We start from the raw sequence: 526,532 nt of genomic DNA, 5'->3' as shown, positions 1-526,532 counted from the left end.
TTTGAAAGGTGCTTACAGCGAAAGCGGGGTTGGTCTCTTCTCAGTGGTGACAGGATGAGCGGAAATGGCCTCAAGTTGCGCCAGGGTAAGTTTAGGTTGGATATCAGGAAAATCTCTACAGAAAGGGTTGTTAAGCACTGAAATAGGCTCCCTGGGGAGGTGGTTTAGTCACCATCCCTGGATGTGTTTAAAAGCCATTTGGATGTGGTACTCAAGGACATGATTTAGCAGTGGGTTGTTAGGGTGGTATGGTTAGGTTGTGGTTGGACTTAGTGATCTTTAAGGTCTTTTCCAACCTGAGCAATTCTATGATTCTTTGATTCTATGAAATTTCTTTTCTCTACCAGAAAATAGATTTGATACAATAGCAGCTGACACGTGTATGAAGAGGGGATGAAGACAAAGACTTCCTTCTAGGTTGATGAAGAAAGAAGAAACTTCTGTTTCTTCAGAATGAACTCTTTCACCTTCATACAGACTGACAGACTGGTCAGGCCCCAAATATCAAATATAAAGTTTTTGGAGTTCATTAGTCTGCAGGGTGGGGGAGTGGAGAGAAATTTTTTGCCAGCCTTTCTGCTTCAGTAAGTTTCTATTGCATATTTAAGTCAAATCTTGCACTTGACTGTGGTAGAGAACATGAAGAAAGGGATTTAAGATTTCTATAAAATTAAAGTATTATTCCATGGAAAATATTTTGAAGCATTTTTTTCTGGAATGTGCTGAGGTTTTTTTTTTTTTTTTTTTTTTTTTTTTTTTAATAAGGAAGGAAAAAGTGATAAAGCAAAGGAAGAAAACAGTGACCATCATAGAAATAACATAAATTACAGTTATTTTTATAACTATATCCTGATATCGAGGAAGTATGACTGGACAAGTTATTTTATCTTACAGACGTCATGCATGTTAACAGCAGTCTAACTTTGTATTTTGATTACTTACATCAATTACTGAGGATCAGTTAATTAGGAGCAAATAAAGCGTAGTACAAAATGTGGATGAGTGTAGCTTAAAATCAGCAGTTGCGGAGCATACATTGGCCTGTTGTACCTCAGCCAAAATATTGAGGTTCAAATGCTCTTGGATCATCTTGCCTAGGGAATGTCTGCAGCTGTGATATGACTTTCAGGTGCAAGCTTCCCAGATGGGCCCTTCATCTCCTGGAAACGTGGTGTCTGTGGCTCCACTGCTGGAAAACCTTGTGTTGTAGTTTAACCTGGCTGCAGCTCAGCACCACTCAGCTATACAATCATTTTCCCTCCACACACACACCCCTCCAAGAGTTCAAAACAAAACACTACCTAGAGACTGAGATTAAAAAAAAAAAAAGAAAGAAAGAAAGAAAAGAGAACTTACTGAGACAGAAGAGGAAAAATTTAAATAAACTTGCAATTATCATCACCTACCAACCAATTCACAGCAACAATACTATGCCACTTCCCTGGGCTTAATTCAGGCACTTGTCCTGTCCCCATCCCACCCTTGATTCCACACCGTAGAGGCAGTGGCTCTTCTCCCACAGATCGGTCTGCTTCTGGATGTGTTCCCATCACTCAGCAACGGTCTTAACAGCAGTGTGCTATTAATGGTGTTTTGGCTCTTATCAGAATATCCTGGAGATTAATTTTGCTGAAAGAGAGACAACTGAGTTTAGCTGACTTCTGATAACTGCTTATCTCTTTTGTTTTTATAAAGTGTTTCACTAAATAATCTGTCCAAGTACTTAATTCTCAATTATTTTTTCCCTGATGCTGAACTCTCCCTTGTTAAACAGTTTCCATTGTTTCTTTTTCCTGTACTTCCTGTCATTTCCTGAGTAGGAGAGTTTATGACCTTTCCCCATATAGTGATGATTTATATCTTTGAAGTTTGTTATTTGGTGCTCTTGTCTTCCCTCCTCTGGGCAAAGTTCTTTCTGCATCTCCTCAGAGGCTATGTAATTATTCTGTATTTCTGGGCTTATAGTTTTCCTTTCAAGAAGAAAAATTAATAGCTTTAATGTTATTTCTACTTGAAAATTCTTCTCCCTCTATTATAGTTCTCTTATTATAAAAAGAAAGCAGATAGGTTTGTAAAAGGCTTTGTAGAAGATGATAGAGTAATTTTAGTTTATATAACAGAAGTAAGGGAGGACTTTTGAAAACAGAAGACCATGTCTGATTTCATGGATAGGATAATAAAGTGGACATGCAGAGTGTTGAGCTGTTTAGAGTTTGCAGAGGCAAGTTGTAAAGATGGTTTAGCTTCAGAGGGTTTTTTTTTTAAGTAGGCTAGGCTGGTAGTAAACATTTCAAGAAGTAAAGCTCTGATAATGGTCTGGTCACAACTTCTGTTGAACTTGCAAACATCAGCCACATGGGTCAGTAAAATAAGTTACTCAAAGCGTGCTTTGGGCTGTGTCTCCTTAAAGAGTTCAAAAAAGTAAGTAGATTAGATATTCCTATCAGATTAAGAGAACTTCTTAATTCTTGGAAACATTTCCTGCACAAGACAAGGTCACTGGCATTTGTTGCTTGTGCTTGACAAATCTAAGAAGAAGAACAAGGGGATTCTCAGGATTTGTATGTTAGTGAAATGCTAAGTGTAATTTTAAAATCTTGCTTCTTTGAAGCATACAGCATACATAAGTCTAATAACAATGTAGTAACAATGTTACTACAATGTAACAATGTAGTAAGAATGACTAGTAACAATGTCTTGTTACTCATAATAACAAAGGCTAGAGGAGTAGATATTTAAGGAATATCTCCTTGTATCAGACAAAATCCTATGCTATTTCTCATTATCCTTCTACTGAAATTATTGTAATACAAAGTTTCTCCCTCTTTTAACAATTTAAACTTACTGTTAAATCTGATTTAGGCACTCTTCTCCAGAATTCACTGACCTTATGTGTCATATCTTGGATATTACTGTTAGTGATTTAATGTTACTACGTGAAATATTCCACTTTAGTCTTAATACAAGCGTAGAAGGTAAGGCTTATTTAATTTAATTTCAGTATGCATCTTTTTCTTTGTTCATCATTTTTCTTTCTTTCTTTCTTTTTTTCTTTTTTTTTGTGTGTGTGTGTGTGTGTGTGTGTTCTCAATATAGTTAACACCACTGACTGTTCTGTCACAAATCACTTTGCTTGTGAAGGTTCAAATAGTGAGAACTTGTATTTTTGGCTTCTCCATGTCACTGCAGTACTTCATGGACCTCTATTTTGTCTGCATTTTTCACATCATATTCATGGAGCAAAGGACTTTTCCTTAATTTGTAATAAATTTTAGATTTGAAAAGACCGAGGTTTTCTTATTATTAACTGCATTGTATTGCTGCTAGCATGATACAGGCCAGGTCATATGGACTAAGTAATTAATCTAACAACTGACTTTCACAGCATTTTTTTGTAGAAAATGTAAGGCAATTTCATGACAATAAGGTAGCTGATTTCTCATTACTCCAGAAAAATTTGCTGTCTTTTCAGTGCTTTGTCTACTGAATTTAGTATTTCCTACTCTGGCTAAAAATGAACCAAAAACCTTTAATGATTTCACTTTCTAATTGGTGAAGATTTAACTTCACAATTCCATTTTAAATTTCATTTTTTATTTAATGCATTGCTAAATGTATTTTTAAAATGTCTGTTGTCTGTGTAGTACCCACACATGCAGTCTCCGGCTGTGCATAATGTACTTAAGATGAGAGGATGTTTCAGTTATTCTCTTCTGAGGCATTTTGGTAACTATCTATATATATGATGACTCTTATTCAGAAAAAGCGGATGCAGATTCTACTTCTTTAGAAAAAGTCAATAGTATTCTTTCTCAAACAATGTTTAAACTCATTTTTCCCCAAGAAACTTCTGATTCTCTCATTCATGTTGATATTACCTTTTTGCTTTTTCTCTTCTTGCTTTGTTCTTGCTTTCACCAAATATGTACAAAAATAAAGAAAATGAATGCAATAGCAACAGTATTTTCAGTCCAATGACTTTTTTCCCTTTGTTAGTTCTTATTTTGACCCATACAGATTTTATTGTTTGAATTACTGATAAAAAGCAGCTTTAAACTGATGCCTTTATAAGACTGAATGAAATGCCAGATAGCCACCTATCTTTCCTGCTATCTTCTACCCAGAAAAATAACAAGAAACAAAGGCTAATTTCATCTCATATGAAGACGGGGAGACTTACCTTGGGGTTAAGTGATCCTAAGGATGTTTGCTGTTGAAAGATCTCAGACCATTTTATGGGATCAATATACAGGTCATTTTATAACACTTTAGCTTTCAGTGAACACCTGGCATCAGTGTTCAGCAGATCGTTGTCTGCAAAATAACCACTACATTGCTTCAGCTATTTGTTTAGGTATAACAGATATGTTGAGATATAAAGTGCTGTTTATGCTGCACTGTTATTTTTCTCAACTTTTGAATGATGAAAAATTTAATGAACTTATTTGAGATTTCGAGATGAACATTTAGCAACTTGGCTTTTACACTGTTAGTCTACAATCTGTTAAGGGATTGATGTTTAGGATGTAGGTCTAACAACTAACGTTGCAGCCTCCCTGAATTTGAGGGAAAAGAGAATTGACTAAATTCATGACAAGGGCTACAGCTTTGTTTTATAAGCTGGCTTCTGAACTTCTAGGTGAGGACTGGACAATCTGTGCCCTATGGACAGAAGCAGCTTGTTTGGAGACCAAGCACTGCTTTCGTGGTGAGGCTGCCCCATGAGATGAAGGCAACTGACTTTGGCAGATTGCAGAGGTGCCATGGGACAAGAACACAGTGCCACCTTCTGTACGTCACTCCCCAAGGTGGGTTTCTGATGTCTGCAGTAAGCAGGAGCTGTCAGGTAAAGGTGACAAGACTCCTTTGGCTTTGTTCTTCCTCATAGTCTAGTCTCATGGATTTTGATGGCTCTGAGCAGCAATCTCACTCAAGAACCAGCACAGCACCCTGTAATGCTCAATCCTGGATACAGTGGAAAAGACTCAAGAGTGCTCATTCCTCTCATGAACCAATGTTTGCTGTACTGCTGGGTGTCTGGCTGTGCTGATTAGAGGATCAGCAGAGCTAAGTGAAGGGACAGTTCCCTTTTTGGTGTTATGTTTTTGCACAGTGTCCAACTGAGAAGAAGGAGGAATGCCTCTCGGTTTTGTGCCATACAAGTGCCTGAATAAAAAGAGGCTCCTGATAGAATAAATGATAGAATAAATGATAACATCTTTTTATATAAATGGGCCATGAGGAAATACTGTCTGTCTGAGACATGACAGTTCAGGCTAAAGAAAGCTTAGTACTTTCTAGGCAAGATGTTTGGCAGCTGATTAAAAGACTTGGGAAAAAAGAGTAGTGTCAAATACCTTTTCCAAAAAAAGGTGTTGGCTTTGTCATTTGTAGTATATTTTGTCACCATCTGAAAAAGAAAATTCTGGTAACTTTGCCCTTAACTTCCTAATAACCAAACCATTTCCTTGTAATTTCTAATTTTGTAATTCAATTTCTCCTTTTTATTTTAATCTCGCAAACCTGCTCAGAGAATTAATTCTCTTGCCTTGTCTTTCTGCTGAGAAGCCAAGTAGAAACAACTCTGTGTTCAGGAAATCTTGGCAGCAAAGAGAAGATGATGCCAAATTTCTTTGCTATCGCACTACTAACAGTTACAGAATAAGTATGCTACTACACTTCAAATAATATCTTCATACAACAAATTCATTTTTTTTTATTTAACAGTTTTTCTAAACAAAATAAAATATTTACCTGACAAAAAACTACTGTGATAAAGTCAGGCCTTGATGTAACTAGAAAGATGTCTTCTGTGGTTTGGAGAGGAGCACTGCTTCTTCCAGATTTATGTACAATCAGAAACCAGACTGCTGGGTGCTTGTTCTGTAATCTGAGCAAGATCAGGTATGTGGCATTTCTTGAAACTGATCAACACCTGACAAGATTTGCCTACTCCACAGGAAAAACAGGGACTGAATAGAAAGGGAGACATTCTTCAGGAAGATTTCAGTGTTGGCATCCAAGCTGCATTGCTGCAAGAAGTCAGTAGGTTAATGAGAAGGAGAGTCAGAAGGAAAGAAATTCTAGTAACTTTATACACAGTGAATTTCACTGAAATCCTGGTCCTTTAAAGTTCAGTCCTGTCACACATGAAAATGCAAGACTGGTGTATTTTCCTGATGGAATTTCTTTACTGTGTAATGAAAGCTGAGACTGCATTTCTCTGTGGTGTTTCAGTGTTGTTTAATCCTGTGAGCTCTGTGGATGTTTCTCAAGGAGAGAGAACAGTGAAGTACTGATATAATAACCTTGTCTATCACCTGCTTTCTCAAGGCAGCACAGTGTGCCATCAAAGGCAAAATTAGTGCTGTGTGGTCTTTTTTTTTTTTTTTTAAATATAACATGTGACAGAATATTTCCTCATTTAGCACTCAGGGCTTTCTCTCCAGCCTAAGAAACCGAGAAGCACTACTCACTGTCCTCGCTTCAGCAAGGCTTCGTTATCAGCAACACTCATTGTATGGCTTTTGGTGGAAGGAAGAAAAGAAAGCAACACTTGCAATGAGGTTCTCCAGGTTCTTGTTTGTTCTTACTCTCTTTCACAGTGCTTTGCAGCTGGAAGGTAAGCGCCTTCCTCTTGTCTTCTGCAACGCTGTGTGTGAAAGGCTTTTGGGGAATTAATTAGTATGAGTAACACAAATGAAGTAATATCTACATGAAATAGTTGGATTACATTTTGGAAGTTATGGAAGACAATATAGCTTCCATCACTTTTATTGCACTTCTTTCACAGATGTTAAGCAATGAACTTTTGCAGGACCAGATGTCTCCTGAGTAAAATTGTTTGTTATAGATTGCCTCACAGTTCCTGTTCTTAACTGTATGTGGTATTACTGTAGCGGCTGATGCATTGCATATTATAAATTAAACTGATTTAATTTTTGCAAGCTTTTTAAATTGATTCACTTTTTTCTTAATACCTTTTTTAGTATGTATGATACTCAGTGATCAAAAGACGTATCATGGGTCCCAACTGGTTATGAATCCCATAACTCTGGAGTGCTGCTTTCTCATGTTATGTTTGGTTTCCCAATGCCATTCCTAGTTGCCATGGCTCCCAGTAGATGCTGCAGGTCAGCAAGGCTCAGGAACCTTTAGTGAGACCTAGAGTGATTCACCCATATCTATAGTGAAAAGGAGAAAAAAAATCTGGATTCTGTGGGGAAAATAAGCGGCTCAGCAAAGACGGCTGTGACAATTGTAAGATCTGGTAGCATGAGAAAAGTTTGTGGAGGTCAAAGATCAGCAGACTGTGCATCTGAGGGCACGTGGCAATGGGGTGATAGTGACAGCAGTTTGTGTGAGGGAATTCTCATGGTTAATATAAATAAATCCAACAAGATATACTTAGCTCTTCTGATGCTGCTGGCTGCCCTAATCTGCAATATAGTGATATACAGTAAAGGAATGCAAATTCAGTTCTCTATTTTATTGTTAAAAAACAATAAAATTGGTGTTGAATTGGGCTTCATTGAAAAATGTTTTATTTGATAGGAAAGCAATGACTTCTATTTTGTGTGGATAGGAAGCAGAATATGCCACTTACATTAATTATACTATGCTTTCCATTGTTTTGTTTTACAGACACTGAAATATTTTTAATATATAATAAAGTCAGCAAACTCTGTCTTCAGGCTTCTATTGCACAATCAGTTAGAACTGCCACTTGCCATCAAGAGAATGAATCACAAAAATTCACTTGGATTACTGATCATCAGCTCATGAGTGTGAGACTGAACCTGTGCCTGGGTGTTCCACTGAAGGAAGATGAGGTTGCGATCACCCTGTTCCCATGTAACCAAACAAGTGAGCTGCAGTGGTGGGAATGTAGAAATGAAAGCCTTCTTGCAATCCAGGGAGAAGACTTGTTTTTCAATCCTGGCAAGGAAGAACATGATAATGTTGTATTAAAAGAGCAGTTGAGTCCAAAGAGTTATTGGAAGATCTATGGGGCCATTGATGTTTTATGTTCTCAGAAATACGAAGGTACCAGAAAATTGGGTCTTTACTCCATTACACTAATTTCTTTCTGAGTGTTAGACTGTTTTAGATCTTTAGCTCTGAATATTCTGATTCCTTCAGAAACAATCAGTATTTTAGAAAATAGCTGTACTGGAAGAGTTACACTTGAATTTAATTTCATATCTTTTGCAATGTATTATATGTGTTTTATATAATACATATATCTTGTACTATATACACTGTGATATTATAGTAGTGTTATAGTATTATAATATTGTAGCATATTATAGTCCATAATTAGCTTCACAGAATAATAAAACAGCTTAGATTGGAAGGGATCTTAAAGCCTACTCAGTTCCGATCCTCTGCCATGGGCAGGGCTGCTCCCCACTACATCAGGTTGCCCTGGACCTCATCCATCCCTGCCTTGAACACCCCAGGGCTGGGGTATTACAGCTTCTTTGGGCAGTCTGTGCCAGTGCCTCATCACCCTCTCAGTAAAGAATTTCTTCCTAACAGCTGACCTGTACTTCCCCTCTATTAGTTTAAAGCCATTCTCACTGTCACTGTCAGACTGTGTAAAAAGCTGGTCTCTTGCTTATAAACTCTCTTTTAAGTACTGAAAGGCCACATTAAGGTCCTCCCAGAGCCTTCTCTACTCCATTCTGAACAAGCCCGTCTCCCTCAACCTTTCTTCATAGGAAAGTTGCTCACGCCCTCTGAGTATCTTCCTGCCTCTCCTCTGGGCCCATTCCAACAGCTCTGATTACTCTAAATTGCTTTTCCACAAAGCAATACATGGGAAAGCTAATATGGAAATAACTTAGAGATGCAATTCAGCAATTAATATAGCATTTTTGACAGTTTACATTATCTTCTATACTGCTGTTATGCTTTTGTCTTCTCAGAGACCTTTACGCTTCTAGGAAATGCTTTTGGGGCACCTTGTGTGTTCCCCTTCATGTACAAGAAGCAGTGGTATGCAGAGTGCACGAGTGCTGGCCGCTCAGACGGCTGGCTCTGGTGTGCAACGACTGCAGACTATGACACAGACCAGCGATACGGATTTTGCCCAATGAAAGGTAAGTTAACTGTTTCCCTGCAGTTCTCTTTAGCTAATCAGAGCTAGCAGAGTGTCAGTATCTTTATAATGATGCATACTTTACATCAACAAATTGCACTGCATTGCTCCATCCTACAGCACAACACAAGGAAGTAACACAATGTTGCATAAAGATTTGTAGAAAAGGGACTGAAGAGTAAAATAGCATGCAGTTCCCATTAACTGTGGTGGTGCTGCTGAGCAGCAGGATAACTTTGAGTTCCTTCTTTCCCTGTCGAGATACATTCTGTGATCATTGTACAACTCTTTTCTGACGACCCCCATTGTGATGGATATGGGCATAAATATAAGTGCTGTAGGAAGCATAATGATTAAGCTAACATGTTTTTAATCTGCATATATATATATATATGTATATGTATATGTATATGTATATATATGTATATATATATTTGCTTAAGTGGAAAGTGCTCTTTCGTTGATCCTGAAGAGTCCTCTTCATATAGTCTGGATATTTCTTTAAAAATGAATTTTTTCTGAAAATTGACTTCCATTTCTGTGGTCACTTCTCTTTCCATCTCCCTTTCTGGCTGTATGATTGACAGGTAAGGCTTTGCAATTCTCCTGATCTTCTTAACAATCCCCTGCCTTTTTCCCCATTGCTCTGCAGTCAAATGTGCTGCTGAGGTCACTACACAGATATCTATAACAGTAAGCCTAAATGGCATGTGACACAGGGATCAGTTAATACTTTTCAAAGCCTTTGAAAGCCAGTTCTCAATTCTTTTTTTTTTTATTTATTCAGCTTTATACTGGCTTTGGGGAATAATCAAACGTCTAATCCAATTTTGTATTGCATTTTAATAGGCATGAATGGATCCTCACCAGATCAAAGAGGCAAAGATAATCAGAAGAGGGAGCAGCATGTGGCTCAGTACCATGGCAGTGCCCCAGCTCTCAGACTGTGGCAAGAGCCACAAGAGGCTTTTAGCAGAGGAAGGTTTCTCTAAAAACTGTCTGATGCTAAATTCAGACCTATAGCTGTATCTCAGAGCTCTCAGTGGAAACTGCTGCCAAGAAAGAGAAGAAGCTGGATATCTTTAAATAGATTCCAGCTAAGATTTCTGCCACCGCGCTTTATGTAATATACATTTCAATGCAATCACTTCCTTAAGAGTAATTCCTGGATTATGTATCTTTATGCAAGAGTGAGGAATATCTTTCTGCCTGTTGGGCCTTTACCTTCATCTTTCCTTATCCCGCTCCTAAAATTTTCAGTGCTCTTGGAAGAACAGAACCAACAGACATGAGAATGTCATGCGTAAGGAGAACCTTTAGAATCTAATTTTTCTGTGAGTGAACTACTGTCCCCCCATTATAGTTATTTTCTCCACAGACAGAGATACCACTTGGACTACAGATGTGTTAAGAAATGCCTACTACCAAGTAAACTCTGAATCTGCTCTCACATGGCACCAAGCAAGGAAGAGCTGTCAGCAACAAAATGCAGAATTACTGAGTATCACAGATATTCATGAACAAATGTACCTTAAAGGTAAGGAAATAAAGAAAACCCTAATCTACTTACATTCAGGATCTTTTCAGTCTATCACTATAGCTATGGTCTACCTTCTATGGTCTCGTGAGCCTAAATATATTTAAAAAATAAATAAATAAAATATTTTATAATTTGCAAGTTCATATTAAACTCACTGAAGTTTAAATGAAATTCAGAGTATTTCAGCATGCTGCAAGAGTAGCAGTTTGACTTTCTGTTTAGAAATGTTATGTTGTTTAAAAAATTGGTAAAAAAATTGGTTGTTTTTTCTGTTTTAAGAAAAAGCATCCTTCTGAAAACTAAATGAAAATTTCATTTTTAGTAAAAAGTGATATTTAAAAAAAAATTGACAGTGAGAGAAGACATTCACTTATGCCAAAGGAAAGACATGTTTTGTGTCAAAAGCTGTTTGGCATGTGTTTTGTTTTGTTTTTTTCCATTCATCTAGCATTTAGAAGAATATTAATTATTCACACATCCGAAATCATGGCTCTGCCTACTGTAGTATATCTCAGGACTGAGATGGAAGAAAGTATCTCTTGCTTTAATGATGAAATTAACATACAAGACTTTTAGCTTTAGAGTTTACTCTTGCACTATACTGATACTTCCACTTGAATATTGCCAGTCTTGTATAGATTTAGACTGTTCCACAAAAAACACTGATTCTGAATTTAGTCTATGAGATGTCATTTTGCAATAAGAGATACAAAAAGTAAGAGAGTGTTTTGTTGCTGCTGACTGCATTTTTTGTTGATCGAAACTTCAATATTTAGATTTATCACAATATCTAAAGATATTCACAGTTACATATTTAAGAATGTCATGTCTTCCTACAGTAATTATTAATGACTTTTGCTAAATAAAAAGTGATTTATGAATCTTTTGGTTATCTAGAATTAACAGAAAGTACAGATTCTGCACTGTGGATTGGCCTCAATAGACTGGACTTGAAGAGCGGCTGGGAGTGGATTGGAGGCACTCCTTTCCAGTATTTAAACTGGGCTCCAGGTAGCTGTGGCTTTGCTTGAATTCTGTACTTCTGAAGACAAAGAATACGTACTTCAAATTCATCTTTAAAATATATTCTCAGATTATTTGGGCATGAGAAAAAGTAGTATGTTAGTGTTAAGCCTCCAAAACGACATGTATTTAGCCTTCTCTGTTAGCTTTAGAAAAGTTTGTTTGTTTGCTTATTGTTCCATTGTTTTCTTTTTCTATAGCAATGTAAATCAGAAACTTCTATGTATTGCAAAAATATTTTACTTCTGAAAACCACACTACTTCTCCCACAGATATTTAGTTTTCCATTTCTGGTCTCTAGCAACAAAAATAATATTAAAAATCAGAGGATTGAGCAAGTTGCATGTTTACTTACACTTCAAGTTATATTGCAAATATGCTAGATTACATGGAGGCATTCCCACAAATGGAGATCTTCCTCAGTTCAAAAAATGTTTAGATGTTGTACTAAGGGGCATGGTTTAGTTGGGAAATGTTGTGGACTGGGTGATCTTGGGGGTCTTTTCCAACCTTTATGATTTTATGATTTAGTTCTTGCTGAATCTGAAAAAGGTGCAATCTTTGAGGCTGCCACCTCAGCCAGGAGTGATTTCTCCTGCTTGTTTTTGAGCTTAGAATTCTATTTGTCTTCAGAAATATTCACTTTTTTTTTTTTTTTTTTTTTTTTATCTTTCCTGAAGGAAGTCCCTCTCCAGAATCTGGAAAACTCTGTGTGGTATTGAATCCTGAAACAAAAGCTAAATGGCAAAATTGGGAATGTGATCAGAAACTTGGCTATATCTGTAAAAAAAGAAACTTTACCTTGATACCCTCAGGTATGTGATCTGTGCTGATGATTAAAAATAGGAGCTGTTGTCTGAATTGCTTGTTGTTCCCTTTGGCAAAAATGAGCAGGAGAATTTTATTAAAGAACTATTTTTAACCATTACTGTCACTTTCATTTTTTTCTCATTCATGATTTTTCAGCCGTTGCTCCCTTTCTAGGATGGTCTCTAAGTCCCACCACACAGGATGGAACAGCCAGGTCTCTTTTTGAAACCACAGAGTACTGGGTGTGGAAAAGGAGAACAAATCAAAAGTTATTTTTCAGAAAAGAGAAGTTAGTAAATACAGTTATAGAAAGAAAAACTGACACATAGCAAAGACAAAAGATATTTTAAGTAAATATTTCCCTGCATGTGTTTTCCTGTGCATATGTCTAGTTTGAAATTTGTCTAGTTGATTTTTTATCTACAGATGCACTTAATCTTTCAAAAAATCGTAAGTATTCCATTAAGTACAGATGATTTCTGATTTTTCTTAACTGATAAACAGCCTCTAAGTTACAGAGGGTGTTACCATTTATACATTAATGTGATTTTTTACAGATATTTGATCATCATAAAAACTGTAGATTTTGTGCTAAATAATATACATATTAAAAAGCTTGCATTTTCCTAGTTAAAACAGCAAGTTTTGAATCATATTCATACCTAATGTTTGCTAGCCATCATTTCATTATAGTGAGAATCCCCAAAGAAAATTCTTAGGTTAGAGCCTTTGCAGAGGATGAGTGAAGTTATTTTCAGCCTCCTGTCATTTGCATAGCATTTAAACTCTCCTAAAGTACTGATATTTATTTCTAGGTGATATTGGGCCTATTGCTTGCCCAGATGGATGGGTATCATATGTAGATCACTGTTACAAGATCTTCAGGGAAACCAAAGGATGGCAAGAAGCTTTGACCTCCTGTCAGAATGAAGGGAGTCACCTGGCCAGCATCGAACACCTTGAGGAGCACAGCTTTATAGTGTCTGGGCTTGGGTACAGTGAGTATTTCCAGTTCTTTTTTTTTTTTCTTTTTTTTTTTTCCCTTGTCTGTATGCAAGGACTTACCAGCCAGCTGACCTGAGAAGTAGAAATTGCATATTAGAATTAAATATCTCAGCCAAAGACATGCAAGGAACCAAAGGTCGAGCAGTGATAGATTGGTGAAGTACATTCTGTGTCAAAACTGTCCAACCATCATCACAAGAACCACTTACAGGAATGTATTTTGCTTTCTTTCGATTTTTGATTCTATTATCATCCCCTAATCTAGTGACTACTGATGAAATTGTGAGTATCCTTCCAGATCTTTCTCATTTTTCTAAATGCTGCCTAAATTTACCTTTCATTTTCAATAGCTTTTCTTCCATTATGAATGCCTAAAACCATAGGATTGTGCACTGATTTATGCCAGAGTATACCTCAGAAGTCATCTAGCTCAGCCCCAGCTTGCACAGCTAGCCTCAGATCAGGTTAGACAACAATTTTAAGATGGTCCTATGTGGAGAAAGCAGTTACACTTGATCCCTGTAAGTTACTTCCAACCTGGGGCGTTCTATGATTCTATGATTTCATTATAATCTAATTTTGAACATGTACTGTAAATATTGTAATATGTGTGAAACGTTTCACATATAAGATAATCATGCAACAAACTAAATAATGTTCTGCTTTATAAACAAAGGGATTTTGTGTTCTGGAGCTTAAGGTAGCTGGAAAAAGGGTAAAGCACTATAAGATGTCTTTTCTAGTTCTGTGTTTCTCTGTTCTAGAGCCAACAGACAAGCTCTGGATTGGCCTGAACGATCACAAGTTTCAAATGTTTTTTGAATGGAGTGATGGTACGCCAGTGACATACATCAGATGGCATCTGGGAGAGCCATCCAGCACCAACACCAGGCCAGAAGACTGCGTTATGATCAAGGGCCAGGTAACATTATTCAACATGCATCTGATTTTAATATAAAAACTAAATTGTTAACAGAAGAATAATCTGGCCTCTTATTTCAACAATGGCGTAGGGCCAGAAAAGGGGTTGTGAGGACAAAAGCTGAGACTCAAATATTACCTTTCATTAAAACAAACAAACAAACAAACAATCAAAAAAAGCCATTGTGCTACTTAGGACATTTTCTCCTCAAGTTCATCACAAAGCAATCGCTGAAATAAAGCAGGTCTTTCAATGTCATTTGGACATGTTCCCCATTCCCTCACTGCTTTTTTTCTGGTGGCAGCAATATTATATGAGGATCTCTGCTGCCGCACTTGTGCCTGCTCCTTTGCCTATTGTTGAGTGGCACAACTGCCTGTTCTGGGCCCTGCAGAACAGTTGGGGACCAGCTGTAGTTGAAAAGTGGCCAGAAAATCTGGCACCTTCATCGCCACTCATCACTACTGTAGCAGTACTACCATAGACCACTCTACCATTTCACTGAGTGTGAGTGGATTTAGTTTTGTTATCAACTTAGAGAATTGCCTATAAAAGTCTACATCTCTTTCAAAATGGAAGGAGAAATGAAGATCTATTCAATTTCTTTCGATTATTCATGTTAATCTCATTGTTACTTATTTCTTTTTCCTGCCTCATAGGATGGCTATTTTGCAGACTCCGACTGTGAGAAGAAAGCTGGTTATATTTGTAAAAGAAAACCTATACCACAACTAGCTGGAGAAAAGAAAAATACCGATGTAGGTTGCAAAAAAGTAAGTGTATAAGACTGGAAAATTAATTTCTCAGATCAAAAAAAGGTCCTTGTCTGAGAATAATCTAAAATTACTTGAATTAGTATTCATTTACAGAATTCTATTATTTATTATGGAGTTTCTCTCTCTTACGTTACATTAAGCTACTTACAGAAACCATTTAGAAGAAATCTGAAATTTCAGAGCAAAAGTTTGCTAAGTCATAGTATTTACAACTATTGTCCTTCATTCGTTTTGAAATTATACAGCTCATTTAATACATGAAACCACAATTATTTGAAACTCATACAGAGGTTTTATAATTGTGCTACAGGGATGGAGAAGATATGGGACCTACTGCTATTTTACTGGACATGTAGCAGCAACATTTTCCGAAGCAAATGGCACTTGTGAAGGAGAAAAAGGTTACTTAGCCACAGTTGAAAGTAGGTATGATAATGAATTTTCTTTGTCTTTTGAAAAGGTAAAAGTTGTATGTTTCAAATTACTTAGGGAACTATTTCTCAGTTGTTACACAAGATCTATTAGTAAATTATCCAAGCTACAGATGAGGTTTGTAGCACAAAAAAAGTCGCTTTTTTGTTGATTTATATGGCACGTGAAGCAAGAAAAAGGAGAAAAGAATTCATCATCAGATGTCTAATCTAATTAGATAAATTAGATACATTGAAATTAGATAAATTTGGATAAATGCTTATTTTTTTCACTTGTGTTACTGTGATCTTCCTTGCAGATATGAACAAGCCTATTTGACTAGTCTTGTAGGGCTGAGGCCTGAGAAGTATTTCTGGCTGGGTCTTTCTGACGTGGAGGATCAAGGAACTTTCAGGTGGAGCAGTGGTGAGGATGTCTCCTTCACGCACTGGGGTGCAGCAATGCCTGGTAGGTGCTGTGGCTGTGGATGGTTGAGCCCACAGTCCCTATTCAGATTTTTACTGACATCAGTAAGAATCAGTAAAAATTTCTTGTAATGTAATGTTATCATTTAGCCTTCCAATATATTTTACAGGAACAGGCAGTTCCTAAAATCTATTTTTTAATTTCAAAGGGACAATTTGAATTACAGTTTTATACCAGGGTGTCTGATATACTTGGTCATAATTTTGACTTTATGTCTCTTCTTCACAAAGATATATATGTCTATTATGATAGATAATTAAAATCATGAAAATTGCCTTCTTTTTGATAAACAGGTTACAGGCAGTTTCTGAGACTATTCTGCACTCATCTCTGGAGAAAAGAGTGTGAAACAGAGCAACTGTAATAAAGACTTAAAGTTAGAATTGCAAAATGACAGAATCAAAACTGATTCTGCCATATTTTTTTCACTTATGATGTTAAGAAGCCTACATTCACATGATAATACTGAAACTGCACGAAAGAACAGAAAGCACTGTTTTGAAACGCTATGAGGGAATCTGCTCTCCTCAAGATGGAATACATCCTTCCTAGTGATAATTTGTCTAAAATTTTTCTCAAATCTTTCAGTGAGGTTATGAAATCTTAAATAGAATGTAAACAGCACAGAGCTATGAAACTTCTAGAAATGCAACAGGAGAAAACATCTTGCCAGGTACTCTACAGTGCTAGCAGATGAACAGATGAAACTTCATCATATCTCTTTTACTTTAGGCTTAAGTAAGAATGAGATCCTCATTATAAGCACAGATTTTCCCTGTGAAAAATAAAAATTGTCTATCCATATAATTCATTATGAAGAACATCCAAAATAGAAAGAAAAACAAGGAAAATCTTCAAACTGATTATGACCTGCTCAGACAGAAATCTCCTCTTCAGTTCTGTGGAAAACACGTATAATATTTCTCTTCTGTTCAAGTTCTTCTATTCAAGTGCTATTGTATGACAAAAAGGGAATGGACACTTCTCAGAGTTTTTAAGCAAGATTCAAGTAATTTAGAGTGTATGATGAAATAGTCAACAAGTTTTTTATGTCTCATAAAGGAAGTAAATCAGGGTGTGTTGCCATGAGAACCGGAATTGCAGCTGGATTATGGGATGTTCTTGACTGTGAATCTAAGCAAAAATATATCTGCAAACAATGGGTAGTTGGTGCAACAGCCCCACCTATTTCAACTACTGCTCCAAAACCCACATGTCCTGAAGGCTGGATATCAAATGACGATGCAAGTTCCTGTTATAAAGTAAGTGCTTAAATAGTTAAAAGAAATGCTTTGAAATGCTTTGTTTTTCACCTCTGTGTTAAATAATCAGACCACTCTATTGGAAAAATGTTATAAGCAGTATAATCCATTTCTCCTATATATTATTTTGCTTCTATGAAAACTTAATTTATATTTGATAAAGAGCATATTTCTTCATTTTATATTTTATGTGTATTGTGTATACATGTATTATATTGTGTTATAGATATACATATATATCCTTATTTTATGTTACACACAGTGGTATGTTTTAAAGTAATTTCTTCACAGTACTTTTGCAGGTCAGATATTAAAGAGAAATCATGGATTGAAGCTCGAGATTTTTGTAGACAAATTGGAGGGGATCTGGCCACCATCAACAGTGAGGAGGAGAAAAAAATGATATTAAGAGGAAACAGGTGAGTATCTGTGCATTTTTATCTTACTAGACTTTAAAGGTGCTTAAAATGAACTATTATAAGAACTCAGATAATTTCTGAAACAGAGATTCCTAAAAATCCAAAAACACTGAAAACGTTGAAATTTTATCTACTTATGAGCGTTAACTGTTTAATTTAAAAAAAAAAAGACTTTTTTTTATAGCTAATGGATATCATTTAGGAATACATGAAATTATAGGACGTGGTATTCTCAGCAGGGTTGAAAATATTACCAATATATTTACTTTTGACACACTTCAGCATAGCCAAAGCTGAGACCATCTTCAAGAGCAACAGCCTCTTTAAATCAGCAAAGGCCTTTCCTAAGAAAACAGCGTAGAGAGGAAATACAAGATCACTACTATCAATAATTTTGATAAATCAACCACTGATGCCAATCAAATGTAGAGTGACTGTTTGTATAGCAGTTAGCAGTGCTACTGTGTCAGCTATTCTTCCAGCTCCATTGCTATGGTATTGATGATTAGTTAGGGACTTGATATTCTTGAAGTTCTTTACCAACCTAAATGATTTTATAATTCTGTTATCTTGCTTTGTTCAAGAAGCATCCCTTGTCTAAAGTATGTAATGATTACTAATGTTTTTAAAAGCTTCAGTTACATTTCTAAGTTAATACAACAGTGTTTGTATAAGTTGTGAATGCAGGGCTAGTGCACTGCCAATTATATCTGTTGCATCAGCACATTCAAACTGTGAATCCCAGTGAGTATAATAAGCATTTGTAAACTGCAGGGAGATTGTGTCAGAGATGCTGGTAAGGCAGGTAATAGGGAGAAAAATATTAGATATTTCTATGGAGAACATATACATAAGTATAGCCTTCACCAAAGCTGATAGGATAATTAATACTACTTCACTGCACTTTGGAAAATGCTTTAGAAATTTTAATGTGTTCCTGGATGTTGTTTGCATTAGTGTTTACAAACTGTTCTGTTTTATAATTTGTGTTTGAGTCAGATACTGTAGTTTTGAAACAGTTTGGCTTGGTATATTTTCCTTGAATCCAGATGAAGGATTTGCCTGGAGTGATGGCTCTCCTGTAAGTACTTCAATTTTTCATCAGATTTATTTGGTTAAGATGTACTGGGGTTTGTACATGTGCTTTTTGACTTTTTACTGTTCTCCTCTTCAAAGAGAATGCTAATCCTGCAAATGTTTATATGGCTGTTAACCTTTATTACCATCAGTAAAATCACTGCAACACATTTGAACACATGGAAGTAATCTGCATCTCACTATGGCCTGCAGCTTTCTGCACAGTCTTCCAATATATTTTCTTTTCCAAAAATGTAGTATGAACACATAGCATCACAACATAAAACTTGGTCATACCGGATCTTGTATCCATTCTTTGGCCAGAAATATATAAAGAGCTAAGCATGCAACAGATGTATTTCTCGGTATCCTCCTGCATTTTTCAGTAAGCAGAGGATCAGGGTCTTTCAGAAACAGAGCCGAGATCTGTATTCCTACATGATGTTCCTACAGAATTCCACTTTTTATTATCTCCAAATGCTCTTACGCTCTATTTCCTATTTTTTGATCCATGCAAGGACTTTTCCTCTTGTAATGCCTCAGTTTAAAAGTTTTTGGAAAGAGAACTTTGTTCAAAATCCCAAGTAACTTTTATCGAACAGTTCTTCCTTCCTGTTTGGATGACACTTCCTTCAGAGCAAACTTCACCAGATTTGTAAGACATGGCTTCCCTCCCAGAAGCCATGTTCCTGTCCTCATTAACTGAGAGAGAGGAAACAGTGAGAGCTGAATTGAAGAATGTTATGGTCACTGCTACCAGATGGCTGTTGCACAATATCATTTTGAACCAGGTCACAATCAACGCAGTGAAAACTACAGTGCCTATGTAGGAACAGTGAAAGTGGGTTGGGGTGAAGTCTTCAGCTAGATGAAGTTTATTAGCAGCAGTGCTTTTGCCCATTTTTATTCTGACTGTGTCTAATGCTTGAGATATGAGCAAGAAGAAAAGTCCTCCACGGCAAGACAACCTGATCTCCAAATTACTGACATTGCCCCATTGTAAAAATATTTACACCTATTTCTTTTTCTATATTTGTACTCTTAATAAGACACAGAATCTTTGTTTCTTTTTGCCAGTGGATAGTATAACTGCTGAAACAGAGCAAAAGATTATTTCTTTCATAGGTTAGGTACACAGACTGGAGTGATCATCCAAGAAGTTCAGGAGGACACATGTTCTGTGGTGTAATCAACGGTAGAACATTTTCTGGGCAATGGCTTCTTTCAGTCTGTGAAGAGGAGCATGGCTGGGTTTGTCAAATTAAAAAAGGTAGATTTATTATTCTCTTTAATCAGGAAGCTTAAATAACTTTTTAAAGTATTTGCTTTCTGATCTAATTTGCTGGAGAAAGATACAAAATTTTGAAAACGATACTTTTTCCAAATGCATGTCGAGAAAATTAGATAACATAATACAGGCCAGGATTTTTCAATGACAGATGATAAGAATAAATGAATTAGTTTCTTCATGTCAATAATGGTATATAAATAATGGTGCTTCATAGATTGCAAATATTTTGTAAAATAATTTTTTGTTTGTGTGCTTTTGATGTTGGAAGTGAGGAGTTCCACCTTTGTTACAGCAATGATCACGGATAAAGCCAGAAACAAATCTAAAAAATGTCTGGTACAAAGGTATTTTTTCTTGAGATCTGACTGGATTTACTGCTAGTTATAGGCCTCTAGAAGAGGTAACAGGAGATGGCTTTCCTAAGGGAAAGCTCCATTAGAAAAGTTTGTGCTAGAGCCACTTAGTAAAAGAAGAGTGTTCAGGATCACAGTTGGTGTGTTTGGCACTTGTTGCTGAAGCTAATCATAGCTATAGCAATACAGTGAAGGAAAATTGACAAAACAGGTCCAGAAACAGTACTCCATGTTCTCCTCTGCAATTATGAAGGAAACAAACATCAGCTTTTGGAAAAGAAATTGTTCAAAGCAGTGGCATTTATTTTTCCATCTGAGGCAGAACAAACTTGCTCTTAGTATATACAGTTGTATTTCCTTTTGCCTATGAATATTCATGATTAAGAGAGTATTAGATAGAGATGAAGTAAATCTGGAGTTAATTTTCATCCTATTTATGAAAAGACCCCTCTGGAAAATTTTACCATCAAGAAAATGATACATTTACTGGGGCATCAGTAAAGAAAATATAAAACTAAAACTTAAAATGTTTCAGATAAATCTACTGTGGTTCATAGCTCAGGAGACTGTTTTAATTAATGCTGATCTCAACAGGTAAGCAATCCATCTATGACTTTGCTGAAATGAAGTGCAGCTTATGATATATAATTATAGGACCATGTATTTTTCATAATGCATAGTTGAAATTTGTGGCTAAGCCTGCTTCTTTCCTAGTCAATGGCAAAGGAGTGCAGAAGTCTGCTTTATTCTTGCTTGGTTCTTTGCAGTCACTCACAGAAACCATGCCACATTATAGCTTCTGTTCTATTGTTTTGCAGGAGTGATGCCAAAACCTGAACCAATTGATACATATGGTAGGTTTTTGCATGCATTTATTCATTTTTTTCATCATTTTTTTAAATCAAAATTGTTACTCTCAAATGAATTTTTATGTCCTACAAATGAAGAACTTAAGGCTACCTTACTTGTCTTCCAGAATATAAAACCACTGCGGATGGATGGGTCATGTACGAAGATAAGCTGTACTACATCAGCAAAGAACAAGTTTCCATGGAAGAAGCCCGAGAGTTTTGCAGGATGAATTCTGCAGATCTTGCTGTAATTAGTAGCAATAGTGAAAGGAGGTTCATACAGAGAGCTCTGATAAAAAATGTAAGAACCAATACAGTGTAGAAATAATTTTGACAACCTTGAATTATCTTAGAAATAGAGCTAACGGTATTTTCAGCAATTAAATGTAACTGAGACCAATGAAATCCCCAACAATATGCTATTTTTTGTTCTGTGTGACTTGTTTTCTCCCACTTGGCACGTGCTTTTCTACTTTTTTTACATCAAATAATTTTTTTGAAATTTGGTTCAAGTTGGAAATCATCTTAAAGATCATTTTGCCCAACCCTCTGCCATGGGCAAGGCTGCCACCCACCATAGATCAGGCCCAGGGCCCCATCCACCCTGGCCTCAAACATTCCAGGAATGGAGTATTCATAGCTTCTCTGGACAGCTGTGCCAGTGTCTTATTGTTCTCTGAGTAATTAATTTCTTCCTAATATCTAATCTAAATATCTCCCTTCTATTCTTTTAAAGCTATCCCCTCTTGTTCTAACACTACTAGACCATGTAAAATATCAATCTCTCTCCTGCTTATAAGCTCAGTTAAATTACTGTGGAAGGCTGCAATGAGGTCTCCCTGGGGACTTCTCCAAGCTAAACAAGCCCAGCTCACTTAAACCTTTTTCATAGGAATGGTGTTCCAGCCCTCAGAGCATCTTTGTGGCCTCCTCTGTATCTGTTCCAACATCCTTCTTGTACTCCAGATGAGGCCTCACAAGAGCAGAGTAGAGGGGGTGATCACCTCCCTTGCTCTGCTGCCCATCTCTCTGTTGATGCAGCTGAGGATACTATCGGCATTTTGGGCTGCGCATGCACACTGCTAGCTCATGTCCAGCTTTTTGTTTACTAGACACCCAAGTCCTTAAAATAGTTTCTTTCTGTTTTAGGATAAATACAGGACAGAGTCAGAACAATACTTCATTGGTTTAAAAATTAGTCTGGATAAAACATTTAGGTAAGTTAAGATAATCACATCGTCTGTTAATAAAAAAAAGAATCAATATGTAGTCAGAGGTACTAAATGTGATTATCAAGGACAAGGACTGAAGGTGGTTGTATGTTTAACAAGTACAAAGCAGAAGCAAATAATCCTAGAACAGACTAAATTCCAGTAGTTTTCCTCAAAAAGAAAAATGGAAAGAGCATTTTTTCTTGAGTCAATATATGCCGAAAGGAAAACTTGGCAGCTGTGCTCTTATGCTTTCTGTTTCAAAGATTGGCCCCGTGAACTGGAGGTATTTTTTGCATCTACAGAAACATCAAGAATACTCAGATTGAAGAATGTAATTCTAAGTAGATGATTCAGTGTGAAGAAATTAAGATAAATTAAACTTCTAATATCCTCTGCATTGCTTATTATGGCTAACTGAGTATTAGTTTCTGATATTAGATGATGGTTGACCACTCCTGCCTGCCAATGGAAAATATTCCCGTATTTTCTTTTTCTGTACTGCAACCAGCAATATCTTACTCAAATTTCTTCAAATTTGAATAATTAAATTTGATTTGAAAATCAAAGAGAAAAAATCTGTAACAGTTTTTGCCAGTTCCTATATATGCTTATGGACTTTGTCTTCTTTGTGAAATTTTCATTAGGATTCTTATTTAATAACTGAAAAAGTATTAATTAATAATTATTTGTGTATCTTTTCTTTAAGCTGGATAGATGGGACTCCAGTAACATATGTGGCCTGGGCTCCTAATGAGCCTAACTTTGCAAATAATGAGGAACATTGTGTGGTAATGTTTTCAAAGCAAGGTAGATAATAAAATTAAACTGTTAGACTTTACTTCTCTCCTTTTGGATTATATTTGATTCTGACAAACTTCTGCTGTTAGTGGCCATACAATCTTACTGCTATTTTCTGCAGTTCTTTAAGAGGGACAAGCCAACAAGATACAATGACTGACATAAACTCCAGCTATAGAAGAGTATTCAGTATGGGGAGACTTTAGTCCCATGTGTAATTTAATGCAGGTACCTCTCTGGGTTCAAGAGATTGGCATTGCATATTACAGTGCTCTGCACTACTTCTCCGAGTAAAAAACTGATGGATGAGTGGAGCCTATCTTCACTCCTGTGAACTTAAGAAAGTATTTATGACTTAGCTGCAAAATAATGGGAGTTTAAGGTACAAGCCAGTAAGAAGATAGATGACAAACATTTTATAATATTTGAACACTATGTTATGCTCTCAGATTGATCTGGAATGTTCTACCTCATGCATTTTGCATGTTTTCTTTATGTTGTATTACCTCTGCTCCCTGCAATGTAATGATGCCATGGCCTGAACAAATCATAAACAGGTATGGGCACTGTGGAGAGCCCTGGAAGAGGAGGAACAGCAGGATCAAGCAGTTCAAATTAAACACAAGGAGCTACAGCTGTGCTACTGTGAGAGCTTCAACTGGCTCATTCAAAGCTGCCATCGTTTGCTCTCAGATAAAACTGCAGACTGAAATATAAAGAGAGTACACTGTGTTCTGATTTAAAATAAATAAATAAATCATAAGATGATATGATTTTTTCTTATCCTCTCACTCCAGTAATTCTACTACTTTGACAACTTAATGTGAAATCAGAATGAAGTTAATCAGTAGCCAGGACATTTGCTCTTTTTTTTCCTGTCTTTTGTTCTTTTTGCAATTGCAAAGCAAGGAGCCCACAAACTAATGGTGCTGAGTAGCTAAAGCACATAAACATCTTTCTTTTGTAAGCAATATTTAAGTTCATAAATGCAGTATGAGTCTCTTTTACTCATTCTGATGGTCTGAAAAGTAGAGATTACACTCTTATGCAAAATAGGAAGAGATTTTTACAAATGCTAAAACAACTTGTTTATTCAATCTGTTTTTAGGCTTGTGGAATGATGTAAACTGTGGTGTCACAAATAGATTTGTATGTGAAAGACATAATAGTTCTATTAATTCAACACTTGCTTCTCCACTTCCTCCTGGAGGATGTCCAGAAAGTTGGCTTCTCTTTAACAACAAGGTATGTCAATAAGTATCTTAAGTGAATTCCATATGGCAACAGGACTGAAAAAAAGAACTGTAATCATAAAAGTATGCTCTTGTTATTATGAAATAAAGAAGTAATTACCCAGTCAATGTATGCTGACTGTATACCAAGACTTCTCTGAAGGTAGCTATAGACATCTAACTTCATAGACAAACACAGTATATTGTTACTGCATAATACTTCTGTTTCTCTCCTGTGTTATGTATTTATGTTGCAAACTGAAATTTTTAATGATTGGGCTTGGAAAAAAAGCCCTTCAAGTGGAATGATTTAGAAAGAATTCATTTGAGCAAATCTGCTTGCTTGTATAAGAGTTCCCAACACTTTCAGTTCAGACATATGATTCCAAACTGAAATTGTTTTGAGCATGATTTTACATACAGTCTTGGTCTGGAAGTCCTCATTGCTGTGACAAAAGTATTTGTACCAATTGGAGTTGAAAGCTGTTTTGCTTGATGTACATACTCTGCACTGCAATTGCATCCCAAGAATGTTAGGTGAAGATGGCAAATAGTATTTCACAGAGTTTTGCACAATGGGCAGTCATTGTCACAGTCACTGGAAGCCCGACAAGGAACAGTGGCAATCACTTTCTGCAACTATATTACCCGAAGCCACTGAACTTAAATGATCTTTCTCTTACAGCAGGGGGCAGGTGGAAGGAAATGTATAGCAGGATTATATACCTCACACTGTTATGAGTAACTCAGATGATACTCAGTTCCTGTATTACACCTTCTGCGAAGAAAGGACATGCATGCTTAAAGATCTTGCACATCACTGACTTATTACTCTTGAAATGTGTCAATTATTCTAGCACCCTTATTTTTCTAGAGAACTGTGCATCCTATAGCTAATTGATAGTATTTACAATCAACAGTTCCCATCCCCATTACTTTGAACGAATGGTTGCTTTTTTCCCACTCCCCCCAGTGTTTCAAAATATTTGCCTCCAATACAACAAGAAAGCTGGCATGGCATGATGCACGAGAAGTTTGTATTCATCTGGGAGGAAATCTGGCTTCTGTACCGAATCAGCAAGTGCAAGGTACATATACAGGCTCTCCTGAAACATGGAACCTCTCAAAAATATCAATATCCTACTAAGGAAAGTGCTAAACTCTTGAATACATATTACAAAATTATCTGCTGAGAATGGCTTATCTGCCAGGTCAGCTTATGTTTGGTTTTAATTCTGAAGTGTGAAACATTTGCTAAATCATGTTACATGTAAGAAATAACGTGTGTTTCTAATTCTTTCCATTACCTGGTTTTTGAGAAACTTCCAGTCTGTTTTGAGTGAGGTTGTCCAAATTCCTGAGACTTACAAAAAACTATTTTTCTGATTTGCTACAAATGCATACAGTGTAAGGAAAGGGACATTTTCTAACTTGCTCCAGAATTTTTTCTTTGGCTGCTTCTCCCAGTCTTATTGCTTGTTTAAAATATGTTTCAGAGATTATTTTCTAAGTACTTAGTTAAAAGATGATGTACTCTGTACAGGGAAATGTTATCCTTCTAATTTGGCTGCTGTTCTGGGCTTGTCCACATTTCTTCCTGGTTTGGATGAGTCATTATGAACTTTCCTTAATAAGAAGTTTTTGCTTCCCTCTAGCTTTTGTCTACTATCATTTAAAGGATGCTACAACCAATGTTTGGATTGGGATGAATGATATCAACAGAGAGTCTACGTTTCTTTGGGCAGATGGGAGCACAGTTTCCTATACCAATTGGATTGAAGGTGCACCAGAAACCAAACAAAGCTTCTTCGACTTTTATGAGTTTGAATTGCTGGAAGATAACACTGTGGAGGTGTGGAAAATATAATCAGCTTCTGTATCTTAGGCAACCAGATGATTTTCCTAAAAGGAAAGTTACAGAAAATAACAAAATGTTGAAACAGATCCTTTAGCCAGCACCTTTAGTAAAGTACCTGAAAGTACTTTAGTAAAGCACCTGAATAGATATTCCAAATTTGCCAAAAATATTTGGCAGAGATTCCGAAGAAAGACAAAAAGTCTGAGCTATTGCAAAATAACAATAAAAAAAAAAGTAGAAACAAAAAAATTATATCAGTTCCCTTCAAAACTGCACTACCACTAGCACTAAAGTTGCAACACAAAATATAGAAAAGTTATGAAAAAAAAAACCAAAATTAAGGTCCAAAACTAATTTGTCCATGTGTATTTCCCATTTCCTGGTTAATGTGATTTCAACTTGTTTTACTAGTTTCTGATGGTATAGAAGGATATTTTCAACTAAAGGGCATTTGTTCTGTTGAAGTTAAATCTCTTTTCTGAAGGAGTTTCTGCAGAAATATTAGGCAGCTGGTGGTCACTGGAGACTCTTAACATGTGCCATCAGTCAGCTTGTTTATAATTAAAACTCATTCAAGTCAGCATAGCAAATAAATTCAGATAAAATACAAAAAGTTGGGCAAGAACAATCCTGAAGGGGAACCATCTAGAGGAAATGTTGAAGTAATTAAAAATAAGGAAGTAAAGGGAAATTTTTGTTGCTCCTGAAGACATCTGATAATGATATCTTTAGGCTACAAAAACTGATAGAGAGTGCATGCTTTCTGCAAGATAATCAACATATGATAAATCCAGAGCAGTACTTTTAATAATAGTTCATATATGTTTCTTCATACATGTAAATTCTCAGAAGTAAATCTAAATAATAATAATAATAATCAGAATTGAGAAGAATGTAATGACGGTCTTATTTTTATAGACTTTTCTTCTAGATTTTGGCATCACTGAGAGTCTGGTTCAAATGGGTCACTAATAAATATCAGGACAGATCATTTGTCAGGAATCTTTTCAAACTGATCCAGTGACATAGGTGCTCAGTAAGCTCTTCTCCTCTCCATCACAAGGCTTGCACTAGGAGCATAGGATTTTCATCTCACTGTATACTGTTTGCCTTTTCTGATGACTGTTTACATTGCCCTCTTTTTCAGACAGACTGTGTTTTCATGACAAAATTAGATGGCAAATGGAGAGATGATAGCTGTGACAATGAGAGAGGCTACATCTGCCAAATGAATTCACGTGAGTTCTGCTTTACCCAGTCTCCTAAATAGGTTAAGTATCTTGGTTATATAAGAACAATATAAAATGCACTGCAAACTGTTATCACTTTTTCTAGCTCTGAATGTCATTTTGAATCTCTCAGATTTTAAGAGCTCCTTAAGACAAAACCTTTTTCTAAAGTATAATTTGTTCCACAGAAATTATTGGAGAGGAAGCACTGTCTTAATTGGGATTTTGTACCTAAATCATGAATAATGCTAGAGAATAATACATGAAAAGATTTCTTCTTAGTGAAATAGAAGATGCTTAGACATACTCTTAAAGCGCAGAGTAAAATGAGGGACTTGCAGTGAGACTTGCAGTGATATCCCCGTTACTCCTGGCTGTATCTGAGAAGATATAGTCCTCTTCTACCGAAACTATTCTGCCCAATGTTGTAGGAACTCTAATAAAATGTACTGTCTCTTGGTGGTGTCTTCATCTTCAAAGAATATTTTTATGTCAAAACAAGAAATGTATGTTTGTTTTCCTGCTATAGAATTGTAGTTACACAAATCATTGTAGCCCAGATATGCAATGAGAATGGAGCAAAAGCACAGATAACAAAACAGTTTTGCCTCACCTTTATCACACCACTGCAAAAAAAAAAACAAAAAAAAAAACCTGTCCTCTCTTCAGTCAACTGCTACAGCCTGCTTGCTCTCAACACAGCTAACTTGTTTGTATGAACCCCATCTCCCTACACAGCAAACAGAGTTTCAGGAAGGCATTTTTGTCTCATTTTATTTCACAGGGCAGAAATAAACAGTGTTTCACTCAGCCGTGCAGACAACATTCACACAGCCCTAATAGACAGGCTAATGACTTAGTCAACAGTGATCTGTTACATAAACTATCTCAAGTTGTGCTAACAGAGAACAACAGTAAATGTCTTAAAAGCCATCCCCAAACCCTCTCCTACCAGTGACCTGAAATAAGTGTGTATTCAGATATCCAGATGTAGTCAAAATATTTTGAATTACGGGAACACAAATACTCAATTTATAAGGGAAATTTCTACACTAGTCTGGCAGCCAGCAAGTATACTGTCTAGTTCATGGCACCCAGGATTTTAGTCTGTTTTTTACATTAGCAAATTTGGCTTTTGTTTTACAAGGTTTTTTCTGTTTGTTTGTTTATTTGGTTTTATTTTACGTATTGTTCAGGAACTTAAATGAATAATTTAATTTATGGTTATTTTGAACCTTTTTTGTTTTTTTTAATTTCTTCTATGCTGGCTACCAGTGGTCTGTTTTAAATTCATGCATCCTATTTTTGTTCAGTAGTTACTGCACTATTTAACTTACCGGCAACAAATCCATCTTCTGACTTTGTCCGCTATGGTGATAGCAGTTATCTAATTGTCTCATCTAAAATGCACTGGGAAGAGGCCAGAAGAAACTGCCAAGAGCAACATGCAGAACTTGCAAGCATTTTAGATGCCTACATCCATTCATTCCTTTGGATCCAGATACAGAAATATGGAAAACCTGTATGGATTGGCCTTAACAGCAATATTGTAAGTGTTGGACAGATGTGGGGTTAGGTGCTCAGTGAACTCTTCTGCTTCTTTTGTTTCTGTTGGATGCTCAGCTTACAGCAATTCTGAAATAACCATCCTGTTTGTGGTTACACCGTGTGTGTACATGAATTTCTAATGGCCCTATGAAAACTAATTATAGGCTTTCATGCACCAAGTCCAGCGGAACGAAATCACAACAGAGGTTGAGCAGGTTGGAACTAATACAAAGAGAAAGCTCCAGAAATGATAAAAGAAATGGTAACAGAAATAATGTTACAGTCTGAGTGTCACAAACCAAGTTTAGCTACTATGCAGAAGCCATTAGCTGTTCTGAAAGCCATTGTAGCTCTCTGCCTTATATAGGGCTACTTGTAACTTTTGTTTATATCATAATGGTTGCTAATGAGTATTAGAGAGAGATTTTATAGATGATCTTGGCTGTTAAATGTCAAGTAATCTTTACTCACCAAATTGCTCAGTCTAAATTTAAAGCAGAATACCAGGGGTGAGTTAATTGTAATTGCTTCTCTTATATAGGTAAATAATTTAAGATTGATTTATAGGAGTTTCTTACCATGTTTTATAAACTTGTTTTAATTTCAAAAAATCCTATTGACAGTAACGCATCATTGAATAAGATTCATTCTTAGTTCTTATGTAACTACAGCTTCCAGTGACATTGGTACTGTGAATAGTGTTTAAAACAACAGAGCAGCACCTGTTTGTTTTTTTCTTGAAAATCTCAAATAAAAATGGAATGTTGTGTGCTTGAGCTTTGTCTGCTATAAACACCACACAACTTTATTATCAAAGCTTAACTGTTTTCAGACTAGGAGCTATTACAAATGGACTGATAACTGGAAAACCAGATTCACTAAGTGGGCAGCAGAGGAGCCAAAGAAGAAAAATGCTTGTGTCTATCTAGACCTTGATGGTACCTGGAAAACAGCGCCTTGCAAAGAAACATTCTTCTCAGTTTGTAAGAAATCAAATGGTGAGTAAGTGAATGTAATCATTCAAAAGACACATTCTTAATTCCACTACTTTGCCGAAACCTAGAGGCTTTGTTATGGCTTAGGTTAAAATCCTCATAATGGTAAATTTCAAAATACTGTCTACCTCCATGCAGAATCTGCAAGTTTTCTACTAGATGATATATGAGCTAAAGCCTATGGTACATGAAAGCCTTTTGTATAAATGGATATGGCTGCTCTGCTTTTATAGTAGTCATAACTGTTTGCATAAGATGAAACTCTGTTCTTAAGGTATTTTTCCTTTTTCTGAGACGTGGGCATAAATCATACTTGAGATTGTGTAACGTAAGTAAGTGCTGGAGCTTGCACCACCTGCGCAGACAGCAACACCTGGACAAGTTCATGCTCTGATGTCACATTGACAGCCAAAATGCTAGCAAGAATTTTACTTCCATTTGCTATTGTTAGAGCTAAAGCAGTTCTGATCTAGGCATAAGAGCCTTGGGAATGGGAATGACAGTTTAACTACTGGTAGAGGTATTCCAAAGTTATGTTTATTTGTAGATTTTGCAGAAGCATGTTGTTTCCCTCCTTGATTAAGGAGGCTTGACTTTGAAGTTACACAATATAGTCTCTTCCATATACGAGACTCAAGACAGGCTTAAACGCCTGAAAGGTTCTACTGAGTTAAACTTTCTAGACATACATTTGGTCTTCACATGCAGTGCAAGAACCAACAGAAGTGAGTTATACACATGATAAATAAACTGATTTGGCAGTGACGTGCTAAACTGATGGCTCATTTGTATAAAGTGACCACATATGGACTGCAGCAACCATAAAATATGGGACTGTGATATTGACAATTTGTTAGCTTACAACAACTTGCTGTAATGTGAGAATGCAAATTTAAGATATGAATCCTCATCGCTCAGGGTTTCTTTTCCTCACAGTGCTGCCAAGCCAAATAGGTATTACAGGATGTGATTTGCTTCCATATCTTAAGGAATGTGGCTGGAGAGTAGATGTTTCACAATTCTGAATGCCTAGATCTCCTTGTTGTCTGAGCTGGGGCATAGAGGAATAGTCAAGAGTAGAGTTTGAGGTAGTTAACGCTTGCTGATAGAAATTGTGCTCCATTTATATGCATACCCCACTTCACGTGTTGCTCACAGTGCAGTAACAATTTCAGACCTTCTGACCAATTTCAGTTTTCTTTAGTTGTAGCTCCAACTGAGCCTGTTCAGCTGTCTGGTGAATGCCCTGAAGCAGCTGACCTGCAAGCCTGGATCCCTTACCATGGGCACTGCTACTATATCGAGGCATCAGCAGCAACAGGGTGGGCCCAGGCCTCTCTCAAGTGCACTCATTTAGGTAAGAGACTTCTTTGTCAACTGACGTGATCTTTACAAAGGACTTCCACAAATTCTACACAGAAATGTAAAAACATTGATTTTAGAATAACATAAAAAATATTTATTTAAATTGAGGCAGTGATGGGAACCATGGGTACTACCAACAGGGGTGCTGTCCTCATAAAAATCCCAAGTTGCAAGGGACACATAAGGAGTAAGTACAACTTCTGGAGAAGAAATGGGTGAAGCCAGCATGCATAAAACTTTCAAAAGTTATCATTTTTGCAGCCTTAGAAGAGGAGATCATTCCAGTGGTTGTTTGCCTAGATTGTGGTCATTTGCTTGTTAATGCTTTTCAGGTGCTACACTGGTTTCAGTAGAAAATGCGGATGAATCTGACTTTCTGATCCATACAGTACAGCTACTTGGAAACAAAGTAGGAGGCTTCTGGATAGGTCTTTACAGAAATATGGATGGTAATACCTTACTTTCAATAGTTAATTTATTTGCAAGGCATTTTTATCTATGCTGCCTTTTCATGAAGTCTGTTTCAGAAACGTGAACTCATAATGGATGGTGCTTGAATTCTATCAGTCTCTCTATTTTGATATTTAATTCTGTGGTGCTACTTTTGAAATATAGACAACTTTAACAATTTCCAGCACTCAAATGCTTTTTTCTTTTTTTTTTTCCAGTTGTAATTTTAAGGATTTGTCTTCTACTCTGGCATTTCTCATTGTCTATAGCCATTCTGGATGCCAATTAATGAAATACAATTATCTCTGTAGTAATTTTCTGCAGTTTTATTGTAGCACTCCTACCTTTCTTCAATGATCTTCCAGTAAGAAAAAATGACCATGTCTCCTCCTGAAAAATGTGACATTTTTGAAGTAATTTTCTGTGGTATTAAAACATTTGTGTGGTACATTTTAAAATTTATTAGTATATATATTTCTCTTTAGAGAGGTGGTTGTGGTTGGATAATGCTGCAATGGACTTTGTCAACTGGGAGGAGAAAGAGTCTGATGAGGAGCACCACTGCGTGGAAATGACTGCACCATCTGGTTACTGGGACAATGCTGATTGCTTTTCTGAAAAAGGATTTATCTGCAAGAAACCCAAAGGTAAGTCCTAGAAATAGAGCCCGTCACTTTACTACTAGCTTTCATACTTCTATATCACAAGTCTGGAAGTTATTTCTGGTGGTTTGATTTGACATATCCCACTTTTCCAGATATTTGTGATTATTTTAGCAGCAATGTCTGCTCTCATATGAGAGCAAACTTAGTTCCTGGAAAAGGTTTAAGTATTGTCATAGTTGTTATACTCTTGGAAGGAGGAATTCATCTGAGTATTCAAGTTTTCTTTTCAAGTGTGCTGTACTCAAATACTACCTCAAAAACTGATGTAATATTGGGCCTGATTTAACAACTTCAAAAAACAAAAATGCCTGAGGAATACGAAAAGATCCATTGGTTGTGTTGCACTAGTAGTATCATGAGCACTATTATATGAAAATGCATAGAAAGTCACTACAGAGCCTGTCTCATCAGAATTTCTGAAAAACTTTTGGGCAATAGTGGACAGTCAAATGTTTTGGGGGAAGAGGAATATGTAGTAACATATTTTTTTCTTGTATTCCCAAGTGGAGATGTAAAACATATAGCTGCCTTAAAGAGAGCACTATGATTCCATTCTTTTAATGTAGATGTTAAAATCCAATTACCTAAAAAAAAAAAAAAAAAAATTAGGATGCGATCTCTAAACCCGTGTAATTTCTTTTGTATCAGCTGTGAGACAAGGTTTAATTTTGTAGCTTTTGCTTTGTTCTTTTTTGTATTCTGCCCTGGGCATAGAATGTGGAGCAGTGGAGACTGTTGTTCCATACCCACTGAGTCATGGGCAATGTTTAATTAAATATTCCCCTTGCACTCTTAATTTTTAAATAAGCTTGTCCTTGGTAGTAAATCAGTTAAGTACCATTAGTGATTTACTAAGGAATTCTGAATTATATTCTCGAAACTCAGACATTTCTTCCTGAGGTTTGAAATATATTACTTTTTATAGTTAATCTGGAACTGTATATAAATAATTGGAAGAATAATGATATTAATAGTTAAGCTCCTAGTATTTAAGAAGAAATGTAGGATAAACGTTATCAGCAAACAAATACTAATTATATATTTTTATCCAACTTACTAAAACGTCAAGAAAGCACTCAAGTCCATAAGATGCTCTAGTATACAGCTATTGGAGTTACTATCTCTTTGTATCTGTTCATTTTAAATTTATCTCTGTTTCAATTTCATTTTATATTTTGCTTTTACAAATTCTGCTCTGAGTAGTTTGTCTGAACTGTAATGCAAAGGAAACTTGAGGAGAAATACTTCGGAAGTCTTTATTCACAGTAAATTTCTTGTTGACTAAAAATGTCTGGTATGTTTTATTTTTCTCCTTTTCCTAAGTTTGAAGCATTTTTTGTATCTCTTTCTTTACCAATACCAATAACAAAAGATTTTATGGAGATCTTTTCTCTGTTGGTCCCTGTGTTATGCATAGGAAGCTTGGATGATGAAATCCCTAATTCATTGGACAATTTCTAGAGAAGACATTTAAGAAATCCAGGCTGGTAACAGCAGCCTCCTGCTAAATATGGGGACATTAGAATACAGTGTGAAATTAATCTCTAGTGTTGTATATCATATTCTTAGTAAATTAATACTTGAAGTAAAATGTGAAAATATTTTTGAATGAACACCTTTAAGTCACAGTTTGGATTTCAGTAGAGATGAAAAAATAAATATTTTAATGAATATTATAGTTTGATAAGACTAGGTAGGAAGATGAAACTTTAGCAAATTATTTTTTGCCTCACTTATGGCACCCTTTATTTCATTAATCTCACTAATGTAATAGTAATACTTCAGGTTTTTTTGATCTTGTATAATTTTAGAGAAATAATCAAACATGAATTTTAATGAAGTGTTATATTATTTCTCTCTGATATTTGTTGAAGTTGAACCAAGTGGGAGTCCTCTACTGCAGAAAGGTAAGAGCTTTCGTAAGAAAACTAATGAGAACCTAAATGAGAAAAAAACAAAACAAAACAAAACAAAAAAAAAACTTTAACATGAGTTTTCCTTATTATCCCCTTTTAGAGAACACCCTGCTGGCAGTTACTAAGATGAATAATTGCAAATCACTCATGAGAGTCCCATGCTGACTTTTACAGCCACATGAGTGCTTGGATGGGCTTGGGTGGCTGAATTGCTGCAGGGCTAATGCAGATCTGACAAGCTCATCAGTGACCCAGCTAGAGACTTAGAGAAGAGAGACACACAGAACTGCAACTTGGCTGCAGAAACCTGTATAGATGTCTATGCAACTTGCTTCCATAGGAATTATTGCAAACAAATTGATAGGAAAATTAATTTCCAAATAATTATAATCCCAAAGCTATATATAAAGCATGACTTGAGTCAATAAATCAAAATTGTGTCTTTCAAGATCTGCTCTCTGTTGCTCTAAGGTCTTCAGAGAGACTTGTTTCCCATTTCCTCAGTAAGGCACTGGGAGATTGTACAAAGTTTCTTCCATGTTTTCCCTGCAGAACAGTAGCACCATACTGGGGGAACAAGGAAATTTCCTTTCTCAGGCCCTGAACATGCTGAAAGTTAACAAGATTGTGCAAGACTGTTGTTCCCATATTGATTCACTGACTTAAAAAGGACTATGCATGACTGCATGTCAGTGCAGAACTGAATGAGGACTGAGGAGGTTCTCTAGCCAGTGTTGATCAGTGAGTAAGAAACCTCAGTGTGGCTTAAACACCTGAAAGGGACTACTGAGTTAAACTTTCTAGACATACATTTGATCTGTGGAAACAGAGTATTGTCTTTAATTTCCGAGTCAGCTCTATTCATTACATTATTAAAAGCAGAAGAAAGACATGAAACAAAGGTGACTAGTCATAAAGCTCAGAAATCACATAATGAACAAATAATAGATAAATTAGTCACTGAATTCTTATGCATGCTTTGACAGATAGCTTTGTATATCACAAACTCAGATCCACTGAAACTACATTAGCTTTAGTGAAAGGGATCTGGCTTCCAATCAGCAATCATTCAGAGAGATTTGCTCTCTCCTGAGTCTGATCAGCAGAGAACAGTTTGGTTTTCGTGTAGTATGTGTAATAAAGGAAATACTAAGATTTCTCACAGTAATACGCATTCATTTCAGACAAGCAAAGGAATGAAGAGACTCATCCACCTGTTCATCCCTCTGTTTGGCCTCTCTTTTTCTTGTCCATTCTCAGTCTTCTTGGAGCTGGTGTGTTAATCTACTTCTACAAGAGAAAAAGGCAAAACCAACTATCAAGAGATTTAAACACTTCTAAATGATGTGTTCGTACATTAAGGAATCGGTGAGAATTGGTTCTCTGGCACAAGCTAATTCAGGGGAGGAAGTTACTTGCTGAAATTGAATCTTGCTGAATTGAATCTTGCTGAAATTGTATCTGTTAAATGTCTCTAGCAATCTTAAATCAAATACTTTTTCTCATTTTGCAATATTTTTCTTTTGTATTTTTGTATCTTTTGTACCACACATACTTCACAAAATCAAAGTTACTGAGTTATGTTATAGTTTTGTAATAGTCAAGGTGTTCCCCTTAAGAGCCTTAGCAAAAATGGTAGTGTAAATAGCTTATCAAGAAAAAAACATAATGAAAAAAATGATGTCAACTTGTGAGAATAAATGTTCAATAAAATGTGATTATTATTAAGAACTGGATTGTTGTGAATTGAAAAAACAATAAAAATTTACAACTGCTCGGATTTTTTGCAATTGTAAAATCTTTTTGCCTCAAATTTTGCTCCAACTGTCCACCTGTACTGTTGTTCCTTGTAGCTGCATCTTCCATTTATCTGAAAAAATGGAGCTGCATATACTTGTTTCATATAACTTTGGGATATCAAACCGTAGTGGAAATGCTGTCATGATTTCAACCAGTGATTGAGCATCTGGGGGGAAGGCAAGGCCAACCCACAGTTGTCAGGTGTAAGCAATGCACCTGAATGACCAGAAGGAATGGAGCCAGAATCTACCCCTACCCAGACCTAATTTAAGAGTTGACAGTGGAGGTGAGGGTATCTCATCTGGAAATCTCTGCTTACGTGATGACCTTACAGGCCTTCTGAAGGTAAGCAGTTTCTTTCTTTTATTTCTGTGCCTACTGCTATACAATCTAAGCAGGTTTGCACTCACTGCAATTTAAGACTTTGCTGCTTTGTCATCTTGTTACGTTTTTCTGTCATGTTACAGAAACTTTGCTCATTTTCATTTTCTGCCATGGAAAGTACTGTTCATACCTATACCTATATATACCTATATATATATATATAAATATACACTAAATATATGTATATATATACATAGCTATATACCTATACATATATAAGACTCAGCTGTATTTATTTTTTTTCAGTCTACTAATGTGGTTGTCAACCGCAATATATTTTGTTCTGAAGACCAGTTTATTTTACAGTATAGAGGCAATCTTGTCCCCACTCATCATGGCAGGCACTGATTGCTAAAGGCTGTATCTTGGAAGTATCTTGGAAGTGTCTTGGAAGTATCACAATATTAAACAAACAGCACTATTTTAAAAAGAGGTAATACTTAAAATAATGCTTCAGCAGCATGCTGCTGAAGGTTACCAGTAGGCAAAGAACACCAGCACAGTCATTATTACTACTTGCTAGTAGACGTGCATGCAGCAGAAAGCTTCAGCTAGGCTGCTGCCAGGAGCTATCTGTCAAAGGCACCGGAAAGACTATATGAGGAAAGCAGAAGGGAAGTGCTCACATCTGAGCAATGACTTCTCTTAATAAGAGTGCTTCTCTCCTCACTTCTTTGTATTCAGCTTAAACAAGCACCAACTTGCCATATTTAAATACAAGTAAAAGGAACTGAAAATTGAGGAATGCAGCAGTATTGCCTGTATGAGGAATCAGCAAGAAAAAAATAATCATGCCGTTAGAAAAACAGCAGAATCAGAATAAAGTAGAAATTTAGGTGAGCCACAAATGCCATATAGATACTGACCACTTTGTGTGCTTAACAGATGGCGCTAGCATTTTGCTTGCCTTTTGCTTCTCTAGGCTGCGTAGGGCCTATTCTGCATGGTGGAAAAGTAAAAGAAACAATAAAGTTCATTTCTCTTTCTTATTTTCTAGGCAGTGGGACCCAGGTTTTTTAGCATAAATAAAACCAACAATTTAGCACAGTGGTGAGTCTAGCCTCTGGCACAAGCAAAATGTAGTATGGAGAACATTGATCCCAAAATGATGGCAACCAGCATAAATTCCTCAGTTAACTTTTAGCCTGCCTCAGTGTCTGCACTGATCTCCCTCCATCACCCTTCAGCCCTGAGGAGCTGAAATCTCACAAGCATCCATTTACTTGAGGCAACCTAAGGCCCACTTGGTCAAGAGTATGACTGGCACTTCAGGGAGAAGAGGGAACCAAGCGGAAATTGTGTCCTCCAGGTACTTTCCCTCTCTCAGTGCTATTTTATTTTGTGGTTTCAGATGTACACAGAATCACGGAATGTGGTTTTACCCAGTGAAGTCAATTTCTATGTCTTTTTTTTTTTTTTAAACACTGTTTGTGACTCTAGTCAGCTTCGCTTTTCTGGGTTGCTCTTGTATGCATTGCTGACCCTAAGCTCTCGCTGAATCTCAATTGCAAACTTATTAAACAATTTACTGAGCTCCTACTTTAACTAAAGTCTGGCAACTTTTTTTTCTGAACAAGCTTTTGTTAGTACTTTTTAACTATGAAGTCAACCATTTTATGCATTAATTTTTCCTAACAATTTATAAATAAAAGCAAAGATAGTTGTTCCTCCTATGGCATTCTACTTTGGTTTATAGACCCTACTACATGTTGATTATTTCACTTGTCACTTTTTTCACGATTTTTGTTACAACTTTGAATTTAACTGATGCTGATTTTGGAAGGAACTTAATCTTCAAAGAGAGTGATATTTTCAGTGTGCATTAGAGTTATTTTGGAATGTCACATGACAGGATATGTCATGTGTACATCAGCACTTTGACAGAGAGAAGGATCTGTTACTATCCTCACTCAGAAGGCTTTTATACAATATTTTGATTGAGGGATGAAAGGAAAATTTGCAATGATTCTTGCCAGGTTCTTGGTTTTCCTTTGCCTTGTGTGTGGTACATTGCAATTACAGTCTCTGGGTAAGTTTCCTGCTGGTTTTGTGTTAAATTAGGTATGAAAATATTTTTCCTTGAGCATATTTACAGTTTTAATGGACAAAGTGATTGTTTTATATTTGTAATCAGACTTGATATATGATGTAAAGAATGTGTTATCCTGGTAGCTCCCAATTCACAGAATGAAAGAGGAGAGATGTGCAGATGTTAAGGGAAAGGAAGGTAATAAGAGCAGGATACTTAAACTGGTGTTTCTTTCTGTGAAAATGCTAATTTAGATGGTACTGTAAATGAAGGCAATAGGAGGTGGGGTAGCATAGGGATCTCTCAATTTACTTTCCCCATCATCTCCATAGTGCAATGATGAAATTTTAGAGCCATATATTCATGTTAGCTGTAGTGAGGACTGACCTGTATTCCTTTTGGTCAGCCTTTTTTGTTTTGTTTTATTTCATTTTGTATTGTTTTTATGTTTGTTTAATAAAAAAAGATGCAATAATGAAGTGAACCTACTGAGCTGCACAGAACATGTGCAGTAAGATGCACAGAACAATGCAGTAAGATTCTTAATGTGCGAGATCTACTCAGGGTTTTTGTGTCTTCAGGAACCACAACTTATCAGTACAGCGCAGAATCAGATTTTCCTACAAGGTTAACATACCAGACTCTGAACAAAACATTTAAAGCTCAAACCATGCTATTGCAATTTTTTTATTTAAAAATTCTAGATGCAAAAAAATATAATAGTAATAAAATTAAAATGATAGTATGATCTCTCAGTTTAGGTAGGAAAATGGATTGATAAATAGTTCTATTAAGTCCTCATTAAATGTTGCTGAGAAAACAATTTATCGATCCATCAGTGAGGTTTGTTATCAGTTACAATGTGCACATCCTTGTCAGAGTACAAGTGAATAAGTGAAAATAATCTGTCTGAACATTAGTCCTAGCAGCTGAGGGCTGCCCCTCTGCTGAGAGAAAGGAAGAATAATCTCTGGAGCCTGGCTCAGCCCAGCCAGGTCCTGACTCACCTGCTGCAGGTGGCTGCTTTTCCTCATGGACCAGAGAACTGAAAAAGGCTCCTTCCTATATGTCTTAGGTGTGCAACTTAAGTGCATGTCATGACCAGACTGATTCTGGACTGCTATCTTTCTTTCCAAAATTATAATTACTCTTTATTCCTTAGATACGTCCTGTAGGTCAATTCTCATTTATACTGCTATACACTATTGCTTCTTGTTTCCTTTTAACATCAACTTTTCTATCTTGCTCTTGTGTCTTCCTACCAGCCTCCATAACACACTGCTGCTAAAATTACCTTCCTCTCCCATCTTTGTAACAAACCTATGCTTGGCATTCCTCCACCGCTGGACACAGTCTGCAGTCTGTTCTGTGTTCCTTGCCAACTGCTTTCCCAACAGCGCAACAGTTTGACAAGGCGTTATGAGTTGTTCTGCAAAGACTGCAGCTGATCTGCACACTGGTGTTACACAGACAATTTTATAGCTCCTTGGGGTTGCCAGAGGCCAGGTTCAGCAACTTTGAACAAGCTACTTCTCTGGCTGATGAACTAAGAGGGAATTCTTTTCCCGGAGTTTCCAGGGCCATAGTCCAACTGCATGTTTGCTTTCTTCCTCTGAGTTCATCCAGGAATTATTTTTTTTTAATATACAGATTTGCCTGGTTTATGTAGTATTACTATCCCTTTTGTGGATTAAAAACAAGTACTGAGTAATATTGGCTATCATCTCACTTCATTTTATAAACAAATTTAAAAGAATGTTTTACATTTTTTAAAAAGTACATTTTTAAATGGATGATTGATCCAATTTCAAACTTTCTAGTGCTTTAGATTTGATCATAGAATCATTAAGGTTGGAAAAGGCCACTAAGATAATTTAGTCCAACCATCAGCCTGTCCCCACCATGCCTAATAACCACATCCCTCAATGCCACGTCTACATGTCTCTTGAACTCTTCCAGCAGTGGTTACTCCACCACCTCTCTGGGCAGCCTGTGCCATTGCCTCACTGCTCTTTTAGAAAAAAAAATAATTCCTGATATCCAACTGAATCTTCCCTGATGCAATGTAAGGCCATGACCTCTTGTATGTATGGCTGATGCTGTGCATTCTTACGGGTTTTGCATCATTACGTACTCCATTTTCTTTTAGCTGATGCAATGCTAATACCCTAACAGTAGCACTCCATTTCACTTCTTTCAGATGACACAGAGAGATTTTGGACAGAAGATGCTTCTACTGGTGTTTGCTATCAAATAAACTCAGAATCAGCTCTGACATGGCATCAAGCAAGAAAAAGCTGTCAGGAGCAAAATGCAGAACTATTAAGCATCACGGAGATACATGAACAAGAATATGTAGGAGGTAAAAGAATAGAAAACAAGATCATCAAATATGCTGGGGAATTGCGCTGCTCCAGAGCTTTAGAGGATGCAGTTGGCTACCCTGTCTCTTGGCTCAATGAAGAAGATGTGTTCACTAGGAGCCACAAGGAAGGTGCTCTGAGCAGCTCTTCCATTAGCTGGTATTTCTTTGTGATTGCTCCTGAACCAGTGCAGGGAGAAAAGTCACCCCATCCCACTGTTGTATTCCAGGTAAGGGCTGCCATGTCTGCAGCCTGCTTCAGTTGGAGGATTCCCTCCACTTGCCTTACCTACTGGTATGCTCATTTCCAACCAGAACTGAAGCCTGGTCCTCAAATTTACCTCTTTCCTCTGTGCTTCAAGGACTACTATTAACAATATGGGGGTTATAAATGGGAACAGATGATGAATAAACTGTTATTGAAATAGTAAAATCAGATGATTTGCCATTTTTGCTAGCAATAGGAGATCTCTGTTATCTTTACAATTATTCATTTACACATCTTACTATTTAAATCTGTTTACTTTATTAATGTGAAAAGCAGTATTTGTGGGCAGGTTTAAACCAAAAAAGGTAAATTACTTTTGACTTTATTTCTTTTACGTGAGCTTGCTAATAATTAGAATAGGAAGGCACCACTGACTTTCTTTTCTAATTTAGAGCTAATTAAAAAAATCAGTCTTGCATTGTGGATTGGATTGAACAGTTTGAATTTCAACAGTGGATGGCAATGGGCTGGGGGCAGTCCTTTCAGATATTTAAACTGGGCTCCAGGTAAGAACTGCATTTACTTTATAATCTTGGAATGGATTCTGATAAGACACCAACTAATTAAGCTACTTCAGTTGCTTCTATTTCAGAGAAGCCTGTGTTAATTTACAATAGCCAATGACTTTTTATTTTCTCGCATAAGCAAAGAGTTTATTTATAAATGGAGAGTCTCTTTTGAAGTGATGTTTAACCTTGCAGATCAGAGGTCAGAATGTTTCCATAACGTTATCTAAGAGTATAAATTTAAATCAAACCTTCAAAAAGTAGCAAAATATTTAGAAAATAATGGCACTATGTTGTCTGGAGAAATTCTAAATATTATGGAGAGACTCACAGAGCAAGCTCATAATTCCTCAATACTATATGCAAAACCGTATGGAACGATGTGTAGGAAGAGAGACTCGGGAGCTGGTGGTGCACTTCACACATGGGCAGAGGGACAGCCCAGAGAGGAGGGAAAGCAGCCCAGAGTGATGGGAGAGGGGTGGGAGTGGGGTTTGCTGGTGCCAGGACAGTAAGGGCCGCAGGCTGGCTGTAGGAAGTGGCCACCACCCAGCAAGCAGTCATGTCCCCTTGCTTACCTTCTTGTTCCTCAGCACTGGCAGGTCTGGTAGTAGGCCACCACTCTTCTGTTCTTTTCAGAGGAAAAGAATACAACAAAACAGAACAAAACAGATAAAAGAAAACCTCTTTCATAGGAAAGAAGAACTGCAAAATTCTTGAGACATGCAAGTATGATTATTCTGCCTATGAGTACCAGTGTATCAGGAAAAGAACAAGAACTTTCCCCATACTATCCTGAGACAAAATCTAAGGAGAATCATTTGTCTCACTCAGTGTATAAAGATAAAAAGCACCACTCTGAAAACTGCAACAGCAATTATCCTGTGGGGAGGGCTTCTTCACGTTAAGCACTGAAAAAATCACTATAAGACAATCGTTCTACTGATAATACAATCCATTTGTTGATCTTTTTGTAAGAGAATCTGTTTTCTCTCTTATTCAAAGGAAGTCCTTCCCCAGATCCTGGGAAAATCTGTGGCACAATGAATCCCAGACAGAATGCTAAATGGGAAAACCAAGCATGCAACCAGAGATTTGGCTACATCTGTAAAAAGAGAAAAATAAATTCAAAATTTGACAATATAACCAGAGGTATGTATAGAAAGAAAGATTTTTCTCTGGTTTCCAGAGAATGCAATCCCTAATTTACAAAAGAGAAGGGAATGCAACATTATTTTTTAACCAACATTTCCAAAAGCAAAGCTATATATGCACACACAGGCTTTCATACAAGATGAGAGGACAAAGATGTAATATATTTATCATCCATAGGAGAATATTGTTATTTTGTTCCATCATTACTATTCATTTTATCAAAACAGATAGAAGCTGTTCTGCCACTGTAACAGTGATAGCAATCGCATTTTGCATGCAAACAGTAAAAGTTTATGGTTCTCCTTTGCTCCAAATGAGTAATTACAAGGATTGATTTTTATATTGATTTATATTATCAATATAAAAAATCATTTCCAACAACTATATGCAACTGACTGAGTTCATATGTACAGAGCAGGAGGAACAGCAGCATTCACACAGGCTGTGTTTCATCTGTTGCCTGCTGAGACCTAAGACTTCAGTGACACATCAGTGTAGCTGTGTACGTGGACATGCCCCAAACAGGAGGGATCTGCCAGAGGCTGCTGTCTGGGAATGTTATAAAAGCTGCTTTTATAGTAGAAGACAGGAGAGACAGACCTCTGCCTTGGTCTCTCTCTCTTCTGCAGAGTAAAATTTTAAATTGTACCTCTGACACAATGTGGGCATTTTTATTGGTGCTTTACTTGACATTGAAAGACTAATCATTCTATTTGCATATTGAGCAAACTGTGCCTTAATGACATTTGCTTCTTATTTGATGATATTTGCATTTCTACCTGCAATTTTGTGTTTATTCATATAGTACTACTTCTTGTAAAGAATGCTTATTTTACTCTTTATAAAATTGCTCTGAAAATTTTTGCTTCTATTTTAGAGGAAATGAGACCTACTAAATGCACAGAAGGTTGGTGGCCATATGCAGGCCACTGCTACAGCATTCAAAGAGAATCCAAAGCGTGGAAGGATGCCCTGACTTCATGTAAGAGGCAGGATGGAGACTTGGCCAGTGTCCACACCATTGCTGAATACAGCTTTCTGGTGTCACAGCTTGGTTACAGTGAGTATATAAGTGGGCCTCTATTTTATTTGGCACATCTGCAATGCAAAAGCTGAGCTTCATTAAATATTAATGCTTTCTCTGAAATATCACAAGCTGAAGGCTGTATCTAACTTATGGTGTTGTCTGTTACTGATGCGCAAACATAAGCATATATTTATTAAGAAAATCTACACTTTAAAATATTTTGAAATAAGAAAACATCTTATTATCAACAAATTTAGGTAACAGAATTCCCACGTAAAGATCTTTTAATATTTGCAGGTTTTGTGGTTTTTTTTTTTTCTACATTTTATAGTTCCAGAACTGAGCTTCAAATCTGAAAGAAATTTAAATTCCTGCTGAGAGTAAACCCTCTTGTTGAGGTTAACCTCTCAAAAATATTTCCTTCTAAGAAAATAATGCTTTTTCATTTATGACTCTCCTCGAATCTGTCATCACCAGTCCTGACACTTGCCTCACATGCTGGACTTGGTGACCACTCTTGACAGACCCTCTAAGGATCCCCAGTTAAGGAAATGTATTGGCAAATGTCTTTGTACCTCAGACTTCATCTCATCTCCTGATCAGTGGGGCACACTGAGAAACTCACTGCTTTATATCCATGCTGGGGGTGTTTTGTTCTTCTAAGCCACAGGTGCTCAGTTTGCAAAACATTTCTGTCAGCCATAAGGAGCTATATATCCATTAATTTATGGGTGACATCTGAAGTCTCTTCTCTACCAACTAAATCATCCCTTACTGGAGATCTGAACAGAAACCAGCACTTTGATTAGAGCATGAAGGCTGCCTCTTGTGCACTACATCCCAACTTTTATCTGTCCCTCTTTGTGCTGGATTTGGAAGTGTTTGATGTATTACATAGCAGACAATAAGCAAGTCTTTTTCTTTCCATGCTTTAGAGCCAACAGAAGAGCTGTGGCTGGGCCTAAATGACCTGAAGGCTCATTTCTACTTTGAGTGGAGTGATGGGACCCCTGTGACGTTCACCACATGGCAGCGCAGACATCCCACCTATAGGAACGGTTTAGAGGACTGTGTTGTTATGAAGGGACAGGTAAAACTTGGCAGCTATTTTATAGAAATGCAAACTAATAACTGCCTCAAACTGAAATCATGTACCAACCATCTACTTATTCAGCAGTCTTCTATATCTTATCTAAGAAACAAATTTGGCATCAGTCAAATGAAACTTGAGAGAACAGAGAAGATCAGAATTGGAGAGGCACCATAGTTGTAATGCTACATTTTGAAATTTCTTTCTTGGTGCAAAGCCAGGTCCACGAGTTTTACATTAGAATTTACTTGTATTCTGCTGGTTACAACAATGGAAAAAAAGTTGTAGCTCTGGAGTGAAAGAAAGATGAGCTAGTAATATGGTTGGTTACCAAAGATGCTGTTAGCATACCTTATTTTCCTGTCTGGTAGACCATTAAGTTCATCCATATCACTTCATTGGGGCATGAAGACATGGCACTAGTGCATAGTTCTCCTCTGTAGCACACATCTGCCAAATAACCTAATCTAAAGCCCTGTAGACTTTATTTTCGTTGCCATCATGATTGTTTGGGTTTTTGTACTCATTTACACATATATGCATACACATATAGAAGGTATCATGGAAAAAAAACAAACACAAAAGAATTTGAAAATGCACAAGTGTTATGATGTTGAAAAATATTTATGTCTGTCAGTATTAGACATTAATAGGATTGATCCTTAACCACATTTCATGAATAAAAAGGTCTTATTTCAATTTTATTTTTTAACATAATTCCTTCTTTAATAGAAACCAGTTATTTTCAGTCTTCTCCTTGATGGATGAAATAATTGGGTGTATTATGACACATTAGGTGTACATTATTTCGGTTTCATTGATCTCTTTGCCATAAGCATAATGAAATATTACCACTATAAATGTGCATCCTTTAGCTGTGGATGAGAGGTCTTTTATTAACTCTCTCATGAAATAGGTAGTTGAAATAGCCAATAAAGTCAAAACTTCAAAATCTAATTTATTTCATTCCTTCATCTCAAAATAGCATCAAATGAACCTCAAACCAATCCTCAAAGGTCTTTTTTTTTTCTGTTGATGGAGATTTCTTAAAAAATCCTATAGTTTTCTTATTTAAAATACATCAGTGGATCTTGTAGTGAAGAAGAAAAATAATTATTTTCTTATGCTTACAAATGCCCCTATTTTTACACTTGTTTATTCTCTCTGCTCTTCTAGGATGGGTACTGGGCAACTGATGTTTGTGATAGGCAACTTGGTTACATCTGTAAAAAGAAGCCCTCATCAAAGTCTCTTGAAGAAAAGATCAAGGACCCAGGCTGCCAGGAAGTAAATGGTGTCTCATAAATGATTTATGTTGGGGAAAATCAACATTAATTATTTTATTTGCTCTTCATACTTTTAGAGACTTGGTGTTTGTTTCTTTGAGGAAACCTAGTCTTTTTCCCACAAACAAACTATTAATATATGCAAATACTTCATTTTTGCTCTGAAAATATTCAAGAATGTATACAGTTACATAAGTGTAAATGATAACGTAAATGTAACAAGATACATCTTTTACATCAGTTCATTATCATTCTACTTATACTCACAGCCAAACATGCAAAATTGCCCGAAGTCACTTTGTTCTGTCTCTCAGATCTGTTATTTAAAGTTTTCACAGCAAAATCTTTACTATTGAAAGAACTCTGAAAGGAACAAAGTAATTTCCAAACACAAGAAGATCGGGTTTTCTGTACCGTATGACTACTGGTGGATTACTTATTTGGTCTTTTAATGATATCAGTGGGTTATTTCTTCCAAAATTCACCTTTTTAGAGAATCATTAAATCTATTCTAGTCAGCAGTAATCTCTCTAATAACAGAAAGAAGCAGGGGTGTTTTAGTGAGGTTCCTCCTTTCCACTCACACCCCAAACAAGCACTGGCTGAGTTCCTCTTGGCACAGAAAGTCTCCTTGCTATTCCTTCAAGGGTGGCAGACACAGCTTTGAAGCACTGTGCTTATTCAGTTATATAATTGTATTCTTACAATTATAAGAATTAATTTCAGAACTGGAATACTTTTGTATTTCATCATGTCAGATCCTGCAACTAGTGAATGTGTGGCTATAGCTCCCCCTGAGTGAATCACTGCCTTATTATGGTGATGTTTGCACAAATCCAGCCTTACAGAGAACTGAAATGTGATAACAGTCATTTTCTTTGAAAATTCATGTACACATAAAAGAAATGAAGAGTTTAATATCATCATTTAAGTAAAAAGGCCTTTTGTAGGAGAAGAGACAACAAAAATCTCACAGTTTTTGTTTATTAACAAATTTGCCTAATCTCATCTTGTTTTTAATCCCAGCTGCAACAAATTAAATATAAAATATTTACATATAAAAGAGCACAGCTAATTTCTATACTGAAGTATCTTTACAATTCGCATTGTCATCCTTTTCTTCTTCACAGGGTTGGAAAAGATTTAGTTTTCACTGTTATTTGGTGGGTTCTGCACTTGCAACCTTCTCAGACGCAAATAAGACATGTGAGAAGAGCAAAGCTTATCTAGCTACAGTGGAAACCAGGTAGGAAATTATCATTCTTCTACTTTAAAATTAGTGCTTTTACTTCAGAAACCTTCAAAATTTGTCCCATTTTTTGAAAGCTTTGGAAAGCACTTCAGTAACACTTTTAAATTGTTCAGTAATAGGAAAGAAAAAAGACTTCATGTTTTACGGATTTCTATTTAATTAAAATTGCTTTCAAATTTTGAGGGTTCTTGAGTTCCATTTTCTCCTAGTATTAAATTTCTAATCAAGGCAGCCCCTATTTTATTTTTTATTTTCTTTTGGAAATTGGTTACTACTGTTTTCCTTTATTTACTGAAGAGCTTTATCTTATCAAATGTAGGAATTTTTTTAATAAATAAATAAATAAATTCCTAAGCATCTTCTACACCAAGTTCTGAACAAATGTAGGAATTCTCCCAGCATATTTCTACCATAACCAGAATGTATTATGGCACCTATCTCCATCTCAAATGGGCTTTGCACTTTATGGCTTCTGAGGAACACCACTGCTTTCAGAGGTCATGTGTAGCAAATCTGGCTGCAGCTTAGTTCTCACACACCTGACATTTGTAATGGTGATTTGGTGATTTTTGACATTTCACAGAACTGGGTAGAAAGGAGAGGATGCTTTCAGCTGAAAGGAGAAAGCTGTCCCTCACCAAGCTCTTTCAACCACACTAAAGCTTGCTAAAGTTTTGCTTGAACTTCTCTGAGGACTCATTCTCTTGGGGTCATACTAGCATGATAGCCTTATTTGTACCAATTGGATCAGCAGTGGGAGGCAATATGTTGTGTTTCAATGCTGTTTTCCACCTCAGGAATGAGCAAGCTTTCCTGATTAGTCTGACTGGGCTGAGGTCTGAAAAGTATTTCTGGCTCGGTCTCTCTGACACAGAAGAGCAAGGGATGTTCAGGTGGACCAGTGGTGAAACTCCTTCCTTCACACACTGGAATTCAGCAATGCCAGGTAAGTTGTGCGTAAGCTCAGCCCTTGTAATCAGAGTCCGGCTGAAATTCAAGCAGACTTCTGCTTTCTATCCCCTAGTACTGGAAATAAGAGAAGGTACTTTTGTGTTTACAGCTGTAGGTGACCAATATCAACAGACCTTGTTTTTGGCCCCAGTGTAAAACACATCCACAGCAGAGTGTCAGGTGCTGTGTAACTCAGTTACCTGTAAATCTGTATAGAAACATATTTAATGGGCTACACTGAATGCAATAGGAGCTGACAAGATCCATAGTCTTGTTTTTTTTTTTTTTTTTTACATTTTTAACAGCTGTTAACAACAACTCATCACTTTGAGGAAATTGATTATGGGCAGAGCATGGGGCCCACAGGTGAGAAATGGAGAGCAGGTGTCCAGCTGTTCTGCATTTCAACAAAAGGTGATGGGAGGCTCTTGTCCTCCTAGTAGCAAGTTGTGTGTTGAAACAAACTTCTTGTACTTGATATCATCCTTTCTGAAATTGAATTACCTGGATTCTGAGAACTGCAAAGCAGTTGACAGGCCATCTGTTACAAACGAAAATAAAATCAAGTGTTATGTGCTCTGTGATTTCCCTGGGGTGGCAAGATAAGGAACATTTGTATCCTAAATCTGCAATCTCCAGTTTTAGGACAGGTGTGTCTCTGAGGTTCATTGACCTATCTCTATGCTGTGGCAAGAGATATTCAGAATAATTTCATAGCTATGGTGGCTTAAAATCTGCATAATATGCAGCTTTATATCATAATTTTGTATGAATACAAAGATCTAATTTCCTAGAAAGCAATTAGACTTTGATTTTGTTCATTTCTTTTATGTATCACAAAGGGAAAGAGCAAGGCTGCGTTGCCATGGGAACTGGAGCCAATGCTGGATTATGGGATGTCATTAGCTGCCAGGAGACAGCAAATTTCCTTTGCAAGCAGCGGGCAGTGGAAGTGCTACCGCCAGCTCCTCCTGCCCAGGTCCCAGCAGCATCCTGTGCCCAGGGTTGGGATGGAGCCCCACAGGCAGACTCCTGCTTCAAGGTCAGTGCATCGCTGCCCTGCCAGCCTGAGGGCCTGGCCTGACATGAAGGGACCGAAGTGCTGAGCATTTCTGGAGAATTATCTCCTTTAGGGAATTCAAGTGCATAAAAATAAAAAAGAAACCCATGAGACAAGTCCATCAAATATAACAAAACACAACAATGAAAGAGCTTACAGCAATGAAAGTGAGAAGCTAAAAATAAGCTTCATTTTACAGAAATGAGAGGTGGGATCCTCACCACATTTATCTCCTTCCAAGAATTTGGAACTTCAGACAAGTGTAGTATTAAATCTCAAGAGCTGACTGCGTCACTTGAATAAAACAATGTCTCCTAAGAGAAAGATGATGGAAGTCTGGCCTTCTGACAGCTTTCTTTCATAGAAGTAATGTTTTTAGTGATACTTTTAGATCCAGATTTAGTTTGCCATTGGTGACACTTCAGCAAGTAAAAGCTTTGTATGTTCTCATGATTGAGCTAAAAATGTCTCCTTTCTGAAAAGGAAAAAGTAAAGAGAAAGTAAAATAGATGAAGTAAAATGTCAATAATATGTAACATTGCTCTTCCAAGTCTTTATGTAAGCATCCTTCCCCTTTCTCTCCTGAGATTCTGCCTGCTAGAAGGACACATGATTTTAGCCATTTATTTACAAGGGTATCAACTTTTATGTCACAGTTAATTGTTGTTACTCATTATTGATTTTTCTGTGTATCTGCTTGCTGCTTATCCTTGCCCCAAAATGTCAAGCATCATTCTTCAAGACCATGTGTACTTTGTACTAGGATGCAGAGCTTGCAGTGCTGTATAAAAGCTCTTCCTCAGCCCCTTTCAAAATGTCTGTCTCCATCCATATTATCTTTCCTATTTCAACATATTGATTTACCTGCCTCCCATTTCTCAATAATCTCCTGCTTTCTACTGCAAAATACTAAGACTAGTCAATTCTGTTTTTCTTTGAGCCCTTTGGTGTTCAAAGCTCTAATTAAGTTATAAACTATTGTGACACTTTTTGTTCTTCCCTGAAACCTAGGCTAATCTTCCCTTGCTATTTTAAAATAGAAGAGAAAAATATAGTTACAATCTACATGACTAATGTTTAATTCTATAGGTCTTGAAAGACGTTGTCTTAGTTTTAATGGGATTCTAAAATAATATTTATCTCAATTACACAGCAAATCACATTTTTACATCAAACTTTATATTTATATTTTATAACTTATCACAATTTTTTTCTCAATAGTTCTTTGTGAGGGACAAAAACCTAAAGAAGAATTGGTTTGAAGCTGAAGAATTCTGTAGAGAAATAGGAGGAAATCTGGTCACAATCAATTCAAAAGAAGATCAAGTTTTTATATGGCAGTTAGCATTGTGAGTACTTGCACAGTCATTCTTTTTTATGTTCATGTTATGCTAAATAATAATATACATTAGGAGCTGAGTATTAAGTGAATAAAAATGATAAACTTTAAAAGAAAATAGCTTTCATTTGGAAATACAATTCAGTGTGATATTTTAAATATACATACTTCAACTTGAGTATTTTCATGTAGCTTTGAAATTCTGAAGTTTTCATCACAGTTTCTTGTTAAGGCTGTTCTCCAGATCTGATCAACGTTGTACATGTGAAACACTTCTTCCAAAAAGGAAGCACTAAAATGTTCAGCTCTAATTGTGTGGGTTTTTTCATGGTTACGATTTATATTTTAATACATACATTCAAAAAAACTTTAACACAAAAAAATCCTTGTGGAAATTACTAGCCTATAAATTGAAGACTCCTCAAATCAAATGAATTAATTCTTATTCATTTATATTAACATTATAGATGCCATATTGCCATCAAATGCCATCACAAGAAGTGCCATGGAGGAAATCAGAGAAGTTGATAAAGAAATTACTTTTTCATTTATTTGACTAGAGAGCTATGATGCAATCTCAGTTTACTTTTATTAAAAGCTGTTTCTATGAATTCCTGCTAGGAACTAGGAAGTGTACTTCAGCCACAAGTATGGGACCTGAGCTAGCACCGTGCTACTCCGCTTCTCTTCCAAATTAACTTCAACATGTCCCATGCCAGCACAGAACTTTGGGAACTCCATGTCAAAGAGTGCAGTTAATGAGCTTGGCTGTGGGCCAGCAGGGAAGGAGTAGCTCCTGATTCAGATGTGACTCAAAGCTGCATGTTTTTATGCTTTCCAGCATTTAACGGCTCCTCTTCTGCATTCATCTACTGATATTGTATGATTTCTTTCAGGGAAAAAGGACTGCAAACTCAGGGTTTCTGGATGGGTTTGTTTCTCTTAAATCCTGACGAAGGATTTGCCTGGATTGATGGTTCTCCTGTGAGTACTTATTTGCTGGATACTATTTTTTTTTTTTTTTGTAGTTTTTATAACATATAGATTTTCATGGTTTTAGTGCTTTTTTTCCAACCTTTTTAAGCTGTTGTAGGGCAGCAGTTCACCGTCAGCTGAAAGCTGCAGCAGTTGTCTCAGCAATGGCACTGTCTCAGCACTCTGGAAGCACATCACTCATAACTATCCTCATCACTCGCACCATGCTATATCCCATATTCCACTGCATGTGCTCTTAGGTCTTCACCACACCCATACCCCTGCTGCGCGACAGAATTGGGGAAGTCAGCTCGCCATCTCTTACAGAATCAGATTAATGTCACTCCCTCCATGCGTCTATTTTTCCTCCATGCTTTCTAGAAAGTGTAATCTTTTCACCTCTGGGAAGTGATGGAAAGTGAACATATTAGTAAGACCTCCCCAGCCTGATCAGAGCTTTCTGAACTCCTTTCGATTGCATAAATGAGCTGCTTGGGCTGATGAGACCCTGACACTGAGAGACAAAAATCTCAATTACTTCCATTCCGTTCAAAGCACGTAGTGAATGAGCTGTGTTTCCCACACAGGTAATTTATGAGAACTGGGATGAAGATGAACCTAATAATGATAAAGGAATTGAGCACTGTGTTATGTTTAATAGATCACCACAAATGCGCTGGAATGACTTGTACTGTGAACATTTGCTTAATTGGATTTGTGAAACTAAAAAAGGTACGACTACTTCACCATTTAATTGGAGTGATAAGTACAATTCAAAAAGAAATTATATGGATTTCAGCAAATTTAAAGAAGAAATATATTGGGAATTTTTCATTGTAAAAGTAGAGCAGTGAAGGTAACACTTAAAGCAAGAGGAACAAATTGAGATATTTCAGTTGTACTCAGATGTAGGAAGTTCAAGAAATTGCTTTATATGCAGCTTTATCTCTTTTAGATGTGGGTTGAATAAATTTGCAAGGCAAAGATGCTTAATCTTCTTAGAAAGACAAGGAGAAGATAAAAGTAGATAAAATCTCCTTATCTTGCTATCTTCTATGGGTTCACAGAGGAGACCTGAAGATGCAGGAGACTGAGTTCCCTACGCAAAAGATTAAAAAAAAAAAAAAAAAAAAAAAAAAAGGTTTGGTTCCCATTGTAAGACAGATAATGGGAACTAGAGAGAGGGTTAAGTTGCTATAGGAACTAGAATATTGAAAAGCTGATCAAAAATAGAATTACTGTAGTCCTGAAGGACTCCTAGATCTACTTTAAAAGCTCCCAGAAGTTAAAAGGAAGGTGGATGCACCTGGGGAAATTGTGAGAGGAAGGATAGGGAGGGGAAAGGAGAAGCAGCTGCGCACACATCACTGAGTATATCTAATGGACCTCTGCCAACAAATAGCCAGAAATGCACCATATTACCATCGAAAAATTACTTACCTGAACTGGAAGAATCTCTGTTCCATTGTGGGTAGATTAGTTCTCACACACACTGGCAGAACACTGCTGCTCACCAGCACATCCTGCACAGCCCTGCAGACATGCTGAGCCTGCTGCACTGCACAGAAGGCTTTGTGAGATGCTCAGGAGGAATTCACAAACTGTGGCAGAGATACTCCAGTCAGCTCATCTTGACTCTAGGGTACTTGACTACTACTCTCAGTAGTAAAAATAAATAAATAAAATTAAATAAAGGAAATAATTAGACCTTGTTATTGTGTGTATCAATTAGATGAGATCCCAATGAAAGGGGAGATGGTCTGAAGTTAATTATCTCATTTTTTTTTAGCATGCAACGTTATTATTTAGCCTGGTGCACCTGGAGATCCATGTATAACATTACAAATCAAATCTATCCGGCTTGTGATTTCCCCATTGTTTATTTTGTGTTTGGAACATTGCTCATAATTACGTTTTATTTTACAGGTACACTGCTCAAACCTGAACCAAACAACAAACATGGTAGGATTTTTTTCCTCTTTCAGTGGAAGTTTTACTGTATAGTTTTTGGACTTTGTACAGATATGATATGATGTCAAACATGTTTTTCTTTATCTTCCAGAATATCAAGCTGTACAAACTGCTGATGGGTGGATTATATACAAAGATAAGCAGTACTATTTCAGCAGAGAACGTGTCCCTATGGAAAAAGCACGGAGAATTTGCCAGAGGAACTTTGCAGATCTCGTTGTCATTGAGGATGAAAATGAAAGACAGCTTATTTGGAAATATGTAAGCACTGAACCTACTGATTATCTATTATTATTTACATAGTAATTACAATTTTTATTTATATATATATGTACTAATTATTAACTGAGCACATTGGTTGTGGGCACTTTTGAACCCATTAAGAATTTCACTGTTTTTTATTTTAACTGCTTGGTAAAATTATTGCATTGGTCTTGAAGCATCCAGCACAAAACAGGAACCTGAGCTTCATCCTCACTGGCAGGCAGTGGGACTTTCCAGCCGTCCTGAAGGTTTGAGATCAGCAGCCAAGAATGCTGATGAGGGACGTTTCAATTCTGATGCAGAGCAGATGAAAAAATAAAAAGATTTTAGCTGTTTATCCAGGCTAAAATCCTGAGTTTCTGTCCTATATTACGTATTTGTATTATGGTATATTTTTCCAGTAATTTCCACTGTCTTTAGACATTACTACTGTCTTTAGTAGGAAGAGAAAAAAGGCATGTGAATGTTAAAGGTGTAGCAAAGAACAGTTCAGAGATCCTGCATCTGTTGCCTTCTTGCAGCCCAGGTTTGAGACTGTGAAACAACCGAAAATACAGCTGAGGAACTGTCCAGTTGTTAACTGTGCCAATCACTTTTGTTTTAGATTAACAGAAAACTGGGTGGTGTATTTCTCCAAGAGGAATCATATTTCATTGGCTTATTTGTCAGTTCTGATCGGAAGCTCAGGTGGGTAAAAGAAGAGTACTAAAGCTGTTAATGGACAGCAAACAGTAATTTCATCTCGCTCTATGGGTGCGGGTACTTATGTGTTCTTTAGTTAATAACACTTGTGTGACAGAACTCTGGTAGGTTTCAGAAGTCTGAGATGAGGGATATTATTTTTTTTCTATACTTTAGCAAAAAAGTGTGTGTTCCTTCCAAATCAAGGCGAGCAAACGTAAAATTTCATGGGTAACGCTCATTTCACTTGTTGTCTGACACTGAGAGATGTGAATTTGAGACCCAGGCATCCCTTCACAGGCAATGAACATAAACAGCAAGATTTGTGGTGTTAGACATCCACCTTATGATGGGTTTAACTCAGACTTAGATCTCTAATAGTTATGTAGAAACCCTGGAGGTTCACACAGAAACATTTAACCAGAGAAACCGCACTGGCTCAAGTTATGTGAGTCTGAAGCTTGTGCATCTCACAGCTCTCTGAAATTCCTGTAAGGTAACCTTTTTAGAAATCTGTTTGTAGAAGACTTTCATGAGGATACCTTTCTAAAATGAAAGGCAAATCCATGCTCTGGTGTTACAGCCTCATCCAGACTGTTAGAAGCTGCTGAGTCCAACACTATATATCCAGCCTTTGGCCAAACGGGACACTGATGGGACTTTAGTGCTACAGCACTGAACAGGTGAGAGGCAGCACTAATGCTATGGATCTGTCCTCTCAGTATATGTAGAGCCTTTGTTCTTTGGTCACTAATCATACCTTGCTCAGCCCTTCTGCTAAACACTCATAACTCAAATTGGCTGCTGGAGATGTCTGTATGGCAACCATCTGTCTTTTTTTTCTTTCAGCTGGCTGGGTAAAACCCCTGTGAACTATGTTGCCTGGGCTCCGGGCGAACCCAATTATTCACATAACGATGAAAACTGTGTGGTAATGAGAAAAGATTTTGGTGAGTAAAACAGCAGCAAGAAACATTTGGTCAAATATCTTAATGGGCTTATTCATCAAAAGCTAAAAGTTTTGCCACCTGTTTAAACCTAAGGCTCCCCATTGGCTGCTGAACAATGGGAACTATTTTTCATAACAAGTACATTAAGGTTTAAGTGTATGTCAGTGCTCATAGAAGACAAATGTACTGCAGTGGGAAGAGGGCTCTGTTTGGGCTGCTAGTGTAAATGTCGACTGTCTCGACTGTTATATGTCTCTGAAAGGTTATGTTTGTGAGTTATGAATGTTGGCTGGGTTACTCTCTGCAATGGCAGTAGGAGTGTTTGACAGACTGATTGCATTTCTTTTATTTACAGGCTTTTGGAACGATGTAAACTGTGGTTTGAAAAATGCCTTCATCTGTGAAAGGCAGAATTCAACTTACTCAGGATTTGTTCCCACTGTACTTCCGCCTCTGGGAGGATGTCCTGAAATGTGGATTTTGTTTCAAAATAAGGTACGTATACACAATAAGTAACAAATATCAGCAGCTTTTAGAAGACTAGCTACAAATAACTGCATAAGTGCTCCCATTTTATACACTACTCTCTTAAGTGACATTTTAACTACTAGCAGTGGAGTCAACTTTTGTGGGTTTTTTTTGTTTCCTGTTTCTGAACTTACATTTATTAAATTATAATTTCTAAGTGCTCAAATGCAGTTAGCCATTGTTACTTCTTTGGTTTCTGTAACTTTCTTTTTATTTTAGGCATCATTATTGCACGGATATACAGAAATACCATGGGTCTGAGCCCTGCACACACAAAGTTGTGATTAGCTGTGTCTACTCCTCACTGGCTGAATGTATGGCATTTCAGCAGCTCCCTCAACTGCTGCTCTTTGTATACAGGGACTGATGAATCAAATCAAATATAATTCTCTTTGACACCTGAAATTTTGCTTAATTATTTACTCTCCCTACAGTGTTATAAAATAGTTGGGTCCAGGCAAGAAGAGAGACTGACTTGGTACTCAGCAAGAAGTGCTTGTATAGAACTAGGGGGAAATTTAGCCTCTATACACAATGCTCAAGTACAAGGTATGGTATCTCAACTTTTGGTGCTAGCTGCAAAGCCAGTAAATCTCACCAAAGAGGTTATAATTGTTAGTTAAAACTGTAGCTGTGGATATTGTGGCCAAGTGAATTCTTTCTTGTGATTACTAAATATGTGAGCACTTTGAAATGACGCAACTATTTTGAACTGGATCAAAACACTCAGGTTCTGTGTGTATTGATGACAGTACACAGAACCTGCTGGCATTGCTAGTCATGGGGAAATTGTAGAATAATCATGTAATGACTGTAAAGATGAATACTCCTGTGATCCCTCTGTATGATAAACCCATCACCACCGTTCTCATAGTTCCCCTTTTACAAGGTCAGAAGTATCTTCAGAAAACTATGCATTGGTCACCAGTAGTTCTCCAGGGTGAGGGCAGAAAATGTTATTCCAAAAAATTCCTGACTGTTGTAATATTCAATATCTCTTTTTAACCATTTCAACAAGCAATAGATATGTCACCTTTTCAGGTGATGTAGTGGCATGGTGGAGGTCAGGGTTAGAATTTGAAACATTCTTGACAAGATTTTTGTTTTTTGGATGGGGAAGGGTGGAGAAGGGAAGGAAGTAATTGAATGAGTTTAGGTGCAAACAACTATATCAACATACCAGTAATCTTTTGCATGAAAACAAAATGTCAGTAGCCCTAATAAGATCTGAAGCTGAACTGCAAACTAAACATGAATCAGCATTGTTAGAGGATAGAAGGAGAAGAAGGAGGCAACACTGGAAGAAACCTATTGTCCATAGACATCCAAATCTTCTGCTTCCTTCTCATCCATCACCCCCCGAATCCCTCTGGCCTTTCCCAGCACCTCTTGTTTTCTCCAAAACTCATTCTTTGCTTCCACTAACTGTAATTTTGGCTGTTTTATAACAGCCAAAATAGCCTCCAATTCTAAATAGTAGCTATCTAAGCAGTCTCCATCTATGTAGCCCCTGTGAAGGAAAATCCAAAGCTGCTTGATCCAGAGCACAGATTGGAGTGAGTTGTTGATGCTTCTCATCTCTTGGCAACAGTATAGGGTGGAAAGACAAAAATAATCTGTTCCCTCTGGCCTTGGAAAATGTGATAAATAGCAATGTTTGAACTGCCCTCAGAAATTCAAAGTGTACAAATTTCCACTGTAAATGACATATGTAAAGTTAGTTGATGCTAACTTTAGGAAGACTAATTAATTCTTTCAAACTTCCTTCTAGCCCTAATTTCGATAATATTTACAAGAGTTCTCTGAGTAACATTTTTATATTAAAAACTGCTTATTTTATATTTTTAATATAATGAAACTACTTCAGTTAAAATATTCATTTTAGAATTTATTTTCTTTTAGCATTCCTCACTTTCCATCTAAAGGATGTCACGGATGAGACTTGGATAGGATTAAATGATAAGCATTCATATGTTTGGACAGATGGAAGCCCTTATGATTATGCATGTTGGGCAAGAGGATTCCCCTTGGGTAAATACAGTAGAGTTGGCTGGAAGGTATGAGACAATACAGGTAAACAGGAAATAAAATCAGTACATGCATAACTTAGACAGCATCCTCAAACTGAGTAGAAGTTTTAAAAGTTGACCCAGAGATTAATAGTTCTGTTAAGTGCATGTAGTTATCTTCATTCCTTTGCAGAAGACTATAACTGTAGAAAAGGTCTGCTGTAGTTTATTACAGTTAGATTTTACTGAAAATAATCAGCATTGTTGTTTCTTAGTTCATTTTATTATTCTCTTTGTACAGCGTGAATGCAAATTAAAGGTTCAGCAAATTAAGTATAGATTAACATAAACTATATTAAAAATATCTTTTCTGCACTCAAAAAATTTAAGAAACTGACAACATTCTTATGGTAATATGCCAAGGAAAGTACTCAAGATATAAACCAAGGCGCATTTCTTTTCCAAGAAGTGATAAGTAAAACAAAAAGAAAAAAAAAAACAAAAAACAAAAACAAACAAACAAAAAAAAACCATGGCCTCCTTAGACCTTTCTATTTGCTGGGTATCTTTCATTCTTTCATTTTATCACCTATAAGTTTCTTTTCTATTTTTTCCCCTAGACTGACTGTATTGCAATGACGGTAAGATCTGTAAATGAAGTAGGGAAGTGGGAAAACACAGACTGCCATCACAACAAAAGCTATATTTGCCAGATGGACAGCAGTAAGTTCTATTTTTCATGCTCTTTGTTGGAAGACTGGTACTGGATAATATGAGCACACGTCTTCCACTACAGTTGCCTTCTTATGTCTACAGAAATTGAGGTGAAGCAAGCAAGGCTCCTTTCCTAGCTCAAGAATTCCAGATATGAAGCCTGCTCTGGGATAAGAATTACAGAAGAATTTTACAGCCCCTCCCCTCACAGCTTTCAGGGGAGCTGAATGCACCCACTCTGCAGACCAGAGATGCACATACAGGCTGGTTGCCCACACATAATGGACTCTTTGGAGGCAGGATACATCTGATCCTGACAGAAGTGCCCAACACAAGTTAGGTGATCTGTGCCTTCAAAATCCTGTTTCTCTCATTTCACAAAAGTAATTTAGCTGTCTATGACCTAATTAACAGGCACAGATAAGGATATCTGAATAAGGTTAGCTGGCAAAGGCAAACCCTCTCACCAAAACCCCTCACATGCCTCTCTTGGAGGGGTTAATTAAGGTCAGTAAAACTGATTATGCTGCCCATCAGTCTCTTGCAATGCTTTTATATCTTAAGTCTAAGGATCAGAAGGACAAAAGTTCTTATCTTCTTCATATATCCTCAGGGTGGGAGACATAACCAAAGAACAGCTATGCTGCAGAGTCTGCAGGAAGAGAAACAGGAACTGCTGAGTAGTGAGCCAAGTTCTGTGGCTAAAAATACAAGGGGAAGCCACAGCTGGGCCAGGTGCTATACCCCATGCAGTGGCAGAAAGATGCACAAGTGCATCCCTAATTGACACCACTTTAGGGTGTTTTCAGCATTGTATGAACATGAATGCCCTTTTACTGTACTCAGCACCACCTTTTCTACTTCCATATATACCATTTAAGGTGCAAATACAATTTCTTTTTTCGATTTATCCTGCACAGAAAAGAAGGAGAGTCACAAACTGATATTAGAATGAAATTCACCCTTTTTGAAACTCAGAGGGCATGGAGATCCTGCTCCATACTTTTCTGAGAGGAATTTCACTTGCACTGCAGTAGGGGAAGAATCCAGGAGAGAACTGGATAGTGAATAGCTTTGTGACCCATATTCATAAGTTTTCAAAAAAATCATTAACGTTGGGAAAGACCACTAAGATCTCCTAGTCCAGTCATTATCTGGTGGGAGTGTATGTCTGCAGAATCTGCTTCTCCCTAATCCCTGAGTACTCCATGTAAATTATAGTTACAAACAATTCTAAATTACTTTTATTAAATATTTCCTGCATGTTAAATGATAAATGGTTTTATTCAATGCCTGTAACAAAATATCAAAATATCTGTGTATTACGCTATGTTAATCATTACTGAGAAGTTATACTGCTTTTTAGGCAGCTAGAAACCATCAATGTTTTCTCTTCCTCCTCTCAAATCTTTCTGCAGAGCCTGAACTATTCCATTCCACAACTGCTCCGGATTCTGACTTCTTCCATTATGGTAACAGTAGCTATTTAATCATTCCTTCTAAAATGAGTTGGGAAGAAGCAAGAAAAGCCTGCAGGGTGAAATCTTCAGAGCTTGCCAGCATTTCAGATTATTACAGTAATATATTTCTCCTGCTCCAGGCAGCACAATATGGCGAGCCCTTATGGATTGGACTCAATAGCAATATGGTAAGATTAATCAGTTGATGATTGCTGTGGTTAAATGCTGTTATTTGATTATATTGTTATTAAAAGAGGGAGATCTGTAGCGTGAATAGGTTTTGGGAGCCTAGAAATGGTGGACAAACTCACTTCATTTAGCTTTATCATCTTAAAAATGTTGAACTTCATCCCAGGCAATGGAGAGGGATGGAAGCCTCTGACAGCATTGATCTCTTTACTAACAGTATGGGAATCTTGGGTACACACATGTCAAACTACACACACAAAGTCCATAAGGTTAAGAGCAGTAAGAGTGAAATACATACAAACAAACAAAAAACTGCATCCAAAAAAGTGAATCATAAAGAAGTAAAGAATGATGCAGGTCCATTGCTGTCCTCAGAAACACTGGAGTAAGCATTAGCTCTGTAAATGTGTGCCAAAGTAAGTGTCAGCTTCTCAGATAAATATGTCATTACTCAATTCATTTACATTATCAACATGCTTTTCTTGCATCTTTATTTGAGCTAAGTAAACTACACCGATATTAAAGATTAGTTCTCTCATGAGTAATAATTTTCTTCACTTGTCATTGTTTTCACTGATTGTGACTCCACACTGACATATAACTAAGTAAAATGTTTGAACCTACAGTATCCCTAGGGAGATCTTGCAATTAATGTTGTGTAATGATGACATTTCTGATTATATGATGCAGTCGCACTAATAAAAGGCCACAGTGCATGAGACAATGCAGCTGTTGCTGAAAAAAATATATCTTATGGCCTCTGACAGTGCCTTTCCATACTAGACAGAATCTCAGAATGTCTTTGTGTTTGGTATGTGACTGCGTCACTGAGCTTGACACAGATCTCCACATTTGCAGAACACCACAGGAGACCTCTTTCCAAAACAAATGCTGGTGTTTAAGTCCACTTAATATCAAAGCTGGGTGATAATCATAGAAATGTGTTAGAAAGCTGTTAATAATTATGAACAAGTCTGGCAGGAAGATATGTGATGATCCAAACATCTGTAAAGAATCTGACCTTGCTCTTGTAGGGTGAAATTCTGAGGTTCTTTCTGTTCCTCAGTCAGTGACCTTGCCCAAGTTGTGCTGAGCTCAAGAGGAGCTTGTGTATTTGATTTAAACGCTTCTGCTCCCTTGTGTTTATCTTTCACTCCTAAGAAACTTCTAATTTTCTGAGGTTTTCATGGTAGTAGCTGCATTTACTCCTGAATGTTTCTTCTCAGAGCTGCACTTGAGCTCAAGAGTCCTTGTCTGACAGCTGCCTTCATTGCCCTGATTCCTCCTGATGGTTCTGCAGGCTTTGAGTGTCTCATGGTCACCTTGGTCTTTGTGCTTACCTGCCTCCTCAGATCATCCAACAAGGGACTGTTACCAAGAGAACCTTGGAAGCACTATCTAGCCTTCAAAACACCTTCATGGGCTGTGAATTGGAGGCATTCTGCTGTGTCTTAAATTTGTGCTGCTGTGCTTTGATTTAGTTAACATTCTAATAGTGCAAGCACAGATATACTGAGTTCTACACCTTACTGCAAAATTGTGCGTTTGTGTGGAAATCTGCTTATCTGCAATGGAAGATGAGGACGTGGAAAAACTATATTAAAAAGTGTGTTTCAATTCTAGAGTTATGGGTACTACAGATGGAGTGATAAAAGGAAAATTGATTTTTCTAATTGGTAGTATGAAGAACCAAAAGAGAAAATAGCATGTGTCTTCCTAGATCTCAGTGGGGAATGGAAAACAGCACCTTGTAATGAAAAACACTTTTCTGCCTGCAAAAAATCTGAGGGTAAGTTTGATGCTATTTGGTTTTAAGGCAGAAACCTTCCTGAATCTGCCTTGACTAACCTACATATTTCTAAGTATATATTAAGGAATAATACCTTTGTTCTGCAAGAAAAATATTTTATTTTGATGAACTCATCATTCAGCAGGAGAATGCTACAAATTAAAATGCTTCTGTCATACTGTGGGGTGGGATCAAACTTTGTTTTCTCACTTGTCCCACTTGTCCTAGATCAAGTGATGTTAGCCCTGGTGATGTTAGCTCTAAAGCAGCGTTAATGGAAATTCTGAGTTTCTTCTGAGCTGTTTTTCTGTAGTGTGGCTATGATTTCTTTTCTATGCCAAACATTTTCAATTTTCTTTTTAATTAAAAATGTACGTATTAACTGACAATGTCACTGTTTCACTCTATAATGTCATTGCCTGTGGGAAAATGGGGGCAACTACACAAAAATTCAGTGAGTTTCTGATCATTCCATGCATTGTCTGCAGTAAAACTATGTAAGAATTATCATATCAAGGAAAACATTAGATTAAAAACTTCAGTTGTAACTTACAGTTTAGTAGGAGTCTCATTTAAAATCAAATGGTTAGGTTTTCTACCTTATGGTTTTTTTAATCCGCTTTTTACTGTATCTCTTATCTGTATGAAGCTGACACTCATAACAAGTAACTGGAATTTTAAAAAGCCCTGAACACACAGATATCCTTTGAGCAGTCCTTGTTTAATTCAGCTGGTAACACTGAAGGTTGCAGGTGCACTGTTCAGCTGTGACTGTTCAGTTCTGCTCCTCACTGTCACTTTCAGCGTAGTCACTGGGAATTCTAGCAGTGTGTACTGAAGTAGATTGTCACTACTTTTAAGAATTTTTTTTAATTTTTTTTTTTTTAATCTTAAATATTTTTTTTCATATCCAAAGAACTGCAATATCTAATCAGTTAAAGCATCCATAATGTTTCATTTCTTTCAGATATACTTTCTTCTGATCCTCCACAGGATATTGGAAGATGTCCTCAGTCAGGTCACACAGCTTGGATTCCTTTCCGTAGCTACTGCTATTACTTTAATGCCAATGAAATGAGCTGGGTTCAGTCTGTGACTCGATGCATTCAGTCAGGTAGTAATCGCTTTCTGAAGTTGGGATCTCAATATTGACATAAAAAAAAAAATAATAGTTGCTTTTGAAAAATCTTGACAATGTTGAAAATCTGTGTATATTAAAAAAAAAAAAAAAAAAGACATTAATGTCATGATTCATCATTGATGCCATTCACTTATCACTTATGCTGAAATTAAGGTGATTAGTTGCCTTTGGTTTATTGGTTATTTATTTTTCTTACCAGCTGTGTTTATTCCTGACTCTGGTTTTTTAGTCCATTCACAGAACTTCTATTTTTAGTGAGGTGTAGAAATTGATTAACTTATCTCTATCCCTATCTATACTTTTTCTGTATCTCTCCCTATGCGAGAGTAGAAGCAAATACTATAACAGCAATTACTTATTTCTAAGATGTGTGATCTGAAGGAGATTGCAAGAACTGCTTGAGAGCCCTCACTTCACAGATGGGTTTCCTGGCAGTTTGTAGAGCCAGGTTAGGGCAAATGTCTCCCTCCATCCTTTTGGGGGGGAGTTTGGCCCTGGCCAAGACCATGAACTGCTGCTTGGCCATGTGCCACCTGCAGTGCTGAACTGCTTTATACCCAGGTACCTCATCCTTACTTCAGGCAGCTGTGAAGAAGAAAGGGAAGCACTGTTCTGCCCAAAATAACAGGTCCTTTGGTTTCACATCCTATTAGATCCTCTTAGTTTTCTCCTCCTCCACTTATAGTTTGCCTCCTCTGCCAGAAAAATTAATCTTGCAGTTTGAATTGCAAATTTGTTTGCTGAGTTCTTTTATCTGCTATGTATCAGCCTGTCAAATCCATTAAGAATAAATAATCACTTATAATATCTATGAAAAATATTATCCAAACACCTGAAAAATATTATGTTGTTTTTTTTGCCTGATGTTTCAAACTCATCATCCTTTTGTCCTCACCCGTCATGCTTTTCATATCTTTCATTTCAAACAATATTTCTGCTAGCCTGTGCTGTTTGCCTGTGCTACTTTCTAGTCTCTACGTTAACCCTTCCTTACTCCCTGCCATCAGGGAGGGGATTTATTATTAAAGTTGCCCTATATCTGAGCCTCTAATTTTCGCTGACTTCTATCTTAGGGAATACCTCCAACTGTCTTCTCTTTTCTTTCTTATATGTGATAGGTGGAATGCTGACTTCTGTAGAAGACTTGGCTGAATCCAACTTCCTGGCAGAACATGCAGACTTATACACAAGCAAGACAAGTGGTTTTTGGATAGGATTATACAGAAATATAAGTGGTAACTATTCTAATTTCTACATATGGTCATAAATAATATTCATTAAGTACAGTAAATGGAAATATGATTTAGATATATTTTTGCTTTCAGTGAACTAATTCTAGGTAAAAACAAAAAATATATTTAAAAATTACTGGTAGTTTGTTATTTTAAACAATATCTGTGACAGTCTGTAGGAAAAAAAGTTTGCTTGGCTCCAGTGAAGGATCTTGGCTATTGCCTGGACAAAGGGTATATGCCTTCCTGCCAGCACAGCCCTGCCAGGTCTATTGGAAGGAATATTCCCACCGGCTTTCTTTGTGTCTGTTTGGAATGTTCTCCACACTCCAGCCTGCTCTTGACTGGGCAGTGCCTGCACTGCTGGTGTCTGGCTGGAGTTCTGTCAGGCTTCTCAAATAGAGAAAATTAAATAATTACACTGAAAAGCAATTATGCTGTTTTTAAGGAGAGTAAGAAAAAATACATTATAAAATAGTCACAAAATGGTGGAAGTGGTATCACTTTATTAGGCTGAGTAAATTAATTAATAGAGGAAAAATAAACATAAGTGAAGATCTTTGATACGTAATGCTTGGTACTGCTAAAATATCTGCAACACCAGGGCAGCTGCTCTGGCAAGACAACAGTGCATTGGACTTTGTCAACTGGGCTGAAGCAGAGCCCTTGGAAGAGCAGCGTGAGAACGAGTACTGTGTGCAGCTCTCTGCCTCCTCTGGGTCCTGGAATAGCATCCCTTGCTCCTCCAGAAAGGGTTTTATCTGTAAGACACCAAAGAGTAAGTAACTGATTCAATATATGCTTTTGATGTTATGGTATTCTGTTAGCAGTAGTAACGCACAATATCTTTATTATAAAAAGCACATGAAAAATCCCATAAAATGGTTTATGGACTTTTCTCTATTGCTTATTTCAACATTCAGAAAAAAAGTGTTATAAACTAATAGACACCTCATCATGTTTTACTGCATTGTAACTTCAGATTTTCTCACATTCTGTAATGAGTTTTCAGTTCCCAACTAAAGAGGTTCAATGTTTTCTGTAAAATTGTTAAACTCTTTGTGGCTTTGCTCCCCTCTGATAAACACACATTTCTTCCTTCTAACATCAAACTTTTGCTACAGAACAAGACTTGTATCAATAATTTGCTTTTCTTCATCTTTCTGTACTGTTACATGCTGTTCCAGCAACAGATAGATGAAGCAATTCCATTTCAATAATAACAGAACGGAAGCAAAATCCAGAAGATGTATAGTGACCTTTAAAAATAGTAGAAGTGTTTTGGTTAGCATTTATTTTTTAATGTTGTGTTTCTATGTAATTGAGCACCATCTGTTTTGGTCAGGAAGCAGAAATATCAGAATACAGCGAGCCAAGAGCCATGTGGTATTTTTGACTTTAACTGCTAATTCCACAGGATAAAAAAAAAAAAAAAAAAAAAAGAAAAAGAAGAAGAAAAAACAACAGTACTGTTTCCTGCTCTGTTTCGCAAACCGAGGGTTTGGGGTGTTTCCGAGTTTATGCCCTTTCTCCTAGCAGAGCAGAGCTGCATCTGGTGAGGAAGGCAGCTGTACACACTGGTAGTGATGGCAGAGCATTTTCAGAAATGGAAAATTCCTCTTTTGAGGCAACTCCTTGTATTCTTTGAGCAACTAGAGGAAAAGTCACTTCAGAAAGTTAATTCCTAGTTACCGGCCGTGGCAGAAAGCACACACTCAGCACCTACACTTATTCTGTTGTCTGGGTTTGTTAGTGAATGGCCCTTAAGTGCAATGCCAAAACAATGCCAGCACTTATCCCTGCTGCCAGGCTCTCCAGCAGAGTGGTTTATCAGAACAAGGCAAATATTTCACTACGGAGAGCTCAGCATCCTTCCAAGAGATGATTTAACAGTTGCTTTTCTCCTGCCTGCCAACAGCCTGGAGCTCAACATGCACAGTGCTCAGCTCCTCATGCCTTTTGCACTGACACCACCCCGCTACCACTGGCATCTCTTTCCCATGGTGCCCTCTTAGCACAGCTGGGAACAACTGCACAGGAAAGCCTGAGCCGATAAATGTGGCTGCAGATGCAAATGGGTTGTGGTACATCAGAATGTGCAGGGTCTCATAGGAACTGCTTGCTGTCTGGGAGAGTTTTCGAATATCAAGCTGTTTTTTGGCCTGCTGGCATGCAGACCTAGTAAAGAGGACAAGATGGATCGACCAAAGGAGAGCCTGCTTGACAGTCAGAAGGTACCTGTGGATATTGAAAAAGAGGCAAGAAGGCTTAAAATGCAAAACATTGTAGTTTCATTACAGTGTATATCAGGTTAAAATCATTCACACGCTTTCATCTTCATTTAGCAAACGTGGAGAAGTAGTGAACTGCTGAGCATGGAATTGTCTGGATAGAAATGTGCTTTTGACTAAACATCTGTCTTTCTCTTTGACAGCTGCTCCTGAAGCAGTTGCAAATGTGAAAGGTAGGCCGTATTTTTCCTTCTCAATAGTTTCAAGGAGATGTGAAAATAAATACTTGCTTTTTAATGAATGGGCACGTATAATTTACTTCTGTATCTTTATTTATGTGGGCTTAATTTACTGTTGCCATTGAATTCACTACTAGCAACACTTAGCAGTACCTGGGAGACATACAGTATCTCAGGAAAAATAAATGCTTATGTAAAATGATCTTCCTCTGTTTTCTCCTTCTTTTGCATGCTAAAGTAACTGACACAATAATACTACACTGGATTTTCTAATGTAATTGTTATCATGAAAAAGCATACAATAGTATTTACATCGTAATGACCACAGCTTTTTTACCTAAGAGAGCAGTGGAAGTAGGCCACGGATGTTGAGATTATCTTCTACTTTCTTCGTAAGCTTGGGTTCCTAATTAACACCACAGTTAACACCACGGGAAAAATTAGACCCGTTTTTTTTTTTTTAGAAGTTTACATATTTATTTATGCATATAAGTAGACCTACTTCTACTTGCTTTACATTTATTTACAGGTGGCCAAAAGGACAAGGATCAGAGTACTGTTTGGATACTCCTTATTCTGGTTCTCGTCATTTTAGTAGGCATGGGCATCATGGTTTATTTCTTCTTCAAGATCAAAATCCAGAGTGAGGCTGAACGAGCAGTGGGGCAGTACAGCATGCTGGTGGAGTACAGCAGTGCCCTGGCGAGAGAGAACAATGAAAATGATCCTGCCAGCAGCGAAGGAGGAAGTGAACGCAGTGCTGTGTAATTTGATAACAGCTACTCTATAAATCCAAGCTTTAAAAGTAATCTAGCTAGAACAAATAAATCTTAGTAAAAGTTACATGTACCAACATGCAACTTGAACTAAAGCGGCAATTATTCCTTTGGTATGGGTTAGGCACTATAGAGCATCTGTCAGTGAGATATCTGTCCTTCATTCATGGCTTCAACTTAGATTAGACATACCCTGCCACTTTGAATATTTTGCATTAACTATGAGACTGTAAAGGATCTGTCTATCTGTAAATAAAAGATCTATATCTTATGTAATGGTACTTAAGTGTTGTCGAATTAGCACATGGAGATGTTATCTGATTGGTGATTCAGTGTGTCATTAACCTTGAGAGGCTAACAGGAAGAAACATGAAAACAAGTCATATAACTAAGAAGAAATATAAGTAAGCCATAAAATAACATAAATGACAAATAAAGCTGGTAGAATCTATTCCTGTTTTTACTTCACTTGGCAGCTCATTTTTGGATGTCTTCTCTTATTATCCTCCAGCTCTCTGAGTGAGCTGAAGACAGGACACTGTGTCCATGCCTCTCCTGAGAAAACAGTCCAGCAAGGAGCAGAGCATAGAGCATAAACATGCTGCCTTACAGCATTACTGTGCTGTTTGTTGTCTCTAAATTCTATGTGTGTGGCTAACTGCAAAATGAAACAAAAAAGATTTCAAGGATTTCAGGGGAAAAAAGACCCTTGAAAAGTTCATAAGAACTGTACAAGAGAGGTCAGTGGGAAGGAATGTCCATGCATACCCATGACATTAGACTCATGGCTGGCAGATATTGCTGTCAAACAAAAAATATTGCAGAGGTCAGGGAATGAAGGGTGTTCTGTGTTTGAGATATTTTTACTGAGTCCCCTTCATCTTGCACATTTTTTTTCTTTGTATAAATTATGACGTACCCATGTTTATCTTTTTTTAAGTACTGACACTGATTTCAGTCAAGTGCTGCTTGATGGCCACTGATATACCATAAGCAAACAAAAAGAGTAAGCAATTGAATAAAACCCCCATAGATATAACAAATAATGACATTATAATTGTCATATTTTGATAGCTGATATTGGTAGACTATATCTCTGTGGACTGTAACTAGTTTTCTTCTCATACATTAAGTGACACTTTAGCTTTGCAGAATATATAGTGAATTTGTATTAATAACAAAGCTGCAAAAAGTATGAGAAATTCTGAAGGCAATTTCTGCTGAATATTTTTCCTTCAAAACAAAGGATTTTATTTTTCCCTACACCATGGCTAAATTTGATTTCCTCTTAATAAAGGGTTACAGCTCATTTCTTCGAGATTATTTCTCTTTGTCTCACACTTGGTGCAAGAAACAAATTATTTAGTGTTAAAATGCATTCATACTTTATATATTAAATACTTTTGAAAGATTGCTTCCTGTATGGGAAATGTTGAGTCGTGGCCTGAGCCACTGCTTGATCCCCTGAGGCAAGCACTGAGTAAGTCATGGGAGCACAGGTGAAGGCAATTCAGCTGCATGACCGGAAGGGGTGGAGCCTGGCTGCACCTCTCTTAGATCCCATTTAAAGGCTGACTGCCACTGGGGAAGGATCTCTTTCTGGAGAGACTCCTTTTGGAGTTTTCTACTGCTGGCCTGAGATGTGGGTGAGAGTTTTATTTTTGATATGTCTTTCCAGCATGATAAACCTATGATATACTATTCTTACCATGCTACTCTTCTAACTGTACGTTTGTGTTCTGTACATTTTCAAACTATTTTGTAGTTAAAATTTCTAGTTAACAGAAAGATTTGTGAAGATTTGTCTAATTTGTATTGGTTCTCCTGAGTCAAATTTGCGTGAAATTATGGCTCTGTATTTTTACCTGTTTGTCACTGAAAATGAAGTTTCAGATGCAAATCTGAATTCTGTGATTATTTATATATTTCAAAACTATCACATGTGACAGGATGTTTCCTTATTTAGCATCAAGTTTTCTCTGTGTCAAACAAAATTCTCCAAAGCTGAGGAGGACCCAGCACCAATTACTCCTTTAAGATTTCTACTGCAGCAATTAAGCTTATCTCTTTGTGATTAAGAAGAAAGGAATGAAATACTTGACTTCTGCAATCTTAATTTTCTTCTCTTTCATTACTACTGCTTTTCTGGCACTTGGTGAGTACTTGTCTTCTATCTCCTGCAAAAATAGATGTGAAAGTGAGAGTTTTTGTTCTCTTGCTCTTTTCTCAAGTTCTTAAAGATTTTCTTATACAGCTATTCTGCATGTCATGTTCATCCTAACTGGAGTGGTTCTCAAAAGATTAAGAAATATGCAGTTAAAGACATTGGTTCATTTTTAAGATGTAAAGAAGATCAGAATAGGGCAAAGTTGGAAGTTAGAAGTCAGGACAATGCGGGCAATAGCTGAAATTAAGTACACTATGCTATGCTCTGTAGTAGTTAGATGTAATAATTAAAAGATTTAATCCAACTTACAGGTTTCTGCTTAAATGGATAAGGTAAGAACTACGTCTTAGTTCTTAATTTAGATTTGAATAAGTGAAACTTCAATAAACTACTAAACTGTTATAAGTTACACTGGACCTTAGGAGAGCTAGAGCATTAAATGCAAATATAATAATAATTAAAAAATCATCAAAAGTTCATGAATCAGAAGTTCTTAAGACACTTTCTGTTCTATTCTCTACTCAATACCAACAGTATTCTAATATCCTTTCCCATCTTAGGAATTTGCTTTTGTTCCCTATGCAGTTACTGTCTTGGACAAATAGCAGAGGGATGTTACATCTCTCTTCAGGAATTAAAGATGTGAAGTACTGAAGGGCAAACCTTTGCCCTTCTGTCTCATAAGTCCTAGGGCAGTCCTTGTAGATGAAACTTATCTCCCTTGTGAACCAAAACTAGTGAGAGTTATATGAAATCATGAAAAGCAGGCAGTTCTGTTTACAGGCAACTGAATAACTGCTGTATACGTTGACAGGCGTACAACTGCGACGCAGATAACCCTTACCAGCAAGACCCACGAGTTGTGGTGCCCATAATCCTTTGGGAGCATTAACTATCTTGTTTAGTGTTAGTGCATTATCTTAACCTAGTAGAGCATAGAAACACAGAGTCATGTATAGCATTTTTACTGCCATACACTGCTCAGTGTTTGTTCTTGTGAGAATTTGCTTGGGATTTATTATGTTTAATTGTATTGATTTCTAATGTTAAATGTATAAATAAGAGAATACTAGAGCAGGGCAAGATTACAAATCGCTGTCCTTCATACTGAAAAAGTAGCAGATCTTGCCAATTGCTGAAGAAGGGAGGTGTGACAAGAGGCTCACTCTTTAACTGAATTAACACAGATGCAATTATTTGGGCATGTATGTTAGAAGGTTTAAGTCCGTTGTGCACAGAATGACGGCAAACTTCTGAATCTTCCATGAGGTTTCTTTTGGAAATCACAACAGGCATATATATTTCATATATATTTCAGGATGCATATGGAAAAATAAAATCCATTATACTTATGAAAATTCCATTATAATGATGACATTTTGGAAACAATGTCATGATATTATTTACTTTCTCTTGTTCCCATGTACTGTATTTACATGAGTTGCGTGCATTTTTCTATCTTGGAAGAAAACGTCTTGAGAACGCTGTGCGACTTTTGCAAAAGTGACTCAGAACTCCAAGTCATATGACATGAGTCAGGAGACCAGTGTAGAAACAGCAGCAGAACATACCCCTTTCCTCATAAGTTCCCTTGCTATTTCTTTACACATTAATTCTTATTGTTTTCTTTTACAGACAATGAAATATTTTTAATGTATAATGAGGATAGTAAACTGTGCCTAATTGCTCAGAGTTCTCATGCAGTCACAATAGCTGCTTGCAAAAAAAACAGCGAATTACAGAAATTCAGGTGGGTGTCTGACCACCAGGTGATGAGTGTGGCATTTGCACAATGTTTGGGAGTGCGCTACAAGCAAGATCAGGCTAAAATTTCTTTGTATCCCTGCAACAAAGAAAGTGAATTCCAAAAATGGGGCTGCAGAAACTCAACCTTGGTAATCCATGGAGAGAACTTATTTCTCAGTGTTGGTAAAAGAAAGAAAGATAATATTGTATTGGACTCAGGATCAGATACAATGAACAAATGGAAGATCTATGGAACCATGGATGACTTGTGTTCTCAAGGCTATAAAGGTAAAGTTTGAAGATTAATCCTAACAGTGACTTGTGTTCATTTGCCATCACAGGTAGGGACCTTTTATTTCTGCTCCTGGTAATCTAACAGCAGCTGCTCCCCTTGAAGCAGTGGTGGACTGGAAGACAATCAGTTCACATAAGTCACATTCATCCATCCTGAGATATAACGATACTTGGCTTCAGACAGGAGACAGTATATGTGCAAAAAATTGCAGTTTTTTATTTACTTTCAAAACAAATGAGTATCTAGCTTATGTTTTGTTATTAGCTCTAAACTAAGCATTTCAGTTTATTTATTTGACTGGTACTAAAATACTAGTTTATGTGTTGGTTTTCTTTTTCAATACTAGTAAAATATTATTAACAATGTTGGATAAAAGACAAAAAACTTTTTAAGATTAATTCTCCAATAGTAAGTGCAAATAAATAATCCCATACACACTACCATTCTGTTCTTCCACAAGGTTTCAGATGATTAATTGTATGTTGTTGTTTTTTGTTTTTTTTTTTTAATACATGACTAATTTATATGGAATGGCAGGAAATTAACATATTTGAAGAATGAAATAATTTTCTAAAAATAGCATTTTATGTGACAAAATTTTATAGTACAAAATTTTTATAGTACAAAATTGTCTCATTTCCAGTTGTTACAGATGGTGATTTCATGAGATGATGGAAAATTGCAAGATCTATGCAGAGATTTTGTGAAAGACTGCTGATAGCAGTAGGTGTCCAGTTACACTAAAATAACTAACATAACATGTGGAATACTTTCTCTGCAAAATTTTTAGGGAGTAGTGATGGGTAGAGATTCTCTCACTCATACTATCATTTCTGTTTTATCCCTGTAGATCTATTTACACTGCTAGGAAACTCCCATGGAGCTCCGTGCACCTTTCCTTTTCAGCTGAATGGGAAGTGGTATGCAGGGTGCACAGATGCTGGCCGGTTGGACGGCTTGCTGTGGTGCGCAACGACCCCCAACTTTGACATCGATCACTTGTATGGGTTCTGTCCCATTGGCAGTAAGTCCTAAATGCTGATGTAGGTGCTGTAATGCAACACTATTAGGTAAATATAGCAATATGGGGGTAATGTTACTAACATGGAAGGGAAAACTATGGTAGTTGCATTATTTTACTAAGAAATATCTATGCCATATCATAATCTTCCTTACAGGGGAAAAAAAAAAGTCACGCTGGAATTGCTGGGGTATGTCACTAAGTAGCTAACAGCTGGGAGAAGACCAGTAGGCTTTAGATGTGGCTGTATTTAGCTAAAGCGTTTGAAAATTGAGAAGCTGTTCAGAGCGTAATTATCCCAGTCTCATTGCTACTTGCGATATCATCATTCCTGTTCTGTGTCACAAAATTGATAAACAGTTCATGGGAAGAGGCAGGTTTTTTTCTGAAAAGCAAAAAGGAAGAACTGTCTCACAGATCTTCCTAGAATGGCCATTGACAGCTTTCTCCTGTCATGCTTCCTAACTGATGACTTCTCCGGGTTCTGCCTCATGATCTACTGAAAGCCGTAAGTAAATGTATTGGCATCTGAAAGCAGAATGAAGGGCATTAAAATATGTAGTTACTGAAAGTGCTGCCTCATTCTGCGGTGCTCTACCATAGACCCACATTTGCCATTTGGTAGATGGGAAAAATCCAATTCTATTCATTATCAACTGCCAACCACCACCGTGTTTTTCCCTGACAGTACTGAAAATAATTTCCTGTTGTAATTTTGCATGCAGCGCCTTCAAAAAAAAACAAAAAAACAAACAAAAAAAACAACAAAAAAAAAAACAAAAAACAAACAAACAAAAAAAAAAACCCAAAACATTCTTACTACATAAATGGAAATGCATGAAGAAGTTGGCATTATATAACTGTTGGACAGTATAATCAATACACTTGGGTCTAGAATTAAAAAAGAATGCTCAGAATAGAAGAAAACCAGCAAGAAGCACAACTGAAAATAAATAAAATGTTTCTTCTGAAGAATGGTTGAAGAAATCCATTTTTCTTGACAGAAGAAAATGCTAATGTACAACCTATTAGTGCATATTCAGGGAGAAGTTTTGCTAACAGGCAGCTCTCAAAAAAAAACAATTTCTAAATTGAAATGACACATGTAGTGTAGAAATAGAGCATGCCTTTTTTTTTTTTTTTAATGGAATTAATGATGGCATAAATTAAGGAGAAAAGTTTCCATAGATGGAAATACTTTCATTCCAGTCACATTTTAACCAATAATTCATTCAGATATAGCTTATGAGCTGCTGAGAAGTTTTTCAGAGCAGATAATGACCAAGCCAGTTTTGTTGTTTTTTTTTTTTAATTGGTTTCTTTAGCTTTTTTTTTTTAACCTGAAGAGTATTGGATTTGATTTGACAGAAAAATTAAAGAATCAAAGCTCACTTCTGTTAATGTCAGTGGCAAACCCCCTTTTACTTAACGAAGAGTATATGAAGTATGTACATGAAGGGTATGTGGTTTTTTTTTTTTTTTTTAATTGAGGCTTATTTACCCAAAATGTTCAAATTTCATGAGAAATCTTGTAGTTAAATGTTATTATAACATTTTGTAAGATGTTTTTAACAAGCTGCAGTATTAAGTCGTCTTTTTCTCACATAGGCAGTGACAATGACAAATTTTGGAGTACGGATCCCTTGACAGGAACCTTCTACCAGATAAACTTCCAGTCAGCTCTCACGTGGCACCAAGCAAGGCAGAGCTGCAAGCAGCAGAACGCAGAGTTATTAAGCGTCACAGAGATGCATGAACAGACGTATCTGAGAGGTGAATAAAAAAAACAGTAAAAAGAGCATCAAATAGTAAAAAGAGTTTTAAGACTTCTTGATTGATTGCAAATATTTTGGTGCTTTGGTCACATTACAATGAGTAGATAATGTAAAATTAGTATCTGTACTGGACTGGCAGAGAAGTATCAAAATTACTGTAAATTATGTTTTTTAAAAGTGAGACTTACAAAAGGTGTGGAATTCTTGTTTTAAATTATTTCCTTTTTTTTTTTTTTTATAACAAGAATTTTCATTTAGTTAAGTAAGACTTGGATCAAGCTCAGAAAACTTTTTAATGTAGCAGTTTGAGAGAAGGGCCTTACAAAAGGATAGTTATTATAGTGAGCAATAAGTATATGGTTTTTGTGTTAAGAAATCAGTATTCTTCATGAAGACCTAATGGAATAGATTTTTTAAAATTACACACAAATTTTATACAAAACACTAATGAAAAACTAAAGACACTTTCTTCATGCCCAGACTGTGGAGGAAGAAGGCTCTGTATTAATTGCACTGAACTTAAATGAACTTATGAAGTAAATATGAACAACTGCAATTAAATCTTCTAGTTTTTAAAGATTACTGTTTATGCATAACAGTGGAATAGCATTAAATTCAGATGAAGTAATATGCAACCTAGCCTTTTGCGTGTCAACTGCAGAATGGAGTCTCTGAATGTATTACTTTTAAGCACAAATTCTGCACTGAACTTTGAAACTTCTAAGCATGTATTTATTGTCCTCCTGCAAAATTTGACACTGCAGAACATTTAATAGTGAATGTCATTAGAATTCCAGTTCTTTTTGTTCCCTAGATCTGATTGACAGCAACAGATCACCTCTCTGGATTGGATTGAACAGTCTGAATCTCCACAGTGGGTGGCAATGGAGTGGTGGTACTCCTTTCAGATACATTAACTGGGCACCAGGTAGTAATCACTTGTTTTGTTGGTTTTTTTCCCAATCAGTTTTTAGAATTAATCTTTCCTGAAAGAATGTTGAATGTATATTAATTACAGTCCTTTCACATGCAGTGAAAGTCTAGGAAAGCACTAGCTGTGTGGAAGCTGTAGGGGAACCATTAGGTCACTGCCTGAACCAGTGATAGAGCACCTGGTGAAGGGATGTTGCCAGCCCTGGGAACATAGGTGGAAGCAATTCACCCTAGGTCCTCCCCTCCCTGACCTCATTTAAGGGCTGGCAGCCACAAGAGATGCATCTTTATTCTGAGATTGCTTTTTCTGCAGTGTTTGGTGAGTCCTGATCCTTGGAAAAGGATAGGCAATTCCTTTTTTATTGCTGGATTGTGACCATTGTCTGTCTTGTGCAATCCAAGATAACTTTAAAGCAGTTATATCTTCTATTTCCTGTCCTTACAGTAGCATACTAGGACTGCCTTCAAGTCAGTCTGCATTTCCAGCTCTTGTAGGTTTATCAGGCACTTAGCCTGCAAGGACTCAGCTGTCAGTGAGCTCAGTCCTCAACTTCTACTCTTGTTCTGCTTTCTTCTCTCCACTTTAAAATTTGAGACTGTAAATAGAGTTCACAGCATTGGCAGTTCATCTTTGAAGATCTCCTAATGATTGTCATGGTAACATTTGAAGCAAATGCTGAATAAATGTGCATATATTCTAATTCTGGCCTTTCAAAGGTTCCTTGTGTCTTCTAGTTTTGTCTGGCACGGCAGATGTGAGGAAAGCCCAGCAGTAAGTCTAGTAGAGGGCCTTCTGCTCAGCTAGTGCAACGCTTCAAGCCTTGCAGAGAAGAGGAACAGTTGGCTCTCGAGCCAAGCATCCCACGCTTCTCTCTATACATCTACAAAATTCATTACCGGATATCTTTTCTTAAAAGACACTGGCATACTGTGTTTCTGCTCCAAAAAATTAGCTCAGAATTTGCTCTCTGATTTCATGAATGTATCTGAGGTCTTTAAGCTTGTTACCATGTAGTCCTGTTAATGTAACTGTGTCTTTACTTCAAACTGGGTACAAAACAGAGTATCAGAGCTCCCAGTGTTTCATAGGTTGTGAAACTATGATCTGTGTACAGCATCACTACTGCAGCAGGTCAGATATCACTTCAGTCACAGACTTGCAGAATGGCTTGCATTGGGGGGGGGGGAACGGGACTTCGGAGCTTTCCCAGTCCCAACCTCCTGCTATGGGCAGGGCTGACACTATCAGATCAGGCTGCCTGGGGCCTGACCATCCCAGCATTGAGCACCTCTGGGGATGGGATGGGGTGCTCACAGCTTTCTGGATGAGCCAGTCTCATCACGCTCTAAGTAAAAAATACCTTCCTAATATCTAACCTAAATCTCACATCTTTCAGTTTAAAGCCACTCTCCCTTGTGCTGTTGCTATCAAACCATGTGAAGTCTCTCTCTCCTGCTTGCAAGCTCCTTTCAAATACTGGAAGGTTGCAATGAGGTTTCCCTAGACCTTTTCCAAGGCCAGCTCACTCAACCTTTTTTCATAGGCTCCAGCCCTCTGATCATCTTCTTCATAACCCCCTCTGGATCTGTGCCAAAAGCTCCACATCTTTCTTATACCGGGGGTCCCAGGCCTGGATGTAATGCTCCAGATGGGGGCCTTATAGGGACAGAATAGGGGGAAATTATCACCTTTCTCACGCTGCTGGCCACCGCTCAGTGTCAAGAATCTTCTGCCCACTGTTTACTGACTGCACAAGAACATCAGTTGTGCTGCAGCTGGTTGTAAGCAGTGTATTTCTTAACGGGTGTATGACTGACACCTTTGAACAGGCTGATAAAACAGTTGGGGTGAAAGGAGAGGGAGGACTAGCTGCAAATTTTCCATCAGCTGGGATGTTAAAAGTAATTTGCTTTCAATTTTATGAAGGAAGCCCTTCTCCTGAACCTGAGAAACTCTGTGCAGTACTAAATCCCAGAATATATGCTAAATGGGAAAACCGGCCGTGTGAGCAGAAAGTTGGCTATATCTGTAAAAAGGAAAACTCCACACTGGGTCCTTCCAGTCTTCAATTAGGTATGTCGAGCAACCTAAAACAAATTTGATAAAGGTATAATTTTGTTGAGTAGATGGGTTAAACATGTTTTATATCTTAAATCAAATATATTTAAATATTGGAGAAGTTCCTGGAACCTAACAACCACATAAACATTTTTAAATTAATGTTAATATTCATTATTCCAGAGGCAATGATCTAAACCATTACTATTGAAGTCTGTGATACTACAGCAGTAGGCTCATGCCATCTTCTTGGTGGGATTGCGCATGACCTATAAAAATGACTAACATCAACTTCTTACAGACCACTTTTCTACCATGCTCTTCCCCCTACATTTTTCTCCTCTGGTGATTTATTTAATGAGGCCTATTACAGAAAATTACGTGCAGATAAAATTATTGTGCTGCAGTAGTAATACCTTTGAGAAATGTGTAAAACATCTTAGGATGTGTATGAAAACGTGTGCTTTTTCAAAATGTTTCCCTGCCTACAAGTGAACATTTCACACAAATGAAGTCCAGTTGTCACTGTCTCACTTACTGTCTTCTTTTATTTAAATAGAGGATATTTTCTTTAAAAGCACAGTGTCCTATCTAAAACACCTTATACATTGAAAGAATGAATAGAAAGAGTGCTTATTTATAATTGACAAGTTTTCATCCTAATTAATTAGTTGATTTAAAATGTCGCTGTGGCTATTTTACATCATTTAAAAATGTGAAATATGTTTTTCTTTGGAGAGGATGCAGAACCTGTTAAATGCCCAGAAGGATGGTTGCCCTATGCAGGTCATTGTTACGTGATTCATAGAGAGCTCAAGGCATGGAAAGATGCCTTAATGTCCTGCAATGAGAGCAATGGCAATCTGGCCAGTATCCACAACCCTGAAGAGCATGCCTTCATACTGTCTCAGCTTGGTTATAGTGAGTATTTCTATGGGATGATGTTTGGGAGAAATGGAAAACTATATCATAAATTTTAAAAAGTTTCTTATCTGTTTTATATGAATATTTACACAGAAACTCACAGATACAGAGCTAAGAAAAAAACCCAAACCACAACAACAAACCCACAGAAACAAGAGGAATCTTCAACACTTTTATTTTTCATAGTTTTCAGTTTGATTTGCATTTGTTTTTCACAGCATGAAGACACTTGAAGGAAATAACATCTCTAGCTCCTGCAGTATTTGCACTGATTGTCTGCCTCAGACACAGTGTAGCTACAGATAGCTTTATCATTAAAAGCCCATTATACTCCAAGGGATCTCATTTCCTGCTGGTATCTCACATTTTGGCTTCTTGGGCGAAGAATGAGCATTAGGTCTTAAAATAAATTCCATTGTTTTTTAATCTAGATGAACTCATATTTCAGCTCATCTCCATAAAACCTCTCCTATAAGACTGTCATGCTCACGCAGGTGGATTTCTGTTTTTAGAAGCCATAGATGAGCTCTGGCTTGGAATGAATGACTTCAGCACTCAGATGTATTTTGAGTGGAGTGACGAGACTCCTGTGACATATACCAAATGGTTGCCTGGAGAACCAACCCATGCAGTCAATGGGCAAGAAGATTGTGTTGCCATGGCAGGGGAGGTAAAATCATCACACCTGTACTGCCTAATTTTTATTTCTAATCACTTTATGAATGCATTAGATCAGGGAATGGTCAGGGATGTTTGTTCTAAATTGAATTTAAAGTCAAATTTGCGATAATGGGGTGAAGAATGGGATAAATGTTGGTATCTGGTTGAGGTTGGGCGTTAGATGCTACGTGAACCTTAACAGCCTGACAGTGACATTTAACATAACCTCACATTTAAGCAAGAACTTGAAATTCATTCAGAGAACACAGATTCTTATTTTCCCTTTGAAGCAATACTGTTTAAAAAAAAAAAAAAAAAAAAAAAATTCAAAGAAAACTGATTCTGCCTGACCATGTTTCACTTCTTCTCAAACTGCATATAGGATGGATATTGGGCGGACAGTACCTGTGATAGGAAGTTAGGCTACATCTGCAGGAGAGGGCCACTACAGGGAGTTTCAGGAACAATGAAGACTGATCCTGCTTGTACAAAGGTAAGACGAAAACAGAAGCAACATCTGCTTAACAAAAATCCATTCTCTTCACATGCTCCATTTGATGCTAAGGTTCCTGCTAAAGTGTGATTGTAAATCAAGATTGTATATTTTTCACTATGTTGCCTTATTTTTAACAAAGTTATTTTGACATGTGTGTTAATGAGTCAACCCTGTTATCTGTAAAAACTTCCCATGAAGAAGTCATTTTGTGGTTCTGTACATACTTCTTATTTTGTTCTACCATCTGTGGTTATCAAATACATAATAGAGACTGGAAAATGTTTCTCCATGTGATGTAGACCATATTAATGAAGCCAAATCAGCTCAGTGAACTTGTATGAACTGATTTTAATTTTAGGATATGTTTTTCATCATACTGCTTTCCTCTGTTTCTTTTATTTCTCCAGTTTACTACTGCTCAATATTTGGTAGCATTTCCCATCACCCTACACAGGGAAGAGCTGATGTTCATTGCTGGAACAAGGCAGATGCCAAACACTGAGCACAGATATTATTATTATTATTTTTAACTTTTCTTGGGTGAAGCAAGCACACCTTGAGCTAGTAAGGAAAAGGGAATCAGAATTCAGCTGTAATTTTGAATATTTTATCTTCCAGTAATTTTTCTGCTGCCTCTTCAGTCAGACTTTCTTAGGTGAACTGTTGGGTGAAATTAGTAAATTAGTTTAGTTACAGTTCTTTTAGCCTAGAAACATTTTGAGTGTTTCATTACAAAAGGCTATTCTCTTTGATTCTCAGTAAGGAATATTTTGTTCAACCGTTTCTGTATACTTATTCTCTGCCTCTGACTTTCCCATGAGTTAGAAATAATGATTTACTAGTTGACAAAGAGAGGGATTTATATGCATTAAATCTTTCTACATGCTCACTAAGCTCAATTATTAAGAGCCTGCTGGGTTTCAAATGATATATTTTTGCATTATTTTATATTAAAAGACATAGATTTAGAGCATACAGTGGAATTCAAGCACTAAAACACATATTTTTTGCAAGTGTACTATCACACATTCTTCTTTACAGGGCTGGACAAGACATGGTTCTTATTGCTATCTAGTTGGACATGCACCCGTAACATTTTCAGAAGCAGTGAAAACCTGTGAAAGGATTGGTAGCTATTTAACAACTGTAGAAGACAGGTATGAAAGATTCTAAAAACTATAGTTGTGATGGAATAATCTTGGCATTTTATAAAATAGTTGAGAACCCTTTTGAGGAAAAAAAAACGAAAGTGAAACCAGAAGAAAAGAATGCCCATCTTGGAGAGAAGTACTCAATAAATACAGTATGTCTTTTCTGTTGAAATATGTTGTAATTTCATGCTTTCCAGTACTCTGGAAGAAAAGACCATAGTTGCTTCTGTCCCACAAAGAGCAGCTTTTCAATGTAGCTCAGTCTCCAATGTTTTCAGAGCTAACACCTCTGATATTCAATCCAGTATTTCCTTGAAAGATTAAATCTAAAGGAGTCTTTATTCTTTCCAGTCTTGTGTAGTTTAGGATTCTGAGAAAGTGCTAAGGGAGGTTTAATCTTCATCTAACTCATTTCAGGTATGAGCAAGCCTACCTGACCAGCTTTGTTGGTCTGAGCTCTGAGAAGTGCTTCTGGATTGGTCTCTCCAACACAGAAGAGCAAGAAATCTTCAAGTGGGAGACTGGTGAAGGCGTTTTCTACACAAATTGGAACTCAGCAATGCCTGGTACTCCTTCATATGTGCAGCCTCTGTAGTTTGTGTTTAAAAGTTGGATCTTAAAAGCCCCAGGCTAAGGAAGAGATATGTACAGCAATTCTTATGCTTTCAAATGCCATCGTGGTTAGGCGTTCAGTTATACCTTTGCATTCCTGTTCCCAAGATGTCATGCTGTACGCTTTTGCAAGTTTGGAATGGATCTTCCCAGTTTTTCCGCTGCCTTGCCATGTATGCTGGCACCTGGCTGTGCTTCCTTCTCTCAGCATCTACAGTCACTCAGGCATGTTTCATCTCACAGAGTGAGAGATATAAAGGAAAAGAGACTTAAAGAATGTGTATGCCTTTTCCCTTCACATTGGCTTTTCAGCGAAGAGGTGTAGGTGCTTCAGACATTCACTGAGACCCCAGATCTTATTCAGGTTTTGACAGTATCTATTCCCCACTGACAACCCTTTCTATCACCCTGCAGCGTTTCCTTTCTGTGATGCTGCTTTTAGCTCTCTCTGGCCTTTAGGGTTGTGAAACTAACTGCAAGTGGCCAGGTTTTGGGCTTTCCTCCTGATACTCCAGATATCTGTCTGACTTAGTCTAGCAAATGAAAATATTTCAGTAGTTGATTCAACAGAGTCATAAATTACAGTAGGATCATTAGAAATATGCTCCAGCTGGTGTCATTTCCAGCTCTGGGATTACTTCTGGGCTCCCCAGGGCTGCTTCCTGGTGACGGGAGTTTAGTCTGCTATGGCAGGGCCTGGAGGCAGCTGGAGCTTGGTGGTGTTCTGCCAGCACCTCTGCGTAAGAACTTGTAGCACCACAGGGTTAGTTTCCTTGTTTCCTTTTAATCATTGCAGCTAGTTCTACTTAATGTGCACTATAAGAACCAATTTTAAAAACAAAATGCAGAATAAGCAGGACAGCTTGGCAGCCAGACATCCTCCTTCTCCTCATGCACAAGCAAGCAGCTTGCTTCTCTCTGACTCTGAATTCAGCACTGTAAGGACTTTCTCAATTGCAACTAATTCTGTGCTACCAGCTCCCTAAAAAGCTCTCTGTTTTTATAACACCTAAACAAACGGCTAATACGTCTGTTTCACCGTTGACGTGGCAGACTTGAGCAGCTGCTATCTCTGAGGTCTACCTGCCCCTTTCTCTACCTCCCAGCCCATTGAACTCCCTGCTGCAAGTTGCCAGTCTATATATGATGGAAAAATCTCCTCTGCATTTCAGCAGCCTTACACAAATTTCTGCACAGAAGCCAGCATGTAGTAATCAGGCAGCTTTCTTCCCTTCCACCTGGGCATCACAGAGGTGATGCCATCTTTTCTACCTACTGTTCCAACGTTGAGACCATCAGAACTCAATATCTCAAATGCTCTCCCAGTGTTATTGAGCAAGTAATGCAAATCACTAGGACTTCCTGCCAATTATATTTTCCACAATTTACTCTGATGGCAAGTGAATATTAAATACTCAGTTTCTGATGTGGCAGAATTTCACACCTGTTTCTCATAAATAGAAAGAAAAATGCTCTTTTGAATCACTTGCTGTGGTTGTCAGAGTGACTCTTCGCAAGTCTTTATAGGGCTATTTTCTGAAATGATTTTTGCTACTGAGGAAATTTGTGTTGTAATACTAAACTCTTTCCCAATTAGCCATTATTTTTAAAACACATCTAGGATGACGTATATGAACATTCTGCCTTTGAAATATTAACTAGAAGCGTCTATGGAATATGACACTGTAGAAATAGTTATTTCCTGGCTCCTCATTGCTTACGAGAGCAAAATCAAACTGAGTGTAAGAGATTAAAATGATAGAATTGAGGAAAAAAAAACACATAAGAAACAATAAGTAAGAGACTCTAAGGTTTTAGACTCTAAGGTTTTCAGCCTCAGGTTGCAAAGAGCTTTTTGCCACTCCAATGTAATCTCTGTTTTTTTCCTTCTATTTTTTAAAACTTGTCTTCATTGTTAACTGAGGAGGAGTTGATACTGTGCAGTGCAGCACTATGCTGGAAGTACCTGAGTTAGCTTCCTGGGAGCCATTGGGGTTGCAGTGTAGCATCACACTTAGATAAAGTGCCTGGGGCTTGACAGTGAAGGACTGTGTAATTGAACTGCAAAGCTTAGACTCATTTGGTCCTTTCAGCTTTGTACTGGCACAGCTGTACTACTTATGCTACAGAAGGCAATTCACTTAGTTCTTGCTCAGAAATCTCTGCAGTTTTTCAGTTCACAGTTTAGGCATATCCTTAAAGACTTAGGATGGGATTTGTCTTATTAAAGTTAAGCTAAAAAGAAGTTTAATATCTTCTTTATAACAGTGGTCAAGACTACACAAAGAAAAAAAAAAAAAAAAAAGACAACCAAAACAAAACTACAACAAAAGAGTGGGATGAGTTCTCAGAATGTGAACACTTGGGGACCTCACAGGCAGGGAATCTAGAATTTTGGCTAGGCTAAAAGCGTAGAAGCTAAGATTGCCTCTAAGTAATAGACACAAGTTGCTTTTGATAGAGTCGTAGACCATTTTCCCACTGGTTTCAGAAGCAGAGAATGAGGTGTTGAAGATAGCATTTCAAAAGGATGCATGTTCCTTGGTGCTCCTCATCTCTCCTGGGTGACAGGCTGCCAAATGCTTGCTGTGAATGGTGTAGGAAAGAGCTAGCTAGGTGTGGGGAGGTTAATGCACTTAAGCTATAATGCTTTTCAAAGGGGAAAAGCAGTGCTCTTTGTTTTCCTCTTTTTAGAAAGCTTCTCCACTGAGCAGACGCTACAGATAATATTTCAGTCTTTTGTAAATGAATTGCATGAGCTGTAGGGAAAAAAAAAAAAAAAAAAAAGGAAAAAGCAGGGGAACTACTTGAAAACGTATTTTAATTTTCTTTTATATTTCACAAAGGGAAAGAAGTAGGTTGTGTTGCCCTGAGGACTGGAAGTGCAGCTGGACTATGGGATGTTCAGAACTGTGAACTAAAGGCAAAATTTCTCTGCAAAAAAGCAGCTGAAAAAATAACTCGTCCGCTTGCTCCTGGAAAAAATTCCAATTTCAAATGTCCTTTGGGTTGGAATACAAGTAATAGCACTAATTCTTGCTTCAGAGTAAGTGTTATTTTTTTCTATAATCCTTCTCATGAGACGAAAGAGTTCCTAACTGATAAAAAGTCTAAGCTTCAGAGAATGACACCTCATTGTATGAATGTAGTGAGCTTTTATTCAGACTGCCCAAGGGAATCACTGCAATGATCTCTGTGTTAGTGATACTTAGGGTATTCTTTAATCTGTGTTATACATGATAATCTTAATGTAATATTTTCCTATTTTGATTGTACAAGACAATCAGTGGACTTATTTTTATACTTAAAACACAGTTTTCTGCTTTAAAATTTATTTACAGACCTTTGTGAGAGAAAAAAATCACAAGAAAACATGGTTTGAAGCCAGAGATTTCTGCAGAGAAATAGGAGGAGATCTCGCTGCTATTAATAGTGAAGAAGAGCAAAGAGTGATAGAAAACTTAATAACGTAAGTAAAATAAATATTTAATAACCATTTAGTCTTTGAATCCTCTGAAACACTTATACCTACCTCACTATTACAGACCAAGTACCTCATAGCCCGTCCTTGCAGCTGTTACATACACTTACATCATTGGTTTCAAAGCACTGGGTAGTCCTCAAATCCTTCAGTAAGTGTGAGAGCGACAGTTCCATGTGAACTACGTAACTAAACACAGCTAACGTGTCCTTTTCTTCACAACATATCTTTTCATGTTCTAGGAAGAAACTGCCATCATCTCAGCTTTTCTGGATAGGTTTGCAGCGTTTGGATCCTGATGGTGGGCTGTCCTGGAGTGACAGATCCCCGGTGAGAACTCAACATTCCCAGTTTCTTTCAGTTCTGACTCTTTCACTGTTAAAGCTATTTTCATGACTGGCGTGGATGAAAGTTGTATTGAGAATTACCAGGAATCATTGCCTTACCATTGGGTAACCCTAAATCAGTGTTCTTCGTACTCATTTGAAAAGAAAAAGCTTATAAACCATGAGATTAAACCATCAAAGCAGTGATAACATGAAGTTCCAGAAAGGAGATAAATAGGTGGTAAGTATATGAGAATCATCTCTCCTAATATTATGTGGTTGTGGTGATATATTGCCGCATTCCTTTCCCTGCTATTGATTTATAACTTCATTTGATTCCAAACCAGAGCAAAAAGGTTTAATGTGACTGCTGCAGTCCACTGAATGCTGTGTAAGATGAGAGCTTTTTTTTTTCCTTACAAAATGCTATATTGCTTTAATAGCCCACACGGACTGTGCAACCACACAAAGAAAATGAGAGGTTCGTAACTTTGGAGCTACCTCTCTTTTCTTCCAGAGTTCAGCTATTTTCCCTGTTATTGCTATGATTTTTATTCATATCTGTTTCTACTGTAGGTGAGTTACATGAAAACAATTTCTTTTTACGACACTCCATTAGAAAATTGCGGAGCAATCAGCAAAGAGCATTCCATCTCCTGGATTAACATGCACTGTGAATACAGTCAGGACTGGATTTGTGAAATAAAGGAAGGTAGGATAAATTTTACTCCAAGATCCCCCTAGAAAACCATTTCTGTTGCAGAATTTCATATTTTAGGATAGTGTTATGCAAGTTACGTGCTCAAAGAAAATCTGGTTGATTTATAGGATGTCTGTATGTGGAACAATAGGTCAAAACATATTCATTCAGAATACAATGCTTCAACTGAAAATTATCAATCTTGTTTTGCCTTATTTTAAAACTTTATGTTATATGATAATTTTTGTTTGTTTGTTTTCCAAAATGTAACTACTGCAACTACAGAGAAATAAGAGAAGAATCTGTTATGGCTTTCTACTGAGTTGCACATTTCAGAACATTTACTTTGGCTGTCTTTAGGCTCCTTCACGCAGTGTGTGAGAAGCAGTCTTCAAAGTGATACCTCTCCATTGCAGACTATTTTTGTGCTTGTTAAGTTTTCAAAATAATCTGTTTCCCATTTATTCACGTTGTCTCATCTTCTCATGCTTAAAAAGTAGCAGCCATGGATATCTATCTGAAAGAGATGCTGTGCAGATGTCTTTGCTAGTTACTTTGCAATTCTTCAACTGAATTATCAGTACAACTATCTCCAGAAGCGTCAATGGCAGTTGTCTATTTTATTAGTTACTATCAGTGTATGAATGGCACCAGTTAAAGTCCGAAGAAATTACCATCATTAGTCAGTAGTACATAATGTCATAATGAAGCAGTCCTAATGTTTTGTGCTTGCAGAACTTACGTAATCTTTTATCTTTTATATCTTTCAACCAAACATGGAAGTAATTATTTTTTTAAAAGGTGGCAAACCTTTTTTAACAAAACTTATATGTTGCACAATTCATTTAATGCAATTATAGATACAGAAATACAAATATTATGTTGAACTCCTGTTGGGAAAAAAAAAAAATAAAGATGGCACTTGTCTTATTTTTATAACTTGGTCTTGCAAGTTTAGATACATTATTTCGATATTCCACTTAGTGTTATATCTTTTTTCTTCATTGAAATTTTCTTGATAGTTGGTGGCTTTTCAGTCAAATGTGATTCTTCGCAAGGTAATGTCACAGAAAAAGTTTTCCCAACAATGAATAGTAAATATATATGCTGTTTTAAGAAGAAATTTGTTTATAATCTGAATTTCTCGCTCAGATTTGACGACATCTGTATAATCTCTTATTACTGTGCAAAGTATATCAACATCCAAGTATAGTATTTTCATTCTTTCATTTTATTGCAGAAAAATTATGGAACTTTGATTGTCACTAAGATCATTTCTTCTAACTGAATACCTACATTGGTTCAACAATTGGAGAATATTTTACATCTTTTTTTCTTCATTTCATTACAGGAACACTCTTGAAGCCAGAACCTGTCAGCCCTTCTGCCAGTAAGCTCCTGTTTATCTCCTCACACTCAAAGGATGCTGTCATGTAACAACAGCAGTTTTCACAGGGTCTGTGCAGAATGCAGACTCTTCTCCTGTGTTGCAGTGTATGAAGTCACAGAAGATGGCTGGATTATAAAAGAGGACAAACAGTATTTTTTCAGCACAGAAAGTACATCTATGGAAAAAGCCAGAATGTTCTGCAGAAACCACCATGGAGATCTTGCTATTATTGGAGATAATAATAAAAGAATTTTTTTGTGGAAATATGTAAGAGGAAATTTGATTACAATTTACTATATACAGCATATATATTCTGCTGCATATGCTTGTGAAGTACAGGAAGGCATGCTTGTTGCATAATATTAATATATTTTATCAGCAGTAATTTCAATATTCAATGAAAAAAATATATAACTAAACGTACAAGGAGCAATGAACAGAAATCTACTTTTTAGCCATGTTCTATATGGTGGTGTTATACAAAGATTTGAGGCTACTGCAAGGGTAGCTCTGACACACCACATCATGGTGCTGCCCTAAACAACTTTTCAAAGAGAGGTTTAGCCTGTTCCAGGTCAGGGATTGAAGAACAATCAAGACCTTCGTGAATTAATTTTGCTGCAAAACATCTCAAAACTAGCCATGTATTTCAAAAGTACTGCTCAGACATCTCCTGGTGGGTAAGTGCCCATGCTAGGGGCACGCCTACTGTTAAATAGCATGGATGTTGGCTCAGACCTCTGCCATAACACTGTTTTATTAATGTCAAAGCTGCCACGCAGCCTACTGTCTGTGTTACACTATTTTAGATGTTTGCTTTTGTGTGGAAAAGGATATGAAAGGAATAGTGAACAGACAGCTTGAGATACAGAAATTATACTGCAGCTTAAGAAGAAAATAAAGATTTATTTACTGAGTAGAACTAAAATATTTTGTTATTTTCATTTCACAATTCTTGTATCTTTCAAAATCAACTTTGACAGCTTTCATTATACCAGTAAGGCAGTCAAACCTAGTGAAGCAGCAATAAAGTTACAACACAGAATTGTGTGATTTCTGCTATTTAGTTCAACAGGAGTTCTGTCTGGTGCCTATGCACGATCATTCAAACAAGATGTATTCGTCTCGTTGCATCAATAGCACAAAAATACACTTTTTTTTTTTTCTTTTAGAAAACTACTAAGTAACAGAAAGTATTAACTGAAAGTACTTTTTTTTTTTTTTTTTTTTTTTTTTTTTTTTTTAATGTATTTAGATCTTAAAAAATGGCAAACTGCATTCATATCTCATAGGATTAATCCTGAATGCTGACCAACAGTTTAGGTAGGTAAATGTGCTATAAGATCCGTTTAAAAAAACAGAGCAGAAGTTTTGCACAGCCAGAGTTCCTTCTGGATGTATCCTGCAAGGACCTCATAAGCAATATTGGAATTATGTTGAAATGTATGCTCCTGCTGGTTTAACTACAGTGCAAAATCACTGGTTTAAATTATGTTTTAATGCTTCCAATACATAGGTAGCATCTATTTAAAATGAAGGTTTTTTTTTCTTTTTGATTTGTTATGCATCTCATTATCTAAAATCTTTTAATCTTTTTTAAGTCTAATTACAGACAGACTCAGCTGTAAATACACAAAAATATATATTTTTAGCATAGTTGGTTTTTTTTTCTGAACTGTTCAATGAACACAGTCTGTTTAACAGCTGCTGTATTACTTTCATGTTTTTCAGATGGATAGATGGAAGTACTTTACGCTATGCACCTTGGGCAGAGGGGGAACCCAACTTTGCTTCTGCTCAAGAACATTGTGTGGTCTTAGATAAAAAATATGGTGAGTTGTGCTTTTTAAGAAAAATATTTTTTTAGTTATTACTCTTCCCCCGTTTATTAAATCTTGCTAACTGTAAATCTTTTTTTCTTTTTTTGCCAGTAATTTGGGGAAAAATATATGTAAAACATATGGTCGTTATATCTGATGTTAGTTAAGGGACAATGTTAGCTATAAGAGTGGAGTATATGAAAATGACTTTGTTAGAGAATGCAGGGACAAATCGGTCATTAATTTTTCATCTGTGTGGGCAGTATGTACCGTTCAAGCAAAGGGAGAATTGTTCTTTCAAAAAATAATCGGGAAATAGTGAGTAAAGGAATAATATAAATAACCAAGGGCCTAATGAGCATATGAAGTATCACATTCAATTGTTCTTTCACTGAGAAAGTGTTACTTCACATTTGCAGGCTTGAGTATAACAATGCTGTTAGTGGGCTTTACTCAGAGGCAAGGGAGTTGTCATGTCTGCCACATCATGTGGGCAGTACTCCCACAGTCACAGCAGGACTAAAGCCCCCCTGCAAGTGGTGATAGGATGTAGTGTCCAGCTGAAATACACTCTGACATTCCTCAGCAGAGTGTTTTCAAAACTACAGTTATATAGAAATACAAAGGTACTTTTCCACAAATTTCAGTCTTTTATGTAATGTCTTATCTGTGTTTAAACTTCAGGTTTGTGGAATGATGTTAGCTGTGGTCATTCACATGGCTTTATCTGTGAGAGGCATGGGAGTTTTGTGAATGCCACACTTTCTCCAGCAGCAACTTCACCTCCAGGAGGATGTCCTGAAGACTGGCTTTTATTTAAAAATCAGGTTTGGTAGTGTGCATCTATACACTGTGATACCAGACCTTGGGGAATGTATCTATAGCTATACAGTGGGACCTTTTATCTCTTGACAGTGATTTTTCTGAAGTCATGTTTAAAATTTAACCAGTTAGCTAACTCTTAAAAAATGATGATATTTGTAGTCATATATATTTTTACTATTTTTCAGAAAAGTGGTCATCTAAACTACCATGGAACAAATCTTAATAGTATGTACTTAAAAAAGATGGAACTTAATTCACCTGACAGTCAACATTAGTGTACAGTCAGTCATTTGAGTAGGAGTGAATCAGAAATAATGCTCAATTAGAATATCTTACATGTCAAAAATACTTCTCAAAAAGTGCACTTGATTTCAAATGGAATCCTGGGCTTGGCTTTTTATGTATTTATCGGTAGCACTTCTTTGTCTAATGATGGAGTGTGGCTTTTCCAGCACAGCTAGTTGACACATTAGGTTTTGTGAATTATAAATGTGAGTTATAAATGAAAAGATTTTCTTCTGCCATTCACAGTTCCTTCCAGAACGTTAGGGAATACATTTTAAAGACATAAAAAGTTCTGCCTTGGTTCTAGTGCTAAGTCCCTGCCAGCTCTTTTCTGGTCTGATGGGGTTATTTTCTGCTTTATCAGGTGTCATACATGCCTAAATTCCTTTTGCTGTCAATCTCTGATAACCTAGCTTATTTTTCCCCAGTGTTACAAATTTTTTGGTTCTCAATTTCAATATTGGTATACTGCAAATACAGACTGTATCAGCCTTGGAGGACATCTGGCTACCATACAAAATGAACAAGTACAAGGTATAGTACAATGGCCCTTTAGATAATAGCACTTATTCTGTAAACATTGTTCATTTCCAGAAAAGAAGCATGGCAAGAAGAGAGACAGTACGTCGATATATTTATTTCATAATACATATACTCAATATGGGTTATATGGTCATAGTATCAAACGTTTCTGGAAAAACTGGAGCTGTTTTATGCTGGTCATACTAAGGCTTGCTTGCTCTTTCATTCCATGCAAGCTACTTTACATTATTCATAGAATTTGAATTGGCATAGAATAGCAAATTCCAACCTGGTGCTTGTAGAATTTGACAGAGGGAATGAAGAACCACCCATGGTCTACTTTTGCCATAAATATAAATGACTATATTATTAGACCTCTCAAATGACTGTCTAAATTCTGCAAAGTAATTTAGGAATACATTGTTAAATACATATTTCCATCTTATTATATTATATTTTTAGGCTTCCATTTGTAGATCCATCAATCAGCTCATCCTGAAGTTTGAAATAAATGAACTCCTATGACAAATGGTCAAGTGGCTTTTTTCTGTACTACCTTATTTCTAATCTATCCTTATAGTTCTAAGTGCTTTCGTTCATTGAGATGTTTCATAATCAAAGGCTTGGTAAAATTCTGACATAATAAACTTAACAGAATCAAACTGGGTACATTCCTGATGAAAAGCTAATTAAAATATATTTTCAAGATTTTAATAGCATGCAAAAAATGCAAAATAATTACAGAACTTGTTTATTACTTGATGTCTTGATTGGTGTTTTGACTGATTACGCGACGTGTTCAGTTTCTTTTCTATTGTGTTTTTTTTTTTCCCCCTAGCTTTTCTCACTTACCATTTGAAGAATGTTTTATACGATCCCTGGATTGGCTTGAATGATATAATTAGTGAACTCAACTTTGTTTGGGCTGATGGAAGTGCTGTTTCCTATACAAACTGGGCTCCAGATTCCCCAAAAATTTATGAACCTATTTTATTTGACAGCCTCCGTCCAGAAGATGATGGCAATCGGATGCAGGTAAATATTGCTCAGAGTTTACTGTAAGATAAAATGTGGAGAGCAGCACTTCAATTAAACATCTCAGTTTTCCTCAGCTTTTCTCCAGCTTACTCATCTATAAACTGGGATGACCATTACAATGCCTTCTTTAAATATACTGATACCTAGCGCAAGAGAATGTTATTACTGCAAATTTGCCTAAGAATTTGGGAATATTCTGGGACAAATTGACTAAATGAAGTTTTCTTTTTCAAACTAGTTTGCTCTCTATTTTGGAGAAAATGCAGATATAGCATTCAAATTTTAGAAGCTAGCACACGGGAAACACTTTCACATGTTTGGTAAATTAAATCACGTTGGAAAATGAAGGAAGAGACCATGCAGCAGTTGAATTTATTTCTATTTCTTCCATATTTAAAATTACAGCTAAACTACTAAGGGCTGACAGATGCCAACTGCTTTCCAAACCAACAAAACACTCTTACTAGGTCTGAAATAAAATGCCATAATGTTGTAAATACAATAGCCTTCCACGTACGCAAACCACCTTCTCCCATTTATTTCCCTATCTTCTTTTCAGAACTTACCCTTCATTTTCAGTGTGACTACTTTACTTGTGTCCAACCTCCCCTCATTTTATATCTCACTCCCCCAAAGAATCCAGAGAGCTTAATCTTCACCTCAGCTAATTCATTGTGCTTTTGCCCATTTTGCTCTGGTCCCTGTCTGAGGTGTGTAGGAAGACAAACAGGATGCAGCACAACACGTGTCTCAATTTCACTACAGTTCTGATAGTGCTTCAGGGAAACATCCTGAAACAAACAAAACAAAAACCAGAAGGCAGAAAGGTACATTTTAATTCTCTCCTTCACCTTGAACATACTGTTACTCTCTGAGTATCCTTTCCTGCAACTCCCCAGGACAGTGGTCACAGCCCCAAACCTGTCTTGAAGAAACATTTGGACAACACACTCGTAGCTACGGTTAGAATTTGCAGTGCTCCTGTGTGGAACCAGAATTTGTATGATCCTTCTGGTTCAATTCCAGGGTCTCTTCTCAGGATATTCTATTATTCCATGATTTTCAAAGGAGTGAAAAATTGCTGTACTATTGGAAGCAATTGCCCATCTGCTCTACTCCTATTTCATTATCATCTTCTGCTTCTTCAGAGTAAGCTCTGTGGAGCTACCACCACAGAGGAGGCCTGAGATGAGAGAAAAAGAAAAGAGGAAGGTGTTTCTTCAGTTGTAATGCGATCCCCAGAACTAAAACAAAAAAAGAAAAAGAAGGCATGAAACTTCGCATAGCTGTTTTACTTAGTTTTATAACTTCTAATACTAAACTAATATTAATGTGCTGACTGTCATATTCCTTCCCGTTCTCCAACAGTATGACTGTGTTTCTCTGAAGAGAGATTATACTGATATAGGAAAATGGAGTGATGAGCCATGTTATAAATCCAGTGGGTATATATGCCAGAAGAACAGCGGTGAGTTCTGTATCACTAATCCTGGAATTCATAATGACAAAATTAAAATCACTTTTCTTTTTAACAGAATTTAGATCACACTTATTTTCTCATAGTTGGTTAGTTATAGACAAAATATCAATAAAGCTTAAGAGACCATCTTGCATTACGTTGTTACTTGGAAATGTTTTGAAGCAAAGAATTTATAAAAGCAAAATGTTTTTATTTAAAATCATTTAATAGCTAAAAATCTTAAGCATTTTTTTACAGAAGTTCATAATAATCTAGAAATTACTGTAATTGGTAAGTAGATTTTACATGTATCTAAATAAACTTGACAGAGTTGTGAAGATACTAAGCCACAAAGAGAATATTGAAAATGTACAGAGTGTGTGTGCTATTTTTGACTTCCTGCTATGTAAAATTCAGTGAATTTACTGATTTGAAGTCCCTAGTGGCTGCAAGTGTATTTATTTAATCTGAAAATTGCACTGTTATTTTGAAGTTATCTGTTACTTATTAAAAAATGAATGAGAACATATTCCATTCAAATTATCACAGAATTACAGAATGGCCAGGGTTGGAAAGGACCTCAAGGATCATGAATCTCCAACCTCCTTGCTACATGCAGGGCCATCAACCTCCACGTTTAATATTAGACCAGGCTGCCCAGAGCCCCATACAATCTGATCTTGAACACCTCAAGGGATGGGGCATCCACAACCTCTCTGGGCAGCCTGTTCCAGCACCTCACCACTCTCTCTGTAAAGAACCTCCCCCTGACATCCAGCCTAAATCTCCCCTCCCTCAACTTAAAACCATTTCCCCTTGTCCTGCAGTTATCAACCCTTTCAAAGAGTTGATTCCCTTCCTGTTTTTAGGCTCCCTTTAGGTAACTGAAAGGCTGCAATGACGTCACCCGGCAGCCTTCTTTTCTCCAGGCTGAACAAGCCCAGCTCCCTCAGCCTGTCTTATTAGCAATTAAAAAAGAATTAAAAAAAAAAAAAAAACCTAGCAATTTTCTAGTACGTCTGTAAATAATAGTGATGTCATTCAGTTGCTTAAGCCAAATGTGTGTCCTCCAGATTTGTGTTCTTCTGTTTGGCATTGTTATTTTTATTCCTGCAGACCCTAAACTCTATAAGTCATCGGTAACAGTGTTGGAATTTGCTTTTGACCATTCTGATGGCATTAGCTACTCTGTCACCCATTCCAAAATGAATTGGGAAGAAGCACAACAATCCTGCAAGAGCAATTCCTCAGAACTTGCTAGCATTTTAGATCCATATAGCCAGTCACTACTGTTCTTAATTGCACAGGAATATGGGCAGCCTATGTGGATTGGTCTTAACAGCTACATGGTAAGAGCACATGCATTACAGACAGTTAAGCTTGCATGTACAGGTCTTACTGAATGCTCTCAGCTTGAAATCTATAGCAATTTCTGACAGCATATTTCTTAAAGCAGCATGTTATGTCAGTGCATTACCTGTCTGTTATGTTGTTCATCAAAAAGGACTCAGAGGAGATTCTAATGAACTATGAACTCTCAAAGGTGCTTTAGCACAAGGAAATACTCCTGCAAGCCAGTACCTAACAAAGTTGTGTATGGAGTCATTAAAGTGTCTAAGTGATAAACTGTGAAATCTCCCCCATCATAAACTTATTTTAATCTAATAGGTATACCAGAAATGATATGCAGGGGTACACCCTGCCCTCCTCTCATGTTTTTATCTACCTCAGACATTTGTGACGTGGTATCTCTGGTTGTATATCAGAAATCTATGAATGATTTTTTTTTTAATGTATGTGTTTATGTTCACAAATAATTATCTTAGACAATAACTATTTGTGGTTAGCAGTAAAAAAAATACAATCCTGAAAAGAATGAAGGGCAAAAATTGTATAAAGGAATCTGTAGCCTGTGTAATATGGTAATTGCACATACTGGGCAATGAAAGTATTCTTCCTGGTGTAATTTTTCTCATTAAAAATTTAGAATATTATAGGGAAAAAAACTAATCTCTGTCTTTGAGATGTATGTGCCAACTATATGATGTAGGAGGGTGAACATTTGGATGTTAGGTGCATTTTGACATTGTGATTCATGTAGAAGAGTGCACCGTCACGATACCACAACCAAATTGATAGCAATCAGCATTGCTTATTAAGAACACATTCACCCACAACATGCAGACATTTTGGGTGGAGATACCAACTTTGTCTTCACTCATGTTTCCCTTCCTTTTTTTTTCATTCCATATCTCCATACTCAAAAAATATTCTGAATTAATGTTAGATACTTTTTGGATGACTGAAAGAAAATTACCCTGCAATCATGTATGTGTGTAACAGACACTGCACATCTTGTTGCAGTTAGCAAGAACAAAAAAGTGGTGATTGTAAGCATTTGAATCCATACTGGTTACATGAGAGTCCTCTATGGACCCTGTGTGGTAGGTTTATGAGTCTCAGTATCCTTGAAATTACTGCATGCATTTTGCTTCCAGACAGAGGGCAAGTATCATTGGATTGACAGATGGAGATTAGTTTACAGCAAGTGGTCCAGCGGGGAACCAAAACAGACATTAGCATGTGTCTACTTAGATACTGATGGAACCTGGAAGACAACTTCATGCGAGGAGAAACACTTTTCCATCTGTAAGAAGTCAGATGGTGAGCGATTTAACATGTTTTAGCTAGAGGGTGTGAGGATCTACCAACTGTGCTAATATAACAAACCACCTTGTTTTATGCACTTGTGTATCAGAATACATAAGCAGCTAACTAACACACTGGTGGAAATACTGAGTCATGTCCCGAAACAGTGATTCAGCACCTGGTGGGAAGGCAGGGCCAGCCCAGAGGATCTCAGGTGTATGCAATGCACCTGAGTGATTGGAAGGGGTGCAGCCAGGATCCACCCCCTCCCCAGACCTCATTTAAGGGTTGGCAGTAGAGGTGAGGGTATCTCTTGCCAGAAATCCCTACCTGAGGCCTTCCAATGGTAAGCAGCTCTTTTTTCCTTCATTTCTGTATCTCTGGGTGGTGCGTTTGGGCTCATTACCATTTATTGTAGCCAAGGAATTTGCCACCCTGCTATTATCATCCCATTATAGTATTCCACACATTAAGTGTTGTTGGGAATTCTTTCCAGAAATAAATAAATTCATGATAGTCATTACCAGAACCCTAAGAAATCAAGACTTTGAGTACTCATTGATTTCTTAGCCACTCAGAAGCTTCATTCATGAAGTTCTGTACACAGTTTGGGGCATCAGAGATTGAAAACACTGCTGTTCAAATAAAGAAGGATTATAATTGAGGTTCTGCAAATGACTAAAACAAAGTACTAAGAGAAATGCATTAATTAATTAAAAAATGGTGGGAATAATTTATCTAAACAGGTGATCAAATTTAAATATTGAAAACCAACCCTAAAGAAATTGAATTTAATTATTCTTATATATGATATGAGTTGGAAAAGGAGTAACAGAAATACAGGAAGAAAAACTTGATTTTGACAAATACAAAGCCTTTACCAAACACAGGATAAAATACAGAAAACACAAATTAAAAACGGGTCAGAGAATTGCTATCACTGGAAATAGCTAGGAATAGCAATGACAAACATCTGTTCTAAGTAAGATGTAATTATATATCAACTTCTCAGCTGTGAGCATACGGACAAAGTACATAACTCACTGAAGAAACTTCTAATTTTATGGTTCAGGTAAATATTCTTGTTTTCTTCAAGATTATGGAAGATATTGAACTATTAGAAAACAAAAAAATTGCATGCCAAATCACATCTCCTGATGCTGTAATTTGACAAAAAAAAAAAATCATTGGAATTTATACATAATATCCCTTTCCACTTCAATATTATGGAAATCTAATTTGAGAGTTGAATGTTCCTTAACAAGGGGAGAAGTAGGCTGTGGAAGACTCACAGGAAGAAAATGCGATTTGGCAGAGCATTTAATTTTCTTTCCATGTGAATTTATCTTCTCATCCAAAATCTTCCTAATGTATTGATCACTATGGAATTTATTTAGTATGCAGTTTAATAAAAACTCTGCAAGCTGTGTTAAGTTATAACCCTTTCATTCACAACTACAGTTTCTAGTAGAAGGTTTTGATCCTGTCAAGAACTGAGGAAGTCAGAAACTATTTTTAAAATAACAGTTTTAACTAATCAGGCAGACATTTATGCCAGAAAACCAGTTGGATATTTATTGACTTATTCACGACAAAAATGTTAATTACAGATAATTCATGCTGCTTATACTGTATCTTCTTCATCACCTTGACAAATAAAAGAAGTTAAGTAAGCTCTCAAACAAAGCCATACTCAAGCTCTTATTAGAACATGCTTCAGTTCTCTGATGACAAACCTAATATAGGATTTTTTAAAAATATTTTCTTACTTGTGTAATGGGGAAAAAAAATAACAACTTCCAATACCCATCTCTTACTAGTAACAGCCCCTACTGAGCCCCCTCAGCTTCCTGGAAAATGCCCTGAATCAAAAGGACACAAATCTTGGATACCTTTCCATGGTCACTGCTACTACTTTGAGGCTGTCAGGAAAAAAAGCTGGTCTCAAGCTCGTCGGGAGTGTGCCCAACTAGGTGAGTGTTGTGTTTTAGAAAGAATGAAGATGCAGTGAAATTCATAGAATAATGGGTGATAATTATATGAATGCCTTATATTACTTCAAAACTTCAAATGATGCTTTCAGATTGCTTTTCGAAGAAAACAAGATTCATGACATTTCATAATATAATTGATATCTCAATTACCAGGAGAAACATCCTTATCTCAAAAAAAAAAAAAAAAAAAAAAAAAAAAAATTCCTACTAGTTTTATGGAAATCGGTAATTGAAAATAGAAAAACACTTTTAGTTCACAACATGAACTAGGACACTTGTAGGGAAGGTTTTTTCATTTGTTTGTGTTTTTGATGTTATTGTTAGTGTCATGGCACTGTTTAATAGTTTAATTTGAATGTCTGCACAATAAATGAGATTGAGGAGTCATCTGGATTCGTGAGTCAGTAAAACATACTCACTGTGCCCTGCTCTGTAAGTACTCCCTGCTGTCAGCTGTAGTGTGGGGAAAAGAGCTCTATGTGGATTAGAGTCAATGTTTTATTCCACGTCTCAGATTTCTTTTCACTTTTAACTGGGCATTGTTGTGAAACAGCTTACATTTCAGTGTAAGAAAGAATAGGAGACATCATGCATTGACATCGTATTTCTGAGTGGTATTCTTTTTAATTGCAAGTAGCCTAGTAGCCAGAAGGAAAAATTGCATTGAACATTTGTGCATACTGTAGGTTCCTACACTTCTGCAGCACATACTACCCATGGCAAGGTCAGGTAGGTGATTTCCTGGTGAGCATAACACATGTCTGAATTAGTGCTGCTAGGGGCTTTGTAACAACTTCTGGATGCAAAATCGTACAATCATCAAGATTTGAAAAGACCTCCAAGATCATCTAGTCCAACTGAACACCTTCACAATTCAAATACTGCTAAAATCACTGCCCAGCCACTGGCAAGTGACGGAGCTGTAGTGACAGGATGAGTGGTGCTGAAAACATCCCACATATCGCTTTCAGCCTACCTGCAGTCTGGAGCGTGGTTGGATCTATCCAAAAGTGTTGAAAGAGAGCAACTTGTCTTCTCTAAATTGAAGAAGGCTAAACAAAAAATCTCTGTCTTACTGACTTGCAGCCACAGATAACTCATGCTCAATATACAGTATAGTATTACAATAACCATAACAAGACTTGTGAATGTTACTTGAATCAGTAATATTTTCTAATATCATCTTTTTTTTTTATTTAAGCTGTAAAATAAGGAGATGTGATGTATGCATTAATACTTTTCAGCTGCTGACTTGGTATCTGTAGGAGACTATACTGAAGCAAACTTTCTGGCAGAAACCATTAAGATACTTCATGGAAAATCTCCAAACTTTTGGATAGGTCTAAAGAGGGATGACAGAGGTAACATCTTCATTTTTCAATGATGTATTAAAATGTAATACAAAATTATTATACATTGTTAAGAAGAAAGCAAAAATCCATATTAGAAAACTACATAAAAATCAAATATGTTTATTTCGTGCTTACATCACGTGTTTACATACACTTAGAACTGTAGCAGAAACAATTATCCATGTTTAAAATTTGCTGTTTTCCCTGTCACAACCTGTTCTATGTCATTGTTTTATACATATACACTTATTTTAAACATCAGAACAATGGGTATGGACAGACAAGTCAGAATTGGATTTTGTCAACTGGCAAATTGGGGAGCCTACAAACAGAATGCATAAAGACTGTGGAGAAGTATGTGCATTGACTGGGTTCTGGAACACCAACGTCTGTTCTTTCAGAAAAGGATATATCTGTAAAAAAGCAAAAAGTAAGTAACAGTTCTAACGTATTGAGGCTAATAATGTCTCAAAATGTATTTAAATTACACCTTGTAAAACATGTAAAAATATAAAATATTACAAGCTCAAGTGTAAAACCAGCAAACAACAATAGCAGCACTCCGCTGCCAAAATATTGAGGCCTCAGGGACAGCAGGATATTCCATGTGGATTCTGACTGCCTCATCATAAGGCTGCAGCTCTAAGTCCTGTAAAACTGCCATCAGCAGCTCCATGCAGCTCTCAAGAATACTTCAGATACCTATGTTTAACCAAAAGAACAAAGACTTCTCATTTTTTAATAAAAAGGTAGTTTTCCTTAGATCTTTCCATCAAATATCGCACCATCTAAGTTCAAAGGCAGCAATTCTTGTTTCATTTCAATGGACTACTTTCTCAAAAAATCTTGTTCTGATGAATGCAATGCAGACTCTGTCTGATGCTGGATTTGGTGATTACTTTCATTGCTGTCCTTTGAACTGATGATTTGAGGACTGAGTGACGTGGGAATCTATGTCGTCAATCTTTAGCAGTGTGAAGTCACATTTAATAAAATGCTGATTGTGTCTTGATGCAAGAATGATCACCTGCTAGAAAATTCAAAGGTCTGATAGCTGAATGACACTAAACGAAAGTGGTAAATAACAAGACCACTTGGTGTTGCAGACTTCATACTTTTGTTCACCTTTCACTTACCTGATAAATTTAGGAAGTGCAATTACAGTAGGGTCTACATCCACAAGGAATAGCTGTCTCCAGCAGAAAAAGGCTAAGCTGGCAGATCACATTCAGCTCAATATCCTCATTATATGCTTCTAACTTACAAGATCTCCATTTATGAAATGTTTCTGCTTCTGAAAATGCCTAAAAAAGAATACAGATCGTGTGGGCAGTTTCTCAGAAATAAACACATTTGAAAATCCTTGTGGAAGTAGAAGAAATTCAGCTATAATCTCATTTCTTGTTGGCTAGTATCAGATGCTCTTAGTAGAATGCTTGATATTTCTTCTAGTGGTTGCATGTGCTTAGTTCTAGCTCTCTGAGAGGGCAGGTGGGTTTGAGGCAAATTCTCAGGAACATCTGGTCTTAGAAAGTTTAAATATCTTCCCTTTTTTTGAGCATTCAGAATAATTGTTTTCTTTTCCTTCTGAAAGCTGCGGAAAAGATAGAGATGTCACCTGAAAATAGGGGTAAGTTGACTTACTTTTCAGTGAAAGATATTCAAATAGAACATGAAAATAATAAAATAGTTTCCAAATACTAATTTTGAGAGTGCCTAAAAATAAAAGTTCCGTAAATTTAATTCATATCTAGAAGCAGGAAATAAGGTAATTCTGAATTAAACTCTTTTTTGGTCAAACTTGTCTAATTGTAATTTATTCAGTTGTGTGAATGGAGAAACCCAATGTGTTGAACAGAAAATATACATCTGTATCCATTTTTCTGACTTTTTGTTAAAGAAATTTTGTTTATGATTGGATTCTGAAATCTCTTAAGATTGAAAGTTCTGATTCTATTTCACTAATTTATAGGACAGAAAATGGAGACAGTGCTTTCTACTGGCATCATATGGCTGTTTGTTTTATTAGCCCTTTTTATAGTTGGAGCTGTAAGTGCAGTTTACTTCTATTTGAGGAACAAGGGACAAAACCAAGTAAGTATTTCAGCCAGAATGAGTGGATCAGAAGCAGCAGTGGATATCCAAGGAAATGATATATACACCAACAAGTAGTCTGACAAAATACCCATAAGTTCCAAAAAAAACCAAAAACCAATCTATGCAACTATTAGTCAAATCTCATGGCAGCTTCGTGTTTTTCCACACAAATAACAGTCTTATCCCTTCATAAATATAAAGCTAATGGATTTATGTAAACATGCACACACATATAGATATGTTCGCCCAAATGTTTCAGTTTGTTGTTTAGTATGAAGAGTACACCTGTTTTTCACATAAATGAGTGTGGCTGAGAAGAGTCAGGGCAAACCTATGATGTTTACTATATGAAATTGTTTATTTAACTCATTTCTCTTTTTGTTTTTGCATATGAAGGAAATAATTACTCCTATCTTTTTATAACTTTTCTTGTTGTACTGCTTCGGTGTTATTTAGACTATGAAGGAAAATGCTGCTTATTATCTTTTCATTAATGTAAAACCTACTACCATACTTGTCTCTGTGAGTTACATATTGTCTCCGTACGAATAAGAAAATACATAGATGAAATGTAATTGAAAAGATTCCTGTAGAAAGATTCCTGGTCTAACTGAAAAGATTCCTGATCAGAACTTTGGGAACAATTGTGTCATTTTCTACAACCTTGCACTTGTGGATAATTCTGTAAATATTACAATTTTTCCACAAGGTTCAAATCAATACAACAAGAGGTGATCTTTCTGTTGGGTTTTACTTCAGTAACTATGGTTTCAGAATGCAATATTGATGCCTCTTTAAAAAAAAAAAAAATTCTACACAGGTGTGATAAATAGCTACATTATATTGCAATAAAGTTATCTTATAATTCATTAACTAACTTTCCGGTTTAGAGGAATAAAATCACTTCTATGCTTTTGAAACAAAATTCTTCTATCCCTATTGTAATTCCATTTGTTAACATCCTCCATTAGATTTCTTTTCAGAGATTTTTTTCAGCTGTATGCAGTAGCAGTGTTTTCTTCCAGGCAGTCAATCATTCTGCATGTTTCTCATCCCCACTGAGTTATGGAAACATCTTGCTCCGAGCTTCTGTAGGGCACCTGGCAAACAGAAGGACTCAAGAAAAGAAGTGTATGAAGAAGCTAGAGCAAAAGAGCTTCTACCAAGTATCTGTAAGGAGAAACAGATGCTCTCTCAGAACTGTCTGTAAGAACTGTAGTCAGGATTTCCTGTGTTTAAGATGACTGACAAAAATGTTAAAATTCTTATTTAAATGGAGTAAGTTGTACATGTGGAATAGGTTTATGCATCAGAATATATGTTTTTTTGTCTGACTGGCTTGAGAACACATTTGTATTATCCTTATAATTGGCCTTGTATTATCCTTATAATTGGCCTCTTCTCTAGGTAGCTAGTAAACAATAAAGTAAAAATTCTATTGTTAGCGACTTAGAATGGAAGTAGCTCCTTGCTTCAGCTGTTTTATCAAGGCATCGCATATTTGGTATCAGATGTTTTTGCCTGAGCTTTCATTTCTTCTCTTACACTCCTTTGTTGGATGGATGCCTTATTCTACAGCTTTGGCTGAGTTTGTAGGGAAGGCTCTCCAATCACAGATATTGAAGGACATATCTAGATTGTAAGACTTTTCCCTTTCTAGTATGTCTGTGTGACTGTATTTAATGAAGAGAAGTGGTAAAAACACCCACCACCAAAAATTACAGATTATTTAGAGAGATTAAAAATGCAGTAAATCAAAAGTAAATTCTATAATTAATGCTCTTTAAATACAGAGGAAAGCCCTGAAATAAAAACACATAAGAAAAAATTTCTGAATTGATATAGTGAATCCTATAATCCCATCACTCCTGTGATGAAAAAGGAGTCACAGTTATTCTCAAGAGGAAATAGGAAATAACTGAGGACTTTGGATAAAAATGGAAGGAGAAAAACACCACCTGTTTCCCACTGAGACAACTAAAGATTAAATTGTTTCCGGATATGTGCTACAGGAATCTGGGAATAAACAGTTACACTTGTCTTTTTGGATGAGCAAAGAATGAAAGTGCTTTTCCTGTTTTATTCTTAAAAGCAATTCAGGCTGCAGAGTCTTACAGTATATATGTCCATGTCAGACAGCCCTATAAATTGAAATTATTTTCCCAAAAGGAATAATGCTTTCTTAGGAAATGCATGATAGAAAAGACTTATTTTTTTCTGTTAAAGTTATTTGCAAGTTTTATGGTCTGTACCCATAAAAACTGAGCTCATAGCACAAGCGTTCTAGTCAAACTCAGCACCACCTGTGAGCTCCTAGGAAGAACCATGGCTGGTACTGCATCTGTGCTAGAAGTAAGAAGAGCTCAATGATCAGGCTGCTTTGCATGCCAAGCACCAGGATTATCTTTAGAAAATTATTTGGTATAGATCTTTACAACTATTTTGTAGTTGAATTGAACATAACATCTCAACAAGACATGGGTATAATCATGGGCTAGGTATAAATTATGTTGTTGATCCCCTGCAAGAAACAGAGAAGCTGCAAAGTCTTGCTCCTGACTCAGAAAAGGGAAAGAGAAAAGCATCCTGGTGAGAAAAGCAGTGAAAATGGGTGTGGGCAGAATGAGCTAGTGCAGCAGGTCTGTGTCCACCCAAGGGATTGTGAAAAAGGCCAAAGCTCTGCCCAGAGCTGCTCATGTTAAATAGGTAGTCATCATTTACTGGCAGCATGGAATGGCATTGCCGTAGTAAGGACGGCCTATTCATTCAATCAAGAACAGACACTGGGACAGGGATCTGTGTGTCAGGAATACTCCAATTCCCCTACACCTCTTTTTTGATCTATTTATTGTTTGAACTGACACCTTACTGAACACCTCATCCATAGTTCAGACACAAAAGATTATTGCATAAGATTATTGCACACTTGGTTAAACTACATAGGACAGAGTCACTCCTTCCTGTGCATTATCTCACTGTCCAAAACAGATGGTCTGCCTGTTTCTCTTCAAAATGGCCTGTATATGCAGTTCTGTGCCTGGGACATGAAAAAGTACTGCTTACTATGAATATCTCAGTTAAAATTAGCTTTGTCATGGGGGAGAGAAGACATACTGCCCCTGCTGTTAAACATAAGCATTTATACTGGAGCATGTGTGTGTGTGCATGCATAACTGCTCCCCTTGCTTTTATAGATATTTCTTGGTTTTCCTTACCATTTTTTGAAGGATACCTTCTCTGGAAGTACACTGTGATCAATTTGTGGCAGGAAAATATCACTCAGCAATGGAAATAGAGTAGCATTGCAGGACGCAGTTGGTTTTATCTGTATATAATGTGAAGGGAGGAGCTGTGCCAAACAGTGAACACTGAAGAAGAAAGGATGACGTGGTATTGTAAATATGGGAGAAGGAATGGTGACTCAAAAACAGCAGCATGTAGTCTGCTTGGGACTTATTAATTACACTGCTTGTAAGTTTTGAAGTTAGAACCAAGTGAACATACAACTGCTGTAATGACGTCAGTGAAACGAATCATAGGCAACTCTGATCCCAGTAGCTTATGCTCACAGAATAAACAGGAATTGCAGAAACATTTTTTTTTTTTTCTCACTGTACAACAGCTGAAAATATTTAGGATTTTTAAGAACTGATATTCCTCCACAAACAGTTGTTACTATGCATTTTAAATAAGCTTCTCCTTGTTCCCTACTTCTCCACCCAGAATAAATTTTTATAGAGAGGAAAAAATTTAGCGATTGAAGACTTTTATATGGTATTAAAGATGATCATAATGTTCCTTTCTGGAAAACAGGAAGTTGAGACATGCTGCAGCTGCTGCATTCTTGACTGCTTTAACATAAGACAAAAACATGCCCACAAAAGAAGAATACAGAAGATGGAGTATACAAATATTACTGCATGTAATTACTGCAGCTATTGCAGTTGTACCATCCAGCAATTTAAATCTGCTTCTGCTTTCCTTACAGCAGCGCTGTAGAGATGTTGTATATGCAGTATATATGTATATGCATATGTTGTATATTCATTCAAGCAGATTCCTTTTTGAACAAGTTGATTGTTTCAATATTAGGAAAGAGAAGAAACATGACAAGGAAGAAAAAAAGGCACAAGAGGAAGAAGATGGTATTAAGAGCAGGAATTTCACTTTCCCAGTTTCTTTGAGCTCAGAGCAGTAGAGACAGATGCACTCATACCTTCCAAGAGGTAGACACACAATAGCATCACAGGGAATCACAAGTCTTTGGAGATTGTAAATACAGCACCAAGGATGCCAGGATGATGAAATTTAGCTCTCTCCTACTTGGTATCTTTCAAACAGAACACCATAAAATGAGTGATCAAACAATTCATCTTGTTATTTTTTTCCTTGTTATCAATTATGCATGCTGTAATTTTAATTAATTCTTTTTTTATTCTGCTACCTGTTTGTTTACAGTTATTGTCAGTTATTGTCAGGAAGCATCAGTGGAACAATAATTTTTGCTGATCTGTATAAACTTCTGTACATAACAGGCTGAATCAATGAAATCAATTTGTAAAATGCAAGTTCATTTATTACAATTCTTAAAAAAAAAAAAAAAAAATCATCCTTTTGCACATTTTAAACAGTCTTCATTATCTTAATGCCAGATTAGAAGATCACTATTTTTGGTGAACAAGTACATAAACTCTTCTAAGAAATTTTCAATTTTTACTTCTGCTAAATCTGGACAGAAATTATTTTTAATCTATGTAGCATTGTCTGTACAGTATCATAGCTCTAGCTATAGATAAATCATAAAAAATGACCATCAGGGAGTGTATTTTCAGCACACAGAAAGCAGCCTGATTTGTTTGTGCCTTGAAGACTTCCTCTGGCTGTCCATAGAGGTTGTGAAGTCTCCAGGCTGGGAGATACTCAAAGCTCATGTGGATGCAAGTCCAGGCCACGATTCTGTAGATGTCAGGAGGAAGAGGTCGGTGAGGCACTGGTACTGCTGCCCGGAGCTGCGGATGCCCAATCTCTGGAGGCACTCATGGCAAGTTTCGATGGGGCCCTGGGCAGCCTGAGCTGGTGGGGGGCAGCCCTGCTCGCGGCACGGGATGGGAGCTGGGTGGGCGTTAAGGTCCTTACAACCCACGCCATTTGGTGATACAGTTCCACGATATCAGAAGCCTGCTTGGCACCAGGGGTGGGCAGATGGCGGCCATGCCAGCAGAGCAAGAGGCAGAATGCCCGACCAGGCGCAGGTCCCGGACAGCGGCCCGACTCGTGATGTTCCGCGGCAGCCGGCGGCGACACCTAGCGAGCGAGCGACAGGCTGCGGCCTCGGAGGGAGCCCAAGTTGGGCTCTCAACTTCGTGTTCGCTGCAGTAAACGCTGACAGAAGCGTCGAGGACACCTGTGACTTGACAGCCGACTTCCTTCTCTGCCAGGGACCGGTCTGAGCTGTACCAGGACTCGCTGCCCAATCGGGCTGCGCTGCGAAGGGCTGCGGCGGGGCGGGCGCGCGGTGCGCTCAGCACGGGCTGCGTGGGGCTTGAGCATCGCTGCAGAGCCTTGAGGCACATAAATGAGCTGCAGGGAGACCAGATGAAAGGAGAACTGATTCCGATTTCATAATTAACTTTTTAGCTGGTGAATGATATAACATTATTTCTGCAGATGGAGTGCTCTTTTACTGGTCTAATAAGGGTCATAGGGTTTTGTGGTTTTTTTTTGTTTGTTTGTTTGTTGTTGTTTTTTCTCATAGCTGTTACGTTTGACTTTCAAATAAAGCAAATGTAGTAAAATGTTAATTGTTTTCTTCTGCTTTTCTTTTTTCTTCCCTTGCAGGCCCTGTGGGATCACCACTTCGGTATCCCAGGTAGGCATCTGTGCACTATGTGACGAATCAAAAACCATTTGCTCTGCTTCTCCCTCAGTGATAAAGGGATAATAATGTGTGCTTATCTCACAGAAGCATGTTAGAGTTCAGTTAATTGCTTTTCAATCTTAAAACTGGAAAGGCCCCAAAAATGCCAAGTATATTAACTTATTAGTGGCATAGAACTGACAGGAATTCTCATGGCTCAATTTCAGAAACTTGTTTACACTCCAAATTTCTTCCTCTTGAGAATATTTAATAGCCACTTTTATTTCCAACTTTACTTTCTTGTTACTGTCAGGATGAAATTATCTCTCTTTATCACCATTCTTCCAGTAATTGTCCATTTACTCTCTTTCAGTAAGTGCTCATTTTGTTGCTTTCACATTTTTCCAGACTTTCATAAGGTGCATTTGTTTGCTAATTTTCCAAAAAGATGAAATGGAATTGCACTTAGAGACCATACAACACTGACACATCAGATGTCATCAGTATGGTTGCTTACAGTATTTCTCTCAATTTTTTCCTGTTTTTCCTTTAAACACAGAAGGAAGAAATGGAAGACTTCGGATACCTGTGAACAGATTTGTCCTATGAACTATTACAAGACATGTATAAGATTTCAGAAAAAATCTGCTTTTCGAAATGAAAACTCAGATTAATCCCAAGAACACGAGACCTTGTCAGAAAATGGAGAAACATCACTGTCATAGTGACAGTGTCAGAAAAAAGGAACCTTGAAGTTCCTGTTTGCTCTAGTGCATAATCCATTCCTGAATAGACCTTCAGTGCCAAAGGAATATAAAGTGACAAATACCATTTCAGTCTGTGAAACAATCTCTGTGTTTCCTGAGCTCTAAAAACAGATCTAACTTTCTCAGAGGTAAACTGAAATTCTCTGAGGTAAATACAGCAAAAGGAATTAGGAAATACATATGATAGTTTGTAGAAGACTAAATGTGGGATTTTTTGTATTACAAACCATGCCTCACACTCGGCTAGAATTGTAAGGGTCTAGTATACATGTGGCTAGCATAGTTCATATGCTATTGCAGATCACCTAGAATAAAGCTAATTATGATGTTTAGCAATAACCCAAAGTTATGCATGTTTGTCAAAATTAGAACTTGACAGTAAAGACTTAAAGATTTGTATACTGCTAAGATGACAAAATGGGAACTACAAACACTGCTATTTATGTGGGAAAAATAAAAATATAAAAAAGCATGTGCTGCAACAGTTTTTAACTGAGAAAACATTTCTGACAGCCTACTGAAAAGCATTTGGTCAGTCCCCTGTAACATTCAAAAAACATGTAAGAATATTAGGAAAAATGTGGCTATGATGTGTAGAGCTGTGACTGAAAAAGATACATAGAGTCTAGAAGAGTACAGGAAAAGGTTATCAAAGTAATCAGTTCTGTGATTGATTGGGTCACAGTGCACAATGAGGTTAAATACACTAGGAATTTTCAGTAATAAGACACAGTGATTAAGGGACAAATATTATGGAAGTATAGAAAATCATAAGCATTTTAATTGCCATGGGATAGCACAGTGATAAAAATGGATTTACCATATCTCTGGAGTATAAGTCTGCAATGATCTGTTGAATATAATTATCCAAGTGTGACCTCTGGCTCTGGAGGGCTATCAGATATGCTTTTCCCTCTTCCATGTCTGCTGATTTGATTCCTTCAAAGGCTTTTTTTTTACTGCCTAAAATAATCAACTTTCATTTGTCTGCCACTGAGGTATTATGAAAGCTTGTAGCAACATTTAATTTTGCCTTGGAAATGAAAATATATCTTTTTACAAGAACTTGCATGTTTGCTTATTTAATGGTTTTCCTGTATTTGAAGCACAAACATAAAATGCAATCTCTTTATTTGTATGAAACATTCATGGAGCTCAGAACACAAGTAGAAAGTCAACAGACAGGTGTTCTGAAAGATGCTGGGCTTTTGATTTTATTATACTCCAAAGATGTTGCTTTGTTATTGATTCAGGAGATTAGCAAGTATGTAGGGCCATGACACACTATTGTATTCGAAGAAGTGTTTGTATAGCACTAGCAATGCATGCATTGCAAGGCCAGAAAACATTGTGGTAACTGCCTGCTTTAATCAGAGCCCAGATGTAGTAAAGTTTAACTTTTGTCAAGCTATTCTTGTACCATATCTCTTACTTATTTTATGAAGAGTTTACATATTTTCCAACAACCACCAAGCAATAGAAACAAATATTTAATACTCTCCTAACATTGCCTTTGTAGCGTCAGCTTTGTTTCAGAAATATGCTGTCTTGTTTCCTGCAGAATTTCCTTTCTGTGCCCTTTATTGCTTCTCAGTTGCTTTAATAACATCCTTTAATCTTTGCCTTTGGGACTAAATAATGAATGTTCAACACCATCTTTACTTTTAAATGATGCTTGAAATGCAGAGCAGCATAGTTTATTTCTCCTTCAAATCTAATGATACTTAGAATTCTCAATGCTTAAGCTGTAAAGACTAAGTATAGAGCAACAAATAATGTGTTTCTGCGTAGCAGCCTTTACGGCAGCCATTTAGATATCTCACCAGTTATTCAGATATGTGTTTTTTGATTAGTTGATCTGCTGATTTTTTTTTTCTTTCCAGTTTTCTGCTGTTCTGCCAGCTCTGCTGTTTGTCAGGCTTTGCAGGAGAAAGCCAGCTGTCCTGTTAAATTACCAGTCTTCAAGAGGAAGTCAACCTCAGCTTTCTTTTAACTGATAGATAAACCTACACTGCCTGAAACAAAATAAAATAAAAAAAAACCCCACAACTGTACTCAGTATCTGCCTTCATGACTACAGATGCTCTTGTAGTGATGTGGGGATGAGAAATATGTAAAATTTGTCTGTATCATCATAAATATTGTCAGCTGATTGCTACTGTTTGTTTCCTTTTTTCCCAATATCTGCAGTTACAGAGCAGTGAGGACCTGAAGAAATGGTTTCTTACTCTTGCTGAATTGTATGGAATCACAGAATGGCTTAGGTTGGAGAGGATCTTAAAGATCATCTTTTTTCCAACCCTCCTGCCGTGGGCAGGGTTACCTAACACTACACCAGGCTGTGCAGGATCCCACCCAACATGGCCTTGAATGCTTCCAGAGATGGGGCATCCATAACTTCTCAGAATACTTTGTTCCAGTACCTCACCACCCTCTGAGTAAAAAATTTCTTCCTAAAGTCTAACCTCAATCTCCCCTCTTTTAGTTTAAAGACATTGCCCCTTATCACTACTAGACTGTGTAAAAAAATCCTCAAGTATAAGAAGCTCCCCTCAGACATTGTGGAAGGCCATCACGAGGTCTCCCCAGAGCCTTCTCTTCTCCAAGCTAAACAAGCCTAGCTCCTTCAACCTTTTCTCACAGGAGAGGTTCTCCAGCCCTTTGATTGTCTTCACAGCCCTCCTCTGGATCCTCTTCAACAGCTCCACATCCCTCCAGTACTGAGAAGTACTGTACCCTCAGGCCTGAATGCAGTACTCCAGATGGAGCCTTATAAGGGCAGAGTAGAAGCCACTCATCCCATGCCCCTGCTTGTACTCTTCCTCTTTTCCATCAGCCTGGTCAGCAGGTCCATGTTCAACCATGCTGCTTTACTGCCTCATCTGCCCGATTTCTTATTCTGGGGAATGGAGTGCTCTTGTTCTTCATGCTTTCAAATAAATAAATAAATAAATAAATAAAAATCTTTGTGATACCTTTCCTTGCTCTTTGGTTGCTATAGTTGTGCTGCTTGAGAGCTAAAAAAGTAAAGGAATGTTGACTGTAGCTGACATAATTACTTTCAGGTTTTACCTTTGTTTGTACACAAGATTGAATTAACCATTACATTGGTTTCTTCTACTGTGTAAACATGCCCTTGTATCTTGTAATATAGCTTGGCTTTAAGTCCGTTTAAAACAAGAAATGAAAAATTTCTTTATATCACTTTTTATTTTTCCAGTTTAGCAAAAACAGTTTAAAAATCGTGTTCAAAAGTGAAATGAGACACAGCAATATAAACAAGCCTGTGACCACATACAGCTGCTCCCTAAGAAGTTTAGATGAAATTCACTTCTGCTAAAAATAGAGACTTGCCTAGAGTAAGCTGTGTTTCTTTGCGCTCTCATTTAGGCTCTGCTTTAGTTAAATGCTCCGTGCTGCACTTTATGCAGTGACTGGCAGGAATGGGGTCTTATGTAAATATGATGGATGAGGTGTACTGAATGAATTCAAGTTCAATAATTTGTGAGTATCTAGCCCATGTACTTTATCTGTCTTTCCTGGAGAAAATGTCTCAGGGAATTGAGACATCTGTTGTGATGGATTTTGTATGGCAAATGTCAATCTCAACCAGTGAGTTATTTTCTATATTTAAATTGGTTTTAGAAAGGCATAAATTGTACTTAAACAAGCCCTTTTGTCAGTGAAATTCATTGCAGTCTTATAAATTCAGCAGAGATTTCAGTAATTCTATCATCTGGGCATGTCCCACAACATTTTATTAAACAAAACAAACTTGTGGTTAAATAGCTATGGCAACAAATACCTATAATGTTATATTTGACAGATGAGTAACTTGCAGACTAAGAAATATTTTCAAATTACACTGTTTGAAGCATCACACATTTTTATTTTCCTTAGTTGTTTTGATAGTAAATATTAGTCCAATGCTTTGCATTGAACCCATTAAGAAAGTAATTTAGAATTACTGCCAGCCTTAAGCAATCACTACACAAAATTATCATTGCAGTATTTTCCGTGTTCAGTAACTTTGCTCTTTTGTCTTCTCTTTATGTTTAGAGTAGAAAAACAGTGAGCAACTGAAAGTGTCAAGTGTCACTTTTTCAAGCAAAAAAAAAAAACACCCAGCAAAGTCAGTTCTCTCAGCTGTGGTGAATTTGTGGAAGATATAGTTAATATAGATCTCTAAAGAATAAATTTCTGTCATGATCAGTATTTTTTTGCTGTTGAAAAAGACACATTCAAGTCTGAGCAGGGTCATCAGAGCAGTGTTTTGTTATTGCACAGGGAATACAAGGAAAATTGCAAAGAAGGGAAATTTTAACAGTCTGCTAGTTTTCATTTTCTGCTAGTCTGGATTTTTATGACAGTAGTGAAATGTTGCAGAGAAATGAACTGCAGAACAGCAACGAATTTTCAATTGTGAATAATCATTGGCTCAATTAGCAAATTAAAAATGAAATCTTGGTGTGTTTTAGTAATATTGTTGCAGCTGTCTTCCGTATTTGTACAGTCAAACTCTAAATGAATTCTTTGTCTGGGTGATAACTTTTTATTATGCTGTTCTCATCCTTAATATTTCACTTCTCATCTTTTCTGAAACATCTTTTAAGAGCTCCATTCTCCATTGACTGTATTCTTAATTAAACTGACTGCTTGTGAAGATGTTTTACATTTAGTTTAAGATTCTTAGTCCTGGGTTATACAATCATGGATGAGTTCCCAGTTTGAGTTACAGCCAAGGCCAGAAATACATAACTCAAGAATGCATATTTCATGCAAATATTTCAAATAAATGTGATGAGAGCGTGTTACTGTCCTCTCCAACCTCCTGCCTGTGGATGAGGCCAGGATTCCACATTGAGCTTCTGCAGACCTTTGAAGGTTATAGCCACCCTAAGAGGACCGTCAGAATTAAAAGCATAATTGACATTTTTTTTTATGAACCTTTAAAAATTATATCAGTGATTACTCCAGTGCTCCCCTGTCAAACAACAGATTATTTTTATATGATGGACACAAATACCATTAAGGAAACTGATCTCTTTACATGGGCAAAGGTTATGATTTTAGGGAGGTGGACAGAGATTGGCTACATCATTGTAGATCAGATTCGTTGCTCAGATTCACCATGCTAAAGCAGATAGGTTTTACCTAATACTGCCAGCATTTCCACCTGTTCTAGCATGTAGCATTTACTCTAACTCTTCTGCAAATACCCATATTAAGGCACGTGCCATCTTATGCATGGCCCTGCTCATCCTGCATCCTTGAACTGAATGTACAGTGCCTGTCAGATCTGCTAGTAAACAGCGTCTGGAATTCATGCTGCTAAATATGAAAATGTAACTCAATCCCATGAGCGGGGTACTTGAACACAGCTGGTCTGTTTTTATGTTGGCTCACCCCAGAATGGCTCTTTCCTGAGTTATGTTAATAATGTAAGTAATATATTGGGTATATTATCCTAGCACCATTAGCCAATGGAGTCAGCTAGGATGATTAAGGTAGATGGTAGGATGATGTCTATGCCTGTTCAGTATTTCCTAACTTGGCTCTTCCTGTTCAGGTATAAACTCAAGGGTTGTGGAAAGTATAAGACTAGTCATATACCTAAAGCAGCTTTGTAATCTCTTGAGGCAGTGAGTAACATCTTTTAACTTCACCAGGCAATGACTTCCTTATCTGTGGAGCATTTCTCAACCCTTTTTCAGAATGATGTGCTGTGTCATTGTCTTATATATAAAAAATCTAACTAAATTATTCTTATGTTATTATTGGTCCACTAACAACTGGAAGAAATCACTGCAATTTAAGACAATATATTCATGTTTAGCATGAGTTTCCACAAACACTTTTAATTCCTTTTACTTTTAGAATAATGGTGTTTCCAAATGACTTGTATGTTAAAAATGCAATACATTGCTTAAAAAGCCAGAAGAAAACAAAACAGACTGTGTTGATCTGAAGCTAGCTGAAACCTGAAATACAACAGCTTAGGAAGAAAATTTCTTCTCTGTAAACAGCTTGAAAATAAACAATTTAATTTGACAGTTCCAGTCTGGGGACATGGCATTTACAAAGTGCACCGAGGATTGTATTTAGCAAGTGAGGTATATATTAACAGTGAGCATTTGGAAAATATCGAGTTCAGGATTGGGGGAGGATTAAGTGCTTTAGTTCTGTCAAGAGAGACGCAGAGAAATAGTTCAAACCAGCATCAGTTCCTGAGGAAAACTGGTGAGAGAGAGAATACTGTCAAGTCAAACTTATCAGTTATCAACTCTAAATGTTATCCCATCGAAAGGAACATTTGCACTTAGACTAGGGTGATACGTTGTTTACATTATATGAAGTCCTGTAGAAAATATCTGGATTATAAATAATATTTTTACAAAGTGCTCCGGTAATTTTCCAGAGGTACTTGCAGTAGGAGGTAGTAGAAGCTTTGATTTTTCTCAGATAACTGAGTGTTGTGTGGGATGAATAATAGTTTGCAGATAGTGTGCCCTAAGACTTCAACATAATAGTGTGAATCAAGATTATCTGCAGGAATGCAGGTTCATCTCATTTGTGGTGAATCCAAACGACGTTCATTTGTAGTTGAAATTTGGGTAAGAATTCATCATTTAATTCCTTTAAAATGCTGAACTAGTCACTATTTGAATCTGTATTTGAAGCTTACTCTCACGTCACCAACAAGAGGCAACTCCCTGTAGCTTTCTATTGCCGTGAGCAAGCTGTAGGACTGGATTCTTGGAAATAAATGTATGTTTTTTCCAGGCATTGATTTCACTAATCATAAACTCTAGTATATATCATACTATATGTATCAACCCACCTATCTCAAAAATATTTTCCTCGTGTTGATTTTTAGAACCAAGTACCTTATGGAATGTGTGAGAGATTGGAAAAAGTATTGCAGATTACTGCTTTTATGTATCAGTACTAAAGTTATGATTACTTTAAAAACAACATATTGATTCCAGGAGCTGGAAGCAAATGCGTACGACCAGTACTCGCTAAAAAAAACATGTGCAAATGAAAGCGTTCTGCTACTTCTTCTAGAAACTAATCAAGAATATTCACTTTCTGCTGCTCATGACTCTGAGTACCCCCAGCTTGGTATTTTTGAAGCTGTGGTCTCCATGTTTTTGAAAGACATGCAAAGAGAAGCAGAATGATTTTGGAACAGAGAAACAATCTGAATGTAAGGATAACAATTCTCCTGAGATAAACGGATGCATGTATGCATTAAAAAATGGAAATTAAAAAAAAAACAAAAAACAAAAAACAGAGAAGGATAGTTACTGGAGATAAACTGTACTCAGAGAATTAGAAAAGTAAGGAATTAATCTACTATTCATGTTTGATTTTGTCTGTTTTTACTGGTTATTATTATAACTTACAATACTTATTCAGAGATAATACTTACCAAGACATTACTGTTAATGGGTATTGCAGCATATTTAACTGAATCAGAATTATCTGCTGAAATAGATCAAATTCATTACAAAACAAGTTTGAGAATAAGTTTCTTCTAAATATTAAAACTAATATTTACTTTGATAATAGCTTTCATTCACGCTGAAAGTCTGTTTTTCAACTGTAGCTGATGGTTGTATGGGAACTGTTAAGTCATGGCCTGAACCACTGACTGATCACCTGAGAAAAGCACTGAGTCAGCCATGGGAGCACAGGTGAAGGCAATTCAGCTGAGTGACCAGAAGGGATGGAGCCAGGCTGCACCTCTCCTAGACCCCATTTAAGGGCTGACTGCCACAGAGGAAGAATTCCTTTCTGGAAAGTGTTCCTTTTGGAATTTTCTATTGCAGGCCTAGGACATAAGTGAGCATTTCATTTTTTATTGTCTCTTTCCACTTTGGTAATCTTTCTAACTAAAAACCTCTAAAATGCTATCCTAACTGCTACTCTTGTAACTGTGCATTTGTTAATTGTACAATAGTGCAGGCATCTGCATCAGGGATGATCGCTGCAGGCTCTCAACTGTTATACAAGTTATACATACGATCACTAAGTCTAGACCACAATTCCTCTCCTCCAAAAGCACTCTTCTAGAATAGGACAGATAAACTGCCTGTTAGACAGTCTCTTTTTTCTAGTGATACTAACAGGGAGTTGTGAGTGACTATATACAGAAGTGTGACAGCTTTACTGTAAAGTCTGAAGTTTTGTATTAAAAATGTGGATAATAGATGCAGACCTGTGTATTTGCATTCTGGTAGATTTAATTCCAATTTGTGGGTTTCTTAAAGAAGAGGTAGTATTAAGGAGCATGCCAAGAGGAAATGCTGTGGTTTGTTTCTCTCTCATATGCACATACTTTCCTCTTTCAAAATGACAGTGAAGATGGTGTTTGGCAAGTTTATTTGTCATATTTTTGTTTCAGAAGTAGGAGAGCAAACTGAAGTTAATACATAGCCAGTTATCCTAAGATACAGACAGGTGGTCTCAGAGTTTATGCTTATTCTCTTTAATAGACAGAATTTTCTAGTCAGATAGTTCTGAGTCCCTCAAAATATTGCAGCAAAACAATACGAGGGACTCGTCATTCAGAATGGGGAGGAAATCCAGTACGTTGGACGCATCCATTCTCCAGACTTTTATCTGAAGGTATACACAAAGAATGAGTTCTTAAAGCCAGCACTCCCACCTCCCTTTTATTATCCTTGGCACTGATTTATGAATAACCTTAGTTTTCTTCTTAAATAAATTTTTGCCCCGGCTCCATCTTCAGTTCTTATCAGAGTTTCTGGAAAATAAAATAAAATGAAATTCTAGATAAGACCAAAACCAAACTTCTTAAGAGAGAGTTAATTAAAAATTCCTCTCAACACACCATGCTCTGCATACTAATCCACTTAATGCTTTCTTTTCCTAGCTAACAACTGCCAGGCATTGACTTGTTCTACTTGGCTACTTCTGAACTTTACAGTGAGCTGCAGATTGTATGTTGTTAGATCTAGTCATTAATAAATACACACTTTAAGCTCAATGAAGTTGTGTAAAGTGAGATTAAACTTCACATTTATGGTTTTCCAGACTTGTTTATGTGTGAATTCGTGCATGCGATACTTTAAAAAGACTCTTTCTGTGAAGCTGGAAACAACACTGAGCAAAACTGGGAGCGGGAGTTCTTAAAAATTTAAGTGAGAGTGATTATTGATAAGAATGATAGTTGTGTTAAATAGAGATAGGGCAAATTCAGGAATTATTACATTTGTGTTAGAAAGTAACATTGAAGGGAGGGGACAATAGAAATTGTAATAAAAATTTTTGACAAAACAATCCTTTATTTCCCTTTATCATCTGTCCAAGCATCATAAGGTATTTAATTCTGTATTCTCTTTTTGCAATTGTACTTCTATATATAGTAATATAAATATAATGCCATCAAATAACATATAAGAAAACAAGGAAAACAGAAAAAACATTGGCAATGAAAACAAATGAATAAACACAGAGATTATGTAAAAAAGATACAAAAGAAAAGCACAAGAAAGAAAGAAAAAAGTTATTAAATATTAGAGTTAGGGATATTTTTCACAAAGGAAATATGAAAGTTACATGATATGCAGCATCTGCAAGGTTTGTGGGCCCAGGTTTTTAAAAATTGAAAGGGTTATTTCTTCTAAATTTCCCACTGCTGCCTTGATGAAAGGACAAGTTTAATACATTCTGTTACTGTTTTTTCCACAATAGGTTATAATTAGAACTTAATAGAAAATTCAGACAAGCAATTCTTGGAACAGTATGTGGGAGACTGCAGGTACTGATTAAGAGTAGATTGTCTGGGTGGTGAAATCTCTAAATCAGTAATTAGAGCTTAAAATAACAACCGAAATCACATTAAGTGATAGTGTTGCAAATTGTACTTGATTATTTTCAGCTGAGTATTAGGTTTTCCAAACCCAGGATCCAGGACCACAAGTGTGATAGCTTTCCTACCACCAGTTTCTTTATAACAGGTTGTCTTCTGGTACTTGACAGAGACTGGCTTTAGTCTCCTTGAAAACTAGCATCCTGTATTGTTTCCTTAATGTATTTTTATTTTTATTATTTATTTGCTTATTCCTATTTGTTGTTATCATTCTAGGAATGATATATGAATTCATTAATGTGTATTCATTAATAAGTAATGTGAGTTCTATGTTATTATTTGTGGTTTAAGAATAACCTTAATTTAAAAAAAAAATTAGTCTCTTATTTTTTTTTAATTTATCTTTGTTTATTTCCTGGATGCAGCAGACTGTTTTCAAGCAATGAGCTGATGTTTTTGAGATGGTTAAAAAAGGAGGAGTTTAAATGCTCCAAAGTTTCTTTGCTGTGAGGGTGATGCACTAGAACAAGTCGTACAGAGATGTTGAGATGCCCTGGAGTTGTTCAAGGCCAGGTTGAATGAAGCTTTGCCCAGCTTGGTCTAGTGGCAGTTGTCCCTGCCTGTGGTATTGGTGTTGGAACCACATGATCTTCAAAGTCCTTTCCAACCCCAAACAATCTATGATTCTTTCAAAACCCGCACTTTATTCATTGCAGTTAGTATTTGCATTGATATGGAATAATAATATGCATGTATAAAACTACAAATAACTTGGATAAAACAAGTGAAAACTAGAAAAAAAAGTGTCTAAGAATGGGATGTGCTGTTGTCAGTGCTGTTGCCTTCAAAAGCTGGATGACATTAAATTCAGTTTTTTATTTTATAATTAACAGCAATTTGAGGAAAATGAATCTAACTGGCCTATCATACTATGCTTTTGTTTTTGTATTGGAGCAAACTTCAATTTCAGACCTGGATGAGCATATATGTATTTTTAGTAACTTCCAGATGAATTTGCTAGAATGAGTACATATGTTTACTCACCTAGTAACTGAGTACAATAAAAGAGATTGAAAGATCTGGCAGTAGAAGCACAGTCTCAGGTTTTTCAATCTAGTAACACTGCATGTTAAATTTAAATCATCTTATACTATATACTTCTAATGGTTTTAAGTATTTTTATGTTTTCAGTAATGTAACTTATTTGATGCAACTAGAAAGGACTAATTCTGTATTTTTTTTTTTAGTTTCTGTTTTCATAAAATATAAAAAATTATAGCTAAGTATTTCTTTTAGTTTCCATTTAGCTGTGAAAATGAACTAATTAATAAGCCATAGGAAAGTACTTTTTGTTTTTTTAACATGTTTTTACATGTTATTAATTTGTTGTTCTTCTGAATAAAGGAGATGCAGTAGATGATATCCGCCAGAACTTCACTGTAACAATTACATATAACTATTCGGTATGGTACCAACAGGAAACTACTTACTAAATTGAAGGAGATTAAAAAATTGAGGATAAGTAAATAATCTAGAAGGTTATGAGTTGCTTTGAAAATTGATTGATTGACTTAGAGGTTACCACTGAGATCTTCCGTGATTCAACTATTTAGACTATAGTTATCTAATAAGTAGATAGCAATGACATCATTTGCTGAGGACATTGAGTTAGAAAGCAACAGAGCATAATTGGGCTTTCATGCAAAAAGAACTAGAGGCTTGGAATTTTGGACATGGAGTGAAATACAGTACTACAAAAACACTCTGAGAACACACTTATCTCAATCACTGTAAGAATAAAAATGTTTTAGAAATACTGTATCAAGTATGATACCTCGCACTAAGGGACTTTTGAGTGTTTGTCAAACCTAAAAGGATGGCTATTCAACGGGAAAGGGCCATTCCAGTATGATATGTATAGTGGAAATGTTAAGTCATGGCTTGAACCAGTGATTGAGCAATTGGTGGGAAGGCTGGGCCAAACCAGGGGAGATCAGGTGTATGCATCTGAGTGGCCGCAAGGGGTGCAGCCAGGATCCACCCCTTTCCTGATTTCATTTAAGGGTTTGTAGTGGAGGTAAGGGTATCTTGCTGGAGAGCCTGGCTTACCTTAGGTCTTCCTGGAGTAAGCAGCATTTTTTCCTTTGTTCCTGTGTCCTCAGCTGTTGCATTTAAGCAAATCCTCACTTGCTGCAGCCTAGGACTTTGCTACTCTGCTATCATTGTTGCATTTTCCATTGAGTTACAGCATTACACATGATCAGAACAATGTTGGAAATGATGTGATACCTAAGTCTCTTTCCTATGTGGTAAATAGCATAACTGTTAAAACAATTTCTTCATTTTATTACTGATTGGTGCTCTGTGCTGCAGTGTTCTGTAGTTATTCATGTGTAATCATATGTTTAATGAAATTGTAAGTGCTCTGGGTTAGATGATATGTTCTTAGTACGGCCAACTCATGTTTTTATCTTTAGAAACATAAAAAAACAGAAATGAAGAATGCACGTGATAGATTCTGGTAGCATTCCAGGACATAACTGAACAGGTGGAAAGCTTAATAACTCACTTTCTGCATCTTTATAGCATAAAAGGAGGTAAAATAGCTGAAAGTGATGTTGAATCATAGAATGGCCTGAGTTAGCAAGGACCTTGGAGGAAGTTTTTCACACAGGGTGGTGACACACTGGAACAAGTTACCCAAGGAGGTTGTGGATGCCCCATCCCTGGAGGCATTGAAGGCCAGTCTGGATGTGGCTCTGGACAGCCTGATCTAGTGGTTGGCAACCCTGCACATGGCAGGGCGTTGAAACTAGATGATTGTTGTGGTCCTTTTCAACCTAGGCCGTTCTATGATTCTATGACCTCAAGGATCAGTAAGTTCCAACTCTCCTAACACAAGCATGGCTGCCAGCTGCTAGACAGAGTACTAGATCAGATTGCCCAGGGCCCCATCCAACCTGGCCTTAAACACCTCCACATGCACATATCTGCTGCTGTATCTAAGTTCTTGATTAGATTTAATGATACTCTTGAATAGTCTTCACAGTTATGTTTGTACCCATTTTTTGCACTGTTTAGTCCAAAAACACTGACCAGAAAATCAGCAATGGAGAAGTTGTATAAGGTTAAAGTTTGTAGTAAGATAAGGGCAATTAATGAGACCTAAGTAGGTCACACATTTCATATAAAATAATGTTTTGTTAACCCATCTAAGTTTTTATGCCAGTCATCTGAAGACAATAGATGTCAAGAATTATTTGTGCAGTATGAGGAAAAAATACTTCTGAAGGTACACTTCTCAAAACTTAAGAGGCTTTGCTGGTCTAGAGTGGAAATAATCCATGAATTCCTTTCTTCTGTTATAAATAGATTTCCAAGTCTCCTTAAGGAAACTTGCTGTTAACACGTGAGTCAATCAGTCCGGAACTAATATAAGGCTTGTTCCAGAGATACAAATTAATATGTGAAACTATATTAATGTATATCTCAGATCATTTCAATAGAATTCAGTCGTTTTAATTAATTGACACTCTAAATATATGATATTATTGGGATTGACATGTGAGGCCAATGAGGCTGAATAGACTGTAGTAATTTTAAAGCACTGATTTTGCTTTTTATAGTTCTCTGGCATTAATTCATTTGCAAGAATGCTCTATATATAGAAGTTAGACTTAAATTTCTTGCAAAATATAATCCTTTCATATGTCAGTATGGTGCCTATGGCTGTAATTATAGTAATGTGCATGCATCGCATTAATAACACGAGGGAAATCTGCAGTAGTTCAGAATTCTCTGTTTGCCAAAATTACTGTGATTAATAAAAGGGCAAAAACCACATTTGCTTTGTCCATCAAAACAAGATTTACAGTATTTAAGGAATAAGAGTTATATAGCTGCATTTCTGTTAAGATGTGAAGTTCAGCAGGGGTCTTGCTAAGATGATGCCTACATCCTCTCCCTATTCTGCTGTACAAATAAAATTACGTGGCTTGCCAGGTTGATAGAGCTCATGGGCATGTCCTTGTCATCTCTCAGTGAGTCCTCTAGAGAGTTTTCCTATTCACATATAATTTATTCACTGATCCTTTGAAAAACAGTAAATTGCAGAGTGCAGTTATTCATGGCATTTGTGAATGGGCAACTTGCTTTTGTTCTTGCAGCAGGTGTGTAGGTGGGAGAAACAAGACAAGCTGCAGTGAGTCTCACTGGCTCACTTAAAATTTAAACAGCTGAAAATCCTGTAACCAAAGAGGGCTTGCTGCACATGCTTCTCATATTCTGTGCCTGATTATGCTATTTGGAAATTGCCTTCACTCCTAGTCATGGAAGTTTGGGGACATAATAATATGAGCTTGCTTAGTCATAAAAGAGAACACTTGTGCATGAAGATGTGCTTTGTTTGAGATCATGAACATGAAATAAAATATGAATTTTGGGAAGTTCCTATCTTGATCACATTCTTTTCTGGTAACATTTTACTAGGATGCTTAGCAGTGCTGGTCAGCAATCTGTTACTCTTCAAGTATTCCTCCATGATGTAAGTTCAAACTGATTAAAAATGGTGATTTATCTCTGCAAATTCTTGATGTCAGATCCTTGCTTGAGCATGAGACAGTCCTGAACTAAGCATAGAATCAAGTTTAAAAAGTGTCGTTCACTTATTTAAGTTTGCCATGCCTCTGGTTTTGGTCTTTTTTTTCATGTTAGAAGGACAAGTTGCTTTGCTTTGAGATACCTGGTTCTGCAATACCTCTGAGGGCTCTTTCTCCATAAACATTGTCATTCTACCTTTTTTTTTTTCCCGTCTGTTGAAAAATCACTTCAATTTAAGCCAAACTGGGAGAGACCGATATAAGAAATGAGAGAATTATATTAGTGATGCTTGTTTCTTGAGGTTCTAAGTCATTTCTCTGTATCTGTCAGCAAACTTGTATTAGGCATCTAACTACATGGCTCAGTTGTTATCATTGTCCCATTTTGTTGGTTGACATAATATCAGCATGGGTAGGTAGCAGGGGGATAATGCTATTACAGAAGAGTTTGAAAAAAGGAGTTAGCAATTGGTTTCAGAAATCATGTAAAAAGTAGCCATCCAATTGTTGTGCAGACAGAAATATTCCTAGCTCATGACAGAAAGCAGAGGCAATGCTGTGATGCTAAGGGTTAAAGCGGAAGTGGAAGCTTGAGTTCTCATCAGTAACTTTGCCGCCAATGGGAAACATATTTGCAAGCCAGAGAAGGAAGTTTGCAACACTTAACCTGAAGAAAAAAAAAGGGAAATTTCTTTGAAATCATAGTGCCCAGTACTAACTGTCATCTGTGGCTTTCTAATACACTAAATGTTTCATTTTGTTACCATCAATTTCTAATATGAACACTAATATGAGATATTGCCAGTATTATTATGCAAATCTTCTCTCAGAAGCTTTTGATAGTAGTAAAACATAAAATGTGTATTTTTAAACATTAGCTTCTCTCAGCAAATTGAAACAATTCATCTCTGTTTATACACATTAACTGGATGGAATAAATTTTTCATTTCAATTACTAGTTATACACAAAATGCCAAATTATATACAGATAAACGTACTCTGTGTTTGTTTGGTGATTAAGCAATCTATGGGACTAAGTGTTGGAAGCTATTCCCACATCGTCTGAGGGACTGTTTTTATTAGTGGAACAAATGTGGACATAGCATTGTTTCATAGAACAAATTACATAAAAGCCAGAACAGGGGAAAAAAAAAAAAAAAATAGATTGAGAAAGTAAAATAAAACACATTTCAGTACAAATGTTGAGGGTCTTTGGTATCATTGAGTAAATAATAGTAGGACTAATTTTTTAAATGTTCAGCTTTGATCACACAAGAGTTTACACTGTTCCATATACCTGTAATTGTGTTTTTGGGAACATCATTTCTTTACATTTTGCACTTCACTTGAGCTCTTGTTGTTCTCTTTTCTTTTTTTCTTTTTTTTTTTCTTTTTTTTTTTTTCCCACCAGTCTCAGTTGCCAACTCTCAGCTTTACTAACACCAGATTATTCCCTTTGAGCTGGCAGCTTTGGAGGAAGCACTGCTGGCATTTTAGAACCCAGGACTGTGTCCCTAGAGCTCTGAAGAGAAACACGATGTTTCTGTTACCAGTAAGGTAAGCAGTCTTACTGCTTCTCAGGGTTTGAAGAACAAAGTGAGATGCTAATTATTCATTATCGCACTGAAGGTTTGCAAGGTGGAAGAATGATATGACTGGTGTATTTATCACTATGGAAATCTGTCAGTCATCAGTTTTCACTATATTCTAGTGCAATAATACAGTAGCAACATGGCGACATAAATGTCAACTTTGCAAAAGAACCCCTCAGGAAAGTTAGAGTGGGAGGAAGAATTTTTTTCATTGTGGTTTGGGCTGTCCCTGGTTTTATAAATGGTGTGAGTGTAGTACAGAATGAGAAGGAAAGAAAGAAAGAAAGAGCCTGTTCTCTGAGGACAGTGCTTCCTAAAGAAAAACAACTTTTTTTTTTTTTTTTTTTTTTTTTTTTTTTTTTTTTTAATGGAAGTGCTTTAAAAATGTATTTTTCTGTTCTAGTGTTTGCAAAAGGAAATTAAGTTTTGATTTAGGAAGAAATTCAATATATCATAAAATCGCTCCATTATTGTAACATAGCAGAGAACAGTTAGGGTGCTAATTTGTATTACCCATTGTAATGAAATACATTCTTCAGTAGATTTTACATATCTTGTGTTTTGATAGAGTAGAGCAGGCACCATTTGCATAAAATGATAACTACCAGAATATGTAAAATACGTACAATAATGTGATGCTTAGAACTTGCCAAGAAGAACATGTACTAATTCCTGTCCACCTCCATTGTTACCTTAAGAGCCAGCTCTCTCCATAGCAACTGAAAACTTTTCAAGGCAGCTATAAACTAATCCTCTCCAGCTTCCAGAGCACCATCAAGAATTTTAAAAACATTGGACTTCCAGCAGCTAAATACTTCTGTGGATTCAAAAGGCCACGAAGCTAGATACACAGGCTTTCTTTCTCCCTTCAGAAGGTAAGAAAATAACATTTAGATGTCAGTGTTTCCCAACAAGAGTGCTAACAGTAACATTTATTTATATAGCAAAAGATTTCCTAGTGTCTAAAACTTAGTAACTTTAGTTAGGGAGTGAATGTCAGCTAGAATTCAGCAGTGTTTTGCTGGTTTTTTTTGTTTTTTTTGTTTCTCCTTTTTAAATACTCCATTTGCTGGGTTTGTTTTGAAATCGAACACACACACACACACAAATCGTATTGCACTTCAAAAAAATGCTGATCTTGTGTGTGGCTGTTTAATGTATGTATGTTGTCATCTGAAAATATCTGTTGCTGCCAGCATATGCCTACCAATAAAATGAAAAAGTCTTTGTGGAAAACAGAAGAGAAACTCTTTTGTTTCTTCTGTACTGGAATGGATGTTGTTAAAGCAAAGGTGATGGTATAGCCTGACACTGGGAAGGATAGTGTCAAGACAGATTTACAATACGTGCTTTGCATCTAGAGTTAAGAAGTCAAACTTGTTCTTTCTGATGTTTGTCTTGTTTGTTCCCTGAGTTCTACGAATGAAATTATGACCTCAGTCTTGTAACTCTTTCCCCTGATCATAAAATGTCATTAATTTTTAAGGATATCCTGTTCGTTCTGTTTCATGTTTTATAGCTGGAGCTTGGTAATGTTGATAAAGTGTTTTGGAAATGAAACTTGCTCTATATCATTCCTTTCTAACATAATTACTGTACTCTGTATCAGAATTAGAACAGTAATCTTTATTTACAGATATTTTTTGCTGCTAAAAACCTGTTTCATAATGGAATAAAAGTGAAAGCTACAGCATTTTCCTGTTCTTACTGAAGAGGATTATTAGTGAGTGCAATGCCATAAGAGTGAAACGAAAATCATACACTTTATTTTTATGAGGAGGGAAAAGCAGTTTCAATCAATCACTTATTGGTAATTCTACAGAAATTTTAAGGCTGTGGTTGTCTTAGTTTCCTGCTGTTCTGGGCTGTAAAGCCCTTACAGGCTCCCTGTTGTTCAAAAACAGCTTGTCACTGCAAAGCGGCTTAGCCAACCAATTAATAAATCCTTTCAAACATATTGCATTCACACTAATTAAGGGGTTGGGGTTTTTTTCCCCTTTACTATTCAGATTCCTCAGGTTTCGAGTTTAAGCTGTGAAGTGCAAACAACACTCCAACACTCAGTGCAGCTCAGGCGCTGCAGGAAGAGGAGATGTGCTTTCTGAGCAAGCACCCAGCTATTGGGGTGGTATGTTCCGCTTTCCTGCTCAGCGTGCTCATTGCTGAAGGACAGCTTGGGGAAGAGCACGGGCAGGATGGCAGCTCTGCTCCCAGCCGAAGCTATCTGATGGAAGTTTTACGCCTTCTTTCAGCTGACAACCCTGAGCTCCACACAAACCACCCACGAGAACTGGTCAGAATTGTGCTGGAGAGAGTTGAATGCCCACAGCGGATTTATGGCATGCAAGAGGATTGTAATCTGGTCAGTGCTTCAATTAATGAGCAATATTTTTACGGAATCTTCAGTGAGTTCTAAAGTTGTTTGTTATAGTAAAGTCATCCTAAAAACATAGCCTAAACACAAATAAGACTCATCACAGGCAAAAATTGATAGTCCCTGCTTGAATCGTTGCTTCGCAAATTACTAATGCTAATTGTTTGATCTTGTAAAGAAGAGGTGTTCCAGATGTGACAAGTATGCCTTAAAAGCCCCATATTTCAGTCTCATGACAGTAATAGTTTTCCTTTGAAGTTTAAGTGTTTATTTTCCAACAAGGATTTTCCGGTTTCACTCTGATCTAACTAAAAAAGCATAAGCTTGAATTTGGCTCCCAGAAGGTTTTCACTGTGGAAGACAGGTAAAATCTGGGGTAAGACCAGTCACTTTTGTTGTTGGTTTTGGTTCATAAAAAATAAATCTGAGAGAATTAGCACAGATTCATCTGCAGCTTTGCTGAAGTATTAAAGATTCGGGAAAGTTTTTGGTAAGCAGTTTGAGTCAAAGAAAATTAAAGGCAGAGCAATGAATCTGCATATCCAGACTAAAACTGGAAACAGTCCAGGGTATGGCTCCACAGAAGTCTCAGCTGCCGAGTTGAGATTATTTTTCAGAGCTGATTCCTGGTTTGACAAGGAAAGGAACAAGAATAATAAGATCATAAACTGTGGGAGGAGAGAGATGGTGGCAAGTGAGCGACTCACCTGAAAGGAGCTAGTAAGAGCTTGGTCAGTCTTGGCCTTGGTTAATGCTCCTCCAGCTTTGGCTTGGTTCTGTGAAAACATACATCCGACTATCTCTTTGGATTAGAATTATGAGGACATTCATAATGGTGACTGTTTTGAGAATATACCATTCCTGGCAATCAGCCAAGCCAATGAGGTGGAGAAATTTTCCTCCTGCGCAGAGGATGCTTAATTGTTTCTTCCTTCAAATGCTCCCATTTTTCTCGTGAGCCCCAATGTGAAATTTCATACGTAGATAATGTAGTTGTCTGTTTTTCCCTAAATCATTTTGTGTTTGTTTAATAAAAGGAGATAGTACAGGAGATTTTTCTCAGTGTTTTTAAGTATGGACCCAGATCAAAGCAAGAAAATATTAAATAGTAATGGTTATAGATGCCTCCTAATCATCTCAAAATGGGCCTACTCTTTGTTTTCCTTCTGTGTTTAGCTTCTCTGAATTGCCATCATTTATCTTCTGTTTGTGATCTTTACTTGGAGAGCATAACCACTGTGTCCCTCAACGGAAGAAATCTAAATGAAACCCTGCTGGGCCTTACTTTATCTCTTTAAGCTTCATCTTTGAAATTTTCTGTGGGAAAAATGTAAGGGCATTCACCATTTGCAGTACATTTCAGTGCTGGCTGTAATACTGCATGCATCCTACACTGGGACACAGCTCTCTACAGAAAATCCAGAGGCTGAGAGTGACATCTTCAGTGATGTGCAGCCCTCATAGTGTGCTGTGCTGAGGTCTGTCGAGATGATTTAACGGGATTTGGTAACACAAGATAGTGCTGCTCACAGTCTTTGCTGCCTTTCAAGATCTCCAAAATTTGAAACAGAACGCCCCATCTTTGCTTGGCATTTTCTCTCTCATGCTTGTTGGGAATAACTAATTGATTTCAGACTGAACTTTCCCTTATAAATCCAGGATTCCAGTCATACCAGAAGACTCTGGTTTCATTTTTTTTTCTTCTTTTTAATGATGTCTCCAATGAATATTTAAAAGCAACAAAGTTTAACGGTTTTTTTAGTTTCCTTTTTGGTTCGCTGTTGCATATTGGCTTCCAGACTCCTTGGGCAGGGTCTGGTAGCTCTTGAACAGCATCTGTCACTCCTTTATTTCTCAAACACACAAAGGTATATATTTCTTGCAAAGTAAGAGATGCTTTATTTTAAACTTCTGATTTCTTGAACAAAGAAAATCAGGGTGCTGTTCCTAGTTTCAAATCTGGGCTCTGTGTTTTAAAAGCAAATAAGTTTCCTAAACCAAGATCATGCATGTTGTTATGCCTATGAAATATTCCTAATGGCAAAAATTACAAGTGGTGAGCCCACTCATGTTCTCTTGATATCTCCTTAAAAGTCACTTTTAATGAGCTGACCTTATACAGTAGAAGCATCTTTTTACAATGTACCTTATTCCTTAAAAAACAAAAACAAAAAAACAAACCCAAACTGCTTACTTTTCCGTCATCTTACTTGTAAAAACAAACAAAAAACTGGGTGATTATAGTTTATCCCTACTGAGTTTTGAAATGTTACAGAAGCCTTTGAAATTATTTCAGTACATACAGAATGTTTTTGTTGTTGTTTGTTCTGTTTTTTGTTTTGTTTTTATATTACTACACAAATTGAATGTGTATTCAAAAATACTAGCTGGCTAACTTGAGGCCTTTGGGACAGAGAATAGAGTACCTATGTGATCTTAGCCCAAACATTAATGTTTGGAGTCATACACTGAAAGTCTAATGTTTTCCAGACCTTGTAGGCAATTGGGCAGGGCACAGTGGATCATACTTCTTTTCATATTGAAATGGAGCTTGCTTATGAGTATAAATATTTAATTGGTCATTACCATCCACAGTTCTCTTTGATTATATTGAGTATTTGTGTTAGTTTTTGCGGGAATTACTTATATTAAAATATGGCAGCTCTCTCAATTCCTCTAGGGAACATTGGTTTCTGAACGCAGCAATGTGTGTTTGATTCTACTCTGCCTCTGCGTAGGAAAATGAACTAATGTACAGGGAGAGCTACACCAACAAACACCTCATGCTTGTAGCCATAAGCAGTTCAGTTTGACAGCATGGGTTCAATTTAGTCATGAACTGGAGTGTAATTATGGTCCTCTCATGCTGTAGTTTTCTTCTCACACATGTACATTCTGGCTAGTCTATCATAATGGTTGAGATTAGCTGACATGGCTTCTTAGTGCTTGGAGAGAGCCAACCTGAGAAAAGAAATGACTGCACAATGAATAGTTACAGAGTCGCTTCAAGAAACACTCTATACTCAGGAATTCACTGTCTCATTTCCCATAGCCTGATACAGAGCTCTATCGATTTTTATGGCTTAGTTTTAAAGGCTCACTTTAGTCTGAGCTGGCAAAAGTTTCTGGAAATTTTTTTTTCATCAGTAATAATTGTAGTTTTACATATATAAACCTTTGCCTGCTCAAATATAAACCACATATAGGGTATTTATTTTCAGTCCCTCTTGAAATTCATTTAGAGGACCAGATAATGTTGAGAACTTGTACTGCCTTTCTGCGCTGAAGGGAGCTGTTCTGTTTAACAGGATGGATTGAGGAAAAAAAAAAGATAGCCTCATGATTGCTGGGTCAATTAAGACTCTTAACACTGTATTAAAAATGATGTAACTTTTGTTCACATACCGTGGATTAACTGTGGTCAGTTATGGTCTTTGTCGTATAACAGAAACCCATACAGAATGATTAAGCAGTAGGTCTTACTCCTAGTTGTAGATATATTAGATAAAATCTGTTGAAACCAGTGGAAGACTCATTTCTCTGCAGTGAAGTTTTGGCAACAGTTCTTCCTGTTTTATAGTAAATTTTAAATCCCTTGGAGGCTTGACATTTCTGTAAAAAAGAAGAGGCTCTGGAAAAAAAAAAGATGCAAGGTGTGATCTAGCTGCTGTAGAACTGAAATAAATGATAAGCACCTTCCTCTTCTATTTCCATCAGCTCCCGTCTGTGTAGTCTTAGGTTTGATGCCTTATATTTAAGAGTGGAATTCTCCTATTACACTATCATATTGAATTATAAGTGACTAGCAATGTGTTTCTTGATTTGGATTTCCATTTATTTCAATTTCTTTGCAGTGTCTTGAACCAGATGCTATGTTACTAATAGCTGGTGGAGGTTTAGAAGATCATCTCAGTGAAGAAGTATTTGAGAGAATTTCTCTTGTTCTCCTTTACTACATTCTTCATCATAGAGATGTGTGTTCTTCAAAACTCAACTTGAGTAATAAGGATTATAAATTTTACCTAAAGAGTATGCTCAATTTGAGACATGACGAAGACTGTTATTATTTTTCACGGAATGAAACAGAAGACATTTTGGCTGCAGTAAAGAAACATTTTAAAACTCCTGAAACCCAGGTAAAGAAAGGATAAGTAAAAATACTTTTATAGTTGCTGCTGATATGCCTTTAAGCAAATGATACAGTGCCTTTAAGCTAGTTCAAGCATTATGTCGATATTGCAGACAACTGGCCAGTAACAGAGCATGGGCTGATTTTTTAGTGTACCTCCTGTCCAATGCTAGCTTTCTCCTTGACTGGCATTTTGGCATGCACTGCCTAACCTTTTCATAGACTCTGTTGAGACATAGTTGGGGAAATAGCTAGCATAGATACAGTTGCTCTGCTTAAGGTATGTGGAAAACTGTAGCTGCATAGGTACAAGATCTTGCACTTAGCCTCAAGGACAGAAAATACTTTCTCATCTACTGTATTTACTAATTAATATAGATATGCTACTGGTGATTGTATCTAAATGGTATAAAGCAAAGCAGTTCTAAAACTGGTCTGGCTATAGAATGAAAAGAGTAAATGTGCTGTCATGAGAACCTATGAGATTCTATCTCCATGCGAAGTATGGTGGGAGTAAGATTATGTCCTAAGATCTGAAGGGCTCATTCATTTTTGTCACGTATCTAATTATCCTTGAGCATGGATATGCCTTGCAGAAAGACTGACATGGATAAGCTTAAATTTCAGACTTAATAATAAAGAGTGTATTGAGTATATTCATCTCTTAAAGTCATGCAACAAGTTTTTCTCACCACTGTTTACAATTCCTGATCTCAAGTATGATAAAATTATAGAATAATATGTTTGAGTTAACAATCTAAAAAAATCCTACTCTTTTCCTTATTTAACAACAAACAAACAACGAAAAAAAACCCCAAACAAACAATAAAATAAGGTTTTATTAGATTAGATAACTACTGAAGTACAAGTTGAACTGCTGTAAGAAGCCCTTTACGTCTGTTCATAATATTAAAGTTAAATTTGGTCTATTGCAAACTTTGAATTTCCCCCTTTCTTTTTTATTTCACTGAATTTTAATTTGCACCATGCTGTAGTAGGTTTTCTGTGCAAACAGGCAAGGAGTCCCAGCTAAGCAGAGAGCACTGAGGACCTCCAGTTCTTTCTGTGTTCTTTGTGTGATCATTTCCCTATCATAAATTATTCATTGACCAGTATATTTGCTTCTAAGCCTTGGTGAATGTGCTGATTTCCAAAAAAATCCAATGGTATCTGGGCAAATATAAAGGGACACCAGTGGATATTTGGCATGTCCAGATAGAATAGCAATCCATGAAGTGCTTTGCTGTGCAGTCTGTTTGCACTGGCAGTATATTCAATTGTCAAATCACTTCTGTAACTGAGAGTTTACCACTGACATGAGGGAGAAGAAGGTTGGTTTGTTTGTTTAAGTGAAAAATACTCAAAATATTATAGACTTTCTAATGCTTAGTTTCACAACACTTAAATTATGGAAAAGGGCCAATTCTGCACAATGATAGAAGAAAGGCAGTTTGTGTCTTCTTCTATGTTTATGACTTACAGAAAGTATCTTCTGATTATATGATTATAGCACTAGTAAGTTATTTGAAATGAGGGAGGAAATTTTGGGTTCTGAGAATGAAACTGTATTGCATGGACAGGAAAAGAAGATGTTAGCTTCTGCCCCACAGTGTTTAAGGCACACATAGAAAGAGATGATTGTGTAGAACAAGCAATTACTGTACTGGCTCATCTGACTTTTCAGTTTCATTATTATCAGAAATAATAAATGAGCTTTTATAAATTTAATCTTTTTTTTTTTCCCCAAACTCCAAATTTTTGCAGTGAAAATGAACAAGAAAGCCAGAATTGGTGGAAATAAAGGGATATATTTTTGTGCAACAAACAGCTGTAGACTGCCCCTCATTTCAGACCTGCCTGCATACACATTTCTGGATGTACGTTACTGTCTACAGCATCTCTTTGGCCACCTGGAAGGGAAGTCACCCTTTATCTGCATAATGGTGGCTTTCCATCTTGTTCCATGTAATTGTCCTATAACAATGTATCGATTTCATAAATAAGGGAAAATATTAAGAGAACTCTTCCTGAAGTCTGAGATTAATAAGAGTTTAAAATCCATATTATTTGGGCCAACATCTTGTGCCTTAACAAAAATTCCTCACTTTTCTGCCACTTCCTGGAATGTGAAGGTAACTGAGCATGGCATAGGGGAAGCAGAAATAGCACTGAACAGGAATAATGTGAATGAAGTTCTGTACTTCTTCCCCTTAGAATCTGGGTAAAATTTCAGCTTATTTTATTCTATCCCTGTTCTCCTGGAACTGTCCTCTGTTTCTTATTTGCTGTCCTGCTGTCAATTACAGCTTTAACCTCTGTTTTTTTTTTTTCTGGCTGGCTGTGAATGCATTCTCTCCACTTTCTCCTCCTGTCACTCTTATTATTTAAATCGAGGTGATCGGGGCTGTCTTCATGCTGTTTTCTCCTGATTTCAGTGTGTTGATGTGAGTACTCTGGAGAAAACTGCTGATATAATGGACAGAGATGGTGCTGATGAAAACACTCTTCCACGCTTGGCTGCTTTGATTATTACTTTGGCTCTACAAGGAGTCTGCATGGGAAAAGCAAGCTTGCCCTCCCCAGAATTCTTTATAAAATATATTTTCAATTCTTTGAATAGTACCACAGAGCTTCAAGTGGCAGGTAAGGTATTTCTTCACCTGTAGGTGCTGGAAAATAAACTTTTTTTTTCTAATTCTCTAGGAAATATAAAACGTTGTTACTATAGTTATTACATACATAGTGTTGTCATAATTTATGACAGCTTCTCAGTGTAGTCTGGAGGCTGAGAGTGGAAGTCTTGCTGTGAGGGCACTGAGTTTGCCAGGGCCTTCTCTGCTGCTGTGCTGCTGCAACCACATCACAAGACTAACTTAGGGGTAGAGGGGATCATTCACATGCACTGGGCACATTAGGTACTCTGGTGCCTCAGGCTGCAGTGCAGACATACCCCTGTAGGAGAGGAATTAGATGCAGAGTTCTAAACCATCTACTCAGGGCCTACTGTGGATTTAGAAAGTTTGGATAAGACATCTACTCCTTTGTGGGTACTGCTGAAATCAACACTTCTACAGTATATTCAAAGCACTTCTAAAAAGTTACACTAAGTCCGGGTTAAAACAACTTAAAATGTAAAACTAAGCATAGGTAAACACATTATTATGACTGTTAGGATGCAGAGAGATATATTAAATCACAGAAGCAAATTATAAAATGTCTTATATTGCACTTGCATAAACTGTCTTTGCAGCAAAACCGTTCCTTTAGAAGTGCCAGTGGAGATCTTGTCAGTTGACTCACAAGAAAGGATGGAGATGGGCACAATGCTACTCCATAGCTTTGTATGTTAAAATCCAGACCCTAGTGAAGACAGTAGAAGGTCTTCCTTTATGGTTAGTGGAGATAGGATATCATTTAGAGAAAATGAAAAATATTCTTAACTATTTTGTTACAGTGTAAATGTATTTGAAACTTAAGTTAATTAAATTGTCTCTTTAAATAAATTTAAATTCCTAAAAGGAACAGGAAGAAAAAAAGCAAGAATGTGAATTGTGGAAAAAATGAGAAATTAGAGTTGCCTACAGTTAGCAAATAAAGCTGTCTTCAGCTGTGTTCAGAGCTGTTTAAGAAAAAAAAAACACCTTAGCATAAGCCTTTCTCAAAGATTTATTGTTAAGACTATACTATTAGCTTTTTCTAAATAACAGTACTAAAAAACAATGGATCATCAGATGGAAACATTGTTAATCTCATCAGTCTAAATTTCACTGAAATCAGTATGTATGTTCTTAATGTACAAACTCAGGTTTACCTAAACAATCAGTATGACTTTATCTTGAAAAGCACAGGAGTGAAGGGAGATGACCAGGCTGGAAAAAAATGGAAGGGAAATGAAAGTGTGATAGAACATGACCCCTTGTAAAATTCAGCATTTCTTTAGCAAGTACAACCATTGCACTCAGTTATGCCATGGGGTATGCATGCCCTGCCTTGTCTAGGACTTGGGCTGGGGCTCCTGGCTCCCTGCTGTCTACTTCAGTGCTGTGATCGGGCATGCTTCCAGATTAGCAACTTGACCAAACGAGGCAGAAAATCTGCTGCCCTGTTTTCCATTTCAGAAGTACAAGGGGCAGTATGGCGTCCTCAGGGGTGTTTTCAGGGCACCCAATAAAGCACCTTTCTCTCTGGAGTATCTTAATGCCTGCCCCCGGCAGGACAGTTCAAGAAATTATGAAAATATTTGGCAGTAATTCGTAGATAATTTTGATAGAGACCCACGTTTCAATGGAACATGAAATGCTTTTCAGTCACATCTCTTTTTCCCTGAAATTGTCATTGCCAGTGTGGTGCTGTAAAGGAGGAAATGCTGAGTATGTTGATGACTTAAAATACCAGAGCTGCTATGCTGAAACGACCTGCAGTACTGAACAGTGGAGAGAAAAATATTAAAAAGAGGAATTAATATTAAAATTGACAAAATTATTAAAAAATACTTTGAGTTTTGTCTAAAGTGTATTTTCCCATGGTAAAATTTCTGTTTTTTGATAAATAACCAGAATTGGAACAACTCCTCAACGTGCTTACAGCCAGAAAGTCCTGCACTGTAAATGGACAATTCCAAAGTTACAAAAGAAGATATTATGGTATGACAAGCACGGGTACTGGAGCCAGGAGCAGTCCAGTCAAAGCAAGCTATACAGAAGACTATCTGAAAGATTATTATAAAGATCGTGGGAGTAACACAGATTGGGATCAGGTAAATCTATTTTTGTTTTTATACTATTATATAGTATTAGTCACAGTATTAAGTGTTATTAAATAAAGCTCATTGGACAGGGTTTCATTATGGGTGGTGTTATCTTAGTCCTAAGTATTAAACACTAAGGAATTGTTGTTTATCACAGTGATTAAAATGGTAATTGAGCTTCTTCCTTTAGACTGAAGGACATTCCTCAGACTAAAGGGTGAATTTTTTTAATTTTTAATGTATCCATTTAAAATATATGCTTCAATTACTGTTTCTATTGTTTTTAGTACTTTATACTTCAACTTAGCACAAAGACAGTGGTTCTTTTTCCTGTAGATGTGCAACTGACTTTTGCTGAGTGATGCGAAACTGAGATGAACGGCATCTGTTTAAATGCCATTCTGATAGATTTGCATAATTTTATTTGTATCTGGTATGCAAATCCTTTCAATATGGTTATCTCATTCCAAGTGTCCACAAAACAGAATCATGCTGATGAGCTGATGCGAGGCATTTAATGGAATCTCAAAATAACTTTAAATGAAAGTCACTTTAAGTGTATTCCATATTAACTTTAAATTATGAATATCCGAAATCGGCAGTGATATTAGGCATACAAGATGCAAAAGCATTCTCCAGCAATACAAACAATAGATAACACTCAAGTTCAGATTCCTTGAACTTGTGAGACTGACTGTAAATCAAAAGAAGAGTGCACAGGAGTGTTTTCTGAAGTGTTTTAGTGGGTCAAACTGAGGGCCAAATATTTTGTATGGATGCTGAAAAATCACGAAGAAAAATCTGGAGAGAATTTATCTTCTTTGATTCTTAACCTCTCTTTTTTGTTCCATTCCTCTTCTACTTGCATCTATTTTCTTTGTCATATTTTTCCACTGGAAGGCTTTGTGTTTCAGTGTTGTTGCTAATTTTGTCTCCCGCTTTCTGCACAAATCTGTGCTTCATGAGTAACAGATACTGCCACAGATGAAGCATTGACTGGTTTACAGCTTGTTTGCTAACTAGATTTAAACCTGTAATTTGATTTTTTTTTAAAACATCATTGCAGAAAAAAAGGTCACTGCTTTCTAAGTCATTGTATCTATGATCTTAAAAATGCATATAAAACAAGCAGTGGAAGATCTAATAAGAAGAATAATATTAACTTCAATTTAATTTTATTACTATATTTGCAGATTCTTTTATGATTCCTTATTAAAGAAATACGTATTTGCGTACTAACATGATCAATTCATCCAACCATCCAGTTTTTCATATGATAATATGCAAATTTTATTTTTATCATCCTATAGGAGTACATACGTAATTACCTCATTAGTGTGGAAGTTTAGTAGTCTGGCTCCCTAATTAAACAACTTAAAAGGCAAGGTCTTGTCACTGGACAAGGTGCAGGTCCTCATGCCCTCAAGAACATTTTAGTAAGTGAGTGTTACAAATTATTTGTGTGTGGAGTATTTATTTTCCAGGTAAGATATTGCTTTTTCTTTTAAAATTCCTTGTTAAATCTCAGGAAAAGGTAGGTTCATGGGGGCCCTCTAAATTCCTTCTCAAAACATCCCAGTTAGATCAGGTTCCACAGGGCCATGTCAATCTGAATTCTAAATTTCTCCAAGGATGGAGATGATGCTGTCTTTCTGGGAAACTTGTACCACTACTCTATTGCCTTATTTCGTGACTGTTTTATTATAAATAATTGGATTATCACCTGCTGCAACTACTTCCTATCTTCACTTACCCTTTTGCTGTACATCTCTGAAAAGGCTCAGTCTCCACCTACCTAATGGAGTGAGGGGAAGATGATGTGGTACCTTACATGCCTTGTCTTCTCCAAACAAAGCAATGCAGGTTCCTCAGCCACTCCTTGCTTCTGCTCCTAGCTATCTTGGTCACCTTCAAACTTCTCGTACATGCCGTGTATTTCTCATATTGCTGGTTTTTAATCTGGATACAGTATGCTGAGCAGATGGCAGTAATCATTCTCCATTACGGCCACTGGTTCTGCTCTTGCTGATAGAGCCCAGTGTGCAGTGAGCCTTCACTGCCAGCAGGGCCCACTGGTGGCTCGTTCACATTGCCTGTCAGGACCCCGAGGGCTTTTCTGTTAAGATACCTCCCAGTTGCCTTCCCTCGACCTTAATTGTCGTATGGGGTTATTCTGTTTGAGGTGCAATAAGATATCTTCACTAATCTTCAAGAATGATTTGTCAGCCTATTCCATTGGCTTGTGAGGATCCCTCTGAACGGCACCCATTACTGTCAGCATATCTATCATTTTTGTCTCAGCTGGATTTCGCAACTGATTGATGCACTCTGTTCCAGCACCGAGGCCACTGATGAGGCATTAAATAATACCATTGAGTACTGACCACTGAGGAGTGCTGCTTAGAACCAGCTATGACCTGGACTTCCAGCTGTTGATACAACTCATTGGTTTTGCACAATTTTTGCTAAATAACTCCAGAGCACAAACATAAGGTCTTCTCTACTTTGAATTTTCTTGCTGCTGTCCTTCCACTTGAAGGTGGAACTGATGAGATTCAGACAGTAAGATCACCCATTACTCTGAGCGTGATATTCAGATTCAGTGTATTGGTGCTCAATTCATCCCATTTCTCAGACAGATACAAAGCATATTTCACTTTACTAATGAATGAATGGATGCAGGAGGACTTCTCTATTTAATTAGGTTATTTAAAAGTGAGGTCAATAACAACTTTAAAAAATTATTTAAATACTGCTTTCCCAACCAATTTACAATTTCAGTGAATAGAAAAGCAATATTCAGGAGTTCCTCAATTTTCAGTTACAGACTATTTTAAATGAAAGAAACAAAATATTTAACTTTAAATTGAAATCTAGAAAATTAGATGGGATTAAGAAATTAAGGTTATTGCTGAAAGGGAAGTTTTTGGTACAATTTTTGTCTTTTTAAAAGGTTTTGCAGAAATTCCCACTGGAGCAGTCTTGGTGCTGAATGATTGTATCTTAACCAGAAGTTCCACCTTGGAGATGAAAGAAAGTTCTTCATGAAATTTTTCAAAACATATTTTGCTCTTTTGAAAAGGAGACTTTATAACAGAAAGTATTTGAAACTCTCATGTACCTCTAGAAATACAAGTACTAAGTAGTCTTTAAACCAAATCTAGACTATGTAACAGCTGGCATGCTGACCTTGAAGTGATGGCATTGTTAAAAGAATTTGAACACAAACTCTGAAGATATAACCATGAAGCACAAGGACAACCTTCAGTACTGCCTTGATACAAAGCTGTATTAGATTAACAGCAAGCACATACATACATAACAAGCAAGACTTGTTAGCACATAAGATAATAAAGCATCAAGAGGTACTGTCATGTCAGAACCTCAGATGGTATTAACAGAGATCTAATATTTCTGAAATATTTACTAATATTAAGTTTCAGTGAAAAAAAAAAATAGGATTAATTGAAGTAATTGAAATAATATAACCAAAACAGTGTATATGGGAAACAAGTTTCTCTACTTTGCATAACCACCTGTTCTCCTAAGATTACAGATTACATCCTAGCATAAAATGTGGATGCATGCAACATACTCAGTAATTTTGTATATATTTCTACATAGGTTTGTTTCTCTGCTGATGAACTCGTGAATATATTTTTAAAAAATAGTTCTTCATCCATTTCCAAGGAGCACTTCAAGCAAATGAGTCCAGCAATTGTTCAGCAACTATTAAGTTGTTCATGTCAGCTTCCTGAATCCAAGCAGACGAAACTTCCACCAACAACTTTGGAAAGTGAGTTATGTTGTTGTTATCAGTGTAGCATTGCTTCAAATCAGGTGAGGAGATGCGGGGCTTCTGGAGAAATTTCATTCGCAAGTAACCTTAAACCAATCAGGATGAGACTCTGTAATTTTCTGTGCTGCGTGACTTTGTAGCATGCATGTCAGATAAAAGCATTGTATTGGGCGGTGGAGGGAATTCAATGGTTTTGATGTTACATTAGAAAGAATTCTTGTTCAATATATGTTTTTTTCCCCATTTCTTAGAAAAGTGCCTACTGTAGCCAGCAGGTGAGCTGCAGTGGGCCCTCAATAGGGGATTGCTGGGCAAAAATTTTACAAAATTTCTGCAAGGTTTATACTGAAGTCATTACACAGGTTTTATACATAGCCTCAACACTATGTTAGCTGTCAATTTTTTTCATACTGTGATGTGGCAAATGTTTAATACAGATAAATTCTATGTGAACGTTGCTGACTTTTCGTGCTGTGTTATTTTACAGCAGAGGAACTTTGGGCATATTATTGTGAAAAGAAAAACTAACAAAACCAATTGTATGGGAAGCAGAAGTTGTGTGATGGAGCGGGAACAAGGGCTGAGTCAGAGTATAATTAGACAGCTTATTTCCATTTGCAGTTATAGCCTTCACATGCTACTACTTCCAGGCATATCTGCGCAACCACTGTTGCTGATGCAGCTTCTTCTCTCACCACTCCCTAGTCCACCATCAGGAAAAAAAAAAAAAAAAAAAAAATTGAGCTAAGGGCTTCTTAATATGTTTCTGGTGTTTGTTTTTTTTCTATAAATAATCAACTTTCTGGGAAATGTTTAGAACCATAGATGTGCTGGTATATGACAGGAAGTGTTAATTTCTGGCAGGGGGTTTGGGAGCAAGGAATGGGCAACACAGAATAAGCATCTGACAGTAATCACTTGCACCTAGAGCATCTCTTTTGGTGCTCTTGGAAAAACTTGGCAGGCTGAAAATCAGCACCTTCAAAGCCTTTATCCTAACATCTCCATTGCTAGCTCTAGTTGTTTAGATCCATTAGGAACTCATAAGTTTTTCTTACATCCTAGCTGGCCGACATTCTTTCTGGAATAGATCTTTCAGTCTCTAAACTACGTCTGTTCTTTGAGCTAGATACATTAGTCAGTTTGTGGGAATAAGCAGAAATATGATTCCACAGTGTGCAGATTAATTGAACTATGAGCATGAATTAAAATACACGAGAAAAGAAATTCAAAGAATTGAAACACATTAGAGGACCTTCACGGTTATCACAGTAGTAGTTACAGGATGAAGAAATGTACAGAGTATGGGGAATTATTAAAGCTCCCAAAGAGGTAACAGTCCTTTCTTATGTCTCTTTTCGTTATCTGAATATTTAATTCTTTTATCTTTAATTCTTTTATCTTTTCTATGTTATGGTGATATGCTCATTCTTTCAGGTAGGAAATTGAGGGACCAAGAAAAAGGAACTTACCCAGGTCATGTACAAGGTTCATGGTAGTTTCTATGTTCTAGAATTTTCTGACTCCAATACTGTCAGACTGATCGCTGACATTTTAATGATCGCAGAAATGTTTACATCTGTGTAAATGAGAAAAAACTGATCTATTCAAACACAAAGGGGAAGGAGCCAGAGCCCTCTGTGCAGCTTTTTCCCCATACTTGTTTGGGAAAGGTTTCCATGAGCAGAGGGATACTTTTGCTGGCTTGACACAGACAAGCAATGGACTTCATGTTTGACCTACATCTGACCTGAGCACAGGCTCATTAATTTTATTCTTAGTTCTATTTTACTGACAGACTGTGCTGTTTTGGGTAAGCCATCAGGGTCTGACCTTCCTTGAGTATCTACTATAACCTATTGGATGTGCAGTCTGTGGGATTTACTGTCTAATTTTATGAGGTGCTGAGCTATTAAAGTGTGAAACATTAAGTGATACTTTTGAATATTTTGGCATTAGTTCCTTTACGTCTGTTTTTCATCAGTGTTTTACCTCCATCATAAGACTTTCATACAGGTTAATCAGGATTCATACTGTGCAAGAGGCTTGAAACAAAAGTAGTGTATTAGAGAAGAATTATAAGAGTAACCTTCCAAAAATCCCAATAACTTGGGAAAAATAAGTGACTGGACCCGGTGCGATGACTGAAGGAACGTATGTCCACACTACACTTGTAAACAGCATTTGAACTAATAGACTTATGTCTAGATCCTAAACTAAATGCCTGCATTCATTTGAAGCTTTAAGCCTTGCTCTCTTTACTGGTTTGGTTAATTATGTGGTGTTGACTGTAAAAATACACAGGTGATGACATAAAGAAACAAGCACAAACCTGTTAAGACAGGGAACAAATGCAGGCCAGCATTCACTGTGCTGCTCTGAGCATCTTTAATCGGCACAGTTATGTTCTACTCAGCACTTTAAGGCCTGAAACTTGAAGGTATTAGACTGTATTAACTGTAGAGCCTGAAAAAAAATGATTATTTAGGCTTTCAACTCTGTCATCTGTATCACATGTGACTAGAAAAAAGTGAACGTAGCACAATGAATCACTTCATAGCCTCAAAAACAAATACGATACAAAGACTCAAATGCAAACAAATGGAGATACTTGAATGGTTAAAAGTACTGTTGTTTTACTTTGTTTCTTTTTCCCTACAGAATATGGTTACAGCACTGTTGCAGTTTTACTTATTACTGTTGGATCTATGTTTGGTACATCCCTAATTTTATTTAACTCCTGTCAAGAAATCTATACGCTCATTTTACAGCTGTTTGTTGGTTTGGCAGTCGGGACCCTTTCTGGCGACGCATTGCTACACCTTATTCCTCAGGTGGGTAATACACATTTCAGTACTGTGAAGATCTTAGCACTTGCACATGCACTGACACACAGGAGAAAGTTTCATTCAAACCTGGCTAATATTAATATTTTAACAAATAAAGCTTCCCATGAATATGTGTATCAACTACTTACCATTCCAAATACATCTACGCTTTGAAGTCCAGAGAAAGATTCCAAGGACTAGGAAGCAGAATTGAATGAATGATTAATTCAGAAAAAAATGTGTACCCATGTCAATAAAAACTTTTCAGATAATCCACTAGTCCAACCCACAGGAACCTGCAAGGCAGATTCTTCAGATGCTTTCATGAGGCAGATTCTATAACAGATTGTAGGAAAATTTGTTCAAACGATCTATAAGACATCAATAATTCCCTTCATAAGTATATCTTGTAGATCCTGAAGCTCTCAACCAAATTAGTACTACTGCCCTGAACAGCGTGAGTGGTACTATTTCTTCCAAAATTCGCAAAATCAATTTTAAGAACATGCAGCATGTAAAACAGAAACAAATTTTCCATTATGTTATCATTTATTTTTGACTGAGTTTCCTCTCGTATGGAACAAGTGTTACAAGGAGATTTCTACTACTCGTTAAAAGTGTTTCATACCTTTATGAATGTTTCTATTTGGAATGTTTTTTGTACTGAATGCATTTGCTGGAATTGGAACTGGAAAAGTAGTTAAAGACCGTTCTCAGTGAGTATCAGACAAATACCTTCCTTTAATGAACGTATTTAAGTTTGAAAGTGTTCTTCACTATTTTTAAGTGATGCATCCAGAAAGTTCTTCAGTTCCTTTTTTCTGAAGGGAAGCAAAGTAAGGCTGCTGTTCTCCTCTCCTGGGGAAAACCGGAAGCATTTGACAGCAGAAAGCCTTCCATGTTATTTTCAGTTTGAAGTTTAAATCAGAAGATGACAGAAGCAACTTCTTAGACTGTAAAAATCTATATATTTCAAAAATATATCCTCTGAAAATGCATAAAGGACAATTTCATGTAACTCTTGAAACAGTGCAGCTTTGAACAGTGAGAGATGTCATCCATATACTCTGTTGACTAGCTCAAAATACAATTTAAATTGAAAGAGGTGGCAAAAGAAAATCTTGAAAACAAATCAAATGAAAATATGATAAATTGCTCCAGCCACGATTAAAATATTGGCACTTAAATTTTTTACTTCATCTCTTTTTAGACTCTTGGTTTACATAAACATGAAGCACAAGAGGTAGAACATTTCTATGAAGGAAAAGAATACATTTGGAAACTTTTGGGAATAATTGGAGGGATTCATGGATTTTTTCTGATTGAAAAATGTTTCTTTCTTTTGGTAACACCACGCGAACAGGTAAAGTTTTGTATGTTTTATCCTTTCAAAGAATCTCTTCCATTTAGAGGTGTTGCAGTGCACAAGTTTTTAAAATAACTATGGAAGTAGTTATCGCTTGTGTGACTGAAACTTGGACAGTTGCTTTCTAAACTGCTCCTATCAGACTGACTTTTGATTTCTATTTCTCTTTGCTTCATAGATTTATATGCGCCATGACTGTGCTCCCTATATTTGTAGCTCAGAAAAGGAAAAAAACAGTTAATTGAATTTATTTTCTAAGTATATTAGGAGTGGTGCAGGTGAAAGGCTTTTGTCCATATGAGATAATAATTATAGTAATTTACTCTAGGCACAGTTTGAAGAGATGGAAGACTCAGAGGAAAGCACAATATATTTTGAAAGATGGTATCTTAAAATTCCCAAATGACTCCTGTCCCAAAGTTTTTGAGAATCTAATATAAATTTTGTGGTCAGTAGTACCCAAAATTAATAATATCTCCCTTCTCAGTTCCATGCTTATGGTAATTCTGCTGTCTTATCTCAGTGCACTTGATGCCTGAAAATATGACTACGCACGAGGATATAATGTAACAGTGTGAAAGCTCGTTAAGTTTCTCAGCATGAGAGGCTATTTAAATGTCCCTTAAGACACAGTAAGCTTAGCTTTTTGCGTTTTGCAGAGAGTATTTAATGACTGGCCTGATTTAGATAGTTAGTACTAGGTCCCTGTTTCCTATCTTTGAGTCAGCCATAAGAATATTATGTGAAATTAATGGAATGAGACTATTTTGATTATAATGATATTTAGTTTGGTTAAAAAAAAAAAAAAAAAAAAAAAAAGTTGTCACTAATGTTGCATCCTCAGAGAGAAGAGCATTACCATCATCTCACAATTAAAAAAAAAAAAAGTTTTAAAATGTTTAAACAATTTTTCATCTTCAGCTTCAAAACAATGTATATTTCCACAAGCAAATATGATCACTCATAATGTATTTGATTCAATTTTCGAGGTTTTTTTTAACCAGATAAACATTAAGAGATGTTGATGTTAACCAATAAATACAATTTTTGTAAATGCTGAACTTTCTCAAAAGTTTGAGAAAGACTGCATCTGTGTTCCTTGGGTTTAAGAACTAATTGCAAAGCATCTTCATTCAGCAGGGCCTTTCTTTAGTTAATGGGCACTGGGAACATTCCCATGATCTTCCAATGGAATCTGAATTAAGTGAACATTCAGGCAGAGACAAATCTACTTCAACCATACAGTTGGTAGGTTACCAATACGAATTACTTCCCTGATTTTTTTTTTTATATTCTTCTTTCTTTGTTCCTCAAAAATGAACCAAATTAATATAATAAATCAGTACTATTTTTCAGACTTCATTGATTTTTTTCCTTTATTATATGACATGATTGTCAGGAATCCATAGATTTTGAAGCTTACAGTAAGGTTTTACAGAGATAATTCAAACACAATTTTTTCTAATGACTTCTCTTAAGTATGTACCAGACTGATATAACTACACATACTTACCTACTGATGAGAAAACTTTTGAAGATTTCCTTCCTCTCTTCTTTTTAAAATTGTATTAAATGTGAGGACAGATTCTACCATAGGAAGACTTCAGGATGTTCTACAGTGAGAGTTAAGGACTAAACAGAGGAAATCTTGGTCCTTTCTTGGGCATTTTTTCACAAATTTGGAAAGTAATACAAACAAGTTGGGTATCAGAGAGCAGTGCTTACCTGTAAGGAATTATGTAATTTCCTGCCCATCTGTAAGTAAATTCACTCATTACTTCTAACCCATTTTCTCCTTTTCCAAGCAATTTCTTCACCTTATACAGAATACTTAGATATCTGTGTTCCTGGTAATTTAAATCAGAGACCTTCCGTAATGCGAATTCCATTTTAACAAGCAGCTGTGATAGATAAGAGTCTCATGAGCCACTGCTTTTCTCTGAAGCACAGTTGAGAAACTGTCACTTGAATGCAGAGCAAGCAGCCTGCTGAAGAATGTTTACTAATTTGTGAGTCATATCATAGCTTCCTGTTTATGGTTATGAACAATCTAGTCCTTCCTTTCAGCTGCAAGATCACAATAAAGTTATGTATATCACACAAACTACCCTGACTTAGCTAGTTTGTACAAGAGCAGCCAATTTTTCAGAGTCATGTGAGTAATAGTAAGAAAAACACTGGTTGACTAAGAAAAGCTTATAAATCCTTCAGGTCAATGATTAGTCCTGCAGTTTTGACTCAGAGTTCAAAGAAGTGGCATGTGAATAAATATTATAAGAGAAGTGAAACAATTACTGGAATTCATATGGCTGGCTTCAATCATGGGAATTAAGGAGTTTTATTTTTCCTTTAAAATGTAGAATTTAAAAACCAAATCCTTTCCTTTTGCTCCTCTTGCCTCCACAGCACAAATCCCACACCACAACCAAGCTAATACCAGCCAAGAAACATATCCTGTTTTGCAGCCAATACATATCTCTGCTATAGTTTTTCAGAGGTGGTTGCTGCCTCTAACAAAGCACTCTTCTGGGCTGCTGTTGACTCTTCACTGGCTGCCATAATAGCTTTAATATGCGTTTTATGCTTTGTTTGGGCTACAAAACAAAACAAAAATAGTGATTAGTAAATCAACTTTTCTAGTTTCAAACAAATATGGTTTTTGGCATATTTTTCATAAATCTCTGATTTCTCTAGTCAGAAAGAAGAGTCCCAGGAAGCATGAGGGTCAGACAGAGACATTCCTCACCTTCTCCCTTCTCTTCCCACAATTGCAGTTTCTGTAATTAAACACTGGGACTGATGCACCAGATTAACTGTCTGGGGAAAGGACAAAGCTGCTGTATCTTTCTTTACTTCTTCACTAAGGGTAAAGTTCACAGTAGAGCATGCTCATGAGCTATTATGCCTGGCCAGAGATGCCTCATGATGATCAAGATTCAGTGAAAGGCCAAGAGGCAGGGCACTGGGGTCTGTTCATCCTGAAGAACAAAAAAACTTTTTTCCTATTTCCTAAAGACTGTTTCAGTAGCTCTGATGGAACGGTTTTTGTTCTGAGTGTAAGTGAAATACATCCAATGGGCTACATTTTAATAATTGCACATACTGCATTTTTTCTTTTAAGCAAGCAGCTTTACAAACAACAGGGAGAGTAAGGGAGAACTCAGCTACAGTGCTTGTGAGACCTGTGATCCTATTTTTCAGTCTTTTATTGGAACACCGAGGAGCCTGGTATATGAGCATTTTCCTTGGAAATTCTCTATCCAGCAGGAAACTACAATTGTATTTTTATTACAAACTTGAAAGATAAAATTTGAATTATGTTGTCCTTTGTAGTAGTTCCACATTTGGCTCAGATGTTTGTGCATTCAAGCAGAAGCATGATTTTTTGGGGGGATTACAAAAGTACAAAAATTTCTGAGCAGTTTATACTTAATTTCTTCTACAGTATCCATCACACTGCCAGCACTCAATATATAATCTGAATGATATCTATGGAAATAGCAGCAATCTTTATTTCAAACTATATTTATTCCTATATATTATATATATAATTCCTATATATATTCCTATATTTATAGCAACAGCGGGAAAAGCTGTTTAACATTGCTCTATTATCTTTCCTTTAACATTGCTCTCTTATCTCTCCTTTCAATTAGAGAAGCCCAGAAGATTCTGAGTCGTCTGAAGTTCCTCCAGGCAACAAAGTGATCAGCACAAAAAGTTAGTATCAATAAAAAGTCCAGACAAGCAATAGGAAAAGTTTTAAGACCTAAGATGGAATAGAAAGTGTGAAGCTGGCTTAGCTCTGTGTTTGCTGTGTGCTACAGCACCACATCTGATGGTGCTTGGATACATAATTAAATCACTGCTTAAAGACCTTTACAACTGCCAACCCTATAATTGTGAAGTTCATTAATCTTATGGTGTCTACGCTTTAGTGTTTGTTTATTCACTGTTGCAAGCTATTTTTTCTGAATCCCTTGCTTCAAAAGAAGCCTTCAAAATTTAATATGAAACAGATTTTTATAATTGTAAACTTTGCTGGGGCCTTTATTCTGAAGGTAGTGAAATAACTGTATTTTGTTCTTTTTTTGGCTCATTACGTTAGTGTAATTCTGCTTCCTTCTTCTCTTACATGGTAAAGCAATAGCCCCTTTGAACTAGAAATGATTTATTACATGTATGGAATTCTGCACTCAGGATGGCTCTCAGTTTTAGGATAAACTGTTTTCTTCAGAAAGCACTGAAGTAATTCTTGTCTTCTCTGTTTCAATGCTGTTTACTCCATAAAGCTCTGACTGTACTTGTGTAACCTTTTTGAATTTAGTGGTGTTGAAGTCATTCGACTGAGAGAAAAAATTTAATTTAAATCAATTTATTTACTATACTCAACCTTCTTTTTTATTATCTCAAATCTCATGTCATGAGTTGCTTTGTTAAACAATTGCATTATCTTCTAGGTTTTTAGTATTCTTCTCTGTTCTTGTGGACTTCATTTCCATTTGAAAACCGGATTTCCATTTTTTTCAGTGTCGCCTATCCAACAGTACACAATCCAGTGCCAGTTTTAGTGAAACTGTCTAGTCTATCTCTAGATGTTTCCATTCTGTTCAGGCATAACTCCCTGCTAGGCAGAAACAGATTCCTGGTGATCTCAGTGTTATTAGTTGCCAACGGCTTAAAACAAAATTTGGTGTACTTTCTGATTAATATTCTTTGCTTCCATTTCTTCCTCGCAGTTCAGTTTTACTTTTATATTAGGAACCAGTATGTGAAACTACTGTAGGGAAGGGAAGTTGCTTTGTGGGCTTCTTGGTGGTGGTGGCAGTTTGGTTTGGCTTTTTTTCATGAGAATACCTATTTTCAAAGCTTCTCTCATAATAGCTTTTGTTTTTTTTTCAAGGAGCTCAAAGCATAACCATGCTGAGCTCAATATTAATTCCATCCTCAAACGGAATGGAATCTGGCACCATAAGACAGAAGCTTAACACCTCCAGAAAAGCATTTCAGGTAATACTGTGAGAGGAGGCAGCCCCTTAGACAGCCAGTGAGTAACTCAGAAGCAAGGTGCGACTGGAAGAAAAAAGACCTCTCCACTGGCCATCTCCTTCTCATATATCCACTCTCATTCTACCAACACCTTAAAAGATAAAACAGTAGCATTTTTTCTTTTGTAGATAATTTTTTCCTTTAAACTTGTATTCAAAGCTCAAAAAACTTGATCTCTGGTGAGAGTCTTGCACCTGTTAGCTTTATAAGGAAATTTATGGAATAGAATTTGCTATGAGTATCAATCTCCTTATTTCAGCAGATAATCCCCCCTTTATTTTGATGATTCTGTTGAAGAACAGGAGGCTCTTTAGAAATTGTTGTGTCAATTTGATAGTTAAGTTACAGTTGCAGCAGTGTACTGCAGCGAGACAATTGCTTGTAACTAAGGTGCTCTAAAACTGGCTAAAAGCAAAGAAATCATTCTGATTTGTTTATATATGCATCTTCTTAGCTTTCAGTCGAGTAAGTTCATGATGTTTACATTTGCAATTTCTCCATTATGTTAACCTGACTCCTATGTTATATTATTAACAACACACTGAAATGAGTTCCAGCAATTATACTAAGTCTTTTTCAACAGTCAGCTCCTTGCATAAAACAGACTAATAATGTCTCAGGGCAGTCCCTCATTTCATCCTCACTACTCCTTTTTACCAGTCACAACCTTAACGTAGTGCAGCAATCTATTATTTCTATGTAACTCATGCTCTGCACTATTGATTATAAACTGCACAGTGTTTAGAAAGGACTGTGCAAACTGGGGGCATCCATGTCTGGCTCTGAAAGCTGGCACAGAAATCTAACGGGTCTGCCAATTGTTCTGAACCTGCAAAGCTTCCAGGCAACTGGAGAGGATTTTCTGAATACAGTTGTTAGGCTTTTATGTGTAATGTGTTGGCTTTTTTTAATAATAGCCTGAAAGCTTCAGTTCTAGACAGCTTTTATAAGGAAAACATCTCCCCCATTACTATAAAATGGTCACCTCCGGAACAGCATTACGAAGGTAAAACCTTGTGATAACAATATTCAGGAAGTTCTGCACAGCCCCAGACTGTCACGTTATGTTTGTGTGGGGTCAGAAACACTTGGGGAAAACATATATTGCTCAGGGCCCAAATCATGACCTCACTTCTCCAGGCATAAATACAACTCCTTGCAAAGCGAACTGTCCATTTGGCATAGAGGGAAGGTGGATGATATCCTGGGAGGACTTGGAAGGTTCTGCTGGCAAGATTTTGGATAAAATGGATTGTGGATTAACTTCAGAGAGCCTACAAAATTTGTTTCAAAGCCTAGACATTGAGCCTAAATACTGGGCTCACTGCTACTCAAAGAGAGTAAATCCCTCCCATGAGTCTACTCATCTGGGCTACAGGCTAGATTATGTCCAATTTTCTGCCTTGATATCAACACTTGTATTGCATCCAGTGCTTCTCTTCTCATGTCAAAAAGCCTTGCTAAATGTCCCAAGCATCAAATGTGCTGTTCACACTAAGTTCACTGAGTGGAATGGGATGAAAAAAGAGCTGCCTGCATCCATGAGTAGACAGGAGTACTATGAGCATAACTGCTATTAATTGATTGGAACAAAAGCTGGAAATGATGCTATAGCACTGCACTAATTGTGGTACTCTGGGGCTTATTGGCTTTTAGCTCTTTCTCTCTGCTTAATGCAATCTCATAAAGAGCATACCCTGAAAATGTAACTCATTATTATTATGATGCTTTACAGCATTAAAATGATCAGCTCCATTACACTACATATTTGACTTCATTGTAGCTGTACAATTCTGAGCATAATGATGTAAAAATTCCTTCCTTTTAAGGAAAAGAATATAGGGTGCAGGAAAATGAAAACTGCGAAAATTTCACCAATCAAAGCCAGGAAGGTACTTTCTGATATTTTAATCTCTGAGTGATTCTACAACCTGCTTTTTCATTTCAAGTATTTTGAAAAAAGTGCAATAATGCGGACAGAAGAGTTTAACACAATTGTCCTCTGATTTCTTTGACTTTCTGTTATATGTCAATTCTACAAAAACAAACATTTGTAAAGTAGCAAAAATGATAATATCTGTTTGTGTTTAAACTTCTGGGCATTTTTGTAACTTTTTTCTTTTTCTTTTTTTTTTTTTTTCTTTTTTTCCTAGATAACAGAATTAGCTTGTTAGCAATCATGGTTTTGGTGGGTGACAGTCTTCATAATTTTGCTGATGGCTTGGTAATTGGAGCAGCATTCTCATCCTCAACAGAAACAGGTGTGACAACGACTATTGCTATTTTATGCCATGAAATTCCTCATGAAATGGGTAAGAAATATATGTATATTCCTGACTGGCTTTGTAGTTACAGATTTTCCAAAGAATGCTTTCCTGTACTATATTAGTGGGAACTGCTTATAACACCATCATTGATAGGGCAAGGAGAAATGGTTTCAAACTGAAGAAGGGGAGATTTAGATCGGGTATAAGGAAAAAGGTACCTGGTGAGGAAATAGAACAGGTTTCCCAGTGATGTGATGAATGTCCCATCCCTGGAGATGCTCAAGGTCAGCTCTGAGGGGAGGGGGCTCTGAGCACCTGATCAAGTGTAGGTGACCCTGTTCATGCAGGAGGGTTGGGCCTGATGATCTTTAGATTCCCTTCGAACTCAAGTGATTCCTTGATTCTATGATTAAAACCTGTTAAATGGATACATGCGGGATGAATATATGAAAAGGGTGTGTACTTCTCTGTTCCCTTTAAAAAGAGAAGTGGAGATGTCTTCCCTGTATGATTGGCTGCCATCTCATCTCACTTCTTGGGTTGTAAATTCTATCAGGTCAGAGTAGCTCTTTATTCTCATGTTTATAAACGGAAGAAAACTGTAAACTGTGAGCAAGAGCCTTGTGTGTCAAATGGCGTATCTGACACAATGGGCTATGAAAGAGTTTTAATATGCAGCAGAGCCATTTAACAATGTATTCTTCAGGGTACTCTAATTCCTGCTACTAATCAAGACTAACAAGATAATAAAGAAAGATATATGACCCATTTTACTAGCAGACAGGGCTGCAAGACAGCTCTATTGAAAAATTTTCCCGATTATCTCCTTCTTGTAAATCTTTCAGTATGGCTGAAGCTGTTCCTGGCATTGAGTTGATCAGCATATACATGCTGGCAAGTTCAAAATGAGAACTTTTGGATTCTGGTTTCTTTTTATTTTTATATGACTGGAGGTTTCAAGTGCTGTATCTGTAGAAAACTTCCCCTCAAAAAGTGGACAGGGAATTCTTGTAGAACTGTTAACTCATGTTTGTATAGCACAGAAACTATGAAAGTAGTGAACATCTAACTCCAAAGAGATTTTCTTAATTCTGATGCAGTGGTGTGGTGTCAAAGTGGTATTTCCAAATCACAGAATCACAGAATTGTAGGGGTTGGAAGGGACCTCCAGAGATCATCGAGTCCAATGTGTAGAGAGGAATTTTTAAAAACATTTGCTGTGGGCCTGTTAGGAAATCATTTATATTTTAGAAGAAAAAAATCCATGATCGTTTGTTTCCTCATGTACAATTTACTAAAGTCAATTAGGTTTGAAATCAGTTGAATTAAACTAAAATGGAATTGGATGTGCATAGGTTTTTCTGTACAATACTGAAAGACCTGGTTGTAGATACACCCGTGATTTTTAACTGACAAATTCCCAATCAAGGAAGATCTATAAACTTGGGGAAAACATGTGACTTCCTTTTTGCATTTATCCAAGCTGTAAATGTCACAGAAAATTGAGAATTAACAGCAGTTACTCCTGTATACTCTGTGCTATCTTTAGGAACAGCTAAACAAATACAAGCTGTTTGGGGTGGTTGTTTTTCCGCACAAGATGAATACACAACCAGTTTTATAGAAATCTAAGGGCAATCTTCCATCCTTCACTGTTTCCTTTGTACATTTATTATGAAGAATCTTACAAACACGTTTAGCCACTAACCATTTTTTGTTGTATTTTCTCTATGCAGGAGATTTTGCAGTGCTACTGAGTACGGGCCTCCCCATGAAGATTGCAATTTTGATGAATTTTATAAGTGCACTAACGGCGTTCTTAGGGCTCTATATTGGCCTTTCTGTGTCAACAGATCCATGCATTCAAAACTGGATTTTTACTGTTACAGCTGGAATGTTCTTGTATTTATCTTTAGCAGAAATGGTGAGAAAATTCTGCCTATTATTATACGTTCCTTCTAACAGCAACATCATAGATGAGTGTCAAATGAATGCAGGAGGATGATCTTGAAGGGAAAGGAATTTTGTAGGCATCTTAGGAAGAGCATGTCTTCTGCCCTGTATGTGAATGGAGCTTAGGAGAATGGTCTGGTTTTGTTTGGTGTCACTGTCACTATAGGCGTAATAGTAATGAAAGGGTGAAATAAAGCTGTAAAGAGTTCTATGTAAACATACAAATAAGACACAGAGGACTTTTAGACAGGTTAACATTATCAATAGAAGAATTAGAGATAACTGAAAATAACATAAAGAAACATTTGAAAATGAATGACTTTTAAAAAATCTTGAGTAACTTGATAACATTTTTCTTTTTGCTCCTTTTTCTCTGTATATTCTTAATCCATTATTTCAGCATGAATTTGCAGTTTCTGAGCTAAAATGTGAGATGTTTATCCTCTGCCCTCTCTGGCCTGCCTTTCTATCTCAGAGAGGTTTGCATGAGTTCCTAAGCAATTCAAAACCCATTAGATTGTCTCATAATTCCCATCAGTTTTCATGCTCCTATTTCAATAGCAATGACCTAACTATAGGAAAAAAATGTGAAAACGCATTAGAGAGGGAGAGAGAGGTCTAAGGACTGCGGAAGAATGTTATGGAGTCATAACTCATGAAGGTGCCTCAAGACGCATCATTTATTGAAGAGGTGGCTAAATGTACACTCATAACAACACAGAACTTAATTACCTTTCCAGCTTACTATAATTCACAGTGTCATGCTTTTTAGATAATGTATATTAATATAAAGTTTTTTGCAAGCTTCTGAGCAAAGACTGACCTTACTATGTCATTAGGTCCAGAGGGGAAAAAAAGGAGTTTTCTCTCTATTATTATGAATTTTTACTGTGCTTTTCTTAAGCTTGACTGTCTCTGTTCTGTTAACTACCACTCCCCACCTGGTGCCTATGATATAATTTGCCAGGTTCAAGAGTAATATCTGAAACCTGATATGCCATGTCATTATTATAACCTATTTAAAAATCTGCTTGTAGTCCTTGGCCTTAGACCTTGGGTGTATTTCAGTCCATTTTTTTCCTACTATAATAGAAGTAATATGAATGTAAAATGCTCCCAAGAGCTTATGAGGGAGCTAACGAAGGACTGTGGATGTATCAGCTGTCTGGATCGAGGTGGTGAATAGCAGACAAGAACACTGTGTACCAAGCTGCATAGTTGCGTCTTGTTCTGACAGAGAAATTTGGAAGTTATGCTGCCTTCCTATTCAGTAGGCATGGTTTCAATAACGTGGCTAAGGGCTTAGTCATATTTTTCCTATAGCGCAGGATCAGAATCGATCAGTGATCAAACTCCTCTAACAACACCATGTTTTTTACTTGTTCTTGACTCCATAACCACGATGTGAGTTGAAGAAGAGAGAAAGACAAGAATCTTATATTTTTCTCATCTCCCTCTTATGAACGAGGTATTCCAACCAGCTTTTCTCTGCTTTTGCCAAAAGAACTGCCATTGGGTTTTCTGGAAGTGCAAGCACTGAATATCACAGGGAATCTATAGATCTGAAAAGTTTCAGTTGTTTGCATAGGCCATCTCAAAAGAAAATCTGCAGTGCTTTATATTTTTTCAATTTTCAATTTCAAGTTTTTCAGTTTTCTTCACAGGAGTAACTTCTATTCACTGTTGTGTTTCTCATTAAAAAAACAGCAATTATCAGTGTTCCTGACAAAGGTGTACAAGTACCTAATGGTGTGCAAAGCTATAATTTTAAGAATCTGTTTTCTGAGCTTTCACATACACATCGTATTGCTTAAATATGGGACATGATGGAACAGTCACTGATTTTTGCTTTGGGGGAACACTGAGGGATAGGAGATGGAGGCTCACTGACAGGACAGCACTGTGAGACTGCTGCACCAGTAGAATGTGCAAAATTATTTCTGTTCTTCTGTATCTAAAAATGGCATTCTGGCCCATTTACAAGCATGGTAAACGAATTAATTAAAAACCTGGGGTGTAGGGCAAGGGATAAAATGATTTATAGCTTTCATCATTTTACCCAAGGAATTTTGAAAAATTTTATCTTCATAGACATCAGGGAGGGCAGAAGGGAGGAGCATTTTGTCTTGTGACTGTATGCTCCAGTGAAATATTACATTGTAAATTGATGGCTTCAAGATATACATGTAAGTCAAAACCTGTAACACCATGGCTTTAGATGTTGTTTAACCAAAATTAAATCCCCTGAAAAGCAGCTTTTTATGAGCAATATAGAGAGGTTTTTTTTTGTGCCTGACCTCTGCCTGGTTTTTATTTATATACAAAACAAAAAGCATATTCTGAACACTGATGTGCTGTCAGTTCAGATTTCGATTTACATCAGAAGTGTTTGCATTTCCTCCAGCTTAAATATCTATGATGACTGTTAGATATATATTAAATATAATAATACGAGTTTTTAAGATGTGAATTTGTATTGTAATCTAAACCATCTTCCTGGCTGTTGCAACGATTTAGGACTTCTGAGTTTGCCTGTTACTTTAATGCAAACCTTTAAAGCAGGGGCAGACTTTTCACTATAAAGGCTTCATTTGGGCCCATATCAGCTTCCAGAGGAGATGCTGCCCATGGGAGGAGTCTGAGAGGGTGCAAGGGAAACGAATGAATTCATTCCAACACAGGCTATGAGTGGGGAAGGAAAGCAATACGATGGGAAGATGTCTAGACAGATCACTACTTTTTTTTTTTTTTTCTTCAGATTTTATTTTGTTTTGAAGTTCACATGAAATAGACAAAATATTAAAAATTGTTGTACCAGGCCATGCCTCTATTTCCAGAGGTAGACATGAAAATATTGGCAGTCATTAGTATCACTCCTGGTGTCAGTAAAACAAAACTGAGATCCTGAGCCTGAGGCATTATTTCCACAGAATCTATCAAGATGTATATTTTGTTTAAAACTTTTGTAAAAGAGACCATGTAGGGTGGAAGGTCAGTGTGTAAGTAACTTTTAATATGATTATAAACAGCTGCTGCTGCTTTACTTGATTTAAAACTTTCAGAGATAATTATTAAAGGTTCCCCCCTCCCCCCGAATATTAAATAGATTGTTTTCCACTTATGTGCTTACTAGACCCCAAGTAAGTAGGAGAGTTGCCAGATAATTCAGTAGGAGCAGGATTGACCCTATATATAGTACAGAAACAAAATAACTCAAACTAGTTTATTCCCACAAAAGGGAATAACTAATTTTACTAAATAAGAATTTCCTTACAAACAGCTGCACAAAATTGCTATTGACAAATTTCGGAATCTCATCCATTCTTGCTGGTGCTAGTGGAAGAACAAAAACGGACAGAATTTTGTTAATCTTTTCACTGTCAAGATCCGTGTAGTTACAACGTACAGAACTTGCTACAGATTAGTAGTTGCATCCAGAAACCCAGTGTTATGAAAGCCTTTTTAAATGAAGTTTGTCTTGTTTTCCCATAAGACTTTTTCCCAGAGATGAATATATCTGGCTCTCATTCTGGTGTCTTATTCTTTTTTTAGCTTCCTGAAATGACTCATATTCAGACACGGCGACCCTGGTTGATGTTTCTTCTACAGAACCTTGGATTACTATTAGGCTGGCTTTGCCTCTTACTCTTGGCTATATATGAACAGAAAATTAAAATATAAGTTTTCTTTTGGAAATCTTGAAGTACCACTTATGACAGTGGATAGTTGTTCAGTTTTGTAATGTCTGCCATAGCAATATATAAATTTTCAGGATTTTTATATCTGAACAGTAGATAACTATGCCAATTTATTAACTTATTGTTCAGACCTTGGATTTTTTCTTGTAAACGTAAATGTTTAGAAATATGTTTTATTTGTTACTGAGTTTCCCAGATTCCCATGCTCAAACTCACAGGAGCTTCTGATTAGTTTTTATTGAGACTGTTCTGGTTGAATGCTCTCAGCGATCACTGCCAGTCTGATAGAAGAAAAGAATAAAGCACATTTAAATGCAATAAAGTGGACTAACCATAGTTGAATAATTCGAAGCAGGAAACTTTATTGTCTCTTAGTGTAAGAAATAAATGTATTCATACAAAACTAAAAAGTATAACAAAACTAAACTGTTAAATTGCATGCAGCAATCTGTTTATAGTATCTGTCTTGTTCACTTTGCCAGCATAATGAACCTTGGTTGTGTTGCTGGTCCAGTGTAGCAGGTAAAAATGAAGTTCTTGATCTAGAAATATGGCTTCTTTCCCTCAACATCCCTTCCAGCTTTCTCAAATCAGGAGAATCTTCAAGCCAGATGTTGCTTTTAAGCCATCATTAATAAAAACCAGTAGTGCCTTCCAGCTGTGCCCTCTTAGAGACTGACTTCAACTCCTTCTAACCTGAGGGGGTTTTTTTTGGTGTAATTAGACCTCTTGGTTTCAAGGGAATTCTGCCTAAATTACAGATGACTCATTTAATTTTGCATTGCAGAATCAACCCTGAAACTAATATAAAAATTCTGTTCTAATTCTGAGGTGCTGAGCAGCTTCCAGGAAGTACTGAGCAACATTCATCATTGTGATGTCTGTTACTTACACACTATGAATTACTGGCATAAGAAGCCCTCCCCTATCTAATTTATGTTTTTATGTGAGAATTGAAATGAATTCCTTCTTCCTGCTCTGATGAACTGTGAAAATAGGGACAGCAAGTTACAGAACAAACATATTTTCTTTATGCGAGTAAATGCATCTTTTTCTTCCTTGTCTTAATCTGCCTTGAAAAAAGGCTCCATTGTGATACTGTATGTCTGTCTTACAATATGTTTACTTGACAGCTCCTACTGGAGGTACAATTATTTCTATATTACAAAGATCATGTGTTATTCTGGAGCACGGTCAGTTCTCAGAGAGATATGCTACTTTATCATCAAAATCTAAAATGAAAAATATTGTAAATATTATGCAATAGCCTTGATTCATACAGCTGTGGATCCCTACTCATCAACAGGCTACCTTTGGGAAAAATACTGAAGATAATTATGAAGGTTGTTATGCACCCATTTTCTGTGCCTGTTAGTTAAGAGAATCTGTAGCAAATACTCCAACGCACATCTAAGTGTATATTTACATACCTTAAAAACCTTGTCCTAAACAATTTATCCAAAGTCACACAGGAAGTTTCTAACTGACTGAGGAAATGAACCAATTTGTTTAAAGTCTCAAAGTAAAATACTAACCTGTTTTATGTAGGTGTGCAAATGTTATGACTGCTTTTTCTGTTGGTTTAACTTTGAAGGCTGCCTAGTCAGCTGACAAGTCTTAGCTTCTCTTTTCAAAGTTTACATTTTTCAGGAGTTTGTGCTTGTTTTTATGAAGGTAAGATTTTTTTAAAAGCAGTTTTCCAGTATTTCATCTGATTGTATTGGCACTGATTCAATGACCTTCAGCTGTGACAGTCAATTCAAACAATAGCAGGACACCACTGGACGTAAGCAAAATCTATTCCTGTATCAGTTGGTGTAAATGATCATTGGAAACTTGTTATTTCAAAATGCAGAGCTACTGTAATTTGAATGCTTACACATGGTTAATGTTCACTACAACAGGAAAAAAAGTTACAAACATAAACATGTTTTGGCAATATTATGATATTCTGGAATTGTTTTCTATCATTAACGTGTCTGAAAAAGGGCACTTAATTTCTGGCAGTGTGTTCTTTGAAGCTGCATACAAGCAGAGGTTCACACTGAAAAAATCTGTGGACACAGTGTTAACGTCTCTTTGGAACATACCATCTTTTGACTATGGATAGATGTCAGATTTCTTGATCACATTTAACAAGTATATTCGTACAACTTCCACTGTGTGTGCAAACACACTGAACAGAATGCCTGTACCTTGTTTCTGCCACAGAGACAGTGTGCATCTGTATGAGAACCATTCAGTTACAATTTGTGGTGCTATTAACTCTGAATACCTGACAGCTCACTAGAATACAGAAGTTTGAATTCTTGTGGCACCTACAAGAGAACTTTTATCACTACCAAAACTGATGCCTCTGCTCTAATTCAGCAGCTCTACAATTGGATACTGAGGATGGAGAAATATCAGATGTAAAGCAAGTCTGGGCTATATTTCTTACAGGGTACTGGAAACTATTTCTATATATCACTGAACTGGAAAACTAAATCAGTTCAAATCAAAGAGATCCACCTGCAGGATTCATCTTTTTGCCAAAGCCCAAGAAAAGCAATTGAAGAACATGGGTTTATGTCCTCACAAGAGAGAAGGTGGTGCAAAAGTATTCCTACGATGCATTCTCTTTTGTTTGTTTTAAATTCTGTAGAGTTTATTCATAGAGATTTCAAACAAGGCTCTATTTAAAGCCAGATATTTCTTTCTGTTCCTCCAAACCTAACAGCCAGAACATATTATGCCAATGTTTTCATTGAGTCAAATCCTGAGTAAGGGCTGCAGAACTTCATCGCTTGCAGCCGCTAAATCATGGCTGGGTATCTTTCTAAGATGTATGTGATTGCCCAAACAGTTGCTACATGTTTGATGGAGAGATTACTTGGTGAAGTTTTACAGCCTGTTGGGCAGTTCTGACTAGATAATCATAGTGTTCCTATAAAACCCTAAAATATATCAATCTGTAGAAACAGGATTTTTTTCTGAAAGAAGAGGGTTAGCATTTCTGTCATTCATCTACTCTTAGTTTTCTTGCACTCTTATGATTAAAACAATCAAACAAGAAAATATCTTGCTTTTCTACATAACTTGCTTTTTTACATAGACAGAAAATGGGAGATAAAAGAGAAGGTTTAAAGAATTTGTTTGTTACAGCGTCTTTTCCAGGAAGTTAAGTAGTAGAAAACCTCATAAAAAATAATTCTAATTCCAAACTACAAGGGTAAAAGCGTTGACTTTGTACCTTTTGTTTTGTATATGTTACACATTACCCAGTGACTTTTAAGATAAATAGTACCTTCTTTGCAGCCAGCTATCCTAATGCCCTTAGAAAGTTTCTGGAGCTCATCTGCATGTTTTAAATACTGCCATCTATTCCATCCCTGTATTTTATGCTTTAAACATGAAGGTGGCAACTCGCCAGTGAAGAAAAAAAGGTCTTTTTTAATAAAAGAAAACATGGTTAGTTTGGTATAACAACATATCCTTAGAAAACATACTTGTTTTTCTTTCACCTTGCACTGAAGAAAGCGTATTATTATTGTAACACTTTATTAGCCTGCATTTAAAAACCAAAAACAGGTTTATGTCAAGCCAAGATTAACACTGATAATTTGTAACAGAAGAGTTATTTGTCAGTGTTTTTAATTTCTCTTGCTTTACTGTAACCTGTTGTCAGGTCTTCCTTTCATCTTAAAAATTATTTGCCTTCTATTTTGTTTGCAGCCTTAGGAATGTGACTACAGAAAGTACAAGCAGTTACACAATGGCTTTAACCAAAGCAGAAAGTCATGGAATGTGTTTTACTAGAGCCACCTTCATTTCCTTCCCTCAAAGGAGCAAAAAACCCATGTGCAGAGCCACTGCTGAGAGTCATGCAGTACGAGCCTTCATCCTTTTATGTCTTTGATAAGAGGGCCTGCAAAGTCATGGCATAGCAGCCCAAAGTCAGTGATAAGCTCCCTAGTGTGGGGGTAGGAGCACAGAGGGCTGTACAAAACACCCTTGTCTGGGGATAGGACACAGAGGGCTGGCTGCTTCATGTGGGAAATAGATTACAGGACGCAGTGAGGGCCAGGTTGCTAAGGAGCTCTCCCTGAGAGGCCTGCGTCCTGCTCCCACGTACTTCAGACCAGCAGACTTTAATGGCTGCAGTGCAAGGATGAAAGGTTTTATAGTTGCAACGTCCTGTATAAACTTCTTTCAGGGCAAATTCCCAGATATTTCGTGTTGTCTTGGTTTTGGAGATCAGGGATATCATAAAAGTAATCTGGCTGATAACTCCATGAGTGCAAGCTCCTGCTGCGCATCCCGCAGCATCCCAGCAGATAGGATGACCCACAGGAACATCACTTCTCTGCAGAGGAATCTCCAATGATGCTCTCATTAACAAAAGAGAAGGCCTCAAGTCAGGGCTGGTGTGCACATCTTGCCCCACCTTTATAGCACACCCATGTGCACACAAATGAGGAATGGTGTGGCAGTCCCTCCTTGCCAGAGTCTCAGGGCTGATGCATAGAGTGCTAAACGTGGGACTACCTAGCAAAACAAATCTGCCTAGCAATCATCTACATGTTGGGCCAATATAGCACTGACCAGCAGTCATTCTGTACGACACGTGTCAAAAATTTTTGTCCTATTGAAGCTGACTTGGTAAATCTCCCTCATCCTTCTCCTAAAGTTGAGCAGAATCTTGCCTGGACTATCACATGACAGAGAAAGGTAGGTATAAGGAGTTGGACTAATCACTTACTGTAGTATATTCCAGTCTTAATTTAAGGCCACAACAATTTCTGCACTCCTTCCGTGTCTGCTAATGTTGTGATGAAGGCACCAGGGCAAAGTCTGTGCTGCTCTGCCGGGTACGTGATGTGTGAGCAATGCCCATATCCCAGGCCTAGCAATGGTTTCAGTGTCTCTGCCCTTGCGTGTCAGACATGGCGTCCACTGTCACAAAAACTTGTTGGTTTGTCAGGAAAGGACTTTCTAGTATTTGCCCTATCACCTGCTTGTTTGCGCTGTGCAAATATCATAACCCATAAATCAGTCCTATAAAAGGACTTATTCTTCATCATCCACACTGATGAATGTTTGTTCAATACTGGAGCAATATATTGCAACTATTGTGACTTCTGAAGTTCAGAAAAGGCAACACAGCATTGGAAATTTCACTAAGAACTATGGAAGTAGAGATTATTACCTACACCATAGTATCAGCAATTTGATTCTCCTCATTTGAGAGACACTGCTATGAGTACCAGGCACAAACACAAGTCATTTCGTATCCACATTGAATTGTTTTGGTATAGCTCTGGTGGTCTTGGGTGGTTTTATTCCTACCATCTGGTACTCTGTTCTGCTTTCAGTACTTCAAAAGTCATCTACATATTTCTGTGTAAATGTTTAGTCTTAGCTCTGGAGCAAGAGCAAACCTACTTTCCAGCTGCTGTTTCGATCCAAAAAGTGATGAGAATTTCATTTGTTAAATATGCACTCAGAAATAATCTATATATATGGTACAGCAGTTCAGCAGTAAATAGCTGTAATGACCAGAACATTTAGAAAAGCAGAACTGGACAGTATGCATCTGGTCATCTAATGTGCCCAGGTCAGTATAGCGTCACTTAGAAAACTTGACATCCACAGATGAGCTAAAGCCATGCATGCAATTTATTCCCCAGGTCCTGTACACACGAGTCCAGTGAGTATTAGAACAACTTTGTCATTTTCTTGGAGCTCATTTGTGACCATTTCTAATGGAACTTAGACAAGGCTTTAGAAGGAAAGATGCAGTGGAAAATAAGGCTTCTTTTATTTAGTTAAGAAATGAATACAAGTGGTGATACACTTTAAACTGCATAATGATTCATCATCCTGCACAAATGCAAAGCATCTCCTTTTCCACTTGGAGACAAACATGGCAAAATAGATACATACCAGGAAAGTCAGAACAAGGAAATGTCCAAGGAAGAAGTTCTTATAGGTGACAGGGCAAATGCCAGTAGAAACAATAAATGTGCAAAGCCAATCAGCTCGTCCTCATTGTAGTTCATTCTCTTTGGCAACCATAAGACCCACGCAATTCATTTTGCATGTTAGTGGAAAATGTCATGTCTAAGAAGTAAAGTTTCAACACTGGAAATATTTTAAATATTACAAAACAGATGACTTTTAATAACTCTTAAATTTGAGATATGCATTAAAAATATGATCCATATGTTCATAGCCATATATTTTGGAAAATACATATTCATAGTTGATGAAACCAGTATAATTTTATCTGCAGAATTTCAATTCCATCTCAAGTAATAAGAAAGAAACAAAGCTTATGAGACCATATTCTAACATTTCCCACTACCAGAAAACCTACTTTTTAATTTGGCTTGAAGCACTTGCAATTAGCAAGAATATGCCATTTTTCTAGACAACAGAACAGCTGACTGTCTGGCATATTGTATTGTGGCATTACTGGGGAGTACTAAGAAAACAAGACTGTTGCAGTCTTTTCTAGCACATAATATTTTAATATGCCATAAAAGTTCTTAGGTTGGATGACAATTAACCCTCCATCTTCAACATTGATTCTCCTTTATGGAGACACTTTTTTTTAAGAAATAATTCCAACGTACTTCACTGAAGAGAGGTGTTTTTTTGTTTTTTTCCTTTTCTCTCCTTGCCTCCCATTCCAAAACTTAAGCTCTACTATGTGCTGAATCTCAGTATTTGTGGACAAAACCTAATTTGTTAGAAGATCTTTTTCGAGATATTTCATAATTATAGTGTATGTAAGACCATGAGCTTCATTATGGAGAAGAAAAACTAGAGCAAGAGCAGTTCATAACCATTTTTTTTTGTATCAGAAAACATACTCAAGCTTTCTGTGCATAGAAAGCATATGAAAACACAGAAGAAAAATGAAAAAGATGTAAATGACTTTGCAAATAACAGCACTGATATTCAGCACTCAGTCTACAACAGAATGCAAGTGATCAGATCTCCTGCACTTCTTTAATCACACTTTTTTAAAGCCATTGCTTCCCAGCTAGCACATTTTAGCTAACACTGGGCATGTGCCTAATCTTTGGTTATTCTTCAGCATAACAATTGCTAACCACTTTCACTTTTTCACTATACTAGTATTACATATGAAGACAGAGAAAAACAGTTACTAATAATGGATAGTCATCTGATTTGGGGAATATAAACTGCAAGTTGTTGATGATCTCAACTAAATACTAATGAACCAAAAATACACTCTTGAAGCTTACAGTTCAAGTATGAATGTAAACCGTAGCTTTAACATGAGTGGTTTGAGTCTCTCATATTCAAAATATTTCATCTCTCCCTCTTTCTCCAGAATTCACAACATGAAACATATGCCGGATACAAGAGAGTAAGAACAAACCTACAGGTCTCTATCTTACTTAAGATTTATTTTTATGTGCATTTAAGATGGCTATTTGGATAGGAAAAAGTCCCTTCTCCATCTTCTGCACTTATCTATGCCCTGATTATGTCACGAAAGACCAGATTTGTCAGAGAATTTTTAAGCCTGTTCCCCAGCAGTCTGAATTAGTGGCTCACATGCTAAGAAGAAGGAAGTATTGGCAGAAGAGATATTCGTGTTCACTGTGTATGTGTTTATAAATTAGCCTCAGATTCAGTCTTTGCTCTCTAATTCTTTTAATCAGTTAAAATTACTAAGAATTATGGTACGTAAACCACTTCTGAATTCTTGGGAGAGTTTTTTCTGATGAAATGTTATTCAAAGGGATAATTTCTGATTCGTACTGTATTAAAAATAAAACAAAGACAAGCTTTTTCATGCCTTTATAACAACATAAAAATCCCATAAGTCTGCACAGGGCCTCTATTGCTGTGATCTACATGATAAGGAGATCATCTGAAATATAGCTGACAACCAGCATGGTTTCTCAAGTACTGATGTTTCTATGCAGTATGCTTGATGAAAAACACATTGCATGTTCATTTATCTCTTACGTCTGCTTAAAATGTAAGATATAAACATCTCTCCTATGAACACACTCAACAAACCTATATCTGGTTTACATCCTTCAGTCAATACAATGACATTTCTTTTGCTAATCTATTCTGGAGCTGATTTTTACAAAATAGAAGCAAACTCAATTTGTTGAATTTAATGTGATCTTATAATATCCTTACAATAAGTTTAACAGTGTGGTTCTGACTGCCTTCTGTTATGGCTTTCTGGTAATGGATATGCTGGTGCAGATACTTCTTCCATAATTAATCTGCTCCAAGATAAAAAGGGAAGGGAAGGGAAGGGAAGGGAAGGGAAGGGAAGGGAAGGGAAGGGAAGGGAAGGGAAGGGAAGGGAAGGGAAGGGAAGGGAAGGGAAGGGAAGGGAAGGGAAGGGAAGGGAAGGGAAGGGAAGGGAAGGGAAGGGAAGGGAAGGGAAGGGTTGAAAGTAAACTTCTAAATGACACAGGGCCTTACTGTTTAATAGCTCTATTTTAGCTCTATGAAAATCAAATTAAAAAAAAACAAACCCCCATGTAATGAATGAGAAAAATGATGCTTGATATCACTATGACTACTAAGTAATTATCGTAAACTATAGCATAGTGGTTTTGGCAGTAAATGACCTTTGCCTGTTGTCTATACCCTCACATACTGTTACCAGCCTTGCTCTATACTGCCACAGGCTCTAGAAAGGGGAGGAGAAGGAGAGGTGAAATGGACTGCAGTTAATTCATCCATTCTAACACTCCCAGCCAGTTCACACCCCTGCAAATTATCACAGCTTATGTTGTACAAATGGTGTTAGAGCCACAAATCTTTATGTTTAAAAGTTTTAACAAGTTAGCATTTTTTGATAAATGAAACAAAAATCAGCAAATTCTGTGCGCTACCTACTATTTCCAGCCATCTCAATTTCTACCAAAGCTACACGAAGAAGAGAACGAACCAAAAATCTCTTCATTAATAACCTTATTTGACACTCTGAAATTCAAAGAAAAACATCCTATTTTTGAAAGTTAACAGTTTAATTGCTGTCAATAAGCTTCTTCAGCTTCCTGCACTGTGCAGTTTTGACTGTGCTGTGAGCTTTCCATGCTTTTGTTAATCGCCAAATGTGCCCATCAGATAAAGTTTTCTATTTGGATAGCACTTCTTTTCTTTCCAAAGTTGTTCATAACTCTGGAACATAAGCTTAAAAATGCTAAGAGTTGCTAAGAAGTCTCTTTATCTGAGCGAATAAATACTCAGTTAAAGCGATAGACCCCAACAATTCAGAGATTGCCTTGAGGAAGACTAGGAAGAAATTTGAGTTGAACATTGTATGAGCTACAATAGTGAACCTAGTGTAGCTCAAAGTTGAACTCAATGCATTTTAATCGTTTAATTTAATTTAATACACACTGTATAAATCACACACCGTTAGATTAGAATAGTTTTCAGAACGCCTGGTTTATTTCTGTAACAGTTTCAGGCCTGACTCCTACGTGGAGTCTTCGAAATTCATCTGCATAAAGAAATTCTGGACTCCTGCAAGGACTCCAGGGAGTCATTTCAGCAGCAGTACCAGCTGACAGACATCAGGGCTCCCCTGGTGTCCCCCAGGGACCAGATATAAGATGAGAAATCTCTACTCACTTGAGAGAATTGGTATAGCATGATAACATGAAGAGCTGTGATTTCTTGAGAAGACCTGTAAACATTTTTGGGTGTAATGAAAACAGGATCTTTGCCTTTTTTAATGTTTGAGCAGAGCAGAAGACAACCAGCAGTCAGGTAAAATATGAGACATAAGAAGACTATAAGGTGTTTAACAGGGCAGACTACATGTAAGGAAATGGTTCTCGAACAAGTAATAGCTTTTCTATCTCTGGAATCTGCTGTTTGTGACTTGGTTACCTCCACAAGCTGCAGGAGAAAATGTAATCAGTTTGCAGTTATTAGCTATGACAGACCGTGTCTGTCACAGATGACTTTGACCAGCTTTTCTCTGTGAGGGGAGTAATTGGGATATTGCTCCTCTATCTAACTGAGTCTTTTCATAAGGCATGTTAAAATTTAGTTATCTGTAATTAAGTATTTGGCAAATTTATTTGAAAGAGAAATCAAGGAGGAGACTGATTTATAGGTCATTTGTTCATACAGCATTTGTATTGTTTGAAAAGGAAACTACAAAAAATCACTGTAGTTCACCCTGGTCTTCAAAGCTTTAATAGCAAACTGAGTTTCGACAGGCAAGTCTCAAACAGCATCTTCCTACTCAGGAAATTTCTTTTAAAGGCAACTTAAGCTTCTTCAACTCCATTTCAACATGGTAACATTCAAACCAAAGCTTCATTTTTCAAACTTTACTTTAAAAATTAGAAAGAAAAAAAAATAATTGAAATTGGGGACAGCTGCTGTGGGTAAAGCCTAAGAGAGCATGCTGCTGAAAGCACCATAGCAAGATCAAGATGCTGTTGGAGCTCTGGTGAGGATTTGTGCTGTTATAATGCTGATATTAAATAAGCACTCTTATTTTAGACACTAAAAAGAAAACATTAAGTGGATTTAGAAGGCTCTTGCTTTATGAAACACTCTTCTTAGCTGAGTGGTATATCTCAACCTCATAATTATAGAAACAGAAAAAGAAAAATATGTTGCTTTGCTTAGTAAAAAATTATGAGATTAATGAAACATAAAAGAGGAATTTTTGCCTTCTTCTAAATATATGTCAGTTTGTAAATTTATCTTCTAGCAATAAAAACGGAATTATTTATTTCTTGCTATCAAAATGTTCTCAGCATTTATAATTGTAAATGTAGTTATCTACTCAACATTTCTTCTGTAAAAGCCAAAATTAAGTAATTAGTTTAACAGATAAATGAAGTTCACAAATGTCCTTTTTTATGCTGTTTCCAGTAATTCTAGTGCTTTGGTCATATGATTTCTCAAAGGTCTATCAGGTGACTCAACTCTTTAAAAGGGTAGATTACAGCAGGACAAGGAGAAATGGTTTTAAGTTGAGAGAAGGGACATTTAGGTTGGACATTAGGGTGAAACTCTCAACTATGAGAGTGATGAGATGCTGGAACAGGCTGCCCAGAGAAGTTGTGGATGTCATATCCCTAGAGGTGTTCAAGGCCAGGTTGGATGGGGCCCTGTGCAACCTGGTCGAGTATTAAATGGGGAGGTTGGTGGCCCTGCCTGTGGCAAGGGATTTGGAGATTCATGATCCTTGAGGTCCCTCTCAACTCAGGCCATTCTGTGATTCTGTGACTACAGCCAGTTAGCCAGTTAGCTCTTCACAGAAGTGCTATGAGTTGAACTGGGGAATATTCAATGGGTTTATTGCAGAAATTTTATTGTCCTTTTTCCAAAATGAGATAAAAATCTCCTCCGTGTGCTATAAGCAGCTGCAGAACTGCAAGTAATTCTTAGTAACCCCCAAAATGCTATGATTCAGTAATATTTAAATTCATAACAAGTGTATCAAATGATTTTTTAAGAACAAAATCTTTATAGTGCCCTTTCCATAAGATGTGTAACTCTGACCTTTTTCATGACAAGTTATCGGGTTTAGCATAAAAAATGCTATAATCTCATTGGCTTGTAGTTTACTCTGATTTCATCATGGAATTTTTCAGGTATTTTTCCTTGACTCTTTATTAAATATAGAGAATATAAACCAGAAGATAATGCTATTTCTTCTACAGATAAACTGTTTTTTATTTCTTAAATGGTGTAATTTCTTCTGGGTCAGGTGCATATTACTCATAAATTCACAGCAAACAATATTTGAAAACACAAACGTGTGTTGTGAAATGACCCCTACAAGCACATTGCATGCTTGGTCTCAGAACGCATTTATGGTTTGAAGAAAATCTAGAGCTAATGAAAGTGGTAGTAAATGGATTCTTAGGAATACTGTATCCTTCATGCTAGCCATTTATTTATGGTATGGGCCAGATCCAAGATGAAAAAAAAAATTAATAGCTGTTTTCTGGCAGGGGATCTTACTCCATTATTATGCACTGGATATCACAACAAAGAAGGACTGTTTCTATTTGGGATCTCCCAATGAATCGACAAGACATTTGGCTGTTGTCCCTAGAAATTTTGGATATACAAGGCCAGGCTGCGCAATAAATATTTACATTTGTGGGTTTTTTTTTTTAATACATAAAGAGCTATGCCAAGACCAAATGTGAAGAAGGCTTTAAACCTTCAAAAACATTGAAGTAATATTTTGTTTTTCTCATTTTAAAACATTCATTTCTTTTAACTGTAATTGTGCTTCTCATTTGGGAATTCCTAAGAAGATCAAATTGTCTGAGGCTTTTAAGATAATGGAAGAGAAAATTTGGAAGCTGCTGTGGCAAATGGGTTATTATCCTTGAATTTGTTTTCTACCTAAGATTTTTATAGAGGTTCATAATCTTAGGTGGATATTTCAAATGTCTTTAGTAAGACTATTTTGTAAGGGAACAGTAATATGTTTCTGATTAGATCTTATTTGTGGAATTGCGTATTTAAAATAACGGCTGGTCCGAAATCCTGAAATTAGTTTTCTTTCTTTTTTTCTTTTACTTTTCCTTTTTTTTTTTTTTTAAGAGGATCACAACTGAAGTAAGCTAAGCTGCATTCACGTGAAGTTAATACTGCAAAACGGAAAAAATGACAGTAAATGTAGGTATAGAATTTCCTGCTTTTTCAGCCTTTAACAGAATGTTAGGGTGAGGACAGTGGATTTGCCTGAAGCACACAGGTTAGCTAGGTACAGTTCTGCTACATTACCACCCCAGATTTCAGGTTTGCACCAGTTGTGATCATGCAGGGGAATTTTGTTAGGGTGGCAATAAGTTAAATATATCATTCAGGCTTGATGATTTTAAGCCAAATGTTGACTCTTACTATTAGTGTTTGAAATTATTACACCCATGCAGAAAAACAATGTAGACTCAATACCCTAACCTGTTCTCCAACTGCAATGCAAAAAGAGTTATCTAATAGCTAACAGTGTCAATTAGCTGATGAACAATAGCTCTAGCAATATTACAGAAATAAAAAACAAACAAACAAACCAAAAAAAAACAAACAAAAAACCCACTTTAACTTTATGGCAATTTAAATACAGATTTTTCTGCCTAATCAACAGCTTAGAGCATGCTCTAACAATCTGATCTCCTCTACAGAGTGACTTATCTGGAAATGCTCAGAGAACCTGACCTAATTTCAGCAACTCTTCTTGCACTCATGCTAATATGAAATGTGACAAGAGCACTTAAAAACTATTCTTGAACTTTTCTTAAAATCTCAGGGGCAAAAGGTATTTTGTGTCTGTATCCTATCTTGTTACCCCAAAGGCAGTTAGACAAACAGAGCTGTCTTAGCTGGAATCCAAGTGACCCATCACTTTAAAGCCAATTACAACGCTAGCATATATATTTGAAGTGTGCACTCTATAGTAGTTTGAAGCATTTCTTATAGCCTGCAAAGGAGATGACTGTTTATAAGTATGATTGAATATTTATATCACTAATGTTTTTCTTCTCTCTTAAAGATTCATGATTAACATTCAAAAAATAGTTCATCCATATAAGATATACAAAAGATTTGATAAGAGTAATCACTTTTTCTAAACATCTATTGAAATAGCTAGAACTTGCATGATTTCTGTCTCAATTCAGAGCTCACCTTTAAAGAGTTTATTAATTCAAATAACTGGTTATCTCAACTGGATATTATTCAATTAGTCACTTGTAAATATTTCAGGACAGCTGAAGTCATAGATATCTTTTTTCTTTTATTTTATACTGGATTTCTCAATACAATGTCCTTTATTAAGCTTGATTTGAGTTTATGCACAAGAAAGAAGTACTGCCGTATGTCTACAAGTCTAAGGTTATGTCTATACCTTATAAAGCATGGTGTGACTCTCCATCAGTAGCAGCTGCGAAAATGCTACTAGTGGTAATACGAGTATGATGGTTACAAGTCTTTCAGGACTTTAGTTGCTCACAAGTAACACTACTGAAATGCTATTTTTGAAACAGTTAAGGTATGCAGTGATTTTTTATAGTGGTATTTGCACACGTGAGCATTGTGTTCTTAGAAGTCTGTTCACAGAATCGTTGTTAGAGTCTGAGAAACTACCATGATTGCTACAATCATTTGATTTGAAATGACCATGATGTAAATTCTATAAGGCTCTGATAATAAAACCTCCAGCAGGAAGCGAAGCAATAATACAAATTAAAAAAAAAAAATTCCAGAACACATAGTCATGGAACAGGGTGGAAAAACACAGAGCAGTAGAGATACCGCTGCTTTGATGAAAAGCTAGGAACCATAACTGACCTACCTACAGGATTTTAACTCCAAGATAGTGAGCAGAGTCATTAGGCAACAGGTTATACTTTCATCCTGCAAGGCCTCTTTCAGTGTATGATGGCTTCAGTGGCTACTGGATCAAACAGTACTTCGAGCACAAGGTACTTGATTGAGTTGCACTCAGTACATCAAAGTTGTGGGTATGTATAAGTAGCTGTCAATTATGTTTCATACTCTGGAACAGATAATCATAATTAATGTGTCAATGAACCTAAATCTTTGACTCTGCTCCCCTTGTATCTGAACTCCTTCCATGGTACCTGTCAGTGAAGTCTGTTTCTTTTTATCATTTTGACTTTTTTTCTAAGTGGGATATGTAGCTCTGTGTTTTCCTTCCAGAGTTCTTGCCATACAAGCAAAAGTCTCTTGGCATATGCATGATATTTCACTAGAGTGAAAGGGAATTAGTCATATAAGCCAGCATTTTAAAATCCTTCCAAACTAAGATTAGTTGCCAGATGTTCCAGGAACTTTATCATCAGTCCGGTCGGTCCTGATGTCCTTGCTTTGTGGTATACGCAGTAGTTGCATTTTAGGCACAGTATATCATTTCCTAGACAGTTTCAAGGGCTGTAGTTAGATGAACTGATTTTGTTATTTTAGGATTTGTGCAATTTTAGGCTGTGGGAAATGTGAGAAGTCTGTACGATTTCCCTTGATTATAGAGAAATCTGAGAGCACCGCCACAAGAGTCCGATCTGTTTTTGCTCTAAATGTATGCAGACAAGTGCTAACGGAATTTGCATGTGAGATTTGCTCACAATATCCAGAGAATAGACTCTACAACAAGAATCCCTTCCCATTCATGAAATCCTGTATTTGTCTTAGGGTATTCTGGCCTCATAGTTTCCATGTATGTAGTCATAGCCAGAGGGAGAAATCTTTAGTAAAAACAACTCCTCTTGAAAATAAGAAGGACAGTAAGCAGCAGAAATGTTAGAGGTAGCATATACACACCAGCCAGGGATTACACAGGCTGCAGCCATAAATCAGAGCTGGTTTTAAAATAACTGATCAGAATCAGACAGAAGAAGCGTGTATGCAGCCCCTGGCAGCCACCTGAACATTACTGGCTTGGGGAGGATTTACAGCCTGTTGCTTTTTGTAGCCCAGGCTCTCTCCTTTTGCCTGCTTACGGTTCAGGCTTCTAGTGCCCAAGGAGACTCTGGGAGATACCTTCGCTCACCCAGCCAAACCATCTCACCACAGGAGAGCTACAGCAGGCTTTCATTTACCCTTGGCGTCATAAATCTTTATGGATCAGCAATGGTGTTTCAAAATCATTTTGAAGTGGGGAAGAAGGTGATGAAATAATTTGGATTTCTAATTTGTAGCATTTTGTTCTGAGCAAAGCCACAGAATGACAAATATTTAACAATTTATGGTGGTTTTTTTTCTGCTAGAAATATGAAGATGATATCCATCTGCAGACGTCATTTGCTCACACACAACATCTTGGGGTATTTTTACAGATAGAAAAAAATAATTGATGAAGAGATTATGAAAATGCTTCTTGGCAAGGCTGATACTTAGTCATAGGTGTCATGGAGAACTGCAGTTTCAGATTGACAAATGTACAAAGAAATTTCGAAGATCATATGGCCCTTGTCCCAATAACAAAAAAATAAGAGGATGGTATTTGTACAGCAGCACCATCTCATGGATTCAGTGTTTAGGAAGAGTTACAGTGCTGCTAAGGTACAGGTGAAATGGGACGACTTAGTGGAGTGCACAGATTGTCAGTCTGGAGTTGGTTCACATATTAACTGTGATTTTTCTACTACTGCTACCTTGGACAGTTAAGTAAAAACTAAAACTGTTTGGAAAACATTTTGTGTTCTACAGAAAATAGTAGTTTCCCATCTAACTTCAATTCTGCTTTTTTGTTTGTTTGTTTTGTTTTGTTTTTCAAATATATCTAGCAAACATGACATTAGCTTTACAATATTTTTTCTTCTTTATTTTTTTTTTTTCCCAAACTATAGTTTGGATCACAGACAGCTCAATCTGAGCTAAGAGCTACAGGTGGCTCTTACTGTGTGCTTTTTCAGTAAAGTAGGCCAATCATATATAGACCTCTTTTTTTCTTTTTTTGTATAAATGATAAACACAGTGATCAAGTAATTGCATTTAATTATTCTGAAGAGGTTTGCTTCCAGATTTGGGTAACGATGATAGTTAAGTAGCAAAAAATTTTAAGATACTAAACACGAAAGACTGTTTTTGTAATAAACTGATCGATCCTTTGCACTTGTTGCATATGGCTCCCAGTTTGATATTTAATTTTGAATGTAATGCAGTGTTACTTCTAACATTCTGTGCTCTGAAAAATCTAATCAATAGTCCATTTGATACCGTTGTATCCATTGCCTTTCTTTATTCTTGTGTACTTTATTTACTGAAGCATATGTCAGTAGGGAAGATGTGGAAAAGTTAGTGAACGCTCTATGTTCCTTTCCACTGGTGGTTTGCAACACATCATTTTACCTCTTGGGCAAATATTTTTTTAAGAGTGTTTTTTGGAAAACAAGTTATTTTCAAATATTTTACATTTAGAAAGATGGTGCTTGCATGCTACATTTAAAAGTAATCTGTGTTTTTAGCATTTTTGTCACTCTTCGGTGAAAATATATATGTGCACAGACTAGTCATGTAATTACTGTGCTGATAGAGCATTGATTTCTGTTTCTAAGGATATTTTGGTTTCTATTCAGAGATCTATTTTATCACCCCCCAAAATCCACATTTTTAGGCATCTAATATCAGCTTTGTTTACCCCTTGCATTCTCAATACCTTTTATCTCATTTTTCTGCTTGGATGTGGATTTTTTTAACTTCATTTGACAATAGGGTAGATTTTCTCTAAAAATGCCATGTAATAATTCTACAAATTAAGATAATTCTAAAATATAAAGTCTGATCTAAAATTGGATCATGCATATAAAGTGTAATTCAAAGTGAACTGAGATTCTGCAATGCTAAAAAGCAAACCTGAAAAGCCCTTCTGGGGTGCTAGGTGGTCTCAGAGGCACTAAAATCAATGAACACTGTATTTCTATTTAGAGTTGCACTTATGAGCAGACTAGCTAACTTTTCTCCCTAGTAAACACTCCTAAGAGTACATCTATGGTCTTTGACTCTCAGAAAGCTTCTGTATCTATCACAATAGTTTCTTCTGTAAACAAGCTCCTTGGGAATAGTAATGAGGGGAAGACCAAATACTAGTTTTTAATTTAATGGCTGAATACTCCAAGAATATGTGAAAATCCTGAGATTTAGTTCCTGTTGTAAAAGACATTTAATTCATTCACTGGCTGTTTTGGTTAAAATGCCGGAATGGGGTCACCTTAGAAAAATTTAACTGTTCTATGCTTCTGTTGCCTGATGTCTACGTTGCAATTTAACTGACTTTTTATGATATTATTTCTAATCATTGTTTACAAAGATTTGCAGATGGTTTCTTGAAAAAAGGCTGCATTTAAATAAGTGCAAGATAACTGGAAACAACAGACATTCTGTGCAATGAAAACATTAAATGTACTGGAAGACTTACTCTACACGTAAGGTACTTGAATCTCGAAGATGATTTTCTCTGTCTAATTTAAGCATGGTAGTAAAATAGAAGACTGCTGAATTTTCTTGCAACACAGAATGTAGCTAATGAAGAAATTAGCAAAAGAAGAGATTATACATAAACAGTACACTGGCCTATGGTAAACAAACTTTTATTGCAGTTGCAAACCACACCATGAGCTCTAATTAAATAGTTTATAGACTGTTATTGCACTATAGCAAATGTGCTATCAAAGAAAAACAGACTCAGACACACAGTGAACTGAGGAGCACTGTGGAGTAGCACACATTTTGACAGCAGCATTTTATGATGAGCACTTATAAGCAGCACATAGTCTTCTGGTTTTGAAGTCTCTGAGCAACAGGGACATAAGATCTTCTGTGTGATCTTCTCCCTCTTGCTGATACTTTGATGCACACTCTTTACATTGCTGTAGTGGAAGAAAGGTAAGTAAGAACCCTTACCACAACTTCAAACTTGTTTATTTGGGAAAAGAAAAAAGAAAAAAAGTTTATCTTGTATACATACTGTCCTAAAAGTTCCCATTATGTCCTTTTAGTTTACACTAATGACTGAATGGAGGCTGCAGACACAAAAAAAACTCCTTCCCCCAGGAGGAGCCATGAAGCAAACGATGTTGCAGTGGCTATATGGGTGACCATCCTCAGTTTCAGAACATTCCTGACTCAGTCAAACAGGTGGCCAAATGGCCTCTTTACTGGTTTGAGAACTATTGCACTCAACATATGAGTAAGAATGAAAAATTAATCTTGATTAAAATTAGCATATTGAATTTGAAACAGCAGGAGTCCAGGAGTTGATTAATGAACAATAGTTTGGCTGCAAACAGCTAGAATTTCTATCCGGACTATCTCACTGTGTTTACTGTCATTGTTTCCTTTATGCTGGGTGACATATATAGCAAAACTGTATTAAACAGTATTGTTTCTGGTAAAAACATTTGGGAGAGAATTTTCTCAAAGCAAACAACCTCACAGTGGACTAAACTGCAAATCCCTCAGCAATTAATCATACAGTTCACACTGGTAAGTTGTTAAGACATTGGCAATACAATTCACCAATGCATTATTCTGTTATTCGCAGACTTTAATATGCGGTGTTGTTTTTTTCTTGTGTGTTTGATCTATTGGAAATGTTTTGTGTCAGCCCATAGAAAGGAAAACATGTTTTGCTGTGTGTTGAATAGTAGATGAGCATTTGGAAGATTTCAAAATATTTGCTTCAGTAAATTTTTAATTAGTTTGTATAAAGTGCTTTGGAATACTCTTGTGAAGGAAGAATTGAGTTACTGTTTACGAGACATAGTGAAGTATACTCAACAGAAGAGAGAAAACATACTGTCTGGGATTCTGGTATCCAGTTAAAAACTAGTGTATAGCACCTTGTAACTCATTAACAGTTCTGTGAGGGTAATGAAGCTAACAATATAAACAATATACAGGGCTCCTTTCAGTGCTAATATATATATAGTTTGTTCACAAATATCCAGTGTCCAAGTAATAGGTAAACATGAACTCCTCTTTTTTGATGCTTCCGTCTTAAGGTGGACATGAAAATTTTCACTGCAGTCAGTGGGACTGTTAGCAAATAGTGGGATTCAGGACTGCATCCAAGCATGTTTCTCATAGCCAGCACAATATTTTGGGTACTCCCCAAGTTTGTCTAGCCAAATCTCTTTGCCAGAAAATGCAAAATCAGGTGAGCCTACTGAGAGAGGACTCAGCTAGGAAACCAACAAGATTAAAGATTTATTTGGGAAATATCGTATGACTTTATCAACCTTCAGATAAGCACTTCATGTAACTCTAAAACTAGGTGAATCTAATATAATACTAACATCAAGCATTACTTAAGGAAGCTATTTTATAAAGAAGACTCTGACTAGTCTGGGGGGTCTTTAATATATCCATCTCACTGAAACTATATTAGAAGAAAATAGAGACATCAATAATAGAGTTTCTCTCCATTTGTGGGCCCAACAGTAATTCAATCACTCAATAGATAAATGTGTGTTGCTATCAAACCTGCAAGAATTGATTTAACACCATTAATTTCTGTAGTAGAGTAGTAGGAGTTTCAAATTTTAAGTTCATTTAGAGATTGTGTTTTAATGTTGGTTCTGCTTATATGATACTCAAAACTAATTTTTCATTGGCTCCTTATATAGAACCAATCTACACCTGCTAGTCTAGCAATAAATTACTGACGTTCTTATAGCAATTCCTATTTCAGGACTTTTTTCTTGGGAAGACAGTTTTAAGGCTGTTCTCATTACCACTGTCCAAATTGTGTTTCTTGACCTGCTGCACTGCAGTGGGAGCAGCAGTACTCCCTGTGCCCCCTGTGCAGAGTGAGAGTCATGGAGTGTGCTGCCATGGAGCTAGTGCAAGCCATGTTGGGCCTTGGTCTTGCCTAAGTTGATTCCTTTGTTATTTTTAGGGACCTTTAAGATCGTCTAGTTCCAACCACCCTCTATAGTCAGGGACACCTCCTTCTAGACCAGGCTTCTCACAGCCCCATCCAGCCTAGCCTTAAATGCCTCCTTCCTGGAGGCGTTCACCTCTCTAAGCAATCTGTTCCAGTGTCTCTCCACCCTCACACTAAATAATTTCTTCCTAATATCTAGTCTAAATCTACCCTCTTCCAGTTTAAAGCTATTTCCCTTTATCTTTTCATATGCCCTTAACAAAAAGTCATCCTCTGCCACTGGGCCATGGGCACAGCAGAATTTTGCAAAGGATGCAAGTATAACTAAAGCATGTACAGGTTTCCTAATAAGGAATTATTTTGAGCAAAATGAAAGGTTTGTTTTGGTATTGTATGCTTTGTCAGAACACTCCCTCTTTCAACGAACTTCATGGACACTATTCTTTTCTTTTTGAGAATTGTTCATTCAGGAACCTGACAAAGAAGATGTAGCTGTGTTAATGGCTTCCACCATCAGCAGTGGTTCCTGTGGCATACATCAGGGGCAGCGCTGTCTGGTTTTCCTGAGCATCCCAGGCTTGGATAACAACATATTTACCTGCTGGTTTTTAATAGAGACAGGACTGTAAAAGATAATTCTTTCTTATTATAGTGGTTCAAATAAATTATAAAAAAAAAAAAAAAGTGTTTTTTTTTTTTTTTTTTTTTTTAAAGTTAGTTCATTTCAATCTGTTTCTCCCACAAAACGAACAAGAAAAAAATGGAGGGGAAAATTTTTGTTAGCATCTAATGATATCCATTCCAATTTGAAAAAAGCATTGGAGAAAGTACTAGGAAGAGTATTATAAAATACACAGTACCAAAATAACTGTAAAATATATTTGTAGCTACAAAATGAATAATAAATCTGCTTGGTGCTTGCCACAGTTTTCTTCTTTGCATGCAAAGAAAAAAGTATTGCTATTCTTTTTTTTTTTTTCCACTGAAATCATAAGTTCCCACAGTGATGTTACAGTAAAAGTTGTCATCTCAGCCCAAGCTTCTGCTCTCAAGTTTTTGAAGGGCACCTTGGTTTGCCTCATTTAAATCACCCATAGGGTGTTGAAGCAGGGCAAAATTGTACAACTTTTCATATTTCAGGGGGGCAGAATTTTCTCTCAAAAGTTTTTGCTCTGGAAATACATAAGTAAAGATGGGTTTAATGGCAACTGACTGTGGACAGTACAGTATATACACCATTGTATTAACATGACTGATGATATCATCTTTTTTGCAGTCATTTTTCTTCTGAAACTTGAAAGCTAATGAAGATTTATTGAAAATTGCACTCTTACAAAATGAACATTTCTATCTTGCTAAGGATTGTGGGTCATCTGAGTAAAATAGGTTTAGCAGTAAAGGAGAAAAAGAAGGAACAAACAAAAGCTTGAAGACTTGTCTTCCTCCCCCTCATTTTACTGCGTAAACTCAAAGCGCTTACCAAAAATTACTTTTCAGAAGCCAAACCGACATTATTCTGCAGTAATGTTTTCACAACTGACCCCGGTTGCAGCTTGATGTTTATAGCTGAGCTGCTCTCAGGGCTGGTGTTCTGCCAGGAAGGAATTCCTGCAGCCCTGCTCCAAGCACTGGGCTCCTGCTCCCTGCTCCGCCCAGCACTTGCACTTATCTGGCAGTAAGATGGCTGGTGGAGATAACACAGCAGAGAATTAACCCTATAGAAAGATAATTAATTTTCTGCTACATTTTAATTTCAGTCCTGAATGGATTGTCTCACACTGGGAGAAGCAAGCAAGATGATTGTGCAGAGTGGGTTAGTGCAGCCAAGGTGAGGAAGAAGGGAAGTGGCTCCTGGCAAATGCCAAGCATTGAAGACTGCTTGATGGTACTGTGGAGCAGTGCCACCAGCCATCTGCCTTCAGATCCACACATGCATAAATCTGTGCAGAGTTTGTAAACTCCTAGGCAAGTTAACTCTGCCAACAGCCCTGGTAATGATGAGTTAACTGTCAACCATGTTGATTGTTTTGCAATCCTTCTACAGATTAGATGCTGTCATTGTCTTTTCTTACACCATTTATTGTGAATGGAGTTCTTTGGTGCCACAAATAAGAGCTTTTGGGTAGAAAGAAAAAATATGTCTTCCCTAAGTCATAAAAGCAGAAGATGAGCTTGGGGCTCACTAAAGGGTGGAAGACGGGCCAAGCCCACGAAGCTGTTTGGATGCTGTCCTTGGACACAGTCTGGATGGTCTATTAAAAGTTGTCTCTTATGTCAGTAACTCACATGGGCTGAGCATACTTGTGGGTGAGAGTGCTACAAAGCCTTTTTGTGCTCATGTGTTTCATGTATTTAATAATAAGAGAGCAATAACGCTATAAATAGGAGCACCATAGTTGGTAAGGACTGGGGATACAAAGAAGATACGTGGTCTCAGCTATGATAGGAGGGCAAAGAAAAAGGAAAGAAAATATCATCTGAATCAAGCAACTTCTACAGAAGTGCTTCATTAAAATGAGATTTGTACACAACCCACAGGCAGCACAATTGCCTTTTGCAAAGTGAGCAGCTAGCAAGCAGGAGTGTGCCTTTTTTGGTCACGTTTTTAAGAGGGTTGAAAAATATGTGCTTAGGTGTTGTGGCTTTTGCAAGTACTGTGAGCCTTTGTACCTTGCTCTTCTATCATGGAGAAAACTTCCTCCTCCTAATCCTGTCCCCTCCCCCCCTAAGAATATATCAAAACAGTATCAATCAAGGTTTTGTTGCACCTCGCCTACACCCCACAGAGTAAAGCATAATGAGCACACTCTGGAAGGACAGATCTGCTCATTTAATGCAGCCAGCCAGTGTGGTGTTCTGATACAGACTGATAATAGATTCACAAGTGAGCTTGTTCAGATATTAGCTCAGTGCTTTTGTTCAGACTTGTTGTGCAAAAGGTAAAGTACAAAAATAAGGGAAGTCTCTTAAGTTTGCACACCAGCAGCCAGCTTGCAATTCATTGCTGAAAAAGATGGACTACATTTGTTCTGAGATATTAAATGCAGGTAACTGAGTGTATTCGTGTTTTTACAATACTGAATTTACCAGCTACAGCAGAAAGTGACACAGAGGAATAGATGGGCAGCGCTTCTTTTAACTGATATACCCAAAGAGCTCTCTGTATTAGGGCTTTAAACTTATCTTCAGTTGCAAGAACTTAAGCAGTTTCATAGCAGACATCGTAAGCTCACAGGTCTTTATTTATGCAAGTTTTTGTCACCTCCCCTGGGCCTAAGTATTTAGCTTATAGCTGCATGTATTCAAATAAAAGCAACCTTTTTATTTTTGCATGTTCCTGTGACAATTATGGACTAAATCAACGCTATACAAGAGTGCAAAGGTTAAAACACAGTGCTGGAGACTAACATTCTTGTATTGATGGCAAGGACAATTAAATGCGTGAAGTAACACGGTGTTCCTTGCTCTAGAAGAACATCTAATCTCTCAAAGAACAAAAAAAGCCCTGTATTTTTATTATCTTCTCAAACAGACTAAGGTTTTGTTCTTTTTTTTTTTTTTTTTTTTTTTTTTTTTTTCCTTAACAAATAGCTTCTCTTTTCTTCAAATTTCCTAAAATTTGCATGTTTAGAAAAGTCCAAATAAGCATGCACAACACCTCTCCATTGCAGATAAGAGCGAAAAAGAAATATGTAGCAGAGTGGTTTTCTTCTGAGAAGTGGTCAGGAATAGCAGGTTGTTTTTCCCCTGAGAAACAGCTAGCAAATTGGAATCTCTGTATATTGTTTTTACACGTTGACCCTTCTCCTGGAGATGTGGCCAAAAACAGCACGCAGAGGGATGGATGACAGCAAGGGTATGTGTTCAGCTGAAGGATTTTCACAGAACATTTCAAGGTTAGAAAATGCTGTTGAACTACAAACAAAAGGGTGAAAAAGTTATTTTTCCCAGTTAATCTTCTGACCATTTATTACATCGATGCAATGAATGATAATTGCTAGTAAAGAATAGTTAGGCAGATTATCAGGAGGAGAAACAAAATAAATGTACTATTTAGAAATTTATAGGGGGTCAGTGATTTGTTTTACATATGTTCTTAGAGAAACATATACAACCCCAATTCTCAATATTTAGCTATTTTCTCTTTTGGTTATTTGTAACTTAAACTTATTTCTTGAATCCTTGCTCTCTACAGCGCTTGTACTAGGGCTGCTCCAAAAGTAATGCCTCCTATTTTATTATGTTGGCTCACAAAGTCAGAGGCAGATGTTGGTGGTATGGCAGTAGAGATTGAACCTTCTCACCAATATTTCATTACATTTTATTGCCGTGAGACAGATAGCAGCAGAGGAGCAGTCTGACAATATGGCTTCTGATATGGAAATGCGCAGGAAACAAAAGTGTGGAACTGAATTCCTCCATGCAGAAAAATGGCACCCACTGACATCCATCGACATTTGTTAAACATTTATGGAGACCAGACAGTGGATGTGACCACAGTGAAGTGGTGGGTGGTGACAGTGAAGTGGGTCAACTTCACTGTTGTAGAATTTTATGAGCACAGCATACAGACTTTTGTTCGTCACTGGTGAAAATACATAGCTAATGGTGGTGGCTGTTTTGAAAAACAATGTTTAATAGCTGAGAATTTTCTCTACCGAATGGTGTTATTGGTTGTATTTTTCACATAAATAAATAGGAGCTGTTGATTTCGGAGTGACTTGTGTCTGTGTATGTAAACAAAAAAATTACATTCATATTTTCATAAAAAAGAAGAAAAAATAACTATTAAAGATGCAGAACTTAGCAAAGTGACCTTGATTTGATATATTTGAGCTCTAATTTATGAGGAAGTAGAAATCCCCTTTCAACACAGATGGACAATTCATGGTTTCAGAAACTGTAATGCATTCAAAATGATCAATATTAAGGAATGGTATATTTAAAAAAAAAAAAATCCTGTGAGTAGTAATATACCCTACACAAAATGAAAAATTCAGTATGAGGGACCACTGCTACATAACTAAATAGCTACCACTCCCTGCTCCATGTGAGAGAGAATAGGTAGACATTGATGGATGCCTGAAAACTTACCAAGTCCAGGCTGTACTGAATCACTGTTTATCAAGAGCTGTTTGTATAGAGTGTTTGAGACAGAAGGATAAATGGTTCCAAAGCCATAAAGATGCTGGAAATGAAAGCCAGCATCATCAGATAAAACCACCCCACTTAGCAATCATGAACAGAAATATTATGCTAGGATCTTGTACAAATCTTTACTTATGAGATGTCCTCTTGTAATTGTTATGGTGGTCACAAAAAGTAACTCAATTAAAACAATCTAAATTGAAGGCAACAAATAATTGCTCCAAGGCCTATGTCAGACTGTGAAACATACATTTTTTCACATCAAATGTGTAAAGAGAAAATGCCTCTTGCTTATGATCACCAAGAGGACATCTGAAAGCAGGCCAGGCTTTAGCACCTTTACAGGTAGAATAATTTAACCATTTGAATAATATGTAAACACACGAACAGCATTCTTTTCATTACAGTTCTGTTTTGCCAAGGGTGATATCTTGGACAAAATTATTTTTGAAAAATACTATGACAACTTTAAAAAAAACCCAACAATATAAACACAAAAACTGTGAAACTTCTTGGACAAGTGCAATTTCTGAATCTTCTTCAAACCTCAGGGCATTTCTACTAGCAGATAAAGACAATTTCCTCGCAAAAAGTGGATAGGATGTTTTTTGCCATTCACATGAGAAAATCTGCAGGGGTAAGTTAACTCAGAGAGGAAATTTATTACTGTAATGAAAAATGAGACAAATCAAGCACACGGTTGGGAGAAAGCTTGAAAGTGCTTCTTGATCCAGCTTTTGTGCTGGGTTGGATTTGCTAGCTCCTTTTGCTGTGTGACTATTATATTACATTTAGATACTGATGCAATTATAAATATAGGACACGTGGCCATTCTGAGTTTATTTAATGATTTGTCATTGTTTGTCAATAAGAGGTCTCATAAACACAAAGTGATTTCAGAAGCAGAACCTTCTCTCTGTGCTGCCTGGCACGCAGACAGGCCTGGCCCAAGAAAGGCATGGAGAGGCAACAAGTCGTTCTGTAGAGTACATGTTCTACTCCACTCTGTCCATCGTGTGCCTATGTGCTCAGATGCCTCATCCATTAGGCCAGCCATCACCTCAGGGGAGCAGTGTGTTCCTCCTGAGCCAAGTTATAAACAGATTCTTCAGAAACCAGCGAACGTCTCCCTGTCATCGTTATACACAACCAGGCAGTGAGCTCCATCCCACCTGACAGCTGGGAATCCCTCAGCCCTTGCTGCTGTGCTCGCAGCCAGAGCCAAGACGTGCAGTGAAACGCTACAAACACAGAACTTTGCGGTGGAGAAGCTCAGAGACGTTCACCACCTCATCCAGCCGGCGATGCACGCGGGACCCGCAGGGCAGGGCAGGGCGTGGCGGGCAGCGCCTTTCTCACACAGAGCCCGGCTCCACCCGCGCCCCCTCTGTTCTCAGCGGGGCTCGGGCACGGGCCTACCGCGCCTCCCTCCCGCCCCAACTTTCTCTCTTGCTCCCCGGCGGGGAGGCCGCGGGGGAGGGACGCGAGGAGGGCGGCGCTGCCCCGCTCCCGCCGCCCGGTAGCTGCCGGGAGGGAGATGCTCGCTGTCACTTTCCTTCATCCCCACGCGCCGCCCCCTGCCCTCCCCCCGCGCCCGCCGCCGGCAGTGCCCCGTCCCCCGGCGCCGCGCCGCGCGCTCCTCGCCGGCAGCAGGCAGGGCCGCGCCGCCGCCAGCCCGCCTCGGCCCTTCCGCCCGCTCCCCGGCATGGCCGGGCGCTGAGGGGCGCCGCGCCGCCCCGCCTCGGCTCTGCCCGCTTCTGCCCCGCCGCGGGGCTCGGCTCTGCCCGGCTTCACGCCAATGGTCCAGAGCGACATGGCCAAATCGCCTCCCAGCCCGGCGCAGGAGGTGCCGATGGAGCTCCTGGACAACCCCCTGCCCGCGGCGGCAGCGCAGGTAGGGCGGGGGCGGCGGGGCCCGGCGGCACCGCCGGGGCTCGGGAGCCGGGAGGGGCGGCGGGGAGCGGCCGGGGCGCGGCCCTCGGCGCAGGCTCCGCGCTCGGAAAAGTTTGGCACCCGGAGCGCCGCCGGCCCCCGGGATGCGCGAGCCGGGAGAAGCCGGCGGCTCTCCGGTGGGTGGGCGGGCGGCACGCGTTGCGCCCGCGCTCGGCGCGCTGTCAGTGACAGGTCCCGGCCGGGCTCCCCGCCGCGGTAACCTGTTGGTGCCGGCCGGGTGGGAGCGGAGGGGCCGAGCGGGTTCCGAGGCGCCGATGGGAGCTCGGGCAGCGGCGGCGCGGCCGCCTCGGGGCTGTCCGAGTGCTCAGGTGGTCGGGCGCCGCGGGGAGAGGGCTGCGCTCCGAAAGGTGGTTCCTGTTTAATTGAGGAACGTTGCATAACGCCTTCGAGTTTGCAATAGTTGGCTACAAAGACTTTCGGTGCTATTTTTAAACCCACTCAAAGGGTGGTAAAATCCGATTGCGTGCGTTTTAAATTGCAAACATGCTTGCTCGAGCTCGGAGTTCTTTTCCTTTTGGGGTGGCGGTTTCATTTGCTACCGCCGAAGCTTTTCCTGACGCTTTAAGTCCTCTGAGGTGGTTTGGTGCCATCGCAGGAGCGCCGGATTGCCACGGGAAGACGCTGCCCGTCTGGCACAGGAGTCGCTAATTGCTCCGTGGGTGCTGGGAGCGGTGACAGCAGAGCAAAGCCCGGCACTGAAACGCAGCTGAGATGGGGCTGAACAAGTGTCTCTTTGGCTGTGCATTTGTCTGCGGTCTCTGAGCACATTTTGGTAGGGCCGTATGCTTTGCCAGCCTCTCCAGAAGCAGTGGCAAAGGAGCTCGTTTTTGTATTTTTCAGCCCTAAGTGCAGAATCGGTGACAGTCAAATCGGGTCAAACACTGATCGTAAAGCTGATTTTCACTCTCCATTCCCTTTTCACTAGTTATAAAGAACCTCTGTTTAGGGAGGAGGATAGCTTGCCAACACATACATTATGTGTGATTCAGGTAAAGTACTTCTATTTTACAGAATTGGTTTCTGAACACCTGAAGCCAAAAAGCCAATTTTTAAGATAGTGGTGACACAGCTTTTTGGTTGAGTGAATAATTTTCAGTTTTCAGAACCAGACTCTGTCAGTCAAGACAAGAATCGTGTCTTCTTCATAGATATACATATATATATATACACAAACATATATATATATGTATATATACCCTAGACCTACATAAACCCTTTGGCTGAATAATAATGTTCACCTCATTCCTTAGCATGCTCTGTATTGAGAGGCAATTATTCTGATCTGGGTTTTTGCTCCATTAACGCGATTTCCAGAAAATCAATATGGTAAGATCTTCCTGCTTTAGAAAACACAGTGAGAAGGAGAAGCTTAATGAGAGTGAGTGAATGATCAAGTAGGTTGCTGACAGTTCCTCCAGCTGTGCCCACCACTATCTTTTTCGCTGAGGCGCTTATGTATCAATCCTAGAAAAATTTCATGCCAAGTAATGTGTCAGGAAGGAAAGAGCCATGCGAGCTTATGGAGTGATATCACTTCTCAAAGTATTCTCTCTGAAGTGCTACTTCTAGTAATTATAGTTAAGCAAAATATAATTGAAGAGCCTCTGTATATTTGTATCAAGCCTCAGGATTTCTCTTACCCAAGAATTTTACTTTTGCAAAGCTGAGTGTTTCTTTTAATCTGGCTGTACATCGCGGTCGATGCCTTGGATTGTGCCTGGCCATCAATTTTGGCCAAACTCATCACTGCTTGGCAGAGGTGTGAATGCAGTTAACACTCTGCAAGCAGTTTCTCTTAAAAGATGATTAAATACATGACCTGTTCCTAGATAGTCCCTGCATATAATCTATTTCTTATTTCTATAGTGTGTTTTTCTAACAAGATCTGTAAAGGGAATAAAATCCCTGCAGGTGTTGATCCTGGTAATTGTACCATGATCTCCCTGGGAAGTTCTTTGCAGTGGGGGAAAGTGTTCATGTTTCTGTATTACCTAGAACATTGTGCCTTTTAGGTCTCTTTTACTTAAGTACGTAGTTCTGGGTGCTCACTGTGATCCTAGTTGAGGCAGGGTTTGTGTTGTGCTTTTTGCTAGCTGGTTTGGCCAGGTGTGTGCATGTGCTGGTAGTGACACTGTTCACTGTGCTTGTGTCTGTGTCACTGCAAAGTAGCAGTTTTAGGTGTCACCCTGTTGTAATAAATTCAGTATCTGATTTTCAGAAATCATAAAACAAGCAAACTGTTGAACGGGATCAGTGGTTGATAACCAGTATCTGATTTTTGAAAAATCAACTTCATTACCATCTTAAAATTTTTCTTTCAAAAACCTCTCAGATCTAGAAATCTGAACCCAAATATGTAAATGAATCATTTTAATTAATGCAGGTGCTGGCAATTTGTATGTAGCCTATTGCAACAGGGCATATTAATGCCTTTCGTGGTAGTTCTCAGTCCTTCTCTTTTTTTTCCCCCTCATTTAATTTTTTTTTTTTTTACTGATCCCGATTCAAAGTCCATCAATTCCCAGGAATCACCAGATGTAATTTCTGTTTTCTCATTCCACAACTTCCCAGTTATGCTATAAGTACAGCCTTTGCACTCAGGTCAGTGAATTATGTGGGATATTTCTAAGACAATATAATGAAGCCTCTTAGCAGGCAACAACACACTGCCTCGTGGAGGGAGGAGGCATCGTGCCCTGGATGAATTCTTCCCTATTCCCCATTATCATTTTCCTCCTGTTCTCTTCCTTGCCTTCTTATCTATCATCTTGCAGTGCAGGCTCTAACAGCCTGACACATTTGAAATGAAAACAGTTCCCTTCTTAATTGTTTTCTCCAGCTCCTTCACTCGCATTTAGATTTCCTCTGTGGCCCGGTACTATTCAGTACCTCTCCCGGCCCAAAGGCTGCTGAGGTGGCACTTGGCATGGACAGGGGCTGCCCAGTGCTCGGGGTGCAGCGTGGGGTTGGGATGGGTGGCCTCAGGTCTCATTCTATATTGACCTTGAATGATGCTCACGGGAATTTTGGAGCAGTGTGTGTTACGACGATTTGAGAATATCAGTACAGTTGTGGGCCCTGCCCTGCAGATTTCTAGCTGTCTTTTCAGCTGCATGGCACCGTTCCATCCTGCCTGTCCCGTGGTGATGAGGGACTGGCGATATATTCCCTGCGGATTAATCACACTGCCCTCTGCTGCTCCGTTTCAGCTAAGCTGATTTATCAGGATGTGCAGCGCTTACCTATTCTTCAACTGAACGTTTGCAGCAGTGTATCTCTCCTGTCTAACTAAGGAGAATGCCTTATATGTGACAAACAGACACGATTTGTATCCCTTTTTTCACTTGCACAATCACAACAGCCTTTCTCAATAGAGGCATAGAAGGCTTTACTCTCTTCTGGTAGCATCCCTGCAAGCCAGATGTGAGAGCAGGACCATATATGAATAAAGAAGAGAAGAAATCAAACTAATGCATTGAGCTTTTCATGGTCGTGGGCAAGAGGCAGTATTTTCTCTCTTGATGAGGTAACCTCCTTCCAGCATAGCACTAAAAAATATATTTTGATAGTCTTTGACTAAAGAAAGCCCTTCAACTTTCAGTTGTTATTTTTCTGATAATCCTTCTCTGCTTTTAGGGTTTGTTTTGCTTTGCCCAAAATTCACCAGTAACAGGTAAAGATGCGTGATTGTCTCATCCAGACACATTTCTCTGCCGCTCAGGTGTTGCACATCATCAGCATGTGTGGGCTATAGTTACTGTTTGCTTTTTTTTCTTAACATTTTCCTAGACTGCAAAATCTCTGTGAAGCAATTTAGCACATTCATTCCTAACTTCTTTGAGAGTTAGCCATTTTCTAGAGGCTATCTCTGTTTTTGTCTTGTTTTGTCTCTAGGTTTATAATTTTGAACCGTTGTGGATGAAAAGTTCCCGTACGCTTCCAAGCTTGACTTCTCTGGAGTCTCAGTTACTTTTCTTCTGCTTCTTTTTCTCAGTTCTTTTCTGTGCCAGGACAGAAGAGTTTCAAAATAACACAAAGCAACTCAAATCAGCCTTCCTGTCCTGCAGGGCAGAGGGAAGCTTTTCATAGGCAGCTGCTGTTCCTGCAAGTCTTTTGCAAAGACAGGTCCCTTTTGTGTGTAACAGGAAGAAATAAACTCATAGGGAGGAGAAGGCGCATGGCCTGCAAATGTAGTGTCTGATTCTAAAGGCTGTGGGAGGCATGCTTGAGTTTGGGCACAGGCCTCAGTGTTTGCTGATATTGTGAGCTCAGTTAGGAGCAGACGCTGTCAGTTGTGCAGTGGAGAGATGGGCAGCAGAGTTTGACCAACGTGATGTCCTGAGTCTCTGGGAAGAGGAGAGCAGGTCAGGTCCCCCACCTGCTGTCTGCTGAAGTGGAAACTACTGGGTGCCCTGACCTGGGGCCCCAGGGGGAGTGTGGGAGCACAGGGAGCTGGCTCAGATTCATGATCAACTGGTGAGAACTGGGCTATTTCTGGTGGCAGCACTCAAAAGGCTTTATTGCAGGCCAGCAGAAAGGAGCACCAAAGATTTCTCGGCAGAAGTGGTTTCTTTGTAGTGAGAGAAAAAGTGACATTTGTCAAATATTTGTATTGGGATGATGTATGCAAGTTTGGATAAGTAATTTTATTTGTGTTTTGTTGTTTCGTTGGTTAGGTATTAGGTTTTAAAGAAGGGCTGTTGAATGGACTTGACAGCCTCAGCATTTTTACTTGGTGACCGTGGAGAGCCTCACTTTGATAAGATTTCTCAAGGGACTCCTGGTCTTTTCTGTATTGTCATCTTTGCAAATGGTGGTTTTTTTTTTTTTTTTTTTTTTTTTTTTTTTTTTTAAGAAATCCAGGTTTTGACACCTAACTTTGGGATTCTTCTCTGCTATGGGAACGTGAGTCTGTGCTCTGTTGGCAGCTTCCTCACTGAAGACATGTCACAGGGCAAATGTAGGGTGACCTGAAACCCCAGCTCTGGGAGGAAAGCCAGCCAGGACACACTGTTATATCCAACATTGCTCTTTTGCCTCTGTTCCAGTGGTGAGATGGAGTTCAGGAGTCCTGGGAAGCTCAATACTAAGGCCTCTTTCTTTACCTTTTGGTATTCCTTTGATCCTTGACTGGTCATTTGTTCATTTGAAGTCATGTAAGCTTTGTTCCAGCTCTGAATTTTTGTTTTCTGTTTTTGTTTTGTTTGTTTTTTTCTCCCTGTTTCCTTTCTGACATTATTTTCTATTTCAAGACTTAACCATTTCAGTGACTTTGATGCCTAATTCTTCTGCTCCTTCTTTTACTCTTTGAGTAGGTCCAGCAGAGGGAAGCTTTCCATACGTGGCTTCTGCCTCCTGAATTTATCTTTGTGTTTAACCATGGCATCAGTCTTGATGGCTGGTGCTATTTTATCTGTTATAATTAGTAAAGGCTCAGGCTTACACTATATCTGTTTCTCTTTGGTATAATATACCAGTGGAGCGGTTGCTGGTTAAGGCTTTTTTCGGACTTTCACTGAACATCAGTTCCTTGGCTGTGGATAGCTGACAATCTGAAATGTTTTATCACCTCTTCCAGGTGATAGGATTTTGATACAATGATCAAGCATGCCTCCTGCTTGTTTTGTGTGTTAGAGGATTAATTTTACAGATAGATGCCTTTCACGTCTTGAGGCTGAACCTCATTAAAATGGGAGGGTTTCACTGAGCCGTGTTAATCTCATCTGTTTGCAATAACTTGAGGTAGCTGTATATGAAACTGTTAATTACTAGGAAACTGCTGTTTATGCCTGTAATGCTTCATATGATTCCCGTATTTTGTTTGATTACATGATCTGAACAAAGGTTGCATGATGTACTTGCACGTCAGGGCTGGAAAACAGAGTTGTCCTTTGCTTTGTTAAGTCTCTGTTGATGAACTGCTCTTTACAAGATGACTTTGGTAGTTTTTTTTAGGGCTTCACATAGTCTGCCAGGTATTTTAAGAAGCTGTAGAACATAAATGTGTGTGGTTGTGTTTCTTGTCTCTGGCAGCTTCACTGATTTTAAAAGAACTTCACACATCTGACTAATAAACCAAGCTACAGTTTTCATCCTGTAAACACTTTCATGTATACAGATCTTTGTCTAAGGAGTGATGCTGAAATCCAGTGAGAATGTTTCCTTCAGCAAACTTCTTACATAAACAGACTTATGGTCAAGACTGGAGCCTGCTGTATTAAAATGAGCTGGGTTGAGTTACAGTACAGGATGGGTTTAGGGTGGTTCTGGTGGGCAGGACTACTGTTTTTAAGGAAGGTGCCCCAGGTTACTGCTTTTGCTGGCCAATGCTCACACATCGTGATTCAGCCCTTTATTTTTAGCTACATAATTACAGCCAACTGCTGAATAGAACATAGATTAGACAGCTGATTTTCATAGGGAAATCACAATAACATATTGGGTTCGCTGTGATTTCCCCCTCCCTACCCCCCAGAATTGCATGTATCTCGTAGATTATGTGTTTTTTTTTTCTTTTGGTACAAAGTTCTTGTTTTTGCATGAAGCTCTTAAAGAAAAAAAATACATTAAAAAACCAAAGCATAATGAATAGGACAGGATGAATATTCATGGGTCTTCACATGACAGAGACACTTAATCATTTTTTGAAATCTGTTTGTTTGTGGAAGACTTATCGCATGTTTAGAACAAAGTTTCCAACATTTCTGGCTGTGGGAATAGACTTGGAAGACATAGAAGACAAATGTGATCCCAGATTGGTGTCCTTTAAAATAACAAGAACAGCCGTCAAATCAGCCTTTTCTCACATGCTGAAGCTGTCCTCCCTTTCCTCTAACTCAGAATCAGTCCACACAGGAAAGCAGCTGCACTGTGGGCCCTCCCTGCAGCCTGCCATCCTGTCCGACATGTCCTGTGTGCAAAGTTGGCATGCAGCTGGTGCCCTCCAACAGTTTTCACTTATATGAGACTGAAACAAAAATGTGCAGGCTGCTGTGCATGGGGAAAAAAAAAAAAAAAAAAGCAATAAAAAAACCCAGTGACTGAAAAATCAAGATAAGAGCACATTTGAAGTGGATTTGGGCTGTGATGTTGCCTGAAATGAAGGCTTTTAGTTGTTGCTATGCAGGTAGAGAAGCAGTTTGTCTTCCTGCTTGCAATGCTTTTTTATTCTGGTCTTGTTCAGTTCATCCTTGCAAATCTGGGTCTATTTTGCTTTTGTAGTAATTTTTTTTGCCTTATAAAGCTGAATAAATGATTTTATAAGTAAAGTAAATATTGAAGAAACTGGTTATAATACAGAAATGTGATTGTGGAAGAGAATATATATTCACTGTTCTAGTATCTTTTAAGGGATTACATAGCATTATAGTATATATACATTACGTATGAAATTGCCTAGTTCTTTATGTAGATTCTTTATACACTTGAGCTACTATGTGAATACTTTGAATCTTTATTTTTTGTAAGCATATTTTTGTATTCTTCCACAAAAATGGAGAAAAGATGCTCAGAATGTTGACAGGTAACGGTGCCGCTGTAGTTGCTTCAATGATAGCAATTTTTAACTACTGGCAAATTTTGATAAAAAAAAAAAAAGTTTTTATTTAAAGATCATGCGTGTTAAAGACAATCTGTATATATTGTGTGTCACCTTAATATTCTATCTTATCATGTGGAAAAAAGGTGATTTAAAGGAACTGTCTAATATAACAATAACTGGAAAATTTCTTCAATAGTTTACTGGCAATAGTGCTTCCAGTCTACACTTTATTCTTACAGACCTGTAAAATCCTTTGTAGGATCAAATTTTTCTTCTTTTGCTAGAGATTCCTTTTAGAAATACAACCATGCGAAATCGTTCCTGGTTCACTTTTCAATTTATATATCATGACTTACTTGAATAATCAGAAAGTCATATTTTCATCCCCATGATGTGCACTATGCTTTCTTTCTTTCTCTTTTTTTTTTTTAATAGTTCTGCCTTAAGCAACATGTTATTAGCACCAATTCCTGTTCAGTTCAGTTTTCACAAAATCCCAGAAGAGCTGAGGTTGGCGAGGTGCTCAGGATCCACGTGGCCCAACCCCTGCTCCAGCAGGGACACCCAGAGCAGGTGTCCAGGGCCTCGTCTGGGCAATTTCTGAAGATCTCTGAGGAGGAGACTCCACAGACTCTCTCTTTTTGTAAAAATCATATTAATTTGGCAAAAATGTCTTTGCCGTAAATTCACAGTTTGGGAGAATATTGTTGCTCTTAAGTCATTGTTAGTTCAATCTTGTAGCACATTAAATTATTTTGCTGAGAGTCAGTGTCAGGCTGGCAGATCTATTGTTTCTTTTTAAAATACTGGTGTAATGCTGGAGTCTAAGCAGAGCTCTGAAGTCCCCCAGAGTCAACATTAGTGGACTGTGTACAGCCTGAGGTTGTTCTGCTGCATCTCTTGGAGGCAAGCTATCTGCATTTGTTGATTTGAAAAATGATCTTACTTAGTAGTGGCTATTTGTCATCCTCCATGATTACTTTTGGGCTCTGATGTATTCTGTCATATTTAATATTTGTTAGCTAAGAGTCAAAGCTCGGACTTTGAAGTCATGATCAGTAGATGTTTCCAGCATGAAATTTTAACTGTGCCTCTGAGCCTGTCCTTTCCTACTATGAAAGCTGATGGGACTTGTGCCCAGAGCTCTTTCTGGTGTTCTGCACATTGCCCAAACCCAGGGAGGGACACACTTGGTGCACCCAGGCAGGGTTTCATCCTGAGGCTTGCTGTCTGCATTGTAACATGTTTGCAAGCTCATTCTCCAATACACTGATCATAGTTTTCTCTTTGTTCCTAAACTCAGGGCCAATAGCAGCTTATGGCCAAAGATGGTGGAATGATGTGAATGCAAGGACTGAGAGTTTCAGAAAATAATAATGAAATAAATGACGTAATTAGTGTAATGTAGTGGGGGGTATGAGTACACTAGCACACTATTAGCAAGGCTTTTTAAAGATTATTTTTAAAGTGGCATGCTGTAAATAAATCAGTGGAATTTCTGTAATGGAGTTTTTACTCTTGGGAAAAGAATAGTGAGATAGTCTGGGGGAAGACATGATACAAATCACTGAAAATTCAGCATAGAGGTGAGAGTGGCTGCTGTAGTTTTGCCTTGCTTTTTTTTCCCCCCTAACTTATTGTGGACCTTTAAAGTTCAGTGATGAATGCAAGATGGGAGCTGAAATTGGGCATATGCCAAAGCAGACCTTGGAAGTGCAGAGAAAGACCCTGCTTATTGCTGGGGCCTGTGGGAGGCATTTAAAGACAGGAGATGTGAGCCAGAGAGACAGATTAGTAAAGTGACCTTTAAAGCAGAGTGATGAGTGACAAAAAAGTACATTTATCAGTCTCAAGGAAAATAATATTTGAAGTTGTCAAGACATGGTTTCGTTGCAAGTTTAGATGAACTTTAGAAATATGACTAGATATAAAGGGCTGTATTCTAATGTGGTTGTGCAGAACAAATCTGCAAGACTCTGTTTTATCTGGAAATGTTTGAGGTGGTCACAACATAGTTTACTGTCATTCTCCAAAAAGTGGTTGCAAATAGCACGGTTTGGAACTTGCATGTGTTTTTTTTTTATTTTTTTTTACTTTATTTTTTATTTATAGTATTTATTGATGGTTTGTATTCATCTCACAGAAAAAAAAACGTGTTTTTTTTTTTTTTTTTTTTGAAGGTGGTCATTTGCTGTATTTCTAAAACTTAGTTTAATCACTTTTACTTCTTTCTCCTTTTGTCTTTTTGATAGATTGAAACAATGCTTTCTCAGTTATACATATCCTTCCAGTTTCATATCCAGTTCTTCTTCATCTATTATCCTACTTTTCCTTAATTTAACTTTCTGTTTTTTTAAGTTGTCATTGTTTTTATGTTTATCTTCAGTTCATATCTTCTAAATTGAGAAGCTATTGGTCACTGCTGTTCCCTCAGCTGACTTGACTCACAGCTGTGATGTTCTGGAGGCTGACCCATTATTGCCCATCTTAGCTTGGGCGTTTAGGCGAGCTGCAAAACAAACTGTACTTCTTAGTGAATTTGACTTGTGTGAATAGTACAACTATACAAGTTTATAAATGCTTCTCTAAACCTGAACGTGAAAAAATAAACATCCAAAGCTCAATTGGCCAAATCTAGCTTTGTTAGTGAGCACATATGTATGTAGCCCCATCAGTTACTTACTGAGCACTGTTTATCAGCTGGCACAAAGCTGACTATTTGAAGCTCTGCTGGCCTACTAGTCAATGGTAAAGCTTGCGCTGAGAGTTGTCTGTGCAACATAAACTAACATTGTATCCCTAATCTGTTTTTCTTTTTTCTTTTAACAGTCTTATGGTAAAGGGGCAAGAAGAAAAAATCGGTTTAAAGGATCAGATGGGAGTACATCTTCTGACACTACCTCTAATAGTTTTGTACGCCAGGTACGTGGTATCGTGGTATTCAGCTTTTATGTCTGGAGGACTTGGTGTTAATGTTCAAATAATTGTCTTTTATACATTGTCAAATCAAAGAGTGATATTGTAGCCTGAGGATTAGTACAATTTGTCTGTCAAGACAGGGAAAAATATTTGGTTGCGATTGTTTTGATCTTGGCAGAAAAGTACTTTTTCATTTCTTATTCGTTTCCATGTATAGTAGTTTTCATTATTTTTTTCTGTAGTGCTATCAGGTGATTGAAGCTGTAAGAGGAGGTGGAGTCTCATGGCAGTGCCTAAAGTGGCAACATTTGAGAGAAAGCATCAAAACCTACTAGTCCTGGGGATTTCCTGCTTAAAATAGTGCTGTGCAAACAGCACTCACTGCTATGCTTTCCTCCCATTGTTATTTAAAGGCATGGTTTGGAGGGGAAACTCCTGGCAGCACTGTGCCCATCAAACAGGTGCTGAAAGGCCAGGAAAAGCTGAAGGGGTACTGCAGGGTTCCATAGCCTGTTCCTGTGCACGTGTATTTGAGACCCCTTGTTATATGGAGCCTCATGGGTGTTCTAGACATGGGTGGGTGTTTGATGAACAACTTGATTAACTTGATCAGCAGTTTGCCTTTAATGAACAACAGGGGTAATGAAGAACATGTTGAAGGATCTTTGGCTACAGACCCAAGAGAGCAAACTTCTATATGCTTATGGTAGTGGACAACCCAGAGAGCACGAAGGGTGCTTAGAGCTGTACCACAACTGCACCTATCCAAAGAGCCAGAAATACACTTGTTTGTGTTCTACAGATTTAAGTTGTGACATTACAAATGTAGACTTGTCAACTTTTTTTTTTTTAAGGGTTTCTGGAACTCAGGAGTTTTAATTGCAGAGTTTTTGGCTTTACTATAAGGAAATGCCCGACCTCTCATCCATCTTGTCTTGCAAGTGTCTCAGTTTCAAACCATCCAGTGACTCCATTGCTATTGCATTAGTTGTTTCAGTATGCATCCTCTGTTTGCAAAAAGTGTTCTGCTTTGTCCTGTTGTGATCTTGCTAGCAGGTTTTGTGATAGGCCATGGATTTGAAAGAGAGAGGCCTGTCAGATATAGGTGTGAAATACTACTTGATCATAAGAGTTTGTCAGTGGCAGTGGACAAGATGAAAATGAAACCCTGGATCAATAAATCACTGATTTATGGCATTTTGTCCTGTTAAAAAAAATACTCTGAAAAAGACAAAGTAGTGTTTGGGAGTTGCAACAGATCTCCCTGTCCCAAGAATTCTCTGTAAAGTATCTGTTTTGCTGTTTTTCTTAGCTCCTCGTGGATACTGAGCTCAGCTTGGAACATTTTTAGCAGAGTAAGAGTGTTTATTTTACACCAGCTATGCACAGCTCTTTGACTTTCTTGTCTACTTAAATGAGGCCTGAAATTACTCCTAAGTATCTCTTCTTGGTATCATTCGTAGGAGCAGGGCAAGGAAGATAGATCTTCAAACTCCACATAGATGTTGAGTTGGATTACCATAGTCAGTGGAGATCTGTCTGATTATAGCATGTGGAGAATGATCCATTAAAATCTTGAAAAATGGACTTATAAATCAGGGTTGGTGAGCTATAGTCTAAAGGAGTCTGTATAATTTCCGGGGCTGTGAAGGGAACATAGACTACAAATACCTCAAGTGCAGATTTTTACAAAGAGTTTTATATCATTCTCTAAATCCAATTTTAGTAGTTACACAAGTAATACAATAAAAATGAGTGAAGGGGGAGGGGTGGGGAATTGAGCTGCAGGGAAAAATCAGAGATTTAAGAGATTGCTGAAGCAAACTCAGTTTTGATACGATATTATCAGTGAATATAGTGAAGGGATGATAATGGATAAATACGTATTGTAGTGTTGTCCCAAACTAAAAGATAAAAATCATGCAACATTCCTAGCAAATCATGCACAGGTGGAATTTGAGTTGTACCAGATGCATAAAAGTGCATCTTCACAGTTGGTGCAAGGAGGTTTATTTCAGACCTTAGACTGCATCTTCAGCAGGCTTACCTGTCCTGGTCCTCCTGGGACTGCTTACTCTCTCTTATGCTAATGAAGATATGCCCCATACATTAAGCAGAGTAAGTGCAGTTGCTTTCTGCTGGCTCAGCTGCTCTACCCTTCCCTCATTGCTGCATATTGCCTTCTCTTCATTTCTCTCTTGGAGAGTATTTTACAGTATATAAATGAACTTAATTGTTCTGCCATAACCTTTTATTTACAGCAGAAAAAATGAGTCCAAGACTTTGATGAAGTGTATGAGTGCAGCAGATAAGTAGAATGGACAAATTAATCCAAAACCAGTACAACCAATAATAGGATTTATTTTGTTTTATTATTACCTCAAAACTGGAAAGTCAGTTTTAGCTTGGTGAGCTGTTTTTAGGTTTGTTGACAGTAAATGTGATCTGCACATGAGATGCATGCAACCTGACTTCTTTCCTTTCATCTCACTTCCTTTCGTATTTACTTTTGAATTTATCCTGCAGCTTTCATATGCACATCTACAAATACTCCCATCTATGCGCAAGAGTGATTCCTAGAGTTGTCCTGATCATTTATTGCTGAAATCTAACTATAAACAAGAAAGAATGTCTGTAAAGTCCTTTTGAGTCATCTGCAGCTGACCTGGCCTTTCACTGGGTGAGCTGGGAAAGGCGAGCAGGTTCTTGCTGTAAGCACTGCTGGGAAGTGGTGCTTTGTAAGAGAAAATATGTCTAGTCCTGAAAAAATGCATAAGAGCAATGCACTGGAAATACTGTGCAAGAGCAAGTTGGAAACAGGATTCAGTCATTTCAATCCATGTGGGTGCTGGCCATTTGAACTAAAGTTACAGTAGGAGTAGGCAGTCAGTGGCTATTACTTGCACTGCCAAAACTTTATTGTGTTTGTGTTTTACCGTCTCCTTAAGGACACATGGACCTCTGGCTCTGGTATGTTCCTGACATGTTTCCTGCACTGCATACCAAGTGCTACAGTAGTAAGAACAGTGCCAACTTAGTTTTATTTGAATGAGAGAGAACAAAGCAATATTTTATTCAAATTGCTTGAAAATTGCTGCTGTTGTATAAGGAGGATGAAATGCACTCTGCACGACCCTGTGCACAATGATCTTTTCCATTGAAATTTGTTTTTCAGAGTAATGAAAAAGAGCAGAGCCATTTATCCAGTGTTGTTACCGGTACATATAAAAGAAGCATTAAGCTGAAGCAAGAACAATTTTACACATATATATAAAATCAAAATTTTAAAGCAGTTCTTTTCAGTGCAGTTAAATCTCATCTGTACTGTGAACTTTATCTGTTGATATGGATTTTTATTTCTGTTTTTCGCTTATGATTCTGAAAACCTATAATGTTTTAGGAGGATGCTTAGGATCATATTAATATATGTGTTTTGTTTTTCTTTGTTTTAGAATTGTTTGTTTCAATTTTGTCTCGAGTATTACTTACGATGTTAGAGCATTAAGAAATAACAACTTGGACATCCTTCCATTTGTGAGCAGCTCCTTCTCAGCTTTTCAACAAAGCTGGAGAAGGAAGAATTTTTTTTTCCTATGTTATGAATTCATATTAGCAATTAAGTAGTGTATTCAGGAAGGAGAAACACTATGTTATAATTGACTTCTAGCTAACTTTAATCAGTTGTCTTTAGGGAGCTAAAGAACATTGTGTTTTCACCATCTTTTCTGAGGTTTGGAGTGATAAGCAGCTTGTTCTTGGGGTTAGCTAGGAAAGACTGAATTGGATCTGATCTGTACTTGCTGCCATTATGACTGATGCATGGTAATGATTTTGTTCCCAAGGGTTTTTTCAAAATACCCATCAAACAAAATATTTTGCAGACAACACTGTGGCACTTCCCAGCAACATTATTTTAAGCAATTGCATGTTCTGATAGCATTACATATTTTGTACTTGCACTTCTGGACCTGCCTTTGTCAGGGTTTTATTTTAAATCCTAATGATTAATCACAGGGGCAAGTCTAAGTTGTTGGGATTTCTGTGTATCGCAAAGACAGATTAGGTTGTGAAATAGACTGTGTGCTACAGACATGCTTACTGAAATATTTAAGGTTTTATAAATCTGTGGGTTTTTTTTCTGCCTCTAAATGTTGGCTCGATGCCTGTTACACTGTGTTCACTCAAAAACACAGCTATAAATAATTATGTAGGGAATTCATTATTCTTCTACTTTTTTCTCTAAGGACATTTGCCTAGCTGTAATTACCTATTGAATTTTATGAATGGTAAAACTAAGATTTGCACTAAAATCTATTTGAAAATATTGACTTAGTTTTGTTCATAAACAAAACAAGCCTCTTAGCCTTGAGTTTACCAGAGAACTGGGCCGTGTCAGAAAGGTATTCTTATACTTTTGATTTGCTTCAAGATACAGAGCTTAGCTGTGATTTACCTTTTTGTGAGGGAACAAGCTGCTGTGTGCTGATCCTACGCGCAGGCTGCCAGTCTGTGCACTTGCAGGCAGAGCCACAGAGGTCGTTTGCACAGCATGAGAACTAACACTGGCTTTGGTTTAAGTACGCAGCATTAACTTCTTTTGCTAAAAGCTGCCTATGCTTTCTCTGATGGGCCTGTTCTGGCTTCTTGAAGACTCTGCGTAAACGAGATTGTAGCCAGCCAAATTATCTAAATTAAAAAAAGAAGGCTCTTTTATGACTAAATATATTCTTACAGTGTTTGTGTTCCTCTGATTATGAGATGTGTTTGGCTTGCAGAGAAAAAAAAGGAGCTTTTCAGGTTTGCATTTAGCTTATAAACATAATAAAACAATCTGTGTCTATTCTCTAGAGGTATTTTTCAAACACTGATTGTAATACAGAAAATATATATCTAACATTGTGCTTAATTTTACCATCTTTTATTTATGAAACTAATGCCTGGACATATTTTCTTAGATTCTTCTTGTCTTTCTTCTAATTCGTACTGATTTCTCACTGAAAGCAATGCCAGTGATGTCTGTGGATATGCACTACAACATCTGTTTATTTGAAACAGATTAAAATCTTTGTTTTGTAGGTTTCTAATTGGATGGAATTCTAGCATCATATGGTTTTTACTGTGAAATACAAGTTTTGAAGGGAATATAGTTTACTTGGATAAAGCTACCTAGATTTGAGGTTTGTATACAGAGTGTGATTTGGTATGGCTTTGTTCTATTGACAGTAGTTAGAGTTGCCAAACTTTGCTGTTAGGGCCAGTGTGTGATCATAAATCACAGTCAGGCAGTGGAGTTTCAGGGTGATGTGCTTCTTGCATCAAGCAATATTAATCAGTCTTTAGTCGAATCCTGTGAGTTTCTGTTTATTTTGGATAAAAAGTGATATAATGTCTCTAGGAGTAGCACTACAGTAAGAAAGAGAGGGTATTTTTAAATTTATTTTTTGTCATATGAAGTATACCAAGTTGTTAAAAGAAGAGTGGGTGAAACATTTAGAGCAATATAGGGATCCGTAAGAACATTTTGGATTGGTTGTTGATTTAGAGTTTCATTCATGGCTGACACCTCAGTTCCCTAATCATATGCTAAAAATTAGTTAGATGGAGAGCAGTAGGAGGAAAAGATATAGGAAAGGAGTGAGTTGGGAGTGTGTGACTGGAGGAAGGAAATTGGGAGGGCAGAGGGGGAGACTTTCCCTTCTGGTGGCAGTTGTAAAACTGCTCTTCAGGCTCTGTGTACATGGGAAAATCACATTAGGCTCATTGAGCTATACATTTCCTCAAGTGTAGTAAGGGTTTGAAAAGTCTCCTTTTTTGGCCTGGAGAGAATAGAACAGATGCCCCTATAAAGCATGGGATTTTGGCATGAGCGGCTGGAGGGGAGATGGCTGAGAAAAATCCCGGCGGAAAGGAAGTTCATCTGCGGACTTCAATTCTTTCATGGGCCCTTTTTGCCTCAGATGGTTACTAAGAATAGAAAACAAACTGCTGCCATGTGTTTAAGAAAAAACAAACAAAAACAACAACAACAAAAAACCAACACCCTCTAACTAAAACAAACAGACAAAGCATCATTAAAAATCTTATACATCTGTTTACTCTTTCCATGCTTCTTGTAGCAGGGTATGAGAAAATTACGGGGGAGAACAACTAAATATAATACTTTATTAAAAACCGAAGGCCACCTCCTTCTAGCCTTGAGCTGACGTGTGATGTTACTTTCAGTACAGTGAAGTCTACACAGTCTTTCCAAGCAGCAGAGGGAATGATAACGTTTTGAAGATGGGGTCCATATTTGATTCTTCTGAAATGACTGCCAGAATTTCTTGTGAGATGGGTTGGGTGGGCAGTGGGTGTTCTATTTGACAGGACTCACATAGCCTCCTCTGAGAGGATTTGGAGGTGCAGCACCTCAGGTGGTGGTGGCAGCTGTGTAGGTGATAGATGTTGGAATTTATCTGGCATCTGTGCCTTTGCTGCCTTCTCACATGTATAACCCAGTTCTGTTCTCCTTTGGGCATACCAAAGAGAGCAGAAATGTATTTTTTTTTTTTCTGGCTGCTCAGACAGCACCCAAGTTTACTGGCACCACATGCATCTCTTTGTAGCAAGACATTTGAAGGCTGTGACAGGACTTCTGTGTCCGAGAGCCCTGAGGGATTTCCGAAGGTTGCAGGTGACTCTGGGCCATGGATATGGAGCATGGGTTCAGCTCATGTTGCAGATGTAAGGTGTTTCAGGCAGATGAGCAAACTGGTGGAGAACTGCACCACCTTGGCAATTTTGCTGAATGTACCATTGGAGACTTCCATTGTGGTGCATATTACAAGGAATGAGTGGAAAGGCTGGAGCATAACAGTGTGTTTCTAAGGTTTTCTCTTTGGCCAAATATCCTCATGACTGGTGATTGCTCTCTGGCAGTCTGTCTCTCGAAGCTTTATATTAAGCAGTGTGCTTTCATGACCTGAATATAGTAAAGCCTTCCAGCTGCTTTGCGAGCCTCCATGCCTCTCTTTCTTGATGTGTTGGATGCAGCATAGTGGGAGCTCTGAGGGAGAAAGGCTTCATAGTTGTAAAGAGTTAAATCAGAATTAGAAATAGGATTGAATGAGAATCAAGTGGTTTGTTTTATTTTGGTCCCCTGCTTATCCCAGGAAATTCAATGTGGTTTCTGGTTCTCGTGTGCAGCATTGTCTAACTTGAAATACTAATTTTGAACATTGTGGTGAGATTTAAGGTTCTTTTATACTATCATAGATGTTTTCTAACTATCTTAAGCCTTACAGAATATCTGCAGTGGGACAAGTTTTCCATTGCATATGTTTAATTGTACTTAATGCAAAGCCTGTCCAAAAATAATTTATGAAGCTTAATGCAGTATTTTGACAACATTTTCTTACAGGCCTAGCTAGTTGAAGTAGATTTGATCTGGGATTGTTTACAGACTTTTCTTTTTTAAATGGAGCAGTCCACTGTAAAAAGTACTTTTTCAACAATATGTTGGTTTTTCTTTTGAGAAGATATTTTAAGTAATTTTTAAAATTCAAGTTCCTACTTATATGTAAATGTGCTGTAAACATATCTGCAGACTTAATTCTTTTTACAGAAAAGTAACTTTGAAATTATTTTTGTCACTTTAAATACTGTATTGATTCTGAGGGCCTGTGCTTGTGCTGCATGATTTTGATGGGGAACAAATGTCTGACCCAAAGAAACAGATTGGTCCTCTCTAGAGGAAATGTCATCTCACACTCCAAAATGCTAATGGTTGGAGGAAGAGATGGAGCCTGGTTGGCCACTGTGCAAACTGCTTCCCATTCTCTTGGTGTCGAGTAGAGTCCTTCCCATCTCTGTTGGGGTTCAGGCAGTGAGGATAGGCACTCTGCAAATAGTCCAAGAGATCCACTGAGTTTTTGTCTTTCACAATACCGGTACATTCCTGCTCAAACTCAGGAACCTTTGGAACCTTTCTTTCATACATCACTGATCAGATACGCTGCAATGTATACAAGTGCAATTTCTGTGTAATTTCTCATGGAGTTGCCAGTTTTATGGACAGTTGCAGGAGAGAACTGTCTTCTCTTGGGCTGTTTAGTTAGACAGTACTTTCAACACTGATTATATGTTCCTACAGATTTGAATGTTGCTTTTTTAGTCTGATCTCACTCAGCTTTTTTTTTAGCTGGAATAGTAGGTGCACTGAAAAGCTTTGTGCTCCACTACTGCTAAAAAGAAATGTAAATGAGTCTTCAACTGAGTTCACAGTAAAGGCTTTTCCTGGGCATTGAATTGTGGAGTGCACATCTTTTTTTGATAGTCATATAATGTTTTAGCTCCCAGATATAATTGGCTTGAAAAATAGTAAGACCTGAAGCAATCCTAGTTATTATGTAAATCTGGAAAGCTTCCCTTCTTTAGTAGGCCGTATCTGATGGAATATCTGAGTAGTTTTGTCTCTGTTCACATGCATAGTGTTAATTCTAGGTTTCACACAAATTGCTAACCTGTATGATAAATGATGGTCATCAGAAGCTTTACCCATAGGACAACAAGGTCTTAGGTAGGAAAGAGAAGCAGTTTTTGCAAATGAGTGGGGAGCTGAAAGAAAGGGAGAAAGGGAGATGGGTGAAGTGAAAGGAGAAATATACCTCTATCTGCCTTTTATATCTTTCTTCCTATTGCCTCCAGTAGTATTTCCGCATTTTAAGTTGTTTTGCAGAATAGAAGCGTTGGCAAGTGAGAATCATTTTTTTTCCTGCAAGCTAATAATGTTACAGTATATGTTCAGTAATCTCCCATTACTTCATTTCCAAAACCATGTCGTTAGATGCATATGTCTCCAGAAAAACAAATTGTTCTTTCTCTTCCTTCTTTGACCTTATTTACTTTTCAGGAATTCTTTTGAAAACAGTAATGTGTCAAGGAAATGTTTTGGTTATAGTAAAAAAAGATTAAAGCTTATTTCAGCCTTGTCCTTGAAATAACTGCAGAGGAAATTGCCTGACTTATTAACAGTATAATCGGAAGTCAATTGGTTTTACGCATCTCTTCTCAACATCAATTTCAATTTATCCATCATCTGACATTTATATTGAAATGAAAGTAAGATGTATTCCTAAGGAGACTTGTCTTGTTACAGTAACAGGTCAAAATAAAATGTTACTGTTTCCCATGCTTATGAAAAAAAATGTTTGCTCAGACTCTATCAGCAGTTTGAAGCTATAAAAGGGTAAAATTTGTAAAATCTTTATGTTCCTGTTATTATCCAAGGAAAGGTGAACAGCATTTAAAATGCTTTTACCAAAAGGACAGCATGAAGGCACAGTGATAGATTTGACCAACTCCAATGTTGCAATACTTTGCAACCTGAATGTAGAAAATGAGTTATCACCTTACACAATAAATAAGCGTGGTGATGAGATAAAGCCTTCAAATCAGATGACACAGCCAAGAGGAAGAGAGATAGTTTTGGTCTGAGATCTAGGAAGCTGTGATTCATTGGAGATATCTGGAAGAGCTGGCAGTGTACTCTGTGCTTTTCTGGGGAAATGACTTAACTCTTGAAGGCTTATGATTTTTCTAATCTTGTTTGATTAATTGTTCATAAGCAAGAGCTACTTAAAACAATCCTTATATTTTTTTACACAATGGTCAGCCTACATGTAGTATTTATTTCTTTCAGAAAGACTGCATGCAATATAAAATAACTTGAATTTGCATTGCTAGGTAAAATACTGCTGTGGGTTTGAAAGAGAGAAACTGCTTGAATTTTAAACTGCTGTGTCAGGAGATCAGCAGAATGTTTTGGGAAAGCCTTTTGTAGGTATTGCTTGAACTTTATGAGCTCCTGCACATTCATCACTAGCACACAGTTCTTATTCGAACCACCACTTCATCTGCATTTCGTTTTTAAATTTCTTGCTTTGCTGGTCTGTAAACTGTTCAGCTCTGGCTGGATACTAAGTTGAATCCAGTTGCTCTGCCAGAACGTCCTGATGACAGGCAGTGGAGGTGACCAGTGACCAGTCTTCTGCCTTCCTCCCGTTCTGAAGCAAATCTGGTAGTGTCCATTTTATGATGTTGTGATTATTCTCTTCCTTTACATTTGTTTCCTAAAGTCTCTAGGTAAATTAGCTAAATGATTTATTAATGCTTGGTTAAAACTTACCTGTTGAAAGCTCTCAATTTACTACAAAATGTCTTTTTTCACAAACCAAGATGATTAATTGTCTGAGATCAAATCCCTTGGCTAATGTGTTTTTGTCCTAGCGTAGCAGTGGCATTCACTGGGTGCAATGAGGTTTAAAGAGACAATTGTAAGAACGGGCTTTCTTACCAGAGTAAACTTTTACAGTAAGATACTTGGGTTGTTTCTATCCTTCCTTCAAGGCAACTTCTCTTCAGTAGAAACAAACGGCAGGTTCTCTTACAATTTGCAGAGAAATATTTGAACCTTGCTAATATGTCACATCTATTGAATTTCAAAGACTTTTCAATATTTCCTCAAGAAAATTCAAAACAATGTATAGATCCTTTTTGATTTATTCCATAGCTTGTGTAAAATGCAATGGATTTTTTTCCCCCCAGTTTAATGTATTTGCCTGAACAGCCTCTCAAATAGGCAGTTATTGTAAATCCTGCAGAAAACCTATGAACAGATTATGTGAGTTTCTCTGTCTTGAAAAAGAGCCAAGAAATGTCATGTTTCTTCCAGGGGGCTGGATTCTTTTATTCCCACTCACAGCTAGGCTCTCTGGTGGCACGCTTGAGAATGAATAATCTAAGTTAGAACTTAAACATTTAACAAAAGATTGAGAAGCAAAGTATATTCTGTACACTGTCTGTATTGTGTCTTCTAAATGTTGTTCCCTTATATGCAAACAATATTCATTAACTATTTACAGCCACATTTCCTATAAACCTCTGATGACAGAGGTTAACCTAGAATAACCTTAACTTAGAATAACTTGTTAAAGTTTTGTAAACTGACTGCTCTTGAATGACAAAAGAAATACTTTTAAAAATTTACATCTAAATTTTTGCAAGTCTATTTGATGTACACATCTCATGTTAACCCGTGAACTCTTGGCTATAATGCATGGTAAGTGTTGTGGGCTTTGTGGTTGTGGCACTGACCAAGAGGTTCAAGACACTGTGACAGGCTTTTCTGGGCAGATGAATGAACGTAAAGTTCTCTCAAGCCCTTCATGTCAGTTTGAAGATTAATGAACTATGCTTTTTCCATCAAAATCAATTCCTACAAAAAAATGTATTATGTAATGGTTATCTCAGATATCCTCCTCTATCTTGTATCCTTAGCAGGCCACTTTTGGTATTTTATTTCTTGGAACTTGGCAGAGTTTTCTAGAAGGAAGTAGTAATTTTAGAAAAGACGGTAATAATTCCTTTGTTGTCTACAACTTAGCCTTTAGGTCACCATTGCAGAGAATTCCCATCCCTTATTTCTGGCAATCACTTAGCTAAGTGTCTAGACTGTCATCATCTCAGTTAAATGGATATGAGATATAATTACAATAGGCAGCTGATGCACATCCTGCCTGTTTTGACCCATCTTCTGGCATACTTTTTGAAGGAACCATATTTCAGATGTTGATACCATAAATGATTACATGGATTAAATGATACAAAGGAAGATTTTTAATTTAAACACTTGCTTATTCCAAAAGAATTTAAAATGCATAGCATTCAACTCAGACCAAAGATTTGAAACTTTTGGAGACAAAATAAAACTATAATTTCATTTGTATTCTGTAGAACATGGAAACTTCTGAATGTCAGTTCTGCTTTCAAGCAATGGAACTTCAAGAAATTTTACATGCTTTGATTTTTGATTGTGGACATTTTAATTAAAAAGATTTTTTGGTTCAATAACCGAACACTTTTTATTCTTCAGCAGAGTAAATGCAACTCTGAAATTTACTTAATTTGGCTTCCCTTACATGCTCTAAAATCAATATGCTGAAAAGCAATTTAACACCTCTTCAAAATTTGGCATTTAATCTGATATTCTTCTTTCTGTCAAAAGTTGGCTTTATGCCTTGGCAAAATTTTTCACATTAGTCTGGAGCTAAATCTTTACACCGTTCTCAGAAAATCCTTTGGTTTCCTTTGGCACGTAATGTGATGCAATTTTGTTGTTGTACAGCCTGTGCTTTCTTTCAAATCATGGTCAGCTAAGTCATGTGTGTCTGACCTTTTGGCTTGCCTGGGCTGCACTGTGTGAAGAGGAATTGTGTTGGGCCGCATGCATGTTGGTTGCTCCAAAAGTAATGCTTCCTATTTATTTTTATGGAAACTGCAACAGCTACAGTGAGCACAGTAACTGTTTTTGATGGACAAAATTCTCAGGTACAAAACTCTATTTTTCGACATAGTCACCACAATTAGCTACACATTTTTGCCAGTGATGAACATGAGCTTGCATGCAGTGTTTGTCAAAACCTGCATCAGCGGTGACCCACATCTGCTATCACCACTGCTGAAACGCACCACCCTATACCTCACTGTGCTCACATCCACTGTTTGGTGTTCATAAACATTCAATGAACATCAATGGATGTCAATGAGTGCAACTTTTTCTGCATGGAAGACTTCAATTCCGCAACTTTCTTTCATACGTGCTTCCATGTCAGACACCATTCTGTCAGACTGCCTCTCTGTTGCCATCTGTCACACAGCAACAAGATGGAATGAAATATTGGCAGGAAGGTTCAGCCCCTACTGCCATACCACTGATATCCACCTTTGATGTTGTGGGCCAACAAAATAAAATATGAAGCATTACTTGTGGAGTGACCCTCATAAAATATTTAATATAGTTAATATATATAAGAAACAAAACTTATTTTTACTGTTAATATTTTTATTAACATGTTTAAAATAGAGAGCAATAAAGACATAAAATTAATAGGACATTTAGCCTTATTTTTATGAAACTAATGCATCAGGCTGGTTCAACGGCAGTGGTTGACATTCCTAGTGAGTTCTCAGGGTGCATTCCATTTGAAAATTTGGAGATTCCTATTTATGTTGACTCAAAATGAAGTAACAGTTATAAATTGATCAGATCTCACTTTCAGCAATGGAATCTTTTGTACTTTACCTCTTTATCATCAGTATTGTTGTTTCATTGCTAATGTGGGGAAGCACTTGCATGTGATGCACATTTAGCTCAGAGTCACTAGTCACCAGGAAAAACAGAGAAATATGTTAATACTATTGACAAAAAATATTCTCTTGATTAAATAAGAAAGAAACTTCAGTCACATGAACAAGTAGGGTCTGAAATATTATTGCTTTGGCAGATCTTTACTTCATACCACCTCTGCAGAACAACTGGAAGGAAAATAGTACACAGCTTCTCACACTGACCCCTAGTCAGGAATGGAGTTGATCCTCTGTGGTGTTTCCCCAGGGCTGATTTCAGCTGTAGCTACTGGTACTGCACTCCTGGCTTAATGCATGTTGTTCAGCATGTTGTTCTTGTTGCTCTTGTTTTTCTAATTTTTGGGCTCTGAAACTCTAGCCTATTTAGGCTTACCAGTTCTGTTGATTCTGCAAGCCATCTAAAAATACAGGTAGAATTTGACAGATGAAATTATTAATTTTGCTGTTTCCAAAGTTGCTTTAGTTTTGCATCAGTGAGAAATTTATGATTGGTCAGCATATAATTCTGGGTCAATTTACACATTGGAAGAGACGTTTAATTAGCCACTGAATCATCGTGTAGATACTGAATCCCTTTCTTTTATTGTCTGTTTGGTAAGTAGCTTTGGACTTGGAGAAATCTTACTCCTAGCTTATTTAAAACTGAAAGAATTTTCTAGGCAGTTCTGCGACAGCACAAACAGGATTTTGTATTTCATGTTAAAGAAGTTCACTGTTTAGACTGGTGTTATTCATGGTTATTCAGAACATCTATTTGAAGTCAAGCAGCTTCATTTTACAGTTAATCTGGCAAACATTTACCTCTCTGCTTAGAGTGTCATTCCATGATTTTTCTCTACTAGCTCTTTATAAGGCCTTTTGTAAGATCTCACTAAGGAGTTTCTGCCAGCTACAGAGCAAGTCTTATCTTGGCCTTCCTTGTGCTAATGGACCTTACTCTCAAATCTATTTAATTCTGTGAAAGTGCTATTTTAGCAGACACTCAGGAGTGAGAAATACAATAGCCTTTAGATTTCTAGTAAAACTGGATCATTCTTAAAACATATTATCAGTCATCCCCAAAGCAGAACACTACCAAAATGTGACATGTATAAACCTTTTTCTGTCAGCTTAGAAAAGTGTTTTTCATTGGTATGCTCTCTGCTTCTGAGAGCACTTGCCAGCCAGTAGGATGAGGACACACAGCTCGAATTGGTAAGGTGCTGAAGACTCATCTGCAAATGCCTGTAGCTACCTGCCTTCATGTTCTTGACTGCTTGCTGGAGCCTTAGGGTTGCACAGGATGCTCAGCCTGCGGTATGGGAAAGGGTCTTCTCTGTGGCTTCGGGACACATTTGGTGGCCAGTCCAACAGGAAGGAGGCCAGTGTAATGCTGGTTATTTCTGGTTAAGTGCTGCATGCCACTTCTCAGCCTTAAAGGACCTTAGGAATAGTTATTTGGATGTTTATTAGATACAGCTTAAGCCAGGGCTGAAGATTTTGCTTTAAGAGCCTAATCAGACCAATCTGTACAACTCCTTGTGGACCTACAGAACTTGTAAATTGCAGTGGTAAGGATGTTGGGCTCTTTTCTCTGGTGATGAATGATAGGATGCAAAGAAGTGGTCTCAAGTTGCACCAGGAGACGTTTACATTGGATTTTAGGAAGAATTTCTTCACAGAAAGGATGGTCAAGCACCGGAACTGGATGTCCAGACAAGTGATTCCAGAGAAGTCACTTCAGTGACTGCAGAGACTCCTCTGGAGGAATTTAAGAGATGTGTGGATGTGGCACTAAAGAACATAGTTTAGTGTTGGGACTCTGTAGGTCAGGCTAATGGATGTAGGTATTTTCCAGTCTAGATAATTATGTGGACGTGGGGCTCCTCTGTCCTTCTGGTTTTGCCCTGGAGTTTTCAAGGCTGACCCAAACTGCTGTGTGTTTTCAGAAGGCTCTCAGTTTGGGCAGTGGATGGACCACCCTCTGGGTCTGCCAGACATTCCTCCCATGTGTCTGCCTTTTTGGCACGTGTCCCCATCTTCTAGAAGGAGAAGTCAGACCGTGATTTGAATGAGTGCTTCTGACCAAAAAAAAAAAAAAAAAAAAAAAAGTATTTTTGTGAGGTAAACAAGTGTTCAGTATGAGATAGCTTAGGAAAGAGAAGGAAATGAAAATACTGTGTCAATACAGAAAGTGGTTCCAGCCTTTGTAAGTAGAACACATAGAATATCAGGTTGAATGAAAAGAAGTTTTCCCACTGTGACTACAAACATTTTACCTTGCCTATTTACTGTATAGAATGTGATGGGGTTTTCTGGATAGATCTGATTTGTTTGATTGCTAGTGGCCTGTTACTTGTTAGATCTCTAGGCACTGTAAATGAGGGTGACTGAAACATTTGGATAAACATTCCCTCTTCTTTTCATGATACGTCTTTAACATCTATGACTGTACCTATTAATTACTACCAACATTGCATTGCTTACTTGTTTTTCTTGCTTTTCTAGGAGAAAAGGGAGAACTTGGTACAAATTCAATCTGTACTGCTGCTTAACACAATTTGTACGATTTCAGTGATGCTTTTTTGGCAATAGCCAAGACAGAAAGTGTACTTCAGCTCCCTCTCCAACTAGCAGCATTCCTGTGTGTGATTGATACTCATGGAGAAAGACCAGTTCTTCCAGAAGTTGATTTGTATTACCTAAATTAGTCTTCTGCTCTGAATTACGCTCCAGAAGATGGTAATTTTAGTCCCACTGGTACTGGAGAAATATCAGGGAAACGTGTCTCATTTTGCTGCCTGTGGTTAGTGGCTGTGAAGTATTTTTTGCTCATACCTCTACCTGATGGCCGTACCCTCAACTCAGTTATTTTTGCAGCTGTTTATCATTAGTTTTATCTCTGTGAGTACAGATTCAGCACACATTGCTACAGTGTTTTCTGTGTCTACTCAGCTTTCTTATTTCTGTGGGACTTTTCTGCATCTGTTCTCCTCTATTGAAATCAGATGGTCTATACCTATAGGGTGTAGATTACAGCATCGCATAAACTGTTTTTAATGTTACTGCTATTGTGCATTTAGGAATGACTCATTGCTCTGGAGATTGAGTTGTTAAAACATTTGCACATCTCATTAATCTAAGACAATAATTCCCAAGAAACATTATAGTGAAAAAGCCTATTGTTTGGAGATTGCATGGTGAGCTTTTCTTTGTTAATAATACCATTATCTATGTGTATCAATCCTAAGTGTTTTTTTTTAATTTCTAACAAATAAAAATACAATACAAGGGCTCCTTTGCAGAATCCAAGAAGTGATGTCTTAGAATTCAGAACTCAGGGAGCATTGGATCAAGTGTTTTAAAAGCTACATTTTAATTCTGTTACTCATACCAATCATTGTCATTATATCAATCTTGATGCTTTTCTGAGCAGTGACATTTTTCTTTCTTTTTCAATATAAATCATGGAAATTGGTGACAGCCACCTGATTCAACAAGAGATTGGTTTGAAAACTATTTTAAAGCTCTTATTTTATGTAACAGTATTCTATAAAGTGATACAGAACAATAAAGCAAATGGAAAACCTCATACAGCCTTGCTCCCCAGTGCTTTATGATTTTTATTTAGACGAGAATTTTAGTGTATAGCCTAGCTAGTGGGCTACTTTTCAAATCTTAGGAGTAAATTTGGTTATATTCTTGTTTCACTGTCTGTCTTTCTACTTTATCTTCAAATATAATGTCTCTTGTCTACACTGATTTCCCTTCTGCTAAAAGAACCAAAGTGAATCCATACAATCTGGTGGCCTTTTTTTTTTTTTTCCCCTCTCCTTTTTTGAAGTATAAGAGACTCTGAAGGTGTGGAAAAGTTAATGTGCATATTGGCAGACAGTCATTCTCTATATTATTTCTAGAGGAATGTGCTTGCTGCAGAAAAAAGTAAAAAGTAAGAAGCAAAATGAGTGAAGAGAGTGTACCAGAAATGACTTCAGTTGGGCTTCAAAGCTCTCCCTTCAGGGACAGCAGTGTTAGGCCAGGCTAAGAAGCATCCTGTTTTCCTAGGCCTGGCAACCTGTCTCTGCAAGTACCTGAAGTCTCTCTATCTGTAGTAAAAATTTGGTGGTTGCTGTAATGTTTTTCACGTTGATTATTAGTTTGAGGTTTTTGTGTATTTTTGCAAGAGCTAACTTTTGAGATAATTAAGTTGTTATGAAAATATGCCAAGGATCAAGATTTGGTATGTGGTAAGATGTGTAAAATACCAGCAGTTTTCAAAATAAGGGAATCTCCTTCACTGCAAACTTTCCTCTCCATGGTCCTTTTCAGAATATTTTTGTTCTTAACTATGTTAATTTTTATTCCATATTTTCCTCCATTGTTTTCTGCTGTAAGAGGGTTAGGGTGATGGGGTGTATGTATGTGGAAGCTGAAATGAAGAGCTTTACTTTTTTATGATATTCGTAGCATGTATATACATATATGTGTCCTTAAATATCTGATCTGAGTTTTTTCTCTGCCGGACATAAGAATACATCTCTTGTCCTGAAAGTTCTAGGCAGGCTAGTGGGCACCTGACTTTACTCCACAGTTGCTGGAGGTCAATGTTCCCCAACTAGCAGTGATTTTCTTTGGCTTATGCAAACGACACGTGCTCTGTTCAACATTGTATGCATTCCAGGGACTCTGTTTACTGCAAGTGCAACACTGGGCACAGAAACTCCAATTTAAGACATACTTCTTAAACTTCCTATTCCTTTGGATTCTGACCTCCAGCTTAGGTTGCAGATCATACCTGCAGGCAGTAAATCTAGTAGATGTTATTTCATCATGTCTTTTTAATAAAAAATATATACAGAAATACAAATGAGCACATGAAGAACAGGTAAATTGTATGGACATATTTGCATGCAATTAAATGTAATCTAAAAGCCCATGGAAATCCTTGGATGTTTTCCCTGCTGCTTGTCTTTATTATCTGCCTCGGGTTCTTAATAAAAATGCTGAAATAATCACTTTTTTTCTGACTGTTTTGTCCAAACCTTTATTACTTTTTGCAACTTAAGACATGGTATTGGTATGTGGATAAACTCCAGTAAACTCTAGTATAAACACTGGTAAATTCTAGTATTCTTCTCAATAAAACAGGAGAATTTAATCAGAATGTTCTGTTCCAAATACAAACAGCTTTACAATAAAAGGTATAACAAAAATATATCTGTCTATACCTTGCTGAAATTAATTGCTGAATAAGCTTTGTAAGAATAAATAACTAAATATTTGTAAAATGTTGTTCAAACAAGCAGTTTTATCCTAACTTCATTGTGTTTAAATTTCTGTAGAAGTTTTTTTTTTAAAAAAACTTTTATTAGCAACATCCACTATTTGCTGCAGGCAGTAACATAAATAATCTTTCTAGAATGTATGTGTTGGACATGCACTTTCACTGTTCTCTAAAATATTTATATGAATTAGAATAGCCTGCTTTCAAATATATATGTTTTTGAAAGCACATCTTCTTGGACCTTTTATTTCCTGTTTTTTTTTTTTTTAATTTAATTTTTTTTTAAACTTGCATTCTGTATGATTATACTGTAATATCTTTGGTATTGTGATTTTGACTTTGCATTTCTCGAAATATGAGGAGTCTTTCAGGTTGGGTTTATATAATAGCTTTTGTTCCAAATATCTTGCATACCTCTGGAAGAAAAAAAAAAAGATACAAGAATAATGCACTGCATATTGCAAAGGTGATTAAATTGTGAATTGAATATCCTGAATATCCTTTAATATTCAAGTAGCTTTGGCTGAGGCACCTAACGCACGTCTGGGGCAAGAGAAGTTGGGAGAGTGATCAGAGGGAGCCAGGGAGCCATGATGAAAACTTCACGCGCTTCAGGGCCAAGACTGGTCTTATATTGTGCTGGATTTGAGGTGAATCTCAGCAGCTACAAGAGCAGCTTGAGTTTGGGAGGTGAGGGCAGCCATGGGAGGGCCAGGAGTGAGCCCCTGGGCAGCACCTGGCACTCCAACTGGGTCCTGGTGAGGGCCTTGGAAAGGTGCCTTGTCCTCGAGTAGTGGGAGAATAGAAATAAATAGTGGAAGAAAATCCAGAAAATAGTGGGAGAAAGAACCACAAACACAAGGGGAAAAACTCGTGTGATTTCTTTGGTGTCCTACAAGTGTGGGGCTGGCTCGTTGAAGACTGAGCTGTGGGTGTACATCAAAAAAAAAAAAAAAAAAAAAAAAAAAGGAAACATATGCTGTGTTTTGTTTTTCAGCTTGAAAAGCAAACAGCAGTGTATTTTTGTTCATAGCCTCTGTCAACACGCGTGTGCAAAGCATATGTGTCAGGCTGTGGTGTGAGTGGGGAGCAAGGGCATCCCTTTAAACTTGACCCTTTCTGTTGTGGTGAATGAGGAGGGAGGAAGGGAAAAATGTGAAGTGCTTGAACAGCTGACAGGAGCATTCAGTATTTAATGTCCTTGTTCGCTCAGAAATTTAGGCACTAGAGAGGCACGATTTGTAACAGCCATTTCCACCTCTTGGAGCTGTCATCTGGGCTGTTACTAATGGCTTATTTTGAGGGGGAAGAATAGTCTTGAAGATGCAACTTGCTGCCCTCACAAATAACTCTGTACCTACAATTTTTCTACACATTTGAATTATTATCAGATATTCTAAAATGCTGCTCTATTGCAGAAGTTTTAGGAGGGTACCAAAATGTCTGCTTGGTTTTGTATTCGGGAACGTGACTTTCCCTGGTCTCAGTGAAGTGCAGCCATGGTGGCCACCAATGAGCACTATTGTATGTCGTGCAACCCTTGTGCAATCTATGGCCATGGTCACTATCAGGTGTGGGCTGTGAGCAAGCACCCAGTCAACTGTAGAAGCAGCTGCTGGTAAACTAGCATTTTCTACTATTCATCTTTCTGACACCTATTTCATAATGCTTTAGCCATTGACATTTGATTTTTATCCTTATCCTATCAAATTAGAATACAGTTACTGTGTTAACAACATCAGAGCAAGATGTGTTCATCATTTGAAATCTCTACATCTAAAATGTTATGCATGACTGTAGTAGGCGACTGCGACACATGACAAATGATTTTTTGATTAATAAATACATCTTTATTCAAAATTATCAGAAGAGCATTGGTTTTATGTAGCATTACTGCCCAGTGATTCTACAGAAAGCTTTGAATGTCCCACAGTGAGCTGTGCTCCCTAGCTGGTGCTGTACCAAGTTGTGCTGCCCACCTCTTTCTTTAATAGACAGTTTTATTATTTGTATGTGAACATTCATCTGTTCACTGAATCTTGAGTGTATTGAAATAAACTTTGTGTATATTCAATTTCTGGAAGCATGCTTTTTTTTTTTTCTGCTCCTCATTCCATATTCATGCTAGTTCTTTTATTGATCTTTCATTGATTTAACCAGTGAGACAATGTGCGCTTTCTGCTACTGTCAAAAGGTACTGACATGATAATCTATCAAAGACAACTTTGTAAAGATGATTGTTAAAATTTAAAATATTTCATTTTTGTTGTGCCTTTGGTAGATTTTTGTGACATGCAGACTTGCTCTAGTCATGATGCTTCTAAATTAATGCATTTTAAAAAATATCTTGGAATAAAGAAAATTAAACCCACTAAAGTGCTCTCTTTTCTGAGATCAAGACATAAAATATCCATGCAGAAATGTATAGTTTGTTTTCCAAATTGTGCACAGTTGTTTCCAAAAATAAGTAAAACTGGATATAAATTTCAATGAGAAGTTTAAAATTTTCTTGACAATGTTAAAAATTAACATAATAAGTATATTTTGATGCCATTATGAGGCCAGGTGGCACTCTATCTTGGTCCCTGCATGTAAAATTAAGAGCCTACTTTTTTTTTTTTTTTTTTTTTTTGTATTTTTATACACATACTGAGATTTTTAACAATTCATGAAAGGTAAAGGGATGTGCATGATGCTCAGAATATGTGATCGTACTCTCTAAAATTTAACCCATTTTAGCTTGCTGTTTTACATAAATTTGAATAAGAAAATTGATTATACATTTAAGCAATAAGATAAATTTAAAATATATTATTTTATTAATTCATCCATGCGCATCATTTAATTCAATACTAAATATTTTTCTTATGATCAGTCCAACAGGAAAAATAATTAAGGGATTTAAAAATATTATTACTGACTCACTGAAGCCTCCATCAATACATCTATAAAGACAGCTCATTTGTGTAATTTGTTTTAAAGTATTTTAATACATGCTTTCAGCTTGAGAAATGTGATACAGATGGGAATGGTTCTCTTTTCTTTTTTTTTTTTTTTTTTTTTTTTTCCTAGAGTCAAATGAGAAATTCAGGTAGCTCAGTTAAAATGCAAATTAAAGCACATCCAATTGATTGAAAGCATAGCCACATATTCCCCTTTGCTCTTTCTATTTGCCCTTTCCATTCTTCTTTCACAATATTACATACTTGGTCTGACACTTTAAATTGGTAATTCCCTTAGCAGAATCTTCCATTATCTTCTACTTAAGCTGGATAAATCTAAATAGAAAATTCCTGCTCTAGCATCTTGTGTTTGATGTAGCACTAAATTGACTGCAAGCTGGATAACTCTCACTAACGTTACTTATATCCAAGCAAGAAGAGCTATGGTGCTATCCCTGGTTTCATCACACACAGCAGTGTAGGGTACAAATTATTTCCTCTTCTCTGTTTTTTGTGCTTCTCCTGGTATTTGCAGATCGGAAGAAGTTTGTCCCCAGATTTGTTCGTAGTCCTCTTTTGGAGTTACTTTGAACTTTGACTGGTTTACTGACAGCTTAAAAAACACCCCCTCAGAGCACACAGGTGCTGAAGCTTATTAAGGCTGACTGGCACCAGTTTGAGCTCTATTTGCCACTGCAGTGCCTACAGTTTTTGTGTCATAAGGTTTTCCTATTTCTTTTAGCTGCTTTTAAGTTAAATCCTTCAAGTAAAATTAAATTGAATCTTTAATAGGTACCTCTCATAAATGTAGTAAGATTTCTTACAACTGTTTTGAAACAGAAGTGTTCCTTGTTTTATTTACCTGCTAGGAGCAGGGCTCAGGTGTCTGTAGTCTGTTCCTGCAAGAGCTGATGCTATCACTCTCAAGTCTCTTCCACAAGGAGCACGTCTCCTTTCTTCCTGCCAGCGTAGGCAATGGAAGTGGCTCTTGGGGAGGAGACCCGGGGCCCAACACCTGACGGCCTGCAGGAATTTGACAGTGCAGGCTTTGCAGAGGAAACTCTAAGTCTTACTCCTGAAGATGAGCTGGAAACAATTCCTGTGGAAGAAACTCAAGGCCTCAAGGAACCTGAGAACTTAGAGGAATCTGCTCCTGCTGAAGCTACGCAGGACACTAAACCTGAGAATGGGCAGGTACAGTGGGGGGATACTTTATGTTAAAAGGCTTTGGGGTGTTTTCATGGTTACTAAAATGCATTTGTTAACAGCTGTAGTCTGTAGTCTTACTGTATTCCGAATTACATTTGAGAAGGCTGACTTGATTTAGCCTGTTGTTTCTGCAGGAGTAGGAGCTGTGAAGCTCTGGGAAGGCTGGTGGTGCAGGGTTGGTCAGTTGGTCTTACCTACGCAGAAATGTATGCTGCAATTGTGTTAAGGTGGGTGGAATGCAATGGAGGTGTCTCTATAAGTAAGCTGGCCTGCATAGCTAACCTATGGATGTAGCATATTTTGTGTTGAGGCTTTTGTCTTTTTTAAATTGAAACTTTCTTCAGCTATCCCATCCTGAACTTGAAAGCCTGACCCAAATAAACTTTTCTTAAAAATAATACATTGCAAAAAGTCAGCACTGACAGCTTGACTGCTTGTATCTAAAGCGTTCTTTTGAGAAACTCCTAATCAAGAAATATTAGGAAGAATTTCTTGTCAGTCTGAAAAGATGGCTGTTGTCTGTGGATGAAGGAATGCATAGTAATGCAACAAGAAAGTTATCAAGTGTCTAAAATTCTAACGTTTTTTGTTGTTGTTTTTTAGAGAATGCTGTGACACTGTCAAAAAAAAATCTTAACTTCTGATGTTGAAAGGATTTTTTTCTGACCTTTTCTCATTGGGCATTTATGTTTGTGTTAGAGAAAAAAGATTAGAGCGGGAGAGCAATCCTCTTAGTTAGGGGTCTGCTTGGACCACCTCAGTGTGACGTTCAGAAAATTGTTTAGGTATTATAACTTTGAAGAATTAAATGCTGCTAAAGTAGGACTTTTTACTTCTAAAATTATTTCATAGTGTGAGCAAACTTCACTATGCATCTTAGCCTTTAATCTTTGATTTTCCTGTATTATGTCAGTATTTTCATTGTTTTCCAAATCACAATATTATCTATGAAATTCAAGTGTGAAGAAATTCACTACAATCCATTTCAACAGTGCATCTTTTTTTTTTTCTTGACACAAATAATAGTTCTATAAATCTTTAATGATGAAATCTAAAACATTTGGTCACTGTTTTAACAGCCATCTAGTTATGTTGTTTACTGCATCAGTTTGCTCTATTGCTATGACAAAATAGATTTACTCATTTTTGTGCAATTTTGCATTCTCCACTAAAATTTTCTTTGCAGTAATTTACAGAAGGTTGTGCTATAATTGGTGCTCTGTTTTGGCATGACATATACCACGTACTGCCACGTTTGCACTTAGAGTTGCAGAGTGTAACAGTGCTTGATTGATGAGCAGTTGTGATCCTATTACATGTGTCCTACATTCTCTAGGCTGGTTTGCAAAGCAGCAATTGACAGGAAATCAGTCCTGATGAGCGTCCTCCAGTATGTGAGTCAGAAAAGGACAATAGCAATTTTCAAAATCTGACTACTAAGCATTGGCATAATTTATTATTTTGGTCTGAAATGGTTGAACATACAGCTTTTGGAAGATTTGAAATCCATAGCACTGAAATAAAGCTACATGGAAGTGCTCATATTGATATAGCCCACAATTTGCCTAACAGCTGGTAACAGTTCTTGCTATTGAAGAACTCAACATGTACAGGACTAAGACCTTAGTTCTGCGATGTTTTCCAAGTCCTTTTTACTGTTACTGATGTGTGTGTGGGACCTCCTATGTTATTGGGATGTATATGTACACAGTCCTTTTCAAAACAAAGCCATCAATTATTTTGATAAAGTTGCAAAAATCTTGGCTCATTTACAGGACTTCTTGGCTATATTCAGAAGCTCTTTTTACTGCTTTTAAAATTCACCCAAAGTGCATCCCAGTCCTTTGCTTTCTCCAGAGAGCATCTTAATTAGCTCAAGAAAAAAAGGAATTCACTAAAAATAAATTCTCTCTTAGGATATTTCTTAGTCTCAATCCTTCGAACAAGATGTAAATAAGATGAGAAGTGATTTCCATTATCATTTTGATACGATGTAAATAAAAGAGCCATCTATAAAGAACTAAAGAATGCTATTGTTAGTAATGATAAAGAATGCTCAATCTATGCTTTTAAAAATATTTCTGCCTTTTTAGGAATGTTAAGAGGAAAACTTTCAGTGTATTCTGGAAACTAAGTACTTGCATTATATAATGATGTGTGTGTAGTTCTTGAGCTCTTAAAATAATGTTTAGTTTATGAACTTTTCAACTTGAGATACACCAGATTCTGCCTTGTGACAGAAAGTAAACAAATGTTACAACCTGCAGCTTCATCAAATGTCTGTACTAAATACAGTTTATTTTCTAACAAGTCAGTATGAATGCCATTAATTCCCCAGCCTTTATATTCAAGAACTTGTGGTAGATTTATGGATCTTGAATGTATTTTTCTTTCCGTGTCATTATCTTCCTCCCTCCTTCTCCCCCCTTTCTCTTTTGGCATAATTTCTTAATGATTCAGATACTCCACTATTACTCTCTTTAAAGTGAAAGTAGTGCTTGTAAGCAATGCCAGCCTAACAGACTAAGGAATTCTGGTTTCTTATATCCAGAACCAATACAATTTAGGCAGTGGCCAGCCCTGCCTCCTACAGTTGAAGAAGGCTGGGATGGTAGGAAATTCTGTCTGAGAGTGGGGAGTCTTTAGCAGCAAATGGTAGAAGGCTGTCTGCTGTAGAGGCTGTGTTTGTCCTTGTCAAGTATGCATGTGCAAAAACAAGTGAAATACACACCCTATGGAAGTGTTTGGTTATCTGGTTTGGGACTGGAGGCTTCTCTGGCTGAATCAGCTGCTACACCGAGCTCTGTGGACGTGCTCCTGGGACAGTATAACTCTCAAGCCAACATTCTGCACCCCACCCAATTGGGATCATCTGCTCTGCTCCTTATCTCTATGAGAACAACTTCATTTGTTGCCCCAGGTTTGTTCAGTAGATCTCACATGAGAAATGATTCGTTTGTCTCAGACTGATGCCTTGTTTTAACATATATGTTCATGCCAGCAAACTTCTGTCTGTTTTCTTCAGATGCAGACAAAAAACAACCCTAAAAGGACCTGGAATCTTCAACATTGGCTCATTCCCAACATTTGTTGCATCATGCTGCCTCTGGGGAGTTGAAATCATGTCATCTTCACATATGTTCAGAGTACATTAGAATGAGTGGAGGTTGTTTTTCCCCAAAGAATATAAAGCTCTTGTTTCTTTCTGTGATCAAGACCACGTTAAGATTGATAATACCCTTGGGGGAAAGCAAAATGTATTTGTAGTCATGGATTTGAAGCAGCCTGATCTCTGTTCTCTATTTTCAATAGCATCTTATTTGTCAGAGTGTGCAGTGTCTGCGATGGTGGCTGCTTCCCCTAAGGGGATTTAAGTCCAAATTTCATCAGAATGCCTAATGCCTTATGAATTTTCTGTGAAGTCTTTTAATTGTATTTGAGGTAGCCCCTCTGATTTTCAGCTTTTCTTCTGGCCTACGATAGTTACTGTACTGTACCAGGGTTTGTTCAGTCCTGGTGTGTTCCCCTACATCATTGGCACGTATTTGAACTTATGGAAGCCGGTAACTTCAGAGCAGAAAGTTGCATCAGAAGACTACTGTTTCAAGCTGAGTTTTTCTGTCTATGGCCCTAATCATCAGTAAGCTCGTGCTAAAAGAAGTGAAGCAGGTGCCCTACATCGCTTATTGTACTGCACAGAAGCCCTTTATGATTGCAGCCTGCCCAAGGTCCTGTGTGAAACCTGGGCGAGCAGCTGGAGGATTATGAATCTCAGTTCATAATGAGAAGCCATCACTTAGGCAAATAAAAGTGGTGACTCCAGGGGCCTTGTGAACTGTGAGAAAAAGGAGCAGCAGATTGGTTTCAGAGGGACAGGTAGCCCGATGCCCAGCAGCCTTGCTTCAGCAAAGCAAGGAGTGGAAAATGAGATGTAGCATTACATGCTAAATGATTCAAAACAAAAACATGACTTCTGTGCATCATTGCAGATTCTGAATGAAAACCGGAAGGTTTTTGTAAATCAGTAACAAGTTTTTAGAAGAAGAAAGCTTGAAGTTCAGCTTGGTTTATAAAAGGCTTCTTTTGAGAGGGTAGCACTGAGAATCAGTGTGTGCTCAAAAACAGTAATTTAGGGCCTCACGTTATCTAAATTACTCAAGCAGGTCAGTGGGTGGTGTGTGTCTCTACATTTTAGTATTTTTGGGGGTCTCTTTTATTCATTTTAGCTCTTAAAAAAAAAACCAACACAACAACAACAAAAAACCCCAACCACTCCTTTATTCTTCTTCCCTCCACCCCTCAAATAGCTTTATCTACTGAAAAAGAAAAATAATAAAAAACTGTGCCATCTACCTTTACTCTCAGAAGACTCTTCAAAATGCAGTTACCCTCATGTAATTTGTCTACATTCAGTTTCCAATCCTTTATATTTTTGTGACTTTGTGTAGGAGACGAAAGGAACATTTACTGTTGGGAGCCTTTCCTGCTCCAGTGACAGTCAGCCCTTCTTTAAGTCACCTGTTAACTTTCTCGCTGAAAGTGAGGCTAAAATTGACTGTACTATCCTATTTCTTCACAGAAGCAAAGTCCAAATAGGAGGTAGCTTTAGCTAGAAGCACTAAGTGAGCATTTTTAAAACAGCAGAGGAAACCTGGTGTTCCATTACTTGAGGTAATGCACTGTTGTGTGACAAAACTGATCTTAGTGCTGCTTGAGACCTAGCCTGTGTTTTAGAAGGTAAGTCCTACATAGCTAGGCAGCCAATGCATTATTCATACGATTCTAAGGGGAGGTATAGATTTCTGCAGATAGCTATGTATGGCCAGAAAAGTGGTAACTAGTCTTGCTTGCTGTTGCTTGCTTTGGATAAGACAAGCAGACAGGCACCCTGCTGTTACTGGGCATTTTAGACCCCATCCTTTGCTGTACAGAAAATCACTGTGCTGGAAAATGCAAAAGATGCAGTGAGAAGGCATTTTAAATGAATTTTTCAGTCATGTTGATGCAAATTCAGTGACAGTGTTTCTGTATTTGATATTTTTTCAGTTATGTTTTCTTCCTTAAAAATGCTCCAGCAGAAATGTGTGCATACATATAAAAAGAAGAAACGTCAAATAGCATTCAATTGCACTTTCCAGGATATTTATAAGGTTTCCAGGCCAGATTACTTGTCTTTGTGTTACTTTATGTTGCTTTTTTTATTAGTAGCATCTAAATAATAATGAATTCTGATATGAACATAGAAGGTTACTCATGTTTCCTGTCCTCTTTATCTGGTTTGCCCATTGAATTTGCTCTACCAAATCTATCTCTTGTAAATATTTTTCTGGTGTCCAAGCACTGTTCAAATAAAGTTTCTAATAATGACTCTGAAGTCCAACATAACAGGAGATTTGTTTTGGTTATATAAAGGTGGGACTTGACAAGATTAAGACACCAGACTATGGAATGCTTGAGTGTGAAGTTCAAATGTTCAGTTTGAGTTGAATGCATAAAACTCCTTAGTATGACTGAAAATAGTTGGTGTAGTGGAAGGTTCCTCTTACTGTTGAAATAAAGAAAGTTGTGATGAAAGCAGGTCACAGTGAAGCATTTTATTTATTATTCTGAAGACTATGCTTCTCTTAATGATGAAGAGAAATGTGGAAATTGTGTCAGATATATTCTCCCCAGCACCCTCTGTAAAACGCTAATATCCAAATGCTTGAAATTTCTGTTCAGTTTCACTTGATAGATGTGAACTCCCATGCATGTTTAATGTTGATCTCAGTAGAAATACCAGGAATAGTTCTGATTATCAGACCATTAAGACCAGTATTATATATATATCCATGGTAGTGTCCAACAGATCAGCCTGTGATGTTTGTTAAAGTCTTTGTGTGGCTGGTGAAGCTGAGCCACAAGTTGCAATTGGAGTCTTGTGGAAATAGTGTTGAACGTGATAAAAAGCGCGTAAAACTGTTATTGAATATTGACTGTCAGGAGGCAGAAAGGCCTTTATTCCAGCTGTGTGACTATGGTGTATGCATCACTTGAACATACAGTTAGCTAAGAATTTTTGTTGCTATTTCATTTTTTTCTCCAGTCATTAAAAAGACTGTGTACATGATAAATTGCTGTCCATCCTGATCCAAAACGTGAAGATAGTATCAATATAGCTTATAAAATAGCTTTTAAAAACAGTTTTGTTCACTTAAGTTGAATTGTTTTCATTCTTGTGATTGGAAATATAGTCAACAAGGTTAATTACATAGATCATAGATAGTGACCCAAGAATTAAAAAAGAAGGATAAGAAATCAACATCACTACACTAATAACTGCATGAAGCATTCTGTAAATGCAAAGTAATCTAGACAGGGGTTCATGGGGACAAATTTTAGTGAGGCTCTTTGAAATGGATGCTGTAATTCCATCTTCATAATCATTGCTGAAACATGGCTATGTGTCCACATGTTTATTACAGAAGGGATAACACTTCATGCTTCTTTCTGCCCATGCTTTAGAAGCTATTTATAAAGTGGCATTAAAATTTTCCACTGTTATATAAGCAAAAAAAAAGTTTAGAAGCTCAGGATCTAGTAATAAGTTAGTAAGTCTTAATGTTCATCTGTCAACAGCAGTAGTGCCCTCTGGATATTCGGGGAAAGAAAAAAGCTTGTTCATTAGTAGTTTCTAATACATAAGTCACTCTTAGAAAGGCATACTGTACGTGTATCTGTAAGTTTTGAGGGTACCAGTACATTTCCTTTAAGCAGTGCAGAGGGATGTTATTTATTCATTTAAATTAAACTAAAACGTTTTCAAATAGTAAATTGCAGAGTTTGTTTATGAAACAAGTTTGTAGCTTTTTATGCTCAACGCAGAAGTGATTGTGGTAGAACCACAGTTATGCGTACTGCCAGGATGATTGTATTTTTTTCTGATATGTATTCTGTACTGAATGTAGTGACCAGGAGCATGTGTGTGTGTTATGGATTCCTCTTTTTACATTGTCATATAGCCTTCGAGTATAAATCTTTTGTTGCGTGTAATTGTAATCTTCAGAACATTCTGTCAGTGACTGCAAATTACGTTTTGTCATGCTTGCTGCATTGCTACCAGCTTAAGGGATATCTAAGCTTAAGGACACAAATGCATAAAAGCACGTTTCCAGAACTCTGATTTTGTCCTTATTTGTTTAATATTTCCAACAGCTGACAAAGCTGTCAAATTAACTGACAAAGCATGTCAGTTAATCAGTTTTATTTGATTTAGGATGCAAGTACGTGCAAGTGATTTAGTGCACAAAATCGCTGTTTCAAGGGTGGATCTAGAAAGTCATGTCAGTTGTACTGTGATCGATTGATTCTCAGATGAAACATAAACTGATGTTGACTACAACGTGAATGTATTATGCGTAAAGTTTTGCAGTTTTTCAGTATTAATGAATATTGGAAGCAGTGCTTCAAGCTATTTAAGCCAATTCACATTAATTAAAATAAAGGCTTAATGTACAGAAGCTAGTATTAAAAGGTTATATAGTGTTCAAGAGGAGATGAATAGTAATAACTAATCTTTAGCGTATGTACGTAGATGGCTTTGGAATTTAAAGAGTTACAGTAGAAAAGCAACTTTACTGTAGTTACAAATGCTATCCCAATGAGGAGCTTATTCATGCTTTCACTCAACTTCCATGTCATTGTACACAACTTCCAGATGAGCAATAAATACAGTCAGATGATGGATAATGAACTAGTTAATATCCGCAGAATTATATTCTTGGATAAAGAAATGTTGCTCTTTTGTTGGTGTGGAAAATTAAATTCCATTTTTTATTTCTAAATATATGGTTGTTCTTTCTGCTCTCTAAACTTTATATTTAGTCCACTACACATGACATGGATACTAAGTTTACCTAAAACAAGTATCAGCCTTGCCAGTGGCCTTGACAAAGTTAGGGCAATTGTTCTGACCTTTTGTAGTGTCGTTTAAAATGGAATATATCTCATGCTGGAGGTTTACAGATGTTGGAGATTAGGACAAACTTTCTAATATGAACAGTTTTTATTCCATCTCATGTTTAACAATCCTGTACTAGAAGACTGTCTCTGTTCCAAAGGATTTTCTTGTGCTTAAAAGTAATGCTTTTTAAAAACTATGTTTTTGTAAGTTTTAATTTCTCTGGTAGTGCACGTATATTTATGAAAGATACAGTCCCAATCTATGATGTTATAAAGGACAAAGTGATACAGATTTCTCAGACATCATCAGTTGAATGTTATTTATACATTTGCAGGGAAGAAGCTTTGTTGTACCGAGGATCTGAGAATATAGTATCTAATGTTCATTAACTTAGTAAGAAAAACTTCTTGAAAACATAAAGCAAATTGCAGTAATCTGTGTTGTTGCTATATGGAACATTTTCATATAATTTTTGAAGGTTGATTTAAATGTGTTTTTTCAAATTGTCATTATCCCTGGTCTGCTTGCTTTCACTCTCCCACTTTTGCTGGGAGATTTGAATACATCAGAAGATGAAAACTGAATGAAAAAGCATGATTTTCCTTAAACTGTTCGAAGCTCTTTGCATGATTTTATCAGAGAAATAAATGAGATTCATTAAATGAGTTCCCTATGAGATTTGAGGGTCTTTCAGGATTTTAAACATTTTGAAGTTATTTAAAATATTAGAAATATTTTAAAAATTAATGTGTAAATAAATCTTTTGATCACCAAATGGTTTTGGTAGGCATAAGCCAGATTCCTCGATTAGGAAACTTAAGGGGTTGCTGCACTCCAGGTGTGTTCTGAATGTTCTTCAGCCTTTTATGGAGCCAGAATTGTCCCAGACAATGATTGAAAGTGTTTTTTTTCCTGTGGATCAGACTACACCCAGTCTAAGACACATACAGACATCTTTACTAAAGGGATTTTGAAGATCTTAACGTGAAGGACGCTCTTTAGCACTGGTCTGAACCTCTTACAAGACTCGTTCTGAATTCCTTCATAACTAAATTTGTCCGAGTGCCAGTGCAGCCTATGTTTACTGTAAAGAAAGGGTTTCAATCATTATAATCTAATCTTTTAGTTTTTATTTTCCATTGCACTTTCCTGTCAGGATTGGTCCATGTTCCTTTTAAAATGTTTTTTTTTGTGGAGTTTTTGTACCACCTGAGGAAAGAGCTGCCTAAACCCCCTAGTTTTTTTCATGGGTTCTTCCCTGTCACATCTGAAGCATGGAAAGGGCACGTGCAGCCATTGTCTCAGCAGTTTGTCCAGCCTGTGTCCTTTTACAGTGCTCTTTGGATGAAGGCAAGGAGTAGGTTTTCAGGAGCAGTGAATATTTGACCGTAATTCTTTACTCTCAGCTGCCACCGTGTCTGGAGGTTTTAGTTTTTTTTTCTCTTGTTGGTTTGTCAGGCACCACGGAGGATGGTAGCAGTCATCATCCCTGCTGTACAGCTGCCCCAGGGAGTGAGCTCACAGTCACAGGGGCAGCTGGTTGAGCACCTATGTTTTAAGTGCTCTGATGGTGATGAGCTGAGTTAAAGCACCTGTCATGTAAGCTCATTTGAAGAACAAACTTCTGACACTGTGGGATCACTGTGGTGTGGTTTCTGCTGCGCTTCTTCCTCATAATGAAGAGAGAAGTGATTTTGTGATTATTCCAGATTGTCTCCTTTCCGCTTTGCATGAATCCATAGGGTTGTAAATGTCTGCCTTCAGCCCAAAGAATGCTCTACAAGTTAACATCTTCTTAAGCAAAATAAAAGGACTGATGATGACAATCATTTTTCTTCACTGATTTATCGTTCTGTAATTTATCAAAGCCTATCTATAGGCCATTATTTTTCACCCAAAATTACATTTAGTATCGAGTATTTTCCTACCCAGATATATTGATCTCTTCTATTTTTTAGGATTTAAAGGGGTAAAGAAAAGCATGCCTTGCCTGGCTAATATTTGAGCGTGCTTGCTTCTGTTTGAGTGTGATGAGCCTTAATATAATAATGTTCTCTTCAGTGCACAAACTGTGCCATGCAGGTGCCTCTGTGGTTATAGAAGAAAATGTGTTCGTTAGTGGGGTAGGATTTTCTTTTCCGTTGTTGTTTTCTCATATCCTAATCTCTTTAGAAGCAATTTCCAAAAGCCAGATGACCCTTTATATTTTAGAAACAGGATGGCTGAATATTATTGTCAGAAATAATAAAATATTCTAAAAGCAGTTCTGCAAAGTAAATGGTAAGACATGCTGTACTAGTGGCTCTCTTAGAATGTGTAAGTGTCAGGATAAAATAGTAAGCAAATACTGAATTAATATTGTGAAATATATGTTTGGTGAGTGAAAAACATTGGCTTTTTTAATAGGGGTGTCATTTGTATTAGGGAAATAGAGGTGGTGAATTTTAATTAGCGTCGTATTAAGTAAGAAAAGCTAGTTTTGAGCAGCTTATGTGGCTTTCTTGCATTTCAGTATTACAATAATGCATTAAGGTGTGATGTATTTCAAAGACGTGAACAGTCTTCTACTATGCAGACTCCCCCATTTTGTTTCCCGTGCTACGATTCCTTTTGATTACAGATGGTCTGTGTGATAGTTGCTATAGGAACCAGACCGTTTTGCTTCAATCTCTTCCTGTTGCCATGGTGTGCAGGAGCTGCTAAGTGTAAAGTGTCATTTAGATGTTTCGTGATAGGCCCGCTAATAGCCAACTTGCAATCAATATTCCCTAATTCCTAACAGCAGATAGAGTAACGTGACACACCAACTGGTACTTTCAACCAACTGTTGGATGCGGCAGAAATCTAGTTGCAAAGTTAGTTTAACTAATTTTGCAGATACAACTTTTTTTAAATGCTTAGCATTGGGAAAACAAAACAAAATGAAAACAACCCTCCCTTAACCTCCTCCCCCCCCCAGTCTCTGTTAGCTCAGTGTTAGAATTATTTTTCATGCTGTAGAGTGTTCTAACTGAGGCACCTGGAGCCCTGAGGGAAAGTCCCTGCACAGCTCCTTAAGGCAGCACCGCTTTGGGCTGGGCTGGTGCGTGAGGGACTCCTATGTGTCTCTGTGGCAGGTTCCCTTGAAGGGTTTGTCACCTAAACAACAAAAATCAGTATTTATTGGGCTTCAGAAATTAGATTTTCAGGAAATACTTTAAGGGTGGCATGAAAGAGACCTTGATGAAGCCAAAGAAGATATGTCGTACTGAAAGAATAATAAATCACTCGGTACTGTGAAATGAAGATCAGGTTATTTTTCATGCAGAACAGCTGTATCCAGAACAGGAGCAGGTCAGTGAAGATGCCTACATCCCATTGCAGATTTTCAGGGATTAGTTTCCTGCTGTGATCCTCGTTCCTCTTTTCCTGCATCACTGCAGTATCGAATAGCAAGGAGATTTAACTGGTGTTAGTTGTGTCCTGTCCAGCCAGCCACCTGCTCTGTGGTTCAGTGTCTGGCAGTGGATCATGGTGCTGCCGGAGTGCATCTGTGTGCAGCCTTGGTAGAGTTGTGAAGCAGAGCTCATTCTGAGGAAGAAAAACTTGACAGTAATCACTTCTGAGATGTAAAATATTCTTTATTATTTAACTGGCAGTAAAGAGGAGCGAAGAGGAATTCTTTGTTCTGCTAGAGGAGTTCTGTGGCAATTGTTCTTTGGAAGTGCAAGGAGCTAGACCTCAGCAAACATCTGGATTCCACTGTTAGTTAATAAGTAGTTCATTATGAATTTTTTTGGTATATCTCCACAGTTTCAAGTTAAATGTTCAGAATTAAGCTGGGTATAAGTTCCATTAACATTCTTCTCCTGCATATGTAACTGCCTCACAGCTCACACTTCATCTTGTTTCACATTTCTCAAGGTATTTCCATAAGAAAACATGTGAAGTTAAATGCAGTGAATTTAATTTTTCTTAATCGTACTTGCAGTTGAGTATCATATGCACATAGCACCTACCATCTGAGCGGCTGAATCAGTCAAGGCACCCACGCTTTCCACTGTTTTTTATCACTTCTCTTCCTGTTTGTTCTTATGACTGTGCTTAGAATTAAATAACTGAAATTTTTAAATTAGGTCCTATACCTTTATTTAATATATACGTATATTTTTTGGTACCTTGAAAAAACATTGGATCACTAAGCTATGACCATAAAGCTGTTCTTAGTTCTCTGACAGAGATATGCATTCATTGTCTTGTTTTAACTGGCTTTGGATATTACCTTTCCCAACACACAAACCTAAACAAACCTTGCACTTTGAAGGGTTTGTGTTTCATACGCATGCTTTGCTGTGAGATTGGGAACCTTCTGTCAGAATCTGTATGGATTTTGTGTTCAGGCCCATTAAAAGAATTGCCAGTCATGCTTACAGTGTCATATTGTAAAAACAGTTTTTTTTCACAGGCTTAATACTTTTTAATAGTTACAAAGGGTAACATAAATATCTGTAAAACAAAAACAACAAACCCAATGTTGACAACACTCTAAAGTAGATGCACTTTTCAAACATGATTCTTAAAATACTTAGAAGTTAAATACTTGCTTAAATAATCTGCTTAATTGAAATTCAGCAGGGCAGTAAACACTGAGGAAAGCTTTCTGAAGATGTTGCTGTAGTCATCAAAATAGGAGAAGAAAATACTCCACGCCATTTTTTACCTGCCTTTTCAATCTAATTCATTCTTTTTGCTGTTGTTACTGTTGCATATGAGCTAATAAAAATGGAAGACCTCTAATCTTGATAATTGAACCTGGGCATTCAAGAGGCAGTATCTGACATCTGGAATAATCAAGATATATTAATTATTTCAAGTGTTTGTGTTTTTAAGGATCCTATTAAGACTGCTGTGCTGTGTTTATGTTTTGGGCTGCTTCCAAAATCAATCTTTATCTTCAAACATTTGCCTGTACGATTGGTAACTGATGTCAGATAGGCAAATGGACACTTGTAGATGGAATCTTTTTTAATACAAAGCATACAAAGTAATACAAAGCATATTCTAAAAATGTCAGTTTTTATTTTGTGAGTTCAGATTGACTTGCTTCTTAATAGCTCTGTTATCTAAGAGAAACAAAAGCATCATAGTAAACATTAGAAGTCATTCTTTATTAACAAGGCACATATAATGTGAAATACCTTTTTCCTGTGGAGGAAGTGTTACTTGCACTGTGATACCATAAATAAATCTTGGATATTGACTGGAATGCATTTGAATACATTATCTTGATTATATCTTAATAATTTTGGGTGTAGTTTAGGGTTTTGTAGTTATTTAGGAACTGGATAATGTTTGAAGAAGATTTATTTATTATGGTTTGAGCCTATTTGTATTATTTTAATTAAAGGAAAAGCAAAAAATGCCTAAGCAACAACAAAAATAGATGGCTCTTTTTTTTTTTTTTTTTTTTGTAAAGCATGGTCATTATAGTTTATGTGCAAGTCTATTTTCCAAAAGTAGACTTTTCTTACACCCTATTATAGGTCACTCCATTTCTATCTAAATCTATCTTCATCAAAAGAAACTATGACATCTCTTGCTTCTTTAGTTATGATAAGCTGTACTTCTTTGTAAAGTTTCTAACGATTTTGCCACCCCCAATTTTGGGGTTGGAGAAGGAGCAAGAATGGAAAGGAGACAGAGAAAGAGAATTCTTGTGAGACAAGGATGAAGAGAAGTTTATTGCGCCATTTGAGGGAGAGACATCTACTGTCCAGTTGTTAGCTTAGAAATAGGCGGTACAGATAAATATATATATATGTATTTATTTATTTTCCTTTTAAAAATTGTTACACTCGAAATAGCACATTGAGAGCATAACCACACAATTGTGACTCTGTGATCTGTTGGTTTTTGGCCAGTTTTTACTGTAGGCAAAGTACCACTGATGGTTCACAAGTCTATCTTTTTTTCTCTTCAAGAGACATTCTGGTGTTTAATCCAACATGCTTTATGGATTGCCATGGAGGGAGGATTTTTGACATTTGTCTCAGTAGAAAATCAAATGTAAGAACACCTAACAATCATACCACATTTCCAGAACTGAAGATCTATATCAATTTAGGGATTGTGTTAAAGTGGAACGAAGTTTCTTTTGCAAGCCTGCTGTTTATTCTTCCTTTGCTGGAAATGGTTGCAGATTTAAATCTATAACCTTTTGCTCTGTGTGGAATTGACTTTAATGACTCAACACCTTGTGAATATTAAATGTTCTTTGTATCGATTTGTCAACTAAAGTGTTTTCTGTATTATTAGCAATAGAATTCCTGTTGAGTAGACTAAATGTCTTTCCTCTGTTCATGCCCTTATTTATGATACTTCTGAAAACCATTTTGCAATCTCTTTGGAACACATGCTTTGCTCTGAGTTCTGTGAAGCATTTATGGTTAGACTTGAGGATGTGGAGGACCTATAATTCACGCAACGAGGAATAATGAAAATTAGTAAGTTGTTCAGGTATTACATGTCTATTCATATTCCAGGTGCTGAAAAGTAGTCGATTAAACTGAGATATTGTCTAAGGAAAGAATATGGAAAGATATATACATTAACTAAAAACAAATAAGAAAAGACAAAGGGAAAAGTATCTTCATCTGTTCAGGAGACATCTTAGGCTAAATAATCATCCCCACCATTATTCAGGTTTTATAACTTCTTTTGATATATAGCAGATAGAATGACTTACGAAGCAGATTGCAGGAAGCAGAACTTCAATCAATTTTAACAAAAATAATAAATATGTTATTGAGGTTCTGAGTGATGACCAAATCTACAGGATCTGATAAGGAAAAATATAAATTATGATAGTAAGTCCATAAGCATGTTTGACAATTTCTTCATTCAAGAGAAAACTGCCTCCTCCTTTGTTTGCTGTCAAAATAATTCTGTGCCTGTTGAAAGCTTGGTGGCGGCTGTGTAAAAATTTCCCATGCTGTGAATGCAGTCAGTTGCTACAGCTATCATTTCCCTATGTAAGGAAAAAAAAAAACCACAACAACAACAAAACAACAAATCAAACCATCTGAAAGAGAAAGGAGGAAAGGAAAAAATGCTTCAAGATTTGAATTGTAATTTGTTTTCTCTTTTCTTTGTCAGAGTAGTTGGGTACTGAAAAGATGAGCCTGTATGTGAGTTTGAAAGTTGCTGTAGTGCCAGAAGGTTGCTATCCTTATGATTAATGCAATGCCAATGATGTGACATCTGTGAATGTGTACCAGCTACCCATCTTGATGAGTCACTTACTGCTAGGTCTGTTAGGTCTGTGCTTGGTTATTCTAAGACACAGAACTGTGTTGTGAGATGTCTTTCCTTTCATGAGCAGTGTGGACCTATTTGACAGTCAGTCTATAATTTTGTCTAGAGAAGAGACAACCTGGTGGATAGAGCACATCATCTTTCTCATGCCCTACAAAGCAGACGTGCTTCTCAGAGATGATTGTCCCTCCCTGCTTTGCCTGATCTAGTATTTGATCTAGCAGTTGGTGGCCCTGCCTGCAGCACGGGGCTGGAACTAGATGATCTTGGAGGTCCCTTCCAACCCAAGCCATTCTATGACTCTCAAAGAGTGCTGGGCTCTTTCTTCTCTTCTGTTTACTTCATCTTTTTTGTCTGAAGATCAGGCAATGTACTAATGTAGAGGTTCCAGCCTGTAATGTTGCTTTTTAGTTTCTTCTGAATTTGCTCCCTGTAATATAACTATATGAACAAGTAGTTGTGTAAAACATGAATTTTATTTTGATAATTAGTATTGACTACAATACTAATAACAGACACAGAATAGTGTCTGTTATAACTACAAGCTTGTTTAGAAGGAGAAACGTTTGTAAATGCAGAACTAGCTGGTATAATAAGATAAAGTTACAAGATATTTTAACCATTTCTTTTCTGAATATTATTTTAATACCTGATTACTCAAAAATAAAAGCTTACTAGCTTGTTGGGTGGCATGTTATGGACAAACTGGAGAGTCTGGTTGAATATAAGATGTGCAAATTTTCCCGTGTCCTGGCACCATCAACTACAGAAGTCATCATCTCTTGAGGGGAAAAAAAAAAAAAAAAAGAATGGGAGATGAATGAGAGAAAGGATTTATGTAACTACTTGTAGTGACCTGTTAAAACTGTAGTGAAGGATTGTAAATGCTGTATTGCTTTTAAAAAGAGTTATAGCCTACTCTTATGGAAGAGATTGTCTTTAAATAAGATAAGACACTCCTGAATTAGCAGCAGCTAGGAATTTTATGCATTGAGAAGAGTAGGTGAGAGACTGTGAGGGACAGAGGAACATCTTTTTGCATAAAGATGTGTTTTCTTTTGACTTTCATGAAGCTGCGAATTGAAATACGAGCTCTGTGTTCCCAGGACTCACATATTCTTTAGCAGTGTGAAAGGATATGCTGTCCTCACTTGGCAATTTTTTAGCCATTTAAGAACGCACTCAGCAATGCTACTGAATAGGAATGACGTTAGCTATTCTTGGGCTGCCTTGAGCCTTCTCCAGATTATGCAGTTGATTTAAATTCGGGCAAGCTGGGTCATTGGAGCAGCTCCCGAGAACACATCTCAGCTCTGAGGTGCTCTTGTTGGATGTGCAGAGCGCCTAGGCCAGGCTGCAAGTGGTTATGAGGACATAGCTGCCATCCCTAACTCATACAGCAGTTAGGGCTGCACCTCAGGGCTGGTGGCTGCTTCCCAGCCAAGCTGGACCACTGGAGGGTGTGGGAAGGGATGTATGTTTGCTAATCTGCAAGCAATGCCAATGACATACCTTTCCTTCCCAAGAGAAGAGGTGAAGGATAGTGGGGAATGTGAGGCTGGTTCAGTTACAGTACAGCTTGCTAAAGGAGGCGAAGTGGAATTAAAAATGTGTATATTAAATAACTTAAAACAAATGCTTCATTACAGGTTGAATGAAAGATTTGGGGCTCTTAGTAATACATTTCCTAAACTGTTTGTGTCTGCATGAACGAGCTGATTTTTCTTTTATTGGAACCCAATAAAAGAAAATACCTTGTTCATCTGTGACTATGCAGAGATGATCTTCTTGCAAGATGTCTTTGGCTTGTGTCTTTTTAGCTATTTGTTCTCATTCCTACTCAAAAAGGAGCTGCTGTTTTTCTGTTATTTTAGTTGTTGTATCATATCTAGTGTTATTCTAGTTTCAAGGCTCAAAGTGGCATCTACAAAGCAATGCAAAGGAATTAACAGCTCACAGTCATGAGTTTGTTTCATATATTATGCGTTTATTTGCAGCAGCTAATGATTTTTTTTTATCTAATTAACCATTTAGAAGAATAAATATTAGAGCTGCAGTATGCTCTTTCACAGTAACACAGTGAACTGTATTAGTTTCATATCTTCCTTACATAAATACCAGATCTTCAGTCTCTGTTCTACTGCTTATCCCTCATTCTTGTCTCTTTGAATGGCTGATCTCTCTGCTACCAAAATAATGCAACATCCAAATGTGGGAGCCAAGATTACTCAGTCCAAAGTAATCCTGTTTCAGAAGGAAAGGACTCCTGACACCATGTCAGGTTTATGGCAAAGCAGGGCTGCAAGATGTAAAATGTTTTTGAGTGCAATGCTTCAGTGCCATCTGAATTCTTCCAGGCAACAAGTAGCTACAGGAAATAGAATTTCATTACTCAGTAGTTCAGGGATGGCTTTGCAAGTTCACAAGATGTACCATCTGGAAATTCTTGCTCATTAACATACTGCAGCCTTCTTTGGACACAGAGGAGTTCCAAGGTGCTTGGTTTGAGTTCCTTTGGAAGTGTTCGAAATAAAATATTTGAAAGCCTAAAAATAATTACATAAATCTGTTCCTGAGTTGTCCAGATTACTCTCTTCTACTGTGAATCTAACCAAAACTGCTGCCCGCATGCTGCTATTGCCTCTTCTCCTGCTTTTCAACTAGTTATCACTTAAAATTCATCAGAGATCACCAGCAGCAGGGTATCATGCTCTCTGCCTCTTTCTTTTTCCTTCCTTAAAACCTCAGCAGCCACCTGAGGCTGCGGTGGGGTCCCTGTGAGCTGTGGGATCACTGCCAACTCTAGAAGAGCCTGCTCAGCACAGCATTGTTGTTGTTATTAATGCTTGAGAGTGCTCAAGTAATGCAGGCATCCTTTTTGGGTCTTGGGCCAGGTTGGACAAAAATGTTTTCTACGGCTTTAGTGTTCTGAAGTGTGTAGAAATATTATTAATAAAGGAGGATTTGTTTTTCTAATTAAAAACTACTGAAATCTGTTTAGCATTAGTTTCTAAGAATCCTTGTCTCATATTCCTCTCTCTGTGATTTGTGCTTAAGGACAGGTGTATTCATCCTTACTGCTTTTTAAGAATTTAAAGTTTCTTTTTACTTGATTAAGTTTTTTAAAGGAATCTGAAATAAACTAATTTTACTGAGATTCTCTCCTAGTCAAATGCTACCGAAACTGGCAAATGAGCCAGCATGTACTGACATGGAGGATGAAATGTGTTATTTCTTTAGAAAACTGAGCTACAAGTCTATTATTTCCTTCTGTTTGATGGAAACTAGACTTTTGTCAGGAAACAGTGAATTACTGCTCATTGTATGCAAGAAATCCACTGACAACTTTTCTAGTCAAACCTTTCTAGACTAGGTTTGTTTTAAGAAAAGGTCTGTTTTGTACAAACTGTGATGTATTACAAAATGTTGCCTTCTACTTTTGAAGAATGTGAATCTCTTAAGAAATATATGTTGTGCTACATTTGAAATCCTCACTTCCTTGTATTGTGGTTTGTCTACCAGTAAAAGAGCAATTCTGTAGAATACATTAGACAGCTATTTTTAAAGAGTTCAGCAAGTTCAGCTTCAAACAAGCAAGTTTGCAGTCATGCAGGGAGTACTTGAAGTAGGCTTTGGAAGATAATGGAAGTACCGTAAAGGGAAAGTTTTGTTGGAGTTTTTTTGGGTATCTCCAAGGCTGGAGCCTTGCACACTCTCTCTGGGCAACCAGCTGCAGTGCTTGATCACTGTCACAATAAAAATAATTTTCTTATATTTAGTTGGCATTGTTTATATTTCAATTTGTGCATGATGCCTCTTATCCTATGCCTGGACAGCACTGAGAAGAATCTGGCTCCATATTTCTCAGTTCTTTTCTTCAAGTATACATATAGCTAGATGAGGACCTGTGAACCTTCTCCATTCTGAACAGGTCCAGCTCTCCCAGCCTCTCTTTGCATGCTGGATGTTCTGAGGCTCTCACTGCTGTTGTGGCTGCTGGCTAGCCTCATACCAGTGTGGCTACACCTAACTCGATGTGACCGTGATTCTGTGGGAAAGAAGCCTTGCAAGATTATGCTGTGTTGGAAATGTGTGGTGGGCTTTCTCCATCCTGGAGATGTCACAGGCAAGTGGTTTGCATCCCTTCTGAGACCCCCGTGCTCAGGCTGAACCCTCATTGCAGACATCATCACAAGCTCCTTCCAAATGACCTGTTAAAAGACTCCTGCTTTGATTTTCAGAGAAAAAAAAAAAAAAAAAGGGGGAAAAAAAAAATAAAGATATCCAGCATAGAAAGTATCTGTCTCTCATGCGCTGCAGAAGCTAGACTTTCTAAACATGATTAGCAGGTGGATTGTATTTTCCCCCTCTGGGTCACCCTCCTGCAGTGCACTCTGAAGCTACAATATATGGTCAGAGAATTGCAGCAGCTCTGTTTAAAAACTGCACAGCTTGAGCTAGGGTCAAGGTAGGACTCAAAGCTGTTGTGACTCTGGTTGTTTATTTCAATCTCTCCTGTGGCACAGAAGCTCATAGATTTTATAGATACGTCACTGCAATCACCAGTTTACTGACATGCTGAGTGACACAGATCTAGGAATGGGAGTGGATGCTACTGGGCAAAAATACATTCCAAATCTACTGCGTGTATAGCTGGTAACTTTCCAATTGGGCAGAGCAAATTGCTTTGGAATGACTCGTTCTCAGTCTGGTTTATTCTGTTTTCTTTTCTCCTTGGTCTGAGTGGGATGGTTTTTATTGACTTTCACTTAGAGAGGAGAGGGGAAAAAAAAAAGAAGCAACTAAATTGTATCAATACTCAGCATTAGCATTAGCTTTTTCTTCCTTACTGTAAAGAGTATGACCAAAGCTGTCAAGCACTTAATATCTGCAGTGGTTGGCTCCAGTTTGATGCTTACATTCCCTCTTCTGTCTAGTCTCCTGGCCCCTTGACACCGTCATGCCATGGCCCCAGTGGCTATTAAGGACTTTGAGCTGGGTAAAGGAAGAGTTTTTAGTTTGGATGTTATATATCATTGATACACCCAATAAGCCCAGAAAGATTTACCACTTTCTGAGTGCCTAAATTGCTTAGTCAAATCAAAAGCCCACTTTGTCTTGACTGTAGATCACCATACTTCTGCCTTGGAGCCAGTCAGATTTGTCCTATGAATCACGAGGGAGCGTGCTGGGATCCTCTTTTCTTTGTGTGCTCTTTGAGTACTTCATGCTCCCGATCCACTAATGTCCTGAAAGAGAGAAAATACGGAATAAGAGCAAGGGTATGCAATAACTCAGGAATGGGTGTTTAGCTCCTTAGTTCTATGGGGATTCTTTCACATGTGCTCCTATGAGACAGACTGGATTTTCACTGCAGTATATTTGCAGTGAGTTTATGAACCAGTGAGTTTATCATCAGTATATTTCATGTCACTGTTACTTTGATTATTGTTGGTACCTCTAATTCCAACACACTGATGTGTAAATATAGATAATAGCTAGCTATCAATTTAAATTGAAGCATGATTCAACAAACAGATATCCAGAAAGAAAGATAAAAAAAATAAGAACTATCAAGAAAAGGTTAAGGAAAATGAAGGACTGCAAGAAAAGCTTAAGAAACTGGCTGTCTTTCTAAAATATTGGTTAGAATTCAAACATATGGAGTGATTGATTGTGTTGATTTGAAAGAAAGCAAGCAGATTCTATGTCGATAAAAATACGGAGTACTGTGTCCTCTATAGTCAAAAGGTTAAAAGAGCACTGCAGTGCCTGATGTCAGGAACGTAGCATAGGTATACTTTCCTGAAATTGAAATTTGTATTCAGTGTTCTTATTGTTACCTATCGTTGCCTAGTAATTTCTCCTTGTGATTTCATCAACTTTAGCTAAAAACACTTTACCTTCAGTAGTTTAATAATTTCTTTATAGGTAGATGCGGTAGATTAGTAATACTTACAAATAATTTGATAAAAATAGGTTTGTTTTTAACTTCAAAGTATTTTTTGATAAGCCCTTTCGTGTTCAACTTTAAAGGTAAGAAGACATTTCAAATTGCTTCATTGCTGATAATTTTTCTTTGGCCAATTTTGCCACCTAGTGGCTGTAATTAAACAGAACAGTTCATTTTCTGGCTTCGATGTAGCACAGCACCGCTGTGTTTTTCCTTTGCATTGAATTTTTTATCATTTGTGCATTGAAATGAATTTCTAATGCATCCAAAACAGCTCAAAATATTTTTATGAGGTAGATGCTTTTTCTTCTTATGTTTTTTAGAGCTTGGTAAGTTAGTGACTATATATATATAGGGGAGTTGAATGATACAGAATTTATGCTCATTTTAAGGAAGTAGACTTCTCATAATTGAATCAAAAGAAAAACGTTGGGTCCTGTTAAAATTCAATAGTAAAAAAGATGATGCAATTTTAGGCCTGTGTTTATATCTTCCACAACTGTTCTTCTCTCTGGTATCCCTGAGGGGGATATAAAATCATCCTGGTTCGCATATAGTCCCTACAAGGTGGAGAAAGGAGAAACCTGTGTCAGCAATGCTTTTACTTCAGTATGCTTTACAGATACCATTGAAAGCTGCTGAATCTATAAGTGGAATCATGGAGACTGTATATTGTTTTTTTCCCCCCCTTCCATGTACTTCTAATTCTGATGCAGGACCAGGTCAAAAAGAAATTAATATGGTCCTAAATTACATCTCTGTATGTTGCAGTGCCTTTAGTTCTGTTAAATGCAATTAAGATAGAAAATTTGCAACAGCCGTTTCCTCAGCATCCCAGTATCCTGTGATGGTGTATGTGTTGTGAGCAACTGCAGAGGACAAGAAATGTATGGTTTGCTGGTGGACCTTAAAACCTCTGGACACTGATCCAGCTGCTATCTCATCTCTGGGCCACACCAAGCTGCTGCTATATATATATATATATATATATATATATATATATATGTATGTATATTTAAAGTAGAAACACTATTATTTGTTTTTTCTTCCTCAAATGTTTAGTGTTGTCCTGGCTTAATACATTTTCTCTAAACTAAAGGAGATGTGTTGGGAGGAAAACAATTCTTTCAACAAGAAAAAAAGTGTCTTTATCCGTAATATAGGCATTTGAAAGGAGAGGTGACTTAGATTAGATACTGGGGGAAGTTTTTCACAGAGAGGGTAGTGAGTTGCTGGAACAGGCTGCCTGACAGGTTGTGGATGCCCTGTCCCCGTGGTTGTTCAAGGCCAGGTTGGATGGGATCCTGGGCAGCCTGATTTAGTGCTTGATCTAGCCATTGGTAATTCTGCCTGCAGCAGGGCGGGCTGGAGCTAGATGATCTTTGAGGACCATTCCAACCCAAGCCATTCTATGATTCTAGGAGCAGAAGAGCTAGAAAAATCTATTATTTTTTTCCTTTTGATTCCTTTTACTATCTGCCCTATTTTTCTTTATTGCAATGACAGGTTTTTTTCTAAGCAAATTGGAGCAAGCTCTGTGATTGATTTACATTTAATATTTAATGATTGACCACAATCATGATACAGTATAATTGGCCTGGCAGACCATGTCATGTTTATTTATAATTGAAGCTTTTCTCAATAATTTGGTAGATATCGGAAGTTTGAATGTCTCTTATCCGTCTTTTAGTTCTCACCAAGCTTGTAGCTTCCAGAAGTAAACTGAGCTAAAAAGTTATGGAAAAAGCTATCACATCTCTTGTTGAAAGTATAGCCTACAGAGTTAACTTTACAAGAAACTAAAATAACACAGTCATCTTGTATACACTGTTGTAATATTATTCATGTGATCAGATTCAATACAGCAAATTATGTAATTGCTGAGATGTACTCAATAAATAGCTGAAGCAGAGGAATGAATAAACACAGCAGCAGAAGAGAAGAGGGAGGCCATGCAGTGCAGAATTTGTTTTCAATGAGAAAGAAGCAAGTTCTTGGCTTTTGATTTGAAGTCTAGGGAGAGATTATGATAGTCTTTGAGATTGCAGTAGAGATGACCTTGACGTTGAAGGAGGAAGCCTAGATAGCTAGATGTAGGAACTGCCAAATATGCAGTGTTAATCAGATTTCTGATGGAATCTGTGTGTGTGTGGTATAACTTCAACTCCTGGCAGAATGTGCCTGAGAATTAGTTTTCAAGTAGAAACAGTAGGATTGTATGCAAACTGGAGGAAAGAGGAGAGGATGAGGTGTGGAAAATATTTTGTGTTCAAATACTGGTTGGGAAGGAAAACCTGAAGAGCAAGCTGCCAATAGAGAGATGATGAATACAAGTAGAGGATCATAAGAAAAAGCAAAGACTGGTTAGTTGGGGCAAAATAGGATGGTGAAGGGATTTTAGCATTTAAGGAAAGAAAAGAAAGATACAGCAGATGATATAAAATAAGAAAATGAAGCCAAAGCCAGAAGAGAAGAGGAAAAATGGCAGCAATATATGTGTCTTAAGGTCTGCAGAGAAAAAAAAATTGAAATACAGTTGACGTTCCTGGTTACAGGAAACAGAATAGGCTTCAGGCAAAGAGAATGATGGGGCATAACCTGAGCAGGCGTCAAGAAGACAATTCTTGACTAGGTGTGGGAATCTCTTCAAGGGAGACTAGATAGCTTGGATTGCAGATCACAGAAAATCCCCTCCCGTGTCAGACCATCTAATCCACTGGTCAGTTTCATACTATATTTAAAAAGCAAATAGGTAGGCTGATAGCTTGACAGCTTCATACAAGCCAGCGTTTAATCATGACTTTAAGCAAATGGCTTATAATCTATCTTGGGAAGATTTTAACTTGTTGAAAAATAAGCTTGCAAAAATTGTGGTTTGTCTTCACAGAACCAAGGAGTCATAGGGGTTTGAAGGGACCTCTGGAGATCATCTAGTCCAATCCCCTAGATCAACAAGCACAACAAAGACTGTAGATGTTGCCACTTTCAGGATCAGCTGTGATAACAAGAAGGGACTACAATATTGAAAGCCAATGTGAAATATTTTTTTTACTTATATTTTCTCAGAAATGACATATGCATCATGATGTAAGCAAGAAGGTTTTAAATACTGATAATAAATGAATAGATGCTAACTACCAAAAGCAGCATAGTGATCATTAAGTTAAAAGATGTGGGGCTAAAAGAGCTTTGTACTTTTTCAGTCTACATTGATAAATAGTTTTCTGCAACTTCAGCAGAACTATATGATTAAAAAAAATAATAAGTCGAGCAACAAAACTCTGAAATAAAGCCAGTCAGCATGAAACCTTCTTAATGAATATGAAGACTCGTTGGGACTAATGTTCTTCTCCAAAGAACAGCTGGCAGAGAAGAGGATGTTTATAGTATTAATAGAAATTCAACAACATTCATTTCTGGTGAAAGACAGGAAGGTGGGAGCCATAGCTGGAAAATGCTCATTGTCAGTGATTAAATCAGCAAGCTGTTATTTAAGAATGTTAACTGAATACAGAAGTCTTGAGCTAGTATTGCATTTTTTAAATTAAATTCAGTTACTTAGATTTTTCCTGGATGATATGTATCATACATGCACGTTGCAATAAAGGTTATCCATTTGGAACCCCATTGCAGAAGCTGCTGCTGAAGAGTCATTGCATTCTTCCAAGCAATGTTCTCACATTCCTGAACCTCAACAGAACTAGGCTCTTGGAAAGCCTTGAGAAGGGATGAGTACAGCATGTGATAACAAAGTATCACGTACAGGAGTATGGCACCAATGCAGAAATGTCATATTATTAAGGTTATTTTCAGTAGTTTTGAAGAATCATATTTTTAATACTAATCATTTTGCATGCAATGTATTGCATAATGTGTAGCAAACAGTAGTAAGATTGACTTGGCCTATTTTTGAGAATCTCATACAAGGTTTATGTCTCTAACTTTCTAAGTGGGTTCCGATTTGTCTCTGATTTTTTGGAGGGAAAGGGACTAAATCTCTTTTTTTGCACAGTTCTTAAAATGTAGACAAAACCAAGAGGTTCAGAAACAGCTTATTCTGCCAGTAAGCTGGAGATGTTTTGTCACAATTCCACTGTCACCATGGACCCATCATACAATTTTGTATGGATGCTTAAAACGCTTTATTTATATACAGCTGTCTGAATTAAATGTCTCCAACTGAGTCCTTCTGAAGTGCTACATGGAAAGAATTTTAAATGGTACTGAATAAATTCTTCCATTTGACAACTGGCTGATATGCAGAAATCTTTTAGCTAAAAATAATTCATTATTTCATATGTGCTTACTCCATTAAACTAGCTAATAAGTGGATATGAAAACCGTTAGAAGAAGGATTACAGTTAAAAGCAAATTAAATGTTTTGATGTAAACTTAGGAATACGTTCAAGCACTTAAAGTTGTTATGATGCAAATGTGAAAATCAAACCTAAATATTTGTGTTTCTTAGTAGGATTGAAGTCCTAGAAAAACAGCTCTCAAGAATCTTTGGGGAATCATTGTGATTGGACAAAGTTTGTGAGGACTGGAGGGAAGCAAACGTAACCATGATGATCAGGAAGGGTACAAGAAGGACTATGTGTGGAGCTCCAGCTAGTCAGCCTCACCTCAGTCCCTGTAAAAGATGATGGAGCAAATCCTTTTGGTAACCATTACTAAGGACAAGTAGGTGACTAGGTATAGTCAGCATGTATTTAAGAAAGGCAAATCGGTCTCAACCAACTTTACACTAATTACAGTGAGGTGTTTGGCTCAGAGGATGAGAGAACTGTGGTTATTGCTTATCTTGCTTTTGGCTAGATTTTCAAAACTGTTTTTCTCTTCATCCTCATAGACAAAATGATGGACTAAATGGGAGTGGTGAACTGTCAGGCTCAAGGGGCTGTGCTCAGCAGTGTGAGCACCAGCTCAGCCAGAGGGCATCGTAGTGCTGCCCTTCACAGGAATTGTTCCTGGGGTAGTACAAATTAACTTTTTCATTAGTGGTTTGGATGATGGGACAGAATGTACCTCCTGCAATTTTGCAGGTAGTACAAGTTTAGGAGAAGTGGCTGATACTCCAGAGGATTCCCAGCTGAAGAAACAGTTTGACAGAAACCTCATGAAGTTCAGCAAAGAGATGTTAAAAGTCCTGCACCTGAGGAAGAATAACTCAGTGGGGCTGGCCAGATGGCCAAGAGCTTTGTGAAGAAGGCCCTGAGTAGACTTCAAGTTAATGTGAGCCAGCAGTTTGTCCTTGCAGCAAATGCAGACAGTCTCCTGGGCTGTGTGTCAGGAAGAGAAGTGCCAGCAGCTCAGGAGGTGATCACCTCCTCTCTGGTAAACTCAGGTGAGACACGCCTGGAGTGCTGAGTCCAGCACAGGGCTCCCCAGCATGAGATAGAGACATATGCAGCAATATAGCCAAGAACCAAAATACTGCCTCTGGGCTTGAAGCAGGTTGGATAGTATGAGAGTTGTGCTGGTTTAGATGGAGAAGGAAAAGGCTTGTATGGATCTAGGTACTTACAGGAAAGAAGTAGAGAAGTCAGAGCCAGCCTTTTCTCAGTAGTGTCCAGGGACAGGACAAGAGGCACCATGCACAAATTGAAATATAAGCAATGCCAATTCAATGTAAGAAAAAATATTTTTATTGTGATGATGGTCAAGCATTGTGATAGTTTGCCTCGAGAGAGTGTGCAAGGCTCTGGCTTTGGAGATACTCAAAACACAACTTGACATGGCCTTACTCTAGCAGAGCCTGTTCTGAGCAGGGGTTTGGACTTGATGCTCTCCAGTGGTGCCTTATCACCCTCACTGTTCTGTAATTCTGTGGATAAATTGAAATAACAAAGTAAAGTAACTTTTTAATAAAGGATTCTGAGGTTAGTATAGGATGGATGGTCATTGTTTTTTGACTTCTTTTTTTAATTCAGGAAAAAATGTGTATCTCTGCTCTCATTGGAATTGATGTGATGCCATTTGAGGTAGTTGGGGCAGCTGTGCCTTGAGCTTGCTGGCACTGAACTCTTCAGATTCATCTCATTAGCCCTAGGCAGTCACTTGATCAGATTATAGAAGATCTGGCAAGGAGCTCTGAATGACCGTGAGCTGGCAGAGGCTTTATTCAGATAGTGCTGTTTAGCTGAGGAAGCCAATCAAGGTAAATGGTAACAATTTACTGACAGCCTCTTTTTCTTTTCCCACCTTTCAGCTTATGTAACATGTGACATGAAGCACTTGAGCAGAATACAAATAGCTGTGTCGCTCATTTGCCCTCTAAGAGTTCATTCCTACTCAACCTTTCATGCCAACCTGTTCATTTAATTTCAGATAAGTACATATGTCCTTTCTTTTACACCACTCCAGTATGTTGGAGGAACTGCCTGTAGACATTTGAAAATCAGCCATATTGTCTTAATGATAATGGCCGACTAAAATTTAAAAATATATTTTAAAATATTACACTTATATAAGTGTACTATATACTTTAAATATTAAATTTAAATATTAAATTTAAAATACATTTCACAAGAAATACAAAGTTAGGAAGGTTGATTTGTTTGCAGCGCTACTGTTTTCAGTATTGAAAAAATATCTTTCACTAGCTTGGTAGAACTCTATTGTTTAGTAGTGTTTCTTGATTTTAGTTACTCCAGGATTAGATCTCTTGTTACACCCTGAAGTTAAGGTAGCATGGAAGTGGATTTATTTTACTTTTTTAAGGCAATGTTAAGATATTTTTTATTTTATATTTTATATTTTATTGGCCTGTACTCATTGAATTAGATTGTTGCAGTGCCTAAGGCTAAGCTCAACCAGAAAGTGTAAGGATAGTGATAAAATTTGCTGCCTGACTTGTCATCATTGTTTCTTTATATGTAGTAAGTAATGCGTATAAAAATCACAAATTTGGTAATGGGAAAGACAATCATTTGCAAAATAAAGTAAAATCAAGTACATGTGTTGAAGTAAATTTAACATAGAACGTATATAGTTTATTTCTGTGTTCACTGCATTGTATAATGGAAACTGTAAACAAAGTCGTATTTTGCAGAACACAAAATTTCATTAAGTTTCAATTACACATAAATTTTACCATGTTTCCCTTTTATTCCTATAGTCCCAAATAATTATTTACTATTTAATTAAAAAATATTATTACTTACTAAACCTTCTACCACCCCTCTATGAAAGGCCTAGTCATGCTGAAAAAAAATATTGTCTGAGGTATGGCCATGATAAAGCATTCGAATCATTTGGGAGAAGTAAGTAACAGAGAGATGATGAAGTGGTATTCCTGCGTTGAGAGTAGGGGTTTCAGGGTCAGATTATGAAATCTTTGATTTTGAGAATAGATACACATCAATTGGACTATGAGTTGATAACTGGTTTCTAAAAGATGCTTGTGTTTACTTTGGGTGGTTTTGATGAGTTTTAGCGTTAGAAACGTAGACGCGTTTAGCTACTTCAGAAGCAGTTGAATCTTCTAAAATAACTCCTGCTTTTTCAAATCATTTGCCTTAATACAGTAGGAAACAAAGACATGAAACCAGTATTATCTATAATTTCCAAATAAATGCCACAAATCTTGTTAAAAAATAAAATACAACAGTGATGTATCATTTTTGTACTGTTCATATGGATCTCCCAGAAGAGAGGGAAGCAGTTGTTAGAACATAGAGGACTGACTGTTATGTCTATATGTATACAAGTTCTGCAGTGTTCTGTCTAGCTTTATTTCATTAGTTATTTTGAACAAATTCTTCTTCTTTTTTTTCTTTTTTTTTTTAATGGCAGTATTCAATTTGTCCTTTTTTCCCACTGTTTGTCATTATTGCTATGTTACTAATGAATTTGTCAAAGTTGTTTTAAGCATGCCTGATCTGAAGAGATGCATGGTCCGTGCTGCTTGTTGGACTGATACTCTGCTTTTGGACTGTTGGTTAGGAGGGCACTTCTCTGTTACTTTATGAACTACCAACTTCTGTCTTCCTGCTAAAAATAACTAATTACCTATCTGTCTGCTTGGTAGCATGAAAAATAAAGATAACTTAGATTTAGCTACATAGATTAGGTCCCTACATCCACTATTTCCTGTTTTTAATTATATTACTCTGATTTTATTTTTTTTAAGATGCTGAGAGCATCTGCAGATCTAACTGAGATGATTTATCAGCCATACATCTTCACTTAGAGTTGTGGCTTTACACCAAAGCTCATTGGGCTTGGAGAAACCAGTCAGCACACTGGTGTACATTGTTAGATGAAATTGAGGGACATGGTTTAGTGGGAGCTATTGGTAATAAGTGGATGGTTGGACTTGGATGATCTTTTAGGTCTTTTCCAACCTTGGTGATTCTATGATTCTATGAAATGGGGGATGGGAGGAAAAAAGTGAGATTTGAAATCTCTCTATGCATTTGTGTCCCCAAAAACACACAGACGCTTTGAACTGATAATTATTTATTTTTGAAGAGGAAAATCATACTTTAAAAAAAAAAAAAAAAAAAAAAAAAAAAAAAAAAAAAAAAAAGAAGAAGACTTGGCAGGAATTTAGTACCTAAATAGAGTTTTTGCTGCCAGACTTGTAAACGTCGACTTTTTAGTTACTCATTTCAGTACAGAGCCCGAGGACTTTCTTCTCACTGGGACAGATCTTCATTATCTTCTGCTAAAAGAAAGCTCCTGGCTGTTTATCAGGTTTATGTTTCTGGTGCCAATTTTCTTCCTTGGTATTATATTTAACTTTTTTTTTCTTGTGGAATTTAATAATAAATTCAAGCAGGAAAATAAAAGGAAAAGTGTGTACCTATAAAAAGCAGTATATAGGTCCCCTTTTTAAGTCTCCTTTTAAGTTATTTTAAGTATATTGTGCATCCTGTGTTCCAGCAAAGTGTCAGTGATGAAAGAGTTAAGTTTTTGTCAGGGTTTAAAAAAAAAAAAAAAAAAAGTAGGTGAATCATGTATTTGTTTGACCGGAGATGTACAGTTCTGGAGACATTTGAGTCTCTCAGAGCACTGCCATAAAGTACTGAAGTATTTAATTTTAAGATATAATATAGCTATTAAGCCTATTATGTCAATACTGGAATATTCAGTCTCTCCAAGAAGAAGAATGATGCCTGCCTAAATGATGACCTGTGATCATAAACAGGTTAATTTAATATGACCTGATTTCAGATGCGTTCCCTGATTGCTTTAAGGGTAACAATTTTTTATGATTTTTACCTTTTCAAAAACATTATCCATAAATCTTAATTATCCAAGTATTTAATTATCTCCGTCAGTGTATCAGGAAAAACAGAAGAAGGAGGTGTGTGTTAATCCCACAGTCTAAGCATACTAAGTATATATTCTGAGTTTTGTGCTCTCTTAAGTTCTTCCTGCCACAGCATCAGCCTGAGATGTGAGCCAGGTAGTAAGGCCACTCGGCAGCCGTGCCGACGATTCATGTGAGACACGTACTGCCAGACAGAGCATCTGACTGTTTGGAGGCTGGTTCTGTAGTCCTGAGCATCCAGGGTGAATTGAAGTCTAGACTCCGTCATTTTTTCAGGCTGTTGGGAAGGGATAAATAACAAATCAGATATACCCAGGACAGAACAGAGGTAACCGTGAAGCAAGGATGCTCCTGCTAGTTTGTGCTCTGGGAAGGAAGCTGTAAGAGCAGCAGCAACAAGAAAAGCAGCAGCAGCAGCAGCAGAAGCCCTTCGGAGAGCCGGGTGTTGCAGCACTCTGAGATCCAAGGACTCTGCTACGTCTGTCTTACCTAAGTTCAGAATGGTTGGTACAAACCTTATGCCATGTGTTCTGAGAGGTGCATACGAATATGGAATTTCCACTGTAATAACTACATGCTGAGGAAATAAAGACGCGCCTCTGGGTTTTTGTTGTTGTGGCTTTTTCTGCTTTTATTTTTATTTTTAATCATCTGAAAAAGAAGAGATCGATTTACTCAGAGTAACTTTCATCCACCTTCAAGATAAACTAGAAGGGCAGCTCAAGAGCTGGAGGGTGACTGTCTGGAGGCTTTCCTACCTGTTTTCTTTCACCTGGGGCTGAAAAGTGAGGAGAGATGGACAGTGTCTCAGAGGAGACAGGATTGCCCGGAGCTTGGTGAAGCCACACACTGACTGCTGCCTGCTGTCCTCTTCATGCAGTGCTGTGGGCTGGTGCACCGACGGCGAGTACAGGTTTCCTATGTAAGTTTCTATTTGTATTGGTATAATGATAACTTGTATGTTCAACTCTTAATATATTAGATGGTATGGTGTATGGCTCAGTCAGACATTTTAGTCTATATCTGAGATGCCAACCAGAGTACTAAGCATCTGTGAAATAAGTTTTTATAGCACAGAGGCACAAAGATCCTTTTTACAAGTAGGAGTATCATCTAATTTTCAAAACTTATTCATACCATGTATCTATTTAATTTCATAGTAACTTTCAGTGTTAAAAGATTGCAATTCCGTTCCTTCTGACTTTTTCTTGTTCAGTTATGTGTTTTTTTTCTTGGTAGTAGCTAGGTAAGTGGAGTCGTTAGAATAGATCATCTATGTTTACCCATATACGATAACTGAAAATCAATATAAGATAGGGTGGCACAATAATTATACAAAAGACTGTGCATAAAATAAAAATCCTCTTGTGAGGCACTTCTGAAAAAGAGCCATAGCAGAGTGGCAAAGGTATGCAGACCATGAGGCCATGGCTTGTTTGCTTTCCAGAACAGGGTATTTCAATACTCTGATATGATAAGGCTGCTCTGTATTGCAAAATGGCTGTCTCTAATAAATTCCACAAGGAGGGACAGAGCCAAAGCTTCAGTATTAGTAATGAAAAAGATTGGCTGTTAGCTGAAATATGCCTGAACTATACTCATCTGGAGTGATAATTTCCTAAGTAATTCATTTATATTTAAACATTCCTTTTCTATTCTGTGATTTGGTTGTCAGACAGGAGTGATAAAAAACAGGAGGTTAAAGTGATGTGGCTAAGCTGCAAATTGAGATTGCTGAGTGTTTGCAACATGCAGCTTGTAGCTTGTTGCACAAGAAAAGAGCATATATATGAGGAGGAATAGTTCTGCTGTCAGGAATACTCAGTTCATTTCTCTATGTTATGGAAAGCTCTTATATAGAATGCAAGGTCATTAATAAGTGGGATCTAAATAAAAGCATTGGGGATTGGTAGAGAGAGCAAAATTATTGGAAATGCACCTCTTGTGCTAGAGCACGTTACAGAGATGTAAGCAATGAGAAAAGTGAATGAGGCCATAGTGATTTTGCAGGGCTGATTTGACTTTGGATGTGCTTGGTTCTTACTGGTGCAACAGTTGATAGTATTGTATAAAAAGCGGACAGAAGGTTGGAGATTCAGATGGGATATTTGGTCATGGGTAACATGTAGACAGTACAATATTGTGCATAAGTTCACTGTCTACTCCGTTTTAACAATTCAATGTAATATCAAAAGTCGGATCGCTATAGTGAAAATTTTTAATATATTGTATTTGTAGTTACTCTCACCATTATGAAAAAATTGAAATGTGAATGCACTGAAAGCACCTACTTATGAGTTCTCTCAGGGCTGCATGAAAATAATGATGTCTTGAGAGGCATCACCCACCGTTCTGTTCCTATGTATTACTGTTATTTAGAGGTAGCACCAACCATTGTGAGTAACGTTATTGGGACAGATAATGTTTGTAGGCTGAATGCTGATTTGTGAATCACAATGGTATCTACTCAGGTTTAGTCTCGGACTAAATACATTAAAATCCATGGACTCTAAGCATCACTTTTTGGATGTTTGTGGGAAGTGGAGTGAAAGATGCTTAGCAAGTGTCTTACATAATACTAGTGTTCATACTTTACTCTGTGATACTTGTTCTACCAAGGGTATGATGCAAATGCTGCTAGACCTCAGGGTGTTCCAAGTGTCTTTAGCATCAGTTCCTACTGTGTACTGAAGGAATGCTTCATCTTGCTTAGGAGAAGTGGAATGGAGTTTGCCCTTGATCTTTTTGGTCTTTATGTGGAAGATGACCGTGTTCTCAAATCACTTAATTATAAATAAAAATTGTCTCTGTTGTTTGAATCCTTGATTATCCAAATCCATTATTATTGAATTTTTTGGTGCTCCCCATGGCATTGGGCTAATTGAGGTTATTCTGGATAATTCTTTTGGGATGAAAGTACTGAAATTAATGTGAGACAAGATATGACCCTTTTCATTAATGTCTGACTCAGTGAGGAAAAAATCAGACTTTTATTCTGGGTTATTAGTTTACAGTTCTTAAGTTGACTATGAATGGGGGTGGAAAATGATCCAACTTAGAAGTTTTTTGTTTGTTTTTGAAAAATGGTGTCAATATTGTACTTTGTGCTTTCAAAAATGTGTGACCAAGTCTACCCATATTTTCAACTAATCCAGCTTTTGCTGATCCAGACCTTAAAAAAAATATTCTGATTTTAGACATTATCAATCTCTTTGATGGACTTTTGGGTCGGGAATAGAAACAGATCACTGCAATTAGTTATGTGGACTCCCATTTGGAGGAATGGCATTCTGGAAGGAGAAGCTGGAAGAGGAGATGGCTATGTTCTTACCTTGTTCCTTTCTGTGTGTCTGATCTCAGTGGCATATTAGTGCATATAGATTAGTCCTGTACCTGTGTACAAGGCTAAACTTGGAGGCCTGGGTGGGATGCATCCATCCTCAACTTCTCTCCAAGATTTGCTGCCATTCTATGATGTGCAAGGCAGTACAACATGAACAAGATTAAATTAGTCTCGGGTGTTCTCCCTGGGCTTTCCTGCTTTTTCTTTAGCATAGTTCCATACACAGCCTGCACCCAAGAGTTTCCAGTCTTTCTCTGCCTGTACTGACAGTTTCTCTGTGGTTGGGTGATCAAGGTTATAGAGGCTGTGATCCATTTAATTGTCTGTGGCATAATCTGCAGCTCTGAAAATTAGGGTGTGTAATATGAATGTTATGACTGTGTGTTAGTACTCACAGGAATACTCACAACTCACAGGATTTTCATGATGAAATCTGGAGATAATTTTGAACATCTAAATGTCATTCCTTTTAGACCTGTCTGTGAAATGGAGTCATGCCATTTATCAAATGGAATCCATTTTAGGTAGGAAAGAGGAGCAGCTCTGTGGAGCTCTACAAGCGGACAATCTTGTCTTCTTTAGGAAAGTGGAGTCAAAAACATTAGTGCTAAATGCACATAGCCCAAAAATGTTCTCACAGCTCTGACTGTTGGCATGTTACAGAACATCCAAGTGCACTGGCGCCTGAAGACTGACAAGTGTGTTTTAGTTTTCTGACATTAGTTCGATCTGCCCATGTGCTGCTGCAACCATCAGAAACTGCAGTCTGCTGGAAGTCACTTAGAAGTCCTGAGCTGTCTTCAGCTCCCAACTTGTTTTCTCTGCATGTGCATAGGAAACCACCATGAAAGCTGTTCAAATGAGTCCAAGATGCTTCCTGAATGCGCACATTTCTGAATAGAGATACTAGCTGGCTACAAGATTTCTTTGCCTGCCTCTGCATACTGTCTCCTTTTACTGCTGTGGACTTATTTGCAACTACTGCAATCAGTGATGCAACGTACCCACCCAACTGGAAAAATTGATGATATGGAAACTTTGCAGTGGTTGACTGTGAACTTTTTATCCATGACAAGTTAAAACAATGACAGGTACTGCTGGAACGCCCATGACTGGCAAATCCAAGTACATTGAACACATTAGTATACTACAGAATATACCTAGGCTTCCTGGCATCTCAGCAGACATCACGTGTTGCCACTCCTACAGTTGTGCAGTAGTGGTGGGATCGAGTGAGGGAAGGCCACCATCTGAGAATGCTCTGGATAATCAAGCCATAGGCTGAACTCCAGTTGGGTTATTGGCAGCTGTTAAAAATACTCAGTTTCCTGTATTTCCTAGCTTTATTCTTAATTCTTATTTTGTAGTAGTTTGATAACTGTGGTCATTTGAAATTTCATCTGGTTCACTTTTTGAAATAACACTTTTTTTTTTTTTGATTTATCAAATAACATTTCTGTTTAGCTGAAAGGACCATTCAGAATAGGTGTGGGTCGATGTTTAAAAGATTTTTCTCTCGGATATGTAACTAATTTGATAAAGGATGCAGATGATGTCTGGAAGCAAGTACTCATTACTACGACTATAATCCTTTCCAAGGAATTATTACAATTTAATATGAAACCAACCAAACAAAACCAAACAAGCCGAAAAACTGCATTCCAAAACAATATGAACTTTATTTAAAGATTGGAAGTGAAATTTATGATATGGCCTGTACTGTGTGTTTTAGTTTAATGCAATTAAATAACTCAGCATAGTTATGTTTTGAGATGCTTTTCTAATGATGGGGACTGTAATTGGAGAGCTTTCTGCCTGCAGCAGTGAGCAGGATGCATACAGCAGACTCTTTGTACTTTAGACCTCCTGAGGGAATGTTCTCTTGTTTTTTTTTGTTTTTTTTTTAAAGTTTGGATGAGGTTTTCTTCTTTCTGTTTCTCTTGGTACTGTAATCTCCTCCATCTATCACATAATCATGTTTCTCAGCAGATTATTCTTTCTCATAGCAGATGATGTTCTTCTCTTCCTTCCTTTTGCTCGCTGCCTCCATATCTCTTCTTCACTGCTGATTTATAGGGCTTTTTTCCCCAGATATAAATACTTTTTTTTTTTTCCTCTGAATTGTCAGCACTTTGTGTTTTTGTCCTGTAGAAATATTCCTTCACATTTGCAAACTCCTTTCCCTTATGTTGCTATTAATCCCATGTGTTTTTGTTTCTTGGGCTTGCACATGCCAGCTCCATTTCTGCAGTCCTTTGTGCTCCCATCCCATCAGCCCTAGCCTTCTGTCCATCCCTCTTCTCTATTGCTCTCGTTGTCACTTATGGTAAAAAGCATAGTTGTTCTCCAGAAGAACTTAGAGCAGCTGTTGAAGAGCTGCTATTATTATGAGGATTTTCCTTCATATTACTTTTCTATGTGGAGACTTCGCACTGCCCAAATTAAAGGGAAATAAGTCCCCTTTAAAATTCCCTGCCCTCCATATGCATTCAGTTGTCTAACAGGCAGCTATAGTTACATTGTGGAGTAAGCCAGAATGTTTCCATTGTAGCTCCAGTTCATTGACAGGAAACTTTACACCTTCCAATTAATTTGGGTTTTACCTTTTATGTATTAGATGGTCATAGTTTCTTATTTTTGACTCTTGTGGCTGCATTTGTATGATTGTTCCATTTTTTTCCAGCTTGAAGCTGGGCTGTAGAACCTTTGTTTAAAGAAACAAAGTAAGAATACATTTTCTTGTCCTTTTTAAAATTCTTTCTTCTTGCTGCATTCCCTAGGTACGACCTCTGAATTTAATTTACTGGTGAAAGGAGCTTCTTTTGAAAAACTTCTTACACGTGGGAGAATTAAATGGAACATTTATAGCTCATTATGCATTCTGAAGTGAAATTATATAACAATATAGCTGGTAGATGAAATATTGTGACAAAAAGGGCCTGCTCTCTTTCCTTCTGCATGCAATATAACTGTACTTGAATAATAGATGAAAAATGTTTAAAATGTCAAGTCAGCAGCAATATCACAGTTTAAAGTATGCTGAAATAGAGTATATTTTACCTTTTACTTACGTTTTCCTGTCCTCATCTGTTAAAGATGAATTCGTACTTCCTCTATTAATTTTATCACCAACTGCTAAACTTGAACATTATTTTGTTACCCTCCACTAATTTGGATATATAAAAGTAGTGACATTGTTTGCATTGCTTCTGGCAAGGAAAGCTCAGACTTCTGAAACCAAGCTGCTTCCCTTATCACTTTTTTCTCCTCTACCAGTAGGCTCCTTGACTTTGTCTTTGCACATGATACTTCAGTGTTAGAGTTTTCTGAAGCTGTATTTCCAGTGTTTTTTTTGTTTTTTTTTTTTTTTTTTTTTTTTTTTTTTTTTTTTTAAGGCTGTGGCTTTATTTTCTGAAACGTGTTGTATTGTTGACAATAAGTTGCCAATGTACAGTCAGTCCTACTTTTATAGCTATCTGTACTCTGTAGTCTCTTAGAGGTAGCAAGTGTGACTCAGGAAATGTAAGCTCCGTGTGCAGACCTGCCTGTGATTCATAGTGTGACAGGGGATAAATCAGGTAAAAAGGGGCTTAAGGTGCTTACTTCCACAAGGCTGTGAGTTTTTTGAGAAGGAGATTCCTGCTACTCAAAAGTGTGTAGAAGTATAGTGTTGTACATGAAATTTGAATAAATGGGTGTTTGTTAAAAAAAAACAAAATTAATTTCAGAGAATGTTGCATCTAAGCTCTAACCCATTTTCATCTTTCCTAGCCACACAAAATTTATTTTCAACTCTCAGTCTTTCTATCTTCCACCATTTTCCCTGACTCATATAGTGAGTTTTGCTATTTTTACTCAGGAGAAATGGTTTTCTCCTTTCTTCTTAGAGGTTTTTTTTTTTGTTTGTTTGTTGTTTTTTTTTCTTTCAAATGTATATCTATATATATTCTCTCCAGTATTTTTCCCCATTCTTACTGGGTATGATGTCTTTTCTTTTACCTTCTGTTTCTGCATTTTCTTGTTCCTTCTTCATGACCAGTGATAGAGTGAAAAAAAAAAAAAAAGTATTCTTGCCAATTTTAATAGATTTTGTTTTTGATGAGTTGGCATTCTGTAACAATTTTATGAGACTATGAAGTCATGATAAATTAACTGGCTGTCTTATAATGCTAATTGACTCTCTTGACTTCTCTGAGGACAGATAGCATGAAAGGCATTAAAGACAGATACCTTTGTATCAAATCAGAATAGCAAGGTGAATAAATTATAAAAGGGAAATGAGAGGAAAAGTAGAAGAAAAAGCTTTTAAATTTCATAGAATCATAGAAATCTAAATCACATCCCTTTGTTTTGATATGAAAAAAGCTCTGTGCTAGGTAAAGTTGATGAAGCACTGAACACATCAAGGCTGCTTCAACAAGAAGAAACTTATGAAAAAGGTCTTGAAATGGTTCTGATGTGAACAGATGTCCCCTTCCAGCAGGGATGCTGAGAGAAAGTTACTTTTTGGTTAGTGAATGGAGGAAGTGGGGAGAATCAAGATACATGTGAAATAGGCCATTTAAGATCTATGGGAGCTTTTGTTTCCTCCTAGAAACTGAAGGAACTTTACATTTTGTATATGTGATGAAGAAACACCTGACCTTGATGTGCAGTAAAAAAAAACTTTCTACATTTGTGGACTCTTAAAAACTTTTTGCTAGGCAAGACAAGATGAAATGAAATTGGACCTCAGAGTCTTTGGGTTGATTTAAACACGTAATTTATACCACGGAGAACAGGTTCCTTTTTCCAAGAACTTCTATGTACCATTCCTAATCATGCCTACTTTAACATTATTTGTGGATGTAGATATTGCCAGGACAGTCTAGGATGTATTTTTTAACAGTTCTGATCGTTGTGAACAGTATATTTCGTGTAGTCCAGCTAAGGAAGCACTGCTATGAAGAAAAAAATCAACCAAAGAGGTTTGTAAAACTGAGACCTCAAGTAGCAAGCCTTGTCTCCACTGTGTTGCATCACTAGTCATCAGAGATCAGTGGCGTTTACACAGGTTTCCTCTAGATGGAACCATACTGCTGCTTCACTTGGCTGAAATATGGTTTGTTTAACAGCTGTAGAAAATGCTGCAGCAGGCACTTGCAATCCTGCATCTGTGTTGAAGTGCTCCTGGGATTTGTGATGCTTCTGGTAAGAAATATTTTGAAGGTGATATTAGCAAACTTTGATGTATTATAGAGTTGTGAATATCGTTATCTTTATGGGAATTTTGCCCTGGTTATTCTGCATCTGGCAAAATGCAGTCAGATTCTTCATGCTGTCCCTGGGCTCTGTAAACTCTGTTTCAGAGTTTATAACCAGATTACTGGCAATTCACCATCCTGACATTTTATAATTCTTTCTTTCTATGGGCTCGTGGGCTACCATGACAGGCATTTGCTACTCCTATTTTTCATTAGAAATCTCTTGCTTCAATTATTGTTTCTTTATTTCCTTTTTGGTTTACCAGAAAGTATTCCAGTTGAAGTGCCTTTCTTTTTCTTTGCTAATCCTTTTCCTGTATTTTGTGATTGAGTATTTTTTCAGTAAGTTGCATACACATCTCTTAAGGTTTCTCTGTTTTAATCAAACTTTGACATACATGGGTCTGTTCAAGTCTTATCTTTCCAGTTTCAAGTGTGAGATAAATCTATTATATAATATGCTCTCCATGTGTTTTTAATTGGGTTAATTTGGAAGCCAAGATTTTTCTGTAACAGGTATTTTACTATTTCTAAGAGGAGCATTTATGGACAAGTCTTGACCCACTGTAGGCTGCTATAAAGATAATAAACTAGTTTGATTAACTATCTTCTTAATCAGAATCAAACAGTATAGTATTTATTTTAATAAGGAGAATGACCATGTAGTTCTGTAAATCAGGAGGCAATAGATTAAGTCTTAGTGACAAAGACAGAAAGCAATCAAAGTGGTTACAGAAAGCTTCAGCAAAAAGAGGAGCTCTGTGAGGATTATAGCCTGATGTTAAGAGACACAGAAAGGTAGAGTGCAGTAGAGACAGGAAAATCTGTGGAAAGTTTGCTGGAGAAGGATTTTTTTTTTTTCATTTTCTCTTTCTTCATGCACATTTAAATTGTTGTCTGCTTCAGAAATTTTAAGATTTGTTTTTATCTGGACCTGGCTTATGTTAGATGTCAAAAAGTGCCTGGGCAACAAAGCACGGCTTAGCCAAGCCTGTCATGAATCAAATGTCCCAATGTATTCACCACGTACTTACAGCTATATCCTATTTGTCCAAAGCATCCAGCGTGTGAAAATGTCCTAAGGTGTACCATAGGAAATCTGGGGTGTCCCAGATATGGGTTGGAAGCAAGACAACAATGAATGAATAGGTCCCCCATGAGCTTGCCACAAAACATTTGAGAAATGTTATGTCTTATCTTATGCATGTTAAAGAATAATGCAAAAGTCCTGTAGATAGAAATAAAGCTGAAACATGAAAGGAAATAACTTTTTTTTTTTGCAAGGGAGAAATTAAAAGGAGACAGAATAGAGAAGACAGGAAACATTTCCAGAGTCATTGACCTCTGGTATAGGTGGAGGTCCTTAAAGTATGTTCTGTTCTTTCAGCTCTGTCACTCATGGCCACACATTTACCACATTCAAAGGAAATGTGTCCACCTTCTTATGCAAAGTTTTATCTTGTGTGAGACTCTGTCCCTTTGAGATATGGCATGATTATAGGGAAAAAAAATATTCATTTCCTGGGATACCACAAAAATAACAAAGGGATGGTGGAGTTGTTTTGCATTAGGGAGGTCATAATTATTGTGGAAAAGAAAACATTTAGACAAGAGTCCATGGATGATTAGCAATAGAGAAGTATTTTGTACTATTTATAATAATACATATAATACATATAAAATAAGAATAGTTTGTTACAATGGAAAAAAAAAAGTCTGAGAACCATTCAACCAGCAGTAAATAAGAATTTTGCAAAACTGCCAAGAGCAGAAAAACCCAAAGCGATTCGCTGATAAAATGATGGTCATATGTTCATGTGCCTGTGGGTTGCAATTAACTTTTGTACTCCCGTGCTTCAGAGTTGAAAGCATGCTAAAGAGGACAAATTAGACTACAAAATAAAACTTGCATGTATAGTCATTTCCTTCTTTGTGTACCTGGCAAGTTTCTAAGGCACTCTTCAAGTCAAATGTTGTGTGAATCACAAATGGAGTGACAGTAACTTCAGTGCTATTTTGTCATCACTCGAAATGGGAATTTCTGATCTAGAAGGTGGAAAAGTGATTTATTTTATCTTGTAAACAACGAATTACTTTCTATATCCATGGTTCAACTTAGAAAATTAGATAGAAAGTTTTTAATGTAAGAATTAGTATAAGCAACTAATTTATGCATGTAAATATGAACTCTTATCATGATTTCAGTAGATTAACTTTTTCAATTTGAACGTGAGAAATTCTCTAGAGTATTTCTCAAACTGCGTATGTAGGTGTCCTGTTGTTACCATAGCACGACACTGTTATAGCTTGTCATAACTTGTCCAATTGGTGGGGTTGGCCTAAGACAGGGAACTTTAGGTCCTAGTAAGAAATCCCAACTTTCTTCAGGGGAGTATTGGTCATATTTCACAACAAGAATCAGAGGAGAAAGTAAAACATACCAGCTACTCACAACTCAGGAGAAAGTTCTTCCCCAAAACAAAGAAAATGAGATGAATTTAAGACAAATTTGAGGGAATATAATGGAGTACTGCTTGCCTAAGTTATGTCAGCAGCGAGCTGGAGAAGCTGTGCTCAGTACTTTAGTTTTTAGTGTGTTTTTAGTTCCCAGGCCCAGTACTCCTACTTCAGTTAGAGCTTGTTCAGACCTGACATCTGTGCCCGTCCAGCAGCAGGGACGCTGGTGTCCACCAAAAGTAGCACATAGGAAACTGTGGTCTGTGCTCTGCAGAGCAGACCTGTCTTCAAACACGCAGCACTCTTAAGTCCTGGAGATTGAAAAAAGTGTGGTGGTTGATGCAGTTTGTTAAAATGAATTTTCTGGCATTGCTAATGCTGCCTTTATGGCTGTGTTTTGCTGTGAAGAAGAACAGGGAGATAACTCAGAAAAGTGGCCTAGGGCTGCACCCTCATGCCTGCTGTTAGCCCCAACCTGGCATCCCAACCTTACTCAGGAGCACAGACTGCCTGTGCCATGCTGGAGGAGAAGCTGTCTCTTCTCATAGAACAGATGACCTGAAAAAATGAGTTTTCTTGTGTTTGCATTGTCTATATAGGCTGCAAATGGAGGGGTCTCCCCTGAGCTAAGCGATAGCTTAGATTTAAGATGTATTTCAGACAAAGTGTTATGCACTATGAATGTTGTTGGGATAGATATGTTTATGTTAAATTATGGGGCTTACAAGAATTTCTCCTGTTTTTTATTTCACACATTTATATTTCCACTTTCCAGAGGTTGTTGGTCCCACTCAGTGCCTTCTCAGCTCAGCAGGTCTCACTCACACCACGCACCACCCAGCAGTCTTGTTAGCAGGACAGTCAAATTGCTGAGCATTGCTCTGCCACGTGCTAGTCCTGATTACTTCCATCAGTCACACTGAGATGTGCTCCTGAGCCAGCTCTGCTAACAGAACATTCATTTCCATCTATGAAAGATGATAAAATTTGTGGCCTTTTTCCAGTACAATATTTTGATTATACTGGATTGTGTTTGGCAGCCCAGGAGTATAATATATGTATAAATATTACCTGGAAAAACAACTTTGTTTAATTAACTTTATTTCTTCTCCTTTTTTTAAAAAAAAGAAACAAAAAAACCCACCACAATTCTGTTTTTCCTCTCTGAGCCTTTCATTGTCATTAATTACAAACATGCTTTTAACCAGGATTGATTATTCTCCTTTGGTGTGTTCTGGACAGGCTGCTCATACTGCACTTGCTGTCTTCCCTGCTGGTAGATGCTAAATCTTGTGAAACAGAGATACAGATCCATCACATCATTTTGTTTATAGCAAATATAAATAGGGATGAGAAAGTTGAGGTTAAAAAATGCTGTAAAAGCCAGTATCTTCCTTAACACATGGTCCCCAATGGATAATACCAAATACTGTCATCTTTAAGAGAATGTTTTAGAGCGTCTTTGTTTTTAAATCCTTGCCTCATAGTATGGTGCTTGTCCCTGAGGAAAAATAGTAAATGTTGAATAGTTTCTGATTTATGCAGGCTTTTCACTGATTATTTCATTGATTTAAACACTCTACTCTGTGAGTTTAAAATGACTCTGCCTCAAACATTTGCACACTTTCAGTCATTTTTCTAAATATCTCTAATTTTCATTGCCCAATTTTAACTGTTTAAGATAACTTACCATACTGTGCAGTGACAATGCAGAAGAAAATCCTTTCAGTGATAGGAAGGTTTGAATTCATCTATGCATCTGATACAAAAAAATCCACTCCAAAATAAGCAATCTAACATTAAATAAATTAAGTATCCTGTCATTTTAAAACTTAGGATGTGTAATTGAAGGCTTTATGATCTTAATTATTGCTGTAATCTACATTATTTGGATTTTCAGTCAGTGACATTTTAGTCAATACAAGAGATGGATAAAGACAACAGTATCAGCTGATGGAGTATTTCATAGAGTCAAAAATGAAGCCTAAGTTAAAATATATTTTTGTTTCCTCAACCACATTCATACTCACTCTTTCTTGAATTTACTCATGCTTACACTATGTTACTGTATTATGAAAAATATTTTAAATGTATCAGATTAGCTCACTTCTTCTTTTGTGTGTGCTCTGAAGTAGTCACATTTAAGAAAAATACTAAAGTAAAAAGGAAAATATTCAAATAATTATGATAGTAAGGCATAGAAAGGAGTATTGCTCAACTATTCAGGTAAGTAATTGCAGTTAAGGCATTTGTTTAATGTAAATGTACTCAAACCAAAAGGTTTGGGGTAGTCGCTTTCGTAGTGTACTTACTGCAGTTTTGATTTCCATATATAAGTTTTCTGCAACTTGCAGAAAAAAAATAATCGTTTTTGAAAAAATCATGTATATAATTCCTATAGCTCACCAAGAACTGAGGAATTTTTTTGCATCAAAATGTTAGAATTATTTTACTGCCTCAGTAATTGAAACTTTTCTTAATGCATAGTGCATTTCCTTCCTTCACAGGAAGTCTTGCTTTGGTTTCCCATTGTTTATTGGTCTATGCTTCCTGTAGTTTTAATTTGTGTTTTCAAATATAATTTAGTAAGTGACATCATCAGATATTAAATCTGACTTCTTCAAGCATTATTCAGTGCTTCCATTGTTAATTATATGCAATAACTCAAAATACTGCTGAAATATCACATTTACATACTGTGAATTTTCTTTTGCCGTGAGCGTGTCATTACTTTTCCACTTATAAATATCCAATGTGAACTTTTCAGTGACCTCTTCTGAACCTCTTAATTATATTTATCAACAGTGTTATGAAGTCTCTATAGCTGTTTGTACTGGTAGTGATATAGACATATAAAGAATTTTGTTGAGGTCTGACATAACTTATAAACCAACCTCTGGAGCAGATGCTTCCACAGAATTTCTTCCTCCTCTGAGAAGTACAATTCCCTGAGTCAACTGCAATATCTCAGATAATATATTTTAAGCATGCAAATGATGGTTCTATCTTTATGATAACTTCAGAATAGTTATTTTTAAATCAAATTTTGAGCTGTCAGCATTTTGTTTGGTTTCATAGCTCGTAATTAGGGAAATTCTGGCTATTTGTAAACTCACCTCACCTTCTTCTCTGCCTTGTGGGCTGTAGCACCACGCTGTCAGCCTTATTAGCTCACTATCCAACTCCTCCTGTCTTGCCATACATGTTGGCTCTGCATTGCACAGTATGGAAACTTTCTAGGGAGCTGAGCCATGCATCCCTTGTATGCTGAAGCAGAAGCACAGTGAGTGTCACACAGGCAGAGGGAGGAAAGATTGATAGTGAACTCATGGAACATGTCTGTCATTCTGGGTTTAATATTCAGCAGAGTTTATCAGATGAGAACCTTCTGTTTTCTGCAGTGAGATTCATGTCCTCAGGCAAAAAAAGCTGTAATTAAAGATTCCACCACAGGTCCTACAACAGGGCTAATTTCTGGACTCTCCAGTTATGTCAACATCTAAATTTTCAACCTCTGTGCTGGTAAATTTGTTATTTTTCAAGTAGGAGTTTGTAATGCACTCAGATGGCATTAAATTAGCTGCTTTACATAAAGTTCAGTATTTCTAAAACCTGATTCAGAATAAATTTAGTTCATCTTACTTGAGCACTTGTCTGACAAGCCATCAGCAGCTGCGGCTCTAAAATTTTGTGCACTGAGTTCATATTAAGGAGGAGAAAACTCAGATGCCAGATGTTTTCCAGTTTGTTTGTATGAGATGAAGTTTGTCTAATAGGAGAGTAAATAGGGTCAGGCCTAATTAGTTGTTTATTCTGTTATACTGGTGACAGGACAGCTTTGAGTAAAAGCTGTATTTATGTCATCTGACATCAATTTCTCTATGAAACATACATTTTTTTCTTTAACATATCTAGACATGATGCATTTGAAACAGAACTGCTTCTAATGATTGCTTAATTTCTCACTGAGAATCCTTCTTGCACTTTTAAGTGTTTCACTGTGGAAAGTCACCACAGTGCTATAGGGATGTATATCCGCTCTTTTATTTTCTCAGTCCAACTATAAGAATTTGACCCTCTGGATGCTTAGTGGAGGCCATCGTCCAGTTTCATTTCAGTGCAAATCATTCAAAATTTAAGCAGGGCTTTACAGAGAGTTCTTCCTAAGAATGATGTTGCCCTGGTGCTGTGTGACCAGGACAGGAGCCTGGTCCATGACTTGTGCCAGCCTCATTGATGTTATATGACATTATTTACGTTAACCTTACTTTTGGCTTTTGTATACTGGCTTGTGCTATTTCCTTCCCTTCCTCAGGCTAAAATGGGTTTGTGCAGTTCAGGGTCTGCTCTTCCCAGGCAGGATCCAGCTGCAGACAGACCTTTCTCAGCCTGGTCTTCTATCTTTGGCTGTAGTGAGGATTCAGCAAAGGCCACAAAACAACAGAATCAATTCTGCTTAAGGATCCTTCAGGTTCCTTCTGCATACATCAACCTATAAATTTCACTCCATTGAGAATGCTGGGATTATGGAGAATAACTGGAAATAGTAATGATGAACAAATATTGACTATTTTAATGCATTGGCTTGATTTCCAACCAGTGGAAAGCAGATTAGCTTCTGAAGTTATTTATCACATGTTAAAGGTGTTAAAGATGAACTTGCTGTAGATTGGTACTGAAAGTAACAATTCTTATTTTCTGTCATTTTCATTTGGTTTATTTCTTCCAGCAAATAACTTTTTTTTTTTTTTCTTTCAGTTTATGGTTAAAATCACATAAAAGGAAATAATTAATAGATATCTGAGCTTATGAAAATTGTAATTTATTGTATTAAAAATGTATGGAGACATATGCATGCATACAGTAAATACTGTATTTAAGAGCTGTCACTATTAAAAGGAATGTCAGGGATGTTTTCCTACTGCTCATAAAACTGTGTATGAGATGTATTCATCTAACACAAGGAATTTATGTTTTACTAGAAATCTATTCCAGTGATGTTGAGAGAAAATGCAGACGCCCAGAGCACATGGTTGTTCATAAAGTCTGTACTCTTTTGCCTTTGGTGAGGAGCATATAATAGATTATAAGTGCTTCAACAGAAATGGATGGGTAAAAATACAATGGACTTCACTGATGTTGAAATAAAATCATTCTGTCCTTCAGCACGTGTCTCTACCAGACACAGAAGCATGGCCTGAGAAGCAACCCATGATGAGGTGTCACTGGTGGGTGGGAGGCAACCCTAAGCAGGGAGCAGTGCCAATGTGTTCAACATCAGTTTCTTCTTTATTGTTTCAAGGAAATTTTACCTCGCAGGCTTTGGCTGATGCCATTTTGTGCTTAGAAAAACTATTGTCTGTGCATTGTAGTCTGTGGCTAATGATGTTTTTATCTTTTTTCTTTGTTTCAAGGGCAGGCCTTTATTTGGCTAAAAGTCCGGAGGATTTTTTTCTGCCTTTCAGTGTTAGTTTTTAAAATGAATGATTTCTTTCTCAAGATATATATTGTTTCTGGATGGAGAGAAAGAATATCAGCATGGACCACTTCTGTGGGTAAGAGTGGATGCAAAGTATTTCCTCTGACTGGTTTCAGCCAGCTCTAACATGTCAGATATTTGAGTGATCCTTCTGGTGATGCAACAGCTTGTCCAGACAGGGGAAAGTCATTGCAGGGAAGTGCATAAATCCTGAGGGTCTGTTTGTCGCTGTGCATCTGTTAACATTGTATATCATGATGGATTGGTTCATGGTCTGCTTGCAAGCGGTTCTGTGGTCAGCATTAAAAGCAAAGGGGATTATAGAAGCTTTGATATGTAGTTCATTTAAAGATGAATCCAACAAGTAAGTGTCTCACTGGTGGAAATCAATGCCAGAGATGTTCTAAGACCACATAAAGTTATTTGATATGCCACATGAGAGAACAGTTATAAGATTTTGGATAATCGGTATCCCAGAACTATTGCATAGTTCAGTAAAATATATACAGGTATGCATATACCTGCACAACTGTCTTCTAATTATTTTATCTAGTTTGGATTTTGCAATTAATAGTAAGAAGTTATGCAATTAGTATCAAGAAGGATGCATATGAACTTGTTGTCAGATATATCGGTATCGTTTTCACTGAAATGTACACATTTTGAACATTTCACAAGCGGTCTACTTATTAATTAAGGATAACTGAGAAATGTTAGGGCATCATTCTATGATTCTATGAATTTAGAGCTATAAATCCAACTTCACAGTTTCCTGAAGGAAAGAAGTTCAATCTACTGTTTTCTATCATAGTCTTTCCTGGAATGTGTGTTTTCCCATGATTTATACAATCTGTCATGACGTAACATATAGCATAGTGTTTCAAAAAACTTTCCTGTAAGATCCAAGGTTTTAAGGTTTTCTGTATCTCGTTATCTTTGAAAGACTAGAAGCTTTTTTTCCCAAATATAGTCAACATTCAATAGCTGCATTCTTTGCTGTGGTTTTGGGGGGGGAGGGTGAGGGGGGAGGGAGAAGAGAGTGCAGGGGGAGGTGGAGGGAAATGTGCTCAGAGGTGCTCAATGTGCAAATGTGCTCAACTGAAACTTGAATTTCAGTTTCCTTAGCTATAGTAGAATTTCTGCCTGTTGGATTATACTTGGACATCTACAGTAGAAAAATTCAGTCCCTCTTAAAAAACACCTGCTAAACTGCCCAATAATTCATAGTGTTTTGGATAGGTGGTTCTATCTCCTGAGCTTTTGCTGTCTACCAGCTACTGATTTCCTTGATAGAAATCAAGGACTCCAGATTCCTCTGGTTAAAGCTGTAGAATAGCCAAGTGGTGGATAGTGTTTTAGCTCCAGGTGTCTGGATGGATTTTTTTTAAAAAGGAGGGACCTATTAAAAAAAATGTGCATATGAATATTCATTTTAGCAAATCAGGATGTACCATACTTGTTCTGGTTACCTTCAGTGTGAGCAATAAATCTGTAGAAGACCATAATTATTTTGAAATCCGATGATTAACTGGAAAACATGTTTGCTTTTCTGTCTGTCCCAGTCAGTGTAAGCAGTTTTTAGGCTTCTTTTAACGAAAGGAAAGAAATGGTTTATGCCGTATGCTGTCACCTTTGGAAGACCTTAATAATACTTGTATGGCCCCAATTAGTAGACCACTCACAAATTAAATTTGTGGAATCATTTGCATTTATATGGGTGTGTTGATGAGTACAAACTGACAGATGATGCTTGGAGCATAATCTAGGTCTGTGTCGTGAGTAAAGAATATTAAGTTATTAATTAGGAAGTCCTATAAAAATGGTATGTTAGAATGCAAACTGCATCTGTGTGTGACATTCATGTTGACAGATACTTTTTTTTCTTTCGTCATTTCACCCCGTTACTCATTCTGTTCCACAAATTTCCTTTCATAGTTTACGTTTTAATTCTTTTCATGATTTTCTACCACAGTGAGACCATAATTTTATAGTACATACCTCCTTTTGTAGCCTGTGCTCATATTTAAATAATTGGATTACATATATTTAAATCTGGCCCAGGCAAGTCATGTTCTCGTGTAGTTAGGATAAAAATGGGAAGAGCACATTTGAATTGTAATGTCTGTAAGTTGTGTAGACACCAGTAGCGAGGTTTGGCAGACTGTCCCATGAAGAGATGGTGCCTCTCATGGCTTGGTGCTCAGACACCACAAAGCTGCTCTTACGTGAGTTCCCCCATTTGTGCAGCAGTGCCCATGTGCACACCACTTCAGGTACCTAACACTGCTCTCCTACTCCGCCTGCTGAATCCATGAGACCCCAGTGAACTGAGATCTGGAAATGGTTTGCAACATATCCCTGTAAATTCTTGCAGTTATTAAAGCAGAATCGCTTTTCCTCTCTTTCTCTTCGCCCCCCCTCTGTAAATACGATGCAGTCTGTCTTGTTTTTGCTGCACCATTTCTCTTACATTGGACTGCTCCAAATACTCTGATCCTGTGCAGCGAACCATAAGCATTTTGCAAATGGTGCTGGCCCGCACCGAGTGAGAAGGCAGTGGTCCTCCTGTATAATCCGATTTCAATCAACTCACTCTAATCACTACTGATAGCTGCAAAATTTAGCCTCGATCCGCTCTGGTAATCTAGATTGACAGGAGGTAAAAGTAAAGGGACAGAAGGGCAGAGGAACAAAGAGAAGAAGCAGGGAGGGTGATTTTTTGCTGTGTGCGGGCTCCCGGGACACCAGGCTGGCTGTGGCACTGGGTTGAGGTGTGGGGACAACAGGTGCCTGCGTTGGGCAGCTCCCATCCTGCACCACAGGCTGCGCTGCCCGCGGAGTGCAGTGTGACACAGATCCCGGCTTGGGTTGCTGCTCAGATGATCGTGGCATCCTGGTGGTGCGAGGCATCCAGGCAAACAGCAGTCTGGTGGCTCCAGTGGACTCTTTAGTGTCCTCTGAACACACGTGGCTCCCGGCGGTGGGCCCAGTTCTCCTCCAGGCATCTGCCCTGGGCTTTTTAAAGAGTGTTGAGCAGCCGGCACTGTGAGGAGGAGGTGGCTGGGAGACTGTGTCCTTTTGCATTTTGCTTTTAACTTTTTCCACAAGGAGAGCCAACTTTGGGTTTCATGGATATACAGAAATATAGCCAGCTTCTGCTGAAGACAGATATTCTGCGAAGGTTTGCTTCTGTTTGACTGGATTGCACATCAGGAAGAAAAGATGACTTTTATTCTCATTACCTGACCACATGCTCTGTGTGCCTGTGCCAGCCAGGCACAGGGACTGCTCACACAGCGGGACAGAGGCGCTGGGACTCGCCCTCCATCCTGCTGTCCATGCTGGTGGGGCTGCTCCTGGTCATCTCAGCCTTGCATGTTGCCATGCTAAAAACACCCAAGGCAAAAAATGTGTCCTGGGTAAGTACAGAGGGATGAGCAAAGGTTGTCCAAATGTATGTAAGTTTATATATACTTCCAGAAAAATATGCTTCTCTCCCACCTCCTCTGTCTCTGTGTGTGGACTTGTATAGCACAGAGCGTTCGTGCTACTTTTAAATCAATTGCAAGACTGGTGTGTCTTTCAGGATACAATATAAAGGCTTAAGAGTAAGTTTTAAAGGTTTTTGGAGTGAGAATCACTGGTTTTAGTTATGTTTCATTTTCTGGATTTGTGTATTTCAGTGGTCTGCAGCTGTAGATGTTCTCATATGCAATATTGATGCAGATCTTGAAATGCTATTGAGAAAGTATTGGGAGTTGTTTCCAAATTATCATTGTGTTGTAGTAAGTTTTAATACACAGTGGCATGAAGGAGGCTGCATTTAGTGCATTCTTCATTGATTTTCTTCATTTTTACTAAGAAAATACATTGCTATTTTGTCCTTATGCGTTATTTCTGTGTCAGATGCCAGGGTTCCCTGCTGGGGAATAAAGTAACCCATGAAATATAATTCCAGAGTAAGTAACAGCGACCTTCCCTAACCCCCATAGTGTGTGATTATGTAAGCTGCCAGGGCACTGGACCCAACCAGCAGAATGTCAGACTGCAGCCCCATGCAGAAACCCGGCACATTGACAGCTGCTCACCAGTTGGCTTTAGGGCTTCTCCAGTGGGCTCCCAAGTCTCCCATCTTTCCTCAGCAGTGTTGAGTACATAATTGTGTCTGGAGCATAGGGATTATTCAAGAATAAAAGGACATAACTGCCAGGTACAGTGTTACAGATAGCCTTCATTTCTCTGAGAATGCTCAGTGATTAAAATCTATGATAATGTGTTAAGCCGCAGAAAACCTGGAAATTTGGGAGCCCCCATGTAGCAAGCCACAGTTGTAATTATACACAGCTGATAGACATTTCATTTCCACAACTTAGCTACTGGGATGTAGATCTCTAATAGATTCAGTACTTCCTGCAGAGGGAGAGTGCTCTTGCCTTTGCAGCTGGTATGGCCAGGTTTAGCTGTTTGAATTACCTGTGTCTGTTGGCTGTGTTTGAGTTTTGTACTTGTTCTTACCAGTTTTGTGCTGTGGAGTAATCACAAAGAATATAATAAATAAAAACTCATCCCCCTCAGTGCTTTCATTACTGATTTTCGTACAAAAGGGCATAAAGATATGGTATCATGAAAGTAGTACATTTTGGTATTAAGTTCAGTTGAACGATTGGTAGAGACTATGATGAGATTTACTGTATTCCCTTTACTGTAAACATTAATGACCTTAGGTTGTTTCACTGAAAATGTAGGCATGCATTGTAAAATTGAACAACAAACTGATAAACTGATTTGAAAATTCTAGTGTAAAAATGGCTGGAACGAGTTGCATGACTGGAACTGAATGCTATATAAAGAAATATATCCAGCATCCAAGCCACTGTAGGTTTGGGGATTACTTCTACTTTGTGTAATGTTTTTTCCTTTCAGAAATAATGAATATTTGAGTTCTGTGTCTTTACAATACAAGTTTTTAAGGACAGGGACCATGTTGTCCTTGTATATCATTGTACAGTTGTACAAATGTCTTCTACCTGCACAAATTGTGTTTTCCCCTTTAGAGCTTCAGGTTGCCTACCTGTGCGTCATCCACTTAAAAAAAAAAAAAAAAAAAAAGTACAGATTGTTTCTGACGCCTTTGGCAAAATCCAGCCCCTGCATGTCCGACCCCTGACTGACGTATGACCATTGCCTGAGAAGTCACAAAACTAAGAAATAAATGTCCTGTGGCTTTCAAGAGCTGAAGAACATATATCTCAGTGGTTTGTGTCTGCCTTAGAATTCTTCCAAATATTATGTGATAGATCTGCATGATTTGGGTAAGGCTGTGGGATTTCTAGATGTGTGAATTACAGCCTTGCTTTCATGCACATGGTCTTGAGCTTTGGTCACTGCTGCATATGCTGTGGGACTTTCTTTAAAGTTTTTTAAATGAGGCCATGGAGGGTCTGTGGTGACTTCAACTTTGAATTACATGTATAACATTTTCACATTTCTCTCTAAAAGCTATTGGTTCTGCCACATATGAATAATTTTGAAAGTTACCAGGAAGAACTGAGGCTGCCTGAACAAAATGACCAAAATATGTTTTTCATCTAATGCCTTGTGTTTTGTTTTTTATATATTTCATTCGTAAAAGGATTCCATTTAATTATCTTGGACGTGATCATTTTGTTACACTAACTCTTATTGACATGAATTTAGTCTTTATTGGCTAATGTAAGCATTTTTCTATTTGTTATTTTGCCTCTGTATAAGCGGTCTTGTCCGTAAGCTTTGCAACAGCTATAGGTAGGACCTATGTTAGTGAAAAAGGCAGTAATTACAGTCTTGGGTAAAATGCAGTTATGGGACCTGGTGGATTTTTTTAAATCATGTTTTTGACCTGAGTAGCAGATGATGGTAAGAATTGAGCTTACAGGAACATTTGGTTTTGAAGTCCAGTAGGCTCTTCAAAATAGTATTCTGTATCTGTTGTTGAAAGATTTCATCTCTTACATTTCCTCTAAAATAGTTGGCTAGTCTTTTATAGTGTATAGTAAATATATTATAGAAGTATATCTATAGTGTAGTATAATATTTTTCTAAGAGTAAAAACATTTCAGTATTCTGTGAAAGGCAGTTAATTTTTTCCAAGGGTAGTGTGATTTTGCAGGGCTCTGGATCCAGCCTTGTCTTCTCCAACCAAGGTTCCTTTGGCCTTTGGAGCTGTCCGAGTCCTGCTGGAGTGCTGCAGGCCTTGACTTAGCGCCAGGCCAGCCTACTGAGCAGAAAGGTCAGTGAGCCACACAGACCCAAAAATACATTCCAGCTCTTTAGCTGAAAGCCATGGAGCCTCCTGTAATGCTTTGCTGTCAGTTGTTGCAGATTGTGGTGCCAACTGCAAAAATAAGACATCTGTGTGCCACTTCAGTAGGGTAACTCGTCTTACTTGAAAGGCAGATTTGAATAGGTAGGAAATTGCTACATTACATTTTGGGTGCTGCAGAGTGCACACACTGTGTTTCTGCTTTTCTTAATATTTCAACTGAGTTGTCATTATTGGTATTTAGTAGGCAAATCTTGACTGCAAGATATCCCTTATTTCTGTCCTCCTAGTTATTAACACTAGTGTTCACATACCTAGTGTCACTGAAATTCAAAGGAATGGAATGTACATAGAGGGAAGACTAAATTTCATGTAATTAAATTAGAGTTCCAGATGAATTCCCTCAGCTAGTAAAAGGGAGTGATCCTTCTACCTCACTTTATTACTTAAGAAGTTATATGATGATGCATGTAGTTTTACAGTGTTAGAAAAAGTGAGGAATGCAATAAGAGGGATAAGCTATAAATAATGAAATGTTTGCTCTAACTCTGAATGCTTCAAGAGTTGGTGGAACATCTGTGGAAAATGTAAAGAATATGAATCCAGTTATATGTATTGATTTGGAACCTCTTGAAATATGGAGTAACTTGAAAAAGATCAGGATAAAGTTGTCAAAAAAAAAAAAAGATAAAATTGTAATGGAGAAAATAGAGATATAGAGAAAGATAAATTAGAGCTCTGAACATTAAGAGATGTGACAGTATTAGAAAGAAGGGATTAAACAAATATGGAAATACAAAGAAGGGGGTGTGGCTAACATAAGATATCTATTTTTATGTCTGCATTTTAGGTCAAACAGAAAATGGAAATTAAATAAGGCACTTGAAGAATAGACAGTGGAGAAAATGTGAAAATAATTGAAAAATTATTTGAATATGGGTTAAGTCTGAAATACAGAGTGTTTTTTCTACTCCTAACAGAGAGGGTTAATGGTTCCCATGGCTGAGTTCTTTCTGCTTGAGGGTGTCCAGGTACATGGAAGAGAGAAGCATGGAGGGAAGTATACACTATGAAAGGGCATGCTGTTATTCTGGCTGGATTAATAATGATCTGTAGGAGAGTGCTTGTGGCTACAAAAGTGAGTGATGTCAGGAAATATAACCTGCCCATTTCAAGGGGTTGTTTTAAGATGTTATTGCAAGAGGCTAGGCAAGGATCTGATGGAAGGCCTAAGTAGGGAAGTGCTGACTGCAGTACTATTCTGTGAACTTGAGGTCTATCTGTGCAGTAATTGGGGTATTCCACAGCAATTGACTGCTCAACTCTGGCCTGCATGGAGACTTCACTGCTTGATAAATCATGATACTTGTCATCTGAATACTGACATAACTGAAATAACTGTGTATATTTTTGGCTGAAATTCACAATTACCAGCAAAACAAATAACAACGACAAAAACAACAAACCAGCAACAAAACCAACCAGCCAAACAGAAACCATATTTATTACATTGCTTAATGTAATAAAGAGGAATTTCTTTCCAGTAAATCAAAAGGCTGCTGTTTTGAGTCTGTTGTGGCCTGGCCTAATGTGTACTAATGTCAAATAACTGTAGACTAAAACAGCATTGTCATTTGCTTTCTTTTCAATTGTATCAGGTTCTTTGTATTTGTTGTAGTCAGCTCCTGGTGTTTTTTGCGAGATAGAGCAAGCTTTCTCAGTGAAGTTGTAATTAGGACTTTGGCTCTGGCTGTTGGCAGTCTGGGTTTTCTATTATTAAGAAAAGGACTGGGTTGTCTCTACCTTTCAAACACAAACCTGTGCGAAAGCTGCTGTGGCCACCAGGTCATCTCCTTTTACTTGGATGGGACTCGATGCTGAACAGCAAGTTCAGGGGATTTTAAGTGTGAGGAAACAAAAGACAAAAAGCCTCCTCCTAAGTTTTTTCTTATTCTTATTTGTAAGTGTAATTCCCACTGATCTTTGTGGGAACTACATGCATAATCTGGTTAACAGGCAAATTGTCAGGACGTGCAGAACTTCAAATGATCTGCTGCAAGCTGGTGGGCTTCCTTCCCTGGAAATTTGATGGTTTTGCCTTGATTCAGGGGAGCCACATCTCCACAGCTGCCTAGATTTGAAACTAAAATTAACCTTAACACTTATTATTTATGTAGCTTGTGCTGAGTTTGTAACTATTGGGTACCAATTCTAAACAGTCTGGAGCAAAATTTAGGTTAAAGATAAGAAGTTGTTGACTGACAGCAATGACAAGTAACTTTTCTTTTTCATATAGCATATATCACAAATATCTGATCACTACGTCTAATCTCTACAGACTTTTGTAATCACACAGATTTAGAGGCAAAAGGCAGAGGAATGTGTTTTTCCATTTATAAAATGTGAGAGTTGATTTGTTTTTCAGTAGCAGAGGCTAATAAAAAGGCAGAAGTTACCAGTTGGTGCAGTCAGAATCAATCAGAGTTGCTCTAAAGTAACTTGACTAAGAGACATTTTAAGAGATCTTCACTGTATTCTGGGATGGAGGAGAGCACAGGAAAAAATATTTGCCTGTCTTTTAAGATCATGTTGTGTGAGATGAAAGTGAAGTCAAAGAAGCACCTGTGGATGAAAGGAAATTATACTTGTTTTCCTCAGTAGTATTTGTATTGGCCTTTGACATTAAAATCTACCTAGAGGAATGCCAGCTGTGTTTTCTAGTGGGTTAGTTATTTCTGTTGTCACTTTTCTTTTTCATTCTTTGCCACTGTTTAAGCCAACAAGTTTGCAATATTAATTTGCAATGTGATTTCCCTGTATTTGAATTGCAAAGAATTAGTCTGATTGAGGTCCTCCTCTTACTTAAATTTATGACAAATTGCCAGATCCATCTTGCATTTCTGGAGGCATAAGTGGGCTGAGAGCGCTTAAAGTTTAAACGGTTTATTTTTCCATTGATGCATGACAAATTTAAACATCTTACTGCATAAGTGTTTGAGTTTCTGTCTCAAATCATTGGTGCATTAAAAGGAGAATTATTCCTAAAAATATGGTAGCCAAGGGAAATAGGGAGAGAAGAAAGCAGCTACTGGGTAGTCAGGGTTTTCAAAGGCTGAAAATATAATGCCGCATTAGGAATATTGTCATAGACTTTATGGCTGTAAAGTTTCCTGTTTGGATTCATCTTTGTGCCTTTTAAAAATCTTTGTTCTGGTTACGGTTGCTAAACTTCAACTGGAATCGTGCTTGAACATGATTTTTGTAATGTCTTGGTTTTATATCATCAAGTTATGTTGCCTTTCAAATAATATGTGATGCTGTACAAAAATCATGCATACAATGAGAAAGCTCATGAGAAATATTCAAGATACACGTCCATGTTTTAGTGATAAAGTTTTGGATAGAGTTGATCAGAATTTCATGGAAATTTACTAAATATTTTCTCAGGCTTTGCTGTGTCTTACTGATCATATTCATTTGTAAGAGATTTTTATATCTAATGGTTAACTACTTTATGCTGAATTCATAAGGGCTACCAGTTTGAAAGCCTTTCTGAATTCCCTTTTAAATTCATAGTTTGTTCTTGAAGAAAACTAAGGACAAGATTTTCCAATGGAATTGTTTTTGAGTGTTTAGACCCAATCTGAATGAAGTATTATGCAGACAACTAAGTCCAGGACTGTATGCATTTTTACTACTTATTATGTTAGGAAGAAATATGATTAAAATGCCATTATAAATATATATATATATATATATAGCAGTTACCATAGCTTCTCTGAATGATCATGAGTAATACACTTGCACAGATTTTAGGAAATGTTTAGTTGTTGGCTCTCAAGGACCAGTCAGTAAGAGACCTTTTGAAGTACAGTGAAGACTGTATTGCTGCTTGTGTAGCCCAGAGTACATCAGCTGGTTCATACAGCAGGTAGATCTGGGCAATGATGCTCAGAGTTATGTCACACAGAGAAAACAGATGTACAAATAAAATGCAGAAAGTTACCTGTGTGGAAACATGTGCTCCACTCACTCAGTGCCCTCTGGCATGGCAGATCTCTTTCTTTTCCATTATATCACTCCTAAGTGCTTTCAGTCACAAGTGAAAACATCTTAGAAATGAGAGGAGAGATTCAAAGCACATTAGCAATTCAAAGTAATTTGTTCTGAAAACAACAAAAAAAAAAGGAAAAAAAAATATTGCTATAAAAGCTTTAGGGCTAAACAGTTCAAAAATGCAGAACTTACTTGAAGTCTGTCAGTCTGCTTTCTATGTAGAAGCCAAAGGAGCTACCATTGTTCCTGACCTCCTGCTTTCTTTGCTTCCTAATTTCCTTACCTTCATATTGTTTGTATCTGGCTACTGTAATAGATTCAGTTCTACAAGAACTGTTCCAGAAGTAATGCTTCCTGTTTTATTATGCTGGCCCTCAACCTCAGAGGCGGATGTTGGTGGTACTGCAGTAGAGGTTGAAACTTCCCACCAATATTTCATTACATTTTGTTGCCATATGACAGCTAGCAGCAGATGGGCAGTCTGACAGAATGGCATCTAACATGGGAGTGCTTAGGAAGCAACAGTGTGCCAATGAATTCCTCTGTGTGGAAATGGCACCCATTGACATTTCCTGATGCTGGCATTTACGGAGACCAAACAGTGGATGTGAGCACAGTGAGGTGGTGGGTGGTGCATTTTAGCAGTGGTGAAAGTGACAGTGGTTTGCCTCTGCTGGTGCAGATTTTTACAGGTAAGGCATGCGGGCTTTTGTTCATCAGTGATGAAAATGCATAGCTGATGGTGGTGACTGTGTTGAAAAATAATGTTTTGTAGCTGAGAATTTGCTCTATCAGTGCTATTGTGGTCTTTGCATCTGTTATAGTTGCCATGGGAATATATAGGAGGCATTACTTTTGGAGAAACCTTCACTGTAATATGTTGTTTTTGCCCTCTTTCTATGCCTGTTGCTATTTCCTCATTTCAGCATGTCCTTGGCCACTCTTCAGGGCAGAAGTGCTCTTCTTTAGACCTTTTGCTGTGTTACATGGTTCTTGAATATGAATTATTCATATCTAAGTGTGTAAGAGTTCGTTAAGGAAATTTAATTTCGTAAACTTCAACAGGCATTTCAAAGTGACTGAATAGTTACTGTAATGCATGTTTTTTAAACGTTTAGAAAATAGTAGTCAAAAGGTGCTTTGAAAAAGAAACAACTCTGTTTAATCATTTGGTATGCAAACCAATACTGTACTCTTCAGGTCTGAACTGTGCTCATCCATGTTCAGTAAGAACAGATTTTACTCTCTTGATTTATGCACTAAGAATAGTTCTCTAAGGACTATAAAAGTGAATATGAATAATATTTTAAAATATTAAATGGTAGATCTTGAATAGGAGTAGTAAGCGTTTTAAGAAAATGCAGGTAAAGAATGTAGAATGAACAACTAAGAGAGGATGCTGGTACTAGAAAAAAAAAAAAGAAAAAAAAGGATTATAGCTATACTGGTTCCTTTGACTGCACTAATGTGCAAGAAATTAATATTATTTTTTTCATTGGTGGATTCCTCAGTGTGATTTCCTATCGTTGAGGTACAAGCAACAGAAATCCTGACTTACTCTTTCTTTGGCTAATAAGAGCTGTTACTGAACAAGGGACATTCAGTTGTCCTTGAAGCTAAACTACTTCCCCAGAGGTGTGTGCATTTCTAAAGAAATCAGGAAGAAACAGTTTGAAATCCCAGAAGCATAAAGAGAACATAGAAATAGGCGCTAATGTCATCTGTTGATGCCTACCTCTCTGTTTCTCACTAGGAAGTATGGGTCAGATATGACACCACTTCCTCTTCGTAAAGCATGTTCTCAGTGCAACCCTAGAGATTTTCCTGCTTGTTTGTGAAAATGAGATGTTACTGGAATGCCTCAGCATAATTGTGATCTTTTTCATTCATAAGAAAACTATATCTAAATACACTCCACTTTTATTCAGACAGATGAACATGCAGGAGAATCCTCAGGGAATGATTCACAGTATTAAGGACAGTGACTGACTATGTAGCTGGTCGTGTACCTTGACTTGCTTCTCTCAGATTCAACAACTAATTTTTTCAGTATTTTGCTGAACACTTGCAGAGTGGAGATGTGTAATTACTCAGAGTGCTTAAGTGGATGTGATACCAGAGCTGGAATACATAGTGATATTCTTTGGAGTCATTAACAGCTGATAAAGAATAAGAGCTAATGAGGTACAAAGCATAACAATGGACATTAATTTCCTTTCAAAATAATTTTTGGAGCAGATTTTTCCAGAGGGTGAAAGAAAAAAACTAAGAAAAAACAAACCTAAAGCAGCTTTGCAAATCAATAATTTATATAAAAACCAGATAAACTGTATTCTACTATGCAAAAGAGAAAATTCTAAATTCCAATATATTTTCAACTACTAAAAATTATTATTGTGTTATGTTTATAATTAGTTTTACTTACTTTACATTTTAAGATTTCTGTCCAATTTTTATTCTGTTTTAGTTATTGTTACTGTCTTTTTTTTTTTTTTTTTTTGTAAAATATTTCTCAATATCCCAGAGACTCGGGTGAAGAGTTTTTTTCTCATTGTAAATAGATAGAAAACAAGCTGTTTGCCAGCTATTCTAGTGCTGACAATTGGGCTTTTGCAAAGTCACTTTCAAAAGCTTGTAAACTTAATTAGGTTATCTTGTGAGCTTTAAAATGAAGAGTTAGTTGAAAAGTTTTGGACTGCCAGAAATTTTGATCTGTTCCCAGTGCCATAGCACACAAAATCACAGGCAAGGAGGGAAGGCAGAACAGGGCTGTGCTCCTTGGTTCCAGGCAAAATGACACAGAGATGGAGCAAAATCTCTGTGGTTACTTTCCAACTTTCTTCTGAAGAACACTCAGTTGGTGTTTTGAATTCCATCAGCTCTGTCATGTGTTTAGTGTTGTCATCGAATAAGAAATATGCCTGAATGATTATACAGTGTCAGTAAATTTATTCTGATTTAACCTCTGTGCGCTTTGTAACCATGAAGAAAGTACTGTGGATGGTACTGTGTTTGTAATGAATAAAATAACATTGTTCATACAACTTCCTTCTACGCTGTCATCAGAGCAGGCATGTGGGAATGCATCTTTTCACCTGCACAGGACACATGCACTACTGGGAGGGCTTTTCTCCTTCAGGTTTACAGGCAGTCACCTCTTTATGCTGGTGCACTGACGTTCTATGTAGGCAAGACCCCCATGTGCACCCACAAAACCTAATGGGAATTTTATTTCTGATCAGCAGACTCAATGATGCAATGCCAGACCTTGGAGTTGTAGCCCCGTGACTGGTGAGGTGCAGTAACTGGGTGGGATCCTCAGGTTCTGTATGGGACATGATATTTAGCGGCTGTGCATCCGTAGACTGAAGTCGGTGTGATGAGGGAAGAGACTTACACAAGCTAGTCCCTCATAGCCTAGGAATATAGTTGTTTAATCCAATCATTTCCATGGTAGCCCTCCCCTAATTACCTTTATTCCCCCTATGTCCAGGTTTTGATACATCTGACAGTGCCACCCTAGTCTTTGTGACCTTGTATCTCACTGACACATCTCTTTGGGTGAGATTATTTTCTTCTTAGAATCTGAGCTTCAGTTATGCAGCTCCTGTGTGCAGGCATGACTGCATCAGAGCTGGGAAGAGAGGGAGAGATGGCTTTTAAGTTTCAGACTTTCCTATTAATTTTCCTTAATGCACTGGTAAATTAAAAAAAAAATATGTTGAGAGACTTTTTATTGGTGACCACTTCCAAGGAATAAATAGTGTGTTCTTAAAGCACGTCCTCTGAGACTGTACTTGTAACCAAAACAGATCATTCAAATGTGTACATTGCTTCCTTTAAAAAAAAATCATTTAAATTGAAATCTAAAAATCAATAGGTCTAAACAACTGGAGTAATTTCTTCATTTTTTAGGAACTGAGCAGTGTTAGACTAGTTCATAATAGTGAATTCTCACTTGCAGCCAGTGCTCTTAACTACTTTCTTGTATCTTTTTATGTAGATTTATTGTTGCTAAGGGAAATTCTTTTGAATCCCCTGAGGAAATGTGGTACGTTCCCACACTAATGGAAACTCCTTATTCTGGTAGCATACAGTTTTCAAGGGACTCCTCCTGCTGCATGTTACATCATGAGTTATGAACGCGTTGGCGCTGGGAACTGGTGTTCTCTTAGTGACGGTGTAAACTCTCTGGTGTAAATACTGCGTTTTTAAGGAAAAGGAATGAAAAAGCTCTCCAATAACAACCCAGGCATCCCAGGCCAATTAATTGTAATACTAGATGGTGGTCTAGAGAGAATTCATTCTCTTCCTGAAGTGCTAGTAGCTGATATATTCACTGAAAATTTTAGGTGGAAATGAAAACAAGAATAGAAAACAATTTGAATAATCTGCTATGACAGTATGAACTTGGTCTTATCTCGCATTCTCTGTTACAGTGATTGATTCCATTTATGGGTTTGTTTAAGGGTGAATAGAAAGGTGCACCAAAGCCTGGATTCATTCATCCTCATCCCTGCCTGCTAAGCAGTCACTCTTTGGATTAGAGTACTAAAGCATGTGGAAATCGAAATCAACTTCTACTGCCAGAAACATCATCTCTTCTTTCCTGGCAGAAAACCACCTAGAAATGATACAAGGCTGTAGAGTGAAACCAGAAAAAAATACAGTTGAATTACAAAAAAAATCATCCACAGCAGTAATTATTAGTAGGAATTTTATCTAGTAATTGAATATAATTTTAATAAGTTTTTGATGAGCTGTTTTAAAGCCGTTACCAGTCTATACTGGTATATTCATTATCAGGGACACTTTACAGCCAATAGAATATCAAGTTTTGGCCAAAGTGTTGTTGAAGAATGCATTCAGTAAAGATTTAACATAGAATGAACAGGTGCTGTAAAATTTTGAGATCAAGGTTTGTAAGTTATGTACAGTAATTTGTGCCGCCTTCAGAATTCTATGCCCAGGGCTATTTATTTTGTTCTTCCATCAATACATTCCTAATCTTTTCAAGCGTGACTGAGAGGATCTGTTCCGTGAAGTGTAAAACTGAGACATCCTCCAGAGCCTCCTGTAAGGACTGGATTCCCCATTTCAGGGTTCTCATGGCACTTTCATCCCCTACAAGCAGTGTTCTGGTGTGCTTTGTTACTGGTCCAGAGTCATTTGGGAAGTGATGATATCTCTAACTGAATGGGTGCATGTTCCTTGAACTGCTTCACATTTCTGAGGTTTCTAATGTTTACCTCTCATGAATAAGCAAGCCAGGTAGAAAAGCTGAATTCTGTTTAAACAGAACTGAGCGAATGCTAGTTATTGCTGGCTGGGTATCAGCACACAGGGCAGGGTGTGGGACTGCAGCCTGCACGCTACTGTCCCTAGGAGCCCCAGGCAGCTGTTCTGGGCTTTGCATGTCAGGGCGGAATGCCTCCTGCCACGGTGGTCAGTCCAGACCTCAGAAAGAGGTCAGAACTTAAAAAAAAACCAAACCAAACCAATAATTTATTAGGGTTTTTAGTTGTTTCCTCAGTTCCCTTGGTGCAAGCACTCCTGACAAGATGTTAGTAAAGATCCGTCATCTTTTCAGCATGCCTCATCCTGGCTAGAGATAACATCCAGGTCCAGAAGCATGTGAGCTTCGTATATTTGTGGATGTGAGCTTGGAGACTGTTGAACCTGAGGAAGCATGTGAGAAACAACTTGAGCGAGACCTGCTTCTGGCATTTTTTAGACATCGAGTCAGCGTATTAATAGGAGTATTTTTAGCCAGTGGTGCTTCCTAGCAACAGACCATTTACTGTACTATGGGCTTAAAATGTATTAAATAATTTTAACTTTCCTACTTTAACCTCTGTGGATTACAGTAATGCCTCAAGGCTCTTTCCTGCACTGCTCTCTGTGCCTTCTGGTGCAAGGCAGCAAGCTGTACTAAGAACCATACTCTGCTTAACTCCAAATGCTGTTAGACTTATTTGGCATAGGGTTGGTGATGTTATTTCTAATACCTTCCAACTAAGCAACTGGCTAGGTACATAGTTTAGGAACTCAAAGTCACTACTATCCAAAAGCTGTCCTGATTTTGACTTTCCCAAGTTCAAAATACTATTAAAAAAAAAGTAGCCAAGTCATTCTGGAAATGTTGTAAATAAGGTGGAAGATAAAATCAGAATCAGGATTAACTTTGACATTTGATAAGTTTGCAAATTTTATGGTTATTTCCATGAGATAACAACAGGATAAATTTTGTTGGTTAATTTCTTCTAACGTTGTTTTAATTTCTTTTTTTTACTTATTTCCTTCAAAGTGTAAATATTTAGGACTTAACACTAAGTGGTTTCACCTTACTGCTTTAATTATAACTCTTATGTTCAAATTATCAAATTATATATCAAAGTATAACACTACATTGCAGAACTAACTCCTTAACTAGTTTGATTTTCATTTGTAACCGATGTGTACATCATACTGCAGGCAGGTTGGAAACCTGTCTGGCTTGAGCAGCTTACTGGCTAAATAAAAGCTGCACTGCTTAAAGAGGTTACTTTAAATGAAGTATTTAAATAGGCTAGACTTGATAGTGCAAGAAGTCAAAGGTCATATAAGTCATTTTCTTCCTTACCATCCCGTCTTCTAATTGTTGATTAAATCCAAAGAAAATCATCCCCTCTGACAGGAACCTACCTTTCCATTGCTACAGCAGAGTCTTAGACTACTTAGACTACAGCAAAAATTACTTTTACATACAATTTAAATAAACAGGAATGGCTGTACAAAATTGAAAATGGTAAAATTTCGCTAAGTTCAGGGCAATGATTACCACTCACTGTGGGCTTTAAAAGTAACTGAAAGTCTAATTTTAAATCAGATTAGCCAAAGTGTTTTAAATTACTTCAATTTTTTGTAAAGTTGTTAAAGTGCTCTGTAATGTTGTGAACTGGATTTTTAATTGAGTTTTTTTTTTTTAATTGAGTCTTGAAAAAATGAGTATTATCCAAAAATACAAACTCTTTTTTATTTGAAGCAATCTAAAATTCTAAAAACATTTTCAAATGGTTTCATTTGCAAGGAAAATCTATTGATTTGTCCCTTGTAACGGTAGTTCTGTTCCATTCAGAACTGAGATCAAAAGGTACAAATCTCCTGAGGTTTAAGAATTTCATGTTGTCAGTTTATTATCATCTTTTGTCATATCTTCTTTTGTACTGTAAACTTTATTTGATAGACACAACAATTTCATATAAGCTTTTTTGACAAATTATTTAACTTGATTTTTTAAATTTTATTTTATTTAAATATGCCTAGGCAGTGTGCTTTTCCAGAATTTCTGGAAGTGATAACCTAATCCTTTACCCTGTAAAGAGTTATTGGTTAAAATGTGAAGCACAAGTCTCTGGGCTAATTTTTCTGTTTTTTATGCATGGGTAAAGAAATTCGCAGCTGTTGGGCTTTGTGCATACAGTGGAAGATGTTTATGCAAATCACTGAATATGTTATTTTGCATGCTTGATAATATTTTGCATATAATTAAACAGCTCCATTTGAAAAACAGAGGTGCTGATGAAAAATGGCTATTGTGGTTGGTAAAGTCTCTTGTTATGTATAGGGTAAGCCGAAAGGTAACAGCCCTATAACCATGTCTCAATTCTTATCTGGTGGGAATAAAAAGGATACTTCTGTCTTTCTGTGCTTCAGGTACTTTTTTATTTGATTATCAACTAATATCAACTGTGTTAATGACTATATTATGTGGACTGAAATTAAAATCTCAGCAGTTGAGTAGATGAGAGAGATGTTTAACTGTTACTGGGGAAAGAAAAATAGTCAGTGCGTTCGTGGCTCAGTAAATCACCCAAGTCCAAATAAGTTTAAATTTATGATGAGAGGTTGCACTTAATAACATACAATCTTAACTCAGAAGTTCCTTAAAATTCAGTCTTGCATCAGATACCGAATTTTACAATTCTAATTTTGTGAAGTCCAGTTTTCATTTTGTACTTGCATTTCCATAAATGTAAACAACATAAAAAAATCATTTTGGTGTACTCTTGGTATTGTTCATTGCATGTTACTACAAGGCATTGATTTGGCCCCTGCTTCTGGAAATGAACTATTCAGGCAGCCATATTAGAAAGATAGAATTATAGAATCATCAAGGTCAGAAAAGATCACTAAGATCGTTTAGTTCAACCATCAACTCATCACATCTGCTAAGCCACATCCCCTAGTGCCACATTTCCGCAGTTCTTGAACACTTCCAGGGATGGTGACTCTCGCCCCCCTGACCATCCTGTTACAGTGCCTCATCACTCTTTCTGAGAAGAAATTTCTCCTGATATCCAACGTGATCCTGCCCTGGCACATCCTGAGGCCATTGCTTTCCTGCCTTGTTGCATACACAACAGAGACCTTCTCCCATGTTCTGATAGGACCTTTGTGCACATCAGATGAGCTGTCTCCTGAGAAGGTCTGTTTTTCTCTGTTGGTAGAGGGAGCTCCATTGGCCAGCTACACAATTCCTGAAGTTAGGGGAAATGAATGCTGCCAGGGTGCCCTTCTCTGTGACTCATAACAGCTCCTAAAACAATGACATTAAATCAGGCCATAACAATCTTCATAGAATAGCATAGTCGTGCACTAGTTATAATAAGCTGCACAGTGAAAACAGCAATGTACGCCATAAAAATCTGTGTAACTCAGACAGTATATATGCTATTAATAGTGGAGATTAACTGAAGATTAAAACTCTGTAATGTGATGCCTTCTTTGAACCTTTTGTGAAATAGTCTTGAGGAAACAGTAAAAGCAGAGGAGTGGTGGAACACCATCTTCAGCATTGCATTCTTGGTTTACAGATCAACAAAAGCAGGTGCTTGAAATCTGCTGCTTTTTCATACTACTTGTACAGTTACTCGTTCATTAGTTTTATTTTATTCAACTTCATCTCCATTTGGGTCTCAATCTATCATGATTATCTGGCGAGTCCAGACTGTTTTCAGTGGTGAGTGGAGACAGGACAAGGGGAAACGGCTGGAAACTGCAGCATAGGAAGTTCTGCACAAACATGCGCAAGAACTTCTTTACAGTGAGGGTGACGGAGCACTGGAACAGGCTGCCCAGGGAGGTGGTGGAGTCTCCTTCTCTGGAGATGTTCAAGACCTGCCTGGATGCCTACCTGTGCGACCTACTGTAGGGAACCTGCTTTGGCAGGGGGGTTGGACTCGATGATCTCTGGAGGTCCCTTCCAACCCCTACAATTCTGTGATTCTGTGATTCTGTGATTCTGTGATGAGTTTTAAGGCTTACTTTGGTGGCTTTCTGCTGTCTGTGCCTGCTCTGTAGCTGTCAGGTGAAGTGTGGCAGAGGAACGAGGAAGAGATATTCTGGAATCTCACTCTTAGAAGTTGAGCTCTTCTTGTTAGTGTCAAGAGCAAGATACTTCTTTCCCCTTAGAAATTTAGGAGCCTGGAAGCTTTCAGGTGTGAAATGTAGAAATTGGCCCCTGTGTTCTTTCCAGATCCTTGTGTCTGGATCTGGTGCTTCTGTCTGTTGTGAGTAGATGGTGCCTTATCATAGGCCTTACCAGCCCCACGGCACCAAATATCAGTAACTTCAGGAGGCAGCCAAAGAGATCTGCCCAAAATTCAGCCTGGAGCAGTGCTGTGATACTGCCCTGGTATATTATTCTGAATAATACAGCTTAGCGTAGATGTGACTAAATGTAAACAGCTCCATTTTATCCTGATGAAAGATTGTGAAGGTCAGTGCTCTAGTGCTGTCCCTGAATTTTGCTTTTATAAAGCTCAGGATAAGTCAATCAAAAAATGTTGTATAATAAATGTTAGGATTATGCTAAACTTGAAATATTCCATATTGTGTTCTATACTGTGCCAGAAAGATGTCAGCTCTCATGATAGCTATGGATATTTAATGTAAATTTTGTGTTTAACTTCTAATTTTCTCTTTTATGTGACAAAAGATGAAATAAGCAAATTTATTTCAAAGCAAAAGGGCATGGAGAGATCAAGTGTCAGCATTAATATGACAATGGGCCCTAGAGTCCTGAACTGAAAAAAATCCTTTTGGAAAGTCTAAGGTAATATTTTCAGGTGCTAAATGTTGAGAAAGAGATGTTTTAGCTGCGTTTTTTTGTAGGCTTGAGAAATCTGAGCAGTGCCCTTGGCTGCCAGGACACAGCTGGCTGGGGCTAGGGAGGCAGAGCTCCTCCGTGCTCCTGCATCACAATCTGCCTCTGTCTCTGTCACAGTCCTGCTGTGCAGTGACTTTATGCTGCTGGCAGCACTTGCTCTTTTCATTTTTCTGTATTGTCCCAGTTACAAGATGAACTCTATCAAGATTATAGTAAAAACACATCTTCTAAGTTTTCGTCAGTGAATCTAAATAGATGAGTCTGAATCATACGTACAAGAAAAATATACTAAAGTAGTAATAATAAGATCCCAAGGATAGAGCATCATCTTGAGTTCTTCTGAAAATTAACCTTGCGTGCTCCACCAAAACAACCTTAATCCTTGCTTCTTTTCCTGTTTTGAAGAACTTTATTATTCTGTTGCACACAACCTTCACTCAACTCCATTCTGAGGATTTTGGTCCACAGAAATGTTTGTAGTGGGCAGTATTTGATGATATAACATAATTTGTTGCCTGTTTGTGGTATGGGAAGCCACCCATGTCCCCATCTTTTATGACTTTCTAGTATGATATGTCACATTATGAGGGACTAAAACCTCTCAACATTTTTATGTCCATAATGCTCTTCAAATTTAGTATTGTTCTCTAGTTCTTGCTTTCTAATGCTGTATTACTGTTATAATTGAAACAGAATTTTCTCAGCTCTGCTATCAAATATAATTCACTTACACATGCTTAGATAATTTTTTTGAAATCTGACTTGAAGAAAACTACGTGCCTAAATCATGAGTTGACTTGGCAGTTAACTTTGTCTTCAAGGGTCTTCTGGGAAGCAGTTACAGATTTCCTTATGCTGCTATAACATATTTTTCAAGGCTTACTATATTACAGCTTTGCTAACAAAAACATGAAAAACATCAGGGTAATTTCATAAGTGGAAGAGTTAAAAATGAGTTTTTTATCATGCACTGTGATTTAACCCTGCAGCTGCTCAACTCTGCAGCTGTTTGCTCAGTCTCCCCAAAGGGAGATGGAGGAGAGAATCAGAAAAAGGTAAAACTCATGGGTTGAGATAAAGACAGTCTCACAGGACAGAAAAATAAGAAAAAATAATAATGAGTAAAAATGAATTTACAAAACAAGGGATTCACAATGTTCATTAATCAGCACACCACCCAGTGACCAATGGCCCAGATGGTTCCCAAAAAGCAGCAGCTCCCCCTCAACTTTTATCACTTAGCATGAAACTGTATGCTATAGGACACAGTCTTGGCCATTTTGTGTTACTGTGCTTGTTCTGTCCCATCCCAGCTCCTGGCTGGGGACTGGGGGCTTTCTCCTGGAGGCTTCCCCACTTCCTTGCTGGCAGTGTAGAATGAGGAACTAAAACATTCTTGGATCTGTGCAGCGCTGCTCAGTAATGACTAAAACATCTGGGTGTTATCAACATTATTCTATCCTAATTCCAAAATATGGCACCATGTCAGCTGCTAGGAAGAAAATTATCTAAATCCTAGCTAAAACCAGGACACTCAGGATATTAAATTTATTTTACACAAGGCAAGGTAAAAAATTAAAAAAAAAATATTGTGAAATTAGAAACCACAATATAACAAAATAACAAAAAAGATATAACAAAATCAATGCTTCTTTAATGGTACCAAGTTGTTCTGAGGAGGATAAATAGTAATGCAATGTTGCACAAGGACAGGAATATCCTGAAAAATACAGGTGTAGGTATTTGCTTAATGCTGTTATCCTGGCACTGGTACCAGCTAAGCAGTCTCCTTTCAGCTCTGCTGGGAGCTGCCTGTTCTGCTGGGATGTGGATTTGAAGAAGGAGTAACTGTGGCTGGGGCTACCCTCCTCTTTTGCCTGCATGACTGAACAGAGTGTGGGCCTCATGCAGAAGTTAACGCTGTGTAAATCCTGCATGGCATGAGTGGGGAATCATAGGTTGAATTTAGAGTATGGGAATGATAATAGTACTTTCCCCTGAGGCTGCAGCAGTGCAGATGGCCTTTTATTCCATGCAGGTTACAGAGCCAGCACAACAAGAGATGAACTTGGAAATATTTGTCTTAATTTAGCAGAGAAGACCTATTTTGCATGCAGAATCTCATTTTATTTATATCGTAAAGCTTAGTTTCCTGTACTAAACCCACAGCTTTATTTATATCCAGGGTTAGAGATAATGAGCCCTAAGTGCAGCTCAGGCAGGAGGTACAGGATGGCCTTAAGCTCATGGGACAATGTTGTGACCTAATCCCAACTTTTCCTGCTGTGCCCCAGCAGCCTGGGAGATGCTCAGAACTTCACTTCTCCTGTGTCACTCTGCTCTTGCAAGTTCTTCCTGTGGGCTAGGAGGCAAATATTGCCCAAACAGCTGCTCTTTTATTGCTGCCCCAGGGCCTCATTTTTATGCAGTCTGAAGATGCTAAATAAATGGGCTTGAAATTTTTGAGTTAGTAACACATCAGTTTGGATACTGTCTGATACTCTCCAGCTCACGTTTTGTAATTTGTAGTCTACCCTGTAGACATACAACATGAGTGAAGATGCTGTGCTTGTAAAGACTGGATTATTTGGAGAATAATGTTCTAACGTAAGGACCAAAGTATTCATCTATTTTTTATGTTTCTTTCTCAGTAAAGGTGTAGTCACCATTTCTATGTTGTAATATAAACACGGTTGAAGGGAGAAAGCTTGGAAATAAAATCGCAGTTCTAGACAAACTGATTCAGTGGCATTGAAATGTCATTTCTAGTATTATCCGGCTTACTGGGAGTGTTTCAAGGAATAACCTTCTGGCATGGCAGAATACAGGGCAGGGATTAGACGGAGCTTGCACAGGGGGCCAGATTTTGTCCTGTGGTAATTAGGGTTGTGGGAGCATGAGTGATGGCAAGAACTATGCCAGCAGTTGCTGTTTTATTTTTAAATCTCTGTGGTGTGTTTAAGATATTATTTTTCCATAGTAGGAGCGGTCTTTGAACTCTTATATAGAAAAAAAAAAAGGTGTGTGTGTGGGGGAGAAGATAATCAGATAATATTTTGACAAAACTGTGCAACTAAGTGAATTGGAGGTTTGTTTACAGAAGTGTAGTGTATGTTTAGAACCCTGCTTTCAAGAGAGATGTCTGACTCTGATTTCGTCTAAGAAACCCAGCAACATTATCCTGTGAGCAGGACCTGGAGTTTCTAAGGGTTTTGAAAACATTCTTTGATATCCTTTGGATGCTTTCATAGGGCTTTTTCAGAAAAGCAAGAAAGGAAGCCTCAGAGAGATAAATGGGCATTCAGTCTGTGGCTTTGGCTGACTGGTCTAATAGCCATTCTTGCTTGGGAGATAGAAAGAAAGGAGCTCAGAGAAAGTCTTCTGGATTTGACATCCAAGACTCAAGAGCAGAAGAACGTAGGAAGAAGTTATGATGGACAAGCCCGACCCCTGAATATTCCCAGATTGCTATTAAACAGTGTCAGAATAAAATATTCAGAGACACACCTTTGACTTTTGTATCTGTCCAAATGCAGAATGCAATAGGCAACTGCCTTCCACTTCAAGCGGCTGGAAGAAGTTGGAGCTGATTAAATAATGGTATGACTGTTATTTTCAATAATGTTCTTTTGATATGGGTGTCTTTTGCTATCTTTAAGAAATTAGATCAAAAGTTCAAGTATTAAGAGGAACTATAGTTGTAATAAGCTTCTAACATCATGAGTCCAACTTTTGGAAGTATTGCTAAAAGGATTAGTGTGACAGAGTTAATGGTGCTCAGTGGGAGAAGCCAAAACAGCTTATTTAAAATAGAACTTGGGACATAGTAGAAATACTCAGATTTAAATTATTTTATTATTAAATAAGAAACATGGGAGCAGTATTTTTGCTCATTTCTTCCCTTAGAAATTACCTGTGCGTGCTGTTGTTGATGAGTGTGGATGGGAGGGAAGAGGAGAAATTAGCTCTGACCTAATGAGAGGCGGATCGATTGGAGAGCAAACTGCTAATCTTGTGCTGATTTCCTGAAGTTCATTATGGAAATGAATTGACCAGTCTTTAAAGAATTCATAATTACATAATTGTCCAGCCTGCAAATACGTGTTGAACATAACCAGGTTTAAAAAGCAGAAGTGTGGGGTTTTTTTTTTGGCTTGCAAAATTAGGCTTATTTTGTGTTGATATTTCATTCTGAAGCAATTGATTTCAAGTTATTTTTATCATTATTATTCATTCATTTACTGACAAACGATGATATGACAAAGCTTCAAGCCAGATACGAGTGCTAATTGCACTTCTGAAAGTGCATGAGATATACCCCATGGAATTATAGGGTAATTTTTGATTTAGAGTATATTCATTTCCTTGTTTAAACTGTTGGAGGGAGTTAATGACTAGTTTACTCAGCATGTTTTTTTTTGTTTGTTTTTTTTTTAATTATTCTATATTCAATTCAATGTTTATTGTTAGCATTTAACAGTGATATTCCTAAGAATTCCCATTTTTTGTATAAGAGTTTATAATAATTCTAAATACTTATTCTATTGGGAGAAAAAAAAAAGAAAAAAAAAGATGAGGTCCTTTAAAATCAGCCCTATGATTTAAATACAGGATTAAGTTGTATTTTTCAAAGTGACAAATACACCAGAAATGACTAACTTTGATAATTTTTGCCAGCCGCCCATGCACCCTGAGATCATCAAGGAAGGTGCTGGCAGCTGTTTGTGCTAAGAGCGGATGGCATTTCTGTCTCTCGTTAAATCCTTGATTGACGCAAACTGCCTAAATCTCCTTAGGAAGAAACAATCACTGCAAGGCACGCTGGGATGGGTGGGCAGGAGACTGCTCTCATGTACAGAGCAGCGCCAGGACAGATGCGCGCCGCTGTGTTTGTCCAAGGTGCTTTGCTGAAGGAGATGGCTTAAGAGTTGGAGCCAAGCCCCCATACGCAGCCTTGGCCAAGCAGGTTGGATAGCTTTTGCAAGGGAGAAAGCTCTGGGTCTAAGGGGCTCCTCACACTGGGATTGTAGCTGAATTTGCTGGGACAATAAGATAAAGTTGGAAAAATAATGACTCCAGTGGAAAGTTAATTTTCTGCTCTCTATGGGAATTCTCCTCAGTGGATCAATAATCTCATTGTTTGTTTCTGAATGATACTGCAGCATTCTGCATTCTTTAGCTAAATCAACTATGTGTTAGGAAGGGGAAAAACTGAAATTACATTGCTTAGCAGCAAGCTTACCTTTCTGTCTGTTTCAAACAATAATGGGCCTGACCCAAATCAATACCTGTTTCTTGTCATTCTCATATGTGTCCTTCCTCACCAAACCGAGTTACCAAGGGGAGAGGCTGGCTCTGAACCCCTCACCTGAAGGAACATGCTGTAAAGTGTCCAGTAAAGCAGCTTTAAAACAGAAATAGAGGTATTAAAATATAGCAAATAAAATAATAAAAAAACCTCAGGAGAGGTTTCAGGCATTTATTCAGGTCAGTTGGCTGATGTTTCTTCTTCCTCTCTGGTCAATTTCTGCTTTCCTGGGTTTTTGCAGAAAGTAGGATTGAGAGCATGGGTCCTTGCAGGTTTTGTTTGTCTGGCCAGCTTTTGTGGAGAATGACTATAGGAAAACAACAATACCAAATGAAATCGATTAAAGGACTATGAAGGGAAAATCATATTAATTAGGAAGAGAAAATCAATGTACTGAGAGAACAGACAGTGATACAGAGGAGAACAGGATGATGATGTGGTGAGTGATAGAAGTTGGAAGCAGAGAGAAGACAGAAAAGATATTAATCCAGATGAAAGTGAGCTTTTAAACTAGCTTGAGTGACAGCCTCTGTTGAAAAAGAAGGTGGCTTAGAAATAAGCAGTTGTCATTTAAAACTGAAGTAATCTGAATGATCCAATGAAAAAAAAGAAAGAAAGAAAGAAAATAAATTTTTCTTTTGAGGTGTTATGGTTGAGATTTTAATGTTCTGAAATGCACCAAACCAAAATTAGGTATTCTAATCGTCAGATGCAGCTGACTGCTGGCTTTGTGTTTGTAACTCAGGACTTGCTGTTGTCAGACACCATAAAACTCCTAAATAATAAAATGCATTTCCTGTAGCATGTGCACAACACTGACTGAACAACACAACCGAGTGCTTCATGTCTGACTTCTGTGTTACAAATAAAAGAAAATATGATTCAAAATTCAAACCCAATACTGAAGTATCTACGTATTGATTTAGTTAAATTCTCAATAGACATTTCCACCTATCTACAAGAAGTCTTCAGTGTCTACAGCATGTAGAAGATGAATTCTGTGTTTCTCTGCCTTCCAGGAGCTTAGAGATGAGGGGACCCTCCTACTCCCCTCCCTCCCCCCTGCTCCAGCCTCAGCTTGGGACAGGCAGGGAGATTTGCCTGGGCAGAGGGGACATGGAGCACTGTGCAGCTTTGTATAGGAACAAGGAGTGGGGAGTGCTGCGCTTTTCAGACCCCACTGGTGTCATTTTTCCCCCATTCTTTTCTTCTCAGTATTGCTTCAGAGTCAAAATAGTTTCTGTAGGAAAACATACTTTTTAAAATATCCTTGTTATTTACTTCATTCTCTTAATCTCTTTCCCTTCTTTTATTTCTGTTACACAGGTATCCTAATTGCTTTAATAAATCACACTGTTTCTTTTCTATTGTATATTCACCTCTCTACATCAGGAACAAAACATGAAATACCTGTTTTGTACCAGAAAATAGGAAGTGGGAGTTATTCATTGTTTGTTTGTTTGTTTGTTTCTAGAATCTTCTTTCCAGCAGCCTCTTGTCTAAATAGGACTGCCCAGCAATCCTGTCGTAGTCACCAGATCTGGGACACAAAATCATTCTTTTAATTCCCGTCTCTGATTACTTTCTGCTTCTGACCGCTCTCTGGAGCTGATGCATGCAGATTTAGTAGGTTTGATTTGCTGTGCCACTGAAACCTTTTATCGGCCAAGAATAAACAAAAATTGACTAGCAAAGAGAAAGAAAAACAAAACAAAACAAGAGAAAAAACACCCTGTTTTCTCTATGGCTTACTTACTCTGAGCAGCCCTGCATGCTGAGAGGTACATCTTTCTGTTCTGCAGGTCTGGTGGTGCCCAGCTGCTTCTCCTCTGGGAGGAAGCACAATTGTCTGGAGCCACTGTACTTGAAGTTTTATCCTGGTGACAGAAATGGAATACAGATCTTTACTTGTATTCTGTTATAGTGATCTGAATATTGGCTGTGTCTTAAATGGTTTGTGAAGTTGGTTGTGAAAAGGTGAGGAGAGGGAAATAGTGATCATCAAGGGGAAGTGTAAGTGAAAATTTGTCTTAAAGATGTTCATGGTAATTACCCTAGTTGCAATAAGATAGATGGTTTATTTGTTTGCTAGTTAGTTGATTTATTTTTAATGGATGCCATCAGCAATCAGAAAGTGCAAACACCTACAAATATAGCAGATGTGTATTAACCCAGTCCTTAAACCAACATCATCTGCATTAAACTAACAAGGCAGTTAAATGCCTGTGTTCAATGGTTTGGTTTCCTAAATCTCTACTTACATACTTTACCAAGGCTTTATGGAGTTAATTAACTCAATGGGCTTTTGACAGAAAAAGATTCATAAGCAAAGCATAAGAGATACCAGCAGTGCTCAGACCGAGGGCAAGATCCCCAGGCAATATCAATGGTGCAAGATGCTCAGCACAGCCACAGGCCTCCCTTTACTGCCGAAGGCCTGGCTGGTGCCCTGGGTGTGGGAGAGCTGTTGAGAGGGTCCATGCGGTTCAAAGGGATGGTGAACACCTGGGCTCATGCCAAGGATGGTAAGAAAGCTCTAGATGAGCATGTGAGGCTATAAAATGAAAGTGCTCAAGTTGGCTTAAGACTGGTGGTGAAATGACCGCTAATGTCATGTGCCTTAGAGTAACTTTAAGGCCATAAATGAGGCCTTGCTCTGCCTGTAGGAATTTCTGAAGCTCTCTGGCATCGAGGCTGTTCATGTTCTCAGGAGCTGAGGAGTGTTGGGGCGTACCTGGCACAGTTCAGCCACTGTTGAGTTGTCAGAGTGGTCCCCAGTGTGTGTTTGGCCTGGGCTACCCCGTGGTCTTCCAAACGGTTCTTTGCCATCATTCATGAGACAGCACAGGCCATGTAGTATTTCTGTGGGGCAGCTTGGCCTCAGCCATCTTCTTCTAAAGGCGAAGAACATTAGCTTAATACCATAGGCTTGGCAACTCCAAGCCAGCTGGCTTCAGTGTGGGAGAATGGTCCAGGTGTGTTGGATTTATTAGTCTCCAGTATGAAAAGCCAGGAGTAATGGCCCGTGCTACAGCCGCTGATTAATCTTCTGGGGCCTTGCAGTAATTCTGCTGCTGACTGTTAGGAGCAGGAGTTGAAGGAGGAAACGTCCTGGTCTTCCTCCAGCCCTTGGACATCCTTCCAGGTTCCTTTAGAAACTGCTGCTGGCTTTGCCCTTGTGTAAGACAGGCATTTGCATGACCAAGATAACATTTTGCAATCATTTATAACTCCTGTTGTGCTGGATAATTTACAAAACAGCAGCTTTTTCTGCAGAGTACTTTTATTGGTTTACTGTACAGCTACTCAGAAATGCAATAATTGGTATTCGTCAGTTTAAAAAAAAAATCAGGTTCTTTTGGTTAAATGTTCTCCATATTATTCTGCTTTTGAAAAATAGTACTTTCTACAATGAGTCTGTATTCTGAAAGTGAAACTTTTCAAGCAAAATACTGAAATTCTCTATGCAACCACGTTTAATAGGAAGTGCGCTGTGTGCTATTACTTCTGGTTATGGGCAAAATCAGGTTTAAAAGCAGTGTATGTCACGTACTTGGCTCTTGGAGAATATTAAGGAAGTAATCATGGGAAATAAATGAATTAGAGAGGAAAATGAAATAATGCTATCAGCTGAAGTCTCTGCTTGCAGAGATAATGTGACCTTCTGGGCAGCTCCCGCCATCATGGGCTGTCCCTCTGCTGCCTGGTTTGTGGTGGAAAGCACTGCTTAAGGCTCTGAGAAAACTCCTTCCCATAACGTGGTATTTGACAGTACAAACATTCATAGTGACCTATGTAGTTTAATAGGAATGTACACCAATTCTTTGCATGTCTTTTGTTTTTTCTTTTTTCTTTTTTTCCCCGAATACACTCCTTTAAAGGGACTACTGAACAAAACAAGAGCTTTTCATTTTACCAGAGAAACAAGTAAGTCAGCCCTTGATCACAAAACCAGAACCAGAGTTAAAAAAGAACCACATAAAAGCAATGAAAAGGAAACTTTAAGTATATTTAATACCAGCCCCCTTTCCTGGAAGTCTTTCAAGACTTTGCAGGCATCTCTTAGCCCTGAAGCCTTAGGGGCAGCATAGCCCCCACCATGTATCCTCAGAGTCTAGTTTCAATTCACTCTTTAAGCTAATTTGGAAGCAGAAAAACTCAGTGTGCGTATCCTTTTTCTTCTCTGTTTCTCCCCTTCATGGGTTAATTTGGCACTTGACATAAAACATACTGTATCAGCTTAGATGAAAGACTTACCTCAGTTACCAGTAGTAGCCAAGAGCAGAAATAAGAGAAATATATGCAGAAAGCAAGTGTGTAATGATGCCTTTCCACAGTACGGTTTATTCCCTGTCGAGTTTGAAAGAACTGCAATGGTAGTGCTATATTTAAGGTTTATTTAATACGCATTTGCTGGCTCTGTATGTATTTGTGTTGCATCTGTGTAGATTTGGTCATGTTGAAAGCTCATGACATATTTTGCATGCCTTAAAAAGATTTGAAGAGACTTGCAAGGGGATCTCACTGCTGTCAAGTACCCTGATGTACATGTAAATGGGATCGTAAATGGGAAACATGAAAAAAAAAAAAAAGAAAAAAAAGAAAAGGAGAGGGGTGTCCCTAAATCTTTTTGTTCTTGGGTATTGTGAAGATAAATTATTGCATTGTGAAGCTATGTAGAATGCTAGTGGTGAGCATCTCAGAAAATTCGAAGAACAAGTTAATAACACCATCTTCAGGGCAATAAAAGAGGCCTGGGGCCCAAGCATTGAGGAGAACAAAGAGAGCAAGTATGTAAAGTAGCCCCTCAGTAAACAGTCTCCTTGCTGAAAAGTGTAGGAGCTGTGTGGAAATCAAAGCATGAATAGGTAGGCGAGGAGAAGAGAATTCAATTAAAGATGACCAAATGCTTGATTGCTTCGTTTTACAGTCTTGATAATCTTATTTTAAAGTAAGCACTATGTATAATATATTTTAATTTAACCTTGCTGTGAATGTGTTTTTTGGTCATACTTCTGATTTATAAGAAAAAATTTAGAGGGTTTTTTTTTTCCTTTTATTTTGTTTTTACTGAGTTTACTGAGTTTTACTGAGTCTATTTTCTTGAGCCTATATATAAATCTTAATTGACAAGTAATTGCTTTCCTAATCCAGTGTTGAGCTGTGAGTTGCAAAGTCCAGTTCCTTTCAGATAGGTGTGTGTAGATTGCTTTTTATCAGTGTCTGAGAAGGATCACTGAAAATTCTGAATTCTGGTCAACTTGGCTGTAACTCCTATCAGTATAAAAAGATAATCTCGCATATTTGTGTAGTGTTCTGTGATAAACGTTTTTGCAACAGTGAAATTGAAGTAATAGATAGTGTGAAGTTAGAGTGAATGCACTTTCGTTTCATTGATAAATGTTTTAAAAATAACTTTGAAATATATTTTTTTTGTAGTGACTTTAAGATATTGTTGTACTGGCCTATTCTTGATAAACTCCTATAGGATGGAACCTGAAGAGTGCTCCCCGATTCACAGTAGCCTGTGCACCTTTCTGAGTAGTACTTCTGGCTCATCTAGTATTCAGGAAGACAAAGGCACTTTTTTTTTTTAATTATTATTATTTTTTTCTGTAATAGTAACAGGGAGCTCTTAAGAAGGTTTTAGTGATAATCCTCTTAATATTTTATTGTTTCTGCAGTTACAAGGATGTATATAGGTATCCTTTCCTGATATTTTTATTGCTGATAGATAAAAAATGTATCAACAAGAAGCAGTAATCGCTCTTCACTAGGGGAAAAGCTGAAAAGAAACTGCATAGCAGTTCACCATACTTCTCAATCATCACATGAAATAACAGACTGTTGTATGAGGAGTTTCTGTTGATTTGCAGTCTCTTCCAACTTTAACCTGGAGCTGCACATTCACTGATGCTTGTTCACTCACTTATTGACAATTGCTTGATTTGGGGTACAGCGTGGTAGTTTGGCTTTCACACCTTAGATTTAGGTTACTTTGCCATCTCCAGTGCAAGACCACAGTTGAGTCTAGAATTTGTACGTATAGTGAGTAATATAAGGGAAGGGTACTGACCTTGGGCCTCTCCCTTCCAGTAGTTCTAGCTATAGCAACAATGGTCTGCTGTGCAGAATTGGATGTGAATTTACAGAGCACAGGAATGAAAACTACATTACAATGCATTAAAGAGACACATTTCAGAAGATTGCAGTATGCTTCATTATTTTCTGGGACAGTATGTACTGTATAATCAGTTGAACAGAATCGCACATCAGTCCTACTCTTGTGAAACACATGGTTCTTTTAAACAGAAATGAGTATGTGCATGCAGCAATTGTGTCTGTTTGAACTTGCATAGTAGAAATGGGCCCCAGATGTTGCAGTTATGTAATGGCCTAATCTAAAGCCAAGCAAAAAGAGCCTTGTGGGCTTCATATCATGCCAATAAGAACATTTTCAGGGAATTAACATTGAAGGAGATTGCAGTGAGCTAACATTGTAGCTATTGTATAAAAACAAAATGTATGTATGGAGGGCGTGCCTTTATTCACTGTGGTTGGAGTTAAATTTATACTTTGGGGGAGGGGGAAAATGTGACATGAATTATCTCTAATAAGAGAAATACTTCCTTTTAGCTGTTAAAACAACCTGTGTATCTTATGGCCATCTTTTTTTTTTTTTTTTTTTTTTTCTTTCTGTCTATTTCATTAGATGTTACTTAAGTCTTACTTGAGCAGGGGAGAATGTTTATTAATGTTGTAAGTGTGAGATAGTCATTTAAAAGTAGATCTCTTTTGATTTTCTGAACTCAAAGAGCATTAAATTGCCTAGCTTTTGCTATGCATTACAAAATAGAAATTAAACTCACAAGGTCCTCTTTGTGGGATCTTCATGTCAGGGTATTTAAAAGATAACTGAGGAATCTCAGTAACATGAGTTTGTCTTTTGAGACGCTGTGCAAGACTGGTGAGATGCCTGATGGCTAAATAAAAGCTAATGTGGTCTCTCAGATAACCAAAGCAATGTCAGTGCAATTTCCACCTTTAAAATGCAAAGAAAAGGAGAAACAGAAGAGTCCTTGTGATTATACTAGGTGTAGACATGTGGGTTGACAAGTTATCGTGCTTTACCTCGTCATGCATTTACCCATCAGCAAATGCCGCATAACATAATCCACAATGCGGCAGAATTACAATAAATGGGCTTAATTCGTTTGCCATATGCTAAGAGTGCCCACATGTTCACATATGGATCAGTTGATGCACATTAATTAGATGGTGAGAAAAATTATTCATGTCTAAGCTTTTGTTACTTCTGAGATGTTGCCTGTTGCGATCAGTAGCAAGTCATTATCTGATTTGTCAACAGCAACTTTCTTAGACAGGCACCTTCTTTTCTATTTGGGATGGAAAGAGAACCCAGATACATTGCTTCGGTTAAAAAAAAAGAAACAAACACAAGTACAATGTAGTATAAGCAGACACAGTAAGTTTCTATTAACAGATAACTGAGTGTCATGCTTCTTAGCATTTATAGTCCAAATATGTTGTTAAATTTCATAAGTTGTATTTAAAATTGATTGAGACTACTGACAAAAACACTGTGTAAGTATGGAGTGTTGATATCTTTTGTTCAAGCTACTTTTCCACAAGTGCCATAAACAATAAAGTAGCAGTCACTGAATGAATGAATGGTGTTCCTACTGCTATCTTAATAAAGATGGGGTATCATGTTTTTCTGTACTTGACTGAAGGTACCATTTCCTTTTGTTGTTTTGCACAGCTCTTAAATAGCCCTCATGCCTCTCAGGTGACAGCTCACCCTCTTGAGCAAGAAAGGACAGAAGTCACCTGGCACTGTCTTCCCTCTGGTTTTGTGATAGTCAGAGCTGTGACGGGCAGCTCAGAAGTTCTGCTGTTTTTCTGCTGTTCTTGTTGCTGGTTTTAGAAAGAAGTGGTTTCTATTCTATGTCTAGAGGATTTAGAAACTTCATGATTGTTACCAGGGATTTTCCCTGTTACCGTGTCTGCCGTTTGAGTCATCTTTTTACAGTGTTTTCTAGTGCAAAGTTATTTTGTTTCCATGTTGCAATGCCAAAATTTGCCATGATGGGAGCCCGATCTTGAAAGCTTGGTTTCAGTATTCTGGAGAACTTGCTGAAAGACAGAATTTGTGGCTCTGGAACTGGGGCTGCCCTGTGCTAGCTCTAATATTCCAGGTGGGACTGTGATTGTGTATTATTTAGTTCTGATTAGCCCGAGGTATTTGTGTCCCACAGAGTGTGATGTTAAGTTCTCAAGGATATTAATGTTGCCAAGAAGTTAGCATAGTGATCGTACTGGAAAAAAAGTTGTTAATACGGTGTTGCATCAGAAGTTGCTATACTTCTCACAGCCTTCTGGTACTTCAGTAATTGCTGAAGTTTATTGTTTGCTTCTTTTTGCCAACACTAGTGGCTTCAGCATTTCTGGTTTCATAAAGCATCTTACATGGAAATCAGATTATACTACACAGCTACTTGTCAACGTTCAATTTTTCATTTTCCCGCTTAATCTTTTGCATGTATGCAGAAATATCCATTTCATGAGAAAGAAGTATTTCGCTTTCATCATAAATACATGCAAAGTTTCTACTGATGTAATTTAATTTGCCATCTTAGCATGTAGTATGAATATTGGCATCTGAAACTGTGGGAAAGTTTTAATGATATGAATGATCATGGACAAACCAAACCCACCTCTTAGAATTGCTAAGGACGTGGTAAGCAGTTGTTCTAAATAAATCAATAAAACACATTTTGCTGGGGGCAGGAAAAGAAGGTAACTTTGTATTGACATTGCTACACCTTATAAACATATGTGTAGGAACCTATTAATATAACTGGAAGTCAGTCTGAAATTTTTGTTAATATATATATGTGTGTGTGTATCTCAGATCTCGATGGATGAGCAAGTGTCCCTCTCCAGCTACCTTCAACTTCACAGTCTGCTTACAAAGTCAGTGTTAAGGGATTGGCAATAGGAAATGTTTTCAGCTCTCACAGCCCAATTTTGACTTGATGGGACTTTGCTTCTCTAGCATACATATAAAAATCTCTATGCATAACCTGAGTTTTCCCAGCTCGCTGAGCAGCTGTAGCCCCCCTTATGTTTGCTCTTGGTGTTGCTCTCTGCAGTTGCTGCATTACCAGTTACCCTACCAGTGATAGTAGGGCAGGAAGCTGCTCCTCTGCAGTTCTTCCTCCATAGCACTCCCTTCTCATTGCACCCTGTGCCTTATTCCTTTTCTCCATACCTTCAGAAGCATTTACCCTTTTAATTTTACCCTTTACTTTTAATTTAAGCCAGTTGGCCATAATCTTGCAAAGTCTTAGACTCACTAAGGCCAATAATGGTAAACATGAGAGTTTCACTGATGATTTGAGTGGACCAGTGTACCATTATGGCGAATGACTATTTTATTTTTGAAGCTTCTGGGATTAAGGTTTATTTGAATATATCTTCTGGGATTAAGATTTATTTGAATATATCTTCCACCTTTATTGTGGTCAAGCTTAATTTTTCTTTCACAGGGAGATTCCCATACTGAGTTAAGATTTCCAACTTGCCTGATAATTCTGTTCAGAAAAGGGACAAAAAGTAAAATCAAACCCATACCCGTAAACAGAAGGAAATGTGCTTTTTGCATTTGGACACTTCTCTGTGATTTGCTCCCGGCTGCAAAGCCAGCTGCGTGTTAACAGGAGGCCGTGCGTGCTGCAAGGCATGCATCTGAGTTTGATAAAATGTTGTGTTACTCCAGCAAGTGTGCAGGCTTCTTTCCCAAAGTGGCTGACGTCGCTTGGAACACAGAACCCTCCCACTCTTCCTTGCTAATTGATGGTGACGGGCTCTCCGCTGAGCTGTAACCTAACATAGGAACTGAATCAGATCAACAGCTGAGAGAAGTCTCCAGCAAACGGGATCGCCTCATGTAGGCAAAAGGTTCGTGCTTTAAGTCAGGCCTGAAAAGGAGAAGGAGCCAGTGATGGTTCACGTAGGCTGACGTGCTGAAGTTTTGGTGGCGTGCTGCTCAGTTGGGGAGGTTTTGCTGCTGGAGGACGCGTCGCTGCAGGGGGGCTGGCCTCCACAGAGCACGGCTGGCATGCTCGACAGACGCCCGATGGCTCCGCAGGCTGAGCTCAGTGCACCGGGGGTAAGCATATGCTGCAGGAGCCAGGCCAGATGCTGGGGAGCAACTGAATTTAGAAATGAAACATACAGACCGGCTAGCAAATTAACTTAATTACAGTTAAAATGTTTCACTTTGCTCTCATCTAGCCAGCTTAAGTGGTGTTGAAAAATGTGTCTGCCTTACAGCGGAAGTCCAAATGATACTTTCGAGCTTCCTAGGTTTTGGTTGTTGGTTTTTGTTGTTTGTTGTTGTTTGGCTGTTTTGTGGATGGGTTTTTTTTGTTTTTTTTTTGTTTGTTTGTTTGTTTTTAATTAAACAGACACTGAATTGCTGACACACTGAAAAACAGCAAATGCTGGGGGCGAGGAGAAGTGAAAGCCTGTGCAGGTGGCTGCTGCCACCAGTGCTCCTGTCTGTAGTCTTGTTAACCACAGCTGAAACAAAGTATCTCGCTGTTCTGTGTTCTTCAGATAGTGCTAAGTGATTGTTTTCTCCTCAATACGAGAGCAATGGGACTCTCTACTGGCAACACTTTGAAGTACATTCTCTCACATGGTGTGCTCTATTTTCTGCTTTGGGCAGAGCTGTACTGCTCTCAGGAGTTTTGGCGTGCCAGCATCTTATCAGGCGTGTGTGCCCTGGTGCCAGGGGATGATAGGAGCAGGTGTGCTTTCTTTTCCTACTTTTGCTGTAGGAAGTAGAGAATGGAGGTTAAAACAGTACAAATAACATATTTCCATAATAATAAAAATAAACTTCATCCAAATGCTTGACTTAAGCTTGATCTATGCAAGATTTGAATTTGGTTGAGGAGAAGCAGCACATCAGAGGCATGAGAGTCACTTTGCTGTTACTCTGAGACTGCTCAGGTGCAGAACATCTTGTAGAATAGTTGCTGTGTATCTCTCTCCTACAAGGAAACCGTGTTTGGATCAGTCCTTTCAGGGGACTGATCTTGTTTAGTATATTCACTGACGGCCTTGATGAGGGAATAGTGTCCACCCTCAGTAAGTACGCCAATGATACAAAGCTGGGAGGAGTGGCTGACACCGGAAGGCAGTGCTGCCATTCAGCAAGACCTGGACAGTCTGGAGAGCTGGGCAGTGATAAACCAGATGAGCTTTAAGAAAGCAAGTGCAGCTTCTTGTATTTGGGAAGGAATAACTGAAGGTATCAGTACAGGCTGGGACATGACCTGCTGGAGAGGAGCTCTGTGGAGAAGGGCTTGGGTGTCCTGATGGACAGCAGGTTGGCAAGCAGTGTGTCCTGGTGGCCAAGAAGAACAGTGGGATCCTGGAGTGCATTAAAAGAAGCGTGGCCAGATTGTCAAGGGAAGTGATCCTTACCCTCTACTCTGCCCTGGTCAGGCCTCACCTGAAGTACTGTATCCATTTCTGGGTCCTCTGGTATAAAAAAGACAGGGGTCTCCTGGAGAGAGTCCAGCGAAGGGTCACAAAGATTATAAAGGTCCTGGAGCATCTCTCCTATGAGAAAAGGCTGAATGAACTGAATCAGTTCAGCCTTAAAAACAAAACAAAACAAAACAAACAAACAAACAAAAACAACAAAAGAAGAGACTCAGAGGTGATCTTATTAACGTTTATAAATATCTCAAGTGTGGGAGTCAAGGAGATATAGCCAACCTCTTTTTAGCAGTCTGTGGGGACAGGTCAAGGGGAAATGACCATAAACTTGAGCATAGGAAGTTCTGCAATATGCAAAGGAAATTCTTCATAGTAAGGGTGACGGAGCACTGGAACAGGCTGCCCAGAGAGGTTGTGGAGTCTCCTTCTCTGGAGATATTAAAGACCCACCTGGATGCCTACCTGTGCAGCCTGCTGTAGGGAGCCTCCTTTGGAAGGGGGTTGGACTCGATGATTTCTGGAGGTACCTTTCAGCCCCTACAATTCTGTGATTCTTTCTCTGGATGATTTGTGCATCTTCATTTGAGCAGCTGAATAGCTATTGCTAACTTTCCTTCTGTCTACCTGTTGGCAACTGTTCTTTACTCCAAATTAAAACTGCTCCTATGTTTGGGAGGTGTGAGGGATTGAGTTATCTCCACATGTCATCATGGTCCATCAACACATTCAGTGTGTTTTAGAAGAAGTATGAAGGTATACAACTACCAGCTACAGCTGAAGTGGACTTGTTTTCAGTGTGGATGTTCAAAATAGTGGAATTATGTTCACACCTCCAGCTGCCTGCAGCATTTTCTGCTGTTATTAGCCTAGTTAAATGCTTAGCTCTTCAGGCTTTCATATATATATTTTCCAATCATATCCAGTCTGTGAGTTCTGATAAATTAGAGTGTTTTGGCCTTTGCTGACAATCCCATTCCAACTACCAATGGGAAAAAAATGAAAATATATATATATATATTTTATATATATATATATATATATTATTTTTATGAGGGAAAAGGGCTTAAAGTAAAAAAGAAATATAATTACAATTGTAAATTATTCCTTCTCTGAAAATAGCCTATCTGTTTTCAGAATTTAGCAGTAGCAATGTCCATGTTTCCATGCAAAATTTTTCTTTTTCCTGTCTACTGACTATCAAATAATGCCGTCAAATGGAGGTGAGTTTGGTACAACTGGGCTATAGAGTAAAATGAACCTTTCTCCTCATACCTCAAGGTAAAGAATCCCAGGTTCTGTCTGGGGTAGTCATAAAGGTCCTGTGGAAGGAGGGCATGGTGATGTCATGAAGCTGTGCTGTGGATATGCAGGTTTTGGGTGGCAAACAAAGGCTGGTTAGGGAAAATGGAAAGGAATAACATTTAGCTGAAAGGATTCTGTGCATTTCTGCTTTGTGGCAGGCCCTCAGAAAGGGAAAGGGTCAGGGGAAAGAAAAAGAAAATGAAAAAGAAAAAAAGGAAAAAGGGAAGAAAAAAGTTTCATGTGTGCAGCTTCATGTGCACAGCTGAACAAATGGCCAATTCTTCTGTCAACATCATGGCTGAGGAGCCTTCTTTTCATGTCTGAATGAGGTGCTATGAGGTCCTGCTTAGTAGCTCAGTGGGTAGTAATGGTGATAGGAGGATGGTTGGACAAGATGATCTTGTAGGTCCTTTCCAACCTTGCGATTCTATGATTTTGTGTTCTCTCAGTTTCTCTCCTAGTTTTCAGATGTGCTGTGAGGGGAAGAAAATGGAGCTGATGTGCATTTTGGCTATAGTCGCTCACTGGTCAGAAGGATTTTACAGGAAGCTGTGCTTGAAAATTAGTTTGTTGTTAGCAGTAACAGTTCTCAAACATTATGTCATTGAAAAAAACCCAGTTTAGATGGCTAAGTGGAAAGTAATAGGAAGATTGGGAAGATTGAAAGAGAGATACAGGCTGAGAGCTTTCTCTTTCATATTTTTTGACATCTATAATTAAGTAAAGTGCTTACTGGTGATAACCCCTTAATGACAGATAACCTTTCTAATAAGTTGACTGCTAAGATGTTCCAGTCAATTAAAACGTTACAGTAAAAAGAAAGAAAATAATACTTCCTGTCTGGCTGCTGATATATTTTCACCAACACCGCAGACTTGACATAAAACCCTACAATATGTAAACTTCTGCCAGAAAACTGTGAGCACATCAGGTGCACAAATTCCTTATGGTCTTACAGTCTACTGAAGCTGTCACTGCATAGCAGGTGAGGTGAGGACACTAAGAAGTGACAGCTGTCTTTTTACCATGGCCAATTTACCCTGATATCCATGAATTTAGCTTTTCAGCATTGGTGGAATATAGATATATTTTCTGTTTGTTTGTTTGTTTTTGTTTGTTTGTTTTATTCAAATTGCAATAAACAAGTCTGGAATTTTGTAAAATGGAGGTTAGTTTTGTTATTTTCTTACAAGGATGAACATTGCAGAAATGCAACATTAAAAAGGGTGTGAAAGAAGGGGAAGTAAAGAACCCTTAAAATTGCCTGCATTGGGGTATATTTTTGGTAGGCTTTTAAATCACTGGGCTGCTCCATTTTACAGTGACTTTTTGGTATGGGCCAAAATACAGATGTATTTGTGAAAATATTTTTCCTAATCATATATGCATATAGGATTTTTTTTTTTTTTTGCCATGTTTTATTACTGATCTTTAGAGCTAGTTGCTATAAGTAGAAATCTTTGTGCCCTACTGGTGCCGCATGTATGCTGCATTAAAATCTGGGGTTTATATAATGCTTGCAATAGCTTAACAGCAACCAATGTTTGTGAAAGAGATGGTTTGAAAAATACACATTTTTACCTTGCCGATCATGCAGCATCTTATATTTAAACAAGCTGCTGAGTATTAAAGCGCATGGACAGTCTTTGTATAACAGCTCTGATGTTTAGGTTGGTTTCCTAGACAAGCTTTATGCAATCCCACTTTCCATCTGTTAGCTGTGCTTCTCAGTAACTTCAGTCCAATGGCCAATTTACATCAGCCTTGCAGAGGTCTCGGAGCTACAAAGACCTTGGGGGCTGGCAGGAGCTGCTACTTGCTCTGCATGCCAGTGTTTGTTTTGAGGCACTCTCTGGGGCTTCCCAGTCATCTAGGAGGTAGCACCCAGCCGACTGATTAGGATGGATTTAACTCCAGAGTAACTGAACCTGTGCCTCCTGTTCAACCAGCAACTGGTGGGAAGTTTGGTGAGGGGAGGGGAGCCAAGTGTGCAGAGCATGTGGTGTGTAGGGAAAAAGGGAATGAGCTGAAGGTATTGTGGAGGTGTGTGTGGGAAACCAGGCTTTGTTACTTCTGCTGTTCACAAAACAACTTGTTTTTTTGCAGTTTGTCATTAATGATACATTGCATTTTGCAGTTGTTTGGTGGATATAAATTTCTATTTTTTTCTTCTTGAATATTTTGAGGCTGCTGAAAGGATGCTGACAGATTGACAAGTTAGGATATTCATCACTTAAAAATTATTAGCTTGTTAGTAAACAGTATTTTTAGACTGTTAATGTCAGAAAATATATCATTTTCAAGTCTGCTGGCAATTCTGGGTAAAAGCTGAATTTCATTTTGAATGGACTCCTGCTGATCCAGGGGATCACTTGCATTACAGTAGTCGTAACTTGATATCTTCTCAGTCTGGCGGAGTCCTCAGTGAGGCACATGGCATTGTTTCTGTGCATTTCACTTGTATTTGGTCAAAGCCTTTCTTCACAAATTTGTGTGATTCAGCCATATATAGACTTTGTTTTCCACCTCATGATGAGCCTGTGATTTTGCTTATTTATTTAAGGTCTATGCTGACTAATTTTAATTTGAAAGGTTCCAGTGTTTCCTTTTCTTTCTTGGTCATATCTTCATATACTTTATCATAACGTGATAATAAAATATGCTTATCTTTTCTGATTTCTAATAATGTAACAAAAAAAAACAAAAAACAAAAAACCCAAGACATTTTATTATTTGAAACAGTAATCTCTTCAGTATTTGCTTTCTATAAACTAATGGATTGCTTATGGAAGGTATTGCAATAGAAAAAGTATCACCTGAAATCTAAGCATTACTTTTCAGCAGTGTGTGGAGACAGGACAAGGGGAAACAGACAGGAACTGCAGCATAGGAAGTTCTGCACAAGTGTGCACAAGAACTTCTTTACAGTGAGGTGACGGAGCACTGGAACAGGCTGCCCAGGGAGGTGGTGGAGTCTCCTTCTCTGGAGATGTTCAAGACCTGCCTGGATGCCTACCTGTGCGACCTACTGTAGGGAACCTGCTTTGGCAGGGGGGTTGGACTCGGTGATCTCTGGAGGTCCCTTCCAACCCCTACAATTCTGTGATTCTGTGATTCTGTAATATACCCAGTTCATTTGTTAGCAGTATCACTAGAGTATATGAGAAAACACCTACCTAAGTGCTTAATTAGGAAACAGTTTCAGGAGCTCATGCTACGGTGGAGTGCTATCAAATTCAATTTCAAACCAAGGATTTGAAGAAATATTTGCTGGTTTTCAAGGAAATTGGTGAGTTCCCAGTACAGTGTTCTGGGATATTTCTGGCTTCCTTATTTTCTGGCTGGATATTTTCTGTTAAAAAATGTGATCAGCTTCTATTGCACTTTCAAATCTCTGAACTTTATTACACGCAATTTGTATAGACTTAAAAAGTAGCATTGTAATAGCAGAAATCATTCATTTCAGAAGAATCCTAAAGTTTCTGAACAGAAGTGTTTGAGATATTTGTTTCCTTAAGTTTTAAAACTATCTGCATTGATGCTGACTTACTATAAATCTATTCAGATCATGTCATGCACAGCACAATAAATGACTTAGATTCAGTTTTCTGATTATAAGAGAGGAGAGGTTATTATAGCTTGGAATTAAAATACTGCTTTTTAGTAGTTTACAACCACACTGAGATGAATAATTATAGATTTTATTAGAGTTCTTCACAGTAGAGTCTTGTGTCTGAAACTGGAAATGGTGTAGGCTTGTCTGATGAATCACCAGTGGGATCACCTTGAAAACTCACCCAGCAGAAAGTGCTGAAGGATCAGGGCCCTAGAACTGAGAAGGTAAGCCTGACAAAGTCTGAGGTGCACATCCTGGTCCTGATGCAGGAGCTCTCAGCAGTGTCAGCGCTGAGGAACCATGCTGTTTGGAGCATGCATTTGTTTTTGTAATGATCTGATTGTGAACTGTAGCAAAAGAGAACTAGAAAAAAAGTGTCAAGCAGAAAAATTATATTCAGGCTCCAGTACTGCTGGCAAGATTTCTGTTGTTTAAAGTGGGCAGGGTAGTGAGACTATGAGTTTACTACCTGCTATGTTTCATCAGGGGAGTGCTGAAAATGCCTTTGTCATGTGTTACATTACTTTTGTGCAAGGAATCACTCAGCTTTTCTTATCATCTCCATTGCTCTACTGACTCCCGGCTCCACACAGCAAACGGACTACTTCTGAGAGTGCTTCCACTGCAACAGACTAGGGTTATAGTTATGGATCCTGTTAGCCAGAGCTGTGCTTCTGGCTCCCTGCTCATTAAATTCAAATATGTTCCTGCAGTGCCAGGTGACACCCATACCCAGGTGCAGGAGGTCGTTAGAGCAGCAGCTGTCTAAATGCCCCTTAATTCCTGTTCTAAGCTCTGAAGTGGGTCTCAGGCAATGCAGTCCTTTCTGCTGGTGGAAGTTGTTCCAGCTTTGCATTGCTTGAAAACTCATTTCACGGGAGCTTGTTAAATTGTGAGGACTGGCTTGTACCAGAAATTAAACATAATTAATAAAGCTTCTATGGTTGCCAAAAATGCAAGCATCAGAAAAATTGCATGTTTCAAACATGAGGAATGGAAACTGAGATTTGAAAAAATGACGAGGCCAAAGAAACCACAACATTTGGTGAGAATCAAGAACTTCAACTGATGGAAATGTGCAATGATGACTTGTGCATAAACAGAAGTAGTATGCCACAGTGCTTCCTGCAGCCTGCTGTTATAGCTCTGCTGATCAGATATGCTTACACTTCTGAAATAATAACAGAATGCAGAATTATCAATAGCTCACGTTTTACAAAGACTCTTAGAAATACAGCTTTAAGATATGATTGGACTTCATACGTGAATTAGTACTTCATTCAAAAAATCAGAATGGTTTTAAGAGACCATGCATTAAACCTTTCCACTGGGAAGTATTAGTTGAGAAACCAATATCGTGAGTGCCCATAGGACAATCTGTAGATTGGGCCTAATTTTCAGGATGTGGAGATGTGGACAGAGCTAGTTAATGTCCCGGCAGTTCCTGGTGGCTTCTGCACAGTTACAAGCCAAAAGGATTCTCCTAGCTGCTCTTCAGTCACCAGCTCTGAGACATCAGTGGCTGGCAATCATCACAATGCTGGTGGCACTTGGACATTACAGCATGCCCAGGAGCAGGCACGTTGTGCATGTGAGAGTTGAAAGCATCTCACTGAGATTAAATCCCAGTGTTAATTGGAAGTATTATTCAGTGTAGCAGGTCAGCAGCATGTAGTGGTGACATTAAAGTTTTGAATTAATAAATTTTCAATGGAAATCTGTATTTTCTAGGGAATGTTTGCCATCAAGGCTATCTTTTGCAAGTTTTTCCAAGATTTTATATATTTTACTTCAAAGATTTGTTCTGTTTTGGCTGTTCTTGTGATCAAAAGCATTTGCAGTTTTCTTTCTTGAGAAAAACTGTAGTAAAATGAACAGTATCTCTGTTATAATCTTAAGGGTATTATTTCTTTTAAAAGTGAGTATTGATGATTTTCTTTTTTCCCAGCCACTTAAAGCACTGAAAAAACTATCAGCTGTTCAGAAATATTTGGCTACTCTCAGTTGCAGGCGATTTGAGAGAAGGACTTAAACTAGCAAGGGCATGTTCACCATTTTCTTGCTTTTTTGGTTTGTCCCCATTCTCTCTGCTTCACTGCTGCAAGACTGCAAAGTTTCCTATGACTGCACTATATTTAAAAACAAACAAACACAAAACCAAACCCATACAAGAGAATCTCGCTCACAAATGGGAACAGTCACCTGTGGATGGATCTCGCAACTTGATGGCTCCTTTCCACTATCAGAGTGATATGAAGGATCCATAATAAAGCAGGCAAAATGGTATCAAACCTTTGTCTGACACTCATTGTGGTTTGGGTTAAGTGTTTTAACTGCAAGATGGCAGCCACTTGCAGCCTGTTATTTCTGTGAGAACATGCTCCTGTTATCTTTCAGTGCAGAAGGAGATAGCATGTGCCCCTACTTGTATGTATATCTGCAAGATGAGAAGTCTAGTCTGTTAATGTTATCACTGCTGTATCCTGAAATAGAAAGCTGCAGGCAGATTGGATTGTGTTAGAGAATGGTAACCATAATAACCAACAACAATCTGCAAATGATAAGCAGCTTCAGTGTTTAAAAATAAAATATAAATAGTTTTCTAATAGTTGCGTGGGCATACTTTAAGATTTTACTGCTCTTTAAATTTAAGGTTGTTTTGAGGATCAAAGATTTGACATTTATGTTGAGATCTTCAATTAGTTGACATTGTTTTGTTATATACCTATATGAAATTGAATTTCGTCAAACAAAATGTTACTTCATTCCTTTCTCAGATGCACACCATATGTAGAGACAGATTACAAACATCCTACATGATGTTGGACTTCTATGTAAGGAGATGAATTTTAAATTCATAGCTAGATATACAAACAGTACATTCAGAAAAGAAATTCAGAGTCTGTTGCAGTTAAATGCAGAGCATCTCTGTGATTTGGAGTTTGCACCATTTTCTAAGATGCTTCCCAATGCTTCTGAAATGAAAATCAAGGAAAAACAATTTGAGTAAACCTTTTAATAGTTGTAAACAATACATTTTTGGGGAGATGCTTTAAAAAGAAAGGAAGGTCTGTGTCACATCATTCTTCCATGTAAATTCACTTACAGATAGGAACAGCTAGCAGGAGCCTGAGGAACTCAGACTGAATTCTTTATGATTGCAACAGGTTCTGAGCCTTCACTGTAATAGTGTGGTGTTGTGCTTAATTATAGCTCTTCTCTGCCAGTTTGTTTTTAGTCTCCCTTGCTGAGACACTCCTGCCATTTCCATAAAATACTTGGATATTTCTTAAAACACAATCTCATCTCCTCTAACTACAGAGGCACTGTGATTACTAGTGTAGTTCATTCAAAGAGTAGCTGTAAGAATTGAAGAATACCTATTCTTCAAAATAAGCCAAAGGAGCAAGAAAGCCCAGGCTTCAGATTCTTTTGGTAGTCCTTGCAGCCTGGAATGCCAACTATATCTAGGACTGCATCAGGAAAGAGAGGGAAGAGATTGTCTTCCTCTGCTCCACTCTTAGGAGGCCCCATCTGGAGCACTGCATCCAGGTCTGGGGTCCCCAGCACAAGAGTAGAAGAGCTAAATTTCATAGGAAAAAAGACCTGAAAAAATTACTTGCTTTTTTTCCAATGTAAGTAATGTGGTTAAGCAGCTATTCAGTGTTGATGTGGGAGAGGTTAGTTTGGAAGTTGGGTAGTTGAAGAGAAAGAGCTCTTACTCTTTGGTCTCATATGAAAGTTTTCTGGCATTTTCTGCCTCAGGTATGAAAAGCATAAATAGGAGTACTGCCAAAATTCCTTTAGGAATAAATCACTCCTTATGTTTATAAGCAAATTCTTGTTGCTTGTTGTGCAAAAGAAACTTGTATGCTGTTGACGTTCTTCACTGGGACCTGAATGTGAATCTGAAGTAAGTAAGAGCGAATTGCTTTAGAGATCTTGAAGGAAAAAATAGTTGTTACTGTTGGATGCAAGTTGAAAGATTCTTGTTTATCAAGGAGCGTCTGTTTAGTCTATTAACCTTGACAACCGTGTCAGCAGTTTTTTCTGTTTGTTTTCCCAAAGGCACTGTGTTGAAGTAGTATGATATACAGAGTTATTTTTAGTGTAGACAGTTCATAGTTATGCTTAAAAGATATAGGTCAGAGTTTAAATACTAGAGGTAAAAGCTGTCCTAGACAGTTTGAAAAGTCAATATGTTTAATCTTTGAAAATTAAAACTGAGGGGTGGAATCACTGAAATATCAACATGAACTAGATATTTTTTATTTGTTTGTTATGGCTTCACAGACTTCCTGAGGTAAGAAGGTACCTCTGGAGACAGCCTGGCCCAAACACCTGCTGGGAGCAGGATCAGTTAGGGCTGGCCATGTCCAGGTGGCTACTGAATGTTTCCGAAGATAGATAGACACTCCACAATCTCCCTGAGAAACCTGTTCTAGTGCTCAGTCACCTTCACAGTAAAAGGAATTATTTTTTTTCGTAGTGTTTAAATTGAATTTCTTACATTTCAATCTATGGCTATTGCTTCTTGCCCTTTCACTGAGAATCACTGAGTCCAGCTCTGTTGTCTTTGCTCGCTCCCATCAGGTATTATTATACATGAATGGATTTGTATGTAAGGAAAAAAATTGCAGAAATGATCAGAGCAAACAGTTCACGCCCATTGACACACCTACACCTGTGCTTTCTTGCTCTTGGTAACAGATGTTTTATATTGCTATTGCTGTCCTGGATGCTGTGGATAAGTAAAGACTACAAGCAATTGTGCATATTAGAAAGCTTAAGAGGTGACTCATTTAATTCTTGTGATTTACTCCTCATTTCAAACTGAAGTCTTGACTCGTGATCAAACATCTAGGCAGTTCGTTTTCCATTAGTGTGAAATCTGGTTCTTAAAATGAAGACTGGATCAAATTGAGTTTGCATAGCTCTTTGTCACATCTTCAATTACGTGTCCTGCCTGAAAGTACCAGTGGAGGAGAGGATCAATTCTACCTTGCAGCAGAGTCCTTAGCTTTGTTTATTCTTTGTTTCTCTCTCTCTCTTATTTATTTATTTACTTATTACCCAGAGCTATTGTGCTTTTGGTGCTTTCTACATTAATCCCAGTTCTGTTGGTATCCTGAAGTTGCCTTCCTGCTGAAGTCTCCATCCTAGAGAATTTTTGGTAGTCCCTAAGTGCTTGGTCAGCCAGTTCTGCCTGGGCATCCTAGTCCGGGGTCAGCATCTTTCTGCCCTGCTCCTTGCTTACCGCTTAGCGTTAGGCTAGTCAGATATCCTACTCGTTCCTGTGCAAATTTTTCCAAATCTGATTGCATTCCATGCTTACCTTGAACTGCTTTACAGCCCAATTTTATTTTGTGTCTCCTGGCCTGGCTTTTAGTGTCTTGTTCATTTAGGTCATGTTGCTTTCTTCCTAGTCCTGCACTGGTTTCTTGGCCTTCCCATTCCCACCATTTCTGCAGTCTGATTGCTGCCTAACTTCTCTTTCCAATCTACTCCTCTTCTCCATTTCCATCACTGTCCTTACTCTTTCTGCATGAGTCCTGAGATTTTTCATCTGTACTGCCTTACTGCAAGGATCAGCACCAGAGAGACGCTGTTGTCCAAGTGCAGGCCTGCCCCATGCCACCCTGAACCACTGTAGAAAGGATGCACAGAGAAAGTCCACCACTGCTGCTTAGCCGAGAACAGATCACAGGTCATTCAGAAGTTGTTATAAGTTTAAATTGCCTCAATTGGGGATGACACTTTTGCACACTTTAATTCTTGAACCATAAAAGCTACACACAGATTTGCTTTCTGAAGCCCTAAGATAGACTTGGGTACCTGTCATGATGTTTCAATTCAAGAGAGCAATGAGCAATTCAGCTTATTTACCGTCCAAGCTGCCAGACTCTGGCTGCTTGTGCTGTCTGTAGTGAGAATTGCTTATGACATGTAAGTCACTTACAGTGACAGTCTGAATAAAGTCCTTCATCTGCATGAGTGTATGTGAACTGCAGTCCCCCTGACCCTGATTTCATATTCATGCCCAAAGTGCAGAAGCTGATAAAACTGTTCAAAGATGATCACTTGATTTTTAATACACAGAAAACAATATGCTTCCCTTATTGATGATATTAGAAGCAGCTGTGACAGTCCTGCTGGTTTTATTTGTTGGTTTTTGTTGTCGTTGTTTTGCTTTGTTTTGTTTTTCCTTCCCAATTGCCCATAAGAGCTCTATGAGACAAAGTAATGGGTGATGACACTGGTTTTCCTAGTATTGACAGGTGTGGTTTCACATAAAGAAGCTGTGCAGTACAACTCAGACCGTTATGTTCAGACTAATAAGCGTATGTAACCGCACCCTTTCAACATCAGTAATGGCAACTGTCTTGGATGAGTGACTTGCATTCCATTAACAGTGTCTTGTAGGAATGGTGCATGCTTTGTTTGCTTGGTGAGAACATAATATTATGATATTATTTGTTTGAAGCATAATTTGCAATTGATGTAATGTGAAGTGACCACTTTGGCTGACAGATTAAACTACTGCTATTTTGTAAGCATATGGCTGGAAAATAGTGAAGCAAAATTAAACTGTTCTGATATCTAGTTTGCTCTTTCCAAGAGTATATAGCTTGGTTTTAACTCTGCTTTAGAATACCTATGATAACTTAAACTGTGATTCATGAATCACATCACCGATAGTCTGCAGAGGACCAAAGGTCTGTTGTGACGGAGGAGGCAGGCTGAGAGAAGCGTGCTGTAACTCACGCAAGGGAGCGGAGATGGGTGAGATCTATTTGAAATAAGGGGAGGGGGTGGGGGAGGAGGCGCAGGCAGGATGTTTACAGTATATTTGAACTGCATCTCTGTTGAACAGAAAGGATGTTCTTAGAGAAGAACTCTTGTCCTCTTTTCTTTGCGGAAGACACGAAGTTGAGCAGCACAAACTGTTTTTCAGTGCTGTGTCTATGTCCATGGCATTGTACGTTGTTATACTACCATGGCTGTAGATAGATAAGGGCAACTACACACACATTTTATTCACACAAACTCTCGATACTGATATGTGTTTATGCTCTGTTGGTGGCTGTCCTGCCGTGATGCGGTACGCTGTGCCGGATCTGTTTCCTACAGCGGGAGGTTTGTGGGCACAGGTGTTGTGTTACCTACTTGCATTGTGCCATCGCAGATTAAGTTGCACTGTTTCACTGGTGGGGAAGCCTGGAATTAATCGGCAGAAAGGAGCAATGAAGTGGGGAAACACAGCAAATGAAAACAATCCCAGAATTATTCTGTATCAGAGACAGAGGTAGTGGGAAAGCTCCATGTCATCCCGCAGAGCTACTGGAGGAGTAAGGGATACGCTCCGGCGTGCTGCGCTATTTCGGGCTCCAGCAGCGTGCTTCGGAGCGCGCCGGCGGTGTCCGGAGCGCCGCACCGGGCGGCGCCTCGCTCGGCAGCGAGGCGATGAGGCGGCGCGGCGGGGCCCGGCCGCGGCCTCCCGCTCTCCCCGTCCCGGCTGCAGGCTCGGCGGGCTCCCGGCAGCCAATCAGCGCGGCGCCAGCGACACGCGGGGGGCAGCGCAGCCCAGCCCCGCTCGGTCCCGCTGCTCGCCCTGCCCCGCGTCCCGCCGCTCGCCGCCACCTCCCCGCAGCTCGCACCCGTGGGGTTTGGTTCGGTGAGGGGAGCGGTACTTCAGCGGCAGTTGGGGCGTGGGAAGCCGGGAGCGGAGCTGCGCGGCGCTGCGGAGCGCGCCTGGCTGAGGGGACAAGTTGGAGATGCGGGAGGAAATCGCACCTTAGGCGGATCGGGCGCTCCGGGCTGGTGCGGCGATGTACCTCTTCGGCAGCGAGGACTACGAGGCGGTAAGACACGTTCCCCTAGAGGGTCGTGGGGTTTTCATCTTTAATCGTTATTTTCACTTTATAAATTTCTCAGAATTGTGGTCAGTTCTGAATGCCAGCCAGTGCTCTGCTTCCTGTAGTCCAACTTCGGTGCTCACCGACGTGATTGCTTTTAAACGTGATGTTTTTTCTGCAAGTTCTCCATGCAGTGGGACACTGGTTGCTAGGTTGGGCTGCATTTCCGCAACTTGTCACGCTGATGGCACTGAGGTGGTACTGAAAGCATTCAGATGCTGGGTGTGATGAAGTGACACAGGCTTCGGGCAAGCCAAAGCCCTGCTTCCAAATAATTTGGAATTATTCTTTGTATTTTAGACGGACTACACATAGGTTGCAGGACTGAACTCAATTGTAGGTTATGGGATGCTGCCAAGTCGTTTCTTTTGTCCAGTTCCAAACATGTCACGGCAGTGTAATGTAACGTCCATTGCAAGAGCCAGCTAAAAAAAAAAAACCCATAGCACACTCCCATTAGAATCTGACATTGCTTACTTCAGTATTTGCGTAAAATGATACTCTGAAGAAGTTGTTGATGAGAAGGAAACCACAAATTACTCTGTGTTGTTGCGTGTTATTGGTATCCGACATCGGAGTTTACAGCCCAAGCCTCAAGTGCTGAGCTGTGAGCGGACGGATGGATCCTTCCACCCACACACAGCTCGTGACAGAGACCTGGGGAGCTCCAGGGAGAAGCAAAGGGAGCAACAGAAATGTTATGAACTTTTCTATAGGAAATCAGAATAAATTCTGCATGTTAAAAACGGTGCGTTCTTTTCATATAACTTGCGAATGTTTTGTTTTGGTTGCCGATCTGTTCTCTGAATGTGAAAGTATTTTTCCTGACATTCTGGGTTCTCCAACACATTTCAAGGGATTAATTGAGTTACCCTGGATTTTTTTGCCCGTGTTTTTTTAATGGCAAACAGCTATGTTTGTGAGATGCCGGAAACATGGAAGAAGTTGTTGAGGAAAGAATTTAAACGCAGCTGTCTGCACATGGAGCTCATTGTGTGTGTGTGTGTGTGTGTGAGTTGCACCAACTTTCACAAACTGAGCAGGCAAATGGAGAATAATGTAGTTTCTCCAAAGCAATAAACAACACAGTGTTGCAGTAATTGATTTTGAACTATTAATTAATTGCTTTTAGAAATTGACAACTGACAGTGAGTTTTCAACTATAAGCTGTTAATAGTCTATATATTGTTTTAATTCACTGCATCATTGTAGCTATATTGTAAAGCATTGCCAATCAGTATTAATAGCTTTTGAGGGTTGGTTTTTTTTTTTTTTTTTGTACTGTCTCTACATTCCACTGCACCTTTTGTGGTTACTTATTGCTTTGTAAGGGGACAGGAATCTGTGAGTCTGAAATACTGAAGTACCTGGAAAGTCACCTGGATGGCTGCAGCATGGTTTTGGACTCTCATGCATCTCTCAATCTCATCTCCTGATACGCACTGTCTCAATTTTTTAGAAAACATTGAGGCATTCTGTCACTGAAAATAGTTTCATTTGTAAGTCATTTGTCTCAGGCAGGTGGGACATCTCACTCCAGTCCTCCTACTGATTAGTTAAGCTAGGTGGAATGGCATCAATTGGGAAATGAATTGTATGGGCTTGAGGATGCACATATATTTGTTTTACCTTCAAAATCTCTACTGGTCCATGAAACCAAAGTATATCACTTGTCTCAAACAAAATGTCCCAACCCAAAATATTACTTTTATATTTTCTTTTATGCAAAATCATGCAAAGGAAAATAGGGGTATCTTTTTTTTTAATGTTATTTTGGCAGACAAACATACCAAGATGCATGCTTTACTCAGTGATAAGAATGTATTAAGCTATTCTTAAAATCACCAAAAATAGAAGAGTTGGGCTATGAGATCTTGAAGAACAGTTTTATTGTTCAATAAAACCTAGAATCAGTGGAAAACTTCTTTGTAAAAATGTGTAGTTCTTGAAGCCATATGCTCTGTACTGTGGAAAAGGCATTTGTTTTATCTTCCCACATGATTACTTATGAGTCACTGCAGGACAGTGTCAGTGAAAAGAGTGACAGTGAAGATTCTCAGGACTTCATCTGAAGTTCTTGATTAATTTCATCCAGTTTCAAACCAGTGTGAGACATTCTAGCTGTGAACATAAACTGTGATTCTTATCCTAGAAAGGTGATCACTAATAAAATTAAACATGATTAAAATATCTCTTAAAGGATTTCAATAGAGCTCTCTAAAGAACCCCATCTTTAAATAGAGAAACTCTTATCATCTTATATATATCATTTGCACATCAATGTGTGCACACATTTACAGAAACATGAGCATGTGAAGTATTATTCCAACTCAAATTTATCAGTGAATTTCTATAGCCTGGTACAACCAAGTTTTGCATGTACTGTCCTCTTTGATTTTCCTTTATTCCAGTGCCTAATTAAACATGCATTATTAGTTTTTCTGGGTGCATCATAAGTCTGACAGCAGCAATACTCAATTTGTGTGTCATTTCCTGCAAAACTGGGTTAACAAAGGCAATATTCCTTAAGGATCAGTTATCAAAAGACAGTACTATGGTTTAGGACCACTCAATAGTCAGAAAAATTCATCATTATCACAACATAGGAAGAAAAGGCGTATTTCAAATTGTATTAAAACCATGTAGCTGTATTTCTCTCCTGCTTGAATGATATTTTGCATGAAAGTTTGGACTTGGGGTATTAACCATGTTTGACACTATTTTAGCACTTTAGGTAGTTGCTTATTAACCACTTAAGAACTGGTGGAATCAACATATTTTGTGCCACGTACCAGGAAATGCTGAGGCATTCAAGTATAGTAAACAACTTTATTTCATAAATAGAAGAATCCAAAAAAAGCTATAGGCTGAGGCATCTCATTTGTGGCTATAGCTTGTTAGTTAGAAAAACAAACAGTTTTTCTGTTTGTTTGCAAAATAAACCACTTGAAACAGAATGGAATTGGAGACCTTCATAGAAAACAAGAAGGGGGTGCTCCTCTCATGGTAAACTGTGCTCAGCGTTAAACTCCCAAAGCATCCAAAGTTTACCTCAGGTGGCCTTCTTAGTCAACGTGTAACGTGTGAGGGAAGCGTAGGGTTGTGTTTGCATTTCTGGGAGGATTGCCTGGTTCCCCTGTGCCCCCTGGCCCAACAGGACATTTCCCATAGCCACAGATGCTCTGCTGCTGTTCTCCTGAGTCAGCTTTGTGTAGGCTGCAGGTCAACAGCAGCCCTGTCCCCCTGCTGCCTTTCCCTTGGGTTTTGGTATGCAAGCCAGGCAGTGTCTTGTCGTTATCAGGGCCAGGTCACTTTGCTGTCTCACCTGTATCCCTCCTGGCAGCCCTCCATAGAAGAACTCTTTGGCTCCTCTAGTAGAATGATCAGGCACCACTATGATAAGTGTCAGATTAATTAGGATTTCTTCTGAGGGTAAACTGGCTGTTGAAAAGTTTTGTTGTAGGAGAGTATTTCTGAAGTAGGGGTGACTTAAGTGAGCAAGTGCTTACTTAATGAAAGTCACTGTATTTCCTTTACTCTTGCTTTCAAATATCCTTCCTGAGGTCTGTCAGTTGAACTTATATATGTAGCAATGCCTTATTTACGTGCAAGTCCCCACTAAATTTATGGCCAATCTGAAGAGAAATGACAAAGATAAGAAGGGTATGTGCTAGTTTAGGAGAAAGCGTGCGGTCTGGGAAAGGATCTAACTCCTCAAAACTGCAGTTCATTTTATCCTCCAAAACACCCATAGTTGAGATAAAATGCTGATACTTGAATTTACAGTTTAAAATACTCCTCCTTCCCCCGTTTACCCCTTGGACACAACTTAGTCAAGGAGGTTTGAACTGCACGTGTTGAACTTCTTCCTAAGAAATGATATACATGCAAATTCTACCTTTAACCTCAGAAATAGGGTAAATAGTAATAGTCTGTTGCTACAACAGGAGTTGTCTGGGAGGATGATGGAACACAGAATGTGATCATACTTTTAGGAAGTGATACTTGATTTAATTGAAGAAACTCAAAACTTGGCTCTCAAACTTTTACTCTTTATAAATTTTTCTCTTCCCAAGAATCCTTAGGAGGAATAGAAAACCTGTTCATAGTTTCTGTGAATTGTTTGTGAAGTCTGGAGCAAATATTTTTGTTGCTTGTAAATCTAGCATTTGTCACTTGTATTCTCCAGGCAAAAGTTTTGAAGTTGTCTATTTAAATTAAATCTTCAGTTCCCTGGAGTTTGCTTATGTCCTTTTGCAGGATGGAGCACTTTGAATTGAATATTAAAGATGATGTTGACAGATGCCAGTTACACTTCTGGCGCCTGCAGGGCAGCCTTATCTGCTAAAAAGTATGAAAATCTGTCTGCTGAATTTCTAAAGGACTGGAAGATCTTGAAGCATTCAAATAACGTTCGAGTCTGAGAAGAGTTCCTTTTTAAGTGCTGTTAGTGAATCAAACCTTGATTGTGTTTGCAGTAAGCATGCTGCTTGTAGGGCGAATTTGGCTGTAAAAAGGAGAAAAGCCCTCATCTATTTTAGACACTTATTACAGTGAGTCCTAGAAATCAGCAGGCTGAACACATTGATGTGTTTTCAGTGTTTTTTCTGAATCATTGCTACTTACCTTATTTCATAAACTGAATAAAGGGAGAAAAGATAATTAGGGTGTTTTTAAGATTCAAAGGAGTCATGTTTAAGTGTTTAGCAATGGCTTTTTTTTTTTTAAATCATATTGCAGACTAATGGAGGACCATGTCTAAAAATTGTAAATCAGAATTAATTGATTTGGGAAACGCACTGACTTGAATTACAAATGCAGATCTGCAAATTACCTGTGGCAGAACACTGTAAAAAAATAAACCAGAAGATTTTGGAATAACTTTTATTTATTCATCTTAGTTTAGTCTAAGGCAACATCTCATGCTGTGTTGAGATGAATAACTTCTGAGACAATTGGGAGTGTAACTTGAAGTGCAGATGTGTAAGGTTGTGCTTTGTCCATCCTCAGATGAATCATTTAGCATTTGGATTCTCTGCATTTAAACTGCAGATGATATTTGATTATCTCCTAGTAATGGTAGAGGTTTAACCTGTTAAAAGTGAAAAGTTGCTTTAAAAAATACTGTTTTTACATGTTAAAAATGCTACTATATGATTAATTTTCAACTACAGATGTTGTATGCGCGTACTGGGAATGGAGTTAGTCATGTAAAAAAGATCGTATTGCAAGTAGTGCACTGTGTGAAGGGCATGTGTGTTCACGTCCAGATGTGAGGGTTGGATGTGGGGTTGTGAGTCACCCTTATCAGCCCTTTGCCTGTGGATCCTCCACAGCAGCCAAGAGCAGAAAAAGTACAGTTTTGAACTGCATGTGAAGTTCAAGATTCGTTCTGTACGGCATCATTCCCCACAGCTAGCATGGAGAACGTCTCAGCTATACTCAAGACTTTGTACGTGAGCCCCAGGATTCTCTTGAGGGAAGCTGGGAAGAGCCACGGGCTCCAAGCCTGTATTGGAGCAGCTCCTGCAATGGCATCAGTTGGGAAAGCAAAACACTGGGGAGGAAAACCTTAATAAAGCTAACGTATAGAAAGATCTTGGTCACTAATGCGTTGCTCTCAGGGCACCCAGCATGCCTTCCAATTAGTGATCTGTGCAACTGCACTGAAAGTAGTTTTTCTCCCCTGAATTATACTGGCATTTATCCTCCTGTAGTGTCTGTGCATCCAAGATAGATTATTTTTAGTAATAATGTTACTGTTTGATCTTCATACACGTTCTTGTCACTTTTCATTAATTTGAGTCTCAGTGACTGAGTATGGAGGCTTTTTGGTTAGTGGTGGCATACTGGAAGGATTTATGTTGTACTGCAGCAGGCTGCCCCGAGAGATTGTAAAGTCTCCTTCTCTGGAGATATTCAAGACCCGTCTGGATGCTTTCCTGCGTGACCTACTGTAGGGAACCTTCTTTAGAAGGAGGTTGGGCTAGATGATCCCCAGAGGTCCCTTCCAACCCCTTTCATTCCGTGATTCTGTGATGCTACACCTGGCCTATCCCTCCATCCATCTCCAGCACAGGACAGGCAAGAGCAGTGTGGGAGGTGTGTGAAGGCTGCCTTGAGGCACTGAGCTGGTCGTGGTGTTACATGCAGGTCCTTCAGCTGTATCTCAGCCTTACACCACATAGAGCATTGCTTGCTTTTCACAGTGTGTTGCCCTGGTGTGCTGTGCACTCTGAAACTAAACCTGAGTATTCCACTTCAGGAACTATCTTCTTAAAAGAGATGTTTCTGACAGAAAATTGTGAGGCAAATTGATAGCTGCAATTAACCCATAGTCTTCCATACAAGTTATTGCTTAGTGGTGCCTGAAGGCAATGGCAGAAGGGAGTGAGTGGACCTCTTGCTGTCGAAATGGGACACGAGTATCTCATTGGGGCTGAGAACCAGATTCATAACTGAGGCACACATAGGAAAGTGCCCTGTGAAATAAAGGAAGGTCAAATGGTTTCTGGAATTTAGAAGCCAGCCACACTGACCAGCTCCAGGTGATCCATTGTCAAGGGAGAAGCTGAGTTCTATTTATGGCATAGATGGGATGAGATGAGGAATGTGCAAAGTGGCTAGATTGACAGGACTAATGCATGAATATGGAGAAAAAAAAAACCAAACCAAGATATTTACAAATTTCACATGCACATTGCATGGGTGAGTATCCTTGTGTTGCTACTGTAGGTTCCTCCTTTGCTTTTCACCTTCCTCTACCAGCTTGTAGTATGTGGTGGTGAGAAAAAAGACCCAAAGGCAGAGGTGAGCGCAGAGCCCTATCACTGCATTTCCTCCACCAGACTGCTCCAGGTAGTCCTGTACCTTTTGTGTCATCCTCCATTCTGAGACAGCAGCAGGAAGGATGGAAGAAAGTCTCGCTCAGGACCTGAGAACAGTTGGCTTTTAGCAGTGCTGATAGCTTAAGGCCTAATGAAATCTTTAAATTACTTGGTTCTTGTTGCAATATTTCTGACTGAAGGGAATAAATATGATATTACCATGTACTTTCTGGCAGGTCTGAGTGTTTCTTCAGCAACTTTTTAAAAACAGAGTCAAATATTGTTTTCCAATAAAATACCCTAGTGCAGGGAATTTCGTAGAGTCTACTGTTTCTCATATTACACTAAAACAGTCTCTGACTTTCTTCATTATACCTGATAGTTCTGTATACAAGTGAAATCAAGGGAGCAGAAAATCACAGCAAGTTCTTCGTGTGTTAGATCTCTGAGTTAAGGCAAACAAAGCCAGTCAAAACAAAGTGCATGAGCTCACAAAAAAAAAAACAAAACAAAAAAAAACAAAAAAAAAAAAACAGCAAAACAAAAAACGAAAACAGATATTTTGGAAAACCAGTCATGACTTGGGGGAATATTGAAAGCGTTTATCCAGTTGTGACTGTGGATTTGTTCTCAGAAATGTGGAAGTCATATATTATAAAGCAGCGTTACCCTTGAGTAGTTCAGTGATGTTCTGTGTCCTTCTAGGGAGAATATTTGCTGACTTGTTAGATGTTTCTGTTCTCTCTTTAAGTCTGGCAAAGTATTGCTCAGCATCTCTTGCTGAGTTTTGCCTCACAGAAGTTAATCAAGATGAACTTTAAAAAAGAAATCCCCAAAACTTTGTGATCAAGAATAATATAATCTTTCTTTTTTTGTATTGTCATTTGCTCTACAGATCTTGATACATATATATCCATATCCCATATATATACATATATATATATGAAGGAAATGAGGAGTTTGAATTGAACTTGTTATAACCACAGCAAGTGTTAGCCATAGGGACACCAGTCTGACTATGGCAACAAACACAGAGCTAATGGGCTAATTCCTTGTGCTTCTCTGATTTATGTAGCTGCCAGAATTAGCTTGGATTCCTCTGCACGCATCTGAACGTGTATGTGTACGTGTCTGGGCATTTAGGAATTATTTACAGTTACACCACACACATTCATATTTGCTATTTAATGAGATGTCAAGGGACATCTCTAGCTAGAGAAGACTCGTGGATAAGAGATTCTAATGTCCTGCCTGTTCTGAGGCATTGATTTGTAACTCTCAGGGTAGAACCCTGTGCAGAAAAGTTACAGCTATTTAGAAGGCAGCTTGAATGTGTCTGGTTAAAGAAATGGGCCTTGTATGTGTTGTGTATGAATGCAGCACAAGAAATTTCCAGAATTTTCACCGGCCCCAGTGCAGTGCTGGTAGCAATAGAGTTATTTTAAAGACTGTTCTCCAGCTGAATATTTGTGACACGCATTTTGATTATGATGTTGTTTAGTCTGTGGATAGATGTGAGTTAGCCAGCAGGGTTACACGTGGAAGATGTGTTATGTGAAACACTGAATCGTGACTCCCCTGCAGCACATATGGGAAGCTGAAGTCACAGAGGCACGTTCACGCTGTCTGCCATACATGCCTGAGTGCCTGCTGTGGCAGACTGCTTGTTTTAGATGCTCTATCTTGGGTAGTGCAGCTACTTTTTTCCCATCTACAGTGTATGAGGTGGTGTCTGGCAGTCTAGATAGCACGCTGCTCCCTTGACCTTTCAACACCATAGTAGCTATGACAGCTAGATTAAGCATTCCTAGCAGGCAGGCTGAATATAGTCTAATGCCATTTTGATAGGAGCCCTCCACGCAGGTGAATCAAAAGCCGGAACAATCTGCTTCAGATCATGTGATCTCCATTCTGTTCATCTCTTCCAAGCACAATTCCTTTTATTTATTCCTTTATTTTCTTCTTTTACAATTGAGATTGTGTTCATGTCTGTGTAGGAATAGATTTTTGTTTTCCAGTCATTTATAATAAGTAGATGTGATGAGCCACTTCCGAAACAACTGTTCAGAGTAAACTGATTATTTATTTCTATTTCATATTGGCTGTGAGGCAGTCTGCCACAGAGGAATCCATCCAGATCTTTCACAGACCATGAGCATCTATCTTCATGAAGATTTGTCTTCTCTAAATATTAAACAAGCTCTGGGCAATTGATTGGCTAAATGAAGCACTGTTTGTTTACTCAGTGTGTTATTTTCTGGATAGCAGCTTTAGCTGGTGGGGCAGAATCGTGAAAAGCTGAGGATAGTTATTATATCTTCCATAAGAGACACTGATTTTTCTTTCAGCAAATCTTTTAATTTATTTATGTATTTTTATGTAGAAGCAGGTAATGCTAACTGTGACAAGCTTGTTTATTATTTTGTGAATCTCTGACCAGACTATTAACTAGGATTTGTACAGGGGAGCAATTTAGTGAAACTTGGATGTTTTGATTCCTGTAATTGTAGGACTACAGGAACCAGCAATTTTGAAAGCTTTTCTCTGAGGAATGAATGAATGGAAGCTCTGAGAAGTTCTGTGCATGTTTCCTTTCTAACACAATGTGAATCTACACACTTTAATACAACAGTACATTATTTCAAATGCCAAAAAAAACTATGAATACTCAATTCTAGAATAATGAACTGTCTTTTATGGTATGCAGCTTAGTTTTACTGTTCTGTTAAAGTTATAAACAAGTCAGATGGCCTTATCAATACAGTTATGACCTTTTTTAAAGGCTGTTTCGGTGTTTTTCTCCAAATATCTTGGCAAATATTCAAGTCTGAGTGTTTGTTGGTGCAAGCAAAGCAACACTGTTGCATTGATCCAAAAAGAGTGAGTGTCCTACTGAGCTGAACTCTTCATTCTAAGAGCAGATAGACCATTACACTTCTGTAGTGCAGCTACACTTCCTTATGCAGTGGCAGCAATGGTAAGCCAGTTCATAGAATAAAAAGCTGGTTCATGCATTACTGTTATTAGACTTTTATATTACAATAATATAATCCTATTGCAAGCCTATTCCTGGAAGGAACTGCTCAATACTGAAAGAAAAATGTCCTCCATAGCTTTTTCTGACACGTAGTTGCCCAGAAGTACATAAGAACTTCCTTACTTTCAGTGAAGAAAAAATGTTTTCTTTTATGTGAAGAAATGGGATTTCTGAGACTATACAGACTATTAAGAAGTGTTGCTGTCACTGAAATAGAATTTCCTATGTTTTATATGGTATAAATCAAAACTTACTCACAGAAGTCTTCATCATGTTGAGTCACCTAGCTCCTGTTGCTGAAGGATACCCTATGTAGTTCTGAAATTTTAAGCCATTGGTCTGTAATTAGCCATTATACTTTTGCCATCATCTGCTTTCTATATAAGCTTGGTGTTATACCTGTAGAGTGAGAACTGAAGGACAGGGGCATTAGATTGTTGCTCAAGTGTAGTCAGCATGTATCGTGTTGTGGTTTACCACATATATTTAAGAAAGTTGTATTCTGTTTCCCCTAATTATCATGTGGTCTTTCTAAGATGGAATTATTCTCATTGTTTGCAATAATTCTGTTGTTTGTTGTACAGACATCCTGGCAAGTACATGGGTGGCCTTCAGAGATGCTTGAGCAAAATCATAAGCTCATTGTACAAGGCCCGAGTACCATATGTGAAATTTTGCTTTCACTGATTGATGTTCCACTAAAACTCAACAGCAAGAAAATTATTTTTTAGTAATCATCACATCCTCTTATTTGCTGATATCTGCAAATAGTTTAAACTGCTTTGTCTTCTGGGTACAAGTCTTCCTATCAGTGCATGAATGCTATTGCCCTCTCCCCACGAGTAGTGTTGATTTTTAAGGAAAAATGCATAATTTTGCTCAGCCATATCTTGTTAATCTGAATGAATTATCTGATCAGTTTGAATGCTGAGTCCTGATGGACTCTACCAGGAAGAAAATCTGGGAAATGATCAGATTAGAACTGTCCTTAATGCACTGAGGGAGAAAATGCAATACAGCTGATACCATTTCCTCCAACCATTGCTGCGTTGTCACCATCAGACTAAGAAGATTTGAGATCTTTCTGTATGCCTCCTGGTCATGCTTTAAAAAAGGAAAAGAAAAAAAAAAAAAGAAAAGAAAAGAAAAGAAAAATAAAAAAGCAAAAAAAAAGCAAAATATAAATACAACGAAAACAAACAAGACCAAAACCCCAACTACCACAAATTATTTTGTTTCCCTTAGGGCTATTTTAAATAAACCTGGACATCTGTGTTTGTAAGGGAGAGATTAGTCCTGCAGTTACACAACATGTTCTGTGCCTTGTGACAATTGACGATGTGTTCTGGCACTTCCATGGTTGATTTCATGACATGAAAAACTTCTGATTTAAATAAAGTCTATTTTAGCATAAAAGAAGGAAACAAGAAGGACCTACTCTTGGGATCACTGGCTTTGATGATACTGAAAATGAACCGGACTTTAAAATATACGATGACTTTTCAAATCACAAAAAGATCCAACCCTGCAGACGACTGACGGAGTGTGCAGGATAACAAGGAAGCACGTTTGTGTTAATGTGAGTTCAGCAACAATGTGCTAACTGTATGAGTTACCAGGTTATAGATGGAATAACCATTGCAAAAGGAGTGATGGAAGAAGGGAAGTGCACTCCTAGAGTGAAGTTTTGGTTTCCTAAAAAAAGTTTATTGTATTTTGGAACAATTAATTCAATCAGCCTGATTTAAATCAGTTCAGGAAAAGCGTAAAGTTAAAACATTTAAATAATTCAGTTACCAAATACTTTTTTTCCAAAACAGAATAAACTGGAATACTACCAAAAGTAAGTAGCTTAAAGCTGTTTTTTTGTTTTTGTTTTTGTTTTTTAATAAAAAGTTTCTTGCATTTCTTTTTGACTTCTGAGTTTATTCTGATTAAAAAAGCCAGCATTGCATTTCTGGAGAATATTCCAGAGGAATATTCTTTGAGGATGAGGATACTTGAGTTACGGTATAGATTTTGCAATCCATATGGCCACTGAGATTTAGTTGTAATTTTTTACACAGAAACTGATTTCCTTATAAACTGGAGGAAATAATGAATTTTCAATAAGCATAACAAAATGCTTTTAAGAAGAGAATTAATTTCATTTCCAAACAATGGAGCAGAGAGGGAAAAGCCAGTTTCAGCCAGTGCAGCTGCAGAAGAATACAAATTGGCAGGGAGGACATGAATTTGTTTAAATTTTTTTAGTGAGAACACAACGCGTTTTGAGACCATGAGTTTCCGCTCTTCAGTCTTGCATCACTGACTATCATGCCCTCTGCACCCAGCAGCTTGTGAGGGATGTGGTTGGGCCTGGAGCCCTTTCCTTACAGCAAGAGGCCGAGGGACCAGAGCTAGAGGTAACTGAAATATCTCATGATGCTGAAAACAAGATGTACTATGTTGTCACAGCTCTAACGCAGGACAGAACTGCTGCGTGTGTTTTAGTCTTTGATCTTTTTTTTTTTTTTTTTTTACGATTTTGGATTTGTCAGCAAATCAAATGTATTTTTTGTTGATTTTCAGTATTGTGGTAGATGGAAGAGCAGCCCAAGGTTCATGATTTGTTGCTTCCTCTCAAGGAGGAAATGGCTCACAAGAGAGATGTTATGTAACATACTCTCCTGACCCCAGCAGTCTGTTGTGAATCAGACAGAAGTCTGTTCCTGATGTTTTTGTGCATAAAAGATGGAAAATGTTTCGTCTTGTAGGTCAAATCCAGAGTTCACTTATTATCCTGGAAGGTGGTTGTTGTACTTTACTAAACTTGGAACATTCCGGAGTATGAAAACCATTCTAGCACTCAGCTCAGATAGATCACAAGTTCACATGCTTTCTTGTGATTTCCTCTAGTTTTTCTATTCATTTACATTTTGTTTTCCTTCAGGTTAGCCTCCAATAACTGTCTTCAGTAGCTGGATGTTTCTGTTTCCAGGTTGCCTAAAATGTTTATTCCTCTTTTAAGCCTCCCATTGTTTAAAAGGTAATATGATATATGTGATGCTTCTACAAGTCTGCACTACAATTTATGTTTTAGCTGTACTGAAAATATTCTTAGATTTGCACATTATTAGAGAATGCATATTACTGTTGGTTTCCTACCACCCTTCACTAAATTGTTTTTATAAAGCAGTGTTTTATGTACTCTTCATATTCCTACTTGTTTTTGCTTGTGGACGGACAATGGAGGCAGTAATATACAGAGACATCAGACCCATTTGTTAGATTAGATACTACACTGAAAGTGCAATAGGAAGGGTTTGTGAGTCAGAATCATAAACTATGAGCTGCTGTCCCTGTTTGTAAAGGACTTGGCAGATTACAAGTTTTCCCAGCCATGTGGATTGTGATGGGGACACGGGCATGCCCTGTGCCGAGCACTGCAGCCACATGTACCTTGCACTCTTGACCTAGTGTGTGAAGTTGGAGGTTAGGAAGAACCGACGGATCTCAACAGTTGATATTAACTGGAGTATTTTGGTTTTAGAGCAAAAATTGTGATGATAGAAAATGCTGGAAAGAGAGAATTCAGCAAGACTATTACTTTGGTATGTCACAGACAAGAGGAACAAAAGGCCTTTCCAGAGAGATTTTTGCATTGATGATAAAGTACCACACGCTGTGTTGTATTCTTGAAATCAGATGAGATTAACTATGTCATCTGGATCGTAATGGAAATCTTGTATTGCCTAGATGGTAGAAGGAGCCCCATCTCAGAAAAACTACAGACAGATTGGTTCAGTTTATGCTAGACCTGGAGGAGATGTAATAGGTGTAAGGAGCCAGTCCTGATGTTTTTCAAGCTGTATGCCTAAAGCTGGAGGCTGGAGCTAACACCTGAAAGACCCACACAGCTTGTGATACACTTGGAAGCAGCTGACGTAGCCCACCGAGGAGGATTTGTGTGCTCTATATGGTGTTTCTGTCCTGAAGCAAGCCATGCTGCGCAGTGAGCCCGCAGCTTGGTGCTCCTGGCAGTAACAAGCGGCGCTGCAGATGCCCAGGGATGGCTGTGCCTGCTGAGGCACCTGGGCTGAGTCACCACTGAGCGGCTGGCTGACAAGCGAGCTCCCAGCGACTCTCAGTTAGGGAACACTTCATTAATTAATTCTTCAGTCTTCACTGTGTGTAATTTAACAAAGGGCATGTTAAGAATACTCTCCTAAATAAGCAATGAGCAAATTGCAGTGTTTCATGTCATGACAGTCACTCATTGCTGTTAACACAAGATAATGACTAGAAAAATCAAGATTTCAGTAGCGGAAAGTGAAATGGAAAATAAACTTGTCAGAGGTAGGAAAACGTTCTTTCTGACAACTAACCTGTGACAGCAGCTTCTTCAGAGTGTACTCTTGCCAAAGCATCTCGGGAGATGTATGGAAACAAAATAATTAGTTAAACAGTTGAACATGTTTACAGTACAGAAATGAGAGGTAACAAGCAAATACACATCTCTAAAGCAGCTGTTACAGTTGAAGTAGTAGAATATGGACTTCACCATGTGTATTTAACTTCAATATTTTTAATAAATAAAAAAACAAAAAACCCACCAAAAATCCAAAACTTTTATTCTTTGTCTGGAGTAGATGTAAAAGGTTAAATTAGGAAATCAAGCAGGGCTTGTACAGGCAGACGTAATTTGATGAAATGCAAAGGAAATATATTTTTCTTTCATAGTTCTGCATTGCTAACAGCATTTCATGCTAACTTTTAAAGGAAGTTATTTTTAAGTATGCAGAAAATCGTAATGACTTGAATCAAAATCCCAGATAAAAATATACCAGAGTTCTGGAACAGAGAATCTAAATTGGCACTTTTAAGTGAGCTGAGACAAATTGAGATGATGGTTGCCATGCTTTTCTGTAAAGTCTTTCCTTTCCTAGTTGACTTTCTGTTTCCATGTTGTCATCTCAGATGCATTTTCCATTTTTTCCTCTCTAATTAAGAGCCCTTACAATTTTGTGGCTGACCTAATCTTTGTCTCTCTCTGTTCTTTCTTGTATATCAACTCATACATTATATATTTAAAAGCTTTCTTTTTTCTGAGCAGTCTTTCTGCAATTTAAAATCCTTCCTTTGTGTTTCCAGCTGTTGATTTAATGCAGTCAAAAATGGTATTTTCTTCTTTCCTGAAAACCTTCCTTTTTTTTTAAACCTGCTTCTTTTTCAGTAAACAGCAGCACAGTTCAACTTGTTATTACTAATAATCTTGATTTGCCTAAGGGCTTAGACATATGGTTAAAGTTACTGCAGCTCTAAGAAGTTGTCATGAGTCAACCAAGTTGTGTTGAGATCAGTTGTGTGTGCTGGCAGTCTGAGGCAAAAGTGAGATGATTCAAGTTCATGCAGCTTGCAATCATTTCCTTGGTGTATTTTTCTTATTGACACCTATCTCTGAGTTGTTCCACTGGCAACATCTCTTACCTCTGTTATTGCTCTGACTTCCACAGCACAAAATCATCAATAATTTAAGCTCTGCCTCTACCCCCTATCAAATTAATTACCTTCATTAAAAAAAAAGAAATCCCTAATTTCTTTGATAAGAACAAAACCCAAAGCCTATAATTATTCAATTACTTGATTATTGTTGATAAGATATATTTTAATAAGCTGTGAGACCTCCTAAGATTCCTATAGTTTGCCTACTCCTAAAAAGCATGCTAAACTTTCTCTTTTCTGATAAGCAGGAGAATCTCTTTGTCAGAATATAGAGATCTACCAGATTAACCTCCTTCAGAGGCTCTCAAAGAACTAATCTCTGCCATAGTACATACAGAACTTACTTAAACAACAACCCACCATGGTTATGCAAGTGGTGACTCATAGTGCCATTACTGAATGGTTAAAATGCTTTATTCTCTATTACATTTGCTACCTTGATCTGTTCTTTCTTTTCCTTCCCAGTATTTGTTCATTCTTTTAGACTGTGAGTTCTTTTAAGCAGGGTTTGTAATTTAGTGGGACTGTACTTAGTGCAATAGTGTCTCAGATAGTTGTCTCTTTTAGTTGCTTTTTGGGAAAAAAAAAAAAAAAAAAAAAAAAAAAGGCAAACTGTGGTTCACCAGAATATCTCATGGATTTGGGGAAAGCTTGGCTGTGGCTGTGGGGTCTGTAGCTGCCCTCCTGGAAACAGTTTGCATATATCACCAAAAGTTTTCCTAAGAGTGACCTCAACAAGCCCATCATTCCACTAACAATTCAATCTAACACTACTTTGTCTTAGCAGCAACAGAAAAGCAAATGTTTAGGCTGGTACTATGAAAATATTAGTGCAAATGTGTGTGGGGATTTTTTTAGTGTGTGACTTCTGTGGGGGGACTTTGTTTATTTTTTGCATGATAAAGTACCTGGTGCAGCTGTTCCCCTTGTCAATGAATGCTGAAATCCAAGGTTTCTGGAAACCTAAGGGCTGTTTTTAAAAACTGCTTTCATCCAGCTGTTGGTTGGATTAGCATCTTGGAAACCTGCTAATGTCCTGCTGAGAGCTGCAGTGAAGCTTGAAAAAGTCATGGTAGGAGTAAAGAGAAGAGGGGTTTCCTATATAATCTCCTTTTTAATCACATTACTACCCTGAAATTCCCAGCTGATCCAAAATTTTTCTCCTCCTGTTATATGAAGGTCCTCTGTGGATGTAGGTGCTGCAGCAATGTCCAAATTGCTCTAAAACAAAAATAAACAGAATTCCAATCAACACAGTTTTGTTTTATAAATGCAACAAAATATTTCAGTGTCTATTGTAGGATTTGTTCATGTTCCTTACATACTGTCTGTGGGAGAGCAAGTTTATATGGGATTTAAGTGAAAATAGATGTGCAGTGGACAAGTAGCCAAGCTCTGGTCATGCCAAATGCCCGAGGGCAATGAGGACTCACCTTTGTTCCAGCCTGGCTGTAATGGCCTTCATCAAGGAGTCAGTGATTCCTGCAAGATGCATATGTGATCTCTGTCCTTTTTCTCAATATGTTTCTTTAGTTATGTTTCTTTAGTTTGTTGTACACAACAAATGTGCATACAAAACAATCAGAATTACTTTTGTATTTCCTTAAAAAGGCTGCCCTTGCGTCAGTTTTACAATCCGTATGACGTTTTATGGCACTTTCAGAGTTGTGTTTTGTGCTTTCTTCAATATCTTTCAAAATACCTGAAGGGAACCTACACCCATGAGGGGAGTAAACTCTTCAAAAGGGCTGACAACAGCAGGACTAGGGGAAATGGTTTTAAGTTGAAGGAGGGAAGATTTAGGTTGGATGTTAGGGGGAAGTTCTTTACTAGGAGAGTGGTTAGGCCCTGGAACGGGCTGCCCAGGGAGGTTGTGGATGCCCCGTCCTTGGACGTGTTTAAGGCCAGGCTGGACGGGGTCCTGGGCAACCTGATCTGAATGTGTATGTTTGGTGGCCCTGCTAGGCAGGGGGGTTGGAACTACATGATCCTTGGGGTCCCTTCCAACCCGGGTGATTCTGTGTGATCTGTGTGTGTGATCTGTGAAAATAGTGACATTTCTTAGAGGTCTAAGTAAATCTTTCCCTTCACCAACTCTGGCCACTGTGACAAGCAGAGGCACTTCTTGTATTGAGGGTGCTGTTCTAATTGCATGACCCATAGATTGCAGGTTGGTTAGTACCTGCTTAAACAGTAAATCTATACTCTCTGTTAACATACTACAGAAATTTGCCCATGGCAGCAGTTTAACTTCATACTAAAACACTGTTTTGCATTTTCCTTTTGGTTTGCATTGCTTTTAAAATTTTTAAATTAATTGAAAATTTTACAGAATTTTACAGAATTTACAGAAGTAATCTTTCAATATTTCTTTCTCACTGCCTTGTTTTCTGGCACTTCAGAAGTAGTAACACATCAGATGGACGTAGTATATATATTGTATAGTATATATATATATTGTATCAAACATACCATCAGGACATGTGATGTCATTCTGATGATTTCCACAAGATTAGAAGATAAGCAGATAAAAATCTCTATACAGATTCTGAATACTTAAATCAGTACAGAAAGTACAAGTCTCACTGTGTTGGAGAGGGGAACAATTCAAAGTATGAAGCTATGAAGATTTTTCTCCTTTTGGATTAAAAATTCTCTTCAGCTTTAAATAAGAGAGGGGATAAAAAAATACATCTAGGAGAAAAACCTAGCATTAAGGATGAGGACTCTGTGTGTACTCACACATACCTGATTCCTTGTAAGATCGTTTGCACACTGCTTCAAGTCTTCATTTAATAAGTAATAATGTTAAAAGTTCCTACTTGAAAAAACTTGTTTGATTGTTCTCTTAAGATAATTATTTGAGAATTTTCATGAGTTTTGAAGTTACCTGTCCTTTTGATATTTAGCACTTAAATGGGTTGCCAACCTAAAGAGAACCACTGGGTACCCAGAGGACCACTATTATTTTTCATGAGGCATAAATATAAACTCCTGACTAAATATGCAAGTGTAATGATAGCTATATTAACCCAGAGAGAATTTATTACAGTTACAGACCAAACATATCAACAGATTTTGGCTGTACTTCAATCAAAGTCTGTACTCAAGTTCCCACTCAGCTGACCAAAGTTACAGGTGGTAAAGAAAACTAACAAGAAAAATGAGATCTCTAGAGACTCCACCTAAGTTAACTAATGGATTCCTAACTGCAAGTAATGGAAAATAACAAGAATCATAATTACAAAGCAGTCTTTCTTGCTTGGAGGACACAAACTAAGACGTGGTCTTGAAGAAGAAAAAAACCTCAAGCATGAGTACATGATCTATTCAATGATGTCATATTAACAGTGTAAAAGATATGGATTCAGATTAAATCAAATTTAAAAAAAAAAAAAACAAACAAACCAAACCAAATAAACAAGCAACCCCCCACCAACATATAGAATATACTCTCATAGAGTAAGTGGTAAGACAGTTGGTAAATATTTGTCAAGCATGTCATTAAAACAGGAAATGATTTTTAAGACAAATGTGTTTTGTAAACATGCCAAGGAAGGATGAAAAGGGGAGAATGAGTAGATAGGTTAATTATTACCATGAGTTGTCCCACTTCTGTTTGACAGTTTCTAGTGAAAGATGAGGAACTGGGGGCCATAGCAGCCTTCAGTCTTATTGCAGCTCTTCCACATTGCAGTGGAATGAGAAGACCTGCAGAAACTCAAAATTTCAGAAGCACTTGGGAGAAGATTCATGCTAGTCTCCAGAGCAAGCTCTAAAGCTCAGTGTAACCCAGGAAGGTAATCTAGTTTCCTTACCTGTAGTGAAGGGATGATGCTCATCCACTTGGCTCTGAATTCCTTGAGTAATCAGATTATTTCCAACTTAGATAAAAACTGTGATGAAACTACAATGATCTATGCTGTTGTTTTTTTTTTTATATTTTTTCATACAAAAGCGGTTGAAAATATTCCTAGCTCATTAAAAAAATACTTGCTTACAAAATGTATTATGTGTTCCCCTTCTCTCCTGATGTCAGACTTCAGGTTTTTTTTTTTTTTTAATTTTTATTTTTCAATTTGTTTTCTTTTTTTTCCCTTTTCCGTATTCAGGAAGTGGAGAAACTCCTGATATGACCATGTCTGTCCTACTGGGGAAATAAATGTAACGCTGAATTTAATTCATGTGATTTGTCAGTATAATTAAAATAAATTGAATCATTATGACTTTCTGGATGTGTGTTGGGATTGTGGCCAACACAAGACAGGAAAACCACTGCAAATCATCTCTGTGGCTAGAAGATGAAATTCCAGTTTCTGTAGTTCTGAGCTAACATCTTGTCCCTTTTGTGGGCATAGGAATGATGTTTCTGTGCTTTTTGACTTCCTCGTAGGTTGAGCACCTTTGGCAATATCCCTTGCCAACAACATTATTAACAACACTAAAGGTGATGCCACACCATTTCAGAGGTGCACGATGTGATGTATGTGCTGTAGGACCGCTGCAGAAAGCTAACACTCATTCTGTCATTTGCATGGTGGCAGTGTTGGGCTTCATGGCTTATGCAGTTGTTTTCCCCTTATTTAGAGATAACGTTGCTTAGAGGCTGATTTGCAACAGTACACCATGCTCCTCCAGAGCAGTGTGTGGAGCTGCAGAGCTGAAAGTGTTCAGTGGTGCCCAGCTTGCAGCCAACAGGTGCTGGGAAGATCCTGGAGCATCCCAGAGGCTAAGGCTGGCATTACAGGACTTAAATATAGTCTCAGAGCTTTGATATAGGTCTGATAAAAGCAACTAACTGTCACTATTTTGACAGTTGTATCAGTGTTTGATGTCTGCACTGAGCTGCTGGTCACTTGCTGGTGCTTGGCTTTTGCTACTGATTTCCACCAGCTCCATTGGTTCAATACATTGATAAACTGAAGTTTTAAATAACAGATACATTTGAAATGCTATTGCAAGATTACAGTGACTCTTGGCATTTTCCTAGTGGAAAATGCATTTTACAAAATTCAAGGAAAGTCTGAGTATGTTTTGCTTCTTTTGCTTTAATTCAATAGGCATTTTAGTTTTCAAACTGTAATATGGTAGATGTATTTGGACTCCTCTAAGCAAAATATCCCATGGTGAGTAATCTGCTTGATGTAAAAGACAGGTTATTAAACTTTAAGCTCATTTTTAATGGACTTCAGGGGAAGAAAATTGTGAAAGTTAAATCTACCTTTATTTCAAACTATTAGTTTAGTGCCAATTATTGTTTGCTGCAATAGTGGTTAAATGTAGGCTGCTGTATCTCTTGCAGTGGGGAAATTTTGCTAATATGCAAACCACAGCAGGACTGGGTCCTTGGTAGACGAAGGGCTCTGACTTCCCAGGAGAGGCTGAGATGCTGCTACAGGTGCACCACCACTGCCCTCAGCTCTGATCTCTGTTCTCTATTTTTCCTGTAACTGTGGATTCATATTTAAGATGAGCACTTCAGTCTAGCTCCAAGGATCTTTTTTTCTCCACAATTTTGCTTATTGTCAGTGAATTGTAAATATCCTGGATAATCGTGCTTTTGTATGTTATTCCCATGTCAGCTTACAAAAGGATGGAAAGCAAAATGCAGAAATGAAATGTTTCCTTTTGCTCTGCTAGCATCAAATATTTATGCACTAAGCAGTTACAGCACCCTTGCTTTTGTCATCTGCCTATGGCAGACGAACACGAGCAGTGACGAGGGGGTTAATTCCTGCTCAACAGGCACACTGGTGAATCCAGGGCTCTGCATCGCATGGTGCGGGCTGGCAGCAGACGTGTGCGACAGCAGTGAGATGCTGTACCAGCCTGTCCAGTTTTCCCTCACGTTTTCCAGCTGTTTACCCTTGAGATGTAAAATGGCAATTTGGCATAGGCTACTGGCACGGTGTGATGCGAGCATCTGCGTAAAAGGCTGCATGGATGGAGCATGCCCAGTGCTCTGAGCAGCCCATTACCCCACCCCCAGCCAATCTAGGAGGAGATGAAATGAACTTTGCACTTGCAAATGTCACTGAATGCATTTTGCACAGGATTTTAAAAGGTTCTCTTACAAGCACTATTTTTAACAGCCAAATCCGCCCCCCCAAATGAAAAAACCCTAGGTATTTTTCTGTGATCGACCTCAGTTATTATCAATTGAAGCATCTCTCACAACATTTACCTGAAGTCTGGCATGTTTTATTTTTTTATTGTTCAAGCTGAGCTTTTTTTGGTGGTGGTGTGGATATTTTCTTTTTTTTTCTGATTTTTTTTTTAAACTGGAATGAGAAAATTTATGAATTTAATTGCACTAGAATACTTGGAAACAGTGAGGCTGCAAGCTTGAAAGGCAGAGGGAAGAAAAGAAAGGCTCTCACAGCAGAGCATGGATAGGAAAGGAGCGGTGATTCTGCGGTGCTCAGCGTGCACATGTTGTGTGAGATCAGTGCCGGGCGCTGCAGCTGCGGACAATAACTGAGCTGTCTGGCTAATGAAGGCCACCTGGATCAGGCTTCTGAAAAGAGCCAAAGGAGGACGTCTGAAGAATTCTGATATCTGTGTAAGCCCTGTCTTTTCATTATTGACATATATTCTATGCGTTGCAGAGAGGGAAGAAGAAAAAAAAAAAGCCACGGTGTGGAGAGGATAGTTGTTTTCATTCTAACTGAATTAGCAGAACTCTGTTTTGTATGCAGGGAGATGCAGAGGGAAATCAGAGCTGTCATTATTTATAGAGCTGTTCTGGCGTTGGGACTGCTTCCATTGTGGCAGTTTGTGGACCTGCGTTGAGTCCAGACAGATTTTATTAGCGAGAAGTTGATTTGTGGTCATTTACATGTTTTGCTGAGGGGTAGGAGATGGATGCGAGCCATTTGCAGTTCTAATGGGGAAAGTGTGTCAGGTAAAGAGGTTGTCCTAAAATAAAAATGCATAGCAGAAATTAAATCTGCAATCAGGAGTATTGTGTCATGGTAATTATCAATAGTGAAGTAGTATTCTGACTGTAAAAATGTGTTTCCTTGTTAATAATGTCACTGCTTAGAGTTCTCTTTTTATGGAGCCATCCTTGAAGCTGCTGTGTGTCCTTCAGCCCTGCACTGCACCACTGCTGTAACTCTACAGAGCGACTGGCACAGTTTATTAAAATGCATACAGATCAGCACGCAGGGGTAGTGCAGGAAATGCAACACAAGGGAAGACACCTGTACTCTGGAAGTTCTCCAGGAGAAAAAGTCCATTTAGATGAATTTCACTAAGCGTCATTCCCTTTTTGACGGTTATTCTCTTTTCAGGGATACAGATTTAAGAGGAAATACAAGGTGCATAACCCTTCTGCTTTTTTTTTGGATTCCAGAACAACTTTGATACTATTTTTCTTTTCCTTGTGCAGGGCTCGGCGGACTCCTACACCAGCCGTCCATCTGACTCCGATGTATCTCTGGAAGAAGACAGGGAAGCAGTGCGGAGAGAGGCAGAGCGACAGGCCCAGGCACAGTTGGAAAAAGCAAAGGTAAGGTGTTATTTCTCATCAGAGGTCTATAAAATGTTCTGCTTTAAAAATCTGTCATCTTATCTGTTACTGGTACAAATGTTTTTAATGTTTGAGCACGCACCATCAGACATCTTATAAGGCTTTTTTGCCATACAACAGTAGAAACTATAGGGAAAAAATCAGAATCTGAATCTTCCATGAAAAGCACTCGATTTGCTTGTATATTAAAGCACAGTCTTTTTTAAATGTGTATACTTTTTTCTTGTATGTATTAATTTGCAGTACATGTGGTCAAAGCTTAGAGCTCTTACTGAGGAGACTTATAGAAGTTCGCCTGTGCATCCCTGTGGCACTTAAAACTTCTAGAAATCGGCCCTCAAATGTCCTATTCACTTCCCTTCAATGAAGGATCAGTCCCTACTAGTGATATGGTAATGAAATCTCTTGGAAGGATCTCTTTTTCCTGGAGATTTCACTGACTTTCTTTACCCTTCAAGTGTTAGTTGATCCTGTGAGTAATATGCTCTAGGACTTGTTAAGGCCTTTGCTTGTAACTTCATATTGTGACAGATTAGTATGGAAATACCACATGAGCTTCAAGTTCTTCCTTCGTGTTTATTTAGGACTGTGAGGCTTTTAACAATAATGCAGTGAAAGAGTATTTGCTTGTTTTTCTTTCATCTGTTCTGCATGTTTCAATACTATTGCCTGTAAAAATCATCTTGTCTTGTTTGTTATCCTCCATTTATCACTTCATTTCAGTCTTTTTTTTTTTTCTTTTCCTTCTGCCATATCTTGGTGTACAACTATTTTCTAAGAGCAGTTCTTCAGTACCATTTCTTATATATTGAAATATGCTGCGTAGATTCCTCCTCAGCTCTACCTTTTTTCTTCCTGCGATCTCTGTGTTTCTCTCTGGCTCCCTACCTCCATTTTGCCTCGGTTTTTATTTTGTTATCTCTGATCTACCTCCTGTTCTGTTTCCTTTTCCACTGCCAGCTTTGCCTCTGCCCATTTATACCACCTGTTTTATGAGAGTTCTTCATAAATTCAGCAGTCCACATCACTGAGGTATTCATTTGATCATTTAGCGAGGGCCAGCTCCATAAACAGTACAGTGATATAATGCATAAATAGAGGTTTTTTTCAGGCCAGGGAGCTTGAACAGGAAAGCTAAAGCTGTTTTTTGGGGTTGGGTTTTTTTTTTTTGCAAAACATAATTGTTGACCTATATTTAATAACAGCTCCTAAAGCAGCTTTTTGATGAGCTGTTGGAACTCGCCAACCCCAGGAGATGCTGAACATTTCTTTGAAGTTGAGGGCTGCTGCTGTAGCATCAGTACAGTAGAGGTGCCCTAGAAGCAGTCTGTTTTTTTCCCTTTCCCTTCTTGTCTTAGAGCTGGTGCTGATCATAATCAGGAGTTTCAATTTTATCAGTGTCGCTTTTTGTTAGCTGAATATTTTCTCCTCTGTTAGGAAAGATGATAAAGACTGCTCTGAAATTCAGGTGAAGTGTTGAATTTTATCTGTAAATGCACAATCTTTAAAATGAAGAGTTGCAGTAATAATATCTTGCAGATTAATCAGGGTAGCACCACTGCACTTATTGCTGAACTGATGCATCTCCTAGTGATGAGTAAATCTATGCTAGTGTTGCTATGGGAATTTGGCTTGCTGATGCTGGCTTGAATGCATGGACAGCCCTTATGTAATATTCATGACCTCTAGCACAGCTGCCATTGTAGTGCATAGAGAAAATGCTACCAAACCCCATTTTTAAATTCTTTCTATACATTAAAGCAATGTTCTCACTCCAGCTGGCATAAGATACAGTCTCTAGGTCTGACACCATCTGAGACTATAAGACAACTTGTGATCAGTCAAAGTAGCAAAGGCAACTGCCAAAATCTGCCTGCTGTAACAATGGTCAATTCCAGCTGTACATAAACACAACACAAATTATTTAAAACTCTTGTGCTTTAAAACAGATTAAAGCTGGAGCTATGTGAGCTAACTCTTAATCCAAATGTTAAAAAGCAGGTCAGGCTGTAACGCGTGGAAATCATTTCATTTAGTGAGTACAGTAGTACAGCATGTAGAGTGGAGTAATATTTAAATACTGTATGTATTTTCACTTATATTTGAAGTAAACATTTAAAAAGACAAAAAATAAACCTAACCCAGTCGATCTGAAGTACTGCAGAGTGTGCTTTACTGTCTATCAATTCAAGTTTCTCCCCTGTCTGCCACAGAGCAGGCAGTGAGGCAGTAACTCCTGCCCGTGTTGCTGACTCTCTGTGCCCTGACCTCTTCCCACAGGCTGCTGCTCACTGCACGGCTGCTGCCCCAGCACCGGCACCAGGCAGCGCTGATGCAGCCGCTTTAACTTTGCACCTTTAATGCTGCAAATGGAAGTGTTGATCTTAAATAAAGTCATTGTGATTCTGTTTGTCGCAGGAGTTAGAAAAGGGTGACATACAGGAATAATGCAGCAGTGAGGGAAAATCATAGTGAATTAAGCGTAGATTATTAAAAAAAAGAAAGCAAAAACCTGTTGAACTGTGTCATGCAGTCAGTGAAAACAGTTTAATGACATCCATTTTCCTTCCTTACAGCTAGGGAAAACACCTAGACTGTAGAGAAAAGCTATACTGGTAAAGCACACAATGACAGATTGTTAGAGTGATTTGTAAGGCTTTTAATTTTGGATTTCTATGGATTCTAATGTCATATCCTGTGTGCAACCAATAGGGTAAAATAAAAACAGAAGAGATAGTAAGAAAATACTCATTCTGGCTGCTTGTTTTTAAAAGCATCGCTTCTCTAGAAATTGGTTAAACAGATTTTGCTGACTCACTTTGGCATGTGATTTACTGTAAAGAAGCAGGGCCAGGGCAACGTCTATGGAGTTGTGCAGGGATTGGAAACAAAGAAGCAACAGATGAGGGTACCTGTGGGCCAGCAGCTATTTCCTGGGGAAACAACTTCAAATGAAGATGTTAAGCCTGGAGGTTTAAAAAAAAAAAAAAAAAAAAAAAAAAAAAAATCTTGGCTTGAGCAATTTTACAATGCAAGTACTAAAAGGTGGATTTTTGTGTTCGAGGCACTGAGAATTTCCTGGGAATCCTCTTCATAGCTCATAATGTGAGAACTGAGTTAAAGAGGGCCTTCACTGTGGCTGATGAGCGCACCCTAATGATGCTCAAGTCTAAGGATTTGTACTGCTATTTTTCCTGAATTTTATACATCACATGCATTCATAAGGCAATAAATACATTTAGTGGCACATGGCTTTTAGTATTCATATTTTCAAAATTTGTAATTTCTGCTTTTTTGGCTTTGAAAGTTGGGGAATAAGAAAGATCTTTCTGTCAGTTCCTAGGAAGTACTTAATTATCCCATAAAATGTTGCAGCTGATGGTAGAGATGGGGTAAAAGAACTGTGAGGTATGAATGTTAGTGAGATCTTCAGTTTCTTTAGCACTGAATTTTATGTTTATGTATAAGAAAGGTGGCTTTGGTCTTGATTTGTTTTTATTTTTATTTTTTGGCCCTTTCCATGCCAGTGAAATCAAATACATTACAGAATATTTGAGTTTTCTCAAATGTGTTGTTTTTTGTCTGAGATGCAGTTATTCAGGTAATCTGCAAACCTCTCTTCTCAGCAAAATCACTTTTGGTCTTTTCACATTTTTAGATTTTTGCCCTTTTTTTTTTCCTTTTATGATTCTAGAGCTCTTCTATAACGTATTTGCAGCAGTTTAGCAAATAAAGTAATTGATTTTGATTATCCCTTATACAATGCTTAGCTAATATGGCAGCTAATAAACCATGCTAGGTTTTTCACTCGAGACTAAGGGACAGCCTGATACTCCTTGTGCTTTGTTAAGGAATGTTCTCAGCATCTTCTGCTCTTGATACTTCTTAAATGGCTGTTGAAGTCAGACTGTGGCCTTTCAAAAGTCAGTAATTATGTCCAGAATAGGAAATCTCAGTCTCTCTCAGCTCTGCTTTGTTTGCAAGCCACCTACCACTCTTCTGTCAGCATTCTTTTATGAGTTTATTGAAACTTCAAGTATCTGTAATCCTGATTTAAAACTTAAATTTATCTTTTTGGCGTTAGGACTGTGAACCTAAAATTTTGATGCCCAACCCTTTGCTAGCTTTCAGGCAAAATTACAGAGCAATAAAATAAGCTGATATGTGCTGTTTTCTTGATGTCTGCTGTTGTAGTGGTGATTGCTTGTGACTGTGAATAATAGGGCAATGTCTGAAGTGTAATGTGCTGCCCCGTGTATGGACTGTGGACCACTGCTTTGAAATATCCTGTAGGTTAGGATAAGACCTACATATCCCTGCAAGGCTGAAGGCATGGAAAAGATTGTCAGATGTAATTATCCAGTGCAGCGTGCCAAGACTAGTTATTTAAGTATTTATTCACTCTCAGACAGGTTTCACAGCCCCTGAATGACCCCATGCTGCTAGCAGGCAGCTGCAAAGCTTGTTAAGGTATGTCTATTTAAGCTGTGGTAGCACTTCTGACAGGCGAGAAGTGCCCATCATCTTGATGTACGTCCCTTTATTATGTCAGTGTGTTGCATCATGGAGACCCTTTCCATTCTCTATTACAAGAGTGCTGTGGCACTGTACAGCATCCAAAGCCATAGCAACATAGGCTAGTGCTTTGTGTCAGCTGTTGTGTATGGCAATATTTTTTCATTGATTTCTTCTCATTTGCCCTTTTGTTTTAGAATACTTCGTTGCTTGTTATCATTTAGATAGCTAATGTTGCGTATCAGAGTTGCTGGGATTACATGGGAGCTGGCACAGTGGTCTAGCTGGGAATAAATGAGTTGTTGATCTAAAAGCACAGTTGCAAATCTGGCTGTTGCTTAGCTGGGGGCGAGTTCTGCATTGCTGGATCTGCTCAAATTGGGCTGCAGATACTCCTTTCTTCATTTTCTTCATTTATTTCTGCTACCTTTTCTTAGGATTACAACACTAGGGCATAAAGCCCTGCTTTACACTGCTGTCTGGGACCTGTAGTTTTATTTTTGTCTATTTTCATGATAATGTACTTTTTTGGTTTCTGCTTTAGCATATATGGTTGTTCTACATTACTGTCTGTCATTACTGGGACTGTTTCCCTGAACATTTTATCCATCCTCACTGGCTGCATCGTTTGGTGACTGGAATTGTTTCTTCCAGTGGGGTCTCACATTACATGGAATCAAGTGCACTAAAAGCAGTACAGTCTCCAAAAAAAATGTAATCTTCCATTCATAGAATTAGAATGATCAAATATGCTTCATAACTATCTTTTCTTTTTCTGCTATTTGGAACTGAATGGGGAAAAAAATGTGTGTGGGGGGCAGGGGGGGGGGGAATTAACACCCTGTATTTAGATGCCTAACCTGGGAGAGAGATCCTTTAGTATTCTGATGTTCTTCAAGTAATCAACAGAAAGAGATGTACTGTCTCTGAGAAACAGAATTCGGTGGGAAAATCCAGAAGATGAGAGAAGATATCTTTGCTCTATTTCATTTATGTGGTTAAACGCCCATGGAAAAGTCAGTAATACAAATGTTACTTCTTGCATGCAGAACTAAACCAGCTCTTTAGTAAAAACATTTTAACTAATGTTAATGTTGCAAGGCAGGTACAAACACCTGCAGACATCAAAAATCCTCATCCAGACATTTGCCTCCTCCTGAATCTCCCTCTGGTCTCCGTGGCAGACACCATCTGCTACCTGTCAGCACTGCTGCATGGCTGTCATTGCGGAGGTTCCCAAAGGGTGATGCTCCTCTTGCTTGCGGGTTGTAGGTGGTGATAAGCACTTGCCGCCTCCTACCTGTGGCTGCTGAGCTGAGCTGCTGAGTATGGAAGGTCAGCCCAGCCCTCAGTGTGCCACAGACAGCTGTGATTTGTGAGCCCAGATGTTGGGTCAGCTGCTGCTGTGGGGGTCAGCAGAGGCTGTGCAGGGTTGTGGGAGTCACAGGAGGGGTGGATTTGGAGATGCTCTTTGTGATTACTGGAGGGGAAGGAGGGACTAAGAAACACATTTGCATGCTGTTCAGGCTGGCATAAAGTTGAGAACTTTGGCTGATACAGATGTAGTTAGATGTTGCTGGTGATTCAAAGCAAACTGATTTCCAGTTAAGGTATATATTACCCAGTTCATTACTTTCTTGAGGTTCATATTAGAGACTGACTTACTGTTTCCAGCATGTAAGATAGTATGCCATAATCCAGAACATGTTTTTTCTGAGCTGCTGGTCCAGCCATCTCACTGCCATGAGTTCTTTTAAATAGTTAACATATTTCTTTTTATTTCAAACACAATACTGATTCAAATGGAAGGGAAAACAGGATTTCAAGACATAATTGCTGAAAGTTACTAAAATGTTGGTAATCACTTTAATATAAATGGTGTTTTTTGTATGTTTATTTTTAATCTGTGATATGTAAGTTGTCCCCAGAGTAGATAATTTTCATCTTTTTATTTTAAATGTTTGATGTACAGTTCACACTTCAATTCCAGCTTAATGTAGAATCTACCTGGAGATTTTTTTGTACTTTCTTTTTCCAGAATTTTTTTATTTTTCTAAATTAAATATATACATTTGAAATGTGTTCAAGTTAGACATTACTAATAGAGGCTTGTAGAAGCATTAGGGCTCTTAATTTTTTGGGGGTTCAGCAAAATATAGGTTTAAAATTTTCTGTCAACCTGAATGTTTATATCTGTGTGCTTATATGTATGCATTTCATATATCCATATGCACATGTGTGCATATGTTTGCATGTGTTAGGTAGACTGAATTGGTGACTTGAACTTGCCATTTATGTTCTACAGTTGGTGACTTTCTACGTATTTATTTTATATGCAAGGAAACTTATACTGAGCGTTAGCCTTCTGAGGAAGTAAAAGTGTTTATCAGAGAACAAAGTGTTCCTGTGATCAAAGCTTCTATGGAATTTACAGAAGATTATATGAGGTGGAGAAAGGACTTCAGCACAGCCAGTAACGGGTCCCCATGCAGAGCTGTCCCAGCTGGCACTGCTGGGCCTGATGTGATACAGCAGCTTGGAGACAGCAATTCCGTTGTCACAGAATCGCAGAATGGCCAGGTTGGAAGGGACCTCAAGGATCATGAATCTCCAACCCCCTGCCACAGGCAGGGCCACCAACTTTCCTTTTTAAAACTAGACCAGGCTGCCCAGGGCCCCATCCAATCTGGTCTTGAACACCTGCAAGGACAGGGCATCCACAGCCTCTCTGAGCAGCCTGTTCCAGCACCTCACCACTCTCATCCTGACATCCAGCCTAAATCTTGCCTTCTTCAGTTTAAAACCATTTCCCCTTGTCCCATCTTGCCTGTATTTTCTCCTGTAGTACCTAAGTGGCTGTTTTCCAGATACTTCAGGAACTAACTTGATTGCTGTTAGATACAACACCTGAGTGATGTGTGTTGTTATGAAAGAAGGTGCTTGTACAGTACAAAAGTAGACTGGCATCAGTCTAATTCAAAAATGTTTTATTAGGAAACTTTAATCACAGAAACTTGTAATTGACTGTGTAAAGCCAAGAAACCAAAAGCTCAAAGTAAACTGGTAATACCTGGCAGGAAGATACTCTGTGTTCCCAAGTTATGAATGTTTAAAGTGGAAAAACTCAGCTTGAACTATGAACAGTGTATGGTTTCTGCATTATTCATATGACAGAAATGCATTAAAAACATTTTAAGGTTCAGAGAGGGCTCCACTGAAGGTTTGTTGTTTTTTTTTCTGCTGTCTTTTTTTCTATGTGCTGTGTTAAACCAGGACATGCACTAGAGCAAAAACAACTCTGTGGTATGAACTTCCCCTCACATTTGCCTGTGGGGTCTATGGAAACCACAGAATATTTTCTTTATATCTCCAACCCCATGTTGACATTTTCCTCTGGCATTTCAAATGCACCTGGCAATCAGTACTTTTATTTAATCTGATATTAAATCTTAACAAACAGGTGATATTCTTTAGCTTTAGCTAAGATAGTTCCCACTGAAATATTACTTGTTGCATTTTATTTTTCTTAAATACTCTTCTCCTTGCTAAGTAAGGATGAGTGCTGTTACAATTGTTTCACATAGGAATTTTTTTAAGTCAAAGTTTATTGATAGCATCACATAAGCAAAGACTACCTAGTTTTAAATCATAGTACAGTGACAACCAATTCAGCTGTGCAAGCGACTTAGATGCTGCTGCTATTGCTGGAGAGAATCCTATAGTTTCTGCCATTCTTCTGTTGTTTAATATATCTATCTGTATTCTGTGGTTTACAACCTGTCCATACTTGGACAATTCTATCATAATGATAGAATGATGTCATATTATTTTTCTATGTTTTCAGTTGCCCCCAAGAGTTGTCATGAAAAAGTGAATTTCTCTTTAGTTTATAATTCTTAGAAATGAGACTCCCTTCTTCTTTCTAACTCTTGAAAAATTCTCATTCTCTGCTAATAACTTAAAACTTTTTGTCTTACATGGGTAAAAACTCTTCTTTTTTTTTTTTTTTTTTCTTGGGAAAATGTGATAGTACATTGGAGACAAGGGTATGACTAAAATACGTATCAACAAGACTGTCTTTTATTCTTATTATGGGAATCTTATCAGATAAATGCCTATTTTCAGTATGGTTTGTTTTATATTATATTCGGAATTCAAAGAACAGTTTGAAAACTTCAACCTTGTTTTCAGTATTTTGAGTGGACCTGCATTTGACAGATATGGAAAGGGGGGATCCACCATGCAGTTTGGGGTTTTAGTTTGCAAACATGCTTGTGCTATCGATCTGCAAAATGTCCTTGTTTCAGTGACTGAAGGAAAAAAATCTTGAAGGGGAAGATGAAGGCTCAAACTGCAGCTGCTTTGATTATTTTGACTAGAGACGTCAGAATGTTGAAGTAAGAGAAGAGATGCGCTTGCTGCTTTTTGACTGGATCCATTCAACCAACTATTTGAAAATTGAGTTTTAAAATGTTGTTGGCTTCTAATAGTTCACTTGAAATGAAATAGATGAGCAGAAAGCACTTGTTGTTCTGCTATCTTTGGTCACCTCTGTCTGTCATGAGAGAGTTGTTTCCTGACTGAAATAAAAATTAGAAGAAATGCTGAGTGCCTGCCATCTTGAGACAGCTGAATACACTGCTTTCAGTAATCATCAGTAATAAATAGCGGTAATTGAAGAGGAAAATACATTTCTGGCTTTAGATAATAGTCAAATTACAGTTGAAATTAGCCGTCCCAGAAGTGCTGTAAAGAAACTTAAAACATTTATCATAATTGGGTTGGGTTTTTTCTTTTTTCTTTTTTTGTTATTTTGTCTCCTTACTCTCTTTCTTGTAGCCAGCTGAGTGACTCATGCATGAAAGCGCATACTTTATTTTCTCCCCTGGTGTTTCCTGACAATCCAGTCACTGTGGATGATGTGGTATGCTCAGTGCACTTGAATGTATGTGGCTGCCCCCTTGCCTGGTGGGACCTGCCTTGTGCTGTCTCTCCTGTTTCTCAGGCTATCAGCTGCAGGAATGAGGCTGTGATATTTGGTATAGGAGGATGAAGAAGAGGAGTGTTTCCAGTGCCTGTCCTATCTCTGGTGAGAGTGACCAGGGGACTGGAATGGATGAGGGGCTGATGAACAAGGAGCTCAATACCTCCCTCTTGCAAGAGTAATGCTGAGGAGCTGTGCTGGAATATGTACGCTGTGTGTGTGTGAACTCAGAGAGAAAGATTCCCCTCCTCTATTTTTAAACTCTTCTGAATCCAAAATCACCAGATTAAGTAATCTAGCATAACATAGTTTCTTTGCTGTTCAGTCTTCCAAAGCAATATCTCATCTTGGCGTAAGGCTCATTGCTGGGTGAAATCAAGACAAGCTTTAATTTCTCTGGAAAACTTGTGATTAAGATGCAGGCCTCAGGGCAGGGAGAAGGCAAATGGGATGAACTGGGTTTGGAAAGAAATGGACAAAAAGGAGATTGATTGTTTCAGCCTTGTTCTATGACTCAGTTGAAAAATGGGGGGGAAGAAGGAAGTGCAGGTAATTGAGCATTGACAATCTTAGGTGCTGTTCAGGCTTGAGATACTGTTCAGTTTTATTTTGTACTCCGCACAGTGCTGTATGTCTTAGTTTTATCTGGGATGGAACTGTTTTCTTCAGAGTGTCTGGTATGATGCTATGTTTTGGTTCTAGGAGTAAAACAATGTTGAGCCGGAAGAATTCCCACCCTCTTCAAAACTCCTTCCAGCTGATGTCATGGTATGGAATGTCCTTACGGCTGTTTGAAGTCAGCATCCTAATTCTGTTCCCTCCTAGCTATTTGGGCCCTTTGCTGCCCTTGGCTCTTTACTATACTGCTTAACAGGCAACTATACGCACTGATGTATTAGCCACATCATTTCTTCTCTTAGAACCAAAACATAGCATCATACCAGACACCTGAAGAAAACAATTCTGTCCCAAGTGAAACGAAGACACTGTGTATGTCTGACAACATGTTTAGTGACATTGGCTTTGGATCCAAAATATTCATTCAGGAAACTTCCATCTGCAGCTGCTCTATTAATTGTTCCTTACCTCTGTCAGTAGACCACAGTGATGGTCAGTGGACTGTGGTGCTGCCTCATAGGCAGTAGTGCACTGTGATATGGGGGTTTGATGGAGACTGAAAGCTCTGAACTGCAAGATTGAAGTATATATTTTTTATCTGAGAAATCCTTTATCTTTTGCTGTCTGGAGTAAGATCTTGCAGTCTTCTACTGCTGAAGACAGGAACCCCGACAAGTATGAGTCAGCAGTTGGAAGATACAACATCCATTACATTCTACATACAGCTTTCATGTCACTGCAGAGAGACTGATATTTTTTCTGTGTTTTACTCGTAATTAGGTTCTTGAAGCCATGATCATTAATTCTAGGCACAGTTAATAGTTGTCCTTGTACATGACTTCCTGCAGATTCTCCCAGTATGTATTAATCCTGACTTGAAGCTCTCTCCACACTGTTCTTTTATGAGAAAAAAAAACAACCCTAGATGTAATCAACCATGCCTACTGAGGCAAACTCCTTTATGAGAGCCCGGAATTGCAGGGATGAGAAGCTGTTAAATATGCCATAACTGCATCTTATTCTCAAATGTTTTTCTGAGCATTTGGTAGTAGACGTTATTTGTGGATAAAGAAAAGTTCTCTTTCTCAAAAGTGATAATTAATGTCCTTCTGATACTGTCACATTCCGTGAGTAAAGTAAAGTAAATTTAAGTTCTAAATCAGTTTCTCTGAGATGTTGCAACCAGTACATTGTTTTGTAAGGTGGATCATATAGACACTCATGGAGTTCAGTAACAGTATTACTATGGTGTTGTATATTTATATTGTTTACCTGTCTATATAACCATAGTATCGAGCTCTAGGCGTCGTAAAAATGCAATTCTGAATCTTGCTTTTCATTAAATGAACTCATTTCTTTTCATGATTTTCTGTAAATGGGAACTAGCTCAAGAGCTTCCATGTCAAAATCAACAAACAAATCTTTTCTTTCTTGCTGAACTATGTATTTTTGTTTTGAATGTTTTAAGTAGAACTAAAAGAAATTAAGTGATAAACATTTGTGCAGCTGGAGAAAGAAGAATTTACTGAGCCCTCTTCAAATTGATGGCTAAGAGATATGTTAGCATTTATCAGAAATATGGGAGAAATAGGCTGGACTCTCTTTGTAGCAAACTCTTCAACTTGTCTCCCTTGCTTATTTCTTCTTTTCTGTCTTTTTATTTAAAAAAATAAAAAGAAACAGTCAACATTCTACTTGAATAAAATAGAGTATTATCTGCTTAATGTGTTTATAGAAACAAGTTGTCTGCTTCCAGTGTCCTGACATTAATTCTTTCTTTAAGTTGGTTGACACATTTTCTAACAAGCTAAAAGTTTGGTAGAGGTAAAAAGGGGGAGGATGTCTTACTGAATTACTGAAATATGTTGATGTTCTTTTTTGGTGGAATAACATTAAATGGGAATAGAAGATAACGCGTTGGTGCAGTGCAGAACATACTATTTGAAGTTAAGTAGTAAATTAAGCAGCTATTCAAGATTTAAGAACACAAATTCATCTTGTTCAAAGATCATAAATCTAATTCAGCTTTGTGGCCACATACTCATTTAGAGAGAGTCAAAATACGTATTTGTAGAATTCTGCAGTAAGTGAAAAGCTTTCCAAACCTTGAAAGTGTACTCTTTAAATTCTCCTTATTGTGTTTTTCCTTTCTTTTTTCTCAGCTAAAGAAATTTTCTGTTGTTTTTTGATTAGCATTACAGTACACTCTGTATTTCTTGTGACTTTGGTTTGTCACGTTCTATATAAGGTTTGAGAACTTCAATGCAGTAGAAGGAAATTAAACTGTTTAGGATCAGCAAATTAAGTGGATGATGCCTTTTAGCAACAGTTGAATAGCTGCTCCGTGTTACTTTAGCTATATTAAGGGTGGCAACAGCTTTAACAAATGCAGTGTCCTGTGTGAAATCAGTATCAAATATGCACAGGAAAAAAAACCTTTCGCAGAGGTGGGGGACGCACATGTTCTTGCATAACACTGTCAAATTTAGCAGTCAGTTGAATAACACCCAGAGAAGTTTAATGTGTGGAGAGTAAGGCTTCTCTAAATATCTGTAAAATGCCAAGTGATGGGTATGAAACACTGTATTTTAGCAATAAGCAGCTCTGCTATAATGTTTCAGTCGCTGTTTATCCTATGAAAGAGAGTGCTGAGCGTGGGGTCAGTGGTGCTGCAGAGCTCTCTTGAAGCTCCGTCTCTTTCTGCGCTACTTTTGGCTACTGCCAAGCATTCCTTTAAATATCAACTGTCTCCAGTCAGGCTGTCTGAAATATGTATTCTAATTTTTTGTGACCTTCATCAAAAAGATAATGACAAGAAGTGAAAACACAGTAAAAGTGATTATGGGAAACTAGCCACTACCTCTGTCATATCTCTGTTGCATAAAACGCGCTTATAGTAGCAGGCATTAACAGTTCTGTCTTGCTCACTTTTTACAAGTATTTTCTTTATACAGTTGCTTTGGCTGAATTTTTCAGAGCAGGCAAACCTGTCTGTATGGCTGTTGGGTCACATACAGCATGCTATAGTTTTTGTTCAGTTGCCCCTAGGGCAAATTCTTCAATGCCAAATTCTACTTTGACGTTGTCTGTATTTACACCGGATACATGTTGTTCACTGCGCATAGTCAGTCCTTACAGAAAGTTGTTTCAGTTTGGGAGGTAAAACAGGTACAAGCTCAGTTATTCATTGTACATTCTGCAGATATTTCTGATGTCTTTTTCATCTTTTATTCCTTTCTGAGTGCCAGCATGCATTTCCTCAGCATCTCCCCTCCTGAGGTGACCAACAGAAGCTTTCAGAGCTTCTGAAGTCTGCTTTTAGAGGTGGAAAAGATTCAAGTTGCTTCCACTTCCTGACCAGTAGCCCTAAGATTGAACATCCTGGCTAAAAGCTCATGCAGACTGGTATGCTGAACACCAGCCATGGCTGATGAGTGGTGCTTAGAACCCACAGTGGCACTTAAAGCCAGTTTCAGCATAATCAGAAGTAGAATTCCATGGATGGACTCCATTGCCATGCAAGCTTAATAGTTTTATTTATTAACACATAAATTATTCTTATTATTCAATATCAAGGTTGCATGAAGACAAATAGGAAAAAAGTATATTTTAGTGTTCTTCTAGAACTTGAAGAAAAAATCATGAATTAAATGGCCTTTAAGTCACTCCTACTATCCTTTAAGTTGTGAGATGGTAGGCTGTGTGGAAGAAAACCAGTTCTGAGTAATATATTTTGTTTTATGTTGAATGCTTAAGTTGTAATATAGATTCTGTACTCAAACCTAGGATTAGTCATTCAATTTAGCCTAGCTGAAGTCAGCAGATAAGATTGCCCAGAGAGGTTGTGGATGCCCTGTCCCTGGAGGTGTTGGGTGGGGCCCTGGGCCAGCCTGCTCTACTAGTAGGTGTGGAGGTTGGTGGCCCTGCCTGTGGTGGGGGGCTGGAGCTTGGTGATCCTTGAGGTCCCTGCCAACCCAAGCCAGTCTGTGATTTAGCAGTCTTTTCAATGTCTCTGATCAGGTTAGAATGCCTATCAACAGAGGCATTTATTACGTTGTAATGTGTGTATACTAAGGATAAATACAGGTGAAGATGAACCTGCGCTTGACTGAAAGAAGTATTTATTTACTTCTTAGTAGGCTGCCAGAAATTTCTGTGTGCTAAAATAGTGGGGAAAAAAAATCAAATTTGTTTAAGTCAAAAAGTAGTCTTTAAAGGAATTTCCATGAAGTCATTTGCTTTTATCACCAAACTGCATAAACAAAAGGGCAGATCAACATCCAGATAACGTGTGGCACTGAAAAAGAAACATATTTCAAATCAGTTTTATTTAAACAAGTTCATAAGCAGAGTTGATTCATGATTATTGGCTTTCTTTATTGGACTATGCTAATTACTTAACGTTATAAACTTATATCATTTTTGTATAGGCGAATGCTTTTGACTTGCTCTCTTGTTGGAAAAGCTCTTTCTTTATATCACTGCTTGTTGAAATACTGAGAACTATTAGAGTTAAATGTAATGAGGAAAAATAGTTACAAGTAGTGTTAGTTTTCTGATCCCGTTAACCCCATTGCCGTAAATTGTGGTTCTGAATCTGAAGAGAATGTATGGGAATCAGAAGACATAATTGAGGGGTCATGGTGAGAGATCATTTTCATTCAGTGAGAACGTTGGCTGAAATACTTGAGTGTTCTTAAACTGTAGCCTGAAGGGCATTCTAAGTAAGAGTTACTTTAATTTCGTTACTAGAATACCCTTGAAAGTACGTTTTACATGACTTCTGTTTCACTTCATAAATAATCAGTACGTTGCCTCTGATCCATGGCCATTCATCTTATTTACCTCTGTATTTCTCAAGCAAGTACTTTATAGAGGGAACAGCTAATTTGCACGTGGACAGAAATTTATTAGTCCTAATTTTCCAAAATGGATTATTTGTCCCTCTTTCCCTGGCCTTTTCCCTTAATTTCACCACAAAAGCCATGGCAATGGGGTTCATTAAGGCACCTGACAGCTTGCATCCTTGCTGCTTGCCCAGCTGGTGCATTTTTGCAGCCAGGCAGTGGTGGCAGGGAGGGCTGCTGGCTGCTTTCTGCCACGTGCAAAAAGGGAAAACTTGAGAGCAACCCTCAGTTTAAGCTTAAACAGGGGAGGAAATAATTTCCTTTGCAGAAATTTTTTTTCATCACTAATATTTGGTTTCCTAGATGTGGAAATAAGACAACTGGTACAGGCAGTATGCTTTATCTACTCTTTGTGTCTAGTGGCTGGGGTCATTCTTAACTGCCTTCATTTGTTTGTATGTTAGTTAGCAGGTTGGGTAAAATTCACAGTGGCTCTGTTATGCTGCTTTAAGGCAGAGCACAAACTTCCTTATTTTCACTAGCAGTGAGAAAGGTGTCTTTGAATGTGCAATGTCTTTCTAAAATTTCCTTCTTAAAGGATGTTGATTTATATATATATATATATATATATATAAAAAAAATTTTCTTTTGAGTTCTTTACTGTTTTTGTGGGGTTTTTTTTGTTTTTTTTTTGTTTTTTTTTTTTTTCCCTTCTGGGATATTTATTCCATTTTCTTTAGTACTGCAAGTCATCAGCATTTTTTATAAGTTCAGAATATCTTTTGCCCAAAGGCTACTTTTAGACTTCATGAAGTAGTTATACTCAATATACAGCTCATACTGCAAAAAGATGGATACACATGATCTCCAGAGTTAAAACTGTGTGTCTGTGTATATGTACACTTTGATTAAAGTACTGAGTCTGAAATCTTGTAAAAGTGGCCCTCATGTTTCTACTAGCAAATCCCACCTCTTTGGGATTTTTTCACTGTGTGAAAAAGAAGTAGAATCCACATGAAATAAATGGCAAATACAGCAGTCTGTAAAGTAATCAGTAAATGTCTCAAATAAAACATTTTTCACTTGTCTAGATTCCCTCTCAAGTCAGGAACCTTGTTTTCCAGGACTCACGCGAGGTTTCATAGGCTCTGTATGCTGAGCAAACAAGTGCATGAAGTGGACTTTTGGCCTCTGCTTTTGGATTGGTTGCTGCCTCTTTCATTTCTCGTCTTGTTTCCTTATGTGCTCATTTTAACTGAGTAGGTTCTTTTTTAACATCTTCCTCCAGTACCTACGTTCCTCTGAAATCTTCCTTAGCACATATTATTTGCCACTGCGGAATGATCAGCATGAGTAGGCATTATGATTTCTGATTTTGGTGTTCCATTTTTTTCTGTGTATCTGCAACGCTCCTGTTTTGTTTTCTGTCGTTGTTTGTTTTCCAAATAAGATGTTTTTGCTTGTTTGAATGATAAAACCCACTTCAACATACGTGGAGAATTTTAAGTGAATTTGCTGAGTCTGCAGAGAACCAGAGTGATCAGTGCTCTTAATTCCTCCCATCCACTGTGCAACAATTCTGCTTTCCATTCATTCTCATTTCTGTTGCATTTCATTTGCAAGCTTTTCGAAGTTCTGTCATTCCTTGCTTGTTTTTAAAAATGCTGTAACATCTTGCTTGTGATTCTTAGCACTCTTCAGTGTTTTAGCCTGGAGAAATAAAACCTGAAAATGATTAACTTTTTTTGTAGTACCTCAGATAGTGTTTTCTGGCCATCCTTGTATCTTATCTCTATTTATTAGTGAGATGTGGCTGTTTTCTACTAATCTTGGTTTTGAAGGTTGAAAGAGAATCTTGCATGATAACATGTTTTACTGAATTGTCTCCCTGCCGCACTTGGAGCTGCACTTATGCTCATCTTTAGGACAGTGATTCCAGTGATGACTCTGGCAATATAGTTCATAGTGTAAATTCAATTGATTTCTCATGCTAATGCCCTGAAACCTCTAAAAGATGAAAGCCCTGTGGTCTTAATTTTTAGCAGCTCCCTCTTATCATACACCATCTACTTAGCATTGGCATTGTGTTTTGGATGTTTCTCAAAAACTTGGTAGCTTCTTCAAGGTTTGGAGGTTGTGAATAGATTTCTACTATTTATTTTTATATTTGGTGGAAGTTCCCTGACACTTTTAAAAATCTTCTAATGTCAGACATTTCTTTCTTGGCTCAGAGGATTAGTTCGTCTTTGCTTGCTTTATTGCTTAAGTTTGAAACCTTTCTTCCTCTCCACTTTGTGCTTTATGGTAACAAAGTCTTCAAGATATGCATAATATTGTTCAATGCAATTGTCTACAGAACTGTTAAAAAGAAAATACTGTATCTATAGCTGCTAGGTTTTAAATGAAAATACCCTTTTATGCTACTGAAAAATTTAAATGCAGAAATCTAAGCTTATTTATAAGGTGGTACAATAAAGCTATGTCTTAAGTTTAGAAGTAGAAATCAGTGTGTTTTTTTTTTTACATTTTTTTAAAATGTAGAATTAGAAATTGTGTATATCTAAATTTCCCATTTAAAAGGGAAAAATGCGTTATGGTTGTGTTGCTGAATTCTGTAAACTTTTTGGGATATGAAATAACACGTGTAGCATTGATTACTTTATTGATGAAAATTCATTCTGGGAATCCTTCTGTGCCAGCATTGCTTCAGGAATAATTTGCTGTTGCAGGTAATGCCACCTTAATCATCTCTGTTGCATTTACTTTCATCATAGGGCAAGGAAAATTCACTGCTCCCTCTACATGAAGGAAAATTATTTTCTTTCCATGGAAAGTATATATAATGATTGCAAATCTAGTGGCCAAGGAGATATTAAACTGTGGATAATGGTCATGTGTGAAACACGTTTATATATACACATGTATGTGTATAAATAAAGAATTATATATATGTATATACATGACAAAACATGACAAAATAAAGCAGCAAAGTGCATTTCATGTTTTCTTATCCAATCTGCAGTTGGGTTGAAAGATACTTAATGCCTTCACTCAATCTAGCTAGAAAACATTTCCTCTCAGTTCACTTAATACTGAGCAATAGCTTGCAAATTGGGAACACTTTTCCTTTCACTTGCAGTTCTCTCTGCTGAGAGAATTTTCAAAAAGTAAAATCAGAGTCTTCAGCATTATATGTGGAACGGATAAAGACAGCAACAATATTTGCCTGTTGAATTCTGACTGTGACTCTATCTTTATTCCTCTGCTTAGGAACATTTGGTACTTTTGAGAGCTAAATACAGCTCTAAGCAATGTAAAACTGAACATCTTATCCAAAAGATTCCTCTTACTCTTGACCTTTCCAAATAAGTGTCCATGCATAGGACAACTGAAAAACTGATGTATAGGCTTGCAAGGAACAGGTCACAAGTTTTTTCTTATTTTTGATGTTGCTTGGTTTGAGATTTCTGGATACCAAGGAAAAGTTTGCAGTGTTATAAATGGCTAGAAAATGCATGCAGTGTTTCAAACTTTTTATAAAAGAAAACAGTAAAGTTTAAGAGACGTTTACATGATTGTGTCTATTCCTGTTTTATTCACTTAATTTTCAAGTTTAGTAATTTGTTTCTAAAACTACTACTTGTTCAGTAGTTATCCCACATTTCTACAAATTACGTTTCTCTATGTAATAGAAAATTATACAAACCAAAGAAGTCTTGGATTTGGTTTATTTATTAGATGTAGTAATAAAAAAATATATAAAATAATGTATTTGTGAGTGTTGAATCTTGAAAGGAGTAGAATGAAGATGTGGGAAGTGTGATTTGAAAAAGATTTGCCTTGTGCTGCTTGGACAACTTCAAAGAAAATAATTTGAATGATACGAGGGGAAAAAAAACAAACAAACTGTGTTTAACACTGTCCTTTTGGTGAGCTGGGTTACTTACCACTTACTTACTTGAGCTAGCTAACAGCATGCCTTTTTTTAAAGAGACAAAAATGTTGTACTTCTACATTTGCAATCTGTAGGAAAAATGAGCCAGATTTAACTTTTCACTTATAAAAAACAGCTTGATTTAGGGGAATTGACCTCTTGGGAGGCAGTCCTGATGTTCCAGCTGCTTTTATTCATGGATGTTTTTTTCAGAAATGATGTTCTTAGCCAATTGTCTTATCTCATTAACTGTGTTGCATCTCAGACACACAACAGGTTGGTTGAATTATTACCAGTTTATAGCTCATAAACTCATGGTGTACAAAAGGAAGCAAAAGGATGCAAAGCCAAGAGTTCATAATTAAATAGCTATTGTTATTCTGATTTCAATAGTTTCAAATTATATGTATTGAAAAGAACTTACACGCTTTCTGATCTACATTCCTTTCTCTTGACACTGCATGTCTCAATCCTAATGTTGATGGGAGCAGCTGAGATTAGGGTCAGAGTCATCAGCGTGGAGTGCTGTGATGGGAGAAGTACAAAGCTGATGTTGGTGGGTTCTTCTACTTCAGGATAGAATCCATTGTGGCTGCTACTGTGTGTGTCAGCATGCTTTGCAGCTTTCCCTTCCTTCATTGAAATATAGTTTCATGCTACAAGAAGTGGTCTTTTAGGCTGGATATTGGTTTTTTTCTCCCTTCTTTATCCCAAAGGCCACATTTCCTTTGATAGTGGCCAGTCATGGACTCAACTGTAAGGCTGAGTTGCATTTCTCCCACTTTCTCTAGAGAGCCCTTGAAAAAAGCAGCTTTGCAGAGATATCAGACAGGTATGGTGGCATAGAGATTTGAGGGCAGAATCTTGTCCAGTTCTTCTTCACAGAGACAGGTGAGAAGGGGGAAAGAGGATGTGGCAGGTGCTTGCTGAGAGAGTGAAAGAGGAAACCACAAAGAACTTCAAAATGAAAAAGCAAAGAACATCTGAGAACCATAGCTGACGATAACAAACCAACAAGGAGGAAAAGAAAATAGAGAAAAAAGATGAGACAAGTAAAGGCAATTTAGTTTAGTTTACTTGCAGACCTTAGGAAGTCATGAGCTGAACAGTGAAAATAGTGTCACTCATAAAGTTTAGTGCAAAATTTCTGAGCTTTAGGCAAGGCTAGGGAAACATTTTTAAGCCTCCTTTCAAAATTGCAAGGCCCGGAATACTAGCTTTATTTTATTTTTAATTTTTTTAATGAAAGCTGAAATTCTAGCTAAATCATATAATTTTAAGGTCACAGGCTAGAAGAATAAGGACTGAGGAATTCAGTACCTACAAAACTATGCATATTGATGCTTTCTGAAAGCTGACTGAGGGATGATTGTGAACTGTAAATGCTCCTTGTCATTTCACCTTTGAAAACGTTTGCCCACTGCATGCAGCCAGCTGTGTGTCTCCTGCTCTCTCATTTTAATTCTTCTTATCTGAATAACTGCAGCAAATAACTTAGCCAGATTTAGGTACTCCAGCATGTTACTAACTTCTTGAGTTCAAGGGTTCAGGGAATTAATGGCGCTGGCAAAAATGATAGAAGAAATGCTAAGAGATTACTGACATTCAGAATGATATTTTGTGACAAACTGTAGAGGAATTTCATTCATTTTCTCTTTCTCAAGTGAGTTTATATCTCCAAAAACATTTTGTAGACCATCTTAAAAATGTACAAATGCCTCGATGGGAGGCATTTACCAAATTTACTAAAAAGGAAACCTGTTTTCTTGTGAGAGATCTTAGTGCTGTCTGTCCAGCGACTGCAGTCAAATTTGTGTGAAGGACCTTAAAGAAGAGCCATGCAGCATCTAGATTTAGTCACTGCTGTCACATTTCTATATTTAATCAAAGTTATTATAGAAATACTCCTTTTAAAGTAATACCAGTGTCACATGAGGATTATCTCAGAGAACTGCTCGTATCTCTTATGGTTATGACCTAAATTACCTATATTTAGAGCACATCACAGATCTTAATACCTGTAATTTCACAGTTTCCACTGTGCACTTGAAGGTTTAGTTAATCCTGAATATCTGCAAGTAGCAATGTAAGCCTCCTTATGGTGGCTTTTTAAACCTGGGTAGCATCTTATCATGGTAAATGCTCCCATTCTTTAATCTGGTTACTCTGAAAAGGGGGAATAAAGATAAAACTGTCTGTCTTGATCTTAGTGTATGTATGTTCACAGAATCATATAATCGCAGAATGGCCTGGGTTGAAAAGGACCAGAATGATCATCAGGTCCCAACCCCCTGCTGTGTGCAGGTCGCCAACCACCAGACCAGGCTGCCCAGAGCCACATCCAGCCTGGCCTTGAATGTCTCCAGGGATGGGGCATCCACAGCCTCCTTGGGCAACCTGTTCCAGTGTGTCACCACCCTCTGAGTGAAAAACTTCTTCCTACTATCTAACCTAGACCTCTCCTGTTTCAGTTTAAAACCATTTTCCCTTGTCCTATCATTATCCTTGTTATATTTCAAGAATTCTGTAGAGTTAGTAGTTTTGCATTATCGAAGAGGAGACTTACCTTTTCCTCCTTGGAAAATGTATGACTGTTTCACCATCATCCCCTCTGACATTATTTCTTCAGCTTGATATTTCTTGAACTAGAGGTTATAGATGTAATTTCTTAATTACACTTTGTGATGCTTGGTCATTTTGTTTATCCGTGACTAATGTTGGATGAAAGGCAATTTCTGATTATTGCATTAATGCAATAGCCTTCACAACTGAAGTGTTTTTGTATGTTCATTGCAAAGGTTAATGGAAATACTAACACAGAGTGAAGGGCACTAGCCCTTCTAAACTGATAGTCATATAGTTGGATAGCTAACTGAGAATCAAACGCAGTAAATGCAAGAGCATTGCTGATGAGACAGTGAAAGAGGAGACTGTTTTTTGTATTGAACACTCACTTGATTAGCGTGTCTTTATAAAACAGAATTTTATATTATATTGGTAGAAATGATTTCAAAGCAGCTGGCTTATTTTATTTCTAAAATAGTTGACTAGTAAGTTATGTTCTTCTGTCATTATAGTGCCTTAGAGGATACTTTTTTTGTTATCCAATGAATTGTTGTGTCGTTATGAGTTCTATTTCTGATTGTTTTGGAGCTTTCTGATGGATATCAAGTCTTTCTGCCAGGGAACATTCAGAGCCAAAACTGAATGCCTGTTTCCTTGTAGGTTTGGGTGAAGCTTCATAGAGCACTGAAATGTTATTTCTATACTTCTGAAACATTTTGTGAAAATTAACTTTCTGTGAAATAGAGTAACTTCTGGAAAGTTACTGTTTTGTTCTTATTTATTTTTTTGTAAACCATGTAAAACTATTCTTATCTAAAATTAATTTGCTAGTAAAGAGATTTAAACCCATTAACCACTAATCCAATTCAATTTCTGAGCATCATTTGAGGCAAATCTGAATGTCAAGATCAGTAAATCTTAGTTGTATATTGGAACAACTAAATAAAAAAACCTTTCCTTTTATAGCATAGTTATTTCACTTGTAATTTTTACTATTTTTCTTTCCTATCTTTGAGAAGATTGTCTCTTCTTTCAGTGAAAATATTTGTTTTACTATTTCTACCTCTTCACTGGAATTAAATTTTGGGGTGTTAGGAATGTGAAAGTCAGCTGCCATTATTCTTTGGTTCTCCACTTTGATGAAAGGAAAGGGTGAAAGTTTCATTTTGTTTGCTCCTTCCTTCTGGGAATAGTGCATCAATTTGTTGGCTGATCAGCAAAAATCTCCTGACCTTGTGGAGCATTTTCCCAGGATTTTAAGTCTCCTCCCTCTCTTCCTTCCCCTCCTGTACCCCATGGGATGGTGCTTGTCTCTGCAGCCTTCAGCCAGGCTAAACATCCCTTGGAGAAGGATACAACCTCCAAGGTCTTTTCCTTGGGATGGTGGGATTTTCTCTTCCTGGTAAGAAAGGATGTAGGATCTACTGTGTGCTTTTAAAGACTCGGAGTTCTGAGCTTGTCTTAAGATGGTTCAAATCTGATATAATGAGATTTAGCCAGGGAAAGGTGGCATGCTCTTTACTACTCCCTTGTAGTAGTACAGCCTTTTCACGGAATGTCTTGATGTTTACTTTTGTTGAATTTAATACTTAATTTGATTTGTGTTTAGGGTAATAAATGTAGTTTGTAGACCCTAGATTTTTTTCATACTGAATTTCTCTTTGTTGAGACTATTACATTAATGAACTACCATCAAAACAGTTATCCAGCACTAGACTTTAACATTCTTTTTCTATTACTTCAAGCTTTGATTGACTGCAAAATATAGTTGACATTTGTGCATTGGTTAGCACTATTTTACGCTTTTTCAAAACGTAGGGGAGCTTACTTTGCGTACGCATTTATCCTCTCTAGAAGGTTTGTACAAAAGCTTGGAAACTTCCTGAGTGGAAGAGTCGTGGTGTGCGAATGGCAGGACAAGCAGATACCAGGACAAAATCATGCAAAACCACTTATTTCTATGCCACACATCTTGTTGTGTTGGTTACACAGTGTGCCAGCAATACCTTTGTTCCGTGTGGCTGGCATAATTCCAAAAATTGTAATTAGAAAAAAAGGAATACGGGTGGCAGTAAACTAGAAAAGGATGAGGTTCTGTGGGATTTATGAGAACATTCAGTTATGCAACCAGAACAGATTATACAGAGCTGGACTGTAGAAAAGGGAGAATAAATTAGGTATTTCTAGCCTAATCTCTGTTTGTACCTCTTGTCTTTGACTTGTTACATAAAATAATAAATAATAGGAGTCAATTTAAAAATATAATGAATGAGTAAAGTTAAATGGTGGTGGTTTTGTACCTCTAGTTGCAAAAATATGAATGTCTGGAAAATATATTATTTAGTTTCTTTTCCGTACAACAACAACGAAATAGGCAGTCTGGTAGACATTCTTGTCCCAAGCCTGGAGCCTGTATTTTTCCCTCCTTTGCAGTCAGTACTGTTCTAAGTACTGTTCTTGCCTGAACAGAGCAGTTATTGCAGAATTTAGTTGGACCTTGGTCAGCTTTTCTTGCGGAGTGATCTGCCTGTACACCAGGCTTTGCCTCCCCTTCATGATGAGTTGGTTCCTTTTCACAGAATTATAGGAGTTGAATGGGTCCTCTGGAGATCACCTAGTCCAACCCCCAGTCAGATTTGCTAGAGTTGGTTACACAAGAAAGCATCCAGGCAGGCTATGAACATCTCCAGAGAAGGAGATTCCACAACCTTTCTGGGCAAATTTTCCAGTGTTCTGTTGCTCTTCCAGTTTTTACCCGTTGCCCCTTGTCCAGTTACTGATTGCCATTGAAAAGAGCTGTCCACTTTACATTTGCCCTTTATGTTTATAAGCATTAATGAGATCCCCTCTCAGTCTTCTCCAAGCTTAACAGTTCCAGATCTCTCAATCTTTCCTCAAAAGGAAGATGCTCCAGGATCCTCATCATCATTATAGCCCTCCAGAGGAGACTCTCTGGAAGTTCCTCGTGTTTCATGAACTGGTGAGCCTAGAACTGGACACAGTGCTCTAGATGTGGCTTCACTGGGATAAAGTAGAGAGGGAGGATAGCTTACTTACCTTGAGCTGCTGTCAATGCTCTTTTCAACGCACCCCAGGATACCAGTGGCCTTCTTGATCATGAGGGCATGCACTGCTGGCTCATGGTCAACCTGTTGTCCACCAGGACACCCTTGTCCTTCCCTGCAGAACTTTCTACAGCAGGGCAGGTCAGCTACTAACCTGTACAGATGCACATGGTTATTCCTTCCCAGATGTAGGAGTGTAGACTTGCTCTTGTTGAACCTCATCAGGTTTCTCTCCACTCAATTCTCCAGCCTGTCCAGGTCTCTCTGAATGGCACCACAGCCTTCTGGTGTGTCAGCCACTCATCCCAGCTTTGTGTCATCAGCAAACTTGCTAGGTGCCTTCTATCCCTTCATCTGTGGCATTCATGATGTTGAACTCAGTACTGACTCCTGGAGAACACCGATAGCTACTAGCCTCTAACTAGACTCTGCTGCTGATCACAACACTGTGAACTCTGCTAGTCAGTCAGTTATCGACCATCCTCACTGCCCACTTGTTCATCCCACATTTCCTAAACTTGCTTACAAGGATTTTATGGAGACAGTGTCAGAAGCCTTGCAGAAGTCAAGGTAGCCTACATCCATTGCGCTTGCCTCATCTGCCCTGTCAGTCATGACATCATAGAAGGATATCAGATTTTTCAAGCATGATTTTCCATGGTCATGTTTCATCTTTCTCACCATGGTGCCAGGAATGAAACAAAATTCTTTCTCATTTTCCAGAATGCCTGAGATCTGCTCAGAACTTCCTAAAGTACTTAAAAACTAGAGCTTCCTGGAACTGAGAAAACTTGAAATGAAGAAGATGACTTGTCCCTGAGTAGAGTTGGTCTTTTCTGTAAGGATTATTTTCTGACCAAGAAGTCAGTAACTTTCCGGTTTGTTATAAACCCCATCTTGTCTCTTTTGGGATCCGACAATAAATTCTTTCTTTTTGTCACTTTGGATCTTACATTATTTAGGCTTCTTCTGTGTCTGTGTATAGCCATTGCAAACTGCATATGAATGCTTTTATGAATTTTTGAGTATAGCACTTAGATACCATGTAACAAACACAAGAAGATTGTTGACTGCTAGAAATGATACTCAACCAACCCAGTACATGCAGAGAATCTGTCTGTTTGCTGTGAAGACTAACGTAAAAATAAATAACTAAAAAATCACTACAAAATCACTAGTAATACCTCTGTTGTCTCTATTCCAACCAAACAAGAGTATGAGATATGCAAGAGAGATTAGCTTAGCTCATAACTCCATGAAATTCAGCATGTGTTTGACTCAGGAAGAAGTAGCAATACAGAGAAAGCTGGAGTGTTTTGTGACTATTAACTTCCTACTGTCCATTGCCTGGTTATTGGAGTAATCTTTATTGTTGTGGTATTTTAGTTTACAGATATCTGTTTACATAAATTTCAGGTGAGTTGTACCTAAATAGACCTAAATAGTTCCTGATATGTATTTGTGTAACTCATTCTTAAAATCTTTGGCAGTTAGAAAATAAATATGTTCCCTGCTGTTTACTACAAGTCTGATCATCATTGCTGTTTTTGGTCAAACCACTTCTGCTCTTCCTACACCCTCTTGCAGCACTGTACCCCAAACAAGCTGGTCAATGTCCTTGCCCTTCTCAACTCAAATGAAAGAATGTTCTCATGCCTTTTAGTGTGTGTTCTTTCCTGTTCTTCCATTGAAGGGCATTGCCTTTCACACATCTCTGACCCCGACTTCTACTTGTGATCCTGTCCTTAGATTATGTTGTTAGGATCAGTTATGTATTTTGGAGCTGGTGACTGCCAAGTTTGCAGCTCCAAAATGATAGCGGGTATCCTAATTCAGTTGTGGACTATTTTCATTTGGGTAATTCCTCCTGCTTAGAAATTACAAATTCTTGTCATTTCTTCTGCTTTTTGTTTTGCTTTATTTGTTTCTACTGGGATGCTATCATTGGTAAATTTAAGGATATTCTGCATCCTGTCATCCAAACAGTTAATGAAAATACTGACTAGAAATAAACAAAGGACACAAAGCTGGAGAAAATCAATTAATCCATTTTCCATGTTTGATAGCCACCTACCATCAGCTTTTCCAACCCATCGAGCAGTCTCCTTCTTAAGCACTTTTAGAGCTTGCTTACTGAAACAGTTAGGGGAGCAAAGTTCATAAAATCACTCAGACCAGCAGAGAGAGAATCCTCGCTGACTGTGACGTATTTTGTTACAGATGTTTTCTATATTATCTTCTAGCTTTCTTTTTATAAGATTTTTTTCTCAAACTAAAGTTGACCAGACTGCTGTTGTCTGTGTGAGGTGGCCCTTTTTCCCTACTCCTGTGGCTCCAAAATTGCCCAAGCATCAGATGCCGAAACTTGACTTTTATTAAACCTCTGTCTTTCTGTGCTTTTCTTTCTCTATCCTTAGTTTTTATTCATTTTCCAGCAGGACTTTTTTTCTTTTTTTCATCATTAAATATGTAGAAGTAGAGAACTTTTTAAAAATTGAAGACTGAACCAGAAATACACTGCATTTCTGCTTTGTCGGGAACACAGAGTTTTGGTCTTTTTCCTTTGAGTGAGAACTTTTCTTGATCTTTTTTTTACTAATAATACAATTAATGAGCAAGAGGAAAAATGTTTCAATGTTCCCAACTGATTGTATATAATTTTATGCTGCTGCTTTTAGCTTGTTTGTTGCTTCTTTTATATTCATGTTAGTTTTCCCTCTAGCATCTTTCCTAAATTTCAGGTTATGTACTTGCTATCTTTTCATATAGGTTAGTTTGCGCTTCTGACCTTAATATTATTTCAGTGAGGACCTGTCACTTTCTTGAACTAATTTTTTTCCCTGAGAACTGCTTCCCATGGGAAGATGTTATACTTGAGAATATTCTGGAACTATATTAATATCTGCTTTCCCGGAGATCATTGCATTTGTTCCCTTGTTATCATTCTTCACTGTTGGTGAGTTTCTTCATTTCCTGAGAACTGTTATTTCTTTCTTTCCCCTTTAACATTCTTAGCCAGTTCCATTCTCAGTCAATGCATACCTAGTTTAAGTATGCCATTAAGACATTTCTATTACATATATGATATGTAATTATAAAATCCTCACCAATCACTTCCTTCTCTAAACTTGTTAAAGCATAATATCCCTTCCGTTTCTTTTGTTGCTGTTTTTGTCTTTTTTAATATTTTCTCCATTTTAAGTTTAAATCAAAGACTTGAAATGGGCTCACACTGCATTCTGAGCCCTCAGTGAGGTCCAACATGTTTGTTATGCCAAGCAACATCTTTCTTTTCCAGAAATTCTTTTCCCTTCATGTAAATTTGGATTATGCAAATTATAATCAGTAAACTGTCGTCTTAATTAAAACAGTTTCAGTTAGATAGTGGAATTCCATTTCATTTAACATCCTACACTGGTGACATTGCAAAGTGACAACATGAAATGTATGCAAATTGTTTACTGATGTATAAACAGATAAGTTAGTTGTCTTGAATCCTCAAGAAATGAAAGGATGCTGCTTTCTTAGGTATGCAATCTGTATTGCTTCATGTAAAACCATCATGATAGACTATATTAATAAATAGCTGTTATTTTACTTTGAATATTTTGGAATTCAAAGTAGTGATGTATTAAAACTGTGGAAATTACAAAGCTGTGTAAGGTTAATGTTGTATTTATATTTGTTCATTTTAAGTAGCTTTTATTCCCACTGTGCAGATAAGGATTCATTTTAGAAGTGAGCTGGTAGTCTGTAATTTGTCTTCCAGTGTCTGACTGAAAAATGAACGCAGCCATGACAGTAAACACTTAGAAATCTTGCATTTGATAGCAATCAATAAATTTAAATAGTCTGGTGTGAATACCTGTTTTTTTTTCAAAAGAGATACAAATGTAAAACAAGATTAAACTATATTTAAATAATGCCTTTTTTTTTCTTTTCCTTTTTTGTATCTCTTTTCTCAATTCCATCATAAACAGTTTTTATTCACAAAAATAGACTGGATTAATATCCTACTTCTAAGCTTGACTACAGTCTCTTAATTTCTGTAAGTACATTGAGAAATACAATATTGCTATTAATAAAATTCATTTAAAATAAACACTTAAGTAAAAAACAGAATTCTACCATCTGCTTCCTTGCACCCTCAGAATCCATTTATGCACTTGAATTATGCAATTGTGGCCGTTTGCAACCTTCTGGTTGATTACCAGCAATTCAGAAAGGACTGCAGATCTTCTTGGAGTATAGCCATGGTTTTTATGTAATTTTTATACTAGAAAGAAAATACAGAATTTTTGAAGTGTTCTGTTTCAAGCTTACAAGTATGCAGGGCTTTAGTTTTTCATTAGTAAAAGGGAACTTGCTGCTGTTCACTAATTCTTTGCTTTATGGGTAAGTGGCACTGTGCAAAAGGTGTTGAGCCAGGCTTGCATGCACAAAGCTCCATCGCCAGATTCAGCCACAGTTGATAATATAAATCAACTTTTTATAGAAAAAGGTACATTGGGGTGGGGGAAAAAAAACACAAACAAAAAACAACAAGGCCACAAGATAGAGAGGGGGGAAAATATAAGTAAGGGGGAGATAAAGGGGAACAGCCATCAGCCAGCTGGGAAAAGAAGTGATAAGGTTTTCAGGTGCTCCTGAGGGGTCTTCAGGACACTCCTCTCGGTGTCCTCCCCAGTGCATAAGGTGGTGACAATGTGTAATATCTGCTGTCTTTGCAAAAAGCAGCTGTGTCTATATGGGTAGCTGTATGGTACAGAGTAGTGTCTTACTTGGGCTGATTCCTGGGGAAGACTGTGATCTCTGCACTTGCTTTGGTTGAGACTGAGGAGCTTCTTCCCAGCATATGCACAGAAAAAGCACTGAGCACAGAAAGGTGTAAATTAAACATTTCTAGAAACCTAAATCAAACTTGTTCCTGCCACTTTCCATTTTGATGCAGTCTTTTTTCTTTTTTTTTTTTTTTTTCCTTAAGAATAATGCAATTCTTTGTCACTATTTGACATTTTTGTAATAATTCTTGTTGCATGCAATCTGGAATTAAACCTTAGCTGTTCTATGGCTATAATAAGACAAAGGTTTACTGCCAGCTAGTGTTTCATCTGCTGGTTTGATGACTGGCTGTGCACCAGCTGTATGATATATTCTGCAAGGATAGCGTCATCACCGCGCTTCACTCTTGGATCTCATACACCCACCAGGAAACCTGTTTTATCTTGTGCTTGGAGCAAGGAATTCAAATTAGATGTTTTAAGGAAAAGTAAATAAGTACATTAGGAAATACCAAAATCAAGTAATTTAATTTCTGGCATGTTACTCTAAGGGAGCATTTTTGGACAGGAATAGGATGAGAACTCCCATAAACCTTTAGGCCCTGATAGGGGCTGCTCTTGGCATAGCTCAGATGACAAATGGTCCAAACCCTGGCTTTTGGCCACTCTTATGCTGGCTTTTCTCCTGTAAGTGTCTAGCTAGTGCCTGGCTAATGTTAGAGAAGCCTTAATGCTGCTCTAACTGAATTGTCCACCTCCAGGCAATCTTTCTGGTGGAAATGGATCACTGGAACAAACAGCTAAGGCCTTGACTGTCTATAAAGAGGCAGAAGTGCAGTGCACCAGCAGCTCTACTGCTGCCCATCTTCCTGCAGCTTTTTTGTGCAAAGAGAAAAGTAACTGTGAACATTGACGCATCTGCCAGGTGTGTAAGGCCACAGCCATGGCCACGCTGGATATCCAAGGCCAAGAGTCTCTCCTGAAAAGTAAGAGGAGGATTATAATAGATGCAGGAGGTTTACAGCAGATAAACTTGCTGACACAGAATCTGTTTTTCTTTTATATGTTGTTCTGCTAAAATTAAGATAACTGACCTAACGTTTTATGTGCTTCATGTTGACTTCAGCTGAATGTATGTGTTTTTAAATAGATTGTGTAAAACTATGGCCTTCTGGTTAGTTTTGCTTTAAATAGCACGTGCTACAGTTATTCTGCTTTCTCCAAATATTTGAGAAGAGCACAGCCAAAGCAGGCCTCAACTTTGTCTAGTTCCATCCCTCTTACAGAGCAGTAAATAATTTGCGATCTGTTAATTCTGCAGTTGAAGTTGCAAGGGATCTTTGGCAATGAATGTGAAGAGTATAAAGATTTTAGTTGTCCTGTGGATATATGCAAATGTCAGCATGATCTAAAAATGCATTTTTTAAAGGATGTTGTTTGTTTTATTTAAACACAAAAAACTTCTTTTACACCAGAGGGGGAGAAAAAAAAAAAACAGAACAAAAACACGAAGAAAACCTAACTATGTAGTTAGTATCTGGTGCTCCAAACTAGGAAATGAAATTTATCAATGCTAACTTATCATGAAATTATAGAATAGCTTGGGTTCCCTCAGTATGACCATCAGGTCCTTGCTCAGCTGTTTGTTTCATATCATAAAGTGGTTTGGGTGGAAGGGACCTTTAAGATTAATTTCTAATGTTAGACCACAAGCTCTTGACCTGATCATGGCTGTTTCTTAAGGTTAACTCTTCACAATCAATCTATTCCCTAGCATAGAGGGAACTCCCTGTCCCAAAGATTAACTTTACTCTTTGTGTGAATGTATAATGCTCTAGTATTTACTACGTAGTTTGATCACATTTGAGAAGCAATTGTTGATTGTTCTTTATTTTTCCTTCCTGTTTTCTTTCTTTTTGTGGCTCAGTGTTGTATTTATTGCATATTAAGAACAGAGAGAAGTTTGGATTTCTCTAACGATAATTTTTTTTGGGGGGAGGGGGCACCTCATACAGCAGATATTTGAATGCTATGTAAGTGTTGATTTTTCTTTATAGTATTGCAGCTGGACAGGGAAGTTACAGATTGAGAACAGAAGTTGCCATTAATGCTGAGTGTTGGATTCAAGAAACCTTTTATTTATAGTATTGAGCAGAAAGGATTTGAAGTGCCAGGATGGCAAAGGACTGGTGCCTTACTTCCCTATTTATGGAGAGGGAAGCACAAAGTGAACCATGTTGTTTAAAAAGAGAGACCACTCCTTACAGACTGCTTACCTCTCTTCATTGAGCTGGGTAAACCTAAATTTTTGGCCAAATGTAGTCCCTTACAGTATTATAAGTTGGCATAGATTGCTTCTTGTGTTTCATGGTTTCTTGAGCTCTCTGTTCCAGTGAGAGAACTGTCCTGCATGTTAACAAGCAACAGTACGAGAGCTTTAAGTTACACCAGGGGAGGTTTAGATTGGATGTCAGGAAAAATTTCTTCTTTGAAAGAGTGGAACAGGCTGCCCAGGGAAGTGGTGGAGCTACTGTCCCTGGTAGTTTTCAGGAATAGGGGGGATGTTGCATTGAGTGATGTGGTTAGTGGGCAAGGCGGAGGTGGGTCAGCACTTTTGATGGGTGCATTTAGTTGATGCTTGCACTAGATGATCTTAGCCATCTTTCCAACATTAATGAGTCTGTGATTTTATAAATAAGCTATGCTGGGACACAGGACAGTATATATGACTGAAGTTAATGGTAGTGCCATAATAATGCACGTAGCAAGGACTAATTTGAAGATACCACTGTCGTCTAAATTAAAGGTACTTCTAATTTGGCTTTTCCCAAGTTTAACATTCAACTTTAAAAAGCATTCCTTCAACACAACTTTAAAAGTATGTGTCTTCTTATGATTTCTGTATCTATGATCTGTGATCATAGGCTGTAAGGGAGATTAAGAGTTGATATTCCATTTAAATTCTTATATTATAAATATCTCAATGTAAGATTTAAGAAGCTGAACTTATTCAGTTGATGAGTTGGATAACATAAGCTATTCCTATAAAATGTAACTATTTGAAAAGCGTGCTGAGTGAGATGTGGAGTTTACCATGTTCTGAAATAACTTTTCTTTTTGTTCAGTGTATTAGTTAAGGATTATTATGACATTTGACTTCTCAAACTCTAAAGTGTCTTCCTGAAACGCATATAACTTCTGTAAATAGATCAGTCTTGTTTTGTAATGTTTCTAACAAAGTGCTTCGAATGTATGTTTCTAACAAAAAAAAAAAAAAAAAAATCATTTTTTTAGAATAGTTTCTTAAAAAATGTATGCTTAACATACCATTTAGAAATAAAGTGTTTTAATAGCATTAACCTTTGGCTCCAGTGGTCATACAGAGCATCTGATTCAGTTGAAGAAAATGAAGTGAGAAATTATTTAAGAATTGGAACAAGCAGTAAAACTTGCAGATGTTATACTGAATTAAGAAACGTTTTCCATGCTATACCCTTTTCAGACTTTTTGATAATATCTTCATTTTTAACCAACCATTGTGTTACTGCCTTATTTAATGTTTGCTTTAGTTTGCTGTGTCATGGATTATGCTTTTCCTGGAGAATTTTCTGTTTGTGAATAGCCTGAAAATGTTACTGCAGATCATTTCTCTGAAAGAACCTAGCCAAAAAAGCTAAGACTACTAAAATGCTGTTTCATAAGCATAAAATGTCCTCACTTGTGACACTGAGTAAAGAATTTGAAATCCAAGCACAGTATTTATATTGCAAATGACAGCTTTCATCTTCTGGATTTTGCTGCCAGAATAAGCATGTTTTCAGTAAGCACAAACAGACCTCTTTCTTCAGCTGTGCTGTCCCAATTGTTCCCATCGGTTCCCCAAGTGAGTGCAGCAGATCCACCTTCCTGGCTCACTTGCATGCAAACATCACCATGCCATCGCTGAGTTTTGACTGATGGCAGTATGCTCTAATAAAAAAAAGACCTTACTCGTATGAAAAAGCTCCGTGTGCGTCATGAAAGCTATTTCAGTCTCTGCTGCCTCCTGAGCTGAATGTAAACCGACATCGGTGACTCTATTCAGATATAATTTCGTAAAAGGAAGTAAGAAGCATGACTTTCAAGCTGTATGTGAAGATGAGCTAAAATAGTAACCAAAGTATCTCAAGAGAGTGTGAGGACATTAAAAAAAAAAGAAAAAAAAAGTTCTTTTAAGTATATCCATTGTTAAGACTCTCTTTTGTACCGGTTGGATGTGTTAAATTTCCCCCTGTTTAACACTGAACGTGAGCCTTACTATAGCAAAGAAGCTAAGTAACTGGAAGGATTCATAGCTTTTCTCATTGAGTTTTGCTGGTTGGCCTTGAGCCTAAGGAAAATCATCCTTAAACTTGAGAAGGTCAGTTTGCATGGCATTCCCTTTCAGTCTGCTTGGAGAGCAGAAAAGGCTGTTTGTCACAGAGGCTTGTGCCATGGGACTGCTGCACTCTGGCTGTTCTCCTGTGAGAGTGCACGAATTCCTATGTGAGAAATTGGTGAGTCAGGCCTTCAGAGGCAGCAGTGCAAGCACTGCTAACAGCTGCCCATAGCTCACGTTGCCTCAGTTCTGAAAACACATGGTAAAGTCCACTCAGATCCAATTACCGACTTGGACACTGAGAAATTAGGAAGTTTGGCTCCAGAACTAAATGTTCTGGCTGTCTACTTGTCTCCAAAATCCCTGAGGACAGATCCATGATATCAAAAGCTTTAATGATTCAGAGAAGTTTGAATCTTGTTATACAGTAGCTGTACTCAGGCTGCTGCTCATTAACTACAGTTTTATTGCGTTTTGGTTTTACAGAGTAATTTTGTTTTTCATCTCAGTCACTTTGCTGCAGGTGCTGAATGCTGCACCTTGCTCTGGGGGACACAGGTCTGAGACTTGAGCCTCAGGCATTGCACAGGTTATGGGAACAGTGCTCTCTTCAATAGTAAAGTACTATGGTTGCTTTCTTAACCTGAAATAATATATGTCCTTCTCCACCCCACTGCAAATACCCATGTAGCACTTAAAAAAATACTCCTTTTAAACCACTTAAATTATAATTATAATAAATTATAATAGTGGTTTCCACTACACTTCACTTTTGGTGACCCTGCCCATGGCAGGGGGTTTGGAGCTTGATGATCCCTGAGGTCCCTTCCAACCCAAGCCATTTTATAATTAATTTTCTTTGTATTGCTGCATAAAATCCAGTATTTGTGGTCTATCTTTACGCCCTTGGACACAGCCCTGAGCTGTCTGCTGTGACCTGACCTGCTGAAACCTGGGAGCTGGAATGACAACTCTGGTGGCCCTCTCCTACCTAAATTATTCTGTGCTTCTGTCTTGCTACCAGCCTTGTCTGATCCATACACCCATACCAATAAAAGAAAGTTGAGTCTTTGCTGGGAAATGGTGCTATTGATGACTGTTTGTAATGTCGGCAGGTTCACTCTGACTTTCCTTTGGGATGTTTGTCAAGTGTTGGCACTTCTTAAACAATGAGATTGCTGAGCAGATGCTATTTTTAGGCATTGGGCAATTACTTGTGAAGTGACTCCAGCAATGCTCAGTGTGTAGAATGTAAATTTATGCATTGTTTGTGTATTCAGGTGGTTTTGATTTTTTTTTTTTCTTGTGTAACAGCGTAATAGATTGAAATACCAAAATAGGAATTGAAAAGTTCTTTTGTTATTTTTACTTTTCCATTTTTTACTTTGGTAGTTTCTGTACTCCCACATCTTTCATAACATTGCAAGCTTCTACAAAATAATCAAGAGTTTCTTATAAAAATCTTATTATCTCATAGCATGGGTTTTGCAATACTTTTTCTTTATATGTTTGACTCTCAACCATCAACAGAGCAAAACAAAGTGACATATTTTAAGACTGCGGCTATCAGGCTGTCACATTAGTATTGATTTTTGTCCTATGTTCTGTATTAGCTTTGCTTATGGCACAGTGTCTGTGGGACAGCTTGCACAAACAGTGCTAAATGTAGGTCATCATTTGGCATATTTACCCCCAACCAAGACAACTAATTGAATTAAAAAGTTCAAGAGTTGTATTGAATTTCCTTAACTGAAAAACTTGTGTTATTGTAAATTTTCATGAGTGCAAACCTGGCAGTATTTCAAGAAAGACCCGTTATATATTCATTACCTCAGAGAAAGGTAATTCCTTTCAGGCTAAATTCACAGGCATGTGTGAAAAATGGGTACAATGAATGGCACTCATTATTATGCAAAAACAGCAAGGTAAGAAGCTGACTTGGACACGATTTCTCTGAACATAGATGCCAATATCGACAACCGCTTCAACATAATGATAACTAACAAAGGTTTCTGAGTCAATTCTGAACTTAGCTGACATTGGCTTCATAAAAGATACCTTCTGATCAGCATTCTGGTTTCATTTAAGCTACTATCAGTGAAGCATACCTATTTACTGGGAGTGGTTCAATAAAGTGAGAAACGAGATAGATCCCAAACCCTAGATCCTCATCACCTACTGCTAAGAAGTAGAGGTAGCTTTAAGTCCTGCTCATATCTTTTCATCTCCGGGGTCACTGCTTTATGCAGGGCAGCTCAGGTGGAAATGCAAGTGGCTTGGAGAGCACTGAATCCAGGGAGTAGAGATAACTTGATTATTGAGCAGCATTCCCAAAATTAGTGGCCATGAGGGAGATGACCTGTTCTCTGAGCAATTTCTGTGTCAGAAATTTTGCCTCGTTGACAAGGATCCCCAGAGGCTGCATCCACTGGGTTTACAGCACAGTATAACTAATCTGAAATGAGTTATAGGAAAAAGAGAGTCCTCTCATGTTTTAAGTATATTACTAGAAAAAGGGGGTGTAATTTTCAGAATGCAGTATTTCTTGAGTGCAAGGTAGAGATAGATACTGTGCAAAAGCTTTTGAAGGCACTGAATACAAGTTAGTAATAAAACAGGAGTGAGGCAGAGTGTAAGTATAAGCAAGCAAGTGGCTGAGTAGAATAAAACTGTAAATATCATTGACTTAGTAAATAAGAGTTTGTACAAGATGTATAAAGTAAATATAATGAATCAACAGGAAGAAATAAGATCCAGGCAATAAAATAAAATAAAAATAAAACAAAATTGATAATTTCCCAAGTCTTGATTTAATTTATGTCCATTATAAAAAGCGTTCAGTCTAAGCTTGTTCTCTTTGCAGGGTTATTCCATCTGTTGAATGCAGGTTTTTTTCCTGGGAAAAAAAAAGAAAGGAAGAGAATGTAGAAATTTTCATTCTGAAGATGCTACGTAATTATTTACAGGAGAGAGAAAATGTTCAAGTTTAACATCTGGGAGCTTCTGTCCTTTTAGTCCTGTGGGTTAACTGAGCGCTACACTGCCATCACACTTTGCTGCTCATTTAAAGAATGAACAGGAAGTGCTTCACTTTTGACCAAAACTAATTTTAGAAGTGTAGAACATGTAAGCAAATGCTAGGTATATTCTAAGATATACAGATACATACGGTAAAAATAATATACATCTATATGTATTTGATGTAATATACTATTTCTCCTTTGAGTTCTATAGGAAAGTAATGACTTGCGTAGCATACTCGGATTACTTTACTTCTAGACAGCAGTTCAAGAAAAGAAAGTATACTTAATTTTAATGTTTTGTGGAACTCAAAATTATTTAGCCATGTAAAAAGGCCAGCATTAAAATTTTACAGATTAATTAGTTTTAAATATGTAGTTAGATTAATTATTGTTGTTTAATCATGTGGTAATTCAGTCTCCCTTTCAACCAGTATGACAAATATCTAAAATGGGGTGTAACTGTGTCTGTGAACGTGTGAAGTTAAATGTTCCACTTTGTTTTCTATTCACATTTTCGCATTAATTTTTCAAGAGCAGGAATTGAAAGAAGGTATTTTTGCCTGCTGCATAACTTTCATGTTCAGATGTTTTTAGTGTAGTTTCTGTTTTCTCTTTTTTTTTTGGGAAGTGAGGTTTTGCCCTCTAATAGGAAATTTTAGATTACTTCTAAGTATGTCAAGGACATGAGCTTGCTACAGTTGTCTGTTGGTTGCAATGCAGCAGAGATTTTATAGTCTTTAGTCAGTCTGAAGTCTTTCATCCACTGATAATATCAGGAGTAAGACACAATACCCTGCTGAGTGGTTTTTTTTAGTATTTGGTAGAGAACTGTGGAGAAAGAACAAGCTGGTGTGTTATCTTCTCTATCATCGTTTGGCAAAGATTGTTTCTCTTGTTATGAGATGCAGTTCTACAACAATAGTTTGCTATGTTTTGTGGAGAATTTATTCTTCATAACAATGAATGATATGTTTTATTCTGTGTTCTTCAGCGGGGAAGTAGTATTAGGATATTTGACAATTTAATGCTTGCTCATATCCACATTTTTTGTATTGAAATGAATAATAGCATATAAAGCATCAACTGTGTTTGTCTGTAATTTGTAAATTCAGGTAAGCTACGGGGTTTTGTTGAATATTGAAAAACAATAATTAGTGTTAGATTTTATCAAGTATCTTCCTTAAAAATATCAGTGAGTTCAGTGCCCACATGACTACTTCTTTTCTTCCTGGCATACCTAGATCAGTAATAGTTGGTTGTCTTTTACACAAGCTAATTGTGTTACAGCTAAGAGTTCTTTTTCATTTTTATCATTTAAAAAGACATCTTACAGAATCCATTCTCTGTATGTACATTTGTATAAATGCACGTGCTTGTGAGAGTAATCCTCATGCTTTTTACCTTCTCTTTGCAGACAAAACCTGTTGCATTTGCAGTTCGGACAAATGTTGGTTATAGTGCAGCTCATGATGATGATGTTCCAGTCCCAGGCATGGCCATCTCATTTGAAGCTAAAGATTTTCTTCACGTTAAAGAAGTAAGCAAAAATGAAGTAGTAAGCAGAGAACCTCTTTAAGGGTCAGAGTACACCACTGCTTTATTCTCAATTGTTTCTTGACTTTATGAGATTTCTGAGTGTCTGATCATATTCTGTGTTTTGCAATGTATCTTTCATCCATTTTAGATTATCTGGCTTTTTAATGCTGTGCAGAAGAATCCCTCAGTTACAATTGATGATGCATGTTTTCTGCTAGTGGAGTGTTTTGCAGAGGAAGCAAGAAGATTTCCCTAATACATAAGTAGAAATACAAGTGGACAAAGAGCAAGGAAACACAAGAATTAGACTTTTAATACCTTTGCCTTGATGACTGGTGATCAGTATTTTCCATATATATGAAACACATTAAAAAAGGGATAACTTGTATATAGTGAAGAAAATGCCATTCAAGCCTGATGAAATTGCAAAAGAAATGCTCTGCTCTCTCTTGTGACAAAAGTAGGGATGAGTTGGCATAGAGTCTTTGGAAAAAAAAAAACAACCTATCAGGATCTTTCAGTGAGTTTGGACAAGCATGTCTCAGTTTGGTTAGATTAAATGATTTTGTATGATTCCATTTGTATTTCAAATTATCTGGCAACCTCAGACTTCACATTGAGTCTTTTCCCTGTTTCCAAGGACTAGAAACAGTGTTAACTATTTTTTTGTCTGATGGAATTTATGCTTTTTCATCATAGCCGAACTTAGCCTCGAGTGTCAAAACACATAGGAAATAATGAGAAAGAAGGAATTGTCCAAACTTTACTGAATCTTAGAAATATCTTGAAAAGAAGCTTAGCTCAGCCGAGGTATTATATTGTCTGTGGATGCATGTAGCTGGAAGTAATGAAAACAAGATTAAAATGCAGTTCTTTTTGCAGCCTCAGGTGTCATACAACAAGGTCTCTAATTGCAAAACTGTTTTTCTCTCTGAGCCACTCAGTGAAGCTGACCATCCACCTGCTCTGGAATGGAGCAGGGATGCAGATAAGGGTTGGGATCTCAGTGGCCTTGCTGCTGCCACATCTGGCAGCAGCTGCTGCTGGCAGACTAAACCTTCTCAGACAGGTCCTGAGCCATATCCTTCCTGTCCTGCCTGTCTCCTGTTGTGGCTGTGGCCCTGGCCTGCTCTCTCTCCAGGACTCTGTAATCCACTGCATACTGCTCCTTCACTCAGCTCTTCAGTTTGTACTGCTGAGAGGGCTCAAGCAAGAGAAACTTAAATTCAGAATCTACATGGACAGTGGTGAAAAAGACTGCACTGATTCTATGCGAGGGAAATTTGTTTTTATTATTAACTTAGATTTATTAAAACTTAGTGCATGTACAGATGACGGATTCCCTCTACTGCATCACAGACTTCTCTGAATCGTTCAGAACTTAAATGCATGGTCATAATTTTGCTTTGCATTTAATTCCTCTTTGTGTTTCACCTGACTCTTCAAGCAGAGGTGTCCTTACAGAGAGCCCTTCACCTCAGCCAGCACCTTGAGAGCTGAACATATCACTAATCACTACCAAGATTTCCACTATTGCTTTTTAAAATTGAGAAGTGTTATGTATTCAGGGGGTTGGAACTAGATGATCTTTGATGTCCCTTCAGCACAAGTAGTTCTATGATTCTACATACAGTACGATTTTCTCATAAAACTACCTTATCCTCCTTTGTGTTTACCAACAAAACACTTAGCTTTTTTACAGGAGTGAATTCCTCATGTTTTTATTTTTGCAAGAAAAAATTCACAAGGATTAAGTATGTCTACTAAGTATATTAAAATGGATTTTGTTGAGCAGTGGTTTGTTGCACTATTGCACAGGATAAAATAATACTGTCTATTCAGATTTTAATTTAATGATGTTTCTTTAATTATATATCTCTTCCATTTAGCAAACTAAATGGTACTACTTTTGCAGACTTCATGTAGAACACAACGCAGATCTTTTTGACGGCAACCTTTCTTGATTTAATGACTGGTCTTCCTCTACATGTCTTGTCCTACATATTTGAAATGCTCATGCTTACCTTTAATTAGAATTTTTCAGTGAAAGTTTACAATTTTAATAAGATGTTTGAACCAATACAGCTTTGATAAATTGTTCTTCTAATGTAGCTTCCTATCAAAGCACTTGTATCCTTACTCATTAAAGCATCCCATTGGATGAATAATATCTTATACTGCCAGTTATATTTTACAACCTTAAAATTGTACTTATTTTAGCCTTTATTTTTTATTAAAATCATAAAATTTTCTTCAGGCATCACAGCATTTCTATACCAACTAGGTTTTATATTGTTGATCCACCAACATCATATACTTAGTAAAATTATTTATATTTCATGTGGGCCCACTCATTTAATATGTTTTACACCTAACTATGCACTTGTTAATTATTATTGTTAATTATTAAGTATGTACTATAATAGCTATTTTCATAACTTCAGTTTTAGAAGGGCAAATTTCCTTACTGTTCAGATGTCCATTCCTCGTGGATTTGTCACTTTCTGCTTAACATACAGATCACATGAGCTATTGGTAGAGCACATATGGGAAGTGGAATGTAATCGTATTTCATAAGATATTAGTGAGTTCAGAGAAGCAGGGGAGTTTGAGATATGGTATTTTTATTCTAAATAGGGAACTCAGTTTAATAGAATAAGGAAAAAAAAAAAGATTATTATAGAGCTTTAAAAATTGTTGCAGTGAATAAGAGCAGATCAGAAGAAATCTCTGTCATCCAGTGAGGAGAAGCATCAAGGTAGCTGCAAAGCAGAAAGAAAAATGGTGAAATGGGAGGATATAACAGCCAGGGAGAATCATGATGTTTTGAGAGGGAAAGTTTCTGCTTAAGTACTGTAGCATTTTAATAATTTGCAAGGTATAATTATTTTTATGCATTTCTGAACATTACCACTATTGTTCACTGCCATAATAACATAGTACAATGATTAACTGCAGGGAAGAATTACATAAAATGACTTAGCTGCAAGTCAAAAAATATTAACAAAATGATCACAAATATAGTAATTTCGTAGTACAAGATATTTTTTTTCTTTTCGTTGTCTAGAAATTTAACAATGACTGGTGGATAGGACGGTTGGTAAAAGAAGGCTGTGAAATAGGATTCATACCAAGCCCAGTCAAACTAGAAAACATGAGGCTGCAGCATGAACAGAAGGCAAAGCAAGGGAAATTCTACTCCAGGTAACAAGAAGAAATCATTAAAAATAATAGTGCTGCCTCTAGCAGTTAATTTGGAAATTAAGATTGTGTGTGCTATACATCTCTTTAATTCTTATGATTGACAGTTAAAGAATGTTGAATCAATGAAAAATGTATATTTATTTATGCAATTAATAATGTCATTGCAGTTACAGAGAGAATGTAGATGCTTAGATTGGTCTGTAATCTGTGAAGGAGTTAGTACATCTGCTGAGTGCAAGCACAAAAATCAATCCCCCTAAATATTACATTATTTGTTACTTTTTTTTCACAGTTACACTTACTAAACTTTAAAGTTGATTTCAGAAATTAAAGAAAGTATTAAGTCATTCATTGTTTCTGACTGCAGTCATCATAATGTGGAAATAAAGATTCAATTCAAACTGAAAAATAAACTTACAAAAATATTGTTTCATATGCACAGCTTGAATAGGCTTTCACAAAGCAGAACTTGACTTAGTCTTAGACACTTTGTAACTTCCTTTGACGCACTTATTTTTATTAAGTTTGTACCAAAATAACAAACAAACTTTTACATAAATTGAAACTGTTTTAGATGAGCCCACTGTTAGTTTCACTAGGGCATTCTTAGTAACTATTCTGTTAAAGAAAATATGTATGCTCGCTGGTATGAGAATTAATCATAGTAAGAAGCAATAATATTAGTAACTATATTAATGTAATGAACAGCTAGATTACAATAAGGACATGAGGCCATAAAGACATATGCAACAGAATGAACCTGCAGAGCACAGAGCATGATTGGTGTCTGCACATCCTCAGTGTTCAAAGTGGGCATTGATTTTGTGTAAGATATATAATTTATGCTACTGTCAGAAATACTGTTTGCTCTGGGCTAGCAGCTAATTTAGAGAAAAATAAAAAAAGGTAGAATAAATACTCAAAAAGGTGTAAAACTTTAAACTACTTTGTTGCTTTACTGCAGTAAATCAGGAGGAAACTCTTCATCCAGTCTGGGTGACATAGTTCCTAGCTCCAGAAAATCGACGCCTCCATCATCTGGTGAGTAGGTCAAAAGCCCTTCAGTTTACAGAATCAGGCACCTCGTCTGTTAATACTTACATGACATTTAGTTCTATTTTTCTTATTTGCTGTGCAATTGCATTGCCCTGCAAGGCTGCTTTGGGTAGTTTAAGAGTTAATGCCACCATCAAGTTTAAGTAATGATAGGGCTCTTAACAATCCACATAATTCCTTCGTTCTTTATTTTTGCCATGAAGTTTTATAGCAGAGAGCAAATGAAATGGTGAGGCTGTCTTGTGATAGAATAATTAAAGGCTTAGGCTCTAAGCAATCCTGCTGAATAAGAAATACATTTTAATAGGGAGAAAGAGAAGCAAAAATAATAAAAACTCCCAAGAGCTCTTTGCAGCAGGAGCTTTCACAACAACAACCAGGAGCTTTCACTTGTCACAGTTCTGATAATGATGATCTGTTTCACGTAATTCTTGAATACTGGTGAGGGTTTTTTTTTGGTTGGTTGGTTGGTTGTTATTTTTGCTTTGATGACAGAATTCTTTTTTTATTTTTTTTCCCCACAAATACTGTTCTGAATTTAGAACAGACAGATTTTAACTTTTGTTAGGCTAAGTTCAAGCAAATTCCTCATGAGTTGGAGCAGAATGAAGGTATTAGCTCCAAATATAGTATTTCCGAATATATATTCAAATCAGCTGCTTTATTGTTGGACATTTTATCTACTCCTGAGAAAGAAAATGGAGAGTTGTAGAACTTTTTGATTTCAAGTATTCCGAGTATTGCTAACATCTTGTCTATTGAGGTAAAGATGAGTATTTTCCAAACACTTTATATGGAGGATGATCTGCAGAGCAGGCATCTTCAAATGTTCATGAAGATTTTTAAAATATTTACTGGATATTAAGAGGGAAACAGAGGAGTTCAGTCAAATTATGCTAGTAGACTCATTTGGTTAAATTAATTGAAAAATGTCTCTGTCTTTCTCATGAAACCATGAGTTTGTTTATAATGATCAAGTTTATTACAGTTAGTTTGCCAGCTAAGTTCCCTATCAACCGTTTTTTAAGAAAATATATATTTTAGTTTAATAATATGTGTCCATCACAAGTCATTAGAACAGACTTTTATCTTTTCTTCTACAAAGGCCTTAAACTGTCATTTTTCAGAGGCTGCATTTTTGAGTAGAAAGTGTCTGTGGACCTACGTTGTAATTTTGTAAATAGAACATCTGAAATGCTAGAATATTTTTATATTCTGCAAACACTTAGATACCAGTACATAGGAAATTTTCTGAATGTTTCATAGAATTTAGAGGTAAGAGATAGCATAATTATGTTGCCAACGCACTAATTGCTAGTGATGCTGTAATTTTCGTTCCATTGAGTCATTTCTTCACATGGTGGTTTTCAGGAAAATGATTTTTTGGAGAAAGAAAAACGGTGTTTGATTGATTGAATTGAGTTACGCTGAAGATTTGGAGTTTGCGGTGTTTTGTTGATAATCTTAATACATACCAAGAAGAATGAAAGAAGCATAATTTGTAACTGATATTACAGAGAAGAACCTAATTTTTTGAAGTACAGCTCAATTCTAATCTGATATATTTCTGCTGTTACCAGTTCTCATCTTTGTGAGAGTAAAATAACTGGCAAAACCAGCAATTATTTAATGAATTGAAGAAATGATAACTAGAATAAGTTAATTACATGTTTTGACTTTGAGTCTGGTATTTTTTTCCCATATAAAAAAAAGGTGAAGAACCAGTGAAAAACATTGAGAAGAGGCCTATAGTCCTTAAATAATCTGTAGTAATCAACTCATACGTTCTTCACTGGCCACCCCACAGAATGATGATAATGGTGAAAATGAGTTTAAAAACAAAAAAGACACAACAAATTAAAGATAATTAGCTGTAAAAAAAAAAAGGCAAACTGACACATTTTTTATACAGTGGGAAAATTGAGAGTGAGAAATAGGTATCAATATCTATCTGATAAAATGTTGCATTTCTCTTTTACAGGAAAAGCTTAACAACCACAATTTTCCTTACAGATGATTTTAGTTGGACATAGAAGGAGTTCTAATACGCTTGATTATGAGTGATTTATAGCGTCTATGCTGGCCTGCATTCAAGAAAAGAATGTGTTCTTTTTGTATTTATGAAGAGGATGAAGGAACATTGTTGCTAGAAGACAGTGTTATGTGATTTCTGTGGCTGGTTTTAGGAGCAGGAGTATAGAAACAGGCTGCAGATCTGCTCACTGCCTTTCTTATCAAGGGCAGACTCAAAGGGAGAGTTGCAAACTTAAGGCTTGCCAAGGATCATGAGATTAGATGTGTAGATAATTCAAATGGGAAAACATACTTTACTTAAAGAGATTGCTGTCACAGATGTCTCTTAAATCAGTAGCTGTACACAGGCTTGACAGAACTGTGCATTTTTTTGTATAATTTATTAGCAGGTGCCACTATATTAATTGATGTCTTGCTCATAAAGCAGCTGAAAGCAGGTCACTAAGGTGGTTTCACAATAGTTTACAGTGATTAATTATAGGTTTGGTTTAAGTCTATACAAATGATGCTGCTCACAGATTCTTTAGAGATACATTCAGTTCACCATAGTAGCAGGACAAGAGAAGCTTGTTAGCAGTGGGTGTCAAGAGGTAGGTAAGATCTTTATGCACATGGGCAGTGTTGTATAGCATGTTTGTCCATTTTGAATGTATTTTTTTTTTCTGAAGACAACTCCTAAGAGCAGGATTGAATGTTGTAAGAAGAAAGCTTTTGAAACTCTCAGTTGTTTTTTTTGTTGTTGTTTTGGAGGTAGTTAGCAGGTATCTGTTGGTCCTTTCCCTCAGAATAACCTGGCCTTGTATTTTGAAAATGTGTTTATTTCTGTTTCCATTGCAATTTTTGCTTATACTGTAGCTAGTTACTTACTAAAAAAGGTAGATAGATGTGTTTGGTACAAGCTTTGTGTGCTGTTTATACCTTTGTGAGAGGTTGAACAGCAGTGATTTGTTGTTTTCACTTCCATTTTGGCCTATCTACATCCTCACTCTTCACATAGGACTAGGTCTTTCAGATTACCTATGTCTCTTCTCTCTTCTGCTACCCATTCTTTTTAGTTTTGACTATCAATAGATCTTTTATTATTTCTAATAAACATATCTTATGCCTGCTGTGCACTTTTTGTTAAAATAATTAGATTCCCATTGTAGTCTGTCATAAGATAAATGTAGGTATTATTGTGCCACAACTAGGCTGATTTTGGTCCCCCCAATTTTTTTTTTTTGTTATTTGATTTGCTTAAGACACATTAATACATTTTGAATTTCAATTGATGGTACAAATTTTGAATTAGCTTTCATTGCAATAATTCAGATGTTGCTGGCAAAAATTCTGTTGTTCTATTGGTGCAAGTATTATTTATTTCAGTGAATTAGTTCAGATATACACTACTCTAACAAAAAAAAGATCTTGGCCCTTCCTCTGTTTTGTAATATTAATTCTGTATATGTCTGATTTAATTCTGTAATAAGGGGTCAGAGGAAAATTGCCTTGTGTTTTCTAAACCTACTTTACTGTGCCGTTAAATTTTTCCCATTGTTTTATTGTGTTTTGTATTCATGACTAAATTATTTTATTATTATTTTAATCTTTATTTTACTCTCGACAGCTTTATTTTTTTTTATTTCTTATTTCTTTTTTTAACTTATTTTTGCTTTCCCTGTCATCTGATAATTCTGAATTGTTTGTCTGTATATAGCTATAGACATAGATGCCACTGGCTTAGATGCAGAAGAAAATGATATTCCAGCAAACCATCGCTCCCCCAAACCCAGTGCAAACAGTGTAACATCACCCCACTCCAAAGAGAAAAGAATGCCCTTCTTTAAGAAGGTAACACCGACTTCCAAGCTCCCATTTGTCCACCTGCTCACCTGCACTGCGTCACATTTCTAGTCCTGTTAACTGTCTGCGTCCTTTGACAAGCCAATAACATGCATGCTTTGTTGTTCTTTGTTTCTTTTCCATGCTGCTGTAGCTAAGCAGAAGCAGAAATCGGTAAGTTTATTTCGGCACTACCTGTGTTCATCTTGCTGCTGGCATCATTATGATTATTGCCCCAGTTTAACAATGCAGCTACCCTAGAATTAAAGAAGACATTAACTGAACTATTCAAGTATTCAAAACACTAAAGCAAACAGTTCTAAGCTCAGTGCGTCCATGAGACTCTGCTACAGTATTTATCCTTTTTGATGGAATAAATAATACAGAAGGCCTTCTAGATGCCTGAGGAATTTTTTTTCTAACAAATTCATATAATGCACCTCTTTAGTGCATACCTATTCTTTATATCTCTGTCTTTTTCAAGGTATTATTTTCATTGTAACTCAGTCTACTGAAATCATTATTGGAATCTAATCAGATATACAGGCAGTAGTTACAAAACAAAGAATCAAAATCTGTGAATTTCTAATTTAGTCAGTATTTAAACTTTTAATTCACTTGGTGCAAAATCTACAGATGAGAAACAACAGTGGAAAAGTACAGACTTGTTTTGGCAGTCTAGTGTGAGTTCTTCCTATGTCATGAATAAGTTACCAGCCAAATGATCTTGCCTTACATCAGTCAAATGCTTTTGTATCTCAGCTATTGTAAATGGTACTGTTAGTTTCCATAAGAGCCCATGTCTACATAGATAACCCTAAGTGCTGCAGAATTATACCACTGGCATCCTATTACAGCAAACTGAGATATGTTTCTAGGATATCTGGTAGAAAACATTATCAAGACACTAGGTAGCAGCCAAACTATGAAACTAAATACTATGCTTCTACTTAAAAAATAAAAAATAATCTTCAAAGTCTTCATAGCTGTTCTTCATTTGCTTTTAACTATTCAACATCTTCAGGCTATATATGCTGCTTCTAAACAGTGCCAAGTGACACTGTTGCTAGTTCTTTGGATTGCTGACATGTTTAGGCAAATAAAATATTTTATTCTTTCTTGAACTCTTTTAAGAAATATCAGATCCTTCTCATTTTCAGTCACCAGTATTTTCTGCAGTAAGGTCTGTGGAAATCAGCAGCATTTTCATACTTCTGAATAATTTCTTCATTAACCATATTTATAGCCAAGTGTAAATGCTAAGGAAGAATTACACATGTTGATATGTATTGAATGCATAAGCTTCTTCAGAAGATGCATCTTGCAGACAAACCACCATGCTATCAGACAGTGATTAATTCCACGTCTCTCCATTCTGTATGATCTCTTTTGTTCTATATCAGTCTTTACTGATTACAATAGCTTTGGTAATAACATTTGCATTAAAACTGGGCGGACATCCCAAACTAATCACGTGTGTTCTAACCACTGAACGTGAACCATGTGGTCTGAACTTTGCTAGTTTTTGTTTCAGATTCCTATTTGAACTTGACTCTACAAGTGAAAGCCGTATAGCTAAGTGCCAGGACATTACAACATTAGATTCTTTAATACTAAATTGAAGAACATAGTTGTTTCCATTAGATAGACAGTGTCCTGCTGAAAGCTTTTTTAAAAATAAAACTGTTTCAACAGATTTTCAGTTAACCCCATATTCCATCAAATAAGATAACTTCTGTACATTCCCTGATTTTCAAATAGCCAGTTAACTTCTAGCATGAATATTTTTAACTGGGTTGACACTTTAAAACAAAGATCTGTTGTATCAGTGCACTTTTGCTATAAACACTTTGTAATGGGTTTTTCTTAGGAGATGACTCCAACAAATATCAGATTATTAGTGATGTTTAGCAGATTATTAGCCAGAACAGCAGAGGGCTGCATTTTAATACTGGTGCAGCGTAACTGCAGAGTTTTGCTTTGAAATGTGTTGAGGTAGATTCTGCCCTGTGTAACATGAGTTCATCTGATATGCTTACAGTGCCTTGGGCACTGGTATTCATTAATATTTACTGATTATCTGGTGAAGCTACAGATAACTAAAAATAAGATAAATTATATTTAAATATAAAAACATTCGTGAAAATGTTTTCTGTGTTTTAGACTGCTTTAGACTGCTGCTTGTTTAGCATTTTGTGCTGTCACTGTATTAATGTTTGTCCATGTTCTTCTGTTTTGTAACGTATATTCTTATTTTAACCTTATTGTGAAACATCTTGGGATATGTTGAGTACTGAAATAATGAACAATGACTGTACTATGCAGTCTTGACTGATATATTTTTACTGCATAGGCATCTGAAAAATAGGCATACCATCTTTCTGTATCACCCACAAGTTCCTGGGTTTGGATTAGATATGTTTTTCCCTAAGACAAAAGCAATCTAAACCCTTTCTTAAAAACAAAAAGCCCTTCCTGATAAGTCAATGTATGCTACTCTTGGAGGTATATATTGATTAGCAATTTATTAAAGAAAATAAAATGGATTAATCTGCTTTTATGTTATTTCAATAGCAATATAAAAATTGTAGTAGTCTTTGGAAACAAGTAGTCTTAACTATTTTTCAAAGTAGTTTTTGTAAATTATGCACAATACGTTAGTAAGTAGTTTGGTGAATACTGTACTAACGCAGTCTGCTCTTTGGTGGTGATGGCACTTCCCAGAGTAAAAGTATTGGTATCCCAAGCTCTGTTTATGAACATTTTCTTTAAATACTAACTTGATCAGTGATTGTTTTGATTCCTTTTGGAAGTGAATTGTGTATGCAAATATGGAAGTCAGACCATGATCGCTTCCATTAGAATTTCCAGTGATGTCAGGTTTTGCAAATCAGTCAGCAGATCTGAGCATAAAAAGAGATGTTCTAATCTTCTCCTCTTCCTTTTTGTTTTACTTTTCTCCTTTGTAATTTGACAAAGAAAAACTTAGTGGGAATAAAGGTGTCACATCTCCAGAGACAATTGTGTCAAGTCCTTAACTATTGGAATTAACCTTTTCAGTCAACCAGTCGTGAATTATGCAGTGGCACATGTGAATGTCTCCAGAGAAACATTTTAGAACTGCTCAGCGCAAACATGAAAGTAAATAGTAAGTCAAAGAAAAGCTTCAGAAAGAAATCTGTGAACCTGTGAAGTCCTTGTGGTTCCAATTTTCAGGAAAAGTTAATCAATCCACAATTCTTCCGTTGGTGACATCACTGGAAATTCAGAGTTGCTAATATTGTAACTAATATTTTACACTCTAAGTGCTGCAATGCTGAAATCTTTTTCTGTTTTATAGACAGAGCACATCCCTCCCTATGATGTAGTGCCTTCTATGCGACCTGTAGTTTTAGTGGGACCTTCTTTGAAGGGATATGAGGTAAGAGATTGTTGCAAATCATTTTATTTTGCCAAAAATATTTTGCATCATGTTGATTTGAATGTTTGGAGGTAATTAAGCTGAAAAATATGATTTGTATCATAGGCAAAAATATAGACAGTTTATACTTCAATGAGATGTGTGGTTACATTCATTTTATTTCATATCCAAATTTAGATTAGGACAAAATTATTTACGTTCTTGTCATATTGTTCAGATAAAAGTTTTACTGTCAACTTCAATATCTTATTCTAAATTGTTAGCATCAGCTATCATCAGTTTCTCCTATCTAATTATTAATTTCTTGTTTCTTTGCTTTTAGGTAACAGATATGATGCAAAAAGCATTATTTGATTTTTTAAAACATAGATTTGAAGGGCGGTAAGTACTTTGCATTATAAACTTGCTTGAGTTCTGATCCTGTTAGGTACTAATAAATTTTTTAAGGAACAATGACATACATACCCTTTATTTGGAGATCTGGCTTGTTCTTCCATCATGAAAGACATTTAAATGATCTTAAAAATTTGTTGAAATCTTGAAATGAAAAATTGTTTCCTTCAATGTTGCATAATTGCATTTGAAAAACGGGAAAATTCTTTCCTATACAACCTTGGAAGGAAATTGGCAGGAGAAAAATTGTCAATTAGTAAATAAAAATATCTAACCGGTATCCTAATTTACATGTTGGATTTCATTCTAAGGCTAATGGCCAAAAATCACAATACTTGGTTATTTTTTTAGCTTTAGTTATATGATGCCTGAATTTTCAAAATGGTGTCACTAATCAGTATTGTGGAAATAACTCCTGTTTTTCTGTAATAATTTCTGTCTCTATTAAATTTTATCTGGTTATAGAAAGTTTATACACGCATTGAGCTCACTGGAAAATGACTTTTTTGATTACATTTCAGATGAACAGCATCTAAGTATGTTTCTTAGAGAGTAGCTCCCCCTCTCCAAACCCATTTTCTTCTTTTAAATTGCAAGTAAAATCATACAAGGAAGAGCAAGAGAGTAACATAAGCCTTTTTTAACTCTCAGCACTGGAAAAATGTGACCTCTAAAACTTTGTTAGAACAGAGCTGGAAGGGGAATTTAGCTAAAGGGTGCTTTTTGACCCTGGAAAGCAAAACAAACTGAGTTAACTGTTTTCCTAGGAAGAAGAATATGCAGAAGGTTATGTAGAAGGTCAGTGCAAACTGGAAGTAATTACTTATTTCTTGGCTCATCTTTTCTTCTAAACACAGAACTGAGCCTACCAGAAACTCAGCCCAGAGTTCTCATTTGCTTTTTCATTCCAGTGTTTGTTTCTTTATATTTCAGTCCTCATTTTCAGATAGCCAACATATTGCTTGAACTTTCTGGAAAAATATAGGTAGCTCTTGCACTCTGTTTAAAAAAAACAACAACAAAAAAAAAACAACAACAAAAAAAACAAACAAGTAGTTAACTGAAGAATAAATGTAAGTATCATGTGATTTGCCTGTTAAGTTTTACCTTCACCTGTTATCACTACATTTTTATATATAATAAGCCAGAATGTCATTCAGTACCTTTGGAAAAATAAAAACAAAAACAATCAAAATAGTTTAACGACAGCAGGCTTGGAGCCACTAGGGAGTACATCTTCCTCACAACTCTATCATTTCCCTACCTTTCTGTCCCCAGACTGGAGTAATTTTGCAGATCATGATCATGCTACAGTTTGGTAATATGCAGAAAGGGGGCTGTCTTCCCAATAGTTCTTGTAACATCATTTCATCTCTTCTGTTCACTTTGTGCAAAATATACTGAGGCACCAAGGAAAAACTTTTTCTGTGTTCTTAGCCAACTTTTTATTTTAAGTGAATCTCTTTTCTCCTCAAAATAAATAGCATTCCCTTCTATATTGTTTTACTTTTGCAGTATATCAATTACACGAGTCACAGCAGACATCTCGCTTGCCAAACGCTCAGTATTAAACAACCCCAGTAAGCATGCGATAATAGAGCGATCCAACACAAGATCAAGCTTAGGTAAGTACCTAGAATGATGCTACTTTCAAACTGGCTGTAACATTCACTACTCACAATTCTTGTAAGTTAAAAATAGCCTTCTCTCTGCTGTGAGAAAATCACGATTCCTGTAGTTCGGAAATCCTGTCTCTGGAAGTCATTTTTAAGTCATTACCACTTAAACCTCATGTAGTGCTGGTATGGTTTTATCCTGCTTATGTACACTTCTCGTGTTTGCTGTTAGCTTCAGTGGGAAGTAGCTGCCATAAGGTAAATAAAATCTAAGTAGATGTTCCTCTGGTTAAACAGAGGTAACATTATCAGAATACGCAATGTTGATGTTATGGATATCAATGTTATTTTTGATAGGATTCTGAGCAGTGGTATCTACTGATATCTTCGACATGAAAAAAAGACATTGAAGTACGTGTTTCAAGAATTTAAAACTGTGAACAGTCACATTCATCTTGCCTTTCAGAGTCCCCCTGTTGATGCAGTCCACAGAGATTATTTAGACATTGACAAAGCCATTACTTTGTTTTTGCATAAAATTTAAAGAGATTGTTTTTATTAAAGAATGTTTTTTAGACTACTGGCTAAGTGGCAAATTGAGGATATCTGAAATTCTGCTATTGATTGATATCACAATATTGGGCTCTTCTTTTACAAGCTTGTATTTCTTTGAAGCGTGCAGAGAGTTTGATTTCTTCTGGACACATATTTTGAAATATTATAAATCTGTGGGACAGGAAACAGAGTTCCTTATCCCTAGCTCTATAACAGAATTTCTGAGCATTGACTGTGTATTTAATATTTGCATAAAATAGCTGTCTTTTTTAGAATCTTATTCTTCCACACAAAGTTTAACTTCTCTTTCTTGAAGATTTATTTCTGAAAACTTTTGTTTTCAGGTATGTGGATAATGTAAATTTTCACACAGTCTGATGGCTTCCAAGTTTGTCTCATTTTGAGTGCTTTCAAATAAATATGTAATATAGTATGTAATGAAATCTTCATACACAAGAATTTTCTTCCATATTAATTTCAGTTTTGTGGCCAAAATCTGTTTGGCAATGTAGTGAAAATATAGCAATATTTATAAATTGAATTGAAAATTTGTAGTAAGAATGGATGTCACCTAGTCATGGAGTGTAAACAGAACTGCTGTGATTGGTTTCCCAGCCTGAACACCAACGCATGGGTTTACTCTGTTGTACAAATACATGCAGTAGTAGTAAGCATATCGTCTACTCCCTGTGCTAAAATATGCTCATACTTGTTTAACAGCTATCAGAAAAATACGTAAAGGAAAAGAATCTATAAAATAAATGCAGCTCAGTCTTGTTAAAAAAGAACAAAAAAGTGAATGTTTGCTCTGAATTGTTTACTATTATGTCCTGGAAAACCTTACCCTTAAGACTATCAACATTTTAGATAAATTTAAAATGGAAGTACTGACAGAATCTCAGATGGAAACATCCACAATGTATATTTGTATATATAGAAATGTCTGTATTTTTTGTAAGACCTATTATTACCTAAGATTTCCTAAGATTTCATGTTATAGATCTGGTTTTCGGTTGATTACAACTCCTAAAATGTATCTGATTTATAAAATGATTTTGACTTATCTTGGGAAATGTTAGTTAGAGCAACTAGGTCACTTTTAACAATGAAGTTCAGGCAAAAAATAATTCTATCTCTGTTGAATTATTCTCAAAACCTTTACTCCAATACTCCATACACCTTATTATCTAGCAGGGTTTTGAAATTTAGAAGTGAGCTAAAGTGTATTTCAATTATATGCTTCTGAACATTTTTATGAAAATTGTGAGAAAACATGATCAAATTACTATAAACTTCAGTAGAAACAGCAGATAGAGCAAGCCAGGCTTTGAATCTAAATCACTTAAAGTCTGGACATGACTGGTCAAGGTCCAGTGCTGATACTAAGTCCCCTGCAGATTGGATCAGGACAGTGAAACTCAAATAAAACAGGAAAGTATTTATGTTTGTTTTTATTTTCTACTTTGTTGGGAGAATTGAGTAAAAAGATGTGAATTTAACTATGCTCAACAAAGCACAATTAAGAAGAAGAAGGGAGAAAGGCAAGAGGTGTGAGACTCCAGCACAGAAATTGCTGGATTTATGGAACAGGAGCAGGAAAAGTTGAAGCTATTGGTGAAGGGGATTTGGTCCAGGCTTGGGCAAAAACTTAGGATGAAGAAAACTGGTCAGAAAGGAAGTCAGGAGGAAAAATGATGGTGGTGGCAGTGGGCTAGAAGAAAAACTGAGATAAGATAAAACAACTGCAGTCAGAAAATAGACCTGATTTATTAAGTCAGTTGGATAGCCATTGTGCAAGGGCAAAGAAAAGAAAGTAGAAGGAGTATTACAGCCTGTTCCGTGGCTTGCTGTAACGTAATTCAAAACAGAAATAGAGTCAGTCAGAAAACAGCTTTGTAGCCATAGGTGTCCTCCTCTACCAGTGGTTCACAAAGAAGATGACAGCATACCACTGCTATGAGTACTTGGCTCAAGTTGCAGACATGGGTGTCAACCTCATACCCTACTGTGGAATTTTTATTCTCAGTTTGTATGATGAATTTGCTATGTGTGTAAGTTACCAAATATTCCATTATGAGAATATTGTTAGGTTTACAAATGAGAGTTACGCAAAATAAAGATTAGGAAGTATTAGTGTAAGGGTTTACTGTTCAACATGTTTGTACTGTAGTTTATGTAGGCTGCAGTTTGGTCTTTGGTCACATGTTTGCAGACTACTTTTACACCAGTCTTCTGCCTTAGCTTATTGTTGTTGTTTTTTTTAAAATGTACAAATTACTAATTGAAAAATGGAATTGCTTAGTGACAGAGGTCAGCCACTGTTTCACTTTCTTGTATGATGTATGAAGCAAGAATCTTGAGGAAGGCAAAGGAAATACTGTAAATGTAAAATGCATTTTCAATTTAAATCTGGAACAAGGCAGAAAATATTGATTTGACTAAAAATTTTTGTGGCAAGTAAATCTATCAATTTTAACAGAGAAGATTTGGATGAAACAACATAAAATTTTGATCAAAAAGGTCATCGCTCATCTTCTACCCTCAAAGCACTTAACATACCAGTAATTAAAACACATTTGGGATGTATGATACCCAGGGTAAAGCTTCTGCTGCAATTGGTATGGAAGAGGGATCTGTGTTTCAGCCTGAAGAATAGTGAGTGCTGAACGCTCTTTTTTGGTTCAGCAGATATTATTTCTCTATTCAAAAATGGAATAGCCCCAGGGAGAGAGGAAGGTCTGCTGCCTACAACCTGATAGTCTTTAAGCTGAAGTATGATATGCCATAATCTTCTATTTTGAATCTCAGCATCCAACACACCTCTCCCAAAATTCTTATAGATGGCAGGTTTTGTTCCCACAGTGTTTTCTGTACACTTCAGGCATAATTTGTAGAGCTATTAAGTATTGGGGCTGTAACTGAAATTTGAGCCTTGAACTTGTCAAAAAATAACACATAACATCAAAATTAGCATGTTCCATGGTAACACACTGATTTTCACAATGCAGATGGAAACCAGGCAGTATTTTATGGAGCTGGAGCTACTGCTGGGGCCCTTGCAAAATACCATTCTTATGGCTCTTCGTTCCCCAGAAGTCATCTTATTTTAGACTCTTCTCTAGCAGTCATTTAACTAGGGAGATATTCTCTTCATTCCCAGCCTAGCGTGATGATTTTGTCTTTTCTCTGGAATCAGCACTGCTATCATGTACGTAGTAGCATCAACAATGTCCTGAGTCTTAGTAGTGATTTTTAAAAGAAGCAAGGTTATGTTCCGTTTTGGAAGAAATAATCCCCAAACTCGTGATTTCTTGTAGGATGGCTTCCAGCTTCCTAGTTGGCAAAGATATTTTACTATGGTAATTATTCTGAATAATCAGGTACAGTATTTCTGAAATTGATCCTACCCTCTCCTAGATGAGTGATAGCTTGTGATTAATCTCTGTTACTCCAATCTGGAAAATAAAAATTATTCCAGCCTGTCACTGAACTGGGACATTTGAATGTGAAAAATCATTTTATTGGAGCAGTCAAACACTACCACAGTAAATTCCATAAAATAACCTACAAGAACTATATTCATTTAGTTTCCAGAGAAAGATTAGCACAATATATAGCTGAGATAGCTAACACGGATTTGTCAACAAAGGGAAAGTAATTGATTCAATACTGCTGATTATTTGAGTGTATGGAGTTATGCACTGATTGAGACAGCATTCTTACAGAAACAAAATTAGAGTGTGATCCCAGAAATCTTATGTGCACTATCTTATAATACAGTGCACATGAGGTTTGAATTAAAACAGCAATCTTAGCATTTCCTAGTTTTTTAGTATTACCTTTGCAGTTGATATATGTGTAATGTATATTTATATATTTTTATAATATATACAAATATGTATTATTAGAAATATCATTTAAGATATTATTAAATTTATCAGTCATAGATAAATCATTAAGGTTCAGGTTACCTTAGTTCTTTTCTAGTACCTGCTGCAAGTCTGCTGCAGGAAAAATGTTTTCTTATCCTATGTTTTCCCATCCTTTTCTCCCGATTACCCCTAGAAAAAGACAGAATTTCTGTCCACATCATCTACAATGATTTATTTCTCGTCCAGCTTTATAGAAATAGTATGTATTGCAATGAAATTTGATCTTCCTAATGAAGAAAAGTTAGAGTTTAATTGAGTTGGGTTGGGTTAGCTCTGAATGAGGGTTCTTGGCTTCTTTGCTTTAGGACATGGGAGGTGAGTTGCTGTTTGTCTGTTTTCTCCCTGAACAGCCAGGAGAGCATGAACTGAAACCTATATGCTTATTCCATGTCTTGAATAATTTAAAAATGGCTTTCTGATGCAACAAATACAACTCCCCAGAACATCTCTGTATTAATTGAGATCCCTTCCAAGTGCAGTGGAAGGCAATTGCTTTCTCACCCACCTTTGTGTATGAATACACCATGGACCTAGGCAGTCAATTAACTAATTATTTTCACATTTGTGAGCAGCTGTTGTAACTGCAGCAGAGAATGCTATTTCTTACAAATTTGAAAATATATCTTCATTTTTTATGTAAGGCCCTTGTTCTTTAAAAGAATTAAATGTGGTACAGATGTAGTGTACTTGCTGTGTCAATACCAAAAACTGCTGCCTGGGCAATCAACACCTCTTACCTTATCATCCAACTTGGGTTTGTACTATGATGCATATTGTTTAAAAATGTGCGTAACATAGTAAACAGTTGAGTAATCACTACTATTTGGAACTGATTTAATAAATGAAATGATTTCAAGGAGGCATACACAGTGTGATAATGAGGAGTAGGAATTAGCGTGAGGAATTAGGTTCACAGGATTATAGGGAAGTCTCAACAGGCTTAATGCTAGATGCCCATTGACTGAAAGTTTGCTTCCGTAAAGGAACGAGGTAAAAACAGACTTGGGGATTTGATTCGTTGGAAACCAAGGCTACAGCTAAATATTTATGATTCTTAGAGCATTCTAGTGTAAAACTAATCTATTTAAGGATCTTGTAAAATAGTGACTAGCTCATAAAGATTTAGTAGAAAGGTGCAGTTTCATTATTCTCCTATATGAAAACTTCCTCTGTTCTTACAGGGAAATATTTGCTTGTCAGTACTTTTATGAGTTTAACTAAACTTAAGGGCAATTGTTTCATTTCTCTAAAAGCCTAAAAGAAATCTGTAATTTCAAAAAAGACTTTTCAAGCAAGTACAGTACACAGTTAAATCCCATTCTCCTGAAAATCAGTCAGTCCCAATTGGCTTGGTTAAATTTCTGCATGTGCACATGTCATTTGCAGAAACTGCTGAACGAGCTTCGTGTTTTTGCTGCATTTCTTTGTCAAAATGACCCAAACCTTTTTCTCGTTGTTGTTGTGTATGTTACACTTGTTATAACCTTGCCTCATGCTGTATGCTTTGTACAAGAACCTGATTGTCTTGGCTTTTTCCATTCTTTGCTTCATTAATGCTCTCCCTTTCCAGATGTTTTGGGTATGTATAAAAGCTTGCAAATTACTTTTCCTGCTGTTTTGTGTTCAGTGCTTTGTTGTACCTCACAAAATCACTGTGTTTCTAGTAACTGGCTCACTGATAGACAAAAATCAATGCTATACGGTGTTGCTAATTTTTTTTGTTTTGTTGGTGTTCTTTTTTTTTTCCCCTGTAAATTTTGCCATTTTTCCTTACTTAAGTAATACTAAATATGAAGTTGAGATGGACAAGTAAACACTAAAGATTAGGTTTTCCACTATAAATTTCTAAGGTGTTTAGTCTGTATATTCTAATGCACACATTAGTGCTGATGTAAAATGTCACTGTGTGTATCATAAATTGATTGCAGTCAAATGGCTGCTGTGTACCTAATTGTATGTGCATAAGTAGTAACAAATCAGGCATCATATGCACCCAATTTGCATGTTCAATCAAATGCCTACCTTTGGAAATCTGTCTCACGATAAATATAAAGCTCCCGTTCACATCATTTGGTTGATATCCCAGAGTTTTGGTTTTTCAAAGTAAAATAGAAAAGCTTGAAGAAATAGTAATGAAGTTTCAGTGCAAATTTCAGCATTGTGTTTTGCTTCTTGATATCTATGTGAAAGTCCAGTTAAATGCTTGAAACTTTAGTAACAATTTACACACGTAACATACGTATGATAACTTCACGTATTCTCCATGCTTGACAGTTTAATGTCAGTTGTTTTATATATGACATGTTTCTAGGAAGTGTAACCCCAGAAAATCAGATTTAGGGGGAAAGCTTAAAAGTTTGCTAAGGTTCAGAAGGCTACTTTCCTACTTACAGAGGCCATGGAACAGGAATGCATAATTGGGATTTGACCAAGAGTGTATTTCTGTTTAAAAGCCTCAATTATCTAATGTAGATAAAAGAGAAGGAAAAACATGTTCGATGTGTCATGAGAAATTCTAGTTGTCTCTTTATAATGTACAGAACTATCAGTTGTAGGCATTACATTCTCAGATTTGATAAAGTAACCGGCTAAACCTCAAGCAGCTTGGGATTATCATGAGGATGTGGCTTTATGTCATTTTATACACAGGTGGGGAAAGACTGGCATAAAGATCCTGAACCACCTTTAATTTATCAGCCTTTTTTTGTCTCAGAATGCTTTTTTGAGTTTTCTGCCAGGTCAGTCTTTTTAACATCTGACATCTTTAATGAATTATCCAGGTAGTTCTGAAATAGAAGCTTTGTTCTGACTTTCCAAAATTCTAACTTACAAATAATTTTGTGATACAGTATTGTCAAAGTATTTTAATGAAATTTCCTGAGGGTTTCTAAAGGACATATGAAGAAAAAACAAGTTATTTCTTTCTTTGAATTAGAGAGAGCTCTCAGCAACACATCTCTGCATTTTCTCATGGCGCTGCACTGACTTACATATGATTGATAATTATATTGGCATAAAATGTGTGCTAGAGACTAAGTAATATTGCAATTTTTAAGCTCATAGATATGCGTATAATAACCAAGGTTACCTGGACATGTAAATGAAATATATTCAGCAAGCAAATTCTTTGCTAAAAAATGGAAAATTAAAAAAAAAAAAAAAAAAAAAAACGCTGAAAAGAAGAATTATTGCAGTTAAATGGCTGTGTAATTGCAGCAGTAGTATGTATAGTGGAGAGGTAGAATATAAGGACGGTTTCAAGAAAAAATGCAGGTTCTTCTGGAAGCTGGAGAAGTATACTCCAAGGGACTGAAGATTGGGACCTCATCAGAGACTTCTGTGGCATTTTTTCACCCACTCTTGATTTGAGAGGCAGAAGCACATGTTAGTCCAGAAGCCATGCAGTGCTTGTCCTTGAACTTTTATGCTATACCAGAGCTGAGAAAGATAAATACTGAAATGCCCTTTAATTGATGAAAAAGATCTCTTTCCACCTCCAGACACAGGTGGAAACTTGTTGGTTCATAGGACTATAGTTATCTGCAGTTATTGCCCTGAATATGATTCACAACAGAAGATAGTAAGGCATCCTCAGCCTTAGCAAAGTATTGCTTCAAAAAGTATAGCAGGAAATCTTAGTATGCAGTGACATATCCTACACTGTCAGTAGTGTAGCAAATACTACGTCCCCAGCCAAAATTAAGACATGCTGTCAAAAAAACAGATTTTGCAGATACAATCATCTTGAACAAAGGTTTTCAGCTATCTGAAATGGTATTAAAAATTATACATTAGCTGATATTGTTATATTGACTGAAGCATTGAGCCTGGTTTACAATTGCAGGAAAGCAGTTCAATCTCATCATCAGAACAGTCAATACACAGAGACAAATAGTCTCTGATCTGTTTATTCTAGTTGGTGCTTGGACTTAAGTTAGACGTAGACTATTGATTATCTTCTAATAAATCACAGAGGTAATGATATTGAATCATTCCAGCAATATCTATACACACTGAAATTGCTGAATATGTAATCATAAATGTGCCAAGATCTATCAGAAGTCCTGTCTTCAAAAACATGGTTCTAATTCAGACAGCAGCTGGGCCATTGTGCTTTTATTGACAAGCAGGAAAGCACACACTGATGCTCTCTGTTCCAGAACACCATGCACATCTTAGAATCTTCTCTGTTGTAAAAGACTGACATGGACTCCGCCAAAACAGGAGATAACTACAAATGGATGGAGAGGATCTTTAATTGATCCAAAACAATGTTGAACTCCTCCAGTACAGAATATCACCCATAGATTTTCTGCTGGCCACCTAAGATGTTACTTAATTCATGAAGTGATTGTAGTACTCACTTATTAACTTGGAGCAAAAGACTTTAAAGTAAATGGAGATTTACAGAGATGAAATTCTCTCTCCTGGAAATTTTTCAGCCTTATTGTGCTGCCAAATTTTTATGCTATTCTAGGAAGACAAAAATTTATCTCCTAACACTTCTTGAAAAGGGCATCTCTCTTTAGAGAGAGGCTTTTCCTGAGTGAGTAGCTTCAGGTAGCCAGACACCATTGTCTGTATTTCCCAGTAAACATAATGCTTGTGGCCAGCACAGTAGATAAAATGCTGATAGTGTAATTTCAAGAAAATATTTAATAACTATTTAGTACCTCTTCTTGACATTTAAGTGTCTGCTGGATATCTTCTAATATTTGCTTTGAACTGTCTAGGTATCTATACTGGTTTTGTTTCACGGAGTGTGCACAATCTTAAAACTCATGTGGATTACAATCTTGCCTGGCTCTCTAACTTCATAGAAAGTCCCTCAACTTGTGTAATTTCACAAGTTGAAATAGTTGAAATAGTTGAAATAGCTTGGGTTGGAAGATACTTTAAAGATCGTCTAGTTCCAACCACCTTGCTACAGGCAGGGACACCTCCCACTGGACCAGATTGCTCACAGCTCCATCCAGCCTGGCCTTGAATGCTTCCAGGAAGGGAACACTCACAACCTCACTGAGCAACCTGTTCCAGTGTCTCACCACCTTCACAGTAAATAATTTCTTCCTAATATCTAGTCTAAATTGTCTCTCTTTTGGTTTAAAACCCTTTCCCCTTGTCCTGTCACTACATGCCCTTATAAAAAGTCCCTCCCCATCTTTCCTGTAGGCCCTGTTCAGGTACTGGAAGGCTGCTATGAAGTCTTCCCAGAGCCTTCTTTTCTCCAGGCTGTATAGCCCCAGCTCTCTCAGCCTGTCCTCGTAGAGGAGGTATGCCAGCCCTCTGGTCATCTTTGTGATCCTCCTCTGGTCCCGCTCCAACAGCTCCATGTCCTTCTTGTGTTGGGAGCCCCAGAACTGGATGCAGTACTCCACAGAAAGCCTCAAGAGAGCAAAGTAGAGGGGCACTTCTCTGTGAAGACATGGCAAGACTTGAGCAGGAAAATGTCATTCCATTTCCAGGATAATTTTGCTTTTCATTAATTAAGACCAAATATTTAATATGGCACCATACTATATGAAGGAAATTCTGTTTTCTGATGCTTTGGTGAGATGAAATAAATGGCAAAACAGAACCTCAGTACATCTTCATGCCTATCCTAGGAGTCCAGTTTGGGCAAATTGATTGCCTCATGGAATTAATGCCCAAGATGAAATTATTTACATGGAACAGTAGCATAGGAATAGGTACATGATGAAGCAGGTTTTTCTCTTATGTACATGGGATTGGGTTGTATGGGAAAGTGAGAGCAGTGAAGGCAGACAGTTCCCTTGCAGGGAAAGTGAGCTGGGGCTCTCACTAATGCCACCTTCATTTCCCAGCAGCAGACATGAGCAGTTAGTGGCTGCTCCCACCTGCATCGTCCTTTGGTAGTGCAACACGTCAGCATACTTCAGGTTTTTCTTTTTACATAGCTCATAATTATTTGCCTTTGAACATTTTCCTGACTATTATTTTCTCCTTACCTGCAGCTGAAGTTCAGAGTGAAATTGAACGGATTTTTGAATTAGCAAGGACACTGCAGTTGGTAGTGCTCGATGCTGACACCATAAATCACCCAGCACAACTGAGCAAAACCTCTCTGGCACCCATTATAGTATACGTAAAGATTTCTTCTCCTAAGGTAAATATTTTACTGATATTTGTGTTATGTAGGCATTTTTCTTTTTATTTTGCTTTGTTAAATGCAGATGATCATGTATCCTTATTAAAGTTATATACTGTTAATATTTTAATTAGGATGGTGAAATATTACTATTCAAAGAATACCTTAGCTGTCGGGTTACCAAAACACATGTGGGAAAAGACACTGTAGCTCCAATGATTTTTAAAATTGGGATTATGCTGTGTGTGTTCGCATGTTCTTTAGTATCAATCTTGGAAGTGATGCTAACAATTTATTCAATCAGTATAGAAAAGAAGGAAAGATTTTGAAGTAATCAGAGTATCAGAGTGATGTAGTGAACTCTAACACCTCCTGGTTGTGTACTTTCATGCTCTGAAAAACCTGCCTTGTGAAGAGGCACTTGAAAGACAAGATTGAAAAATGATAAGATTATTGAGGAGAGCAATTAAATAGATTCTAAATATATTCTAAATCTAAATTTTGATTTAGAAACAAACACAGAAGTGGCAGAGGAAGGGAAATTTTTAGTGTTGGTAACAGCACATAGATATTGGGGTGTAAATGAAAATTAGCTTGTTCTGGATGTAAACAGCAAGGGAGGTGCTCCTGAAGCCAGAAATGAAGAAAATCATCCGCTCCAGTGGATTTTAAGTGGCTGAAAATGTACACTATGTCCGTACCTGCTTAGAGGCCATTTACTGAGAAAAGTCTTCTCAAAATGAATGGGAGAGAGGTCAAATTTATTGTTGGTTTGTTGGTTTGTTTTTCCACTACCGGCATACTTTTACAAATGTCTTATTTTCCGCAGGTTTTACAGAGGTTAATAAAATCTCGAGGGAAATCTCAGGCCAAACATCTTAATGTTCAGATGGTGGCAGCTGATAAACTGGCACAGTGTCCTCCTGTGAGTTGATGTTGATTTGTGTCTTGTTCGGCCAAGAGGAGCTGATTCTTGTTTAGAGATGCCTTTCCTGTCAATCAAGTTAGTTATGTAATTGCTAGGACTGTTTGCTTCCTTCTGGCCATATTTCACTGCTTTTTTTGCAGAATGCCTCCTGAGGTCTCTGGGCTCTACACAAGGATACAGAGGAAAAACACTCCTTGTCACAAACATTTTTTAGGATATGTGCTGAATACATGCATTGCTTGAACAAACTGAGTGTTTGTTTTACTTGATATATTTTTCTGAGTTATTGATCTAAAAATGAACTCTTAATGACAGTGCAGTTTAAGGTAAGGCAGATGACTTGAGTAGTACTCCTTCAGCATGTCACCACAATCCATCACTGCTGACATTCTTGGTCACAATTTTGGCAAAGACCTGTGGGTGCACATAGCTGAGAACTCTGTGGTCCTTCTACTGACATGCACATAGGCCGTTTGTAAGATGTGGTGATCGGTATTACCAGCAAACTCATCTGCCAGGAGTGTGGTCAGAACCCAAAAGACAAACATTCAATTCAATTACAGATGTGGAAATTTGCCACAGTTAAGAAGCCAAGTGAGGGAAACATTTTCATCATTGAAGATCAAGCATCTCAACTACAATACTAGTTTCTCAGCTCCTCAGGAAGTCAATCAGCAAGTTTGCTGATGATACAAAGTTGGGAGGATTGGCTGACACACCTGAAGGCTGTGCTGCCATTCAGTGAGACCTGGACAGGTTGGAGAGCTGGGCAGTAAGAAGCCAGATGAGGTTTAACAAAAGCAAGTGTAGAGTCTTGCATCTAGGGAGGAATAATTGCACGTGCTGGTACAGGTTGGGGGATGAGCTGCTGGAGAGGAGCTCTGCAGAGAGGGACCTGGGTGTCCTGGTGGATGACAGGTTGGCCATGAGCCAGCAGTGTGCCCTTGTGGCCAAAAAGGCCAATGGCATTCTGGGCTGCATTAAAAAGAGCGTGGCCAGCAGGTCGAGGGAGGTGATCCTCCCCCTCTACTTTGCCCTAGTGAGGCCTCATCTGGAGTACTGCGTCCAGTTCTGGGCTCGCCAGTACAAAAAAGACAGGGATCTCTTGGAAAGAGTCCAGCGGAGGGCCACAAAGATGGTGAAGGGCCTGGAGCATCTCTCCTATGAAGAAAGGCTGAGTGAACTGGGTCTGTTCAGCCTTGAGAAAAGAAGACGGAGAGGAGACCTGATCCAGGTCTATAAATATCTAAGGTGTGGGGAGCAGAGTGGTGAGGCCAGACTGTTTTCAGTGGTGAGTGGAGACAGGACAAGGGGAAACGGCCGGAAACTGCAGCATAGGAAGTTCCGCACAAATGTGTGCAAGAACTTCTTTACAGTGAGGTGACAGAGCACTGGAACAGGCTGCCCAGGGAGGTGGTGGAGTCTCCTTCTCTGGAGATGTTCAAGACCTGCCTGGATGCCTACCTGTGCTACCTGGTGTAGGGAACCTGCTTTGGCAGGGGGGTTGGACTCGATGATCTCTGGAGGTCCCTTCCAACCCCTGCGATTCTGTGATTCTGAGATTCAATGAACAATGCTAGAAACCTGCATAGGCTTTCAGAATTGCCTTCAGGAGGACATCTAACTCCCTGACCAGAGAAGAAATTGTCCCCCTGCCTGTGATTAATCTTTTGCCTTGGAAATTTTATGTTCTTCATTACTCTTGCTATTTACTCATTTGTCTTAGTTTGTCTTAATTTTGACTGAGTTGTTCTACGTATGGATGTTGACTCTTTTTCTAACAGTTAAGTTTTGTTTCAGTAGCTGAGAAACTAATATGTAACCTTTCTTTCTGAATATTTGAGTTTTAAAATTTCTTCAAGCTGCTTATTCTCACCTTCATTGACTGCTGGTGCATTATGATGTGGAATTCATGAGGGCTTGAGTTGGCAAATGTAACATCAGCACTAGTTATAAGTTCTGTCCTTTGTATTACTTGCAAGGGTAAAAAAAAAGGTGAAATATCTTAATACAATTATTATAAATGTGGTTTATTTCTTGTGAGTGTAAAGAGTAGTCATCAATTTCACTAGCTGACCTCCCTTGAGCTGGTGGTTATCCTCACTAAAACATTTATCATTTCCTTTATCAGGAAATGTTCGATGTAATTCTTGATGAGAACCAGCTGGAAGATGCTTGTGAGCACCTTGCTGACTATCTGGAAGCCTACTGGAAGGCCACACATCCACCTAGCAGCAATCCTCCTAACCAGCTTCTTACTCGGACACTTGCAACAGCCACTCTTCCTATAAGCCCAGGTCCAAATATTAACTTACAGGTACAGTTTTTATACCATATCTTCTTTTTTTTTTCTTTCTTTCTTTTTTTTTTTTTTAATAAATTTTCTTTTGGTTTTCCCTTCTAAAGTGGTGGTCTGATACTAGAGTATGCTAAATACGTTTTCCAGTTGGTGATAAAGCAAGTGCTTTTCCAGTAGACAGTTGGCCCATTTCTAGTATGAAAGCTAAATACAGGCATGTTATTCTTACTGCTGTTGTGTTTGCAATAGCATGTGTTTGCATATTGACTAATGGGCAGATTTTGATTCCTGAGGCTAAGCAAGCTTGATTGAAAACATATAGAGATGCATAGTAGAATAAGGTTTCATTCTGTCTGGAGCACCACTGTGTCTGGAACATGAGTACCAGCCACAAGCATTCTTATAGCCAGCTCTATTGTAATCCAACCAGAGGAATAAAACTGAGCTAATACTATGCACATTGCTGCCTCTGGTAACTCTCTGACTGAGAGGCACACTTGCACTTGCAAGCAAATCCCACTCCCAGAGTCCCTGCATGAAAAACTGGGTTATGCACAGAGCAGAACCACAAAGGATGGAGGGAACCTGTGCCATCTTCCCACAGTGCGTCAGGATGTGGATGTTGAAAGTGCTAACTGCGTTAGTGAAGTCTCAAGGTCAAGGTGGCCCTTCAAGGGTTTCCTTTGCTCTTTTTTTGTTGCTTTCATTGTGAAAAGTGCACGCTTCCTTCAAGCCAAACTCTTACATAAAGGCAGAGTCCCACTGCATGTTGTGCAGACAGACTTGAGAGGCAGCTTGCCTTAAACTGCCAGGGTGATGCCTGGCAAGCTGGGAACATCGGGTTTTGCTCTCACCTGCACATTGACCTGCCTTTGTCTTTGGGCATATTGTGTCTTCTCTTTTTCAATTTTTGCTTTACTTAACTGTATCAAGATTGTCTGTATAAAGAGATTCTCTCCTTTGTATATATGTTGCGTGGCATGAAATGAGGACTTTAAAGATGCTGCTTCATTACAGTTAGTCAGTGACACCTCGAGGTCAAAAAGATTACAGTGAGGGTAAAAATGGGTCTATCCCAGCTACAATAATGACTTATCTGAATTCACACATAGCTGATGTATATGCACCAAAAAAGTGTGCACAAATTAGTCACTTTGACTAAAAAAAAAACTCCCCGAAAATTAAAGAAAAAAATGTCTGTGCGCTGTAATTGAAATGCTGATTTTTTTTTAATTCTGTTTTGTTTTTATGATTTTGCAAAACAGTTTTTTTCTTTTTTTTTTTTTTTTGTCTTGAAGAATTTATTTCCTGATAGAATTATTATAATTATTAGAATGTATTTCCCACAGAATTATCAGATTCTCTCTTTAATGAGAAAAAAATGAGAAAAAACGCTTCATCTACCCTGCAGGGTATTTCCCTCTCCAGCTTTCAAAAGCAGTTGCAGGAAAAGAGGCTTTAAGTTGTAGCTCATTTTTGCCTTTTTTTTTCTGTCCTCAGAGCTGAAAACACCCTGAAAAAAATTGTGAGCTGGAAGAATTTCTGAGTATGAAATTCAGTATTGTCGTGTCCCGACTTGTTAGATAAACTTGATTTGCTTTGTAAACATGTTAATTATTTTTATTCAAGTTTTTTTTTTTTTAATTATTTTTTTAACGTCTGTTGGGTGTGGATTTATAACTCACTCATTTTATTAACCACATTCTCCGGAGGAACTAAACACATTTCTGACCTGCTAGCTGTATGTCCTTTCAAATTAACAATTTTTTATTTTAAGGACTAAAATTGAGAGTGTATTTACGGTTTCACTGTTTGCTTGTAGGTCTGTTAATCCAAATGTGCAGAGCAGAGGAGTTTCCTTATGGAATGTAGAACGTCTATGTTCTTTTTGTTTCAGTTTCCTGATATACATTCAGCTGACACCTCAAACCTGAGTCTGTCAAGGTCATGGAATGGAGTGGGTTTTCTAATCGTGATAGCTGAACCCATTCTTTTAGTCATGTTGAGATCTAATATTGGAAGAATCTTATGTCTTGTGTTGTCCTTGTGGACTGTTCTAAAGAGAAAGCATTTGACCTGGCAGGGTCACATCTACACAGCAAAGCATCTGACTTATTCTCCTCTGGGTCCAGTGTTTTACCCCTCTGCCATGAGATCTAGTTGGTTTTTGGGTTTTGTTAGTCCCAAGTGCGTATTGCAATGACAGATTTGTGTTGCCAGCTGTTACTTCTACAGCGCAGTGTTGACTGTGTGCATTGCATGGCACAAGGTCCTTGAAGGTGTCAGGTCTTCTGGGGGTTGTTTGAGATGAGGCTGGGGGAAGTTCATACCCTTCCTGCCTGTCTGGTAGAGAGCTTGGGAGAAAACTGTCCTGACAACTTTTCTGAGATTTCCACCTGTAGGAGGTGGCTGGCAAATTCCAAAAAGGAGACAGAGAGCAAACATATGGTATAGGTGATTAGGGAACATTTGGGAGGAAACAGAGAGTGAGTCCAACTGAGTGTGTGGACACAGACTTTCCTCTATCCTCCTTCAATTCTGCTTAGACTTCTTTTCAAGAACCCCTAATCTTTGAAATTACAACCCATTTGGGGTGAAAATCTTATGAGATTGGGCCATGAAACTTCTGCACTGCAGAATTTAATTTATATCAGAGCTCTAATTTGGCCATAAACCACAAGGCCAGATCATAGTCCAGACTGAAAAATACCTGCTCAGTGTCTGTAATATTTAGGGAAATTAACTGTCAATGAATTTGCCCATAAATCCTAATAGCCTCAGCACTAGTCTGCAGATGCAGGGTAATAATGGTACTGGCTCTAAGTGTATTGACTGTGCTCCTCCACAGATGCTCATCGTAGCAGAGAAGATGCATCTGAGCTTATAAACCAGTATTTTGTTCAAAGCAGATTTAGATCTTGTATTTATTCTCAAACCACAGCAACGATAGATTTTGCTACTCAAAAAGAATGTAGAGGAGGAATATATTTAGTATTTTACCATATGAGAATTAAAGGGTTTTCATATGTGTATCCAGTTTATGTGCCTTAAAAACAGTCATGGTTGCAAACTTTAATAAAAAGATGTTTGTGCATCTGAAGCAGGCATTGCTTTGTTCTTTAGCTTTTCATTTGATTCCATTCATAGTTCACTTTCATAGAAGTTCACCTAGAACACATCTAATAATGTTTACAATTAGTGCATTCTTTTTTCAACAAATTACAATCATCTTGGTAACCATAAAAACAAGAATAAAAAAAAAAAAGAGAAATTCTACCACCATTTATGATGCTTTGTTCTCGTGAAGCAACCCATCTAGTTGCTGAGAAGTTATTAATAATACAAAATGTTGTCTTAGATACGAAGATATATCAAAATTGTTAAATTGCTGATTTGAAATTTTGGTAAATTCCTAATGAAATGCAGTTCTGTTCCTGCCCAGTTTCCTGTAATTTTACTTGTGGGTTGCTAGGAAACACACCTGCTGGGATGTCTGTCAAACAAAACTTCTTCCTTCTCCCAGCTCACAACATATAAAAACTGAAAGAAGTATGTCTGTGAGCTGCCCTGTAGGCAGTCTTTGTTTTCTGATGGCTCTGAACATAAAAGTGCGAATTTTAGGCTAACTTTAATATCTTCAGTACAGTTTCATGAACAAATGATTGTATAACTGTTAAAACTTACTTTTAGTTTTGTGCCAGAAGCAATGTTTCTATCTTGAAGTTCTTAAGCTAATGTGAGAAAGATAATTCAAATTCCCTATAAACTATTTCTTAAGATTTTGCAATTAAGCTTGATGAACCTTTGGCTGTGGTTTGGGAATAAAAGCAGGTTAATTGAATGAAACCCCAAACTGAGTTAAATAATGCCAATTATTCATTTTGCAGTGATTTCAAAGCATTGTGCTGATGAAGAGTAGGTTTAATATTACCGGGTAATTTTTTTTTTTAGTTTTTTAATAGTAGTGGTGCATTAGGAAATTCTTTAGGTGATAATATCACCGTCCTTCTACATTCCTTGGCAATAGTCTGTTTTTCTGATTTCTTAAAATTATGAGGTCAACATTTAATTTTTTTGTCCCCATGACGAAATCAACTGATTGCTGAGAAAAGCAGGAGGTCAGTGATACTATTAGTATCATAATACAAACTTTATTATTAATGAAAGATCAAATTGTGTTTTTATCTTAAAAAAAAAATAAATAATGTAGAAGAAGAAAAGAAAAAGTAGCTACTATAACTGAGCCAAGATTTTGTTTCTTGATTCTCTTCTGGAGTCTCTTCCAGAAACTCACTTTTCCACGGTGTCTGTTCCAACCAGGCATCTTTAAATTCTGAGCTGACACCTTCCCTCTCCTGGAGTGATGTGTCCTCTTTAATTTTTCTGCAGTTTGTCCTGCTTCTGCATGCTCTTTTTTTGTCTGGAGTATGGTAGGCAATTACTGCTAACTGACAAACTCAGAAGCATCTTGCATGAGGACAGAAAGTCTCACAGAATAATAACCTGAGCACCGCTCTCCTTTTGAGTTAGAGTGGAAATAATTGTTTGTATTATAATACTGAATTTTCAGTAAAAGCTGAATTCAAGTGTTATTTTTTCCTAGTATAGGTCCGAAGTGGAGTGTTGTGTACTTAAATTTTTTTGGTTTCATGATGCTTTCTAGATTAATTTTGTATTGGTGAAAGTTTTAAAATGCGTACCTCGTGTATGTGAACTCACTGGTGGTTGTGACAGCAGGGATCTCAAGGAGACCAGAGGAATGACCACTCAGTCCCTGAACACAGCAATTCACAAATTGAAGAGGAAGCACGGGTTGAACCCATCAAGAAATCCCACCATCGCTCTTCAACCCAACACCATAACCATCGCAGTGGTGTTAGAGGCCTTCCTAGGCAAGAAACTTTTGACTCAGAAACACAAGACAGCAGAGATTCAGCTTACGTAGAGCCAAAGGAGGACTACTCACATGAGCATGGTGACCACTATGATTCTCACAGGGATCACAATCATAGAGACGAGTCCCATGGTGATCACAGACATAGAGAATCGAGGCATCGCTCAAAGGAGAGGGACCGGGAGCAGGACCACAATGAATGCAACAAACAACGAAGTCGTCATAAATCGAGGGACCAATATTGTGACAAGGATGGGGAAGTGATATCTAAAAAACGTAACGACACGGGAGAATGGAACAGGGATGTTTACATCCGTCAGTAACTTTTGCCTCTGGCACTCTTGTGTTTCTTGGAAGTCTTGTAACAATGCCCCTTGAAAATATCTTTGGGTTGTTCACTGCAGAACATATGGTATCCTTCTGTATGCTGATTTGTATTGCTGTTGCTTACATAGCAATAGCATGAAATAGAATATTCATATACTTATTTTTTTTTGTTAGTGCTATATGAATTAGCGTGGTACAGCTGCAGAGTTCCTGATATTGTACCATGCCATTTTTCAAGCTTTTTTTTGGTAGCTGCCACTTGAACAATATCTGTTGCCATCAAGGTGTTGTTAGTGTTTGTTTGTTTTTTTTTTTCAAAGGTACATTTGATGTTTAATAACTTCCCATGTATTCAGCAAGCCAGAATCAGCACATATAAAAATCTAAAAATTTTTGTCTGCTCTGATTTTTAATTTGTTATGCACTTGATTTGCATATTGGTTTAAGAGCCACTATCTGTTGCTTGTACCTCTGGTGGACTCCATTTGGGAACGGAATTCAGTCTTGCCTTACACACAGGGGATCATGAGGTCAAAATCTATTTTCTATGTATTGGTACTGTGTACTGTATATACAGTTTATAAATGTTATTTCTGCAGACACCTTCTTACTATATAAGTTTGATCACACTGTTTTAGAGTCCTAATGCCAAGTCAGCAGATTTGCTTTTGAATTACTGGCAACTGGAACTAGCCTCATTTAGGAAATCTGTAACAGTGTTCAATCCAAACAATTTTTCTTCTGTAGCAGAAAGCTTATACTAAATGTAAATATGAAGGAGTGCTTGAGATAGAGGATCTAAATAACTCTTACACCTTATCCTGTCCTTGCAAACCCAATTTTGCATTTTGAATTTACAGTAAAGATAACTAGCTTACCACTATAAATTGTTCTTGTTTACACAGGTTACAAAATTGCAATGGACACAACCTAATTTTTGTTCTATTGTCAGAATAATAGAGCACACATGACAGAGGTATGTATGTGAGTGAGTGGGTAGTGGATGGGCAGCCATGTGCATGGGCACATTAAGCAGCAAAGTGTGAGAATCTATCAAAGAAAACAAAGGTTACTCAAAAGACCAATGAGTTTGTTTCTTCATTCTGTTATTAATTTGAAAATCCAAATTGCAGTCAGGGAATATGAGGGAGTTTACTGACCCTGGTAATTGAGAAAGCATAAATCTGCTGGCTATTGTTGAGACTTCAAGAGAGTAAAACCAGGCAAATGTTACTGTGAGTGTTTCACTGGAACTGTAAAATCTTTGTGTTTTAGAGTATTTGTTTAGTAAGAAAAGTTTACACAGCTTGTGGAGAATTATTTTGTTGGAAAATAAATTTTTGTAGCTTCTCTGCTTTTTCTACACTTGCCAATTCCTCTGCATTCCCACTTTGCAGACAGCTCACTGCTTTTCCTTCACTTAAAATGTGCTGACAGTGGGAGATTAGAAAAATGTGACAAAATATTCTGTTGCAAGCTTGCTATAGAAAATGCATTAAAAGCAAAAGGAGTGAAAACAGTTTGTTTTGCATTGATCACCTGTGACACTGGTAAGTGAGGGGAAATTCACAGTTCTTTTTGGCTACAGGTTCCATACACTTGCCTACTGTATAGACTGTTCTGCACCATGGAGTCTTTGTAGTAATCGTATGAATGGAATACTTCTTAGATTTCACTGTAAATAGCACATTATGTAAAAACTATAGTGGGATAGTAATTCATTTAGCTGGAATTTCTTTCTATTTATTATTTTAATTCTGGGAAGTATCAGCATTGCCTGATTTTGACTATCATTTTAGTGAAATGGAGGTGCGTGCTTTCTCCAATCTAATCCAGCATCCAAACAGTTCAGTTTGACTCCTTCAGACATACGTTGCTGTCCCTTATGCTTAATATGCATTTTTTTTACCACTCAAGAAGGTGAAATTCTGCTGTCAGATATCTGGACATTCCTGCTAGTGCTGCTGACTGTTGCGGTTTTTCAAGGGTAATACTTAGCTCAGGGCATGAACTGTGGGGAACACAAGGAAAAGAGTATTTTTTATAAACAAAATTCTCAGCATTTCTTTAAACACCACTAAATGACTTTGTAGGCAAAGAAAGCATAGGTAAGTAGACCTCTTGTATTACTAAATGGATAGATAAGACCATCTAAAAAGTGGCTTTTGATACAAGGGGTTTCTCAGGGTATCAGTGGAGAAAAACAGTGACAGAAATTGTTGTTTGAGATTGTTGTTATCAGATTACGTTTAAATGCAAAAAGTTGTATTGTCTTGTTCTATATAGCCTGGCTTTAGGTATTTTATCAGCTTCAGTAAATGCTGTTGCTCCTTGTAACTGTTACATGACAGCCATGGCCTCCAAGAAGTAATGTAATGATTCTGCTACAGTACCTTGAATAGTTATTTTCTTTTTTGAATTTGCTATGGGAGGTGTTAATTTTCCACCTTTCTTAAGTTATTTTTAAGAATTGTTTGGCAGAATTTCAAAACACTGAGTAGTGTATGAAAACCATGGATTTAGGTACCCACGTACAAACAAATAAAGAGAAAAATAAAGCGCACAGTTCAAGCCCCAGTATTTAAGTATGATCTGGATATTGATTGGTAGGATATAAATATCTTACAAAGAAAGCCATGTCTCCATCCAGCTAAAGAGAGTTAGGTTTTGTATAGTTCAACTAACAGTGTATAGGCAACATACTAACATATTTCTTAGGCAGACACTCTGTAGGTTTTATTTAGTCTTGCTAAGGTATTTTTTCTTCAGTTATTAAGAGTGACAAATCAGTTGTAATGTGAGCTTGTACTACAGATTTTGCACAATACCACCTGCCTGCTGAGCACTACTTTGAAAAGCACTTTAACAGAATTATTTCAACTAGAAGCTTTAAAGATACTCCGACTGGAGGACATATCAAAGGTTATTGTGATGAAAATGTATTTGCAAAGTTTTGCAGATAGAAAGTTTAGTATTGGTTGCATTAGGATACTAACGAGTTCATATTTCTGTGTCTGGTTTCAGGAGCTTTGAATCTGAGGAATGCTAGAGGTCCCAGTGAGCTCCAGTCTTCTTGTGTTTGTGTGGTACAAAACAACCTGTAGCATTTCTGTTCAAATGGACTGAAAAGATAAAACTAATGAATGAGAAGGAAAGGTAGGAAGATAAAACAGTTGAGCTGTACATAGAGAATCTTATCAACCCTAGCTCTGTATTTTTCCAAAGGATTTCAGTATATGGAAGGAATGGGAACATTTGCATGTATATGTCTGGTGTTAACCGTTTTTTGTCTATCTTCTCAAATGAATAGAGAGGCTCACATCTATCAGTTGTTTGGTGTCACAGACACTGCGGAAGAAAGAATTCTTGAAGAGGGACTGGGAGGAGGTGGGAGTGGCAGTCTCCAGGCCTCTTAAGGGACAGGACAGTAGGGATGGATAAGCAGAAGGATTTATACACAGAAGTGTTAAGAGTTGGAAGAAACTGTTCTGAAATAGATTCATAAAATTTATCTACCACCTAGAAAGATGAATTTATAGATGCCAAGAAGCCTTGTCTAGAATGCTACTGAATTCACATAGTGTTTGGCATCAGGAATCTAGAATTTGAGAAGCCTTTGAGAAGCCTTTGAGAATTTATTCTTCTCAAGGCATAAAATATGAAGGGTACCTTCTAAAGACTTGGCCCCAGTTAGTTAAGGCTGGTCTTAAAGCTACAGGAATTGATTGGAGGGCTTATTTTCACATATGTAGAATATGTAGAATGATGCCCTTACTATAAATGGAGAGTAAGGAGAGTCAGTCCTCCTCATCAAACCCTGAATCAACGTGGAGAACTGTTTTCACTTTTCCTTGCATGGTTGCTCATCAAGATCCTTTGCATTCTCTATGTGCAGCTCCTGCTCAGTTCTCATGCCCCGCCATACTTAATCTTCCCTACAAAATCATTAGCCATTGCCATTTTTAAGCTCTGTTGGGTTGTAAAGTCATGTTGGTGTTCTGTGACAACTGCTTAGGATGGTCCATTATCATTCCCTTACCTGGAATGCAGTGACCGGTCTGATTGATTTAATCAGGGTCTGTCCTGAGAAAAAAGGTTACAGTACCTAAAGTACCTCCTGTGGTAGCTGCTGAAGCCTCCTCCAGAGGTGTTTTTGTTTCTGGATACATTTGACCTCTGATCAAGCTGTTTCCCAAATGGTCATTCTGATAAATCTCTTTTATGTTCCTGCAGTTTTGACTTAAATTCTATTCCCTCCATGACAATAAAGCACACTGCAAACAACTGTTACACAGTCTAAAGGAAGAACAGAGAATATTGTTACATTCTTTTTCAGAGTGTAACATAGTATTTCTGTTGTGCATTTACTTACATTTCTTACTTTACTGCAGATTGTTTACCAAAATTTTAGTTGTTCATTCATCTTTAAAATACATGGATCACATTTTATTTCAGATGTTTTTAATCAGATGTTATCAGTTAAATTTACTGTTTGGCAATTTGTCTATAATTTATTTCCCCCCCCCTTTTTTTTTTTTTTTTTTTTTTTTTTTTTTTTTTTTTTTGTGAAACAAGCCGTGACAAATATCATCTCACAGTGATTTTATAGACAGTTTCTTCTTATAGCTTACTACTCTAGAGATGTGTTCCTATGCAGCCCCCAAAAGAGATTTATATCAGATATAATAGAAATCCAGCTGGTTCTTCTAACTTATCTGTCTCCTCCTTACTTGATTCTTGCCACTTATTGTATCAAAGTGGATTTGCTCATAATTTTTCAGTAGTGAACAAGAAACTGTAAAAAAGAAGGCTATTTGTATTTTAAATTGCCTACTCCAAATCATTTCTTGTCAAATGCCATGACTAGCCTGTTTCCCCCAGTCTAAAAGTTGGTGGGCTTCTATCACAAGTCAAAAGGAAGAAGCTGTGGAATAATGTCATACAATACTAGGCTGCTGTTTTAATATTTTTTATATTGATGGAGATAAATATTTAGATTTGGCACTATTACTAATCACTATTTCTACAAATAGGGAAAGGTACTTTTCAGATTCTGGCTTTTTTTTTTTTTTTAATATATATAGACAGGATCTGATTGTATATCTAATCTATATATATATAAATAAATATATATATATATATATACTGTGCTTCAGCACCTGACACTGAAGCATAATGATTCGGTCTGCAAAGCATTCTTATTAGGAAAGTAACGTTATTATGTGTCAAAAATACACATACACCATACATCAAAGTTGTGAAAATGATTAAGTATTTAAACTCCTGCAGTTTTAAAGGTCAGATTGGAAAGAAAAGGAAAAGAAAGAATGGCATCCATGCAACTCAAGACATCTGACTTAGCCAAGTGAAAGTAAAGAGCTTGGCTCCTTCAAAGGATGATTTGAAGTGTCTCAGCTACATTTCTCTTCTGAACTGCCTGACAGAGAAGTCTCTCTTTCTCTCTCCCTCTTTCTGCTTTCCTTCTTCTCTCCTTGTCAGTTCCCCCTGACTCCCAGGAATTACTGAGAGAGAGGAGATTGCAGGGAAACAGCTGAGGCGTATCGCTTTAATATACGTCTATAAAAATATGGTATTTTTCGTCTAGCATGTCTAGAAGTGATTTTTCAAAAGCAACTTCCCTAGTTAAAAGTTCAGATATCAGCAGAGGTTTTTTCAAGTCCAGTCCAGTCTGCAACTATACTGGAATCAAATATAAGACATTTACAATTGTGGTTTTTTGGCCCTAAGAAGTTTCTCATATAAAATCAAATGAGATCACTCTCCTGAAAAGCCTGATTATGATTCAAAACTGAAAAAATATGGGAAATTCTCAGCAAGCTTTTTACTAAAATCCAACACTACACAGATCCTGCTACTGAAACTGGAGGCAAAAGTTCCTCCGTTTATATGAATGTGCAAATTTCAAAATACAGTCTATGTATGCTGATTAATGTTTACAGAATTTATATTTTCTGGGAAAAAAAAAGCTTTTTTTATACCAGCACTGAGTCCAAGATTTCAACATGTACTTGCAGTAAAAGATTAACACCTTTTGTTAGCAAGTAGTTATTTTGCCACGTTTAGACTAAAAATACTGTAATTTATAATATGAGTAATTCTGATTCTAGATAGGTTTTCTCAGCTAACACTGATCAAACAAGAGAGCTTTCAGCTTTCATGTCTTCTTTTGGCATGTCATGGTTAACAGCAAGGTGTGACCTACAAAAAGAAGACAATTTTCTCTTCCTATCCTGCTAGGATAGGCCTTACAGAATACGTGCTGATCAACCTTAGCAGAACAGAAGAAAATTTATTTAAGAGTAGAAAATGTATTATAGCAAAACACTTATAACAAATATAAGTGAAGAACCAGACTACTGAGTTATATAGATTATTTTGATTATGAGCACTTCTGACAGTACAAAGGTAAATTATAAGGGTCTGCCTTTTAGAAACCAAATAATTAGGAGTGCAAAATAAGATATTTTTTACAGAGAATGCTTTTTAAAAAGTGTAAAATTAATCAGTGGGAAAAATAAAGAACCAACAACAAAACACAGATGTCAGTTCAGGTTTTTGAAGTGTGCTTGTCTTTTGCCTGCATTTTTGTGCTATTTCTAACAGTACTGCAAAAAGAGAACATTATTCAGACAGAGAACATCTCTGTAACTGAAGCACAGTTTGCAAATGTAGACAACGTTTGAGAAATTTAAATTATTGAATCTTTGACAGTGTATGGAGTCAGTTCTCATCAGCATGCTCCCCCAGTTTCAACCTTCATTTGATTTGATGCTTTCTAACCAGTTAATATTCTTAGTTGTTTGAAAGGTGATTTGCAACATTTCAGATGATATGAACGCACTGTTTTCTGTCTTTTGATATTTTCAACACAACTGTAGCCCTTTCGATTGCAAATGTTTGATTTTAAATTTGTCATTGGTCAGCCACTCCAAACGGCTGTTTCAGAACCAATACAGTTTATGCATGGGAAGTTTGATGTTGAAATAATATTTATTTACATTCCCAGAGTGAGATGGTTTAATATATTCATGCTGCTATAAGAGACCTGCTACAAAGCCTAATCGTATTTTGTGTATATACTATGTGTACAGAGAATCTTGCTTGTATTAAAATAAAAGAGAAATGAGGTTCTAAGTATCAATTTATAAAAGTTATTTGCAAAATGTTACAGTGTTTCATGAAGCCCTATTTAATGAAGCATTAACTACTGGTAAAGCTCCACAGAAAAACCTTATTCCAGAATTCACAGTAATGGTTCCCGTCTGTTTTATTTCTGCTTGCATTTCACAGAGGAGCTTACCTCGCCACCCCCCAGCCCCTGTTCCCACTTCTCCTGTACTAGGTAAGCCACTCACACAGCAGGAGATAACAGACAGAAGCATTACTGAACATACTTGTCATCCAGGCGCTGACCTGCTGTGAATATAAAAGCAAACAGACCTAAAAATGATGCTGCCCTTCCCCCAGCCCCGACTTTCTGCAACCTGTGGCTCTTTCCCAGCAGAACAGCTGGCAGATTGTACCGCTGCCATGGCAACCCTGCCGTCACCGATTGGCTTGGCAGCCTCGCAGCACCACCACATGCACTTCACGTCTGAACTGCTCTTAGGCTCGCAGAGGTATTCTTCCAGGTTGTACTGCTAGATGCTTATTTACCCTTCAACTTCATAAATTTTGCAATAAAAAATCCTATACAGTCCTTATTTGCCAGTGAAACCAAATCTTCCTCCCTGCAATCTTGCAAAGATTCCATATCCGTTCCTTGCAAAGTCCCAGCAGATGGATCAAATCTCTGCAGCAGCTTCAACTGATGGAGTGCCAGTCCAGCTCCCCTCATGCCTTCTCCTCCAATGTGAGGTTCCTTTGCAAGTAACAAAGAAAAGCAAATTACCACATCAGTACAAAGTCCCTGGTTTCCTAGATGTATTCCTTTAAGTATTTGCAGAACTTAATGCGGACACACTAGGTTTGTATCATGTACACCACAGGGAAGCTCAGAAGTTACATGGCCCTCCCTTTTTTAATCTGGCAAGCACATATGAGTGCATACAGCATGTCCAACACCATGGTGCTGGTGATGGGGCCAAGCCCACTTATCCCGCTTGTTTAGTGATTGGACCACTTAGAGAGGATAGGTGACATCCATAGGTCTAAATCAGTCCCAAAAGAGTGAAATCCCTACCAATCACAAGAAGGCTGTTAGCAGCAGCCAATACATGTGAAAGTTTTAGGTTTTTCACTTAAATGCTGAAGCACTCCTGTGTAAACAACCACAAGTAGTCAAAAAGAGAGATTCCTTAGTCGGTTGCTCAGTAACAGTAGTAGAAATACCTGGATTCTTCACATAGAAAACTTCAACTGGAGAGAGTGAAAGAACGCTGCCTAAAGAGGCATCATTTTGGAAGAAGATGATGCAGCAGAAAAATTTGGCGCTCCAGATTTTCTGTGTTATGTAATTAGACTAATGGCTAAATGGGACACGTTTGTATAGGACACAGAGGAAGGAACAGCATAGGCATCTGAATTCAGAAGGACATTTGGCATCAAAATCCTGGATAGGAGGGAATTCTTCTCAGCCCCACCCCTCTTCTCAGCACTCCCTGTGATGCCTTGACTCCTTTTTATTTAATAAATAAGCTGATTCTTATCTGGATCATTAATCTAATGCATTCAGATAGGAGACAGAACAACATTTGTAAAAGCTGCCATAGCAATAGCAAAATAAAGAACTCCTTTGTTAATCTGTAATGCAGCACAGAGCAGATCGTTTCTTGGGCCCTCAGACTTTGCTAACACAGGTGCTCACCCCACCAGCACGTGATGTGAGTTAACTGCTTAACGATGCACTGCCAGCTTAAAGCTGGGCAGCCGGGAAGCTGCTGCTCAATTCTTCTCTTCCTTTCCTTTAATAAGAATTCAGTGCTTTCCAGGTAAGAGACAAAAAGGCATCTGTTGGAAACTAAGAAAAATCAGCGTACAAAGGGAGAAAGGGGTGGTGACTTGAAGTACTGGAATACAAGGGGATTTTTGCAGAAAACGGTATTACCCAGGGTGCAGTGACTTGCTTGTTCAAAGACTGGTTTTATTCTCTATCTCTTCCCTTTTCCTTCCAGATTAGTTACCACATTGAAGCTGATAGATAATGTTATCTCCTGTGTGTAAATCCCTAAGAGGCAGTAAGTCTGCCCAGGCACAGGATCAACTGTCCAGCAGTAACCTCCACTTCTGAGATCAATACCGATGGCTCCACCTCTTGTTTTGCCTTGCACAGCCTGATTTCAAGACCTGTTGCCAAATTGAGATTGTGGGAAATAGTGGGCTGGGTAAAAAGCAGGTGTGGCTGAGAGACAGAAAGAATGTAAGAAATAAGTGAAGGAGCATAAGGTGAGTCAACCCTAGATTCTAGCTTCATTGGAAAAGATCACCTCAGCAGGGTAGCTGGTTGTAAGGTATGATAGACCATCTGTAGGTAAATAATTCAGTGTCATCTTATTTAAACTGTGCTATACACAAAACTTTTATAGAAATGTCATTTTTGTGTGGAAAAAAGTACTTTATTCAGAGCATATTACTGGTGAGGTATCGAGTCTATCAAGTTGGAATCCTGAATTTAGGTTAACAGGACTTATGTTTTGCTTTGTCATTCTGCTGAGGACAATTTCCCATGCTGTTAAGTTTTACTTAATGATCTCAGCTGAAAGAGCTGGAATTGAAAAACAATTCTAATATAGATGGAAGGTTTGAATTTGTACCAATGTGCAGAAGAACGCTGGCATATAAATCTTTAAGAAAATCTTTGGTCCTTTTAAATCTTTGGCAGCCGTCATATATTTTCTTCTTGTACAACACTGTGTATTTTTTAAGTTTTTTCAGTTAAAAGATACATCCAAGCTCTTAAGACAGAAACAACGCATTAAGGAATGCACAAGTTAAACAGGTACCAGATTAGGCTTCTTCTCAGTGCCATGATGATGTACAACTAACACTCCAACTCATCACACTGACAAAGGAGAAAGCTACATATATATGGTCTGATGATAAACTGTCTCAAGGTACTAATAAAGGAGATGTGATTTTGAAAGGTAGGCAGTGTGGATACAAATTCTAGTATCTCCTTATATACTTTCTCCCCTTAGGCACTTTTACAGTAGTCACTGGCTCTAAAAAAGACAAGGTACAGTCTTGAGCCACTGAGCTTGAAATAAATTTATTCCCTCGTTCTTTATGTAACACAAAGATAGTTCCCATGCATATAAAATTCTCCTTCAAGTTATTTCCCATCCTTTATATAATCTTCACTGCTTCAGGAACTTTAATAAAAAATTTTTCACCTCTTGTTAATGGGCAGAAAAAGAAAATAAAATGCATGCACATAAAGAAAGAATAGCAAGAGGAATTTTAACCTGAGCGGTCTTTTATTCCTCTTGTGTGTTAAATGATTGTTGTACAAATCAAAACAACCTGAGCACACAGTTGGAAACTACTTAATGTTCCCTAAATGAAGCTCAATTAAGCACGAAAAAAGGTTTGAAGAGCATCAGAAATTATTTTTATCCCTAGCAGTTAGAAGTCTCTATAGTAAAAAAGAGATTTATTGATGGTAAATATACTGAGTACCCTTATGGTGCCAAAACAAGTCAAGCATCCTATTAATACCAGTACCTGTGGCTGAAGCTGGAGGCATGGAAAAGTTTCCAGAGCCCATGCAACTTGCTCCTCATTTTCAGAAAGTGTAATTGTACATGTACTATATACTAAGACACCTCCTGGCTTCAGTAATTTCACTGCCTGCAGGGAAAAAGAAACAACATTTCAGCTTATATTTAAAGGCAAAATGTTTCATATAAAGTAATGGTACCAAGGAATTGTTAAGCTATATTATTAAAAATTAACCCTTAAATCTTTCTGTCTAAAACAGCGTTGGAATGCTAATTCTTCTTGGGGCACACATTAAAGGTTCACATAGATTAGAAAGGCTTTTCTTTCAAAATCGGCATTATAGTTCATGCACTTTCTTAATGCTACTGAGATGATTCACTCTGTAGGATTTGTTATTTGTGCAGCTCTGCATATCTCATACAGATTAGTTTTGTTTTCATCACATGCTGCCAAGCACAGATAGTTACACAGTATTTCTGTCACTGATATTAGATGTCAGCTGTTCCATATATTTGGCATGGTTTTATCTGTGCTTCTTTTCAAGCTGTAATTCACTTTGAATAAGTATAATTCAGGTTTACAAAAGCTTCAGGAAATCTTGTCCTTCAGTATCAGGGCAAGGGTGCTCTTACTAACAAGGGAACTTGTAATATGGCCTTCTGGCTGTGTGCTCCAGCATCTATTCTGTATAGTACCACTGCAGGCTATGTGAGGAAGCGGTAAGAGTCCACACTGCTGCACAGAAAAACACTTTCACCTGCTCTGTGACTTAGACCTTGCCAATTATTATAAACTGAAACCAAGAAAACTGAAGGGAAAAAGAATAGAAAAATTCAGAGGTTTTTGTTTACTGTTGTTTACAGACATCTTTCCCATGCTCCAGTGAACTGACTTCACCTAGCAGCAGATCTGGTGGAGCTGAAAGGCTAACCCAATGCTAATGCTGTCATCAACTTTACTTTAAAAAAGGGGGCTTGTGAAAGACAGGAGAGCACTATCTTGTTTTATAAATATTTAAGTGCTCCTAAATGATCTCAACTTTCCTTCTCTTTGACTTCAACAGCCTGAAAGAGAGAAAACAAAGCTGAACAAATGACTTAAGTTTTTTAAGTTGTACCAAAAGAAACAACATAAAGAAAACTGCACTACTTACCCTAAGGAGAAAAAAAAGAAGAATGTTTTAGACTTTATGGAGAATAGGGAACTGAGATTTCAAGGGCTAGAAATCAACATCAAATACTTGAGCTTCAAAAGGGTGGGCTGCATCCTAGCATACATCTGCAGAAGAACGAGTCTAAGTGTTCTAGGAACTACTGATCTTCAAAGATGAAGGATAACAAAAGACCAGCTGGAAATCAGGCAAAATGCACATACTTCAATATTCTTCAATTAAATTTAGGAATAAGCTGAGAACTGCAGATGGTTTTGTGACAGAAGAAACTGTAGTTGGAAAAATAAAACCTTAATAACACTACCCAGTGATTTAAAAAAAAAAAAAAATAAAAAAAATAAGAAGGGAAAGAGGTTAGCACTTAATGGTTTCTAGTACCGTTACAGCAAGAATGCAGTGTGGAAGCAGCTAGGAACAATAACTAGGAATGAAAAACCTAGAAAAAGGGCAAAGAACAGACATGAAACATATTTAGAAAGAGGGACATTCTGCAAAACAGCAGTTTTATGGAAATGTTTAACAGAACTCTGGTGCTACATTTGCCCTGAATAGAGAGAACTTTGAAATGTATGCATCCCAGCACCTAACTGCTGAAAAGGTATGGAAAATGAAGCAACATTCTGGCAAGTGAAGTTAAGTTTTACACTGCAAAACTGCTTATGATCAATTTAATTTAGCTACTCAATAATTAATATGTACCACAGTGAAAAGCTTGCGTTGCAGTGGCTGGTAAGATGTCACTTCCTTTAAAGTCGAGGAATAAGCCATGTTTGGTCTCTGCCCCATCCCACTGCATGGAGCATCAAGAAGAATTCGATCAAATGATTCTGGTAAGAATGGAGGTCCTTCTGTAAAAAAACAGAAATGTAAAATGTGTCTCTTCTTTCCGTGAGATTTCACCATAGGAAATGGCAGACTGTTACGGCTTAATTGCCATAAAACATTAAAGTCCTATACATGGTATCTGCAAAAGTGATCTCAGCTAGAGACAAGTTTCATCAGTGCTGGTGGTAGATTTTGTCTGACAGAAAAGGAATTATAGATTATGCAAATAGTGGATAATTGCTTTAGACATCAATATTTTTCAACTGATATTTTGAAAATAAAACATAAAAACAAACAAAAATATTGAAGTAAGATTGGTCAGAGGTGCTAGGTACACAGTTGTGCCTATAAGTTGTTATGAAACACAGACAGCTCATAAGTGATCAAATCATTACTGAGAGAAGTGCATGGTTAACCATTAAGACTGCCTTAAGTAATAAGAATTGGACTGCCTATATAACTCTTCATGCAATTCACACAGAAAATAGAGTACTTGATAACATGAAATACCAGACGTTCAAATTCTACTAGTTTTCTACATGTGCTGTCTCTGCAGCAGAACAATTCAGTAGAGAAGGATGGAAAAGATGGGCAGTACCTCTGAATACTGCCTGGATAGATAGAGAAATATGTACCTTCTTTATGTGGAGCCTATCCTTTCACCTTTCCAAATCCCACTAGTTTAACAGCCCCAAAATGTCTATTGCTCTAGTGCTCAAGAAACAATTCAGCACAGGATTACCAAGACAAAAGGAGCTCTGTATGTGTATCTGAGTAACCAATGAGGAAGAGAGACATTTATATGCTTTGCCTCCTTTTCTTCTTCTCTTCCTGAAATATGCAAGTGAAAAGGAGTGGATGACTTCACACTACTGCTACCTAGGTTGTTCCACTATCACCAGAGAAGACTTTTGGCACTGCTGATTTATCTTTCTCCAATTCAGCCTTCAAAATATGTCGAATGTCATAATTGCAGGGATGTACAGAAAGGCTTTCATGATCCCTGAGTATTATAGCTAGCTCTTGTTCATCTGTGCAAGTGCTATGAACCACCTACAATATCTTACATTCATAGATGATTAAGAAAAATACCTTATTTCCTGCAAAACAGGGATGACAATAAGGGATGGGGACAAGGAAGGTGAATTATGCAACCTGATCCCTACTTAGGCAAACCAGTTACTGGAAAAAAGCAGAGTGAGAGAACAGCACACTTTGCACAACAAACTAAAAATAATCTAGACAGCAGATACTGCTTAAATCGTTCCATCATGGGAACAGAACCAGTATCATAAATACAGTACTTCAGAAAAGCAAATGAAATGAACTCAAAATAATACACTGTTTTATTGCTTTCCCCTAAACAGCTGAACAAACATCAATGAACTAAACTTTGCAATACTCCTGGGAGTTAGGTATTAATAACCCAATTTTACAGATGAAGATTTTGAGGCAGAAAAAAAGCAAGAAATTCTGCAGAAGTAATTTATTTCTCAGACTGAGCAAAACAGTTCAGAGTATGGGGTTAAGTATTATCATGAAACAAGGTTTAGGGTTCGTCAATCTCTGATAATACCTGGAAAGGGAATGCATTCCTTTTGAGCATATTAGGTTGTGATAAGGACAGATAGTTTGAGCTTTGTAGTTGCTTTATGGGAAAGCTGAAAATCACAACAGAGAAGAAAATAAGAGGAGTTCCACAGGCTGAAGCAGCTGAGCTATCTCCAAGATTTCAAAAACTTATGAACTGGTGACTGGTTTAATACTACTGATAAAAAACTGACATTTATTCTAATACTACTATTACCAAAATTGTTTACTTTACCTTGTTTATCCTCTCTCTTCTCAACTGACAGTGCTTTTGTTCCATCATAGCAAAATGCCTTTATACAATTCAACTGTAGTAATTCAGCGTTCTGCTTAATTTTTTTGACCTTGTTAGCTATCTTGTCCATTGCTATTACTTCACCCTGAAAAAAAAGTTTGTCTTTGTTTGGTTGGGTTTTTTTTTAATCAAAAGCATAGGGATTAAGTGGATATGCAATTCCTGATTATTTTTTTTTCTTTTTGATCAGTGTAATGAAGCTTAATTTCCCTAAAGAATGATATTATTTTTAAATATACACTCCAGTAGTCCTTGTTCTCCCATGTTTTCCATGACACCCCTATTAGGGTAGATACTGGTCTGGAGCTCTATACACCCTGTTTGGTATGATCACTCCAAAATGGGAAACTATACTGTCTGACTTTCAACATGATTTTGTTTGTATTTTCTTTTGTTTAGTAATGTTTTACTGAGCATTAAATTAGGTTAAAAAAAAAAAAGATAATTTGTTAGAAGGTAGAAGATTTAAATATATGGTAAAATAGGTGAACAGGTTTTAAATTTGTGTGGAAATGTTATTACATACAGCTCAGTTCTGAGAAAAGGAGACCTGCAGCCGTTCCTCTGGCTGAGGTTCATAAAATACCATTACGCTCGCAGTCGTGACAACTACTGCATCATTCCTTTCAGCTAGGAAAAAATTCTCTTTTTCTGTGCAGGATAAATCAAATCAAAGCAGGCATACAGCACTACCTGCTAGATGAAATTTGTAAACAGGAAAGAAAACATTTTTCAGTATTGTCAGTGAAATCCAAAACAGTAATCAGCCTCCAAAAACAACCTTAAAAAAAACAGAACAAAAGGAAACAAACAACTCATAGCCAAAGACCAATAAGTATGAATGGAATTGCTACAGTGATTCAGATCTTCTGAGAAAACATGATGATTTTTTTATTTGGTGATAGCTCTCTAGAAGACTAGTGGGAGAGCAACATGACTGTATAAAAAATAGATAGACTGTATAAAAAAAAGAAAAGAAAGAAAAAAAAGTCAGTGAAGGTACGCTGGTTGACTGTAGTAACCAGGTTAAGCAGTTTGTTGGTGTAGGACTGGAAAGAAAGAAAAGGATTTATGTTGTTTCAATTGTTTCTAGTCCCCAGCTGCTGTGAGCTAAATCACCTCTAACATGAGCACTCAATGATCTGATGCCACTGCTTCCCCCTATTAACATTCAGCATGTTGTACATGCACTGTATGGGAACTGCTGAGTCACGGCCTGAACCTCTGATTGATCACCTGAGGTGAGCCATGAGTCAGCCAGAGGAGCACAGGTGAAGGCAATTCTCCTGTGCTGCTGGAAGGGGTGGAGCCAGGCTGCACCCCTCCTGGACCTATTTAAGAGCTGGCTACCAGAGGGGAAGGATCTCTTCTGGAGATCCCCTCTTTTGGTGTCTTCTGGTGAGCTCAACCCAAGGGTAAGCTCTTCTACTTATTCTCTTTTGTGATCCTTGTTTGCTTTGCCTTACTCTCTTGATTATATTGCGATTATAACATCTTGATATCTATTGATTATACACAATTATATTGTGATTATAACATCTTGGTTATACAATGCACACTAAGTTCTGGTGCTGAAAAGTTGTTAGGGCAGGAACAGACTGAAATACAACAGGTCTCCCCCATCTGGCCCATTCCAGTCGCTAATGTGAAAGTTTCCTCTGTGACATCTGGGGAAAAATGGTTGTTTTGGACTGGGCTCTGAACAGTAATAAATCCTCAAAATTTAGCTGTTCCCAATTCCTACTTTAAAACTATACATTCTTTCAGCACACAGCAGCAACCTGTGATTCCCATAAATCCTCAGTTTCATTAATCCAGCATATTTCTGAATAACGTGCAAGGCAACAAATTCTTCCATTACAAATAAGTGAAATCAAAGATATATTTCAACACACCAATTTGCAGCAAATCAGGTCTTAAGTGGGATGGCGACCTTTTAGTAGTCTGTGCTCATTTCAGTTACTAACAAAACACACTGTAAGCAGAACATTCGAGTATTGGTGGCTTGCTATTCTAAGTTATCTGTATGCATCTGTTAAAATGATGGTGCTCAGACTTTCTTCACTGAGACAGAAAATGCTGAGTGACTTCTCTTACTTGATCACACATTAATGTTGCAAGATGGGTTGTTTTCCCTCCAGGTGCAGCACACATGTCCAAAATTCTTTCTCCTGGTTGAGGGTTTAAAACATGGCTGACAACGACTGAAGGTAAGTTCTATCATAAAAACAAAAACAGGAGAATTCAAACCTTATGGCCTATACCAAGTCCTGGAATAAGGAATGACAAACATGTTAAAAATAAATATAAAATTCAGCACTGAAGACACTTAAGATATTGTTGTTGGTTCCTTACCAGAAAATGAAATATTTAAAAGAGACAGCAGATGTCTGAAGTCTCCATTGGCTCTTGTATATTTAAAGCCACCTGTCAGTATCTGTGACTAAAGTTTAAGGATTTGTGGCTAGGGAGGCTACACTGCTAAAACTGAAAATAAATTAAATTGATACTACCATAGACATAGAGTAGTTCTGTATGTTACGAGGATTTTATATTCATTTGGTTTATTGAAACACATTGGTGTAGTTTAGTATCAAGCAATTAGATGAATAGGCAGGAGTTTAAAGTTGCTGAATTAATGTACTGAGAAGCTGAATTGTGCTAACTGTACAAGCAGAACAAATCAGTGATTGTTATACATATTAAATGAAGTAATTTACTATTTCAGAGAATATCATTGAAGGAGGGCTTATTTGAGATAAAATTTACATTTGCTTTACAGAGTAAAACTACTTTCTGGAGGGTTTTTCTAAACCCAGGGATTGTTTGTATTTATATTTAAAAAAAATACCATTATTAGTGTGCTCTTGGACATCTAGCTCATGTTTTAAACCTTTTTTTTTTTTTTAATTCCAACAAACTGAAATTATGAATTTTACTTGATCTTAGAATACAAAAAAGTTCCATTTATTTAATTATCCTATGTTTCAACATAGCCTAAATGACCAATTGTTATGTCTACTCTTTTTAAACAAACTTGCTGCATGGGGAAAAGCGGTTTAGGTTCCGTAAATGTTAAAGCTGCAGACGAAAAAGCTGTCAAGAATGAAGTTCAAGTTCTCTTCAATTTAAGATCAATTATTTGAAGATTTTCCTCCTAATCTACAGAAGTGGGTACCTTGAAAGAGGCTCATGTCTTGTGGTTCATAAGGCAGATTCCAAAAACTAAAAGTTCTATGGAGTGTTTGTGCAAAAAGAACCTCTAAGTAAATAAATATCTCCTAAGTCGACTTAAACATGCAGATACTACATTCACTCTTTGTTTTCTTCAAATTCAAACAGATAATTAGGTGCTGTAACACACAATGAATATTGTTATAACGAGTTATAATGAGTGCTCAGAGGATACTCATTGTTCTGCAACCAGTACAGGTTTTTATTTTGGCCAGAATCCTACCTGTAAAAATAAATGACTAGGAAGCACACTGTCAAACGAAGGACTAAGATAGACTGGCTCTGTCATTCTTACGCCTAGCCCACTGAAAAACACAAAAGAATTATCTCAAGTACAAAGGTGTATCATTTTTAACAGTATTAAAATCATTGTGCTTATATAGAGAAATTCAAAACAAAACCTTACAAAAATGAAACCATTATAAATCAGCCAAGAAAAATACCTTTACTATTGATGTTCTTTAAAATGACATCATTAAGTTGGATAAACAATGATAAAAATCTACATTTAAAATTGGAAATATCTGTAGATATAGATTGCTGTTACCAAGGACTTACGTCATACGGCCATGCGGACTGAAAATGTCACTACGACTCAGTTCTGAAATCCCATTTCCAAGGAAAACTTTGACTCCTTCGAATTCTTTGGCTCCTCTTTTACATTTCCCTTCGATATCCGAATAGACTGAGACTAAATCTCCAGCCTTCACAACTGGGCAAAGAACAGAAATCTTGAATTTAATCTTATACTTGACAGTAAGGACCAAATAATTTAGGGTTTTCAGTAGACTGCTTCAACTCCTATATCACTGCAAAATAAATGACCTCATAGGCATTGAGCTTGAAAGCATGCATAAAGAATGATGACTCCCAATTATCTAGAGCTATTGAGAACCACTAGGTTACAAATCAGACTTGTTTCTTAAGCACCTAGACAAGCCTTTAGTTTATTTCTTATATCACCACATGGTTACCTAGCAGATTTTTTTGTCTCATCAGTGCTGAAAGATGGAAAAACACAAATTTCCATTTCTAAAGAAAATGGCATTAAAATTGAAGATTTTTTCATCAACTGAAAAAGAAGATTCTACTCGATGTCTCATAGACAAACAATAAGAAATGAATTACCATTGGGAAAAAATCTATTTTTCTAGATTTGTACCTTGGAATCTAACAGGATAGTAAAGTTAACTGCCTTTGTGGCTACATGAAGAGAAAATACTTCTTGAAATACTGTTCCCTACACAACCAACATACATCCAGCTAACATTTAGGTACCATCAACATACGTCCAGCCACCATCCATTTGTTGCAGCACCCTTTCTTTTTTTCCCCCAAGACAGGAAAGTGTCACTTGTTTTAAAAAAAAAAAAAACAAAACACGCACACAAAAAAAAAACAAAATAAAACACTTAAAAGACAGGTTTTAATTCATGTTCTTTGAAAAAGATTTCCAAAATAAATATAAGAAAATGAAATCTCTGAGAAGAATACTTCAGCTAAAGATTGAAATACTGTGAGGGGAACTTAATGTGAGAAATAATTTTGTGTCATTTTCTTATGTATCACACATAAAATTTCCAACAAAAGCTAGATAAAATATGCATTGACTGTATAACATAAGATTAATTTCAGCTGTGAACAGAAGACAAAACAAATTACATTATTTATTGGAAATTAATTGAAGAGTGACTTTTTTTGTTCCCTATTTAGAAGTTTTACATGTAGAGAACTCTTACATCTTGAAGTAGATATGATACCAGGAACATAAACATGCGCTCCTCGAAGTACTGCATACCCACACTGTGCTCCAACAATGACTTCAGACTCATATTTTTTTAAATCTTGCCTAAAAACACAGGATGCAATTCAGTTAAAAAAAAAAAAATACTGAAAGAAATATCTCTCTTTCCCAAGTAAACTCTCTGGTTCATAATTTTTTTACCTTACAGTATAGAAGAAAAAATATGTAACTATCATGTGGTCAATTAAAAAGTTTAATCTTAGAAAGGAATCAAAGGACAGAAGAGAAAACAACAACTACTACTACTACTACAAAACAGTCCTCAAAATAAACCAGATTGAGACACATTCTGCCACTACTAGAAATCTAATACAGGAATACACATGAATTATACTGAGATCAAGAAATAATCCCTATCCCTTCCTAGACCAAATGACTGTAAAGTGACTTTGTATTTAACAACTGCTACATATTTATATAATAAACACATGATAAGGAGTACGGAGTTTTGCCAGTAAGAATTGTGAAGAGTTACCCAAAGTAATTAAAGTGTAAACACGTTCAATTATAAAAAGAACAGAATGTTCACAAAAAGTTTCTACAAAATTTCTAATAAATTGAGTGTGAATGTAGTATTTGCTAACTAGAACTGCTTGTTACCAATCTCTATCTAATCCTGTTACAAACCAAAGTTTGTTAGTCTTAATAATGAACAAGATACTTCAAATCAAATGTTCTTTAATGAAATCAATAAAACTGAAGAAACTCCAAGGGGCAAAGACAGAAGCAACAATGGAAAGAGCCAAATATAGCTTAAAAACAAATAATCATTCTGAAGGGGATAAAAATTACTCAGGAATCCTTCCATTGTTACTGATACCAATCTCCTGAGGTCTCATTCTGGACCAGATTTCAGGAGAAGAAAATACTGCATTTTCTATTTTACCCTATAACTCTCTATCCAGCCTCCACAAAAGTTTAATTCTTCTCTCTGCCACCTACCTGGCTTTCCAGAGAAGACGCAGTTATGTTACATTTTCCATTTAATAACTTTATCTCTTAGATAATTAACTGTCTCTGCACTTTCTTGTATCCTTTATGAATAAAACTGTGACCCAGTTCAGATAGTGACTGTCTGCTAGGCCTCAGTATAAATGAAGTTGTGCTTTACTTACTGCCAGTTAGTTATCCTGTTTAAAATTAAATTTACAAGTAAAATATGTATTTTTAAAGTTAAACACTGAAAAATTCAAACCTGGGTCCAATAGCGGGAATTAATAAGATGTCCCGGAGTTGTGGGTGCTCAAGAACTGGAACACAGGTTCCTTTAAATTGCTGTTAAATTAAAACAAACAAACAAACAAAAACTCACAGTAAATTAGACTAAGAAGCTAATATTTAACTAGTTGATTCAATTGAAAACACTTTTTTTTCCATTCACAATTGATAGCTGTAAAATAAAAAAAAAAGTGAAAACGGTTGAGAGAGATTAAGGGAATGTTTTACAGAGAGACAATCCATAATACAAATACAGATGTAAAGCACTAAATAATGAGTAAATAGAGAAGTAATAAATCTGTAAACAGGTTCACTGAGAAAACTGACTTTGGAGAGTGGGACAGTGTCCTGACGCTCATAACCCTACTACTCATTTTTACTCTCTGCTGGAAGAAAGTTGTGTCAGGTTACCATCACATCATTGTACCACACACATTGAAGATAGGGTCTAATTTGTTATGATTTTGATGCTGTTAATTATAAATCACTTTTTTTTTTACTATTCTTAATTACAAATTACTGTTAAACTCTACTCGTGCATTGTCTGAGTATGTATCAGAGTGGCAAGACTTTTTTTATTTCTTATTTCAACTGAAATTTGATTGAATACTGAGAGCTGAATTGTGCATAAAGTTGCAAAAGAAATTACAAGTTCCTCCTTTAAAATGATTCTGGGATTTTAAAAAGATGTCTGCTTGCTTGAGGCTTTTAAAATATGCACCCCAAACATGCAAAGTTATCATTATTTGCATCCAATAAATGTTATCCCTTAACAAAGAAAATGATCCATTTGCATAATGTTGCTAGAAACTGTTACATAAACTTTCAGAAAGTTACATAAACTTTCTTTTCTAATATGGCCACTATTAAAAATACCAGAAGTTATGAAAAGCCAGCCAATTCAGATTTCAGCAAAGCATTTTCCCTCTAAGCAAAATATTGTGCTGCAGTACCCATTTCCAGATTCAAGCTAAAATTAGCGTAACTCATTACCATTCTAGCCAACAGAATGCTGTCAACTGCCTCTGCATCACAGAAGCATCTTGGCTCCTGTCATGCAATAGCTCCCTGTACACCCACTAACATCAATAATTTACTTGAAGAACCAGATCTTTTTAAACAGACTGAAGAATTAGAATAGAGCTTCCAAATAATCCAGTTCTTCTACATCATGGCTTATGTATTATCAAGCACAAAATGTTTAATTTAGGTAAGTAAAAATTGAAAAAAATGGCCAGAAGATTAACAAGTAGTAAAAAACTTATGGCTGCTGCAGGGCATCACTCTGGCAGATTTTTCGTCATGCAGATTCTCTCCATTTCCTAAACAGTTTTCAGAATGAAATATTCATTCAATCTCCTTTAATCTTTACTAAAAATAAGTTGCTGAACATAGTATAGCAAACTACAGATTTTAACTGTTTCTTCTACCATCTTCTCCAGACTTAGATGTCTGTACAGTATTTACTACAGTGGCAACCTAAGCTTATCTAAGGTCCCTATCAGCCATGTAGAAAAAAAGATTGTCTTTCTCCCTCCCTTGTTAATTTTCTTGGATGTAATAGATGCTGAACTAATGCTGAACATCATCTAGTAACTGCTAGATGATGAATGTTATTAAATTTAATGCTGACAGGAAATCAATATGTCTACACATTGTTAATAGTAGTGGACATGTATTAAATTAAAGAATAGTTTCCAGTAATGAAAAGCTCTCTTAATCAGGCAAAAGACGAAACATCTTGCTATTTTTGCTTTAAGAAAGAAATTGCACAAACCTTCTGGATCTCTTCAAGCAGCAATTTTTTCACGTGTTTCACAGAGGCCAAGTTAGTGTTAACTCTAACTGTTGTGATAGCTGGTGGATGAGATAGATGACTCAGCAGAGATTGATATTTACTCTCTGCCTCCTTTGTACCTAAAGCAGTTATAAGCTGACAGGGAAAGGAGAGATTTTAAAATAAGGATTAAAGAGATTCACACAATACCTCTTGCTCTGTGGAAGCATAACATAAACATTAAGCAGAAATGAAGGAATAATGGCTGTATGGCACGCGGTAGTGAGGAATGTCTATGCAATAGAGAACTAGTTCCAGAGACAACCTTAGAAAGTTGTAGAAAAGGACTTGTTGGGAAAATGGCCAAATCACTCCAAATAGTCTGCAGCAAATACTGAAGACAATCGTGAGTGAGTTCTGTAATACTGTAGGTACTGTAGAAAGAATATACCTGAGAAGATGGACAAGCAGATTCAAAAATATGAATTAACTTTTAAAAATATATACAAAAACATCACTTTTGTTTCAGCTGACATTAGGAAATCATAACTAATCCATAGTATTTTTGATTTTGCCCTGGGTAAGGGAGTATTTCTCAATATTCTCAATAATATATGTGCGCTTAATCTCCAACATGATCATCCTTCAGCAGGATCCAAAACTGAAGCCTCAGATTTATACTGTTTAGGTTAAATACTTAACATTATTTTGAGCCAACAGCCCTACAGAATAATTTTATAATATAAATAGGACTGTCTTTAAAAATCTGTGGATAATGTCAAGGCAATGCCTTATTTTAAAGCATTAAGGTTACAGAAAATAATGAAGTGTTCAATTAGTGAAGCATTTGCTATGATTAGCAGTGGTATCTGTTTCACATACCTCCTTATTTCTGAACACTTTGCTGAGATACTCTTCAACTTCATGTTGAAAAGAGATTTTGGGGAAAAATGACATCTTCCTTTAGTGTTTAAATTCTGCTGGTAAAGAAATGAAACAAGCAATGTATTTTCTTGGCACTTTTCATCATAATACTCAAGTTTACAAATGTAACATTTATAACCACAAACTGAGCTGCACAACTTTCTGATTCTTCCATTTTAAAAGTGCAATATTTTGATTAAAAATCCGAACATTGATTCGATTATGACTGTAATGCCACCAACTATTAGGTTTCAGCACAGGCTAAGTAACATGCCTAGAATCTGCAGTGCAGAACATTCACATTGCAAAGACGCTACCAGAATCTTTGATGTTGGAAGTTTCCCAGATGAGGCTACAGTATCAGTCTGAAACATGAAGAAGGTGTCGTCACCTCTAAATCCCGTCCCATTAAAGTCCCTAATTGCCATTTACCGGTAAAATTCACTCACAGAGGTTCCTCACAGAATTTAGCTTTGACTCTTCTGAGTCCCACATTTGAAATTCTTGTTCTAATTATTCTATTATTCAATTCATTCTATCTGCGCATTTTTAGAGATTATCTTTCTCTATTTGCTCTTCCTGAAACTTAACCTCTTTCTCTATAGTTCATATGATTCCAGCTTCCTCATGGACAACATGTGTGACTGTGGACAGGTTGTTTTTTTTTTCATATAGGCTTAAAAAATTATGCAAGCACTATTTTTGTCTTGAGTGTATTTAAATCATAGTAGGAATAGATCAGCCGATTCTTATTGGAAAATGTTCAAGCTGTCTGGTGAAGGATTACACTGTCCATCCCCAAAATGCTTTTACTTCTCTGTAATTTTTTTCTACTTCATCTCATGACCAGTGACCAGTCACGAGTGGTGTCCCCCACAGGTCTGTATTGGGGCCTGTTCTGTTCAATATCTTTATTGATGACCTGGATGAGGGCATTGAGCGTAAGTTTGCAGATGACACCAAGTTAGCCAAGTGTTGGTCTGACAGAAGACCCTACACAGGGATCCAAACAGGCTGGATAGGGAGGCTAAGGCCAAGGGGATAGAGTTCAGTAAGACCAAGTGCTGGGTCCTGCACTTTGGCCACAGCAACCCTAGGCAAAGCTACAGGCTTGGGGCAGAGTGGCTGGAAGACTGTGTAGAGGAAATGGACAGGGGGGTGTTGGTCAGTGCTCTAGACATGAGCCAGCAGTGTGCCCAGGTGGCCAAGAAGGCCAATGGTATCCTGGCTTGTATCAGAAATAGTGTTGCCAGCAGGAATGGGGAAGTGATCTTCCGACTCAGCACTGGTGAGGTCACACCTCGAGTACTGTGCTCAGTTTTGAGACCCTCACTACAAGGAACACATCAAGGCCCTGGATAATGTTCAGAGAAGAGCAACAAAGCTGGTGAGTGGTGTGGAGTATCACCAGGAGCAGCTGAGGGAACTTGTTCAGTTTGGAGGAGGCTCAGGGGAGACCTTATTGCTCTCTACAGCTGCCTGAAAGGAGGTTGTCAATAGGTGGGGGTCAGCCTCCTCTTCCATGTAACTAGCAACAAGACTAGAGGGAATGCCCTCAAGGAGGAAGAGATTGAGGTTGGACACAAGGAAAAGTTTATTCTCCAAGAGTAGGCACTGGAATGGACTGCCCCAGAACAGCCCCATGTCCTCAAGGGTGTTCAAGAAATGTTTAGATGTGGTACTAAAGGACATGGTTTAGTGGGAAACATTGGTAGTAGGTGGATGGTTGGAACAGATGATCTTAGAGGTCTTTTCCAACCTTGGTGATTCTATTAGCTGTGTTTTTAACAACAGTTAATGAACACTTAACCAAGTGTTTGTTCAAGGAATACACAACAGGAAAAGCAAAAAGACCCTCAGTACTTCACAGGGCCTGGTACACAGTGTTACTGCAGAAGAGCTTCTCTGTCATGAACAGTAAAGAGCGTGGACTCAACGCATGCATTCATGTGGCAAACACAAGAAATCCACTATTGCTGTGCTTAGAAAGCAGAAATTCTTTAATATCAGCACTGGATGCATAGGGATAATCCTATCACGCATAGCTTACACAAAAATTCTTCTGATTATATACATTACCTGTGTTACATACGCAGAATTTTTCCAAGAGGTATGTTACAAATAAAGAAGTTTCCCACAAGTATGTTGCATATGCAGTGACCGATTCCAAGCAAGACCTCCTGTTTCATCAGGACAAAGACTCAGAAGAACTTTCTTATCTCCTTGGTTCATAGACACAGCTCTTTCTGTTATCTAAACAAAAATTGCAGGGCAGGGGTATGCATTAAGGATGCATATTAACAATATTGTTACAACTTGTATCAGAAAAATCATAGAATGATTTGGGTTGGAAGGGACCTTTAAGATCATCCAGTTCCAATCCTCCTGCTATATGCAGGGACACCTCCCACTACACCAGGCAGCTCAAAGCCCCACCTAGCCTGGCCTTGAATGATTCCAGGGAGACGGCATTCAGGACCTCACTGGGCAACCTGTCCCAGTATCCCACAGTTAATAATTTCTTCCTAATATCTAGTCTAAATCTACCCTCTTTCAGTTTAAATCCATTTCCCCTCATCCTGTCAGTACCCATCCTGCCTCCCCAAGAGGAAGAGACACTAACGATGAGCAATTCTGCTAAAATGAGCAGTCAAAAGAAATGGAACCTGGAAACTTTAATAACATACAAATGGGGGTTTCAGAGCACACCCACACAACCGGCAGCCTCAGCACCGTATGCGGGCAGCTGCAATGCCGGCAGCTGCAGGAAAGATGCAACGTAGCTTAGGTTCGGAGAGAGGTGATGGAAGACCTGAAGGAACACAACTGCTTTCGAATGAGAAAGGACAACGCACATCACATCCTCCACGCTGGGATGGATAGCTGAACTCATCCTCCCCCTATAAACGTCCCCGTGCTCCTGCCGGGAGCTACAGCCGGGCAGCGAGCTCAGCACAGAAGCAATGCAGAGCACGCAGGTCCCGAGCACGACTTCGCATTCAAACCTTCTCCCCTCTCCCCACCTCACAGTCCCGGCTCCCACCTGTAACTCGTGCCGGGCCGCTCCCGCCTCTTCCGGGACGGCCGCCGGAAGTCCCGCCCCCACGTCCGAGATGATTGGTTGGAGACGGACAGGGCGGTGGCGGCCCGGCTGTTACCATGGCAAACCGCAGGGGCGGCGGCCCTCCCGCTAGACGCGACGGGTGGGGCGGCGCTGCGGGCAGTAGTACTGGCGAATAAACTCATCCCACACAACGGTGCCCACAGCCCCATCATTTCTCACTGCTTTATTCCATAGGAAAGAAAACCTTTACAGCCATCGGGCCCTCCGGCCGCAGTGAAGGGCGAGCGCGGCGCACACGCCTCGGGGCCGGGGACCCGGCTTAGAGACGCTCCGGCGCGGCCTAGCGGGGCCTCACGGCACGGCCACCACCTGCGGGGGCGTACGTGATGACGCACACAGTGACGCAGCGCGGCGACCGCGTGGGAGTCGGGGCGGCCCCCGGCCAGGGGCGGGGCCTTGCTCGTGCCCGCCCCTTCAACCGTCCGCCCGCCCTCTCGTCGTCGCGTCTGCCCGGTGCCGCCGCTGTACTCTTCGCCGCCTCTCTGGGCTCCGTGCGCCGCGAGGTGAGCCTGGGCCAGGCATGGGCCTGATCTTCGCCAAGCTGTGGAGTCTCTTTGGGAACCAAGGTGGGCGCCGGGCTGGCTCCGAGAGATGCGGTGGGGCTGAGCGTGGGCGCGGAGCGCTGGGGAGGTGAGGAGCTGTGGGCGGGGGGGGTTCCTCTTGCGGTGGGTTTCCCTGGGGACGCGTCCGGACAGAACTCGGGCTTGGCCCTTTGTAGCGCTCTGGGCGCTGGCTGTGCTGTGCTTCGCCGTCCGAGCCGCTTTGTTTCTCGGTTTGTTTCTCGCTCTCCCGGGCTGCTCGCGGCAGCGCTGAAAGACAGCGGGGCCTGCAGGGTGCCCGGAGCCGCGCGTCGGGGCCGGCCGTTGCCTCCCGATATCCGTTCTAACCGAGAGAGCGGCCGCCGCTTTAGTGGGCAATCGGGGCCGCGTTTCTAAACTGAAGTCTGCTACTGAAATCACGGTGTTTTTATCTTTAGTTTGGAGGCAAAAAAAAAAACAAAAACAAGCAAACAAAAAAACCAACAAACTTGCTTTGGGTCCTTTGAGGTGAAGTTCTGTTTGAGTTTTGGCAAAAGCCGCTAGTTGAATGCGTTCAATGACCCAAGAAAATCACTTCTCGTGCCAAGAATGGAAAGAGCTCGGGGACAGTTTTCTCCCTAATGCACCCAAATGCTTTGTGCTCTGTGTTCAGCTTTGATGTTCAGAACTTGGAGCCGCCACTGCCTTCAGCTCAGTTATCACGAAAACAAAATTTGTTATGGTATCTATTTGTTTTCAAGAATCTTGCTTACCTCGCCCTCTTTGGTTAGAGAATAAAATACTTAACGCAATTTGTTCTCTGTATTGATTTTCCTTGAGGCCCCGAGTTTGGAGCAGCCAAAATGATGATGTTATTGCTCTGCTATCAGGTTTCAAAACATGTGCTCCATTCCCATTTTCAATTTACTACATTCCTACTTCAAAAATTGCAACACTTTTGTTGTCGTTGTCTTCCACATCACACTCTTTTGCCAAAACAGTTTCGCAAGGTTCACCTTGTATCCCTTTAATAGTCATATCACCATGAGTGAATGTATTCTGTTCTGATTCTGCAAATAGCTGAGGCAGCCTCAGCATGCGGACTTATTAATATCTGTCTGCCAAACTGTCTTCCCATGGCAGGGAGCAGGAAGAGGTTCCAAGCCATTTATCTCTCCCATGCCTTAATGTTGATCTTGAAGACTTAAAATGGAGTTTTATAAATGAATATTTTACTTTTACTTGAAGATTATTTTTTTTTATCTGAACTGGAAAACCCATTTGAAAAAATTCAAGGTATCCTCCCTTAGCCCCCTTTAGGTCTCCACAAAGCTCTTAAATACCCCCTTGTTTTTTTTTGTTTTTTAATTAAATACTGTGATTTGCTGCTCCCTTCCCTCAAGGACTCCACCAGGATGTGCAGAGAGCTAATTAGAAGTGGCTCTTACTGTTGATCCGTATGGTCCCCTATGATGGCAGTACTTATCCTCAGGAAGAGAATAAGAGTTGCCGCTCCATTGTTTTGGTTTCTTTCTTTGTTAGTATGCGATGACGTTCTTTTCATTAGTGAGGGGGGGAAAAGTCTTTGTATATTAATTCCTGAAAGGAAAGCAGTTCTTAATACATTAAAATATTTTAACCATTAATATGGTAGTTACAATGGGTGAGTCACTACTGTGAAATCCTTACCTTTTGGCTTTTATCCCAATGGGAGGTTTATGGGTTTTCTTCATGTTTTGTTGTTCTCTCCATCTTCAGTCTCACTGCAGCAAATGGAGAGTAAAGCAAGTTTTATTTTGTGATCAAAATTGAAATTTTACCCTAGAAAACTCTTATTGACCATAATTTTTTGACTCATCAGGTAGGGTTTTCCTCTCTAAATAGTTATCATCATTATGTCTATGGAGAAAATAATAATAATATAGTAATTACTGAGTTGGATTTTGTTGCTTTTCAAGTTGTATGTGAGCTCAGAGCATTCCTAAGTTGGCCCATGAAACTGTTGAGTATGGTCAAAATAATTACATTAGCAAATCAGAGGGACTATTCCATAGGTACAGATAAACCCAGGTGTGCATGGAGCACAGCATTGGTTTGTCAAGGCTAGCATGGATGGTGCTAGTAGGCTGAGGCAGCAGGTGCTGGCAAAATGCAGACAAAATAAAGATTTAGCAAGTGTCATCTGGCTTCCTTCAAGTGGAGAACGGTGGAGGAGGAATGCTAAAGTGCTAGAAGATGTGTACAGGAAGTCATGGGCATTTCATTCCAGTATTAACTATGCACTGCAGCTTTGCTTTATGTAAAGGTGTATTGTAGCTGCGCTGAAAATGCCAAATCTAAAAGGTGTTTGATCAATAATTTCTAGACAGCTAAATGCAATGAAGAATTATCAAGCGGTGAATTAATGCTGATAATTTCTGTGGAGAATATCTGTAAGTCACTTTCTCAAAAGTTTTAATCTTAGAATGCTAACATATAACATACTGGTATACAGAAAAGTAAGGAGTCTCCTGGAAAGAGTCCAGTGGAGGGCCACAAAGATGATAAAGGGTCTGGAGTAACTCTCTTGAGAGGAGAGTTACTGAGCAACCTGGGTCTGTTAGCCTTGAGAAAAGAAGCCTCGTGATCTGATCAATGTCTATAAATATCTAAGGTGTGGGAGACAAAGGGATGAGGGCAGAGCCGTATCAGTGGTGTGTGGTGATAGGATGAAGGGAAATGGCCACAAACTGAACCATAGGGAGTTCTGCTCAAATGTGCATAAGAACTTCTTCACGAAAGGGTGATGGAGCACTGGAATGGGCTGCCCAGAGAGATTGTGGAGTCTCCCTCTCTGGAGAGGTTCGGTGCCCACCTGGGTGCCTACCTGTGCAGCCTGGTCTGGGGAGCCTGTTTTGGCAAAGGAGTCAGACTTATTGATCTCGATTTAATTGTGCAAATATGTTTAGAAGTATTTGTTTCCAGTTTGAGTGTCGAGTAGCCTTTGAACAATGGCATCACTTTCTACTTTTATTTTTTTAATTTGCATGGATGATAGTAATAGCGGTGAAAACTGTTCCATGGCCTTATTTAATCTTGTTTTCTGGTCTTCGTGCCTTTTCAGTACGTAATGGCTTTTAATCAAGTCGGAATTAAATGATGTGAGCTGGTATGTAGACAGTTTACTTCCAAGAGAAACAATTAGTTTAAAAATAGAGGTTTAAGTTCTTTGTTCAGTGTGACTTACTGATGGCTTCCTGATTATCTCTGTGTATTTTTGAAGTTGGCAAAAAGTAAGGCTTCATGTGTTGTCCCCTGCAGCCATTTCGAGTCTGGTTATAAATTATTTTATGTTAAGGTTGAACTTTTAGCATTTAATTTTAAAATAAATAAAGGCATATATAAGAAAATCGCTTCAGAAATTACGTTCTTAAGCGGTGATTCAGTACTCAAATAAGGCAGCCTGCTAAGCAACATGTAGTATGAATTAGTGGTGGAACGGCACTTACTGCCTTCATGTAAACATAGTGGGGAAAAACTTCATGATTAACTTATTCTACCAATGCTCTTTGTGTAACTCTTAATGAAATTATGAAGAAAAAACAAAAGTGAATGCCAGCAGCCCTGATAAAGGTAACTCCTTTCCTAGAACCTTTTTGTGGATGTATGGCCGATGCAGTTCTTTAAGAAGTGCATAAGTTTGTATTTTAAATGTTTTGAATGATTGTTGTTCAGAATACTTTTAGAATAAGTGCTGTGATTGTTAAACAAGTAAAGAAAAACTGCCGTAAGAAAAATAATGGTAGGCTCAAAATCAAGGTGATGAACTTCCATAACTCCACAGGTTACTTCATCTATGCTTGCTGCCAGTCTCCATACTCCACAGTTGGGTTAGCAGAGACCTTTATCTGAAAAAAAAAACAAATGGATTTTGATTCTGGTGAATGTTGAAGGTTGCTCACGGTTTTTTTTTAACATGTATTTTAATAAGTCTGGAAACACAAATTGTATTAAGTTGGGTTATATAGAAGACACTAAGGAAGCTTTTAGTTAGTGTGGAGAAATCTGTCTTGTGTTGAGAAGACTTTAAAGTGTAGTAGAGTTCTGTTCCTTCTGCCTTCTCTTTCTTACACAAACTTATGTCTACCTTCTGTCTTCAGCTTTGAAGCTTTTAACATCATTTTTCTTATCAACTGGATGTGCTGTTTTTGTCTCACAACCTGATAACTATCAGTATTCTTTCACTTCTTCATTCGGGTATATTGGAAGAAAAGATTCTTGCCCATCGCTAAAGAAATCAGGGGTTTGTAGGTTTGGGGTTTTTTATTTGTTTGTTTTGTTTGTTTTTCAATTTAGGAAGATCCAAAACTGTGATAACTGAATCTTCAGATTTGAGTCCCTTGATGAAACCCTTCTACGGAAGAATATTTAAGAATATGTTTAGGAGTATTTATCAGTAATATTTTGAAGAAAAGAACATATGTCTTTTTTTTCTGATATCTGCAAGATCATCCCCACTTTCATGTCACATTGGAATAATAAATCAGTCTCACAGCAGTTTTTTAATGGTATTACATATGTATATTGTTTTAAACAAGCGCCCAGGAAAGGTTGAATTCTTGAGGTACTTTTAAGCAGTAGTCTAGTAATGTCTCTCATGTGTTTGTTTACTTTTTCTATTCATTCCTATTACACTTTTTTCCTGTTTGTGTTTTTTTTTTTTTTTTTTACCTCATTTATGAAGAATCTTCTCTTGTGCTCTAGTAACTGCCTTATTAATTTTATTCTCCCGATTGCCAAGACCACAGTGGACTGGGAAGATATTATGGCTATGGTCCTAACTGTGTTTGAATATCAGCCAGTGCAAGGGAAAAGCCTGGGTTAGTTTTTAAGTGCAGAACACAGAGAGAATAGAAATCACTGCCTGTGATTTACATCATAATCAACCTTTTTCTTACATAACGAATCTGCCTTCAACTGATTGCTCTTGTAAACAAGTACTTGTTTAAAATTTTGTTCAATCTTTATAGGGCAGTTCTTAAGTTCATATCTTTTTCTTTATGTATACAAGTAAAAATTCCATAACCTAACCAAACTAGATAGAGATTTGACTTCCCTGTATGTTTGTGATTTCCATCATCATAGATGACTATTTTAAAAGCAGTAATAAAAGATGGAGACTGCTGCTTTCATCACTTAAATTTCATCCCTACGTCATTAATTAAACACTTAGGATTTGTTTATGCATATTCAGTTACTGAATAAAATACTTCTTGACTACAGTGACACAGACAAGTTCTGCATGTTGTCATCCCCTCCTTTAGTACTGAACTGTTTACCCATGTTCCCTGCCCCCCAAATCTCCCATTAGTGTTGAACCATTTACCAATCAGTGGCTTTCAAAAAACTCATTTGAATGGTGAACGGTTAAAAGAATTTATTTTTTTCCTTACTTTAAATAGGGTGGTAGTGTTTTGTCGAGTGCTTCTGATGTTCATTCCTAAGCAAGGCTCTGCATTCCGTTGCAAAGCTGGAAAGAGCAGACAAAACACCAAACTGGAATTGTTTTGTTTTTTCCTCCTTGAAAATAATGCAAACAGAGCATTGCAGAGGTAGCGTTGATAGTCTAGTAGGCTACAGGTGAAAACATGGTCAATTTTAATGAAAGGAAGCATATTTCTGTGCTAAACTTTGAAAGCCCTTTAAATGTAACTGAATTTGAAAGAGAAGACAGTCTAGTTACATTGAATGATTTATTAGGCTTGAAAGCAGAGAGGCTTTCTTACTATTTATGTGTTGAGGAAGGTGGTTAATTAGTGGTGTCTCTACTTAAGTGGATAAAAGAATTACTGGACTTCAGGCCAGGAAAAGTTATTTCCTTAGGATACGTTGGCAGGATGCAGCAGAAGGGAAATTAGTACAGGGAAATAGGTAATACTTGTTGGAGTATATCTCATAGGAAAAAAAATAAATCTAAAGACTGGTCACAAGTTTTTTTTTATTTTTACAGGTTTTCCTTATGTTATATTTGTAACCTCTCTCTATTCTCAAGTGCTTTGGTTTTTATCAACAAGCAGATCAGTATCTTCTAACTTCAGATATGTATCAAAAAAATCACATCGTAATTGGCTGTCGTTGTATTTGAAATTCTAAAAAGGAGTACAAAGAATATGTTCTGGAGTTCTCTGTTTCCCCTGCGCCGGGGACATCCGCTATTACATAAAGAGAACTTTTCAGAGTTGGAGTGCTGGAAATTGGGATTTATTGAACATACAGCTTCCTCCTTTTACCATGCAAATGGTAGCAGTTCCTTAACTATTGGCTGCTGTTAACCCTTACGGCTTAGACTGTGCTTGCAGCAATCTTTGGATGTGCTTTGCGTGACTGAGGAGCAGCAGACTCATCCATGCTCTGGAAAACTAGCTCTTGGTAAATTCTCAGTAACTTTAGGTGGTTTGACTGTGTTGAATTACAAGTGTTAATATGGATGTTTCTTTCAAGTGAATGTTTTTATTTCTTTTTATCTTTCTAAAATGGATATATTTTTAAATGAAGTAACCGTACGGGTAAGCCTTCCTTATGAAGGAAAGCCGTATGAAGGCTTCCAATGCTGATTTGTCCTTAAGCTGTGCTCCCCAGAAGGTAGTTTTGGTTATATTTTTCTTTTTTTTTCCCTGGAGGCTGTGTAGGCTATTGAACTTGGGCAAAAGTGCTGTTGCTTTCTCAATTGAGAAAAAGTGATTAACCAGAATTATTATTATTTCCACTAGTTCATTCTTGTCTTTCTTTCCTTATACACAGAGCATAAAGTAATCATAGTGGGGCTTGATAATGCTGGAAAGACGACCATTCTTTACCAGTTGTAAGTATACATACTGTTGGTGGGCTGTATTTGTGGTAGGCTGATGGCTGGACTGGATGACCTTAGGAGTCTTTTCCAGCCTTAATGATTCTATCATTCAGATTTGTTATTCTGCTTACATGTTAGTATTTGTCACTAATTTAATGTTGAATATTCCATTTTGCAACCTACCAGAATCTCTAGGGCTGTGCTAAATCACATGCTAAGTGGCATTAGTTGTTCTGAACATGCTTGGTTTGACATCCAAAGTGAAGGAACTGCAGTGTTTTTACACTGAATTATAAATTAATTATTATTAATTAGTTATTAAAATTATATATGCAAACGACCTGCAAATTCCCTTGTTATCAAAGCCTGTTTTTATTACTAAGAATTGAAAAAAAAAAAATAATAATAATCCTGTGACCACAAAATGCAGAGAACTTGATTTTTAAATTAATGAGAATTGTAGCCACCCTGCATAATCCATGAATGTTTCCAAATGTTTCCTGTATGCAATGTCTAAGGCTTGTGATGCAAGATTTCCTAATAATAGTATTTCACTGCACTTGGGTCCTACCATAAACTTTTTCAATAGCATCACTGCACTGTGTTGTATCACTCCCAAATCTTGCCAGCCTTGCAGGAATATCTGTGATAAATCCAAGGATATTGACAGGAACCTGGTTACTGTTGGTGACTGCAGATAAGGGGAAGTACATAATGAATTGGCTATCCATATGTTTGGGTATGAAGGCAACAGAGGATACCTTTTAAAAGATAAAACAAAAAAAGCCCCTTCCTATGTACTTTGCCAAAGCTTGAAGGTAGAACTGAGAAATTCTCAGCTAAGAAACCAGGGGATCCTGGTCTGAGGTCAGGTTGTGAAGTCGAGTGCTTTGATTATACTGTATTTTGATTTGTTTTTTGCACAATTGAATGTTCTTTTTATTTGCGATCTTCAGAAATCACAACTTCTCCTTTTGAAACATGCATTTTAAGAACCCAGTAGTGTCTTTTTAATGAGAGAGCACTGTTAAATTGCAGATGCATCTGCATTTGTTACAAGGCTTTTAACGTGCTTACTTCCCATTGCTGGTATCTGTAGTGTGATACAAAAACAAGACAAGAATTTTGTCAACCGTAGTCTCCAAGCTAAATTCACATTTAACTAATCTTTTTACTTCATTACCTTAAGAATGTGAATGTGTAACTTGAAAAATTCACAGAATCACAGAATTGTAGGGGTTGGAAGGGACCTCCAGTCTTTCAACTTCTTTATTGAAGTTAGAAATGCTTTTGCAACATATTTCTTGTTATTGACAAGTCTTGTGAATTTTACTGACTGGTCCTTATGGTGTGCTGTTGTTTCCTTTAGCTTAATGAACGAAGTGGTTCATACTTCTCCAACCATAGGAAGCAATGTAGAAGAAATAGTGGTGAAAAATACTCATTTCTTAATGTGGGATATTGGAGGACAAGAATCGTTAAGGTCATCATGGAATACCTACTATTCAAACACAGAGGTATGAAAAGCTTCTTTGAAATACGCAGATTTGGTACATTTGTTTAAAATTATGTTTTTTTTTTTAACTAGAAATACTGATAGTTTTTATGAAGTTTGTAGCTGTATTGTTTTTATCTTTTTAAGAAGGAACAAATCCACAAACCGTGATGTGTTTCCGAAATGAAGCCAATTTCCTCGTAACATTTTACGTTCTAGGCAATATAATGACCTTAAATGAAATTAAAAATTAAATTGAGGTCTTAAGTGTTCTTTTCAAGTGGATTATAAAGCAAATTCTACTATGTACTTTATAAAATTCAGTGAGGATTGCAGTAGTTAACCTAAATTCAGTACATCTGGTCTGAAAAGCTTTTGAGGTAATAATAATTAAGGATAATGAACAAAACTCTCATCTAGGCAGCAGAATTTAGAAAGTATCAGCTTGTGGCTTTTATTCAAAGGAAAGGAGATCCTAGCTGTGTAGAAGTCACAAGGTACTGGTAATGCACCATGGTTTGAAAGAACTTACCAATGGCCAAAATGTTACAAATACAATATTTGTTCACTGGATGTGAACACTGAATTGTGTATGGATGTTGCATAATGTATACAAAATATTTAAGAGAACATTACTGACTGTCACAGTCTTTTTTTTTTTTTTTTTTTCTATTATAAGGCTGTGAACTAAAAGGAATAGAGAAAGTGAGATTAAAGAGTAACTTTCACACTAGTGAGAATTGCCTCCCATGGTAAATCTTGTGTGTAGCAGTGTTTCAGGAAGTGCCTGGCCACGTGAATGCCTGGCAAGCATAAAAAGGGTAAAATCACTGCCATAGCTGTCTCTGAGTACCTAACTACAAGGTGCTAAGTTGTAAGAAGCTAACTTAATAAGGTTAAGGTATTGTGCAATAACATCATGCAAAACCCTCCAGGTAAATAGCTTTCTTGAGGTCTGCTGTACAATTCTGAAATAACTTTTTTTTTTTTTTTTAATTCATGTGAGTTATATAGTGGTGAATTGCTAAAAGTTCTTTCAAAATAAAGATTTTGTTGTTGTTGTTTTTCTGAGCACACCAGTAGTAGTGGGCAGCAATAGCTGTTTTCATTGGTAAATGTGTAGCAGGTCATCCAGATTGTAAGAGTGATCCATGATCTGTAGGATCCACTATCTCCTTTGGTACCTGCACCACTATTTTGCTTATGATGCAGGGACTGAAAATCCAACTGGAAGATTTAACTGCAGTGCACAGAAATAGATCTTAATGGCAGTGCTGAAATGCACAGTCAGTCTCTGTGTATGATTCCTGGGGCTCTAGCGAAAGACTGTAACAGTGAACCTCTTGTTCTATTTTCTAACATGTTCAGAAAGTCCACTTCTGTGTCATGTAGAAAGACCTGTGGTAATGGTCTCTTGAAAACATGATTTCTGTAACTGAGACTTTGTACTTATGTTTTATGCTATTTTTTCCTTAGTTCATCATTCTCGTTGTTGACAGCATTGACAGAGAGCGACTTTCTATTACAAAAGAAGAGCTTTATAGAATGCTGGCTCATGAGGTAAGCTAGGGATTGGGACAGTTGCTTTCTTTTGTGATGAACAGTCTAATAGCATTACATGCTTCCTATGTTAACGAAAGTCAAACTGACAGAAAAATTGAGCTTTTATGTGCATGCCTGTTGGGCATGGTTTAGAACTGTATGTTAAGCATAAATAGAAAAACTGTAATGAAGCAATCTTCTAGTGTAATTGTAATGTAATTGTAATCAAATCAGCTTTTACTTGATTATAATTAAATTGCTCTTTGTAAATCTTGAACTTGTATCTTGAATTTTAGTTACTTCATGTTAGTGTCATTGGCTATTATTGTTCTCTACTGCTTTTTTACTTAATGGTGAAAATTAAAAAATAAATATATAGGCAATTTGATTTCTCTTGTTTTAATTCTGTTTCTTAAAATTAAGTACCATATACAATACTGTGGGAACATTCAGTTTTCTTCTGAATTATTTTATTTGTAGCTTTTATGTTATATTGGGGTCTCTGTTTAGGAATATATTGGATTAGGCAAAATACATTAAAACCTCCAGTAATCACACTCAAGCTGACTTAGGGTTGTTTTAAAATCTTAAATATCTTTGCAGAAAAAGTATTTGGTGCAGTGCAAAGGATCCATTGAGTTAATGTCTCTAGGGGATTTGCAGTGTTTCAAATAAACTTGGAAGTAAAAACTCTTTCATGTAGTTTGAATCTGGACAAGGAGCAAATATTTTACCTAAAAAGGTGGAAAGATGGCTTTGTGTGATGAAACTAAAATTGTAATTCACTAGTTACTAGTGTTGTAAGGTCTCAGATTGTCATCTGTCATCTCTTGGAAATTATCAGTAGGACTCAATTGTAATGAAGTCGACTTGTAATAGTGAATTTTCATCTTTAGACCATGTACATTTTTGTTTTTTATTGATGGAAAAATTATCTTGAAACTTTAAGACATATCTAAATATGGTAAACACTTGTAATTGATGCTACCAGCTGCCTGCATATTATGTTATTTTTCCCTTCTTTGCTCCTAAACCTGAGCATCTCCAGCTCTTGTTTCATTGCTTTGTGGAATCCTAATTTCCATACAGGGGGCAAACAATTTTGTATTAACTTCTGGGTTTTTTTTTTGTTGTTGTTTTTGTTTTTCCCTAGAGCTGCAGCAGCATTATTAGAAATCTCTTTGGAACAGTAGAATTTTAAAAGTAGTTAACTTAGTTTTTTAAGTTGTTACTTTTTGTTTACCAGCACAGAACCTGTTTAATGAAGTGGAAACTAATTTCAAGGAAATGATATCTAGCATTTTCTGTTTGAATAGCATATGATACAGATTTTAGGATGTTTATCTGGTGATAATTCTAATGTCTGGATGATGTGGAGCTCTGCAAAATGCATGTTAACAAGACTCCATTTAATTAACTTATGGACAAAACCAAAAGGGTAGCAATATTACGCATGATGATTTGATTTCCTGTGCTGGAAAATACCTCAAAATAAATTGTTTTCTTCAGTAATGTAATCAGTTTCTAATGCTGTAAGCCTGTTGTAACAACATGGTACTATGTAACTGTAGCTTGAATGCAGTTCTTCTGAGAAATATAGTTAACACTGTAGCTTGTTAGTATAACAATTGTGTATATTCTAAATTACTTTTAGGATTTACGGAAGGCTGCAGTTCTCATCTTTGCAAACAAGCAGGACATGAAGGGTTGCATGACAGCTGCTGAAATATCTACATACCTCACCCTTAGCTCCATAAAGGATCACCCATGGCACATTCAGTCTTGTTGTGCTTTGACAGGAGAAGGGTAAATTTTTACTATTTAAGTACATGTAACATGTGATAAATGGGGTCACTGTTTTTTTTTTCATCTTGGTTTTTAAAGTTGTTTACTAACATTTAATACTTAAAGTCTTCCCAGCTGTGTTGTACAGTCTTTAAAGCTGTGTGATCTTGTGGCATCACAAATAGTACAACTGAGTACTGGGGAGTAGGAAGATCTTTCTCAATTCTGGCGTGAAGTATTTTCTAATGTAAAGTATTAAAATACATGAAGTATTTTTCTAATGTAAAGTGATTGGCAACTTTCATTTGTAGGATGAGATGGGCTAGTAAGAATTGACTCTTTTTTAATTGAATCTTTGGATTGCATTGTTTTGTTCTGAGAGTTAACTCTACTTACTTCCTACCAGTTTTGCCAAGGTCAGTTTTGAATTGTTAATGTATGAATTTAGATCTTTGAACGTGCTGCTGTTCAGGAAAAGAGAAATTTTTGAACAGCAGTTTAGAAACATTGATCATCCACACTTCTTTCTTATAAAAAATAATAAATCAAAATGAATAACTAGAATTTCTCTAGAATAACTGGACTGTGACAGTAGCGATGCCAACTCATTTAAAAAAAAAAAATCCAGTTCACTAGCTGGAATTCTCTTCAGAATCTGGGAGAGATCTAATCTAGGGATACATCTAGAAATGCAGATTGAGAGAGAAGGCAGGTTAGATCCCATGCAGTCCTGGTGTTCAATTAAAAACTAGCTTACAGTTTTGTATGGAGCTGTTGAATTCTTAATACACTGCCTTTTCTTTAACCAGTTCAGTCTGAGTAACCTACTCTTTGTCTTTTACTCCTAGTCTGAAAAGTCTGTAGTGTTCAAGGAGACAGTTTCTCATTATATGGTCCCATATTTCTAAGTAAGTGGAAAAGTAGCATCTTTTAGCTGTAGAAGAAAATAAGTGAGAGAGTGTCAAGCCTCCATAAAATAGCATGCTTGATCAACTTTTTATTGTTAATGCCTAGGAAGGCTTAGCTTTATTTATTCAGTTCATAATTCCAATTTGATTTATTTATTTTTAGTAGTTTATTTTAAGAACGCTTTTAAGATGTTGGAACAAAACTAGTACCAATATAGTGTATCTCTATCTTTCAGGTTATGCCAAGGCTTGGAGTGGATGACCTCCCGCATTGGAGTGAGATAGCTGTTTGTTTTTTTATTCAAAGGAAGAGACTTCTGTTTATCCTGTGAACATGTACATTTTTCAGTACTTCTGGCTGCTGAGCCAGTGACCATGTTTAATTTATATCAGCCAATCTCCAAACTGTACTTGAATCAAGTGCAGTTGAACTGAAACAAAGTATTTTCTTAACATTTTTTAATACACTAATCTTCAACTGGATGGACATATGTGAATCTGTTTTTAAACATTTAAATTTCTCTGACTATGTATTCTAACTTTTTCAGTGATAGCTTTTTAAAATCTGTTTTTTCATTGCCAATATTTCATACTACTTCTTTCTAAAAAGTTTATATAACTTACTAACATAAATCTAGATATTTTGTTTAATAATGGCAGAAGTAGTTAGTAGGTTGACTTTACTCTGGTGTTGTTTTTAGTTTCCAAAGTTGGGCTTCTTGGAATATCAGTGGAGTTCTACTCAGCACAATGGTTAATAGATATTAATGCCAAATTTTAAATGCTGAAGGAGTTAGTTGTAGTTAATATTAAGGCAGCTTTTAACCTGGTATATAATTTAATTTCTGCCTTAAAAGAAATCTATTATTCTCATTTTGTTTGATGAGTAGTTGTAGCTTTTTGTTTACCTGAAAATAGATCTTTGCACAGTGAATAAGTTTTCTTATTTAGTGTTGGTTTATTCATTTAGACCTTGAAAACTTTTTTTTTTTTTTTTAAATAAACCTCTTGATAATTATATTTGGAACCATGGCAGTCAGTTTTATGTGTAGACTTGTTGTAATCTGTTAACATTTTGAATACTGTATATACATGAGCCTTACCTTTTTGGTAAGAGTGATGTTTTCCAAATGAATGTATACTCAAAAGGGAAGCCAGACACAAACAGAACAAAATCATGGTGCTACACCTATGGACTTCACAATGAAGCTTATCTTGATATTTATGTGAATGTTTTCAGTTTTCATTGCAGAGAAAATATATTGCCTTGTTTGTTTTTTTTTAATCTTATTTGTGGGAGTGGAGAACTAATTCTATACTTTGTGAAACTTAGGAACTGGAAGTTTAAAAAGTAGAGAGCTTCCAATTAAAAAACAGGTGGCAAAAGGTTGGGCTTAATAACTCTTAATTCAACTTGAAGGTGATAGAATTAGATCTGTAAAGAGAATCTGAAACAACAGGGTTAACTAATTGAGCACATTAGGTACAAACAAAGCCCAAACCCAGAGGGGAGAAAAAGAAAAGAACAAAACTAGGCTCTCAATTACTAGTGCAATCCCACCAGCAATGAGATACATAATCTACATAAATGCTTGGCAGGCTTCCAAAGGAGATGTTCTGTACTTATGCATGCCTGAACACTGCTTGGAGCCTGGTCATTAGAAACATTTCACTAATTGGCTGGAGTTCTTTAATGATAAAATGGTTTTGATAATTTCAAGAACAGTGAGTTTAAAAAAAAAAAAGGTTTTAAATTTTGTAAATTTTCAATTTAGTTCCATTTATATTTGAACAAAGCCTTAAGAAACTTAAAAAAAAATACCATCAAATACATTGTGCTAAAAGGAGGCTCAGAATACATCTGGAATTGGTGATTGGTTGAACAAAGTTATGTATTAGTGCTGGCTAGCAAAAGTTGCATTCAAGAGAAAGACTGTGTTGACTGTCAAGTCAAAATGTGCAGAAAACAATGTAGACCAAACCTATACTTCAGAAAAAAAAATGAAAGTTAAAGATCTGATGCTAAAGCTTCTTGCTGTGAAGTTCATGCTAACTGTTCAAATTGATGAAAGTAAGTTTTGTTCTTAAATTATAAATGAAAAAATAAACAATACTGTGAATGGGTTTCTTGTTTGGTGACTTGATTTCCATTTGTAATTTAAATTTATTTTCAGTTTGATGTTTGTATAATTTAGGATGTAATCCTGTATATTTAGCAATTCACGGCTGGTTCTTCCTTATTAGAATTTAATTTAAAGAAGTTTTAGTTCCTTATCACTTCTTAAAGACCTTTGAATACCTTTACGGAGAAAGTAATTTTTGACAATAGCAATAAATTTTACTAGCTTTCTTATTAGTTTATTACAACAGTTTTCCATTTATGATATCCACTTGCCAACAGCGTTGCTGCTTTTTGATGCAGAATTTTTGAGTTGGTATTCTTCATCACTTTCAGAGCCTAAAACACTGCCTACAAAGGTAAAATGTAATTTTGTAAAAATAAATTCTAATAAGGTATATTTGCAATCTGTAGTGACTGTGAACAATATGGTAGAGAAGGGAAGGAAAACTGTTTCCTCCTCAGCTGTAGAAGACCCAATGAGTATCCTAAATGGTACAAAAAGGAAATACAAAACTTTCTGTAAAACTTATTTACTGTCTACACACTTATTAACAAAACGTATGCAGTTTTTAACAATCATAGAATGGTTGAGGCTGTAAAGGATCTATGCAGTACATGAAACCCTACTTCCTGCCATTTGGAGGACCACCTGAGGCAGGATGCTGGGACCACATCCATGTGACTTTTGAAGATCTTCAAGGACTGAGACTCCTACCATCTTTCTGGGAAACCTCTATCAGTGCTGCTGGTAATATTTTGCCTAACGTAGCCATGAATAATTTTAGCCTTGTTAGCATCAACAAACTTATGGAGAGGAAAAAAAAAAAAGTCAGTGCTGAGAAAGCTGCAGCGTTACAAAGCAACCCACTTTAAAGTTGATTTTAACTGAACCACTTATCCATTTTAAAACAAAAATTCTGCTGTCAAACCGGTGCCCTTCTTCCCAGAGTTCACTTATGGTCTGTGTTCATTGCCTCTGGTCCTGCCACTGGTTACCACTGACAGGACTGGCTCTGTCCTCTTCGCACAAATACTTGAGGTATTTTCCCATGTCAACGAGGTCCTATTTGAGCCTCCTCTGGGCTGAATAGTCCAGTGTCTCCTCACAGGAAAGATTTTCCAGTTGCTTGACCATCTTGGTGTCCCTACATAGGACTCTGTTCGTTATGTCCAGGTCTGTCCAATGTGACCTAAATTTGTTTTCAGACAGCTGGAGTCTGAGTCAGCTTTCATAGGCGCAAGTTCTCCTTTGACAGAGTGTGACTTCTTCGTGATTACTAAGTGTATTAAGTTGAAAGGTCCTAAATGTATATTATTTCCTGAAGCATAGCCTGCCTGCCCAAACTCAGTATCTGTGTCACAGTCCCCTTTGATACCTGTCAGCACTGGCAGTTTCTAATTGTCTTTTTCTAATTTCTTCTGCATGGACTTTAAAACTTGCTATCTAACACAGATTTTTGTCCTTCGAGAATGTGTGCTGTCTGAGAGCCCACAGTGACTTATACAGCTTTGTGTTATGCTGCCCTAGTTGGGTTGACACAGTGCCTTCATGCAGTTGTGATCCCTGTTGAAGTTTCGTTCTCACTCTTTCCATCCAGATTGTTTATTTTGGGAAATTTCCTGCTGAAGTGTTCAAGAGCTTTGATATTCTCAAAATAGCATTGTTTTTCTCCCCACTTGTTTAAACTGCACATGGTAATGGGAAGAGAACATGGCCAGAGCTATGAAAAATATTTTTAGCAAAATAAAATTAATTGAAGAGTTGTTCTGTAATTTTTTTTTTTTAAGGGGAGCATTTTGCCTTCCATCCTTTCCCTGGGCCAGAATCGGGGCCAGCATCTATTGCAAATGCAGCCACTTCACGGAACATCTTCGTTGGGCACCTGCTTCCTTTTATTCCAGAAAAAGAGTTGCAGCTTTGATCCTAAGGAGATTCTCACATCAGTTCAGCTGTGGGAATATGGGTCTGTGTTTGTTTTATTGAAGTGTGTTTGTTTTAATGTTCCCTTTCAAAGTCAGGAAAACAAATCCAAATGGAAGAGCAGAAAAAGAGCTTGCTTGGATTATTGTGTGTGCATTTGTGTGACTGCACTTAGCATTTTGCTGCTTTTATTCTTTCATGTTAAATTCATGTGATGACGTTTTGATGTTGAGTATTTTATATTTTGCTTTTGCTAAGGTAATCATGTTGTCTGCACAGGTGGTGGGGGGGCATTGGTTCCAAGGTTCTGCCCTGCTTGCCATGCAGGAATGAGGATGAGGCTCTGAAAAAGTTGGTGCTTCATTACGAATGGTAGATTGGGAAGAAAGTTTTGGCACTGAGCGGAGTATTTTTAATATCAGGTGCAGTACAAGGGTGTTTTGACTAACTTTCTCAGTTTCTGGGGCCACATATATTGATCTTTTATTCCTCTTTGTATTTGCTGTTGATAATTATACACAGTTTATAGCAGTGTACATCTTACTCTCGATGTATCCAGGGAAAATCGAAAAGCTCCTTATATAGCCAAGTAATTCTAAGAATGCATATTTTTCTTAAAATGAGGTTTAAATTATCACCTCAATATTTTTGTTGTGTTTTTAACAGAAATTTACTGTAGAAATATTCATGATTAACCCAGTAGTGCTGGACTGGGCTACGTACTTCTGTATATCTGTGAAGCCAGTCTGCCGTTCCTATTGTTGTACATCAGTATGAGTCCCCTAGATGGCAGGAGAGGATCGGTATAACCACGCCAAACCCTCGCTAGTTGGTAGGCTTCTGTGTGAGCATGAGCGATTTTGACAGTTCCTCGTCTGAACGGAGTGGTTGTGCAACAGCTCAGTCCTGGGAACCGTGCTTAGCTACAGAGGAGAGGGAAGTTGAAGCACTGCTTCAGTTGCAAAGCCTTCTGTAAGTTCTGAAGGCTTTTGAAACTCAGTTCTGTGGCTTAAAGCCATTTTGTCACTCGTCTATCATTAAAAACACTGCATTCTTGACATTTTCTTGTACCTCCATCTGAGAATAAGGACATTCAAAGAGTGGATATGAGTCTCAAGGTGGTACTTTGTTTTTACAATAACATCTGCATGCTGCTCCTGACTTGCACTATTTTTCTGAACTTTGATATTTATTTCTCTACGGCTCTACAAAGCTGCAAAATTACTACTCAGAAATTGCAAGGCAGATGGTAGTGGTTGACAGTGCTTTGCATCTCTATCATTTGAACCTGCACTTCTACTTCTGAAATTATGAGGATACTTTGCTGTGGGTAGCCACAATGAAGAGTCTGTATGCTTTCCTGGAGGCTTAACGCGTATGAAGGCTAAAATGAAGCTGTCTGGCAGTTTTGTTGCCACTGTTAGTGGTCAGTAGAGTAACAGTGGTCTCAATGTGCAGTACCACCAACAGTGTTTCACTGTCCGCATTTCTTTTGTAGCGAATGCAATGCGCACGTCCTATGAGATGGTACTGCTTGCTATTCTGTACTACTGGTGCTAAATGATACAGTGTCTAAGTATTTTCAGCACTCAAACAATTTAGAGAACTAAGGAATGTGGAGTGGTACCAAGTGTTGCAAGGTTCATGAATATGTGTGAAGCATTTGAGATGCATTTGTGCCTGTGGTAAATTTCCTCTGAAATTCGCGTGGGGTGAGAGGAGAAGCTGGAACAAAGATTGAGGCATGGTGCTGAAATAGTGCTTCTTTTTGAGGAAAGGTTGGAATGGAGCAAGGAAACAGCATAGTGGCGTGTCATATTATCAGTTCTCCAGTAGTTTTATACCTTGGGAAGCTATATGCATTCATTTTAGACTTGATAAATCAGAATCAAAGGTGTCCTTAACAAAACAGCATGCCAGCATCTATCAGTGTGTCTCATAATGACTTTGCTGAGGACCATAGAATTCATACGAGGCTTTTTGTCAGTATAAATTTTTAACTTGTGTTCACCATCATCAGGCAGCAAAATGAGGATTTTCACCTAAGCTACTTGTTTAAAGTAAATTTGAAATGGTGGAAAACTGTTTTTTTAGCCAGCAGTTCAGATACAGATGGGAACTTCTCCCTGATTAAACTAGGGAAGACAAGAATGCGCTGCATCCTGCCATCTAGCATCCCTCTGCTTGGCACCTAGAGCTGCCTTTTCTCTGACTGTTGATTAATGAGATCGAGCTCATCCCAAAGCGATTGTTCTGTGCTCATTTGCAGGTCACGGTTTACTATTTCTATGTTAGGCCTGAAGAAAAATTTAAAATCAGGTCAGTTTGTTCCAAATATATATTTTTTTCTAATTTTGGAGAGAGTGCAAATAAATTGCAATGTTAATTAGGGTAAAATAGCAAAATTACTCTCCTCTTGTCCCTTTTATACTTTTCCTTCATGATTTTGTGGAGGCTGGTATCATCGTATTTCATCAAAGAACCGTATTCAGTCCTCAGCTATGCTGCACATGGTCAGAATTTAAAATCATTTCCTGTAAAATACTTTGCAATCTGCACAAGAGGAAAAAAGAATCTTATATAAAAGCAAATGGAAAGGTATAATTTTTCCTTTTATATTTCATGATCTCATATTTCTATGTATTTCCTTCTACACAGGTCATTACTATTGGCAAGAGTATTGCCTAGTACTTGGTGTTTGTACTTGTGTCTACCAAGAAAAATGAATCTCAGGATACAACTTTCAAAAACAGCATTGCTAAAACTGATAGTTACTTCAGGATAAATCTTGGTTCTTGACACTGGTAAAAATCTTCTGTGACAGAAAAATATAACCATTTTCTATACAAACAGAACTCAGATTTCTAGTTTGGGGCCTTCTTTTTCATTGATTCTCTAAAGAAACGTTCACACTGAAACATTTTGTTTGCTTGTCCTTTTTTCCCCTCAGCTATTGCCACAGCAGCTCTTTCCAAACTGCAGGAAAAAAAAGATTCATCCTTTGGCCAGATTAAAAGAAGGAACTGCTGTCAAATCTTGTGCTTGGCCGTTTGCTATCCTAATATTTTGTTCTGAAAAGTTCCTTTCCCAATCAAATGGTTGCTATTGAACTCTGCTCCTTTTGAAGATGAATACAAACTCAAAATATTTTCCTTTTGCTTTTTTTTTTTTTTTTTTTTTTTTTTTTTTTTGTGAATTGCAAGACAGCAGCTACTTAATAGAATCAATTTTTGCTTTAGTGGAAAATATAATACACTTCTGCTCTAGAAGAAAATTGGGAAGTAATTCCTGCAGAATTAAATCCTGTGTTTTTGAGAGAATAAACAGACTATATAAAGCATCTGGGGACTTGGAGTAGGGTATGTATCCAGCAGCCCTCCTTCTTTATAGGGCTAATTAGGAGGTAGTTAACAGAATATTAGACTGTTTGCAATTCCATACACTCTCAGTGAGGGTTATAGAAAGTTTCTTTTGCTTCCCATGAATCTTTTTGCTTTGCTTTCTAGTTGCAATGAAAATGAGATCTTATTTTGCTATCAGTGGTGTGTATCTGGATAATAAACAAATTCAGTACCTTCTAAATTCTGCTGGTCTGATTGTCTTTTCTGTGCAGTCAAGAGTGCGCAGGCAATATTTCATAAATATTTCAAAAAATAAATCAAGGAAACTATAGATGAGTTTAAAAAAAAAACAAAAAAAAAACAAGAAGAGGAGGTACTCTAATTCTAAGGCCTGGCTATTTCTGTCTTATGAATCTGAATCTGTCTGCTTTCTGCTGTGACTGATTTAGAAACTTCCTGGGAGTAGAAGGAACTTGAGTTGTTTGGGTTTTTTTGATTGTGCTGAACACATAATAGATGAGGGGCCCACGTGACCCATTGGCTTAATGTTCCAATCTTTTCTTCTTTGGATGTTCTATTGACTTATCAACTCTTTTTTTTTTTTTTTGTTTTTTTTAAACCCACTGTTACCATTCTGTAACACTCCTGGGAAGTTGTACTGGTGACAGAGTGGCAAATCCTGGCATATTGACCTGCCTTGGCTTCCCTCTGCCTGAATTTCTGGCCTAAGCTAAAAAACCCATAGACTCTCTCCACAGATTGTGGACATGAATTTAGGTTAACTGTTGTCCAGTGCACGTATAATATGACAAGTGAAAATTACCATTGAATCTCTAAATCTACTGTAAAGATGTGTGTACTAATGAATTCAGCATTGTGAGGAATTGACTTAAAAGTTCCATAAAAAACCAATTACTTTGAAATACAGATGTCAGTTGACTTTTTTTTAAAGCCTAGTAATAGTATCAGAGGAAATTTTAATATTACTAAAATTATGCTGAAAAGTCTTTGGAACTTCGGGCAAAATAGATCCATTTTAGGCAAGTAAACCTATTTTGTTTCAGATAAACAGAGCAATAAAATCCCTGAAGCAGATTTTACTTGAAGGTAATTGACTGTATCTATGAATTAAACATTCCAAGGAAAAGAGAAGGCTACTTGTAGCTGACAAGGTCAATTATCCCATTGCTGTGTCCTTTCTTGGAGGTATTTGTGTTCTGATCACATCTGAAATTGTTAAACGAAGCTTTTGAGAGCAGAATAATGTTTATTTTTTAATAAAGTTCCTATTTGCTCTTTTAAAAATAATAACCATTAAAGAAATTTCCATTGGAGTAATGCATAGAAATAGTAATGCTGTGGGTATGTACTCTTTGCTGTCAGGTGTCAAAGTACCTGCCATCACTTGTGGCTGGGTACAATGTTAACATCTTTGTTTTTTTTTTTTATGCAGTCAAATCAGGCAGTGCTGAACCAAAGAGAATCTTGGTAAACAGTCAGTCCACAAAAGCCAGTAAGCAGCAAGAGATCAAACAGGCGTTCATTTTGTTTCAGGTGCCCAAATTCAGCTGGTGAGCCCTGCAGCCAGAAGAGCCTCACCTGCCTTCTGAGCCTGAGGAACATGAAGTATGTGGACCTTCATCTTATGAAAACAACACACTCCATGACAACATTTTTTACTCTAAATGAGATTTTTATTCCTCTCTGGTTATATGTAGACTGTAACTTTTCCATTGCATTATTTTATTGTTCATTTAGTTCAGAAGTTTCTTCAGCTGGGAATAAAATCTTTACAACATTTGAGTTTCATTGGCTTACCTGCATCTTTTCTCTCAAGAGCAACTATTACCATGTCCCAGTAACACCAGATTGTTCATCTGTGTCCAATTCAAAATTAACATTCTGTTTTCCTGTAAATTGATAGCCCATTCACATCTTTACTGCAGTGTTGTTAATTATTTCCAATATGTTAATAATGCTTCCAGCCTTGTTCATTCTGTTTATAGTCTGCTAATGCTTACATTTCCTTGTAAAGCCACAGGATCCTCTTTGTTGTTTTAGTTTTATTTCCAAGTGATGGGGGCATGCTCTTGGTTAGTAAGCTTGCACTTTTATTGTTCTGTGAGACTGTTTGCCTTTGACTCCACTGTTAGGTGCTGCATGGCCTGCTTTGTTTCTTTTTTCTTTTTCTTTTCTTTTTTTTTTTTTTTTTTTTTTTTTTTGAATATTTTGTTTTGTCCTGTTCACAGTTTTATAGGTTGCTCTGTATAGAATAAATTTCTACTTGAGTAATACTTGCCTTGTAATTCTGGGTCTAGTTATGTAATAGTTTTCCCACATTGTTGTTTTTTTTTTTTTTTTTAAATCTAATTTCTTTTAGATCATCATTTGAAAATCTTAATCTTTTTGACACTTAGTGGAGATGTGTGCTTTATTTGTATTCTTAAAGGATGTATGTAGCAAGTTGAGCAGAGGAAGAGGAGGTGGGCAAGAGCCTGAATAGAGGGCTGCCTGAGGCCAGCCCAAATGTGGAATCATGAGTGTCTTCTTGGGTAAAGGCATGGAATTGCTTAGGCTGGAAGATATATTTGGAGCTCTTATGTGTGTGTGTATATATATATATGTATACATGTATGTATACATATATATACACACATATGTATACATGTATATATACATATATATACACGTATATGTATGCGTATATATATATGTATATGTATATATATATATGTATACATACATGTATATATATATATATATACACACACACATAAGAGCTCCAAATATATCTTCCAGCCTAATATATATATTAGGCCTATATATATATATATATATATATATATATATATATATATATATATATATATATATATATATATATATATATATATATATATATTTGTGTTCAGTCAGAACAAAGACAACTTCTAACTTTGACTGAGAGCCTTCTCCAGTCATCCTGGCCCGAACCTCTATGGACAAGGAGTGCTAATGCCTCCCCATATCTGCTGCTTCAACTGACGTCGTATCTCCATGCTCAGGGCATCTGTTTGAGCACTGATGTGACCACACCATGAGTCAGGGAGCTGATTAGGCTGAAAGTCAAACTTTAAGTGACTTCAAGAGAAATAATGACAACACTGGCTCTTCTTCCTGAAGAAAGTGAGGTAGGGAAATGCAGAAAAAAGGCAACCTGTCTGTAAGTGCAAAAAGAATCCCTTCCCACACCCAATAACACGTACACAGGTGAGCAGTGTAAGAAGCTTTGCTCTTTTCAGCACGTGAGAAATTTCATCAATGTAAATCATATTTCAGATGATCAGAGAATACAGTCGGGTTATTAAATTCTTTCTACTTCCCCTTCCAAAAATTACAAAATGTCTAAGTACGCTTCTCAGCAATAACTCAAATTTAGGCCCATTCAAAAACCTCAAGGAAAAATAAGTCTCTTTGCTCTAGTTTTATCAAAGATAACTGAAAGATAAAATTCTACTCCAATTTTAAGTCTGTAATTGGTGTAAAAAATATATGTAAAATCAAAACCCTGCTGTTCACTATGCCAACAAAAACCTCACAAAACCTTCCTGTCCTATATCTTGGTCTGCTTTTTTTCTATAGCACAATTTTAAGCTAAGTAACAGCTCAAGTATTCACTTTGTTAAACCTCTTGGTATAAGAAACCTTTAATTTAGCCTCCAGGAGATCTGAGCTTGGAAGGGTATTGCTGTCATGTTCACTCTGACAGAATATGCAAATCTGCTAACTCTAACAGCCATTCCGTGCTTTATACTATTTACAAACAATCTTAAAATGATATCTGATGCACTGTGTCAGGTTTTTGGAGCTTATTGCATGATCAGAAGCTACAGATCAAGTTTTAGCTATAGTAATTTTGATTTAACTGTTCTAAGTCAGAGATTTATGCTTGCTATTGAAATCTGTGTTCTTTTTCCTCTCAAGTAGAATGCAGCCAAAGAAAATGAGGTTTAGCAAAATGTAAAACTTAGGTACAGCTGAGGTATACAAGGTTGTATTCTACAGATAGCGTTTAAAAAAATAAAAAGTTAAAAGTGAACCCTTCTCTTCTTTGTCATTCCATGAATGTTTATCTATGATTTCTTTGTCTTTATCCTTCTTCAGCATTAAAATGAAGCAACAACTCAGAGGATTTTGAGTTTTCATTTCCAGATTTCTATATTACAGTGGATCTGAAGATATGCTTAATAAATTCGGCTATCCAAATAACATTTAGAGTATTTGAGCTGCAAATGTAATTCTTACATAAGAACTAATATTTCCTGTATATCACATGCATTTTTCATTTGAATAGTTTCCACAACATAAAATATAGCTTAATAAACTGAAACCAGTGCAAGCATAGACAACACTTCTTATTAATTCTTCCTGTGTACACCACTCCTGCGTTGTGTTCTTTCCTGACCAACTACCAGATGAAGTCTATAGAAGATTGATAAATGATGTTTTTTTTCCCAAAGATTTAAAATTGTTTATTCAGTAATGTCATCCATGATCTCATTTGATCCCAGTTGCTTCCTCTAGAGATCAAAGTATAGCTTCTTTTCATCAGTTTATTTCATCCATATATACTCTACTTTGCAGTACTGCCCAGGTTTATTGTAAGTTTAACATCTTAAAGATGTTTGCTAAATTTCTTCCATTTCTCCATTTTTCTTCCATTTTCCATCAAAATATGGGAATTATATTTAACACATTTATTATAAACTTGTTCCTTGGAAGAACAGATGTCTCTGTAGAGACATAAAACCATGTATGTTCTATGTAAATTAGTTCAAAGCACATTTTGTATAGAAATATTTGTTACAAACATAAATACAGTAAAAAAAATACAGTAAAAAAAATACAGTAAAAAAAATACAGTAAAAAAAGTTTTATTTCAGACTTTTGAAATACTACATTCATAAAAATAATATGGTAAGTATCCTCTGTTTTCTATATTTAATCATGACTTAAATAAAATGAAAAATACCAGTGTTTTGGAAATGCTACTGAAAATGAAGATAACAGGAAATACATATTTTTTTCTCAATGTATTTATGACAAGAAAATGTGCTTTGAAAACATAGGACATATACACCCTGCAAAGTTATAAAAGAAAAGCCATTAAATGGTCAATTTAGAGTCAGCATTACTTCAAACTTGCAAATTGGAAGCTAGCAAATTTTGAGATTGAATATCTTGGAGGCAGTAGAAGTTAAAACAACACATTAACTGCTACAAACAATGAAAATTAAAGGTAAGATGTCAAGGATCCATAGAAGATACATGACGGTAGAGCAAGGATTGATTGATATGCTGAGACTGTTCATCTTTCAGTTGAAAGTGAATACATCATTCATCATACACTCTGACAATATCTGTCGTTGTGTAATTTGATTTCTGAAAGTATTTGTTCTGTGTGTATGTCATATTTCAAATTAATAACCCAAGATTCGTTCAATTCCAATGACCTTTTCACAGAAGCTGTGGATTTTTACCTTAGTTACTGATCAGTGAGTGATCTTCCATGGTAATCAGCGTATTGCTTGTCAGCTGATCATATGTATTCTATACCAGGTAATAAAAACTGCTAAGATTTCACTTAGGATGATTGTCAATTTAAGGAAACTCCAATAAAGAAGAAATAGAACAATTAAACCAAGCAAATGGGATGAGTTCAGTATAATTTTCCATCATTGTTGAAAAAATTAGGTCGTGGTGTTGTGATAACCTGAGAAAAGTAAACATACCACGCTCCTTATATAATCTTAAATATGCTTTACTGAGTTATAGAGTATGTTTATCAGAAATTATCAACCCTCTCAGAACTCTTCAGATTCTGCCAAACACACATCAGAGACAAACAACTTTGCTTTTGTATTTTGACTTAGAGTTAGAAAAAGTACTGTGTGAGGCTTATCTGCATTAAACTTGAGTGCTGTAGAATCATAGAATCATTAAGGCAGGAAAGATGACTAAGATCAACTGGTTCAACCATCAACCCATGCCCACGACCATTTTAAACCATGTCTCCCAGTGCCACATCTGCCCTTTCCTTGAACATCCTCAGGGCTGGTGACTCCACCTCCTCCCTGAGCAGCCTGTGCCAGTGCCTCACCGTTCTTTCTGAGAAGAAATTTAAACTGTCTGAATGCTGAGTATGGATTTTTAAGCACTAAATAAATGCTAAATAATAAGACCTGTTGTATTTTCATAGTGTATGCCACCTAACGTATAACAAAGATCTTATAGGGATGCTTTCTAGTCAGTTTGCTTAATAGGTGGTATATCTTATAAAAAGAACACCATCTGAAATGGTTTGAACTATTTGCAGCTGTGCTGAGCATCTTGGGACTGTAGATTTTGCTATCAGTAGGGATAATGCCTCCTTCAAAATACATTATACATAAAATTTAAATTGTGAATAAAATGAAAAAAAAAAAAAAAACCATGAAAAACACAGCTGTGTATATATCTCCCTAAGTTTATGTCTTCACTCTAGTAAAAAAAGGAGGAGGAGGAGATACAGTTGTAAAGAAATTTGTTTTGCTTTAAATACTTTAATAGTGCTTTTACTTTCTGTGAATAAATTATTACTTAGTCCTTATCAAATTAAATTTCTATCACAGTCAATACAAATATGTGATCTAGTCCAAATCAGTTTAAAGATGTACAAAGGCATTAAGGGAAGGTAGTATATCTAGTGATGGTAAAAGTATTGCACTGAAATGTCTCTAAGCTTCTTAGATAGTTCCTAAATATTCAAGCTAGAGCTAGCATTTAATAGCTAGTTATGTTTTGAGAAACATCATTAAGATATTAGCAAGTAATTTCTACTGTGAGGAAAGAAGCATTTTGATGTAACCATTTCCAGTTAAGTGAGAGTTAAGACAAGGAGAAGAAGCCTGGAGTGATGATCTGATTCTTACTCGGGAGCTCATGTATGAACGCTGATGGCTTCATTCTATTTCTCAGTTTGGGTACTTGTGCTCCCATTCACTTTTTACAGTGCACTGTTTATTGAAATACTTCCCTTCCCTAGAGAATGTGAAGAAAATGCCATGTGAAATGCCTGAAGGTATAACTTATGCAATGGAAAGCTTTAGAACATTTAGGAGTTATTTGCAGAGGCACAGCTCTCCAAAGCTTAAAAGACCTCACTGACATGACTGTAATTAGCTGCTCAGAGGAGACCAGGGTATAATTTCATATGGAGAGAGTCTCACAAAATTTGCCCATCACTGCAAATCAAGGTACCAGCCTGAATTCAAATCTGGTTTGGGAAACAAGTTAAAATGAGTTTGCACACCTATTCCTGGGGAACGTTTATTGGCTAACACCAGTGCCACCTTGCAGTTTGATAGAGCAGTAAAGTGAAAAACTTTCCCAGTGGCTGCCTTCCCTGCGTGTGCTTCTCCTTATGTGAAATTAGTTCTGAGTAAATGTGTCATTCACCATCAGAATGATATATTAATAAGCAAATAAATAATTAAATTCACTTTTGCCTTAGACAAATCACAACTTTTTGTATAGAGTGGTTAAATGCTTTAAATATGGCGGGAATTATGTTTTCTTTTTACTTTCATTAGGCGTATAGTTTGGAACACCACTCAAGAGGGAACAGTAAAAGAGAAGCGTTCTTATTAATTACATCTTACTCTACCTTTGAAAAATAAATCTCCCTTGAAATGTCATGTAAAATAAAGAAGTAGCAGTCAGATTTCTTCTGAGAGTTTAATTTCAAATATTATCCACAACCAACTGGTTTCATAAATCACATATCCAGTATGGGTCTTTGAAAGGTATCATTTAAAATACACCTTTAGCCAGCTCTATAGTACTTTCTTAATACTGCTCAAACTATACTTAGGTTGTTGTCTTTACCAACCAGATGAATTTCAGAAACAAATTAACATGACAGATGAACTGCTGAATCACAGCCTGAACCTCTGATTGACCACCTGAGGCAAGCAATGAGTCAGCCCTGGGAGCACAGGTGATAACAATTCTCCTGTGCTACTGGAATGGGTGAAGGCTGGCTCCATCTCTCCTAGACCCCATTTAAGAGCTGACTACCACGGCAGAAAGATCTGTTTTGGAGGTTGCTCTGCTTGGAGTCTTCTCAGTGAGCCTGAAACAAGGGTAAGTTTTCCATCCAGTCTTATTTAGTGTGATAAGCTGTTTAGCCAAACTTTCCTGTATATTTCTTAATTGTAGCATGTGTATATTCGTTGCTTACACAACAGACAATAACAGCAGGTGGTGACATATTACATAGAAATAGCTGCTGTAGCTGGAGTATGTTACATTGCCGGTGCTCAGAATATTGATAAATTCTCACCCTTTTCTGTATGTGGCCACAGTACAGTTGTATCAGTCCAGATAACTGTTTTTCTTCACCTAATTGAGATGTGTTCTAGCCAATATCAGGCATGCTGATGTGTCTGCCCCATGCTCATGAAATCTGCATCATTCAGTGCCTCACTCCGCATCCCTCATCTTTTTTTTCCACTTTTGGATCCAGACTCCATCTCAGAGGTGCCCATATCCTTCTTGTGTACAAAATAGCTATTATCTATCTCCCTGCTTAGGAGGATGAGAGAAAGCAAATGCAGCTAGAATTGAAGATTGGGTGCTGAGAATATCCTCTGAGCACTGACCAGCCATGGGAAAGACAAGGCAATTACAAGTGCTGTAAAGCAGAACACCTTTAGTGAAATGCCTGCAAATGAATTTTTTTTATCCTGAATACTCCCGTGACCTAAATGTGTGTATTTGTTTCCAAGATCACAAGTGTAACAGCCTTTTTTTCCCAAGATTATTCATTATTCCCCAGCTTCCAAGAAATACCTTAAATATCCTTTTTTCTTTATTTTCTACATGCCTTTACATTCCCAAAATGTATCTCATAGGCCAGAGTCCACATGCTTTAAGGGGTTAGGGTTTTTTGTTTATTGGTTGGTTTTCTCCCCAAATTAAATATTAAGTGATTCAAAATAAGAGAATGAAGGTAGGGTGTATGAGAGACTCCATGTTCTGCTGAGTTCACCTGCACTTCTTAATTTCCTCTTAATTACTGCTGGGGAAATGCTGCCTCAGGAAAACTTTCTGCTTTCTGAAACTCCTGTTGTTCCTTTCCTAAAAGTCAGGGGGATTGGAACCTGATGATCCTTAGGGTTCCTTTCAACCCAGGCTGTTCTATGAATCTATTCATCATGGAGGTAGTTCTCATGTATTAAAGTAGGCTGAGATTATTTTTTATTCTTACTTGTTTTAGATAATGGAGGTGCTGCAAAATAGAGATGCTAAATACAATTTCTCAGCTGACAAAATTTTGTCTTACAAGAAGGTGACAAAAGTTTCTGAAAATAAGACATAAGAAATTAATGCAAGAAAATATCGCTACATGGGGAACTGGGAGTAGGAAAAAATGACCAATAAATGAATAATTTAAATCTCCTTTAGAAGAGAAAAGAAGCAGTGAACTGTTTAATTATTCCAAAGGGAAAGGAGACCCATTAATTGGTCTTGGCACAGTTAAAAGTACAAACATTTCATCATGCAGCATTTTGGATGCATTCAATTTTCTTACTTGAAACAGCTGTAGTCAAGGTTCCTGATAGCTTTTTAAACTAAAATCTCAGGCACCTGAGGAGGGAGTGGGGGCTTTACTTTGCAAGCTCTCTCTTAAGAAGGATTTTTCTAAGGAGCGGTTCCTTGCTGCTGCTATTTCATGTAGTACTGAGCAAGTTCAGCAGGGTTGTTTCTTGCTGTAGAAGAATGATGGTGGAGTGTTCAAAGAGCATCTAACAAGAAGTGATCACAATAGCCCTGGTGAAGCTAAGGTAACTTGTGGTATATGTTTAATAAAACTGTGTTATCTAGAAGCTCAGTTCTCTTAAGCTAAAGGAGAGGCTTGGGGTGGCATGCTGATGGATTTGCTCTACTGTTTTCTGTTTCTTCTATTTGTTTTGATCACTATCTCCTGTTGCTTTGGTTTTTCTTAATAGCTCCTTCTTCAGGGTTGCAGTAACAAGTCTGTCCATGACACAATGTGGATGTAGGTTTAGTCTGTGGTGTGCTTTGTTTGCTGTATAGGTACAAAGAGATCTTAAATTACCCTGTGTAACTACTGATATGTTCTGGAATTATCGGTCTGCCGGAATGAAGCTGTCAGCATTAAAATGGTGGTTATTATATTCTCTAATGGGGTACAAGGTGACTGCTCTTATTGCTCTGGTCTGTAGTGAAAGTGTTTAGGGGGGAAAAAAAATTATTCTATATTTGGACTTCTGGAGACAACAAGTTTTTTTTCCTCTAATTGAAATAAATTACTGAAACTCATTGCTGTTAATAAAACTTAATCAGCATATTAGAGGTAGTGCATATATCTTGTTTTAATCTTCTTTCTGATCCTCTGTAAAGAGTTCTTTTAACTACTCTCAGTTCTTTCTCTTTGTAGTTGAAGATGTAATGGTCAAATATCAAAGTATAGGCGTACTCTTTCCTTCCTGAGGAGTTTGTCAAAATTTTGTGCAGGAGTTCTACAGGCTTTGGAGGACTCCTTGTCTGCAGGATCCCATAGTCAAAGGGAAAAATTCTCAGATGCAGGAGCCAGTTCTGAAGAATCTAAGTAGCTTTTTCCTTCCGATGGCCTGTAGTTCATAGATCCATACATCTCTTTGGGAAAATGTGTAGACAACAGTACTAATTGTAGTACTGTAGACTTCTTTCAGTTTCCTTCAAGCACTGATGGGTGCACAAGCTTCAGTAACTCAGATCCAAAGTCCTACTTGCTATTTGTGTCTACGGTGATTCTGTGAGAAAGTATTGTCAGAAGAACACCCACAAAACTTTGCGGAACTTTGCAGCACTTGTGACATTGAAATGCTATGGTTGTATCAGGAGAGTCAGGGTCAGAGGATGTTTATTCTTGAGGCAAATGCAGTGAAAATTCTATAAGTATAGACTTTTAGAGGCTTTGAAGACCATTGTTTGTCTTTTTCTGTGACCCTGAGGCACTCACAGGTTCAATGTTTCATAGATTTTGGTGGAATGGAAATAGTAACTTCAGCCATTTCTTTCTTTCTTCCAATGTCTTGATATGAACAGGCTTATATTATGCCGAAGGAAGCCAGTGGATATGGAGATAAAGAATGGGATTTATTGTGTTATCTGTACTGCCGTTCTTGCTGTCTTAGCTCTCATACTTGGCTGTGCCTGTGTAGCTGTGTGATGTGTAATCTTCTCCCTCTTTACATAATACTGCTTGGAGTCAGCATGCAGCAGCCTGGATGAGCCTGGCTGAAATACTGGGGACATCCTTCTCCCAGAGCCAAAGGAAGAGGTAACACATGCAGCAGGAGTAGTCTTTATCTTTGCATGTTGGGTGTGATCCTGCTCCTTGGAAGCTTGGGATGCTCAGTAACTTCATTCAGTCACATAACGCTTCTCTCTTCAGTCTTCAGATCATGATGCAAAAATCAATGCGAGGATTGATTGCTAGTGCTGCTGGAAGTTACTTTTGTTTGCTTCTCTCAGGAAGAAGGAGAGGTGTCAATGAGAATTCTTATTGGCTTAATGAACTGCTGAAAAGTATCTATACATGCCTACTTCTTGAATTTACACTAGAAACATTTCTCTGAAGGGAAGTTCAGCTATGAATGTGAAAAAGAGAAAGCCAAGGAGGCTTAAAAAAAAATATATATTCATGTATCATCAAGTTTAACTTTCTTGTCCATTTTTAACAGTCAGTATTGCATTCAATCACAGACAGGCACAAAGAATAGAGAATTTCCAGGCAGACTCTGCAGGTATTATACCTTAATCTCTGTAGCATGCAATGAGAAATATTAAGGCTTTAGGACCTTTCTGAAAACACAGGGGAACAAAGTAAAGATGTGGATTATTTATTATCCATATTAGAACCTAATGTTAATGTATGCTAAGCAAGTGACAAAGTTTCAACAGAAATTAACTGGAGCTATTGTTGTCCTCCATTATGCAATTCCAATTCTATTTTTGATTGTAATTTTTGTGAGATTAAGCTTAAGTCACTTTAAAAAAAAAGTGTGGTTTTTTGTAACAAAAATGCCCCAGGTTCATTTCTGCAACAGTGGAAAAATGGACCTACACAGGAAAGCAAAAACACCTGGCAGATATTGCAGCTGATATTTGTCAGCTAAATTTAGACAAATATATTTGTCAATGGTTAAGCTATTTACACTGCTGTAGTCAGCAAAAAACTAAGATGTAACACATGACCTGCTTCGCATGTCAACACTACAGCAATATGATCAGTGTCCTGCTCTCCTCTGACAATATTGATTTGAGTATAAAGAGTTGTTTGAGTGTAAAAAGAATCTTGGGTCATTAGCTCAGACATTTATATCAGATTAATCTCATACCATCATTAGTTTTCTAATGATGAAAATGTGATTACTGTACAGTGAGATATCAAGCTTGAGAAGTAGGTCCACAGGAGGAATGTAACAAGGTTCAACAAGGTAAAGTGCGAAGCTGGTTGCATTTGGGGGACACCAGTCCCAGGTATGTCTACAGACTGGGAGAAGGAGCTTAGAGAAGCCTTGCAGAGAAGGATTTGGGGGTTCTGGTAACTGAAAAGCTGGATGTGAGTGAGCAGTGTATTCTTGCAGCATGGAAGGCCAAGAGTATCCTGGGCTGCATCAACAGAGAGGGGTGGTAGCAGAACAAGGGAGGTGACTGCCCCTCTTCTCTGACCTCATGAGGCCCCTGTTTCTCGGTTTGGGTCTTGCAGAACAAGAAGGATGTGGAGGTGTTGAAGAGGGTTGAGAGAAAAACCACAGTACTCAGAGGTTTGGAGCAGCTCTCCTATGAAGAAGGGTTGCACGAGTTGGACTTCTTCAGCCTGGAGAGGAAAAGGATATGGGAAGTCCTCACTGCAGCCTTTCAGTACTTAAAGGGGGAGCTTATAAACAGGAGGGTAGACCAGCTTTTTATAGAGCCTGATAGTGAAAAGACAGGGGTCAATGGTTTTAAACTACAAGAGGGGAGACTTAGATTAGGTATCAGGAAGAGGTTTTTCTCTTAAGGCAGTGAGGCACTGGTACAGCTCCCCCAGTGGCAAGGGGTTGGGACTGAGTGGGTTTTAAGATCCTTCCAATTGAAGTGGTTCTATATATCTTCTTTTTTTGGTGCTTTAATTTTAGTTTTTGAATAGGAAGGCTTAAAAACAATCTTGGTTTACTGCAGTTTTGTACAGTTTATAATGTTTTGGAGGTTTTTCAGAGGAGAGAATAATCTTTAAAAATCTGTTGGTATTGTGGTTGGGTTTTATGTTGATGTTTCTTCTAAAATGAGGAATAATAGTTTGCTAACTTAAGGGGGGGTTTTGGGGACATTGTCTCATATTTATATGTACTGCAGAAAGCTGAGCACTCAATTAATGTACTGAAAGATCATGATTTTAAGTTGAGAGCTTATAAATCTGTGGCATTAATCAATACATAGAGAATTTCTGTATATCAGATTTAAAAATATGGGTTTTACTAAGAGAACTACCTAAGAATATTCTCTTGGTAGTGTGAGTCATTGGTACTAAACCAGAAAGCTTCATAACTGCTATATGAATCTGCTTTGGTACCAATAAGGGATCCATTTAACAGACTTGATTTCATAAGAAAAACGAAAAATAGAGTAAAACTAGTAAAAAGGTAATTTATGTTTCTGCCTTTATCACAGATATCGATGACATTGTAGTAGGTGGTTGCCAATTCAGAATAACATTGCAAATAAACCTTTGAAGTTTTGTGGCACGCTTACAATAACGATAAAATTGAATTGTTTGCTATATACACCAAACTTTCAGCATATCTGATCATCTCAAAAGTTAGAAGTGGATTTGATCCAGAAATCTAAGCTTATTTTTTCTTTCTTTCCTCTACTGTTTTTTAACTGAAATACACTCCCAAAAAATCTGAGATCTATACATATCTGCCTTTTATGATCTATATTTTAAATGTGCCTGGAACAAAGGCTGCACAGAAATATAGTAAAATGCAGGTGAGAAATATGCATATATTTGGTCAAACTTTGTTGCTAATACAAGCAAATGTATAAAACTATGAAGATAGAAGTAAAGAGTTTATTTTCTGATGGCTTCTTTAGATACCAGACCAGGAGGCTGGTAAACCCAAATTACCTGAATTTCAGTGAGAAATATAAAATCTGTGAAGAATAAAAGGTCTGAACTTCAGGTACAAAACATCTTTGTGATGCAATTATTACAGTTCTTGATACCTCTGTCCAGCTCTCTTGTCTTCAGTGTATGAATGGGAATGTAGATGCAAGGTGCTAAACTTCTATTTTGGATGAATATCTAAAGCTGAAAGAAGCCCTTTATATTGCCAACCTCTGCTGATGCGTGACTCGCTAGACCCCTGAAGAGCCATGGGGTTCATAGTATAATAGAATGGCTTGGGTTGGAAGGGACCCTGAGGATCATCAAGTTCCAACCTGCCTGTCGCAGGTGCTGGAAACCCCCCCACCAACCTTCTTGTTGGAAGGTTGCCCAGGGCTGCATTCAACCTGATCTTGTACATCTTGAGGGATGAAACATCCACAGTCTCTCTGGGCAGACTGTTTCAGCACTTTGCAACTTTCTGTAAAGAACTTCTTCCTGATATCCAGTCTAAACCTTCCCTACTTGAGCTTAAAACCATTCCCCTTTATCTACCTGAATATAAGAAGGAGCGGAATCAACTTTTTAATGTCCTTTTGTGAGTTGTGGACACCTATTGTACAGTGTGCTGGCACAGAAGGGGCTATGTCATTTGTCCTCTGAGGGCTCAAGTGCTCTTCTGAAGATAGGGGTTGAGCTGCTTGCTCTGCCATCCGATACAAGTCAGAACCCCATAAACGTAGAGTTGCTAGTGAAATAGAATGCAACCTGTCTTCCATTCCAGCTGTGGCTTCCTCTTTCCTCTAAAATAAATCAGACATAGGGGACATTAAAAGACTGACAGAAACTTATAACTAAAAGAGTCTTCCTTGAATTCTAGATCACTAATTCATGTTAATTGGTTATTCTGAGATTTACATTTGCCTAGCCATTATTTTCTGCTTTTGTCACTTTTCTGTGCAGTAATTTTTCTTTCTCATAACTTCTCTACTTTGCATGGTTGTATGAGAGAGAAGTTACTTTTTTTTTCTTAGATTAAAAGATAGCATAATCTCATTGATTCCTTTTGTTCTTGGGGGCTTCTGAAGATTTTAATGATTTTTTTTTTTTTTCAAGCCTGTGAACTTCCATGTACTATAAATTCTAGTTAATTTTATACTTTGTGTCATTGTACTTAATCTTTATACTGCTGGAACTGTTTCACTTGGTAAGAGGTACTGCTGATGTCAGTCTTCATCCATTGATATGCATTGCCAATGCATGCATAGCTCTAATCTATGCTCATGATTGACTAATCATAGTGTTTTTTTCTTATATGCAATATACCTTTCTCACTTTTAATAGCTTACGAAGCCATTTGGCTATTTTTACCTTGAAGTTAATCTCTGGATGGGGTAGCTAGCAGATCACGTTGGATCAGTTTTTCATTTGATAGTATTGCATTTTAGTAGACTGAAGTACTAAAAGTAATGACTGTTCTCTAAGGAAAAAGTACTCATGTAAGAAGGGAAAGTGAGATGAGACCTAGATGGAATAGTGATGGATGCCTGGAAATCTAGCCAGAAATGTGTTACAGCTTTGTGACAAGTTAAAGGGAAACAATGCACTGTTCTATTTCTCCAACTTCCATCTAAAAAGAAATGCAATGAGCCATAAAAAGAATTCTGTTGTCTTCTTACTCAGATGGAAAAAATCTGAGAATAAATGAAACCTGAGGAGCCCTAAATATTCCCTGTGTTATAATAAATATTTCTTCTTTTCTAGGCCTGGTTTTGTAGAGAAACAAAGCACTTACATTCACAGTACTAGCTAAACTCAGTGCCAAAACATCTAGCGCTTCTCATTACCTTTATGCTTCTCCTTTGACTTCTAGCTACCATTCCAGCAGCACAGTTAGGTCCTTGCTGGGATGTGCTAGTCTTGGGTGCTCAGGGTGTAAAAATGGCATTAAACAAGAACACGTGGACAAATGAATCCATTGCTGTCTGTTCACCTGTTGGTTCTTGCCTAATACGTTTGGACACTGTCCTTTTTCTTTGGTGTGGGAGGGTGATGAAATCTTCATAGGTAACGCAGTTTCTATGACTCCTCTGAAAACCAACATCCTGGTAGAGGATTGCAACCAGAGACCCAGAACTGTCCCTTCACTCAGGAGAATAATCACACCTTGAGGGATAGCTTTGATCATTCAACTCAGGCTGACAGGCAGTGGGGGGACAGAGAGGAAGGTAGGGGTGGTTGCAGGATTTTAAGTCAAGACCTGCTGAAGCCAGAAGGGTATCACTGTGGTTCCAGAAATCCTAATGAATTCAAGGACTTTGTTTTGAGGATTGTCAACTGTCTGAAGTTGAACAGGGTTGTTCTTAAAGAAGTAGTCTTTGAGATATGTGATTAGATTTGATTTCACTTCTTTCACTTCAGACATTGTAGGAGAGGGTAACTGAAGAATGTGTCCAAATGCAATCTGAAATTGCAGCCTGATTGCAAATATGTGAAAACCTTCACACTTTTTTTATACACCTTCTTTTTATGTATGTATTTCTTATTTGCTTTTATTTCATTTTTATTTTTCTCTAGTATCTATTCATGTTTTCTATTGCTTTTCCTGAACAAAATACCAGACTCTGTTTGCTGTAACTTACTCAGTAGTATGAGGTACCAAAGCATTATTTTTCTGCTATGTATCATTTGTCTCAGGGATTTTTTTTTATGCCTTCCAATTTCAATTTCTGTTATTTGCCATTTCAGTTTCCATTAAGCATTTGCTTGTCATATACTCTACAACAAAGTGCTCTTAAGTTTCAGGTAACATACGAACATCCCTTTCACCCTTCGTAAACAAAACAATTTCAGTATTCTCAGGATTAAACTCACTATTTTACCATTGCTAAGAAACTCTATAGTGGAAAAATCTGTATGCCAAATACTTTGTTACTGCACGTTTATTACAGGCAGAGATACGTATTCAATGTGTTTGTGAACTGAAGGAATTTAATCTTTATCCTAAAACCCATTTTAATCACAAATTCTAAACTTTGAGCCCATTGCAAAGCAAGACATAAAATACTGACCTGAATATCTTGTTTGCAAATAGCTACTGGAAAACTCAGTAGCAAGACTACTTGTTTTAGCTTTTTTTTTTTTTTTTTTTTACTTGTGTTTGGTTAATAGCAAAACAGAACATTAATCTTAGGGGTTTGAAAGCTTTCTACAGATATTAAATTTCTGAATGACCCTCTTTAAGTGCTGTAGGAACTATAGAGTTCTTCACTGGATTTAAGGGGTGTTGGGCAACATCCAAAATGCATTAAATATTTATTCCTTAAACAGTTTATCTCTAGCAATGTATGCATTCTGTCTTAGAAATGGAGGAAATTTGATGCACAAATAAAATATAACTGTACTCCTTAATGGCAGTTGAAGAGCCAGAATAAAGGGCTCAACTTGACTATTCAACTAAGGTGTCTTGTATGCTTTTCTTGAAGTAAAAAATTATCTGACTATCAGTGGGTAAATTAATTTGGCCTGCATTTCTTGCTTTATTTTTAGAATTATTGCATATGTTCATACTTTCAAACAAGCAAAGCGCTTCGTGGCAGTTAAGGCTACAATTTGGGCTCCATTCCTATAAAAGTTCTTAAACAGAATCATATTACAAAATGACGAAGTTTTATATTTTCAGCTTTGGTTTAGATGCTGTTGTTTCAGGGCTACCAAATGCTTTGGGTTTCCATAATAGCATTTACAATATGAAACAAAAGTTAATAAAGGTCTCGCATTCTCTAGTGTTTCCTGCTAGAAAAAAATTGCTTGTATTGAAACAGTGCTGTCGTTGACTGGCATTTTGCTGCTAGTGGAGTCATGGTGAAACATTTGGGTGCAGAATGTAATTAGGGTTTTTTCTGGTTATTACACTGTTTTTACAAATACCAAATACTACCAATCGTACTCTGGTACTTCTGCTTATTGTGAATTGGCATCATAATTCTACCAGATCTTGCCTGTGATTGCTTACCTAAATTTTGGCTCATTTGTCCTGTATGCTTTGTTCTTGTATTCAATAATGCACAATCATCTAAATTTTTTCCAAAAAAATGGAAACAAGGGTGACTTGTAAGTGCTTCAGTTAAAGAAGATGTTTCTTTCACTGTGCAGATATATTTGATATATCTTCTTTCAAAAGTAGTTTGTGCCCATATTTCATGTCAGTGCTTTTGATCTAAAAAATGTACTATCTATATTAAAGTTATATTTTTTGTCTGACTTTGGAAGTGTTCATTACAGCAAATTCCAAATTCAGTGTTGATGCTGCTCAAACTAGACGGTTATGCTAGATGACAAGCCTATGAACCAGTGATGTTATCACTAGCAAAGTTAAGTTTGTAAAGGAAAGTGCACATCTTAGTTTTGCTTTATGACAGGGTCTGGTTTTTATCTGTGATTTCCCTTCAGGGTTTTGTGGTGGTGAGTATCAACTTCAATTAGCATTTAGGAAATTAGTTTTGTAAGTTGAAGTTAAGCGTAAGATTTTTTTCTGTTTCTACCTCTCTGTATTACAGAAGCAATTTTCTAATTTATAAATAATGTGAGATGTTCTCTTATGCCACTCTCCCTGTATATGTGCCTTGCAAATAACTGTACTACTCTCTATGGGTTTTACCAAGGGGATAATTTGCTAGCAATTCTATGCTGGCAGATATATCACTGTCTACCAGGAGACATGAATATTACAGAAAAAACTTCAGAATAATTAATTTTAGAAATGGGTTAGCTCAAGGTTCCCAATTCTCTTGACTTTACTTTTTTTTTTTTTTTAAATTTCTAGTAAGATTTTTTTCATTGACAAGTTACAGGGACTCCATCTTTATGTAAAGAAAGGTTTATCTAAAAAACTAGAACAGTTTGCTCTTAAAGCTTCTTAAATTTTTTTAGGACTCTAAAAAAAGAAATGCTCTGAAGCACAAAAATGAAAAGGAAAATAGAAACAGAAGCATCATAGTTCTGATCATCAGTGAGGCTAACGTTTGGGAAGTTCTTGTTTTATTTTGTTCTCTCCTCAAATCAGCTAAACGTTCCTCAGATGCATGGATAAAATGTTACTCTCTTACTTAGTGAGCACTTAAATATTTAACCTATGACCTTGGCTTCTAACTCCTGTAATCAACATTTTGCCAAGTTTAAACATCAGTAGTTAAAATCAGCATAAATAACCTGAGCACTGTGAGACTTAAACTAAAAAGATTTAGAAGAAAAATAAACAGATACTATGTATTTGCTCAATGTTTTGAAATAGTTCAATTTTGTCATCTTCCATGAAAGAAAAGCGTATTTCATATGTAGTGATTATATATTTATTTTTGTCTTGCTCCAATTTATAGGAGGGAGATGAGGTTCTTTTAATATCTATATACCCAGCGTGAGATTAAGAAGCAACGGTTCATATGTTGTTCCATCTTCATGGTCCTTGCTCAGGACTTGTCTGGACTTGAACAAGTCCATCTGTGTTCCCAGCAAGCTTTGAGACACAGACATTGAGTAATATCTTAAAATTTTTTAAAGGAAATTTAGAGCATCAAGTGTGAATTCCAAAGAAAAAAACATGCTTAGAGATGTCAGTTGTGATAAATCCCAAAGTTGGTAAATGAATAATACTTTTAATTTCATTTTACTTGTTCCAAGAAGCTATTAAAATCTTATCAGAGTCAACACCTATGCCACTGGTACCCTGTTATCTCTGGGGGGGGAAAAAAAATTGTGGCTTAACCGTGAAATAATAGAATAGTGTGGAAGGAATCTCAGAGATCATCCAGGCCATGGGTGCGGTTGCTAACCACCAGGACAAGCTGCCCCAGGCTCCATCCAGTGCCTCACTGCCATTTCTCCCTGTTCTTACTTGTCCTATCACTGTCACACTGTGTACCTCTCTTATTTTCAGTCTCTCTTTAAGTACTGAAAGACTGAAATAAGGTCTTCCCAGTGCCTTTCTTATCCAGACTGAACAAACCCAGCTTCCTCAGCCTGTCATCATAAGAGATGTACTCCAGCCTTGTGATTTTTCTTGTGGCCCTTTTCTGGATCGATTCCATAAGTTCCATGTCTTTCCTTAACTGGGGCTTCTAAGCCCACTGTGCTTTTAGAAAAACAGCATTAGAGAGGAGCAAGTGGTGGAGCAAAAAATCTTTAAGGAATAAATATAGAGGAAGTTATCTGCATAATGGTTTCAATGCTTACATCTAAAATTAGCTTTAAAAAATTCAATTGCATCCTCAAAATAATCCTAAATAGTGAGTTATGAAGTGTCTGCACCAAAGGCATCTCAACATCTCTGACAGCAGTGTGCAGAGCAGCTGTTAGACCACTATATCTGAGAAGACATCTACCGTGTCTTTCACATATTCCACACACTGAAGTATGAAGTATGGAATTACAAGATAGATTTTCACAAAGGCAGGCTCATCTGACTGGGAAAAGATGAGAAGTTGATTAAGTACAATCCCTATGTTCTTTTTTGTGTAGCTTTATAACTATAGTGGCACAAAAATCCTTCCTTTCCTCCTGAGAAAATGTTTGTCTATCTCAAGTGTGTGCAGTCATTATCCATGAACTTGTCTTGATCTTTAATAGGAGCCAGAAGGGAAAAGAAAGAACATGTTAAACAGAAAATACAGTCAGCTTGGCAGAGGGCAGGTGTTGAATCTCTGCTCACTTCCTTCCAAGTGAAAGCAATTGACATGGTGTGGTGCAGGCTTAGCATAGCTGCTGTAGCTTGGCCTGCATCGGTTCCCTCTGAAAGCATCAGGAGCTGGTTCACTTTAGTCACAGGCTACTCAGTTCTCTGAAGTGAGTGTTCATGAAAGAAGTCAGAAAGGGAATAAATTAGTTGGTATGGAACTCATTTAGCATTAAGGATGCAGGAGAAAATATAACTGAAGGAAACCAGTGAGAAACGTGTAAGCTGAGTAGATGTAGAAACATCTATGCATTTTATTTTAATTTCTACCCCCTTCTTTATTTTGTACTTGATCCTACATAAAATTGGCTGTATGGAGCTAGACCAAAAATACACCCAGCCAAGTATTCTGTTTATCATAAGAAATAGTAACAGATGCCTAGCAAGGAGATAGGTGAACAAGTACACAATGCATTTCCCTCCTACACTTGTCTCTGAATGTTATCTTGCTTTCCAGGTTGTTTCTACCTAGATCATTAAAAATTTCCATAAGGTAACATATCAAAACCAGATGTTGTGTAGTAGCATGCTTAACTTTCTGGGCTTTTTTCTTACCTCTGTAGTCAGTGCCTATAACCCCTCTTTTCTATTGTCCAGAATGTCCTTGTTGTTCACCAGAGGCAGAGCAGGGATGAGTTTCAGGCCCCAGCCTGGATTGATAAACACACAAAAAGGGCAAGGTACAGGTGGCTTTTAGAAAAGTAGGTGAAAGAAGAGCTTACTGGAAAAAAAAAAACAAGCTGTGGCCTGCAGGAAGGTAATAGGGAAGAAAAGATAAAAGTCCCTGTGTTATGTGGAATATTTTGTATGATTGTGTCCCAAAAAAGAAATAGATTGGGTTAGAGATTTAACTACAACTTAAGTAAAGGAGATGATTTAGGAATGCTTCAGATAAGCAGTTGGTCAAATGGTAGGATCACTTTATTAAGAGAAGCAGTTTAATCTCAAAGTAATACGTCATTAATGTATTGTTCTGTATTAGCATGTTAAAACCTGTAATCTCTATTTCCCATTCTACCCCTACTGGATTCTCTCCCTCTCATTTCCTGACTTTTTTTTTTTTTTTTTTAATTTTAGATATAAGAAAGTACTGAGGGCATGTTGGCTTGCTTGTCTTCTCTGTTGACTCTTTTTGCCTTTAGACTAAAATGGATGAGCTTTCTTCTGTCAAACATATTCTAATTATGTAGTTTATTCTGGCTTGTTACCCTCTTCAATTTGCATTTTAGACTTTTAAGTCTCAGTCTAAAATAGACTTCCCAAAACTAGACTAGTTCTTGCAGCTGTTTTCAGTTTTCCAATTTGTCAAGTTCCATCTTAAGGCATCAGCATAAATGGGATGTGTTATTGCAAAGGAAGAGCTCATTAGTGCTTCAGAGAGTAATCAAAATTTTTCTTCTCTAGTCTTCCCAATTTACAGTATAAATAGGCAATGAATAGCAAGCCTATAATGTGGCTGCTGATAATACAATAGAAAAATACTAATGAAAACACAAGGAAAACTTGGTTTATCTTTCATGGTAAAATCCTCTCAGGCTTCTTGAAAAATAAAGATTCTTCATCTTTAGAACTTGATGCAACTACAAGTATGCTACTTTTCCCCTAAATGAAGAGGCCACCCTGTGCAAAGGCAAATTGCGTTTATGATTTGGAACCTTTAAAAAGGCTTCTTGTGTTGTTTGTCTGTGTGACAGATAATAAAAATTATCTAGAATTACAGACATCCAAACCAATGCCTCCGTGCCAGGGCATCATTTAGTTTAAAAATGGATGGAAGAAATTAGATTTCTATTTTTTTATATTGTATATAATTTATGAAATATTGAATTATGGTGGGAAACACTTTTGATAGGAAGATCAGTGAGTAGTGAGTTCTGTATTATGGAATTAAACTGCTTATTATCCAAACTTTACCTCAGGTTATCCACTGACATGTAAGAAGAATTCTTACCCCTTTACATAGACAGTTGTGGAATAGTGCAAGGAAGAATATTATAAAAAATCAGAACTTACATATTTTTGTAGTATGGTTGTCCAAGTCATTTCTATAAAATATGCGTAGTAAGTTACACCACAGCAGCTAATTCTTGAGTAGTGAACTGCTCTTGGTGAGATACTACACTGGAACAATTTTCTCTGTAGAATTTAAAAATCCCAATGTACTTTAATCAAGAATGGCAGACACACTTTGCTGTCCTGTCCAGAAGAAATATATTTAGTATAATCTTTACATAGATTATCCAAACTCTTGTTGAAACAGGTAAATACTTATTAATAAATTAATCCATCAAATATGCTGGGAATCCTGTTTTCACATCTGACAGTACCCAATTTTAATACTGAGATGTTCTGAAAACACAAAGTCTCTTTGCATTTCCTCTTAAGTGGTATTTCATTCTAGAATTTAAGAGGAAAACTTATTTCTTCTCATACTTCTCATACTTGTTTTATTTTTCATTGTGCTTTCTTATAGCTGTTTTTAGCTGTATTGCCTTCAGTGAGAATTCTCCTGGTGATGCTGAGGAAGAGGGTTGTGTGTGGTTGCATGTTGTTGTGTGACGTCCCTGGGATGCAGATAATGATAGAAAGGCTTAAGCATATACATACAGAGAGAAGAAATTCATAAATTCATTCATGAATTCCAGAAACAGTGCCTTAAGCAGATGAAAACTGTCTATCTGTATTAGGTTTATGGTACCATTTCCACCCCAGCTACATTCAGGAATATCTAATATCTTCTTACCTGTGCATATCCATGATGTACTCGAGGGCTGTAAACATCAGCTGTTTAGCAAGGGAACAAGAAATGTATCTCATTATATGTAACTGACTTAAGAAAAAGAATTCAGTTATTCAGAGGGTAATTTAACTGAAAGAAAATTAGAGCAGCTTTAAGTTAGGTGTCCTATCTGTAGAAGCAAGATCATAGCAGATAAAATACATGTGATAGACTGCTTACATTACAGAAAGCATTTCTGTGGTTATTTTTAATCAGATTTTTATCAGGGAAAAAAAAATATTTGAATTCATATGGCTATGTTATTTATATGTTTGCCTGACCAATCTGATCTTGATGATTTTAAAACATAGACAAATTCTCCTCCTTGTGATTTATGCATGTTATTCTATTCTAATTTTAAATTAGCATTTTTCCTGAGTAAATTTTTGATAACCAAAGCATTTGTTTTCTTGGGGAGCACTGAATTTCATTTTCTTTCTCTCATTGGACTTTTTTTAAAAGCTTCAATAATAATGTAGGAGTGCTCTTCTAGGTGAGGTTAAGAGACCTAAAAAATGCTTTTATGTAAGTGATTAGATACTAAGTGCTTCTTTATTTCTTTGTTATTTCTTAAAGTAAGTTTTATTGGCAAAAATGTAAATTTTATAAAAAATAAAAGCACTGGTATCACTTTGCACAAGACAAAGCATATGCTGAGCTGATCATGCTGACTGTAAAATCTTATTGGAATAATGGTTTGTGTATTTTATAGTTTTGTCTAAGTATTGGAAATCTGAGAGGCCTTAATCACAAACAGATCATATGACATGATCTCTATCAAATGTACTTGTCAAGCTTTTTATGAGTTTTCTGGCATAAATGTAGAACTAAAAATGAAATTGGTTTTGTGGCTATTCTCCCTATTCTTAATAAATGTGTTGGGGACTGTTCTGTGGGGGGACAAGTAAATGATTCTAAAATCAATGAATACTGTGTGCATTAGGAAAGGGTTTTGAATGATGTTATTCTTTGGAGACCCAGTGTAGACAATGAAATAGTAATCTAAAGCATTTGTGATCTCTAACCATAGACAACTACAGTATTTAAGACCAGCTATTGCTGTTTCTGGATGTTCTTAGCTATGAACTAGTCATCAGCAGTGAGGATTAACTGTTTGAAGACCAATTGCTTGTGACTAAAATGTTTGGGACAACTTTTTGCCAAGAGGCAGATGACCTTAGTTATAATGGGAAAGAAAAGTAGTAAAGGCACAGAATGAATCCTAAGTTTGAAGTTCCTATTTTGTGTGACATTGCAAGTATTAAAATATTTAAAAAGAAAAGAAAATGAGTAAGGCATTATTTTTTCCTGTCTGTCAGTTTTGGTAATTTACTGTCAACCAGATGTTAAACAGCAAGGCCTGGTAAGGCAAGGTGAAGATGGAGGGAATGAGCTGGGATATGCTGTCCCTCAGATTTAATATAACTAGACATTTGGCTGAGTTTCACAGTTGCATTTGTACCTTCCCTACAAAAGATCTTGAAAATAAAAGAACAATGAGCCAATGTTTGGACTGAATCTACAGTGATTATTCAGCATTTTTCTTTATCTCTAAACCAGTGTTAACCAACTGGCTGCTATTAATAGTAAAGGCAAATTCTGGTCAGGAGTTTCAATACGGATAAGGAAGAGATGATATGTGAGGAACAGCCCTGAATTACGCAAACAGAACTTCAATTCATCTGCGCTATCTTATATAAACATATATCCCTGATTCCTGTTCTACCTATTGGTTTTTACTTTTTGGTTGTTTGTGGCTTTTGTTGCTCTTTTGTCTTGTTTTTGGTATATATCTACCTTTGCTGTCACTCTTTTTGTTGCTTTAAAAAAAAAAAAACTTGTCCTTAAGGCTGCAGCAATTTGGACTCTTTGACTTATGTACTACAGAGTCTTCCACGGTTTTTTACACTGAAGACAAAATTTTATACGTTAATCATCCAGCTTTGCTGATGTATTCATAACAACTCATAAACATTCCGGTTTGGTGGTTCAAATACCTGAGATGTCTCAGAAGAGGTTTTAATGTATGCTGGCTTTTAAAATTCAGTTGTGACTTTTGTGTAACCTTTCAATAAGAAACAGGCAATTCAATGTTAAGGTTAAAGTATCTGCTGTGCTCGTATTATTTTCTTATTTGTCATAGCAACAGAGAATCAAACTTTTTTTAAAATTAGAAAAGCTGATAGCTTAACTATGTTGCATGGTTTTCTACTCCATATAATTTTGATTTTTAAAGTGCTGAGTGAGAGTGTGATAATTAAGAAGACGTTATTTGTACTTATGAAGTTGATAAAACTAGTACAGTAAGATTAGCTTCATGAAGTTTATCTTCCCTTTTATATATACTACTTTTGTCTACAGCATCGCATCTTGCTGTTTTATACACTCCAGTGTTTTCTAGAATCAAAAGAAAAAGAAGTCTGATTCCACTGGTACAGCACAGACCTTTTATCAGTTTCTGCTCTCTTTAAACAACAGCTGCAGAAGTTACCAGTTTGCTTTGTTTGGGATTGTTTCACATAATACTTACCTTGATTTTTCCATTTGGATGGTCACAATGTGAGCCATGAATTTTTTTCTAATACCTAGAAAAAACTGCGAAAGCTGACACAAAGTGGTTTCCACTTTTTTGCTGAGTGATGCTAGAATTTTATTTTGTCCTCAGCTGCACAAATAGTAGACTTTCAAGAAACTGACAACATTTGGATGGCTCTCGAAGCCTCAAAACACCTAGGATTCCTGTTAGTTCCAGTCAAATTAATCACTCTTAAAAAGATTTTTGTCCTTTTGACAGCTGTATTCCAGCTATTATATAAATCTAATAGCCTGTTTTTGTCTTTTTGTTGTTCTGGGTGAAAGCTTTCCTTTCTGGGCTGGCCTTTGGTAGCTGTGAAAATATAGAAAAGTTCTACACCTTTTTATGTCCTACAAAGTGCTAGCTTATGCAGTAATAGCATAATGTTAATAGCAGCAGAAGAAAAAATAAATGTGCAGCAGATCTGTCCACTGCTGCAGAAGCAGATTTGCACTCTTCATTTCCCCACTGTGGAGTATACAATTTATTTCTCTTATTGTGAGATTGATTCTGATACCTTAAGGATGATATTTATTAAAAAAATGCATAAAAATACCTAACTGTTGGGAATTATATAATATATAATATCAAAATACATATAATAGCCTCATATATATGATGTATATTGATGTAAATGGCTGTCAGTCTCTAAACATATAAAATGTTATATGTATATATAAACATAAGAATATTTAGCATCCTATGATAGGAAATACTAATTGTAAACACCTACCTGCTCAAAAGCTCTCTCTCAAACTTTGTATCCTTGAATATCAAGGTTTTCCAGCCTGAAAGCTGTTGATTACTGCTAAAATGCTGTCCCTCAGGCACACCAGCTGCAAGAGATAAGTGGTCATATCTGAAGTAAAAATCACTTTCTGGTGGCATATATTCAATATGCAAAATATATCATGCTTGTAAGACCATAGGAGGAAGAAAACAGATGTTATGCTGCTGTCTATGGTGATACGTCATGCACATGATATGCCAGAAACCTCCTGTAATTGGACTACAGAACTATAACTGCAAGGTTCTTGTGCAAAACAATCAAACTGATCACATAAACTGTGAAATTGCTTCTTTCTGTATATATAGCTACTAAAAAACAGGAGAAATAAAAGCTGTGAATTAGCTTGTTTCAGTGGGGACAATGCCATTTTGAACTAGATGTTGTTGAAACCTGGTAAGTCTAGACAGTATCACCACTTCTGCAGTACAAGGAGATTTTCAAGTGAGGAGTTTGAAACACTGCACAAAGTCAAGTGGAAATTTTTATTATAACTCTGCATACTTTTGGATGCTGATGTCGTCTTATTCGAAGGATTAGCATTTCCAAATCTTTTTGTGTCAGGCTGATAGAAGGCCACTTGATTGGTTGCTTAGAAGCTAATCTTGGGAACTGTAAATATAAGGATGTTAAAAACAGAACCCATCTATTTCAGAATCTACGAAAACCATTCTAGGGAAGTTCATTCTCACTTCAGTGCTTCTATCTACTTTTTACAGTTTTTTTTTTTATTAACCTGTCTCAAATGAAGATTTTATTTAGATAAGCACAATACAACTGTCACAACATTTTGCTTTTTATTTAGGCAGTTCTTCTGTGTGCATAGATGACAAAAACAAAAATCTGTACTCTACAGTCTATTCTGGTCTGCTGATAAATTTGCTGGAAAGATTTTGTATTTTGCTTTGCTTTTTTTCTGTGTTCTTCTTTCATATTCTGTATCTCTGACAATCCTGACAGTTGTTGCAAACTTCAGATTTCTGCAGCCCTCAAGGACAGCTATTGAACTTCAGTGAGAAACTATATGTGGGTGTTTATTTGATATTTAGTCTGATACATGGGTAATGTTATTTCCTATGCATGTTAAAAATGTCATTTGTAAGAAACTAACCCCCAAATCAATAATATTAACAACACAAACTATCCCTAGAATCCTAATACTCTGTCTTCAAATAAACACCTTCAGAAACAGTTACCATATGCGTTTTGTAAAGAAGTTGATGGCTGTGATCACAGAACTGGAAGTCATACACTAAAAAAACAAACAAACAAAAAAGCAGCTTGAATATAACATTTCTGCACAGTAGCATATGGAACGGAAAGCCATCCGTGAAAATGCTACTGTCAATAGAGGTGAGAATGCATAGAGTGATCTGAACAGCCTTTACTCACTGGACTGATGTGGAAAAACAGCACAGAGAAACTGGTGATTAGAATGTTTTTCTTCTTGTTGAAAACTCCCCAAGCATGAAAGAGAGTAATTGAAAAACAAGCAAGATGAGATCCCCTGAAGACATATTCTCTTGTTTCTCACAGCAACAATCTCCTCCTGGATTTTTTTTGTCACCTTACAGCCAAGTCTGAAAGCAGTTTCATGGTGTTCAGAGGACAAGCATTTTTAATCTTCTTGTTCGCCTCAGTCCTGGAATTGTTCATTTTCCAAGTGTGTATTGTATTTTATACTTTTTCTATTTCTTTCTTATCTTGCTATTTATACTTATTTAGAAACAGCCTGGATTAAGAGCAGATTTAGTTTTGAATTACTAACTTTTCTCCTTGGATGCTGATCAATTATCAGTACTCTCACTATTTTGGAGGTAGTTACGAAGCTTCTGATTTTTATTTTCCTTTTTTTGGCAAAGCAATTATATTTTCTCCACTCTTTTGTTAGGTAGGTGAAATTACACAAATTGCATTTCCATGGCATTCTTTATTGTTTCAGGTATATCTGCATTAAGGAAATGTTACAGTGGAAATGTATTCATTTTAAGTTTATTGGCTTTCAAGGGTAACGTGAAGATTTTTTCTTAAAACTGCCAATTCACATGAGCTTGAACCTCTGTTAATCTAAGAGAAATTCACTCAATTTTTTTTTTAAATTTTATCTGCTCATTTTCATGAAGGCACGAACAAGTTGAGATTCACTTTGATCTGTGCTCAGTATAACTTACTGGAAATTAATGAAGCTTTACCTGACAGCTGCAGAGTGGGAAATCAGTGCATTGCTAGGAAAAATAGCGATTATGGTGTTTCAGAGATCAGATATTTCAGTAACTGTTGCAAAGTAAAAGCTTCGTTGCAGGACAAGATAAACCAGCAAAAGGCATTGAAACTATCTGGGTGGGAAGCTTGATATGGTACGAGGATAATTCGGCTCACTAGTACTTGAACGAAGAGCCACAACATACTTCATTCAGAAGGATCTTAATTAAGAACTGTACAAATCTCATTGTTTTTTTTTTTTTTGTATGCTAAGTTGACCAAAACCTAGAAGCCTACCACTAAAATCATCTCTGTAATAAGCCTGTGCTTACAGGAGAACTAGAGAAATCTTTCATAGCATTAATGAAGTAAGTTTTGACATGATCTTAATATGATGTGACAATCATGTACTTAGCAAAAGTACTCCTAGGAGATTGAGCTCTTCCTGCAGAATAAACTTTACTTAGTGCTTGTCATAATATTAATATAAGGAGTTCTGAGACCTTTAGAAGAAGTAAGGTAGAGAAGGCATCAAATGTATCCCGAATACCTTTCTTCATTTTTTCCTAGTACATTCTCCCTTTGTTAGGTATTTCAGTTTGAGGTGACTACCTTGTTCCTGGGCAAAGTGGGAATCAATCCCATTTTGCCAAATTATTCCTGAAAAACATTTTTACATTTGGAAAAAAGTCTTACCTCTACCAATCACAACTCAGCTAGATGACTTAACGTTCCCTTCCCACTTTTCTTATCCATGTTATTTTTCATCTTACTTTCATTTTCTATGCCTTTGATTTATTTCAGTCTAATTTATATTGTAATTGTTTTAAATTACTGTTTTGTCATTTTTCTTTTTGTTCTGTTGTCTTTATCCTGATTGTTCTTTGCCTCACGCATTTATATTTTTGTCTTTTATAGACTTAGACTTAAGTTACTTAGGTCTGGCTGTCCTTGGTTAAGTGGAATTAGACTAATAGCTAAACCCAATTCTAATTTCCACCTGGAACTGCCTCTTTATCATTTTACAGTGCAGAGCGCATACCTCCATCTGTCAGGTGAGGATGATGTCTTTTATCATGAATTTTGTGGTTCAATCATTATCGTTTTAAAGACATGCAGACTTCTCTTCTGGAGTAGTAAATATTACTGAGTTTGCTGTTTCAATTTTACTCTATAATCTTTTTTTAGAGCTGCTAGATTGTTTTCCTGCTTTGGTCTGATTAATTATTTTGGCAGACAGACTCTTCTGTCTAATTCTGAGTGCTTTTTTTTTTTGACATGAGAATTACTAGAGCTACTGACTGCATTCAGCTGCTCTTTGGTACCTCCTTTAGCTGTGTTTTTTCTTGTCTTGTGTATAAGATTAGTGCAATAGAAGGGGGGAAATTATCTTTTGTACCTCCTGGCTCCAACATAGTATCCAGTCAAAAAGACTTCCATTGTAGCATTGTTTGGTGTCATCCAGAAAAACAGGCTCAGTGGAATTGCAAAATGTGTCTCGAACAGAGAGGAGTCTAGCTCCGTAGTGCAAAATAGAAAACAGTGAATTTTCTACAGGTTGCTACAGATCACAACATGGCACTGTAGAAGGACAAAGGAACTGAGTGGTTACATTTTTAAAGGAGAAGTAATCAGTATTTCTCATTAATAAATAACTCCACATTGTTACATCCTAAAGTATTTGTTTTGATGTTACTTTGTGTGTATTTGCCTATAAGCTATTAAAATCAATGTGAGTATCTGTTAGTGTCTGTGTGGTTATAAACCTGTTTATATGAGATTCTACTCTCAGAGTTACAGTCTCAAGGGATGAGAAGCCAGTGATTCAATTTCTGACTTGTTTGCCATTTCGTTTTTGATCAGGTTTCTCATCAGTATGAAAGGAATGGTTTTCACAGTTAAAAAAAAAAAAAAATGCTATAGTAGTATGTAGAATTTTTGTTTGTAACTTTACGTTCACCAGTAGATTTTTGTCATGTAGAGTTTTTTGTTGCATGTTGTAAGTGATGGTGTCTTAAATTTAATATTGCCCTACTCTTTATTTTTTGTAATTCAGGTCATGCTTTGTTTTAACTCTTATTAACGTTTAATCTTATACCTGCATACAATGTATATGGACACAAAATGAGTTTCTACTGCACCAGAATCTTCCTGACTGTCAAAGATTTGAGTAAATGATTCACCCATTCATATATCTCTTAGATGCTTTTTTTTAGCAAAACAAATTTATGTTAGGAATTTGTCTAAAGATATATATTTTTTTTCCTCTTGGTTTAGCTTTTTTATCCCTGTCTGAAAATCATGGTAAGATATACTCCCACATTCCCCTGCATATATTATAAAGGTACACATATACAAAAACTCTTTAATTTATTCCATGGGATAAAAGTGAATTCATCTTATGAGACTGATGCAAAGATGTAATTTCATTCAGTTGCTCCTTCAAGATACTTAGACTCCCTAACTCCTCCAAGGACTAGAAAGTTCACCGCCTGGTGCAGTCTACTTTCCTAGGGAAAAGACATGCGACAAATTGCATTCTAACTGATGTGGTTTTTGATGCTCTTAATGCAGAAATAGCTTCTCATAGTCCTACTGTATATAAGTATTTAAGGAACTGCGCTGCTATGAACTATTTTTTTTTCCAAATTATTTCAGAAACAGTGCTGTGGAAATGGTTAAGACTGTTCTTTAACAACTGCTGAACTGTGAAGAAGAAAATATCAAGAACATCATCTTAGGGAATTTAAGTTGATGTAGTCAATCTTTTTCATTGCATTTTTCCTGAAGTTTTATATCTGTCTTCATAAGTGTATTGATAGTCCCTCTTTTCTTGATTTTGACCAGGTCTTTTTTTCAGCATTACATTGTTTGATATTTATCAAACGTACCAGAAATCTTCTTGTCTCTGAAAGGACTTCTTTTTCAGTGAGAAAAAGGAAACTGTTAGCCAGAAAGTGGCAAGAAAATAAGAAATAATGGAAGTGTTGAAAAGAAAATGCTAAGCTCTTTATCAGCTGTGAATTGCTACTTTTCTCACACTTTGCAGTTATGCCAATTATGCAACCACAAACATAGCAGATCAGCCAGCCAAAATTAAACAGCTTTTTAATGAAAACATGAATTGTTTTCTAGTATTGTGTTCCAAAGACTGATTTTATTTGAAAATAGAATTTTTTGTTTGTAATTCTTGTGTTCCAATGAAAAACAATATTTTTCTGCTATATGTGCAAGGCAACTTTCTTTTTTACTTTTTTCATTCACTTTTCTCTCCTGTCTCCTTTTAAAATAAATGCACAGGTATGGTCTTCTCTCCTTAAAACCCTGCAAGTCATCTGATTTTCATGGATACAAATAAAAGGTGGGTTTGTCTTAACTAATGGAATACTTTAAATATCAGTTTAATTAGAGAAAAAGGATAAGGTACACACAAGTTAACTGACTACGATAACTGAATTTCTGCACTCTTCAGATGTCATAAATCTTGAGTTAAACCTACTTCAGGTTTAAACAAGATTAAGTAGCTTCTTAATACTACGGATTTGGAAAGGACAGGTTGCCTTAGTTTTGTTAAACTTGTGTCAAATTAATCATGTGTCTGAGTCTTTAGTAGTTTGAGATGTATTTTAAACTAAGCTTAACTACTCTCTGTGCATACTTCAGATTAAAATAGAATATAGATTCCCTAACGTCATTTGCACATATTTAACCTAATGGAAACTGAAATTAAACTAATATTAAAGCATTGTAAGAAAAATCTAATTTTGCCATCCAGAACAAGGGTAAGATCAGTGTGTTGAATATTCCTGGTTCTTGGGGAAAATAATTTGAAGGAGAAATGCTGCACATGCTCTAAGGTTCATAAGAGGAGGGTACACCCCCCTTGAGCTTAAAGGAGCATTTGATTTAGCAAACCAATTGTTTAATTGGAGCCTCAATAATGCAATTGAAAACCATAATTTGATTATCAGCACAGGAAAAAAAAAATATGTCAATAAGACATTCGGTTTTGGTCTTAATTACCTTCTTTGTGTACAGGTCAATGTATTCTATGTGTGCTCCGAGTGCTTTCTTAAAGGGCCTTAGTGTGGTAGATGAACACTTCAATATATACTGATGTACTGGAAAAAACAAATTAATTGCATACTTTCTACTTATAGCAGCTGATTGTTAGTCTTGCAGGAAACTAGTGTCAGCTTAATCTTTTTCTACAATTGGTCAAAACAAAAGATTACCTCTCCTTTCCTATGTTGTCTTCTCTTCTGTCATGTCCATTTCTGTGTGGAAGCCGACACACCTATGTAGTTGTGCATATTAGTGGAAGAAATTCCTTAATCTTCTTCCTGGGGAAGGAGATGGGCTGTACTTAGTGTTCTATGCTAAGCATTTCTGAGTGTACTGTAGGCTGTTCCATCCTCATTATGAATGAAGCTGGGAGAAATTCACATTCAGACTCAGCCTTCAGATTTGTCTAGCGCATTTCATTTATGCTATTAGCAATTTGAAACCCTTTTGTTGTCTCATACTTCTTCCAAGTCATGGCTCATTATTGACCACTGTACTGATGCAGTCCCTGAATACCAACCATATTCGGTTTCTTAGCTATCATACAAAATGGGCAGAGATATTAATCAAATCTCCAGAGTAAAAAGGTAAGCTTCCATTCAGAGGAAAAAATCTTTCCTTCTACATCTGTGTAAGTGGTTCATAACTTATGTTAATTGAGAAGTAATAGGAGCAGCAGGCAGCAATTTCCTTCCAGTGGTTCATGCAAGGGGAAGGCACATTATCTGTTCGGAGCTCTAGTGGTGAGTACTATTGCTTCTCTTACCATCCCTAAAAATGCAACAAAACTGAAAGGGACTGTAGGGAGCTGTTAAACCTGAGGTTATTTTGAAATATTTCACTTGGTAACAGTAGTTACAAATTGTCAAATCAACTATATTTCATTATTCATTTTTCCTTCCTTTCTTCTTCTGTCCTGCCCTCCTAGCGCTTCTACATGTAACATGCTCTGAATAATGATATTTATCCTTTTATTTAAACAAGGAATGAGGGAGGTTCACTTAAATAATAAAACACTTTCTTTTTGCTTTTTCTTCACTCTTTAATGTTACTGATGGAAATTTCTGCTGAGGCAATATTTAAACTCTTATGTAACTAAAAATGATGTTTTTGCAAGGGTCAAGATACAGTATTTTACCACATCAGTTCTCCTAATTGTTCTTTCACGTAAGTTTATTGTTTTTCAAAACCTATGTTCTAGCCATCATGATTTAATCTAGAGCCCTTCAGCTTGCTGGTAATTTTCAATAATAGTAATATCTTCATGCTGTTGTCAACTAGAGCAGGAATCCAGGAAGAGCTTTGCAAGCAGTTGCTTTATTTTAAAACACTGCTTGTCAAAGTAATGTAATTACAGAAATGCGATTGATTTCCTTATAGTTGGAGACTTGTGTTAGGAAAGCTAAACAGATTATTATTAAAACAATATCACTATGCTTCCAATGCTATGAATAGGTTTATAAAAATCTAATGAAAGTTCAAAACCATTTTGATAGGAAAAAAAAAGCCAATAACACAACCAAACAAAACCAGAATTACGGAAATCTTTAGTTCTGAATTTGAAACAAATCCTCCCTTGTTCCAATATAAATAACAGCTTGAGATCCCTGCTCAGACAGGTGATCAGAAGGAGTAGATTCTTTTTCCTTGCTAATTTCCAAACATTTCTTCCCAATGACTAATGTGTCATTTCTGAGGAATTGTTTTGGTCCCAAGTAATCAACATTTTCTGACAAAAAAATTTCTGGAGTGTTCTCATCATAAATTCGTCTTTAAATATTGTTCTTGATTGTCATTTAGATTGAGTGACAGATCCTCTTTCATTTTCTACTCCCAGCCTTGGCAACAGGAAAAGTCTTTGGCTGTGATATGCTTGTTTGTACCACCTCTAAAGAAGCAAGGTTTTTGTGTTGGCTGTTATTTATGTGGCTTTGATGAAAGACTTGAGCTGTCTGAGAGAAGTGACATGGTAAAGCTGGAAAGCAAATCATAGACTTCCATGTGTATCTCCTCCAATGACTGGGCAGGTGATTAGGAAGTTATTTCCCTGATTGTGTCCTCATCATGCTTCACCATACTACAGGTATAACAAGATAGAAGCTTCAGATAGGGGCTGCAATAGTTGCTGGTTCACTAAATGTGTATCCTTCCGGGCTGGGAGAGAGGATCAGTTCCCTTGCTCATGCACAGCAAAGCTTTTTGAAGAAGATATGTTAATATGTTTGCTCTAGCATGTTATCAGTTATACAGGAGTATGTCATATATTCCTGCAGTTCTGCTTTCCTTTTGCATTCCTTAAGCTCTGTTGACAGATCAGCATTTTGTTGGCTGACCTTTCTGCTTCTGTCTTGTTTAGTCTCATTAACCTTTGAGGAATGAAGTGGATGGGATGCAGTTAATCAAAACACAGAAAGCCTGAGAAGGTCACTGCAATGCAGTGTGCAGCTGGATTTCATAACAACAGGGTTTGCGCTTCCCATCCTGACTGTCACACATCTCTTCAACATTTCAGAAGGGAGGAAGCACAAGATGTTGGTGATGTCTACTCTGGTCCCACAGATGCGCTGCTCATCTGAACCCATTAGGGTCTTTGCCTTAATCTGACTTATTCTCTTGACATACAAGTGTTTGCTATATCCTTGTACCAGTGGGGAGTTATTTTGGGCATACAAGCCAGAAAGGAGCTATAGTTTGCTCTGACAGACCCTCCACTTTGGATGATGTCGGGAATCAGAGCTGCACTGCACTGTGTAGCATGCACTCAATGCCTGCACCTCCATGTAGACATTGTTGCTGTTAATGTCTCCTGTGCAATGCGTTGCCATAGCTTAGTTTTGATACCGTCATGTGAGTCTCTCAGAGGGTGAGGAACGCTAAGCCTGTACTCCACAGGGTGTTGTAAAACTGTGAAATCTGGGTCTGGCCCACTCTGCTAATCTGCCTAGTATAAAATAAAAACAGTAGGCAGTCTAGAAATGTGGGTGTGTTATACATGCAAGATATGCTCGGTACTGCCTCCAGTGGGGGCTAGAGTAAGTAATTTGCATTAATGATATTTCAAGGACAGTGTTGTGATTAGCTAGGTTTGCAGTGTACACATCTTTGTTTGGGCATCAAAAATTATAGTTTTATGCTTTGCGGCACATACTGAAAGATGTTCCTTACTGGGATTGGGACCCTTTGGACAAATCTCTGTCTCTCAAGTGATGAGAGAACTGCTGTTGGTAGGAAAAAATTATGGAAGGAAGGACAAGAATGTTTGGAGAATAACAGATTTGAAGGTTTTTTTTTTTTTTTTTTTGGTTCGTGTACTGCTCCTTTAGGAGCACTGCCCATCTTCTGAGGCCATAACAATGTGGTCTGTATCACACCAAGTTGCATAGTTGGTGTACCTGAAGTTGTCACACCAAAGTCAGATTGGATGAGTCAGAAATAACTTGATATGAGATATGGAAGATCCAGAATTTGCTGTGATGTGGCTTTCTATGTGATTGGTGTTAACACTTGTGGGTAGAATCAAGACAAAACTAAAGAAAACAAGAAAAATCCACAAATGTATTTGTCACTGATTTTATTCTGACGCACCTACTTTCCTAGAGGAAAAGATAATCATTTTTAAAAATGAAGTGTTTGTGAAATATGAGCTTAACAGCTAAAAATGTGACTTGTATGAGGAAAAGTTATGGAATTTTTTTTTTTTTTTTTTACAAATTGTTTAATTAAACTGGAGCAGTCAGTCCAGTGTTGTGGATACACTAGCTTCTCTCACAAAGAGAGAATTGCTTTGTAATCTTACAAGTGAACAACAAGTCCAAAAAAGTCTTTGTGACAGTTTAGCTATTTCATTATCAAGCCTGACCAGTAATTATACCAGCACAATTTTGTTAGGACAGAAAGCAAATGCTTAGCAAACAGTTGAGCTTGTGGAGGAGCCTCTTGTCTCTCTTATTCCCTGCCATTTGCTGGGTGTTGCCATCGAACAGATCACCCAGTAAGATGGGTTGTATGGGCAAGACAGGTTTAAATAGACTGAAGTTGTATGTGGGGGTCTGCCTTTGCAATCATGAAGAGAGAAAACATCCAGTCAGTGACAAGCAGCTGAGAGAGGCAGTCTTTGCATATCTATATCCAGAGAAAATATCTGTCCTGGCCAAGAAAAAAAAAAAAAAGGAAATCCTGGCCTTACCCAGACAGTATGGCTATGTTAGAAATTTGCAGCAGCTGAACTAATGCACTGTCAATAAGTTACTATTTTTTACTCCCACAATTGAACCATCTTACATGTATTACCTATTAATGGTGGTTGCTAGGCATGTATTGTGAAAATCTACACAACACCTCATTTTAAGTATGTGTAGGATGGATGTAGACTAATGTTGTTTAAGAAGTGTAACAGCTAATTTGTCATACCCTAGCAGGAATGAAAGTAAACACTGGTTAAGGCTGCATTTTGCAGAACTGCTTTAATATTAAAAGAGGAAAAAATCCAGTTCATTACTGTTCATCTTTTTACTTTGAGGGGAAAAAAGAAAAAAGTTTTGTTTAAAGTTCCTAGATGTTTGTTTTAATGATTTCTTATTTCTACATGTGAGTCCTTAACTATGACAGGGTAATCACAGTCTTGAATGAGACCCATGATCTTTCTGAAGTTTTAAAATATATTATATTTACTTTAAAGCAAAGCATAACTTTGTGCCTTTCAACTGTCTTTCTTTACAAATAAAGAGACAGAAAAGCAAAAAAAAAGATAAAGGATTTTTGTAGTTTTTTTTAAATATATTGAAAGGGGAATAATATTGTTAATGTTGGTTCTTCTATAACACCTGTATACAGTTTGCAGTTTTTAAAGCATAGCACTTCATGGATGCAGGATGTTGTGTTACAAATGACGCTCCAAAAGTAACATCTTCTACCTTATTATATTGGCCCACATTGTCAGAGGTGGATGTCAGTGTTATGGCAGTAAAGGTTGAACCTTCCCATCAATATTGCATTACATGTTGCTGTGTGACAGAGGCAGTCTGACAGAATGGCTTCTGACATGGAATTACACATGGAGCAAAGGTATGGAACTGAACTCTTTCATGTGGAAAAAAAATGGCACTCAATGACATTCACTGATGCTTGCTGAGCATTTATGGAGACCAAATAGTGGATATTAGCACAGTAAGGTGGTGAGTGGTGCATTTCAGCAGTGTTCACAGTGATAGTGGAACAACTTTGCTGGTGAATATTTCATGACATGAAGTGTGACATGAAGGCTCTTGTTTATTGCTGACAAATGCATAGCTATAACATGAATTTATGGTGGTGACTACGCTGAAAATTAGTGTTTTGTACACTGAGAAATTCCACTATCAAATAGCATTATTGTGCCCTTTTCATCCACTGTAGTTTCCATGGAAATATGTAGGAGGTATTAATTTCAGAGCAACCTATGTATTTATCCAATGAAAGTATGTATCCTATTTTGGAGAGAGAAACTATGATAAGAATATTCACCTACCTCACTAGAACACTTTCTCTGATACCAGTGGCACTGCTTCTAAGGATAAGATAAGCAGGACTTGGTGCTCTGAAGATATGCTCTGGCTATATTATACTAGATGTCGTTGTATCTTACATTTCCTGCTTACAGAAATTGTGTAGCAAGGCAAAAGTGGACTATAAATGGTGTCAGTCCAGAATCTGAGAACTCACTGGCATTACTCATGTTCTTTGCTTTAAACACATGCTTTCCTGTGTCCAGTCTGGAACCTGGATCTAGTGAGGGTCTTGGGATTATACAACATCATCCTGATAGAAAATCTGAATTTCATATTAGAAAAATCTCTACAACTTGAATCTAGAAATGAAAAAACAACTAAGATAAAGGAAGAGCTGTTTGTTTCAGAACAGCTGTATCTGAACACTATAGTGCCAGAAAATATTTTTCATTGTATGTGTTCATTGTGTGCACTTCTGAAACTGAAGCAAGCTGTCAGGCAGGATACAAAGCAAGCATGAACTGCTGAGCCCTACTTTTGCAACAGCTTTCATAGTTGACAGCAGCACTGAAGCACTTGGTGAATAATGAGGTGACCCAAAGCAAAGGCAACCATTTCTGATGCAGTAAATACAGTGAAATAATAGTCTGTTAACTAAGTAAGGAAAATGTTTTTTTCATTACTACATTTTCTAGTTTTTCTTTGTGTATGGCATGTCTGAGAGCCTTAATCCCTAGAAGGCAGCAAGGGAAGAAGCTCCTCCAAATTGCAGGAATAAAAGAGGCATGAGTGAGAAATGAGAAAACCTTGTTTTAAATACACTTGTACTTAGCTGAACAAGATTTTAATGGTAAAGATAATATTTATGTCACTAGCTATGTAGTTTCTACCATTTAGTGATGGTATTCTGTGATTTCAGCTGAAACAATTTTGTGCTACCTATGTTGCCATGAAATAACTTGCAGCGTTGAATCTCTTGGGATCCAATTCGTGTCCTGGCATTGCTAGGCACATGGCTGACCCAACAGATAAGGCCTGGGCTGTTGCCCTCCCTGTGGCCGTGATACAAAGAAAATGTGATACAATCTCTTTAGCTTTCCTGGTAAGGCTATTATCCTGAAACCTAAATATTTCTGGATATAATTAAACAATGTAAGGAGGAAAAAAAGTACAGGCCACATTTCTTTGGCTCAGCCAGATCATGTTCATGGGAGTCCATCGTACACTGTGGATTACAGTATTTATCCCACATGCCCCAAAGGAAAGTTCACTTCATGTGCCAGGCATGTTTTAGATAGTTTTAAGTCCATATTTTTGTGATCTTCCTATTGCAAGGAAGAAAGTGTTCTCCTGGACTGTGGAACAGTTCATGTTGGCAAAGGAGTGCAAAAGGTGAAGATTCTGCTGTCTTCTGTAAGACCAAGAGAAATGTGAGTTTCTTTTTCTTACTGATGGAGATGAACAGGTAGTCTGATCTTCAAAGCTGAAGAAGATGAGATAAAAACATCTCATGGTATATAGTGGTGCTGTTTAGCGCTATTTGAGGACACTCTAGACTTCATCAAAAGACTTGTTCAGACTCAATTGTACAAGGGAGATCAGAGGCAAGACAAACAAGTAGAACACTAAGAGTAGATTAGACAACTGAAAAGAAGTAAGAATTCATGTGGTATTCTTCTGAAAGAAGAAAAGGAAGCAGCAAAATATCTACAGTAATATCTGCTGACAGCTTAAATATTTCCTTCTTCAACAGTACTCATTTTTCGCATTCTATTATTATTACAGGAAGTGTCTTTTTTTCTCCGATTGTCCTTTCTTGTCCGTAAAGCTCAATGCCATCTATCCAGGATGAACTAAGAGGATGTGCGTCACTTGCTGACATAATACTCCACATTTTCCCAGCATTTTAGACCTGCCTCTTGAATTCTCTTGCATCCCCTTTGATCCCATACACATGTGCAATATCTGGTAAGGCATTTGAATTGTTTTTTGTCTGTTTCTTTTTTTAAATACTACTCTTTTCCCTGCAGTGTGACACTTCAGTGCAGTGTGATGTGATCACCCCAGAGGATCACTGTATTGTCTTCCAATCCAACCTTTGTGATTGTGTTCCAATATTTAGGTAAATGTTTCAGTTTCTACTAGTCTTCCTGGTACTGCCCCTGTTCTAAGGCATGCTCTTCAGCAGCGCATTTAATAATATTGCGATTTTGTATTTCAAATTTTCAGAATTTTTTTTCTGATATAAGAAAATGCTGAAGGGGAAAACAAATTGCTACCTCTTATGTTGTTAGCTCTTCTGTATTCAATTAGTTACAGCAGTTCATAGACTATTTTATGTTTAAAAGAATTTATCAGCCGTGGGTCATATATCAAAATAATTCACATTTGGAAAATATCCCCTTTATCCAAAACCATGATTTGGAGATATGAAAAAGTTGTTCTTTTTTTTTTTTCTCCATCTTACTTGATATTGTTCAGAATTTATAGATAATATCTTTGACCCCATCAGGACCTCTTCAGGTAGTAGATAGCCAGGATGATGTATGTGACTTGAGAAGATTGTGTGGGGTCAAGAAGTTCAATTTCCAAAAGGCCTGCAGGGGATAAAGCTAAGATTTTTAAGGAGATCGCGAGACAGCAGTGTCAAGATATTGAATTTTAATGAATATAGAGCTATCTTGGATGATACCTGTCCTAGTTTACCCCCTATCAATTATGACTAAGTAATGTTTGCTGTATCTTCTTTAGACCGTTAAGACTCCTTTGTACACACTTGTTAACACTAGGTGCTTAATGTCACTTCATCAGAGTTTTCATTTTTTGAAAAATACATTTGCATTTTAAAACTGTATTTTTTTTGTGGATATGTTTGTTTGCATTACTGAATACATATATGTGTATATATATATATATATATATATATATATAGGAATTACTTATTGGAACCATTCTGATCTGCATATATCAAAAGTCAGGATCCTCACTTAGTGTTTCCTTAAAAAATTGAATTTTGAGATTATATTTCAAAAAATACTTTTCCCTCAGTACATTGATGAAGGACAGAGTAAGAAAAAATGAAATAATGAAAGAGCACATTTTTTAGTCAATATCAGAGCGAACTGGAATAAGCAACTCCACAAATGGAGTGTAAAATGACTTGAGTGGAGATCTTTTTTGCACTTATAAATTAGTTTATGTGGGTGTTAAATACACAATCTACCAGAACCATGTTTTCAGAACAGGTCTATTAATTTCAATATTTCTCTGAAAAATGAAATTCCTAAAGAGAATAATTTTTACCAGAAGTTCATTTGTTCATAAACTCTGCTGCATTTTTTTTTTTAAACAGTTTCAAGACGAGGGTGTAAAATCCTGTGGAACATCATATTTTAAGTAAACTTGTTTAGTTTATTTATACTTGTGTGAAATATCTTTATTCCATTACCTTTATCAGAGGTATTCAGAAGCATGTCATAACAGAACCTTCTCATAACCTTGGGGCTGTGTGGCATTTGCACCCATCAACGCTGTGGTGAGGTACAGGACAGAGTCTTGGAAACAGTTCTTAGTGTTGTCTGTTGTGAAGTCCTAACAACACAAGATAATATTCTACAACCCACAGAACATAAGTCCCAGAATGTTCAGAAGAGTCTTAAGGATTTTATTGTAATTTTCAGTGAAATTAGGAAGGAGGCTTTCGGGCTTTCAGTTTCAGCTTTTTTTTCCATGTCTGCATTTTATTCCCCTCTTAGCATGTCTGTCCTTTTTGAGATCTGGCTCTCAGATACTACAGTGCAGCAAATGAGGAAAAAAAATTATAATAAACAGGCTATATTCTAGTGCACAAACCAGGGGATGCACGAAAATGGAAATCTGTGTCCCAGGCCCTGAATTCTTTGACTGTATTCCTTATACCTAAATCCTGCTTTTCTACTTCAAAGGAGGCTCTTAAGTGATTATTAGTATTCCTTTAGTATAATTTTAGTATTCCAATGAAATTTCATCTCGGGTAAGTAAATTCTCCTTTTACAAATACCCTGAGCCACTTCAGCTGGCTGTGAAATTCTTTCCTCGCTATCTGTTCTTAGCTTTTGAGAGTGATAGCTATCTAGAGACAATGCTGCTGTGGGTGAGAGTGCTACTTACGCATTTTTTCCTTCACTCATTTCCCGAGGCAGTGGTGATTTTGATTTCTTTGTTATTGCAATGGTTTTGATACTTTGTTTAAAGGTATTTAAATAGTATAACATTTTAAATATTGTGCATGTACTAAGATTGGCAATTCTATGAGTATTTTAACTGTGAAACAGTGGTTACTGTCAAATTTAAATAATATTCCTTCTGTTTCCTGTTGGAAGAACAGTTGCATTTCTCTATGAGGCATAAATAGGAAATGGTAGAGTGAATGTAGGTGGCAAACGGAAGAGGAAATTTAGGTTGTACATAAAGCAGGATAACTAAGTTCAATTTTTCTCATTTCTGAGACTTGGTGCACAAAACATAGGTTTACTTGACAGAATGACAGTTTTGCTGTTATTATTCTCTCGATTTATTAATATAGTTGATCAAAATAAAAGGTGCTTTCTTTGAATATGGTATAAAATTTACTTTACTGGAATGATAATCAAATATAAAATCAAGGAAACAATTTCTTGTTGAGTTATGAACTTCTTTGTGTTCTAGAAAAGAGCAGTAAAAGTCTTTGAACACATTCCATGTGGAATAACGTAACTTTAGCCAAAGCAAGTTCATTAAAAATATTTAGTTATGATGAAGTTAATATTACTCCTTGTGTTGAACTCGTATACATATTTCTCTTCTAAAGTCCTTCTATGGAGAATGATCTTTGCTATAGTCATCATGTATATGAGGAATCTTATCTCAGCTATCTTTACCTGCTGCCAACCTCCATTTGCACTGAGTAGATAAGATTAATTCCTGCATTTCTACTGACATGCTTTTGACTTGCTACATCCTGATCCACAAATAAGATTACATACATATTGCATGAGTATGAAATTATTATAAATTTTCCACAAGTGTGCATCTGAATGCCTCTAACAAACTTTTGAAATACTTATTTTCTACTGTGACCACTGTACAGTAAACAGAAATGCCTTCATATTGTACAATGGCTTTTCCATGAGTATATCTTCAATGAACCAACTCAAGCCTTTCTAGACTGCTGCTGAGGGATGTGCCATATCTTGATGAACCTGCTTCTTGATAATTGAGGATGAATTAGTGAACTGAGAATGAACTGGTGACGTTTATTTCTCCATGTCTTTATACTGTGTGGTCTCAGTGTCCCTGAGTTATACAGGGATTTTTTTTTCCCTTTGGTGGACAACAGAATCCGCCTCTGGAAATCTTGTACATACGTAACAGTGAAGATATGAGTCCACATCTATCCATTTATGAATTGTGTAGAAAGGTTTTTTCCTCAAAATATACACACAGTCACATTTTCTCATAGTCATGCTCAAGTGATAACTATCAGTGATTGTGATGGATATATCCAGTCATGATGGCTGCACCTGGCTACAGACAACATTTGCCAAGCCCTATTTGAGCAGGTAACCAAAGTATGTCTGGTATGCAAATATGACTCCCAGTCAATCATCTTACCCTGTAAATAGAGGACAGCCCAGAGCGTTTGGAGCTCTCCAGCACTGCAGTGGGCTGCATGCCAGTATCTTCCCTTGAGTGTGAATACCTCTCAAGGTTATGCCCTGAGGTTGAGAGATTGCTTACCTATGAGAGATTCTTGGTAAGTAAATAATAGCTCGTTGAAACTTTCCGAAGCTTGCTAAATTGTATTTCAGATTGACTGTGCACGTAAGCCTTCAGACATTAAACACTGACCATGTCTGGGACTAAGCCTAACAAGCATGGAGGTCCACTCTCTATCTCGTGACTCAATGAGAGGGTCTCCCTGACAATTTCATCCGATCCTGTCCTATATGCAGTCAATAATGCAGTGGAACTTGCCATCAAATCTCATTAAACAGATGATTTATTTGGTATAAAACTTTGTTAAATCAATGTCTTCAATTACTAAAATACTGCTTTTCTACTGTGTGAAGTGCATCACTCATCTGTGAAACTATTAGAAATTTGAGTTTAATCATTCTGATATTACAGCTTTCCCCAACTTTAAAAAATGCTGAGATTAGAGATCACAGTTAAGATAGAATTCTAAAATGCTATTGCTGGGGCTAACGTACATCGCAGAAAGAATATGAGCAGCAAGTTTTCTACAGTTACTTCTGTAAATAAACTAATTCTGTAAATAAACTGTTATGTAGAGAAGGTTTTAGGGAGATGGAAGCTGTCAGAGAAAGATGTAGAAAATAGAGTCATGTTCAAGTTTTTCAGTATTTGTCTCATAAGATGACTGGCTACAAAGCAGTTCTGAGCACAGTTTATCTGATAAAAATGACCTAAATGAAGTGCATAAGTTCAAATATATTTGTTTCCTTTCCTTTCACTTATCCATTCATTTACTACATATTATGAATGAAATATTGTATATATTCACTTATCCATAGTGGATAACAATAGACACTTTATAAAGCAGGCAATAGCTTAGGTGAAAAGTATCCTAAATTTAGTTTCTTGAGGAAAGATGAACCTCACAGATTGTTGGTTGGTTGGTTGCTTGCTTGCTTTTTTTGATCCAGACCTCCTATCAGATCCAAAACTGTAAACTTTTTATGCTATCGGTTGAACTGATTGCTGTACACCCTTTTGGATGTTACATAGGAGAATGTCAGGGTAAAACAACTTAGTCTTTATTTGTCATGATGATAAAATGATAGAACATTGCTTTAATTTTCCTCATTTGTGCGTTCTGTAGAACAATAATTTATCCCGGTAGGCAGCACTTCATGCAATCAAGTTGCTGTTAAGGTGACTACTTCATTTGAAGATATGAAGATAATCATAGTGACATTATGCCATAAAGAAAATGGCCTTTCTTTTAGGTGAAGTGTGCGAAGGAATGAAAATAAGCAAATCATTACTTTTTTTTTTTTTAGTGTAGGACACTTTTTGTTCATAAGAAATATCGAACAGAAAAATTAGTTGTCTTGATAATTGTGGGTTTGCAAGTCATCCTGAGGGTAACTCATTTAGGTTTTAGAGTAACTTCACCTACAGAAAGTAACTATTTTATCTGTATTTCTTTGTATCTAACAGGTTTAAAAACTCTGAATTAATGCAGCTGGTTGTGGGAACAGTTAATAGTAGGTAAAAATTGACTATTTTTATTCTTCTGTTTCAACGTGCCTTTCTGTTTCAACAAGCCTTTCATTGTTGTTTGATGATTACTTATGTGAAACAGGGACTGTTAATGTTTTTTAAACTTTAAGATTTGAGTTCTTGTATTTATAAGGAACACTGTTAATGTGCTTTTTTGTTTTACAGTAAACGACAAGCCTTTGTTTATTTTTAAATACCTTTTAGCTTTGTAGATTATATCCATGTGTGATTACCAGAAATGCTCTAATGTTAGGACCTTTCTGATCTTTCTGTACTGTTTAACTAATACAAAGGTTAGAGGTATGAATTTCAGCTATTTTATTTCCCCAAACATTCTATAGTTTTGTTCTTAATATGTAACAAATTCAAAGTTAAAGATGACTAGGATGTAGCTATAATCATTATTTTCATTATGAGTTCAGACAAACTTTTTGTCATTTTCATTGTGTAAGACAAAGTAAATGTTAACAAAATGAAAGGACATAATTAAAAACAATTAATGCTGTTGTTCACCCTATATTCAATTATGCTCATTCATGAAATGCTCCTTAGTGACTGTCATCTCTCTATAAATAAGTTGTTATGCTACAGAATTCAATAGGAAGCCGCATACAAGGGCTTGTACCATCTTCAGTCAGAAAAAAGTAATTCTCTCTGATTAAGAACTTGTTCCATTGATCCTTGGCATGCCACGTATAGTTTTGAACACACCTTTGAACGTTTCTTAAAGGAAGAAAATCCATTAAATAAATATATATTAATAAAACATCTTTTTTTTATGGGAATGTAAAAGAAAAATAGGGAGTCACAGCAAAGAGTGCTCTGATATTGAAAGGGGAATGGAAATGCTGACACCTGGAAGCTCCTGTTTTTTCAATGATACAGTAATAAATCACTCCACTTTCCTATTAAAAAGAAGCTGCCACGCCTGTAAATCCACTGTGGGTACTAAATTCAAATCATTTATCTTCCTACATAGATAACAAATCCAATTAGGACACATCAGACCATGATGCCTTATTAATAAGGCTCCAATTTTACCTTGAATAATCAAAAATTGGTATTTATTTAAAATACCAGAAAGTGAGTAGAGATGAAAAGACAACATCTGTAAGTATAGTTTGAGTGAAATTCCAATGTATATTTTGAATTCATATATAATATACATATGAACTTCCATATGATCATGACCTGTTTTTATTTAAAATAGCTGTTTTTTCTGTTTCAATTCTCTTGTGAAGATAATTAAGTCTATTGTAAGACAATCACTGAGGGATCTTAGAATAGTCTGAGCTTATACTTAAAGGTGAAACACCTTTGAGCATTTTTTCCCAGAATAATATTTTCAAAAGAAATATGCAGTATCTTCTAAATGCTATAGAGTGTGCTAACTTGATATTAGTCTGTTAGATTACTGTGATGTTTCACTAATAATGTGGAAAGACCTGAATCAGCTTTTAATTAGTGGTGAAGGTGAGAATATAAATGGTAGTCAGTCCTGGCTTGTTGATGAAGCCATTGAGTGGTTTGACTGTATGACTGGGAGGATATATAAATTTATGCAACGAAGTCTACCCAGTGGTGCTTTTGTATAAATCCAACTACGGTGGTAGTGACTGAGAATTTCAGCATATTTTTGCATTGGAAAACCGAATTTGTTTTTAACCTTTTGAAATTAATAATTCTAACAAATTCATTTTTGAAGTTGTAAACACTTTAGGAAGTGTACATTATTTATTATTAGTAAAAAATCAACCTGTTTAATAGGTTTTGTGTATTTGCGGCTTAGCTAATTTATTTGAGAAACATTATGCACAGTCAGTATTTTGGTTTAAGGCTCTTCTAATTTTAATAGTAAACATCATAATACTCAATATTCTTCAGTCATCGTTTTCCATGCCTTTGTGATTTTTAATGAGTCAACTTTATTTTTCGCTTAGAAACCTTGCAAAATATCACTCAGAAAAATTTCCACTTCTAACTTGAAAAAATTGAATAAAAACTGGCATTTTTTCTTTACACAGATAAAAGGAAGGCAGAGAAGAGAAAAGGGACTGTTTAGGCCTCACTATACATATACATGTATGAGGAAGAGATAGTCATTATGCCTGAAAACATCCCATCACATTGATGCCCAACAATGATTCTTTTCTTTTCTTATGAGAAGTTAAGAAAATCTCCTGTAAAGCACTAAGGGTATTACCTTTGTACCAGAGTGTCAGCATCAGCATACTTTCCTCTTCAGTGACAATATATGGAAGAAGTATTTTGATGCTGTATTGTGCACAGTTTCTGCATTTCTGTGATTGGTTGCTTTACATGAACATTTACAAAGTTCATACCAACAACCATCATAAAATAAACTTGTTGGTATTATGGTATATATCTCTAGGGATATCAATTAAACTGTATATCATTTAGCATTTTGTATTAGTTTTATTAAATATGCATAGCTATTAATATTTTACTGTGTCATTTAGTTGGATGCTTAAAAAAAGATTTTATGAATCTATTATTTAAATGAGATAAAAGATTATATGGTTCTTTATGCAGAAAATATCTCTCATCTCTCTTACTTTATTATCTCATTTGGTTTTAGATGAAGGATGTCGGATTGCATAATGAGGGAATGAGATCTCATTTTCACCAAGGCTGTTCTAATTTAATGCATGGGCTTCAAGCTCCACTGTTCTTCTAAGTAATAAGACTCTGTGTGATACTTTTTTGCTTGTAAAATGTGGAGTAGCACATCATGAAGTTTCTAATTCCATGGTGATCAAAAGCCTGTGACTATTAGTTGAAAAGTCTATGCTACATTATGTCTTTCTGTGTTATAGCTTTTTCTTTCTAAAATAAGCATCCTATTCCTGAAGGAAACATGCATGGTTGTCTTCCTCTAGGGCTTTTGGAAGACAGAGAATGTGTGATCATATCTACCAATTATGCGTTTCACATATATGTGATATACGTTTTAAATGTCTTTTTAAAAACCTAACCACAAGTGGGAATGGATTTCAGAGGTAAGTCAGTCAGCAAACATTTTTAACAATATTACTTGATTTAAAATCAACTGCATATCAGCTGTCTCTGACCATCTTCCTTTTTTTTTTTTTTTTTAGTTATCATCCTTGGGTTCTTCAAGCTTCTTATTAGAGTACTCAGCAATTTTTATTAGTGAATTGGTTTGTTCTGAAATGAAATATCAGATGTAGAATGGACATAAACCAATGGTGCCTAGATTCATTTGAGGATCGAAGTTTAATAGAATATCATGAAATAATCTAAGCTTTATTGTATTTTAGCTACCTCCATTGGGGGGTGCCCTCTACAAGCAATTGGAATAGAAGGTTATCAGGAGTAGTCAACGTGGTTTCACCAAGGGGATATCATGCTTGACCAACCCAATTGCCTTCAATGATGTCACTACTGGCTGGGTAGATGGGGGGGGAGAGCAGTGGATGTTGTGTACCTTGAATTTAGCAAGGGGTTTGTCTCTGTATTCGACAACATCATTGCTATGAGACTTATAAAATGTGGGATAGATGAGTGGCTGGTGAGGTGGATTGAGAACTGGCTCACTGTCAGAGCTCAGAGGATTGTCATCAGCAGTGCAGAGTCTGGTTGGAGGCCTATAACAAGCAGTGTTCTCCAGCAGTCAGAGTTGGGTGCAGTCTTATTCAACATCTTCATCAACAACCTGGATGAAGGGGTAGAGACCACTTTGAGCAAGTTTGCTGAGGATACAAAGCTGAGAGGAGTGGCTGCCACACCTGAAGGCTGTGCTACCACTGAACAAGTCCTGGACAGACTAGAGAGTTGGACAGAGAAGAATCTGATCAGGTTTAACCAGAATAAGTGTAAAGTCTTCCACCCCGAGTGGAAGAAACTATGCATCAGTGCAAGTTGGGGGATAAGAGGAGCTCTGTGAAGAAGTATCTGGGGGTCCTGGTGGAAAACAGGTTGGTCATGAGCCAACAGGGTGCCGACAGGACAAGGATTAATGGCCGAGTACTTAAACATAGAAAGTTCTGAAAATATTCAAGACCCATCTGCATGCCTACCTGTGTGACCCTTTGTAAGGTACCTGCTTTAGCAGAGGGATTGGACTTAACAGTTTCTTGAGGTCCTTTCCAACCCCTGCTATTCTATGATTCTGTGGTCAGCTGAAATCTGGAAGAGAGCTGAGACATGGGCTCTTATTTTCCTGTTTGCAGGGTCAGGGGCACGAATCTCAAATCTCACGTGCATAGTAAAGTGAATATGAAAATTAGTTTGTGATAACTCTTTGTGATGTGGTTAAGAACTATATGTTGTTCTGGAAACACAAAGCCAAAATATTTAAATACTACTAGCTATTATAATTATATTATAATTAGTAATACTACTAATTCATTGAATCATTACTGGAGTTTAAACAGAAAAATTGCAAGGGATCATAGACCTAGAATAATTTCTGAAAGGTAAGATCAGTGTAATAGTACGCTTAATACCTACTGGAAAGTCAGTCTTTCTGTTTTTTGTTATTTTTTTTTCTGTTTGCTTGTCTTGTAGGAAGAGAAAGCAGTCAGGCTTTTCTATAAACATTGCTGAAGATGTGGGGACCTGCATAAAGGAGATGGTATGTCTTTGGAGGAATGTTGTCAGGAGCTAAAGTGAAATCACAATGACTGGGAGACTGAATTTGCGAGATTAATATGGGAATACAAAAAAAAAAACCAGGGCAGACTGCTTAACAGAGAAATTGGCAGATGTGAAAAGATAATGAAACTTTCTCCTTACTTTCAAATTGTCTCACAGAATTAATTCAGTGCATTTATAAAATTATTGCTATTTTGTGTTAAAAAAAATCAGTAGGAATTATTCATTAATTTTTCTGTGTTATTAATACATGGCTGGATATCATGAATACTGAGGTGGGTGATGACACAATTATGTACAGAATTCCTAGCTTAATTTTTGTTGAGAGTTAGCCTCATTTTATACTTATAAGAATGCATGCAAGCTCTTCCCATACTTTCAAATCAGCACTACAAAAGTCAAAATGCTATCTTCACACTTTTTAAGGTGAAGATACCAGGTGACAGTAAGTTGTCCTCACAAGGGCACTGCTTACTTTGTAAAAAGATAAGTGTAAATTGCTGGATTTTTTTTATCAAGCTAAGAAGCAAGTCAGAGTTCACTCTAGCATAAGATTGATAGAGATGATTGTAGTCAAATACAATTATCCATAAGCAAGAGTTAGGCTTTACTAATTTTAGGAAACTTGATGTTAAAAAATTACTAGTACAATCTGCAATCAAAAAAAAAATAATCTAAAGGCATTCCATCATGGCAGATTACATTTATTAGGCTATTCAATCTGTGATAGCTCTCCAGATGGTTCCTAGCATTACATTTAACAGCTAACTTAAATGTCAGACAGAAACCTCAAAATATGCTCATGAAATAACTAAAGGCAAAGTCAGGCTTGCTGATGCACACAAAATTGTTATTGAATTGTTTTCAAATAATGAAGTTTAATGGCATGAAAAGAAACTTCAGTGAGTATTACTCAAACAATAATTGAAGATTTATTATATCATAAATAGCTATTTTGTGGGAGAGATTGTTAGTGAGTGTAGCATTCAATTATGAATTACATAATCCTCAAAAAACTCATTTGATTCATTCTTCAGAACTATCTGGTCCAAATTTCCTGGAGGCCTCAATGAGAGACAGAGGTTAAATTCCTTTCTGTAAGATACTGAAACAGAGCAAAACAAAGTTCGGAGCTATTAAGCCAACCTTTGGTTACAAATGTATAAATAAAATATATGTATTAAATGGGAATGTCAGTCTGTGAAATGGAATCAAAAAATGTGTGAATCTTTGATTGAAATGGAGATTAGGCAGCCAGAACAAAATTACTTTGAGCCCATCCAGATTTTCCTCTTGGATCTTATCATTTTACATTCACTGAAGGAGTACATAGGAAAAGGAGAGGTATGAAGATAGTTAAGAGAAATGGCTTTGACCTTCACAAATACTTTATAAAAAACTGGAATAAAAAATATATATTGTAAATGGCCATAACTTTGTAGCATACCAATTCAACTAAATCAGCGTAGAAAGTATTTTTTAAAAACCCTCCAGATAACTTCACTTCCAGAAATAAATGTAAAACTTAAATAAACTTCATCTACATTTTATTTTTCTCAGTACTTTTTTGAAGTTGGCCTGATTGCCCAACTGATATTATCAGCAATGATTAAAAGTAGATGTAGTATCTTGACATCTACTTTCCGAGGCTAGAGACCTATACAGAATCTACTCCAGTGCAGAGGAATCTCTAGAATTGTCTTGAAATTCAGTGAAGTCAGCATTATCCAAAGCAAACAGTCATAACAGAACATAATTCCAAAAAATATATCAAAAAGGACATAATGGAAATGTAATTGATCTGTAAATATTGATTATTCAAATAAAGTCCAAGCATCCACACTCTGTAAATATTGTCCATATATGTCATGAGGTAACTAAAGAGAATGAGCTTTTTAAGATGGACCTTCAGACTAGCACACCAAACATGAAGTTTTTAAGTTCATTGTTTCATTTTTTTGTTCAGCGTTATGTGACATTCTTTTTGCATTGTTACTTTGAATGTAAGGCATGTTTTGCATTTAGATTACCACTAATAATACGATCTCATAAGTCCTAAATACTTTTAATTCTGGCTAACCGTAGTTAAATAAAGATGCAAATAGAAGCTGACATCTCTGTACATTTTTTCTGAAACCAAATCTAGTTTATCCCACTTCTTCCAGTGAACCTGTGATACCTTCTTCATTTCCAACATTCATGTTCACATTTAAATTAAAAAATAAAAATAAAAAATTATGTAATCTTTCTACTTGCTTGTCCAATATCAAGCTGATTATGTTGTTTTTCTACTTAAACTCCTGCATCAAACACAAGTTCTTTTAATGTGTATAAGACCATTTATTTACTTTACATCTCTTCTACCCTTCCTTAGTAAATGAATAATTTAATATAACATGTTAGTATTCATGCACACCCTCATTTAGTGATGACAGTAAATCAAAGCTGAAAACGCGTCTGTTGACAAAAGAAATTAACATTTATTATATACTGTATGCAAATTCTATGCAATTTTTGTTATTTTCTTGAAGGCAGTATGCTCATTCTTCTGATACATTTAATTACTTCTGTATCCAAGTTTGACTTGCTGATGAGATATATTTGTTTTTTTTCACTACTGTGCTTGGAGCGTTGTTCCTGTTCATGTACTTGGCGTACCGATTCCTAGCTGCATCATCTTTAAAAACCCTGTCATTTTAAACATAGAAAGTTAACTTAAAGGGTAAAGTATATTATAGGAAGTTGAACAGATGACAAAAGTTAACATTTAAACAGAAATATCTGCTCTGTTGTTCATTGCCTCCTAGTTAAATTATTGCAAGTTCTTTGTTTCATGCTTTTTAATTAATTTGTCTTCCCCTCATGGAAGAAGAAAATTTTCTTTCATTAGATGTTTAATTGAAACTTACTGTATAGGACTGAACACTGAAATATACTGCCAATAATATTTTTGTTGTTAATAACTGAAATTTTTCTTTTTCATTATTTCATTCAGTAGTCTTTCACAGCATAAAAGTTATTCATATGTAATATACAATGATCAGAAATTGGTTCTGTGTCATAAGTATATACCTTACCTTTGAAATCTGTTATTAATGACATAAGTATGCACCCAATTATAGATTAACAGCTAAGCTATTTTACCCAGACGCTTTAATGACAAGTTATCATGTCACATAAAGTTATTATTATTAAGCATTAAAGATAACATGATCTGGAGTCTTGTGTCCAGATCTGGGCTCCTCAATAAAGGAAGGACAGGGAACTACTGGGAAGAGTCCAGCAAAAAAGGTGATGAGGGGCCTGGAGCCAATATCTCCCTTGTGAGGAAAGGCTGAGAAATCTGGACTGTTCAGCCTAAAGGAGAGGTGACCGAAAGGGGATCTTTCAACTTTTCCCTGTGACAGGACAGGGGGCAACAGGCAGAAACTAAAACATAGGAAGTTCCATATGAACCTAAAGAAAAACTTTTTGCTTGAGGGTGACAGAGCAAGTGGAGCAGGCTGCCTGTAGAAATTGTGGAGTCTCCTCTGGAGATATTAAAACATGCCTGGATGGTTTTCTGTGTAACCTGTTGTAGGGAACCTGCTTTAGCAGGGGGTTGGACTAGGTGATCTCCAGATATCCCTTCCAGCACCTATGATTCTGTGGCTTATGGATATGTACTCATAATGTTGTTTATCTACTCAAAGTATAGCAATAAGTGTAGCAACCAGTTTCCCAGAAGAACTGTAGTGGTTTTAATGTTATATGTTTGTCCTTGCTTCGGACTAATGGCAAATGTTCCCATCTCTGTTAGAGATAAAAAGGCATGAAATTCAGTTTTTTTTCTGGCAAAGTAGTGCAGCTCTAAAAAGAACTTGAACAAAACTCATAATTTGTAGATGTGTGTTGAATTAAGCAATATTAGAAATACTATATACAGTATTGATCTGATGGTTATAATTATGTTAATAGTTCAAATAGTGCATAAACAGATATTGTGGTTTCATTTCTTTAGTGCTTCAAATTCTGCTAGTCTATTTACTATTCAGTAGGACAGAAGTAGAACAAAACAGTTTTCTATAGAGAAATAGAAAAATGTATTATCTACTGTATTTCCTAAATGAATATCATTATTACTTCACTGACAGTGGCAAGTTTGTCAAATTGCACAACAAAAGAGTAAATCTAACTTATTAATGACTCTACAAGAAAATGAACAGCAAAAGGGCGACTGTCATTTCTTTGCAATGGTAATGACATCAGATTTCTCTTGCTTTGTAGCTTAAAGCAATATGAAAAGAATACAGCATATATTTGCCATAGTAAGTTTGATGCTGTATTGCATTAGGGTCAAACAAGCTTCAATGAAGTATATTGTTTGATTTTTTTTTTTTTTTTTTTTAAACTCTTGATCAGGTATTTAAGCTCTTCCACCACCACTAATCAAAGTAGGTGAGCAGAGTAATTTTAAGCTAGCTATCCCTAGCTATACGATTTTTACGAATTGTGGGGTTTGCATTAGAACTTGTTCAAACTGTGAATTAACCATAACTGATGGAAAACTTAATCTATTTCATGTGATAACTAAAACAATAGCCAGAACATAAAGTGTTGGCAATATCCAAAACTCAGACAAATTAAATCACGTATATGTCAATATAGCACCCAGGTATCCCTCTCTGGATGGGTTAATATGACTGTCTCTGAAAAAGATATGATACAGATAATCAAAGCCAGAGTTAAGAATTAAGAGTGCAGGACTGAGAGAAACTAGTAGAGAAGTTTTAGGTAAAATACTGAATGAAGGTATAACATGAAGAATTTAATCATTCTTTTGTACTTGACTTGTGGTGTTCTCTGAGCAAAAAAAAAAAAAAAATATATATATATATAAGCATTATAAAGAACTGGATCAAAAATGGTCATCTTTAGTGTCATTTAACTGGTATCAGGTGGAGAAACTGAAAAAAAAAAGTTTGTATAATGTGCAATTATTTTGTAATGCTTCAGGAAATGCTGTTCTTTGTCAGCTTCTTCGTTTTTCTTTTATCTATGTTCTAGGTTCATCCACTGATAGAAAATTTGATGATGATGCTAAAGGAGTAGTAATTATGAGAAAGATACATATGGGCCTTATACAGTTGTAATGTACTCAATGAGAACTGGAAGAAAGAAAAATCTAAACTGCCTTCACTGATCATCGGGACAAGATCTCATTTATCCTAAGCGTGACAAGTTGAAAACATTATCAGCTTCATATAATGAAAAGCATTAGAGAGATAGGCAGGAGCGTGTTCAGACACGCACGCTCCTGCATTAGTTGCAATTATATTTGCATTACAGAAGTACAGGAGGGACACAGTTGAAAAGGAAAAAATCTAATTTATATAGACTTAAAACAAAATACTGGAATTGGTTTCCTGAAACAGAGACATGAGTACAAGCAGAAAAAATAGGAAATATTTTTTTTTTACCCCCATTTAAATTCTGTACTAAGGAGCTGTGAGCTGAACACCAACTATTTTCACACCTTTGCCAAGGCAGGGTTAGGGTTAACAAGCAGGAGGAGAATGGTACACTGGCCTTGTAAAGCAGTTATAGTTATGACTATGCTTTAATATTCTCATAAATAGATTTGCTGACTTCTGAAAGGCTTGATCCAAAGCTTTCTAAATTCATTGATCAGATTTCCTTTGACTGTGTGGGATATACAACCTGTTGTAGGAATTAGCTGAGAAGGTAGAGGATGCTAACTGCATTCTTCTATATTCATTCATTTTGGGTTTTTCATTACTCTTAAAGATGCTTTAATTCAACAGAGAGATAAAATGTGATGTTTTTGAAGTCAGACAAGGTTTAACATCAATATAGTTTTACTTCAGTATTCAGTAAAATAAATCAAGTTGTTTAATTTTTAAACCAAATAAACCAAATACCTAGAGATTAATAAGCCTAGGAAAAATTATGACTATAATGCTGTTTATGTGGTTTTAACAATGAAATATGTAATTTTTTAGTATTTCTGGTGAGAGAAACAATTTAATGTTCTTAAATGCTTAGGCAGGTTAAGAAATGAAATGCAAATATACTTCTCTTAAGAGTGCGTTTCTGTCTAAGCTGAAGTGAAAAAGCCAGTACACTGAGTTCTATTCAGATTTACACAACGAATAATATGGAAAACAGCATTCCCAGTGCATTTGTTCTTTCTTTTCCAGCTCATTTATTTTTCATCTATAATCCTATTTGGAGCTTCTATTACACGGTGAATGGTTTTCCAATTTATGCTACATTAATTCATATTTTACTTACTGTCAGTAATAAGAATACTTTTTTTTACCTTTAAAGCTTAATTTTTATTGTTGTAATTAGGTCCATATTTTAACTCCACTTGGTTTTATAAGAATTTTAATTCTGTGTGTAGTAGAGGAATTAAACTACTGTGTGTAGTTTAAACAATTATTCTGGGACAGAATCAAAAGACCTCAGATTTCTACAGAATAGCGAGAGATTCTTTAACTCAGTTTGTTTCATCCAAATCTTCTGTTTTGAATGGAAGCCTCTCTGTGAGGTAGGACTTGTTCCACTAGTGGCTTTGACTTCAAGTAATGGTTGTATTCAGGAGAAAATCTGGGAACTTGTGTTCCCAGCATACTGTGTGAAGACATACATGAATGCATATATACAAACACATTACTAGTAGCTAATACCCTCACTATCCACCACACACTACGCATTTGCCAAATCTTCCCTCCTGTGGATAACTTTTATGTCTTGCATGCACTGTTTATTTTTGTCGATAGCCCTTTTTGTGCTCATGGTGACACAGGAGCTGTAAGTATGAGTTACACAGTTCTCTTTGTTCCCTTGTGTTATTTTTGGCTGTTTTTTTTTTTTTTTTTAAAGAACTTTTTACTCTATTTTTACCAAAAGTGTTATCATAGAATCATAGAGTCATTGGCTTAGGTAGGAGTAGACCTCAAAGCCCACCCAGTCCCAACCCCTTGCTGTGTGCTGGGCTGTCACCCACCAGCTCAGGCTGCCCAGGGCCACGTCCAACCCAGACTTGAGCACCTCCAGGGATGGGGCATCCACTGCTCTTCAGGCACCCGTGCCACCCTCTGAGTAAAGATTTTCTGCTTGACACCTAACCTAAATCTCCCTCCTTTTATTTAAAACCATCCCCCCCCTTGTCCTATTGCTATCAAACCTTGTAGAGCTGGTCCCCTTTCTGCTTGCAAGCTCACTTCAGATATCAGGAGTCTGCAATGAGCCTTCCTGGAGCCTTCTCTTCTCCAAGCTCTATCAGCTTCTAGACTGTAATAGTGAATACTGATGCTTTAAGTGTAAGCTCAGAAGGAGATGAAAAATAATTACACAATGACATGAATTTGGTTTTTGACATGATGTGATAATTTTTAAAATCTCTTTAAACACAGGTTGAAATTTGCCAGTAAGTCCAGGGGAGAGTCAGGAAAATTAACAACAAGGTAGCGGATTTGCAAACAAAGAAATTCAAAATGCTTCTGATTCAAAATACTATTCAAAATATTTTGCTATATCTATCTAAAGCAAGATCTTTTGTTTTTAATTTACTTTTTATTTTATGCAAAACTAAAATTTTCCAGAAATTCAGAGCCAAGCAGAAGAGCAACAGCAGTAAGCTAATCTTGCAAACTGCTTGCACAGATGCACATTTCTGCTGCTTTGGAGATGTATATAATAATGTTTATGTGACAGATTTGTTTTCATTTTGCTGTAGAGTGCTTTCATTCTGTTTTCAATTGTGAGTGACTGTGGGAATGATGTAACAGTAGTATTTAAAGTTTTGGAAAGTAATTCTGCTAACAAATTAAACTTACTGAACATTGAGAATTCTGACATTTTACTGTTTAGCGGTGGATCTCCTAGCAGAGATATGTTTTCTTCTGTCACTGAAATAAATTGTTTTAAATTACTTGTTTGGACATTTGGAACTCAGACGTAGCAGTTTTTACCCAATTTATTGCATATATCCTTGCACATTTCTGTCCTTTTCATTGTTTATTTAATGAGGTTTTTTTTTTTTTTCAAGGTTGTCTTTCCAGGTTTTCTTATCTTTATCTTCTGTCATTCTTTCTGATTTTTAAAGTCTCTTCTCTCATGCATTTTCAGACACTTTCAACTCTTTTATAATGAGGTTTTTGGTCACTCATCACCAGAAATACTGTCATTAATACTATGATTTAAAAAAAAAAAAAACACCAAACCATGACACAAATGAGTATAAGTAATGCCTTTATGAGAATTTAGAGATGAAAATGAAAGCTAATCTAACTTTGTATTTTAACAGTAGCTTAAGAAAGTTGAAAATCTGAGGCAAAACAAAAATTACCCTGATAATTGATACTGAGGATTGTTGTGTCCTAAAAATCACACAGTAATCATTAGAAAAAAACAGGGCAGATCCAAGACTTATTTTCACATCCACCGAAGAACATTTTCTCAAAATCATAATAATAAAACCTGAATCTGTTAAATGGGAAGTATCTAGTTCTATTAAATAAAACCAAAAAGAAAACCAACCAAACAAAAAACTCTAAAGTGAAGCTTCTCATGTTTCTGGAAGATTTTGACTGATTTTTTTTTTTTTTTTTCTTCAAAATTCCAGAGAAAATGTTTCTGCAGTTGATGATTACACTATCAGAATGCAATTTATTGTCAGTGTGTAAGAGATCAGTGAAACGTTTTCATTTAAACTTAAATCTTCAACACTTCCTTAGAATTCATACACAGGAATTGAAGATACCATACTGTATTTAATGCAAGCTATCATTGCTTTTAGCTTTGTTTAGAATGAGTTTTTTTCTTGTCACTGTTATTTATCTTGATAGGACTTAAAATTTAAAACAGTCTCTGTGATAGCCATTAATTGGAAGTGTAATGCTGTGCCAGTTAGGCTCACTTTCCATTACAGTGCTTCATTTCTATCTTTTAAGTGGGATTCCCCTTTGGACACCCATGGCTTTTCTGCGTGTTTTGCTCTGTAAACTCTTAACACTTGTATCTTGTTCAGATGTTCTCCTGTTGCTGTATTAGGGAGTTTCTAAATCCAGATAAAATTGTACAAACTCAGCTACTTAGATGTAATAGCTATCCAAAATGGGAAACTAAACCAGTAAGAAGAAAAAGAAAGCTAGACATTATTTATTTTGAGACAAACATTCAGAGATGAGCAAAGACAAAACTACACTTAAGTCTTTAATTCCTGTGAACTTTTAGTACCCTCAAAATAATTTGAGGTTTTTATATGTAATTCAAAGGTAATCTTATTATGTGAGAAGCGTAAGCATCTGAAAAATGAAAAATTGCTTATTATTACAAATATTATTTACAGAATTTCGGAGGCTTCACTAATGTTCAAAGACATTTTGTGGAAACTTATAGTTTCTTTTAAAATTATTTAAGAGGGAGACATGTTTCTAATTGCAATTTTTTTTAAAAAGATCTATCAGTTTCTCATTAGTTGAAAAAAGTTCCAGGTTCATTCCAAAAATATTGAACGACGAAGTTTAGTATCAGATGAACGATTCTGCATTAAAAAGCTGAGGTAGAAGTGTGTGTTCACCACATTTTATCAGTGTTTGGGAAAATGCAATTTTAATTTCATCCAGTAAAGTATTCTGCTACCTCTATTTATTGGGTTTTGGGTTCTGTTTTAATGTAGAAACTTAGTTTCCTGAAAAAGTGAATGCAAAACTAAATGAAAACTGTTGACCCGACCTGACTCTTTTGCTCTTCTTCATGGAAGTTACAGAGACAAGAAAGAGAAACCGTGGTTCAAAACTCCTGTGCAGCAATGGCTGAGCTCCAATATGGCAAGGATTATTGAGCAAATTTGACAGTTTACTTTTTTCTTCTGTCCCTTCTCAGTGCTTGAAGGCTGAGGTGATCAGAAAAGAGTCTGGATTTTCCAGTGCTGATGTGAGCCAGACAGGTTCCTATACACCAACTGCTTTGGAGGCCTCTTGACCAGCACTGGTCTTGCACCTATGCAATCAGATGTATTCAAGCTGCAGCCAGAGCTAGAGCCCCAGGGCAGCATATATTCCGCCAATGGGTTTCTCAGGTAAGAAGTCCATTGTCCACCCTGCAAACATATATAATGATAACCTACTGCAGTAATCCAACTGTGTGGTTTGTCCAAATATGCCTGGATATCTTCAGGCAAGCAGAAATCAAGGTCAGTTGTCTCTCTGAGCTTTCATTGGAATGTCCTTTCCACTATGATCTCATAAATGCAATAAGAAACCTAAGGAAAAAAAGACACTTCCTTAGTACTTGCCGGAATTATGCTTTTTTCAGTATAAAGCTGTGAGCATGCATTTCATGCCGTGGGTTGTAGAGAAGGATTTGTAAGACCACAAGAACTTCTCATGCACTGTTACGACAACTGGCAAACTGTGGATTTTTTTTCTCTGCCTCTCCACTGTCTTTCTAGATCTTGTTAGATATTGTTTCCTCAGCTAGGCCTGGTTTTCCTACTGGAGAGGGTTAGATGACAGTGTAGTTAAAGTGTCAGATTCATTTGCTAGAAGGCTGCCTGCAAGACACAGCTTTAAGGAGATGTCTGTCATTGATATATTCTGATATTCTTTCTCATTTCCTGCTGATTGTTCTGTGTTAATTTCTGAATTATCCTCTTTGATCTCAAGTAATTTTTACAGAAACAAAGTCTTTAATTTTGTTTGACTCATTGGTTGATATAATTATATATCTCTCAGTCAGCTATACTACAGATCTGTGCTGGTAGGCTTGTGCTACATGTATACCACCTGTTCTTTCAGAACGTGCCTTCATCCAATTCTGTGGCTATTTCATTAGAGTTACCAGGAGCTGAAATTAATTAGTATCTGCTAGCTGATGCTTACTTTTCTCACGTGAGATGGGTGAGCTGTGTCAATCCTGTCCACAGTCAGAAATGGCCATAGCCAAATTTGGTACATTTGCTGGCAAAAAATAGAACAGAAGAACAAAAGAATTGAACAGTAATAAAGTCTGAAGTAAATTGACAAAAATCTAAATGTGATTTGATGCTTTAAGACTCTTGAAAATCTCTTCCAGATACCTTGCTAACTTCTTATTTCCACAAGTGAAGAGGCAGTCAGTAAGGCAAAGGTTCACCACAGAATGTTTCTTTGGAAGGGCGATTATACTTTTTGCAGCTCTTTCTGTTATTTAAAAATGTTCATTAATAATGCTTCTTTAAAGAAAACTTGCTGAATTACATATTTACAAGCCAGTCTGAATGTAATAAGTGTTTCACACAGAGTCACAAATTTGGTTTCTGTCATTACGTTTTTAAAATTGAAATTCCATTAACAGTCATTTTTTTTCTGCTCCTAGAATAATACTGAAGACAGGCTGTAAAGCATGGAATGTATTTACTAAATACATAGAAATTGTAATAAGCAGTTAATTATTCTCAGTTTGTTTGTGAAACTGTGTATCAGGCTTCTTCCTCCTCCATACCAGTAACTTTACCTGATATTGGGTTGGTTTACATCATTTCTACGTAAGTCATGCTAAAAATGTAATTTTCTTTCAGTGTTGTATGACCAATCATTTATTTATTGTGTCACAAGCATTTACTTTCCAAACCAGAATTTAATAGACATTAAATCAGTTAATATCTATTTACCAATCACTGAAAATTTACTGCTTAGGATTGAGCACTGGCCATTGTAAAGTACCCATCTGATGTTGACTGCTATCTGATTTCTAATCTTGCCTCCTACAAAGGTTATGATGAAATAACTTCCACATTTTCTGGACTCCTCAAATTTCTTTGACTGCAGCAAGTGGAGGTTTTGTATTTACAAAGACAATCAGAAGCCTTGTTAATTAGTTATTTTCTACAGAGGATAGAGATGTACTGAGATTCAGCATTATATAGCACATCTTGAAGATTTCAGATCTGAAGATTTTGAAATGAAGATTTTGAAATTATGTAACACTGATAGAAAGTACCATTCACTTTTTCTTAATGAGCTCATTAAATAGGTCTGGATGACTTATATGGAAGAATCTGTGGACAAAATGTCTATTATATTGTTATTATATTGTTCTTTATCCTTCTGTAGCCCAGTACGTGGGCTAGCTATTATGAGCAGCAAACCATCAGTTTTGTGTTTATATGACAGCGTTGGGTCTCAGAACTCATCAGGGCTTTCCTTGTTCTGAATTTATTGGAGTCTGCTTTCACAATTTTCTAGTGTCCAAATTACAGTAGCTTAAACCATTTTAGCTTACTCTCTGTGGTAACTATTTAGACAATTAGTAAAAAAAAATAATTAGTTAAAAAAATAATCAATTTTCTAAAAGAGCAGATGAAGGCTGCTTGGTGAATGAATGCAGGTGAAGTGGATTACTGTGTGACAAATCAACATGAGAGTGGGGAAAACAAGTTGCAGGCTGAGTAAAGATTAAAAAAAAAAAAGTAAGAGATCAGAAGTTGCAGGTAAAAATAGAACTGTGTGCTTCTTTTGGATGTGAATTGGCTTTATTTGTTCTCCCTGTTAACAGGGAGAATGCTTTTCAGTCAGGTATTTGGGGCTGATTCCGTCTGTTAAATCTATATGATTCCCTAGAACTTATGAGGAGCTCTGTGAGAACTCTGTGAAACTGGAAGCTGAAAATAGCAGCTTGGGAGTGTTTTGGTTAATTCTTTTTCTGAGGTGGCTCTACAAATAGCACTTGGAGCAGATTCCAGGTTCTAAGATATATCTATAGCTCCTGTTCTATCAGAGTTCTTGGAGTAGTAGAAAAACAAAACATCTTTTATCACTTTGCACCAGCACTCTTACTTAAGAAAAAATATAGAAAGGCTTTTGAGTTTTCTTAAAACAAAAAATCTTACATTTATTTCATTGTCTGTTGGTGATCTTTCATTGTAATCAAAGTCTTTCTAAATAGAAAGCAATATAAATAAGTTTTGAGAATCAGAAAGGCATGTGATACTTGCTAATATTTTTTATTATCTATGATAATATTCATTAGAAATATCCATGTCTACATTCTTCATATCTAGATTAAAACTTGTATTTATTTAGCATAGATTCGATCAGCTCAAAAGAATTTAAAAAAAAATAAAAATAAAAAAAAAAATGTTTCTACACAGCACAGACTTCAAACAATTTCATTGTGCAAACATTAAAGTTTAGCATTAATCTCCTAAGTACTTTAATATCTCGGATGTTTCCCAAACCATGCATATGCCTTGTAAAACTGTAAGAAGTTTGATTTCATACTAATTGTACTGAAACTATGTTTTGAAGGGGCTATTTTCTGATGAGGATATTATCTTTTCATTTAATCTCCCCCGAATCCAGAACTGGAAAGTTATCTCTGTTTTGTTGGGGAAATATTTTTTATTTGGATATTAAGATATTTCCCTTATATTGATGTTTAACTGTTAAGTTGGTGGAGAAAAACTATTTTTTTTCATAGAATGATAGCATACCCTGCGTTGGCAGGCATCCACGAGGATCAGTGAGCCCAACTCCTGGTTCTGCACAGGAGGACAACGCAAAATTCGAGCCCTATTCCCAGCCATCTTTTGGTGAAGAACCTGTTTCTGATTTGTCACCCCCCTCCCCCTCTGCTGCCCCTCCTCTGACGCAGCTCCACGCCGTTCCGCCGGCCCCGTCGCTGCCACAGAGAGCAGAGCTCAGCGCTGCCCCTCTGCTCCCTGTGAGGAGCTGCAGCTACCATAAGGGATTCCCTCAGCTCCTCTGCTCTGGGCTGAGCAAACCCAGGGACCTCAGCCGCTCCACATATGTCCTAGCCTCCAGACCCTTTACCATATTTGTAGACTTTCTCTGGACACCCTAGAATAGCTTTGTGTCCTTTTTACGTTGTGGTGCCCAGATTGCACCACACTGCTCTTGAAGTGGTCCACAGCAGAGCTCCTCCCCTTGCACAATGGCAATGCTGTGCCTGGTGCAGCCCCGGGTGCAGTTGGTCCTTAAATCTGCCAGGGCACACTGCTGGCTCAGCTTCAATTTGCTGCTGACCTGGACACCCCAGACCTCCTTCTGTGAGGCTGCTCTCTGTCCTGTCATTCACCCTGTCTACACATATATATCCAGGGTTTCCCTATTTCAGATGCAGAATTTGATACCCTTTTCAAAGTTCACGTAGTTGGTGATTGCTCAGTCCTCCAGTTTGTCAGGGTCCCTCTGCAAGGTCTTTCTACCCCTGAGGAAGGCAACAGCTCCTCCTAGTTTAGGATCATCTGCAAACTGACTTAGTATGCCTTCAAGTCTTGCATCTAAGTCACTTATGAAAACACTAAAGAGAATTGGTCCTATCATGGAGCCTGAAGAACCCGCTAATGACTTAGTTACCACTTTCCGGAAACAAATATTAGTGTATGATATACATTGGAATCAGATTTGTCTGTCCTGTCTTCTCTTGACCTTATTCCTTTGCACTCCAAGCCAACGGTGATTATCTCTTCCTGAATGTAATTCTCTTTCATCACGAAGACAGAACTTATGATACCAAGAATTTTCTTGAAGCATTACTTTATTTCAATCTGTGGTGATGTAGGACTTTGGTTTAGCTGATTTGATTTAGTTTACTACCTTTTGCGTTAATGTTATGGGATTTTTTTCCTACATTAGCGTTAACTGCAGTGCTCATGCAATATTGTTGATCAATAAGTTAGGTTTGGTTTTAACCTCTCAATTGATTCTACTGATTTATTTTAGTAAGAGAGGATGAGTGGTAAGGAAACTTACCCATAATCCTTTTTAACATAATGCATTTATATCTCAGTCCTCTTTCAAGTTAACTATTGAATTAGTTCCACTTAATTGGAAGGAGATGGTATGTAATTACCTTCCACCTCAAAGCCAAGAATCCTGTCAATACTTGTTAAAAATGGATCAATTTGTAGTTATTGTGATCGTTTGACATTGTTCTATTTAGTAGAAGCAGTTGCATTCCAATTTGGTAATTAAAATCTAGAGAGGTCATAAGTTATTATTAATGATAAGCTTTTGTGAAGATGCACTCAAAATGGATTCTTGATTAACTAGTTGAGAATTCCCTCAGAAATGCGAGTTAGGTGGTTTTCATGATAACTTTTTCCCAGTTTTTTAAAAAAGAGAGTAAGTTTTAATAAAACTTAATGTTTCCAAAAGCTGTACATTAGGAGAAAAATGAGACACTAAGTGTATGGTATACTGCTGTTTTAATGAATGCTATTCTGTTAGCATATAAAATGTTATAATATTGCTGTTAAAGTTAATTTTAATATTCAATTTAATGGTTTTTGATGGTAAGATGAGTCTATTTTTTCAATTCTTTCAGTTGTTTCACATGTTGATAGTAACTGCCTCTACAAAAACTGAAGGAAGAACTACTTTTTATTTTCTTCTGCTTAAGCAGATTTCTGTTAATATGAGAAAGGCATAAATGTAAAACTTCTTGTCCTTGTTTGAAGATCTGCTTGGGTTTCTAGTTTTAGGCAGAATATTTAGAAAATTTTCATCAAATTTACTTGAGTGGAAAGGCTGATTGAGAAATCTTAATTTCACTTAAATTATACATATTTTGACTTAAATAAATTAGGCTTAACAAGGTAAGTTCATTTTAATGCAAGTTTTCTTTATAACTTTTTAAGAACTGCTTATTTATTGAAGTAACTTTGAAAACCAATCTTAGTGCCTGGTTCTGTTTTGTTTGTTCTCATTCTACTTTTAAGTTTCTCTGCAGAATTTCCCTACTGCTTTAAGAAGTAAAGCCCATCCTTCTGTTTTTCTGACACCTTCTCTATTGTCACTGGTTTATGTATTCTTTGTCTTTTCTCCTCCTCTTTCTAGACCTCAATTCTTCTTTTTGCTTTCAGGCTTGTTGCAGTTCAGTATTTGAAGCGTCTGTGCTTTTGTCTTCCTTAGAAGACTTTTGCTTCAGAGTTGTCTTTTCCACCTCTTTCACATGCCTAGGAAAACTGTGTTCTTGCTGTTAATTAACAAGAAGGCTGACTACTTGTATTTTCAAGAGGGCCTGCATATCTATACTTAGCCACATGCTTGTTTAAAAAAAAAAAAAAGGCAAAACCTCACTTTTTGTTAAATCTTCATTGTAACTTTGCTTTTTATTTACTAAAAATACTAGGATAGTATCCTTAATGAGCTCTAAAAATTGGACTTTAAAAACAAAACAAAACAAAAACATGTATTTCCACTGGAAACAGAACTAATGGTGTGGTGATTCTGGCACACTCCTTACTAGAGTCTACTGGTCTAAAACTAAAAGAAATAAGCACCAGCTTCTGCTAAAGATTACCCTCTTACCTGCAGAGATACTACAGAGCTTTTATGCTGCACACAAAAGAGAACAGCTTTGGAATCATAGAACTGAAGAATGGCTAGAGTTAGTAGAGATCCAAAATATAATCTAATTCCACCAGTCCCACAATATGCAGGGATATCAGCCGTTATCTTAGGTTGTCTAAGAATATTTTAAAAGTTTTAATAAAATGGGAAAATCTCAAAGACTAGAAAATCTTGTCATCATGAAGTACAAAATGAAGAAGGAATTTTAGATGATGAAGGGAAAAAGAAGGAATGGGATTAAATATTGTATGTTGGAGAAAATAACTTGGAAAATAAAGCAGTTAAATGGTGTAAAACATTTAAGCCTTTACAAATGTATTAACATGGCATTTTATATGGAGTTTATATATAAATATAAATAGGCATCTTATTTCCGATGTGCATATGATACAGATGCAACGATGGACTGGCTGGCATATCTATTTTAATTAACTCTTCATCTATAATTATTAGAGTTACCAAAGTCTGGTTTTCTTCAGTAAATATGGTTATCTTAGTCATTTGAGGACAAAATGTTAAAATGTAGCATTAAAAAGAAATATATCCAGAGGAGGAGTAGGAAATACATGGAGTTGGTCCATATCAACTGGGAAATACTTTCTCAGCAGAACTGGAAACTTTAATCAAATAAAAATGTCTACCTCTGGAGTTCATAGGAAGTCGCATCACATCTTGGACTCAGTCCCTCGTGAGAAATTTCTCATGTTATGAAAGTTTAATTCTGTAATGATTGGTACATCTCTGGACACAAGTTGTTTCTTTAGCTTTGCAGATACTGCAGTGCTTGTGCATTCTACTCTGCCAGTTGCAGAGATATGTTGTCGTAATTCTACTCTCTTGCAATAGCAGGCAAGACATAGGTATGTGTGGAGATGTGCATTCCAGCTATTTGCTCTTGGGAATTTACCAGTAAGAAACCTCCAGATTTGCTGGCATCAGTTAATTGTTACAAACCAGACAACTATTTTATCTGTTTAGTTAAGTAATATAATTCTGTCATAAAGCTAGATATTTTTTCTTTCATCCTATTAAAATAGTACCAGAAGGTTTACATGATCGTCATCCTATATTTTTCTAGTTTTCACAGTCTTTTGCTTTGAGCTAACACTGTCCGTTAACTTTTGCAATAATCTTCTTTTCCTCTTATTTCTACTTCCCTTGTGTTTGGGCATCTAAGGCATTTGATTAGTACCATTTTCCTGCTCTGAACATACTGAGCTGATTCAGTCTTCTCTCCCAGGATTAATTTATGGACTACCTGAGTATCAATTTTTATTCCTATATTTTTATAAACCTCAGTTTGAATCTTGGATTCACATGTAAAAGCTTTGTCAAAACAAGTGTGTTTTACTAGTAAATTGTGGATTCAACAAATCAATGCTATTCAAATATTTTCAAACTGAAAACATTCACAAATAGACACTTGAAGTTGTTAAACTACTTATTACATCAAGCTTAATAAAAGCTCACACGAAGCAAGCTTCCTACAGCATGAGATAATTAAGGTAACAAAGTTTGAATCGTTTCAAAGGTTCAATTTCAGAAAATATTGATATATATCAGTTAAAGTATTAGATACATTTCTTGGTTATGTAGAAATTAAAATAGCTATTACATATAATCTTATAATAATTGACTTATTTTGAACTGTGATACCTGGAGATTTGTGAATTTAGCAATCTCAACTTCGCAACTATTAAATGGATAGCAGCATTTGTGCTCTTGTTGAAATAAAATTTTGCATTAGTATACTATACTACTTGTGTGGTTCTCTTGGTACAATTCTAGTTCTTTAGAGTTTTTTTCCTTGACCTTTAGTTAACCAACAATTTGCTTTTTAATTTCATTAATTGCTTGGGATTTCAGTCTATCTCCTGGTTGATGAAGAAGTGCTTTCCAAACCAAATAGGTTGCAAGCATTTTGATTTTTCTTCATGGAATACAGTATTGGATATCAGGAAGAAAACAATTTGTGTAATTGATTTTTCTTCTGCTTTTGAGATTTGATAACTTCCAGTGGATTTTGTTACAGAAAGTGAGATTAACAAATGAGACATTAACATATGTACCAAATTCTGATGAGCACCAACTAGTTTGAATCACTACAGAATTGTGTGGAAAGGTTAGGTATCAGCGAATGTGCTGTGATGTTCGTTAGGTATGGTTGTCTCTACTCTTGCTCAAAAGAGATTGGACTAGTTTAATCTGGGTCTTCCTATTAATTTCCATTGAACATCAGGAAGCCATTGCTCCCCCCCATCTCTTGGTTGCACAGAAAATCTCAAAAATATAAATCTAAAATATTTAATAAAAGCCTGTTTTGTTAATTAATATAAGCCACTTTTTAAATTTATATGTAATTTGTTAGGAAGTAATTACTCATTTGTTGAACAGCAGGACAGCACAACTCACAGCTTGGCAAGAGGGATTAGTTAAAAGGGCAAATAAGCTCACTGCACTTCTCATAAAATTGCGTAAACTTGTTACATGCCAAGATCTGAACAACATTATTGTCTTTAAATAATGGTTAAGAACACCACTGATAAATTGAACCGCATTTTTCAAGGCATATGTAATAGCGGAATGGTTACCAAGACGTGGCATGTTGAACACTGCAGGTAATCCCTAAGGCCACGTTTGCAGTTCTCCTTATTGTTAGATCCAGTTCACAATAGCTAAGCAAGCAAATCCAGAAGGTACATGTACCTTTCCTATAGCTTTATTTTCTGGTTTAAACAGTTGTTAAAGATGGTTAGCTGTGGAACATAATAGTGCGTGTAACATGTCTAAGGTTTACATGTACTGTATGACTGGAGGATCATGCTTTTTATTGTTATTCAAAATGCTGTTTAGATTATTCTGTCTTTGGCTTTGCCTGATTACTCCATTTCAATTCATGATTTTCTCTGGCAACCACAGAAGTAAAATGATGGGAGTGGAAAACTCAGAATTCTCATTAGCAGCAATGTCAATCAGAAGTTAATGTTAAAAAATCACTGCTTAAATGGGGTTGAACTGATATGGATGATGGGCTTGTTTGACACAGAATCTCAGCATCAGAAAAAAATGCCAGGGAACTCTTGTTTCAAAGTGTACCACTTGTGCACAGGGAGTTACAGTTTCTGTTTCTTTGAGCAATCAGCTCTGTGTGGCTCTTGCATGAAGATCAGCTGATTTAGTCTCAGAGAGAGCTCAGTTCCAGCCCTTTGCTTTCTGGTATCTGAGCACCAATAAAGTTTTGATGATGAGCAGAGGAATCCTTTCCCATACCACTATCTTGAATTATTTACCACCTTATTTTAACTGAGCAACACTTGAAGGAGTGACTTTTTATACGTGACAACAGTGCATATGAATACTTTCCCATGATTAAAGGTCATGATGAAATGGAATATTTGGGTTTTTCCCAAAACCGCTGTTGGCATTTATACAACTTTAAAGACTGTTAAATTACTTTATTTGTAAGCAAAGCTTCCAAAATCATTTCATTCTGGGACAAATTCAGAAGCAAAATTGAGAAATAATCCTTATTTTAAGTACAGAGATTGAATAAGCTTGAGTGGAGGAGAGAGCTGTTTTTTTTTTTCTTTCAATTTCTACAGTCAATATTACATAATCTATGCAAGGTAATCCATGCAGTTCTCCACAGTTGGATGGCAGTCCTTAGAGAAGTCTAATATATCGGTTTATCTTCCTCCAAAAGAAAACCAGTGATTTCTTCACTGCTGTCTGCTTTCTCGGTGTTGTGTCTACTAAATTGATGTTCAGGCTCTTCCTGTAACCTTCAACTGATATCTTCAGTTAGGATATAGACTTCTGTTTCCTATACTGGTGGAGGTGTACATTCTGTGCAAGGATGTTTTTGTAATGCCCTTTATTGCTGGGTCAGCCCTGATGGGCTTACCATACAGTGAACTGTAAATCTGCTTAAACAACGCAAATCGATTTCTTGACCAAGTAAAAAAGAACTCCTCTGTCAGTCTAACTATACCTTTTTTCTTCTATTTCTACAGTTACAGAACTTCTCCCAGAGAATAC

At 37.2% G+C, this 526,532-nt stretch overlaps 7 protein-coding genes and 1 long non-coding RNA gene across 42 annotated transcripts; 7 read left to right on the top strand and 1 right to left on the bottom strand.

Annotated features, from left to right (window-relative positions):
• Positions 1–4,780: 4,780 nt before the first annotated feature.
• Positions 4,781–41,123, top strand: LOC125695679 (macrophage mannose receptor 1-like). 3 transcript variants are annotated; one of them, XM_048950455.1, is made up of 33 exons: positions 4,781–4,808; positions 6,429–6,622; positions 7,645–8,046; positions 8,931–9,104; positions 10,482–10,640; positions 11,541–11,654; positions 12,347–12,481; positions 13,292–13,474; positions 14,246–14,403; positions 15,063–15,176; positions 15,490–15,605; positions 15,910–16,058; positions 17,139–17,338; positions 17,630–17,757; positions 18,757–18,838; positions 19,960–20,104; positions 21,297–21,332; positions 21,455–21,630; positions 22,479–22,546; positions 23,250–23,350; positions 24,450–24,586; positions 25,547–25,661; positions 26,229–26,425; positions 27,579–27,669; positions 28,977–29,209; positions 30,041–30,206; positions 31,408–31,560; positions 31,901–32,017; positions 32,504–32,665; positions 34,558–34,590; positions 35,784–36,744; positions 37,781–38,092; positions 41,013–41,123. In XM_048950455.1, exons 2-31 carry the CDS (start codon positions 6,562–6,564, stop codon positions 35,942–35,944), a joined length of 4,266 nt encoding a protein of 1,421 aa, XP_048806412.1. In that variant the 5' UTR covers positions 4,781–4,808; positions 6,429–6,561; the 3' UTR covers positions 35,945–36,744; positions 37,781–38,092; positions 41,013–41,123. The 3 variants fall into 3 exon arrangements, with proteins under 3 accessions (XP_048806412.1, XP_048806411.1, XP_048806413.1); XM_048950454.1 differs by having other exon boundaries at positions 28,974–29,209; XM_048950456.1 differs by lacking the exon at positions 31,901–32,017 and having other exon boundaries at positions 28,974–29,209.
• A 770-nt stretch (positions 41,124–41,893) lies between these two features.
• LOC125695682 (macrophage mannose receptor 1-like) lies at positions 41,894–63,746 on the top strand. Its single transcript, XM_048950464.1, has 23 exons — positions 41,894–41,948; positions 42,588–42,677; positions 42,954–43,100; positions 43,981–44,163; positions 45,066–45,220; positions 46,397–46,507; positions 47,637–47,752; positions 48,556–48,704; positions 49,552–49,751; positions 50,991–51,118; positions 52,005–52,092; positions 52,671–52,815; positions 54,010–54,045; positions 54,146–54,315; positions 54,923–55,005; positions 55,849–55,949; positions 56,305–56,444; positions 56,912–57,026; positions 58,380–58,534; positions 59,107–59,209; positions 60,619–60,848; positions 62,473–62,638; positions 63,606–63,746. The coding sequence occupies exons 3-22, from the start codon at positions 42,992–42,994 to the stop codon at positions 62,527–62,529; spliced, it is 2,574 nt and encodes an 857-aa protein (XP_048806421.1). The 5' UTR covers positions 41,894–41,948; positions 42,588–42,677; positions 42,954–42,991; the 3' UTR covers positions 62,530–62,638; positions 63,606–63,746.
• Positions 63,747–68,131: 4,385 nt separating this feature from the next.
• On the top strand, positions 68,132–110,696 carry LOC125695674 (macrophage mannose receptor 1-like). 7 transcript variants are annotated; one of them, XR_007378035.1, is made up of 34 exons: positions 68,132–69,903; positions 70,224–70,412; positions 72,060–72,458; positions 73,316–73,489; positions 75,095–75,259; positions 76,076–76,189; positions 78,122–78,268; positions 78,992–79,174; positions 79,690–79,847; positions 80,220–80,330; positions 81,375–81,490; positions 81,902–82,050; positions 84,943–85,142; positions 85,438–85,565; positions 85,820–85,907; positions 86,480–86,615; positions 87,955–87,993; positions 88,097–88,260; positions 89,249–89,316; positions 89,725–89,825; positions 90,498–90,640; positions 91,352–91,457; positions 92,284–92,480; positions 93,852–93,951; positions 95,059–95,291; positions 96,441–96,606; positions 98,412–98,564; positions 99,830–99,946; positions 100,200–100,367; positions 101,532–101,567; positions 101,910–102,031; positions 103,060–107,674; positions 107,873–107,903; positions 108,451–110,696. XR_007378035.1 is itself a non-coding variant. In XM_048950443.1 (32 exons), exons 2-32 carry the CDS (start codon positions 70,346–70,348, stop codon positions 103,276–103,278), a joined length of 4,467 nt encoding a protein of 1,488 aa, XP_048806400.1. In that variant the 5' UTR covers positions 68,132–69,899; positions 70,224–70,345; the 3' UTR covers positions 103,279–107,857. The 7 variants fall into 7 exon arrangements, 6 of the variants coding, with proteins under 6 accessions (XP_048806400.1, XP_048806401.1, XP_048806399.1 ...); XM_048950443.1 differs by lacking the exons at positions 107,873–107,903; positions 108,451–110,696 and having other exon boundaries at positions 68,132–69,899; positions 103,060–107,857; XM_048950444.1 differs by lacking the exons at positions 107,873–107,903; positions 108,451–110,696 and having other exon boundaries at positions 79,001–79,174; positions 103,060–107,857.
• A 5,705-nt stretch (positions 110,697–116,401) lies between these two features.
• Positions 116,402–164,796, top strand: SLC39A12 (solute carrier family 39 member 12). Of its 12 annotated transcripts, XM_048950467.1 has the most exons (16): positions 116,481–116,506; positions 117,160–117,292; positions 124,559–124,654; positions 125,388–125,564; positions 126,699–127,051; positions 130,918–131,199; positions 133,628–133,835; positions 135,749–135,948; positions 139,564–139,735; positions 142,400–142,572; positions 143,777–143,929; positions 145,070–145,180; positions 147,589–147,652; positions 151,135–151,293; positions 152,985–153,172; positions 156,754–164,795. In XM_048950467.1, exons 5-16 carry the CDS (start codon positions 126,782–126,784, stop codon positions 156,880–156,882), a joined length of 2,109 nt encoding a protein of 702 aa, XP_048806424.1. In that variant the 5' UTR covers positions 116,481–116,506; positions 117,160–117,292; positions 124,559–124,654; positions 125,388–125,564; positions 126,699–126,781; the 3' UTR covers positions 156,883–164,795. The 12 variants fall into 12 exon arrangements, with proteins under 12 accessions (XP_048806432.1, XP_048806429.1, XP_048806428.1 ...); XM_048950475.1 differs by lacking the exon at positions 117,160–117,292 and having other exon boundaries at positions 116,402–116,506; positions 124,509–124,654; positions 126,942–127,051; positions 156,754–164,796; XM_048950472.1 differs by lacking the exon at positions 117,160–117,292 and having other exon boundaries at positions 116,402–116,506; positions 124,509–124,654; positions 151,135–151,242; positions 156,754–164,796.
• Positions 164,797–184,109: 19,313 nt separating this feature from the next.
• CACNB2 (calcium voltage-gated channel auxiliary subunit beta 2) lies at positions 184,110–413,457 on the top strand. 13 transcript variants are annotated; one of them, XM_048950490.1, is made up of 15 exons: positions 184,110–184,324; positions 194,753–194,845; positions 337,360–337,479; positions 375,604–375,726; positions 378,793–378,929; positions 379,894–379,970; positions 383,716–383,849; positions 387,181–387,261; positions 387,584–387,642; positions 389,170–389,279; positions 399,733–399,884; positions 400,696–400,791; positions 402,926–403,111; positions 404,594–404,639; positions 407,831–407,943. In XM_048950490.1, the coding sequence occupies exons 1-14, from the start codon at positions 184,229–184,231 to the stop codon at positions 404,597–404,599; spliced, it is 1,470 nt and encodes a 489-aa protein (XP_048806447.1). In that variant the 5' UTR covers positions 184,110–184,228; the 3' UTR covers positions 404,600–404,639; positions 407,831–407,943. The 13 variants fall into 13 exon arrangements, with proteins under 13 accessions (XP_048806447.1, XP_048806448.1, XP_048806446.1 ...); XM_048950491.1 differs by having other exon boundaries at positions 407,828–407,889; XM_048950489.1 differs by lacking the exons at positions 404,594–404,639; positions 407,831–407,943 and adding an exon at positions 411,339–413,457.
• Positions 413,413–434,974, bottom strand: NSUN6 (NOP2/Sun RNA methyltransferase 6). Of its 3 annotated transcripts, none has more exons than XM_048950500.1 (13): positions 434,876–434,974; positions 433,912–434,085; positions 431,791–431,888; positions 430,909–431,064; positions 429,109–429,188; positions 427,849–427,958; positions 426,668–426,821; positions 426,333–426,414; positions 424,973–425,092; positions 422,816–422,960; positions 420,865–421,013; positions 418,998–419,123; positions 413,413–416,196 (listed from the first exon to the last, which is right to left on the bottom strand). In XM_048950500.1, exons 3-13 carry the CDS (start codon positions 431,863–431,865, stop codon positions 415,984–415,986), a joined length of 1,410 nt encoding a protein of 469 aa, XP_048806457.1. In that variant the 5' UTR covers positions 431,866–431,888; positions 433,912–434,085; positions 434,876–434,974; the 3' UTR covers positions 413,413–415,983. The 3 variants fall into 3 exon arrangements, with proteins under 3 accessions (XP_048806457.1, XP_048806456.1, XP_048806458.1); XM_048950499.1 differs by having other exon boundaries at positions 431,791–431,885; XM_048950501.1 differs by lacking the exon at positions 433,912–434,085 and having other exon boundaries at positions 431,791–431,885; positions 434,876–434,909.
• A 365-nt stretch (positions 434,975–435,339) lies between these two features.
• Positions 435,340–450,157, top strand: ARL5B (ADP ribosylation factor like GTPase 5B). Of its 2 annotated transcripts, none has more exons than XM_048950502.1 (6): positions 435,340–435,522; positions 442,255–442,315; positions 443,673–443,820; positions 445,275–445,358; positions 446,995–447,146; positions 448,270–450,157. In XM_048950502.1, exons 1-6 carry the CDS (start codon positions 435,477–435,479, stop codon positions 448,316–448,318), a joined length of 540 nt encoding a protein of 179 aa, XP_048806459.1. In that variant the 5' UTR covers positions 435,340–435,476; the 3' UTR covers positions 448,319–450,157. The 2 variants fall into 2 exon arrangements, with proteins under 2 accessions (XP_048806459.1, XP_048806460.1); XM_048950503.1 differs by having other exon boundaries at positions 435,486–435,586.
• Positions 450,158–463,521: 13,364 nt separating this feature from the next.
• On the top strand, positions 463,522–506,508 carry LOC125695692 (uncharacterized). Its single transcript, XR_007378037.1, has 6 exons — positions 463,522–463,580; positions 487,973–488,033; positions 496,254–496,345; positions 501,427–501,477; positions 504,390–504,509; positions 506,041–506,508. It is a non-coding gene; the product is annotated as an uncharacterized LOC125695692 (long non-coding RNA).
• Positions 506,509–526,532: the final 20,024 nt, after the last annotated feature.

The sequence above is a fragment of the Lagopus muta genome, chromosome 7 (assembly GCF_023343835.1).
Source record: "Lagopus muta isolate bLagMut1 chromosome 7, bLagMut1 primary, whole genome shotgun sequence".
Taxonomy (NCBI): domain Eukaryota; kingdom Metazoa; phylum Chordata; class Aves; order Galliformes; family Phasianidae; genus Lagopus; species Lagopus muta.
This window is presented reverse-complemented; position numbering and strand designations above follow the sequence as displayed.

Excerpts from the sequence above, each read along its gene's own strand:
- ARL5B (XM_048950502.1), top strand. The coding sequence starts at position 435,477 with ATGGGCCTGATCTTCGCCAAGCTGTGGAGTCTCTTTGGGAACCAAG. Across the intron at positions 442,316-443,672 it reads ACGACCATTCTTTACCAGTT|CTTAATGAACGAAGTGGTTC; the intron begins GTAAGTATACAT and ends TGTTTCCTTTAG. Across the intron at positions 447,147-448,269 it reads TGTGCTTTGACAGGAGAAGG|GTTATGCCAAGGCTTGGAGT; the intron begins GTAAATTTTTAC and ends TCTATCTTTCAG.
- CACNB2 (XM_048950478.1), top strand. The coding sequence starts at position 184,229 with ATGGTCCAGAGCGACATGGCCAAATCGCCTCCCAGCCCGGCGCAGGAG. Across the intron at positions 387,262-387,583 it reads CTTCTTTGAAGGGATATGAG|GTAACAGATATGATGCAAAA; the intron begins GTAAGAGATTGT and ends CTTTGCTTTTAG. Across the intron at positions 387,643-389,169 it reads AAACATAGATTTGAAGGGCG|TATATCAATTACACGAGTCA; the intron begins GTAAGTACTTTG and ends TTACTTTTGCAG.
- LOC125695679 (XM_048950454.1), top strand. The coding sequence starts at position 6,562 with ATGAGGTTCTCCAGGTTCTTGTTTGTTCTTACTCTCTTTCACAGTGCT. Across the intron at positions 21,333-21,454 it reads TGAACCAATTGATACATATG|AATATAAAACCACTGCGGAT; the intron begins GTAGGTTTTTGC and ends CTTGTCTTCCAG. Across the intron at positions 23,351-24,449 it reads GGTAATGTTTTCAAAGCAAG|GCTTGTGGAATGATGTAAAC; the intron begins GTAGATAATAAA and ends ATCTGTTTTTAG.
- LOC125695682 (XM_048950464.1), top strand. The coding sequence starts at position 42,992 with ATGAATCCCAGACAGAATGCTAAATGGGAAAACCAAGCATGCAACCAG. Across the intron at positions 47,753-48,555 it reads CTAGCTACAGTGGAAACCAG|GAATGAGCAAGCTTTCCTGA; the intron begins GTAGGAAATTAT and ends TTTCCACCTCAG. Across the intron at positions 55,950-56,304 it reads GGTAATGAGAAAAGATTTTG|GCTTTTGGAACGATGTAAAC; the intron begins GTGAGTAAAACA and ends TTTTATTTACAG.
- LOC125695674 (XM_048950443.1), top strand. The coding sequence starts at position 70,346 with ATGAAATACTTGACTTCTGCAATCTTAATTTTCTTCTCTTTCATTACT. Across the intron at positions 79,848-80,219 it reads GTGTTGCCATGGCAGGGGAG|GATGGATATTGGGCGGACAG; the intron begins GTAAAATCATCA and ends AACTGCATATAG. Across the intron at positions 85,566-85,819 it reads GTGATAGAAAACTTAATAAC|GAAGAAACTGCCATCATCTC; the intron begins GTAAGTAAAATA and ends TTCATGTTCTAG.
- SLC39A12 (XM_048950465.1), top strand. The coding sequence starts at position 126,782 with ATGTGCTTTCTGAGCAAGCACCCAGCTATTGGGGTGGTATGTTCCGCT. Across the intron at positions 131,200-133,627 it reads TTAAAACTCCTGAAACCCAG|TGTGTTGATGTGAGTACTCT; the intron begins GTAAAGAAAGGA and ends TCCTGATTTCAG. Across the intron at positions 135,949-139,563 it reads GTAACACAGATTGGGATCAG|GTTTGTTTCTCTGCTGATGA; the intron begins GTAAATCTATTT and ends ATTTCTACATAG.
- NSUN6 (XM_048950500.1), bottom strand. The coding sequence starts at position 431,865 with ATGTCATTTTTCCCCAAAATCTCTTTTCAACATGAAGTTGAAGAGTAT. Across the intron at positions 422,961-424,972 it reads CAACATTAATGTGTGATCAA|GGTGAAGTAATAGCAATGGA; the intron begins GTAAGAGAAGTC and ends CTTTTTTTTCAG. Across the intron at positions 416,197-418,997 it reads GCCTCCAGCTTCAGCCACAG|GAACCTCACATTGGAGGAGA; the intron begins GTACTGGTATTA and ends TTACTTGCAAAG.